This window comes from Vicugna pacos, chromosome 8 (assembly GCF_048564905.1).
Source record: "Vicugna pacos chromosome 8, VicPac4, whole genome shotgun sequence".
In the NCBI taxonomy this organism is placed as follows: Eukaryota; Metazoa; Chordata; class Mammalia; order Artiodactyla; family Camelidae; genus Vicugna; species Vicugna pacos.
Window position 1 is genome coordinate 1,580,052 of NC_132994.1, and position 576,716 is coordinate 2,156,767.

The 576,716-nt window shown below is 38.9% G+C and overlaps 1 protein-coding gene and 1 long non-coding RNA gene across 12 annotated transcripts; one reads left to right on the forward strand and one right to left on the reverse strand.

The window, feature by feature from the left end:
* Window positions 1–11,500: 11,500 nt before the first annotated feature.
* On the reverse strand, window positions 11,501–459,005 carry RIMS1 (regulating synaptic membrane exocytosis 1). Of its 9 annotated transcripts, XM_072965472.1 has the most exons (33): window positions 458,625–459,005; window positions 382,651–382,731; window positions 271,632–271,845; window positions 220,109–220,449; window positions 215,598–216,469; window positions 171,241–171,308; window positions 170,536–170,646; window positions 168,288–168,387; window positions 164,161–164,284; window positions 160,781–160,827; window positions 158,772–158,884; window positions 156,679–156,809; window positions 155,771–155,942; window positions 155,490–155,643; window positions 153,657–153,728; window positions 148,353–148,509; window positions 147,159–147,284; window positions 145,456–145,518; window positions 141,851–141,928; window positions 141,398–141,508; window positions 140,834–140,923; window positions 132,945–133,028; window positions 124,219–124,290; window positions 117,828–118,010; window positions 116,623–116,735; window positions 100,895–101,007; window positions 95,117–95,283; window positions 75,181–75,416; window positions 20,367–20,505; window positions 18,147–18,259; window positions 15,469–15,570; window positions 14,699–14,838; window positions 11,501–12,619 (listed from the first exon to the last, which is right to left on the reverse strand). In XM_072965472.1, the coding sequence occupies exons 1-33, from the start codon at window positions 458,786–458,788 to the stop codon at window positions 12,401–12,403; spliced, it is 5,070 nt and encodes a 1,689-aa protein (XP_072821573.1). In that variant the 5' UTR covers window positions 458,789–459,005; the 3' UTR covers window positions 11,501–12,400. The 9 variants fall into 9 exon arrangements, with proteins under 9 accessions (XP_072821573.1, XP_072821574.1, XP_072821576.1 ...); XM_072965473.1 differs by lacking the exons at window positions 117,828–118,010; window positions 132,945–133,028; window positions 141,398–141,508; window positions 153,657–153,728; window positions 382,651–382,731 and adding an exon at window positions 112,658–112,687; XM_072965475.1 differs by lacking the exons at window positions 132,945–133,028; window positions 141,398–141,508; window positions 141,851–141,928; ... (3 more) ...; window positions 382,651–382,731; window positions 458,625–459,005 and adding an exon at window positions 192,363–192,462 and having other exon boundaries at window positions 148,353–148,506.
* Window positions 459,006–485,778: 26,773 nt separating this feature from the next.
* On the forward strand, window positions 485,779–516,636 carry LOC140697808 (uncharacterized). Of its 3 annotated transcripts, none has more exons than XR_012075157.1 (5): window positions 485,779–485,911; window positions 501,258–501,429; window positions 512,309–512,564; window positions 515,238–515,352; window positions 516,369–516,636. It is a non-coding gene; the product is annotated as an uncharacterized lncRNA (long non-coding RNA). The 3 variants fall into 3 exon arrangements; XR_012075159.1 differs by having other exon boundaries at window positions 501,286–501,429; XR_012075158.1 differs by lacking the exon at window positions 512,309–512,564.
* Window positions 516,637–576,716: the final 60,080 nt, after the last annotated feature.

A 576,716-nucleotide genomic window follows, 5' to 3' on the forward strand; every position in this document is an offset into this window, starting at 1 on the left:
ATGCCCCACACCTATTTTTCCTGCATCACAGGAAGCAAGATGAATAAATGGCAGATCTGAAGCCTGATCCCCTCCAACAAAAGATGGCAAGACAGAGGTTCTCTATGGTCCTTCACCAGCCCTGTGCCATGACAAGGCAAAGACGTGACCTGAGGCTGTCCTGTCGGTGCCTCCCCAGTTTTGCCCGCAGAGGGACAGTGGGCCTTACGTGTCAGGCTCCGGGTCCCCGTGGGGCCCACAGGTCCAGGATTAAGGTCTCTTGTGTCCTCTCTGTTGCTCCTGAGAAGGCTGCTTCTGTCACTGTTTGGTCCCTGTCCAAATGAGCTCTGCTGGAGTGGAAGATTGGCACAGTCCCTTCCACTGGCCATCATCTGCTATCACCCTGGTCACTCAAAAGATGCGTCTTTCACGTGAGATCTGTTCTCAGCTCCATCAACCAATCAAGACCCTGGGCTGCCCCAACCTCTCCTGCAGCAGTTTCCTTGGCAACCAGGTCCCAGCCAGAGAGCTGGCCAAGCCACAGTGGGACCAAGTGAAACGCTGCTGTGGGAGTGTCAGTGCGCTCTCTCTCGGCTTTTAAAGAGTTAGAGACCACCCGGGAGACCCTGTTTCCTGCGGAAATGCCAGCACAGCTGCCACCGCTTGGTATTTGTAGAGCATCTTCCTTTGGGCACCTTAGAGCAGGGGTGCTCTCCGAGCCTGGGTCTCACCCTGTGGGGGTGAACTCTTCCTATAAGGGCTGCCCCAGTGGGCTCCTTGTCCTCATCTTTTCTCTACCTCCCTCCCTCCCTTCCTTCTTCCCTTCCTTCCTCCCTCCCTTCCTCCCTCCCTCCCTTCCTCCCTCCCTTTCTTTCCTTCTTTCTTTTTGTCTTCCCTTGACACTCCCTGGAAGTTATTTCAGCTGCTGGTGAAAATGGCACACTAAAACACAGGGTGAACATCACAGAATACCATACGCTTCTCCAACTGGTACCCTATCGATTGTGCACAGTGATCAAAGTTGAACCCCCTGGTGTCCAAACCAGGTGCTGTACTTGGGGGTCACGCTCTGGCCGGCAGGAATTCTCAGTGAGGAGGGTGCCCCTGCCAAACCCTCCTCAACGTGAAGTGATCCTAGAGAGCCCCTCACAATGAGAAAAATATCAATGACCCCGTCTTAGTATATGAAAGTTACCAAACAGGGGCCATCTCGGGCAGGACTCCTCAAACCCCAGCATCTGTAGGAATCGCCCAGGGAACTTGTTAAACAGCCGGTTCTGATTCAGTAAGTCTGGGGCGGGGCCCCAGCGTCTGTTTCTGACAAGTTCCCAGGTGATGCTACTGCTGCCCAGGGGACTGGACTTTCAGTAGCCAGAGTGCAGGCTCCGTGTCTGTAATCACGTGACCAGACATGTGCCTGGATGTGCTGGGAAAGTGGGAGAGGAAGAGAAGCACATGTCTCATTCCTGCAGTGTCCTCATGCACCCGCCTCTTAGGCAAACAGGGTAGGTAGGATGATCCTAATTTTTTGTGCCTAGTGACACACAGCTAAAGAGGTTTCAGATCCAATCTTTCCTACCTTTGCGCCACAAAAGACTAATCCAAATAGAATACTTTTGTCATTATTACAATATTTTTGTCATTCTTACAGTATTTATATATATATTAGAAAATCAGTATTATGAATGCTATTAAACACACACATACACAATACTGAGTTGCTCTAACCCTAAGTGGGCTGTGGTGATTATCATACATTCCAGAGGGGTTCACAGACATCTTCGGGGAAGGGCTTCTCTTCATCAATGCATCTCCAAGAACTCTCACATTTAGTCAGTAACTTTGCTGCTTTGCCCCAATACTTACTGGCTGCCATCCAGATGGACTGAAATTTCATAATTCTGATGAGGATAATTAGAGGGGTGTCAGGGAATAACCTGCCTCCAAGCTGTGGTGGGTTGAAGGGTGTCCCTGCCTCCGAGGTAAAAGTCCGCCTGGCGCCTCAGAATGTAACCTGATTTGGAAGAAGGGTCGTTAGAGATTGAATTTGGGTAAGAGTCTTGAGGTGGGATCAGTTCTGATTTAAGGTGAGCCCGGCATCTAACGATGAGCCCTTACTGGAGACAGCAAGGAAGAAGATTCAGAAGGACACAAGGAGGAGGGGCAGGTAAAGACGGGGCTGAGGATGGAGGGATGTACCACAAGCCCAGGAACGCAGGGAGGCACCAGAAGCTGCACGAGGCAGGACAGATTCTCCCCTGGAGCCTCTGCAGGGAGCGTGGCCCTGCCCACACTGTGATTCCCGGTTTCTGGCCACCGGAGCTGTGACACAATACATCTTTGTTACTTCCAACCATCGAGGTTGTGGCGATATGTTGTGGCAACCCCCAGAAGCCAATACACAACCCCTCCCAGACCGTCCCATGGTTGAAAGCGGTCCAGCCGTGGGAACGTCTCACAGCACCGCCTCTGCCCGCTCCTGGTGTCCCGACGCTCGACCTCACTCGTCAGGGCCACGTGGCGACCACGGGTGAGTCGGGTGGCCCCAGCCCTGGGGACAGGGCAACTTACTGTTCGATAAATGGAAACGATATCTCAGAGACTGACCAGACACGTTAGCAGACTGAAAACGAATCTGTTGTGCCCTCAAGGAAGATGAGTCAGAACTCAGAATCCATTTGACAAAATAAGAACTCCTGGTCACTTGTGGACGGAGATGAAGCTTGAAAAGCTTTGGGCATGTTTATAATCATCACCTATGTACCATCTTAGATATTTTTATACCTTAAAAAGGGTTCTTTCCCTACAAGCTTTGCCCTTAGCCCTGAAAGTTTAGCCAGTCTTGATCCGAACCTTCCTCCCGTAAGTCCTGCTCAGGGTGTCGCCCCCTCCCCCAGTCCTCTGACTTTAAGCGGCTCCCGAGTTGCGTGCAGCGCCACTGCCATCTGGTGGCGAAGACGCGCCATCACACCCACTTGTTTGGTGCGGTTCCAGCGCTGGCCAACCAGGGAGGGGGGCTGAGGTGCAGACTGGAATCCTTGTTCACAGTTCTGAGCTTTTGGCACTGAGCTAGCATGTCAGGGTGATACTTGAAACTGGGTACTCATGAGAACGATATAACTGCCTCCCTGGAGGTGAAGGTTTACCACTGGATATACTTTTTTGTTGTTGTTTTAAAAATGTCTTTATTTCTGCTTCATTCTTTTCTGTTTTTTGGGGGGGGCAGGGTTGTGGGGGCAGGTAATTAATTTCACTTATTTATTTTAGAGGAGGTCCTGGGGACAGAACCCATGACCCTGTGTATGCTAAGCGTGTGCTCTACTACTTGAGCCATTCCACCAACCCATATACTATTTTGAATTTCTCCACCCATTCTATGCCATGGTGGTAGCCAGCAGGCAGGCACCTGGCCGGGGAGAACGATAAGGGTTGGAACCTAGCCAATACCTAGTCTGCTCTGGGGTTCCTGTGACATTTGGCACAGAATGGCTACCTCATCCTAAATGGGTGGAATTTTTGTTTGAGTGCTTGTGTTTTTGTTTTTGTTTGTTCCGTTTTAACTCTCTAACAATAACAGGCCTGATGGTCTGATTTCTTAGGAAATAGGATTTACATGGCTCAGTAACATTTGGTGTGTGTCTGCTATTAGATTAAAAGCATCATTCTCTCTGTCTCCATCTAACTTTCCACAACGTTTCTAACTTTTCCTGACCGACCTGCCCCAGCAACCTCCTCTCCAGCCTCCAGTGAAATTACCACACAGGTGAAAGCTCAGAGCTCTGAATGGAGCAAGGGTGACAGCTCTGGGAACTCTTCTGCCAGAATCTACAGACGAGCCCAGAGACTGTTCCTTAGCTTTCCAGAACATCACGTGAGAAGCTCGTGTTGAGAGAATGTTCCAGAGAGGGGTCTATATCCTAGAATATTTTTCCAGGGGTATCACCTTATCCATTTTAATCAAATGATCAACGATCTAGAAAGCTGAAAAATTATGACTCGTTTTATCCCTGAAAAGGATGGCCCACCACAAGATTCTACTTTCTTGGCCTCTTTACTCAAAGTAAGAGCCACCAGCCCCTGCAGCACTCCGCCGGGGAGTGGGGCCAGCTTCATGGAACTACATAGGCTCATGTGGCCACTCGGGGCCCTGCACTCGGAAGGGCCCTGTGCTTGACTTAACCCCCTGTTGTCGCCATCTTGAAATTCTTAATTTTTAAAATGAGGGCACCCTTGCATTTTTATTTTGCACAGAGCCTTTCAAATGACTTAGCAGGTCTTGCCTGGGAGTCTGCTGGAAATCCATCATCTGAGGCCCCATCTCAGACTTCCAAAGTTGAACCTGAATTTTAACAAGCTCACGAGTGAATTGTTGCAACATGAAAATTAAAGAAGTAATTTTAATGGTCGCAGCCGCCTGTGGATTGGTAGGACTCAGGTAGGGTAGGAGGGCTCAGATCAGTGAACGGCAGGTAAGTCCTGGGCGGAAATCACAGGGGGAGACCTGCATTTTCTTCTTCAGAGCAGAAGAATCAGGACATTTACACGAGGGGCCCAGTGGGTGGGGCGCTTGGGAGACAATTAAATTGGAGAAGGGAGAAGGAGAATATGGAAAATTATTGTGTAAGACAGGGGCCAGCCTCTTCAAAAACATTTCCTTCAAGTCTTAGTAACCTGTCACACGTTTTTGAAAAGCTCTATTCTAACATCAGAGTAGAAAAAGGGAGTTGAACAAAGGACAGTGGATCTCCATCATCAGGGGCAGCTCACTCTTGTGTCCTCACTGTCCCAAGGAGTTTACTTTCTATTGCCGTTTTATCTATCAGCCCCTCCCCCCACCTCCCTTTCTCTGGACATGCACACTTTGATTTATCATCGGGGACTTTACACATTTATAAAAGAACAGATTGAAGAGACTTCGACCATAGGCTGCCGTTGTTTTCAGAAGAACAAGAAATTTCCCAGGAAAAGGCTCCAGTAAACCAACTGCTAGAAAGTGTGGTTGTGGAGTTCTAGAGTTTAAATCAACTTATAATTTAAAGTTATACTGTTGCAGAATAAAGAAAAATATTGAAATAAGAATTGGGGGGGATCTTGGCATGCTGGAGCACTTCGTATTGGTTACCCTTGCAGTTTTAACAAGCTGGATTGTCCTATTTCCAGTAGAAAGCTAGAAATCTCCATACAGGTAGGCATAATTTGATATGTTGATCCAATGAGATATAGGAAAAGCAAAGGCAAACCAAAGCAGAACAAAAGCATTGTTTCTGGTGTATAAGCTAGCGACTAGCAGGTCAGAAAAATCCTGGCTAGAGGCAACAAGAAAGCATCGGATTTACTTTCTCAGGTGAAGAAAGAGCTCTATGGGGGTCTCAATCCCTTGCGCGTTATCCTTGGAGCCAGCTTGGGAGTAGGGGATGAAATTTCTGTTCATCGGAAGGCAGGTGGAGTGTTAATAGATGGAAGAAACAACGAGCTGGGACAACACAAGAGTCCTGTCTTCCTGCCATCCGTTCCCTCCGCCATCTTGGTTTTGCACACACTCTGTGTCAGTCACTGAGGTGCTAGTTCATGTCGTTGCTTGTTTGCTGGAATAATTTTGAAAGGATTCATGAAGGGTTTCGTCAAGCCATTTCACTGTAGCATAATTGGAATAAGGCACACAAAGAGAGAAAGAATAAATATGCCCAGCATGAGCTTTCCGATGGCCAGTGGGAGAGTGTAACTGCTGAGCAGAGCTCTGGATTGCCGGCTAAGAACTGTGATGGCTTACACCGTCCCTACAGTGCGCTTAGGAAGGAATTCGGGGGCGGTCTGTGAGCCTGGATGAGAAAACACTGCATCTTCACTTTTTTTTTTCTTGCCTCTAATTGAAACTGAGCCTTTCTTCCAACTGTCATTTTAGGCAACAAACCGCAGTAGCAGAGCAGCACCTGTGACCTTGTTGTCCATAAAAATCTCAGATATTTTTTGTCACTTTACAGTTGTTATAGATATCTTGAACTATCATTTATGCTCATCACACTTCAAAAATATAGTAGCTGTTGGATGTTGCCACTTTATTTAATATAACAGTAAAGAAGTATATATACATCACAGGTTTGTTTTTAAAATATGTTTAATTCTTCCAATATAAAATGTAGTTTTCTTTTAACGCTGTGAATTTTTCAAATGAATTTAACATTATTTTTGAGGGATCCATAGACTTCAGCAGTCACACAGGGGTCCAAAGCATACGAAGGGTTAAGAACCCTGTGGTAGAGGAATGCACAGTCCATAGAAGAAAAATCTTTTCCAGACACGAAGTAATAAAGGGTAGAACACAGACACACCAACATTACGTGCCTCTGAAAGACGCAAAAGAAAGATACTGAGTAATATGTTGGAAAATATCTTCGATAAAAATGTTCAGTCAACATGAGAAGAATTTTTAATGAACACTCAAAAAAGAAAAACTAAAGAGAAAACATTAGAAGAAAACTTTGTGAATTTTTGGTGGAATGGATGCAATGGTAGGAACGAGTTAGTGTGACCCGAGTGTGTAGTTTCAGGGGTTTTTAATTGCTGTGTTGCTAGAATTTGAAGAATCTAGAGGAATGAAGATGTAGAGAAACACAAACTAATCAGGAAAGAAGTGGCTGCATCTTGTGGAACGTCCAACGGGGGAAAGGAGCATGGGAACAAAGCATCTGGAGAGGAAGAGGAGACAGAGTTTCTAGCATCCCAGAGAGGAGGTGCAGGCTGGGCTTCGTCCAGGTGGAAGAAAGAACAAGGTGGTAATTTTGGTGAATGGAAGTGAGTTCCTCTCCACCTGGAGAAACTTGAGGATTCAGACACGAGGGTGCAGACTTGCAGGTGGAGCGTTGGCTGGTGACCTCACACAGCAGGAGGTGTCAGAGAGCCTGGAGAGGCTGGGAACTCCTGGCCAGGAAAATGGCAGAAATGGTTAACTCAATCATCCAGGAAATGGCGCTGAAATGCAGGTGAGAGAGCAGTTTGGCTTTGCTGGGAGAGAGAGGAGGGTCTCTGCCCGCTTTCAAGAGGTGCTGACTGAAGGAAAGGGTTGGCCTGGAATGGGAGTGAGCAGTCAGCCTCTCATCCCTGACCTCCCAAGGGGCAGGGATGGCTGAGGACAGCCAATGTGGGCCAGTGCAGGAAGGAGTCTTCCAGCAGTGGAAGTGGGGTGCATGAATTAGCACATGCTCAAGGCCAGGTTTGCCCAAGAATTCTGTGTTCATCTGCAGCCTTCGCCCATGCAACTTTGATGGATATCAGTATTTGGTGCATAAGAGTTGTAACTGCTAAACTGTCCTGGGTATTTACTATGAATGCAGATTTTAAGAATTCAGATGATGCTGGAGAACTCTCATAGTCTTGGAAATCACATGAAATCACCTGAAATAATGGACTCAAGGAAGTCTGCTTGCTTTTTCTTTAACTATGGAAATAATTTTATCTGAAATAAAGATTTTTTTTATTTCAAGAAAAAGAAGGATTTGATATTTGCTACTTACCTTTATCTCCAAAATAAGGCTATAAAGAGGCAGTATTATTATTCCATTGAATAGATTTGTTCTATATTTTTTAAAGGTTTCATTTTTTAAATTTTATTTTTAAAGTATTTTTTTATTTTGGGGGGGGAGGAGGTAATTAGGTTTATTTATTATTTTTTAAATAAATGTTTATTTGAACCCAGTACCTCATGCATGCTAAGTGCACACTCTACCACTGAGCTCTTTCCTCCCCCCAATATAATATGTTTTATGAATTCCACTCTTAATATAACTTTGTGGGAAGAGCAGTTTCCCAGTTTCAGACATTCCCAGATGTGTGAACAAAGGCAAATTATTAACTTAGCCTTAGACGTTCTTGTGTAAATCAAAATAAATCTGTTGCTATTGATATTTTTACAATGGCATGGCCCTCCAAATGCTGGCCTGGCATCCTAGACTATTCAAGGTAACAGACAAGTGGAAGATGGGAAAGATGTGCTGTGGGAGAGAGGAGTGTGTGTGACAGCTTGGTCAGCCTCGAGAACTCTGGTCCCACCTGCCCCAGGTTTTGAGAGAAGACGAAGAATGGACCTAAGGTAGACAGCTCTCGTTAAAGAGATATCCTGGAAACCATCTGGAACTCAGACATGTTAACTGGAGAAACTGCAGTGCTGGGATTAAAATAGAGGCAGTAATTAATATCTGGTGTCCCTCTAGTCTGAGAGTAGGTAGGATCATGGAAGGAGAGCAGAAAAAGAAGGGAAAAGTCATAATATTGTGGAATTAACTGCGTTAAGGATTGTTACAGAAACTGTGTCTGATTCAACTTTATGCCTTATTCAGGGCCAGCACAATAATTATACTTAGTGGACAACCTGATAAAGGATGGTGTAATAGTTTTTGCTCTAATAATGCTGCATAGCAAGCAATCGCTAAACCTTTGTGGCTGATAAAAATATTTTTTTATTGTGCACAGATGTGGAGGTCACCAGGGCAGCTCTGCATCAGGCTGGGAGTGGGGTTCGGGTCTCCTCCATGTGTCTTTCATTCAGGGACCAGGTTGAATGATCAGAAAGCCCTTCTGGTGGAGGATGGCCTCCAATCTGCTACACCCACTAACATTCTGTGTTACGGAACTAACTAGCCAGCAACACAGAAGCAAGTCACCTGACCAAGCCATTTCCTTCTGCTTTGTTTATGTTTATTGTTTCTTTATGTAATGATCTCCCAGTAGACAGGGGGACCCTTTAAGATGGGGGCAGTTTTGGGTTTTGGTTCTCATTTTCATTTCCCAAGTACTTTATATCTAGTACCCAACCAAGCCCTTAATAATGTTGGCTACCTATAATCTGACCATATATCTGGGGTGGGGTTTCCAGAGATAAAGATGTTCAAGTCAGCAGGAAATCATGAAGATTGAGCAAAATGGCCACTTTTCTGGTTTCTGCCTCTCCTTTGTGGCGGGCCGTGAAATCGTCACACCGTACAGTCCTGTCTGATTTGAAGCGATTTCTGCTTCCGTGCCTTTCGAGACAAAGAATTCTCAAGCTCTATCCAGCACCTCCTATTTCAGCAGCAAACTCGCCCCTGCCGGCCCCCAGGGATGTGCCATCTTTTGGCACGTGAGGTAACAGCTCTGCCCTGACAGTTTGTTGTAAAGGGAACGCATCACTTGTTTTGGTCTCCTGTTGTCCTGGCCTAACAGGTACTTTCCTGTCTTGTAGACCAAACAGCTGGCTGACTCCACAGGGTAAAGTTCAGTCAACTGTTTTAAAAAACTGTAAACAACTGATTGTCTCAAATTTGATTTTGACTTAGCTGGGTTTACTTGGCTTTACAAAGTTAAAGCCAGTGTGTCCTGTTAAAATTTAAGGGCTCCTTGAAGGTGGAGACTAGATCACAACAGTTACTTTGCCACATTGCAACATGAAACGAGTACTTCCTAAGTATGGTGAGGGGGATGACTGTGAGATATACGAACACACTTCTGGAGAAGAAAAATAAATCATGGAATTATGAAAACCAAATTAGGGGTTGGGGATTAACAGAACACATTACTATCTGTAAAACAGAAACAACAAGGACCTACTATATAGCACAGGGAACTATAGTCAATGTCTTGTAATAATATATCATGGAAAAGAATCTGAAAATATAAAGTACCCATGTATGTGTATGTGTAACTGAATCACTTTGCTGTACACCTGAAACTAACATTGTAAATCAATTACACTTCAATAAAAAATTAAAAAAGAAAGCCAATCACTTTTAACATGTTTCTTTTAGAGACTCATCTATATACTTATCCTTTAAGAGTCTACTGAAGACTGTTTAGCGTGTTGCTTGGCTCGTTACGTCGACCTGCGCTAAGTCAAGGTCTGACAGGTAAGTCAGGGGCTCAGAAGCGACCAACGGAGATCGGAGCCAGAGGCTTTGGTGAGAGACACAGGAATTCATATTTTGATAGGTCACATACCTTGAAATGATTTGGCACTTGGACAACGGTGTTGTCTTGTTTATCAGCGCACTTAAACGACAGCAGAGGAAAAACCTTCCATGTGGTTCTTACTGAGATTTATTGATTTTAGTAATGCCACTTTTCAGAAGTAAGAGTCATGTGCTCACTCAGACAGGCGGACAAAGTGAAAACTCATATGTGATGCAAAGTACCCTTTGGGCCATAGGTTAGGACATAAATCATGCAGTGACATGTCCAGCCCAGAGTCCGCAGCAGAAAACAAACCCCGCCACCCTTCCTGTGACCCGGCTCCCGTCTGGCACCACGGGACCCACCATGGATATCTGGCAAAGCACAGAACACATATGGCTACCAACTGACATGAAAAGTAAATTTTATTAAACATGTTTACATACATGAGTTGGAAGTTCATTTAAAAGCACGGGGGGTGGGGTGTTAAGACAAGTGGTCAAAATAGAAAGATACTACCCAATTGGAATCTGTTGCTCGTTGGCCACTAAGACAGAACGGAATCTAGTAGAAGTGCACCAGTGCCTCGGTTCCTCCTGCTCAGCATGGTGAGTCGTGGTCGATCTGTGCCCCGCGGAGAGACGGGCAGGTGGTTCTGGCTTGTGTAAATAATAAAGAATTCACCTGGTGCAGGCAGTATGTCTATGGATTGAAACCTAGTGTGTGTATACAGTGTCTACATGTGTTACGGCCCCACAGTAGGAATCTACACCAAAATATTTATTAGAAGGAATTTGGTCCATACTACATCACGGTTTCCAGAGGGTAAAAAATAAAGTCCATCTATAGACATTTCACCCCAGACTCACAGACCGAGTCCGGTTGGCTAAAACCTGCAAAATGTCTATAACAAAAATGGATGGCTTAGATTTCTTGGTTATTTCAGGAGAGTAATTAACGAGCAAACTGTACATGTACATGCAACATACAAGCTGGCCTATGTGGAACTAACATACGTTATTAAATAACCTTTTGTTTCTTTTTTCTTTCTTTCTTTTTTTTTTTTTACAAAAAAAACGTGCATGCAGCTTTGAACAGTTCCCAGTCATGCTGCTCTATTTGTGTAACCACAAAAGTTGAGTCACTCATAAAAGGAGGGATTGCGGATGGATGCCCCTGCAGAGCCTGCAGCGGGTAGCACACGGACAGACGGTCACGAGGGAGCTCAAGGCTGAGAAAAACTCAGATGGAGCAAATGCAAATGGAAATGTGACTTTGTTTTATTCCCCCACCCACCCGCCCCAGAAAAGTAAGATCCTTTGCATTAAAAAATCAAGCTTTGTGCTTGCAACAATCTCAAAGAAATGTAAACTAAAATTTGATAAAAATGTGAGTTTAGTGCAGAATACGTCAACTGGAATTTCCAGTGGAATACGGAATGGCTCAGACCATGCTCTTTCCAGGACAGGTGGTGTGTCAACAATGAGACATGGCCCAGAAGCCTGGGACAGCGGACAGTGTCTTAAGCTCTAATTCATTTCTAGTCACCACTTTGGGAAGTCAAACATACGGTTTATACACGTGAGCATGTACTTTTTTTTTCTTGGGTATCAGGAAGGAGAAGGCATTATGAGGAGTGTTTCTGAAGTACAATTATGTGTTAATTTTAGTTCCCAGCACTAGCCACTGACCGACTTCTGTAAAAGTCTTCCATGCAAAACAGTGGAAAACATAAAATACCGTTGCAGAATGCAAAAAGATATGCTCTTCATTCAAAAAAAGTGACTCTGTGATTTATTTGTTTTTGGAAGATAACTTTCTGTTATCTGGGTTTCTCCACATAAGACTTTGAAGAACAATAAAAGGAAAACCAGCAAAACCCCTGCTCGGCCTCACCTTGTCCTTACACATGTTGGGGAGATGCTGCAGAGACCACTTCAGCCCTTTTTTTTTTTTTTTTTTTTGGTGCTTTTGGGAAAAAAAAAGGGTCTCTAGAAACATTATGAGGCCTTATCATGACAGACGAAAACCAGTGGCAATCACAAATACAATGAAAAACAAAACAGAACAAATCAAGAAAGCAAAATCAACAAACACCACACGAATAAACAAGAACTTCTTAAACATCAGGGAAGTAACACTGCTTGTGGTTTGTGCAGAAACACGTAAAATATAACTTTTCAGGGAGGGAGAGTTTCCAGTTTGTTCAATCTGGGGTGTCTGCGTGTGTGTGTGTGAATTTGAGGTTTCCTCTCTTTCTTTGTTAGAAGCATCAGTGATTCTCATGAGCACATTGACTCTTCCTGTCATGTGATAGACTGCCTTGTTCTGTCCTATGAAGCCAGGTTTGAAACAACGATTGGGACATAGTATTGAAAAACTACCACAGGCAAAACACAAGTTGATTGTCTGTCTCCAACAATGCTTTGATCATGAAATATCTGGTTCAGATTATTATCCTGAAAGATAAGAGTCTGACTGGACCGACTCTGGTGTGAGTTCACTAGGATCGGATGCAGGGAGGCCCAGTTGAACTTTCCAGAGATGATTGGGAAGCCCGGCGGGTCAGGGGAGTGAGGGTGGGGTCGACTAGTGATGACGGTGGAAACAATTTGTACCAGCCAATGACCATACTGGACAGATCGAGCTCTTCCAATAAGATCTGAGCCACACCCATAAAGCATTTATGGTCCATTCTGCCATAGTCTCCCCAGACAATCACCTGCAGAGACAGAGAAAGGCAATGACACCAGAGCTTCTCTCTCCTTCACATTTGAAGAGTGGACAGCAAACTGTTCCATAAAAGGTAGGGAGGGGTAGATTGGGAGCTTGGGATTAACAGATACACACTACTACTGCATATAAAATAGATTAACAACAAGGCCCTCCTGAATAGCACAGGGAGCTATATTCAATTTCTTGTAATAAACTATAATGAAAAAGAATATGAAAAAATATGTATGTATGCATGTATATGTACAAGTGAATCACTTTGCTGTGCACCTGAAACTAACATTGTAAATCAACTACACATCAATAAAAAATAAGAATTAGAGAAAAAAAAAAAGTGGGCAGTCGGGGAAGGAGAGGAAATTAATACAACTAAGAATAAGGAGGCATAACATAAAAAGATACTAGCATTCAGGTGCTCGAAGAGAAACACACAATCCTTTTTAAGATTTGATGGAATGCGAATAATATTTCCCCGGTCAATGAAAGGTATTACCTAAAGAAACTATGTTAAAAAATAAATACACAAATTTATTTATATATAAATTCAACACCTTTTTTAGCAACTACTACCTAGTAAGTAATGAGCAGGGCCACAGAGAATTTATAATTAAATTCAGTTAGTTAAAATTAAATCAAGTTAAAATGTATTAAGTTAATTAAACTAAAAATTAAATGAATTAATTTAAAAAATTAATTAAAATTGAATTAATTTAATAAATGTTTAATTAAAATTACAATTAAAAATTAAAGTTTTTGCAAGCTAGCAGGGCGAAACCACTCAAGTCAGAGTCGATGGAGTGTGTGTATGTCAGGGTATGTTTAAAGAATGAGACTACTCATTAAATTTCTTTTACACTATGGACTTATTAGTGAAGGTGCAGCTTGACGATAATGGTAAGCTGGTGCCTTCTGAGGATCTGCCTGACAATTCTGACTTGCTCAGAAGATGAATAAGTCAGTGAGCTCACCAAGTGACCACAGTCTGAGTCGACTCCCTTGATGTCAGACACACAGTCCACTCCACTTAATCCCAGGTTCTAGTTCCAATCCGTTCGTTCCCCATAGAGGGTCGCAAATGAACTCATTCACCTGCTTGACCCAGGCAGGGATGGTGAATCCTGACTTTTCAATTTACTGAGTAACTTTGCCAAATGATTTAATCCTTGTGATCCTCAGATGGCATCTTTGAGGTGGGGATAATGGTGGTCAAAACATTTAGAAAAGGTTATGTATGTTAGCAGCTAACAATGTATCTGATGTTCAGCCAGTCCTGAATATCTGCTGGTCTTTTCCTTCCTCTTTATAGCTCTCGCCTGACACGTAGTAACGCTCAATGAACTATTTTTAGCATCAGCTGCCTTGATATGTGTACATATGTATGGAGAAGAGGGAAGGGGTGGGAAATAGAGCAAAAGGAGGGGAAAGTGAAAATAAAAATCTTGTTTTTTGTTTGTCTACCAGACATTTTTTTGTGTGGGTTTTTTTTAACCTTTTTAGGGGGTCACTTTACAATGTTGCATCAATTTGTGGTGTACGACATACTGTTTCAGTAACACATATACATACGTGTATTCTTTTTCATGTTCTTTTTTATTATGGGTCACTACAAAATATTGAATATAGTTCCCTGTGCTATACAGAAGAAACTGTTGTTTATCTCTTTTATATACAGTTGTTTGTATCTGCAAATCTCCAACTCCCAATTTATCCCCTCCCACCCCCTTACCCCCGATAACCGTAAGTTTGTTATCTATGTCAGTGAGTCTCTTTCTTTTTTTGTAAATAAGTTAATTTGTGTCTTTTTTTAAGACTCCGCATATAAGTGATACCATGGTATTTTTCTTTCTCTCTCTGGCTTACTTCACTTAGAATGATGATCACCGCCACCAGGTATTTTTAACATTACACACTATTTGGATAGCAAATTAACATTTTTTTTTCTACTCAAGGATCTTATACTATGTTTCTCTGCACTGAACTTTACTCTCTTTGTGTTTGACCATCCTTCAATGTTTATGTAAATAACGTGCCTATTACAATGCAAACATTCAAACAAGCTATTACTGACCTGAAGGACTTTACCCTGGGGACTTTCGTCAAAAACCAGGGACTGTTGATACAAAGGATCAAGGGTTTTTCTTGCAATTCTTGTCTTCTTCTTGGCTATGCAGGCCCCATTTTCCAAAAGGTATACTTTGACATATGGAGCTGAACAAAGGTAACATTGACATATAAGAAGTTAATCCCTTAAGTTAAATTGATTTTATTACAAATGCTTTATGAGAGTAGAGATGCTTATGGAGAGTTTCCCACTGATTATTTAAATCACTTAAAAATGTCAGTGCTCCATAAATTCTGTCCCTTAAAACCCATATGTTAACCACAAATGCTACTTTCCTCATTTCAAGTAAATGCATGCAAAATTATCATAAGATTTTGACTGACTTAGTTTATGACTGGCAACATAATAAAGGTTTATGTCTTAAAGCTCTTTTTATATCTAAAAGCTCATCCTTTTTACGATTAGAACTCAGTTTTTTTTCCCTGAATGTGTAAATGTGCAGCAAAAATAACTGACACACGGTAAGAAGCAGTCATAACTAAAGTCGTCTTAGTATGACAATGCTTCTCCTAAGACTTTCTGACAATGATTGTGCAAGGAAAACCCAGGTCCACTTTTATACAATCAACATAGAAAACATAGAAAAGCTGCCTTTTTAATCAATCAGATAATGCAGAACAGAGCACATGAAAGTCAAAGGCAGTGAATGTTTTGAGTTTTTGCCTTTTTGCCCATGTAGGATTCTCTCATACAAATTCAGTAAGACCACTCCTTACCAGGTGTAGATTTGGAACCAGGTTTTTGCGTGAGGCTCCGTGCTCTAATAACTTCAACTTCTAATTGGCCCTTTTTATCTTCCATTCCGATCTGTATATCACCTGTGAGTGGAGGGGAAGCAGAACGTTTTCCGCTTCTTTGCCGTTACACGCGGTTAAAAAAAGAGAGGTCTGTAACAGACTCCAAAGTACGATTTTTTTTTTCTTTCGCTGCTTCCAAATCAGGTTTTGAAATGTTTCTCTTCCCTTTTTTGATACTCGTCCAACTTATATAAGTTGCTTAATTATAATAATGCTGAAATATTTAAGTGATTCCTGTACTCACCAGAAGGATCCTTTATGTCATCTAGTGTATAATACTTCTTAACAAAAAAGTGTCATTATCTGTATTTCCATTATTTAGAGAAACCCATCATTAATGTTTTGGTAAATATCTTAGTAATTTCATAAATTCTTCCCTCCTCATCGCCCTCTCTTCTTTCCTTCCTTCCACCTTTATCTGTCTGTCTGTCTATCTATCTATCCATCCATCATCTATCTACCTAGTCCCCACAGCCCACTAAGAATGTTATTACAATATGCCTACTTTTTGCCAATCTGACACTCAAAAAGTTATAATTAGCGTTTTTTGATGATGAGGGAGGCTGAACATATTTCTAAGTATTTTCAATTTTTATTCCTTCTTATGTATTGCCTGTTCATGTCCTTTGCCCATTTTTGCAAGTTGTTCAGCTTTTTCTGAAGGATATGATACTTTATTCCTGAAAATGTTGAGTAGGATGACTTCTAAGTTAGTTTTAGTTGGTTGAATCACCTCCATTTTCTTAGTTGGGAATTCCTTTTATTTGCCCAGTTCATTGATCAACATCATGCTTCTGGATTGTTTATTAGTTTTATAATAATTCTGTTTCAGATTTTAGCTCCTGGGTTCCTTGGGGCTTTTGTTTTTGTTTTAATCACATAAATACATGGTTTAAAGAATCAAACTGTTCTGTAAGACTTGTTATTAGTATAAAATATTCCAGCCTCACTCTCTCTCAACATCTTGCATTCCAAAGGTCCCTGCTTTCAAAATTTTCAGTATTTTAACCAATTCATTTTTTACTTTTTGGCATTTGCATCCCTATCTCTAAATACTATACTTGTAAGATAGCTTCCTTTTTTTTTTTTTTTCAGTTTTGGGTACTATTAGTGACTTCTAATTTCACTCTCTCTCACTGTCTTCCTACCCCCGCTGTATACTTGACATCTTCTGTCATCCCATCCTTCCACTATTAATATTTATATTATGACTATGTAACATTGCTTATAGCTGAGTGAACTGGAATACTGTGATCATTTCCCATTTCTAGGACACTCTTCCTTTTCCCCACACCTAAGAAGTGTCTTTTAAAAAGCATTTGCCTACATCTTTATGCCCGTGTCACGAGTTCCACCCCTTACTCTCTCCTGGTTGTCTACCTCTTCCATTAGGCATTCTATAGATTCTATCTTATGACTTGGACATGCGACAGTTTGGACAAGTTGCTTTTAAAGCTTGCTGAAGCTGTTCTCTCCACATTTTCCTTCACTACCATTTTGGGTAACTCAATCATGTCTCTATTGTACTGAAGCATTTATTTACTCGATCTCATATCCTCTTTTTCAGTTCACAGTTTTTTAAGTTCACTTAGTTCATTTTGTGGAAGTAGATCCTCTAATAGCTTTCTGAGCAATGATGGGAATGAGGAAAACACTTTGAGACTCTTCTTGTCTGAGTATGTATTTATTCCAGCCTCAAACTTACTTGATGATTTAGCTGCCTGTTGTACTCAAGGTTGGAAACCACCTGATCCTCAGAATTTAAGATGATGCTGAGTAGTTTTCTGGCTTCCAGTGTTATGATTGAAGAGTCCAATGAGAATCAGATTTTTAATAGTTTGTACAGGATTATTTTCCTCTTAGGAAACTTTCAGGAGTTCCTATTAATTTCTGGTGCTGCAAAATTCCACAATGATGTCCTTGTGTTGACCTATTCTTACGGATTTTGCTGAGTTCTCTCTGGGTTCTTTCAAGCTGGAATCTCATGTCCGTTCAGGGAAATATTTATTGCACATGTTACATAAAATTTTCTCAGTTCATCATCTTTTTAAACCATCATTTATGGTATATTTTGCCAGTAGAAATTTTTGATTTATCTGCCTCTGGGTTGGAAGTTCTGTCCCACTCCATAAGTACAGAAACATTAATGTTTTTCAGTATTTTCTAATGTCTTTCTTCACCCCATTTCTCTTTTACAATTGAGTCCAAAATATTATTTTTTTTAAGTTCTGAGGTAGGGAGGTAATTTTCTTTCTTCTTTTTTTTTTTTTTTTTGCATCAACACTATGCCAACATCCTTTACTGGATAAACCATCATTTTTTTCACACTATAAAATGCTACCCTTCTCCTCCATTTGGATCTACTGTAGACTTTCTATCTTAACAGAATTTTGAGAATTCAAAGATTGACGCCTAACTTCATTCATTTTGCGTAATGCCTCAAATTAGAAAAATGCATTAGAAATCAGATTAGTCCCTTGAACCCAACAACACCTAAGCTAACATGTTGCTTCTCGCTTGTATTCCTATTCTGCTACTTTTAAGTGATCTCGTCAACCATGAAACATCAGTTTCCCCACAGAGAAAATGATTCTTACCCATTGCAGGGGTGGCGAGGGTTTGGCGGCCAACGAGCTGGGCTGGTCCCAGTCCATCAAGAAAGTCGCTGAATTGACTATCCGCTGCTAGCCGTACTCCAGGGAATATCAAGCTATGAGCAAAAGGACATAAATTAAAACACTAGATCTCCTGGAATTCTTTTCACCAGTTTCCATTAGACTACTAATTCAGATTGTGTATCAAACAGTGCTTAGGCAATCGGTTCACTTACTGATTCTCGGCAATGCCTCTGAACCAAGCATCTGAGGCTCAGCGCTGATGGAGAAAAGGTCTAAACTGCCAGTGGAAGATCTACCATTCTATCCAGGAGGCCCCGTGTAGTTTCTAATGTAGTAAATTTTCTGGACACTTTACAGATACAAACCCCTACATAAATGTCTCACTGAGATAAGATATTCGGTATGAATTTTTACATCATGAACTACATAAATAATTACTCATGAGCATCAAGTAACATGAGTGCTAAGTTTTAAAAAGCGGCCAGTAATTTTTTAAAATAAATATGATAGCCTCGTTCAAATTCTTATTTCCAAACCAAAATGTTTAATTTCATTTGTGAGTGAACTAAAATTTCATGTCATCTGAGATTTTTAATTAGTTCAAATAGAAATGAACCGGTTAAAGTATGTCTGTTTCTCACCACACCTCAGCTGCCTGAAACCCCTAGGCTGCACCCTCCTCCCCCAGAGCAGGGACTGTGCCTGTTTGCTGATGTTCCCTGGTAACAGGAACCAGGCTGGCTACATTGCTGGGCTTCAGTAAGTAGTTTTCGGAATAAACAGATTTCTACAAAGATTGATGGCTTCCCATGGGCTTTCACACGTATTTCTTCACAACGAAAGGAATGAGCCATGGTATCTGTTTTGATCCCATTCAGAGACTATAAGATAAATCAATGAGAGGTTAAGTGGCTTATCCATGGTGGAGGTAAATATTACTGGATTTGTTAACTGTCTTTTTCTAGGAAGCACTATATAAATATTTATTACTATTATCAGGGTTATTTTGGTTTTTTTATTGAAGTATACAGTCAGTTTACAATGTGTCAATTTCTGGTGTACAGCACAGTGATTCAGTCATACTGAATTTGTTACTTGTCATATCAGAAAATAATGCCTCCAGTCTTATTTGCACATGGCTTTGACATCTCAGCAGATACTGGTTTTTCATCAGCAAGTTTAACTCCGTAACATGCCTGCTGATCTTTGTTCTTAGCTATACCTTGCTGGGAGTATGCACACCAGCCACTTCATCACATAAAGGGACTCGCAAGTTTCAGGAACAGGAAAGCAGATTGTGAACATTAACCTGGCATAATTTTATTTCATTTTTGGAACAAAATAGAAAAATGCCAGTAAAATAAAATCAGCGATTCATATTAGATTGGCATAAGATACCTGAATGGTAAGAAATAAATAATGATGGGAAACTTGTGCAAGGTCAATCCCGATTAATCTACTGCAGAATAATAATTACTTATTTGTAAGCTCTGTCACCTCTGTAAATGTTCAGTAGGAACAGAGAAATTCTCAAGCATAGGAAAATGCAGGTTTTCTGCAAGGCATATGTGAAATGGTAAAAAGCACACCAAGTAAACAAAAATCTAGTTACATATATTTTTTACAATAAATTCATTTCAGAATTAACTAAAATGCTTTAATCAGGAAAACAATGAAGGAGATAGATCCTGGGCTTTTCCCCTAAGGTAAAATTGAATTAGTGATGTTTTGAAAACAAGACAATTTAAGTGGTTATTATGAGATGGTTAGACTTACAACAACTTAGAGCCCAAACAGTTTGGAGACAAGTAAGAACATGGGAAATTAGCTCCTTATTTCTAGACTTTAATTCAGATTTTGACAACTGAGCCAGATAGTGAATTTTTCATATGAAAGAATCCATTAAATGTGGCGTTTCTACAATAAGCATCCAGGAATGGACTTTTCTGAGCTCTTTTGGATGACAGAATTTAGTTATGCATGTTGACCCACTATTTCTTCATCCTTCTTAAAGGTCTGCCTGACCCGGTGCAGAGGTGTGTCCTTGTGTGTGTGCCCTAAGAGGTTAGGGTGTTTGTGGTTGAGCTTCTGGTTAAATAAAGAAGCTGCGTGACCACCCCTGGTGGCTTTGGTGTTCCACCTGTGACCCCGTGATGGGTCCTTGGCCCTAAGCCATAGGGATGTGCTGACGTCACTTACTTTCCCTCGGAGCTGTAGCTGTTGATGCTGCCGTCAGTGGACTCCCGACTGGGCTGCCGCACCATCTTCCTCATCTCCGCTGCCATGCCTGTCTCTGTACTTCTCTGGATGGTACTTTTTAACTTCTTGTGGCCTGACTCTGACGGGAGAGAGTGAAAGAAACTCTAAGTTTGTCTTAGACAATTTCCCCCCTGGATAGCGACTGATTCTGCAAATACAAAAATAGCTCATGAAGCATGGAATTACAAATTTACTCAGAAAAACGGCATCTAGGAGAACAATCTGATGACTTAAATCTCTTTGCCAAAGTCGGCTTTGGCCAAGGAGGGTAGCAGCAGAAGGCAGAACCCTGCGCAGATCCAGAGACTGCCTGAAACTCAGTGAACCAAGACGAGCCCACTGAGTTACTCCTACGGAAGTCGTCAACGTCCGTGAAACGCTGGATTTTGCACTGAGCCATTATGTGGAACCTAATTCATTTCCCCTAATCTGAAACACTCCAAATGTGCGGGAACAGATCTAAATCAGTGGGTCACGTCCTTTAAAGAAGAGACACTTGGATCCCAACATGAAAAACACCACTGTTTTGGTACCACCGGGTATCTGCAGGTCTCACAGAAAGAGCAGTCTTGTATGTAATGATTTTTGCAACACCTTAAATACATGATCTTGTGGGGGGCGCCACAGAGGTTACATATGTAGATTATCTTAATTCCAAGACTACACAGCTATGCACAACATTTCGACTCAGCTGCAGGACTTCTGACCGGCAGTTGTGGGGGTGAGCATGTCTTTGCACTGTGATTGATCTTGGCTAACCATTTTCCTGATAAAACTCTAAGTTCAGAGCCACTCCCTTGGGCCCCTTTGAAAGGCACTAGCCAGCATCCTCATCATAGCACGGATATGGAAAATTCTAAAACATTTATCTGATTAGAACAAAATTAAAAGGTTAGCCAGACTGCTACACTTTTCCCACCTGACATGATTTTTCTGTCTACCCATTCTATCTGCATTTCTTGTTTTTTTTCTTTTTTTTACATAGTATCCTTTAATACTCATGAGTAATATACGAAAATGTTCTATATACATAACCACATACATAAACTACATATATATACACATAAACTTCTCAATCTTCATATAACCCCTGTGACAGGATGCCCTCCAAACATGCCCAAATAAACCCCATGAAAGCTGCACGTCTTCCTCTGTTTTGGTCACCTTTTGTTAACTGTCTGATAAGATATTAATCAGTTATACTATACGGACTTGGTGCTGAATAATCTCTACATAAGAGCCATGCTGATTTCATAAACATGTAAATTTGAAGATGTCACTCCTGTGCTCAAGATTTGTAATAGTTTATTATCAAAATTAAAAGAAAATCAATTTATGACAGCACTATTTACAACAGCCAAGAGATGGAAACAACCTAAATGTCCACTGACAGATGATTGGATAAGGAAGTTGTGGTACATTTCTACAATGGAATACCACTCAGCCATAGGAGAGAATGAAATAACGCCATTCGCAGCAACATGGATGGACCTAGAGATCGTCATTCTAAGTAAAGTAGGCCAGAAAGAGAAAAAAAAATTACCATATGATATCACTTATATATGGAATCTAAAAAAAAAAGACACAAATGAACTTATCTACAGGATAGAAACAGACTCACAGACATAGAGAACAAATTTGTGGCTTCTGGTAGGGAAGGGGGAAGGGAGTGGGGAAGGATGAATTGGGAGTTTGAGATTTGCAGATACTAACTACTATACATAAAATAGATAAACAACAAGTTTATACTGTATAGCACAAGGAACTCTATTCAATATCTTGTACTAATCTATAATGAAAAAGAATATGAAAAGAAATATATGTATGTGGATGTATGACTGAAACATTATGTTGTGCACCAGAAACTGACACAACATAGTAAACTGACTATATTTCAATTAAAAAAAAGAAAAGAAAATTCAAAACTGTTATCATGGTCTCAAAATGCCATAGATCTGGCCCCAGGCTACCTCTCAGAGCTCCCCTCCCTCCACCCCACAGGGACACTGCCCTCCAGGCACACAGCCTGCCTTGCGTTTGCTTGCACCCTCCGAGGATGTTGCTGCTGGCCCCTTTCCTCACCATCTGCCCTTCTGATTTTCTTGTTCCTCCAGGGCTGTGCTCCAACATTGCCTCTTCAGAGAGGCTCGCTCTGATGCTCATCGCTCTTTATCCCTTCCCCATGCTGTAGTGTCTTCATAGCGCCACTCTATCTGCCAGTAAAGCTTTCTTTGATTGTTTGTGTGTTGCTGTTTCCTCAATTGGAATTTCCTCTCTACCAGGAGGGTGATGCTGGGAGTATCCCTCCCCATCATCCCTCGTGTCTAGAACAGGACTGTGAACTCATTAACAGGACCACATCACTGGTACTAACACGCGTTCTCCTTATTCCATTTAACACAATTATAATACAATACAAACGTGTACATTTACTCTTTAGGAGATTGTACTGTTTCACTGAATGGTTATGTGGTATCATAACTAAACCTTTTCTTTACTGATGAGCATTTGTGATGTTTCCAATTGTTATGGGAGCATTTCTATAGAATACATTTTTAGAGGTTGAAATGCTAGTAAACTGATTTAATCTTATTTGCTGTTTCTAAACTGCCCTTTAGAAACATTGTAGCCATTTGCCCTGCTACCAACATTCGAGGGGATGTGACTGTTTTCCCACCTTTGGCTCTGGATTCTCTGCCTTTCCCCTTTCTGGTCTCTGTCTTGCCCACTTGACTTACTGTAGACTGTGTACACTTACTCAAGGTGGGGATTTCATCTACAGCCACTCCGAGTGCTGTTTAATTTAGTTTGGGTGTTTATGTATGTACATCCTGTGCCTCCTTCTAAGGTGCCATTCCTTTACGAGGTCACCATGTCTGCAGCACTGTACTCTTGCATGCACACTGGCTACACACGCCTGAGGGGCAGGGGCAAGCCCCGAGGGTGTATCATCCAAGTGGCCCAAGGGGAACTGTGACAAATGTTTACCCAAGGCAGCCTGAAGGCAGAACACCACATTCTACTGAAAATCATGAGGTTCACAGTGAGAAAAATCAGGGCAAAGTTTAAACAGTGAGAGCTATTTTAAACAGTGAGAGATGCTGTAAATTGAAGGGGAAACCATTTAGAGGATCTGTAGTAAGGGGGATCAGGTTAGAGTATTTGTTCATTCAGTTTTTCATTTATCCATCCATCCATCCATCTAACAGATATTTACTGAGCACCAACCAGGTGCCCCTCACTGTTCTGGTGCTGGGAATACACAGATGAAGATCAATTTCCTGCCGCCATGATGCTTACCCATGTGTGTGTATAAGAAAGGCAATGAACAAACATATATGTACATAATATGCGAGGTAATAAGTCTTGTGGAGAAAAACAGGCAGGATGAGGGGAGTGGAGAGTGACAGAGCAGAGCAGCAATGGTTTTATTAAAAAGAGATCAGGGTCGATACGGAGGAGGTGAGGGAACAGGCAGGTGGCACCCATGCTGGGTGGATCCCGGTGACTGTGCGGGGGCGGCTGTAAGTGGCGTGGTTGGAGGAGTAGCTGTCGGTCAGTAGCATATGGTCCTCCAGATTTTCTTCTGCAGTCTTTCCAGGGCTGATGTCGACTCTGGCCAGGATGCTGTGTGTGCACCTGGCAGTCAGATGCCGGATGGGGAGAGGGGCTGTCGGAACCTGACTTCTCTTGCATCTCCTAACCCCAGCTCCACATGGTTGTCACACATGACATATTGGTTCAATGAATGAAAACATTTAAAAGCCAAGAGTCTTTATTAATTTGTACTTTTTAACTGGGATATCAAATTTTCTTAAAGAAGGGTCTATCTACAGGGTGTTCCGAAATCGTTAGAGGAGTTGTTTAGCTCTTTTTATTTTTTATTTTTTAAATTTATTGAATTTTAGTTATTTATGATGTTGTGTTAATTTCTGGTATACAGCATAGTGACTCAGTTATATTTTATATATATGTATGTCCATTTTCATATTCTTTTTCATTATAAGTTACTACAAGATATTGAATAAGGTTCTCCGTTTGATACAGTAGAAATGTATTGTTTATCTATTTTATATATAGTAGTTAGTATCTGCGAATCTCGAACACCCAATTTATCCCTTCCCACCCCTTTTCCCACTGGTAACCACAACTTTGCTTCTGTTTTGTAAATAAGTACATTAGTCTCTTTTTTTTAGATTTCACATATAAATGGTATTATATGGTATTTTTCTTTCTCTTTCTGGCTTACTTCATTTAGTATGATAATCTCCAGGTCCATTCATGTTGCTGTAAATGACATTATTTCATTATTTTTTATGGCTGAGTAGTATTCCACTGTGTGTGTATCCACACACAGAGTGGATGTCTATATATCTATATCTATATATTGATATATATATATCTATAGGTTATTGAACTTTCTTTTATAGTTATTTAGTTTAGTTTTCTGAATTTGAATAATCCTTTTTTTTAATTTTAAAGTTTGTGTTTTAGTCCTTCTGAAGGTGGGAAGCATGGACAGATTCCTCGGTCTTATCTTATTCAATGTTAGTAAATATTCAATGCAAAGAACACTGATGCACTCAACAATTTGATAAAGGCCCAGGTAACAGCTGGATAAACAATTCCAGCTGTGGATTTGTCTTACTTATATTCATAGGGGCTTTAATATTACCTGGAATGCAAGGGTTGGAGGGAACACTGTTTGATAGATGTGGACACTGTACATCTGGAGAAGCATCGTTCATGCAACAAATACTTGTTCAACACTTGCACTAGTCCTTGCCTTTTCTAGATGCTGGTGATACATCAATAAACGCAACAGACAAGAATCTCTGCCTGAGTGGAGCTTACATTCTAGTGAATATACAGTGACTGCTCAGTGTTGCCCTCTTGAGTGGCAGAAGCTGGGCTGCTGGATTAGAAACCTGATTTTCTTTTTCTTTTTCTAGAGGGGAGTGATATTTCGGTTTATTTATTTATTATTTTTATTATTATTATTTTTAATGGAAGTACTGGGGATTGAACCCAGGACCTTGTGCATGCTAAGCATGAACTCTATCACTGAGTTATACCCTCCCCCCAGAAACCTGATTTTCTGAACCTCAGTTCTGTGATCATTCCATTATTCCACAGTTTAGGAAAACACAGAATCTGATCTCATTCATTTTACACATAGAACAAGAGTTTAGCTACATAGATACCATCATGTATACATTTATGGATGGCGTTACAACTGCACTTGAAAACTTCAAAAGCCACATTCATTCTAACACAAGAACAAGTGTGTATAATTATTTCTCCATGCTGTAATTACAGCATAAATTGGTTACATACATGTAATTTTTAATATCAGTATAATGTATTAAACCATTAAATTTCAGAAAACACTGTTACATTGGTAAAGGACACCACTGTTACTTAACAGTCATTTGCATCCACTGAAGAGTCATTAATCTGATCAAGACGAAGTCAACTGTCAAATTATATCATGAAACATTTGACCTGAAACTGCTGTTCCAAGTATTATACAAAGAACAAAAGGATTAGAAAACTAGTATATTTTAAGAGTCTACATTCACAAACACATGAAAATTAGTATGGTCCATAATATTTGAAGACAATATCCCCCTGCTTTGGAAGAACAAACTCTCTCTTAAAGAATTTTCCAACGTGTACCATATTTACACATGAACTCTTTCTCTCTTTCCATATTTAGAGATGTTGGGTTGAGAAACACCCGACTGACTTATTAATTCATTCTGTGAATACTTATTAAGCACCAAGTACCTATAATCTGATAGACATAGTTCTAGGTGTCGGGGCTACAACAGTCACAAGACAAGACGGCACATACAATAAACGACTAGAGCAAGGAAGTTAACATGATAATTTTAGACATTGATCATCATCTTAAAAAAAAGAAAGAAGAGACGGTCTCACTAGAGTGAGTTACTTTCCATCAGCTGGGCAGGGAAGGCCACTTCTGAGAAGGTAAAGAGGAGGCCACCACAAGAAGGTCTGAAGGAAGGATGCTCCAGGCAGAAGGAGCAAGTGTCAGACCCTGGGGAGTGACTGACATCACCTGGCTTGTCTGAGAAGCTAGGAAGACCGGGGGGAGCAGCCCCGCTGGGCAGCAACTGATTCTATCCTGAGTGTGATGGGAGAGCCAAGGGGAGAGTCATGAGCTGATTTCCATTCTCCGGGGGTCACCCTAGCTACTGGGTGGAGAAGGAATTTTAAGAACCAGAGTAGAAGAGGCAGAAGACCTGGAAAGCGACTTTCCTCCCTAAGGAGAGAGAGATGGTAGCCAAGGTTAGGGGAGCAGCAGTGGAAATAAGGGAGGGGGGCTTTGATTATATTTCAAAGTGGAGCTGGCAGTCCTTGCTCTGTCAGATGTGTAAGTGGTTCAGACAAAAAGAAGAAATCAGGGGGAGGGTAGAGCTCAGGGGAGAGCACGTGCTTAGCATGCATGAGGTCCTGGGTTCATTTTCTGTTAAAAAATTAAAATAAATAAACCTAATTCCTTCCCCCCAAAACAAACAAACAAAAAGAAGAAATCAGTAACTTTTAGGTTTTTAGTTAGCATAACTGGCTGAATGATCACATCACTTGCTGGAAAGGGAGAGGGACTCATTGTGGGTGGTAGAAATTACGAGCTCTCTTGTGGACGTCTGAGGGGCTCCCTAAATAGCCATGTGCACAGTCAAGTAGGAAGAATGTGTTTGAGTCAGGACATGAGGGACAGGTCAGGGCCCCAAACCAATGGGAAGGTAGACAGACAGACAGACTGACAGATAGAAAGACAGACAAGATATATCGGCAGGTAGATGGAATAAAAATCTATGGTACCAAGTGTAACAGGGAGGGAGTACAGAGATAAAAGGAGGAGGCAGAATGGAGCCAAAAACAACTCTATACTTAGAGGTCCAGGAAAAAATCAAGACTGTTGAGGCGTCTACGGCTTAGAAGGGAAGGCCATTTAAGGTACGGAAAAAAATAGGTAAGTGTCATCGCGCAGAAATCAGAAGAATAACGCGTTTCAAGAAGTAAGAGAATTAAGTGTTGATCACTACTCAGAATTTTAGTAAGAAACAGGCACACAGAGGTGACATCACTTGGCTCCACTGGGATCACTGATTTCGAGGGGAGTAGATCTGGTGAAGGAGTGGGCGGGAGCCTGAGGGGAAGGACCAATCAGAAGAGAGCACGAGAGACGAGGCAGTGGAGCAGCCTAGGACCATCAGGAGAAGGTCTGCAGCGATGGAGACTGAGAATTTGGAGAGTCACAGCGGAAGAAGGGATGTGGTCTGTTTTTTAAGATGGTTGATATTACAACCTGTTTCTATGCATGTGGGAATCAATGCAAAGGGTGAAACGCAACAGTTTTAGTCTAATATTATTGGCTGGAGAGGTGGATAAAGATACCTAATGTCTGACAAATCATCTTTCCATCAAAGCTGTCTCTAATGCCAAATGAAGAGTCAATTCCATCCACTAACTGGAAAAATCAGTAAAAGAATATCACCTAATTGATTAAACAGTTTGGGTCCGAAAGATAAACGTAATAATGTCATATTAACTCACAAGGAGAAACTACGGGGCAAGTGCAACCTCCTGGTTACCCTGAAAGTAACAACTGACATCAGTGACAAAAATTATTTTTTTTATATGCACAGCAACCAGATTCAGTTCTTTTTAAACAGAAAAGTTGCGGTGGTTTATTTGATTTGTTTTGTTGATTCATTCCTTTGTTTGCTTGTTCGCTGAACTACTTCCTGAGTGCTTTGGGCCAGTTCTGTACATAAAATGGAAAGGAAAGAAGCCCTGACTCCAACTGGCTTGTGGTCCAGGAGGAGAGATTGAAAAGCACAGAGTTTCATTGTGATTCAGTGCAAATGGAGCACTAAGGATTTCTTCTATACACACTGAGCTCAGGTATTTATCTTATGTAAATTCAACAGCACGTGTGAGGAGGAGAGAGAACAACAGTGAGGGGAGCCTGCTGTTTGCTCTACTACCAAAGCAGCAGGCAACCTGGTGGGATCAGGTGTGAGAGACACTCATCTCCTCTTCCTTTTCTTTGTTTCTGTTCCTGAAGATAATTCCAGCGTTTACGGTGATCTTTAAAATCAGCTGCCTATATATCCGGATGGAACTCTAAGGCAAATAGACACCTGCTATGAAATAGTGTTCATAGCAGCACTATATACAATAGCCAAGACATGGAAACAACCCAAATGCCCATCGACAGATGACTGGGTAAAGAAGCTGTGGTATATTTATACAATGGAATACTATTCAGCCATAAAAAATAATAAAATAATGTCATTTGCCCCAACATGGATGGATCTGGAGAAAATATCATATTATATCACTTATATGTGGAATCTAAAAAAAAGGACAAATGGACTTATTTACAAAACAGACTCACAGACATAGAAAACAAACTTATGGTTACCAGGGGGAAAAGGGTGGGAAGAGATAAATTATGAGTTCAAGATTTGTAGATACTAATAATTATGCATAAAATAGATAAACAACAAGTTTCTGCCGTATATTACAAGGAACAATATTCAATATCTTGTTCAATACCTATAATGAAAAAGAACATGAAAAGGAATATATGTGTGTACATGGATGACTGAAACATGATGCTGTACACCAAAAATCAACACAACATTGTCAATTGGCTATACTTCAACAAAAAAATAAACTGCCTAAAAACTACTTTCACTCGTGTGCAAACAAAGCAGCAGCAATACAGTCAAGCTGACAGCACTGGACTCATGGAAGAGACCACAGGTTGGTATCCAAGGGGTTTTCAAAGGTGACTAACTACGCAGATGAGGAGGCAGGGACTTGTATTTTAGGCCCAGAGAACAGTACATGTAAAGGTCCTAGCGTGATGAAAAGCATGGCCCCTTGAGAGAGATAGGTTTGTTTCCAGGGTGACCCGAGTTCTGTGAATGAACGGGGAGTGCAGATGCGGGAGGTGGAGCTGGGGAAGGGGCAAGGGAGGCTCACACCGGGCCTCTGACCTGATGTTCTGAGGGTGCACAATTGGGTACCACATGGGTGGCCTTCTTTATAGACCTCAAGGTCTTGGTCTTCCCAATGCCCCTGTTATCCATGCGCAGCTGTGTGTAGTGGGCGTGATGCACAAAAGGACACAGCCCCACTGTCACTTATCTCCAGCCATCATTCCGTACAAGGAAGTCCCCAGCAGCGCTCCTCCGCTGATGTCAGGTGCTGCCAGCGTTGCGGTTCCCACACAGTCGGAAACTTTTATTAGGCCGTCTGTTCTAACAGTGCCACAGTGGGGTTGTTTGGTAATTTTTAAACAAACAAACACAAATGTTCCTTTTGTGCTGGGCCAAGGTTTCTGAATATATTTTTATCCCGAGCCAGATAAGTCCAACTTGTAAAAGTTTCATAGGTCTGGAGAATATTTTTAGAAAATCACATGAGGGTTCTTTGACTTCTATGGTTTCCCTCATTTTTATTCTCCAGTTTAATCCCATCAGCCACAAAATCCATAATTTCCTCCTCCCGCCTACCAAAGAGGTTTCTAACGAAAGATCCACAGGGGTTGAGGAGCTAAAAATAGCATCATTCAGAATCCCTTTGTGAGACGGACGGAATAGATTCCCTGGATGGTGTTTTCAGAACCTTCCAGTCTTCCCCAGAGGTGTGGTTATCCTCTTATTCCACTCGCATAACACATAAGAGGTCACATGCTTTCCTTTGCTGCATCCACTTTGAGTTTTCCACAGAGAACTTAGAAAAGGGACTCGTCTATGGTGAACACTGACCTTTAGTTTTCAGCCCGTCTGTGGCTAAGAGTGGTTCTTTGGTGAGAAACCCGGTATTGTTCTGAGCGACCATGATGCCTCCCAGATCAGCTGGGTCCACTCAACCATATGCGAGCTTTCCAGCCAAACGTTTGCTACTGTGATATCAATCTTTCCTCGTGCCCAGTTGGTGAAAATGTAAGAGAGGGCAAGTTCAAGACGGGCTTTTAAATAATCTGCATATGAAACTTAGTAAGGTTGCCCCCAAAATATTTCAGTAAAGAAGTCACTGAAACACACCCCTGCACTCTATCCTATTTTGGCCAAGGCCAGTAGGAAGATGAACACTTAATTGCTGGACTTCTCATTGGTGCCAACTGCTGGATTTCATAGCCTCAATGTTTTCAAAGTTTGTCCACATGACGGCTGAATTCTGTCTCCCTTGCTCCCACCTCCCAGTTCCTAGGTTGAAGTCCTAACCCCAGCCCCTTAGAATATGATGTATTTGGAGACATGGATAAACAGAGTTCCAACAATTCAAGGTTCAGAAAATCAGATCGCAGATTGATTTAACCAGAAGCAGTAAACAGATCAAACTTACATCAAGTGTGTTTCTTAATTTTTTTTTTTTACTATTCTTTGTTCTAAATTAATACGCTAATTGAAGCTGGATTTCACTTACTGAGTATAAACCTAGGATCTCCTTCCACCTTGCCATCCTGACTCTGAAAAGAAAACAACACTTCAGGCTGAAACCTACAAAGAAGCAAATGGTTTATTGTATAGTTCATTTTTTCTCTTTTTTTAAAAAAATTGTTTAAACTCTAGGTATTACTATTTAGGGAATCTTTCCTGTTTCAATTCCTTCCTTCCTTCCTTCCTTCCTTCCTTCCTTCCTTCCTTCCTTTCTCTCTCTCTCTCTCCCTCTCTCTCTCTCTCCTCCCCCTTCCTTTCTTTTCTCTTTCCTTCCTTCCTTCCTGCCCTCCCTTTTTTTTCAAAAGGCAGCCTAATGCTCTGAGTCTTGGCTGGGTAGGAGGTGGTTTGAGGGGTGAGTCTGGGATCAGAACGTCTGGATGGAGGTACCAGCCCTATCATGTATTAGCTCTGTACCTGCGGGTGGCTTTCATAGCCTCTCTGTGCCTCACTCTCCTCATCTATGAAATGGGGGTGCTTCTCTTGAGGAATAAGTGAGACGAGCCATGGAAAGCTCTTAGGACAGTGTCTAGAAAGATTTAAGTTAACTATCATGACACTGTTAAGACCTTATTACATAGGACCTCATTACATAGCTTGTGTGTGGTTGAGTGGACCTCATACATTGTCTCCAAGCTGAATGACACGAATTCCCTTGCTCACCTCAAAGCACATCTTTCTATATCTTTCCCAGATTTAACTCAAAATGCTATTCGGAATGAAGCATGGTTAAACTGCAACCATGTCCCAGAGACTACTCATGCCCCAGTAACCATCTTTGCTCTTTTCTCCAGTGAAAGAACTTCCCTCGTCCCCCCAGCTAAGAGCCAGCCACATTTTCCTTCCCCTCTCCCCACTGATGGCTTGAAGACACGATGGTAGGAGCTGCAGCAGCTACTCTGGGGCTCACGACAGCAGCACACACAGAAACTGGCAGAGCCTAGCCTCCTGATATGGTGGAGCCACTCTGCCTGCCCAGACTGGACTGTCTGCCTGGCCTATTGTATGAGGGCCTTGATTCAGATATAGATTCACCATAGTTGTAATTATATGTTCCTAATTATTGTGTGCCATTGAGTGCACTACACTGGCTGTTAATGAGCTGAAAAGAGAGTTTGAAATCACAAAGGAAATGAGTAAAGTGGTTTTCTATATTTTATAAAACCAAGTAGGTTCTCTGTGCTTCTCACCAGATTCCTTCAAACAAATTGGATGAATTTTCATCAAGATAAGGATAGTCTCATTTGAAATATGAGCCATGTGGCATGAATGAAATTCTTTTCTGGAATTTAGGAGACCTAGCAGGGCCACTTAATGAGACAGGCAGGAATTCTTGAGAGAACCTGAGTCAGGGGTGCAACTGATGTAGGAGACACTTCTCATGTGTAACCTGTCACCACAGACAGTGAGGGCCCCACACTGAGACTCAAGGTCACAGCATCAGGTACTGTAAATAGTGGGTGATTGGGGAAATTGGATAGTTTCTTACTGTGGGGACTCAACGTAGCTTGAACCCACCATGGAGTGGGAATTAATTCAGGCTTATGATTTTTCTAATTCACTGTGGAGAGGGAGACAGTGTGTGTGACTGTGCAAGTCTCGAAGGAGGGAGGGAGGTATAAACTTAGAACAACTTACAAGAAACAATTGCAGAAAGGTCGAAATAAATACTGTCCATAGAAATGCTTCAGGGACAGAATAAAACGGGTCTGACTAGCTCTTAATGTCTAAGTTCATGCAAGAGGAATTTGTGGTTCCCTCCCACTTTTTTAGTTACATTCATCTGTCACATCCACATTAGCCATGAGTTCCTCACAGACTGGATGGAGATAAAGTCTTTGTATGTAAAACAAAAGTGGACAAATCTCAAACTAGAAAATGAGTTAATTAATTCAGTTAATAAGAACACATAAAATAGGCACATGAAAAGATGCTCCATATCACTAATTATTAGAGAAATACAAATCAAAACTATCATGAGGTATCACCTCACACCAGTCAGAATGGCCAACATTCAAAAGTCCACAAATGGTAAATGCTGGAGAGGGTGTGAAGAAAAGAGAACCCTCCTACACTGTTGGTGGGAATATAGTTTGGTGTAACCACTGTGGAAAACAGTATAAAGATTCCTTAAAAAAACTAAAAATAGTTACCATATAATCTATCAATCTGACTCCTGGGCATATATCCAGAGAAAACTCTAAAAAAAAATACATGCACTCCAATGTTCACAGCAGCACTATTTACAATAGTCAAGATGTGGAAACACCCTAAATGTCCATTGACAAATGACTGGATAAAGAAGTTGTGGTATACTTATAATTTATACAATGGAATACTACTCAGCCATAAAAAAAGAATAAAATAATACCATTTGCAGCAACATGGATGGACCTGGATATTGTTATTCTAAATTAAGTAAGCCAGAAAGAGAAAGAAAAATATCATATTGTATCACTCATCTCTGGATTATTAAAAAAAAAGACACAAAATGAGCTCATTTACAAAATAGAAACAGACTCACAGACATAGAAAATAAACTTACGTTTACAGGGGAGCGGGGAAGGGGGTAAGAAGGGGTAAATTGAGAGTCTGAGATTTGCAGATACTAACTCATATATATATAAAGTATATATACATATATATAAAGTAGATAAACAAGGACCTACTGTATTGCACAGGGGACTATATTTAATATCTTGTAGTAACCTATAAAGAATGTGAAAAGGAATATATGTATATGTATGACTGAAACATTATGCTGTACATCAAAAATTGATGCAAAATTGTAAATGCCTATACCTCAATTAAAAAAAATATTATATTCTGGGCACTAAGAAAAGATCATTTCAGTGTGACCCTCACATCCTCTGCTGGTGCTTTCAAGGACCCTGCTGGTCCCTCATATAGCATGACCCCTTCACAGAGTGTGGAGCCTTTTCCTTTCCATGGATCAAGGGAGGATCAAGAGGATGTGCTCCCCTACCCCCACTGCTCGTGCTCACCCAGAGCTCATGTGCTCCCTTCTGCACTCATTCTTGGGATCCTAGACTTTCCCACCCAAATGGCCCCAAGTCCACATACAGGGACAGCCCAAGTGTCTTTCTGGATTCTAGCCTCCTAACGATGAGCAGCACCGCTAAGGATGGACAGCACCACCGATCTGCATAGCCCACAGTCAAAGTGGGTTGCAGCCAGTGCTTGAACATGTGTGCAGGGCCTCTCAAGGTGCAGGGCAGAGCCAACATCTGGGGACAGGATAGGAGCAGGTGGATGGCAGATCTCGGCAGGAGATGGGGGTAGGCCAAGTTCAAGCACAGAACTCTGAGCAGTCAGACTTCTGAATTGAAACTTGAATTCCTCCTCAGTTTCCACAAGGATATTTTTGTCAAGGTTGAAAACTCAAAGGCCTTTCACTGGGGGAGGGTATAGCTCAGTGGTAGAGCGTGTGCTCAGCATGCACGAGGTCCTGGGTTCAATCCCCAGTGCCTCCATTAAATAAATAAATGAATAAACCTAATTACCCTCTTCTACCACCAAAAAAAAAAAAGATTTATATATATTAAGACAAAGATCTTTTATTTAGTATTTTGTTACTTTGGCTTCTAACTTTTAAATGACATACAGTACATGAGCTTTGGTTTCTTGATCTGGCCCAAGCCTTGAATCTCTCATGTATAAAGCTGTCTTATGCTTCATAATACAACGAATCTCATGTTTAATCCAAGTGAAAGATTATCCTTAGAAAAAAAAAATCTGGGTATTTTTGTATGGAGTTCTGATCAGACTCTGGAAAACATGCGATAACTTTTGATGATAGATAACCAGAGGAGGCCCATGAGAGTCACAAAATCCTGTTCTCTTTCAGAGTTTTACACCCCATCAGTTTGGGAAACCTGGGGGTCCAAGAAAGCAGGGGATGTGTACAGTAACAGTTACCACCGCCTGTAACAGTAACTGCAACCCCGGGTAACTATAGCAACAGGTACACAGGTAGTAATGGCTGCGTGTATGTCTCTCTGAAGACCCTCCTCTCTGTTCCTCTGGTTGATGATCTCCAAAGTGTTGGCACACAGGGGCCTGCAAAACCTAGAGACCCAGGGAGAAGACTCCTCAGGGAAACAGGTGGGGTGAGAGCAAGGCAGGAGGGAGAGAGGTTCAGCGTAGCAGAAATGATACTTCACAGCATCAAACAGGATGTACCAGCACATCTTGCAGTGTCTCGTGTATGATCACCACACAATCGGGTATTTCTCTATGGGTTTTTTAAAAAATAGAATATGAAAGCTTTATTTCCTAAGGTTTGACTAAGCAGAGAACCCAAAGGAAACTGGGGACTGGGATCAATCTTTTTGAAACTATGAGACTGGAAATCATCGTCTATTTCTTCTAATTCCAAAATTTTCAGGAGAAAGAGAAAGTTAATGCAGAGGCGCTAACAGTCATTTCTCCCCTCTCTCTCTCACATGTATAAAATTAAGAAGTCAGAGATACAGCTGGTGAGAGATTGTCATTACTACTGGTAGTTTTTCAATATAGTCCAGGTTCCATTTTATGAATAAGGACATTCAGAACTTCACCGGCAGTTGGGATACTTTCAAATTCAGGGGGCAAAGACCATTCACGAGCAAACTTCAGGGGATCAGCCATCGGAAAATACTGCAGAGAATCTCATACAGATGGGAACTTGGTTACCATCCCTGCTCAACGCCCTGTCCCCCCAACCCTTGCCCCGACCTCCAGAGATGGGCACGAGACCGTTGGAGATTTTGTGTGTCATTGTAGGGGAAGTAAAATCAACTGTGAAAAAGGACGGACTACTCAGCAGGGCTGCTCTCTCCCCAGATATTATCATCTGGGCACGCTTCACTTCAGTTTGTTATATTGTAACTGGAAGTTTATTTGGATTTCTGATTTCTCACTATGTGATTTACAGGTTAGTTCATCAGCTTAATTTCTAACTGCCCACTGACACACCTCTTCTAGAGGATGAGAATTAAAAAAAAAAAAAAGACAGGTTTAGCTCCTTACTGAGTGATGAGAAAGGTAATTTATGTTTTTGGAGGAAACAGAAGGTATCAGGTTACTAGCAGGCACTGAAGGTGTTAACTGAGTTAATTTAAGAGAAACGTTTCAGATTCCAAGAGGAAAGAGAAGACTGAATCAGTGAGTGGGGGTGTGGGAGAGGGAGACAGGGGAAGAGAAGCCAGTTTTCCTGAAGCGACAAAGGCCACAGGAGTGACGGTGGCCACCAGCACTAAGGGACTGCGACCAGCTGGTCCTTTTAACACAAAGAACTTTGACCACTGCATTTCAGGCTGGCCCCAAGGTCGAACCACACCTCACAGTATGAACATGACCAGCGGCAAGTTAAGTAAACAGTGGCCACTGGAGGCGTGGCCACACAGGCCCTGGTAGTGACCTGAGGGCTGGCTGAGTGGCACTGATGCGGAGTCCAGGAATGGTAGGAACATGTATGACTTGTGTATAGGAGGGTCACTTCAAGGCCGTGTGCTTGAGACAGTTGAGGAACTGCCAGCTGCCTGCTTCTCCTGTGGTTAGAATAAATGCTAAATAAAACAGAAAGTCACTTATCCAAAGACCAAAAGGAAACTCGGGAAAATTTTAAAATTTAAAAAAAATTTTTCTTTAAACTTTTTGGTGGTTAAAATTGATAAAACTGAATATTAAATATTTGGGTTTTTTGAAAACTCTAATTAAAAAAGATACATACATCTCAATGCTTACTGCAGCACTATTTACAACTGTCCATCAACAGATGACTAGATAAGAAGATATGGTATATACATATATAATGGAACAGTGCTCAGCCACAAAAAAGAGTAAAATAATGCCATTTGCAGCAATATGGATGGACCTAGAGATTATCATACTAAGTGAAGTAAGTCAGACAGAGAAAGACAAATACAGTATGATATCACTTACATGCAGAATCTAAAAAATAATACGCAGTATTTATTTACAAAACAGAAACAGACTCACAGAAAACAAACTATGGTTACCAAAGGAGAGGGAGGGATAAATTAGGAGTCTGGGATTAGCAGATACACACTACTGTATATACAATAAACAATAAGGACCTATGGTATAGTACAGGGAACTATATTCAATATCTTATAATAACCTATAATGGAAAAGAATATAAAAAGAATATGTATATATATACATATACATGTATAACTGAATCACTATGCTGTACACCAGAAACTAACACAACATTGTAAATCAACTATACTTCAATTAAAAAAAAAACTTTAGGTCTTAAATTTTCACCTGTCTGCCTTCCGTCTTTAGAAAATTAGGCAATAAGCACTTGAAATATACAATATAATAAAAGCCTAAAATGTGTTCTAGTGAAGGGAAACCCTAGTGACCAAGGTTTACCAATCCACAGCACAGTGTTTCCTATATCTTAAGGCATATAAAGAACTAACTGAATGATGTCAAGCACAGCATTTAAAGATTCTTGAGGCAAATAACAAATGTGCCTAAGCAGATATCTAAGCACTGGCAGAGTGAATATATTAACCAGATGAGGGACAGAATTATGCTTATACTATTGATACTAATTTGACATTCTTAGCAAAGTCAACTACTGTCTGTCATTTTTCCAGATAGTACTTACTATTCTCAAGGCATTGTCCTGACTAACTTGATTATAAAAAATGACAGTCCTGATAATTTGCGGAGTTAGAGAAGTAGCAGGTGTTAACGACACAAACATGTTTGATTTTGGTTTAGCTATGTGTATAGACTGAATGCTTGTGTCACCCCTCCTCCCAGGTCATATACTGAAACTTACAATGTGACGGTGCTCGGAGGTGGGGCTTTGGGGAGGTGCTTAGGTCGTGAGGGTGAAGCCCCCATGAATGGGATTAGTGCCCTTATAAAAGAGACCCCCAGAGCCTACCTCTCCTTCTACCATGTGAGGTTACAGCAAAACGATGGCCTTCTATGAATCAGGAAGCAAACCCTTACCAGAACCTGATCATGCTGGTGCCTGGGACTTCCCAGGCTCCAGAACTGTGAGAAATAAATTTCTGTCGTTTGTAAGCCAACAGTGTTTGATATCTTTGTTATAGCATCTCGAACAGACTGCCACATTACATCTTGTCAAGTGGGAATAAATGAACATGGCCAAGACTGCAGAGTTGGTAGCTCTTTTCTGGAAGGAAAGCACCACAATATAAGCTGAAAACAAATGACATTTTTTTTTCATTAGAGCAGAAATAAATTAATAAAAATATTAAATACATGACTTCCTATATTTTGAGGCTTATGCAATTTCAAAGCAGTAAACTGACCTCATGTTGGCAATACTTATTTCAGCCCACATCAAATGTGGATTAAAAGAATCCTAACAATAAACACTGAGCTGAAATCCTGAAATGTGCACAATAGGTGGATTAAACTGACGCATTTTAGAATAGAAAGATCTGACATTTAGCATCAGAACTATAAAAATAAGTGAGGAACTGTAGTTTCTTGTAATACAACCTGAGAAGAAAAAAATACATATACATGTATGTGTATGTGTAACTGAATCACTTTGTTGTACACCTGAAAGTAACACTGTAAATCAACTATACTTTAACAAAAACTTTTTTTAAAAAAATAAGTGATCTCTGGATACAGAAAACAAACTATGGTTACCAAAGGGAAAAGGGTGGGGGAGGGATAAATAGGAGTTTAGGATTAACAGATATACACTACTATATATAAAATAGATAAACAACAAGGACCTGCTGTATAGCACAGGGAACTATATTCAATTTCTTGCAATAACATATAATGGAAAAGAATCTGAAAGAAAATGTATACATATGTATGTGTATAATGGAATCTCTTTGCTGCACACCTGAAACTGACATTGTAAATCAACTACACTTCAATAAAAAATAAAAGAAAATAAACAAGTCATCTCATCCAGGCTCTTTGTTTACAGAACCCAAGCTGTAGTAAGGTGAGTCCTTGCTTTGTGGTCACACAGCTCTTTATGCCACAGTGAAGACTAGAGCCTGAATTCTCTGCATCAAAGTCTCTGACATTTACTGTACACGAAATGTTAGTCCCCATCTTGTGAAAAAAAAAAACACCATAAAACAAAACAAAATAAAACGAACAACCCCCCACCAAAAGCCCCCAAAACAGTCTGAGCATGAAGCAATGAGGCAGGACGTGGACTGCCTGCTTCAGAAGGAGCAGTCACATTCCGTTTGTTCACAGTTTCACAGGGCAATGGCCAGGGACTTCAGCATCTCTCTGCTACAGTCAACTGTTACGTAACAGGTGGTGAGACCTGGATGTAGCCATATACGGGTCTTGCCATGAACAGGAACCCAGTCACTGCAGACCAGACACGGTCCAGAGAAATCGCTCTCAGTTCCCTTCAGAGGCAGGATGATTTTGTCTACCAATCTAATTCTGAAGTACTAAAGTAAATGGCTGTCAATAACGCTGCTTGAAATTTCTCCTAAAAAAGTACAAAAGGAGAGAAGTACTGTATGTCCCTGGTACCCTAAATTCTTGGTAAGCTAATCTCAGCTGTATTTCTGTGCAAAATAAGTTCTTTTTTTTCTTGAATGATAAGGGTCAAGTTCTAAATCAATCTGAGGAAAAAAACCATTTTCATGGTTTGAAAACTTTACATTTTGCTAAGTAAAGGCAAAAACCAAAAAATTCAAAAAAGATGGAACTCTGGAAGGCAGGGGTGAAAATAATTATCTCAAGAATACATTCAACCATTCTGATGGCAAATGACATCTAAATTTGTAAAAGTTAAACACCATGGAAAGATAAATCTGCAATTTCAACTGTAGAATGAGATACTTCTTTTTAACCTTTGTATTTCCCTCTCAAGGACACTGTAATATAATCTTGCTAGGGAAAGACATTTTTCTGGTTTTCTTGCAACCCATAGCATAATGATTACTTTCACAAAGAATTCCACTATTTGCAAAATATTTTCAGTTTGTTGATGAGGGAACCATATTTTGACTTACTAGCATTTGCAACCAATATTAAGAGAGCATGTCAATTACAGTGCATAAGAACTACGCATAATATACCCTCAGATCACACACACACACACACACACACACACACACACACACACACACACAAAAGAAAAAAAAGAAAAGACAAAGGAAAAGAATAGCAGTTTTCATCCTTACAGGCCCTTTAAATGCTTCAGAGATTTGCAGATACCAACTACTATATATAAAATAGATAAACAAGGACCTACTGTACAGCACAGGGAACTATATTCAATATCTTATAGTAACCTATCATGAAAAAGAATATGAAAAGGAATATATGGATGTGGATGTATGACTGAAACACGATGCTGTACACCAGAAGTTGCCACAACATTATAAACTGACTATACTTCAAAAACAAAAGTTAAATTGACAAATATAGCTTAAAATTTTTAAGTTTGTCACATCAGGAAAAATGCCCTCTTCTTAGTCTGGAGAAGGGACATTTTCTCTTAAAACTACTGGTCTTTCATTTTCCTAGGAAGACACATTTCTTCCATCCTTCCTCTGTTCCAACTAAATTCTACCTACACAACCCCCTCTCTCCGTATTAGGGCAGCGATATGCCCACCCTTTGCAGCATTCCTACCATTCACTTTCCTTCTTCTTCTCCACTTTATTCTCTTAAATTTACTCTTTACACCCCAGAACTCTCAAAATCTCTCCTTCCACAAACTGTTTATAAATGTATAAAAGTCTGCCTTCTACACAGTTTTCTTATAGACATGCATGCCTGGCCGTCCTTTATTCCCCAAGTACATATTAACACTTAAATGGTACTGTTATTGAACTGCAGACTCAAAACGGAAAGGAGCTTACAGTCTGGTCTGGGAAGAAAACATAAGCCATTCTAATTCAGCAGGACAGGAAGTGAAAATGTGCCCAAGTGAGTGACAGGACAAAGGATGGAGTTAGCATCCCTGCTGGGGTGAGTTAAGGAACGTCTCACACAGGCGGAGATGCTTGAGCTATACTTTGAAGGTTAAACAAAACAAAACAAAACAAAACAAAACAAAACAAAACAAAACTGCTGGACAGAACAGAAGAGGAAAGGGCATTCAAGACTGTAGGGGCAAAGGTCCCCAGAAAGCCTCTCTATTCAGTAAATAGAACAGCCGCACCCCTTATTATTCAGTATCTGGAACACAGATCTTACTCTTTATGTCTCAAATACCTGCAACCCCGAGTGTTTCTCACCTATCTTACTTCAACTGTACTTTCAAAGTTCACAATTCAAAACACTGACCTAGTGGGGAGGGTATAGCTCAGTGGTAGAGCATGTGCTTAGCATGCACGAGGTCCTGGGTTCAATCCCCAGTGCCTCCATTAAGATGAATAAGTAAATATATATAAACAAATAAACATAATTACCTCTCCCCACCCCCCACCCCCCCCAAAAAGAAAAAAATTAAAAAAAAACCCACTGGCCTTTTCTCAGTGAAAATTCTGTTTGGGTCTCTGGCAGCAAGATCCCCCAATACAGGAGGACATCAAGGAACCCTTTCCCAATGGAAATGTTGGGAAACTGGTGAGATAGTATAGCAAAGAGATGGCCAAGGTTATGTGCTACTGTGGTTCTCTTCTTAGCTCTTTAATCTTTTTTCTGCATCTTTCAGTTCACTCTCCCTTCTGCCCCTTAAAAATGGTTTCTCCCAAGGATTCATCTTTGATGGAGAAGTTTACAGCCTTCTCTGAGGCGCTCCCTAACTCTGCTGACTGACACGGATGTCATCTCTACATGGAAACCTCCCATCGTGGTATTTCCAATCTCAGTAACTTTCCTGAATTTCTATTTGATTTCTGTTCATTTGCACCTAAAGAATCCTACCAGCACCTTGGAGTTCATAACACCTTGGAGGTCTGATGGACTTACGACGTTTCAACTTGTCTAGGCTACAGTTTCCAGTTATTCAATCAAACAAATCTAGGTGCTGCTGTGAAGGTACTTTGTAGGTGTGATTAGAGTCCACAGTCAGTTCAATTTCAATTGGGGGGACTTTCAATGAGGAGGGGCTATTTAAGATAATCTGGATGACTGAAAGGCTTTGAGAGCAGAAGTGAGGCCTGCCTGGTGGGGGTATTCCACCCAGGGCCCCGAGGCTCCGGGCTGCCCCATGGATTTCAGATGTGCCTGCCAGCCCCACAATCATATAAGACTATTCTTTGTAACAAATCTCTTCATATGTATCTCCTACAGAGACTGCTTCTCTGGTTGAATCCTGACTGGGAGAGGCTGACAGCCCCAAGTGGTCCTCTCTGTCAACTTCCCATTTCTGTTAGGGTTTCTGCCATTTTCCCACGATCAAACATGGTTGTCTCTGCTGTTGTCTCTGTATGCCTCATCTTCTCTACCTAATTCCTTCCTTCTTGTTTCAATTAATCTCCTATTACCGAGATTCTTGTCATTTCACTTGGGTTTATACAACCATAGCAGATTAATTAGCACAAAGATGTTGGTCCAGTTTTACTGGCCAGTTTTCCCATATCTCACCCCCATCAACTCTGCCTTGTTTACCTCTCTCCACTCCCTGAGAACAACAGCCAAACTGGAGCCTGTTCTTGACTTATGAGTTGACACTTTCTGCCTCCAAGCTTTTCCTTATACTATCCTGAGACATCCTTTAATAAAATCTTTCATGTAACTTTTCATCCACATAGATATGCTTTATTATTATTATTATTATTATTATTATTATTATTATTTTGTATAGATGTTCTTTTATATCTCTCCCCTCTCTCACAAAAAGTGTTTATTGAATGAGTTGCTGATCAGCTCTTAGTAACTAAAGTTTAGAGCATTAACTGTGTATACACCTTCATAGAAGTCTGAAGTGGTTCTTAATAATTGGCCAATCAGGTAAGAAAAAACCTTCCATGCCCCACTGATTCTATACTTGTTGGTCTTAGGCCAAGTTTAAAGTGTAAAGAAAAAATATACTTTTTTTATTTTACTTGAGTAGAAAAATGATTTCTTGCTGCTCATTAATAATAAGCCTAGATAACAAGCAAAAGAACATTTCACTCAGTTGGTTAAACTTGAGGATGGCATAAAACCAAACAGTGTTAAGATTCCTTTTGAGACAAGCAACTTAAACTAAACTGGGAATGAGGGAGGAAAAGATATAAATCACGAACGTATTACAGCCGTCCTGAGTATATTTATGCCTTCTTTCCGTGGACGAGCCCTGCTTCTGAAGTTAAATGTTAAGTGTTAAACAAAACTACAATTAGGAATTAGTTCCATACAAGTGTTACTCAGAATATAAAATAAACATATAAAGAAAACACAAGCATTATGTTGAAGACTTTTCTTTGCTAATGAATAAAGCCTTTCTTTCATGTTCAAGTGTCCTCCATCAGATTTTGATTTAGAGGTTTTTTGTTTTTGTTTTGTTTTGTTTTTGTAAGAAAGAAGCAAGAAAGGAAGTTACTGATAAGTGTTGATTATGTGATTAGCCTTTGGAGAACAGCACTATGTTTGAATATAGGTAATAAAGAAGACTGTCCTTTTCCAGAAGGTTCTCAGAATGGCTTCAACTCAAGCTCTAGAGATGACAATACCACACTTCCAATTTCAGCCAGACCTTTTGTGACATCAGCACACAAGCGAATAAGAAAAAGAATTAGGAAAAAAAAGTTACTAGATTATACTTCTCCCCATGAATTATCTGAAAGCACAAAAGAAGTTCTATTTTTGAAATTTCCTTAAATTCTTAACCTGTATGTTTTCTTCTAATCTAAAGATAGTTCAAACATACCTATTATTTGAGAATTTTCATTGCTTTCTCTGAAATACTGCTGGGAAAGATCTTCATAAAGAGGGAGAAAAAAGGTACGAACTATCTTAAAAAACACAGTTGATATGACTCCTCATAAGTTATTCACACACAAAAAGTTACATCTCTCTAGTCCTTGCCTGAATATGATAAAATGAAAGGCAAAATTTTTAGAGCTTTATATAATATAGAACTTCAAAATGCAATGAAAATACACTTCTAAGTTTCCAAAACAAGTGTCCATATAAAGTATTTGTATTTAACTGTGTGGAAAAAGGATATAGAACACAGCTGATGCAATTTTAAATATAAATGAAACGGCTTTAAAGAAAAATATACTTAGTCATAATATTAAGATGTATGTTTTAGTACTAATGAGTTGAAGCACTGCTCAATTTCAAATCCAGCTTTGAAATCCTGTTAAGTCTACATTTAAAGTTAATCATATTTAGACATTCTAATTTTATAAATATACCTAGAGTAGCAACATCCTTCTATAAGTACTTATCCACCACATCATTTTTACACTTTTTCTTTTTCATTCAATTATCAGCAGTTTCAAGTAGAAGGCTCCCTTTGTCTGAAAACTGTGAACACAATTTTGAAAGCTTCATACAAACACAGAGGTTTGGCTTTTGGCTTTAGTTTCATGAGACGTTCTACATTCACTAACAGACTGCTGTTAGGACTTAGTAAATTCATACATGGAGCATAGACTTACCTTGTTTCTCTTGAAAAGATTAGGAATCAGCATGAAGTTGTTCTCGGAGGAAAACTGGAAACCAAAGAAGCTTTGACCTGGTTTAAATAACTTGAGCTGCCTGGGGGAGGAATATCGGAGCTCTCAGCCAAATCTCCACTCTCTCCCTCTCTTCCCCCTCCCCCTCTCTCCCTCCTCCCTTTCCTTCTCACAGACCCACAGTCTGATTAAAGTGCTTCTGTCAAGAGTGTTTCTCCTCTAGCCCACTGTACTGTAAGACCATGAAGGGACAAATCAGCTCAGTAAGTTTGTTACGCATCATCTCGGAAATCTGAAAACTGCTCAGTAGCCACAATTTGAAAACTGCTACATAGTCACAAAATTTTAAACAAACTATATAATGAAGACCTGCTGAAGCCAAGTGAGATGAAAATATGTTGCCTCCTTTATGAAATACCATGTGGCTTCTCTAGTTATGTAAGAAACATTAGCGAAGGAAAGCTCGGGGAGAAGATGTGATTTCTAAGGCAAACCTTAGGGCTTTCACAGGGGCAACGGGAGGGTCCCACATTGGTTTCTTGCCCTGTTCCCGCCTGGCACTTGTAATAACCTGTGATACAGTTAAGTTGTCAGGACTATTCCCTTCAATTACTGTATATAAAATAGATAAACAGCAAGGTCCTACTGTGTAGCACAGGGAACTACAGTCAATCTCTTGTAATAAGCTATAATGGAAAAGAATCTGAAAAGAAAATAGATAGATGCATGTTTATGTACAGCTGAATCACTTTGCTGTACACCTGAAACTAACATGGTAAGTCAATTACATGGCAATGAAAAATTAAAAACAAAAGCCATCCCCTTGAAGACGCACTGGTCAGTCACTCACAGGTTCCTGTTCCCGGCTGAGCGCCCTTCCTCAGCCCCCCCACCTGCCAGGAGACCAGAGCAGGGCCAGGAGACAGACGGGAAAGCGCAGGAGAAGAAAAGGGCCCAACTTCTGCTAAGCGTCTCACACCTACTGAGCCTGGTGCTCAGTGCCTCACACACATTTCCATGAACGCTCCTCACGGTTTGCTGGTGTTGCTGGTGCTGCGGTCCATCACAAGAGCGAGGACCGGGGCTGCAGAGAGCAGCAGCTGCGGTCAGTAAGTGGGGAAGCCACCACCAGCAGCAGCAAAACCAAGCCCCCCAGACAAAAGCACATTCCGACCAGGGCCCACGTCCTTTATTTCTTTTTTTTTTTCTCCGTGTCCTTTAAACCTAGGTGGCTCGTTTCATGAGTAAGGGAAAGTCTCAGCAACAGAACCACCTTACCACAGCCATGGGTTTTGTTTTGTTTTGTTTGGGATAAGAAACAACTTTTATTGGAAAAATACAATTTTTTTTTAGCAAAACCAATTCAGAGTTGGGGGTAAACTGTCAAAAACAACCAAACAGAAATATTTTTAAAAAGCTGTTATTACAGTCACCCCATTATATTACTCCTATAAGATCTTAACACTATTTAGTAGGCACTGAATTTATTATATTGGGTTATCAAATTGACTATGTAGCTGCTTGTTTTTTTCTTTTTTTTTTTTCTCGACTGTGTTTTTTCTTATGGTTTCCCCTCATTTCCATAACAGCACTGAGGAATTTGAGTCAGAGTGACCTGATTTTTCCTCTTCTTCCCTCCAGCGCTGTGACAAGAGCATGAATAGGTTAAAAAACCATACTTGCTGGTTAACTCAGGACAATCCTGGCTTCTGCCTGTTGCTGGAGCATATTATTAATTTTTTTATTGATGAATAGTTGATTTACAATGTTACGTTACTTTCTGGTGTGCAGCATAGTGATTCAGTTATATACATATTCCTTTTCATATTCTTTTTCATTATAGGTTACTACAAGATATTGAATACAGTTCTCTGTGCTACCTAGCAGAAACTTGCTGTTTACCGATTTTATGTATAGTAGTTAGTATCTGCAAATCTCCACCTCCCAATTTATCCCTCCATCCCCTCCCTCCTGGTAACCATAAGTTTGTTTTCTATGCCTGCGAGCCTGTATCTGTTGGGTAAAGTAGTTCATTTGTGTCATTTTTTTCAGATTCCACATATAAGTGATACCATATGGTATTTTTCTTTTTCTTTCTGGCTTACTTCACTCAGTGTGATAATCTCTAGGTCCATCCATGTTGCTGCAAATGGCATTGTTTCATTCCTTTTTATGGCTAAGTATATTACATTGTGTGTGTGTGTGTGTGTATATATATATATATATATATATATATATATATATATACATACACACATACATATATGCTGTATATATATTACATGTGTGTATATATATATATATATATGTATACCATAACTTCTTTATCTAGTCATCTGTCGTTGGACATTTAGCTTGCTTCCATGTCCTGGCTATTGTAAACAGTGCTGCTATGAACACTGAGGTGCATGTATCTTTTTGAATTGGAATTTCCTCCAGATATATGTTGTAGCATGTTATTAACTTTGTTCCCCTTTTTACTTTCAAAGACATTCCAGTTTGGGTGATAAATCACATAGCCCCCATGCCTCTATAAGGAGTAGAGCAATACAAGTTAAATTAGACTAAACCTGCCTCAAAACAGTTCCAAGTGACACTTCGGAATTTCGTTCAGACTGTTGTTAAAATTACAAGGGCTGGAAATGACAAGGAATGAAAGTCCATATTACTCACAAGTTCTGCCTGGTGGTACCGTGGTAAACAACACATCTGCCTCTCAGAACCTGGAGTATTTCTCTGGGTATCTTGCACGAGGAAACACTTGTGTGTTATGGGGGCCAGAGTAGTTGAAAAGGGACACGATGATAAGATACATTCAAATATAAAATGGCAGGTGGTCAGCCTTTCATTACCAGCATGCAAGCTCCAAAGTGGCTATTTTCATTCCTTTGGCTGTCCTTCAGAGGGGTGGGGGTGGTAGCCCATTTATGACACCAGAAATCCTGCCATGAGAACTTTCTCCCTCGAGTAAAATGCAGTTGCTCTCAAAGGAATAAAATGAAGTCATTCAACTTTTACCAATGCAATATAGCAGTTAGAGATCTCTTTAATAGGACAGTTCCATGGGGTGGCTAAAATTAGGAGTGTATAGAAAATGAACTCAAGGGCCTTGGGCACTAATCTTATTGAAAACCCAGTAAGCATTATGCAGAGCATGTGAGGGGGCACTGACAGAGGAGGGAGGCTTCTCTGTGTGGAGCCGCGCCCCAGTGCAGCGGGGATAGAAGGCACAGAGAGAGGAGGCAAAGGGGGTGCCTCCACAAGTAAATAATGCACATTCAGGCAAATTTGGAAGAGTGGATGTCACCTCACAGAGCCTGTGGCTTGGTGCAGTCACCACCTTTACCTCTGCTGGTGCCTTGGGAATCCCCGCTGGCTGTGCACCTCTGTGGAGCCCAGTGCCTACAACCCCAGGGAGACCCTAGGGAGAAGCTACAGGAGTAGACACTGTTGGTACCCTGCCCATGTCCCCTTGTCACTCACTGTCCCGTGTGCAGGGATGGGTTCTTACTGCAGGCATCTGCGACTCTGGCTGCATTCAGCTGGGCCCACATGGAAAAGAGGCTTAAAATTCCAGGAAGCTAATGACCTGGAACCCATCCTCAGTTGAGGACACAGGGGAGTGGCTGTAAAAAGTCCAGTTTCCTCCCCCCTCAGGGGAGATCCCTCTAAATCTTCTTCCATATTACCGAAGGAGGTCGAGCACCCATTGCCTAAGGCACTAATCTACTACACAACCTTCTACTGACTTCCTTTTCCTGTCTCACTCCCCTGGGGTCACCTCTCAATAATCTACTTGCACTCAAACCTTGGTCTCGGGGTCTGCCTTGAGGGGAGCCCCCAACCCACACAGCTGCCAAAGAGAAGCTTACTTCATTTTCCAAGGCTGGAGGGCTATGTGGTTTAGCCCATATTTGGCAAATGTGGAAAATTTTTTTTCTTAGTTGATTGATTTGTATTTTATAAAAATTAGAACCAAGGAAGTTTTACCTGACATCAGCTCTGAAAGATGAGCTTTCCACTGATGGCCTGTGGCAAATGCACAGACAGCAGGGCGCCCTGCAGACAGTCATGTCTCTACAGCGTGGAATTTCTGACGTGGCTATCCATCTTGACTATTTTGAAAGGTATTGCTATACCTCCATCAACAGAGAAATACGTCCCAGCGGCATGTTCCCTTGTCATAATGTAGCAAACAGAAGTGGAAACTGTATTGGATAGGAAACTAGACTGTGACAAAGTCAAAGCTATGCAAAACCATACAGGGAACATAAACAAGGCCACTGGCCATCTTCAGGCAGAAAAACTGGGGCCCTGGAACTGAGTTATATTAATAGAAGTAGGGTGGGGGCTTGGTCTTTGTCCAGGCTTGGAGGGAAGAAGTCTGGAGGACTGGACTAAAGACAAGGTATGTCTTTGGAAGCCAGTGAAGGAGACACCTCCATGACCAGCGAGTCTCAGGAGTGTTAAGTCCACGAGAACAGGAGGCTGTAGAAGGAGACAAGTCCTAAATCAGATGCCCTTACAGTCAGCTAAAGAAGGCCAGGCACAGTTTGAGAAGGAACTTTCCACCTCCCCATTATCCCCTTACCAATTACCCCTGAAATGCCTGAATGTGTTCATTATACAATTAGAAAGAAAATGCAAACACCTGGTCAAAGAAACTGAGTGAAACTGCACCTCTCAGCATAAAAGCAACCCATCATATGCTTTCTACTTGTTTTGTATGTCTTAAATAGAGCTTAATGAATAACTTTTTTTTAAAAAAAGGCGTCATTGTCAGTGGAAAGGCATATCTACAGAATCTTTTCACAGAGGAGAAGACAGTTAATAACAGCCTTTATTTCAACTCCAAATACATCTTTTCATCCTAACCCAATTTCTTGCATCTACTCTTGCCTTTATTCCCCAATTCCAGCCCCATGCTCCAAACAAACAAACAGGAAAAGCTTTACACCTGCTAATCAGATCATTCCACATCTTTGCTCAAAACCTTTCAAAGACATCCTGTCGCGTTGAAGATGAAACCTCATCTTAAGTGGGGTCATGCGGTCCCCCCAGACTGGCCCTAACTTGCTCCCAAGAATGCGCTCACACCACTGTCTTTCTTTCTCCCTGTACCATAGGATCCTGACCATTTACCTCCTCAAAATCAGTATCAGCTTTCCCATCACATTTCATTATCCATAGTATTTCTTTTGCCTGAAATCTCTTTCCCCTGCGCTACTCCCCTCGGCCTGGGACACTCTGTCCAGTCCTGCAGGTCCTGGAGTAAACCTCACTGCCACCATTCCAGGTGGGCCCCCCAAAGGGCTCTCACAGAGCCTCCCACCTCTTCATCATATCTCATGTGCCTGAGATGACCTTCCTGGGCCTGTCTGTTACACTGGAAGATGCAGGAAACATCTATCCTGCTTACAATGTATCCTCTGAGCCCAGCACAGTGCCTGGGGTATCAGACGATGTTGAACGAAGGAGTAAACAAACCAATGATCCAAGGTCTTCTGGCCCCAAATTCCATATTCTTTGTGTCACATCTCTCAGAACACAAGGAACTAGACAACTGAACTGATGGGAAAAAGTGATACAAACAAAAATGAATAAAGAGTTGGTGAGAAACCAAACTTCGAAGACACACTTTTGGCAAGGATTCTGTGTATTTATTTTTAAGTTACCCTCCAAAAATGGAAGTTCTGGATGAGGCATTTTTATCATGGAGCTGTTCTGTTTGATATATGGCGATTATATATATATTTATATATATATAAAACAACCGAAGATCAAATTAACGTGGGTTAAGTTTGGCACATATTCATGCAGTTGTTTTTTCTTTTAAGTCAGTATTTTGTGTCATTTTTTTTCCTCATTATACGTAAGTAGGTGCCTTACTGTCTAATTTTTGTATTTGTAATTTTGTTTGCTCATTTTCTTAAAAACGGCTTTCATAAACTTCAGACCCTACAAAAACTAAATCTGCCTGTGGCAAGTAGAATAATGCACCTATCCTCAATGCCCCCCACCCCCCAAAACGATGTTCATGTCTTAATCTCTAGAGCACATGCTACGTTATGTGTGGAAGGGGAATTATGGTTGCAGATAGAACTCAGTTTGCTAATCAACTTAAATAAATAGATTATCCTGGATTGGATGGGTGGAGGGCAGTATAATTGTAAGGGTCCTTGTAAGGGGAAGAGAGAGGCAGAAGAGGCTTGGATGATGGAAGATGTCTGGGAGCTGAGGGGGTGGATTCTACTCCAGAGGCTCTGGAAGGAACACAGCCCTGCCAGCGCCTGGACCCATTTTGAACTTCTGACCCCCAGAACTGCGAGATAATACATTTCTATTGTTTCAAGCCACTAAATTTGTGGTAATTTGTTACAACAGCAATAAGAAACTAACACACTGCCCCTACCAGGAGATTGCTCAGGAAGTTACTACTCTGCACAGAGACCTCCCTAAAATTTTCTTTCATTTATAAGATGATCATATGATCCAAATCCTGAGAATAATTCTAGAAGGTTTCCAAATAATTTTGGAAAAAACTAGCATTTATAAGGAGGATTTCTTAGTCCAGGAAACATAATCCACTATAAATGTTATTTTTTTTGAAGCAGAGTAAGTTATAATGTGTCAATTTCTGGCGTACAGCACAATGTTCCAGCCATGCATATACATACATATATTCATTTTCTTATTTCTTTTTCATTAAAGGTTATTACAAGATATTGACTATAGCTCCCTGCACTGTACAGAAGAAATTTGGTTTTTTATCAATTTTTATATATGGTGGCTAACATTTGCAGATTTGCAAATATAAATGCTATTATGTTCACATGTATAGAAAATAGTCATTTGTAATTAGATCTTATTTAGTCAAATATCTGTTAAGTACGTAAGAACTACACACAAAAACAAAACACTGACTTTTCTCCTGCCTTCAGATACACACACACACACACGCACGTGCGCGCACACATGCAAACACATTTTCCCTTTAAGACTCTACACAAGCCTACATTTAAATCCTAAGACTGATAGAATTTTTGGTAAGTTGTTTGCTAAGTTTCCTTATATGTAAAATGGAAATAGTTTAGTTTTCTGAAAGAAATAAAAATGATAAATGTAAAGTATTTAGGGCAGGATCTGACACCTCAAAGGCTAGTAACTATTATGTTAACAATAACTTGGTACTTACAGATTTATACATTGAATAACACTGTACTGCAGACCCTCTGTGTTTTCTCATGAGTAAGGATTTCAACTAATACTTCCATGTATGCTTGAAAGCAGTTGTGAGAAAGAAGACTGCTTGCTTTATAAGTAAGGTAAGGGAACAGAGGCTCGGTCAGAAGCTAGGTGATAAAATATAACATAAACTAGCCTGACACAAAAGGGAACATCAAATTAGCTCTAATGTGGTTATTGAAATGCTGTTTATAACCCGTTATTTGACACAAATTAAAATATTGGTAAAGCTAGATGATACTTGTTGCTTTCAAGGTATGGCTTTTAAGGTATTTTTTTTCTTGACCACATAAATCTTTAATGAGGTACAATTATGTTAACGGTGGTGGTCACAACTTGCATAGGTATTTAATAAGTGAATGATTTTAAACCTTAGCCATTTAATACTCAAGCTGAATTTCTGGCATGACTGATCTGTCTGTTGGGTGATAAATTCTCATTGCACTTCATGATCAGCTGTCCCAGATGACTGGTTCTCTAAAATTTAAGGAAAATTTGCCTTTTCAAGCTTATACTTAGATGCTCACCAGCGGAGGACAGCATTCTACAGGAGATTATCTTTCATTAAGATTTCAACCTGCAAGCAAACTCACTCAAGAAGAAAGAAAGAAATGATCGTCCAGTGGTTAACACTGAGCTAAGATCTTACACAGCTCATCTATAGACATTAGTGGATTCTCGTCTTTCTGAATACAATTAAGTAGGAGCTTAAAGAGACCTAATCAGATTGGAAGAGTAAAGAGTATTTCAAATTGTATTTTTTAATAAAATGCAAGTTTAAGTTTTAATTTTAAAAAGTCAGGGCCCTGTGTTTGAATATCTAATCTTAGGATTCATGTAATCCTAGCAAGAGTAAGTAATCCAGGCTTTAGTTATTTATAAAAACGAGATGCTGAACATTCTGCCCAGTTGCCAGTTTTGAATAATTGGGGAAAGGAGGGCTGAAGTGCAGGAAAGCAGCTCAGGGGGTAAGCAGGGACTGCTGATCCTCTGTTGAGGCGTCCGGGAGGGCTATGACATCTGGATTTGAAGAGTCCACAAAACCCTGATGTGTAGACTGCTCTGTTTCAGCCTCGTCCCTCCAATTAAGGCAAATGTACCTACCACATAAATTTCATACAACTTCTGTTAAAAATCCATGAAAACTACCGCACATTAAAAGGATCTTACGTAAAGGATGACACAGAAGAATACATGATGTTTCCAGAGAGTTGGGTAAAAGAAATTATTTTATATGTTGCGTCATTTTCGTTCTTTTCTGGGGGAGGGAGGTAATTAGGTTTATTTATTTATTCACCTATTTTTTAACGGAGGTACTGGGGATTGAACCCAGAACCTCATGCATGCCAAGCAAACACTCTACCGCTGATCTATATCCTCCCCCCAGTTTTCATTATTTTGAACAGCAATTTTCAGATATGTAGGTGTGGGGAAAGGGTTACTTGAAAAACCCAGTGACACCTATTTGAAACCTAACTTGGGAAGCATTTTGCCTTTAGAATTTACGTCTTATGAGAGTTATTTATTCCCCATGACCCTTGAAGAAAAATCCTGGCCAACTAGTCAGGTTACCTGTGCTATTTTACCCGTTAATTAAAAGAAATGCATCTTCAAATGTAGAAACTAATGCATTTCCTTGTCCTTGAAGGGTCTGGGTGACTCTGTGGGTGTTAATGAAATTTACTTTTTATGTTAGTACCTGCAACCCTCAGTCTTAGGGAGGGCCAGTGATAACGGGCTTAAATGGCTCTGTGATATCTGAGAAGGTCCTTATTTAGGGAAAATAAATGTGAATTGCCTCCTAATGATGTAACTTAGAGTGGAGATGAAGCTCAGAGGACACAGCAAGTGGGTGGTGGGAATGACCCTTACTTGGGTGGTTTCTTACATGCCTTAAGTGACATACTGGTTTACAATGTCTCATTTGACTGTTTTTAATGACCGGGGCTCAGTTACATGGTGGGGGGGGCAGTTGGGGTGTTATGTGGCGACCTCTCTATGGATGTAGAAGGATACGGGTAGCTGGTGGCAGTCGGAGGTACCAGAAGGTCACAGAGTCCCTAAACCTCCATACCTGACTTCTCCCCACTTCTCTCTTGCCACAGGTCCAAGGCTGTTTCTCTTCTCCTCTGCCCAGATGCCCCTCCCTCCTGCCTTCTCAGGGACCAAGCTCTATTAATTACATTCTTTTTACCTTAAAATTTTCCTTTCATTAGGACATAAGTAGTTCAAAACCTATACTCTTTCCTGACAAACTTAACAGGCCTCTCCTCTGTGTTCTTATCTCAGGAAATCACATTGAAACAATATTTGTTTCATCCATCCTCCTATACTCCCTAGTGAAGTTTAAGATTTTGCAAACAAGAATTTCTCCCGCATTTATCAAAGCAGCACTTTGCTAATCAAAAATCCAGGAATCTCAGCAGCCACTTCTAAGTATTTCTTCCAGTTCTCATACAAATGTACTGTGTTACTTTGCATTAGAAGAACACTCACTCAGACATATTAAACAAACTGATGGTTACCAAAGTGGAAAAGGGGGGTGAGGGATAAATTAGGAGTTTGGGATTAGTATATATAAACTACTGTATATAAAAGAGATAAACAACAAGGTCCTTCTGTATAGCACAGGGAACTATATGCAATATCCTGTAATAATCTATAATGGAAAAGAATATGAAAAAGAATATATCTGTGTGTTTACAACTGAATCACTAAGGTGTACACCTGAAACTAACCCAACATTGTAAATCAACTATACTTTGATTTAAAAAAAAAGACTGAAAAACACTCACTGAAATGTTTCATGGATGGTGATCCTCACCCCAGAATTGTAAAGCTCTCTCCATCACTTTGGTCACCCCACCTTGCCTAGTAGGCATGGTCTTTAACTATATTTTACAGAATTATATTTTATGAAGCCTCTCCATCTTGCTATCAGTGTTTACGCTATTTGTTTCCCCCTGTACTTCACTCATTTCTATGAAGGGCAAAAGAGAAGCACATGTTCTTATAACTGTAAAAATCTAGCTCTTGTTCTGATCCCTGACTGTCCTGAGCATCCAAGGTGATGACACCACAGCAGATAAACTTTCTCACAAGCAGCAGCTGCATTTCAGGGAATCGATGTATGATGTGTGAAAAGTAGGGCCACCCAAAAGTGAACTATGAAAGAATAAAAACCACTCATGGTTTGTTTTCTTCTTCTCTCAATCTCTGTAAATAATCAGACTCAATATATTTTCGTGCTTGGAAAAAATCAGCAATGCCTTTTGTGTGATGATTGTTAATGATCTATTTCAGGGAAGTGGGATTATGACTGAGATGGTTGTTAGCATATGGAGTTAATGCTGAGTGTTGAATGTTACATACACGTCAAACCCAAGTAAAGGAGGTTTGGATTAAAGTCTTTGAGACTTCCTGAGAACAGGAAGGCTAAAGAAAAGTCTTTTCTCTGGAGGGTCCATGGAAAAGAATCTTTACTCTTTAGGCTCAACTAAACTCAGTGTGAATTACTGAATTGGCTCAGACAGTTGGAGTTTTGTGCTAGATGAGATGTCCAGTTGGTCACCTGTGCTGTCTAATTAGCTGTGCTGTACTCTGCAGTCATGGACTGCGCTAAAAATCTCTGCTGTTTAACCCCCAGGTATGGACGTCTGGCATTAAGATTCTGACTTAGGATCCTGGGGGGATTTAAGCAGTATTTTAGAGGATATTTGAAGATAAGGAATAAGCATGGAATTTAGAGAAGAATGGTCTTCTACATTTACTGAAAGATCTAGGGAAAAATTTTGGGGGTTGGGGGAGGTAATTAGGTTTATTTATTCTTTTATTTTAATGGAGGTACTGGGGATTGAACCCAAGACCTTGTGCACGCTAGACAAGTACTCTACCACTCAGCTATACCCTCCCCCTTAGATTTGGGGAAATTTTGTAGTAAAATAGACATAGGTGTGTGTAGTAAATGGAAGATTAAAAGTCTCATGAATTTTTAAGGTAAAACTCAAGACTTCAAATAATCTTTCTTCAGTGGCTGTTCCAGGCTCCACCCTCAAGTCCTTCTGAAAATGTGTACAACTTCCCTTTGCCATTAGAGGGGTTTCAGTGGAAGAGTTAGAGAAACACAGATCATTTACCTCCCTCAGCAGCACATTTCCAAATTCCAGAAAGCAGAGGGCACAATCTTCCTGGAGCTGAGTGATTTGGGGTTAAAGTAGTTCTTAGTTTGTGCATTCCACAGATAGGCAAGAATTATGTTCTGAAGACAGCATTAAGGTCTGGAATTGGCATAAAATGAACATATCTTAGATATCAATTTGTCATCTCAGTAGGTAGAAAACGTCAACCCATCTCTGGGGCATCACAGGATGACTTAATACATTGGGCTGGGATCACCTTCCAGATCATGTGGAAGGATTATGTTAATAGTGATATCCAGTCTCCTTTATGTGCATTGAGACTGTCTAAACCAAAGAACTATCTAGTACATATCAACCTAATCTTCTGGGAATCAAGCAGGAGTCATTATGTGCATGGTAAGAATGTCAAAAGTGTGTTTAGAAATGAACTTATTGACAAAACAGAAACAGACTCACAGATATAGAAAACAAACTTATAGTTACCACCAGGGAAAGGGGGTGGGAAGGGATAAATTGGGAGTTCAGGATTTGCAGATACTAACTACTAAATATAAAATGGATAAACAACAAGTTTCCACTGTGTAGCACAGGGAACTATATTCAATACTTTGTAATGAAACCTATAATGAAAAAGAATATGAAAAGGAATATATGTATATATATGTACGACAGAAACATGATGCTGTACACCAGAAATTGACAAAACATTGTAAACTGACTATATTTCAATAAAAAAATTTTGAAATATTAAAAAAAATGGTACGTGGTGTAAGTGCTAGAATTGGGCCTGTCTGGCTCATAGTAAGTATCCAATAAACTTAGTCTTTCTTAATATCTATAATCAGGCAACCAGGCTTATCCTTGTGAACATATGAACCAGTTAACCAGAACAAACGAATCCAGCTTTCTTTTGAGAATATAGAGGCGTTCCTCAAGATATGACTTGCTGATAGCACTGCCCCATCTTCTCCCCAACACAACTGTCTTGTTCTTGACTCAGCACCATCTGGGGACTCTGGGGATGGCTACCTGATCCCTGCTGGTCACACTGTTTCCTGACAGCAGCGTTTGTCTCATCTCCTGGTTCCTGACTACATACGACTCAGAAAACATGGACCACCTCTCACACAGATGTACACGACAGTCTGTTAACTCTCTTCTTCTTTCCTTGCCAAATCCTTCTCATCCATCCCAAGGAAATCTTTTCTTCTTCACATAACCCCCTTCAGTGCTCAAAACGGTACAGAGAAAAACCAGTGCCAATCTGAATATGACCTACTATCTTGAGAGACGATCATATACTTAGAGATACAATCCCTTCTTCAACTACTCCCTTCCCCACTGACAACTCTCGTAGAATTGACTAAGCCCACAGATGCCCGACCAACTCAGCTTCTTTCGATGAACAAGAAATATGACTCTACTGTGTTGCGCCTTCACACGTCTTAAGATCACATCAGCTGACTGAACCCATCAGGCTGTTGGGGGGATGATAAATATCGAGGTTCTGGAACCAGAAGGCTGGCTGGCAGTGTCACCTCCTGGGCCAGCTCTGATGACAAGCCCCACTTGGAGCACAGACCCCTGCCCCACTGCTGGGTTCAAAGCCCAGCTCTGCCCTCACTAGTGCAAACTTAGGCAACTTACTTAACCTAAGTTTCACTTTCCTGATGTGTAAAAAAGGACAAATAATCAAGTAAGAGATATCACTGAAGAAGGAAAAATGGCTGTGTGCTTTAGCTTAGTCTTAGTGTGTAAGACTATATGGAGAGAACTTTTATCATTTTCTCCCTACAAGGGAAAATGAAATCTGAATTAAATATTTTTCTAGTTATACAAACTTCTATAGAAGAGACAAAATGTTCACCACTGACATTGAGTATTCTCGATCTTTATAGATAATTAAACACTTAACTAACCACTCTAAAACACCTAGACCATGTAGTATAGCAGTTAAGGATGACCTTGGTCCATTCAGAATGCTGTAACAAAAATATTGTAAAGTAAGTGTCTTATAAACAACAAACATTTATTTCTCACAGTTCTGGAGGCTGGGAAGTCCAAGATCACGGTGTTGGCAGATTTGGTCTCTGAGGGGGGCCCGCTTCCTTGAAGATGGCTGTCTTCTCACGTGGGGAAAGGGGCAGTTAGCTTTCTGGGGTCTCTTTGATAAGGACACTGGTCTCACTCCTGAAGGCTCTACCCTTACAAGCTCATCTCCCCAAAGCTTCACCTCTTAACCACCACATTGGATAGCAGGCTTCAATCTACATATTTTGGGGAGACATGAAAATTCATAAATATCCATTTCAAGAATTGAGGCTCTGGGCCCAGAAAAAATATTCAAAGTCTCTGCCACACACTAGCTGTGTGACTTTAGGCAAATGCCTTTTCTATCAGCCTTTGTTTGTCCCTGAAGATCCAGAGATCATCCCTGCACTATGGCGCAGGCTCTCAGCAACCTCACAGGATTGCTGAGAGTCAAATGTCATGTTGCAACCAAGTGCTTTGCACATGACCAGTCACAGAATATGGTCTAAACAAGTGTTAGCCATTTGTACTGCCTATTTTTAAAAAAAAATTATTATTTTTTTAATTGAAGTATAGTCAGCTTACAATGTTGATTTCAGGTGTACAGCATAGTGATTCAGTTATACGTATATATTCTTTTTCATATTCTTTTTCATTAGAAGCTATCATAAGGTATTGGGGGAAAGGGTACAGCTCAGTGGTAGAGTGCCTGCTTAGCATGCATGAGGTCCTGGGTTCAATTCCCAGTAACTCCATTTGAAATAAACAAACCAAATTACTTCCCCTTCAAAAAAAAAACCAAACAAAAAGCAAGGTATTGAATAGCGTTCCCTATGCTATCCAGTAGGACCCTGCTGTCTATTTTATGCATAGTAGTTTGTATTAGCAATTGATGGCTCTTTGGTAAACATCTGTGGAGTGAACATAATTCTTGCCATCACATAGCATCACTGCCAGGGTTGAGGAGGAATCAAAATCGTAGCCACTTAAGTTCTCAGGAGCAATTCCTGGTTTCCAGCACTACTCACCTAAAGGTTTAATGATGGGGGTAAAAAGGTAAAGCTTAAAACAAAAAATCTGGCTTCTTTTTACCTTGGAGAAGTTAAGTGAGACATATAACCAAGAATGAACGAGCAGAGTATGCTACTAAAACCAGATTCTTTTAAAAATGAAAATTTTGGGTGATATGAATGTAAAATTCAAAAGATTTATGCTCCTTGCAATTGTACTTAATTCTCACAATTCTTTTCTGGATGGAAAGAAAGGAAGAATATTAAGATCATATTACATTTTATGGAAATCCTGAGGAATTAAGAGGGTACATTTATAGTACATTCAACTTCAAAACTCACTTCCTTCAGGAATCCTCCTTCAGTTAATGCCTTCCTAATTTATCCTAATGTGATCAGGCTCTGATTTGAGGGTCTTTCAGTAATTTTGCACTCACGACATAATAAACTGTGAACTGTTGAGTTTTATGAAAAGAGAAGACACTCCTTTGCTTGTTGATCCGCTGCTTAGTAAGGCAACTCAAGGGCAAGGAAAACGCTTTCCACTTCTTGAGTCCCATGAACAATAGTGAGCACAGTCCTAAAGGGCATGAGGTTTTTCTCAAATGCTTAGCTAGAGGGTATGCACTGAGCGACAACTATACAAATATAAAAGCAGGAGAAAAGAATAGACAACCGACATGAATTTGAATAGCGTTACGAAGCCACTTACGGAGTGAAAAGATGTGCACCACATTGTCAGATTGTGCTATCTGGGCCAGGAATCTAGGACGTGCAGAGTTATGAATTGAGAAGCCCAAGCAGAGGTCTTGGGGAGGTGCGGGTCTGCCCTCAGACCCAGGGGCCAACAGACCTCGGTCATGACCAGGTTATTGCCACTCTGATGCAAGCCCTCTTATCAAGGGACCCCGAATTCAGGCCACATACACTCTGAAATTAAAATCAACACCTGCAACTGCACTTACACTGAGCATCTCTGGGGGAAAAATGCTTTATCACTCTGATCAATGTGTTTAATGCAACCTTCAAATGTTTGAATTAGGTCTATTCCTTCATGTTTTGGTATATCAAATTTGGATTAATTAATTAAATTTTCAAAGTTAATTACATAATCTATGTCAGTGGATAGGTCTACCCCACAAAAATACAACGTTTTTGAGTCTTTGAAAGAGACAATAAGGAACGACCCAGGAGAAGACAGAATTGTTTTTAAGCCTCACAGCAAGTTGAAAAACAAAAGTTTCTACTTGGGAGAAAAAATTCTCCTGCTCTGTTCTTACTACTCACATCAACCTCTCAAGAAGTCTCTAATACACACGTTAATTGGTATTTTTTTGGTCAAAGATTTGTGGGAGATCATAGAATCCCCATGACATTTTATGTAATCTTTCTTAAAATGACACGTTCTTTCTTTCTCTCTCTCTCTTTCCTTTCCTCTTCTTTTCTTTTCCTTCCTTCCTTCCTTCCTTCCTTCCTTCCTTCCTTCCTTCCTTCCTTCCTTCCTCCCTCCCTCCCTCCCTCCCTTCCTTCCTTCCTCCCTCCCTCCCTTCCTCCCTCTCTTTCTCTCGTTCCCTCCCTTTTAAAAAACAATTGAATAGCGGTTTAGGTGAATTTCCTGGGGTAGAAGTTGCAAATAGGAATTACCATTTTTAGCAGCAAGCTGAATCACTAAAGTCAGTTAACTACTTCTTAGATTTATTTTCCTGTGAACTTCTAATCAACAGGCTTTCGTTCCTCTCAAGAACCCTCCCTTGTTACTGGCTTTGCATCTGTTTTCAGTTTCCAGAATGCAGGGACACAGATCAAGGATTCTTTCTTCCACTTTCAAATACAGAGTGATAAAAATATTAAATTAACATGTTAACTGATTTGCTTTTGTTTCCCAATTAATATTCCCCCACTTCATTAGCTAAGAGCAGTGTTTCAACACAGCTATATGTTTATTTAGAAATACACATTTATTTAGAAATTATATATAATTTATAACTTTTCTCATTTGAAACTTTCCTAAACATAATATGATTATTTATTCACTATTTGATAACCTGCCAGAGGTTTGAGAGTTTCCAGTTAAGAGCTAAAGAAATGCAGTATTTCCTTTTACAAAAACATCCCAGGGTATTGAGTTTGAACCTGGAATACTGACTCTTCTTTCTCATAGTCCTAGAATACAAAGTCAGTTAAGCCTCACTGCAATGCACTATGACTAATCATTGTGTCTACCACAGTCTTTAGTCATAAGAGAGCAATCCTTGCAATGTAAATGATTTTGTAATAAGGAATCCTTGCAATGGAAATGATTTTGTAAGGCCCAAGATCTGAAGTTTCATTTTCTACCTAAGAATACACTGGCAAAGCAGCTATCTAATCCAGCATGCACAATGTCCCTCTGTCTCTATCCTCAACAGAAGACAGATTTCCAAAAAATACGGACATTTTTGCATTTCTTATCTACGTATTTTTACAAGTTTAGCAGGCAGGCCTTTATTAAATGAAGGATATATGTAGGAGGGAGTTGAAACTATGGTGTCATATAAATCAGCAATGCAAATTTTTGTCTCTCAGAAGTTTTCTAATAAAATGTTATTTTATTTAACTTTTGCCATAAAGGTAAAGATGGTACCATCACAACAATTCATTGGCTGTCTCAAAACTTTAACATGATCATGATCTGTTGTTTAGAGAAGGGTTAAAACTTATAAGTAAAAAGGCGGAATTGCCTGGTAAGATGGGTCCAGATCAATCAGGTGATTCTGAAGTGATCTATAAGCTAAGAAGAGAAAGAAAGGGAAAAGGAGGTAGAAAAATAATTCCTTAAAAAAACTAAAAGTAGACTTACCATATGATCCAGCAGTCCCACTACTGAGCACATATATGCAGAAAACTCTAATTCAAAAAGACACATGCACCCCAATGTTCACAGCACCACTATTTACAATAGCCAAGACATGGGAACAACCTAAATGTCCATCAACAGATGACTGGATAAAGAAGATGTGATACATGTACAATGGAATACTACAAAGCCATAAAAAGAATGAAATAATGCCACCTGAAGCAACATGGATGGACCTAAAGATTATCAAACTTAAGTAAAGTAAGACAGAGAAAGGCAAATATCATATGATATTACTTATGTGTGAAATCTAAAAAAAATGATACAAATCCTGTTTACAAACCAAAAACAAACGTGCGGACATAGAAAACAAACTCTGGTTACCAAAGGGGAGAGTGGGGAGGGATGAATTAGGCATTGTGGTCTAACAGACACACATGAGTATATATAAAACAGATAACCAACAAGAACCTGCTGTACAGCACAGGGAACTCTACTCTATTTCTTGTAACAATATCTAATGGAAAAGAATCTGAAAAGAAAAATACATATGTATGTATATGTATAACTGAATCACTTTGCTGTACCCCTGAAACTAACATTGTAAATCCACTACACTTCAATAAAATGAAAAAAAATTACTTCTACTTGTTAAAAATTAAAAAAAGGATGTACCGATTTCCTAAAAATAACAAAACACAACACAGAAAAAAACGCCTTTAAAATATACCCACTGAGGCTAGCATATCATGTTACATAAAATGCCACACTAGGATCAGTCAGTCATCATCTGAGCATGATATTCTGATAGAGCAAACATCACACCCAGCCAGTAAACTTCTACCAAGTCTCTTCTGCATTAAACGCACTAGGTTGTATAAGAGCAAAAGACACCTTCTGCATGATCCCTGCCCTTGAGTAACTTTGATGTTCATCTTGTAACAAGATTTCCATATTTATGGAGCAGAGAAGTCTTTAAACAGCACCGCATGATAACCGAAAAAGTCTTACAGGTGTTCAGAGATCACTTTTAGCCCTGATAAGAAGTTGGGATTTGGGAAGGGCTTGAATGCAGAGAAGGATTTTGACAGGCAAGATGACAGATCAAGAAATTTCCAGGTGGAGGGTTTGGCACCCTAAAAGTGCAAAGAAGGAAGCTTTAAGGCGTATTTTATGAACCCAGGGGAGATAAATCTGGCTGCAGCACTGCCAGAAACGAAGTTACACATGTGAGAGAATCATCGACTCATGACAAATAAAAAATAAGCATCCTCACCAATATTTTTCTATTATACCCATCTCATTGGTTTATATCTGCAGAATACCTGTGACCTACACTGTAAGTTAAATTTTATCCAAATCAATTCCATGTCTGTGGACTTTCCATGACCTCAGCAAGAACAGTTTGGGCAGCATTCAGACTAGAGTGTGAAGGGTGCAGAAGACACAAGCAGCTTGTGAAGGAAGAGACTGAATATGGAAAACTCTTTCAAAAGCTGCATTCATTCAAGACAGTCCTTAGGTGCCTAACCCAGCCCTTGCGCTCAGTACTGGGGATGCAGCCCTCAGTGAAATAACAAAGTCCCTGAGCTCCCAAATGGGACAGTCGGGGTTGAGGGAAGTGCTTTTTACCACTTGATGCAAGCAGCCAGGTCAGGGGTCCATTTTTAGGGCAAGGCTGAAGATCTGAATATCTGGGCAGATAAGCCTTCATTTTGGAGAATCACTTTGCCTAACGAGAGATGACATCAATGGGGCCATGGTATCAACGTAAACACTACAGGAAAAGGGAAAAAAAATGGAAGTTCATGGTGACCATGGAAACGAACTACTGACTCTGACAAGCAGAGGTAGTGCTGTGGGAGCTGTAGAAATAATCACTGTTCTCTAACGGAACCACCCTCATCCTGCACCGCAGGCCCCGAAGTGTTAGGCCCGGACCCAAAGTCATGAGACTTCCTCTTTAAAGGATCACATCGCTGATACCTTTGGCTTTGCGGCCGTCAGTTCCCTGCCTCTGCAGTATGAAAGCAGCCCGGGGCCACAGGGAAATGAGTGAGCACGGCTGTATTTCAAGAAAACTGTTATTTATGGAACCGAAACTGAGTTTTGTATAATTTTCATGTGCTGTAAAATATTCTTATTATGAGTTTTCAACCATTTGAAAAAACATAAAGATCATGTTTAGCTGATTGGCCATCAGAAAAGTGAGGTTTTTGGGCCAAAGTCTGCTGCCCCTGCCTTGGTGTGGAAAAGGTGGGGTAGCAGGGCAGAGGCAGAGAGAATCAGGACCACTTTCTTCGAGGTCACACCTGATGGGGACTGCGCTCAGGGAGCCTGCATGCGCCCTGAAGTGTGTGCACAGCGTGGTGTGTGGGACCAAATAAATGCACGTCCCTGAGACTGGGGCTGATGGATTTCACCAGATCCTCACAGTGGAACCCAGTGGAAGGGACTTTGAGAACCACTGACGTAGAAGAACTCAAGCACTCCAGTCCCCTCACTGCTGAAAGAGGGACGCCCCGAGACCTATTCTTCACCTACTGCTCTTTTATTTGGTTTCTCAGAATTACTGAAATGGCTAATCACTATTACTATTGAGCCCCGTCTATATGCCAGGTACTTGGCTGAACGACTAACATAAATCTTCATTTAATCCTCTCAACAGCCTTCTGCGGTACTGGTTATCACCCCATTTTATAGTTGGGGACACGGAGGCTCAAAAAGGCCTTTCACTTTTTGTTTTCTTCAGTTTTCTAGATCCTCGTTCTTCACCTTCTGCACTTCCTTCCTCAGCAGATTCCCCGACCCCAGTCGCCGTGTATATGCTGGTGATTCTCAGTCGCTTAAAAAACCTTTCCAATCAACGGTCCCAATCTCGACTCAGCCGGAAGTGGCAAGCAACATCCTTTCCCGGTAATCGCTCTCTCAGTAGACGTCCCATGTCCCACATCACACAGCCGTATCTCTGATGCCCTCTCCCCACCGACTCCTGGGTATGAAGGACTGTACTTTCTTTTATACTCCTCCCAAATCCACCCTGTACAAGCCTTCTGCAATGATGTTCAATGTGGTCTTCCTAAGCACAGTTTTTTTTTTAATTAAAAAAAGGCAGTATTACAGAACAAAATGAGATACTATGAATCTGTGATTGTTTTAAAAAAGCTGTGTAAGAAAGGTACCCCTCTGTGTGGACGTGCAGTGGATGGGATTACAGCGAGGTAATGAAGAACATGAAGTTCTATTCAACTTCTCAGAGCTGTCTGGCCTCGGACAAATCGTGGAGCCTGGAAAGTGAGACTAATAGTAGCACCTCAGGGCTGTGTTTTGAGAACTGGAGAATGTCACCCAGGGAAAGCAGTGGACCACCGGCTGGCATATGGCAACTGATGACTAATAGCTCTGACTGCTGATGGTTTTATCAATATTAATAATGCAAATGCATAAAAAGATTAGCTGATACTGTCTATACTGGTATTTCCACAGTGCATTTGCAATGAGGGGTGGCACTGCGGGGGGTTTACGTATCTTCTTGTTGCTTCTCTCTGTTTAAAAGTCCAAAAGAAAAATTCGTAAAATAAATCAACCCCCAAATCGCTATTTAAAACCAGTCTGCATTCAATGAGGATGCACTGAAATTGGCCATCTGCTGGAAAAATAATCAGACACATTTCTGGTTACATTTGAGCTACCTGAAATAGCGTCTAACACCCATTCTGCAATTGAGCTCGGGCTGAAACATTACCTTGGTACAGTTAACAAGAATTATTGCCATATATAATTATTTGAATACCCAGTCTTGTGCTTTGAAGTCACTTCATAAATGTTAGCTTCCTTTCTTCTTACAAATCCTAAAATACAAATTAATTACAAAAATTAATTCCACTCAAATAAGTGTATTTTTTCCTGCCAAACCAGACTAAAAATATATCTACATATTAGCCAAACTCGAAATTTATAGTTCAGAGCAAGGAAGAGAACAAAAATAGAGCCGCTGGTGTAGGTTTGAAAATACTAACCCTTATTAGGGCATCTCTTCAACAGATGAGCTGCTATAGCTGAACTGAATCTCTATTAACAGTAGTGAATTCCTGAGCCAGACAGCAACAGTAAATACAAGAGACACTGCTTACATTCACTTGATGGTTTTGCAGACTTGAGAATCGTTTCTGGCACCACGATCATGCATTCAGGAAACAAAGAACATGAAACATTACGTTCCTCCGAATGTTTTCCTTGTGCCATTAAATGAATCAACTAAATGAGGCGCAGGCAAGGAATTTAGATTTCAGCAAGATTTTAGCTTTCAGTTTCTGAAACTGTTCAGGGGCACCCATCCCTCGGGAGAATGTTTTGCTTCCATTGTTCAAGTCAGAAGAGCCAAGAAAACTTTTCTTAGGTGGTTCAGAGACCACGTTAGCCTTCCTTCTTACTGCTGTAAAATTACTTGTGCAAAAGAAAAGACAGAGTCACCACAAAGCAGCACAAATACTTAAAATAGAGAGTATGTTCTGATAGATTAGGTTGGTTGGGATGATTACAAACTCCCAAGGCAGATGTAAGACATTCATTTTCTCAAGTTAAATAAAGCACGAGATACAAGCTAATGCTTGTTTAGTTTATTTTATGACTTGCTTTAATTGTGTGACTTGTGGGAAAAAAAACTGGAAAACGATTAGCAGAAGAGGAGTTAATAATCTAGATATTTTCTTGGCACAATTATTATCTAAGGACAATGTAAAATTTGAAATCATGCCTAGAACTCATGGGCGAATTAGCTCATTCAAGTACTATCCCTTTAAAGTACCAGTGGGTTACAGTCCTAGTTTCTCTATAATATTCTTTTCTTGACTGTGGGACAAGGGCACTCTGTTAGTTTCCATCTATGATTCATCTTAAGAAGTTACGGATATGCCTTGGAAATTCATGAACTCTTATTAAGTGCTTTTGAAATCAAATATCCATAAATCTGGCTAAAACTTCTTAGAATACACATTTTTGTCAGTATAATCTTGTAGGATAATGAACTCTACATGGCTTTTAATGCTCTATGGCCCTTCTGAAATGTTTCATTCCCATGATTATAATGAAATAATTCATTACATTGAGAAAAATTGCCAAAGGAAAAAAACTCTTTTAGACCCATACTCTGAGTAAGAATAAGAAAAAGATCTGCTGCAAAGCCCCGGGAAGGAGTAACCATCAACAGATGAGAAAGGGATGGCAGAGCTTTAATTTTCTCCAGTGAGACTAATATTCACAATAGAAGGAGTTCAGCTAAGTAGTGAATGGCATCCCAAGACAGGGGAACGTCCAACACGAGTCCAAGAACCTGGATCTAACCACATTTCATCTCAGAAGCAAGAGGATCTCTAAGACCTCTGTGATGATCTCAGAAATCCTGGTGAGGATATCAGACATGCGATAATTCGAATGACTTGTGACATAAGAAGAGCTAAGATGAACCTAATGGCTCCAAGGGTGACACTGATCCCCAGGAAGTATTTTTTAAAGCTCCTTTCGGAGAATTTGCATTATCCAAACTCAGGTGTATCGCTGGTGTTGCACAGCTGTACTTTTAATTCTTACCAGTGAAGCTCTCGGAACACCCTCATCCTGCACCAGCACTGTCTCGGTCTGCACTGCCCTGAAAGGACCAACGCCCTGGGACCCAGAATCCTTCAGCCCTCAGGACTCCTGCTGCCATCTTCCTTTGGATTTCAACCATTTCTTTTTTTCTACCAAACTCAGTGAAAGAGCCATCTTTCCTATCCTCCAAGAATAACCTTATGCCCTGGTGTCCTTGAATTAGCCCCCTTGGTGCTTTGGGATTTTACTCCATTCATTAAAATTCTTTGTGATTTTTTTCTAACTTTTGTATGCCCCAATTTTATTCTTTTTGTAAGTTTGTTGAGTAATATCTATTTATTACTTTAATTTCTTTTTTTTATTGAAGTATAATTGTGTTCACAATGTTGTGTTAGTTTCTGGTGTGCAGAATAGTGATTCATCATATATATATATATATATTCCTTTTCCTAATCTTTTACACTATAGGCTATTACAAGGTATTGAATATAGTTCCCTGTGTTCTACAGTAGGACTTTGTTATTTTTTTATTTTACATATATTAGTGCATATCTGCAAATCTCGAAGCTCCACTTTATTCCTTCCCCCCCTTTCCCCTTGGTAATCATAAGTCTCTTTTCTATGTCTATAGTCTGTCTCTGTTTTGTAAATAAGTTCGTTGGTGTCATAAAATTTTTTGTATTGAATCTTCCCTTCTATTCATCTAGAAGTCCTCCTGCCACACCTCATCCTGGAAAATGCTCAGTTCCCCTTTACTCGGAGACAGACAGACAGACAGACAGACACACCCACACCCACACTCCTCATTTACTCCTAGTAACCCCTCAACTACAGAGTCTAGGACATGAAAAATACTTAATAAATTTTGCTTGAATGAATGAAAGACTGCTCACACTTGAGCTCTTTCCTTCATAATACTTTCTGCAGAGAAGTTAGTAACAATTGCCTCTCTCTCTTTCCAGCCCTATCAATCTGTCTTTAAAAAAAATTTTTTTTGGTGTTGGGGGAGGTAATTAGGTTTGTTCGTTCGTTTATTTTACTTATTAATGGAGGAACTGGGGATTGAACCTAGACCTCATGCACGCTAAGCACGTGCTCTACCACTGAGCTAAACCTTCCCTCCTTAGCCCCATCCACATGAAAAGGCTTCAGGGTACTGGGGGAGCCCTCACTCTTCTCCACGGTAGACCCTCCAGTCCCATCCCCCTTGAACTCCTACCCATCGTCTCTGCTGTTCCAGCTCTTCCCACTCACAAGAGCCCTATCCCAAATCCACGTGGGTGGTAATGGAAATGGGGGTGGATAAAATGATGGTCATGGGGAGAGGGCTGACATGAAGGACAACATGGAGAGAGGAAGGGGCTCCAGCCCCTGATGAACTCGTCCTGTACCAAGGCTTCCCCCGTCCTCACCCCTTCCTCCCTCCCCTCCCTGGTCTGGTCACACCTAAGTCAGAAGTAGCCCTTCAGACCCCAGTCCAGCAGTCTCTCCTCATTTCCTGGCTTCTTCTGTCTTTCTGTAGGATGAACCAGCCTCTCTGCAAAATTCCCTCCTTGCTGGAGACACTTGTCTCTCCTCCTCTTTGTTAACTCACCCTTTTTCTGGACCCTGCCACCCTGCCTCTTCTGCATTCTCTCAGTTACTCCTGGATGTGAGCATTTCACCTCGTTTTCTCTTGCTTTCCCCTTCAGGTCCTCCTCCTTTCTGGCCAAGCTCATCCCTGTCTGTCTCCACAGCTCCTCCTCCACCTACGTCACATTCGTTCATTTCATCCATCAGCCTCGACCTGACCTCCCTGCCTCCTCACTGATTTGTACGTCTTGGTACTAGTGAACCTGGCAGGAAGAAACACAGCTTTGTTTCTTCTATCCTCTCGAGGCAAAGTTCTCGACCAAGGAGTAAGCAGAGTCCCTGCAAGGGCTCTTAAGACCTGGCCCCAACCTTTTTTCCCTGTCTAATCCTACTTCCCATACCAGCCCTTTCGTACACCTTTGCTTTTGCAATAGAAAAGAGCAAATCTCACTCCATATTAGATCTGTTCCTTTGGCTTTAACCGTGTGCCCTGTTTTCCAGGCTTAGTCTTGCTAGCTCAGCACCTTTTGTAAAACAGTGTTGCCTTTAGCCTGAAATAGACAGGAGAGCCTATTCTCAAGGCTCTGATCTTTAGGGATATTAACACTTTTGCACTCCTACAGAGATAACAAGCTGCAGAATAGAAAATAACATTTGTTTTGTGCAGGTTTTACAGAGACACCATGACCTGACCCACGCAGACAGCTGCAAGAACAAAGAATTCCAAGAACAAAGAATTCCTACACCAAGAAGTTTGCAACAACCAACCACACCCCCTCCCATTTTTAGCATAAAAGGAGCCTGAATTCTGACTTGGGGAAGATGGTTCTCCAGGACATCAGTCTACCATCTTTTCCATCTGCCGATTTTCCAAGTAAAGTCATTATTTTTTGCCCCAACACCTCGTCTCCCAATTTACTGGCCTGTCGTACAGCAAGCAGAACAAGTTTGGACTTGGTAATGCTTTTGCCAACCTACGTTCACGGGCTGGGGTAATTTATTGAAAGACTTTTTTTTTGTGTTTTCCCCCTATATTTTTCCTTTCTCTTTCCACAAAATTATTAGCCCTTTAATAATTTCCACAGAAGTATTTTATATGCTTCCTGATTTCAGGGATTTCTTCAGGAAGACAGGGCAGCCAGAAGGCAGTAGTCAATCTTTCATATTTGTAAATGCCTAAACTCCGAAACAGGTGGTGCTGAATGTGCTGGATCAGCAGGATGGAAGAAGAGGGCTTCGCCGGGCATCTAGACCCCATGGAGCCCATGGGGACCCAGGCCCTGCTCCACGCACCCTGCTGTAACACAAAACGAGAGGAAGGCTTCACCAAAAACTTATTTTTCCATACAGATTCAAATTCTTCTACTCGGAGGGAATGTGAATCACTTTCAAGTCACTGGAATTTTTGGCTTATCTGTGTCCACGTGAGATCTTTTTCTTTAACCAATATAAACCTAGTCCCTTGCTCATAGCAGCAGCCACAAAATGTCTGTGCTCGCAGCGAGCTGACAGTGAAATCAAGAGAGCTTGATGTATAAGAATTCAGAGGCAAGAGAGATACTAGTCAAAGCTGAAATAACAGGGGACAACAGAGTTCAGAGGATCTTTGAGCAGGGTCTTGAAGGAAAGGATCTGGACAGGGGAGAAAGAAATTTGGATGGTAGGATAATGCTGGAAAGGGGCAGAATATCAACTGTTAAAGAAACATAGAAGTGATTCTTGTGTTTTTTTTTTTTTTTGCTTTAATCTCTTTTTTTAATTGAAGTATAGTCAGTTGACAACATTGTGTCAATTTCTGGTGAACAGCATCATGTTTCAGTTACACAAATACATACATGTATTCTTTTTCATATTCTTTTTCATTATATGTTACTATGGGATATTGAATATAGTTCCCTGTGCTCTACAGTAGGACCTTGTGTTATCTATTTTTTATATAGTAGTATCTATTTTTAGGATGACCTTAGTACATGATAATTGATTCAATTATGTGATAGTATAACATAAACATAGTTCTGCAACATTTCCCATAATTTAATTAGTGTCTAACCACCCAAATCTTGCCAGTACCTAGGAAAAAAATGATGTTAGTCTGTTAAACAAAGGATCATCAGCTGTTCGTGAGAGAATAAACAGTAATTACTTTAAATGGCTAGACGACACTCATCTACTGATTCTGCAAGGGCTCTTATCCTGGGAAACTTAGATCCTTAACTGCCTTGTCTTTCCACTCCCCTTGGTAACACACACAAATGGCTCTGGGTTTTATTATGTTGGCACCTTGCTTCACAGTTTCTTATTTAGCTCTTTGACTCCTGTTTATTTCAAGTGTGAATGACTTCTTCCCACTGGGAATGCTACTTCTAATTTTGAAATACCCACTGTTCCTGGTCTAATACTGGAGATAGAGTTTGTCAACAATGTAAGATAAATTAAGTAATTTCCAGCCTGTAAAGCTGATGATACTTTACATTTATAGGTGTTTTCTTCAAAAAAGCTTTTCTTGAAGTTTAATTTTTTTTGTGACCAATCTTGGAGTGAAGTTATACACACACGTATGTATAAATGAACAGTGCATGGAAAGTGCTCTAGAAATGTAAAGCTATTGGTTTTATTCTCTTAGACACATGAATAATTATCATTCCTGTGATACTGATTATTGGAATCATGTTACACTTGTAGGTAATGACAAGGGCGTATCGGGGGATGATTCTTCAGAGATTTACAGACCCTTCTCAATCATGCCTTCAATTTCGTAGCGAGAAGGGCGAAGTATTACACTGGTAGTATTCATGACGGAAAGAGACCAAACCCTCACACCACACAGGCTCGGCATCCAGACCCTCCTAGGTAAAACCTCCCATACGTTCCAGAGCCTGGTCCTGTGTTTACCCAGGGCCTCATTCAATTCCAAAATAATCCTGGATCAGCTGCTTTTCCTTAAAATTTCCCTTTCTTTCACTACTTCACACCCTTTTCAATCTAATTCAGCTACTGTGTCCTGCATCAGTGTTTAGTGACATGCTTAATTGCTGGAAGCCACTTACCAGGAGTTGCATTTTGGGAAACTTCCCTGTTTATGTCACTCTCCTATTTAAAAAAACATGTATTAAAAACGTATCCCTACTTTTGTTACGAATACTTAGTGTGACTGAGGAGATACTGAAATATTACTGTCATTTATATTTGAAATATTCCATAAATAATTATATCTATAATTGAAGAGCACAGTAAATTACATATAAAAGCCAAGTCAATTTTATATATTATATATATAACTTACATAAATATACACGTATTTATAGTTTACTATGCTCTTCAATGTTTTAAAATAAATTTTACTTGATTTGAACAAGGAATCAAATATACTCCTTGGAGCAAACTTGTGGCTATAAAAAAAAAATTCAGAAAAAATGGTATGCTTGAAATCGCTCATTCTAAAAAGAGCTGGGCAAACGTTATTTCTAGGAGCTTCGTGTTTTCCTGATCATCTATTGTCTGGGGCAGAGGAGACGGAACCTGTAACCCAGGGTCCCAAAGAGACTCACTACAAGAAAAGCCCTTAATTAAAGTCTTAAAATACTGAACATGATTAAACATTTACATTAAATATATTCTATTCTTTAGAATACAGTAATATATAAGTAATGCTGTTTCCCTCTGCCAAATCTTTGATTAACTGACACCATTAGAAAATCTGTTTTAATTTTCCGTGCATTTAGAAAGCCCCCTGAGAAGCCCCACCTGTCTGAGATGAATGGTTTCATTTCATTATAAAGATACTTAAATCAATTACACTAATGTTTCTTGAAATTAGACAAACATCACATAGTCTTCTCTGAGATGACGGACCTGGGAGAGAAAGAGTTAGGGGAAAATTTAAAAAAACTAGAAAACTCTTCTAAAAACTCTTCTTACAACTCTTCTAAGACCTACACTCTAAGAATGGAGGTATTACTGAAAGGAAGGGCCGGGATTCAGACACGTGGAAATACTAAGTTTATTTAAAGCAGGACACCCAAGAGCGCTTTCTTAATAGGAAATGAAAATTAAGGAATATTTACTGGGTGTGGATGAATCTGGAAATACAGATGTGATGCTCATATGCAGAAGCTGAAGCAGTATAACAGAAGATTTCTTAAAACGAGAATGCTGAATTTTGGTGACTCTTCACAGGAGAGAGAAAAACCTAACCACGGATAAGGGGGAAAAAGTCACTTGTTAAAGAAGGAAGAGGGAAAAACATCAGGCCATGCACTGACACAAAGAGGAGTGATCCCTGAAATGTGCCCCCATTTGTCACTTGCTTCGGGAAGGCCAAGAAGAATGAGAATAGGTTGTCAAATAAAAGGTACAATTGTGACGCAGGAAGAGAAGCATAAAATCTGATACCTGGCAAGTTCTGCGGAGGATGTCCCTGCCAAACTACCCCCACCACCGGCAAACTGAGTCTTAGAGAGAGCGAGTCGGAGTTCATTCCCCAAGTCACTCTGTGATAGAACTATTTGGTTAAACCATCAACACCCAGTCTCTGAAAGCATGGTCTTCCATGCAAGTGATTGAGGACGCAACTCTTGGGAAGATAAGTATTATCTGAAATCCAGCAATGACTGTAACTAGAATACAATGTAAATGAAAAAAGCAAAGGGGCCAGTGTTCCAATGCCAATCACTTGGATCTAGCACCTACAAAGCTGTGCCTTGGGGGGAGTTCCTAACTTTAATTATTGCTGCATTTTATTCTAAGAGAACATAATTCTGTTCAACTCATGAATAACAGGGAGGGAGCTAGCTACAGGGGAAAAATGAGAAGAGCGAGATGGTGGAAAGTTGGAGAAGGACCTATGCCATCTCTGACCCTGCAGTCTCTCACATAGGAGACACTGGTTCTCTAGAACGAAAGCAAAGAGAATTTCCATTTCATCCAAGAGATAAAGGATCTTGAAATCTGGCGGTGAGAACCTATTCGCAGTCTGTACTATAAAGCATCCTTTATGACATCAACAGTGCATACCAGGAAGCTTCACCATCAAGAACAAAACAAGCAAAAACAAATGCAAAACACTTTCCACTCTGAAGGGAGAAATCTGAGCCCCAGGAAGAGCAACGGTTCTTCACAAAGGACAGCCCCTCTCACTGGGACGGTGGCTCTGCCACACGGACGCTGGCTGACCTGGGTCCATCCTACTCCCATGACTTTCAGGAAGACCAACCTCTGTTTCGATAAACAGCTGGATGCACGAGTTCAATTCCTGAATGGCTCAAAATCCTCTCCCTCTAATTTATTTATCAATTGGTCCAGTTGAAGGCATCATTTCAGATACGTCCTTTCCAAGATGCCAAGCCAACTCTAAAAAGGATTTCATGAACGTTTTTCAGTATAAGTCAATTTTGTGACAAGACTTTTGCTGTTAAAAAACAATAAATGAAACTACAGAGCATGGCAGGGGAAACAGACGCTGACAACTGAAACCAGCCCAACACCTCACTTACCTTTGGTTTTCCATAGTACCGAGACTAGTCACGAATTATCTAATATGTTATGATCAAATGTTACATAATTTTAGGCAGTTTTTTAAATATATTTTATAATACACAAATAACCATCTTCCCTTCTGTGTTGGCTTTTCCCCCTATATAGCTTGAGGACAGAAAGCTTTTAAGATTTATAAGCAGTAGAAAATATCTGAAACTCAAATTTGCATTAAAACATTATTCTTTGCACAAATCCACTGACCCATTTTTCTAAAGTAAAAATAACTGCTGGGTTCTTACTGGCATTGAAAACACAACCATTTCAGTTCCACGTTTATATTCAGACAGTACCTTGAAGACTGAACTTCAAGTTGCACAACCGACCTTGTTTTCTCTAACAATAGGGAGACAGCCTGCATTATAAGTAATTGTATTTATGGAACATTTTGAAAAGGAGAATCCTGTTGCTTTTCTTGCATTTAAATCAATTTGGTTCTTTAATACTTCTTTGCATTTCCTTGAATATTTGTAAATATGGCTTGAATTTTTTTTATCTTAAAGGTGAATATCTGACCACTTTATAGATTGACAAATGATACCTTGTTAGATGGCTGTAGAGAAACAAATAAAATACAATCAACCCACACATGTCACAGGTTTCCAGAAACAGAGAAATAACCGTCTGTTGCCAAGAAGAAGGCGTACACTGTACCATCCCATCAGGAGACGCAGCATGAAGACCAACTCGCTTCTCCAGCAAGAACCTGAGATGGTCGAGTGGAATGGACGGCACTCACCTGTTTGGCTCAGTTGGGATGTGCTTCTGCTCCTTCGAGACACTATGGCAACCACCTTGGCACTCAGGCTGGACCTTCTCTTCTTTCCACCTGCTCCGACTGTCCCCACAGCCGTGTCCGACTGGCTGCCATCATTATGCTCCAGTGTATACATCTCTCCACTCACACTCGTGCTCTTCGTGATGGCTCTTCCTGAAGTCCCCATCCGTCTGCCTTGCATTTTAGGGGTAAATGAACTATATTTACAAAGTAAAAACATATATGCATCCATAAATTACAGGTCAGCATAACAGACACTCTCAGTCTAATTTATTTTGAAATAATCCAGGCAAATTGTTGGGGCAGGAGAAGCCAGCTGAGGAGTACTCTTATGGCTATGAGCACTTTCAAATTGCATCACCACCCCCAAATATGTACTAAATGTGGCTTCAAACCATCGCATCTTAACACAGGGCAATCTATACACTAGTTTTGGATACAGGATATATTTTATTATGTGTTATTACAAGAAATTGAATATAGTTTCCTGTGCTCTATAGGAGGTCTTTGCTGTTTATCTATTTTATATATATAAACTTTTAAAAGATAATAAATGGTTAATTCTCTCCATGGGGATGTGAATGTGACTGACCGATTTTGTAAACAGTTACTATCAGAGAAAAATTAAAATACTTAAATCAGTAGAAAAGTTCATTATCTATCCCTGAGGGGGAAATATTGTTAAAAATTGATCCTCTGAATTTGCCACAAGGTTTCAAAGAGTGAAAACAGTGTCTGTTCTAGGTTCTCTTTGGGATTCCAACAGACAGACATTGCTTTTGCTAATCTGAGGCTTAATGCGTCTAGGAAAGACTCCTGATGAGGCAAAACCTCCTGCATCACCCCCTTCCTCTTAGATCCCTTGTGCTCCATCTCCTCCACACACACTTCCTCTCGTTTTCATCTCTCAGCTCTTCAAATTCACAGACTCTGGGTTCAGATATTTTTTTGGGTCCCATTCTTTTCTGCAAAACTCATCTCTGTTCTCAGAGTACACAAGTTTATCTGAACAGATTACTTTACTTCTCTCCCAAATGAATGCCTCACTGTTGAGAATTTCAGGCACCGGGGAAGGTCGACAGGAGTAAATCCTCTCTACTTGCTGAAGTCAACGTGTGTCCGTGAATTGGGGAGAGATGGGGTGGGTAAGTGAGGAGACAGGGACATGACTCTTTTTAATAATGCTGCATATGCAGCCCTATTACCCTCTAGTCCACCCCTTTTTGATCCAGTGAAGACCTGGTTTAATATCTCTGAAATGATCCTCTTAATTTAACGTTTCCTCAGAATATCTACAAAAATTGGCTTCCATGACCTTTCCCGCCATCTTGATTTTCTATTTCTTGTTTTGAACTACAAAATACAGTACCTAATGTAGCTTCTTGGGTCAGTGATGACACTTCATACACATCAGAATAAACCCCAGTATGATTAGGAATGATGAAACAGAAAGTCTTGGGATGACGTAACATGTTTGTGGCCGCACACTCAGCGAGAGCTTCAGTAGAAGGGGAAGCTGGCTTGGGGTGGTTCAGAGGGGTTAGCGGGCTTAGACGCATGGAAGAGGGTCCAGGACTGCTTAGATCTTAGGTCCCTTCATAAACAGTGAACTGAAACTGATGCCTCTATTTGACAGGAATAATTTGGAATTTTTCATCCCTAGCTGCATTCCTTGAATTGGTGCACACCAACACTCACCTGGTAACAATAAGGTATTCATTGTCTTTCATTTTGTTCTAATAATCTTTTCATTCACTCAAAAGTTTTTAAAGCCATTTGCAAATCAGGCAGTTTTGCTATGCGTTTTACATAGTCACTTTTTCAAAATATGAATGATGACAGTTTTACATATGACTGGTTCAACACTGATTCCTCTGTGGTTTATATTCTCAACTCTAATGGACTTTCTTTCCTGAGAAATATTATGGTTCATTTCTCTCATGTCCTCACCTGTTTATCTGAATGCATTTCATCAATCTGCCACCCCTCCTTAAGTCGGCTCTGACTATCTGCTTATTCTGCTATTTTACTTGCATAATTCTGCTGAAGGACACACAGAAGTGTCAGGATTCAGTCAATTTCATGGTCATAATATCCATCTCCCATCTAACACCTGCCATGGAAAAATCATTAGTTTTCCACCTCACTTCAGTCTTCTTAGCACACTCCCCACACTGGTTACTGAGAACCTCTCTTCTGAAACTATTTTTATCTCTATAGTAAAATATGGGTTAACTAACATGTACCTTTTTTCCTCCCCATTATTTCTACAAACATAGAATTCTATCACAGTTCTCAATTTGTATTTACAAAATAATTCCAAAAAAACCCACTATTATAAAATTCTGAAGGGTGTTCTTTGGGTTATAGAGAAGTTTAAATGAACAGGGAAATGTTTTCCATGATGTTTCTCTTATGAACATTTATTCAAGACAGGCAAGGAAGATTCAACAAATTTTCATGGACATTTAATCTAGCAATGAGGTATTTACAATACTGACAAATAAAAATTTTGAAAAAAATTGTAGGGAAATTTGTGATTACCCTTTTGAGGGGGGTGAGTTAAGAAGTTATGTTAAAATGATTTTATGAATAAATGACACACTTTTTCCCAGAAAATGAAACATGTTGTTTAGAAGCTCACAGCTTTCTTGTGGGATTGGAGGACCGTGCGTAGCTCCCTGAAGAATCAAGGATACCACATGCTCACCTAGAAGGCATTAGTGCATTTTCAATTCTCCTGGTACCTAACTGAGGGGAGAGGTTTGGCGGGCGCGCGGGGGGGGGGGTGCTAATTAGCTACATTAATTAAATCAATGTGAAGGTCACAGTCTTTGCAAAAACATGCTTTCTATTTTCCTAATCCGTAGCCTTTTATTTGTCCTGCTTCCATTGCCTAGGAAACCATTCCTGTCATTCAGATGAGCCTGAATCCTTCGATTCACTTTTAAGGCTCTTGATTTTATAAAGATTTTTGGAGTCCCAGCTCTCTGTTTTATATTTTGTACTGGTTATGTTAGGATTCTGATGGTTTATATCAGCACATAGCTCATGAATCACTAAATTTGCTCCAGAATCCCTCCTATTGCTGAGTAAATTGATGAAGTAAAAACACGTGTTCCATCCATCTACAAACAGACTACACTGTAACCCATATTTAAATATCAAACAAACAAAAAAACACACCACCTTTATTTTCTGATGCCCCCTCTCCTGGCCACTGACTTTCTGCTGAAAAATCTCAGAATTGTTTGCCATGTCCTCTCTTCCTAGTCTCTTCAGATGCTGTGTCCCGAGCTTGAGCCCTCAGAAATTTGCCAAATAAAGCATAACTCTCAACTTTTAGGCTGTGCATTTCATCTCAGTCAGCAAGTGACAAACCTGCCCAGGTGTGTCTAATAAGACTCTCAAAAATGTGTTCAACCCAACGAAAAACCTGCTCCCTCTCGAACCTCATTAAAGATAACCCCATCAACCAAGTGCTCAGAGTAATAATCACCTCCTCTCTATTAACAAAAATTATGTAAACTTGGAATTGAGACAAAAAAAAGTTGCTTTATCTGTTAATGCCATGCATGAGGATTATCTAATAATGTCCCTAAGGGTCATTTGACTCTCTAGCAGAATGTAACATTTTTTGACTTACTATTTACTCTCATAATAATCATGGTCCAAACATTTGACAACTCTTTGAAAGTTAGATGTTAACTTGAAGAGAACTGATGAGAAGCAACTGATTACTATTACTAGTAGAGAGGATAACCCCAAAGGTTAAGGTTTTGTTGGCCTAGAGAACATTATCTAGTTTTGAATTGAACTTAGTAACCTTATTTCAGCAGCGCCTTTTTTCTCAGTGATGATATATGTGTACATACAAGGACATCATCTTAGGAACTGGCTTGTCACCCTGTTGGTTTTCTCACCAATGAGTTAAACTCTGACATTTGCTATCTATTTTTCTTAAAAATCTTCTCCTTTATTCTTGTTCTTTATTGAAGTGTAGTCATTTTGCAATGTTAATTTCAGGTATACATACATGTATATTTTGTCAGTTTCTTTTCCATTATGGCTTATTACAAGGTATTGAATATAGTTCCCTGTGCTAAACAGTAAGTGCTTGTTGTTTATCTGTTTTATATATAGTAACATGCATCTGTTTTTCTTATAATTATGTTTCAATTAGGAGAATTATGTTTTGAGAGTATCAGATGTCCCATCAGAATGTCCCAGTGGACGTCTGCGGGAGCTGTGTTTTCTGAGCAAGGCACCTCACGAACTCTCTAAACCCAACGATGCTTTTTCCTGGCTCCTGGATTTAATGCCAAGTGGCAACAGAATAGTACCTTCAATTTCTGTTTCTCTGTTTTCTTTTTGACTCTGGTTTTGTTTTGTTTGTTGCTGGTCCTGGTTCTTGGCGAATCTGATTCTTACACTGCTTTGTTTGTAGCTGGTAATATATTCCTCACTGGTGGCAGCAATCATAGGGAATCTATCTAGGGATGGATGCAGTCTGTCGGATGGCAGACATCAGGGATGTATTGAAAGCTGGGTGGCAGACGACAGAAAATCTGGTTTGTTAGTCTTGCATGTCTGTTCGTTTGCATGTTACTCAAGTTCATATCATTCAAGAAAATGGCTTGTGTACCTAAAAGAACAGCCATTTAAATTCTAGGTTAGGTTTCTGTGCCAATTTTTGTCTGTGGCAAAGTGGTACATCTGAAACTGCTCGTTTCCTTTGCATGTGTAAAAAATAGTCTTTTCAATGGGTGATAAAAATCTCTTACCTTCCATATACCCTGGGGATATTGGTGTGGGCAGACAGATATTAATTTAATGGAACTCCTCTTCTGGTTGATCGATGGAGACAAATAAGTACTTAGATAATTCTCCTACAGTTAACTACAGAATTCCCAGAGAGAAAAAAAATGAACTTCTAATGCTTGGAATATGCTTGTCTTTCAAGAAAAATCCATTCTTAAGAAATTGGTAACTCAAAAGAATTTTAATGTAAGAATCTAAACCCACAATCAAAGTGAATCCTTGGAGACTAGTTTGATAAATTTGGCTTAAAAACAGCTCTATGAAGACTACAATGAGATGCTACTTTGCATGCACAAGATGGCTTTAACTTAAAAAAAAGGTGATACGTGCTGATAAGAATCTGAAGAAACTGAAACTTTCATACACTGCTGGTGGGAATGTAAAATGATGTAGCCACTTTGGAACAGTTTGGCAGTTTAGTTAAAGGCAAACATAGTTAAATTGATCTTAGAGTTGCCATACTACTCAGTAATCCCATTCTTTGATACATTCTCAAGAGAATTGAAAACATACATCCATACAAACACTTACTCATCAACATTCAGATCGACATTATTTGTAACAGTTAAAAAGAGGAAACAGCCCAAATGCCCATCAATTGATGAACTGATGAACTGATGATGAAACACAAAGTGTTTTATCCAGACAATGGAATGTCATCACCCATAAGACGGAATGATTCGTGTAATGAGCTTGGGAAGTTGAAAACATTATACTACATGAAAGAAGCCAGATTCAAAGGCTGCGTATTATATGATTCCATTTAAATAAAATGTCTGATAGTCAAAATCATAGAGACAGATGTAGGTAAGTGTTCAGCAGGGCTGAGAGGAGAGAGGATGACTGCTAATGGGTATGGATTTCTTTCCAGGGATGATAAAAATGTTCTCAAATTAGACAATGGTGATGGTTGCACAACTCACTGGAAACATACTAAAAACCAATGAATTTTACAATTTAACAGGGTGAAATTTTATGGTATGTGAATTGCATCTCAAATCTTAAAAAAAAAAACCAGCTTTATGTCTTCTTCCAGACTTTATCAGTGTTTTATTTAACACAAGCACAAAATTTTATCTTATTGTTTAAGATTTAGGATGGTTTTCTTATGAACAGACTAGTTCATATGGAATTCCTATACTTTATATATTGATTTGACTTACTGGATAAGCTAACGTTCCTTCCATCAACATTTCCAATTGTGAAAAATGTAAATTATGTAATAACTACACTGACCTATAATTCTGAAAGAACTCTGATATCAACAGTAATTAAGTTGGCTGGATGTCAGCTTAAACATAATCCAAGTGATTAATTAGGTACACAGGGGCTTTGCCTTTGGGTGATGTAAAGGTTTATATTTAGTTTCGCAACTCTACGGGATACTGTGGGTGTAGGGTGTTTTATTATGTGTGCTGTGTAACTTGCAAGGCTGGCTGCTAAATTTTTCCATATGACAGCTGATTATGCTCAATTATCTACCTCCCAATTTTCTCTATGAAATAGAAGCTTGGATTAAAAGTTATAATTAATATGTATGGCTCATTCTACACTGGAAACTAAGGTGACAAAAATATAGTACATATACAAAGTAATAGATGTGTTTTTATTTATCAAAGGAGAAGAAGGAAATCACTTTTTTACAATAAAATACATGGAATATGAATGAGGATAGTAAAAGAGAGAACTTGGGTGAAAAACTGTACAGGGTTTACAGAAAGTGAATTAGTTACCCTGGTTTATTGTAGTTGTAAACAGTAAGTCAAAAGAGCCAAAAAATAAAACTTTGACCAACTGTCTCTATATGATAGAAATATTCATCATATAATAAGAAAGATCTATGAACAATTTACTGATAAATAGTAAATTAATGCAAGATTAGAATTTGGTTTTCTGTCTCATGTATGGAATCTAAAGAAAAGAAAAGAAAAAGACAAACGAACATAAATACAAAAACAGAAACAGACTCATAGACAAACTTGTGGTTGCCGGGGTGGGGGGTGGGAAGGGACAGGCTGGGAGTTCAAAATTTGTAGATACTGACAGGTATATGTAGAATAGATAACAAGATTATACTGTATAGCACAGGGAAATATATACAAGATCTTGTGGTAGCTCATTTGTGAAAAAGAATGTGACAATGAATATATGTATATTCATGTATAACTGAATAATCGTGCTCTACCCTGGAAATTGACACAGCATTGTAAACTGACTATAACTCAATAAAATAAAACTTAAACAAAACAAAAAGAATTTGGTTTTCTGTTACAGTGACGAATTGATCTTAAATATTTAGCTGAGAACAAATTTCATTTCATCAGGAAGGGCAATTACCATTAAGGAACAAGAGCTGTACCTCATGGCAGACTCAATCCCTATTACGACCTGCACAGACACCTGGTCTAGTAAGTGCTCTATGGCTTACAGGATCCTAGAACCACAGGTAACAAAGGAGGTCATATGCTGAATCAGCAGAATTGGGGGGACCTCATATCCATAGGTACCGTAAATAAAGTCTGGTGGTGCTATTGCTTTGCCTTACCTTGAGACTTACACATACGACTTGGTGCGCTACGCCTTACCACAAAATGGCAAAGGGGGTAGGATAATCTATATGCCTTTAATCAAATCAAAGATGCTATCAATATTAAGCTACATCATTGTTTTATGTATCTTTAAGAAAGAATAATGCTAATTAAACTATGACGTGCCAGCAACTGTAAAATACACACAAATTCCATAGATGGTAAAGTACAGACTAGTGTGCATTGTCAAATCAGTTAAATTATGTTGAGAGACAATTCAGAAACTCATTTCAAGCACGATTTGTTTTAAGATTAATAAAATTAAAGCGACATGAGCTCACTTTCCCTAAAATAGACTAAAAAGACTTTGTACTACCTAAATACACACAAGGGATCAATCATATAAGAAATCATACTCCATCTTTTTTTAAATGGAGGTACTGGTGATTGAACCCAGGACCTCATGCATGCTAAGCATGTGCTCTACCACTGAGCTATTTCCCTCCCCCTTCATATAAGAAATCAAACCTGGGGCCAGATTTTGGCTCATTATTCTAATGTAATGTGGCTGGCATAAAACTTTGGAATAAAATGAAAAAATGTGGGCCTGAAATATCTTTTCATTTTCAGAAAGTAAGGATGCTTTCAGGAAAAGCATATGATGTACTATGTAAAAATGATCCCCACTCTTAAATTAATGACAAATTTAGCTTAAAAACAATTGTAACCAATTTCTGTATATTTAATACACTAAAACAATCTAGAGGTCTACCATGACTCCACAGTAAGCCTAAAAAGGGGCAAGCAATTTAAGGCCTATTCAAAGATGGCTGTGGTGCACATAAATTCTCAACGCTCTTTACAAAAATGCTGAAAGTCAATCCAAATTATTTGAGTCCTGCACGTAAGTTTGGATCAAAACAGAAGTTACTACTCACAAGTGGCAAATACAAAAGGAACCTGATGCTCAAGAGACCACTCCCAGGTGCCCATCTCGAAATTCCCAGGAGCTAAACCACAAGGTCTGATGACTCATAACCAAGAGGGCATCAGACACCCACTGAATGCATCTAGCGGACCTGCCCTGAGAGGAGGCACCTGTTAGAACTGAGGGGTGCTCTCAGGTTAGTTCACTATTTATATTCAATCCCTTCAAGGAGGCCAGACCTTCCGAAGTCACTGCCTCTGTGCAATCCTTGCTGACTTTCCCTCTTATACACATATGTGGATTTATAAATGAGGCTCTAAGTAGTCTTCCTACTGAGGACTTGCACTTTGTTAATTTACTCCAACTTATGTAGTTTATTCCTAGCTAGTTTACTTAGGTATTACACTTATTCCTAGGTGTTTCATATTTCTGATTATATTGTATTGACGGCATTTTATAAATTTCATTTCCTAATGTTGGTTGCTGGCACATCAAAATAGAATTGACTTTTATATATAGACCTTGCATCCAGTGACTTTGTTAAATTCATGTATTAATTCTAATGCTGTGTTGTAGATTCCTTTGAGTTTTTTATACTCACAATCATACAAGCTGTGCAATCTTCCTGCTTTTATTTATTTTTTCTTATTGTATCGCTACACTGCCAGGTCCAACACTGGACCATCTGAATAATGCCGATTAGAAGTTGGGAGAGTGGCCTCAGTGAACACAGAGGGACAGTGTTCTGTGTTTCACTATTAAATGTGATGCTTCTTGTAGGGTGACTGTAGATAACCTTTATTATTTTAAGAAAATTCTCTTTTAGTTTGCTAACTTATTTTATTATATGTGTCATGAATTTTATAAAATATTTTTCCTGTATCTACTGAGATGCTGAGATGATCATATGATTTCCTTCTTTCTTTCTCTAATGGATTACACAGAATTTCAAACCAGTCCAACATTTACAGAACAAAACTGTCCTCTTCATAATGTATTCTCATTCTCTCTCTCAGAATTTCTCTCTCTCTCTCTCTCATATAGAGATAGATGGATGGATAGAGACAGACAGATGGACAGACAGATCACCCTGTGCCAGAGACCAGAAATCTCCCTGTGACCAAACAATGCTGGAGCCACGCCCACTCATGGCAACACTGACATGGGGTGACAGTGACCATGTCCAGCCTGGCTCAGTCCCCCCCCCCCACAGGGAACAGGAGTCTCCAGGGAGATCCCACTGAGGTGGAACAAACACCCTGCTATTAAAAAATGTCTAAAAAACCCACAGATGGAATTTTAAAAAGTGGTCTCTATTTGAATTCAACTTGCTAAAATTTTCCTATTGTCTTTTGTCTATTTTAATGAGAGGTTTTGGCCTGTAATATTCCCATCACGTCCTTCCCAAATTTATCAAGTAGAGGCTTGCCTCCCAGAGAGAGTTTGGAAGTATTACTCCTTTTTACTCTCTGGAAAAACTGCATAAGACTGAGAACATTTATTCTTTAAATATTTGGCATAATTTACCAGTGAATCACCTGAGTCAGCAGTTTCCCTTGTGGGAAAATTTGAAACAACTATAAGCTCATCTTTAAAAAAGTCCAGGACCAGACGGCTTCACTGGGGAATTCTACCAAACATACAAAGAAAAACTCATACCAGTCCTTCTCAAACTCTTCCAGTAGATTGAAAAGGAGGGAGTATTCCCAAACTCATTCTATGAAGCCACCATCACCCTGATACCAAAACCAAGCAAAGACACTACCAAAAAAGAGAATTACAGACCAATATCAGATGAACATAGATGAAAAAATCCTTACCAAAATATTGGCAAATAGAATCCAACAGCACATAAAAAAGATTATACATTATGATCCAGTTGGGTTCATCCCAGGGACACAAGGGTGGTTCAACATGCACAAATCAATCAATGTAATACATCACATCAACAAGAGAAAGGACAAGAACCACATGATCATCTCAGTGATGAAGAAAAAGCATTTGATAAAATTCAACACCGATTTACAACAAAAACTCTCACCAAAGCGGGTATAGAGGGCACATATCTCAACATAATAAAAGCTATTTATGACAAACCTACAGCCAGCATAGTAATCAACAGTGAAAAACTGAAAACCTTTCCTCTAAAACCTGGGATGAGATAAGGCTGTCCACTCTCACCACTTCTATTCAACATAGTCTTGGAAGCCCTAATCACGGCAATTGGGCAAGAAAAAGAAATAAAGGGGATCCAAATTGAGAAAGAAGAAGTAAAATGGTCACTATATGCAGATGACATACTAAATATAGAAAAGCCTAAAAGGTCCACACAAAAACTACTAGAACTAAATAAAAGAATTCAGCAAGGTAGCAGGTTACAAGATTAATGTACAAAAATCAGTTGCATTTCTTTACACTAACAATGAATCAACAGGAAAAGAAAGTAAAGAAACAATCCCTTTTAAAATAGCACCCAAAATAGTAAAATACCTAGGAATAAATCTAACCAAGGAGGTAAAAGACTTATACATGGAGAATATAAAACACTCATTAAAGAAATTAAAGACTTAAAAAAATGGGAAGGTATCCCATGCTCCTGGATTGGAAGAATCAATATTGTTAAAATGGTCATATTGCCCAAGGCAATCTACAGATTTAATGCAATCCCTATCAAATTATCCAGAATATATTTCACAGAACTAGAACAACTCATAATAAAATTTATATGGAACCACAAAAGACCCAGAATTGCCAAAGCATTACTGAAGAAAAGGAAAGAGGCTGGAGAAATAACCCTCCCAGACTTCAGACAATGCTACAGAGCTACAGTCAACAAGACAGCATGGTATTGGTACAAAAACAGACATATGGACCAATGGAACAGAAGAGAGAGCCCCGAAATGAACCCACAAACTTTTGCTCAACTAATCTTCGACAAAGAAGGCAAGAACATACAATGGAATAAAGACAGTGTCTTCAGCAAATGGTGTTGGGAAAACTGGACAGCAGCATGTAAAACAATGAAGCTAGAACACTCTCTTACACCATACACAAAAATAAACTCAAAATGGATCAAAGACTTAAACATAAGACAAGATACAATAAACCTCCTAGAAGAAAATATAGGCAAAACATTATCTCACATACATCTCAGCAATGTTCTCCTAGGGCAGTCTATCCAAGCAATAGAAATAAAAGCAAGAGTAAACAAATGGGACCTAATGAAACTTACAAGCTTCTGCATAGCAAAGGAAACCATAAGTAAAACAAAAAGACAACCTATGGAATGGGAGAAAATTTTTGCAAAAGTTGAAACTGATAGAGGCTTGATCTCCAGAATATATAGGTAGCTCATACAACTTAATAAGAAAAAAACAAACAACCCCATCCAAAAGTGGGCAGAAGACTTAAACAAGCAATTCTCCAAGTAAGACACACAAATGATCAATAGGCACATGAAAAAATGCTCAGTGATGCTAATTATCAGAGAAACACAAATCAAAACTACAATGAAGTATCACCTCATACCAGTCAGAATGGCCATCATTCAAAAGTCCACAAATGACAAATGCTAGAGAGGCTGTGGAGAAAAGGGAACCCTCCTACACTGTTGGTGGGAAAGCAGTTTGGTGCAGCCACTATGGAAAACAGTATGGGGATTTCTCAAAAGACTTACCATATGACCCAGTAATCCCACTCCTGGGCATACATCCAGAAGGAACCCTACTTCAAAAAGACACCTGCACCCCAGTGTTCATAGCAGCACTATTTACAATAGCCAAGACATGGAGACAGCCTAAATGTCCTTTGACAGATGATTGGATAAAGAAGATGTGGTGTATTTATAGAATTGAATACTACTCAGCCATAAAAAATGACAACACAATGCCATTTGCAGCAACATGGATGTCCCTGGGGAATGTCATTCTAAGTGAAGTAAGCCAGAAAGAGAAAGAAAAATACCATATGAGATCACTTATATGAAGAGTCTAAAAAAAAAAAAAAGAAGAAGAAGACAAATGTACTTAAATATAAAATAGAAACAGACACATAGACGTAGAATACAAACTCATGGTTGCCGGGGGTTGGGGGGGTGGGAAGGGACCGACTGGGAGGTTGAAATTTGTATATACTGACAGGTATATATAGAATAGATAAACAAGATTATACCGCATAGCACAGGGAAATATATACAAGATCTTGTGGTAGCTCATGCTGAAGAAGAATGTGACAATGAATATACGTATGTTCATGTATGACTGAAAAATTGTGCTCTACACTGGAAATTGACACAACATTGTAAACTGACTATAACTCAATAAAATAAAACAAAATAAAAAACCGGTAACAGGACTCTTCAGAGTTTTTATTCCTTCTTATGTTGTTTTTAGTAAGTTGTGCTTTTCAGGGAATTTGTAGATTTCACCCACACCAGGATGAGGCAAATTGATTTTGTAAAGGCCAAAGAGTAAATATTTTAGGCTTTGTGGTCCACACTGTCTCTGTTGCAACTACTCAACTCTGATGTTGAGGTGGAGAAACAGTCACAGATAATATTTAATCAAAGGGACACAAATGTGTCCTAATAAACCTTTATTCACAAAAATAGACAATGGACCAGATTTGGATTCTTCTAAGAAATGTTTTCTTTCTTTAGTTTTCGGTACTCTGATCATGATATTGCTAATTTTTTTTTCTTTTCACATATCTTAGGAATTTGAAAGGTTTTTGGATTTATATTTTGATGTATTTCATCACTTTTGGAAAATTCTCAGCCAGTCCCCCAGGATTCAGGTATTGTTCCTGCCACTTCCTCTCCCTCTGGGACTCCAGTGACAGACACACTTTTCCTCCTCATCCCACATGTCTCCTGTCGTCCTGCAATTTCTCCCCCTCTTTTCCGTGTGTCAATTTATATACTTTCCCCAGACCAGCTCACTAATTCTCAATTCTGTTGTTTCTAAGGTGCCATTAAACCCACCTATTAAATATGCTATTAGGGTTTTTGGTTTTTTGTATATTTTTAGTTTTAGAATCATCACTCAGTTTGTAAAAATGGATTCCAGGTCTCTGCTGAAAACATCCATCAACCTCTATTTTCTAAACAGCCCCCAATGCACCCCTGTTCCACAGAACGGGACTAGCAAGACTTCTCCGTACAGAGGTCACTGGCACTGTGAGGCATAAGACGTGCTTTCAGGATGTTCTGCATCTAGAGCATCCCTGCATCTAGTTCTCACAGGCTCCGGGGTGGACATTTCTGATGGGGCTTTTCAAGGCTGAGGGATTTATTTTAGAGAACTTTAAATTCGATTCAAGAGCTGAACATGTCCGCATCTAGTCTAGGTATCTCTCCTCATTTTAGTCCAGACATCACTAAATTTGAAGGCTGTTTTCTATAGCTTATATCATTTAAAGATGTAGTTGGTCTCCTAGTTTCATGGTAGATGAAATTTTTAGTCCCTTTCCTACCAAATTTTGGGTAGTTTTCAGTTGGCAGTGAGAGAGGAATGAAAGCATCTGTTCTCTGTCATCTTCAGTCTCTGATCAGGAGCTCGATTTGGGACATAAAATCAATATGACTTGATGACTCATTTGAGCACAAATTCTCAGTGAGAGTGATGTGCTCCCAAAGGTGGTAATTGGTTCTTGGTGAAGATAAGAGGGGTGAGAAGATCCTAGATAACACAGCGGTCGTGGTCCCCTAAGGGGCCACAGTGGATAAACAGTACAGGACACCTGTGTTATTCAAATGTCAGGTAGGGAGGGCTATAGGAAAAGAACATCCAAAAGTCCCCTTAGGGGGTTGATAACGATGAAAAGATTGAGGAATAATGCGTTAGAAGGAGGCTTGAGGGAGAGTTAAAAACTAGTGTGCCTTCCAGCTTTTTGATTTGGGAACTAGGTGGGAAATGGGGTAGAAAAAATATACTTACTCTGTTCAAATATTAAATAAGCCAATGTTTTGTTTATGTTTGTTCTAAGAATCATTTTAGGGATCTTAATGATTACAAATGATCAGTTAAAAATAGATATACTTGTTTTTAAAATAAAATTTGTATTTTTAAAAAATTCCACATAAAAGTAATATCATAAACAAACTATAGTTACCAAAGGGGAAAGGGGGGAAAGGATAAATTAGGAGTTTGGGATTAACGGATACAAACTACTGAATATAAAACAGATAAACAACAAGGATCTACTATATAGCACAGGGAACTGTATTCAACTTCTAGTAATAAGCTCTAATGGGAAAGAATTTGAAAAATAATTTTATATATATGTATAACTGAAATACTTTACTGCACACCTGAAACTAACACTATAAATCAACTACACTCCAATTAAAAATAAAATTAAAAAATATGTATATCGTCATGTATTTCCAGTCTGTTATAAATTCAACTAAGTATTTATGTACACACACAGACACACTGGTGTACAATATTCAGTGAACACTGAAACATTAGAAAGTAATCTCTCATATCATGTCATCTGAACCATAAGAGAGTATAAATGAGTCACAGATGACAAAATCATATCATAAAACTGAAGACGGACACACACAAATGATTTCTTGATATACCTGCTGTTTTTGTTTATAAAGGAACAAAGAAGACCACCAATTATTCTGGATGATTCAGATAACTTAGAAAATGTTTCCACTAATTATAGGAAGCCAGCATATATGGTCTCTTGAGAATCTTTCAAGTTCTATGGGTCTACAGTTTCTTGATTCACTATATGGGACATGACGTATGTATTCAATAAGCAAGTGTTGATCAATACAGATTTGGCTATAGTGTCGATGCTTTAGGATGGCCTCTAAAATCAAGGTAACCATATTTTAAAATGAGTAAAGAAAGACAGCTCTACATGATGATTTTCTAGAAAAATAAAAAAGCCTTTTAAATTTTTTACCTTATTGTTGTAAATTTAACATATACCAAGCGTAGAATGAAGTCTGTTTACTATGTGCTGAAGCCATGAATTTGAAAATAAAATATATTCCTTTGGACAGACTGTTATTATACTATGTAAAGCTAACATGCTTAAAGCAATCACAAGTACCTCTTCTATTTCATACATCAAGCGCATGATTAAGACACAAAATGTGCTGTGGGAAAATGGACCAATAACCTGATAGAAACCAAACAGTCTGCAAGTTTTCTTTTTCTTTGAAATTAGAGCTTTTTCCTCACTGTATTATACCAAAGACTTGCCAACATAATATAAAAACTGTCGGCCAAATCAAGGTACTTATCTGAGTTCAGAATACTTAATAGCTAAAGAATTAGAACTGGATCTCATATTTTAATTTTTTTCCTGCACATCATTGCGCCAGAATTTGCTGTGCCACATAGCTTGGTTTACAATTTGCTTCTAAGGCAGTGATCTGTCCTCTTTACTTTTTTTTTTTAACATTTTTTATTGATTTATAATCATTTTACAATGTTGTGTCAAATTCCAGTGTTCAGCACAATTTTTCAGTCATTCATGGACATATACACACTCATTGTCACATTTTTTTTCTCTGTGAGTTATCATAACATTTTGTGTATATTTCCCTGTGCTATACAGTGTAATCTTGTTTATCTATTCTACAATTTTAACCCAATGTTCATAGCAGCACTATTTACAATAGCCAAAACATGGAAACAGCCTAAATGTCCATCAACAGGTGACTGGATAAAGAAGAGGTGGTATATTTATACAATGGAATACTACTCAGCCATAAAAACTGACAACATAACGCCATTTGCAGCAACATGGATGCTCCTGGAGAACGTCATTCTAAGTGAAGTAAGTCAGAAAGAGAAAGAAAAATACCATATGAGATCGCTCATATGTGGAATCTAAAAAACAAAAACAAAAACAAACAAACAAACAAACAAAAACAAAGCATAAATACAGGACAGAAATAGACTCACAGAGAATACAGACTTGTGGTTACCAGGGGGGTGGAGGGTGGGAAGGGATAGACTGGGACTCTTTACTTTTTTTAAAATAATATTTTTAATGAGTCTTCAGTGGATGAAACAACTACTTGTAAAACTGCTCTAGTGGAAGGATTAAGCGTGAGCCCTGCTCTCTAAGTCTTCTCTTCATCTTTTATTTCTTCTTCTGTTTCAAACATGTATATGTGTACGCGGGAACATGCAGAGGTAGTAATGTTCATTCGAACACCTGCAATTGAGAGTATGACCTGAAAACCTTCATGCTAATGAAACTGAACTTCTCCAAACCAACACTTACATTCATCCCGCTCATCATAAATCATAAAGCGAGGTGGAAAAATTAAGCATGAATAATAAAATCCAGATTTTGAAAGGTGTTGTGTCATACACCGTGGTGGCCACCTGCCTCTAAGACACGTTAGGGATAACTTTAAAAAGTTCAGAGTAACTCACTGAATATTCACATCTTGTAGGAAGAAACTGAGCTACAATCATACAGTGTAACTCTGCATCGAGGGCAATCTGACACACTCATCACTTTTTCTCACTCACTCCTGTGGGGTGCAAGTGGTGGATATGGTTCTCATTTTTCAGATGAATACACACATAATAAAGTTTCATATATATTAAGAGTCATTTAAAACCACAGAGCGAGGGATCACGTCCGTTTTGCTTTGCAGCATATAGTGGGTACCAAGTGTGGTCCCTCAATGTAATAGGTGCTCAATAAATGGCTGGTGAATGAATGGATGAGTGAGTGAACCGTTAAACAGGAAAATAAATTAAGTTCTGCAGAAGCTGTGTACTTACTGCAGTTCTTTTACTGGTTAGTGATCGTATCAAAACAGAAATCAACACACACACACACACTCCCCCCACAATGTCCTAACCCAGTCATCTGTCAATGGACATTTAGCTTGTTTCCATGTCTTGGCTATTGTAAATAGTGCTGCTGTGAACATTGGGGTGCATGTGTCTTTTTTAATTAGAGTTCCCTCTGGATATATGCCCAGGAGTGGGATTGCTGCATCATATGGTAAGTCTATTTCTAGTTTTTTAAGGAATCTCCAACTATTTTACATAATGGCTACACCAAACTACATTCCTACCAACAGCATAGGAGGGTTCTCTTTTCTCTACACCCTCCCCAGCATTTATCCTTTGTGGACTCTTAAATGATGTCTGGTATGAGGTGATACCTCATTGTAGTTTTGCGTTGCATTTCTCTGATAATCAGCAATACTGAGCAATTTTTCATTGGCTATTTGTATGTCTTCATTGGAGAATTGGCTGCTACCAGTTATGAAATATAAATACGTCTACTATCATACTGATCAGATTTTTCATCTTTTAACCATGAGTTTGAATAAACAGAATTTTAAAACTTAGGCAGGTGTTAGTTATTAAAAAAAAGAAATAAGAAGCAGTCATATATTGAGAATAATCATTACTCACAGTTTTATGGGAATAGGGAATATTTAAGGCAGAAAAGCCTGCAACCCTCTGATGTCATTTTGTTCTTTTTTTTTTCCATTACAAACCCTTCTCTTAGGTTTTTACCACATGGTTGATAGTAGACATGGCATACCTCTGTGTGTGTGTGTGTGTGTGTGTGTGTGTGTGTGTGTGTGTGTGTGCGCGCGCGCGCGCGCTCATGCATGCCTGCCTATGAGGATATTCAGGGAGAAGAATGTACATAAACATATAACTGGGCTCTGAATGTCAGAAGAAAGGCTGGTCCTTTCCCATATCTCACTGCACCTTCTTTATTCCTCCTAAATGTTCTAAAAAATCAAATATGCACCACGTATGAAGAATCCCGGACCTAAAGTACGGGACTACAGGAAATATGCTTCTTTATGTTAGTTTCGGGGGAAACTTATTTAGCCATTAGCTTTGCTGCCTAAACCAATGTCATCCACTTACATAAAGATAACTCTCAGCTCAGATGTGATCGAAACTACAAAGAAGAGAAAGGGGAGCTGAAAACAGGGAAACGCCCAGAGAAAACGGATTCGTCATTAAGAAATTTATTTGTATCCTTTCAGGTCTGCCCTCCTCCCCATCACCTTCAATTTCCCACAGAGTAACCTTGGCTCCAGTACACTCCCAGGTAGATTCTAGTTCCTTGTTGAGCTGCCTAAAAGTTTTCTATTCTTTACTTTCTTCCTCAAAAATCATGTAGCCAAATTTTTCCTGACGATTAATTTTTGAAGAATCCATTTTCCTGAAACTTCAAGAGAATGACAATGGACCCATATATTGTTTTCACAGTTGGTTAGTAATAAATGTTCAATTAAATCATCATACTTTATAGCATAGAACATAAACAAAATTGCTTTAAGCTTTACGGTTTTGTAACTATTAGTAAACTGCTTTCAGTAATTAAAAGCAAAAGGTCTTCGTTTAAACCCTACGTATCAATATTCTTGCTAAATTGAATAGGTTTTGAAATAATATCTTAAAAATATTTCAGTAAAAAGGAATCAATTAGAATAATTTTTACCTCTTTATCCCAACAGCTTAATGTGGCTACATACTTAGGTCTTTTAATTCTTCCTTTAATTTTAGAGAACTTAATATTGTTAGGACCGGATGCTGAGAACATTAGAAGTAGAGATAAAACCTTTTTTTTTCTATTAATGTATTTATTGATTGGACTTGCTCATGTAGAGTCTCAGAGAATGTCATTGTTAATTAACAGTAAGATAAGTGTTCTCAATCGGCTCCAACGTATGAGGTAGGTGCAGAAAAACCCAGGAAGATGGAAAGCTCTAAGATACATTTTATTCTAAAACATCAAAATGTGCAATAATATTAGATTTCCAGATTATTAGAAAGATAATTGTTCCTATTTTGAGCATTTTTATCTCTTGGATCTCTCATCAACCACAAAACTCCTTCAGTGAAACTTCTATTTCTGAAAACTCATTAAGAACAAATATAAAATACCCCCTGTCCATATTGAGTCTGCTTTGCTTAGGGCAGGATTGGATACCTGAGGTCTTTTCTCTTCAGCAGAATTATTTAAGCAAACTTCATGCAAATTTTTTATCACACACATAATGTAAAATAGGGATGCGTATTTTGTTATCATGTCCATCTGAAGGCAGACCAACTGCTTTGGGATTAAAGAAGAGACCAGCACAATGCGGCCCATGGGGAAACACAGCCTGCTTTCTGTTTTTTGTTTTTTTTTTACAAATAAAATTGTACTGGAATACAACTATGCTCACTTGTCTGCAGTTTCTGTACCACAATGACACTGAAAAGTAGTTGGAAAAGAGACTGTCCTGCATAGCCTGAAATGTTTACTACATGGCCCTTCATGGAGAGAGCTTTCTGACACTGGACTTTGTGGTCCACAGAACACTGTGTGGATTTAATCATCTTAGAAGAAACTCCTGTGACTGTGACTTGGAGCCATCTCCAGAATTATGACAACAGTTATAAATTATACCTGATAGTAGATGGTACCCAACAGTCTAGGCAATATTACACAATAGTTAGTAACTTCTCAACCCACGCTAGTCCCAGTTATTTTAATGCAATGTTTTGCAGCTTGAACTGAACGGTAGTTTAGCAAGAATATTCATGAAGCTAGGTGCATTTGCATCCCGCGGATGAAGGCCTGATTTGTACAAACAGCATTGCCCACTCACCTGATCCTACCCCGGGGGCGCTCAGACTGCTCAGACATGAAGCTTGTACTGCTGAGGCGGGAGGCACTGCTGGTTCGGGAAACGGCGGACACATCGCTGACATCACTATCTGATGACTTGGCAGAGACGTTATCACAGCTTCTGTACTGATCTTTATGAATGTTATACTAAAGATTAAAAACAAGAAAGCGTGAGCTCCATCATCAGATCATGGACCACAGAGACATACACGGCGAAGTTCACGACGGCTTTGCCCACGTCAAGTCAAAGTGCCCCTTCATAAAAACAGGGGTGGGACCTCCAATCATCCAAACACTAAATGCAGTCCATGATTTCCAATACAAAAATCCCACATCCTTTGAATGGTAAGAAGTGGCTTATAAGGACTGAAGTATAAAAGACTCAAAAATGTAAATGCTTAGGTGTAAAATCATTGCAGAACTTATTTACACAAGTGTCAAAACATCAAAATTGTATTATTTTTTTCTAGTATATCAATTTATTTTTTCTTGCTGTGGTTTTCATTATTGGCTACAAATTCTACTCATCTTCTACACTATCCATGGTACAGACTGTTTCTGTCTGCCTGTGCCTCCTGAGTCTTTCTAAAACGTACACTCAGTTTCCCTACACACTTTCCCTACTCTAGACATCACACTTGAAATTTCATCCAAAAATATAACTCTCTACAAAAAAGGCTGATATTAAAGGCTGTGCCAGAGATAAGGACAGCAGTGGAAGAAAAAACTGGACTTTGACTTTCTATCATGGTGTAATTAGTCATTTTCAGATTTAACTATTCAACAAAGACTTGAAGTTAAAAAATGACTCAAAAAAAAAAAAAAGATTCCACCAAGTTTTGAAAGCAAAAAAATGGGATTCCTATTAAAATTTCAATATACACTACCTCTTATATTTAAGTGTGTCTTTATAGTTTAATATTCATTGTCATCCATTACTAAATTAATACTAAAGATAAATGTCTTAGAAATCATTAGGTAAAAGATTACAACTTGCAAAGGTGTCAAAGCAGTTAATCCACTCTTCTTTTTGCTGCACTCTCTTATTGCAATGTATGACACAGTGAATAGTTTTATATTGTCTGTATTATTTTTATATATGTTTTAGTCATAATAAATAGTAAGGTTATACTAGTGTATGCAATTTATAAATAACGAATATATAATTGATTTTCTATTGTTAGATACTGGAAGGTAAGATAATATAACTTCTTACATAAAATAAAAGAACATATAACTAAAAGGAACATATGACCAAACACTGGGTATTTAAGTTTCATATCAAGCAATTTAATTTTGCACTTATGCGCTAAGGTGTGAAAATATCAAAAGTTTGTTAAATTTGTAGAAAAGCTCACCTATCCTCTGTCCTCCATGAGCTTTAATAAATCTAAAATGATGTAAATACTTTCTAAAATTTTGTATATGCAGTTGTCTTGATAAAGAATACTAAATGAAACGATGCTAAAATGTGGATCTGTATATACAAAAGGACTACAAGACAATAATGTTTTTTAAAAAAACTCCTAGAGGAAGGGTCATGTTTATTTCATAATCCTTCAAATGAGAATAGTTCAGGCTTAAGGTATTAAAATGTTAATTTTTCACCTCTCACTTGTAGCTGTTAGGCAAAGAATTTCACAACAAGTGTGAAAACAATTCCAAATTTATAGAATATCCATAGAATTATCTTTCCAAAGAATTTTTTCATAATTGTCTGATTTGTTTTTGAAAGGCATATATGCTAAATAATCCAAAAGGAAATCCATATTTGTTATTATGTTCAGAACTGAGCTATTTATGTAACTTCAAGTTTGACCTAAAATTAATATTATTTAAGACAATGTATTCAAAGTAACGTGTTAACGGTTTCCCAACAAATTCTGTCATATCTGATAGCAGGATGCTGACTGAGAGGATTCATTTCAATCAGAACTGTTTTTTATTTACAGAATAGATGTAAAAATTTAATATGCACACATAGTGGAATGTGATTTTAATACTATTACTGGGGTACAAACATAATTTCTATATTACTTATTTCTGAAACTAATTATGTAATTATCAGAATGTTTCCAAATACTGACATGATAGCTTGACCATGAGAGACTATGAATGAGTTGGTTTCTAATACAATAAAAATTTACCCAGCTGTGGGAGATTTTTCTGGCATTGTACTGACCACCAGAACAAATGTTCTAATATTTGGCAAATAATAAGCAATGTAGACTACAGCATAAGGACATGTGGGTGTACATGGAACTATTTCCCCAACTGAAGAAATCCCCCTTTTCTATCTCTTCCTCTCTCTCTCTTTTTCTGTAATGGAGGTGCTGGGGACTGAACCCAGGACCTCGTGTGTGCTAAGCACGTGCTCTGCCACTGAGCTATACCTACCCCTCTCTTCCTCACTTTATTTGTATATAAATTTTGCTATTCCAGCCAAGTGCTAAAACAAGAGATTTTAAAAGATTGTGTGTCATATTAAAATTTCTTATATTGGGGTAAAGAAAAATCCATCATTCAGACACAGGGTCACGGTTTTGTTCACACTGGCTACTTGAAGAAAAGTGAAAGGCTTTTACATTCACTTTTTACTACGATATCTACTTATTTTCAAAATCTGCTAAAAGTCTGAATTAATCACATTGACTTTTCCTCAAGCATAATTTGTCAAATTTCCTACTTAGCGATGAAATATTTTAAAGGAAACCCATTAATTATACTTTGAGAAATGTAACATCCTCAGGAGAAAGTTACACTGACCACAGAGCAGGGAAACAAGTCACTGGTGTGAGAGGAGGGCTGCTATTTTTGTAAGTAATGAACATTCAGTGGCTACCGATGGAACCCATCGCATCAACCTTGCTTGCTGTTCCTGGGTTATGGGAACATAAGAACTCTTTAGAATGTGAGAGCCTGCATGCAAATTCACCCTCCAACTCTGAATGTCTCTCCATCACCAAGGCATGTGACTGTGTCTAACATCAATGGGAAAATTGCACAGTGTCACATTTCCAGAATACGGAAGCAGATTTGTGTTTTATCAAAATCCAGATTAGTGCTAATTCCTTACTCAGGATGGAGTTAGGTTCATTTAAGACTTTAAAGGAGATGCCAGGTTTGAAACATCTTAGGAATTATACTACATGTGTCTGGTCATGCTTTGCCCTGAAGACAACCGAGTTCTGTTGGTGTTTGGTAATAAATATTCTGAAAACAGTCAACTATTTCTAACTTAGCAGAATTTCAACTAAGGTGCATTGCTTCATTGAAAATGGCAAACGGATTAGAACACTAGAAGCAAGTCAGTAAAGGAATAAAGTTCAAAATTTAATATATATTAAATTTATGAAAATACTGGTTCTCAACCATGCAAATAAAAATGAATCTTTGTAGAGTAAATCCAAAACAGGATGAGGTAAAAGGATAGAAATTGAGAAAAAAAATGAGAGAGGTTTAACTGAAACTGTTAGTGGAAATTATTTAAAATTTTTATTATAAGCATTAAGCTATAATGTGAATATTAGAATTGTGGAGAATATTTACCTTTTACTTAACATGTAAAGTTAAAAATAAGCTAATTGTCTGCTATTTTATCTTACGTATTTTTTTCCTGTCCTATATTCTTATAAGTTTTTAAAGATACCGTATCTTTGATCTCACACTTATTAATATAATTTATAATAATTTTACTTATGTCATATGGTGATGTCAGTTTATACCATAAGAGCAACAGTAATGTATCTGAAAGTAATGAGTTTTTAATATTCAAATGCAATGTGAGAGAAAAAGAAAAAGGATGCCTGTGTAGAGGAGGAGAAATGATATAATGTAGAATATGGTAATTTAACTGCGTGCAAATTAAAAGCCGTAGAAGAACCTCTGTGTCAAACTGGAGTCATGTGTACATTTCAGTGACGTCAGAAGCAGAACAAAGGGGAACCTCAGTTCCAGATCTGGTGTCCCTGGGCCACCCTGAACAGAAAGGCTTTGCTAAGTTCAGTAGATCACCTCCTTTCTTCTGAAGGAGCCTCAGTCTTCATAAGTTTGGTAAATCAGAGAGCTGGAATAGAAGATCACTTCAAGGTATTTTCAAGTTCTAAATTTCTATCCATCAGAGAATTTGGAATCTCCCAACCAAGCTAAATTCACTTCTGATTTGTTATGAAAATGTGTGAGTGGTGGTTTAGACTGCTAGGTAGGGCACTTCATTTTGTAGTTTTTTTGATCAATGGATTTAATGATTAGAGTCCTAGTTCAGAAAGGCTATCGGTATTTCACCCTGATTCTTCATTGACCTCTTTCTTGTTTCCTACGCTGGCACTAACTCTCCCTGCTGCTCCATGCCACCTCATCCTTTGACATGATGCTAAGAAATCGAAAAGGCATTTTCAGCTTTAATGAAGCATTCCCGTTTTATAGAACCTTTCCAAAATAACTACATGCAACAGCACAGGAAGAAAACCTAACTTACCCTGCTTCCTAATTCTTACTGCATTTGTGGGAAAAGGAAACAAAAAAATGATAATGATGTCCATCAAGAAGACAGACAAACAGCTGACTCAGTGATAATACAGTAAAGAACAAACCACAGAAAAACTACATGGGGCTGGAACCAGCAACTCTGTGGAACATCAAGATATTTTGCTTACTGACTTTTTTTTCTTTACTGACTTTACTTTTTAATATGTTTCAGACTTCTAGAGAGTTTGGCCTCACTGAGTCTCAGTGACCCCTGGCTTTGGCCAGTTTGAAACCCTTCTGCAGGGGTTGTATCTAACCTAAGACGTAAAATGACAGACTGTTCAACACACATGACTCTGTGGTGGTCTGGTGACAAATCAAATTTCATAATCACTCCTTTTTTTTGGTATGAATCTCTGAATATCTGACTATATAACGAACAACCTCCAACATTTAAAAATAAGGTTTTCCAGGTTCATATAACAAGCTATAGTACTGACGTAGTATAATTTTTATTTAATTTTGAATTTCTAAAAGATCATTACTCCCCAAAGGGCTCTTGACATCAAATTATAACACAGCTTGTCCCATAGTGGCTGTTGCCCCTTTTGTGGTATTTGAAAAAAAATATTTTTAAATAAACCAGATAATATATTTAAAATTGCTTTACAAAGTATAAAATTCTATGTGTATTTTAATTAACATTATCAGATGCTAGTTAGCATTTATTAACTCCTTATTGCATCCTTACAAAGCAATATTGAAATATAAATTAAATGTTTATTGCTCCTTGAAATGGTGTGGATTTCAGTTTCAAAGAGTTTGAAATCAGTTACTTTTCTTAACTAAAGACAGATCGATAAGAAATCTCACATCACATAATTTCTGTCCTTCACTAACAAATATCAATAGAAATATCAACCTCAAATAGTATTTAAGACTATACATCTGTATCTTAATATTTTAACTACAATATTCAACAATCTTCAAGCAATTAAATGGCTTGATGTACCTTGCTTATTTGTGTGACGGTGACTACTGACAATCCATCACTGACTTTAATACCAAGTATTCTTATCTTGTTTTCAGAAAAACATTTAATCTAAGTTAATGAATCCTATTTTAGCAAAGTCGTGTCGTGTGAAAACACCATGAGGAGAGAGGGTACGATGCAGGACCGCCACGTGAGCGACAGCTGCTCTCGGACTCCTCGGTGCTTGCCTGTCCTGCCTGCTACACACAGTGTAATTTTTCAGTAGGGAAACTACGAGTTGGATATGGCTGGGTTTACCTTGGAATACTGCTCGCGATCAAGTTCTTGACTAGAACCAGACCCTGTTGTCTGCTTAAATCGATGCACTTTCATTTTCATCTGTCTTGTTCGTTCCTCCACTACTAAGCTTGCTGCAAAAACACACAATGGAAGTCTATTAAAACACAGGAAGCAGCTTCGAGGAACCGAATGGCTTAAGATTTCAATGCTTTTGATATGACTTCAAGGAAATGAAATTTAGCAATAACGTGATTCATAAACAAAAGGCAGGATGTACCATGTGAGCCACTCTGGCTCTAAAGATGAACATGACTCAGATCACACAGAACGGGAGCACAGGTGTTAGTAACAAAAGCAAGGGAGCCTAGTCCTTCATCTGACAGGAAATGATTTCCACCCCGTTCATAAACGACTATGTGGAACAAAATCTAATTGTGAAAATAGGCCTTCTGTTTAATCAGCTGGTTGTTGCACGGACACATATAGAGAAAACAAGTCTGCAGACTGAGCACATCGCACATGTACGCACACATTTATTTACATGCACTGCACACCGCTTAACATCCTCTGTCACAGAAGTCACCCCAAAACTGTTTTAACTGGAGAGTGTCTGCTTTTCTGAGGCCTTCTTACGAAATCGTTCATTTCTACCAGCAGCTTTTCATGGGTATTTGCCAATCTTAAAAAAGGGACTCCCTGAGAGAAAAGATTAGTTTTCTATTTTTGACAGCTATGCCTGTGACCACATAGATGAAATTCATAGTTTTTGAAACTGTGGTATTGAATGTTAGCTCTTTAATTTAGAATATGTAAAGAAGTGTATTCCACGGAAGCCTTTATCAAGCTCCCAAGTAGCAGGTGAGAGTGTTGGGATGGGAAGAATCACAGCCTTCCATCAAGGATGAGTTCTTTTAAGCCAGAATCCATCCCAAACCGCTTAGTTTTTACAGATGAAGAGCTAAGAATCAGTCATGCACATATACCTGTGGTGTGTGAGGCCTCTGTTTATTTTTCACAATGTACCTTTTGCCAATTTCAGACTCTTCAATCTCTCCAACAAGAGCTATGATTTTTAAGGTGTGTACATACACATGAACATGACCAGAGCCACAGTGTTTGTGATAAATGCATTGGGACATCTACCGAAAGGCCCCATCATTTAAAGGATGATGGAAACCCTGATAGATCTGATTGGCTTGGCTGCTGATTTCATCTCTTACAAGGAGTTCATAAAGATACTTGCTGGCAATTTTTTTCCATTGCAATGAATAAACATGGCCTGTGATTTCTGATAAAAGGACACTGACATCCATTGTAAGAATTAAGTAAATCTGTAGCTTTTTTGGTGTGTTCAAATACAGACTAATAGCCCACGAGATAAATACATGGTTTGCAATATGTGGGTAAATGTTTTAATCATACTTTAAAGGCCAAATTACTAGATGTTTAGCTTTGTTTAAACTCAGTAAATTAGATAGACAATTTAAATTTCTAATGTCACAGTTACGGGAATTAAGCAATGATGCACACTTGCTTTGAAAATACTGACTTCAGGGATAGTAAACGAGGACTTATGATGAAGGAATTGTTCAATAGAAATCTTGAGAAAAGCAGCTCAGAAATGCATTAATTACTTGACAATATATAAGGAGTCATAATAAGTATTAAAAGCAAAATGCTACTAGAGAGCAGCTGGGAATTGTGGCAAAGCTATTGAAAAACGTGAGTTGTATTTACAGAAAGCAATATACCAAGTGGGAAAACGTACACAGATCTGTTCTCTGCCCTCTGCCTGTGATGTGGGGCCCCTGGGCACTTGCTTGGTGGTTCGCTCGGGGCTGTGAGAAAGCCCAAAGGACTCTAACCAGCAGCATTCTACGGCTAAAGATTTAAGCAATTCCAAGTCATCTCCACTAGCGATAAAAGTGAATTTAAATGATGTTAGCTTAATATTCTCAGCAAGACATTAATTTCACTTTAAGAAAATCTTGACACTGATTAGCCCATAGCTTTGTGACCTTCACCTTTGGTATCATGTCATTCTCAGGAAGGACTGTTACCGAACACTGAAAAGACGATTTCCCAAGAGCTACAGCCTGAAGTGGTCTGACACAGTCCTGGCGACTGAACCTCGCCAGGATTAGCACGTCACTTCCTCAAATAGGGTTTCTTAGCTTATGATGTGGCTGAACTTAAATCTGTATTTTGCAAAAGTCAAAACTAAATATTAAGAAGGCAGTGGTTGTCTAACTAAAATGTATCCTAAAATGGTTTTAAATGATTTCACTTTGACCTCCCTAAAATGACTAATATACTATCCTTATCCTTGAACATGTGCAAATTACTATCATGTAAGCTGTCAAAGAAAGAAAATCTCCAAAATTTGTTTCTTTGCAAAATCATGAGTAGACTTCCTTGACTCCCCAGCAAAAACGCAGTTTCTCTGTTACATCCTCATCTCTTGGTCTCAGATTCCAAGATGCAAAATGCAAACAGCTTATCATTGACTTACTCATATTAAAAGGTCAGATAATTACATATAATTCACATTAAAAAACACAATGTCTCATTATTTCCTGATGATGTGTACATTAGTGTGTATTCTAAGAAGAATTGTTTATACAAGTTGTCATGTTTCAGTACTTTTTTTTCATTAACATCAATGAAGAAGCTTTAGTGTGAATTTGAAAGTTCTTTAACTTTTCTACAGATTTTGTTTACTTTGCATTTTATTTTTCAACTGTAGATTGTGGAATAAAATGGCATTATTTCTGCATTATTGGTGTGTCAATCTAAATAGGAAGAAATATTTATGAGCTGAAATAGAAGATTTATCACAAATTTGAACTGGAAGACATTATTAATGTACATTTTTTATACGGAGAATAATAGATACTTAGTAATGATTAAAACTGAATTGAATCTTTGGAATATGATTATCTGTCGAGTATCTCACTTTAAGTAAAATTAACCACAGTCCAGAGAGCTCAAATTTCTTACTTTGAAAAGGACGGTTGCTGATCATCATTTAAAAATTTTATATTAATAATTTTAATGCCAACAGCAAAATTAAATTATGAAATAAAATATTTCCAAATTCTCCCACAAATCCTAGCATTAAATTCACATATTAGGAGCATTCTGAATGCTGGGAGCATTGTAAACTAACAAAATCATTCAAGTATCCGTTACTATTCCTTTATAAAAAGATTGTAAGAGTTGGAGGACTTTTTTAAAAAATTTCAAAACTGCCACATACTAGGAAGTGAAATAATCCCTCCCACTTTTTATAACAAATATAATTATCATGCAATTTCTCTTAGTCTCTTATTGAAAATATACTTTCCATATAAAATTTTCTAAAGATAAGGATGTTTACTGTAGAGGGTATTTCAGCTAACACTGCCGACAGCCTGATAGTAACAGAAACAATTCACTTCCCCTACACCCCAAGGTGAGATTAACATTGTATTTTTATACAAAACATTTGTTTTTAAGCTGGAATTTTTCACTATGCTTTCCACAAGCTGAACGGTGTGTCTAATGTTGAATAAATCGTGCTTTTTAAAAGGGAGATATTAATTTACCTAAAAGATATTTATTGAATTTAATCCATTTTTTTTTAGGTCAACTTTACATCCACTGTGATTTTTAAACTCTGGCGTTTTAATCAAATGAATGTACATATGTCAAATATCAACTCAGCAATTACAATTAAGCAAATTACAATTAAGAAAGTACAAAACCAGAACTTTTTTTTAGGGGTTAAGTTAATACTTATGAGAGCATTTCTTCTCTTCTAAACTGGTATACTCAAGGCGAGAAAAATAAATACAGCTTTAAAAGTAATTTATTACTTCTAATGGAAAGTATTCGGTATTATTAAAAACAAAGATAGACTGAAATAATTAGTTCTTTTTTCATGTCCCATGTCTTGCTGTGAACTTAACCTTGTACTATGAATGATCTCTGGTGAAATTGTGAAGAAGCTGAAATCATTTGCAAATACTGTATTTGTGCTTATATGCATTTTCCTAGATCTGTCCCTTTCATATAATTATTAGGGAGTCCTGTGACTTAAAAAAAGGCTTAAGATTCCTTAATAAATCTTCCCTAGCCCATCACTAAAAAATTTCTACAGTATCACCTCATCCAAAGAGAAATATGATTTCCTGGGAAACTTCTTGGACCTAGCAGACATTTGTGACTTGCTTTAAAATATTGTAAATATTATGTACGGTTCTGTGTCATTTAAGATAAATGTAATTTAAACATTAAATTTTCTTAAGTATATTTTAAATATTATTCATGAATTTACAATTACCTAAATACAAATTTGCTCTGATCTTCAAATTCCTTAAATCTTTCACATTTCTCCCTATGCCTCTAGAAATTAACATGAATTTGAAATTTCAAAGGTTTGTGTTAATAGACAAAAAAGATAATCTATGTAACATATTGGTAAACCTGTATTTTCAAGTATTCTAGGTGAAATATGAGTGTGGAAGAGAAAAGAAATAATGAAAATTTCTATATTATTAGATGTATTAAAGTAAAAAGGTTACGAATATTTTATTCTATAGCAAGATCAGCTGGTGCCTGTGTCAAAGGTGAAACCTGATAACATTTGGACAGGATAACTCAGCGTGTCGTGCTGCCTACAAGTGCTGTCACACTTTAATGCCTCTGCTTCCTGGCTGTTTAGTAACAGAAGGAGAGTGGGGTGAGAGTGGGGCCCCCATCCTCGCTCCAGGCTCCAGTGCACGTCTCAGAAAGAGTGATGGTGAATGACCACACATCTGCAAGTTGTCGGGTAGAATTAAATACATGAGCAAAACACCTACGATGACTTAGTTGTTGACAACACTGAAAAAAAAATCCCTTCTCCGAAGCTTTTTTTTTTTAAAAAAGATCACTAACAGTGGGAAGTCAAATACTAGAAATAATACAGTATGAAACATTAAAGAAGATATGAAGATTAAAATATGAAGATTAAAAAGTATGAAAGATGAAAAAAATTAGCAGACTGAATCTATAACCCTTAGTAGCCATACGCACACACAGCCTGAAGAGAAAGGAAGATGCTTTTATATTTGAAAATTCAAAAATGCAATAGTGGTCTCTAGTCACAGGGGTGGTTTTTCTTTCTTTTTTTTTTTTTTTTGACTTTGGAGGAATACAAATTGTTAGGATGTATGAACGTTCTCCATAACACCTGGAAGCAACGTGGTAAAGTGGTGAGAACCCAGGCCCGGGGAAGACCAGGCTTAGATTACAATCTCTGACCCGTCACCACTCCTCAGTTCCTCAGTGTGGCCTCGACCAGTCCCCATCCTTCTCTCCACTACGAAACCTTTATTTGTGAAATGAAGAGATTGCTAGAATGACTTCCAGCTGTTGTATTCTATGACTCTACGTTATTTCAAACAGGGCATTGGTATTTTTCTTCATATTTCAAAAAAAAAATGGAAAACTACAATGACTTTCTCTCTGCTCTTTTTCCTAAGTTCTAGTACTTTTTAAATTTGCCAATTTACCAAAACTATAGATGTTAAGGGTGTTGACTGAAATAAAGTCACACAACGTGAGAGCTGTGGGTTAAGTTATCTTGGCTGCAAAATGAAAGCTGAGAAACACTTCCAAAGAGGCAGAGGGAAAACTCAGGGTCATACAGGATTTCAGTGAGGGGGGCACGTGCAGTCAAGCACACACTCAGGCAGAGGCTGCTGCTGGTCACGAGGAGCAGATGTCACCGTCAATGATTTTCGTACTGTTCTAGATATGAGGAGATGCAAGACTTTGGACCATAAAATCTTCTCCTGAAAATACCTAACTGTCTGAAGGCCTGTTCAGCCAGTTTTCAGAGAGCACAGAGTGCCTCACTCCTGACCTCCGTCCTGAACTCCTCTCACGGAGTGTCGGAGGTCAGCGGTGGCAGCGACTCGTGATTGACTCCAAGCAGAGTTAGGTGGCGAGTGCCAACCTGATCCGATCCTTGGAGAGGCAGGTGGCAAGTGCCACTTTTAGTTGGCAAGGGGAAAAAATTTACTGGTTATATTTTACTTTGTTACTTTCTATCTTTTTTCTATCATTTTTTCCCAGTTAAAAGATAATGTATTTCTTGCATGTTAATCCTTAGTTTTGGGGACATGTAAGTGTAGTAAGTGACTTTGATATAATACTTATACACCCCCTTCTCTCCCCCTACATATACAGTATATATACATAAAGATTAAATGTTTAAAATATTTTGATGATACAGAAATGCCCACGTTCCGGGTCATTTTCCGAGAATAAAATGCATTTCGACTTGCAAGGGTAGAAATGTGCCAAACTGTTGCCCTTGGGCCCTTGTATGATTCTCTTGGATGTGAAGGATTATGTTCAATTACATAAACAACAAAATAAAAGGTAACACCTATCCAGTATGAGAAACATAAAACACAAGTAAATGACACATGTTAATTGAAAAATAAAAAAACCACATTGCCTTGAAGGACTTTTAAAGAAAATAACCTGCGCTTTGGTACTGAGGATTGAGACGGAAAACTGACACACGGGAAGTAGGTAACTTGCACGTCTAACCACTCAGATCTTGCTGCAGCCAAAACCAAGGTGGTCTCGTTTTAGCATGCGGATTTTCAATCGGCTGTCCGAAACAAAGCTCAGGATTCTCAACCCCAGATACGACTTTCAGCGTCAACTCTGCCAAGTCCCAGAGGAACACTGAAAATATCAATCAGCTACTTGACAGATAAGAAAGGCAGGCTCTTTATGGAAGCATCTGTCACTTTATCTTGCCCTTTTGTGTTGCATGGGGTTAAACAGCATTTGACCTTAAATGTATCTCTGTTGTGAGAGGGGGCACTGTCTTCCTTACGGAAGCCCTTCTTAGAGTACAGTCTTCAGAAGTGCAGCCTTCGAAATAAGGCTTCTCTGGGGGAATAACAGAACCACTCCCCGAGGGGTCATGTCGTTTACCCCAAGTGATCGCTCATCTGTTTACCCATAATTTTTGGTTGACACATCAGTTACACTGATGGCAACAGAATCTATCTTGTAAGCCTTGACGAGGCATAACTACTAAATTCAACGTCTCTTCCCTTTTTTCTGTAAAAAGTGTTTACAGATTTTAAAATCTGCAAAAAAAAAAAACTACAATATTTAGGGGAAATCTACAGCTTTAGAGGAAGAAAGAAATCAGAGCCTATCCATGGCTAGACGTCTGTCTGCCTTCTGTCTTCTGCATCTCCCCAGAGACGCCAGGGAGAGAGGGGTGATGACAGACTCCGTTAACGGGGCATTTCCGGCAAGGTGACCTTTGGTTGATTGAAGTGTTAAACACTGATGTTTTAGAAGTCTTAATACTATTATAAATAACCACATTTGAATCAGCAGAATGTAATAACAGGGTCAAAACCAAGGGCTTGGAACTGCTTTATATGGGCCATTTCACTCACTACATCCCTAAAGTTTAAAGAGAAGCCTAGAATGACAACTATATTTGCGGGTTTGTGGTAAAAAGAGAAATGGATAAGCTAGCCCCTTTTCACTAGTGGCGCTCTAAATATTTGTGACTAAACATTCATGAATATTCACAGTAAGTGTTCAGGAACAGCAAAGCCCTGGAAGATGAAGAAATTTGAACTTTCAAAATCAACCTACAGTAACAGCAAATGAATTACCTGGTTAAGATGCATCTACTCAATATGCATGTAAGAAAAATGTACATAAAACTGAAACCCTTTTCTACTTAATGACAGGTAAAACAATGCTGCTTCCAAAGAACACACAAATTAGTTTACTTCTTTTGGCATAGTCCAGTTTCATAATTTCTATGATGTGTTTCACAACTGTAATATACTATTAAAATAAGTGTGCAACTGTCCAAACAATAACTAATATAACAGAAAATTATTAAAATAACATTTTCACTTTTTATATGAATTACATCTAATAATTAAGGTGAGTGCTAATAGTTCCATAAAAATCAGATTTTGTGTGACTTTGCAATCAAACTGCTCTCGTCAACATTTAAAAAGGAAAGCACAGGTCATTTATTTGAGCATTTTTAAACAGAAACTTAAAAATACAGTTGACTAGAGATACTCCTTAAATAGCCCCTACCACTTGGTTACAATAATTATTTTACATTTTATTAGTGAGACAGGAAAACAAAATGCAACAAATGCTACTTATTCTCGGTTTCTGTTCAAATCATCTAGTCCCCTTGAACTCTAATTGCCTTTCATTCTCCACTTGTGTAAATTACATGGTTTTTATGATAAAGGAAATTATATTTACAGAAAAGACAGTACAATGTGTTTTGTTATGATTCAAACTTGCTTCCGAAAGTTAAAAGAGTTAATGCACTTAAGAAATATTATCTTAAAGGCATATAAACTAGAAATTTATTATGATAATAATGTTTTCTCACCTTGAAGTCATTTAATTTCTGGTTCTGTTTTGATCTTCTTATATCATTATTTCGATGCCCCCAAACTACATTCATGGGCTCTTTAAAACTGTCCAAGAAATGTAGCAGAGAGGGAAAAATTGGCTTACTTTTAGAATGAATAATTTAAAATATGCCTATAAAGCAGTTTGTGAATCCTAAAAAGATATGGGCTCTCAGTTTCCAACACAAAAGAGGGAAGTGAAAGGTAAATGGCCTGGTATGAACACTGCTATTTCCTCGGTTAACTTTTCAACCCCAAGATCGTGTTATCTGTACTCAAAGACACTGGCTTTGCTTTCTCCAACTGCATAATTTGAAGAGCAAGCCAGGTATCAGAGATTTAGCTGAGTGGCACAAAATCGGGTCATCAGAGGAGGTGGGAACCCTATGTGGACCTCCTGGTGTTGTGAGTGGTGGGTGTCACAGCAACAGGGGGCTGGGCTGTGGAGTCAGAATCCAGCTCCGTCTGGAGGCATCCTCTTGGCCCCTCTGCTCTCTCTCTGTCTAAGGTGCCATTAGACCTCACTTAGGGCAGTGCGCTGTTGTTACCATAATTACGTGCATCATGGGCACTCAGTAACACTGAATGAGGGAGAGCCTGCAGAGCAAAGGGGTGAAGAATATGGTCTCTGGAGTGAGGCTCACTTCCAGTTCCCATGACTGAAATGGGGCCAATTTTTAATCTTTCTAAGCTTCAGCATTCTCAGTTGGAAAATGATACTACTAGTCATGTCTCACGTTGTTGTAAAAATTTAATAAGATAAATATGTAACATGCTCAGTCAAGTCACTGACATGAGTAAGTGCCCAATGCATTCTACTGACCATTAAACGTGTTGATGGCATTTTACACCTCTCTGTATGTGCTTTGCAAAAATATGCTTTATAAGATATATGCTGGAAAATTATATACTGGTCTCCTTCGGTGAGGGTGAACAACCATTACCGTCTGCCCAGAGCTGTCCTGGTTTTAGCAATGAAAATCTTGCATCTTGTGCAACCTCTTTTGGTTTAGGGGGTGGTAATTAGGTTTATTTCTTTCTTTATTTAATGGAGGTACTGGGGATTGAACCCAGGACCTCGTGCACGCTAAGCATGCACTCTGCACTGGGCTATACCCTCCCTCCTTGTGCAATCTCTTAATCCTCGACAACCTGGGGCCACTGTTCATCTACAATTCATTAAAAAAGAACTCTCACTTGGGGCACCTTCATCTGTACCATTAGTGAGGCGTGGCGTGGCCCAGTCCCCATCTACCCAGGGAGTCCTCAAGATAACTTAATTCTCCGATAGGATCGACCTCAGAAAAGATCAGCTCACAGCAGCAGGGTTTCTATGCAAAACAAAACATCTGCTTTTTCACAGGGTAGGTGAGCCTAAAATGTGACTTTAAAGAAACTTCTGGAATTTGCTTCTATGCTGTCTGGGCTTTTCATGGCCAAGCTGTGCTCCCTGACCTCCCAGAGGAGACGGACAGCATCCCCTGCAGCTCTCTGCTCGCCTTGGGTGCATTTGGGACGTGCCTCTTTGGTTGTTTTCAGCCACGTGGTCTAGTCTATGATACTTATCCACATCCTGTGTCCAAGGAAGACTTGGCAGAGTGATGACACAGGACGCAGTGACCTTGTGTCTATGAAACAACCTGACACGCTCTGTAGGGAGGCTGTAAAGGCGCACACTTCATACACTTGAGGTTGTACTGCTTAGGGATTTCTTTTTAGAAGAGACACTGGGGATTGAACCCAGGACCTCATGCATGCTAAGCACGTGCTCTACCACTGAGCTCTACTCTCCCCCGGATTCTGTTTTATTTTGATTAGCAAATCATAGCTTTTGGTTAGTAATAATATGGATGAAAATTCTCTCAAATGAAGAATTACTACATTTTTTTTCTTCCTGTTGGCTAACTGAATTAGGTCATGATCCATTTCCAATATAAAATTTTAATGTTTTTATCATACTAAAATTTATCTTTCAAATCTAAATAAATTCTTCTGAATAGAAGTACAATCACAATATTGGCCATTTTTGGACCACTGAACCTAAATTTGTTTCTGATACCTGAATTAAAAATGCAGAATGGCCAGAAATCTATGCAAAATCTAGGGCCCCAAACATCTTGATCTCCTTGAATAACATTTTATTTTTTTAATAACTATATATTTATTGATTAGGATGTCAGACACTTTGCCAAAAAAATGTGTTTTGTGCCAGAATATAAATAAATTTTTCTAAGTTCAAACTAAGTAATTGAATATTATCTCCCATGTTCACTCTGTGACATTGAGATACATAGCACGTACCTCAATATACTAGGAGTTCAGGCTAAATCCTTGGGATTTAGGCCTATTAAAATAGGACACACTAACATATAGAGGGAGGGGGTCAAAAGTAAGAGCTTTGGGCTCGTGGTCTATGTCTCATCAGCAGTGTGAATGGGTGAATCTCTCAGTCTCTAAATCTGGGTTTCATCTTTCACAAAACAAGGGTGATGCTACTCGCAGGACTGACTTTTAGGGTTACTATAAATAACAAATTAATTCAGTCACTCATCCACAAATATTGAGCACCTGTACTTTGAGTAAATTATACAGCACTATATAATTTTTTAGTATTAGTAATACTATTATTTCATTAAGCAGAAAGCTCATACTCACATATTTAATTATCAAGCCACCAGTAACACTAAATATGGTGGCACATGAGAGTGGGATGAGGTCTGTGTCTGAGACTCACATCCAAAGACCAAAAGTCAAATGTGATCCAAAGGACCAGAGGGGAGGAGGCCAGCAAGGTGCCAACAGAGCAGGCTGAGTGGTTTTCCCCCTGTGTCCCTCAGGAGGACAGGGCTGATGGGTAATGCAGGACTTTCAAGGCCAAGAGGAGTAACATTCAGGTAGCTACTTAGATGCATGACTGCAGGGGCCAGACCTTCATGAGGCTACTGCTGTTTAGAAGGAAATTCCAGGAATCTTCTACTTCTTAGAGTTAAACCCTTTCTCTATGAGAGCAGGGGAGCGCCAACAGACAAAAACATAGACAAATATGCTATCATTTTCCTAAGAGAACTGTCTTCTAGCTGTCAGGGTAGCCAAACAATTTTTGAAGCAAAAATACTCTTAATTTGAATCTTTTCCTCTTTGATGTGAACTCCTCACAGTACAAAATAATCCATGCCAACTGCCTTACAAAATCATTGCCAGGAAAAACACTACCTGTAAAAGTAAGTTTGCTTGTCATTTCAATAAATACAGTTACACAGCTCACATATTACCAAAGAAAAGGAACAATATGAAATTGTTAAAAAGTTACATTAATATTTACCTTTTGTGGATGAGTTATATTTTTCTTGTTCTTCAATGAATTAAATGCACATAATGATGGAAACAAAAGAAAGAAATCAGCAGGTTTATAGTTAGACATGGAAACGTGAATCAACACAATGGCATGAATAATAAAAATGCATAATGTATAACGTGACATAATTGCATGACAAATATGGTACTAAAATTAATCAAAGAAAGAATGAATACAATAATTTAAAGATTTGAAATAAAAACAGAAACATTGGGAAATTAATATATTTGACATTTGAACACTGTATTTTTGTGGTATTTTTTCTTGCCTTTAAGAATTGCAAAATATTTCAGCACCCACTTTACTAAGATATTTTAATTTTAAACCATTGTGACTTTTTATTGCAAATGAATTTAAAAGCATATTTAACATTCATAAGTGGCATTTTCATTTCCAAAATGACAGCATTTTAGATAATTTGAAATTTCATATAATAAATGAGAAAGATAAATTCCTTTTTTTTTTTTTGCTAGATAGTAGGCATTTTCTTTTCACTGTGAAAAATATTCTGTAACATTTTCCGCATGGAAAAAAATATATTCTCACTTAAGTGGTCCTTTCTTCCGTCTCAAATTTGTATTAAAATATCTCAAAGTGAAATTGTTCTTTGGGGACAATACTTCTTAGACATTTCTTAAGCTTTTAGTGACCTCCTTGTTGGTACATTGTTTTACTGAGAAATAATGGCCTATCTAGGTATTTCTTAAGGGAATGCCATTAGAGTTTTAGGTCGTTAACAACAGAACGCATAATACATAACTGGCACATCAGGTGTTAGTTTATGAATGATCCTTAAATACATCTTTTAAAGAAGTCTAGGCTGCACACACACATAAAAATCACTTGACTGGCTTCAGAAAATCACACATTTTATGCAACAAATTGTGTTGTTTTCAGTCTCACTCTCCACAAGGACTACATTGGCATAAACCCAGAGAAATTTCTTTCAAGTCTTTGCTCTCCATTATCACATACCATCAGAGTTACCTAAATTTTAAGGCTACTTTTTCAGTTACTTTACCTCAAAATCTATATTGTAATCACTCCTCTTCTTTTTCCCTAACTCTACTTTAACATAATCAGATGCCATGGAGCAAACAGGCTACCATTCCTAATTTTTAAAAGAAACTTTAAAATACTTTTTTCAAAAATTAAGTAAACATGTCTTTTCAAATTATATGTTAGCTTTCAAAATAATATATATTGCCTTTATCATACAAAGAGAAGAGTAGTAAAACTAAATTACATTAAAAAAAACCCATGCATCCAAACAATTTAATCATCCCAGTATTCATCCTAAACAAAGTAATGCAGATAACTGTCTCCAGAAACTGTGTATGAATGGAATTATTTCATAAGTTCATCAAAAAGTTGTATCATTATCCAGGAATCTAAACCATTTGAAATAGTTGCTCTTACCAATCAACAGCTTATCAACCCAGTTATTTATTTAAAAAAAGAAAATTATCCTTTGTTAAAAACTAAAAAAAAACAAACATAAAACAAGACCAGAAAGAAGGAAGTCAAGTAGGATACAGCCTTATCTATTTGCAAACCAACTACATTCTGCATTAATCTTCATAGAAGACAGAAGTAAATTTTAACGTATCAAAAGAAAATATAATCTCAGATATCAAAGGAAAAAAACGACATGATGCTATAGTCCTAAGAACACCACTGAAATCAATCTTAAAGCTAAATTCTGTCTAGTCCATTAATCAAATTAGAAGCTTACTTTTAAACATATTTGAGGACACACAAAGATGTCAGATGAACTTTTCAGTTTGAAATAGATTCATAATAAGATGACGGCAGACAGCATCATCCTTTATCAAATGTCCCAAAGCACATATTAACATCATACAGTCAATCGGATGCATTTCAATTATAGACAAATATGTAGATACAACAATACATGTATGTTGTCAACTTTTTTTTTAATATGTAGGTACAATAATACATGTATGTTGTATCTGTATGACTCAAGATCAGAAAGTTCAGGAACCTCAAGTAACAAGCGTTTCCTAATGTATTTGTGATATTAAATATCAAAATAACTCCACCAATTCCATCCTCAGTCATTCCTTTCTTCCCACCTCAATTCAATCCTTACAAATTGATGATTTCTCTGAAAGACAACCGTGAGTACAAATATCACAGACAGTAATGCTGATTGATATTAACAATAGAACATGAGCTTTTGAAAAACCAAAATCCAAAATCCAACCCATCTGATCCTGTAGAAGCAATTCTTATTTCCACAGAATAATAAAAGTGTAATCTCACTGTATGAGAATTATAGGCAGTGCCTTTTATGCTTACGAGCCTGAAGTGCTTTAGCAGCTGGAGGAAATGCAAAGAATTTTAGGAACACATGACTTTTTGGTTGTCAATCTTTAGCGAAATACGACCAAGGATACTACGTTTGCAGCTAAACATGAGAATCTGTTGTTTTAGTTGTGCAACAGGAGTTCATGAATGGATAATTTCAATAAACACCAAATTTCATTTTTAAAGTATATTTTAAAATAATTTCATCTAAGCTTTTACTGATGACAGTTTTAAAAAAAAATTAATAATGAATTATCTTCTCAAAATGTTCCCAGAGAAAAAGTTCGTTAAACACATGAATAGAGAATTCCAATGAATTAATTGCTATTTTAGAAAAGAAAGTCAGAGTTTCACATAGCCTCATATTTTCCTGATTAACTAAATGAAGACCCTTATAATAACCTGGAATATTAAAGCAAGATATATCAATGAGATGCATGATTTTAAAAAGTAATACAAATCCAGAGTTATTGGAGCAGCATTTTTCTATCAGTAAGTTGATACTTCTTTAAACCTAATTTTTCTATAACCAAGTACTGTCTGACAAACTCTGCTGTATCAGTCTTTGAAACGAGGTATTTATCTTCTTAGACCCTTCACATTTCTGTGATACATTCAGTAAAGCACTTCCAGTGAGTAAAACACAAGTACCCAACGCCTTCAGTACAGAAGGAAATATACAAGGTTTACATCTGCAACAACCAACACTGTTGGAAAAAATATTCAAAATGTTAACCTTTCAGTTGTTTCGTAGGGATGGAGATTTTCAATCCAAATATAAGTCTGCCACATTTATATTATAACCCCAAATTAAACATCATTTCACCAGACTGCTTAACAAATCTCTGGTAAGATTTATGTGATAACATATACTGATAACAAGTCATTTCACCTACTGAGAAATGGGACAGCACCTTGGGTTACATGAAGAAAACAGTGATCCATTTAAGCCAGTATTTAAATCATCTACCTAGGTAGTTTAGTGCATTTAATTTCCACTAGCAAAACACTCTTTCCCTCCACACCCCCCAAATCCAGTGCCCTCTTTTTTTCTAGGAGAATAAAACATAATGTGTATATGCTTAAAATGAGGGAAATTTTAAGTGACTTTTACTGTTAAAAAAAAACAGTAAGATGTGTGCTCTAAGTAATTTTTCATCATCAAACCTACATAAAAAGTACAAGATATTGCAGATGAGTTAAAATAAAAATACTAGCAAAGCCTTTAATATAATCAAGCATTTCATTTGAAAATATTTTTAAAACAAGGTTAAATAAGTCTTCTTTTAACACATAAAATACCATATTGTACTGAAGGTTTTTAAATTTTATTTTCTTTCTTTGTACCTTTGGAAAAAGTATCCCCAGGGCTCAATCTGTTCTTTGAATCAACCTTCATTCATTCACTCCCTCAGCAGAAACAGGGTATATACCGTGAACTGTTAAAATTAGGTGCTGGGAATAAAATTCTAAGAATCTTGAATTCCTAGGATTCATTAAACTACATATAAAATGAAAACACTACTCTTTCAATAAAAAGGTATAAAAAGAGGTGGCTCTCAAATCCAAGACTTTGGCAAAGATCTCTCTTTATGGGATACCTTGTTCTATACTGCCACTTCTCACGGGCACTTGTGGGAGCTGCCTTCCCCTGCGACTGCTGAAGGCTGTGTCTGCGGGCGGAGACTGGGCTGGGCTTCCTTGACGGTGCATTCTGCAGGGGAAAAAACAAAGCAGGGCAAATGAAACAATGAAATCCCAAGAGGACCCGACAAAAATCTTTTCCTTCTATCTGTTACTATTAAGACAGACATAAAACTCCTAAACGGGCCTTTGGAAGCAAAATCAAATACTTCTTACGTGTAAAAGGAATATTACAAAAAAGGGCTAAAAGATGCGGGACTGTCTGCTACATGTATTTCTTCAGAATGAATTCCTGAACGGGGCAGAAACAAACTCAGTTCTTTACATTAACTTTCTACAAAGCTGTGGCTTTCTGTTAAGTTATCTCCTTTTGGTAGGCTCAACCTAAAATATCTACTTACAGCCTCTGAGTCTTCACAACATGGGTAAATTATTTAAGAAAGGCCGTTGCCTAAATTGCAACTATTAAATCTGTATTTATAGCTAGAATTATTTATCAGTGATAAGAATAGTTCTAGCTGCAGACTTTTATAAATTATTATTCACTTGTACTTTATTTTTAAATAGGAAAAACCTTGAAAGATACTTTAAAAAAATAACCATGGGCACATACTATGAAATATACTGGTGCAAAGATCAAAATTGTAAAAACAAATTTAAGAAGTGTGGAGATACATTACTACTATACAGGAATCAGCTGACCTCCATCTGCTGGCATTCAATTTTTTTTTTTTTACTTAAGAACTCTAAAACGCTAAGAGTTTATTGAACAAAGATGAAAAGCATTTTGTTTCTAATTCCTCTTACAACACTTTTTTAAAGCAAATACACATTTAATTCCAGGTAATTTCTTATAAAGAATTTCACATAATTAAAAAAATATATATGTATATATGAATATGCCACAAACAGATGGAAGGACATAACACAGCCAAATTTAATTTTCAATGGTAGCTAATTGGCAGGAACTAGAGAATACCACCAGCACAGTGAAGAGAGATGCAGGTAAGAGAGGAGGTGGGAGAGGTTTAAGTGTCACAAAGAAAGGGTTAAGAGTTATGGTGTCGTAATGAGTGAAAGCATCGCGTGCTCAGGAAGGTACAACACCACACCGACACCCGGAGGCAGGACACGGATGCTGGGCTGGACACTGAATAGCGACCTTGTCAGAAGCGGAGAAGGTGGCGCCGACCCTCCGGGGGCAAGGTGGTAGGTAGAACACAGTGTTCTGACACTAGGGTGCTCACTCGACCTGGAGCGAGCGGGATGCTTTCCCCTAAGGACTGGCTGATCAGTCGCTCTTGGGGCTGCGTATCCCCTTCTAGAAAGACATGGTGGGAGAACCCTAAAACATTAGGGTCAGAAAAGATCCTCAGTCAGCAGGTTCACATAATAACTTTGATACCCCAACACATTTTGTCCAAGGAAAATCTGGTTACTCTTAACAAGACAGTGATTTTAAAACCCAGAAGAAAACCCATCACACGGTTACTGAAATGGAATTCAAACCAAACTGACGAGTTCTCGCAGAGAGGCATGCCGTGTGGTTTTAAGAGGGCACGTGTAGAGCCCCCCCAGTGTAATGAACCTCTTTTAAGCTCCACGAGGGCAGAGACTTCTGTCTGTTGTCTCCGACTGAGCTGTATCTCTAGTGCCTAGAACACAGCTGCACAGAGAACAAGCCCTCAGGAAAGGTATCTCGATTGAATGCGTGAGCACAATCAGAATAATGAACCCCAGGATACTCCAAGTACTTGCCTGCAAGAAACAATGCCCTGGGGGAACTCTGCGTGTAATTTTACAGTGTTCATAAATTTACTCTGCAATAAGGAAGTCTCTTCCAAACAGGTAGCTAAAGGGAGATATCTTCTGAGGTTAATTTAAGTAGATACACAAATTAAAATGATATAACAAGATGGGGAATGCTTCATTTTTGAACCGACTAAATGCAGGTGGCTGATATATGAGTAAAAACATGTCCTCTAAGGTCTAAAAGTATCTGAAAGAATATTTGTCCATGCATGGACAGTTACCTTAATACAGAATTCAAAACTATTATGAAGCCAATTCGGAGTTAAGGATTGAGAATTAAAAACTGATGTTTATATGTGAAAAAAATATATATATATGTATTTAAAACAGATACATGTTTTTGCTTTTTTCATCATTTTCAGCATGTATTTTAAATAAAACGCATATTTAAAATACCTAATCTGTATTATTTTTCACAGTGACAGGAGCCATGAAATAACACTTCATCCTTTTGAAAACAATGCTGTAAAATTAATTAAGCAGTTTAAAGGGTGTGAGACTAGGGAAGACTCATCAGTCACAGGAAGTATGTTAATTAGCAGGTGCTCTGTTCAACTTGCGTTCAGATTGACAGTTTTTCCGCTAAGTGAATGACGTTCACAGCTCTTATTATTTTGACACAGGGTATCTCCTGTATTTCCAAGCAATAAAATGGTAAGATACCAGATTTTAAAGCCAAAAAGGTACAGCTTAGGTCCTCAATGTGCATTTAAATCCCTGAACTCGGGGTTAATGCTCTGTCAGACCCCAAGGCAGATCCTGCCACCTGGACTGTCCCTTCGATTTCCAGATTAAAAGAAGACAGCGCTGACAACACCTATCAAATCTGTTCATTCATCTTGGGTTGATCTTTCACGTTAACTCAGTTCTACAGAATGAATTTATGCAGGAAGGACTGTGGGATGGAGTCCCTTCCAGTGATAAAGAATGAATTTTCATCTGTTATTCTTTCAAAGGCATTATTATAAGAATAAATTTCAACACACTCTTTGCTCAAAAGACATTCTCTAAATGTGGCTTGAAAATCGAATAATACCATTTTCACCCGAGGACTGAGAAATTTCACAGATTTTGCAATTTCACTAAAACCTGGTTTCATTCCTTAATGCAGTTCATAAGCACTTAAAAGGACTTCTTAAACATGACTTGAAATGGAATATTTAGGTTGGCTTTACATGGTACCAAACTAAGTGGCAAAAATATATGATGCAATTTCGAGGCCAACACGTGGCTTTCTAGATGAATGTTGCACAGATGGAGGCTAAGTCACTCAGCGATCTCACAGCCCGAGCCCTGAGCTTGCAGGGCATGAGAACGACGGGTTCTATGAGAGGTTAATCATTTAGCACCAGGTCTGTTTTTCCTCTGACATAAACTAAGTCCCTGCATACCAGAATGGTTTCTGCCACCAAACTATTAAAAAAAAAAGCACAGGCCAAAATAAAAAAGAAAACTATAAAAAAAACTATTTAAAAACTATAAAAAAAACTATTACAGAAACTATTAAAAAAGAAAGAGCAGACCAAAGGAGCAGGGCACAGGAGCCACTCTGCCTGAGGACAAGCGAGATGGGTGGTGGCAAGGCTGAGTCACAGGGAGGGAACCGGAGGAGAGGGAAATGCAGAACCAGGAGGGAGAGAGACGTGCAAGGATCTGGAGAAAGAGTGATGGAGCAGAGTAAATAATTTGTTTTAGGCAAGAGGGAGGGAGGACTGATCAAGAAAGTCTGAGGGGCAGGAGTGTAATGTTGAGAGAACCCAGGCTTCCCGGTGAAATGGGGTGTCAGAGGGAAAGAGATGAAGGACCACCGCATTAGAGGATGGGATGGGGAGGGATGCAGGATAAAGGAGCGTGACAGCATCAGCTCCTTACGGAGCATCAGTATGGAGCCGGGACTAGTGCGCACGCGTGCCCCAGACGTACGCACTTCCGTCCTCTCTTTGCATGCTCACAACAGCTCTGAGAAGTGTTATGACTCCCCGTTTCACAGAGGGAAAAACTGGGGGTCACAGAATGACTTGCGAAGGACAAAAATGACAAAGGCTGGACCCAAGCAGGTTTATCACCTCCAACACTAGCTCCCCTTCCACCTTTGAGATAGGATTTGCTCCCATGTCATCTCACACCCCTGGATGTGCTGTTACTCTTGTAAACAAAATGCAAGTATATGTCCAAGTGTCAAATCGTTTGACAAGATTCAACAGAATTGTCTCTTGATAATTTAAAGGAACCAAAAATATGGAAATTGGTATTTAATGAACATCTACTTTGCTTTTGTGTCCATACATGTTATATTTTTAAACAAAAATAAGGACGTTTCTAGAACAAAATTGCAATTCAAACCTACATCTGACTTTAGTTCACCATCTCCAAACTCATATTTAAAGATTTCCCACTGAGTTCAATCCACACTTACTCTCTTCACCTGAGACTCGTGTTTTGACTTTAACTTAAGTAAAACACATTTCCCACCAAAACCGTAGACATTTCTGTTGATGCAAGTCGACCTGTAGTAAATTGCTTCTATTGAGGCTTAAAATTATAGGTCTGGGTTAAAAAAAATTACTTGTTAAAGGGTAGACATGGGTATTTAAGGCCAAGTGTCCAAGATAGTTCCCCCAGTCATGGCCACTTCAGGCCTATGTCGACTATTTCCGATAGCAGCTGTGCAATGTAGGATGCATACTGAAGCAATTCTAAATACTAGTCCTGACAAGGCATCCCCAGGTAGGACGCAGTGTGCAGGTTCCACAAGAAAGCTACCAGAGGAGGATGCAGCAAGGCGAGCTGAATTCACGCGAGGGTGAAAAGTCTCACTCGTATTTACTGGGGGCTTCCTCAGAGGGTCTGAAGTCTGCTTTCAATGGCTGGACACCAAATTCAGAAGTCAGTCCTGCCTTTCTTCTGTCCAGAATTGGTCACCATATCTTTCAAAATATTTTTGTACAAGGCTATGCCTCAAAAGGTCAAATTTTGTGAGGCCAACTAAAGGCCTTTACATTTATGATCATTACACGGCAAATTTTGCCAGAAGCCAAGGTATGACTGTGGGATGTGATTCCTCTGGGGAAGTTGTTAATTCTCACAGGCCAGGACTCAGTGTCCAAAACTTTAATACGGTGACCTCAATTGACCTGTAGTTACATGTCAACTCAGGGTCTCTTTTAAAGAAATGAGAGTAATGTAAACCTAGAAAATGCATGCCAATTCTTCCTTTATAATTAGCTATTCAACAACTCACTTAACAGCTAGGCATGCAGTTAATACTCTAATAAAAATCAATGTAGAGATTTAATTATAATCAAGCAAATCCACACACCTAAAAGGTTTCAGTTTTCTATGTTAAAATCTACAAGCAGAGGAAGTAATAAAAAGAGTAAGATGAATATGGTCCTGAAGCAGCAAACACTTGAGACTGGAAAGCAATCAAATCCTTGCTATTCCTAGTGGAGGGAGGATTCGTGTTTATCTACAAACATTTTCAGGCTGCAGAGGAAAATGCTCAAATATCTGGAGTTAAACACCTTCAGCTGACTCTAGAAACGTCGATAACATTTTGTACAACGGTATCCTATTGTCAAAAAAATTTGTTCATTGATACATCCTAAATACACAACTGCACATAGTTGTCACTCAACTAGTAACTGTGAAATGTAAGGAAGCCAGAATGCACTGTAGAGAATATGAAACTTTAAGGAAAAATTTCAATCTTGTCAAAACAATTGAAATTGTGAGTGCATATGATGGGGGCTGTAAATGATGGCTGAAGACTGAAGATGTGTCTAAAGGAGCTCAGATCATTTAAATGCTGGTAAAGAGACTGCAATTAGCTGTGTTGACAGTAAAGAAAAGAATAGGTAAGCATACTGTTTACGTATTAGTATTGTTTCATTAAATTCTTCCTGTTTGTCCATCTATCTATCTATCTAGTTATCTGTCTGCCTGTCTATCTACATATTTATCTACCTATCCATCTACCTGTCTATCTATCTATATGTCCATCTGTCTATGTTTATCTGTCCATCCATGTCTGTCTGTCCATCTGTCTTCTGTATATCTGTATGTCCATGTCTATCTGCCTATCTACCTATTTACATTTCTGTCTATATGTCTATCTGTTCATCTGTCTGTTCATCTGTCTACCTATCTACCTGTCTGTCGTCCATCCGTAAATCTATCAGTTATCCGTCTGTCTGTCTATCTGAACAGCTATGACTCTGTGCTCCACTTTCTTCCCCAGAGCCCAACATTTTTGTAAAACTGAATTTCTACTTAACAGGATTTTTAGTTCCCAGGACCCTTGTTTCATCATAAGTAAGGTTCCCTAAAGGATTAGTATCTCCGTAGACCATTAGCCAGGAACAAATTCCATCCCTCTTTACCCATAGCCCTTGAGGTGACCAATTCTTACTGATTTTTCTGACCTCAATTTGGAGGCAACATCCTCTGGGAAGCTTTCCAATTTTGCTGCTTACTATTTTATTTCTTCAACTTAACACACAGCTGGGCACATAGCTGTTAATTGAGCAAATCACTAAGTTGTGCAGATTCCATCTTGACCAAACCTATTGTGACAGCCTGGTATCTACCCCTGGCTTTTTCAATCCACCTTCCAAACTGCGGTTAAAGGGACATGTAATTTTGGGACTCAAAACCAACCATCACCCTCCCACAGTTAAAGCCTGTCAATGTCTCACAGATGAATAAAGTAAGGTGAAGTTCTATGGCCTGGCCTGCAAGGTCATACGTAACCCAACCTCCAAGAATTCCTCCAGGTCTGTTTTCAGCCCTCTCTCCCATCTCCTGAATCCTGTTCTCCCTCCCAAAGTAGGTATGGTTTCTCCAAACTCAAGGGGCTGTTTCAAGCCTCAGTATTTTTTCCTATTGTTCCTTTCTCATAGACTACTCTGTTCTTCATGTCCTTTCATACTCATTTCCTTTCATACGGCTGCATTAGCTTGTGTCACCTGTTTAGGAACTATTTCCTAATCTCCTCTGCAGCCCACTTGTCCCTTGCGTTCTCACTGTACCTTGTGCGCACCTCTGTAGCAGCTATGACATCTGGATGCACACATTCACTTCTATCCATGTCACCACCTACTCTCAATACTTGTTGGAAGAGTGAACGTATGTTAATTGGATTTTGGTGCTTTTTTTTTTTTTTAACAGTTTTTTAACAGCTATGTGAAAAAATCTATCAGTATCTTGCACCTAAATGTATTTCAAAAATTTGTAGAGCTGAATGAACTGCAGACAAAAGATCAATCATCCATTAATTTCTACATTAACTCAACAAATATCTTTGTTTATAATATACAAGTAGACTCTTAGATTATCCATTTGCAGAAAAGAGGTTTTTAAGAAGATGGTGTTATTCAGGTAAATAATAGACACTCAAAATATTTGCATATTTCAGGCCAGATATTCATTGGTAACATTTCAGTCATCTCAGAAACAAAGTATTAATGTCTTTATATATATATATATATGAGTGCACTGAATTTAATCCTCTTCGTAAACAAAATTGTGATTAGAAGAAATGGATGAGACTTTTCTTAAGCCCTAGGACTTCAGGGCTGCCTTCAAAGTACCTATTTTTTTTTTTTTTGAATGAGGCTACTCCCATGAACGTCTTTAAACATCACCCTTTGTGTTTAAGCACGGATCACATAAAATGAGAGTGCAGGCGCCCCAGAATGCGTCAGTGAAACGGAAGATGTGGCACGGCACGACAAGCCTACCTTTCTGCATCAGAGGCAGTGCCTTTCCTAGTCTGTTTTTGGGTGCTAGATCTTTCAGACTTTCTGGAGTGCCTGTGGGATGAGATGTTAAAGAAATACAAAATATATGATGAATAAAGCTACAGTCATCTCATACAATGATAAAAAGCAATAGATGTGAAAAACGGCAACTATTTTTACCGACTATTTTCAAATAAAATTAAAATAAAAATCAGGACTGATGCTGTGTGGAAGACCAGGAGGCACAAGAAGCTGACATCCCGTCAGTCTAGACAAGTGAGTCTACACTTGTGATTTCACGGGGACTCCTGCTGACCACCGCGCCTCCCCCGAGGAGCAGACAAACTTGATGATCAAACTGGTGAAACGCGGTGATGGTAAATGTGATGACTGCCATGGGTGAGGTGGTGAAGACCACAAATGGGTGACGTGTCCTCCGCTTTTACAGGCTGAAACTGGGTGCTCCGAAGAGTTTTCCCTTTGCTTTTTGTTCTTTTTTTCTCCCATAAAATTATGAAGAGAAGAAAAAGGCTACAGCAAAATGTGTTGGACATAAATAAAAGTATTTAAAAATCAACTGTTCAAATTATTTTTAAAAATTATCGTAAAGGTACTTTTGCAGCATTTTAAAAAGCTAATCATCGATCACAAATCAAAGAATTAAGTTCCCAACTTATTCCACATTCTAGAAGTACGCATGTGTATTGAATATTCAAAACTTGAAATGCATTTTCCCATAGAAATAATGTTTATGCATAGAGTTTACTTCCCCAAGGTTGCTTACATAAGCCTATTTAGCCTAAAATGTGTCTGGACTATTATCTATTTGAAATAAATTTAAAAATTTTGTGATCAAGAAAGTCACACTTACTCAAAAAAAATGAGAAACCATAAAAATTAATATATTTTTATCTCAATAATTGATTATTTACAGTTCATCCTTATTTTTCTTTTCTGATACTGCTTTCTTCCAACAATGTCAAGGAGAAAGCTGTGTGTTTTTTTTTTTTTTGAGATGTTATTGACACACAACAGTACATTAATTTCAGGTGTACAACATAATGATTCAATATTTACATATACTGCAAAGTTGTCACCCCAGTAAGCCCAGGCAACATCTATCGCCTCACAACTTAGGAACTGTTTTTCCCTGTGATGAGAACTTTTAAGATCTACTCTCTTATCTTCATTCTTCTTACTTATTAATGTTACATATTCTGAGCGTGCAGTCCCGTGCAGCACAGAGATGCGGATGAAAGTACAAAGTCCACCCTCACAGGGCAATTCTGGGGACGCTTCTCCCTCCCTGCCTCTCTCACAGTTGCCAAAAAGTAAGCTCACACTATTCTGCCCCTCAAACTCAGAATCTGGGTTTAGAATCTGGGTTCCGCTTTCTGTTTTTCAGTCTTCTGTTACTCTGACATCTCACTCTGGAGGAGGTGAAAAAATTGAAGGGACAGTGGAGGGGGCTGTCTCTCCTTCATCACTTCCCTTTCCTGGTCAGAAAATAGGATATTCAAGAAAACCCTGTGCCGGGGACTGAGGGAGGCGTTGCCTTATTTTCGCTTCCCAAGGATCCTTTCAGAAGGTGCCACCTTCATTTCACAGATGAGGACACGGGCTCAGGGCAGGGCCACACAGTCAGCAAGAGGCAGAGCTGGGACCAGAATGTCAGTGTGTCTGGCTCCTGAGCTGTTTCTGTCCAGCAAAGAGAATGAAGGAGGTTGATTCTGACGCACACCCTCTGGATGCACCCTTGTTCAGGAAGGGAAGAGACCAGGGCATCTGGCACAGGCGGGGGAGCACTAGGAGAGCCTCTCTAAGATGCTACGGGGGATAGTTCTCATTTACTTTGTTGACTGCATGGCTGGGACAGAGGACCACAGGGTGGGAAAGAGCAGAACAGGATTTAGCACAAACCTGCAGTCAGCGGGGGATGGTTGTTGGGAGGGGACAAAAATTCCTGAAGCAAAGGGAAGGAAGGCATCTAGGGAGTAGAAGGAGCCCCAGGGAGGGGAGGAGAGGGGCAGAGGAAGAAAGTCTGCAGGCCCAGGAGGGATGTGAGCTCCAAAAAAAAGTAGTCTATCGTTTGCAGAAATTTATGCTTGGCCCCAAGTGTGCTCAGAGACTGGGAGAACCCAGATCCTTTTTCTCATCTTCAGAAAAGCAAGAGCCAAAGGAGAACTCAGAGTCAGGCCAATTCATGAAACTCACTGTCACAGAGGGTTTTCACTCATTCATTCATTCATTCATTCATTCATTCATTCATTCATTCATTCATTTTGCATGTATCTGTTGAGCATGTATCTGTCTGTTCTGGTGCTTGGACTATGTCTGTGAACAAAACAGACCAAGATTTCTGCCTTCAAGCCATTTGTATTTTATTGGTAGAAGGCAAACAATAAGCACAAACAACCAAAAACCCTCAACGAAGTAAAGCATACAACATGTTAGAAGGTGATAAATGTTAACGACAATAGCAGTAAGTAAACTGGGACAAGGAGGCTCAGAAATGTAGGGGAGGGCCAGGGGGTGGGGGACAGGTGCAGACTGCAGGTTCAAGTAGGATGCTCTGGGAGGTTCAGGCGACAGGAAGCAGACCAGAAAGGAAAGTGTGGAGAGAGCAGAGGCAGGGGACGAGAGTCTGAGGGTGGAGGGCAAGGGGTGTGTGGAATCTGGTGGGTCTTGGTACCAGTGTGCCACCTCTGCACGACGAAAGGGTGACAGACATCTTTTAGAATGTGTCTGCTTCTCTCCTACCCCTTGTAATTTCTAGTCATTTGTCTAGACCCAACAGAGATGTTATTTCTTCTATAAAACCTTCAACTCTCCCTCTTCTCATCCCTAAAACTTAATGGATTCATACAGTAGACTGATTATCACAGGAACTGATGATGGTCACGATGACAACCATTATGACACAAATATCTAGCATGTACTAAGAACTTGCTGCATTATCTCATCGAAGTTCACCCATTCAATGAGGAAGGTCCTACTCTTTCATTCTTTTTAACAGCAAGGAGATTGAGGCTTAGAGAGGTTAAGTAATTTGCTCCAACTCACACAGTCCTTACATGTTAACCTATGAGACAAACTCAAGAGTCCATGATCTCAATACTGTTGAATGCATTATATCTTTGGCAAAAATGACACTGGAACACAGTGGCTAACAGCATGGATTTTAGAGTCAGTGTAGGCTTGAGCTCCATTCTGCTTCTGACTAGCCGGGTGATTTCAGTTAAGTTATGTAACCTCTCTGTGCCTCAGTTTTTCCCATCTGCAAAGTGGCAAGACAAACACTACCACCTCTCAGACTTGCTAATTCCATTTCAATATTAATTAGTATTTTCAGTGTTTGTTTTATTACATAAATAAGGACTTGGAGTGGTTTTAGCATTACTTAGACTAGCAAGAGAAAAATGCTATAAAAGTATTATTTAAAATGATAATCATATATATTTGTTTCTTGAAGGTAAAGACTCTTATTCATCAAACTCAAACATGAATAACTCAAAGAGGATCAAACTCAGTCAGTGCCCATGACTGGATGACAGATATTCATGTAGAAGTTAATACATCTAACTTCTGTTTTTTGTTTTTAATCTTCTTATTAAGGGTGTCCCCCGATTTTTCTCTTCAAATGCCATAGAAACTTATTTTACTGAAGATTCTTCTAGAGTTTTCTACAAACGACATGCCCTTATAATTCTTCTAACCACTTAAAAGAATCCTCAAATTGAATTAAAATGACATACAGTTAATTGTAATAATTCAGTGTAAAGCAAAAATAGAGGAGAAAATAGAAAATTCTGTCTCTTCTACTCCAAATCCTAAGTTATAGTTATGAATATAACGCATTTTAAAAATTAATTTGGAGGGGGGAGGTAATTAGGTTTATTTATCTATTTATTTAATGGAGGTACTGGGGCTTGAACCCAAGACCTTGTGCATGCTAAGCATGCAGTCTACCACTGAGCTATACCTTCCCCCTTGTACTGTATATTTTAAATACAGCTCTTTCTTGGAATAGAGTTTATAATATGTGTAAAATAGGAAAGGTTAGAACAGTCAATTTATGTTCATGTATGATACTACTAAAGCTACTGATCATGTAGTCATAAAATGAACAGAGTGGAATGAATTACCTTCTACCTTACAAGAGTCTCTCCTAAGTTCCTTATGGTCAGGAACTGTGTCTGTTTGGGTCATGACTGTTAACAGCAATACCCAGCACAGAGTAGCTTCTCAATAAATATTTGTTGAAAAGGTGGCTTCAAAAGTAGTATTTTGAGTATTATACTGGAACTCGAGAGTCTAAAAAGTTTTAACATGTAAAAACTTAACTAGGGTTATAAAATTCAGTTTACATCAAATCAAATGAATTCAGACATAAAACTCTGCAATGTTTTCTGGTCTTTGGTAAAACATAAAATACGAGAAATAAAAAATGTCCTCAGTTATCGCTTTATGCATAACGAAGTGTCAGTCAATATTACTGGTCTAATGGATGCTTATCATGATGCAACAAGGCAGCGTGGACTCAGTTTTAGATTCTAAAGGGATAGGATTCAGCTAGTCTATCGACAACTACCTAAGTCTACAGACAAGGAAGATGAGTCACAGAGAGGTTAAGTGATGGTGAGGACACCATCCTCCTGTCCCCATGTCCTGTGTTCTCTGTCCACTCTGCCATCTAGTGACCTTGAACAACTGCATGCTTACTGGAGGGGTCATTTGATAAACACAAACACAACAGAGCTACATATTTCCATCGTATCTTATTTACTTGGGGTTTTAACATGTTTTCTGTTCTCCTAAAATGTTATTATTTTATTATTCATAAAGAAGATTTCTTTGGTTTAGGCGTGCAAGAATCAGAAATCCTGAGTTTCTTCTTTACTTCACAACTTCTAGTTGTATGATTTTGGCCTTATGTTTCTTTTTTCACAGGGCACAAATAAAGTTCCTTAAAATCTATAAAGGTCCATTCCAATGTAAGGTATTACAATAATTACTGTATTATTAAACTGAAGCAAGAGTAATAATCACAAGTGGGGGTGTCCACATTAAATCAAATTTTCTTGGTATTTCATTTTCAATTATTATTCTCTATTTATGTATGAAGACTCATAAAATGTGCTAATGAAAAGAAAGGCAACTGTTAAAATCTGTTTCTGTGCTCTTTTTCTTTCCTCATCGATAACTAAATTTAGTTAGAGCAATTCCCTGAAGACATTGGTGAAGACAACTTTTCTGGAGATCTTAGACAATTCTAAAAGTGTGAAATTAATATGTTACTAAAATGAAAATATGCTATGTTTTGTTTTGGGGAAAATGTAATAAATACTACCACATAATGTTTTAATTATAATTAACATTGATGATCATAAGAATACTTCTGTATCTCTCCTGGCTGACTACTGAGACAGCTTAATGTGAAATGCAGACCTCTATCATCTTGCTTCCTCATAAGCTGAGGAAGAAACAAATTAAATTTAGATAGAATCTACCTAAATAAGAAATGTCCGTATGCAGTGAGATGGGTTCAGGCCATTAAGATACATTTACCCTTTTGTTTATTATTGACATTTATGTATATGACTATAGACATTAAATAGACTCACTAAGTATTTTAGTACATAGCTACATTTCATTCATTCAAATAAAGGACTTTTTCTGAAAAGCACAGATAAGAAAGGATGTTATGAAGCAAACAAAAATGATTAGTAATGCACTGAATTCATAAGTGATTCCACATTAACTCTACATCTATGTGACAACTGTCATGAAATCTGGAAATGAAAAAGTGGGTGATTTCTTCATCCCAGAAATATTCTCAATGTAGAAAGAATCTGTCTACTTTGAATAAAAAGAAACCACCGGATACTGCTGCTTCCAAGTGACAAGTGTGGAACACTATAGAAATCTGGTTATTTGCAAAAGAAATCAGAGCTACATTAGCAGAATAATTCAGGAATTAATTTAAAATGCAGTGGGACACTTTACTTGCACTAACCATTTAAAATTCTGGAATACTGGGTTATTTTATCAAATATTTTCCATGTTTAAGTTAAAACAACAAATTGCATCCTTAAAAATATCATGTACTCAGATGCAAAAATATTCTTAATCAAAACATTGGAGTCAATAAGTTTAAGCTAATAAAGTATTAAAACACATCTGAAAATGTACTTTAAGTAAGAAAATATTTTATCACCTCATATTTATTAGAAAACGGTCAATATCAAAACTTTTTTTAAAAATTAAAAAGGATATATGGAGTTCTCTTGAAAAAATACTTTGCAGAATATTGAATTAGATGATAATGAAAGTAATAATAATAGTAATTTATACTTGCCTTTCACAATTAGGGATGATTCATTTAATTGTAAACACTAAACTCAGAACCTTGATACTTCAGAGAGTCTATTAAAATACATTTTTTCTAACTCCCACTACTCACAAATTTTGCTTAGTTTGAAGCCACAAGTAGATCTCCATTTTATTAAGATTTATAACAGACTTATGTACACATAGGTTCATAAAAGTTACTATTTATATATTGAAATAATGTCATTTACAAATAAATACTTCGTTATTAGAATGATGATTCTTATAAGTTTCAACATTTTTAGTAATAAAACTGCAAGAAAACTTTCACTAGAATTTTCAACTTAAAAACATAGAATTTTCAAGTCAAAAACATTCCCTGGGGTTACAAGTTCATATACTGTTTCTTCATCACTGTTTTAAATAATCCTACAACTTCTAGGAAAATTCCTGGATCTAGATAAACATGCTTCCATGTTAATTCCAAATAAAGCTATGGTATCATGTGAGATGATATTAAGATTTCTTGTAGTTAAAATTAAATTATGAAGAAATGGTACATTAAAAATTGTGTGTGTGTGTTTGTACACATGCCTATTATGAGAAATAAGACAGCAATTCAATGTTTTCCAACTTACTAAAAAGCTCTCTTAAGTAAAAATTTACTTTTTATATTACTATGCTATTTTTAAAATAATCCAATATGCCTTGATACGAGATGTCCAAAGGCTGACTATATAAGTTGTCATTGATTTTACAATTTCTTTTAGCTACTACAGACCTAGGGCAAAAGCCACCTGATGCCCAGATTCTCAGGAACATTCACTGTCTCCAAATCTGATGCCATGTTCTCTTCATTTGCAAATTGGTAGAAACTTCTGAATAAGTAAATAAAGCTAATAAGGGGTGAAGTGCAAGGGTTAAGTGTTCCCAAATGGTTGGCATGGTTACCTATGAATTAAGCATCACTTGAGCAGTAATCTCTCTCTGAGTGGTGGAAATCTCTCTCCCATTTTTATGGGCACTTAGGATTTTAATAAAAGCTCATGTAAATAATATTCTGTTCCCTACAGTAATAAATCATAGTATCAAGCCATGTAAAAATGTACTTCCTTTGGTTGAACATAGAATTTACTTACAAATAAGTCACAGTAGAAAAGCAAAATGAATGTTCAGAATTACGTTAATAGGAAGAGTTTCTGTTAATAATCTCACCTAAAAGGACCATTTCTGCTTCTAAAATCTACCTTTAAAATTATACAGAATCTATGAAATCAAATATCATAATTGATTTATCTGTCATTAAAAGGCAACTAATTTTCAATCTATCTTCATTGCACATATGTAAGAACTGAAACTACTATTTGGATTTCCATGTTGCTTAGTCTATACCCAGATAAACTTACATTTATGTTCATTACAAAGAGCATCTTATTTAACTGTCTTAAACTCTAGCAGTCACTACTACATAAGGTGAAACCCAGAGCTGTCTTTCATAAAAGGAAATCCTACATTCCTTGATGGTCATGACAGTGCTTTACTTAAACACCGTTGTGACTCTCACCGTTAGAATACTGCACACAGTAGGGGAACAGGAAACATTGTGTTGATTGAATTTCTGCTTAGACCAGAAGGAAAGCTGGCAAAACACCCCAGAACTTTTTGTGACAGGTTAGGAAAAGATATTTAAAGATATGGACCATATATAACCACCATAAAACAGGAGAAGTGGGTTAACTGCACCTGAGACAAAAAACAAAGCAATGGAAAAAAGACATTGTGGCACTTCCGAATTACAGCGTGAAGTTGATTCGAAGCTCTGATAGTATTTTTAAAGACCTACCTTGTTGATTTACCCTAGCCCTTAACAACGTTTGGCACAAAGATACTATGCATAAAATATATATGAACCAGGTATTCCACCTTAAATCAGGTAACATACCCCAAGGCCTAAACGTCATTATTAGCGAAACGAGACAACCAAGATCAAACCATCAACCGACGTAAGAAAGAGCAGGTTCTGTGATAGACTTTTAATATGTTTTAAAGCACCTGAGAATTTTAACTTATTCAAGTGCAAAAAAAAAACAAGAGTCAAATATGTTTCCAGAATATCAAAACACTTAACGAATGCACGTTAAGACAGAACTCTCCCGCTGGGTCTGACTTTACTGTGTTTAAACCATGCCACGTGCATGGTACCCTCATTTCAGTAAAGATTCTGAGGTGCTTTATCAGATAGAGGTGGATGCATTTACTTTTGGAATCACAGCATCTTTGACTGTGGCCCCTGGAAGGAAGGTGTCATAACCACATTGCTGTTAGTTATTACCCTTTACTTGGTGGCCTACAAGCCCCTGGAGGCCACTTGTCTGTGAGGAAGGGGTGACTAGTACCTGTCATTCTCCGGAGAGGCATGCTGGATTTGAATCCTGGGGCTACGAGGCCGTCTCCTATCTAGGGAGGGGGACCATCTACCCCTGGTTGCCCAATGAACGAGACAGGAAAAAACAGGACATTTAGTAACTCCTAAAATAAAAGAATATATGGAACAACAGGACTGGAAAAGCACCCCAAGAAGGCAAAGTGTAGAGTCTTTGCTCCATCACGCACTCTTCATTTTTATAAGCCTTGGAAAGATCAATAAAATTGTAAGAAAATAAAACTTGTAACCTTACATGAGACTAGAGAAACACAACTTATTTGGGAAGATGCTTGAAATCTATTAAGTGTAGTTTTTGTTCTTTTAAATGGGCTTGGGTGTGTAGACATATTTACACACACTCACCAACATGTATAGAACTTTAAAAAGTGATTCCTTAAGAATCTGGATGATGTCTGCATAAAATAGGTTTAATAAGCTATCAATGCTGATTTGATGCAAGGCTTTGAAATTATCAGCTAAAGTGTCAAAAAATTAGGTGTGAGAATTTAATACGAAGCAGAAATATGGTCACAGTTTAAGTGAAGGGAAGAAGTATGCTCTTTAGTCTAGAAACAATAACATGAAGAAATAATTCATGGAAATATTATTGGCAAAGTCTTAAGTTTTCTTGGGGAAAATTGCAGGGTTAATAACTGAAGTTAAAAAACTGTGAGTCCAAAACACTGATGGGTAGAAGTGGGAAATACAGGTAAAATGCCACGGTCACAAGCACCACCTTTAAAAAATTCTGCCAATCTTTATTGGCAAAAGTATCTTTCAGTTGACAAACAGTTGTTTCCTTATTTCAGCATTTACAATGATACTGTTCTGGGGATTAACAGGTAAATGAAAGTTTGAAACTTGGTTCATGCCTTTGATAAACAATCTTGAGATTCTGTCTGTGCATAAATTACAAATATCCAGTCAAATACGGAAAAGAGGCATTAAGGGACTGAATAAGCTGGACTTGAAAATTTTAATATATTAGATACGAACATTCTCAGCAGGATAATTCCTCTGCATATGGGCTTCTGCACATGCAACAAGGGATAACCAAATGGTACCAAAGGGCTGATATAACTATAAGATTTTATGATACTCTAAAGAAGATTCGTCCTGACGTTTTTTAAGAAGCCATCCTTTTTTGCCATTAATAACTTTGGCTTCGTAGATTTATGGGACGATCTGGACAAAAACAGCCAAGGAGTATCAGCATGTGACCAGGATCTGTGACGTCAGCAGGTGCTCAACTCTGAAAAGTCCCCTGGGAGCTTGTGCCTCATCAGTTTCAGATGGATGGACTCAGCAGGGGTCATGTCAGGCTTTGAGAGAGCAGTGAACCAAATAAAGATATTCAATGGCCAAAGTTGGGCAGAAGAGAAAACTCTGTGGCATGTCCTCTTGAATGTGTTACATGTGTGTGAAATTAAAAACATGTGCATTGATTCTAAATTATTTCATTATTGCCTATTATTTAAACAGTTGGTCAATACATTTGGAATGCTTTAAAGTATGTTTTTTCACTTGACTGGCAGACAGGCTAAAGAAAAAAATATTTCTCAGAGAGATGAAAACAATGACACTTCCAGTGTTTTCTACATGAAATCATACTCAGTCATGATTAAACTTATGGTGTTATTTGAAGACACAAATATAGAATTAAAGTGTTTTTCTTGAAACATTGTTTTCAGGTAATGAGTAATGTTAATTTGCCACGATTATGAGAAACCTTGCTTCCTGAGGCAAAATTCCAGTCCTTGTGTTTACTGAAACACAAAAGTAAAGAAAAAAACTAAAGAAAAATGCTATAATTATGAAGCATGCAGTAAAAGCTATGGAGGAGAAAGGTGTACATTTAGAAACAAGCCATTATGAATGCAAGCTAGTCAAACGTAACTTTAAAAGAATTATTTAGCATGATACAGGCACACCTGCATGCTCAAAGTGCTTCCCAATATGCTGATATGTAGTACCAATGAAAGAAATCTGTTTGCTTTTCTTTCACATCTTGGAAACCATGAGAGAAAGGTCAATTTTCATCCAACTTTTGTCCAAAGAACAGATATTATGTAAGTTTTAATATCACGCATTTGTGATATTTAAATAAACTAGTGTTTCATATGTTTTTAAAACAGGTGCAACTTCTTTATCTTTTTCTCCTCTCACACAGAAGCAAGGGATCAAAGGAGAATCTTAATTCCCTTATTACTGAGCAAAACACACAGTGTTACCTTCCATTTTTGTGCCACCAGCTAACATGAGAGCCTGTGTTAGTGGGACTGACCATGAAGTTGAATTAAAACAACCCTTTCTTGATTTCTCTTTCCAAACCATCTTGCAAGTTACAGTAGCTAGTTGCATTATTAGTACTCTAATGTCAGGTATTCTAAATGCATTCATTCAGGAACATCTACTTGTTGGGAGCCCAGCCCTTCCCCTGTGCTCAAAACAGGAGGAAAAGGTCGCTGATGGCTGTGGGATTCACCGACGGGTTGTGGGCTCCCTGAATAAGGGAACGGTTTTGTTTTGTTTTTTGTTTTGTCAGTTACATCAGCTATGCCCACACAGAATAAGTGATCAATAAATATTCGTAAATATTTAAGTAGATAATAAGGAGGTAAGATTTGGGGTACTACTGGTAAGAAATAATGAGAAACTTAACTAATAAATCAACGGTGGGGACAAGACCACCGATGAGATACAAAGGAACCAGAATTAAGGGTCCTCAGTAAGCAATTCAATGGTTCCTACGTTGTGACTTTTACCCAGGCATTGATACACCTTAAAACAAATGTGTGTGTTTAAATGTGTAATTAGCATATGTGTTTGCAAATGTACACACCTTTCAATGGTGCATTTCTCCTGGCAGAACATGCCTAAGCAGCTAAATTATTCAAAAGAGAACTTACACGAAGTGTAAATCATTCATTCCATAAGCAGCACGAGTAAAGAAAAAGTAACATATTTGAGGAAGTACTGTAATATTGGAAACCAAGCCCGAACAGAGGAGAGAAGTGATCACATTGTATGTGTCTTCACTGTCTACTCCCACTATTCATTTACTCCTTTAAAACATTTTCCATAATACTATTTTAAATTGAAATTAATGTGGGTACTTATACTTTGAAATAAGGTTTATTTATTTCAATAAGATTCACACTGTTAAGTTTTAGGGAGGAACTGACATTCTCTTAGGCCTCGCATTTCCAAGTGGAGGGAAATCCCTTTAAGTCACGCTTCCTGCCCCTCTCTCCACCCCACAGAAGGAGGAGTGGGGACTCTGTTAAAAGAATCAAGCACAGGTGATTTAGTCCTTTCCGGAGTCCTTCCTCCAAATCAGTCTGCTGGCAAACAGCCAACACTGCGGCAAATCAACCGATAAAACAGCCTTTAGATGGAGGCCTGAGCCTGTGGGAGGAGCCTCTGGAGGTTCAGAAAACTTGGCTGATGGTGCAGGGAGTGATCAGCGAGCCTTCAGACCTGAGGTCGTAGCTCCTGACCCTGTTCATTATGTTTATGGTGGTAACTAGAGCTCCCACCTTCCAGTTCACAATCAGACACAAACTGGGGGGCAGAAAACAGGGGTGTTTTTAAGTCCCCCCCTAAGTCCCCAAACTGAGCATTTACTAAGTAAAAAATAATAATGCTATCAAAGGAGGCAGCAGGGATGAATCGGGTGTGATCGCTGCCCTCAAGGAGTACAATACAGTGGAAGAAACACATGACTAAGTAAGATACAGTGGGTTTTAATAGACACATACAGCGTTACCTGGGCCCAGAAAAGAAAGTGAATAATTCTAAGTGGGAGGAAAAAAAAAAAGGAAGCATGTGGGGGAGTCAGGGGGAGAGGTTAAGAAAAGCTTGCAAAAGATACAGTTATTTGACCTCCCTTTTTGAAGAATGAGTAGAATTTTTAGGCAGACAACAAAGGAAAGAGGGTACTTTAAGAGAAAGAAAACTTGAGACAAAAACTAATAAAGACGATGAACAGAGCTCATGAGAAATTAACCGGGTGAGAGGGACACCGGAAGTGGGGAGGGTGAGAGCATCGTCAAGGGGAGGGATCGTTTCTTAGGAGATTCTCAAAGGAAAAGCGAGAGGATTTACTGTCTCATTGAATGAGAAGGAGACATGCTTCCCGATTACGTGGGCAGTTACATGTCAAAGCCACCCAACCAGGGGGAAACTGAGGAAGAGAAAGCACTTTGCTGAAAAAGGATGCAAGGGGAGACAGTGAATGTGATTCAGACACATAGATGTACACGGGGTTTGGAAAGCACCTAGAAATTTAAAACGAGTTTGCAGCGAAGTTCTGACCTGGTCAGTGACAGTGGTGTGAGGTCCTCATTACATAAAGAGTGGGAACTTTTGATAGCAATATAATTTCAGAGGTGGAATAAGTTTCGTCAGAGGATGAAAACTGAGGATGAAGGTAAGAGAATGCATGTTTTATGAGACAGGGGCCTAGGGGAAGGAAGCCTGCTGAAGGAGGCTGTCGCAGCACAGAGGCACCAGGAGACTTGCAGAGGGCGCTTAAGAAAGGAGAGGTTCAGGAGGCAGGGTGGTGAATGTAAAAGGTTGTAAGATGCTTCTGGATGATTAGGGAGTTGTGTCCTTGGTGGTGGGGTTTTAGCACAGTGGTGGGGCAGTGGGAGGGAGTAGGCATCAGGTTGCAGGGTTCACCGGGAAGTAAAAAACGGAGGCAGTAAGTGTAGACTACTCTTTGGTGAGCCTTTAGTAGAGCTATGATTTCCCTAAAGGGTCAGGGGAGAAGACATCACATCCAAGGAAAGCAATCATTCTTCTGTGGCTTTAAAAATCAGAGTTTCTCGACATTTAAACAAGATTCTGTTTTAAAACCTGGGAGAGGATAGGTTAACAACAGGCTGTCACTCACTCCTTCCCCAACAGGGAACAGAAAGGGGACTGATGCCCTCACGCTGACCCTGATATGGAGGAAGGAAAGTACAATGACCTTGACTAGACCTCCTCAGAAACAGGCAGGGGTACTTGCTAGTGAAAGGATAAAAGAGAAAGAGTCCTCATCCGACAGATGTCTTCAGTAGGATGAACTGGTCTTTCTAGATCTCCCACTATCAATAAACCCAACATTTCTTGACTTAACGGGCCATGACTGGATTGGGTTACTACTAACGATTTTTGCTATCTGTGTCATCAAAAGAACATGATGGAGGGGCTCAAACATGGAACTGACTTCCTTTGCAAACAGGGCTTCCAACACGGGCCCCTCTCAATATTCATCTGTTAACCTGGACCAAGTCACCCTAATGGGGGAGAAAAGGGGGCTCTGGTGGTTTTAGAATCCTTCGGGAAAAGAATATACTACCCACGCCTGGCGCTCCTTTATCCTGGAGTCACTAGTGAGTGTGGTGTTGGGGACTGAGTCTGCTTTAATGATTTCATTCCTAGTGTATCAACACAGAACTTGGTCTGCTTTAAAAGTTAGTGAGGATACTTCAAAAAAGGCATTAAGTAGTTATATGTAAAGCATATAAATGTTCATCCAAATGGTTCAGAATCAGCAAATGGTTTAATTCTAATAGGTTAGAGGCTGTGGAAATATGTGACTACTTCAAGAAGAAGAAATAACGTTTTTAACACCTTTTCTCTAACATTTTATCTACTATGTAAATATCAGGCATTAAGCAGCTCTCCGGTCAACCAGAAAAATTAAGTAATCTGGGAAACTCCTGAAGCTTCCCTCTTCCTACTCACTTCATGTTCTGTCTGGGGACTTCTAGGTGCACCTTCCAAAGAGAACAAAGTCCCCATCCTGTTACGTCCTGTCTCAAAGCCGCCCAGAGGTGTGTGCACAAGAGGGCAACTACAGCTCATGCAATTGTCCTGATGAAAACTTCTCTCACTTTATTTCCTTCTTGACAAGAAAGTGACCCCAACAAATTAAAGATCATTCATAACACGAATCCCTGTCCTCTGTCATTTTTTAAGGGCAACATTTCTTGTTATTCAATACACAGAGTGAATATAGGTCTCGATCATATTTTTTCTTCTTCTATCGAAGAGTACTCAGCCTTCACTATGACCCGTAAAATAACTGTGGTCAGACTGTCTGCAGGCTGACCTGTTTGAAGAGTGCTATCTGAGAGATTAAATTCACCAATGCACAGATTTGTGAGCTCTATGGTCTCAGCGTAACAAGAAAACACATGCCAAGTGGGCTTCGGTATAAGGATAAAATTGTGCTGTCCAATATGGCAGTCACAGACCAGGCACTGTGACAAAAGGAATGCAAAAGGTCTCGCTAACAGGTGTTAACTGACTAGATGTTAAAATGGTAGTATTTCAGATATCTACTAAAGTTTTAACGTTGATCTCCCTTTTTTAACATGGCAAGCAGAAAATTTAAAATTATGCATGTGGCTCAAATTACATTTCTGCTAGACAGTATCAATCTAGATGCTATTCAGAATGTCAGGGTGGTGTTATAGTCACAAGATTCCACTGACTTGAGCAATTCTATCCTTACAATTCTGACCAGAGACATCTAAAGAAATAATAAAAACTAAAAAAAAAAATGGAAAAGTATGTTTCTTGCTACTCTTGTATTAATTTTTTTTGGGGGGGATATGTAATAAAAGAGAATAATGAAACAATTTCCATTGTGATTTTAGAAGAGACTGTAGTCATGTCAATCAAAATTTCTATTATAAATGTAAAGGAATACAAAATATAAGTTAGACTCCATTGTTTTCTTACAAATTTTGCAAATATAAGAGAAAATTAAATTGTACATTTTTGTACATTTGTAGATTTTTTTAGTAGATTTTAATGAAGACACTAAACATGAGTATGCCTACCTGTACCTATTACTCAAATCTAGAAATAAACATCTCATAAATAAATGAATTGACTCAGACTAGAGAGACTGCTAAAGAAAAGCTTTAAGCAGCCTTTGAAGAAGAGGAAAAGTAGGTTACATTAGCGCAACTGAATGTTTTTCTTCAGGATTTGTAAGGCGGTAGCATGCATATTTCCAGCGAATGACTTCTAATCGAAAAGAGATAACAATCATAACAGACTACTCATTATAACCAAGTTTGCTGGAATAGAAAGTTCCAGCACAATGGAAAAATTAGCTGCTCAAAATTAGGAGAGAATAATACATAATCATGGAATACTTTCACATTAAAATAAGAATTATTTATTAATCATTTAAAAGCCTTAAGCAAAATTATATATGGGTGTATAAAATGTGCATTTATTTTTGTAAGGCACCAGAAAATCTGTGATAAATATACCACTCTTGGGTTGTCAAAATATAATTTAACGCATAACGTGATCTAGACCAAAGAGGAAGTTGATTAAAAAATGAATACAGATGCACAAGGGAAGTACTCTGTTTAAATCAAATGAGCATTTTGAGCTTATGGAAGATTGTTGTTAAACTTACAAAGACTATTTATCGGTGGAACTAACAGGAAAGTGATCACCCCTTTCAGATTACTCACTGGACCTTCCGACAATATCAGCATACTGAGGGCTCCCTGAGCGGGTGTAAATAAAACCGCTGAACAGCAACCAAAGGGAGGAGCGGCAGCCAAAAGCAGTTACAAATCACAGCACACCGTGTGCAGCAACATCCATGGAAATATGTGTATGTGTCCCCTCGGGCGCATCCACGTACACATATCTCTACGCAGATGTGCACAGTAAGGGCGCGGGGCGGGGTGAGCAGAGATGTTGACAGTCAGCAAAGTGGACGCAGATGAACACACCTGGGAGACTCACATGAGACAACACAAAGTGATTGGGTAGAAAGAGAAAAAAAAAGGCACCAGTACAAAATGACAGGAAATTAAGAAAGTCTTTATTGTATACCTTTCTCGTTCTGGTGAATGCAAACTAGTGTCTGGTCTCAAGCAGTTGGTGCTAGCACTCCTAGCCCTGTCAAGGGAGGGTTGCAGGTCACTAGTGCATGCATCCAGGGGTAGAAGAGAAAGACAGAGAAAACAGAGAAAGGAAGACCGTGTTAGAGTCAAGCATACAGTCCTGCCCCCTTTCCACAACGTGCAGAATCCCTGCGGTTCGGTTCATCGGGGTGGGAGAGGGCTGACAGGCAGACAGTGCTGACGTTTGTTTAGAACATGAAACTAAACAAAGATTATGCTTGGATGGCTTTGCATAATTTCATTTTTAAAAGGGTCTCAGACTGAAAAAAAAATGAGACTAAATCACTAGGTATGAAATAAACAGAAGAAACATAAAATAAAACTGGATCACGGAAAGCACTAAAACAAAATGCCTAGAACTTCGTTACCGAGAACGGATGCCACACCAAAACAAAATGAAGGACAGCAGAGGAGAAGAGTCATATGGCTCGACTGCTTTGGTTCACAACACCAGACGAGGGAAGTGGAAGGAACGACTTCCAAACGTTCTTACCCAACCGATATTTCATTGGTAAATCTCAGTACTCTCGAGGGAAAGCACTGATGAAGGGGAGAGTCCTGTCTAGTCACTGCTTTGCTGTTAGTACGTGCAGGCAGAACTGAGCTTCACAAAGCAAAATCATCCAGAAATAAAATAATATAAAATTAATCATTGTAATGAAAATCAACAAGTGAAACAACAAATAGACGACAAAGAAGACAACAGCTAGAAGTCTGGTCTTTGAGTGAGGAGATTCCACTTAGATGTTCTACACTAGCTTTTATAATTAATATTCTAGATGAGGTTTTATAATTAAAACTATTTTTAGACATCATGAATGTTTCTCTGTGTATAATTAATTTTAAGAGGAGATGCTAATGCTCTATTGGAATGTAAATCGTTATTTTTAGTAGGGAAGGGATTAGGGGTTAGTTTATAACTGGGGCTCACTGTTAAGACTCTTACCTGTAAATATTCCAGTGAGAACAGTTCTCTAATAAAGGCATCTTGGGCGGTAATGTTTTATAGCGCCTAACAAGATGTCTGGACGTGGCAACACAGACACGCAGGAAACAGAAAAATATATAGGAAGCAAATCTGATTAGGATATGAAAAAAGCAGGAAGCTATAAAGCTACAAATACAGATGGAGCTTTTGCTTTTTTTTTTTCTCTCAGAAGAACCACAATAAAGAGGTCGGATTAGAACGATTAAATATGAAATCACAGACATGTTTTCAGTTAAGATAAAGATTCAAAAGTTTCCTAGCCTTCATCAGAAAAAAAAAGCTGCTAACTGCAGGTGATAAATTAACCAACATGAAATTCATTATTTGATCCCTGATTTAATATCATACCTGCTTCTATGGAAGGAACAACACATAGCTAAGAGTGTGATTCAAATGATTTATGTAATCAGGGAATTAAAATGTGACTAGAAGTTAACATTCTAGTAACAAGCAAAATGTGGGCCAGCGTTGCAGGGCTGAGGCTGATGCTGGTACCAACCATGGTGAAGGGGTGCCTGCCGGGGAGTGAGTTCTTTCCACTGATCAGCTTCTGAATACAGACCCAACATCAGGTAACGTTAATCATCAAAACTTGGGTGAGAAGGGCATTGGCTATGAACCAGAATATGAATTCTGATCTGGCAGAAGGTGGCAGACACGAGGCCCGGCATCCTCTGAATTCCTTTAGGGCCTATGTGGGCTCCTGGGCTGTCTGTGCCACCAAGGGCAAGGCAGGTCCTGTCAATTAATTTTTTGATAATTTAATAATGTCTCCACAAACTGAGCTGTTGATAATGAAAATCTACTGTCCATTTTGGCTTACATTATAGCATGATAAATTGGGAAAGGAATAAACATTTGCGGAGGACATACAAAGACTCAAATACCCCACGGGTTCACTCGTGTTTATAGTAATGGTTGAATCAGGGAATCTTTTAAAGCTTTGGTTTAAAAATGAGTGCCATATCTGAGCACAGATGGAGGACGTCTTCAGTGAAGCAAAGGATTCAGTCTGCTTTCCAGACAGTAAGTTCAACTCCTAAGCTTCGGCAGCCATCTTCAGCAAAAGGCTGCTCTGTAACTTTTCTAAACAATTGGTTCAAACGTGATTTTCTTTTGGAAACACTCTAATTGGGGTCAGCATAGAACAGGAAACAGGGGAAAGAGCACGCAGTTTATAGTATGAAGGTCCACGTTCCTGTCTTGGCTTTGCCATTTATTGGCTATAGCCTGGGTAATTCAAGTCACGTCTTTTTCTACATCCAGATCTGGAGGAAATAATGATCCTTAACAGGGATGCTGTGAGGGTTAAATGAGACACAGGTACAGAATATCTAGGATGTAGGAAGGCAGCCACAGCATCTTCTGTACAACACCACTTTCTCAGGACATGTACTAAAAACAGCATTTGATGATGATAATCATGAGGAGGAAAATGAATTAAATAATAGGAGACAGATTCCTTTAGCACAGGACTTTCATATGCTGTGCAAAGAAAATCTCCAGGGAGTGGCTAATTCATTTGCAAAGTCTCCAAAAATCTGTTTGACTCAGAAGCTCTTTTATGGGTCGAACTTTGCACAGGACCAGCTCCTTAGAAATACATTTTTGGAAGAATTAATTTAATGGGAAACATCAAAGAGACCTGACTTTGAATCCTTGCTCTGTTACCTATCAAATTAAACTTTCTGAGCATCTTTCCTCATCTGGAAAATGAGGATGATAATATTCATATCATACAGTTATTGTCAGAAAGTTGAGATAAAATACATGAAATGATTAACTCTGTGCTTGGTACTCAATGAATGTTACTTTCCTTGTTTTATTGGAAAGTAGTAAATCCACAGATTTTATTCTTAAAAGTCCTACGTGAATATAAGAATGACAGGATGGATTCTGAAGGTAAGACTGCACAAAATGATGAAACTACTAGCTTATTATATTGTGCATGTCCTGGTAATTTACCTTGAGAAGTAGAATAGAAGGGAAAGAAAAACAGTATTATTTAGTGATTCTATTTAGATGACTGGGGTGGTATGTTCAAAACATGCACACACTGAGGGCCAGGGACATACCAGGTGCCTGATGAATATCAAGTTTTGTTTTGTTTTTGTTTTATAGTTGTAGTCACAACAACTTTCTGAATCTAAACAAATCATTCCTCTTCCCCGTTTGTCAGGACAACGAATACTAAGGCTGGAGGCCTTAGATCGTAAAGGATTTGAGCTGATTTTTACAATGGTTATGATTTTATGTATTTTCCCCCAGTTTGCAAATGGAACTGACATTCCTCTTTTTCCCTGTGGCAACTGCAGTAATTGACACCAGGACTGCTTTCTACGTGTGAAAAGTTCGTTCTTATTAGCACGTTGGATTCCTGAGCAGGAGCACGTGTCCACATAGATGCAAGAAGCCCTGTATCTTTCCCTGTACCGCAGGGTTTCCAGGGGTGGCTCATTCTTTCTCTTTCTTATTGACGTTTTATTGGCCAAAATATCCAAAAGAGTTTATCTGTGTGTTGATTTGTTTTTCCTTCTATGAAGTCCGCATGGACAAGGAACCTGCACAGACTGAGTTCTCTGAGTAATTTGCAAGAGGATTTATTTGGGATACAAGATCTCAGATGGAATTAGATGGAAATAAAGCATTAGGTCCTAAGCTCCAATTTAGAGGAGAATATTATTTCCTCTTTCTGTCTCATCTTTCAAGAAGCATCGTATTGTTACATGGCTTTCTGAGAAAGTCTGTCCTGTGGCATTTCTGACCTGAGGGGTACGGGGCATGAAGGAAGGGAGGGTTTAGGTATTAACAGGGCAAACATCCTCATTCTTTATCAGGAAGGAAGCTGATTTTCAACTATTAAAAATGAACCAGTAAAGCTCTGAATAACAGCAAACAGAACAGGGAGGTTATAGCTCAGTGGTAGAATAAGTACTTAGCATGCACAAGGTCCTGGGTTCAATCCCCAGTATCTCCCTTAAAAAATATAAATAAATAACTAAATAAACCTATCTCCTCTTCACAAAAAAAAAAAAACCAAACCCAAAAGTGAATTAAAAAAAAAAAAGAATCTCAAGCAAACAGAATAAAAACAACAGTAGACTCCGAAAGGAAATTTAAAAAGGCTAAAACAAAGCAAAACTTAAAATCATGAAAACAATAACCTGCCATGCACAGCAGCTCAGACCTCTGGTGACTAGACAGGTGTGTGTGTGTGTGTGTGTGTGTATGGCGGGGTCGGGGTAAGGGGGTGGCCACTGACCGGGAGCATTTCGAATTTGAATTGCAGAAATCAGTTCCTCTGTGTTTAGGAACATGGAAACAGTTCCACGGAGGCTCACCTGTCTCTAGATTTTAAAGAGACAGGTAGAAAAGCAGTCTGCTTGGAACAGAATTCAAAGACATATGCAACCTTTTCCACAACCCCCACCTCAAACAGGACCGTTTTTGGATGCTGGGGAAATTGATCTCACGTGTGTGATGCGAGCACTGGGGGAGACAGGGCAGTCGAGTAGGAGGGAAGTTCAGCACAGACAGTCACCATCAGCAAGCCCCTTGTTTACCTGGTGGTGTGTAGGCATTCTGCACTCCGTCCTCGTTTTGCTCTGGGAAGCATGAGAAGCTCACTTCACAGACAGGATGGGTGGCGAGTGAAACAGGGGAGTGATGAGGTGGTACATGACAGGGGGGGCGCCGATGGGATGCCGATGGCAACATGAAAAGGGAAGAAACCAGATTGTCTGCACTAGCGTATTTGCTTTGAGAGGTTCAACAAAAATAAACATGACAGTCGTTTGAAAAATACCAACCATCAAGTACAAACATCATGGTCAAAGTGCTAGCTGGTGCTGATGTGCTACCGTAGTTCACGGTGATTTTTTAGAGTATTAAGACGAAACTGAACTGAACTGAACCTTCCCCAAATACGACATAGAGCCCAGTTTCCAATTCTAGACACTTGGGTCTCTTCATAAATTTTAAAAGGCATCTGGCCTTTCCGATACTGACGGGGGCCCTAAAATGTTATTTCTTTTTAGCCACTCAAAGCATGACTGTTTTCTTGGCTTTCACAGCCACTAAAACTGCAACAACCTATATTATGCTTTTCCTTTACCAACTAAGAACATACTTGATGAGGAATGTTTTATCTTCAAATTGATCTTTTTCCTACACTCAAATTCATTTGCTGTATTGAATGCCCTGGTTAAGAAGTCATATATACACATTTTTTAGCTCCTCACCTAAATTCATGGTGGCCCCACTGAATGTTGACCAAGAGGCCCTCACTCAACTCAACCCAAGCATGGTGGACTCCTATTCCCCAGAGCGAGACTCTGTCCCAGGAAGCACCACAACTCCACTGTCTTGAAGGTCATGGTGCCCACCCTCCCGCCACATCAGGGTGACAACTAGGGAAGGAAGAAACACTGTGTCCCTGGCTATACAGCAAAAAAATCAATCACTGAGTACCACGTCATCCCCTTACTCCTCCCTGAAAGTTTCTCCCCTTCAAAAAGCCAGAAGAAACTCTTCCATGAGGTGGCTATTTGAAAAACCCCTTATCAGATCCTAAGCTTGTGGTCAGGTATGTTATACAGGGACGTGGTTGGTCTGTGGGCACAGAGAACAGAGACCTAATGGAGATTCTGAGTCATTGTGTCCAGGAAGTCACTTGTTCACAAATCAGCGCAGCACTAAACCTAAGTACACATCCACCGAAGAATCCATTTCAACATTTTGTTACTTTTATCAATATTTTAGGTGAATACATTTTATGAAAAGTCGGTGTACGAAAAAATACTATTATTGAAGTTCTCACAGAAGCTCTGTAATATTAACTCTTTCAGATGACCTGTGTCCTGAAACTTTTTATTACCTAAAAAACATAATTTTATAATTATATAAATACTAGTCCCCAAGACTGCAACCCGTAAAATAGAAAATGTTTGACAATGGATTATGGAGCCCCTTTTCTGTAATTTAACTTAGTATCTAAGCCAACAACAAGGTATACATTGAAAACTGGTCAGGCATAAATTTTGATTTTGTAAAAAAAGATGCACATATTATGAGCACATAACATTAGTCAGACATTTCCCAGAGTCGCACTTCTGTTAGAATACCTTTACAGTCATTCCTCAGGAGAAGTTCAGTTTTGAACAATGAAACACTGTTACTCTCTAAGGTACTATGCCAAGCTATCATTCACGTGTGAAAACAGAGCCAAGACGAACGTATAACGCTGAGATCAGAACGGAACAAATACCTGTCTTGTTCTGACAAATACTGACTATCCGCATCTCGGGGTCTGTGATCCACCGGGCTGCGGGAGGCATCGTGGTGTCTGGTTGGAGAACGTGACCTTCTCGTGGGATGAATTTCATCTAAACTCCTGAAATGATTTACAAAAATTCACATGCATCAAAGTGTATCAGCTTCCCCAAACAGGCTGATGCGCTAACAGGAGAGAATGGACAGTGACTGGCAGACAGCGGACATGGCTGGGAGAGCGCTGGCCTTGTCACCAAACACCTGTTCTACTCGTATTTATTCCCTACCGTTGCTTTGCCTGCGCTGCATGTCGCCAACCTCCTTTGGCAGCTCATTCAAAAAAGGACCACGATTTTCATCTGCAGATTTAATTAAAATTTCCAAAGTGTATCTCCGGGTAAGATGAAATAGAGGATGACATCACACATGTGTTACGTGCTTTTCCAAACATTTATACTGCTTCAAAGAGGCAATCCCAAATTTCTTAAAAATACATCCTTGGGCAGAGGAAAGGTGTAACTCAGTGGTAAAATGCACGCCTAGCATGTAACGAGGTCCTGGGTTCAATCCCGGTATCTTCATTAAAAATAAATAAATAAATAAATACATCTAATTACCTCCCCCCTCCAAAAAAAAAAAGAACAAAACAAAAATTCTGGGGGCACGGTGGGTACAGCTCAGTGGCAGAGCCTGTGCCTGGCATGCATGAGATCCTGGGTTCAAACCTCAGTGCCTCTGCTAAGGGGGAAAAATAAATAATTAAGAAATAATAAAGAAAATTTAAAAATATTAAAAACTACCCAGAAAATTAAAAAAAAATACATTCTGCCTCTAACCTTATCTTTCTGGCCACTTCTCATCTCAGATCTGATTCCTTTACCATACAATTTCTCCCAGCAGGAGAAAAAAAAAAAAACAAGTAGCAAACGGAATATAAGACAGTTATTCAAAAACGATGCTTGTGACACAAATGTTTTCCACTCCCTGTGAAATTTCTTGAGATTAAGGAACAGAATGTTGCAAAGCTTGGGTAAGGGATAAAAAGGGATTCTGCCTACAAAGCGTTCTGAAAGCAGTAATCAACTGACCACACAGTGATTTCTTTTCAGTTAGAGTCTTGGGGCAGTTTGCATTGTGTTCTAGTGAAAAAAAGAACGGTCAGGGATGCTGAGCCCCCATCAAAGCCTACCTCTGTAATGGCACATTTGGTAAACGTGAACGCGGCCTTCCCTGATCGTCGCCGCGATGAGGAGACACGGAACGGGAGCGGTGATGGGTGGCTCTCTGCTGCTCTGGCACAGTTAACGTTGCAGGTTTACTTTCTCTAGCACTAGACCTATAACCTACTGGCAAGAGGATACACAAAAAATTAGCCAGTTTTCTTGTATAATGCCAACATTCATATGGAGATATGAAATTCTATTTAAAGCAGACACTGACCTATCAGGATAAATGTCATGCAATTTGTATTGCCAGCCGGGTCTTCAAGACTATAAAGTATCTGAACACAGAGTGTAACATACGCATGCGTGAGAATAGGTTACAGTCTGGCTCTAAGGTACCACGGAGATGCTGAAGGTGAACACAACAGCTGATGTCCCACACATCAGGGTGCTTGGTTCTATTTTAACTTAAAGAATGAATGAGTTGGTGATTTTTCAGCAACACAAGTCAAGCACTGGACAGTGAACTGTGATTAACATACAAGTCAATGCTTAGAAATTTGGTGTCTCTTTGAATGTTATTTGATTTTTCCTACCACAGGACACAGTATTTTAGTTGGCTTTCAGATGGCTTCGATAACAAGAAAATAAAAATGAGATCCTACCAACTGTAATGAACAGACAAGGAGCAGGTCTTCACTGTAACAAAAACTGATCGTGAATTTTGCAAACCACAGATGATAACTGCAATTTTCAAACGAAAATAGGGAATGGGTGGAGATGACTCTGGCAATAATGCAGAGGAAATAATGATCAGATCCACCCTGGACATCTGAAATTATCCCACAAATGTGTTAGTAACATAATTAATACCATTCCATAATTAAAATTAGAAATAAATTCTAAAAGTCATTCTCCCTTGAAGCAAAAGGTTTCTACGATGTCTAACTTAGTTAAAGCAGCAACCTCACATCCATGGTAACAATTTGCTTAAATTTTTTTTCACAAGGGTCCTTACTGCTATTATTGGAAGGGTAATAAAAAGTTCTGTGGCCAAAGAAAAAATAATTATATTTACAACTACATAAAATGCACATGAACTATGAAAACATTAAAGTTAACCAGGCAGTTTGAACTGTTGTTCATTTATTTACTTGATAGCTCCCATGTTATTTTCAAAATATGCCTTGTAACATCATTATTAAAGGCAGACTAACATTCCCTAGCAGTTTATTTGTTGGTGTTATATAATCTTTTCACTAAGCTTAGAGTATAAGGAAGGTTTTTAAACATTTCATAAAGTCCAATGTGGCCATATTCACACCAAAGAAGCTCAGCCCTTTTGTCACTCTTGAAAAACATCAGTAAATCATCACATGATACAACCAAAAGGGGGTGGGGCTGAGGATGTAGCTCAGTGGTAGAGCGAGGGCTTAGCAAGCGCCAGGTCCTGGGTTCAATCCCCAGTACCTCCATCAAAATACACAAATAAACAGACCTAATTACCTCCCCGTCAAAGCAAAATTAAATAATATAACTATAAGCAATATAATTAATAATTTCATACACTTTCATTTTATGGCAAAATTAATAGCAATTCAGCTGTTATTTTGAATTTCATGTAGAAAGTTTCCTTGTTGTTCAGATGTACAAATTGTAATATTAACTCTAGAGGGAGACCAACTAAATTTACATGTAGTAAACTTATTTCACAGCTCATTATAAAAAATAGTGGCTGTGTTTAAAGATAACGAATCCAAAGTCTGAATTACTTAACCATTTAAAATTATTATTTGGTATCATTTGGTAATATTTGGTATCAGTTATATAATAATTTTAGAAGGTCAGTATTGAATTGGGAGCACCATTTTGAGATTTCAATAGCTATTCAAGGTATATGAATAGAACCATTAGGTTTGGAGTAATTAATTACCGTGAAGTAACTTTTAGAGAATTTAGGCATCTTGCTGTTAAAAGGGTATAGGGAACTATTTTCTTGGGTTCTTTGTATTTACACAGAAAATAATGTCTTTTTTATCCTATGCTAATATTCACTCATAGTTCTTCATCCGCTTTTTTGTAATACTTTGTTTTTTCACATTATATTGAATTTATTGTTGAGAACAGGCACCCTACCTCCAGAAGAAGGTAAGAGGGAACTGTTAGTTTATGCTCATTTCAATGTTTCAGTGGTTCAAAGTTAGAAGGTTTTTGTTTTTTTCCATTTTCTGAATTTGCAGGAATGGTCTGAAAGTTGAGGTTGCCAGGTATCTCGCCCTAGATGAAGGCATTCTGTGTGTGTTTATTTTTATTCTTCTTAAGCAGCTAATATTATTAACTTATTTATTTATGAACTTGGCTCTTTTCCCTTGTTACTTACTTACTTACTTACTTACTTATTTATTTATTTATTTATTTATTTTAGTGGGGGTACTGGGGACTGAACCCAGGACCTTGTGCATGCTAAGCATGTGCTATACCACTGAGCTATACCCTCCCTTCTAGGTTGTTTGGTTGTTGTTGTTTTCTTTTCTTTTTTTCGTTTTTTTCGGTTTTGTCTCTGGGTTTTCTTTAATGGAGATACTAGGGACTGAACCCAGGAACTCGGGAGTGAACCTAGGACCTCGTGCATGCTAAGCATACACTCTACCACTGAGCTATACCCTCCCTCCTATTTTAAATCACAGTAAGTCCATGACAACCTTAAAGGTAACAAAATGTAGTCTCAGCTGCTTCTAGACCTCAGCCTCCCCAAGCGGAGAAAGATGGTAACACATCGAACAAGAGCCCAGCACCAGGAGTTCTGGAGAAGCCTAGGTATCAGAAAGTGGAAGGTTCACTTTGCTGTACACCTGAAACTAACATTGTAAATCAGCTACAATTCAATAAAAAATAAAATTTAATAAAAAAGTGGAAGGTTCAGCTGTGGTAGAACATCTAAGTGAAATGGGTGAGTGTCTTTAGGAAACACACAACCAGAAAATTCACTGATGCCGTAAACATAGGTAGAGTTGACATCCACCTGGGAACCGATTTCTCTCCATACTGGACTCCAGGAAACATAGAAGCAAACTTGTAATCAGCCTGTAAGAGTGCATGGTCATCTATAAAAGTGCTATTTATTAACTTACCCTGGTACTTGAGTTTCTTGCCCTTATTTTACAATCTTTCTTCTTTATTTAAAATATATCATAGGGGGGCAGGTATAGCTCAGTGGTGGAGTACATGCTTAGCATGCATGAGGTCCTGGGGTCAGTTCCCAGTACTCCATTAAAAAAGGAAGAATAAATTAACCTAATAACCTCCTCCCAAAATAAAATAAAATAAATTTTTAAAAAGTCTTTTAAATAAAAAAAACCTGTATCATGTATTACTGTGTGACTTGCTACATTACATTTGCCACACAGGGACATCTTTAGAAGCAATCCATTTTGGATCAATGAAGAAAACCCCTAGAAACACAAATAAATTCCATTATCTCCTTTATTAATTTATGAAGAAATCTCTGGAACATAAGATATTATTTATCAGCTTATGTAATTTATTAATAATAATCTACTAAAAGTTTGCCTCCTTGCATTTTAAACACTAAATAAAAATGAATATTGTTTGAAATGACATTTAGACACTACTTCCAGGTGATAAAAGGGATTATATATGGCATCCATCAGTATGGAATATAAATATATCCAGAATTCAGAATACTAATACCACTGTAGTCAGTCCTAAAACTCCCATTTTGGCTGTTATCCAGGTGATCCCTCAGGGAAAGAAGAAGAAATCCATTGTTTTTAGTAAATATTTATTGAATTCGCCCTTCATTCATTCACTGTCCTGTCTCATGATAAAAATACAAAATTTTAGGTGAATAAAATGTGAGAACCACCCACAGAAAGTAAATTCTATTTAGATGAGTTGGAAATGACATTAAGTTGGATTAACAAGCCAAGACTTTTGTTAGAAACGTTTGTTGACTTTCCTACCAGGAATCAACTGATGCCTACTTACATATGCCAAGGCACACCATGCACAATTACTTTTCCTCTGTCAATTTCATGAAAAAGCAATATTCTGTTACATTTCGTGTGGAGTTTTCTGGGTAGAATGTGTCTAATTATTATGATCCTTTTAGAAATGAACAAAATCAGAAAGTGAAATATGAGATGTTATCCACAGTTCTCCACTGTTGTTTAAAACTCTCATGGACGGTCTGATACCGAAGAGAAATGTCTCAGTGTATAGATAGCCACAGAACCAGATTTATGGCAGGATATCTGCTACGTTCATACAGCAATCAAGTACTTTATTTTCTCTGAATCACACAGAGCAAATCAAACCTAGTTTTAGGGAATTCTCCATAATTTTTTCCTAGTTTTAATAAAGTCATATGCATCTCACTAAATTGTGAACCTCATCACCAGTGTGGTATCTGTCTATTGACCAAAATCACTGCCCTCAAATTAAGTGCATCCCCATCCGGGACATTATGCAAATTAAGGGGACATACATCAACATCATCCTAAAGAAATGTCTTTAATAACTCATATTTATATATCCCAAGATTTTCCCTTTAATTTCTTCTGACTTGAATATTTCCTTACTTTGTATTAGTAAGTAAAAGGATCATGATTAGGGCCCCAAAAAGAAGCCTTTACTACTGGGTTTTACTCACTTTCTGACTAGAGTCTGATGAGAAATGTAGATTTGAACTGTACAATGTCACAGAAATTTTACTCATTTATACAACAGCTAAAGGATGTTGACTTAAAACGAATACTGAATCTTTCTAAAGCATTTTCTTTTTTTAAAACATACATACACGTTCTGGGTATAATCAGCGGTGAGCACATCACGAAAGCATTAAAAGGTAAGCCATGCCACATGCACTTTGAAACCCTGCCATGCACCTGTCTCAGTATATTCCATGGAAGGCTACGTTATTTTCAGAAACAGAGGAAGGAAAAATCAGAGACACACAATAGAAAACGTCGGAAAACGGAATTTTTATTTAAAAAAATTCACCATATCCTTTCAAAACAACCTTCAGATTTTCACTTATGCCCAGAGCATCGTGAAATGCTGATTTTAACGTCGCTAGCCATGCTGCTGAGGACGAACCTGACTAAATTAAGTGGGGGTGTTCGTGAGTAGTCACCAGTCCGTATTAAACTTGCTTAATAATTTGGAACACAAGTCACCATGGAATAATATAATACAGACTTCTCTGTGTTATAAATCTCCAGCTGAGTGCCCCCAAAGAAGTCTGGAAATCAGCAGTGAAAGCAAACAGAGCAGCTCAGGGAAGCCGGCCATGCGCTCCCCCCACGCACCTGGAGGGACCACTCCAATGCCATCATCAGCCTCATAATCTGAGATGTCACTGTCACTGATTCGCTGAGACCCTGCACAACAGGAAGGGAAACAGATGCCTCCGTCTGCTCGGTTCAGGAAACGTCAAGGACACCACCAAGTTTTCTTTTTGCTTAAAAAAATGCTAATGACATTATAACTAAGTACTTCTTTCTTTTTCTCACTGGATTACTGGTTGATTACATAGGGTAGTAAAGGACACGAATGAGCAGCCAGAGGAAGAGACACATGGGGGGCAGCTGAAGGGCCAAAAGCACAGAGACCCTTCTGACCTGCAGAGGTTGGGGCGCACCCCCCACCCCAGCCCCAGGACCTGGATGCATTCTTGTTCACCGACCTGGCAGCTCTCTGGACACCGTTCTTTTAAGCGTTTTTATGGAGGCATCATTATGTAAGCATGATTGACCTAATCACTGGCAACTAGTGGTTAATTCAACCTCCAGCCCTCTTGCCTCCCTGGATAGAGGCACTATGTGAGGCTGCAAGTTCCAACCCTCTAATCACAGGCAACCAGCTCCCATCCTTAGGGGCTTTTCAAAAGTCACTGCATTAACAAACTGAGGCAAGTCTGAAGGTGAACCACAAGAGCCACCTTCTCTCTCTTATCACTTAGGAAATGCCAAGGGTTTTAGGAATTCTGCTAGGAATGCGGATTAAGACCAGATACATATATTTCTACTTATAAATCAGAATATTCTACTATCTACTTATCTATATCAATGAGAGATCCACCGGTGAAACAGAACCATTAGGAAGTGATATATATCCAGCAAGGTAAGTATGACTGAGTACTTTGGAACAAGAATAATAAGTTTACACTGAGCTGACTTTAAAGGGATATTTGTTCTCCAAGGATAACATCTTCTCTGTATCCCTGTAGTCACTGAAGACATATAGAGGGAAGGGGATTTCGATGAATAGTATTTTGACTTTTCAAATTATTTTCTAAGCGAGGTATTACATGAAAGTCTAGAGCAAAGTGTATATTATTTTCTACCCAAGGAAGCACCCACCTCTGCAGTTCAGGAAGGATGGGGCTGAGTGGTAAGATTCAAAGAGACCTTTCTTGGCTGGAACTCTCTTGAGCTCATATTCCTAAAAGGACGTCAGGGCCCTTTATAAAATATTCATGTTTAGCCTTCCAAATTAGCCATTATACTGCATTAAACATCAATTTTGAGGAAGTGAGTGATCAGAGAAGCACTAACATGAAATATTTAATTATAGGAGGAAAACAGTTTGGTTCCAGATGACCAAAATGAGGCTTCTAAGTTTCATTTGTTCAATTAGAGATTTAGTCACCATGCAAAAATTAATGAATAAGTGCAGGAAAAAAATACTGTTTTTCCCCATCACCAGATGAATAACAGCAAACCTACTTTAGACTGCTTTTGAATAAAAAATGTTTCTTATGAATAACAACACTAAAAATATCCAGGAATTATACAGTGATTAAGACCTTATATGTGGCTATCTATCAATAATGACAGAAATTATCCTATCAGTCAACCACTGCACAACTCAATTACTCGTGGGCAAAGAATTGTAATTTTAGAGGTTTTAAACTTTCAGTTCTGGAATTATTCCCACTATATTATATACATATACATACATACATATTACTCCCGTTGGGTAAATGGGGGAAATGGTGTTGCCAAGTCTCTCTACATAGATGAATAATTTTTTGATATTTTGATCTCTGATAAACATATGAAAAAGCATCTTGAATGTTAATGTCTAAGTGGATCACTACAACACAGTTACTTCTGGGAACTGAAAGACCTTTAACCTACTTTGTAGTTTTTTGCTGGCGGTTTCCCCATGAATGTGTCTCCTCGGCAGGAAAGGTGATGGCTGAGGAAGAGGTAGTGAGGACTCATCGTGTGTCTGAAGCTTGTACCAGTGTGGTTCATCGTCTAGCAGTGCTGTCTCCAGTTCTATGAGGATCTGAAAGGGCAGTTCTCAGGTTAGACCAAGCACCTTTCCCACAACATAAGACAAAAGCAATCAGAATTAACACACATCACAGAAGCGACATGAAGCATCTGACTTGAACCTTCACCATATACATCACCTCGCCAAGAAATTCACTCTCTTCTTCTTGCACTCTTGGTTGATCCCACACAGTTATTTCTAACATTCGTTCTCTAAAATCTCTACGATGCACATGTGAATAGACAAAAGTTTGATTCCATTTGGGTTCTAGTACTTTCTTGACTGTTTTGGTTCTCCTTTTACTTTTATCGCTGAAAAATAAGTAGGTTTTGTAAATGAAAAAGCAAAAAACAAGTGAACACTGCCATCTACTGTAGTTAAATGGAATACTGCTACTGGGTTGTTGACCATGTTTAATTCATCACTTTTAACTTAAGAGTCTGAAAGGCCTTGAATTTAATACGATTCTAGCTTTAACTACCATGCAAGCAGTAGTTACGATTATAGATCTGCATACACAAAGGTACATTCTAAAGACGTAGCTATCGGGGGAGGGTAGAGCTCAGTGGTAGAGCACATGTTTAGCCTGCACGAGGTCCTGGGTTCAATCCCCAGGCTCTCCATTAAAAATAAGTAAGTCTAAATAAATAAATAAACCTAATTACCTCCCTTCTCAAACAATTTAAAAAGTAAAATTAAAAAAAATGATGTAGCTATCAAAGACTAATAGATGTATGAACAAGGTAATGAAAATTTTAAAATTTGATTAGTTTAATGAAATACAAGGCTTGAGGGAATATTTTTAGGGCTAATATAGTTTATTCCCTCTTAGAGAATTACCTACTATGTTTTAAAACTATATCGCAGGTGTATGCATATGTCCAAACTCATCAGAATGTGTATATTAAGTATGTGAAATGTTTGGTATATCAGCTTTGCCTCAATAAAGCTTTAAAACATAAATGAAACTATATCCCTGGAGAGGAAATTCTACTTTTTTCAATTAGTAAAGACTTTTGCATGTTTTTTTCTTAAATGATCCCCTACCTTCTATCTGGAAGAAAATACATTTTTACATAGGGATTCCTGGGACGCCCGTCTACCCGCGGCGGTAGATCTGTTGCCTGCAGCACGTTCACAATTAGCTGGTGGCCCACTTTATCGTACCACAGTTTCACCTGAGGGCGACGGAGACGGAAATGATTATCTGTAAACACCACGAGGTATTATCACTTTACCAAAAACATATTAAAATTATTTTTTGGAGAAGGGGATTTTTAATTGCAATATGGTTGAATTAGAGATATTATTTCTGCAAAGAATACCAACTTGAAAGCATAAGCACTTAAAACCTGACTGTTCCTGGCTTTCAAACGTGACTTACAGACTGGCAGGCATGCGGTGTTGGTTCATACTTTCTTCTGTCATGTTATGATATAAAACTAATGATAAAATTCTTTATCAAAAAACTAAGGGAAGAGGGGGAGATTGAAATAACTATCCTTGTTTTTAAATGCTCAGTGAAAGTGTTTGGTGATTCTGACTATTTTAACGATGACACCATGACTAAATGCATGTTGGGGGACCACCTCTAGCTGAGTAAGTCTGGCCTTAGGGACAATATATACAAAATAACTGGGAAGAGAGCAGGCAGCACACGGACCCTGAGCCTCCTTCCCACCAGGGACTGCAGGTTTCTGCTACTTTTTCTCACCTTTTACAGTTAAGCTGTTACAGGTTAATTTTTGTGAGAGGAGTCAAAGAACAAAGGAAGGTACAGTGCATAAATGATGCCTTTAAACAAAGTGAAGGCCAAATGACATTTCTACTAGGACTCATGACAGTCTGAACAAAGAAAAACAAGAAAACCAACACACTGAAATACTCCTGTCAAACTCCTAGGAATCAGAACTTTCGCAGTCAATACAGTTTACTTGTGCTGCTGGTGGACAAGGTTAACTTTTAATTTTTTTTAAAGTTATTAGTTAGTTTTGGGTTTATGGTTAAATAAGAACTCTGAGCATAAATTATTTAGTAGGTATATACTGGAAGACATGTGAGTCACTATAACAAAATAAGTTATTTTTTCTAAGGGACAGATTAAGAATTCAAACCCGTATCTGTGTCAGTCCGTATCTCTGATCCTAATTAATACCAGAAGTATGTTTTTCCATAAAAGTGAAGTGGATTTTTTTGTCCCTCTTAAAATAAAGGTGACATGTATGAAAGTTTTACATATATGCTGAAACAAAAAAGATGGCAGGGACCAGACCGAGATATTCACCCTACAAAAGAGAGAAGTTAAAACCAAGACAGGTTTTAAAAATAACACCAAGCTTACAGTTTTCGTCTTTGTTTAATTAAAACTAAGAGAAAAATGGCAGAAACAGACTAGAGAAATCCACACATTACCCAAGTAGCAAAATATCAACTATTTATAGAATAATTTGAACTTAAGTTATTAATACAAATGTCCTGTGTTCTACCATAATCTACACAGATGTGGCTTTTCCTAATAATTAGCCACAGTTTCTCTATCCAGATCTCCCCAGATCCCATATTAGGCCACAGCGAGGAAAACTGTAGGTTTTTCAGACTATTATCAGCAATGAAAAGTTTTGTCAAATGTCTTAAGAAGTTAAAAAAAATTTATGTATACACATTGCTGAACTATTATGCAGTACATCACAAATTGACACAACATTGTAAAGTGGCTATACTTCAATAAAAAAAATATACATATGTATTTTAAATTTAAGTTTCTCAAGATCTAGGCTCAGAAGGTTTTTAAGGAAATACACGATGACTTTTTGAGTTTATTATGTCTAATTGACTCCTTATCTTAGAAACTTTTAATATAGCACAGAAAAAATAATTGATATTTTATGTACTAATTTTATCATGTATCAATGTTCAGAACATCTGGCACATGGTAGGCACTCAATAAGTATTTTCAAATAAATATATGCATCAAGGAAAAATCTCATCAATGCATACAAATTGATGAAGTAGATTAGGCTATTAAATGACTATGAATCCATCACAGGCTTCAAAGAAAGGCAACATTTTAAAAAACAGACTCAGAACAGTAAGCAAATCCAAGTGGTCTCTAATAGCTACAAAAAAAAAAAATCACATACAGAAAGTTGTCCTGGTAAGACTTGCGGGGCATCTTTCAGAGCTCCAGGGCTTGTTGGAGAAATAACAGAAATGGAAGGTCTTTCCATCTTCTGAGATTCAAACGAACTTGAACCTAAAATGAGAAAGAAAAATGTAAGTACTTTTCAGTAACATGTTGGTAACATACATGTGGACAATAAATATTTTTAATGAAATGTTAAATGCATCTGTGGCCTGTATAAAACCATAATTCAATACCAACGTTAAGAGCAGAATGTACATTCAACCAGATAGGCATAGGAAGTTACTGTATCTTCTTTGATTAACTGCTTATTTTAAACATATTTAAAATGATACAAACAAAGACTGTATTTACTTGCTTCAATCTTTAAGTCCTGATTTTCTACATTTGTAGAGAATACTGCGAAGTGTAGGCTCCTGGATAACTGCACACAGAGTTAAAGGCTTCATGCTTTTAGGAATAATAAAGATGGTACCTGTTATGTTAACTACCTTAGGTCCTACATTATGACATCTATTATATTCTTACAGAAATGAAAGTGAATGCACATAAAATATAACATATGAGCTGCATCTAAGCTTAGATAGGATTCATCATTGTTTTAGAATGAGACTTACGTTTCCGTCGGTTTTGATCTTACAGACCAGTGCCCTGAATGCCTGAGAATGCTGTCTACTGATTCACGCGTGGAGGGGGCTGGCTCCCCACTCAGCCCCTCCGTGAGGCCCTTCTCCCCTCTTTCGAAATGAAATCCCCTCTCCCCAGATCACTGATAAAGCGTACACAATCAGCAGCATGGAATGTCTGCAGAATGCTATCATCACCTCGACAGATACAACCTTGAACCTTTATTAGCCTTACTGAGAAAACACTATTTATGAATCATTTCCCAAGGGTGTATCCTCCACCCTGTTTTTCCCCATACATGCAAATTAAGCTTAAATTAAACCACATAGAATCATTCTGTACTTTCCAAAGACTTTTAACTATAAGAAACAGTGCTATGAAAGTCTTTGCTACCATGTCCCTTTTATGAAGTTTTCTTAAGATAATTTGGCTTTTGAGTCTCAGTACAGACACCTCTGCTTCTGTCAGTATGTTTCTAATATCACAGCAAAATGTAGCATCAACACTAATAAATTATGCAATTGGCTCCATTTCCCTCTTTATATTGGAAAAACTCAAACCCAAATCTGGGCTCATCACTAGCGGGTATGCAGGACGTGTTGCTATGCGTTTGCTATACTAACCTAAACTCCACTTCCTTGTTTATCTCACTCATATATTTTCTTTCTTCTTGTAACCATTACTTGTTTTCCCCTTAAATCACCTTGTGTGTTGTATTTCTATACTCTGGGTTTCAAAATAACACTTGGTGATCAAGCCCAAGTATGAGGGATTTAACACCGATCTGCTGTTAATATCTGGGTCATTTCCACATTGTCCTTGAAAACATCCTTACACACACCATCACCTTCTGTCATCTGGGCTCATCTGGAATTGCTTTAATGACGAGGGAGCTAATTCAACCCTCTAGCCTCAGTCCCTTGACCCCTTTATTTATTTCTGCTGAAATTTACCTGTATCCACCTATTCACTTCCATGGTCATATCTGACACGGTTATGCTGTATTAAAATTAATTGTTAATGTGCCCATTTCCTCCACTAGACAGCTCATGAGCCTGAGCTAATTTCTGGTCAAACTGAATAATCCAGTATCACAACACATTTTATGCATGGCAAATAGAACTATTACTGATATATTAATTGGGCTCTGTTGACACCCGGTTATGATGCAGAAGGGTATTGCCAATTATGACTTTTCATAGCCATACACACACACACTCACACACACACACACACACACACACACACACAGATGCATACTCACACACAAGAGTAGAAAGGAAAATCTGAAAACAGAACTTCTTTTGGTTTCCAGTGATTGCGATGAGTGTCAACTCATTCATGTCAAATAACTAAAGAAAACAGGCAGCTTATACTCACTGGACTCCAGTGGGGGATGGGAGCTCTCAGGGATCCGTGGAATGTCACTAAAAGAAACAGGATATGGTGAAAATCCCGTTAGCTAAAGCACCCTGCCTGAGGCCATCCCAGCCACACTGTATTTCAGCAGTGTGAAAAGTCCTTTGGGGTCTTTACACGTGTGGAAATGGACAGGACTTACTATTCAGGCAATTACTAATGTGCATGGATGTCAAACACCACACAAAAAAAAAACTGCAATAAAAATAAGTTTTTATATATTTAATAGCAAAACACTTTAACATGACAACAATCAGAATAATATTGTGGCTGCAGTTACCACAATATTTTTACTACCAAAACAGCAGGTTTTGGAAATTAAAAAAATGTTAAAGGCAGTATCTTATTTCAATTTTGGAAAATCAAAATGACACATATTTTACAAATCATTAATATGCTTTACAAACACATCTGAAAGAGTTTACTGAATGAAAGGGATGGAGACGTCTCTTGATAATAAAAATAATATGATGAGTATCGTGGGCAAAGATAATAAAATGAAAAAGATGAATTGCTTCGGAAATTAAAAAAATGTTTCAAGCTTGCAACAAAAAAAGCCAAAAGATTTTATATATGTGAATATATAATTCATATACACATATATAGCCCTATATAGAGATTCACATCTCTATGCTGAAATTAGCTAAATATGTGATCATTTCCTGTGTGATTAGAAAGTGACTTCTTGTGAGAACACCGTTCCTGTCACACTCACAAATTACTCTGAATAAATACATAATATCACCTCGGCTTAATCTACTATCTACTGTGACCCTAAGAAATGACCAGCTTCGTTTGGGAACTATACTCTATAATTAAACTATTTAACCTCCATTTTCCAAGATATTTTAATGTCAGTTTAAGGAGATTAACAATGTCCAAGTATTAACATGACATATCAAAGCAGACTGGAATTAGCTAGTGTCAAGAGAATTATTAGAATATCATTTAAGAATTTGTAACCTCTTACGTTGTGAACTAACTTCGCTTCGATTTTCTTTGCACTTTAAGGAGAGAGGGACATTAGAAACAAAAACAGTTTTCTGTTTGACTATTTTCCTGACTCTTCATTTTCACTTTTTGGGGCAAAGTAATCCTCATAACCACCTACAATTTATACTTCTTATAAATGATAATTCATCCTGTGTTGTGTACTTTATAAATACATTTAATTATAGATTTATGTATAACTAGTAATTTGTATAAAATATATATTTTACGTGATAGTTTAAAGATGACTTTTAAACACCTAAAACACAAGAAATCAACCATTTATCTTCTGCTACTCTCTTCTAAATTCATCAAGGCAAATAAAAGTCTATTTTTAAAATCTAGAAACTATAATGCTTCAGATGGTAAAACTTCTTTGAAAATCAGCCTCAAGGACAATTATAAAAATCCAATTTGAAACTCTGAAACCAGGTACAAGCTTTGATTTTTATGCACCCCTGAAAGAAGGATCGTGGAGAAGTTGTAAAAAATTTTTTTAAAGTGATTTTGAATTAAAATGTATTTATCATTTATTGCTTCAATATTTTCAGGTATAAATTTCCACTTAACATTTACACAAACCTTCTTAATGAGTTCCAATCACAAGTAAGGTGATAAAATAGTTCTAATAACAATTATAAGCATAAAGGTCAAGAATATCACATTTGATAGGTGGGCAAAAATGGTCAGTACGTCAAGAGGGTGAATGTCTTTTAGCTCATGTGATCATTGTGTACGTATGTTACATTTGGAATGACTCTTGGAATCACTACCCCACTGAACTATGAACAAACATCTGGTTTCTGCTTAAACTGATTATAGAACCACATTAAACATAATTATTAAATAAAAAATTATTCTTTCAAGATTCTAATAATTTCTCTATTAACTGGAAAGTGTATGCCAGATTTGATTTTTATTTAAATATAATCTTTGCAGTCCCATATTCCTTAGAATTCCATACTCCATGACAGTTTAGGGTTTGGCTATGTAGATAATACTTTTTAAATTATTTTCATACAGAAGTAGAAATAATGAAAATGTTATTCCAGTCCACTTTAATTGTCTGTTAGTCTTTTTAAGTTGCCATGAATCAATGGTATTTTAGCTAATTGCTTTAAAAACCACTACATATTTAAAAGTTTTGGCAGTGTGCACAACGCTTGGTTTTAAACTTGATTTTTTATACTTTTGATTCATTTTCGAATTTACTTACCTCTTTTCCAGCCTCATATTTACTCAACACTAGAACATGTCATGTAAAACTAGCATAAATTACATAGTGTTGCTAGTTTTTAAAAAAATCTATATGGAAATGTGCAATACTTCTGCAAATGTCTCCAATGTTTACTCTTAATAATCACCACTTAAAATTGGTTATAAGCTTGCCTTTATTTTAGAGTTACATATATATATATTATTTTTTGGAATATATGATCACATAGTTTAAGTTCTTTGAGAATAAGGATAAATTATATTTTCTTGTATGTTTTGCATTGACAAATATTCATAAGGACAACAAAAAATTTAAGGTTACTACTTTTCAACATAAAAAGTCTTGAATTAATGGCTCCATAATATCTTAGAGAATACTAAAAAAAAAAGGAATAATTTTCAAAAATACATTTGAACTAAGCCAACTATAATGAGACAGTTCATAATGCCTTCCAAAAACCTATAGACGGGCAAAATGAATGTTCTGGACTTTGTGGGTTAGTTAGGAAAATCTACCAATATGGGAACTCTATATTCAGATATAGAAAATATCTCATTGGTATAGATAATTTAATTATGCTGTAAATTAGAATTTAAAATATCATACCAATTATTATGACCAATTAAGATGTTAAACTATTTCACACTTTCTTGATTTTAAATAAAATTTGGAACTACCTACCCATGGGTAAAGATATAGAAACAATATTCCATTCTTAGTAGGATAATAAAAAGTTCATGTAGACATATGAGATCATTACTATTTTAAGTATCACAAGAAGATGAGTTTGTTATGGACTATTCCCTTTAAGGAAATACTACAATGATTTAGAATTACTAAAAATAAGTAGTTCTACCATTAAAAGAAAATATTTTTACTTTATAGTTCACTTCTGAAAAATACATATCAATACTTTTTGATACTGCAATTGTTAAATTGTGGAGCTTCTAAGATGTAGTGAAGAAAATTCAGGATTCAAGTTTAAAAAAATTATAAGATTTAAAAATCTATGCCCATATTTGAAGAAAAATCTATCCATATTAACATGTACTGTATGAATGTATAAACTTCTTTTTAAAACTCTGCTAATACATGTAATTTACTAAACTTAAGAAGTAAGTTTTTTTAGCCTTACCCAATAGGCCTTGAAACAATAATTTCAACTTGAGGTTCTGATTTTGATTCTAAAATAATGTTGTAAACTTCTTCATTTGTAGCTCCCGGCAGGGGTTTACCATTCCATTCTAGAACTTCATCCCCTTGAATTTAAAAAAAAGGGTATTTTTTTACCTTATATATTCTGTTTATTTTTCTTATCGTTTCTTTTTTAACAAAGAAATGCAAAACATATACAAATAGTTTTAACTGTCTAAGCTCTGCTCTCAAAAGCAAATTGATTGCCAGATGTCAGCCAAATGGTTCTTCTAAACACTTTATTCTTTTATTCTTTTCTTTCTTTTCTTTTTCTTTTTCTTTCCCCCATAGAATATTACTGGTCACTGGAAATAGTACAATACAAAACTACTTTTATCTTTTGATAAATATCAGAAATAATATAAAAATCATCTCATGCTATGGGATGGAACTAGCACAGCCTATTTGGAAACATTAAAAAATAATAATTAGCAGCATGCCTTTCATATAATAAATGTAGGTGGCGCTACATGTGAAAGATTATTAAATGCTGCATAAATCCTGCTGCTTTACTTTTGGTAGAAATCACAATTACCATTTGTTAGCATGAGTTTTCCAATTATAAGTCATGCTTCATTGCCTTTACCGATGCACAACAGAATAAAAATGCATGAAAGGGTTTGAATCCGTACCCAGAGGGGAACGCAGGTAGCCGTGGCAAAGTCACAAAGCAAGCAGATGTAAAACTTGCATGACAGTTAGCCCACTTCCAGATGTTCGTAACACACTCATTCTACACGTAGTATATATTGTGAGCATTAAAGCAAAATTAGAAAATACTTGCAAAATAATTAAAAATACAGTACTTCTTAGTTTTTAAAATAATGTCAGATTAATCAAGGAGTGTAATACAATGTTAAAACATACAGGTTCACAATTTGTTATTTTAACAAGCGTTCTCACCAAAGATTGTTTGGAGAAAACAATTTATTTTCATAAATATTTAGAGCAATATTAAGTTTCAAGCATCTCTGCCCAGTACCTTCAATTGACAACAGCAGGTTCAGCTGAAATGTCCCAGCTTCAGTGATCTTTTGAGGTGTCTTAATTTTTTTTTGATATTTCAGCTTATTGCATTGTTCTCAGTGCCTCTAACAGTTTAGCAGCCGAGTAAACATATGTTGAATTAATGGATCATATCACCGTTATACATTTTAGAGATAACTGTAAATGTGAACTTTTTAGTTTTTAGCAACGCCTTTATAACAAAACAGGAGAAAATTTTTGTTTTTCTGGAATTATTTTTAAATCAGTCTTTGCCCCACCCCCAAATCTTTGCTTACTCAAAAGAAAAAAAAAAGAATAAATATCTGAAAAGCAAATAATGCTGCTTTGGTTTGGCAAGAGTATGGTTATTAGCAAGAGATAAATGACTTCTGATGGTTTGACCTAAGATGTTACCTAGCAGTTTTTCAAATAGACAATGAATACATTTCACTATTAAAAAAAAAGAAATAAAATAATATAAAGTTAAACTATATTAGAGGAGTCTTTTACATTTTTTGATAAGAGAAATAAAATTCATATCATGTGAATGTACACATAAGTGTGTGTGTACATGCTCTGCATATGAGACAATATTTTCTAAGACAATACTTACACATATTTTCTATTCTATTACATTCTATTTCACTTTTTTAAAATGATGAATGCAAACCATTAAATAGACTTTACTACCCAGTAATGAGTGGCAGAGTGGTAATCAACATTTTGCCAAAAACACTGCATTATAAAATTCTTCTTTTTATAGATGGCAACCTAAAGGCATCACTTTTAACATCAAATTACCTTAATATATGGATTTATTTATTTAGAAATCAGTAACTCCTAAACTAGGTGGTCTCTTTAACACTATTGCTTTATATTCGAATAGTCTTTTCAAGTGGATGTAGCTTATGTTGATATCAAAATGAAAAAGAGGCTTTCTCCTGTCCTTAGATTTGGTGGAAGAGAAATACAGAAAGAGACATCTTTCATAAAGTGTTGTACACAATGATGGGAGCTCCTCTGGGGAACAGAAGGAGAGCCAGGCAGTGCCAGGGAGGTGGTCGTTAGTGGCTGCCCAGGTGAGAGATCAGGAAACACTTTAGAACTGAAGTAACTCTAGACGGGTTTGGAGAGATGGGAAGGACTCCAACAGGCAAAGCACGGGAGCAGGAAGGAAAGCAACCAAGTAGACAAGAGGCACTGACCAGGTCTGGGAGGTGGACACAGCTTGCCGGGACCTACAGGCAGACCGCCAGGGCTGCAGGCCAAGTAAATGGGAAGGAAGTGGCCAGAACTGTCAGAAGGGGACAAGCTACAGGGCTCAGACTCGAGTAGTGGGTGACTGAGAGACACCAAAGGGTCTTAATAAGGAGAGTGTCCTTGTCAATACTGTGCTTTTGCTGATGAAACTAAGCGGTGAGTGGTGCAGAGCATGGCCTTAAGGGAACAGCAGTAGAAAAAGCTGTGGCCAGATTAAAGCGAGACTGCAAAGGCTGAACAAAGGTCATGCTGATAAAAACAAAATAAACTGTAGTATTACAGGCCAGCAATGTTTATATGCAACAGAAGGGGAAAAAAATAGTTCCTAAATAATCATGTAAATCAAACAGGATATATTACCTAATTTTAAAAAATATCTTTTTTCAAATACGTCAATTGCTTCAAGTGAAAAGTACACTTAGATGTTTTATATTTATTTAACACTTTAGGTTTGTTTCTTAGGCTCCAGGCACATAAGGGTGTTAAATAAATGAAATTAATCACTAAGGAATACATAATATAGAAAAAGCCCTTTGCTAACTTCCTTACATAATTTTCTATGAAAACACAAAGACAAAAGTCAAATGCCATTGTGTTTATAATCTGATCTGCAAATTCTTATTTCTGTGGTTAAAGCTCTCTTACATTAGAGTCACAAAGGATTCGTGTGCTTTTCAAGACCTATTTTCCAGTTATTAAACAAGCAGAGACTCAATGTCTGGGCAAAGTCACTCCTGACTGAGTTACTTCTTTATAGAACCCTAACAAGCCCCTGATAAGAAACAGCAGTGTGCTATACTTCCACACATCTTCAAAGCTGATGGATCCGTAGATGGAGAAAAAGCCCTGGCTTGGCTTTTCTCTCTCTACACCACCTGCAGAGAAAGTCCTCAATGATTTTGAACTGATATCCTGGTCACCAGTTACAACAAAAACGTCCTCAAGAGTCCTAGAATATCTTTCTAAAGGGCTCAGTCATGATTACCTTAAGGTATAAAAACTGAAAGCATTGTCTAAAAATGTTTTCTTTCCATGTGCTCTGGGTTATTAATCCTCAATTTTACACTTCAGCCTACTCTGTTTCCTTTATAATTGTCTGACACGCTAACCAAAAGATGTCTAGTAGACTCTGGGGTAAACTGGAAAAAATATGTTAATATGATTTTTACTAAAGTGAAAATTCAATAACTTAAGAAAAATAGATTTTGAAGTACGTTGCCACTAAGCAAGGTACATTTAAATATATTAAATGAGTTTATTGCTTCATGTTAAGGTCACAGAGCGACATACTGTAAATTTCCAAGTATCAAGAAGTTGCACACCCATATGAGTATAATGTATGTCACATCATTTAAATTAACAAATATTTTATTACACAATCTGTGTAAGAATGTCATTATATTTTATTAAAAACATTGGTACTGAATAAGTCTTTTGGGACCACTATGAAAAACTTTAATAGTTACGATAATTTCCAATTTAAAGAACAAAACAGTGATATTATTTTCTTAGGCTAAACTGTTTTGGAGTTTTGAAGCACCATGATGAAGCCATCTACAAAAATTAGGAATCCCTTAGCATTTTACATCTCTTTATTTTTATATAAATATAAAAAAGATTCCTACTCACTGTCTCCAAACTGTTACCAATGTAGTGTTACCTGTTATTACAGTCACTAAGTATTAGGAAAAACATAATCTTTATGCATGCATTAAAATTAGTTATTCACTTAACTGACTTATATAGAACTTACCCCTAATGGAAAACCACCAACTAATGCACAGAGTACACATTATTCAAATGTTAAAAAAGAAACTTTACCTGCTCTGAGGTGTCCAACTACATCTGCAAGGCTACCCTTCTTTACTTTGGTGATGAAGGCACCAAGGCGTCCTAAGTCAGTCATCTTTCCTCCAACCACCTGGATAATGATAGACTCGTAAGTGCCCAAGACTCACACTGAAACAGAAGGTCACTCGTTGGAGGTATTAATCCTACAGCCTTTAGGTGTGTTTAGAACTGAGTGTAGGAAAAAAATGAAGTGAAATGCATTGTTGATGGAGGGAGCCTGCAGTACAGGTGTGAAAAGAAACTACATCTCATTACAGGGGAGATGACCTTGAGTTCTAGGGATGTTCACGTACCAGCCCCTCACATGGACCTCACAACGGAGGGTCCATGGACAACATACACCCTTAGACACAAGGACTGGGTCTCCCCCATCACACAGCAAGTGTCTGACACTTGACTAACTCGGGTTCATTGTCTCCATCCTCTAAATTAACACCTACTATTTGAATTTCTATATTCAGATAATGCCCCATTGTGACATGAGACCTGGACCACTCTTGTATACTTTTAAGAGAATGTAGGTCTAAGACAAGAATGGGGATTTTTTAAAAAAATTATTAATTTATTTTAATTGAAGTATAGTCAGTTTACAATAATTGTGTTAACTTCTGGTGTACAGCGTAGTGATTCAGTTACATATATATATTCTTTTTCATATTCTTTTTCATTATAGGCTATTACAAGGTATTGAATATAGTTCCCTGTGCTCTACAGTAGGACCTTGTTGTTTACCTCTTTTATATATAGTAGATAATATCTGCAAATCCCAAACTCTCAGTTTATCCCTCCACCCCTCCCTTCCCCTTTGGCAACCATAAGTTTGTTTTCTATGTCTGTGAGTCTGTTTTTGTTCTGTAAGACTGGAGATCTGAACCAAGAACAGGCCGATTGGGGAAGCAATTTACCAGGGTACATAGTAATAGCCTAAGTTCATCTCAGCTACCGACCGTCTGAATGCCCTCCCTCATCTGAAATAACATGTGATCTAATCTAACCCTCCAAGCCTGAGTTCTACTGCTGCGTAATGAACACTCCCACCTGACTTGTCCTCCATGCGTAAAACTGAAATACACCTGAAAGTTTCTGAGTGTAATTTCTCCCAATGCGGGGGGGGGGTAAATGTGTATAATTAAAATGACACGGATATTATCAAAAGTTGAGGTTGATCCATGTTCTTAGGGTCACACACAAGAGCGGAGGTGATCAGAGCTGTTTCATTGGAAGAGAAATCAATGGTACTAATCAATAGGGTGATATTAACCGAGTATTTTTTTGAAGTTAGATTAATAGTCAATGGTTTTGAAGAGCTCAAACCATCACACGACTGTAATACAATCTCTTGGTAAATGATAATTTTAAAGCAACCTCTTTAAACATTTCTCTAAGTTTATGAAAGCAAATAAAATCATGGGTTTTAACACACATACACAGGCACACACATAATAAAACAAAATGTATGTATATTTTTTCTTACCCAAATCATTATCTTTGTAGTTTATTAGTTTTTTAAATTGTATCTGTTAGAACTCAGTTAGTATTTTAAAAGATACATTTTACTCTTTTGATATTACCATAAATTCCACTGCCCTTAGGAAACAATCTCTTTAATAATGTTTTATGTTGCTTGTCAAGATATAATAAAATTATGAGGTCCATATTATCTAACTTTACTGCCTTCCATTAAAACTATTTTAATGTAAAAATTGTCCTTGAACTTTATATTCAAATTCTTTAGTTTTTTTTAATATTTTATTGCAGTTGTCATATACATCTGTGTGCCATTTTAACAAAATGATTTAAAAATATTACCCAGATTAAAATACTAATTATACCATAAGACATTAACATAAGATATATTCACTAGAAGAGGAGAAAAGGAGGTTTAAAAATCATTGTCAGTTTTGTAAATAAGTTCATTTGTGTCTTTTTTTTTAAGATTCTACATCTAAGCAATATCATATAGTATTTTTCTTTCCCTTTCTGGTTTATTTCACTTAGGATGACAATCTCCAGAAGAAAGAATATAAAAACTAATAAATGTATGTATATGTATGACTGAAACATTATGCTGTACACCAGAAATTGACGCAACATTGTAAACTGACCATACTTCAATAAAAAAGAATGCAAAAAAAAAATCATTGCGAGAAACTTTGTTGAATGCAGTCCATGCTATATAATTCACCCTTCAAGAAGCATTAGAAGCCAGCATACTTACTTTCAGACCTAGCAATGCACCTGATTCCTTGGGCATGGTCGTTCTCTTGTTAAGAATAACACGTCCAATTAAACGGTCACCCTCTTTAGATGGCTGCCAGGTTACAGGATGCTTTAAAACATAAATGAAGATAGAAAGATAAGCTGTTTTTTCTTCCTACAGAGACAGAATTATTGGTTGCAGCATGATGTGGTTTCCTCAGGTAAAAGGCACTCTAGAGGGAATTCTTTATTCTGGGGGCTCTATCCTTGGCTTAGAACAATTTTCATTTACAGCTGTATTTCATTTGCAATAGGCACTTACTACACTAAATAGTTCTAAAAGTAGTCAGCAACTAAATGCATCTCTGAAATACGGTTCCAAAGTGAAATTAATTGAAAATTTAAAATATATCAGCTTACATATAAATAGGACCAATTCTGCATGTTGAGTTATTATTAATGTTGGTGTCACTAACCAAATACTATCTCATTTACACAGAGTCGTTATTTAATACTTGTTTTTACTTATTTTAAAATTTGTCATAAATATTCAGTGATAACTGTTTTTCTTCCCAACTATACTGTCTTAAATGAATCAGTATTTTCTCTCACAGAATACACAATGGAGCAGAATAAGATTACTATTGACCACTTATCAGACACAGGATGGCAAAGGGCACACACGTTCCCTGGGCTCCCAAATCCTCCTTCCCTGGATGCTTACCGAACTAATAGGTGATGTTTCCCGGCTATGCCACGTGGCAGGATCCAACCAGTAATAATCCAAGTCACCTGCACAAGAGGAAAAGAATGAAAAGGGTAACGGCTTTCCAGGGGCGGATGTGTCACTTTAAGAGCGACCTCTTCAGTCTACAAAGTAAAGGGTTACACATGTCATCATCTTGCGTGTGTACATCTCAGAACGACAGACACCTACCCTGCATCCCCGGAATGAATGTGTGTTACAAACGCACTTCATGCAACGGGTGGGTTATCTCTCACTCTCAGTTGAGGCATGTGGAAAAGTATGGGAAGAACTAGGTAGACCCACCCACCTCCCCTCGAAGCTCTGTCCGGGCCAACGTCCAGCCTGCCGTCCAGCGATACTGGCTAAGACTATCCTTGAGCCAAGTGTGAAAATTTAGTGTCTCCCCTACGACTCTTCCCAACCACATCATATCTTCAAAATTACCCCTTGCTCTCGACATTCTTCCCTCATTAGCTGAACAACCAGACACCCATTTTTAGGATACGGTGTTGAAAATTAAATTTCAAGAATAACTTTGAGCAAGAGACCACCTCCAAATGACGGAGTGTTCAATGCCACTAAAGTCCCAAAAAAGACTTTTTAAAAAATCCTAACTTTGTCAGCATGAATTTAGGAACTTTCCATTTTGATTTTTTTTTTTTGGCTTAAAAATACAATGCTAAAGAAAGTCTAAAATAAAAGAAAAAATAGAGCGTAAAAGCAGCATCGCGGATAGTATAGGAGGAGAGGTCAAAGTGGGTAACCACGTGAGAGCAAGTGACCTTTTACATTTTCAACATCAGATTAAGTCAGTGAATTTTTTTTTTTCTCCCCAGGGATCCTGAGAGAGGAAAAAAAATTAGGTGAGTGAATAAAGCATGTTAGATGTTTCACTGTTGGAAAAATATGTTTGGCTGATGTCTGTGAAGGTCGTAAGTGAAGAATTTTATGTGGATGATCAAAATGGCAATTGCAGGCACTGTGCAAGAAATACAATAGAAAATGACAAATGTGTAAAATATGCAGACACAAAAAAATCCATATGCTTCAACTTCTTTGTAGCTGATTCTGTTTTCCTTCTGCATAATATCTTACACAAGTTGAAGGAGAATGCTCTCTCTATATATATATGATAAGAAACACTAACATTTTCTTCAACTATGTCATGTAGATAACAACGGTATATACTGTGAAGGGGTGAATTTTAGAAAATTTATTAGCAGAAACTATATGCTGTAAACATTTACTCCATATTGCTCTCAAAATCACATACTTTAAAACACAGACATGGCTTGGTGCCAATGATGATAGATTTCTCATATTTTTCTGGACCACCTTAGCTAATGGAATATAAGGAAAGTTGTAAAAGGCGTGCTTTTTTTCCCTTTAGTTTCTCTCTTTGTGAAACTGCTTATTTTTAAAGCTGCCTTGTTTTTAGTATTCCGATACTGTTCCTCTTGAAAGAAAAACTATTTATCGTTATAATAAAATGAAAGTTACTACTAAGTAGTAACTACCAATGTCATTCAAAAGATTATTGCAATTTATGAGGCTTTCTTCCTAGAATTTCATATACCTAGACATAAGGTCTGAAGACTCCTTAAATGTGGATTCTTTCCAAAATCCTGTGACAAATGAATAGAACCAGAAATATTTTTGGGGCTTGAAGAAGAAAAAGGAGTCATGAAGTTGGAAGCTGCTTGGAGAAGTCTTTAAGGATAAAGAAACAACAACAAGCCTTCTTGTTTTAAAGGCTTTGAGAAAACAGCTCATCACCTCCTTTGGGAGCTGCCTTAGATCTTGGGACCTGGACTCCTGGGGACTCTCTCTCAGCTCACCCTCCCGCCCCTCATATCTAGACACACGTGTCTGCTGTGCAGAAAGTGCTCCTTGCAGGCAAAGAACCAAAGCTGGTATTTCTCGTGCAACTCCATAATGGTACTGAGCACACTTTATTATGAAAACACCACTTTCATGCAATGTTATTGTATCATTTACAAGCTTTGGAGGGTAACGATCTTGAATGGAGAGTCTAAATTAATTGGTTTAAGATGGGATGTATATGTAGTTTGCCTGGCCTTCCAGTGTGCAGTTGGAATAAATTCTGGCATTAGTTCTAACAATGGCTTTATGGATGCTACAGATTTTACAACTTTAAAAACTCTGATCTTCGTTTTTGGTCATACATAGCATGGCAGAAATCTACTAAGAATTACTAATAAATGCACATGTGAAAAAGACATTAAGTATTTCAGCACACAATAACATTTGCATATATGTTAGTATACAGTTACACTTCCATGACATTCTGAACAGTCTTTAACAGTTTTCCTATCACTGGCTTCATTATCACCCATTAAAATATGACATTTTTGCGGGGAGGGTATAGCTCACTGGTAGAGCGCGTGCTTAGCATGCATGAGGTCCTGGGTTCAATCCCCAATACTTCCATTAAAATAAATAAATACATAGATATACCTAATTACTGCCTTCAAAATTAATAAAATTTTAAAAATATATAACATGTTTGCTTAGAGATTGACAAAAATAAATTCAAAGATCTAAATATGTAGTTTTAGACTGTATTTGTTTCTTCTTTCCTTGTTTTTAACATTATTCACTTTTTAAGTACTCTAATTTGTCTTTATAAGACACATTTCTCTCCTATCGACAGAATAAGTGACACAACAAAACTTCCTCCTAAAATATTCAGAACCTAGTATTTCATTAATATAAAACATTTTTCTTGATTACTTTCTTAATGGGTGATTAAAGATATTGATTGCCTGGTGGCATAGCTACAAAATGATAAATTCATGGTATTTGCTTATGGAATTGGTACAAAAAGCATTTTAGTTCTAATGTCCAATATAATTATAAAGGAATCAAATTTACTATTATCATTCATTTCGATGCAGGAAGTACATCAATCAGATGCTTCAGTTTACCGAAATGGCTCAAGTTTATAAATATCCAACGAAATGTTATAATTTGAGCATTATTTTTTGTGATGACTTTAAAAACAGACTTTCATCCTATCCCTTGTGAAAAAGCAGGTTAATTAAACTTCGTCATTAAGCACACAGCTTTCACTGCACAAAGAAAAGTCAGCTAATGACACATGAGCTTTCTGTCAAGAGAATTATCTTATATGCTACATATAACATGCATAAATATGCATGTTTGTGATTTAAATTTTTGTATCTTATGATCTCTAATGTCAAAGCTCATTGGATGGGTTTCAATAAGACCAATCAGAGTCAATGAACAAAAATATCTCCTAAATAATACACATGCATGATTGTGTGTGAGTATATTAAAATTGTAAGGAGAAAACCATTGCTCTAATTTCACAATTCAATATCTATTTAACTATTTACATAACATTTACATTCGACCAAGTGGGATGTATATCCAATGGGTAAAGAGTAAAGGAAAGGTTATCAACACCAAACTCTTTAAGTGTTAGAAAATCTGGACTACTCTATTGCCAGGAGAAATATACAGCGTATTTTAACATCATTATAATGGACGATAAGAGATGGGACTCAAATCAAGTTCAAGACTGACTCACAGTAACTCTGCACAATTTCTAATTCATATCCATAATTCTGCTACTTGTCATCTCAAAAAACAAACTGTTCTTCCTTTATGGAACAGGCTGTTACCATTCAAAAAATGATAAAAACCATGGACCAAAAATCAGAAGAATTATCCTTCCAGAGCCTCCTATACCCCTTTACATTTTTCCTCTTTTATTTTTGTTTATCTTCTATAGCAGGATGTGTGTTGAGACTGAATGAAATTAGAGGAATCCTAAGGTACTTTGTTCCAGCACAGCACATAGAAAAATTAAAATACTAGGCAAAAACATGTTTATTGTACGTCTATCTGTAGTGTATACATAAAAGCCAACTCAGTTCTGAGACTGAGTTTTTAATTTGAGACCACGCAGGGTATTTTTAACACTGAGTACTGTGATCGGCACATGAGTTAATAAATAACAAATATTGCTTTGGTTAACATATGATAAAAACATTCATACATTTTAATTCATTTTAAAATTTTACAAGCGCATTCTTTTCATAGATGGGAAATAACATGTGAAGCCTAAGAATTGAGGCAAAAATCTTAACTTCTGATTAATACAGTGAAAATGCCACTTTGAAACAGTTTTCCCATATTGTATAAGTTTATTTTAGAGAGTTTTATGCCTCTAAAGGGCACATATGTTCAGTTCCACCCCTAAATTATATTTAATAACAGAGGTAACTCTGGAATCAGTCAGCAATAATTTGCTATACAGCAGAGCCTTAGAAGGCTTAATTTTACCTAATTTAACAGTCAGGGACAAGAAACATTATTTAATATGACTTATTATCTAGGCATTAAAATAAAATGGGAACATAAACTTGTTAAATTTAATCATTAACCATATAATCTGTGAAATAATAAATACTATGTGTACAGATGCAAAATCACTGAATTGTCATTCACAATTGAATTCTTGTCAGCCCAAGTTCCTAGCACATAAAACTTTGGGTCCTAAAATACTTTTTGGTGACTTCGTGCAAAATCCACACCAATGTTCACACCACAATTTGATGGCAAACAATGAATAATTAAGTAGCAGATTTGTGCCCCTTGGAAGCAAGGCCTGAGGCAGGGTTAGAGGCATCTCCAAGCTATTGGTCTTCAGCAAAAACCTCTTCAATAATCCTAAATGACTTAAATTCCAGTTTTTGATGTTGGCCCAGGGCACACACACAAAGGGTCATTCCTTGGAAGAATTACGTTATCTCCAACTTTAGAAGTGGCTGTTCTACAAATGCACCTTAGAAATTTCACTTTCAAAATTCCCGTTGGTCCACACGTTGCTCTGTTTTTATCCTGGAACAAACAATATCACTGTCGCTCTCTCTCTCTGGTATATTAATGCGATATAAATACATACTATTATTCAAGTATTCAAGTAAATACATACTATTATTGATTAAGTAAATCAGATATCAAGAATTTTGCTTTCAGAAATTACTTATACTTAATAGAGCCTCCAGAGTTGAATTACCTCTAGAGAAAGATTTGCTTGAGGACCTATGATTCTGTGTCTCTGATTTATAACCTCAGAGGACAGGAAAGAAGGCTTGAGAAAGGAGAATTTTGTAAACATATTTGGCAGAGGTGATACCTCTCTGGTTGTATGTATTGTTTGGTGAATTTGAGAGCTAACTTTTAGAATGTCAACCCTACCACCAGACAATTCCATGAAGCACTTATGTGAAACTCAGTATCAACATTTCTGGCTGAACTCTGAGCCCAGTCATTCTGATAATCCCTTAACTTGGGAGATAATAAATCCCACAGCATGCCACTGTTCCTTCAAGTGTAGGAGGAGATAATGTATGTGAAACTGCTGTATAAACTATAAAGCACCACAGAAATGCAAGTCGTCGTGAGAGTTTAAAAATATACACTGAAAGGGATATCCAATAAAAATATGGATAAGTATTTGTCAATTTATAAAAATATATGCTGAAAAATAATAATATTGATAAGTATTTGTTGATTCGTAAAAATATACACTGAAAAGGATTTCCAATAATAATAACTTTATTTGTTGATTCTAACATCGTAATAAAATAATACTAATTTTTTTCTGCCCCACAGTTTACTTTTCTGGAACCTTGAGTAATTAGAGAACCTCACTACATTTTAATTTCTCTATTAACAGTATTATGTTACCTAATATTTATAATTGTGTGTTTTTTTAATAAAACATAAAAACCAGCTATTGTATAAAAAGAGCACTGTACTCGAAGCTGGAGACTTGGACTCTAATCCTCACTGCCGTATTAGGTGAATTCTCTCAATAACATCCTTTCATTTCTATTCTCCTCATCCTTTTCTGTAAAACAGGGACAATGCCACTTTCTCACGAAAGTTTCATGAGGATTGAATGAGATATACCAGTCTTGTAAACTGTAAAGGACTTTAGAAATAGATCTTATTGTATGATACAAAATCAAGATCAGGAATATGAAATCATGGCATTAGAGATCAGATTGATAGTTAAACAGCCATCAACACTAAAACAGATGTCGTATCAGAAATCCTTCCAAAAGATGACTTGAAATGGGCTCAGAAAAATGGTAAAGTCATTCTGTTTATAAAAATCATTAACTGGCCTGGTGTAAAACAGATGCTCAAGTGATCAGAAGGAAGGAATATTTCTTTAATCTCGATGGTTAAATGAGAAAAAGAACCATCCCACACAGAAACAGTAGAAGAAATTTTCCCCGTTAATTCCCACAGAGCTGATGGGAGCCCGAGTGGTCAAGAGAACGGTGACTTTTACAGTGAGGTTATCTATACATCGAGATGTACACAGATTAACCTAACCAAAAACATATGAAAGGAGTCATTGGGACTGTGAAGTGATTAATTTGATCAGGCTGCACAACCTACCCTTCATCTGAAAATAAACATTTTCCCATTTTTTCATATGGTCATATTTTTATGTGTGAAAACAAAGCACTTTTCATGTATAAGTGAAATATTTGTGGCTGAATTTTTCCATATCAGGAAATAAGCAGGCTGTTTTATCTCTTCATATCTTCTTTTCTGATGACTCAAGATATCCCTGAAAATATTCCTTTGAAACCAGCTTGTATTATGGCTTAAAAAAGATCTGGTACAGACATTAGTTATGGAATATATTTTAATATTTATAGTCTAATATAATATTTATATTCTAATAGGATATAAGATTCCTAACTTTCTAATATTCCTTTTTATTCTTAACAAAGTAATCTAAATAATAACAAGATTGATGGTTTTAAGAAAACAACTATAAATTTAAACATGTAATAGGGTCACTCTGGATGATGGGGTCTTTGAGAAAGCACAGAAAATTTTGTGGGTTTACTTTAAATAGGCCAAAAGATATTGAGAAATAAAAAGCTATTTGAGATAGTAAACAGTAGTCATCAGTTTGATATTTCCTAGTGTTAAAAGTTTTATAAAGTTATATATTGGAGAGTCTGTGACATTTCAAGTTTCAGAAATACCCCCACAACAGTGATGTCCTTACTCTTCTATGTCCACATTCACCTGATGCTACAGGCCTCAGAAGAAGTCTGTAAATTAAAATTTCCAGAAGTTTAGAACAACCACCACCAAGACAAAACACACACACACACACACACACACATACACACACATACCCCTTTGTGCCTTAGAATAATAAAAATAAGTATGTTCAGGGTCTTCAGGAAATCTAGAGCAGGGTATATTTATCATCCATATAAATAACAATAAATATGTATCTGAAGAAAGATCTAAGGTCACTGATGAAAGGCAAAAAGATTTCCACATCTAACAGTCTAGAGAAGAGTGCATTTCACATGTAAACATGGGCTGAGGTCTCAGGACAGAGAAATTTCTTCCCCAGAATCTACATACAGAAAGAACAGTCGGTACCCAGGAGAGCAAGTCACAAAATTAACCATCTCGGGGACACTTTTTTTTTCTTTTTTCCAACATAAGGATCCTTCATCATAAGACTCTGGGAAGTGCTACAGGCAGGAGGGAAATATTTTACTGCAACTTTGCAACTGACCAGGCTTCCACATTGACACTGAGTACTCCATTCACGTGGGAGAACGGCTGTCACTGCAAAGTCTCGGAATAACCAGCCAGGAAACCCTGTGGAAAAAATTGGGGTTTACTTGTTTTCATTGTTTGGGGACTGGATATTAACTACAGGTTTAAGAAGCTGTAGTGCCGGGCAACTTCACAGCAGAGACATTACAAGAAAGCACTCTCGATGAATATCTTTGATCAAGAAGAACATGAGTCTTTATCCATACCTCACACCCAGGTGACACTAGCAACACAATATTAACTTGCAATAAGGCTGAATGTCCAATTTCTACCTGCCTTTGCATCCCAAAGACACAGAAATGAAAAACATGGAGGTGACTACATTATCCTGGTTTTAGTGATGTATAAATAATGAGAATAATAAAAAAGATGAATTTGAAGGGAATACAGAACAAAACGGAAGTACTTATGAGGACTGATGCCACTTGTCATTTAAAAATATATTATTAAGCTATAGAATATTAGAAAGTAAATTCACCCCTAGCAAACATGTTGGTAACAGACAGGTGTTTTAAAACCAGAGCTCCATCAGAGTACGTTACTGTAAGTATTGTTTGTTTTTCCTCTTTTCTTTTTTGTTTTATTTTGCCATTTGTTTGTCTTTATTTTTATTTTGGCTCTCCAAACAAATAATTTATAGATATGTTATAGGACTTTTTTTAAGTTGGAGATTCCTCGACTGACAGTGGGAAGTTGATAGGCATAGAAATTTGGAGAATATTTTATGCCTCACTGTTATTCTAGAGAAATCTGCTAAGTACCCATATTCACAACCTTCAAAATGATAGCCACAAGTAACCAGGGTGCATAACACTGCAAGGTCACTGGCCTAGATCCCCCGCTGCAGGGCCCCAGTGGTCAAGCTGTCCAAAGGGATGAACTTTCAACCATGCTCCTGCTCCAGATGGCAAGGGCAAGTGATGCAAGCAAGAAAGCACAAGGGAAATGGAGGAAAAGAAGCAAACCCACAAATGCAGATACACAATACATGCCCTGCTCATTACAAAGCAAATTAAGTTCGGGTTGGTAAGAAACTAACCTACTTACAATAGGGAGGAACAAATGTGACTCCACATTAGATCTGTTCTTTTGGCTCTAACCCTGTGCTCTGCTTCCAGAGCTTAGTCTAGCTGGTTCTGCACCTTTGTAAAAGAATGTTGCCTAGGGGGGTGGTATAGCTCAAGCGGTAGAGTCATGCTTGGCATGCACGAGGTTCAATTCCCAGAACCCCTTCTAAGTAAATAAATAAACAAATAAATCTAATTACCTCCCTCCTCAAAAAAAAAAAAAGGAGAGAAAAAAAATAGAATACTGCCTATAGCTTGAAATAGACAGGACAGCCCATTCTCCAGGCTCTGACCTTTAAGTGCATAACACTTTCCCATTATATAGACATTAAAAAGTTGCAGAACAGAGAATAACATTTGTCTTGTTGGAGGTTTACAGGGACATCACGACCTGACCCACATGGACAGCTGCAAGATCAAAGGATTCTGACACCAAGAAGTCTGCAACAACCAACCACACCCTCTCCTCTTTTTAATATAAAAGAAGCCTGAATTCTAAGTCAGGGAAGATGGTTCTCTGGCACTTTAGTCCCCCATCTTCTCGGTCTGCTGGCTTTCTTATTCCTTGCCTCAACACCTCTACTTCGGATTTATCGGCCTGCTTGCAGCCAGCAGAACGAGTTTGGACTCAGTAACCCACTGACACAGGAAAGGAATTTTCTTCCAGAGTCCCTAAATATTTAAGATTTGGGTAAATGAGTCTAAAATTATACTTCCAGTATAATAATTTCAAAATATATTCCTCTTAGGTTAAATTCTCATATCAAAACCTGTTACATTAAAAAAATCAGGATGTCTTCAAAAAACCAGGATGCCTTAAAAGTTCTCTACATGGTTTCCTGGCTGGTCACAGGTGCTGTCTTGAGATGAATGGGGTTCCGCTGGGGAATGCGGGGCAGCCTTATGCCCACGTGGGGGCTGCTTAAATTCAGGACTCACCCAGCTGCACTGATCTAGCCAAGCACACATCAGAGGGGACATATTCTGGAGTACAGTGTCCCTGGATATTTGTGAAATGTTTAACTTACAGCAATAATAGAGGGGGGGGGGCTTTGTAAGGGATGTGCAGTAAATCAAGTTAAATATTCTAACGTCTAACTCTGAATTAATGTGGACCGCCAGACAGCCGTATACCCGGACTGCGCTCTATTCCACATGGCCCCTTCACCTCCGAGCCCCCACTGTTCTGTTACTGTATTGCCCTTCAACGTATTAATTACACAGATCGTCACACAGATCATGCTGCTGCTACTGATTATCTTCTCTAGGAAACGACACGTAAGAAACATACCTCTGCTGTCAGTATCAGAAAAAAAAATCAGCGTGCACTTAACTGGTTTACCTTATATGATATGGATGTTGTAGATGTTTCACTAATGACATTTTTCTCAAAGCACATGTATTAGAATGTTTATGGTGAAACCTACAGGCTAAATGTTCTACGCTTACTTTCCTTCACTGATCTTTTCTTTTCCTTCTAACTTATTCTGTATGGCTATATTTTTACATTTTGGTGGAAATGTTAAGTCACTTTTGGTATGCAGGTGGATTTTAAAGTAGGAAATAAAATAAAACTGAACGAATATGCACAAAACTCTGTTTTCATTAAAATATAGATTTTTCCATCCATTGATCTCGACATACCTCTAATAATGGTGAGATGAGAAATAACTAAAATGCGATTGATGTAAGATGGTAGCTTATCTGTAGCCTAGACGGCAGTCAGTGTTCAGTAAACAGCAAATTATCGTGCCCAATTTGGGAATCTTGTCAAAGGCTGGAAAGCAAGTGAAAAAGGCTTCTCTTCTAGCAAAAACCAATATCCAAAACAAACATACACACACACACACAAAAAGACCAATATCAGAAATCTGAGCTCCTAGACTTTTATTCCATCAAAAACCCAGATGCCTTCACTCCTAATTTTACTGTCACAATCACAAGAAAGTTTCTCTGGCATTCAGCTCCACAGGACCACTGAAGATGCACATACTGAACAAGAAAAGAGGTTGGTAGAGACAAGCACACTGACAGCAATAAAAATTCACAGCGAAGGGGACAGGAAAACTTAAAGAAAATCACAAAAACAAGTCAAGCCAATTGATAAGGCTCTACATGCCCTCAACACTTTCATACTGTGAGGAGCTCTGAGATCATAATCGTATGAACGGGCAACGTAATAAACGGATGTGATAACAATCTCCATTAGGCAACAACTGAAAGAATTACTTTGTGGCACCGAAAATTTTATGAAAATAGGATGAAATCCTCTTTTCAGCCTCCTTGCTTTAAAACAACAAAAAAAGGGCCATGTACGATTCTGATGAGAGAGTTTAATTGAAATAACGTAAACGAACAGTGTCAGTAACAACAAGGTGATTGGCAAATATTCTGCATATTGGAAAATTCAGCTTATCCAGATTGATGGACTTAAAGCTCCATTTTCACATTTCCAGAATTAAATCATTACCATCAACACTATGGAAAACAGAAACACGTAGGGACAGTTTATCAAACACTGCTTTAGAATTATTACATATTAAAGATTCCATGCACCATAAATATTATTTATTTTCTCTCTTTGTTATATTTGGACATTTTGTGAATACAAAAAAATGGGAAATATAGGTTAACTGCTCTTTGTACAACGTCCTACACACAAAGGGGTTGCATTGTCTTCTAAAGATTCTTAACCAAAAGTAACCTCTCAAGTAAGAACAAAGCAAAGCAAACAAAACTATCTTTTCTAGGGGACTGATTATGCAACTGAAACAAATTGTGAAATTAACAGATATTTGGTGAAAAAATGGAAACTGAATACTGTTAGCACGGACACCTAAAATTTTCAGTGACGTTCAATCTGAAAATTGAAATTACTCTTTAATTTACGAAAAAGATGAAATTGAATGTTATTTCAATGTTAAAGTGAGTTTTCACATGTGTTTTCTAGTGCAACTTTTATAAATCCATAACTAATCTTTCTTAATTAAGACACAGAGTGATATCATTCACAAAGACAGTAAATATCTTTTAGTAATTTCTCCCAATAAGTATGAGCACATCTAAGGTTGATCAAATAACTCCAATGATCTTAACAACATAAGATCATTATACCACAGCTGATTTCCATATAAACATACCTAAATTTTAGCAAAAATGCCTTACTGATCACAGCAAGAATGAACTGGAGAAATGGACAGAACCTACAAGAAATACCAGATTATTACACTGATCATAATAGTTCCAATATTAAGAGAAAAATCACAGTTAACCTTAACCTTTCCTAAAATATAAAGACATTTATTTTATACATACTTCAAATCCAATTAAAGGCTCATCTCCACTTTAAAATGAGTCACTCAATAACATTTCCTGAACTCCACCTCATTTTCTTTCTACCCAACAAGACTGTAAGCAGCATTTACTTTTAGGTATAAATGGCTTATTATTCATATTTGAAATATATTGGAAAGAACTTGCATTAAGATAATTGTTGCAACTGAATTCTAACCGCCAAATTCTTCTTATTTTTCAAATGAAAAACTCTATTACTCTTGCTGGGCTATTTCTCATTTTTCACTGTGGAAAAAAGATAAAAACGTTGAAAGCCAACATCTTGCTAGCTCCTTTTATAATTTCATTTGTTACCAAGAATTTCGACAGTTCTTCCGTCCAAAGTGATGCACTAATAGTTTTGAGGACAAAAAAAAAAAAAAAAAAAGAAAACAAAAAAACCCACACACCCACAGATACACACACACACACACACACACATCTGGACCTACTACAGTCTTTGTTCAGTGAAATTATCATTGCCTCGCATTTTACACCAACGAAAAACGTACCCAGCGCAATTTAACTTTGTAAAGCCAGCCAGGGCTGGTGGGGACCAGGGACAGGCTGTTGAAAGATTCTGTAGCACAAACTCGGAAGGGGTAACTTTAAGCAAAAACGCCAAAGAGAGCGCCTTCCCCTCTCTACAAAACACGGCTTTCTCGCCAATCCGCAGAAGGGTCATTTAGGTTACACTGATATTCTGGACGCTTTTATTTTATGCTTAATCATTCTATCACTTTCCTGCCTTCGTGGAATATCTCTGATTGCAGTAAAATCTCATAGATGAAAACAGCCCTTACATAGGGATTTCTATAATTCTAAGTCCAGTCTAGAACCAGACTAGCCTCTGAAGTAAGGGAATCACAACATAATATCAAAGAAGCCTACTGTCAGAACAAGAAATCCTAGTCTCTTCTGTCTTTGGGGGTGGAGGGATAAATTGGGAGTTCGGGATTTGCAGATACTAACTACTATATATAAAATAGATAGACAACAAGTTCCTACTGTACAGCACAGGGAACTATACTCAATATCTTATAATGACCTATAGTGAAAAAGAATATGAAAAGGAATATGTATGTGTATAACTGAATCACTATGCTGGCCACCAGAAATTAACACAACATTGTATACCAACTATATTTCAATAAAAAAAGTTAAAAAAAAATCTCTGAATCGCTACTCTGAGCAGAAACCAGCCCTAGCCACCCCTTCAAGTGCAGGTGAAATAATTTCAGCCCAGGTAAAGTGCAGCCTCTACTCATCTAAATGAAACACTTACGTTAGATTTGAATTTTCAGTCACCCCTAATCCCTTCACTTACCTCAATGCATCTAATCATTTCTTTACCTTATAGAGTGTTGAGCTTGGGATGGATTTTTTTCACTATGACGTGAAATAACGCAGCTCAGGAAGATATCAAATGGCAGTTAAGTTTTGTTAAGCAAGATCATTTTGAAGCAGGTCTTTCCAGGTGGGGCCTGAGGCCTCACACCCACCCTGAGTGGGGCCAGGGTCTCCCGGGGCAGTGACCCCACTGGCCTCAGCTAGAACCTGGGGGTGGGGTCCTGCCCACCTCCCACCATGGTTGGAGGACCTTGGGTTTATTCACTGACCTTTATTCATTTTATTCACTGACCTAAAAGAAACAGGTTGCCTTCCAGCAGGCAGAACTTCTTCTGCCCCTGAGTGTCAAATACTTTGTTCTTGTGATCGCTAAGGCAAGTTTAGAACCTGGGTTTTGTGAGCCCTTTCTGACGGCCTTGACTGAGGCAAGGCCTGAGTAATGAAAAGCTCAGAAGAACCCAGTTAAAAATAAGACTTCTGACATTATAAAGAGGATCATTCCATATCGAAGGCCCTTTTCGACAATTGGTGTATGATGTCCTTGAAATGTACCTTCTCAAAGAACGTCTCATGTCATCACCAATTAGATTTAGGGGGTCAATATACTCTTTAAAATTGTATGTAAAATTTGGTGTGCATAAGGACTTTCCTGTGGAGAGCCTACTGCTTCCTTTATTTCCCTGAAGGGCCCATGATCTCTCTCCAAATTAAGAAGAAATGATTCAAGAGTCTGGATGGAGTGACTCGGGCTGGGACCCTGCTAGAGTGCCTTGCTGCGCCACCAGAATTGTCCTGTCCCTCAGGTCCTCAGCCTCAGTGGTGGGCTTTTACCAAGATCCCCCATATAAGCTAGACACTTAGGAAATGAAGAAACTATACTCAGAGAAAATGAGCTTTGTGATTTCATACTGAGGGCAAGGGGATTCATGTTAGAAAGCACTTTTGTGAACTTTCAAGACTCTAGTAAATCATATTCTAAAAAGCCTTCAATGTCAAGAGGGAAGACGAGCACTATACATACATGAGCCACTGTTCCCTGAAGCATGCCTTGATTTTAATGCCATTTGCTAAAAGGGAAAATGCAGGAAAAAATCATAAACTTCATATAACCTAAATAGGTTATTAGAAAATATCAATCTTAAATAAATGTAAAACAAACATAAATAAAAATGCTGAAATAGAAGAAAAACCTCAAAGTGGATAATAAAAAAAAAAATGTTCCAATTTGGACCTGCTTAGAAGTTAAGAAGAAGCTTCCAGGCCTAAGCGTTCTCTAGAAAAAAAAAAAAAAAGAATAAAGGCAAAAAAATTATCGCAAGGTTCACAGCTTCTTGCTACCAAAAAGACTTCAAAAGCTTTCAGTCAGTCTAAAATACATGACGAATGTTATTCTATTGAAAACGTGTTAGAACCCACCATCTATTACAATCAATATGCCTCCCTTTCCTGAAGTCAGCTTAAAAATTTGTTCAATGTTTAGAATTTGTCAGAATTTATCTCCCAGGTCTTGAAAACTTACACAACTCATATAGAACCTTCTTTGAAACAACCAATTTAAATTAACTAGACATTCAAAATGTGGGGTTACATTTCTACAACAAATTGACCAACTCCTTATACGAATAATGACCAAAGATGGCTTACTTCAAGCAAGCTGTCCAAAACCTAAACCCATGTCACTATCCTGCAATCTACAGGCAAGACACTATGCACTGTAAAAGTCTTCTTAATTATTAATATGATCATATTTATAAGATAATCACTAATTCTTTCATTGATTTCTCTGGGTTGATATATAACTTCCCAATCTCCCTGGACTTAGAAATTTGAGACCAGGAAGTATTTATTTATTAAAGTGTGTGGATTCCCTGGAGAAGTGTGGGGAAGAAGATATATGTGCTGTTCACTGAGATTTATCTTGTCTTTGTTTCCCAAATGACTTCCTTCACTCCTCTAACAGAACTCTCCTCAGGAACATTCCCAGGCCAAACCTGAAAATGAAAACATCTCCTTCTCCTAGAGAGCTTTCCAGTCATGTGCAATGACTAACAACATCACGTAAAGTCAGAAAGCCAGAAGAGGCTTGAGCGGACTATCTTCTGCATGATGGAGAACTACTTTACTGATAAACCTATCACCTTCCTATGTGCATGTGTAGAGACAATAAATCAGGCAGCCTGGTTCCTCAGAGCTCCACAGAGAAGTTGATCCCACTGGGCATCTCTCCTTACTCAGGCACAGGTGGGTGGGAGAGGGGACCACCACAGCTTCCACCTTCCCCTCCTAAACGTAGCTGTCTGTCACCAAGACCCAGTGACTATGACCTTGAACACCAGACTCACGGTCTTGATCTCCAGCAATGATTAGCCACTCTGCAAGCACACGGCTCAATTGGTAATAAGATCCTTCTATTCTCCCGAAAACACATGTTTAGTTCGTCTAGACCCATGGACAGGCAGCCATCCCATTCACACTTTCACCAGGGGGGAGGGGATGGAAGCGTCTTCTTGGATCTTACACCTGCCCTCAGCAGAAAGTGGACCTCTGGAAAGTCATCTGCTGAGAAGAGCAGGCAGGAGCCTCCCTCTGTGCCCTCCCAGCACCTGGACCTGAGCAGGAGGAGAGCTCGGATCTCTGCATCCAGCATCCTCCCTGCACCTCATCCGGTGCGGCAGGACCCGGGATGCTCTGGCTCCTCCCAAGGCGGGCAGTATGCCAGCAGGTGCCCTCAGGACACCTCAAACTCACTCAATGCCCATTTGGCAAAAGAGTTCCAACGGAGCCAAGATGATTTACCAGTTTAACGTAAAAGAGCCACCATCTCCCTTTCAAAACAGCCTTAGCTGCTAACACACTGTGAAGGAAAGGAAAAACTCAAAGAACTCTACTGCTTCCCTTTACCAAGAAAACTGTATACCCTTACACATTTAGCAGGAGGGTCTTTTTGGGCACAGAAATCTTCAGATGATCTTGAGCACCTGAAAAACGCTATGCCACTCCCACTGAGAATAACAGCAGAGTCCTTTATCAAATTGGCAGAGCAGACTCAAGGGCAGAGGGGTTAGCCACTCTGTCACCCAAGGTCGCACACTGGAATCTCTAACCCAGAGGACTGTGTTTCGCGTCCCTTCTTTCTGTCTGGGTTCTCTGTTCCCCCTTTCTGAGCAGTTTTCCTTTTAGTCTACAGCTTAATGTCACACAGAAACACAGGCATTTCGGTGCTGTGCTCTAAAATCAGGGCTGTCGGTCAGGGGAAACCAAGCCTCAGCAGTCTTTGTCTCAAGACTTCAAAACAACAATCTCTACATAAACTGATGTCTTTCTGTTTTTGAGAAGATTAAGCTATGAAGCCTTCTAATAACTTAGGTAAAATTCAGTAAGCAGGGAAAACAACTCTCTTCAGTCAATCAGAGAAGGAACCTACATCCTTTCTGGATTAACTGTATGTTTTCCATATATCAAGTTCAGAGTTAAATACTAAATCATAGACAACTAAACATACACTTCAGATATTCATTTAAAAGCTGAAACAGGAAAGAAACTTCATACAATGCAACTAGACAATCACTACTGCATTCTAAAATGATAATACATTTGTGTCATTTCCATATTCAAAGCAAAATATTCCTTCTTCTCCACCGATAGTTAGAATCTAAATGAAGCATTTGGCTATCTTCCTCTTTGGATAATTAAACAATATAGCCCATTAATTTTAGATATGTGCATATGCATAAGATGCATTGGAGAGGTTAGTTTACCTGTTCCTGAGGGCAACGTATGAAGTCGTAGAAACTGCAGAAACCCACAAACATAACAGCAGCCGTCAGAGGGGTTAAATAAAAGCTGTTGGCATCAAACCACTAAATTCTAGCTAGCAAAGGCAGCACATCCAGAACGCAATAAAAAAAATCCACCGAAATGCGCAAGAAATTTTAAATAAAATCCCCTGTGGTCCCTGCATTCTAAATCGAAACCCCCCAACCAAAAAAAAAAAAAAAGCCTGCAGTGTCCAACGTTATACAACGGTGACACTAAACAAGGCCATAAGTGCTGCTGTCATCAAAACAGAGCTCTGCAGTGTACAGATCTCACTGATCATCGCATCCATCTATGCTAGAGGAAAGAGGTTCCCACTGGAGCAAACACCATAGCTCCGGTAGGTCCCTTCATTAACCCTTTCCTGAAACAATGCATAGAAGATGCTACCTTCCTGCAGGCAGAGATGTGAAATGCAGTGGTCCCTGAGACCCAGGCGGAAGCTTCAAAAGCTCCTCCTTTCATCCCCGCCCCCAACCCCCCTCCACCCGGTGACTTTCAGGAGCTCTCCAGGGGCAAACATAACAAAGGCCAGCAAGACCCCTCCTGGCTCGTGGACCCCAGAAGGCTCACCTGGAATGGTCTGATCTCATCCTCACTCACTGGCAGTGGTCCTGCCAAGCCCTAGGTGACAGGTCACTTCCTCTGCGGTCCCCTATCCGAGAGCGCTTACTCAGCCAATGACTACACTGGGCACAGGGGACCGTGAACCAGAGAGCAGGAGGGACTGCTGGGAACAGGACAAAGTGCTTCTTCAGGCTGTGCTGGGACGGCGGCTGGCCTGGTGCCGATGTGGGGCTCCTCTCATGGGGGCAAAAGGACAACCCAGTCTGGGATTGCCGGGGAACTGGGGGAGGGGGGCGGTGCTCAGAGTTCCCATACTTTCAAAGACGCAGGTCTCTGATGATTGGAGTTCAGAGTCCACGAGATCCTTCTCACTGAGACACAGAATCACTGCCCTGTCATGAGGTCTCCTATAACTTAACCACCCTGTACCACGTGTTACAGAACAAAATAACAACAAGGTAACAACAAATGGGTTGATTTGAAATCGTTACTCCTCCAATTCCATTTTTATCATGGTACATTATTCAATTTCCAGAAACAACAATGAATGATGATACACTTCTCTGAGCTGCCAGCGAATACTACCGAAAAGTAGGGGCAGGCTCCTTCTAGTTTGTTTTAGAAAATACAACGACCAAATGATATTGAAGAAAATAATGAAGAACCATATTTTATTTATTTAAACTAAATGCACTGTGTTTACTTAAATTATAGAGACTTGTCAAAAATAATTACTGGATAAGAAAAAAAATCAATAGTGAACCATGAATCATCTCATCATCACCAAATCAAGTGCAAAATATATCAGTCTGAAACAAAGTAACCAATTTGAACATTTTTTCCTTTAAAAAAATATATTTCTTGTCTCAGAGTCTTTATTTTTTTTCCTTTTCCCCAAACTTCCAAGTATGCTTTAATAAACTGGTTTGCATAAAAAAATTGGCCAAACTGTTGCTGGTTGAGAAGAGAAAAGGAAATGAGCATTAGTTGAATGAGTCTGCGCCAAATATTGTGCTTAGCAGGCTAATTTTATTTAATTCACTTATTGTTCACAGGCATACGGCAAAATCAACAGTATTTAACCCATATTACAGGTGAGGCTCAGAGAAGCTAATTACTTCGCCCAAGGTCACATGGTTTATAACTGGCAAAGCTGGGATTTGACCTTGGCTTTGTTTGACTTGGAGAACCACCTGCAAACTTTTCACTACACCCCAGCCGGCAGGAGCCACTGTGATTATTTCGGTAGATTACCTCTAAATTGTGGCAGTTTTTGTTAAAATGCCGGTGATCCAGTGTGGAAAACCGGTGAGACAGGAGGGGCCTACCATCAGCCACTTCCGTTTTGGGCATCTGGAGCCAGTGAGGATTCTCCAGAACCGCGAACGGGGCTAACTTTACACTTGCTCAAATTTGTCTCTTTCTCATCACATGCTGTCAGAAGACTTAGGGATATCAGGGTTTGGATGAGAAGCTGCTGGACCAACACATATACGGTGAGAGCCAGCGACCAGAGAGCCAGCACTCTCCATGACCCACGTGATCATCTCCCTGAGCAGAAACTGACACCCTGTAATTGCATCTGATTGAAATGTAAGAATCTATGGAACTCACAGGCTGTGGAGGCGAAAAGCCAATTGAATTAAACCCCTTAATACCCTGCATGTGGCTATGACGGAGCTTGAGCTTTGAGATATTTCTTTTTTTCTCACTTATCATCTGAAATGGGTTTATTTCAAGTTATAAAATCATATGAATGCTAGTAATCAGTGGGGAGGGTACAGCTCAGTGGTAGAGTGCGTGCTTAGCATGCACGAGGTCCTGGGTTCAGTCCTCAGTACCTCCATTTAACAAATAAATAAGGAAGCCTAATTAACTCCCCCCAAAAAAAATAATAAAAAAAGAAAACACTGGTGAATGCTAGCAATCTAGTATCTGTCCCTCATTCTGTCTGATAAATTTATATTAATTTGGTGTAATTCTCTTCAGTGCCTGATATGGTCGCAAACTGTATTTCTAACAAAAGATGCTTGATAAACCAAGCGCAGTCTCTGAGACAGCACACACAGCTTCTGCAATTACAGAATCAAAACAGACAATCAGTCACTATCAGAGGGGGCTAATGTTGACCTTATTTTTTTTAATTTTTGTTTTTTATTGAAGTATAATAGATTTACAATGTCAGTTTCATGTGTACAGCAAAGTGAATCAGTTATACATACTATATCATTACTATCTATAAAATAGATAAGCAACAAGGACCTACTGGGTAGCCCAGGGAACTATATTCCATTTCCTGTAGTAACATACAATGGAAAAGAATCTGAAAAAGAAAAATATATGTACATAAATGTTGACCTTATTTAAAAAGACCCTTTCACTTACATCTGGGTACCACATCCTCTGAGACCCCAAATACAGTAACGAGTGTTCTTCACTGAGGCCACTGTCCACATGTAAGTAGGAAGAAATCCTGTTTTCATACGTCAACTCAGAAATTTGTATTAACAATAGTCCCTGATTTAAAAAATTTCTACCACTTTGTCCATTTTGAGCCACCTGTATCCCTCTCTGGGGTTATGTGTTTTTGTAGCCTCCCATTCAGCTGGGATTCCACAGCCACTCAAAGACCAGCAGACTAATTTCTCTTAGGAGACAACAGATACAACCAAACATTAACTGTGGTTTTGAGCGTGCTTCACATATACGACTGACCTTGTATTGGGGTCTAGGTCAAAACCTATGTGTGCACAAAGGTTTCAGCTCTCTCCCAAGAACTCAGGATCCATTATTTAGAAAAAGTGCCCCAAACTTCCAATTTGGGACTGATTTCCCACTAAGAATGACTCCAATTTGTCATATATTTATCATTCTTTGTATTAACATGAGATTGCACAGCACAGAATACACTGACTACACACAAAACTCATGCACAACTAGCAAGCAGGTATTGTTTGCCCTTATTGTCAGAGAACTTTGACATTCTAACTGTTACATCTTTCTCAACTTGGCGACTGTGCAAGAAAATAAATCACAAATATGATTAATCATCTTACAATCTCTTGGGCCATATTGCAAATGGAACCATCTCTTTCAGGGAAAAAGGCTGATGGTAAGAGTTGGTAGCTGGCCACTTTGCTCTGTTGAGAAAATGGAACGAAATCACATCCTACCTGACACACACCAGGGATATTTACACCAGAAAAATGGATAGAGAGGGGGTGTTAAAGGTAGGTTTGTGTCCAATTGGAAGGGCTAACAAAGTGGTGTCCCCGGGCCCCAGACACACCGTCTCATGCTTACCGGCACCTGCTCGTCCGGCCTCCATCGTTCCCTCTTCGGAATCAACAGACCTCACTGCTTCCCACCCTTCTGCAGAGACGGGTACCCCAGGTGCACCCATTGCAGCAGCCTCTCCAAAAAAAGCCAGCCTGGGGATTTGCAGGCTTGCTCTTAAAGAAATTCAAGATCGGATCTCGAGGAGCTCAATCAAGAGTGCTTCCTCTACCACTGGGCTTGGATCGCTGGACCACGGTGACCACCCGGAGGTCAGAAGCAGCCAAGAATGGAAACAAAGGAGAGACTGGCGTGCGAATCAGACAGTCCCTTTGCGTGGCTGGCTCAGGGCATCTCCAGCACCCACGGCTGTGAGAGGGCTGCTTGGATGGAAGATGGGACACCGCCTCGGTGGGCCTGGTGGTGGAGGGACTGGTAACATTTACAGAGCAAGAACATATTGGCATCTCTGTTGGGTTTTAACCAGATCCACAGGATTCAGGAAATGAGCTCCCTGCCAGATGACACTCCGCTCCCAGCCATCCCTTCTGTTGACTGAGCCCCCAGATTACTCTAACTAGTGTCCTTTCTCCTGCTGCGAGCGGAGTCGTGGAGAGGGCTAAATAAAGGGTTTTTATGACAACACAATGGCCATTCGCCCAGAAGATGATTTCTTAAAATCTAACTCTTCTGCTTTGGTTCAGGACTATTAAAATCAATTAAATGAGAACGTTTTCTTGTTATTGTATCTCTGATTTGTGGCGGGAAAAAAAGTTTCATTTCATCCTGAAGAAATAGCTGAAATTAGGCTATTTTTGTACATGCCATATATTCTTTACATGATAGGTTTCTCCTATTACATGAAGCTTTAAAGGCAGATTGCCTCTGCCTATTGCTGTATTTTCCTAGCAGAGGCAAATTCATGTGTGTGTGTGTGTGTGCGTGTGCGTGTGCGTGTGCGTGTGCATGTGTGTGTGTGTGTGTGTGTGTGTATACAGTGCTGGGATTTCTTCCTACTATACGTGACACGGTACCACATTTCCAGACTGAAGAGCTACAGTTTCTTTCAGATGAGACGCATACTTCTACTTTATGGGGAAAGAAAAGGACGTAAGGAATTATATTTTTCCTCTACCAGAACTAAAACCACAGGTTCACATAATTTTATTATTGTCGATTTACAATGTTGTATTTGTTTCTGGCGTATACTGTAGTAATTAAGTTATACATATACATGCATATTCCTTTTCATAGCCTTTTCCATTATAGGTTATTACAAGATATTGAATATAGTGCCCTGTGCTATATAGCAGGGCCATGTTGTTTATCTATTTTATATATAGTACTGTGTATCTGCTAATCCTGAACTCCCAATTTATCTCTCCCCTATATAATTTTAATTTAAGCATATTTTAAAATTTATCTTTATTTTTTAAAAAATTTTATTGAGTTATATAGTCAGTTTACACCATTGTGTTAGTTTCTGGTGTACAGCACAATTTTTCAGTCATACATGAACATACATATATTCATTTTCATATTCTTTTTCACCACGAGCTACCACAAGATCTTGAAAATACTCCCCTATACAGTATAAACTTGCTTATCTATTCTATATATACCTGTCAGTATCTTATTCTGCTGATAATCAATACTTTTTTGGATTTTAAATGAAAATGTTATAAATCATAAAAACAACGTATCTGCATGTATTTCATATTTCTAAAAGCACATTCATGTGCCTTAAAGTAACTCAAAGCTACTCATCACGGATTGCATTACAAGACAATCAGCCATTTGTAGAAACAGACAAGGCGTGTATACAAGGCGTGATCTGTCCTGGAAACTAAATTCCTAAATCATCAACCTAAGGTTTCTACTTCACCAAACTTTTATTTCTAAATTAAACTTCAGTACTAACAGGACAGACAGAAAGTAGAGATAAAACTTACTACAGTCAAATGCCAATGTTGTTAATGTTGCAACATTAATCACACACAGTACCCTGGAAATTAGCGGGGGTGGTTTCCTCCGCAGTCCTAGTAATTAATACCAAAAAAAAAAATCTGATTTCAAATCACAAATCTTTTATTAGTGCACTTTGAAGTAATAATCAATACTGTACTGAACTTCTAAGTTCTACACTATACCAGCATATTAAGGAAAGGAGGCCTGAAACACAGTATGGTAAATGTATACATTACTCCCCAACTCTCACAAGTCCTTTCTTTCAACAGTTTGAGAACCTTCTCTACTCATTACAGCTGACTTGTCTATGTATTGAATTCTACTGCTCACGGTCATATCTTACAGAAAATGCATGGTACACTGCCACATAGACAAATATATCGAGTAATTTTAAATAGTGAAGTTATAAACTAGATTGTAAACTCTTGATGGGTTGTAAATAAAGCATCTAACTCTCTGCGGGGCTACAGACTGAAGATCATCCAGTTGGAAATAACACACTGCTACTCTCTCCAATGGTTTTATCGTTTTGTGAGCCACACTGTATTGTATTGATGCATCAGCACTTAAGAATCTACAGCAGGACAAACAGTGGGCAGAAGAGGGTACATACATTGTCTTCCAGCCTGTATATGGGTGAACCCCATATCCTCTTAGTAAAATCGAGGTTCTTTATCTTTACCATTGGTAGAACACATCCTTTGTGAAAGGCCATGCCATAAACACAAGTTCAGGTTCAATGTACCTCTTCTGAGATATTTTCATTGACTAACCCAGTCCACATAGATCTCTTCATTCTTCTCCACTTCCCTTTAGGTCTTAAAGGGAGATTCTGCACTGGACTTTATCCTTTTCTTCTTTACAAGTTTCACTGATCCCTGCATGTATCCCTTCATCATTTCTTTCCTCTAGCAAAAATTCTGAACATTGAATACATTAAGTACTAAAGTAAAGAAAAGAAAGAGACAGGCCAGGTCTCTCCCTTGGAGGTTGGGTGCTATAATTCTTCCCACAGATGAGGAAACTGAGGCATAGATATGAAAAGTGACAAATCTAGTCAGTGGCAGAGTAAGCATTTCAGTAACAGCAATAATCAAAGCTCCCCTTGTGTTAGATCACAACACCCTTACATTTGGAAACTAATGTCCCCTAGTCTCTACTATAAGGCTGCACTCTTGGCAGTTTGTGATGGAGGCAAATGAATCCATGCCAAGTATAAAGCACGATACGCTACAGATTGAGTCCTGCATGAGACCCCAGCGCTGTTCTGTCCTGCTCTGACCTCAGAACACCAGTTTATGGAGATGTTAACGGAGGGTTCACAGTGAAAGGAACCCTGATCACATGGATTCAGTACACATGGCATCCATTGTATGTAGTGAGAAGTCCTGTGTTACAGACATTTCTGGCCAGTGTTAGTACTGGCCAAACTTATTGGAGCACAAACTTATTTTTGCCAGCACACCTGCTAAACCTCTTACTGTTTTGCAGAAATACTAGTTGGAGAAATGTTACATTATTAGTTTTGTTTATTTGGATTTGTAAAGACACTTCAAGTAACAAGAAAGGGAGGGAGGTACTGGATTCCACTGTATAGATTCAGAGTTGATGTTCAGGACCATGCCGTTCCTTGGGGAAGTTTCTGCAAGAACAGGCACTGTTCCAGGTTCTGCTCCATCACTGGGACACCTGTGATTCTGGTGTCACAAAGCACCAGCTCAGCCCTGTCCCCTTCCTGACCCACATGGGAGTGCTTCTGTGTTAGGTCTTTCGTTTATTTAATTTGACATAACCACACTGAAACAACCATCCTAAAAGATTCTGAGCTACGATAACATAAACAACACAGAACAAAAAAATTCCAAATGGCGTCTTCTGGGAAATCCTAATTGTATGAATCCAGACAGAATAAATCAATGCTCAGAATACAACTAGGGGGAGGGATAAATGAGGAGTTTGGGATTAGCAGATACACACTACTGCATATAAAGCAGATAAACTACAAGGGCCTACTGTACAGCACAGGGAACTATATTCAATTTCTTGCAATGAGATATAATGGAAAAGAAACTATCTATATCTATATCTATATATATATATCTGAATCCTTGTGCTGTACACCTGAAACTAACAATGTAAATCAACTACACTTCAATAAAAAAAAAGAAAAAATACAGCAAGGGCCCTTGTGGAGTAAGAGAAGCATTAGGGAAGTAAGGTTGGTTCTAAAGACATAAGAATGAATAAAATATTAGGATTTGGGGAATTAATATATTTAATTCAATTTCTACTCAGGACTGAGAGCTTCTTTCCTTTCCTATTCACAATCGCCTGAGTCATAAGGCTGCAACTTGTCTCGTATCCAGGTTTACATGGTTTCCCAGGAAGGTGTGTGTTGGATACTAGAAGGAACTCAGTCTACAAACTGTCCAGCCTGAGAAAGAAATTTAAAATGTAAAAAAATAGACAAAGAATGTGATGCTCTCAAGGGCCTCTGGATCCCAAATCACTCTGAAATTCTGGAACACAGGTATGGGAATTAAGTAGTATCAATGAAACTGTGTACCATGTAAATGACCCGGGCCCCTTGAATGTTGCTATTCTCTGCCTCACAGTGTGCTGTGTGGAAGGGATCTTTTGAGGAGAACTGGTCACACAACTTCCCTTGATCTGTGTTGTCTTCTAAGATGGGCAGCCCGAGTTCTCCCAGCCCATGAGCCAACCATATGTGGAGAGGGAGGCAACACTGGGTATAGAAAAAAGGGGCATCAGAAGAGCAAATACACCACAATGCCAGACTGTGGCACGATACAGGGGCTGGCGTGGGGTGGGATCATTTCAGAGAGGATCTTTTTAAGGAGATCAGGGAAAAAGATGACCAGGTGATCAAAGGGGGAGAGTCAAGAGAAGGTAGGCTGGTCTATGGTCAGTGGTTACTTGGTAAACCTAGCTCACCCACCACGGGATGTTTCTCCAACATATACGCTCTGACTAACACCACACATTCCCTACAGGAGACCCAGCAAAGCAGGACAATTTGAAATGGAGTGCTTTCCAAGGTGCTGAGATATTTTAAAGGATGATCAGAAGTGGACCATTTCAGCCTGAAACCTGGCACAAATGCCTGTCTCCTTAAAGAACAGAAAACAAGTCAAAATAAAAAAGAAACCCAACCGATAAAGCGAAAATGTTGGCTCTCTGAGTGCCATGTCTTAGCACCTGTCTGCTCTTCAGAACTTAAGTCATTGATTATAAAAGAACGGAAGGCTTTTGAGCTTGAAGCTCTCACTGACCAAGGACCAAATGTAATGTTAATTTCTTGACTTGGGGTTTGATCACAATTAGGCAATATAAATTCAGTCTACAAAATCCACCTTTGCAATGGAATGAGACTGCAGCTTCTTACAAGAGATTTATTGTTTTTTTTTTTCACCCAGGGTTCAAACAAAAACAAGGTTCCCTATTTGAGCTGTGTGACATTTTTAATATTCATCTTCTTTTCATTGTGGGGAAAGCACTCTGGGGCCTTATGCCTGAGCAAGGCCAGTTCCAACTACCTGCCTCTTGCAAGGACAAAACCGCCCCTCACGGCCAGCCCTTTGCTGTTTAAAGCCCGTAGACATCCCGCATCCTCATTCGACCAGAGCCACTGCTCATATAACACTCCTCGTTTCCTCATCTCATTTCTGGCACTTGGAGATTTCTCTTTCATGCAAACTCAGTTATGCCCTTTTATTTTCTAACTAATTTTTTGATATATGCCAATAAATCTGGAAATACACATACGATTTTACTTTTTTATGATATTTTATTTTAAGGCATTTTAAATAAATGTTATCTTTATCTACCACTGGTAAGTTTTCAGCAGTGGATCTTGGTTCTGTTTGTTTTTAATTTCTGCAGCTTAGACAGCCACGTAACCACAACCTGTAAATAGTTTCAAATGGTGCACTCATTAGCTTTTTCACTTTAATATGCCGGTGGCTTAAAATCTGATTGTTAAGTTCAAATTCCATTAAGGGGGTATATTTATCGTCTGCATAGGACTACAGTTCAAGCAATGCTATCTGGTGAGTAATGGTACCCTTTTTACCGTCCTGTGGCCCAAATGCTAGCTTCCTGTAACCATGAACATGAGCCATTTCTCCACTAAGAAAACAACTCATTAAAAGGGCTGAGTAGAAATGTTCGACGATATATGACAAGACTTCAAGCAGCAATGGACTAAGGAAAGCACACAGTCAAGGAGAGAAGGCGGTTTACTCACATGATGCACAAGCTATTTAATTCAACACTATATAGAAACTTACAGTTTTACTTCATTATTCCTCAACTCCACTCCACTTTCTATTTATTTTTTATCCATTTGTTGTTTTTCTTCTGTTTCAGTCAGAAGTACTTTTAAAATCCTTCTGGGACTTAAACAAAACAAAATGCATTTGAACCAGGGATGTCCCAGGATAGGAGATGCCCTAAGTTCTACCTCCAGTGAATTTCCTACCAAATCACAAAAAAGGCCACTATTTTCTTTGGTTTATGCTATGACTAATGGACCACAGTATTTTTGGTTTGTTTATTCCTCCCTCAATTAATTTAAAAAATGTCTTCTTAAAAAATGATGTATGTGTTTCAAGTCAAGATAAAATACATCTGCAATCCTTCCTCTGCTCTAAACATAGTAAAAAATTTATTCCAAAAAAGAAAACGTGTGCCCTAAGGCATGAAGGAGACATACACAGCATTGGAATCTACAGGAAGCACAGTGGGGACAGTGGTTGAAGCTGCCCTGTCCACCAAAAGCCAGTCCAGATATGGGTAGAGACACCTGGGACTGCAGGGCTTGACCTGGGGTGATAGGGGAGAACACGTCTGACTCCATATTAGATCTGCTCCTCTGTCTCCAACCCTGTGCTCTGTTTCTTGGGCTCAGTCATGCTGGTTCTGCACCTATTGTAAAAGAATGCTGCCTAGAGCCTGAAATAGACAGGACTGCCCGTTCTCCAAGCCCTGACCTTTAAGGGTATAATACTTTTCCATTTATCTAGAAATAGAAAGTTGCAGAAGAGAGAATAACACATTGTCTTGCTGGAGGTTTACAGGGAAACTGTGACCTGACCCACGTGGACAGCTGCAAGAACAAAGGGTTCCAACACCAAGAAGTTTACAACAACAAACCACACCCACTCCCCTTTTTAGTATAAAAGGAGCCTGAATTCTAACTCGGGGAAGATGGTTCTCTGAGATATTAGTCTGCCATCTTCTCAGTCTGCCAGCTTTCTGAATAAAGTCGTTATTCCTTGCCCCAACATCTTGTCTCCCAATTTACTGACCTGTCCTGTGGTGAGTAAAATGAGTTTGGACTCGGTAACACTGTCAGGAGGGCTAATTCTGCCCGTGCCTGAAGGTCTCCGAGCCCACGGGGTGAAAATAACTCTTGTCACCCTGCCAAGGTCCCCACTGAAAATGTGCTGCACCTCTGTGCCTTAGGGACAGAGCAGAAAACTGTGGAAGAGAAAGAGTGTGCTGTACAACCAGCCAGGGGCTCACACAGAAATGATAACAGACTAATGGCATTTTAGTTTGTCACTAAACTCCTAGATTTTCACTGGAAGAATTCACAAAAGACATGCTCCAACAAGAAGAAAAATACAGGCGGGAAAGAAAAAGGAGATCAAAAGGTAATGATGAACACAGAATCAGTAAAACATGTTAAAAACGTTGGTAAGTCTAAGTATTGACTATGAAAAACAATATTAACATCTATTAACATGAATGTCAAAAAACAATCTGGCCCGTAGACAATTAAAAAATGGTAAATTTTAGAGGAAGGTTAACGCAGGCTAAAGTCATCTGTCATAGAGATAATGATTTCATTTTAGATTGTACTAAACATTGTAAAACACTACAGTCTTTCAATGCAAGATTTATAAGATATAAGTCTTTCATTGAAAAGTGAAGGTCTGCATTAAAGAACACAAGAGGAATGTATAATGCCCTAAGCTCTAAAACAAATGAAAAAGCTCATAAAACCACCTGATCAATCTAACAAGAGGCAAGAAGAGAAAAAACAAAGCAAAGCAATGAACGGTAAACAGAAAATCCAAATTAAGCTAATACGAAAGAAAATGTTTGTTGCAGGAGTTTAAAAATACAAAGACACAAGAAGAAATAAAGAATGCATAGTATTTTACCATCCAGATATAAGTATACTCAACATCTGATGTACATCTTTTCAGTCCTTTCTCTACACATATTATTCCAACATACCATTTATTCCAAAACATACTATACATACAACTAGCAATGCCTTTCTCTCAACCATCGTAAACATATTTTATGTCATAAATATAATGTTACAAATATAAGAATATATAACATAATTTTTATTACCACATGGTATTCATTTAACCAGTGCCTCTTAACCTGAAAACTGAGCTAGCTTCCAATTTGTATATTATAAACACTGTTATAATAAGAAATATTTACCCGTATCCATCATAAAGTGTTTATTCTGCCGAGATACTCTTTAAGATGCAATCATGGTATTGCTGTTGTTTTTTTTTTAATTAAAGTATACAGCTGATTCTCAATGTTGTTAGTTTCTGGTGTACAGCATAGTGATTCAGTTATACATTTACATACACATACATATTTTCTTTTCATATTCTTTTTCATTATAGTTTATTACAAAGTAGTGAATATAGTTCCCTGTGCTACACAGTAGCACCTTGTTGTTTGTCTGTTTTGTATGTAGACGGTTGGGATTTGCAGACACCGACTGCAATCATGTTTTATATACTACACATCCCCAGATTCCACCAACTGCAGGTCAGGTAGCACTACAGGATGCATTCAGTGAACAAAATCCGCATATAAGCGGATCATGCATTTCAAACCTACGTAGTTAAAGGGTCAATTCTACCTGGGTCAGAGTTCCAAAGTACACCTGGACACATACAGCCCTTGATTCCGTCCCCTAAACATCACTTGAGTCCTTCTGGATGCTTTTTCCAGTCCAGTATGTCCCCATATAGATGAGCAACTTTTTAAATGGGAAGCTCACAGTAGGATACAGAATAAAACTTTCCAGGGGAGAACCAGCATGTCATAATTTATGAAGGGTCAGGCCTGAGATTTGGGAAAGTCTTTGAGGACAATGAAGCTCTGTGGTCATAACCTTGACTCTGTATTGGAATTACCAGAGAGATCCTAAAAACCATGAGAATGCCCCAACCTGGAACAATTAAATCATGACCTGTGGGCCTGAACATTGGTACCTCTAGTAGGAAGCGCCTCAAGTGGCTGCCAGGTGCACTGAGCTAATCCTGTGGTTTCCAATTCAGCTCTACGCATTAAAATCAATCAGGGCATGGCTCCACGTTAGAGAAATCAGAATCCCTTTGGCGCTGTCCTAACACTTATTTTTTGAAAGCTTCCCAGAGGATTCTAAAGTATATCCAAACTATATATAAAAATAGACTTAAAAAATTTCTTCTGTATAGCACAGGGAACTATATTCAATATCTTGTAATAACCTTTCATGAAAAAGAATATGGAAATGAATATATATACATAGATATACATGACTGGGACATTGTGCTGCACATCAGAAATTGACACACTGCAACTGACTACACTTCAGTTAGAAAAAATAAAGTACATTCAAGGATGAAGATCACTGACATCATCTATCCCTCTCATTTGGTTGCTCGAGGTAGCTCGGTTCTTAAAAGAACTGAGATGAGAAGAGTTCCCTTGATCAATGGCCTCTGGGCTCTTTTCCTTTCACAAGTCTGGAAGCTTGCTGTCCCCAGGATGGTGTGTCTCCCCCACATCTCATGCCAGTCTTTCTGACTAGAAGGCCATATTGTATCTTCCTGCCCAGATGCCACCCCAGCTCCAAAGCAAAACCATGACATTCCAGCTTTCCTCTAAGTTCTTGTAACATGTCATATTTCCTATTTGGTGTCATAGAAATAAAAATATCTATTGGGCACTTGCTGTGTTATCAGGTGCACAGAGCCAAGCCACACTATCTCATTTAATCTTTACAACTATTCCACAGGGTCCTTACAATGAATTACTCCAAGTTTCTAAAATAATGAACTTGAGGCTCACCAAGGTTAAGGAGCATGCCAAGGTGTTTAACCCCTGGCAGTGTCTAAAGCTGTCTATGTCTTCAGGACCTTGGAGAGCAGTCCTCTTCTCATAAAGTCACCACTCAGTAAGAGTCTTGATGATCTTATATTTTTCATGGTTGAAAAACAATGGAGACGAATGGCAAACATGAACATTTATCATGTAGGTACAGACACATGCAGAGGTCTTAGTCTCTTTCCTCCTGTGAATACTATTATCATGGACTGGATTGTATTCCTGCCACAACTTCTATGTCAAAGACCTCACCTGAAGTGGCTCAGAGTGCAACCATATTTGGAGATAGGACCTTCAGAGAGAGAATTAATTTTAAATGATTTCATTAGGATGGTCCCAAATCCAACATGACTGATATTTCTATAAGAAGAGGAAATGTGGACACACCTAAAGGTAAGACAATATAAAGACTCAGAGAGAAGACAGTGACACCCAAGCTAGGGAGAGAGGCCTGGAACAGACCCTTTCATGGCCCTCAGGAGGAACCAACTTGGAGGGTGGGGTTCCAGCCTCTAGAACTGTAAGGAAACACCTTTCTGTTGTTTAGAGCACCCAGTCTATGGTACCCTGTCATGGCAGCCCAGAAAACGGGTACAGATATTATCTTGTACACATCAGCCTCAGAAGAATTTACTGAAATTAAAATTAGATCTGCCCCTTCAGATGGAACAGTGCTTTTTAAAAAATGCAGAAGTTCAGCTCAGACCGTAGAACAAGACACTCAAAGAGGATGGCTCCAGGCAATAACTATGAAACACGCAGAAGAGTGGTAAGAGTCAGATGCCCTGGAACATGTGAAGAAGGATGATGCAGAAGGTAACATCTTGATTTCCAATGTGGCAGTGGGCAACAGGGAGTCAGTATCAAAGGAACCAGCTTCTAATTCCTGGATGGGAACTGGTAAAGACAAAGCAAAGTTTGAGTTCTAAAGGGACTCGGGCAACAGAATTAGACTCAGTCACAAGGATCCAGGGACGTGGGTCTGATAACCAGAGTAGGCACAGAATTGCGATCTGCAGTCAGGAAGACACGAGAAGCCAGGGGATTATTAAGCTGATCTCAACAACCAGGTCTCCTTCTCTGTTCAACAGTGTGTGAAAGGGCAGATTTTTTTAGTTTCCTTCTGAAGTCTCTCCCAGATCTAAGATTTTGCTACTCTGTGAAGTTGAACCAAAAGTAAGGACAACCTTCTCATTGACTGAAGAAAATGGGTCAAAAACACTGCAGTGTGATTCTGCATTTTAAAAGGATACTGAAGCATGACTTACTGAGATCAAATAGGTGGCCCTGAAATCATCAATATCACATCTTTCTCTAAACGCACTTTGTAGCACAAATGTTTCCCCTTAGAATGTCCTTTAATTACACATCTTTTAAAACAGTCTGCTTTTCAAAAGGTAAGCATACAGGTAAAATCTGTATGAGTCATTTTAACGTAGCCCAGATTTTAATGTAGTTTCTCTTCATTCCAGAATAAAAATCCTTTCCGATGTAACTCAGTGGCTAATATTTCTAGCTATGGATTAATTTGGGAGAAATATTATTGGATATCATCATGCTAGATTTACAGACTTAATTTCTTTTCTTTTTATGGAACTTCTTTTTAGTCACAACTCCTGTTTTAGAATCTAGGAGGTTTTTTTTCAGTCATTTATATATTCATTAGGCAGAAATTGCAACTCTGAAAAATCCAGCTTCTCACCATTGATGACTCCCAAAGTTTTAGTACCTCGCATTCTTAGAAATTAGAGATTTTGTTAGCTCAGACCCTCCTCCCCTCTCCCTGCCACAAACACACACACACACACACACACACAATTATTTATGTCTTCTTAATCTCTTCCTAAGATTTAACCTGCACAGATGATTAAAAGAGCTAATATCCATTTCACATTCATTGTAAGAAGAAATTAGTTCTCTGGCTCCCTTGAAGGTGTCGACTGAAATAACATGCATAACCTAAAGGTTGAGAGTTAGGTATTATTGGGCAGATTTTCTTAGGACCTGAGCCCGGGACACAGCATCTCAGATAGTTCTAACAGGCTGTTCCAAAGTGACAAAGTAGAAGCCAGGATATGAGTTTTTGCAAGGAAGATCAGGCAGTCAGAACATCAAAAGATTAATGTTAATTAAAGAAAACTAGACATCTCAAGTTAAGGAATTTAGCACTCTTTTATGTATGGGAAGGTGCAAAGGTCTTGGCTTATTGAAATCATTCCTTTGACATGCACCTAGCTAGTATCCTGTTGTTTCTCATTTTGAGTTCCCTCAGGGGGCACCTCTGGGGGTGGCTACAGAGGCCAGGCTGCCTGTTTATCTCCATCCTGAGCTCCCTCAGCGCAGTGACAGGGAGGTGGGGGTAGGGTAGGGGTGGGTGGCAGCAGCAGCTGATGACTAGATGGCCGCAGCATCCTTTGTTTACCTATATGGCTGGCAATAGTTTTCATTCACAAAGGCATTTAACACTCTAAAGCCTGGCTATTTCAGTGGCTTCAGAGTGAGGACCAGAGAAGGGTGTGGCTGGAGGTTGGTAAGTGGAGACAGACATCTCTTAGAGTTCATCAGCCTCCATGTGACCCAGGACAACGGAAGAACTCAAGGTGAGAGGTGGGCTCTTCTGAGAGTGGTAATCTGGGCAGGGACCATGTTCCAATCAATACATTCCCACAGCCTGGTAAGCACCAGGCAGACAGTAGGAACTCAGTGAAAGATCAATACATAAAAGGTAAGAGAACAGCCAGTGCTGTGATGGCTGCACCTAGATTCAAGGCCGCCTTGAGGTTCTGGTGGATAAAATGACAACTATGAAAGGTCTCAGAAGACACCAAAACTGGCTCCTTGCAACTGAACAAAGGAGACGTTAAATAGCAATCATCCTTTTCCTGTTTTAATGGGTATCAAACGGATGCATGCACATGATGAAAATTAAAATGAGAAAGGGCTGGCAACGTAGCTACAATAATTCATTTCCCCTCACGGCCCTTCTGCCCACACTATCCATGCCACTTCCCCACCTTATTTTATTTTATGTATTGTTTTAATTGAAGTATAGTTTATGTTGTTTCAATTTCTGGTGTACAGCATGTTTCAGTCACACATATATACACATATATTCCTTTTCATATTCTTTCTCATTAGAGGTTATGACAAGACACTGAATATATAGTTCCCTGTGCTGTACAGTAGAATCTTGTTGTTTATCTATTTTATATATAGTATTAGTATCTGCAAATCCCACCCCTCTGCCCTCTGGTAACCATGAGTTTGTTTTCTGTCTGTGAGTCTGTTTCTGTTTTGTAAATAAGTTGACTTGTGTCATTTTTTTAGATTCCACATACAAGTGATAACGTGGTATTTCTCTCTCTCTGTCTTACTTCACTTAGTATGACGATCTCCAACCTTATTTTTAAACGTTTATTTTCTTAGTTCTACTGGAAAGCACTCTCATTTTTAAATGATTTGCCTCCAAATGTTGACTGCTTTATACGGGAGACTAGCCATAGCTTTCTAATTTTATTGTATTATCTGCACTAAAAACCAACTAAAGAAGAGACTTTAGCCCACTTTCATATTTATATCCTTTTTGCTTTCAAAAGTCAGTAGTTTTATTTCTCCTTATAAATTTTGATATTTGAATATTCTTAATCCTCTCTTTCTTGTCCTGAAATTTGACCAGGATCTTTAAACTCTTGAACATTTTTTCCCTCTTTTGTTTGTTTGTTTGTTTTAATTGAAGTGTAGTTGATTTACAATGTTAGTTTCAGGTGTACAGCAAAGCGATTCAGTTATTATATGTACATATACACATAACTGTACAGTTTTTTCGGATTCTTTTCCATTGTACGTTGAACGTTGTAGATGAGAATGCGCACATGCTTATCTCTAACCCTCTGCTCTCCTGTCATCTCCCATATCTGTCAGTTTTACCTTTATTTTAACATGGACAGAATATTTATCTTCAATTGTGTAACATATATGTGTATTTTTTACACAATTGTAAAAAATATACACATATACACATATACATATATTTGTTCAATGTAAAAGGGGTTTATTATGAAAATTAGAAACCAGTAAATGGCATTTACCGCATTACTACAAGTAAGTCCTCCAGGATCAAGTAAAAATCAGTAATAGGCAGAGGTTAAATCCCCTTTTCTGCAGATGGACTGTCAGGCCTCCTGTTCACTCAGAGGAAAGGTTACCTAGGTTCAGAGTCAAGCATGGTGTATCAATTAGTAAAATAATGTCACATTCTTGTTTCCTTTGTATTTGGAGCATGATTCTCCCTAACAGTTTTTTTCCCTCCTCCATTTTTTATTGTTACTCTTTGTTGTTGAAAAAGAGACAGCCTTTCTTTACTGGGCTAACAGCGTCCTGTAACTCATTAGTCACTGGACATTTTCTGGAATCCATGACATTCTTCCCAATAAAGACATTCTTTTTGGAGCCTCCTGGAAACAATCTCCAGTTTTAATTTGGACAAACTGCTTTCTGCACACAGTGTCATTCAGGGCTTTCTTTGCACTGGATTCCTGGGTTACCTCTACTATTTCCAGTTTCTCAGTTGTCCCACTTTTTTTTTTTTTTTTTACTATTTCTTACTGAAGTATAGTCAATTTACAATGTTGTGTCAATTTCTGGTGTATAGCATCATGTTTCAGTCATACATACAAATACATATATTCCTTTTCATATTCTTTTTCATTACAAGTGACTACAAGATATTGAATATGGTTCCCTGTACAGTAGGACCTTGTTGCTTATCTATTTTATATATAGTAGTGTGTGTCTGCAAATCTTGCACTCTCAGTTTATCCCTTCCCAGTCCCTTTCCCCTGTGGTAATCATAAGTTTGTTTTCTATGTCTGTGAGTCTGTTTCTGTTTTGTAAATAAGTTTATTTGGCTTTTCTTTTTTTAGACTACACATATAAGTGATATCACATAGTATTTTTCTCTCTCTTTCTGGCTTACTTCACTTAGAATGATAATCTCCAGGTCCATCCATGTTGCTGCAAATGGCATTATTTCATTCTTTTTTATGGCTGAATAGTATTCTATTATATAAATACACCACCTTTTCTTTATCCAGTCATCTGTTGATAGACATTTAGGTTGTTTTCATGTCTTGGCTGTTTTAAATAGTGCTGCTGTAAACACGGGTACATGTGTCTTTCCAAATTAGAGCTCCCGCTGGATATATGCCCAGGAGCGGGATTGCTGGATCATATGGTAACTCTATGTTTAGTTTCCTAAGAAATCTCCATACTGTCCTCCATAGTGGCTGCACCAAACTGCATCCCCACCAACAGTGCAGGAGGGTTGTTTTTAAGCCCATCTCTGCTCTGTAACCATCTCTCACTTCCAAGGTCCATGTGTCTACCTGTTTATCTTCATATTGCACAGCTGTTGTTATTCATTCACATTTAAGACTGAGTAGGTTTTTGCAGTAGATGTCTGTCCAAGGAGGGCTATTTAGCTGGGCTGCTCCTGTGGACACTAACACTGTCTCTAACATTTCTGAACGCACGGAACTGTGAGCCAGCAGCCTTGAGTTTACAGAGAATAAGGTGTGCAGCTCAGCATTAACCTGGGGAGGGTGGGGGTCCCAGAACCGGGAGCACCTACCCCGGCATCTCTGATGTTTGCTCAGGCAGATCCATGAACTTCTTGATTTTTCACCTGGGAATTAAATGTTGGGCTGCTCTTGCTGTACGTAAGGGGGTAAAGAGGAGGAGGGGATGGGAAGGAGGGTGAAGATGAGCGGGTCGCAGTGTTGCATAGGGCTTCACAGGTTTGCTGATATGAAGTTCTGCTTTCATGTCCAGCCCCACAGAACCTGAGGTCTAAGCCTGAAGTCTCTGCAAAGGGGCTTCAAGGCAGCTGGCCTCCTCCTTGCCCTCCATACCGTCTCACCTACTTGGCAAGCTCCTATGTCCAAAAGTAGGCTCCTTGCCTCTGTCCATCTCCTTAAAAAACTCATCTATTCATAGTTTACTTCCTTTCTTCCTCACTTACGGAGTCTCAGGGGGTAAGAAAAATAAATGCTTACATTTGTACAGCCATTTAAAGAGGAAGCCCTTGTAAGCTGTAACTGTTTAAAAGTTACATTTTTGTTGGCGTCTATAGCCAAACTCCTATCACACAGAACCTGATCTCATCTTGGAGTGTCCTGTCTGTTTGGTCCCCAACAAGAGTCCTCCGGATAGCCAAGAAAAATGTCACAAGGGCAGGAACCATGGCTGTCTCTATATCTGTCTGTATCTATGTGTATGTGTATATTCATTTAACCACTGGATCTCTAGAACCCAGCACACTATGCCTGCAATGTAGCAGATTCTTACAGAGACCTGGTTTAATATCATGCAAATCACACAATATTTATGCAATGTCACATATCAATTAAAAATGACTCAATGAATGGCGGACACATTCTTTAATTCATCTCTAGAACCCTCTTAAAGTTACCAGAAAAAGCACCAGGACTACCAAAAGGACATAAAGTGCATTTTTGGCTCTCAAGAAACAGAAAAAAACAAGCAAACAAACAAAAAAAACTTTCAGTCAGAATTAGAAGCCGTACATGAGCAGTAGCTATTGTCCGTCGGGAGCCCAAAGGGGATGCTCCCAGTACTTTGCTTTAATGGCTAAAGAGTAACATAAATCAGTGCATGAATTAGTTCCAGGTAAACAATTTAGTACCTGATTGTTGCAAGGGTTCCCAACTCTTGTTCCTGATTCTCCAGTGTTTCTGTTGCCAGGTAATCAAACTTAATAGTCCACATCACCTGCAACCTACACCCTGGTTCCCTGAAACTGTCTCTGTCTTTGGGAGGAAATTAAACTGTGATTAAGGGTCCTTAGCCTCACTTTTCAACCACTCGCTGTTGCTACGCTTGTAGGTCTCATTTCTAAGGTGTGACCTCAGAAGCTATTCACAGAGTGCGTGATGTTTTAAAAAAGATCAGAGGCAAAATTAATTTGTGTTGTCTTTTCCTAGTTTACTCAAAGTCAGCAAGAGGGAGAGGATCAAAAGGGAAGGAACTCCTGTTATCCAACTTCAGACTCTTCTTCCAACTTGCTCTGTCTGAGGACACCCACTGCAAGTTCCTTGTGTTAAGTGACTGACTCCCCTGATGGAGGCAGCAATGCTCCCGTTTCTTCTCAGAACCAGAGACATTCCCTTTCTCTTCCAGATCAGCATCTTCTTGGTCTCTTTCTTTATTTTCAGGTGTCGTTACTCAATTCCTTAGGGGCACAAATATTCACTAGACTTTGCCCCAGTGGATCATATGGTACATTATATTTAAATGCACCTGCTATCTCACAAGTAAGATTTAGCTCACTGTTTTTATTCTGTGTAGACAGATTTATATGGTTCATATTTACAATGTAAGAAACCAGAGATGCCCAATTTTTCCCAGTTGGCAAAAAGCAACAGGGACAGCATTCCCTTTGAAACATGTGGTAGCTGACAGTTTTTAGAGAAGCCCACTAGTTAGAGCTCACTGTTAATCCCTGAGTGGGTGTGTGGGTCTGGGGGTGGAGTTACACTGCACACAAAAGATCACAGTGGCTATAACTGCTGTGTTGTCTTTCAGATGCCATCTGACCTGCCTTTTTTCTGTTGAATGGTGGGACACATAGCAAAATTGTATCAACATATCTGAAAGAAATTTTCCTTTGATGATTTATTAAATTATATTTCATTGTGTAATTACTCTTTTTTTCTTTTTTAATTGAAGTATAGTCAATTTACAATGTTGTGTTAATTTCTGATGCACAGCACAGTGATTCAGTTATACATATATACACGTATTCCTTCCCATATTCTTTTTCATTATAGGCTATTAAAGGTATTGCATACAGTTCCCTGTGCTATACAGTAGGACCCTGCTGTTTAACTATTTTATATACGGCAGTTAGTATCTGCAAATCCCAAACTCCCAGTTTATCCCTCCACTCCCTCATGTTCCCCCCTGGTAACCATAAGTTTGTTTTCTATGTATTCGAGTCTGTCTCTGTTTTGTAAATAAGTTCATTTGTGTCCTTTTCCCAGATTCCACATATAAGTGATATCATGACATTCTTCTTTCCCCATCTGACTTACTTCACTTAGCATGATGATCTTTAGGTCCATCCGTGTTGCTGCAAATGGCACTATTTTATTCTTTTTTATGGCTGAGTAGTATTCTGTTGTATATATACATCCCAACTTCTTTATCTAATCATTTGTAATTATTCTTTATTGTGTTTATTTCTCTCAACAGAAGGTAAACTCCATAAGGGCATGGAGCATATTTATTTACTGATCAATTTATTTAATTTTTTGTTGAAGTGTACTTGATTTACAATGTCAGTTTCAGGTGTACAGCAAAGTGATTCAGCTATACATGTACATACATAGACTTTTTTCCTTTCAGATTCCTTTCCATTACATGTTATTATGAGAAATTAAATATAGTTCCTGTATTATACAGTAGGCCCTTGTTGTTTATCTCCTTTATACATAGTAATGTATGTCTGTTCATCTCAATCCCCTAATTTATCCCTCCCCACCCTCTCCCCTTGAGTAACTATTGTTTGTTTTCTGTGTCCAGGAGTCTGTTTTTGGTTTGTACTTTGTATATCTTTTTCCATTGGGTGATTCTCTCACATTCATTGTAATATTAGAATTTGTATCTTTTTTTAGATTCCAAATATCGCATATCATATGATATCTGTCTTTCTCTGACTTACTTCACTCAATAAATCACCAATGTATCTAATGAAAGTGCTACATTCACATTTGCTAATAACTATACAAGCCAATTCAGCATAAAAATAAACCAAGGATAAAATTATGAGTAGCAAGAAGAGTACATATATATTAAGTAGGCACCTGGTGCCAGTGCTTTGGGCTGAATGTCTGTGTCCCCCCCAGATTCATATACTGAAATCTTACCCTCCTAAAATGACCGCAGTGGGAGGTGGGACCTTCGGGAGGTGCTGAGGTCATGAGGGTGAAGCCCTCATGAGTGGGATCTGTGCTCTGATCAAAGACACCCCAGAGAGCCCCCAGCCCCTTCTCCCACATGAGGACACAGCTGTGAATCAGGAAGGAGGCCTTCACGAGGACAAGATCATGCTGGCACCTTGACCTTGGACTCCCCAGCCTCCACAGCTGTGACAAATTAAACGTCTGTTGTTTGCAAGCTACCTATTCTGTAGTGTTTTGGGTTACAGCAGTCCAAACAGACAAACAGAGCCAGGCAAGTGTTAAGTATTTCCTTTACTTATGTAACTGACAACTGCACAAGGGACAGAGTTAAAATGCAACTTTCTTGGTCTCTCGCTGCTCTCTAAATTTAATTCCATGGGAAACCCTTCCTGACTCTGAAAGTCGCAACATGGCATCTGTCTTCTCCTGGGAAGAGATCTCTACTCCAAGCATTCTTCTCTCACCCTACTGGAGCCTATAAGATGGCAAATGAGTTCTTTTACCTCTTCATTGTGTATTATGCATAGGGGTGATTCTCTCATATTCAATGCAATATTAAATATCCATGGTACAGGCACCACAGGCAAAATCAAGACAGGAAGATGCTAATTCAGCATACTATTGTATATGCATGATCTCATTCATCGACTCAATAATCTGATGAAGCAGACACTCTTATCTCCATTGTGATAATAGGAAAGCTGAGACTAACAGCTTGTTTGGGGGTGAGGGTGGTCACAGGGTGCTGTAGAGTATCACGGCTGATTCCCAAGGAAGCCCTGAGTCAGCACTGGGGTTCGGCCATCAAGTCATTAATAAATACTACAGATGGTAGGATTTCTAGTTGAGGTTGAAATAGGAAAATGTCTATGCCACCTTCATAGATATTAAGAATGAGATCAATTATAAATTAAGAGAAAACAGGGCTGTCTGTATTAGATAATGTCCCCTATATTCCCAGAGGAAGATGTTTAACCCCAACTTCAGAAGTCTGTAAATCCCAAGTGGCCAACCAAGGCCGCAGAATGATGCCTCAGAGGAAAGAGAGGTGTACAGAGGGGTACAGAGGCAGGAAGACAGGAGGGAAGAGGGCAGGGCACAACCATGAAATGAATGACACAGCAATTCGCACCAAGATGGCAGAAGATTCAACTCCCAGTAGACCCTGAGCTTCAATATAGGGTCACTGACATACAATAGCTGCTAAATGGCCCTCCCACAGGCGCCAGGGCAGTTTCAAGGCTGACCATAAAAGGTCAAAAAGTGGGTGACGGCCCGACTCCCGGGAATCCCAGCTCTTTCCCCAGAGCAGGTGGAATAATCCTCCCACTTGTTAACATACGAAGTTACTCAAGGCCATAAAAACCAACAACCCTGCACCTCGTGGCCTCTCTGGCCTTCTTAGATGGCTTGCGCTCTGTCTACTGAGCATGTATCTCTCTGAATAAATCTACTTTTACTCAACTAAGGCTCACTCTTAAATTGTTTCCTGTGTGAAGCCAAGAACCCTGACTTGGAGGGGCAGGGCTCGGGCACTCGTCTGAGACCTAGGACATGGCCACCCTCTTGTGCCCCATTTTTCCTGCATCAGCAGTAAGGTCCTCATGTCACACCCGCTCCACCCCTCTCCCCGGCCCTACCACTAGTCACATTTTCTGTCATAATCTATTCTTACCATAAATAGTTTTGAGTTTCAAGTCTGTCTAATTCTGTGCCCATTGCGATTTATGACACATTCAATAGGAGCTGGTGGAGACTCTTTCTTTAAGAAGTGGGAAAATATACATATATAATGATATCTATATTCATCCCCATCAAGAGTTATCTGTGCACCAATTAAACATACCCATTTATATTCCTACTTAACACTTACCTGATGACTTCAGGGAAAAATACCTACATGTTCATAAAACAATACTAAGGCATGAGAGGCAGCAAGAGTCTACTCAGCATCCGACTTTTTAAAAACCTACAGACAATATGCCACTGATAAGTAAGTGATGAGATGGTGAGCTAATCCCCTGACACACACACATTCCAAAGATGGGTGTTTCCAGTACTCAAATTGTGATAGAAAAGAACAAATCTGACTCCATATTAGATCTGTTTCTTTGGCTTTAACCCTGTGCCCTGTTTTCTAGACTTAGTCTTGCTGGCTCTGCACCTTTTGTAAAACAATGTTGCCTTTAGCCTGAAATAGACAGGAGAGCCTATTATCAAGGCTCTGACCTTTAGGGATATTAACACTTTTATACTTACATAAAGACAACAAGTTGCAGAATGGAAAATGTTTGTTTTGTTGGAGGTTTACAGTGACACCATGACCTGACCCAGGTGGACAGCTGCAAGATCAAAGGATTCCAAGAACAAAGAATTCCTAAACCAAAAGGTCTGCAACAAGCAACCACACTCCCTCCCCTTTTCAGTATAAAAGGAGCCTGAATTCTGACTTGAGTAGGATGGTTCTTCAAGACATTAGTCTGCCATCCTCTTGGTCTGCTGGCTTTCAGAATAAAGTCATTATTCCTTGCTCCAACACCTTGTCTCCTGATTTATCAGCCTCTCATGAGGTGAGCAGAACGAGTTTGGATTCATTAACAAAAACTCCAGTTTTGAGCTGCAGTATTAATCATGACAATGAGCTTGCTTAATTGTTCCCAAGTGTCGTATATGATTGTTGGGGCATAAAAATATTAGAGACAGAGATAGAGAAAGATGGAGAGAGAAGGAGGGAGGAAAAGGAGGGATCCTCATGCAAGCAGTTGGCAGTAGAGAAGATGAGGAAGTGAAGCAATTTTTTAAAAAATAAAACAATATTAATTACATAATTTAGCAATTATAAAACAAGCCCCTAAACTGTAAAAATAGTCACTTCAACACTCAAATTCATTAAGAAACACACAAGGACGCCAACACTACCACAAAGATGATCACCACCACCACCACTGAATCTAGGGCCATGGCCAGTTTAAATCTTAGCAGCAAAATGTGGAGAAGCTTCAAAGCAAACACACGATTTTAATATGAAATCGAAGTATTTTCTAGACCAGTGTTAACCAAAGGCACTTTGTGCAGTGATCACTCTTGAGCACGGGAACTGTGGCTAGTGGGACTGGGGCGCTGAATGTTTAAGTTTATTTCATTTTAATTAATTTAAATGTCTACATAGAGCTATGGTATTGTATAGTGCAGGTTTGGACAGAAAGCAAGTCAGCCCATCACAAAATGCTCCAAAGTCTTTAGGGATCTAATAGGTAAAATGAAGTCTGTACCCCAAAGTTACTACCAAAACACGATACATAACATCTGAACGACATAAACTTTGTGACATAACTTCTTAACAAGTTGTAAGAAAGATTCACTTAAAACTTGAAAAATGCTACCTCTGTGACAGGAGTATTACACCACTGGAGTGTAAAAAAGGGCACATTTCCCTTTACCAGGCAGATAAATCCACCCCAAAGCATAACTTAAAAAACACAAGGCTGCATACTGAATTTCCTAGAGTGACAGGAATCAAAATCATTAAGAACGCCTGTAACCCAAATTAGGAGACTGCGGCTACGTTTTTAAATCCCACACCCAAAAACAGAACAAAACAAAACCAGCTAAAACTTTCTATTCTCTGCGAGGCTGAGTGTAGCAGTTCAGGTCCCATTCCGTCCCCCAACGTCTACTGAGATATAATTGACATACAGCTCTGTGGCAGTTTACGCCACCTAATGACCTGACATACAGATAACGCTAAATGACTACCACAGTAGGTTTAGTCAACACCCCTGCCCTCAACCAGTTGCAAATAACGATGGTTATGATAATCATTTCCTTGTGATGAGAACGGCTGGGATTTACTGTCAGCGAGTTTCTAGTACAACGTAGGGCAGCGTTAACTACAGTCGCGATCCTCACGTTGTAGGTTACAAGCCTGCGCTTCTAAACCCTTGAACTTGGACACCTGGGCTCCTGGCGCACGTGCTCCCCCGGAGCCCGTCATGAGCGCCCGGGAGCCCCGCACAGGCGCGTCTCGGGTCCCGACACACGCGCGCCCCCGAGCCCCGACCGCGTCTCTCGGATGCTGGCACAGGCGCGCCCCCGAGCCCTGCCCGCGCCCCCCGGACCCCGGCACACGCGCGCCCCCGAGCCCGCCGGCGCCCCTCACCTTTCTCGCTGACGCTCTCGCTCTCCAGCTCCACGTCCTCGCAGCTCGTGTACTCCGGCGTGGACACACCCTCCTCCTCCGAGCTGCTCACCGACATCTGGCGCTTCTTGCCGCCCCTCTTCGCGCGGTGCGGCTTGGGCGGCGACGGCCGCACGGACTCGGACTGGTCGGAGCTCAGCGAGTCGTTCCGCAGCAGGGTCTCCACCTTCTCGCGCTTGGCCTTGCGCACCAGGACGGCCGCGCCGGGGTCCAGGCGGCTCTGCTTCCGGAGCGGCTCCGGGGCCCTGGGCTCCGCGGCGTCGGCGGGGGCCCCGGGCCCGGGCGCCGGCGGGCCGTGGTTGGCGAGCGGCCTGGCGCCGGGCGCCCGCGCCTCCGCGGTCCTCTCGGCCGAGTAGGCCCGCGGCGAGCCGGGCGGCGAGGCCCCGGCGGCGGCGGCGGCGGCTGGCGCGCGCGGGCCGGCCTGGCCCTCGGGCCCCGCGGCGGCCGCCTCCGTGCGCGGCAGGGCCACGTCGCTGTGCCGCCGCTCGTGCCGCGCCCGGGACACCCGCGCGTGGATGCGCATCTGCTGCTCCTCGGGCGGCGGCTTCACCGGGTACCGCGCCAGGTTCGGGTCGCTGCGGTACCGGGTCTGGTACTCCTCCTCCTTCCTTTGCTTCTCGTCTTCCGCCGCCGGGCCGGCCTCTCGCTTCTCCGACACGTCGGGGTAGTCCTGGGACCGGCCTTTCTCGAGCCTTCGGCTTTCCCGCCTTTCTTTCCGCTCCCGCTCTTCCGCGGCCCCCTCCCCTGGCTGCGCCGAGGGCTTGGGCGCACGTTTCCGCTCGCTTTTGGGGGCCCCTTTGCCATTCTGCTCCGAAAGCCCCGGCGTCTTCTTCCTGGGATGTACAAAGGGGGCGTCAGGCAGGAGGGCAGACTCAAGAAGCACTGTTTCCCCCCATTCCAGATTTAAATCCATTGGAATAATTAGTGATCTTTCGAGGTCTAATTAAAAAGCGAGAAATAAACAACCACATTCAACCTACGTGAGTAGCTTTCCAAATAAGGGTCTTTTGCATGATCATCTTTTCAGGGGCTCCGCAACTGGTTTCACGTTTTAAACTCTCTATGAATTAACTATATCAATTTTTAAAAAACTATAAAGGGATTTAGTAAGTGAACAAGTTTTCTGCTGACCTCTGAATCAAAGACTTAAAAAATGCTTTAGATAAAAATAATAAAGGAGCAAAACATAATGTATACACAAGTTAAAAACTCAATATAGACTAGACTTTTATTTGGACAATATGTATTAAAAATACCTTACTATAACTGCAACTTTTAAAGAAACGTGAACACAAGTATGTCCATCACAGAAAACGCGAACAGCATTCCTTCAATAGAACAAAAGCGCTTTTAAAGAGGTCATGTGCAGCCAAACACTTTTTAGGGAGTCGGTTAGGGAAAAACATTGACTGAATCTTAGCCTTCGTGTTTACCTTCCCCAGGCAAAAATAACAGAAATAGTGAAATTTTTGGCAGGATGACTCATTTTTCCTCCCTCCCTGGTCCATTCCCTCATTTCAGAACACAGTCCGAAAGAAGAAAACAGGTTTGCATTCAACTTTTCTCTCCATCCTGTGGAAGGCGCTGGCAAAGATAAAAGTGAAGGAGGAGGAGTCGGCAGTCTTTGACTCTTGTGGATGTGTTGTTTAATTGCTCTTTTTCTGTACACTGCAGTACATCTGATTTGGGAACGGCCCAGCAGCTGTACCAAAAGTTACAAAAAGGGGATGGCTGAGTGGAGCTTTCTGACACTACGTGGTCTACTCTGCCATTAAAATGGAGGCCACCTGTGGCTCTTTTTGGAATCCTAGGATCCCTAAAGAGGGCTTTCCAGTGAATCGAGAATAATATAAAAATTGGGAAAAGTAGGGCAATTTCTACTGCGGGTTACAAAGTAGTAGTTGCTAAGATACATCGTGGGGTTGGTTTGAGGAGGGCTCAGTGATGATGGAAAGAAGGGAAAAGGGCTTCAAATGGCAGAGAAAAGCAAAATAAAAGCCTGGCCAGTTCTGCTGGAGGCATTTCGGTCCCTTGGAAGTGGAAGGGAATTTGTGGGAGGGCGGCATTGCCAGGGTAGCTTCGCAGTTTTACAAGGTAAGGGGACTAGTATGAATACAGTTAGTCGTCATCCAATACCGATTTCATAAGCATGTGCTGACGGACTGCAAACCTTTAGTAGCTCCTGAAGGAACAGCTGTGCTTGTTGGAAGTTTGTATTGAGACAAATTACTTTTTTTTGAAATGCTGATAAATAACACTTACCTTGCAGAGTTCACGTGAGGACTAAAGGAGACACTGAGAAAATGCTTTAGGGAAGGATAGAGCATTATGTAAATAGGTTTTCCCCAGTCTCTGATTCTTTGCTTCACTGAATAGGCCTTTTCTCACCTCTACCTTTTGGTCTTTGTTTTTGAAAATAATTAATTAATTTGTGGGGAGTTAATTAGGTTCATTTATTTATTTTTTAATGGAGGGACTGGGGATTGAACTCAGGATCTTGTGCATGCGAAGCACATGCTTTACCACTGAGGTAGCTACACACCCTCCCCCCTCATTTCTACCTTTAATTGTTCCATTTCCATTAGCTCCTGACGAGTGTACAAAATCTGATCAAGAATTCTTCAAGAATTTGAAACAGACAGCCATTCCTTTGGTCTTGCTTCTTTCTCTGAACCTGCCCAATGCTTCCTGCCACCTGCTCTTTCTTTTCCTTCTACACCCCCAGGGATCTCATTGTTTTCTGAAGTATTTACATAATCAGTAAGTAATTTACAGAATCAGAAAGGGTATTTGCCCTGATCAGTCTTTTCCAATGTCATCAAAAAACCTCTTCCCAGTCCTTATTCTTGAATTCTTTGCAGTTTTTCTTTTTAACTGTGTATCCTAAACAGGACTCATATTTTCTCTTTAGAAACATTAGGGTCCCAAATTCTTTATCTTATTTAAAGATACCATTTTCTGACCCATTGCAAACTTCACCTTCGACATAATTGTCTCTTCTTAACTCAGGACAGTTTGTCGGCAAGAGCTCTAAGTCCTGCCATCACTGAGGTAACTCTGGTGGGCTTCTGTCTTCCCTCCACACGGTGGAAGTACACTGCTTCCTTCATGTAACGTCCTCTCCTCCTCTATCCCCCCACTGCACAACTCCGGGGCGGGCAGGGGGGCTCCTAGAAAGCTTCATTCTGAAGGCACTCCTGTCTCCTGTGGCTTCCAAAGGACTAATTTTTGTACTTTTTTTTTTTTTTTACCTTTGATCATATCAGCCTTCTGGGACAGTTCACTGCCCACTCAGGGCTCTGTCCTCCCTCGGAGACGATGTGGTCTCTTTCCAAGGATCAGTGGGAACAGGGACCATGTCCAAGTTGTCTTTATACCCTGTGGCTCCTGGCAGCATTGGCTGACAGTAAACACGTGGTGACTACTGGCTGCCTTCACTCGTGGCCTCCCACATTCTCATTCAACCCCTGCAAGGTGGGTCATTACTGCCTATTACAGTGACAGCCAGGACTGGAATTGAGACCTGTTTAACTTTGAAGTCTTTGACCTTACTGTACGGGTTTTGTTTGAAAAAGGAGAGAAGCCTTCTTCGGATCCTACCCTCCCACCTAGGCGAATATATAAGGGCCGCACAGACAAAGGCAGCACGCCTTGTGCTGACAGTCGGGTCCCCCAGACTCCCAGCTGCAGGGGAAAATGGACCATGTCTTCCTTGTTAACACTGTCCCCGAGAGCACAGCATCCTGTCTGGTCATCAGTGCATTTTTGAATGAACGAATCAATCAATCAATCAACAAATTGAAGTAAATTATCTGATTGTTTTAGGTCCTGACTTTCCATCATTTCTAGGATAAAGTCTATAAAGTGTAACCTGGCTAAAAGGCCCAGTGTGACCAGGTGTTGATCCCTTACAGGTCCTTCCTCCCCTTCTGAGACTCACTCTCTAGCCAGTGGGCATACTTTAGGGTCTCCTACCAGCCTGGTTCCTTCAGGGCACATCGCTGTGCCCACCCCTGGGTCACCCATCCCACCTTTCACCTGGCTCATTCCTAGTCACTCAAAGCTCAGCGCAAAGAAATGTCCTCCAAGGAGGCTTTGCTGAGGTACCCATGCACCTTCCAGTGGGTCAGTATCCTCCATCCTCCTCGCACAGAGCACACACACGGCTCATTCGAACAGTGAACAGATGCAAGAGCTTTTCACGTCCAGGGTTGGACGCTAGTAGCTCTGTTGGGTGACTTAGTCAATGACCTGTTCACGTCTGTGCATGAGTTTAAAGAACAGCTCCTCATCAAAGGTCTCCTAAAGAATGACACATTCTGGACCGAGTCAAAGCACTCCGGGGGCCCCCTGCTGCCTCCTTGGGGGGCCTGAGAGGTACTACTCCTCTTACCAGCAGTTACATTCCTGAAAATAGCTTAGCTCTCCATCCATGACTTTGTCTTTTGCTTACCAGGTTAACAACCTCTTACCTCTCTCTGGGAGGCTCACTTCTAGACCTGGAAGACGCCTGCTTCTGTTCCGGCCCCACAGCTGGCTGGGAGGGCTCAGCCCCTTTGCTCCTGTCTGGCTGTGCACTGGGGGCAGCCGGCTCCTGGGAGGGGGTGGCGGCTGTGCTCAGGGGGGTCTGAGACCGCGATCGCTCCTGCAGCCGGGCTCTCTTTTCTCTGGGTACCTCTGAACCAGGACCCGTGGCTGTATCGCTGAGGGTTCCATCCTGACTCGGCTGCTGAGGGCCGCTTCCAAAGAACCACGCCCCAGATTTGGTTAAGATTTCTTGTTGCTTTCGACACAAATTGCATACCCACATAACCTATTTGAAGAAGAGAGAACGCTATCAGTTGTCTGTGCTGTTCGGAAAGGATTTCTTTTCATCACACTAAAATCATCATACACTTAAGGCAACAAGGAAGGGTTGTCATCTGTCTATGCATCCTTCAAATTTCTTGTGAAAATGATCTTTGCACAAGTCTTGGTCAACTATTAGGAATTCCTGGACCCAGCCCCAACTGAAACCAGAGCCTTCTGGCAACCTGAATAGAGCTTTTTCTTGCTATTTATAATTCTCTGATTTTGAATTTCCTTTTACCATGTACCCATCACATTTTGTAGGACTGACTCTGAAGTTTCATTTAAGATTTTTGCTAAAATGGGGGGAGGAAGGTATAGCTCGGTGGTAGAGTATGTGCTTAGCATGCACAAGGTCCTGAGTTCAATCCCCAGTATCTCCATTAAAATAAACAAATAAATAAACCAATTACCCCCCAAATAAAAAATATATATTATGTTAGTAAAAATGGCCTAAGTGGGGTAGTTGACTGATTAGAAGAATGTCCTAAGGAGCCACAGAATTAATAGTTATATCCATAAACCTCAGTGTGTCAGAGGACTCAGAAGAGATCTGTCTTCTCAAAAACTCATACATTATTAAAATTAATATTACAAGGTAATCACATGGAACAAACAATAAAAGGCACCCACAAAAAAGGTCAAGCTGTGTATTTTCTCCAGTTTACTAGTAATCAACTAACCTGAGGTTTACTTTATGCTATAAAATATAATTTCCACACGTTTATAAAGCCATCAGTCTAAGACTGGGTTATTCATGTGTGACTACTCTGATACTGTTTCCACTATTCCTGGGAACACATGTCACTTTTTCTCTGTACTTCAGAACCAGCATCTCCAGGAAAGGCTGATTCCTAAACATCAGGCTCTCATTTTCACTAATGCTGACTCAACTGTTACACAGAAATATCTCAGAAGGATGAATAAATCCTAGATACACTAGGTGAGAATGTAAGAGAGTAAAAGAAGTGCTGTTTAGCTGGCAAAAAAAAACGTACTACTGAAAACGCGCAGACGGGTGGGAGGAAAACTAACCTGTAGCTGTTCGTAAGAACACGTAAAAGTTAAAGTGAGAATAAGAAAAAGGGAGACGCGTACTGTATTTTTTTATAAAGGAAAATACTGCAGAAGAATTGTTAAGAACTACTTCTTCCTGAGCAAGAAAATTCCAATGAATTAATAATACAGGGAGAACTAAAGACTTAACAGAGATATGTACTATGAAATGTTCAAGGTCAGCGAAGCTTAACTCACTGCTCTATGTATCCTGAGGTCATCAACGGAAGAGAACTAGGTCCACAGAAGCAGCTGGTTATAGTATCTGCACAATGTGTTGTGTCTGCTGTCACAGAATGCCGCTGATACAATGTATTGTGTCCTACTAAGACGTTAAACAAGACGAACAATGCATTGCACATGCCTCTATCAAAATAGCAGATCCATGGAATGTTTAAATGGGAATTTAAAATGCTTGCCAATATGGCCATATTTTGCACAATGTTAACACAATAACAGTGTTGTATGGGTGATACCCTAGGGCCAGGACTTCCATGAACAGTGACACTGAGTCTCCTTTATCCAGACCCTGAATGGGGACAGGTGATGTCCTGCCTCTTTGGTTGACAAGACAGTGATAAGAGGGTCCAAATTCAAAGGAGTTCAAAGAGATTGGTATGAAACTTTGACCACTTTACATCAACTAAGTAGACATTAAACTTGTATTTATTACAGTAATAATCAGCAAAATCTTATCATCAAATTAGGACCTTTTCTACAAAAATATTAAACCATATTTAGTATAAGTACGCATTTCCTTTAAATTCATAGAGAAAAACATAATGAAACTTACAATTACTACAAAACTTCCAAAGTAGAGTTAAGGTGAATAAAGTGGCAGATAAAAGCAGAAAGGAGACTTCACTGCACATTTGAATATTTTTCTGGAAAATGGTTATCACAGTCTTACTTTGATGGCTTCAAATTTTTAAATGTTATAAAAATGGGCCAATGAAAAGTAATTGCCAGATTTGGACAAGTTCCAAATTTTGAATATGTGCAGACTTGCTGCAGGATTGATGAAAGCAAACAAAATCTAGTTATTATTAATTGCAATTAAATTTTACAATTCATTTCAATTTAAATTTATTCAAAAGGTCACAGTTAGTGGGTAAGTAGAAGCAGCTACTTTATTATTTTAAAACTATCATTTATGCATTTAAACCTGTGATGTTTCATTAATTTTGTCAATTTTTAACACTTAGGAAAATAATCATTTAATGCCAATTTTTCCTGCATCTTATTTCTTCATGTACCATAACATTTTTAGGTTTGTATTTCAAAATTAATTAAGAGTGTGGTCAGTCTAACCTATAATTTGAAAGCAAAATTAACTATAAACAAGTTAAAATAGTTTTCATTAAAATGCTGTCTCCCAGTATCTATTATTAGTTGTATAAATTACTCTTCCCACAAAGTTTAGAAATAAAAAAGAAATTGCTTATGTGAGTTGCAAAGGAAACTATGTGAGATTGTAATAGAATACTGCTCTATTCAGTTCACATCAAACATCGCAGACATGTATAAAAAGTTAGCCAATTAGTCGCTAAGAAGCAGCACAGTTATGTGTGCTTAAAGATTCTGTTTTTAAATTTAATATTAAGTATTATGCTTGCCTGGAACTATAGAAATCCACAAGTGGGTTGGGGAGTTTTTCTTAACTGATTTTTTTTTCAAGGAGGATAAGACATACCTATTTCTACCATAAAAAAAAAAGTACTGTTTATTTAAAGCGCACACACAAACACACACACACACACACACACCCCTTTTGGAGACTGCACCATGCGGGGATATACCCTGTTTAAGTACCCCCAAACTAATTTCCACTAAACCAGGTCCATGTAATATCTTATCTTAACAATTTATGATGCAACCAAAACCAAACTAGAACGAAAGATTATTGTGGGGTTACATGGCTCCTGAGACTCCATGTCATACATCAGATATATGAAGAACATTTGAAAATTTTATTCTGACTTTTTGCTCTAACAGCATTTTAAATTCCATCCTTTTGATTTAATGAATCCGTAAGAAATACAGTAGGCCATTTTATAAAACCCACAGGAATACGTTACCCAGAGAAACAAAACTTACAACACTCCCTGCTATCCATATAGTGTTGCAATTTATGTGAAATATATATGGAGAGAGAGAATTTCATGGAAAAAAACATGAATTTTGCAGAAAAATCGTATTCAGGTGAAAGAAATACTTTACATTTGCCTTCACATGAAATGTTTACAGACCCAGACACACAGAGCAGAAGAAATGTGCCCTAGATTTACTTTGGATGATATCATGGGGGTGATACTTTGGATGATATCATGGGGGAGATTCATGCCAGTGAGGTATAAGATACTTACATTAGCACAAATGTTTTGCTTATAAACATCCATCTGAGGTTTTTAGTATTTTATTGTTTACAGATAAGTTTTAAAACTGACCTTCTTTCAATACAGTACTTTAAAAAAAAAAGTTGTTACAACTACCACTTTGAAAAACATGAAAAAAAACCCCAGGAGATATTCGACTTCATTCTAGATGCTGCATTTTTTGAATACATTTACTTATTTTCCTTACTTCCTCTGTTCAGTAAAAGCTCTCACTCCAGTAGAAACTGGGGAGAAATTTTTCAAGGTGATATTTCAACTTTGTTGAGGATGGTAGATGAGATAGTAAGAAAATAGTTGATGACAGAGTGGATGAAAATTAGTGAGCTCTCTTTAGAACTTGTTGTCATGTGTGTGTGTGTGTGGGTGTGTGTGTGTGTGTGAGTGAGTGTGTTTCTTCTAGTCTTTTATTATTGTTGTTGCTATTTCATAGGTTTATTTTTTTTCCTTTTGGAAGTTTATTAAATACATCGTGTGGATTTATGAAAGATGAAATATGACATAGATGGTTTCTTTTTTAAAGAGTAAAGCACCGCGAGCCCCACTGCCCCACTATTAACATTTAGCTTAGTTTTTTAAGACAAATTTAAAGTAAGTTCCACTGTAACTTGCATTCTATTGATTCATTTACTACTACAGCATAAATATTTCCATGTGATTCTAAATATTTCTAAACCATTTTCATATGACTAAATATTTTGTAGAGACTGTATATCATTTCCCCAATGCTTAAACCACTTACATTCTTTCACATTAATACAGAACTTTGAGGTAAAAAACTGTGTTGATCAAACTGTTTTCATATTTAAGGTCATTTATTTTTTAGAATGTATTGGGAAAAAATCAAATTACTGATCCAATTTTAGAGCACATGTAAGGCTTTTCTACCATAACGACTAAGCAAGAATTAGAATTATTCGTGTATTTTACAAAATTGCCTCCCGAATGTGTTTTGCCAAATTGTCACCCAAACTTGGCAGTATCAGTTCTGGATTTTAAAATCTGACGATCTAATAATGCCCCCAAGCCCCGCTCTCCTGCTGTCACCAGTGTTTCAGATTTAAGATAACATAGTGAGATCCCATCTATATAGCAGCCACAAAACGTATAGCAAAGCCGCAAAGCCCGCAACCAAAAGAGAACCTCAAGGAAGGGAGATGCCAACAGATTTTTAGAAATCACTAAATGTGTGGCAAACGGTGGTAAGTGGAGCGGAATGGAGGGGGCTGTAGATCACAGTGCAGTGGCGAGGGCTTGAAGCCAGAAGGGAGCCAATCTCAGCAGAACCCATGAGATGCTCTGTATTAGAAATGGCAGAAAGTACGATGTCAGGACGGAAGTGAGAAGTAGACTGAAAAACAGGAGCCTATTTGAAGGTCTTCATATAGGAAAAGAGTTTATTCTCCACTCACAGAAGGACCACTTTCCCACAAACCAGACACAGAGGGATGTGTTGACCTGCCAAGTGCCCCCTCATTCTGGCAGGTAGATGGTCTACACCCTGATGAGTGGTGTGCTCCAGTTGTCCACTCAGAACATCCTCCACATACGCACACACACAGAGAAACATACTGACAAATCCCAAATCCCTTTTCTAATGCCTACCCTCTGTCCTTGTGCTTTGTGAATTCACAAGTAAGTTCGAATGTATCATTTCTAGAGACAGAAAGTTTCTAAAGTCACAAAGTGTTCTACTCTGGGTGAAATGATATCTATTATAGATGTTACCTGGGTAACAGAAAACTGGCATTATGGAAATTCACAGGTAATATTAAAGTATTTGTTATTTCATTGGTTTATGACATTCTATAAGTTTTATGTGTAAAACATTATATTTTTGCCTTCTGTGTACATGACTGCATGCTCACCACCAAAAGTTTAATTTCCATCTATCACAATAAAGTTGACTCCTTTTACTCATTTCAGCCTCCTTTTCCCTCTGGTAAGCAATACTCTGTTCTCTGTACCTTTGTCTTTGTTTTTTGTTTGGTTTGTTCATTTGTTTTGTTTGCTTTCTCTTTTTTTTTCATATTGCACATATGCGTGAAATACTATGGAATTTGTCTTTCTCCATCTGACTTATTTCTCTTAGCATAGTTCCCTCAAGGTCAATCCATATAGTCACAAATGGCAAAATTTCATATTTTTAATGGCTGAGTAAAAATCCACTGGTATGTATAAAACACATCTCCTTTACTTATTCATCCATTGACTGGCACTTAGATTGCTTCCATATCTTGACTATTGCAAATAATGCTGTGATGAACACAGTGGTGCATATATCTTTTCAAATTAGAGTTTTTGTAATCTTTTAATACCCAGAAGTGGAATAGCTGGATCATGTTAGTTCCTTTCTATTTTGGGGGGAGAATCTCCATACTGTTTCCCATAGTGATTGCACCAATTTACATTCCCACCAATAGTGTACATCAGGCTTTGAAGAGAAAGAATAATCTCTAATATGGGTAATTTATTTAGAAGGAATCCATACATATTTTAAAAACTGGGGTATAATTGCTGTATAACATTATAATAGTTTCATGTATACAATATATTGATTTCATATTTGTGTATATTGTGAAATGATCACCACAATAAAGCTAGCTAACATCCATCACCATTCAGAGTCACAATTTTTTTTCTTGTCATGAGAACGTTTAAGATCTACCCTCTTAACAACTTTCAAATATACAACATACTATTATTAACTATAGTCACCATGCTGTACATTATATCCCCAGGACTTATTGATTTTATAACTAGAAATTTGTACCTTTTGACCCTCTTCACCCTTTTAGCTCACCTCTCACCCACCTCCTCCAGCCTTTTCTGGCAACCACCAATCTGTTCTTTGTACCTATGAACTCATTTTTCATTTGTTTGTTTTTTAGATTCCACATATAAGTGATATTATACAGTATTCATATTTCCTTGTCTAAATTATTTCACTTAACATAATTTCCTCAAAGTCCATCCATGTTCTTGCAAATGGCCATATTTCCTTGTTTTTATGACTGGATAATATCTGTCATATATATATGTATATATACATCCCATTTCTTTATCCATTCATCCATCCAGGGACACTTAGGTTGCTTCCATGTCTTGGCTATTGTAAATAGTGCTGCTATGAATAGTGCATGTATCTTTTCAAATTAGTGTTTTTGGTTTTTTCAGATAAATACCCAGAAGTGGAATGCTGGATTATATGGTAGTTCTATTTTTAATTTTTTGAAGCATCTACATACTGCTTTTTATAGAAGCTGCACCAATTTACATTTCCACCAACAGGGAATTCCCTTTTCTTCACATCTCAGCAACATTTGTTTCTTGTCTTTCTGATGATAGACATTCTAGTGGGCATGAGGTGATATGCCATTGTGGTTTTGATTTGCATTTCCCTAAGTTAGAGATGCTGAACATCTGTATTAAACCATCTGTATGTCTTCTTTGGAAAAATGTCTATTCTGCCCATTTTTTCCAGAGTCTCCCTCTCTCTCTCTTTTGTTAAAGTATAATCAATTTACAATGTTGTGTTAATTTCTGGTGTACAGCGTAGTGATATCTATATCTATATCTATATCTATATACCCTTTCATAATGTCTATTTTTTATCATTTTTTTTGTTGTTGAGTTGTATGAGTGTTTTATACATTTTGAATAGTAACTCCTGATCACAGATACTATTTGCAAATATCTTCTCCCATTCAGTAGGCTGTCTTTTCATTTTGTTGCTGGTTTCCTTTGCTGTGCAGAAGATTTCAGTTTGATATAGTCCCCCCCTTTTTTTTTTTATTTTTGCTCTCGTCTCCCTTGCTTGAAGAGAAAGAGCCAGAAAAATATTGCTAAGACCAATGTTAAAGAGCATCCTGCCTGCTTTCTTCTTGGAGTTTTATGGTTTCAGGTCTTACATTCAAGTGTTTAATCCATTTTGAGTTGATTTTTGTGTATGGTGGGAGGTAGTGGTCTAGTTTAACTCTTTTACATGTGGCTATCCAGTTGTTCCAACGCCATTAATTGAAGACACTATTCTTTCTCCATTTTATGTTCTTTGCCCCTTGGTTGTAAATTAATTGCCCATATATGTATGGGTTTATTTCTGGACTCTCAATACTGTTCCATTGATCTATGTGTCTGTCTTTCAATACCATACTGTTTTGAATACTATAGCTTTATAGTATAATTTGAAATGAGGGGTTGTGATAGCGTTGTTCTTTTTTTCAGCTTTGTTTTGGTCCAGGTCTTTTGTGGTTCCATATAAATTTTAAGATTGTTTGTTCTAGTCCTGTGAAAAAATGTCATTGGGATTTTGATAGGAATTACACTAAATCTGTATATTGCTTTAGGTAATATGGACCATTTTCTCCTCTTCAGTTTTTGGGAAGACATTGAGAACAGGTATTAACTTTTGAATGCTCAGTAGAATTCACCAGTGAAGTTGTTCAGTCCTGGACTATTGGGAGGTTTTTTATTACTATTTCAGTCTCATTACCAGGTTTTGTTTTTGTTTTTGTTTTGTTTTGTTTTTACAGTTCAGATTTTTTTATTTCTTCATGATACAGTCTTGGAAGGTTGTATGATTCTAAGAATTTATCCATTTCTTTTAGATTGTCCAATTTTTTCACATGTACCTGTTTATAACGTTCTCTTATAATCTTTTGTATTCCTGTGGAATTTGTTATTTCTCCTCTATTATTTCTGATTTTATTTGTCAGAGCCTTCTTTATTTGCTCTTAGGGAGTCTGGCTAAAATTCTGTAGATTTTGTTTATCTTTTCAAGGAAATGGCGTTTAATTTTATCGATTTTTCATTGTCTTTTTATTCTCTATTTCATTTATTTTCACTCTGATCTTTATTATTTCCTTTCTTCTACTGACTCTGGGCTTTATTTGTTCTTGTTTTCCTAGTTGCTTTAGGTGTAATGTTAGATTGTTTATTTCGGGTTTTTCTAGTCTTTTGAGGTTGGCCTGTATCACTATAAATTTCCCTCTTAGAACTGCTTTTGCTGTGTGTTACAGATTTTGCTATGTTGTATTTTCATTTTCATTTGACTTCATGTATTTTTTAAAATTTCTCCTTTGATTTCTTTGTTGACCCAATAGTTGTTCAGGAGCATGTTGTTTAGTCTGCATATATCTGAGATTGTTCCAGCTTTCTTCTTGTAGTTGATCTCTAGTTGCATACCTTTGCAATTAGAAAAGATGCTTGATATAATTTCAATCTTCTTAAATTTATTGAGACTTGTTTTGTGTCCCAAAATATGGTCTGTCCCTAATAATGTTCCATTTCTGCTTGAGAGCAATGTGTATTCTGGTGCATTTGCATGGAATGTTCTGTATACATCTATCAAATCAATCCTGTCTAATGTTTCACTTTAGGTCTTTGTCTCCTTACTGACTTTCTGTCTGATCCATCCATTGATGTATTGGTGCTCCTTTGTTAGATGCATATATATTAATCACTGTTATGTCTTCTTGATGAATTGTCTCCTTTATCATTATATAATGTCCATCTGGGAAGTTTTCAGATACCATTTCCTTAAATAAACTTTCTGCTCCCTTCTTTCTTTCTTCTCCTTCTGGGATACCCATCATTCTAATGTTGCACATCCTAAAAGAGTAGGAGAGTTCTCATAGAATTTCTTCCTTTTGTCTTTGTTTTTTGTTTTTGTTTTTGTTTTGAGGGGGGCAAATTAGGTTTATCTATTTTATTATTTTTTTTTTTATTGGAGGTACTGGAGATTGAACCCAGGACCTCATCCATGCTAAGCATGTGCTCTACCACTAAGCTATACCCTCCCCTTCTTCTTTTATTTTATATCTTAGCTTTCCCTCCTCTTCTACTTGTATCATTTCTAAATTTCTATCTTTGAGCTCACAAATTCCCTCTTCCGCATGGTCTGCTCTACTTCCAATGCTGTTGATGTAGTCTTCATCTCAATTATTGAGGTCTTCAGCTCCAAAATTTCTGTTTGGTTCTGTTTTAGTTTCAATTTCTTCATAAAAGTATTCCTTCTGTTTATGAATTTTATTTCTGAGCTCACTGAACTGCTTGAGTTCTTGCTCTTCTCCATTTCTTACCCCAGTAGACTTCATTAGAAACATAAAATTATCTCCACACATTTTGATCAAAACTCCTTTAACAAAATATTTTTGAAACTTGCATAACAAATGATATTTAATAAATTATATTCATGCCTACTAGATTAATACCATATTTGTATTATAAAATTTGCAAACATAAATTCAAATGAATGAGATAAAATATAAATAGAATTTTAATTTTATTTTGTACCTGAGTAAAATTAGAAAACTGTAACAAAAATCTGGAAATAGCCTAATTTTGGAAATTAGGAAACACATATCTAAATATGCCAAGGTCAAAGAAGAAATCACAAGAGAAATTAAAATGTGTTTTGATCTGAATGATTATAAAATAAAACTAACCAACATTTCTGAGATGCAGCTAAAGTACTTTTTGGAAAATTATAGCTTGAAACACTCTATTGCAAAAGAAACGATTATAAAACCAATGATCTAAGTTTTTATCTTAAAAAGAACAAAATTAATAACATTAGTTAACAAAAATACTAAAATGCAGAATAAAGAAGAAAATAAAGATAAGAGTAGAAGTCATTTAAATATAAAATTAAAAACTCAATAACGCCTAGAGAAAAATCAATGAAATCAGAAACTAGTTCTTCAGAGGAATTAATAAAATTGATTACCATCCCACTTGACTGATTAAGAAAAATAACAGAAAACAAAATTACCAAAAGAAGGTACAGTGCCATAGATTCTACATTCGTTAAAAAGATAAATAAGAGAGTATTACAAACAACTTTATGCCAATCAGTTAACATAGATTAAATAGAAGATTCCATAAAAAATTCAAATTATCAAAACTAACACAAGAAGAAATATAAAACCTGAATAGCCCTATAACTAGTGAAGAAGTGAATTCATAATTAAAAGACAATGTACAATGAAATTGCCAGAACCACGTATCTTTACCAGAAAATTCTTTTAAACATATATAAAAACCAAATGATACAAATACAACTTTTTTTACTAAAAAACAGGAAGAGGGACCAGTTCCACTTCATTTTATCAGGTCAGCTTAGCCTTGAAACTAAATTACTGATAAAAGAAAACCCTGTTATAAGAAAATAAAGTTAAAACCCACCATCTCTCAAAAACACAGAAGCAAAAACCTTTAAGAAAAACTTTATCAAATCTACAGGAAACTACAATTAATAGTATATTTAATGTGAAAATTTAATTCTTTCTACCTAAGATCAGGAACAAAGCAAGGAATTCTGTTCTTAACTAGACATTTATCCACTGTAATTGAGATCATAGCAAATACAATAAGGCAATAAAAAGAAATAAGACATAAATTTTGGAAAGGAAAGAGTAAACCTATCCTTATTTATAGAGGTCATAATATTATATACAGGAATTCCTGAAGAATCTATAAAACATTACTGAAACTAATAAGTGAATTTATCTTGTAGCAGTACAAAAACCAATGTTGATACTTAAGGATGAATTTAACAATATGTGTAAAAGCATTAGAATGTATAAAACATTGCTGAGAAAAATTTATGAAGCCTACTATGGAATGGACTGGGTCTTCCTCCTGCAATTCAGGTGTTGAAGGCCTAACTCCATATGTGGCTGTATTTGAAGGTAGGGGTCTGTAAGAATGAGATTGTAAGGGTAGGACCCTGATCCAAAAAGACTAAGATTTGTGTCCTTATAAGAAGACAGAGCAGAGAGCTGTCATTCCACATCCTGCCCCCAGGAGCACAGAGGAAAGGCCATGTGGGGACATAGCAAGAAACTGGCCACTAGTAAGCTATGGAGAGAGCTCTCTGCTGACACTGTCCTGGGACTTCTCAGCCTCATAATAAATTTCTGTGTTTAAGCCACCCGGCCTATGGCATTTTGTTATGATTGTTCAAGTAGACTAATATATGGAAACTTACATCATATTTAATGATAGAAAAACTCAGTATTGTTAAGATGCTATTTCTCCCAAATAAGATGCATGAGTGGGAGACCAGATATCAGGAAAGAAGTTTGGGTGTTTTTCCCTTTGGTAGTTTGGACCATGAACTCATCTTTCTGTAGTTCCCCTCTGGCAGCTCCCTCAAGCCCTAGTAGCAACATTTTTTCCCCTCTCTGCTCTAAACCTAGATGTGTCCATGGTTTCCCAGCTTCAGACTAGCCTAATCTCTGATTGAATGAAAGCAATCTACCTCTACCCTTACTTCCTGGAAGAAGCAAAGGTACTTGTTTTTAATGTATTACAGCATCATAAAACTTCAAATTATATGTATAATTTAAAAAAATTTTTTATAGTTTTTTTGGAAGAGGGAGTAATTAGGTTTATTTATTTATTATTATTTTTAATGGAAGTGCTGGGGATTGAACCCAGGACCTGTATCTATATTTTTTATGAATGTCTAAAGCAACCACACAAAAATTACTACATATACCAGGAGGCAGTACCACATGAAGAGAGAGACAAAAAGAGATGGAGACAGAGGGACAGAGACAAGCAGAGGGAGATGAAGAAGGAGACAGAAACACATAATGGAAACAGACACACAGGAGATCCACACACTGGAGTTATAAGGTGAATATTCCAGTATGTTGTTTAACATTTTCAGTAAGGTAGATGACAAGATGAAGAATTTAAACAGAGAATCAGAAACTATACAAGCATCAAATGAGCATTTTAGAACTGAAAAATAAGTGAACTTAAATAATTAGTAGCTTGGTCTACTTTTAAATTAGACAAAATTGAAAATAAGATTAGTGAGTTCAGATTAAGATTAAAATACACAGCTGAAGTAGGGGAAGAAAAATTGAATTATAAAATAGGGATGATTGTAGGCGATACAATGTGGTAAGAAGGTTTAGCGTAAGCGTAATTGAAGTCCTGGAAGGAGAGAATATAAAGTATGGAGCATAAGCAACACTTGAAGCCATGGTTTTCCAGAACCATCTGCCACAGACTCAATGTTGGCATTCCCTCCATATTCGTGTGTTGGAGTCTGAAGCCCTAAACCCTGCCGTGATGGTAGCTGGAAGTGAGCACCTTGGTCTTGGGTTCCCCAGTCTCCAGAACTGTGAGAAATAAAGGTCTGCTGTGTAAGCCACCCAGTCGTGGTGTTTTGTTCTAACAGCCAGAACTGAGATACCAGTGAAAGACATCAGGCCACAGGTTCAAGAATTTCTGCAAAACCTAAGCAGAGTAAACACAGAGAAGACGATGCCTAGGCACATCATAAGACAAACAGAGGAAACCAAAGACAAATGTTTTAAAGCAGCCAGAGGATAAAAGAGTACTTTCAAGGGAGTAACCATAAGCCTGATAACTGCCCTCTGAACAGGAAGTCAGAAGACAGTACAATTACATTTTGGTGATGAAGGAAAAGAAATGCCAAATGGATTCTATAGTTGTGGAAAATGTCCTTTGAAAAAAAAAGCCGTTCTAATTCTACAAAAAACGAATGTGTTACCAGCTGAAGCATGATAAAGGAAACATAAGGGGAGTTTTTGGAAAGAGGATGATGCCAGATGGAAACTAGAACACAGGAAAAAATGGAGAGCAACAGCTGGAAAATCTAAATGAATATCGATGATAAGCAAAAGTCACTCAAAGTATCTTAGGTTAAATCACAGTAATAGCAAAAATGTCATAGGGGATAAATTACATTAATGTGGTAGAAGATTCTTGTAGTTTTGAGAAATAGTAAATATATTAATATCCATCAAGCATTAATAACATAATAATAATATAACATTTTGTGGATAACAGATAAAAGAAAAGCAAAATAATGTATTACTAAAAGGTAATGGAGAATAGAATGCTAAATTAATTCAAAAGTAGGTAATAATGGGGCAAATGGGAAATACAAAGTAAGATGGTAAATTTGAACACAAATACAGTGCCACAACACAGAATGCAAGCAAATTAAATGCTCTAATGAAAAGAAAAAAATCATCAGACTGGATTTTGTAAACAACCTAATCCAACTATTTGCTAATTGGAAGAGATACACCTTGACTAGAAGGCTGTAGAGGTTAAACAAAGAAAAAGGAAAAGTACTATCATGCAAAAACTGACCAGAAGAAAGCTCGTGTAGTTATGCTAACTTCAGATGAAGTAGACATGTTGCAAGAAATCTTACTAAAGATAAAAAGGTGCAATTCATTATGATAAAAGGTTAATCCATCCAAAAGACACCAAACTCTAAATTTATATGTATTAACAATATAGTGTCAACGTATAAAGCAGAACTTGACAAATAAAGAAAAATGGGCAAATCACAAGTATAAGGAGAAATACAGACACATCTCAAAGTAACTGACAGAACACGCAGACTAAACATCAGTAAGGGGGTACAGAGCTGAACAGAATTTGACCTAACCAACACACACAAGTGGAGCTGTGCTCATTAACCGCAGAGTAACAAATCTGTAAAGGCATGGCTCTAAAAGTACTCTCTGTATGTATCTGATGCAATCCTCTCCCCAACACACACAAAAAATTCCACGAAAAAAGCTTTTCTGGAAGTGCATAAGGCAATTCTAAAATTATTGTAGGATGCTAAAGGTCAAGAAGAACCAAGACAATCATGAAGAAGAAAAAGAGACTTAGACTGCTTTTACTCCATTACTCCCAATACTGTCACAGACCACTTTTTTTAAAGCATCAGTGTCAACAGGCCAATTGCAATTATTTCTCTACTATGAAAGCAGATAATTCTTAGCTAATCTAAGAAAAAATAGTATAAGATACCTGTAGTGGAAGCCCTGAGAGCTGGGGTTTTTTTTGTTTTTGTTTTTGTTTTTTTCTGTTTTTTTGTTTTCTTTTTCAATGCAAGTGCCTGACTTAAGCATTGATTATGGAGGCATTCACTTCAAGAATGACTATCTCAAATGAATACGTAGCCAGCCACAGGACAAGGTAAAAGAGCCAGGCCACCTCCCTCTTTGTTTTCCAGATCTTGGTTGATTTGGGCCCCCTTGTTTTTTCTCTTCCCAAGCTTCAAATTCCTGCTCTTCTGTTTCAAATTCACCCACCAAGAGGGGCTTGGGAAACCCTACCCCCCAACTCCCAACCCCAATAAAATCAGAGCCCCAGGCCCAGCTCTCTTGCTATCTCTATGCCGCTGTGAAACCGTGCTTTGTGGCCCCAGATCGGTCATGTAATTTCCAGGACCCGGATGTAGTAAGTCTTTTGTGTTGTTGTTTCCTGACGGTTATTGCTGAGGGCATCTTGCAATGAGATGGGCTCAGGACAACACCTGAAAAGATTCACAATGACTGTACGTCTTGGATTTTCAGGCAGTCTTATCTCCATGTATTTCAGTTATTTCAATATATGTAGATTAATCAAATATCAATTACAAGTAGATAAATGATCATGCATTTGTATGAATTTTCACATTAGCCAATTGACCAGTTTCTTTTCCTCTTAACTTCTCATAGCATGTTGTTCATGCATTTTTGATTTCATATTAATTGCTAGCTTTTCATTGTTATTATCTGTATTAAACTATAGCTCCCTGAAAGCTGGGTCTTTTTCCTTTTCTTTCTACCCCTCGTATTCTCTAGGCATAACTGATGCTCAATAAATTTCTGATGACTTGTTTGCTTCCTTTTAATTTTACATTCTGTATTGTACAGTCAATATATCCATCCATTGGTCAGTTGCCAGTAAGCACAGAAATAAACTGCTTCTTAGGGGTGAGACAGGAGGGAAAGGGGGCAGGGCACAACTATTGAAGGAATGACACAGCAACTGAGGACAGGACAAACTGCTTAGAACCAAGATGGCAGAAGACTGGATGTCCAGTAGACCTTGAGCCCCATGGCGCATCCACAGGTGCCATGACAGTTCCCAGGCTGCCCATAAAAGGTCAAAAAGTAGGTGGGGGCCTGTTTCCTGGAAAGCCCTGCTCCTTCTCCAAAGTAGTTGGAATAATCCTACTAATTAGCATGTGAAATTACTGAGCCCATAAAACCTAACAACTCCGCACCTCGTGGTCGCTCTCCTTTGCCTTCTGAGATGGTCCCACTCTGTCTATGGAGTGTGTCTCTGGCTTTTACTTTAAACTAAACATCCCACACCTGTCAGTCTCTCTTCTCACCTTTTGAACTGTGTATCTCCTAAGTCGCTTTCCCTTCTGAGTGGAATAGACCCCACTCTGTCTATGGAGTGTGTATCTCTCTAAATAAATTTGTTTTCACTTTACCATGCCTTGCTCTTGAATTCCTTCCTGTGAGAGGCAAGAACCTATTCTCTGGCAACAGGGGGACCAAAAAGCAAAAGACAAAGATTCTGTGTTCTGTAAAAATGTGTAACTCTTTCCACTTGTAACTATCTTCCAGCTTGCAAATTTATAGCTGTTTCTTTCCAGGAATCAGGCAGTCTGCCAAGCAGAGACAACTCATCTCATAGAACAGCAAAGATATTGTGAAGCAGTATAATCACTTGCAAAATCAAGATTCTAATTAATTCTCTGCCTCCATTAGGTGAGAGTTATTGTCTCAGCTGTCTCTTTCTCCATCTTTTGTACCTAGTGGGCATGCAACAAATTCTGTCCTTTTATGACCTGTATGTTTGGAAATTTGAATATTTTTAAAAATTAAAAAAAAAACTTCTGTAGCATTAAAACCACCTGTACAAGCAAACATGAAAAGGCAGTAATTTGTTGAACTCAGCATATTTTCCAAAATAATGCATTTAAGGGGATAACATGACAGATTGGCAGGTCCTATCTATAATCCTCAGTAACCTTATATCAAAATCATCACAACAGATTAAAAACAGGTCAAACATATTAGGTCTGCTTCCCCTAGCCACTCCTCAGGATTTTCTAAGGCTCCACTGGAACTTTCTCTGTCTGTGCAGCAAAAACATAAACCCAGTTTTGTTTGACTCGACTGCAGGTGTGTTGCTGCTGGTTTTATCTGATTGGTTTTATAGCATAACAGTGTAAGTCTGGTTTTGTTACATAATTTTTCGTAATACATTTGTAAGTGATTTATATCAGTATTTTTAGAACTAATAGAGATTAGAAAGTGGCCCTGTGAAAATGTCACTTACCTTTTCAGTATATTTTGTTCTGAGAACAATATGCTATTGTGGTTCTTGCAAACTCGGGGATTTATTAAAGTCTTGAGATGGAGTTTTTTCAAATGTCAAAGTCAGCTCCATCCTGAGGAGAAACATCCTTGGTGGCTACGTTAGAAACCAACATATATTCTGATCGGGGTCTAGAATATAAAGATAAAAAAAAAAAAACCGAGCCCAACTCCTTAATTTTGCTAGTGAGGAAACTGACAGAGAGGCCATGAACTGCTCAAGGGCTCACAGTGCAATCAGTTAGGAGTTTGTTGTTTTTAGGTGGGGTATGTATGCCTTATTTCCTAATTTAAGGTTCCACGAGTGCTGGTATCTCTACAAATGCTGTGATAATAACAACATACAACCAACAATAACACACATACTCACGCTGGTGCACAGCAGGCACACAAACACACACACACACACACACACATACACGAGATATACGCTGCACAGGAACCTTAGGTTAGCTGTAGTGTCGATGCAAAGTTGGTGACAGTCTTGGGAATGGAACCAAATCAACACATTCAAGATGTCAGACAAGAGCACGCAGAGATTTAACAGGGAGGAACACAGCGTGGTGACCAAGCACCACCTGGGTTACTGGTCATCTGCACATCTACACAGTTTGACACAGAAGGAAGGCGCGGTCCTGGGATCAGCCTCAAGGTTTCAGCTGAATGCCTTGCTCTCCCGTCCTGAGAGTCATAACCCAAATCAACAGAAGTGGTGAGACTGCACACATATTGTGCCACTCCGTTGTTGGCAGCTTCTTGACTTCCTCCCTCCCACAAGGACTCTCTAAAACTGGCTACTCATCTCAAATACCAGGGCCATATTTGACTTTGTCGACCCAGTATTTTCCTTTGGAATTCCTTTATGGTTCCAGTTTCCATGAAGCAATTAAAGCTGGCTTTTCCCCACAAAGCCATGCACTTCAACAATTCCCTGTTTTGATGTGGCTTATTCAATGAAAGAGAAATGGGACCAACTCTACATCCTAGGTCTTGGAATTGTCTTCCTTCCTCTAAAAGACCACTGCCAACCTTATACAAAGAAGGAACTAAGAAGTAACTATATCATTCTGCTCATCATTTTGAGATAAACATCATATTTAAGAACATTTTATGAGTGGCCTACATGGTAGAAACAAATTGAAACAGCTTTCAATTGAAAAAAATAAAAAAGGAAAATGCAGACACACCAAACCACCATTAACACTGTTTTCTGGGCATCAGTTTACCTACTGCACACCAACCTATCACAAGTAACGCAACCACGGTCATCAAAGACCTTGACAATTTTGATTCATAAAACCTATGGATTGGAAAAATGTTATCTGACACAGATTTCACACAGACAGAAGTCTGTAACCAGTCATTTAAAAAATCTTTTTCTTATTATTGTTTATGATCTGGGGGTAAATTCTGATGGGTTTTAGAAATGAATACCAATACATATCTACTGTTCTCAGAAAGGGAAAGATGTCATGTTACAGAGGAGGAACTGACTGTCTAACCTGTTAAAGTGCATATTGACTATGTTTAATGTTCTGCTACTTTCTGTTGGAATATCACTTCAAAATGCTAACAAAGTATCTCCTATTTTGTTCCAAGAAGTAAAGAAGGTGTTGTCACTAAAATGACACAGTGGGAAGAAAATAGTCTTTGGGGTTAGGTATACCTGATTTAGTGCTCTTCGAAAAACAGTAAGTCAACTTACATCTATAGACTTAAGTTTCCTCCTCTGTAAATTGAGGGTAATAATACTCAGTTTGCTAAATTTGGGGGTATGTGCTGGAAAAGAGAATTTATGTAAAGTGGCTAGCACAGTGTTTGAGATTTAGAAGGAGGCTGAGTTAAATTGACCCTCACAAACTCAGTTTACAAATTTTAAAATACCGATCTCTTATCAAACATCATAAAAAATTTAAAAGACCCACTAACAACTAAGGCAAATGCAGAATTTCAATTTTAATAATTGTTTAAAAAGCATGATATATTTTTTCAAAAGAATGCAAATGATAAATATTTTTACTGCAAGAATGTGAGAACTTGAAGGAAGTTTATAGACCACTTAATTCTAGACCCATCACTTCCCAGGAAAGGAAACTACATTTAGATCACTTGCCCACAGTGACACATTGGATTAACAGCTCAGCTGAGGTGAGAAACGGCCACTTTAATCAAAGTCTAGTGATTTATCATTTTATCACAACCTCCATTATGCCAACACCACTCTATCATTTTATCACAACCTGCATTATGCCAACACCACTCCAAACACAGATTCTGAAAAATAGATTTAAAAAGTAAAACAGCAACAATTGTTACCCTTAAATACCTATTAAAAACTTATAATGTCAGTATTCATTCTGCCATGGGTTATTTAAATTGCGGTAACGTATAAATAACTGTATAAAATGTCAAAGGGGGGGGGGAGAAATTAATTGGGACCCTCTCTAGTCTCCTTCATTTGAAGGAAATTGTTATCTTTCAAATACTGAGCATACTGGTCATCATTCAACACCATCATTCTTTGGGAAAATGTAACTTTCCAATGATAATGGAAAGATGTAGCCTCTAATTTACAAATTAGAAGCCCCACAGGCGTTAGTCTACGCTGACAGCCGCCATGTGCAGGCCACTTGCTCTACATCCCTGGTCAGGGGAGGGGTTAGCATTTCACCTCCATCGTTTCTCTCATCTCATCACTGCCATGTATCTCAGAACACATCGCCTCTCAGAGAATCATTACCCAAACTCCAACACGGTGTTATTGAACGACTCACTTTGCCACTGTTTCAAGTAGTTTATTAAACTCTCTAACTCTGAAAACATTCCTGAGAAATTATCTACTCCCAGAAGTTGTGCAGAATGGTCTATCAATCTGCCGTCAACAAGACTGGAATTTGCACCAATTGCAAAATGCGAGATATTTGTAACCTACTGCTCATTAAAAGTGGGAAAATGAGTAATTTCTGTTTTTTCCTGCTGTCTTCAGTGAACATCACCACACTAAGGCATGATTCCCCTCCTCCTTCTGGACTTGCTCCCAACTTCTTACCCCCAACCCTTGGGAAGAGTATTTACTTTTTACTGAAAGATGTATTTTTTTCATCTGCATGATAATAGGAAAATAAGTTCTCACAAGTTTTACTTTATATATTACATAAATATTGATGTCTCTTAAGGACAGAGAGACAAATATGAACTAAAATGATTACTTAATCTTTTTTTTTTTAAATTGAAGTACAGTCAGTTACAATGTGTCCGTTTCTGGTGTACGGCACAGTGTCCCAGTCATGCATACACGTACATATATTCCTTTTCATATTCTCTTCCATCAATAAGATGGTTACTTAATCTTTGACAACAAGAAGGTGGGACGTATAACTCCAGATACCTAATTCCTGGTCTGAACATCTCTGTGCAGCGAGAAGTCTGATAGCACTGACACACGTAACAGGGGTCTGCTCTCCTGTCTGGAGAAATGAGGGCGCTTTCTCTCATAAACTGAAACAAAATAAAAGTAACCGTCATAAGGTGCTTAAGGCATTAAGTTTGAAATATAATAATCATGCCAGGTGGAAATATTAAACCCAAATGTATGATACTGTGTAATAGGGAATTTCCTCTTCCTGATGCCTTGACTTCTGCCAGGCAAAATAATAACGTATTCTTTAAAAATTCTAACCTTGTTGAAATACTTTAAACTGATCAGATATCTACATATCCTCACTCTAGACTTTTCGGCTTCTGTTTAACCATGTTGTCTACGTCGTTTCTGAGTCTCACTGTGTTACCACCAGGCAGGTAGGGTTACACACAACCTAGATCAACCGTGTTTCTTGTTGGTAACCATAAATTTAAAGACAACGATGTAAAGAGAAGAGAAAAGCCTTTTCTTAAAGGAGAAAAGTTGATAATTTAAGTGATTTGTTAATCAAAATTTCACATTATTATTGTTTACTGTAAATCACTGATTAGAACAGTTTACTAAACCGACACACGTTGGCTCCACGTTAGTCAGAAATCCTATGTCCATAAGAATGGAGAACATTTTCGCTGTAGCCCAGCATACAGAAGGGAAGTTGTCCCCAAACTGTGTGGACCAATGCTAGAGCATCCCACAAAGTATAAAGGAATTAACTTGCTGGCTTCTTCAGGACTATTCAGGTAAAACCTTAAATCAGCCTTCACATTTCTTACCTTATTTAAAATAATGACCTTTAATTTCTTTTACGTTTGGACTTGTTTAGGTAACTTGAAGAATGTAACTAAAAACATGTTTCCTGGATTAATCTGGAAGGGTGAGACATTTGTATCTGTATTTAATCTGTGACTTTTTCCCATTTAAAAAAATTGAAGTATAAAATGTGTGATCTTTTAAATAACACATGAGAGAAGGAAATTATTTTAAAAAACACTAAGAATAAAGAATTAAAAATAAAGATTGTAACTGAAACCTGAAATTTCCCTTTCATACAACATCTGATAACTATTACAACCTAGTTCACATGCAACAAATGTCATTCAGTGTCTGTTGTGTTCCAGGTACTAATCAGGCCTTAGGGGAACGAGAGGTCCTCATTATCATGATGCTTATATGCCAGGGGAAAGAAGCAGACGATAAAAGATACACTGACAATACGCCATGAATGTAGGTAGTGCTGTAAGGAAACGTAATTTGGAAAACAGGGCTAGGGAGTCCCCAGAGTGGTAACCAGGGATGCTCCTTCAGAAGTTTTCAGGACGTGCATCTCTGAGGAGGGACCATCTAGAATGACGTATGCCAGAAGAGTATTCTAGGAACAGGGGCCTGCAGGGCAGAGGACTTGTGGGCTGTGTCTGAACAGGAAACCTGTTTTTAATTACATGCTTCAAGTTACACAAACAAGTCCAAATGCAAAAGAAATTAAAGGTCTTTATTTTAAATAAGGTAAGAAATGTGAAGGCTGATTTAAGGTTTTTTGGATAGTCATGAAGAAGACAGCAAGGTATTTTCTTTATTCTTAACTTTGTGGGATGCTCCAGCATTGGTCCACACAGTCTGGGGACAAGTTCCCTTCTGTATGCTGGGCTAGAGGGAAGATATTCCTCATTCTTACGGACATAGGATTTCTGGCTAACGTGGAGCTGCATTGGTTTAGTAAACTGTTCTAATCACTGATTTACAGTAAACAGCAATGCATTCTTTTAATGAGAACTTTTGATTATAAAAATCGTTTTAGCTATCAACCTTTCTCTTTAAAAAAGGATTTTTTTCTTTTCTTTACATCATTTTTTTTTTCTTTAGGAAAGCTAAACTTTAATTACTCAGGCAGTTTTTACAACAAAAACAAGTACCCAAGGACTGGTCTTAAATTTTAGTGCGTGACTGTACAAAAGAGGCCCATGCGTGGAGGGGACAATGTGAAGGGGACGATGTGAAGAGGGTGGTGTGAGGGGGCAAGATCAAGCTGGGGTAGGGGTGGTGGGGAGGAGATCCATTCCTGTAGGGTTTTGTAGGTCTTGGTAAAGCCCTGTCTCTCAGTAAGTGTCCTTCCAACGCTATCTCTACAGACCCAAAGATAGGTGGACGGATGGATAAATGGGTAGGTAGATAGGTGAGTGTGTATGTTTATATACACACACATACATACATACATGCCCACATATGTTCGTGCATCTAGGGTTTTTATTCGGCTATTGCAAAATACGATACTGCTCATATGCAATATCCCTAGGGTTCTGAAATGTAAAAGTCAGACTGCTCATGGTAAATTCATTTTATTTTATTTTTTTATTTTTAAAAAATTGTTGGGGGGGAGGTAATTAGGTTTATTTATTTTATTTTAATGGAGATATTGGGGATCGAACCCAAGATCTCTGAATGCTAAGCATGCATTCTACCACTCAGCTATGTCCTCCCCACTATGGTAAACTCATTTTAAATGTCGACAGATGTTCATGAACTACCCTTCAAAACAGACTGTACTAATTTACTTTCTCACCAGCAAAGTACAAGAACAGCCACTTCTCAAAATCCCCAATGATACTGGGTGCCACTCGTCTAAGGAATTTTTGTCAGTCTGATAGTGAAAACAATATTTCATTGCACATCACCGCTGATTTTGCTTAATGTACTTCTAGGTTACTTGTCATATGCCTTCTGTGAATTTCACATATCTTTCTCATTGGGTTCTGTTTCTTTTGTTTTAAAGACGCTTATTTGGTGGTTTTTGTTCTGCTTCCCTGGCTCTCATCCCAAATCTCTGATGTTTAACCAATGACAATAGCCAGATGTGTATCCCTTCTTAGCTCTCTCCTCGTTCATACAAATATATACAAGCTTGCTTTCAGACCTATATACCTGTTTGATTTTCAATTATTTGAGAAGACCAGGAAAGGCATTTATGGAGACAAAAAGTAAGATTAGTGGTTGCCTGGGACTGGGACCAGGCATGGGGATGAATTACAAACAGGCGGAGGGATCTGGTGGGGGATGAAAATGTTCTAAAATGGCTACTGATGATGGTTGTACCACTCGATTGAGTTACGAGTTGTACGTTTGAACGAGATGAGTTTTATGTGTATATTTCAAGTTGTTTTAAAGAAAGAAATACACACACTACTCGGCAACTAGCTTTTCTCAAATATCAATATGTCATGGGTATTCCTACGAGTCAGTACATACAGTCTACCTTTTCTGTACTTTTTACGCACATGTGCACATATGCACAGACTCACGTATGATTTTGCACGACTTAGATCATATACACTTTAATATTTATGTATATATTTGCACCTTACTTTTAGCACATAAGAGTGAAACAAAAAAGCTTTGAAAGCAAAACAAAATCAGTAAACAAGACATAGCTTCAGAAAAATATATATGGACATATATTTATGCTACATTTAATAGATAAAATGCCAATATATTTAATATACAAAGAGTGCTTCAAATTGATATGGAAAAGAGAAATCAATAGAAAAATGAGCAAAGATTAAAAATAAGCAATTCTCAGAAAATCAAACCCAAATGGCCCCAAATATATGAAATAATACATAAGTTTAACAAAAGTCTAAGTAATACAAAAGACTGAATTAATAATTAAATGTTAACTTGTATGCATTCTGTTGACAGGAATAAAAAAAAAGTCAACATTTATTACTGGTGGATATGTGGAGAAGATGTACTATCAAATGGTTCTTAATTATTAAAACATTTCTGGAAAGCAGTTTAGAAAACCTATTTTTTAAAATTTATCTTTAAGATATAAAACACTAACAAGTAAGAATATATTTGCAAGCAAATGATAAATGCTGGAGAGGGTGTGGAGAAAAGGGAACCCTCCTATACTGTTAGTGGGAATGTAGTTTGCTGCAGCCATTATGGAAAGTAGCATGAAGATTCCTTAAAAAGCTAGAGTTGCCATATGATCCAACAATCCCACTTCTGGGCATATATTCAGAGGAAACTCTAATTTGAAAAGATATATGATCCCCAATGTTCATAGCAGCACTATATGCAATAGCCAAGACATAGAAGGAAACTAAATGTCCATCAACAGATGACTGGATAAAGAAGACATGGTATATTTATACAATGGAATACTACTCAGCCATAAAAAGGATAAAACAATGCTATTTGCAGCAACATGGATGGACCTGGAGATTGTCATTCTAAGTGAAATAATTCAGAAAGAGAAAGAAAAATACCATATGATATCAAAAGACAAAAATGAACTTATTTACAAAACAGAAACAGACTTAGACATAGAAAACAGACTTATAGTTACCAGTGAGGAAAGGATGTGGGAAGGGATAAATTGGGAGTTTGATATTTGCAGATACTAACTACTATATATAAAGTAGATAAACAACAAGTTTCTACCGTATAGCACAGGGAACTATATTCAATATCTTGTAGTAACCTATAATGAAAAAGAATATGAAAAGGAATATACATATGTATATGTATGACTGAAACATGATGCTGTACACCAGAAATTGACACAACACTGTAAACTGACTAGACTTCAACTAAAAAAAAAATCAAAAGTTAAAAAAAAGAATATATGTGCAAGGATATTCACTGTAATATAAGTCTTAGTGTGAAAAAAACCTTGGAACAGTAAGAATGCTGAATACATTTTGCTATATAATATAGAGTCCACTAGGCTCTTGTATGAACTCAGAGTATGGGTTGAACTGTTTGGACATGGTAACACCCTCTGTGAAACTCCCCACTATCTTCTTGCTTACTTCCCAGTCCTCTTCAGCTTTGTGGAAAGGTAAAGTTGGTAGCAGGCTGAGGGGTGGAGGAAGGTGTGGCGGTGCACAACAATGTTTAATAGTGCTACTTGGATTAGTGCTACTGAAAGTCTATGACTAGGTACCTCCAGAGAGGCTGTCAGAAATGCAGCCCATCTCAAACCTACTGAATTAAAATTAGGGGGCAGAGGGCCCAGAAATCTTTATTTAAACCAGCTCCTCAAATGATGTGTTTGCAGTGGCCTAGATTTTAAAGTACACAGATTTGAGTACAGCCTTCTCCAGCCCAGCAAGGGCAAGGAAGCACGACCTTGAATTACTGCCCTGAGCTTAGCTTCCTCATCCGTCACATGATGACAGTACTAAGGTGGTCTGGATGATCCAATCTAAAACAAATACATAGCATATACACTTCCCCTGAGAACACAAGCACCTGACGGCAAGGATACTATATGCTCAGTAAACACTGGCCCCAAAATGTTCACCTCCCCAGTTGGTGATATTTTCAAACAGAGTGTCTTGCAGATCAACTCTCATTATTATATTATCACTGTCACAATGCCAACTTGGTCACATTTAGGCCATCCTATTCCCATTTTATCTTCAGGGAGAAACGGGCACTTTCCGCCCTGCTCGCTATCCAAGGATTCTAACCCCTGTGATGTTTGAGAATGAAGACTGATGGAGCTCCCCTTGCTAACCACCATTGGTGTTATCAGCACATGTAGGCGCGAGGTCTCCCTCCACTAATGGAATGCAACAGAGTCAAAAGATGCACTGAGAACACGGCAGGTAATTAATCAATGCCTGAGAAACCAAACTGATCAATTCCCATTTCCTCCTTGGAACGCCTTCCCTTTTTTAATTCTGTGTTGCTTTGAAATAACGAGTGGGAATTTTCATAACTTGAAGGAGTCCCTCAAGGTTATTTAAAAAAATATTTTGCCAATATCCTTGTTTTAAAAAGAAATATCTGGTCATTCTTTTATCCATTAGCATGGGCTTTTAAATTCTTTTCCAGTGCCTTAGTGTATTTTCCTCAAAGGGAATACCAAAATTTCAATCCTTTGTCCTTTTTCTTTTTCTAAAATGGAGGTACTGGGGATTGAACCCAGGATCTTGTACATGCTCAGCATGCACTTAACCACTGAGCTATACCCTCCCCCACCTTCCTTGTCCTTTTTTTAACTTTTCAAATAGTCTGTAGGGTAGAATTTGCCCCAACAAATAAAAGGTATCAGATACGTGCTCCAAAATATGTTTTAAAATAATGTGCTATTTTTGGAAGAATAAATAATAAATAAAATAATAAAAACACTAAGATAAAAAGTATACAGTAACAGAATTATGTTGATGCTTCTGTAAGAGAATTTAGTGGATCAAACTACACAATATCCCCAAAACACATGTCTCTAAGAAGATTATCCATCATTATGACCTACTTCCATAATCAGGCTCTACCTTGATATTTTACTTAAAAATGGATGTGGAATATACACAATTTATGCTTAACTGCTGCAGTGGCATGGATAAAATATTGACCTAAAAATAATCAAATCTCCCAGCAAAGGAATGAATATATGAATAAAGTAAAACATGCTTTTCCCTGGAAAATAAAGCTGGTGTACAAAATAATAAATTCTGAAAAAAACAAGTAGTTGGGAATAACTTACACCACATAAAAATAAATGTCATTCAAGCACATTAAATAATCAAGTTACTGAAATAATCACCTAGTCAGAAAGTTTGGGCTGACACAAATAATTGGCACATAAAGAGAAAAACAATTTTAAATTCAAACTAGCCAGCAAGATAAAAAAGAAATATGAAATTGAAATTCTTCTCTAGAATAACTGAAATAAAATCTGAGAAATTCCTAATAACTAAAATCAGCTGGTGGAAATTGTTTTTAGTTCTATCTAATTATTTTGCAAGACTCAAAATAATCTCATCCTGAAATAATGTGATTAGAAGGGAGAACTTGTAAAGTAGGATCATAGAAGAGTCGTATCTTCTAGTATCTGTATGGGAATTGTAAGTAACAAATAATCAGGTTTTATAGTGTGAGAATCCAGGCCACATTTGGTTTATTACAACTTATGGATGCTTCTTGACACTATATGAGTAGGCAGTCATAAAGGAATGATTAGAAGCCGTTACTGTTTTACTGCAACTATCACAAGCTAACAGAGAAGAACTGTCCATTTTCAACAGTTTGCAGTGAGTGAAAGAAATATAGTTTACTCAGTTTTTGGAGGAAAAAAATCAAATAAAAGCCCAACTGCAAAAAATGAGCAGTAATCACAGATGCTCACCTAAGCTCTTTCTGCTCTATTTGGAACCCAAGTCTTATGTGAAAGACATGAACAAAGAAATACTTAAACACATACAGTTTTCTAACACTAGAAGTTTCTTACTATTTTTTATATTGAATAGCTCTGAGCAGTAGGGAATGTGTAATGATATTATTTCCACTTTACAAGTAGAAAAGTCAGTTCAGGGAAGCTGTGATTTTTCCCCCCCAAGTCATAAGGCTGCAACTCAGACCACAACGCCCCAACTCCCAGTGCGCCGCTGTTATGATCATCCCAAACATGGCCATTTCTTACACTCAGTGGAAGTCATCCGCTCTACGGTGATGCCTCACAGATAATGTCTTATAAGAGCACATCAACATGAATGGTTCTTTGACCAAGTGTGAATTTACACCAGTAAGTTCAACTTATCAAAGATCACTTGAGAGCTTCCTGAAGTCAAGAGGGGATAAACAGAGAATAATTAAAAACAATTCTGGAAAAATTTCAAATGTGGAGGAAACATGGGTGAATTTTTTCAACGGTGGTAATGAAAAGAGAGCAATAATTATGCTACGAGTGATATCATGTGCTATTTGTCTTTCTCTTTTTGGCTTACTTCACTTTGAATGATGATCTCCAGGTGCATCCATGTTGCTGCAAATGGCATTATTTTATTCTTTCTAATGGCTGATTAGTATCCCATTGTATAAATATACCACAGCTTCTTTATCCAGTCATCCGTTGATGGACATTTAGGTTGCTTCCATGTCTTGGCTATTGCATATAGTGCTGCTATGAACATTGGGATGCATGTGTCTTTTTGAATCATGGTTCTCTCTGGATATATACCCAGAAGCGGGATTGCTGGATCATATGGTAAGTCTAATTATAGTTTTTTGAGGAACCTCCATACTGTTTTCCATAGTGGCTGCACCTAAATACATTCCTAGAATTGACTGTACTTCAATTAAAATGTTTTAAAAAATAAATTTAAAGGAATAATAATTATGCTCTGGTACTGACCTTAATGAGTTAATTTAATGTCATAAAATGATCTCGAATTATCGCACCCAAGATATGAATATTAAAGAGAGAACATTATACTCACAGAGGAAATTAAGATCTCAATAATGCATATGATGCTAAAACTAAAGAAGGAAGGAATACTTAACACACACACACACATCTTGCAATTAATATAATCTGGTCAGTTTGGTTCATTTCAAAAATAAGGAGTAAAAATAATGATAATGGTGTGGTGGAGAAGTAATTTATGAAGATATTAATCTGTGAGGTTTTTTGTCTCTGGATTATGTAGCCATTTTCAAATCAGGCTAACTACTCTCTATTTCTTTCTCTTGGGGATTTTTTGTAAGATAAAGGACTATAGATTTTAACAGGGAAATCCTGCAAGATTCCTGAAAGACTGGAAGTTGGCTTCTAGAAGCCTTGAAGACAGCAGAGACACACACATAGCTGGCTGCTGACGCCCTGGGTATTTGGCAAAGCCTTTAAGGGGATGGGTGTGTGTGGACCCAGGGAGGATGTGTAAGGGTGAATATAACTTTAGAAAAATGAAGTAAAAAGAGGTATAGTTCTCCCTGTTGAAAGCAAGGGAAGATTTCTCTCTCCTACGTTTTTTAGAGCATTTACTTTGGAAAGCTTAAAAGTTCTTTCTCTGTCTCTTTGAAATGTATGTAAATTTTTCCCAAAGCTACAAATCCTCTGGCCAGCCTGGACTCAGTGATGTGTTTCCCGATGACAGTGCTTTGAAGTGCAGCCGTGGAGGACAACAGCGCCCTCTCTCGGTTTCTGGCTGAAGGTAGGAGGCTGACTTCCTCCAAGTTGAGAGGTGATGGGAACTTTATTTTGTCTTTGGACAAAGCCAGAGAGCTAACACAGACGGTCACCCCAAATACCAGATGAAGTTAGGTTGGACTACATGTGACAAATGGCGCTATCAAGTCCTCTTACTTGCGGACTAATCACTGTTTATCTTGAGGACACATTTGCAATGAGCTACCTGAGCTCTGCTGTATGCAGGGGGAGATTTCTGTCTTTCTCATGCCTTGCTGGTGAAGCACATCACATTCTGGTTTAAAGCTTATTCAACAATAAAACTGTTTTCTTTCTCCACTACTTTTGTGAAGAGGTTTCCTGGGTTGAGAACACGATTCTGTTTTTAATTGTATCTCCCACAAACTGGACCAGAAGCAGAGAACTCCTGCCACAATCCGAGCATGGCACCTGGCCTTGTAATAGACTCTGTGGTTACTGAGTGGGCTTGGGGTCTATACGATGCTTTGGTAGTGAATACATGAGGTGCGTATCTGGGACTTGGGGATATCACAAGGATTAAACCTCAGTGATTCCTGAGACTGGATTTCCTTTTGGCCTCATAGGATGAAACCTTACAGTCAGAATTAAGTAAGTGGAAGTTGAGATGATTCAAGTGATTTCAAGTACTCTGTGCACAGTTAATGCCACTAAAAGTTGGGAAATAGAACACAGTTCGGCAGAATATTTGCATACAAGACAGTACACCCAAATGAAAGGGAAAGAAAACCTGCACTGCATGTACTGGTATTAGCCCAGAGCAGGACAGAGTGCAGACCACAGTTGGAGAAGCAGAATTGAAGCTCATAAATCAGAGGTGACCTGGTGTCTCTTCTTTTTGGTGACAAGAAACAAACACAAGGTATTAATGTCAATAACACCATTCTTAAACATCAAAAGAGCTGGAAAAAATATTTCTGGAGAAGGGGTGTTATGCTTTGGGGCAGGCAGCTCCTACCCACCAGGAGGGAAGTTAGAAGATACTTGGTACAGGCAGAGGAACTTTGAGAAGGAATCTTGGATATTTAATCTCAAAATGACACCCAGAGAAGGGAGCCAGAATCATGTTCCTGATAAATATCAGAACATTGATTTTAGTCAGAATGCTACATATGAATGAAACTTGATGGAAGAAAGAAAATAAGGAAATCTAAGCATTTATATACATTTCATATCTTTTCCCACTATTGCGAAGCAACTACCTCACACTCAAAAGAGGAAAGAAGGGGTGTTAGCATTTAGAGCTTTCTAATACTCTGTAACTAGACAAAGATGATTCCTTCTGAACGCACCTGAAAACTCCTTCCCATCCTTTTTAACTTGTGATATGTCACAATTGATCAATTTTAATGCAATTTTAATAATTTAAGATTGAAACCAGGGATATGCATGATAATGAGTATATTGTCAAGGAAATAGGTTTCTGTTTTGCTTTGTGATAAAATATAGATACCTTCTTGTCACAATAACAAGTGTGAATTGCTAATCATACATTTAGTTTTAAAATTTACACACCAAACTTCTTATGATAATTTCAATTATTAAGCAAAAGGAACTCCAGTTGGACTACGTATCCAGGAACACAAATAAAATAATCATGGATATATATACACATATATATATATACACACATACATGCATATACATATACACATACATATATACATTCATATAAATTCTTTTAGTAGTTTATATATTATATTATATTAAAATTACTTAATTATTATTTTACATTAATGTTACATGTTGTTATGTATGTGTAATATATAGTTTGTTGATGTTTATTATATGCCAAATATTTTGCTGAATCTTTGATATGTAACCATCTTATTTAATGTACACAAGCCAATGAAAAATATATTCTCTCACTCTCACACATGTACTAACAATCACACACACACTTTTAGTAAGGTAAATAGTGTATAAAAATAAACAAATGGGACTTCATTACATTTACAAGCTTTTGCACAGCAAAGGAGCCCATAAACAAAATGAAAAGACACCCTACAGACTGGGAGAAAATATTTGCAAACAATGCAAGAGATAAGGGCTTAATTTCCAGAATATTCAAAGAACTCATAAAATTCAATAACAAAAAAACTAAACCACCCAATAAAAAAATGGGCAGAAGACCTAAACAAACATTTCTCCAATGAAGACATATAGATAGCCAATGGGCATATGAAAAGATGCCTCTAATTCTCAAATTATCAGAGAAATGCAAATCAAAACTACAATGAGGTATCACCTCACACCAGTCAGGATGACCATCATTAAAACATTCAGCAATAATAAATGCTGGAGAGGGTGTGGAGAAAAGGGAACCCTCTTACACTGTTGGTGGGAATGTAAATTGGTGAAGCCATTATGGAAAATAGTATGGAGATTCCTTACAAAACTGAAAATACCCTTACCATATGATCCAGCAATCACACTCTTGGGCAAACATCAGGAGAAAACTAATTTGAAAAGACAACTGCACCTCAATGTTCATAGCAGCACTATTTACAATAGCCAGGGCATGGAAACACTACCAAAATGTTCATCAACAGATGACTGGATAAAGAAGATATGGTGTATATATACAATGGAATATTACTCAGCCATAAAGAAGAATGAAATAATGCCATTTGCAGTAACATGGATGGACATGGGGATTATCATACTAAGTGAAGTGAGCCAGACAAACACAAATATATGATATCACTTTTCATAGGAAAGTTAACAAGAAAATGGCAAAATGAACTTATTTGCAAAACAGAAACAGACTCACAGACATACAAAACAAACTTATGGTTACCAAAGGGGAAAGCATAGGAGGAGGGACAAATAAATTGGGAGTTTGGGATTAGCAGAAACAAACTACTAAACATAAAAGACAAACAATAAAGTCCTACTGTATAGCACAAGGAAATATATTCAATATCTTTTAATAGCCTATAATGAAAAAGAATAAATATATATACATGTATATATAACTGAATCACTGTGCTGTACACCAGAAACTAACACAATGTAAATCAAATATACTTCAATAAAAAAAGATACAGTGTATAAAATTAATAATGCAATGAGACCAATTGCTCATTTTCTTCCACTGAGGGCTGATTTGTAGTACTGTTCAAAAGATTGTCCTAAACCAGGGTCATCAACCTGCAGCCTGTGGTCCAAATCCTGTCTGCCATGCCTTTTTGAATTAATTAAGATTAATAAATTAAGATTAATAATTACATTTTTAATGGCAAGAAAAAAAAATCAAAAGAAGAATATTTTGTGACAAGTGAAAATTACGTAACATTCCAGTAAAGTTAGACTTCATCAGGCGTATCTATCCATTTACACAGATTTAAATAGTTTTTAAAGAACTTAAGGCCCACAAAGCCTAAAATATTTACCATCTGGCCTTTTTATAGACAACTGACCCCTACAGAGTAGGGAAATTTTGAAACTTAAATAATTATTTATAATGTAATGATACAGGGGTTTTGAAAGAGTAAGTCATGTGGTTATGAATCCTTAGCAATGCATTCTGGGTTGTATCATCTAAATAGAACATAGAAAAGCTGTCTTCAGTCTGCTTCCAGTTATCTTGTTTCTTACAGTGTCTTTTTTTTAAATTGAAGTATTGTCAGTTTACAATGTTGTGTCAATTTCTGGTGCACAGCATCATGTTTCAGTCATACATGTACATACATATATTCCTTGTCATATTCTTTTTTATTATAGGTTACTACAAGATATTGAATATAGTTCCCTGTGCTATACAGTAGGACCTTGTTGCTTTCCTATTTTATATATAGTAGTATCTGAAAATCTCAAACTCCCAATTTATCCCTTCCTACTCCATCTCCCTGCTGGTAACCAAAAGTTTATCTTCTATGTCTGTGAGCCTATTTCTGTTTTATAAATAAGTTCATTTGTATCATTTTTTTTAGATTCCACACATAAGTGGTATCATATGGTATTTGTCTTTTTCTGGCTTACTTCACTTAGAAGGACAATCTCCAGGCCCATCCATGCTGCTGCAAAAGGCATTATTTTATTCTTTTTTGTGGCTGAGTAGTATTCCATGACAGTATCTCTTGATCAAATTCTCTCATTTGCTTTTTATGAAATCTCAACTTATGCTTGGAATTACAGATTCTGATGTGACACTATCCCCCTCAACATTTGCCTGGACACATCTTGATGACTTTTGTTAGTAACCAAACAAGAATTCCCACAGTCCACATTAAGAAGTCAAGGGGCCTGGAGGCTGCCCACTGCATCTGTACAAACCTGAAGGTAGAGAGAGTTCAAATGGCTGCCAATTGTTTGAAGATGGGTTGGGCTTGTGCCTAAACTCAGACACTCTTGCCTTCACTCTTGTCTTCCTTGCTCTAGTCCAGACTGCCTTAGTGGTCATTTTAGCAATGTCACCAGAAATGACATTAAGTGGGAATAGAAAAAGATTTATATGCTCCCTAAACAAAAATATAGAGCAATTATATAGTTACAGTCTGTCATTAAAAATCACTTCTGCTAGCCATATTTTCTCCTTCTAAAATATGTTTAAACATAGTGTTTATATCTGTATCACAGTTTAGAATTAAATATTTCAAAGATACTATCATTTTTAAGGCTTTCTGTGAATACAAACAAAAAATCAGGTTCGGAAGAGAGCATCTTAATACAGACAAGACTATGTGTGATCTAGCTGCAGGTGTAGGAAGTTATTTGTATTGCACAATATAAATTAAATGAAATTAATTTCACAGTTGAATCAAAAGTAGGAGATTAGATATTTCTACAGCCAATTGCTTAAGTTGTAGAATTAGTTACACAGTTTTAACTTTCTGAAATAAAATTAAAATGAAATAACTCCTACAGAATGCCTTAAAAATCATAAAAGCATGTGGCAACTTATGGGAAAACACTATATTAACATGCATTATATATTTTTTTGCTTAAATATTTTCTAATTTATTAACCAGTGATCTAAGTGGGGAAACACTTTTCTATAGCACACTGACAAAGCTAAATAAAGACAATCTCAAATGTTTGGAACAAATATAATCACTTTGTAAATCTCACTTGATATTGTATTTAAATTGGCTTATAAGGGATGACAAAAATACTGTTTGCATTATGTATCTGGGTCACATACTTCTAAAAATAAGCTCCTTATAATAAAAGAGTGAATTTAAAAAACAGATGAAATCACTTTCTAATAATACCACGCTTTGCCAGTAACAAGTTATTTATTTTATGCCTCTCGAAGAAAATCAATGACTATAATAATATAAAGTATTTGACTCTCAACCAAATTCATATGTCTCCCAAAGATACAAATTGAAGTGAAGGAATTCATTTCAATTAATAATAAAGGACACACCAGGAAGTGTATGATTAAGGAGCATTCATGAGATGGAAACTGGATTACTTGCAAATCTGGAATGAATTGTCCCAAACATTACAATCTATCTTCTCCCTTCCTTCCTGGAGGTACCATGCGCTGCTGAGGTTGGTTCTGATTTGGACTTGGATAAGCTGAAAAGCTTGTGGGGAGCCTTCGCTGGTTCTTTTCAATTCAAGTGTCTCCCAGAGACTTGTGTGAGGATGAAGGGGACCAGATATCTCTCCCACACCATGTCATCTGCAGATTGGAGGAGGCCACGCCTGAGGCCAGGAGTTTGCTAAGACAGCCTCATGTAATAACTAAGTGATTTGTTTTAGGAGAGAGAGATCCTAAACTACAAAATTACATATGAGCATTGCAAACACTGGGATTTTAAAAAAACTTAACCGAGGAAGAAAAAGCACAGTGAAGCCCTGTTCATTCATTCACTCACGTTCACAGAGTGCTGTTGTATGGGCAGCATCGTGGTAAATGGTGACCAAGGCACCAAGGAAAATGAAAGACAGCCCATGCCATCCAAGAGGTTAGAACAAGAGAAGGAATTAACACATGCCTGCAAATAAAATATGAGATTGCACATTCCCTTTAAAATCTGTCAGCATCAGCAGAGATTGTTTCTAACCAGAGAACTTGTCTTGCAAGAAGTTAATCAAGTGATCTTACTTTGAAATTCACAAGCTCTGTGGCAGGTCCCTTGGATTTTCAAACACATCATAGCAACATTAAAAAAAAAAATCTTTTTAGAGACTTTTGTTTATTTGTTTGTATTTTTAACGGAGGTACTGGAGATTGAACCCAGGACCTCGTGCATGCTAAGCATGCGCTCTACCCCTGAGCTATACCAACCCATCGTCAATATTTTAATGTTTAAAAAAAAATCACTAAACTTTTTTGGCCAGACTTTCCATCCCTATTTGTAAAAAATTTTTTCCTGTAACAACTAAATGACTATCAGTGTGGGTATGAGACATAATACAAAGTTGGAAATTACCTCCTAGAACATTCCAAAAACGCTAAGCTAATAAAAAGACAAATTATAAAAGTGTATTTTTGGTTCGTTTGCACTTACTAAATTGTGCCAAGTCAAATTCTAATTCTCTCACTTTCTCTACCCATCACAATACTTTCCTTCACTAGCGAGAAACTCTTGTTTACATAATCCAAATATTTTTCTTTTCAAAAGAATTCAAGACATGTTAGAGAATAATTACTTCAGTTATTCATCTGATGTTTGATGTAGTAATAGTTCATAAAATATTCCCATTATTAAAAAACATACTACAGATTACATTATCTTTGTCTGTGTATGTGATTTAAGGCAAAGAGTGAAAAGACCAAAAAGTATCTTGTAGTGAGCATTTATTTATACAGCATTAATCACTCACTTAAGTTGTTTTAAAAATGGTCTCTGGTATTATAATATCATTGCACATTGGATGTATGTTTTCTCACTACAGTGATTACGATCCAACCTCATTACTGGAGTTCACTTGTGAACCAATCAACCCAGTAAGAGTTAGGGGTGACAAGAACTCAAGATGAGATTTTTCAAGGTTATATAAGGAAAAAAAAGTACTAAATTTTTGAAGATATTCACCAGAAAGAGTATTTTAAAATCTTTCATGTTGACTATTCTAGAATAAAATAAACTTTAAAAGTTATCCATGTAGAATCTTGTCAGCATAAAGACTCAGTTTTTAAATTGGGGGAAGATTTATCAATCTATTTAAGGCCTTTTTGTCTAAAAGTTCAACATTATCAAACTTACTCAACAAAATTTCAGTTCAAGAAGGCACTCACCTAATCCTCCAAATACTACAAAAATACAAAAGTTAAGAATGAAACCTGGATATGTTCTGTGAAACAGGGTTAGATTTCACTAATAGGTTAAAAACTCAGGAATTTTTGGAAGACACGATCCAGATAAGAATCAAGTAAGACAAAGATCAGTCCAGGATCCAACAGAGACACAGGGCAGGCTGGGAGCGACTGGGGCCCCAGGAGCGCCCACGCTGAGGAACACATGGTGGTGCAGCAAGGGTGGGCTGGGGGCCCGCAGGTGAGGGCGGAAGGGGCCTCTGAAACCGTGCCATGGCTCTGTGCAAGGTCCTGGGGCTCCACATTTTATTCCTCGCTTTAACATGCAAATATGGCAGGGCTTTGCCCAGTGAAATTCTCAAGGTAGGAGGATTGTTTTGAGCAGAGAAGTTCCTTGCCCTGCCAACATGCAGCTGACACCACAAACACTGGTTAATGCCATGTGTCAACCTGACAACCAGATACTTGGTCAACTATTATTTCTGGGTGTGACTGTGAGGTGGCATTTGAATTGGTAGATGGGGTAAAGTGGGAGACCCTCCCCAATGTCCCTGCTGAGGGCCTGAATAGAACAAAAAAGCGAAAGGAGTTCTCTGTCTGTTTGAACTGGGCCCCGGTCTTTTCCTGCCCGGAGATCAGGGCTTACACCATTGGCCCCTCTGGTTCTCAGGCTCTCTGGCTTGGACCAGGAGTACACCCCTGGCTTTTCTGTGTCTTATGACTGCAGACAGCATTTCCTGGGACTTCTCAGCCTCCACAGCTGCATAAGCCGTTTCCTTATCCTCCATCATATATATTGGTTCTGCTTCTCTAGAAAACCCTAGTACAGTCCCATGTCTTGAAAGTGCCTGTCTAAGCCAGGCACTGCTGTTGGCACTGAGAATACTGCAGAAAGTAAAACAAAGCCCCCTCTTCACAGAGCTCATGTTGAACAAATAAACAGATAGACATTTTTTGGAGGGGAAAGTATCATGGAGAAAAATTGGGGAGGGAGCTCAGTGGTAGCGTACCTAGCATGCACAAGGTCCCGGGTTCAATCCCCAGTACGTCCATTAAAAAGATAATGAATAAATAAATAAATAAACAAACAAACAAACCTAATTATTTACCCCTACCAAAAATATTAATTAATTTTTAAAAAGTGTGCAATAGCATTATGTCTAAGATATCTTTTAAAAAGAAAAATTAAACATAAAAAAATGGGAAAGGATATTGAGGTAAGGGAAGAGGCTGTAATTTTATATGGGGTGACTAGGGACGGCCCCTTTGATACAGAAATATTTGAGCAAAGACCAGAAGAGAGTTGAGGATTGAAGAATGGAAAGAGGGCTCCAGGAGAGGAAAAAGTTGTGCTAGGATGTAGGCAGACTTTTGTTTAGTATCTGGTGGGGCAGGAAGGTGGCAGCAAGCAAAAGGCAGTGGGCAAGTGGGAAATGATGGGGGATGATGAGCGTGTATGTGGGACAGGGATCATGCAGAGTCTGGGTACCACTGTAAGGGTTTTCGTTTTCACTTTGAATGAGATGGGAAGCCATCATGGGGTTTTGAGCAGAGATGCGACATGGTCTGTGTTACACTGTAAAATAATTATGCCAGCTAAGATTGGGCTTGGGGAGTGGCATTTTGAGGGCAGAAGGGAGAGGATCGTTAGCAAACCGATGCAATAATTCAGACTAGCTGCTGTCTCGGAGCAGCCTGGAAAAAGAGGGGTTGTGAGAAGAGGTTGCCTTCTGGTTATATTGTGAAGACAGAGCCAACAGGATTTCCTGATGGGTTGGTTATGAGATGTGAAGGGAAAAGGAGAAAGAGAGAGAGAGAGAGAGAGAGAGAGAAAAGTCAGGAGGATACTTAGATCTTTGGTTTGTGCTACATAAAGAATGGAGTTGCCATCCCCTGCAGTGAAGGAGACTGTGGGATAAGCTAGGCTGGAAGGTAAAAGTAGGATGTAGGGCGAAATGAGGGGTCTTTACTTGTACTCCACCCACAAGAAAAGCTGAGGGATAGTCTTCTGTCCTTTAGCCTCCAAGAGAAAAGAGAAGTCATAGAAAACAAGACAAGAACATACTATCCTGGTAAATAGAAAGGAAAGGCCGAGTTGGGCGACAGCGTTGAGACATTTCCGAAGGTAGTGGGGACAGTGTGGTCCAAGACGGACGGTTAACAAACAGGTGACCTGGGCTGCAATCAACACATGCTAAGACTGCTGTGGAATCTCCGATACAATCTGCATAGGAGTTAGGCCTGCAATTCAGTGCTTGAGAAAGACATGTCCAATAAAGAGGAGTCAGTTTCCAGGAAGGATTTGCTACAGGTACTGATATTAACACTTCATTGACACATAAAATGTCAGAGTCGAAGAGAAACTATTTGTTATCTTGTTGAATTCATGTTTTTCCAACAAACATGAATTGGGTACCCAATGTGTGTCAAGCAGTGTCCCCATCACTGAGTATTCAAAGGAGTATTTATTATTTCCAAATCAGCAAAAAAGAGAAATTAAAGTGGAGTGTCTTATAATGAAGATGTGCGAAAAGTACAGAAAGGGCTAGCTCTGCCTGAGATACTCAGGGAGGGCTTCACGTGGGGATGGCATTTGAGCTGCTGCTTGCTTTCATCAGTTAGATGCAGAAGCTGCTCTTCGTCAATTAGAAAAGTTGACTGAGGATATTTTGGTACTGAAAGAAACTAAGACAAGGTATCTTTTATAAAAGATATGTATCAAGAGAAATTAATAGTATTGTTAACTGGTCACTTAATCCAAGCTGCATTTGATGCATGAATCGGCTCTACAAAACCCCCAATAAGTGGTCTAAGCAATTTGGGCATCTCTAGCAACTGTAAACTTTAAGGAGAACTAAAATACACAGACATGAGAAGACCTGTTCTTATGATACATAAATAATCATAATGAGTAAGGAAAATTTTAACCTTGTGTAAGAGTAAATGGTAATAACCCCAGCAAACAAAACAAGGAAAACCACGGAGAATGTGCATAAACAAGAAATCTTTGTGGTGCTCTATTCCAGCCACCAAGCTGGGGCTTGATCTACTGCCCTCCATAGAGACCTCCCGTAAGCGCATCATCTCCCTGAGACGATCGCATCTGGTAGAGCTTGTACCGAAAAACATGACTGTGCACTCTGCTCAGAGGTCTGGTGTTTCTATGTAGTTTAAAGACACAGAACATTTCAAATTCCCTAGAAGTAACTGAAGAGTTCAAAGATGTAGTATTTTCCCCGAAGAAGATTACTCTTCTATTTCACCCATGTACTTTGCTGCAATAGTATTCTATTGGCCAATAAAAACACTTGACTGGTTTTTATGAAAATTAAATCTTTAACAACACAGATGTTTAGAAGTTAAATGCATAAAGTTATTTTTCCTCCATTATCAAGTAATTCCAATGGAATTTTGAAAACAAAGTATTTCCTCTAGAAGTTTATGTATGAAAATAATCTATTGTATGAGCCTATTACATAGTAACAAAATAAACTGCTCAATAAATACATTTATTAAATGCCATAATAAACAAATATAAGAAACAAGGACTCCTTAAAATCCAGGTGCTTAGCTTCAATTATGACTACAAGATTTAGAACATATTAAAAAATGTTAAGCATCTGCAAATGTACTCTAATAAATTTAGAATATATTTGATAAAGTTTTAAAGATACCTCCAAAACAGTTGTAGAATCTAGCCGTTTAATCAAATTCCATTTTCTTTCATCTGGTATTCCATAAATATTATTATTCATCATACACATAACACACATGCACACTTTGAATCTGAACCTATTAAATGATAAGCTCACAGAAACAACTTTTACCTGAAACTAAACAGGAAGAGTGCATCTTGGCACGTATCATCATCAAAACTGCATGTGTTGAAGCAATTAGGAGTTAATTTTGAAAGAACAAAAATTACATATAAGGATCCTCATGGGAGAAAACTTATAAATTAATAAATAAAAAAAGAAAAAATATATTAATAAATGAGTAGATCAGTGTTAACATAGAACCATCAGGAGTCTATTTGAAAGGCACCTCTATAGTAGTTACGTGAAGAGCTCTACAGACTTCCTTTCCAGAAAAACAGCCATAACTGATGAATATTACTTTCTAAAAATAGGTATTTAAAGTCCCTGAAAATTGTCCAAAGGGCATATTGCAAATGGAGACACATTTATTAAAGAAACTCTACCAAAGGTCTGTAAGCACAGTGAGGGTGTGAGGCATCTGAACTACAACTCCCTCCTTCTCTTCTCCCTTCCAAGCTCAGCAAGATGGAAGTTCTAATCTGAGTGGGTGCAGTCAAGCACATGGGCTCTGTCTATCCCCAGCCCCCATCAAGGGCTACAGTATCTGTCCCAGAGGGGAAGGCCACCAGTACTTCTCCCGCCACTGCCAGCTCCATGTTGCAGAAGCTCTGCTCTATGCAAGTGCAGTTGAGTGGTCAGGGGCTCCCTTCCTCCACCTATCTCTTAATTGTAGGGCTGAAGCTCTACCTCTGGTGTGGCAGGCCAAGATTCTTGGACCCCAATCACCCTTGCCCCAGCTTGCTCATGGGAAAGGTTCCACACCAAAAAAATTAAGTGAAGAATACTAGGGATTATTGACCCCATCTGGTGCTACAGTCATAAAGCAGGAGTGTCCATCTGAGAGAAGCAGGCTACTGTCCTGAGCCCCAGCTCCAGAGTTCAGATTAGGGAAAGAAACAGGTCCTGAGATGAAAGAGCTCTTTAGCTTTCTCTAAGGGAACTAACTTTATCTGAACAGAGGTCAGGAGCATTCAAGCATAGTAGCACTGTCGAAAATGATGCAGATTTTGGTGCTGAACCATTAGGAGAAGGCTGATAGCTCCATGCTAGCAACAAAGGAAACAAAAGACCAACAAGGAGCTCAATAGAAAGAACCAGGGAAGCAGTTAAGAAGACCCTGGAATTTAAAGAGTAGGCTTCAAAGATTGGTTCCAATAGGAGCAGAATAACTAAAAGAATAACTAGAATAACCTAGAATAACTAGGAGATCAGGAAAAGGAGAGATGGTTAAAGACAGCCTGGTTAAAAATGCTAGCATCTCTGGTGGGAAGGAGGCCCAAGTGATACGTGCATCCCAAAAGCTGTGCCCATGAGTAGTAACATCAGAGGCTGCACGCTGCAGGGGAAATAGGTTTCACTGAAATAGCACAACCAACTCACGAAACAAATGAAGCAAACAAGCACAACAGGCCCCAGGGGTGGGGACAGGGATCAGAATCCAGATTTGCTACAATATATTATCAAAAATGTCAGTATTCAGCTATAAATTATGAGACATGCAAAGAGAGCAATGCATTAGTCATTCACAGAAATAAAAGGCAACAAGACCCTCCTCAGAGTGGGTCTAGATTTTTAGACACACCAGGCAAAGACATTAAAGGAGCTGTTATAAATATGTTCAAAGAGCATGAAGAACCATGCTCAAAGAATACAGGAAGTTATGACAATAATATCTCATCAAATATAGGAGATAGATAAAGAGATATAACTTATTAAGGAAATAAAATTTATGTCTATATACGTATAACTGAATCACTTTGCTGTACACCTGAAACTAACATTGTATATCAACTACACTTCAACAAAAAATAAGAATAGAAAAAGAAATAAAATGATTCTGGAGTTGGAAAGACCAATAACCAAAATGAAAAATTCACTAGAGGGGCTCAACATTGGGTTTGAGCTGGCAGAAGGAAGAACCCCATGAGCTTAAGGATAGATTGATAGTGATTATGTAATCTAATGAAAAGAGAGACAAAAGAAGGAAGAAAAATGAACAGAGCCTCAGAAAAGTGTAGGCCACCATTAGCTGCACCAACATATATGTAATAGGAGCTGAAATACTGAGGAGAGAAACAAACAGAAAAAAAAAAATTCAAATCATTAAGAGCTGAAAACTTCCCAAATTTGATGTAAAGCATTAATCTGCATATCCACCTCCAAGAAACTCAATGAACCCAACTAGGAAGAACACAAAGAGATCTACACCTAGACACACACACATCACAGTAAATGCTGAAAACCAAAGGCAAAGAAAAACTCGTGCAAGCAGCAAGAGAAAATACTCATCACACACAAGAGTCTCTTAATAAGATTAACAGCTGACTTTTCATCAAAATCAGTGGAAGTTGGAGGCAGTGAGGTGATATATTTGAAGTGATGAAAGAGGGAAAAAGAAACTGTTAACCAAGAATCCTCACATCCAGCAAAATTGTCTTTCAAAAATGAAGGTGAAATACATTCTTAGGTAAACAAAATCTGATAGAATTCATTGCTAGAAGATTCACCTTTAAGAAATACTAAAGGAAGATCTTAAGGCTGAAAGTGACACTAGACAGTAACATGAATTCCCATGGGAAAAAAAAGAACTCTGGTAAAGATAATTATAAGGGTAATTATTAAAGTATACTTTAACATTTTTTCTTCTTTGTTACCTTAAGTTATTTTTAAAAGTAGTATAAAATAGTATTAATACAGTAGTATTATTAAGCCTGTAACATAAAGAAATCAAATACAGTTGGCAATAACAGCACAAAGGAGGTAGATGGAAGCAACTTTGTATTGGAGTAAGGAAATGACTCCAGATGGGATCTTGAATCCACAGGAAGAAATGAAGAGAACCAAAAATAGTAAAAAAGTACATTATATAACAGATCCTATAAATATATACTTGCTCTCATTTCTTCTCTCAGCTTCATTAAAAGACAAAACCACATAAAGTGACAGTTACAACAATGTATTATTTGACTTGTAACATATATAGACATAAAATGTATAAAAATAGTAGCACAAATAGAGTAAATGTGGAGTATAGTCTACCAAGATGTATGCAACATACGCATGTATCAAACCATCACATTTTATAGCTTAAGTTTACAGTGTTCTATGTTAATTGTATCTCAATAAAGCTGGGAAAAAAATGTATAGTGGAAACTCTAGAGTTGCTAAGAAAATAAATCAGAAAATATAGTGCGAAACTCACTGAAATAATTAAAACATGCCTAAAAATACTCATTTAACACAAAAGAAAGCAGTAAAGGAGGAATAGAGGAACAAAAAAGAGATATAAAAAGCAAAATGTAAACTAGGAAACAAAAATACAAAGATATCAATAACAAATACTAAATATGAATGGATTAAAAATCCAATCAAAAAGTAAGGATTGTCAGGCTGGATTTAAAGATAAATCCACACTTAAATATACATTGTTTATATGAGACACATTTTAGATTCAAAGACAAACGTATAGGTCAATTAAAAGAATAGAAAAGGGTATTCCATGTAAATAGCAACCATAATAGAGCTGGAGAAGCTATACTAATATCAGATAAAATAGGCTTTGTTTGTGACTAATAATTTATTCCCTACTAGTGGCAGCAATGATAGAAAAATCTATCTACTAATCAGATCTGTTGGCCAGCAGACAGCAGGGATATATAGAAAGCTGGATGGCAGATGACAGGAAATCTGGCTGTTACTTAGTCTTTACACATGTCTGTTTGTGTACTGCTAAAAGTTCACATCACTCAAGAAAACATCTTGTGCATGCTGAAAAAAGAATGTTTTTTTAAAGTCTGGGCTTAAGTTTCTGTGTTAATTTTGGACCTATGGCTGAGTGGTAAAAGCTGACTATTAAAAAACAGTCTTTTCAATTGGCAATGAAAGTCTCTTAAATTGTGTGCACCCTAGGGATAGCTAGTCTAGTAGACAGAGACTAGATTCCAAGTTATCTAAAACACAGCAGAGCTCCTGTTCTGACTGATTTATATAGATTACTAAGTATTTACATAAATCTAATGTAAAGGACATAATGAATCACCAGAGAGGGAAAAAACCAAATTCCTAACAATTCAAATATGCTAGCCATTTGAGAAGTATTCATTCTCAAGAAATTGCTAACTTAGAAACATTTTTATATAAGAGTCTAAATCCACAGAAAATGAATCCTTGTAGATATAAAACCAGTTTGATAATTTTGACCTAAAAGCAGCTTTGTGAAAAGCACAACGAGATACCACATCACTTCACATGCAACACGATGGCTATAGTAAAAACACAAACAGACAAAAACAAGTGTTGAGGAGAACGTGGAGAAATTAGAACCCTAAAAATTGCTACGTAACTACTTGTGGAAATTGGTTTGTCAAGTGTCTGAAATGTTACACATAGGGCTGTCATGTGACCCAGAAATTCCACTCCTGGGTAAGTGAACAAGAGATTTGACAATTTACGTTCACAGAACAAAGACAAAAAACAAACCAGGTAGTTTGCCATAAGTTAGTCTTTAGCTTGGAAAAAGCAAGGTCACAGCTCCTGTCCTTAAACTGGAAGGGTTTTTCTCTATACCCTGGTGCAACTCCCATAGTCCCAATACGTATCTGTACTGAACATTGGTTTGTAAAATGGTAATTTCCAGAAACAGATTTTATAAAGGTTTTAAACAATGATCTGGGGAGTCGGGGCAAAACCAGGACTATAAATTTCCTAATAATTATTGAATACTAGCAAACATTTCCAGAATCATAAAGCTAAATTCAAGAGATTAAAATTCCATGGCCCTGAAAAGCAGTGTAGCAAATTTCTAAAATAGATTTGCAATAAAAAATGTATGGCTTTCTGACTTATCTAACAAAAATTTTTACCACTTGGTGTTTTATTCCTCTCTGGGACAAACACAAAAAAATAAGAGACACCTTGAGAACTCTAATCAATTACATTGCTTAGTGAAAGTTCTCTTCTCTGCACCCTAACATTTCCTTTTTGATATGTTTATATTTATAGACTTTTCTATTTAGAGCTATATTGACTTTCTAGATAGAATCTCTAAGAGAACATTCTTACAAAGAAATCCATCATAAAGAAAAAAGAGAAGAAAAGACAGAAGTGGGCCCAGGGAAACTCTGATTGTCATTTTTTCAAAAGATTGAAGGTTGAAAAGTATGATCAGATGACATCATGTCATGGACTAAGTAGGGATAATTCTGAGAGATTTTCTCATAATGAGAATAAATATTTAATGCAATCATGCAAATCATTGTTACAAATGGATATGATTCCACTGAATTGCTTGTCTTCATCTAACCCTAGTGAGAGAATAAACAAAATGAATTCATTTTGCTATTTAAGGACAGTCTGTGAGAGCAAAGTTCATTATGTTGCTAAGAACCAGTCATCCCATAGATGATGTTTTATGGTGAGGCCAGTTCCAAACTCAGTTTGTACTGTCCCATTTCAGCCAACATTTCCATTTAATGAGTTTTTTCTATAAAAACATACTTTATCAGCATATCATTTATCAAAATGTCATTTAGCATGATTTTTACAAACAAACATCAGTGAAAAGGTATGAGGAGCCAGTTTAAAAATGACTTTGTAAACACTGTAACTTACTAATTATTATCTTGATATAAAATGTTTGAAAGGTAGATATGTGCAGGGAGAGGGTGTAGTTCAGCGGCAGAACACAAGCTTTGCATAAATGAGGACCTGGGTTCAATCCCCAGTACCTCCATTTGAAAAAAATACATAAGCCTAATTACCTACCCCACAAAATAAAAAAAAAAAACTTGATAGATATGTGCAGTTTTCACATTAAAAAAAAAAAGAAAATAGTAGCCTTCTGTTTTTCAGAATCTTGCTGACATTTACTATAAGATACTCTTCATTTATAACACCTGGCAATTTTTGTGTGAAAATCAAGACTAACTAGAAATGTAGCAAGTTCAGTTTTTAGTTGCTCTATTCATGAACCAATCACCCCACCAAAAAAGAAATAGTGATGAGAATTTATGGGAAATCCCAAAGGGATTGAGTTTGGAGGATTCAATTCAGTTGATTGCATAAGAGCAAAGTGCTAATGTTATCAAAGAAAGTATCTAAGTTCAATACTCTGTCACCCAATGGATGATAAAAACAAAGACACAAACAATTTAAACAGACTATGGGGAAATCTGCAGTATTCCTATATACTTAGGCAGTGTAGAGGAATTTCAATGAAGTAAACAATCATAATTTTATCTCTGAAACCATGCAGTTGTATAAAATAACCTCTTATATAAGCTATTACATGTGTCAATTGCAAAGTGATTCTTTATGACAAACCATTTTCTTTATAAGGAAGTACACAATCTTCCAAATTATTAGAGGTGATTTAGGCTAAGAGTAAAGTTTTAAAATAAAATACAGCTAGGCTGCAAAAAATACAATCATTAACATTTTTTGATAGACTCCATAAAGAAATATTTATATATTAGCTATTCTTAGGTCTTCATAACATATACACTAGTATGTTAGTCACATTATTCACCAATTTAACAAACTAAGTAGAATTCACTACTATGATATTGCTCAAGCTGGAGATTGCTTTTAGACAAATTTTATTCATGCTTTTTACACTTTGCTTTCCTCTCACACCAACACACACACATCTGTAAATTATAATTTCTCCATGAAAGATAAAAGATCTCAGAGGAAAAGGGAAAGAAACAGCAATCAAGCACTTTGCTCAATACTCAGTTATTCTCATTAACACAACTAAGACAAACGCTGACTTCAGTTTCCTTGGACTAGGAAGGCAATTCATTAACAACTTCAATAGGCTAAAAAGATCTTTAATGAAATTATGACAAAGTACTTAAAAATAAATGGTAGATATATGCATCTTAATCAAAGTGAAGACAATAACTGAAAGTGATTGTATTTCACAGGTCTCTTCATTCTATGTTCAGCCTGAGAAACACAAAAATCCACCTGAATTCTTACTCCAAAGTCAGTCCATCATAATAAGCACAAAGAACCTACCACCACAGAAGTGCTGTCCGAGAACAATCAACCTGGCCAGTCTCAGAGGAGTAGCTGAAGTCTTACCAGCAAGTCTGTGTAACATCAGCATTACTTATGTACTCAAACTTTAATTCTTTAGAAGAATGTAAAATTATATACATTTCAAATGCAGACTCATCTAAATAATATTCATGTACCAAAGTGTGACATTCCAATTATATTTTTCCTAATACGATACATTACCGGCATCCCCTGCTTTTTGAAAGTTCACGTTACTCCACTTTGCTTTTACGAAAATCATACTGTCATACCTGTTTTCACTAAACAAAAGAAGTACAAAGAGGATTTTCACTTTTACAGAGAAAGGTGAGATGTGAAAACAGTAGTTAGTATTTGTCCTGCCCTGAGCGGTACTACAGGCAGCAGTACCCAGAGCAGAGAGAGCAGCCCCACCACGCTCCTTCCCCAGGAACCACACTCAGCATCTCAGCATCCAGCCACCAGAGCTCTGAACAGTGTCTTTGAGCATCTGTGCTTTATCATGATTGATTTTGTGCATCTATGAGCAAGATGTGTCCTGAAGTAACTGTTTCCTCCCTTTACGCCATTTAGGTTTATGAAAGATTGCATAGGAATGCTCTACTGTCAGATAGCCAGGGAAACCTGTATTGTATTAAAATAATAGCCCCTAACATGATCTCACAAACCACCAGTGCACAAGCAAACACATTTAGTGAGAATAAACTACCTTATATCATTTTCAACCTGATTTCTTTTTCATAGAAAAAACTGATGAACATATGCTAGCATCAAGTTTAAGGGCACAAATTAATGTTCAATTTAACTTCATGCTTGCTACCTATGCACCATAGTACGTAATCTAAACTTTAAACCAGTGGAACAAAGGCAGCTGAGCTGACATATTGAACCCAAAATACTCTTTGCCTCAGTCTCATATTGGGAAATCAGTGAACTTTGGGGAAATTGTAACTTACACCAAATGAAAGTGTATAGTATGTACACAAAGGACAGGCTGGCTGAAGCTTCCACACATACCCTATCTTACTGAGTACAGCCTCTGTGGTTTGCATAGCTGATCAGAGTTAAAGGTGAACTTTCACTCCCTGAGGGAGTGATTTCAATGCCTGAAGGAGAAGAAAAGAGCAAAACTGTGGTTCAATATGACAACTCTGCTACTTGTGTTCTACTGAAAGGTCATTTTATTTTGAGGTCTTGATTTTAATTTGATCCATTCTCTCCACTAAATCCATCCATTCCATTCCTTCTGTCACAAAGTTTCAAATTACCTGCCTATGCATCTACTGAGTGCTGAGAAAGGTAAAGCTCTCTAGACTTGGTTGTTCTGGAAGGCAGGTGGAGCAGTCTCAAAACTCAGAAAACCCAGAGGACAAATGAGTTTCATGATTTAAATTATATTAAAATATCACTATTCCCATGAGCTCAAACGGTAGTGCTCCTGGATGTTTATTTTTTTCCCATGAGAACTGGGAAGGTGCTCTTCCTAGCATTGTAATTTCTTTGTGAAATACAGTACTTAGCAACACAAGGTCACAACATTGTAACAACAAATGATAGAAAAGAAATCATGGATTCTAACCACTTTGTCCTCCTTTGGGGAAGCATCCAAGGAAGCAGGGTAAAGAGAGAGGGGAAAGAAGAAGAGAAAAACAAAAAGAAGGCATATATTAATAAACAGATCTTACAAAAAACAATTATGTGTTACTTTAAAGTGTTAAAACACAGATATTTTGAAAAGTAAATGTTTATTCTTACCAAAAAAATAGTCATTGTTCAATCTTTCATTGAAAATGCACAGATCTGGCTCCTGTTATATGTTGGATACAAAAGTTGGGCACTATAATTTCAGAGTTATCTAGAACTTGGATTATTAAATCTACATTCTTCATAAAACATTCTTCAGAAAGAAAACTTAATTTACTACCATATTTAGCCTACCTATTATTGAAAAGACATTTTAAAATGCATAAAATTTGAATGAATAATTATCAAATTACTGTTCACATATTTATAGTTACAAATTGGAAAAATCTAAGAATGGAAAATATTTGGAATAAATAAAAATGAGAAAAGAAATATGTTAACTATTTTAGCCATAAATTATCCCATCAGAAATATTGATTTGTAATATACATTTCAACATTTACAACATCACAGGAAAAACCAAATTAATATACTTTTCCCTTTTAGGCCCAAGATTAAATATTTTAAGTTGTGCTTTCTTTACTTTGCTTTATGAATTTTTTCCCCAAGGTTGGATAGGGTTAGTAAAGATGGATGAACTCCATTAGGCTTGAGTGTCTGCTCAAAGGCATTGGTACCTCCTAGTTCAAGTTCCTCTAAGTACTTTTCCTGTTTAAAATGTGAGTTTGACTCTATGTTATTGGCTTGCCTCAAACCTATAACGTGAAATTAAAGCATTCAACAGCTGCGGGACTCAGCCAGCATTAACACTCAGCCCATGAGCCCCTACCTTTCAGGGTCAGCACCTTTTCAGATTAGACAGAACCCTTATCATATGAGTTGTTAACTATTTTGAATATCATCCCAGGTCTCATTTGTGAGGATTCATTCCAAAACAGTGCATTCAAGAACTAAAGAAGAGAAAAAGAACAAATCGGTCTTGTGCACCTTTATGTGCCAGATGCTCTTAATCTAAGGTGCTTCTAGAAGGCCTTTAAGGTAGCATTATGAGGATTAACTAAAACAAATAACTTTTAGGAGAAAAACTGAAAACTTTTGCAGCCATAAGAATGGGACCTAAAGAAAAACTAAATATGCATAATTTGAATCATTTAAATTTAATTCTTATACCAACCATATGCAATAGTTATTACTATTCAGTTTCATCGATAAAGAAGCTGTTATTCAGAAAAGTTAAGGCTTCAAAGATAATCGAATAATAATGTATCCTTAAGTATAATAATGTGTCTAACTTACTAAATGTCAGTTTCCTTGGGAGAGGTTTTAGAATAATACCCAACTTACAATTCAAATACACAGCCAAAGAATATAATGTTGATTGGAAGGTTCATTTTAATTTCAACTATGATTTTTCCCAATTAGAAAGATATCAAGGGCACTTAAAGCACTCTTCCTTTGAAATACAACTTTAAGTTAAATTCTATACATGAGTAGATAATATGAGAAATTCTTTAAAGAAACACTGGGAGTTCTTTAGGTATGTGATCATCTTAACTGTTCTGTATTACACTATAGACCTACATAAAAGAAAACTCACCCAGACATCCCTATAAATAATTCCACTGTACTAACATAGGGGATATAATAAAGTACAGCACTAAGATGTATTCTAAACTAAATATTTATTAAAATTACTCTAGTACTTATAAATAATAATACTGAGTCCTTTATATTAGCATTTTAGTGCCTCAAAAACTGCATATATTCAAATCACTGTCATAATAGAAGAGAAGCTAATATTTAAGCCAACTAAAGAAACTGCAATGGGCGAGTCTACATCTCATAGAGAAGTTCAATTCTCTCCCCTACCAATTAAAAAAAAGTGTATTTTGACATACTATAAATATCCAACTAATTTCTGTGAGATCAGCTCAGTATTATATTCTATTAACATGATAATAAATATGAAATCACTCTCAAGAGAGGCTAATTACTGCTCTGCACATTATTATATTGGGTTAAATTTAATGCCATGCAGTACACCTTGATTTTACCTTCCTTCAAACCAAACATACGTTGCAGAAACTAAAGGATTTTCTTTGTTTTGTTTTGTTTTGTTTTTTTGTACAAGGAGAACTGGTCTTAGCAACTTTCAAGAGTTTCATAATTCATGATACTAAATCTACATTGACTACATTTGTTCAGAAAATAAATTTACTCCTCAGGTAGTCTGTTGGTTTGGGATAGTAATCATTCATTAAGATACACACATACAGAAAGTGTCTTTTGTTTACCATTTCCCTAATCCACTACTCTGAGCCTTACGAAAAACAAAGGGTCAACACGAGGGAGGGCACGGCCACGTGTGCGCGGATGCCCGGCTGCTTCCCACCGCGCACGCGCCGTCTGCGGGGATGCGCATGCGCCGGGGACACTCACGTTGTTGGAGCGCAGCGACACGCGGCCCCCGCAGCGCGCGCAGAACTTGGTGCGGCAGTAGGAGCACAGGTGCCCACACCCGTCCGCAAACTTGGTCTTGTGACAGATTCCACACGTCGGAGCATCGTCTTTGTGCTCGCCCTGGTAACGCCTCGCCTCTTCCCCGATTTTCCTCACTTGCTCCTTGTAGCTTTCAAATTGTTGATGCAGTCTCCTGGACAAAAGAGAAGGTGGTAGCAAACTGAGTAAGTGATGGATGACCAAAGGGAAAACAGTTTTTCCTAGCAAAGTATAGCTCTTTGAACTAAGGCAACACGTGCGAAGCCATTTCCCCACTAATCTCACCTCCAGAGGTGAGACAGGTATTAGCATGTCTTCAGTTAATTTCAGTACTGCTGACTAGCACCGAACCACACGTAGCTGGATGCTGTAGCACCCTGGTTTTTCCCACACAGTGGAATTCATGTACCCACTCCATGCCTCTGCTTCTTTTGACACCTGGCTTTCAGAGTATCTTGACAGACTTAACACTTTACAATTATAATCACGTGGATATGTAACTGAAGCAGAAGTTATACGTGACACAACTATATAACGTGTTCTGATATTTTCTATCTTCTATTGGAGGTTTAATACTGAATCCTATTTTTCAAAAGTTTGTCACAGTAACTCGATTCCATGGCCCACTGTTTCAGCATGATACATACTTCGGAAAAGATTGTTTTAAATTACATCGCTGGGAAATCTGTCCTCCACCAAGTATCTTCCTTCACCCCCATTCCTGGAGACTGGCACCAAGCATTTCATACAGTACTCAGAGTGTACTGCTTATATGGTTATATACCTTACACTGGGGCTCACTTAGTTTGTTCCAGTCACATTAAGAGTTCAAAGCGTACCTTGCAAATATTGGGACTTTTACATACCCCAGTCTTCCTTGACCTCTCCCAGGTTACATGCATGAGGGTTGCTACTACTCTTTATTGATCCACTGGAGGTGAGACAACTAAATTCGTTGAGGGAAAGTATTTCCTCTAAGATCGTTTATGCTTAGTATCTTTGAAGTTTCCTCCTTTCCCATCGGTCCCAGTCCCAGTAAATCCTTAAGCTTCTACAGATGGAAACTGTTCACCGTTCTGTACAAAACAGTGTGACATCCAGTGAATCCCCAGTGAAAGGATGCTTCAATTTTGTAAATGAGAGCTGAGAGCATTGTCCTCAGTGTAGCTAATAGTCATCGACTTTTACACCGAAAGAGAGACTCCTGGGAAGTGGGGGATCAAATGCATCTGTGTATCTGGCCGATTTCCCTGATGTGAGTATCCCCAGGATCAGAGAACACGTGCTACTGTTAATTCAGGTGGTTAGCCTGATGCCCTACATCTAAGACAACCGTGGGGAACTGGTTCTCCCTGGAAACAGAATCACATGAATTAAGTCCAAGCACTGTAGTGTTTGAAGGCTGGGATTTCATTATATTTTCCTTTTAACATCAACAGGTTTTGAGCACAATTTAGTGATGACTTTAAAAAATTCTGAAATCCCTTTCCCGCTTTGCCAATGGACACTTTTCCTCTTTAATTCCCATAATTAAAGCAAAGCGTTGCAATAGCATATAAAGTAGCTTAGAATTGGCAACCCTTCCAATTTAAAGGCCGGCTAGTTTCAGCTCATAGAAAGATACTGTGATATTTTATTTAATGAATGCAAGAGTGTCTGATCAATTTATTGAAGAGTCATTCAATACACTGAACTTTTTATAGTTTAAACACCATTAATCTAGCCTCAAGTTGGTAGACAACAGCAGTGGATTTCTATTATTTCAAAAGTAACCATACAAAATAGCACTGGATCTCTTAAAGCTTCTATTAAGGAAAATAATTATTAAGAAATAGGAGCGAGGAAATATCTCTGATCAAAGAGACAGAAATAAGCACTAAGCAGAGAGGGGGTGGTGTATGAATAAATATTTATTGTTAGAGCAACCAAATCAAATATATTTAGGAAAAGGAGAAAATGAGGCTAAGGAAACAGTTTCCCTATACACTTACCTTGCGATATAGCACATGGTTTAGTTTGGGTACTGAAAGTAAATATTTGTAAGTATTTTAGACTCTGTGGGCCATACAGTTTCTGTCACAACTACTCAACTCTACTGCTGTAGCGTGAGCATAGTAACACAGAAAATGTGTGAATAGTAAGCATGGCTGTGTTCCAATAAAACTTTATTTACAAAAATCATGGTAAGTCAGATTTAGCCCGTGGACCAGTTTGTCAACTCCTGACTTAGTATATAAGTAATACTAAGGCATAATGGTTTGAAAATCAAAGGTTTTCTGTTTTTTTTTTTTGTAAATTCAAACATAAAGAACTTTTATCCATCCAATAGGACCCAATCAAAAAGGTATCTATTTCAGGAAACCTTTGAACAATATACATGTGCAGGGCACTGGCCACTGAGATGAAACATTACTCTACTGCAGTCTCATAGCATTTCCTTTGGTCATTCACAGACGACTTAATCTTATTTCTACCATATATTATTACTATTTCTGTACATGACACCTCTCTTCTACCAAACTGTAAATAACATTAGAAATGTACCGTTCAGCCACATGGTAAAGACATATATTTCCTTAGTAGTAGCCAATAATACTTTTTCTTAGTCCACTTGGGAAAAAACAAAAACTAAATTTACTAACAAGTTTATACTGAAAACAAAATATCCTGAAAAATCTGATTGTCACAAAATGCTAGAAATGCTGGATCAAGTATTTAAAAGACGAATTTTTAATTTGTGTTTGACCTGAGAAGAAAGTACGCAGAGCCTCAAAGGAAAAAAATGAGATCAGAGCAGTAATTCAGAGAAAACATAGCTCTGAAGCCGACAGCTGCCCCAGGGACATGGGCTGAGGCTCTGTGACCAAGAACTTCAGTTTTACGTTTCATACACGTGACTGAAAATAAAATTTTAGTTAGGTGGCCACCAAAAATAATGGAAATAGAGAGTATAATATCCAAACCAGTAGAGGGAAAACCAGAGAATGAGAAAAAAGTCAATCCAAAGAAGATAAGAAATGAAACAAATGAACATGGACCAAACGAACATGGACGAATAGAGCCTGTGATGGTGAAAACAGTACAATGGGTCAGGAATCACAGCAAGAGTAACGACCACAGCATGATTAAAAGACGAAGAGCATCATGTCAGCTTTCAAAAGTTCAGCTAAACTAAATGAGGAGCAGAAGAGCTATACCCAAGCTATTAAAGCAGAGAATGCTGGGAACAAAAGGATGGGAAAAATACATCCCAGGGAAAGAGTAACAACAACACAACAACACAAAACAGGACCAGCAACAACAGCAGAAACAAAACAAAACGTGCCAGGCAGAAAGCGCTACTTCAGATAAGGAGGGCAGCCTGCGGTGAAAGACGTATTCATCTCACGTGGCAGGTGACAAGTCTACACTGATAACATACAGCGACACATCAAGCCAAAAATGGGTAAAACCACCCGGACGGAGAAATCCACCGTCCCAGCAGGCTGTTTCAACACGCCTCTCTCTGTGTAGGTGATGGACCAGACAGGTCAAAAACAAACGATGACAGAGACTGGAACAGCACAATTAACAGGTTCCTGCATCTCTATGTCTGTGCAGGAAACCAGACTTGTTGAGGACATTAAATATTCTCAACTATAAAACGTACTCAACAGTGGGAGAATAAGTATTTTTTCATGAAGATATGAAATGTTTCCAACTCTGGGTCTCAAAAGTACTGGCAATGTTTGATTTCTTAAGATGCATGGTGGATGCATGTTGTACGTTTCATTCTTTTTCTTTATGCTTTACATATATGTTCCATAATACTCTTGTAGGTATAAAATATTTTATATTAAAAAGAAAGAAAAATTCAGTTCTATCCCATTAGAAATGAGTGCTATAAAGAATTGAAAAAATGACTATTTGACAGCATCAAAATCTGCACAAGAATTGACCATTTATGGAATCTAATTAATTTTAAGCAGAAACGCATATGTTGAACCGCATAATGATTCTATGAGGCAGACAGTATTATTGTTATGATGATGAGGAAACTCATTTTTGTTTGGGACTTTGCTTTTGTTTTCTACTTGAATAGGTCATTCTCAGTTTCACACACTTTAGATCTTGTATTGAGCTCACATAAAGCATGAGAATAAAGACAGATTCAACTTGCAAATGGAAGTGTTTCTGGACTCAGGAGAATGTTCACTATGAGGAGATGTCCATTTTTGATCGTGGTGAATTGACAGTATGAGAACAAAGCTGACTGTGGGAAAGTAAAAGCCATGCTGATACACTTCTGCCTCGGTACCTCTTGCAGACCCTACCCTCCTGCTCCGTCCCCCCACTCATGTTTCAAACCTTGTATGGTAATTCCCAAACTTTCTTTTTGTAAATCGACTTCAAGCTACTGTGAAGAAGCTGAAAGACTCAAAGGTCTGTTTTGGTGGTCTGCGGACCCAGTGTTGGTCTTCTACGTTTATGCAGCTTAGACCATGGGGTCTCCCAGGCCGTGCTTGGTGGGCGGAATGTGATGGTTCCTTCCCCAGAGGCCACGGCAAGGGGGTCGATAAGATGAAGCTTCTTGGTTGAGGTATGAGGATAAGGTCTCTAGGATCCCAAGTTCTCCACGGGACGCATCTCAGAGGGGTATTCTCTTCCAGTCTCACCGGAAATGGGAGAAAAGTCCAGCCCACAGAGTAGTTCCTAAGGATGACAGATACCCAGGGACAGAGCTCTTCTCCCAGAAGAATGGACCTAAGTAGCCTGGCTCTTCACCAAGGGCCTCAGCATTCACACAGGCATCCCTCCAAACTCTGCCAGGACCACATCCTCCTGGAGGCCAGTACTCCTCTGTACCGTCCTCTCATGTGTATTTAAGATTCCTCCTTGGCTTCAGCGAAGGGCCATGTTTATACTGCTGGTTTGGACATCACCACGGGAAGCAGAATGAGAGAAGAAAGTGCTGTTTCTCAGCCCAGAGTCTCCTACATCTTCACACCTCTTTCTTCCTGGGCTTCTTCCTCTACTTACAGACAGGACTGCCTTATTCTGCACCTAAGGAACAGTCCAACCCAAGTCCCCATCAACCTCTCTGACTTACTTCCCAGATACTCCTTCTTTATACCAGCAGACATTTAATAAAAGGAAAGCAGGAAGGAAGGCAGGAAGGGTGGGAAGGAGGGAAGGAGGGCGGGAGGAGCAGTCTTCATTACTCCCACTTCTACAGAATCTACTTATTCCATAACCTTCTGCAGTGCTCTATTAAACTGTCTCTTAAAAACCAACCTTAATGCCCTTTTCTTAATTCGTATTCCCCTTACGTTACTCCGACATCGAACACTGTCAAAGATGCTGTCCTCATAATAAAATATGCTTTTGGAATCAGGATACTGGTAGTGAAACCATAAACAGCATATTTATTTTTTTAATCTAATGTTTTACTGTATTAATCCAGTGTTCTATTATGAATAATAAATGGAAATACATATTTTATGATATGGTATTACAGTAAATGTGGGGCTGCAGAATGTAAAATCTTTATGTGAAATTTACTTGTATATTTTAATTTTTATTAAAAATCTTTTTTAATTGAAATATAGTTGATTTACAATGTTGTGTTTCTGATATACAGCATAGTGATTCAGTTATACATATATATTACATATAATTAATGCTATATTCTTATTGATCTGCAAGGTTAACAAAATATATGATGACAAATCTCTGATTTAAATTATCTGCATAGAAAATGGAGAGTTCTAAACTATGCAGTGCTGTCAAAAGAAAGCAAGGATACAGAAACCGTGGTTTCCTCCCTGGGTGTGACTTTCTCCATTGTTTCACTGTGGTAACCATCACTGCCTTATTTTAGTATCTGTGCACTCAATTCAAGAAACTCCAAGATTCCAGTTGTAAAGAAGTTATTTGGGTGATTAGTGGTACATATTTGAAGGAAATAAAGAGGAAACCTGAAAAACTAAATATCACTCTTATAAGTCTATAAAATATACATCATCCTATAATGCAAAATAACTAATTTAAACAGGAAGGTATTAACAACATCCTTGCCAGTTAGTAAGTGTTCGTTGGTCAGTCCCTATAAATAAGGCATGCGGAGGATGCTAAGTGACCAGGGATGGTGGAGTGAAGAGGGGGCTCTGGAACGGGTGTGGCACCTCATTTCTTTCTCTTTTTTTTTGTACATATATATTTTTATTGAAGTCTAGTCAGTTTACAATGTTGTGTCGATTTTTGGTGCACAGCATAATGCTTCAGTCATATAGAAACATACATATATTCTTTCATATTCTTTTCCACCATATTTTACTACCAGATATTGAGTATATTTCCCTGTGCTAGCCTCATTTCTTTCTGTTTTGTGTTTGTCTTCCCCCCATCCCCAGGTGGTCAGAAGCTCAAGGAGGGCAGCTCCCCCTTTCTTCCGGGCTGTCCTCTGCAGTGTCTGGACTACATTTCCCTGGAGTGGGAGGGAATGGGAATCTGGGCTTTGATGTCTCAAAAGACAAAGGTAATAGGTCTCAAAGGAGGGTGAGGGCTTTCCCCAAGATGAAGGGAGGGGCGGAGACCAGAGTGGTTTGCACGCAGCACCCACGATGGAGACTCTTTCAGGGATGCACATACCTAAGCGGGGAGGCATGGGTCCTGAAAACAAGAAGTGTGGTCTCTACTTCCCTCCCCAGCCTCGGCACAGGACACACGGAACAGGGCACCATCAAGGGTCCACGACGTTAGTGGCAGGAGATCAAAGCCAGGAGACTTTTCCGAGAATGCTGAATTGGTGAAGCACCTCCACAAGACCTGGGGGTGTCCAGACAGGAGCCCTGATAATGACTGAAATTAAATGTCTGCCCGCCTGATATGATGAAGGCTGGCTTTCAAAAAGTTGACATCAAACACTGTTGTCAAAAAACTCACACTAACCTCTACTCTAAAGCACATTTCTTGACTCCAAAGAAGGAACAGTCTACCTAGGAGGTAAGTTTCTTGTAAACATAAATTAGCAGTTTACGGCAACATATACCAAGTGACAAAGAATGGAAATACGTTGTTCAGCAGAGACTAATAATTCTAGATGAAACGATCAGGGAGATTTCTTTGGCTTAGTTGGACAAAACATTTTTCTTGATGATTTGGAACTTGGACTGTTCTCTGAAGAAATAAAAATCCGGCACGGAGTAGTGTTAATAGAAGTACTAATGCAAAGAAATAGGAAAACATGCTAAGATAATAATAAAGTAATTATGAATGCCCCCAAGCTTCTCAGAACTGTAGTTGAAACCAAGTTACATTTTAGAGTCTTTGCATATCAGCCAAGCGTACAGCGCATACATTCTAATGAATGACAGCCCAAAAACCATACATAACTATGAAGTCAAAACATAGGTGCAGATTAAAAAAATGACCCCTTGGACCCCACACACCACTGTCCTCTTTTTAGTGACACTGTCTCTGATTCTACTCTGTAAAATTCTGCTGCATTTCAGTGGTGATTAATGTTTTTAAAAATGATGCTTGGAAATAACAGTCCCTTGTATCAGAGTGGAGTTGAAAGTAACAAACATCACAGTCTTTTAAGCAAAACCAGAATTTGGTGCCACTCAGTTGTTGGAAGGGGGACAGAAGTGGGTGCTTGGCCCGATTTCCAGGACAGATTCCCAAAACAAAAGCATAAATCCAGCAACTCTAAATTCCTCAACCAGAAGGCTGTAGAATCAGAAAGGTACTGTCCACATTGCCCTGAATCACACCGGGATTCCAGCTGCAGGAGGGCCCGTGAAATTGAGTTGTTAGATTCCCAGCTTCTTCCTAGTAATCCCTGGAAGGATTCTGGAACAGATGTTGTGAGGGTCAGTCTTCCAGTTCATCTACAATCCTCTGATTTAGGTCAAATTTCTTAATCCCTTCCGCTGCACCTGAGCTGAGCAATAGCTGAGTCTGGAATTTCTCACTCATATGTATTCTTCACTCATATTCTCTCCCTCCCCGAGCCCCTCATGCTAAGCACCCCTAGTGCCTACTATGAGAAGCATTTTGCCTCCACCAGGAAATTTCTTTTGATGGACGTCTTCCCTTAAGAAACTTACATATACATATACGTACTTGTCTCTGTCCTGTTCATTTCTTCTAGTGAGAAGGCTGTAAGGACAGCAAGTCCAGGTAAAACTCAGGCTCAGATACAAGACACTTGTATACAGTCAAACCCCAACACACAAAACCTTCCTTCTGAGATCAGATGCACAGCGCAAATCTACCACCTGTGATGAAGATCATTATTCTCAGCTCAGATTATTTCATCAACTTAAAAAAATTATTTTAATTAAAGTGTAGTTGACTTACTGTGTTTGTTTTAGGTGTACAGCAAAGTGGTTCAGTTATATGTACACATACATCTATATTGTTTCTTTTCAGATCATTTCATCAACTTTTTAATTAGGCTCTGGCCAATGGGTTCCATCCCTAGTTCATCTTTCACACTGTCTGAATGATCTTCCTAACAAACTGAACCAATTACATCAATCAACAGCTAAACCATCATTTCTAAGAGAGTCTAGTTCTCCATCCTGGCATCCCAGGTGACTTTCCCTTTGTTCCCATCTATCTACTGGCTTCTCTCACAGACCCTTCTCCTGTATCTTATACCTACCATGATGTCAGGCTTCCTCCCTAGTTACCAGACACAGTGGAATCTTACAAACACCAATTCAACAAACATTTATTGGGCTCCAGTAGTCACTGCCAGAGTCCCCGGGGGTACAAAGAGAGTTTTACTTACTGTTTACTTTATTTAAGGCTTTTCGATCAATATCAGAAAATGGTCTTTTTGTTTTTCTTTTGTACATGGGCTCATCCTTCCATATTAGAGATTATTTTTTCTCTTCAAAGCCTAATGTGCACTGTTGGTGGAAATGTAAAAGCCACTATGGAAAACAGTATGGAGGCGCCTCAAAAATTTAAAAATAGAATTACCATATGATCCAGCAATCCCACTCCTGGGCATAGATCCGTAGGAAACTCTAATGAGAAAAGATGCACGCACCCCAATGTTCACAGCAGCATTTTTTACAATAGCAGAGATATGGAAGCAACCTAAGTGTCCATCAACAGATAAATAGATAAGTAAGAAATTATATATATAATTATATACATATATACATAATGTATATATATACATTTATATATACATAATGGAATATTACTCAGACATATAAAAGAATGAAACTGCTGTTTGCAACAATATGGATGGACCTAGAGAGTATTATGCTTAGTGAAATACGTCAGCGAAAGACAAGTACTGTATGTTATCACTTGTGTAGTCTAAAAAATGAAACGAATGGATATAGCAAAACAGAAATAGATTCACAGATACAGAGAACAAAGTAGTGGTTACCAGTGAGGAGAAAAAAGTGGGGAGGGGCAAGACAGGGGTAGGGGATGAAAAGGTACAAACTACTGTGTGTAAAGTAAATAACCTATAAGGATATATTGTACAGCACAGGGAAGTATAGCCACTATTCTGTAATAACTTTAAATGGAGTATAAACTATAAAAATATTGAATCACTATGCTGTATACCTGAAACTAATATAATATTGTAAATCAGCTATACTTCAATAACAAAAGACATCATGATGAAACCTGTTAAAAAAAAGCCTAATGTAATTTGATTGTGAAAATAAAACTAAATTTATTTTAACAAAATGTAACCTTCTAGGCTGTATTCACAAAATTAACGAAGGTTTATGATTTGCTATTATTGATGACTAATTGAAGTATTTTTTGTTACTTAGAGCAATTAGCCTTGCTTAAAATGTGCAAGTGTATTTTTGCAAAGTTTTCAGATTGTATTATATAATGTAACAAGTTGTTTACAAATAAATATTCTTCAAAAGGAAATGACTGCAATTGCAAATTTGTGTATTTCAAGTGAGATCACTTTTACAACCATGCGTTTTCCTTTCTACCTTGGACTTCCTTTTGCAATTTGAACCCTTACCAAGTATTATAAAAATTTAACTTGTGAATAATCTGCTAATCTAAATTTACTTAGGTTAAGTTTTCACTTAGCACTGATCTGCAGGAATACAATGTGCTGTTTCTCTATGTGTCCACGTTGGTTTGCTTTTGAGAGAAGTCTGAGTTGTTCTGTATTTCATCTTTGTTTTCTTCTTTAACCCTCACAAATCATTCCCGACATTTAAGAGCTGTTGTAAAACTTAGTTGTACAGACTTGAAACCAAGGCCCCCATCTACTTCTTTGCTAGGAGTTGGAGTTCACAACTTTGGAATCATTTAAACTCCATTTTCAGAGTGAGAAAAGATAAAGGAAAGATTCCAAAACCTGGTTTTAAATGGAAAATAGAGACACAGGAGGGAATTTAAAGATCTCTGGGGACAAGTTTCTCATTTATAAATGGGAAAACTTAGACCCATACTTAAAGTTGCTTGCATAAGGTCCTAAAATTGGCTTGCGATAATTTTCAACTGTCCACCTCACCTTCCTGTCTTCAGATACTCATCTGAGTATGGCTAAAGGAATGGAAAGTTACTGATGTATGAAGCATGTTTCCTTGGTGTTCTCAAATATAGTATGCATCAAAATTATCTAAGGGGCTTATTAAAATGCACCTTAACCTAAGGTGCTTCTGACTCAGTAGGCATGGGATAAATTCCAGGAAACTACTTTTGTAATGGTCAGTAGTGACCCTACTGCAGACTATCTGATGGCTATAATATAGCAGAGATCCTCACATTAGAGTTAAATTGGAAAATGAAGGCGTTTTTTCCCCATACATCTTTCATCTCACTTGTTAAAAGTAATTTTCAACATATAATTACATTTTAATTATAAATGCAAAATTTGGGGGGCTGCCTGTGTGAAAATAGGCAGAAAAATGTAAATATTATGTTATATAATTTAATTTGATATCCACTCTTGTTTAAAGCTTACAATTTTACAAATCACAGGCATGTACATATCAGTATTTGGTGGTTTAGACAATAATCGTAGGAGGGGTTGTGGGGAGGAAGGGATGAGTAAGTGGAGCAAGAGGATTCTGGGGGCAGGCAGACTACTCTATATGATACTGTAATGCTGGATGTATGTCATTAGACATTTGTCCAAAGCCACAGAATGTCCAACACCGTGGATGAATCCTAATGTAAACCATGGATTCTGGGTGATGATGACGACATGGGACGGTCATCAGTTGTAACAAATGCACCTGGTGGGGGATGTGGATAATGGGGGAGGCTGTGCATGAGTGGGGACAGGGGATATATGGGAAATCTCTGTGCCTTCCCCTCGATTTTGCTGTGGTCCTAAAACTGCTCTAAAAATAGTCTATAAAAAAACCTTTGCTTTCAAAAAGGTTATAATATCTCTTTGGAACAGATTCTCAGAGCTATCTGAGATGCTGTTGCCCAGGCTATAGCCCTCATTTTGCCCCAAATAAAACTTAACCCCCGGCCCCGCCAAAATTATAATAATATATAATATATAAAATGTTATATTTCTAATATATTTACATATATTTATATATGTGTATTCTAAACATTTAAGTAATTCAGAAATGTACCCTGGATATTACTGAGTAATTTGTATAAGTGACTGCAGACAAAAAATTATTTTTCAGTTTATCTTCAAGATCCTATTTAGTCTTTAAAACGAATGCACGTTTTAGTTATTGCAAATGCCCAGCAGATGGCGCCAAAGATCTGATTTTTTTTTTTTTTTTTTTTTTTTTTACATTGAATTCTTAGCTATTGAAAGGGCTTTTCTTGAAAACAGCTAATGCGTGAAATAAAACCGGACTGATCAGCGGGAGGAATAACTTATTAGAAAACACCCTGTGTTTCCTGAGGTAGGTGAAAAAGAACAAAAGAGAAGTTGATAAAGGATGGCAACCTTTGCTCTTTTGCGGAGGACCCTCATTCTTCATGCCCTTAGACAAATTTTTGTGTTAAGGGTATTGTCCTGTATTTTTCTTTGTTTTGGGTGGGTTTTTTGGTTTTGTTTGTTTGTCCTGAATTGAGCACCGTTATAAGTGCAGTTCACCCAATCAGCATCCCGCAGTGCTCTGAAAGCACGGAAGGATGACACTTAGGAGGAAGAAGAGAGTGGCTGATTATCAGCTGTTAGTGTTTTACAGCTGGTTACTTCGGTCAAGCCTTTATTCTGAATTCCGTTTTCCATCTACCGCAGGCGGCCACTGCCGAGTAAGCATCAGGTGAGCATCTCAGGACACAGAGGCTCCCCCGCCCCCCACCGCCCTCAGCACACATTTAAATTTCCTTCCACTTCATCTCCCAGGAAACACCCTTCCTGTGCTGCTGAGTGTTAAGGCCTGTGTAGGAGCTTTGTGTCTTAGGTCCTAGAACTCTAGTTGCCAAATCACGGAATAGTGTCACTGCTTTCTAACACTTGAGATACCCCAGAAGCCTCAAGCTGAAAATCTGGCACGAGGAGGAATCATTCTAATACTCTGATAAACAGGTTACCCACTCCCAGCCCAGTTCGAGAGAAGAAAATCAAGGTTAAGGAAGAGAAACCAGAAAGTAGTAGATTAACTGGAAATGAAATTGTAGGAGGGAATGAAGTTAACTTTCAAGAAAATCTAATAGGTAAGGTTGGTGCCGTCTAGAGGATAAAAAAAAATGTAATTGATCAATAAGAAAGACATCAAATTACATTCCTTGTGAACTTTTCTGAGCTAAATCCATCTGATCCATCAAGGGCAAACTCCACATGTGGACAATTTAGAAGAAGGCGGTGTCCACACAGATGATAAAGCCAAAGAGTTGTATGATCAATTCACACGAGTATCTTCTGGAACGCACAACACCCTTGTCAACCTTGCATTTGCTGCACTCCTGACTACACCACAAGGCTGGCTCTGTTTTATTCATACAGAGAGGGCAAAAATAAACCAACTCCACTCCACAGCTGGAAGCTTTTTGGAAGGGAATCAACATGCTGGTTTAAGCACAAGTCTAGGGGGAGCCTACTCGGGATCAAATCCAGTTCTGTTTCTTAGCTTCACGAGCATGGAGAAATTATATAAACTCTTGATTCCTTTGTTTTCTCATCTATGAACTGGCGATATAATAATAGTGACCTCATAGGACTGCTGGGAGGGTCAGTTGAGATCATCAGTGTAAAGTGCTTATTAGCACAGAGTCTCACACGTGCTGCAGGCTCAGTAAATGTTACCTATTATTATTACACGGACACCCAGATAATCATGAAGGAAGAGAGCACCTTGCTTTGAAGTCTCTGAGTTCCCACACCTGAGAGCTCTGGGACGCAGCTACGACTGATGGGATTTCCTGGCACACTGGGATCAGTATGAGTGACTTTAGATCATCTGTCGATAGACAGCTAATAAGGGACAAAAAGCTCATCTTATAAAAGACAGAGACAAAGGCGGGCCCACCAGTCTAGCCTGTTTTGTGAAAAGTCCAGGACGCACAGCCACTGGGAGAAATACATGTCATTTTATCTGAAAAATTTTCAGCATTTTCTTGTGGTCATTGCTAGTTCCCACAAACAGGAAAAGAGAAGGATTCTCAAAGCTGATATTGACAAAAGGAGTATTATCACTGAGTCTACTTGGAGCTGAGCCCGCAGATTGCCCGAATCACAAGTATCCCCAGTGCGCTGAGTGGTGAATGGATGGACGATGGATAGAAAACTCCCATCTAACATGTCGAAGGTCGTTCTCGCTTTTGCTTCTAGTGTCTGGTACATTTACACACGCTGCATTTATCCTTCTTACTAGTGAGTTAACCAAGTTTTGCTGCTTGTTCTTTTGAATGATAAAATATGATCTGGGACGGGGCCAAGGTGAAACTGTCAATGTAATTTGGACAAATAGGACCTTACATTTGGAACATTTGATCAGAATAATTGCTTTAAAATCTCAGTGGTCCCACAAAGCTCTGTAATTTTCTTTGTTTCCCAGAAACCAAACAGCCACAGGAGTATAAGTGAGACTTGTGACATGCTCTCATTTGCAGACATCGAATGAGCGCCTCTGTGGACAAGATCTTCTGTCAGTCATGCTTAGAGCTTACCCACCCCAGTTCCTAGGTCTCTGCTGGCCACCAGTAACATTCCTGTCTTGTCTGGTCAGATGTCTGTCTCATTTATTGCTAGAAGGGAGTTAATGAAGAAAATGAAGACATGTCAACCCTCCTCTGGGTCTTGAAGGGAAATGCATTACCTGCTTCTTGCTCCAGGAAGTGAGGGCCCCAAAACGCTTCTCTGGTTTGGGATTTGGCCCACGTGGGTGTGTGAGACCTGAGAGCCCAAGGCTTCGGGGGCCAAATTCCTGGGCGCAAGTCTTTCCCGGGCTCTTCCGTTAACCAGCTTTGTGGCCCCACAAGTTATTTAACACTCTAAGACCTCGCTTTTTTATCTATAAAAGGGGGATGACAATGCCTGCCTACTTCTGGGGTTGCTGTGAGGATTAAAATAGCTAATACATGTAGAGTACTTAGGGAGGCAGGGACATTAGTAAGTCCATAAAATATTAGCTCTTTTTATAATGTACAGAGAAAGCAGTGAGCACAAATCAGATAAAGCCTCTGTTTTTGTTCTGTGACATTGCACATTATTTAATGGATTGCAACATATAAGTAGGATTTAGAATAATGAAGTATCTAGGTTGAGTTCAGATTTTTAAAAGCAGCACCAGCAAACATCCTACTTTTAAAGCCTCAATTGAATATCTGAGGACGAACAAATTTATTCCAAAAAGGCTTCCTTTTTTCCCCCATTTTTCAAAAGCAGGGAAATATAAGCTTCCTGGATTTTACTTGCACAGCATACCGAATTAGTCACCCATCATTAGGTACAGTACTTTCTAAGCCATTTTGGAGTGCATTTCGAGACAAGTGACAAGATGTAATTTCCTTCCCATTATATTTGCTAATGGTGACATCTGTTTTCATCCTTTAATTAAAATACATTGTTAATATGCATTTAAGATTTAACAATCAGCTAAATAATATAACAGGTGTTGTAAATAACTTACGTTCTTTTAGAGCCATGAAAGGGAGATCATAAAGTGGGTAGTTCACATGATTTTGCAAAGGTAGAAGGTAAAATTCCAGAGAATAGCAGAAGAGTTTTTAATTTATCCAAATGTATATTTACTCTATATCTCTCCCACATGACCCAGAACCCCTACCCCTATTTAATCAACTCCAGACAGCATCTCCTACCTTCACCAGCCACTGCCTAGGAATAATCAAGTCTATTTATAAAACTTACCATCTTATATTTAGAGGCTAAAAACGTGTCATCATCAGCTTTCTCTAATCACAGTGTGCACACAGCTAGAAGTAGTCCATTTCATCCTTTGTCATATTGCATTACCTATGGAAAACTTTGAATACTGTCGAGGTCCTTTAAATCTGAACTGAATTTAATTCAACAGAATATGGACAGAACATCTTGCAGTTTTTGTCACCGGAGTCATCAGATTAGGCAGGATCTAACTCCAGCTCAACAATCGGATCAATTTTGCAGCAATTGGTCAAAAAGAGAATGTTTTGCTATACTTCATTTACGAGTAACACCCTATTTTACACTTTTCGGGGTTATTTTCCTTGAGTGGTTAATATCCTCTGATGATCACCTTAACCTTAAAATCTGGGTCCCAAGCTCTCTTGCCCACTGAGTGAGCCCTGCCTGCATCAAGTCCTATAGAACCGGAAATCAGTAAATATTTAGAGTTTAACTGACCAGGAAGCTATGGAGTGGCATGACCCCGAAAGACACCTTGTCATCTTACAGATATTTTACCATCATCCAAGGACTTTGAATGCTAGGTATTGTAGGCTACTGTTGAGTTCCTGCTTTTTAAAGTAGAAATGGGGATGTCAGGGAAGGCTTGACTGAGATGGTGGACATTAAGGGAAGATCTGATGGGCTGGGGGCGCCAGAGAGGCTGGAGCCCGGGAGGGCTGGGCTGGGGCAGGGCTTCCTCTGGGTGAAGGGGAGCCTGCGGAGGAGTGTGGCTGGAGGAATCAGATGCCTGGGCTTGGTTTCACAGCATCCCGGTGGCTTCTCTGTTTGCAGTGGGAGAAGGGAGTTGGATGAGGTCTTGCAGTGATCTGGATTAGAGATGGTGGATGTCTGGACCCAGTCTCAGGGGAGGAGGTGGTGAGATGTGCCTCTCCCTTTCCTCTTGCTTCAAGTCTTTCAGAGCTGCAGGGAGGCAGATTTTTATGTTCATGACTGTAACATGGTTTCTTTTTCTTTTAAGGCTGGTTCTCACCGCATTCTCCACTTCGTGTGGTGCAGCTTTCCTCACCTCGAAGACAATCACTGCCCGAACCACAAATGAGGAAGGTTTGGATTTCTGAGGCTGAGGGACACCCAAGAAAACCACCTCCGAAGGGATTACTGCATAATTGGAAGGAGATGCGGAAGCACCACGCTACATCGTCTGATCGTTAAAAACACCCAAACGTCGTATGTGATGCCCTTTTGGCATCACTGAGGAAGCACCACCTGGAACTGGCCTGACTTGTAAAACCCGGCAACTTCTGAAACATCAGGATCAACCTGAATTCATACACTGACTCACTTTAAAATTACCAGAAACTTAAAAAAAATAAAAAGACACACAAAGGAACTTATTTACAAAACAGAAACAAAATCACAGACATAGAAAACAAACTTATGGTTACTGGGGGAAAGGAGGTAAGGAGGGATAAATTGGGAGTTTGAGATTTGCAAATACTAACTACTATATATAAAACAATTAAACAAGTTTCTACTGTATGGCACAGGGAACTATATTCAGTATCTTATAGAACCTACAATGAAAAAGACAATGAAAAGGAATGTGTGTGTGTGTATGTATGACTGAAACATCATGCTGTGCACCAGAAACTGACACAATGTTGTGAACTGACAATACTTCAATTTAAATAAATAAATTTTTAAAAATTACCAGAAACTTCATTTATTTTACATGTTTTATTAATAATGTGTAGGCAACGTGACTACACAATCATCTCGAGTCTGGAAATCTTATGTTAACAGCGTCCCCTCAGCTCCCTTTCACTCCTTGCTCTGGGGCCAAAGCCCACTGTGGTCACAACTCGTGTGTCCACGGCACGCAGGGAAGTCCAGCTCACACTAAATGGTTCTTAGGAGGTAAGTTCTGTGAGCAAACAGAAACTGAACAGCTCTAATTTTACATATTTAAAAAAATACGTTTCTTCTGTTTGTGTTTGTAATAGATTCCACCTTCCCTTGGATTATTTATAGAAAGTTGAACTGTGGTACACTGATAAAGTCAACTTCCTCAAATGCATTAAATGCCTCAGTATGTAGAGTGTGTGTGTGTGAGAGAGTGTGTGTGAGTGTGTGAGAGTGTGTGAGTGTGAGAGTGTGTGAGTGAGTGTGTGTGTGTGTGTGTGTGTGTGTGGTAAACCTTGTTCGATGATCCGGGCTTTCACAGAGTCTCGGGGTCTTCATTTTGATATAAGTTCTCCTGGCGCAATGCTGCGAATACAGATACAGAAGGAAGAAATGGGGAATTGGCCCAGATGTGAAGGAAGTGCTTCTTGGAATAATCCCTTATATCATCTTCGGTTTGGTTTTGTTGTTTATTTGTTTATTTTGTTGGTTTGGGTTTTACTTTGTTTTTGCTCCTGCTTCTCCTAAGCCTAGGAGTATGCTTCGAACTAATGGAGGGTCTCAGGGACAGGTAGTGGCCACCATTCCAACCCTCCATCAGACACTAGTGAACCTAAACGGAGCTCTTTGGTCCACCACGGGAGGGGAGCTGGGGTCTCAGGTGGTGGCATTAGGGAAGCGACAGGGCCTCTGAACGGGGGCTCTGGGCATAGCTGCTCCCTCCACGTCTGGTTTTGTAAGGACAGGCACCCTGGCCAACATGACAAGGAAACTGTTCTTAGTGGCAAGGCAGTGTGCAAGACAGAGGATTCATGGAACATGAGGATCTGGTACTGGTGAGAGAGAGAGAGAAATGCAGCACAGTGTGACTACGGGCAAAGAGGGAGGGAGCGTTTCATATTAATTACTCACATCTAAAACCTGGTGTGGACAGTATGTCTCCTGCCTAAAAATAATCTGAACAGCCTGGCTGGGAGCACTGCTAATTTGTCTTTGTGTGCATCCCGCAGCTCACCTTTCCACAGGATCTGTGTCAAAAAACATTTCAAAGGCTACTTCAACCCCACCATCCCAGCTCCACCAAGTGATAAGACTGCTGACTTCATGCGTAAATACTCTTGGCTTCGACAATGCATGAGTTATGTACAGTTTTTTTAATAGGTTGCTTTCAAAACACAGGTTTCTGCCTTTTATTTTGGCTTTGAATACTAATTAGAAGTAAATAAAAAAGCAGTAAATAAAAGCACAAGAGCACAAGGCAAGGTGTTTTATAAATTCTTGAAAACTCTGCTATTATCTAAGGTGAAGCCAGCCTCTTCCTTTAAAATCCTGAGTTAATGAAGGTTGGGAAGTTTGTTTCACCCATGGACTCTGGTCAGCATCTTCTGGGTACGGGCTTGACCACCAGATACAAGCCGGTGTTGAAGCACAATCTCTGCCTGAGACTTGCCGAGTGACACAAAGCGATAAGAGTCTGTGTCTTCTTCTCCTTGTCTGTGGAGTGAGGACACTAACTGCTACCACTCAGGACTGTAAAGATGACCTAGTGAGTATCTGATGCAGACTCAACACTCAGTGAATCACAGTTCTTTCCCTACTTCCCTCTTTTATGGCAGGACGTTTGCTCTTTACTCTGTGCTCCTACAGGAGAGGCTGAGAGAGAGTGAAGGAACAACCACTGAAGGAAGGAGATATGGTTTCAGTCCTGGTTTTGCCTCTCCTGTCCCAGGGAGCTTCAGACACAGCCCCAGCACCTCTGTGCCAGGCTGCTTTATCTCCGTAGGAGTGATCACCTTGGTCCATTCCCAGTCATCCTTCAGTAATTTGTAAATTCAGCAAATAATGAGTATCTACCACATTCTGGGTGCTCTGAGAGCTGGTGATTTCCACTAAACACAACTACCTCTCTGTTCACAGGAAACTTACATTTAACTAAAGGGAGATAGGTGTTAAAAAAAACACCAACAAGAGAACCTGTGATAGCCTAGTATCAGTAGCACTATGATGACGTGAGGCCATGATGACAAATGAAAGAGGCTGCAGAGGAGAGAGTCTCAGGTGGGGGCATGGGTACAGAGGTGGGATGGTTTGGGGGTGCAGGAGAGAGCCTGGGTGACGGCAGACAGTGCAGGGGAGGGGAAGGACTGGAGACGAAGGTTACAGTCAAGAGATGGCAGGAAGACCTTCAGGACCATGGAGAGCACCTTCAATTTTCTACTGAATGGGCTGGAAGACCACTGCAGGGTTCGAGTGACTAACGGACATGACCAGGGAGGCTGAGTTTATTGTGTGGAGAACAGACCATAAGTGAGGCGGTCAGGAGAGCCAGCTACATGGTTCTTTGATTGGTTGCTTGTGGTGAGGACAGTAAGTCAAAATGAGGATTTTTTTAAAAGCCATCACTCCAGTGTAAGCTTGTATTTTAGCACATCTCTATTGAGCTTGCTCCATCTTTAAACACTCGCCAGCTCTGCAGTGTTAAGCAAATTACTTGACCTCCTCCTTAACCTTCAGGGGCAGGGACACAATGTGTGTGACTTCCCCAGACTCACGTGGTGAAGCCCTAACTCTCATGTGATGGCATTGGGAGGGGGGCCTTTGTGGGTGATTGGGAGTAGATGAGGTCATGAGGGTCAGGCTCTTGTGATGGGATTAGTGCCTTTACAAGAGTTGGAAGAGGCCAGAGCTTGTCATCTCTCCATCACGTGAAGACACAGTGAGAAGCCTGACATCTGTAAGCCAGAAAGAGAGCCTTTAGAGGGAAACCAAATCAGCCAGCTCCTTGATCTTGGACTTCCAGCCTCCAGAGCGATGAGAAATGAACTCCATTCATGTAAGGCACCCAGTCTACGGCATTTCGCTAGGGTAGCCTGAGCTGACTGGACACTGTCTTTTCATCTGTCAGTGGGAGTGATGGTGTTGCCCATTCCACAGCATCATCATGGGACCTGAATGAGATGTGCTGAGGAAAGTGGAATGTCCCACACATGTGAAAGTCTTAGTATATTTCAGCAATGACTCATGTAATTTAAAACGTCCTCAAATCATAATGATTAATAAAAAGGGTCAATTCTTAGGAATAGTCATTTTAAAAATTCTTAAAGTTTGCCAGTTAAAATTTAATATTATAAGAAATGCAATTCCTAGGATTAATAATTTTAAAAATTGTTAAAGTTTGCCAGTGAATATTTCATATGACAAGAAATGTAGGTCACATGTCACTACACATGAACAAACAGGTCACATGTTCACAAGAAACTTAGGTGAGTGATTGCAAAAATTTATCTGCAGTTACCTTACAACATTTGAGATTGAGCAAAATTAATTCTAGTTTTTCAAATCATTGGTTGTTTAGTCTTTCACAAAGAAATGTTTTACTTTCTTTTTCTATTTGAATGGATATTTTAAGAGGCTAGTCTAAAAAAAAGACTTCAATGTAGAATTCTGTAAAAACAACCCTTACTAATTAGAAAAAAAACTTATTCAGACTTCTTGGACAGGTATAGATTCCTAATTTGTTTGGACTTTTGTGCCATTCAGATACCTGCAGAAAGGATTGAGAACGGATGAAAATTTTAGCTCTGTGGCTCCTTAACATCCCACTTTTATTCTTCTATTCTTAGTTAAGCAGAATAATAATTTATTAACCTCATTAAGCATGAGGCTGCAGAATGAAATTCCTTCACATCAGAGTCCATATAGAAATGAAAAATAAAATTCACCATCACCTGATTGTGACATAAATTGGCATCTCTTTTTCCAAAGGTTGGTCTGAGTTTCCTCTCAAGATTATTGCTGAACACGTGGACTTCCCCTTTTGGAAGGGTCCCTCCCCCTACGCATGCAGGCTATTCCTCGCTGAGGAAGGGGTTAACTGCGTAGCTTCCATTAAGCATCAAACCAGGTTCTGAAATCAGCGATGGGCAACTGCACATGGTATTTACACCCAGAACTCAGTTTATACCCTTGGAAAGTGCTTACTGTCTACACCCAACAGCTACTCAAACTGCAGAAACAAACAACATACATATTTTCATCTTCGAGGTGTTGACCTGCCAATGACACAATGTTTCACTCTAATGATGGTTTTTAACAAGTTGTTGTGTCCGTGTTTGCCTAGATTTCAAACAAGAGACATATCAATGAAGTAAAAACAACTATGAATACCAGTGAGGTGATGCAATCCATTATGTGAATCAATGTTGCTCTGTAGGTGTGTCTTCCCATGAGTCTTTTCAGCAAATCTAGGAGGGCCTTGCCTCTCCCTTAAGGGGACAACATAAGGAGCCCTGGGAGAGGGGGTCAGAGGAAGCACCCCATTCCTTCATCAGCCAAGTGCAGGACTTAGGATTTGCAACCATTTTGGGTTTATGGATGACTGTCAATCTATGGATCCCTTCTCAGACTGATTTTTTTTTTAAATTGAAGTATAGTCAATTTACAATATTGTGTTAATTTCTGGTGTGCAACACAGTGATTCAGTTATACATACATATATCCCTTTTCATATTCTTTTTTATTATAAGCCATTACAAGGCATTGAATATAGTTCCCATTTCTTCTCAGATTGATGTTTTTAGGCAGATATCATAAAATGTGCCAAATTATAAAGGAAAACCAATTCTGCTGAAAACGTTATCAGAATATTAAAAGAACACATTGATGACGCAGTAATATGTGTGGTCACTTCACGTTCTTGGACACATACAGGAGAACACCTTTTAAAGGTACACAGCAGGCTATAATATATTGATGTTTATTTCATATGTCAAAGCAACTGCATGGAGAGTGACATTGACAGGCTCAGAGTTAACATATATGGAAACTGTGGGCCAGGGGAGTTAGTTACAGACGAAAAGGCACAACCTCCACGTTCACCAGTGGGTGGAGCTCTGGGTTCTGCATGGTGACCAGGGAGCTGCTCCATTTGGACAGTCACTTGACCTGGACACCGGAGTTAACTGGCTTTCCTTTGTGAAATTTAATGCAGCATTTTTTCCGCTATGAGAAGCAGTCGGATGCTCAATATTAAATTTTATGTGAAAGAAAAAATAGCTGGGAAATAAACGTGATACTTGGCTGTAGGTACCAAAATCTATCATTTGGTATAAGAAGTATTTTTATCTCTATTAAGTTTTTGGCTTGTATTTTGAATTCATCTCTGTAGAAAATTCATGTTGCATTCAGTGTTTTTCTCTTTCTTCTGCTAAGCAATGGAGCTCAGTTTTAACCTTCAAATATTTGTTCTGATTTCACTGAGATCAGTGTTTAGCTCTGGCAAGGATATGATTTGCATTTTATTTGTATGAAGAGCCAACACTGATTTGCACAAGAGACATTTAGAGTGACAAGAGCTGAGACACAAAGGATGAAATTTCCAGTGTAAATTCTGCAGGTGCTAAAAAAACAAAACCAAAACCAAAATGGAGTGGATGACAAAAATACAAATGCTGCTCAAGAAAGGGGCATAGGTTTTAAGAGATACTGCCGAGTATCTCACATTCTTTTCTTCACAGACAGGGCTCTAAAGATCCTTCTGAAAGCCCCAGAAGATATTTCTCTATTGACTTGGCCCTCTCAAAGTTAGCCAAGCAACAAGCAATGTTTTACGTTTCTTGAAAGACCAGGAAATAACAGAGCATGTGTTTAGCTTACATGCTGGTCAGCACGAGGGCTCTGTGTTTTGGTCACTGATCTGTCTCAAGCAGCCAGAACAAGGCAGAAGTTCAATGCACATTTGTTGAATGAGTGTTGATGAGTTTTTTTAAGCTAGAGGAAGATAATCCAGGACGTTTCCGGTAACTCATCTTGTGGCCGAATCTCCTACAAATTAAGAGACTGCAGAGAAGTGCCGACATTGACTTTCATGTTGCTGGCCTGGGATTTCCTAGAGGGCAGGAGTCTTTGTGAGCTCTTGTCCTGGTTTCCCACAGTGGGTGCTCCTTAAGTGAATAAATAATGGATGGATGTTGTTCTCCCCACCATGCAAACTTCCTTCCCAACTCAGCTGATAGTTGCTCGTGCTGGAATCCTCACCTAGAGCCTCTGCGTTCTTAGCACTGTCTATTCAAATTACACCCAATCTTCAAGGCTCTGTTCAGAGCCCACTTCCTTCCTGAAATCATCACCAATGCCATGCTCTTTGAATGACTATGGAATGTCAGTCCACACGTCACTCCTTCTGTGTTTCATGTGTTTATGTTCATTATTTGCAAAAGTTCCTTTGTCTCCCTTTGAATCCACAACATGGATTCCCTTTGTATTTTCCACAATTATAGATAGAATGTTTGGCAAATCCATCAATGCACAAGAAATTTCAAAATGTGTGCATGACATCAGGGAGTTACTCCCTAGGAAGCTGTTAACAGGGATCGTACACGTCATTGAACCTCAATTCCCTTCTGATCCGCGAATCCCATCGACAACGTGCTGACTCAGTGTTCCCCAGGTTCTGTCCACACCTTCCAGGGAGATCAAGGGATTACCATCTGAGACATATAATCTCATATTTGAAGAACAACTGGTGTATATTTATATTGAGCCTAATATGCCTGCACCCGGCACTTGGACACCTGCCTTTAGCCCTGTGGCTCACACAGAATAAACCTAATCCTTTTCGCACGTGATATCATCCTAATATTTGAAGAGTGCTATCTGTTATGTCCCCGCGGAGACTTCTGTTCCTCAGGCCACATCGTTTATCGTTCGGCATGACTCTGCATCCTTCCGCAACCTAGCAGTCCCCCTGAAGACACTTCTGTCTTCTACTCCAACCTGAAAGTAGGGTGCCCAGAGTGGAACCAACGGTTCAGGTGTGATGTTAGTGTTCCTTGCTTTATATGCTAAACTTCTATTCACAGGCCTGTGTCACGTTCGCTTTTTAGTGGTCATCCTCACACAATTGATGTCTATTTGAACTTACTGTCCCCTCCAGCTCCGCTGTCATTTTTACACGTCCAAAAGTTAAATTGCTCATAATGGTGTGGTTACTGAGGCCAACCCGGAGAACCTCACATCCTACCTGCTCTATTTCATCTTGCTGCATTCGCCCCACACCTCCATGGCATCAAGAACCTTTTGTATTATAAATACCTCATGTAACTTACTGTTTCTCCCAGATTCATATCTTGTGAAATATGTAATGAATATTCTCTCCCCACAACAAGTGTAGGCAAGTCTTTTCTGGGAAGGGCAAGATAGCAAATAGCTTCCGGCTTGCAGACCAAGCCGCCTCTGTCTTGATTATTCAGTGATGCTGTTGCAGTGAGAAAGTAGACACTGACAATCCAGAACAAATGAAGGCGACTGTGAGCCCACAAAACTAGATGTTTACACATTGGAATCTCAATTTCATGTAAGTTTCACATGTTACATGTGCTAGAAAGTATTCATGTGTTACAGAATGCTATTTGCATTTTGATTTTCTTCCATCTTTTAAAAACAGAAAGGCTATTTTTGCTTCACAAGCTGTACTAAAACGGGGCGGACGGGATTTGGCCCCCCCCCCCCGCCTAGTTTGCTGACTCTTGATCTAAATCATTACTGTAAATGATGTGAGCAGCAGAGCCTCTCTCAAGGCCCCACAGCAAGCACCGAGAAACCTCTCGCCACGCTGGTCCTTCACAACGAGGGCTCAGCTACGAAACGGATTCAAGAATCGCTAGAAATACAAAAGCCGAGGTGCACACCCCAGAAGCTGGCTCAGCGGTTCAGGAGAGAGGCTGAGGAACGCCTGTGTCCTGAAAATGCCCCCTGGATGTTTCTTACTTACAGCAACAATTCTCTACCTGGATTCTGTTGCTGTTAACAAGAGTTTTTACATTTCTCTGGAAGAGTAACTCTATTGTTTTTTGTTTTTTTTTTTTTTTTTACCAAAGTACTGAGAGTAAAATGCTCAGCAAGACAGGCAGAGGCCCTACCATTATAGACTTCATTACAGAGGTCCGTTTCATGGAAGCCATACAGTGACGCTCCCCTAGCTGACTGAAAGTTCCTTAGGGCTGATACCACTGTCTCATTTATAATCCCAGACCACTGAGTGCTAACGAACAAAACGGTATTAAAAATAATTCCTAAGCTTTTGCATTTTACCTTTTTCAAAATGGCAGGCTTCAACCTATTTGATTTAAAAAAAAATCCAGGAATTGTGCGTATAAATTTTTATACACTACGTTGTTCATCATTATATTCTCAGTGCTTAGCACCGTGCCTGACATATAGGGGGTGTTGACGTATGTGGATTGAATAATGAATCAATGTAGAAGAATTATATGAAAGTTGCTAAGGAGAAAATGGGAAGGTATGATAAACAAAAGGAATATGTTGAAATCAACTTATACTGAAACTTTAGAAATAACTGTAGAAAACAGAATTAAGGTGTAATACGTATTGTCCCAGGAGCAACAATTAGTAGAGATACTCTCAGTACTACGTCTACCCCCCCCCCGCCATCATGTTCCCGATACACACAAAGGAACCAAATTAAACCAACCACAGATCGAAAAAAAAAAAAAAAAGCAAGAATGCTTGGATGGTGAAGAATGCTTGGACGCTCTCCTGGTCTAAGATAAACTTTTCAACCCCCTGCTTTGGTCTGCTAGTGAGAAACGGAAATCACGTGACCAGCCCCAGGCTCAAAGAGACTGAGAGGATGAGCAAGAGCGCATCCTCCCTCTGGAGCCTCAGGGAGAGTGAAGGTTCTGAGCAGCAATCATGGGGTGCAGACTGCGGGTGGGCATGTGCTCAGGAAATAAAGATTGCTTTGCATATTCAAAAGAAACAGAAACAACTGTGACCTTTTGAAAAATCCTGAGAAACATATATTTTTTTGTTTTACCTTCGCCCCAGCACTAACCCGCAAAATTACAGCTTCCTCAAATCATTTCAATCTGATTTTTTTTTTCACAAACACTTCTGAGTCCGTCCTTAGAGGCTTAACAGATCGGTAGAGACCTCAGTCAGAGGACCGGGCCAGCGAGCTCTGTGTTGGGAGCCGCCTGAGTGTTCAGACAGCCAGCCATCCCCCTCTGCACTGCTTTCACTCAGCGGGAGCTGCTGCCAGTCCAGATTTCCCCACCACAGCATCCCTAACAGCAGCAAGGCACCCAGGTGCAGCTGGCATCTCTTACAGCCTTCAAATCAGCAGCAGGGAAAATTAGGTGCAGCCTCCCGCTTCTCCCTCGGCACAGGGCGAAGTCCCTGATCCCCAGCATGGCAACAGGCTAATCACAGCCTGAGCATCACAGCCACTGCGGCCTTGCACAGTGCTTCATTAGCTGCTCTGTTCCCGGACACCCGCCGTCCCTGCAGCCTGGACCACTCTCTCCACCTATCATCAGTTCTGGCCTTCCCTCCTCCACTCACTTCTGCTCATTTCCTCTCAGCACTCCCATCGGCACCTGGGACTTCATAAGCTGCCCGTCGGTTTCTCTTTTCTTGTTCATCATTGATGACATTGCTGCACACCCAGCCACCTCCCTTCAATATTTCCCTTCCTTCAGACGGTTTCTCTCTCCTTTACTGCCCACCCCTCACCCCTTACTTCTGCTAGCTTCATTGCTATCTGCTTTCTCTCCCACGCTTGTCTTCTGCCTTTGAGGACAATTCAGCAGACCCACAAACAGTGCGTAAGAATGCAGGAAAGACATTATCTAGTGCTTAATTGGGGCGGATTGCTATGACTGAGCAAAGCTGTTCCCAGTCGGCTATCATCACCACCGCCCATACTGTATAGGACGAAAATTAGTTTGAAAAAATTTAAAACCTACCAACAAAGGTTGAAAGACAAGGAAAAGAATTGAAGCTGGTTTCTGGGCAGCGATCTGGGAGGCAGATGGAGTGCACGACAGTAACGCTTGGTGGTAAAACACATCTGGATCTGGACTGTTAGATGCCGTGGGTCAAAAAATGGTGCAGGTCCTCTGGGATGGTTTGCCTTCTCCCAGGCATGAACACCATGCAGTAAACCAAGACCAGGCACTTACTCAAAAGTGACACTAACCGAGTCAACTCTGCTGTCAGCAGAGTGGGGACTTCCTACTGCATGGCCACTGGACACAGAAACAAGAGTTTGGGTCAACTCTGAACGTCTACTTATTGCATCATTCCGGCAAGTTATCAACATAGCCCTGACAGCCCATCTGAGAAATGAGAACACTGACCTAACAGATTTTATGAGGAATATGTAAATAAGTGTAAGTAAAAGGGCAGAGCCCACATTTATGGGGCATATAACAGGAGCTGACTTCTCTCATGTGTCTCATTAGGAAAGGATATAGGGAGACAACTAATATTTGTGCTTTCTCCTCATTAATTCATTTTTCAGCAAAGCTATATTGAAAATCTACCATGTGCCCAATCTGTTGTGGGCAGAGGAAATACAGTGCTGAGTAATACAAGTGCCTGGACTCCACGGGTTTACATTCTGGCCAGGGGAGAACGCATACCTGGCTAAACAGATCACGTGATAAACAACATGGGCTGTGGTTGCAGAGCAGGAGGTTAGAGAGTGACCAGGAAGGTAGCAGGGATATTTTAGATAAATTACCCTAAAAACGCTTGACCCAGCCCCGCTCCTGAGAAAATGCATTTGAACAAAGACGCAAATAAGGGGAGGAAGCAAAGCATGCAAATATCTAAGGAGACGCCTCTGGACAGAAGGAACAGAGGCTCCGAGGCAGGGATGAGCTTGATGGGACTGAGAAGCAGCAAGAAGGCCAGTGGGGAAGATGCGCTCGAGCCAGGGGGATGAAGATGAAGGCACGTCCAAGACCAGTGGCTGTGGGGGCCTATGGTCCATGATAAGTTGCATGGGTTTTTATTCTGAGTGGGATGGAAAGTGACCGGGATGCTTTAAGCAGAGGAGAGGCATGTTCTATTTTAAAGATTTACAGACTCACCCTGGCTGCTTTTGGGAGGAAAGTGATCTGTGTAGGGTCAAGAGTAGGGGCAGGAAGCCCTGTTAGGAAGTTACTGCAATCGCTCTAGTGAAGAGGAGGATGGCTCGGACAGGGATACGAGCGAGGAAGGTGTTGAAAATGGTCAGATTCAGGGCATAATTTGAAGGTAGAGCTCACAGAATTTACCAGTGGATGGGCTGCAAGGTGTGAATGAAAGAACATTCAAGAGTGAGTCCTAAATGTATGACCCAAGGAACTGGATAAATTACAGAGCCTGGAAAGTCAGGAAGGAGCTAATCTGAGGCAGAAACCTCAGCGTTAACGTCTAGATCGTGGTTACTTAGAGACATCTGAGTGAAAATACTGAATAAGCAATTATACATGAGTTTCTCCACCTCAGGAAAGTGGTTTAGGCTAGAGATACAAATACACAGCCTCGTTTCGTGCTCATACAATTCTGAGATGTAGGAACTACTATTACCTCATTTTATAGAACAGAAAACAGCCTTGCAGAAACCACGTAATTTGCTTCTGAGCGTAAAGATTACAACTGAAAACAGAAGAAAGGATCTAAATCGTTTATAAATAGCTGGGCTCATAGCTGGGCTGGTGGAGGGGATAAATCTAAGCACAGTTAATAGAAAAAAAAATCTGAAAATGCGTGATTTTGAAATAAATGTGGTTACTGGCAGAGATTTGAGTAGAGCATTAATCATAATATCGAATGACTTCAAAAAGATGGCTCTAGGTTTACAGTCAGTGAAATGCAAGGAGATAGTTCATTAAGCCACAGATACGGAGGAGGCCCAATTTGCCAAGTATGTACCTGGAAAGCAATGAATAAAATTAAAGAAGCCAAATATTTTTATCTTGGCTCACTACCGACTGAAGAGCGAACATGGAAATCTATAAATATTTAAGAAGATAATGATGAATCTTTTATCACACTTGTGAGTCTCTAAACGGCACCTAAACATCCAAGGAAGGAGGCTGTCTAAACCCTTAGTGTAATTTGAATTCCTCATGGTCTTGACTTGCATATCTATAACCGCCCTTGAGAATGTGTTGAATCACACAGAAAATTCACTTCTTCCCGGATAATCTTGGAGTGTTCCCAGGACAACATAAACTCAGCTGCATTATCAGGATCCAGCAAGCCCTTTCCTCAGCTCCTAATTCTATTGTTTCTCTCTCGACACTGATTTTGATTCATTTTGGGTAAGTGATTATTTGGCAACTGCTATACCCACAGCAAGTCCGGCTAAAAGCATCGTTTCTAGACAACCTGGACTTGAACCTCAGCCCCACCACTGGCCAGGTATGTGGTCAAAGGCAAGACGTACAAGCTCTCTGTGCTTTACAAAAACTGTCACCTGTAAAATGGAGGTAATAATCGTCTCTTCCTTGTAGAGCGACTATGAAGATTAAATGAGATGCTACAGGCAAAATCTTTGATGAAGTACTTGGCTTAGGGGAAGGAATCAGTTAGTTTGCCTTTACTGTTATTATTACTATTGCTTTTACATGCACTTTGAATTCCTTAGCTTTTTTCCCTCCAGGAGAGGAAGACACAACTGACAAAAAATAAGCATGCCAAGAAAGTAACACTGCCGACCACAGCCACATCTTTAAAAAGTTAATATTTAAATGGATTTGTTGTTTTAGAAATCTCTTGGAATTCCGGTTAGAAGGACCAGGCAGAGTTATTCTTTCATAGACAGAAAGGAAAGAAGGAGGGGGAAAAGTGGCAGCTTCAGCCAGAAGGGCCCGGGGACAGCGGACTGCGGAGGCGACTCTGAAAGGCATCACGAGGCCCCAGAGCCAGAACCGGAGATGGAGACGAGATGAGCAAGATGAGCCAAAGCGGCAGCCCTAGGAGCTGTCTCAGCGAAGGTCAGCGTTAGGAGAGGAGATGATGGAGGGCAAGTCCTTTGAAAAATGTCCTTTAAAATTATGTTCAGTTCTCTGCATTAATAAAGTTACCCTTGTGTGAAAATGTAAAAAAATAAAAAAGTGGGATATTATGATCCAATATTGCATAAAATGATTCCTTTGGCCACTTTACCGGTAATCGTAGGTACAGATGAGAGGCCAGGCTTGGTGAGAGTGTGGTACCCACCGCAGCACCCCTATCAGCATCGTCTGGAGGAAGGTCTGCTCAGCTCTCTGTCTCTCTCTCCTCCGTGTGAATTCACAGAAGACTTCCCTGAACCTTTTCACTGGGGTGCGCTGTCTAATCACAGACGGTGGATAACTGATTAGAGCAGCATAATTCACATGAACAACATTTTAAACAGACTTTCAAATAAACACTCCATGCCCTCTCGCTCTTATATACCAAACATGAATAACACTGTTTATGTTCTTAGAGAAGTGACTGTGGTCTCAGATGACATTCACCATGCCTGCGCTCCAGCAAACACATGTCTCCAGAAGGCATCCACTGGGACGAACAGCAAGACAAGGCAGGCACTGAACGTCCAAACCAGATCCCAGACTCAAATCCATCATTTTAACCTTCTTTCAAACAGAACCTCACACCTGCATTTATATCAGAGGCTCGTGGGTGGTCGGTCCTTCAGGGCCCAGTCTACCACGGTCACGTCTTAAACCCAGTCACAGATGCTGAAAATAATTTTTTTTAAACTTCATCATAATAGAGATAAATACAATTAAAGTCTGGCTTTTTTATTTGCCAGATAAAGCCCAGTGAGGTTAAATGGCTTGAACAACGTGACCGAGCTGTGATGGGAACCACATTATCACAGGCTGCATTCAGAGTAAACTCACCTCCTTCCCTTCATGTCAAACTTTGCCTCTCGCTCTCTTTCTTTCGCTCTCTCTGTCTCTCTCCCCCTGCCTCCCCTCCCTCTCCCTCTTTCTTTTAGCTAATTTCCCAACCTCTTCCCAGGCCCCTTGCACCATTCCATGGCTGTAGTGGTAACAAGTCAAGTGTCTTGGGAGCCCTTCCTATCTTACAGGTTCCTGAATGCGGCAGGGTTGGGTGGGGGCAGGCGGAGAACACTTAACCCTGAAACAAAGTGTGACATGGACCATCACAAGGAAACACAGGACCCCAGTGGAGTTAACAAGCAAGAGGGACCCTGAAGGAAAGGAAGTGGCGTCTCCTGGGAGGAAATGCCACAGAGGCATCTGCCAAATGGATGAAGAGCAAAAAAGAAAAGCTAGGAGAAGAGAATGAGAAAGAGCATCCTGGGAACAGGGAATAGCCTTGTGGTGGCCAAGACGTGTGAAAGGCCTGAGAGCAGAAAGAAACTCTGGGTGGCTGACCTGGAGCCCAAGAGGGGCAGAGGCAGCTGGAGGTGAGTTTTGCCTGAGGATGAAATCATTCTTGGAGTTTCACCCATATCTGATTTAGGTGAGATTCAAGTGAGATTTTGGATGTAGAGTTGACACTGGGAAGGATTAAGATTTTGCACGCTACTGGGATGGAGTAAATGTGTTTTGCACGGGAGAAGGACATGAATTCGGGGTGGGGGAGGACAGAAGGACAGAGTGCAATGGGCTGAATTATGTCCCCTCAAATATTCATGTGTGGGAGTTCTAACTCCTGGTACCTCTGAATGTGGTCATATGTGGAGATGGAGTCTTTACAGAGGTGATTGAGTTAAAATGCGGCCATGGGGGGAGCCCTAATACAACACGACTTATAAGAAGAGGACATGTGGACACAGACAAGTAACGGAGGGAAGACCATGTGAAGGTTCAGGGAGAAGGCGGCCGTTTCCTACAAGCCGTGGAAGAAGCCTGGCACAGACCGTGCTCTCACCGCCCTTGGAGGGACCCAAGCCCGCCAAGTCTTTGAGCCGTTACTGTGATCCCAGCCTCCAGGGCTGAGAAAACACATTTTTGCTGTTCAAGGCACCCGGCTTGTAGTACTTTGTTATGGGAGCTCCAGGAAGCGGAAATGGATTTTAGTTTTTACAGAGAAAGCCAGTACAAATTAAGAGCTAGATGAGCTTTGAGAAGCAGGCAATGGTGAATCGTTACAAAGCACATGATGAAATGTGGGTCTTGACCCAGAGTCACTCACATTGGAGCAGACACCACAGTGGATGCAAGGTCCCTGCACAGAGTCCCTGCACCTGGTGCGTAATGAGCACTTCCTGCCTCGTGGGGCCTTTGGGTTTGCTGCTTCCCTGGTCCGCTTCTCACCAGCAGACAACTTCCATCAGTTCCTGAAGGTATGCCCAAAGTCCACTCCGGTTAACACCTGCTATTTGTTCTTAACTTCCTTTGTGTGTTCTTAGCACAGATTAGGTGATGTGATCTTTCTCATATTGTCTTGGGTTTTGTCACACATACTGATGGTGTCTGTCCGAGTTTCCTCCTTCCTGCTTCAGCGGGGGCTGTGTTCTCCAAGCCCCAGCACTTGCATTCTTTGCCTGAGGGCTTCCTCAGATACTGAAGCCTGCTTTGTCATAAGTGCAGAGCAGTCCTGGAGTCAGAGGGCATGAACGCCTCTTTCCTCATGCCTGAGGGCTAGGGGTTTGTAAACACAGACCCCCGCCTCCTCGTTCCATTTCGTGAGACAACTCTGAGGCTGTGTATTCACACTTATGGACAGTGTTTCTTTCCTACCATTAGGTTCAATTCACCATTGTCTTTCTTCTCTGACTTGCTGTTAAGAGTTGAGTTGTGTCTCCCAAGAGGATGCACTGGAGTCCTAATCCCAGGACCTCAGAATGTGACCTGATTTGGAAACAGCACCTTTACAGAGGAATCAAGTTAAAATGAGGTCATTAGAGGGGGCCTTCACCCAATACGACTTATACAAAGGGGGAGATCTGGCCATAGAGACAGACCCTGTATGTAGGGAAGATGATGTGAAGACACAGGGGGAAGGTCATGTGAAGACAGAGGGTTGGAGAAACGTGTCTACAAGCCAAGGAACACGTGAAGCCACGTGAAGCGGAGAGAAAGACAAGGGAGAGTCCGCTCCTCGCACCTTCACACGGAGCACAGCCCTGCCAACACCTCAGTCCCTAACTCCTGCCCTCCAGAACTTACGATAATGTGTTTCTTCTGCGTTAAGGCACCCAGGCTTTGGTGTTCTGTTCCAACCCAGGAGAGATGCACCTGTCTTCTCCCTCCAACACACCTCTACCACTGGTTCCTTTCCCCCAAAATCAACTACTTAAACTTGATCTTTTATCTCAGGCTCTGTGTAACAAGGATGCATTTCCCTGAGATACTTTAGAAAAAAATATTGAACATTCTGCTAACTTTCTAGCCCTTCTGATATCTAGAAAATATTCTCCATGGAGTCAGTGCTTTAGAAAGGTTTAAAGAGGAGAAACAACCTGTGTCCACAGAAGAATGGATAAAGGAAATGTTAAATATATATATGTATGGCTCAGACATAAGAAAGAATGAAATTCCTCCATTTGTGACAGTGTGGATGGACCTCGAGGGCATCATGCTAAGTGTGATAAGTCAGATAGAGAAAGACAAATACTGTATGATCTCCTTGTTTGTAGAATCATAAAGGATCAAACTCACAGATACAGAAAACAGACTGGTAGTTGCAGAGGTGAGGGGTGGGGGGGCAAAATGGGAAGGTGGAAATAAAGAACACACAAAAAAAAAAAAAAGAAAGAAAAGGAAGAAGAGAAGTAAGTAGGAAAGAAATAAAGAGGAAAACAGGGAGGAAGTAATACAATAAAAGAGCTCTTAGTACCCAAGTCGTCTGTTCATGCGAACATGGAGAAATGAAAAAGATTATCTAACAACTCAAACTATTTGGAAAAGGTTGGATCATGCCACAGGGACAGAATCATTGTACTCAGTTATCTCATTACTTCTTATTTCTCTTTAATAAAATAGGAATTATTAATACATTAATAGGAAAAAACTAAGCCCTTGATTGAAAAATGTCTGGGCATTTTCAAAGAGCCTTATTAGATGTTGCATAAGTTTAAATGCTATTGACCGCAGGCAATTCTCACTGCAGAGGTCCACAGAGAGACTGAAAGGGCCACCGTAAAACGTTGAATGTCCACCCTGATTCAAGGTCAAACAGAAGTCATCCCTACAGCTTTGCCGACAGCCGGGCTGAACGACCCTACTCAGGCCACTGCAATGACCGTACTTACGACAAGGCAACCGTTTCTGCCTTTAAAAACAGTTAAAGGTTCCCTCTAGGGGGAAGATAAAAATGTTACTGTGTTGCAAATTTTTTCCAGAATGATTTGTAGCCGATTTTAAATATTAAAAGGAAAACACTTGTACTTGAAATTTATGAAGGTCCACGTGGCCTGGCATCGACAGCGCTTCATTCTGCCATCAACTGTTCTCTCTGAGATGCCAGGCTGGGAGGAGACCTCGAGGAAGCCCTGGGACTGAAGGTGGCCTCCACACACTCCTTCCTCCACCCCTACTGCACGCTCCCCAAACAAGGAAGGGGAGTCGGGAGTGCTCAGGACCCAGGCTTTGGAAAGGAAGAGAAGTGAGTGAGAAGAGGACCAGAAGTCAGGAAGCTGAGAAGTGAGAAAAGGCGAATGGCTGGCAGCTAAGTGGGTTTTTTTTTCCTTTCATTCTTTTAAAATTGAACTATGGTTGATTTACAATGTTGTGTTAGTTTCTGGTGTGCAGCATAGTGATTCAATTATGCATACAGATATATTCTTTTTCACATTCTTTTTCTTTATAGGTTATTACAAGCTATTGAATGCAGTTCCCTGTGCTCTACAGTAGGGCGTTGTTGTTTATCTCTTTTATATATAGTGGTTTGTATCTGTTAATCCCAAACACCTAATTTATCCCTCCCCCACCCCCTCTGGTTATCATAAGTTTGTTTTCTACATCTGTGAGTCTGTTTCTGTTTTTTAAATAAGTTCACCTGTGTCATTACTTTAGATTCCACACATAAGTGACAGCACATGGTATGTATCTTTCTCTGTCTGACTTACTCACTTAGTACGATGATCTCTAGGTCCATCCATGTTGCTGCACTGAGTTCTTACTACATGAAACAAAACGGGTGAGTCTATCAATGAACAAAGAGAAGCGGTCAACACATAATTTGTATGTCACATAATCTAAGTATAAGCATGTTCTGTTGAGTTAGTTAACAATGAGCAATGACTAGTCACATAAACTGGACAACTTAAAGGAATGTCATATTTTATCTTAAAGGACTTCCATAAGCCACAAATTCCCAGTCAAGTTTCAAGCATCACGTTTAACCCTAGTAACCCAAAATTTAACACCATGTTGTAGTTTAGGACTAACAGTTTGTCTTCTAGTTTGGACGTGATACTATTACAATGTCAGAAAAGATATAGCATTGGTATTTTGTAATTGCTTTTAAATTATTTTCATAGGAGGAAGCTATAAAGAACCAAGCTACATCATATAAATAACTGAAAACAAGATTAAAAAGAAAGGTCAAATATTTGTTTATGCAAAAAGCTCTGGAACTCCAACTAATCACATATCTCACAAAATTGATATTTTAAATACACGCATCTATTTAATGAAAATGTAAACATATTAACATCTGACTCAGAGGATGTTAGTTACATAAACAATATTGGAACAAAGAAGGCAATTCTTTCATTGAATAAATAATTACTGAGTGTCAAATAAGTGTAAAGAGTTGTGCCAAGAATCTGTGGGACTCAGACTGAACAAGACTGAGACCCTACCCAGTAGTCAAGATAGTTGGACCACACGTAATTTCAACATATATTCAGAAATTTGAAAGTCAGGCAAATGGGTGTCATGAGTGCAGAGGAGGGAGGAACTAACAACTGACCCATCTTAGCTGTTGAGGGGAGATAAGACTTGAGACGCAAATTTTAACTGGATCTGAAATGATGGGCTTGGTCCTCATAGACGAGTATGGATGAGAAGGGGTCTGACGGAGGAGAAAAGCCTCAGGAGAGTGAAGATGTGTGAAAGCTCAGCTGTGATCTGGTGACAACCAGCCCCACTTGACCGGAACAAAGGGACCTTGCGGTGAATCTCAGAACAGAACACAGAGTCAGAATGAGAAGGCCTGGGGGCCGGGTTACAGCCAGTGGAAGGAGGCATCACATCCAGTCTGATGCTCCCAAAAGTTTAACCTGGAGGCAGACTGCAGGATGCACTGGAACACTGAGTGTCTAGATCAGGGCTGGCAAAGTCAAGTGCACATCCAGGCCATGAAGACACTGTGAAAAGATACTCAGTTCCGGCCCACAGGAAACTTGGTGGGTCCAATTCTGCCAAATACCCCAGTTCTTTCAGAAAAACTGGAAATCCGGGTTTTCATGTGAAATATTCTAATTCACAGGTGTCCAATAATTCAAAAGGAACGTTTTATTAATCAATTGATTGACTGATTGACTGACTGATGCTCGAAAGCTGAATTTAGTCCAGCTAAATGGGACCACCAGTAAAAAGGATGTTAGAGTGATCATGGCATGAATTTGTGAATTCATAAGGCCTCACGTTGGAGAGAGACGAGCATTACTATATTTTAACCATACTTTCTTAGAGTTTGATCAACTGACAAATTAGCCTTGAATACACAGCAGTTAACAAACTTAAGTCTACGTAATTCAGAAGGAATTTAAAAATTCCTGGTGGAAGCACATCACAGTTATATAAAATTCTGAAATTTACAGATTGAATGAAAAAAAAACTAATGGAATCATGCCATAATCATATCAAATCACTGAAAACACCATATTTGTGACCCAATGATAATTATGAAGTTAAAATTAGAAACAGTAAGTTGAGAACTCAGTACGAGCAGCAGCTACATGGTCCTGAATGAAGATTCATTTACTATTGCCAGGAACATCCGAAAATGACTGATTAAATGAAGAGCTCTTTTTAGTCCTTCCCACATCCCGTCAGAAGGTTGTTTTCCCCCCACAGGTAGTTTTAATCATGGAAATATTTTCAATACTTATGATACAGAAAAAGAGGTTGACTGGTACTATGTTAATTTTTTTTTAATTGAAGTAGAGTTGATTTACAATGTTGTGTTAATTTCTGGTGTACAGCATGGTGATTCAGCTATTCACACAGATATATATATATACTCTTTTTTGTATTTTTTTTCATTATAGGTTATTTCAAGCTATTGAATATACTTCCCTGTGCTCTACAGTAGGACCTTGTTGTCGATGTAATCCGTATATAGTAGTGTATATTTACCTAATAATTTGTTCAGACCAACAGCGCTACTCGCATGGATTAAATGAAGCCAAATCATCTTCTTGCAACTCTCTCTGCGTCTCCTATGCTCACGTTAAGTTTTTAATAAGTTGTGTTTACAGAGTCGGGGAAAACCTCTGCAAGGAGTGAGATAAAGGAGCTTCTAAGCATCCACAGTCCTGCTGTCAATAACCCAGGAAGGAAGTCTTTAGGGAGAAACCAGAAGCCCACAGAGGAGACTGAGGCAGAAGCAGAGTTATTTTTTTCCCAACATATAAAATTGATGTTATTTTTTTTCTATACCTTGATGAAAACAGAAAACGTTTGGTAATATACTATGATGCTCCGCATTTCAAATAAAACTGGTGCCGAGAGGAGCGTCACCTCCTTCTGCAGGAGGAATGCAGATTTTAATGGGCAAAATACCATAATCTACAAATAAGAGCACCCACAACATGCAAACCAGGTGAGCTCTGGCGTTTTCCATGGCCTCTGCATCTAGATTTGAACAGACCACAGGGAATTTCAAAGGCCAAGAGCGGAGTCTCCCTCTCTTCCAAAGCTCCTCCTTCCAGGAGCCAGGACAGTGGCCCCACTGTGAACTGCAGGTTTTGCAGGTGAGCCTGGGGGTGAGGCCTCCCTCTCCTCTGCCTGGGGATTTGCCTGGGGGCTAACGCTTCTGAGAGTGGCCCCGCCAGGCCTGGCTGGAATGAGACGGGCTTGGCCGGTCAGGTGTGCCCTGGTTCCCACCCAGAAAGGGCTTCCCGAACGAAGGTGAGTGAGTTCACCCTGTAAACCAGGTTAGCTGAGCAACCATGTGGTCAGCAATAAAGAGACTAACGCCTGTTTAAAAAAATAGAGCTGCTTTACGTAGGCATTCTGGTCTCACTGCCACTAGGTAAATTGCAGATCACTTTCATACACGAGGAAACTGAGATTCAGTGAGTCCCCCAAAGCGGTAGGACCATCCAGGGGCAAAACTGAAACACAAAATCTAGGTCAGAGCTCAGAGTCGATGCTCTTTACAGTATACCCTGTGTGCCCTTCAGAGAAACCGAAGTGATGGATGGTTTCTCATCTGAACAGATGGAAAGGCAGCGAAAGCAGGCGATCGCTGAGTGGCCAGCAAAGGAAGCAGGTCTGTAGAGACAAAAGGCTGGAAGGGGAGCGTCCAGGGCTACTGTGGGGCCTCCAGTCCCTGTTCCTCACTGTTCCCCTCATTCTTTATCCTTCTCACTGGGATTCTGCAAGGTACTCCGGTATCCCTTCAGCAACCCAGATGGGGTTGTCTGACTCACAAAGGAAGACATGCTCCTACACACGCGTGTCGCCGCAGCAGGGCAGCCGGCTGGAGACACTCAAAGGTTCTCACGTTGTAAGGACCACACTTCACCTGGAGTGACATGCACCAGCATTTCATCTTTGCAAACGCAGCTGTGCAGAAGAGCAATTCAAGTTTGAACCACTTGAAACTTAACAATGTGCACCACTGTCTTACCAATAAACAGCTGTAGAATTCTGGGAGATTTACTATGGATTGTGAACTTTTAGCAGAGCAGAATTGATCCTGAAGCATGCATAGGAGGGGTTCATTTGTGTCCCCCTTGCCTGTATTGCCACTAATCTGTCAGCACCACGTTTTCAAATTCCCTTGGTCATCTAAGAACTCTGCTGTTGATCACCTTTGGGATGTTGCAGGTCTAGACCACAAGTGCTCGACACCCAGGAGAGAGGGAAGAGCAAGGCCTGGAAGGCAGCTCCTGCACGTCACAGGTGAGACTGAAATATTAAAGAGGATGAATCATCTGATTAAGTGCAAGAGACTGGACATGACCAAACTGGACCAAGAAGGCTTTGAGAGGGGCTGAGTCATGGTGGGAAAGAGAGCCTCGTGGAGCCGCGAGGAGGTGTTTTTTCCTGAAAAACGAGGAGTAATTTGATGCCGACTTCACATCAGTTGGGACTTCTCAATCAAAATATTTTTTTTATAAAACCAGATATTGCAATTTCTGACCCAGTCAAATCACAGCGCATACACCTGTGCTCAGGGTCTGTCCCTTAGCTGAGCCACAGCAGTGTGCAGACTTCTGCTCTCCACTGAAACTTTGAGCCTCTTAACAAATCGTTTGTTCTTTATCCTAATTCTCTTAAGTTTGGGGAAGTAGAAAGTCATTGGCTTGTAATTTCTCTGACTAGGCCTGAAGCATGGATTCTTCAATTTTATACTGAAAATGCACTTTGACTCCAATAAGCAAGGTTATTGTCACATAAGTAACACACTTATTTATTTTATATACTTATTATCTATACGTAACTAGGTCTAAGTTTATCCTACATATTTACAAATATATTTTATATATTTATTATTATATGTAACCACATCTAAGTTTATATCTATAGTATTAAATAAGTGCTTTCTCTGGAAAAAAAAAGTAAAAGTATTAGGATGACCTGCTAAAAGCAGACAGCAAAGATCAATAATGAAAGCGCTAAGAAATGTCACCTCACTGTTCCCTATGTCACCCTTAGTATTTCTCCCCAAACATACATCCCCAAAGAAAAATTATCCCTGAGGTCTTTTTAGGGGTTGTGGGCGAGGCCACAACATGTTTTATGTTGTCTGGAGACCTGACCCTGTCCCGCAGTTTGCAGAGACCAAAACCGTCCAGGGACTGCTGTTTCCTCGCTGTTTAAGTTCTGCAGTGACACTGACTCCTCCCACTCCCTGACTTCCTTATATTAGCGGTATTAGCATGTCCAGCGTCCTGCTGCTGCTGAATTTGGCTTTATAACTACCACTGGCTGAACTAGACTGGATAAACGACGATCAGATGTTGCAACTTGTGGGTTCTTCTGCAATAAAAGATACTCAATCATCTCCCTTCGCTGCCAGATTGTCAAGAGTGACGAGTTCCCAGATGACAAGTCCTGAACTGGTGAGGCTGGTTCCTACCCGATCAACAAACATATAAGGAAAACCAAAAAAAAAAAAAAAAACTTCCCCCAGGGCAGGACAGCAATTTCCTGGTCCTTATACCATCTGTTGGGGCCTTGGCTACCAGGATTCAGATACTCTTGCTTCCTCAAAGGCTTGTCCCCGTTCCGGATCCCCTGTACTTGGCCTTAGGCATTCCCACATCTTACGCTCAGGCATGGTATCCTTCTGGTCTACCCTGAACTCGCCCTCAGGATAGCTCTGCTTCTGGCCATGCCCTTGGTCCTCTGTAGCAGCATCTCTCCATCTGCTCCCCTAGGTCCCATATCCATCTCTGCCCCATCTTTGCTTGCACCCCGGTCTTCCTTCCTGTCTCCCCTGCCAACACCTGAATCACACCTACCACCAGGGCATGACAGTGATGGGTGGTCAAGGACTAGATGCTCATCTATGCTGGGGTTTCCACAGGCTGCCATCAGCCCTCCCTCAGTGCTTTAACTGCACTGAGACCCAAGAAGCTTAATCTCAGACATGATCACTGAGCATCCCCTATTCTGAATCTATTTCTCATAATTAAACTTTAAAGGTAAGAAAAGAACTTTTGATGTGATAATAACCTTTTTTATTAACATTTTTCTGTTTAATCCTATTTTCAGCAGTGTTGATGAAGTACTTCCCCCGCCACGCCTGGTTCCTTCATTATGATACTATTAACCCACCACTACAGATGTAGTTTGTTTCTTCTCAGACTTGTACTTTCCAATTTTATTTTCTTTTTCTATAGCTGGTAGGCAGAGCCACACAAAATCTATCAAGTAACTCTTGAGAAAGCAAGATTTATGCCATGAGCCACAACAGCTCTTGCTATAATATGGCAAGTGAAGATATTCTTAAGATTTATCTTGTGTCCCATTGTCCATCATTCCTACTTAAAAACATTACCATACCCAGGACCATGCATGTACTGTCACCACTGTGGATGGGTCATCACAGATTTTAGGTGACTCAACAAATGAGCTATTTTAACCAAAGGGTGGTAGCTGGAACTTTCATATTCAATCTTTCCTCACCTCACAAAGATCGTAATAAGATAAGTCCTGAGGGAACAATGCAAGTTACATTCAAGGCCAACACAGAGAGGGATAATTCTTTCCTTTCTTTGGAATCCCTTTGATCCATGCACAACCCAAATAAGGACTGTAGTCTCACTTAAGTAATGTAACAGTGGTATTTTGGAAATATAGACTTTATGTAACACTCTTCCCTTCAAGCTAAGAATGTCTTGTAAGTCATATCTGAATGGTACTGTATTGTAAAGGAATATTAAAAGATTTTGGGAGGGAGTCAACCTTAATTTTTTAAAATGTTTTAAGTTAGAGTAATACCACCTATGCTTGAAAGACCTCACGTCTCCTTCCTACTTTCCTAGTTTCCAAAACTAGGATTTATACCACGAGTACAATAATGCAAACCTATTTTCTCCCCTCAGCCTATCTGTTTACATTTTCCTCCTGATTTCCTAGGGCCTCAAATTTCACTCTTAAAACTAATATTTGGAAAGAAAATATTCTGCAACAGAAAATTTAATGAAATTTCTATTTTAAGATTTGAGGTTATGTCATCATGATCTCTCCAGACCTTTCAGACAAACAGAAGGCTGAAATAGTCGCCAGCCTAAGCTAGGAGAGGTCATTGACAGGGAGGGTGCTGAAGAAGGACTCTAAAGTCCTCCTCACGCCCGTGAACCATGGCAGTCCTGGGAGGCCCACTGTAAAGCGGTAAAAGTGTCACCAACGAGTGAGAACATCATTCTTTTGTAAAAGGAGAGCTGAGCAGTTCTGGTTGCCCTCTTTCAGGCAGAAATATCACTATGGATCTTCTGGGTGCTGCTTGAAAACTACAACTGAGAATCAGAGGTGCCCATCAGACCTGCCCTCCTTTTAGAGACAAATGACACCGTCTGTGACTTACTGGTTAAATTTCACTAGACCTTGTAGCTCTACTCTGGTTTCAGGAACTGAATTTGACTCTGAGGCATTGGAAAAGGATTAGAACTCTAGCTGACTAGGATGAGCCTACAGTAAGAAAGCCCCTGTGTTAAATATAAATGGCAAAAATTCAGATCAAGTGTTCTAAGTAATTTCACATTTTAAATGGTAACTTCTCTCTTCTTATTTTCTAAAATATATGCTTTTACTTCCAACATCCTAATTTCACTACTGAAAAGCAGGTCATCCTCCCCAACAAGGAAAGCAAGACTTTAATTTTACAAATTACGTCCAGTGTGTTTATGCACAAGTCAGTAACCATCTGTTAAGTCTGTGTTGTTAGGTATCGCCTTTCACACCCACTGTTAGAGGTATACTACAAAACCAATTGCTGTCCTGGTCCCATCTCCTATTCCATTCCTCCTCATGTCTTCCCCTCCACCAGGTTTCCCCCTTACTACTCTGAAGAACTCTCTGGGAAAACCCTGGCCTCAGAGATTTGCACGTGCTCTTCCACTGCCCCAAACCTTCCCCTACTAGTCTTTTGTGGTTACTCTCACATCCTTTTCAAGTCCTTGCTCAAATGTCATTTTCTAATGGATGCTTGCCCCAATTATCCCATCTGAAGATACATATTCATTCTCCCCTGTGAGACTTCTGACCCCACTTCTCTCTCCTTTCTTTGTCATTCATTATCTTCTGATATAATATAAAACTTGCTTATTTATTTTTCTCATTTCCTCTCTCTACCCAATATAATGTAAGCTCCATGAGGGAGGGACTTCAGTTTGCTTTATTCGGTCTGTATCCCAAACACTTTGAAGAGTGCCAACTGCTCAGAAGCTGAATGAAGAAGTTGTTTTGCTAGTAGCAGTATTGGGTTTGAATTGACTACAATTTTCTTACTACCTGGGATAATGGAAATGAGAGGTAAATCAAAACTAACTGCCCAAAAAACTGAAAGGTTTTGACTAACAGTTCCACTCAGTATGCAACTGATTTTGCAGTCATAGCCCACATAAAAGAACATAGATTTAACAAAGACTTCCTGATGAGAAAGATGATGTTAAAAGCCAACGGATGGAACAATGTAATTAATACTAACTTGTCTCTTTTGGAAGCCATGGGTACATTTTATGGAAGGAGAATTTAGATTAAGTTTGTACCTCCTCTAATTAATTTCCTCCCATATTGCCAGCTAGGTTTGAATAGCAGTAAAGTAACTTCCTTAGCTTATAAACTTGGTAGATCAACTTTTTGAAAGCTGTTTTTTTGGCCCACTAGCCTCCTGTCTCTCATATATTATGTTCATCTCTTTAAATTTGGGGCTACAAGGCATTTAATTCAGGTAGATTAACCAACTTCTTAAGGCTGGTCGTTGGGAATTAAAACACGGCAGTCCAGCAACGTCTTCCGTGAGCATCGTTTCTAGAATCACTCCATCGCAGAATCCCTCTTCTGGAGTATTTACCAGGCCTTCAAAGAAATTGTGAAACTGAAAATTCCATGGCTTGCATGCAGATTTAATTTGGAATTGTTGAATGTCACAGTGCTGCCTCTGAGAAATAAAGCTCTAGTAAGTAGTTAAGTCTGATGAATTTATTCAAAGACTCTCAAAACTGCAATGGGGAACACAAAGAGAAAATCAATCTCTGCAGTGCACAGAGTCCCCCTCTCACCACCAAAAAAGCCACAAGCAGCTAAAATGAGAAACCTGAAGTAGCTTTAAAAAAAAATCTACAGGACACTTCCAATTACAAAGCATATCATTTTGGATGATATAAAAACAGATTTTTTTGGTAACTGCATATCATAATCTTCCTATAATGAACAGAGATATTTGAGAATTCATATAAATAGTATTTACTTTCCTGACTCATATGACTTCAACATGTATTTCCTAAATCTAAAGCCATGTTTAAAAATATCTATTTTATGCAAAGACAAATCACAGGAGGGCAGAAGAATACTATGGTGTATAGTTAAAAAGAGGTAAGTCTAACTATCACGGCAGAAGTTGATAAAACATCTATATTATATGGTCTGTTGGCCTGGAGAAAATATCCAAGGCAAATATTCTACAAAAGTAAAATTCCCCCAGAACTCCATGTTTGCAAAAATGAAACCTAAAATTTCAGTTCTCAGTATGAATTTTCTTCCCCCACCCTCTTTTTAATTAAAATATAGTTGATTTATAATGTTGTATTAGTTTCTGGTGTACAGCATAGTGATTCAGTTATATGTATGTGTGTGTGTATATATATGCGTGTGTGTGTGTGTGTGTATATATATATATATATATATACTTTTTTCATATTCTTTCTCATTTCAGGTTACTATAAGCCATTGAAAATAGTTTCCTGTACTACAGTATGAATTTTCCAAAGCATTCATTTGCCACCTGTATCCAAATCCCAATTTAGAGCACATAACTTTGCTAAAAATAAAAAACACAGAAGTGCCCACTGGGTAGGATTCCCCTGAAAGTCCTTCTGTCTTGTTCATAAATATATCTACCCCTGTTCCCACCCTTCCCTCCAGCTCCAGTAGGGAATAACTTCTTTCTAATCAAGGCTAACCTCTCTGAATGTGCTTGGACATGGGCCCCTGCGGTATTCTCAGAAATCCTAGCTCAGCAGCTATTCTCCTTCTCTGTACCTTAAAACTTTTTCAGAACCACAGAGTCTAGCATCTGCACACAGTCGAGTTTCTTCCATGCTGACATCCTCCCCCAACAATAAAACCTCCACTCCATCTCATTCCCAGCCCACTCCCTGACTCACACACTCACACAGAGGGATGAGGACAGCATTGGGCAGCATTCTGCAAGACCTGATGGTTATGCAAACACAGAATCTAAAATTAAGGATAGTATCCACCTAGGCTGGTCCCTAGAGTTCAACCATGTCTTGAGAGTTCAAAAGAGACACATGATCACTAATCAGTCAGTTTTGGTCCAATTATTAAACCACTGTTCAGTGAACCAAAAACATTTTATTTTGTTTTCATACTAGCAGCAATAATTATTTTAAAAAGAAAATAATCTTCTATGTTTTCTTCTAATAGTTTCCTAGTTTTAGCTCTTACACTTATGTTTGTGATCCACTTTGAGTTAATTTTTGTATATGGATGGGGTAAAGGTCTAAATTTTTTAATTTGCCTATGTATATCCAGCTGTTTCAGTACTGTTTGTCATTTACCACTGAATTACTCTGACATGTTTGAGAAGTTTCCCAGACTTACTTAATTAGAACATAATTATTTTTGAGCATTAATTATTATGTCACAGAAATATGGACTACCTTTTTGGTAAATGTTTTTATAAAAATTATTTAATAACATATTAAAATGTTAATTTTAAAAGCTAGAAAAGCAAAAGTATATGTATGTATCTGGAGTGTTGCAAACCAAAATATATACACAGAGGTTATTGGATTTTGATTATATTATGGATAATTTTACTTTCCTCTTTGGGCTCAATTGCATCTTCCCTTTTAAATCTATATATAAATTATAAAAACAATTTTGAAACTTTAGCAAAATTCTTGATTCAGAGGTTCCTCAGAATTACATTTTATTTAAAGCTATAATTAGAAGAAATAATCATATCAATAAATAAAGTTGAAGTAGAGTAGTAAGTCAGACAGAAAAGCGGAAAATTTCTAGTTAAAAGTGTCTTACAGTTTTCTAAAAGCAACGTCGGATTCTATTTGACAACTCCATTGTTAAATTGAATGTTCTCAAAGGAACAGACTCAGAATTTTACAGTTAAACCAAATGTTCTCAAAAGAATATATTCTTAAAGAGAAAAAAAAAATCAATGATTTCGGCGTAGAATTCCATTGTGGAATCATACTCAGTTTTAATGTTGCTCGATTTTAATGCTGACACTCCCTTCGCACTCAGCAGTTATCAAGGACTTTCTGCGAGAATTACACAGTATATGCAAAACATCAAAGAATAACGGTTTAACTTTTTTTGGAAAGATTTTTTTCCCCTAGATTTTAAGGTAGGAAGATAAAAATGACAATTATTAACACTTCTATTTCTTTATCATTTCCCTTTCTGTCTCTTCTTTTATAAAAGATAGTTTTGGCAGAGCAGGACTTGCCTTTTCAGGAACTTCTTATTTTACGTTCACAATATCAGTGATGCAAATATTCCTGCAAGTGCGTATATGTGTGCGCACACGCGTGGTGAGCATGTCCTGTGACTGTGGCGTTATACACCACGATTCGAAGATAAACTGAAACATGGTGAAAATTATAAGGAGTACCAAGTGGGCGTAGTGTAAGGGCTAAAAAAGCAAAGTAGGAAAGTTGCAATTCATCTTCATATTCAATTCAGGTGCTGTCTGAACCTTGCTTTCTGGTGATTTCTGATTGTTAGAACACTCAAGTTGTCTCCACATTTTCCAAATGATGAACAGTGCTGTATAAAACCCTCCTTAACCTCCTCTGTAGGCTGCATTTTTTCTTCCTTCTTCCTTAATTGGGATTAGTATGCTGTGCTTAGGGATTATGGATAAATAACTGTTTAATCTAGTGTACCTCAAGGAATATTTACAATGGAGATGTCTTTCTTTTCCACATTATAAAGGCTCTTAACATGCAGAATATAGTAAAGTACTTAAAAATTAGTTCACAGGATTTCTCTGAGTAGTATTAGAGTAAGATATAAAATAATGTCCCTAAATACTTGGTCCAAAGGGTATTATATGAGGTAAGTGAGTGAAAAGCAGTATTCTTTTACTATTCAAAATACTCAACATAAATACAGTTTTAACAATTAGAAACCACCTAAGAACAAGCTTCTCAATTGGATACAAAACCCAATTTCAACTTTTCTACTCCACTGCACACTTGTCGTCAAGTACCACTTGGAGAAGTCTTGTGAACCCATTTTAAAGTATTTTCCTATGTTCTACATATTAAGAATCTTTACAATGTGAAAGAGAAAGGCAACTCCATCAGGAATATTTGAGATACACTAGATTAGCCTGTTATTTATCTGTAATCCTTAAGCAGAGCGTGTTAACCTTAATTAGGGAAGAAAGAAGAAAAAATGCAGCATACAAAGGAGGCACAGGAGGGTTTTATAAAGCATTGGTCATCATTTGGGGAAACTGGGGACAACTTAAGTGTCTGTTGATAAAAAATTATGGAAGTAAATTACAGTACACCTGTATTAACTAGAATGTGGTAGGAAGATACTTATTGACATAAATATTGTCACATGCTCATTTTAAGACGACTTATATGTAGCTGGTGAGATTAGGAGTAATTTTTAAGTTTTGTCTTTAATTTATCTAGAATAAAAAAAAATCTTTGTACATAACATCAGTAGAAACTCATCCAAATCTCAAAATCCAACTATTGGAATGATACTTCCAAAAAATATATATTGCCATTACCTTTCTCCATTAGAGGGCAGCTCCTGTTAGCAAGATTTCTTGTCTGAGCTATCTAAAATGCGCAGCAGAGACCACTCAAGGTTGACCTCTTTCTATTATGTTAAGATTATTTTGCTTTATATAATATCTGATCTTGACTGATAAGAGTGAGAGGTTAGTAAATTTCTGATTAAACTAGTAACAATATTGCCTATGTTACTGTGTTAAAAAATGCTTATTTAGAAAGGATGTCTTTATGATATCCAGAAATACTGTAACTATAAGAAAACACAAGTAACATGTGGATCCTAGCTACCAGGGCCATACATGAAATTTTCCTGTCTTGGGGGAAGTAGACCAACAGAGCAGTTTAGAGTTGGACTTTGGGTTTAGGTGAGCCTTGGGGTGAATCCTGGCTCTGCCATTTATCCGTTTTGTTGATCTGGACAAATTACTTAACCATCTTAAGCTTCAGTTTCCTTACTGTCAAGTTGAAATGATGAAAGGACCTACCTATAGTTTTGTCACGAAGATTAAATGGCAAAAAAACAGAAAGATGTGTGTTTGGTGTTTGCTTAGGACAATTTGTGCTCAGTAAATAATAAAAATACATAAATGCTGCAGACCCCATTCCCTGATCATTCACACACAGCTGCTAATTAATTTTTGGCCAGTGCATGGAAAGGGAACCAGCTTGCAAGGGAGTAGGGTCGTGTCCTATGAGACAAGAAAACGTAGTAACAAGAACAACATCATTTAAAATGTGTTAGTAAAACAGACATCACAAACACCCCAAGGAAAACTTCACCAAACCCTAATGTTGAGATGTCACATAGCAAAGAAGAGTTGGCCCTCACCCCCTCAGATTTTTAATAGATAAGCTCTCTTCCTGCAGTTCAAGTCATTAAGACAAAAATGTTACTTTGGATACTCTCTGAAATATATTTAAATAGTTTTTTTTTTAAGATTGCATGTTATACTACTTTCTTAGGAAGCCAGATACATTTTCAAAGCCTCTCTGAATTATCCAAAACTGAATAAAAATCTCACAGGACTGGCTGACATCAGTACATAAAAAGAGGGATTAATGTAAAGGAAAAGAGTGTGTCTACATGTGCACATACACATGCCTACACGTGAAGTTAGTCGACGTGCTCTAGAAAAGTACGCTAGAGGCTATTTGTACCATCTGTAAGGTGAGCAGGGCAGTAAGCAACACCTGGCATGATCATGTGGCCACAGTGACAAACAGGCTTTCAAGGAGGAAGGGGTGTTAAGAGTTAAAGATACACATCATTATTAATAAAATGAATTCTATCTTTTCAATGTCTAAAAGAAACTTCTAAAATTAAAGGTGACATTTAAATTATTAATTTGGTTGGCAAAATCATGAGTGAACAAATTAAGGTGAGACAATAAAATGGTCTTTTACCTAACTACCTACCCAGCCAGAGTTACATAAAAGGTAAAATTCTTAGGTTCCAAAGCTACATCCAAGTAGTCCTGGATTTACAGTAAACTGCTGTGGGGCAGCATTGTTAAAGTTGTAAATAAGAACCACACACACACACACAAAAAACTGAGTCAGCTCAGCTAACTTTTAAAAATATGATTGAAACAAAATTATTATTTGATGGGATGAGTGCATTAAAGTAATAACAAAAATAAAGAATGGGTCAGGGGAAATTGGGAACTTTTTTTTTTGGAAGGAGGAGGTAATTAGGTTAACTACTTAATTGATTATTTTAACGGAGGCACTGGGAATTGAACCCAGGACCTGGTGCATGCTAAGCATCTGCTCTGCCACTGAGCTATATATATCCTCCCGCACCACAAGAACATTTATTAAATTTACTCTAGCTTCCCAGGATATGTTTGAAGATTAGGTGCAGTGTACGTCATTGATGTTCTTTGCATGGTAGATCTTGCCGCTTACTGAAACAGCCCATCTCAAAAGTACCTGTGTACTTCATATAGTAATAGTAATAATAATAATAACATATTAAAAAGTACAACTCTTATTTTGAAAATATTACCAATCACTTCTGAATATGCTAGCCAAGAGCTCTACATTTGTTTGAGAAATTCTCTAACTTGACTCCAGGTGTATCTCTCAGGCTTAATACTTCTGATCTGCAAAACACTGGTACTGGTGTACATGCAAGGGTTCCAAATCTAGACAAGGATCTCCTAACACCACATTATCGTCACATTGCCCTGAAAAGTCAGATTATGATTCATTAAATCCTCTTATTCCTCTTACTTTACTCCAATTAACAGACTGTCAGAAACAGGAACTGGACACTAGGACCATCTTCACTAGTTCTTCCAACATAATAACCATGTGAAAGGGAAGACGAGGCAGGGGAAGAGAATATAGTTTGGAGAGCTGCAGAAATAATCTAGTTCCACTCTTAAATCTGCAGATGAAAAGTTAAAATTCATGGGTATTAAGCACCTTCTATCTCATATCACAGAGCCCGTCAGTAGGAAGTCCAAAACGCCATGTAGAAAGACCCCTGGCATTTGCATTCAATGCCATGTGCTATGAGCCAAGCTAATCTGCAGTCTCTGTGAGTATGAAGTTACACACTTCGGCTTATAATCTTTGGTTATAGAAAAAAAAACTGAAAAAATATGAGGGGAAGAATGGTGGTGATTTGTACGAGTCAGTATTTCCTTTCTTATCAGCGGGTTCAGTAAGTTTGCCTACCAAAGAATGTCTTGTTAGTTATACCAGTTCCTTAAGGTATTGTGAATGCTTTGAGCCATTGCACGTACACTAAATCTACTTGACAAATACACATTGGGTTAAAACTTCATTTGGACTATTAAAGTTAATCATAATCCACTGATATTTTTGAATGTAACTTAGAAGTGCAAACTCACAACTCTGTTCAAGTCACAGACCCAGTTAGAGTGCCTGATACAAAGACGGATCTTTTAAACTCCGTCAGAGCCTGCATTACAAGGGGTCCCAGTGCCCGGCGGGCAGAAGCACTTTGGGGGCAGTTAGTAAAGGGGATATTTTTCTGAACAGTAAGGCAGCATTTTAGTATTTTACCGATGTGGCTGACTTGCAAATGAAGCCATAAGCCCTGGTGAATACTGTGCTGGGTATATCGTTTTTATCCCACTGAAACATCAATATACTGTGACCAAACCATTTGCACTTTCTTCAAGAGGTCAAAATGGACACCAGGTAAACAGGAAGATCCACTTTAGAAAAAAGTTAATTTTCTCTCTGAATTTGAAAGATTAAGAGAACTGTGCCTTAATTTTTTTTTGCCTTTCTTTGCTAAAAAGTATGCGAATCATTGCATTGCCTTCTACGTGACCTACACTGACAATAGCATCATGTTTAACAATAGACATTAGTCTACAATGTATCGACATTTCATCCTGTTGGAAAGCACTTCACGGACGGTGATTTCTGGGGGAAAAAAACAATTATAAACAAAACAGCTTTCCTAAGCCATGTTGAAACTGTTTGGAAAAGTCAAATCAAGATGATTTGCCTGTTCACAGAAAACAAACTTAGAGTTACCAAAGGGGAAAGTGGGGGATAAAGTAGGAGTCTAGGATTAGCAGATAAAAGCTACTGTATATAAGATCGATAGACTTAGTCCTTCTGTAGAGCACAGGGAACTATATTCAATACCTTGTAGTAACCTATAATGAAAAAGAACATGAAAAAGAATATATGTATGTCTGTATATATATAACTGAACCACTGTGCTGTACACCAGAGACTAACACAACATTATAAATCAACCATACTTCAATTTTAAAAAAAGGGAATAAAAAAAGATTATTTATTGAACTCTTGGTGAAATGCTATTTCAATATTTGTTTTAGAATATCACTGCTAATTAAAAGAAACCATTATTTCAATTTATAAAATACAAATATATTAGGAGACACCTAGGAGACAGACAGGACTTAAAACAATCATTGCGTAAGAATTCTCTTACAGCCCAGCCAGCTCCAGGCAATGGGGAGGCACCTCACTATAGCAGCTTGAAGAAATCCCGACACAAAGGACGTCAGACCTCACTCTGCCTCATTCCCAGGAGGTCCCCACAAAACCCAGAACCGTAAGGGATGCTCTTTATTTCCAGTGAGGAAATAGCTGTGCCCTGAATGCGGTTCCTTTGAGGAACAAAACGTAAAGTCTGGCCTCTTCCAACGCCACCTCCCCCACACAGCTGCTGACCAGCCCACACCGGACCTCCATGCTCTCCCCTTGGAGAGCCCTGATTAATAAACACTCCAGGAAACACTTCTCTTAAATCCCTGTTTTTCCTGTTTCAACATCAGCTTCTAAATGTACAAAATTTCAACTGGAATTTATCAATTCCAGGTATGGAAGCCCCATCATGTCCTTAAAGTGATGTGAGCATTTGAAAGATAGTCTTATCTTTAAAGATGATACTGAATCCTGAAAAACCAGCTTCCCAAAGGTTGTAGGTACTGTCCCTTTCATGGTTCTGATGTCACAGTGGTTACGAGTCACCACAGCTCATCAAAGCCCATCGGAAAAGAGACTTCCTATTCGTTTGTAGAACCATCTTTGTAACACCACTGTGGTTCCTGTACTCAGGTTGCTGGTATCTCTCACTTAACCTTCCTTCCTGGAGATTCCCGTTGTGTCTCTTTGGAAATAGGGAGGGGAGAAGTTAATATTTGGTTTGCTTGTTTGTACAACAGAGAACTGAGTCGAAACTCATTCTCTCCATGTCCCAGAAGAGGCTGGGATCATGCTGTGACATCAGTAACAGAAGAAGCTCCTCTATTATGGGCATTTCTTAAGAGATGAGCATCTCTGGGTACCATTCGGAACACGGACAGATGTTGGATGATGCCAAGAGCTGAAGATAACCAGTTGGAGACGTGGCTCCTATCAACACCGTGGAACAGTGTCATCTTATGGGAGGCAACTGAGGTCTCTCAAACTGACCAACAACAGAAAAGCTGGGGTGAAAATGTTTCCTCCCTAAGAAAATAAGAATGGAAAAAAGGCCTGCTGCTAACCTGCCAGAGCATTGCCTTAAAATGCAATGGTCACACAGGTTTTGTTAATATGCTGTGTAAATAGGTAACTGCGCTGGTTTATTTTAACTCTTGGGGTTCTTTTCCTCGAACGCTGGAACAAACTAAACGCTGTGCTTTCGAACGTCAAAAGGCCTGGATTACATTTCTGGTGATGAGAATACCAAGGCGTTTTTAGAATCCCCAGCTCTTTTTTTATGCCTGCTTATCCACGCCCCCAAATGCCACCAAATCCTGACAGTGACTTCCTTCTCCCAATGCCACCTGCTCCCCGAATACCCGCCCACGGGCTGCTAAAATCCTCTTGTCACCTCATTCACATGCCAACACGGAATCCTGCCTGCTGTCCCCACCACCTAACCTCCAAAACCGCCTTGGGAATAAGGAAACAAATCTACATCACTCAGATCCCAGAGGGGCTTCTGATGGCCCAGGGTGACGTCCGGGCCCGGAAGCTGGGAAGTACTTCATCACCTGAACACGCCACTTCGTGCACGAGTCACAGCTGTGGTTTCAGGCCCCAACATGATGCTTATTCCGAGGCATCGTTGCTAGGAGAAAGTTCAGGCTAAGATGGATTTATTGATCTAAAAGCAGACGTGGAGGCTATGCCATCCCCCATTAGAAATCCCCATGCCGCCCACTTCCATCTTTAGGCGGAGAAAAGCTTTTAATGTGAGTGACACCTTCAGATGGTTTCAGTCTGTTTCAAACTACAAGATGCAATGCTTTATTTAAATTAATTTTGAAAGCTTTTTTTTGGAGGGGGGAGGTAATTAAGTATTTATTATTTAAATAGAGGTGCTGGGGATTGAACCTAGGACCTTGTGCATGCTAAGCACACGCTCTACCACTGAGTTGTCCACACCCCGCCCCCCACAATGCTTTGTGAAGAATGCACCTAGATATTCTCCTACTCTTTAAACAATGATCTAACTACTATATGTCAGGCACTGTGTTAAAGATGGGATCACTTCTAAGGTGGAGATTATAATGTACTCGGATGCCCAGCTATCAGGTGATAGCATTTCCCAAGGTTCTACGGGATTTCTTTCGGTGGCAGACTCACACGGCCGAGGCTGGAAGGAGACTGGATTGTTCTGTGGGCTCTCCTGTAAGTCGCCCACAGAGCTCGATGTCAGGAATTATGCTTGTTTGTCTTTGCATCTCTGCATCTAGCCTAGTCCATCGTCCTCTATCCACGCATGCTCAGTGAACGCATGGATACACTCAGGAACGCACAAATGAACACACAAAAAGATCTGTGAGCAAGAGACTGGGTAGGATTTCCCTTAACAGACAGGCTTGGCATCCCTGCACACCAAGGACCTGTTCTTTTTCTCTGCTGTTCGCTTTGACTGCTCTCTGTCACCAACCTTGCAGAAAGGAAGGGAACTGTTATCTAGATCAAACTCTTCCATCGACAAGTCATCAGTCTGCCTTCCTCAATGTGAACTTGGGACTTCACTGTCTGAAACTCCTTCTGACGTTCTGGCGCGGACCATGGGTCTCACGGAGGACCAGGAACACGAATCCCCTCAGTCTTCGCCATAGCTATGCGACGAGACCAACACGAAGGAAATTCACCTGGAACTTGTTGCCATAGGTTGTTAGCAGGATTTTGTGAATTTGAGGATTTCTGGAGCACAAATGCAAGCTCTTCTTTGCCTTTTAGTATATTACATTGGGCTTGAACCTACAGAATACCAGCTCTCTCCTTGTTTAGCTAACTTTAAAGGAGATGAAGTCTTGCTTTGTTAAAAAACAAACAAACAAACAAACAAACAAAAAACCTTTTCTACCCGGAAGTATTACTTGGTTTTTTCCTACCCCAAAGTATTATTGAGCTAAATTTAATCAGTTTCCCCCATGGCTGTTCTGGAATTGAACACACCGCATCTACTAAATTTGAAAGTGCATCTCAAACTTTTCTGGTTATCAGCCTCCAATTGGAATTACCAGAACTAAAGTGGGACGCTACTCTTTCTCAGCTTCCCATGAGTGAATAACTGAGCCTCTTGGGAAGTCAGTGGAGGAGCCTGAATGCTTAAAACGGGTGTATTTGAATCTCTAAAAGGATTGTATGACCTCACGAATTCAAATACTAATTCCCTACGAGGGGCACATTTTTCTAATTAATCTTAAAATGGTAAAAGAAAACTTGAGCCAAATCTCAGATGTGGTATCACTGAAGGCAGTGGGGGAGGAACTGGACATTCCTCTTTGGTTGGCGAAAGTGGAGGAAGGGGGACCATCACCTTTTTTTTAATTGAAATATAGTCGGTTTACAATGTTGTGTTAATTTCAGATGTATAGCATATCGATTCAGTTATACATAAATATGTATTTAATTTCATATTCTTTTTCATTGTAGGATATTACAAGGTATTGAATATAGTTCCGTGGGCTACACAGTAGAACATTGTTGTTTATCTATTTTATATATACTAGTGTCTGCAACCCCCAACTCCCAATTTATCCTTATTCAAGCAACAACTTATGAAATGCTGAATGTTATACCCTTGAATCTTTAATAAAATCACTAAAAATCTGTATCTAAAAATTAAAGCTTTCTTTTTTTAATCACATTCTTAATCACATCTACTCTGAAAGAGGTTGGGACATTAACCTCACCATTTGTAAGTATCTGACCTGTTGACAGTGCCCAGGACAATAACAAGACTATAATAAGTAACCCTATTAGACCCTGACCCGTGTCAGGGGCTGTCAGGCATTCTTTGCAGATGCTCTCATGTAAGTTGTGCCACAGTCTTAGTTGTGGCTATCATTACCCCACCTGCTTTGTACAGACAAAGACACTGAGGCACACAGAGGTTACCTGGCTAAAGTTAAACCGCAGGTTGATGGTGGGGCTCTTGGCTCTTAACAACTGGCCATGGATGAGTGGTTGGATATAGTAACTAGTTAGTGTTATTGGAAGTTGTTAGTTACAATTGATAATACCTAAGCCAATGCATTTAAAAAATATATTATATTCAATTAATTTCTTCCTAATATTAATGACTTAATAATGCATCTTAATTGCCTTGTGGAAGAAAAAGCATATGCCCTCATATTTATACACCACTTAGCATAGCACCAAAAGCTACAGGACTTGAGATCAGTTTCAGCCTATTAACTTATTAACTTGTTAACTTATTAATAAGTCTCTTAGCATTAAAAGCTGTAGCCCTATTCCTTAACAATACAAAGATTTCTAACAAAGTGATCTTTAATATTCCTTGAGCTCCAAATTCCTAGAATTCAGTAATCTCCTGATGTTTGCTTTATCTAATAATGAAGAACAATTTCACAGAGGGAGTTTGCTAATTATAAAGGCATATCTTTAAAACCTGAGCGAGGGTCAAACACTTGTTTAAGGAAAAAGTAATCTCTGAGAGCTGACAAAAATATTCCCACAGTCACCCATCCTGAGAAACAATGATTCAAAAAACTCAAGTCTTGTCCTATGAAAATGTCTTTTAATTGTAAATCATCTCTGAAAAAGAGGAAACAATTTTTATTACTAACAGAGTTGCCAGATTTAGCAAATCTAGAGATTACCCATTTACATTGGAATTTTAGAGAAACAGTGAATAACATTTATGTCCTATTGAGGGACATGAATTATAATATAAGTATGTACTGTACTAAAATTTTTAGGGATGTACTAAAATCTAGGGACATACCAACAGACTATTTATTGTTTATCTGAAATTTAAATTGAACTGGGCACCTGTATGTTATCTAGGAACTCTGCTGGTAAATGACTCGCTCAACTGATGGGAAAACATGAAAGACAATAATTGCAGATTACGCACTGCTGAGTGCACATCTGAGAAATGCTAGCCAAAGGTATCCATTTCTTTTCCCCATTCCTCAAATTTTGTGCCTACCCAATACCAAATTATCACTTATTTAGAGAAAGACCAAATTGGGTGACAAATAAGCTGTGAATCTGGTAGGTGAGGTAAAAAGCACCAACCTGGAAAAAGTAAGAGCCAGTTTGCAAGAAATAGAGAGTTAGATCAGCCTGGAATGTTCTCCTCCTTTTTAATTTTTTTTAAAATTGAGGTATAGTTGATGAACAACATTATATGTTACAGGTTTACAACACAGTGGTTCACAATTTGTAAAGAATAACTCCATTTAGAGTTATTCTAAAATATTCGCTATATTCCCCATGTTGTGCAGTATACCCATGAAGCTCATTTTATACATAATCGTTAGTGCCTCTTAATCCCCTAGCCCTATCTTGCCTCTCCCCCTTCCCTCTCCCCACTGGTAACCACTACTTTGCTCTCTATATCTGTAGTCTGCTGCTTTTTAGTTATATTCACCAGTTCGTTGTATTTTTTAGATTCCACATATACATTATATCATACAGTATTTGTCTTTCTTTGTCTGACTTACTTCACTTAGAATAATGCCCTCCAAGTCCAGATATGTTGCTGCAAATGGCAACATTTCATTATTTTTATGGCTGGGTAGTATTCCATTCCACATCTTCTTTATCCATTCATCTGTTGATGGACACTTAAATTGTTTCCACGTCTTGGCTATTGTAAATAATGCTCCTATGAACATTAGGGTGCATGTATCTTTTTGAATTAGTGTTTGCTTTATTTGGATACACACCCAGGAGTGGGTTTGCTGAGTCATATGGTAGTTCTACTTTTAGTTTATTGAGGAACCTCCATACTGTTTTCCACATTGGTAGCTGTACCAATTTACATTCCCACCAACAGTGTAGCAGGATGTGCTTTTCCTTCGTTACTTCCTGGAAGATGCCCATTTACCCCTTAGGACCCGAACACTGTGTCTCTCTGGAAATCTTTCATAGCCTTTTTTCACCCCTTCTGCATATATCCCCACAGCCTGGTCAGTGGCTGTTCTTGAGGTCTCCATAGTACTTTTTATTTACCCCATGATACACCTACATAGCTAGTGTCATATTATCAGATTGAGCTGGGAATCAGCAAATCTGTTTTCTCCTAAAAGGCAAATAGGATTGGAGAAGAGGAACTGTGCCCCTCATGAGCACCCCCGAGACCCTTCTAAATGAATGCATGAGAATGTTAAGTGGTCATGTGAGAGAGAGGAGGGAAATAATCAAAAATACAGATCATAGGAACTCAATTACAAGATGTTTTATTCAGATTCTCCTCTCCTCTGCTCCTTCACATGATAATTTATTTCACACATTTTATTTTTAAAAATTCTAAATTTCTTCTTAAGGAGTCAGGGTGAAATCTGACTAAAACGCAATAAAGCATTTCTACTTACAGAGGATTTATACAAACAGAACTCCTCTTAAACAAACCCTTATGAATATATATACATCCATGATGCTCTAGGGAGATCCTGTCTTCTCTTCCCAGATACCATTTCCAGTTCAAATGAAAGAGCCTAGAACTTGAAGACAAGTCAGACTCCAAACCCACATCTATGGGTGTAATGTGAGTCCTCCAGAGAGAGCTCTGGGAGCTGGAGTTTCTTGGAGAATGTGGATATACACACATGAAACATTGAGGAAGATCATGAGTAAGTTAGAAAGTGCTCTGACTGACAAAAAGGCAGTTCTATACTTTACTTTTAGTCTCTCATATAGCCTTCTTTCTGTTAACTCATGAGGATTTATTATTTTTAAGACCGTAATACCCTAACACACACATACATTTCCCTGCACACATGCTTCCAAACAAACGCACATCCCTGCACTCCTCCCCCACCTCCTTCTATCCCCCTCCCTCTTCCCCCTCTTCTCTCCCTTCCTCTCTCTACCTCCCCTCCCCTCTCCCTCTGACATAATTGTACACCTTTGCTTATGTTGTTCTGTAGACCTTGGATTTCTTCCTGCCTCCTCTCTTCCAATACACACGCATCACTGGTCTCCAACAGGACCCTTTACAGAAGACTTCCTTGAACACACTCCTCACTGTTTTCTCTTAAAGCCAACATTTTAGACTATATTATCAAACATTTGCTTATGGATTCTAATTACTGTACACATGCTAACTTCTTTCCATCTCATTGTTATAACTTCAGAGGAGAAGCCTTTCTCTTCTATTCTGCTTTTTTCTCTCCTTTAATAACAAAGTATATTGCTGAGTACCTAATAAATGCTCAAGTAATAAGCACTTGAGTAATAAATGACTGCGGAGGAATAAGCAGATGTTAAGGTTTAAGGATTTTGGGATTTCATCACAAATGCATTGTCTTGACCTTCAAGGCAGATTTCACCTGTGCTTAGTGATAACCAGGACATATGCTGAAGTTGGACCATCAGGCTGTAGATTTGTTTTTATTGCTTCCTGGATATTTACCATATGAAGCTTCTGCCTGTCTAATTATTTCCCCCAGATTTTAGTTTACATCAATTCAAGAGAATCTGAATTCTATAATTACTCTTCTATATTGAAGAACATTTTCTGTATTTTTAATCCCAGTTGCAAGAATAACACTTCCTTATTTAGAATCACTGGCAAATTATACTAGCTTATAGATAAATCTGCTATTCTTGGCCATCAATGAAAATACTTTGTTGGGAGGATGAGTTGGGGAACAAAGAATAGGCTGTGGGCTCTGACGGAAATATCGTTTAATCGTTTATATATTGCTAAATATATTGAGGAAGCGGTGGGACTAAAATTCCCACACTTCCACCAGCAGAAAGTGGGAGGTGATATCTCCCTCGTTTAGCACTTCTTTTAATGCAGCCTCAAGCTGGAATCTTGTAGGCTGTTCTTAATGCTGTTTATGGCCATCTGTGTAATTTTTGGTCACATGGAGTGATCACAGGTAACCTAAAGGTTTGCAAGGGAAAGTTCCATCATCACAAGACATAAAGTTGCTAAAATTATCATGCCATGTCTTGTATTTATTTACTTTACTTACTCATGTTTACTCCAACAAGCTCTTAAAGCCTTTATATGAGATTTGTTAGAAAGGAATTAATAGGTAAATAATAGAACCAAAGTTAAAAACCCACAGCAAGTATATTTAAACTGTTTCTGTGCTGTTTTACTTTCTCAACAGTAGAACAGTTAGACAAGGAGAGTTTAAACTGAATCTCCTTTCTTTGATCTATGATCCACTTAGGTGAAAATAAGAATGGAAACAGAGGTAAATAATTTAAAGCAACATCCCTTTAATTTGGTTTTTCTACCTATAGGGTCTAGTTGTGTTTAAATAGATCATATGTATTTTGGATTCCAAGGCTTCTTTACATCATTTAAGATGTTAAGAAAAATAATTAAACCATATTAAAAATTCCATTTAAAAACTGAATCACACATTGATTGAAATAACTCAAATATAAATGAGTACTGTGTTTTTTAAAGTTCATAGTATTTTATGATTATAGAAATTATGGCCAAATATCTGCAAATGATAACCAAAAAACCCATGGAAAAATGTCATTGCAATTGTAAATATTTACAGAACATGCATAACTTATACCTTTTCCATTACATTTTCATATGTTAGTTTCAAACATCCATTATGCTAATACTCACAGCAAAACAGTTAAAGTAAAAATAAAAAATCATAAGTATATTCTGTGAAAATTGCAGTCAAATTCTCTCTAGTAACTAGTAGAAGGAAGCCTTTTGGGGTCAAGTAAAATAATGTTAGTAATCCCACAACTCCATTGTCAGTTTCCTTCATTGACCACCATGGCTGCTTTCTGACTGTAAGTAAAGCCAGTCTTCAGTTGGTTCTGCTGATTCAAACAGAGGGATGGACAAACAGAGGGTGAACAATACATGGATATTCACTGAATCTCTACTTCTGCATAGATTCTCCTTACAGAACCCAGATAACTCTAAAGAGTCTGTATGTTTGGTGAAAGAAATATGCATTCTGAGTACTTTTAATTCCTAGAATATTTTGAGGAATACCCTATTTTAATACATGCAAACTCAACTAAAAATAACTGAAAATATTCATGCTTTTATTGGCCTTGTTAGGAGAGGATTTGGCAAAAAGTTGTGTTGACTCACCACCCAGATGATAATGCAGACACTGGAAAAGGAAGCTCTTCTTTTTCCATCATGTTGAAAACAGTATTGATTTAGGACAAGCCTGTCAAGTGTTATCCACTTCCATTGTTGGCTTATCTAGAAGTTTGTATAGCTTCCCCAATTATATATGAAACTCCAAATCACAAATTATATATTCAACATTCTACATAGGCACTATATGAAAATAAGATATTTCAAAGAAGTCTTTGCATGGTTAAGGTATAAGCAATCAAATAATTATATAGTTTTTAGATCAATACATTTAGTAGTTTGACAAATATATCAAAATGTTTGCTTCTTATTAAATGTCCTTTTAGAAACATTACAGTAGAAATGTTGTGGCCAAGAGATTAGGGAATTGCACTAAGTTTCTGTTTACTAAATTGATGTTGCATGACTAGTTATTGGTGACTACTCAGCTACATTAAATAATCATTGTCCTTAACACACCCAGGTGGGATGCAGAATACGTTTTCCTTCATTTTTCAATAGTTTGATAGCCTATACAACCTGGTGTGCATTGGTTCGATTATTTAACCTTTTATTTAATCTGAATCCTAATGACAAGTAATTTTGCATGTGTTCTTACTGAGCAAAGACAAAAACATATGGAAGTGAAAACCAGTGTCTCTGGTCCACTCATTGCCTCAACAGCAGAGCAAGAGATAAAAGTCAAGAACACTATTACTGATACTACCTTGAGCATCTATAAAATAAGTACCTCTAAATATAAATCGTGCAAAGTAAATCTGATTATCTTTGAGATTATAATATCTTCTCTACTCTGATGAAAAAAAAAATCCACAAAAATTAAAGCAGTTGTCATTGGATTATTCAGGGCACAGGATATAGTCCCATGTGATAGTTCAATGACAATAAGAAGCTATCAATGAAAGAGGCCAAGACCAAGGAAATTTCTTATGGCTTTTATTAATGAAAAGATTGGCAAGTGTAAATTTCTAAGTGCAGACTGAACTATTTAGTTCATTTCTAAGAATTTGATAGGGAGGTGGGGCGGTGGATCATGAGAAAGATATTTACATTAGTTGATTGTCAGGAAATAATCACACTGCTTTGGTTTATATTCTTTTACATACTCTGAGGGCATATTCAAGTACTTCCTGTTATATGTACTGTGTTAGTCTTTACGAGTTTTGGTGGTAGGGATGTGGTCAAATTGATCATTTGCTGTAGCTTACCCTCATGGCTGCCCCATCAGAGAGGCAGACCAGACACTCTTTGCCCTAGCCACAGGGCCACATGACCTATTTGGCAACGTAAGTCTTCCAAGGCTAATGAACCACAAGGCCTCCCAGGTACGGCTATGGGTTCTTCCACTTCTGCTGTAAAACAGATTTTGTGTGGTAGCCAATAATCCAGAAGAAGGTCAATTTGGTCTTGGAACTCATAGGAAATTAAGAAGCTACTTTTTTACAAGAAAGTATTCTGCCTGTCAAATTAGTTAGCCAAAATGAAAACATGAATACATTTTAAATAATTCATCCTTGTATATATGAATGATTTTTAAAAATGTACATTCTTATATGGTTCTTCATTTATTCATTGAATTTAGAGTTTAAACTGCAATGGTTGAATGAGAATCATTTTCCTATCTCATTTTCCATATATTCCAAATTTTCTAAAATGAACATATTTTACTTGAATTGGAAGAATATGTTTGGGGAGAATCAAAAATAATTTGAAAGTGACTTCTGCCCTCAAAAGCCTTAGAGAGTTTTTGAATAGATGAGACATGAACTCATAAAATGATGACATGCAGTAGTATGCTAAATGCAAAATTACATGATAAAAACAAAATACTGCATTTTTTTTGAGGACTAGGGTGGAGTGAGGGTGAGAATAATCTTTCTGTAGATTAGTTGAGACTTTATGTAGAATTTGTCATTTAAACTGTTCCTGGAAGGAAGGAACAGTAGAAATGTGGGCAAATTTCTCTCCAAACAAATGCACATATATTACTCTAGACACTATTTTACATAATTCCTGAGGTTTAAGTACTTCCTAAAAACTATATTGGGCTCCCAATGCATAGATTATTCCTTAGCTTAAGAGAATAGTGAAAAATAAAGGGTGCAAAGAATGTTGAGAACAGAATTTTGGAAAGCTTATCATGCCAAGCTCAAGTGTTTGTCCTTTGTTCAGTTGGCAATGGAGAATTGTAACTGTTTGATAAAAGAGGTCCTACCTGAGCATATCTGTCCTCTTTCAGACACAATACACTGCCTCTCTGTTCTGGATAATGAGAAAATACTGCTGTTTCTCTTGAAAAATGTAGACAGCCTCCAAGGAGATCTCCCCAAATCCGCACCTCTGATATTCAGACCCTACGTAGTTCCTCTCCACGTTGGACCTGGGCTGGCCAGTGTGACCAGCAGAACATGAAGAAATTGGATGTGTGTGATCTCCACGTTCAGGCTGTGCAGGCACTGCAGTTTTGGCCTTCATTTCTCAGATCACCTGCTCTGGTGGAGGCTGCCTGCCATGTTGGGACGAACCTCCAGCAGCACCATGTTCAGATCCATCTGTAGTGAAGCCAACGTTCAGCACCAACTTGCCAGCCAGGTAAGTGAGTCACACCACAAGTGGGTCTTACAGCCCTGGTCAAACCTTAATTAAATGTCACAGCAGCTAACATCCAACTGCAAACTCATGAGAGAATCCAAGCCTGAACTCCTCTCGCACTTCTGCTTCCCCATTACACACACCACTGTCACCCACATTGTTCTCAAACCCCTGAGCCATCACAGCCATAAGAGATAAGAAATAATGATAGTTGTATGAAGCTACTATATTTTGGGATGATTTATGCAAGTCAAGGAATAGGCAATTAACACAAAGAGGTCTTAGCCATCTACTTGGTCAGAGTTCTACCAGAAAAAAATATTATTTTAGAAAATGAGAGCAGCTATGTTTCTGTGTGCACTATTGATAGATATTCTAGCACAGGTAACATAATACTGTATTATTACTTATTACGTATATTATATTATTACTTATACTATATTATTGTTAGACCATCATCCAAAGATGTAGAAAATTTGATCAGAAAATATTAGTTTCACTTTAGAGAAGCAGCAGAAACAACATAAAGGTTAACTAAGCAGTTTCTGAATTTCAACTCTGCAATCTGTTTGGGCAACCCCTGAGCCAGGGAGGGATCAAAAGGCCAATCTGTTCTCAAGAGAAAAGCTAGCAACAACACGCTAAAGCACTGAATATGAAGTTTTCTTCCATACTGCAACAAATCTGTGCCATAATGGACATACATGTGCACATAATATATGGGACTATGTAGGAAAGATAAGAGCACGTGCTTTCCTCACTAGCTTTTCCACTTTCATATAAACATTTTCATGTAACAATTTGGAGATAATACTGGTAACGCCCACCAAGTCTGACAAAATTCAATGCAGGACTCCATCCTACTAGGGGAAAGTGAAGATACACTGACTGAATGCTTCACACCCTTCCAACTTAACTTGCAAACAATGTAAATGTTTTGCTGTCAGTGGATGCAGATTTGTTACAGGAGATTTTCAATTAGACTGAATTTTCTGTAAATGCTTTTTAAAAGTCAATGTAGCTTGTAAGTTAAAATGTCACACACTAATAACATCATTATTTCTACCAATAACACTTGACAGTTTCCCTCTATTCCCACTCTTAGCTGGGTTGGGTTTTATAGCAGAATTGCTACTTGCCCCCTAATAGCCACCCTTTCCATCTTACGTTGTAAGATAACTCTTCATTTTATGCGGGTACGTGATGGCTTGGAATAAAGATTGTATTTACAAATCCCCTTGGCTCATAACCCCTCTGTGGCCACATGGCTACTTTGTAGTCCAGGGACTTCCTGCAGACGTACTACACACAGTTCTGGGAGTTACTCTTCAAAGGTTTGGGTGAGTCCTGCATGTCTCCCCACCCCTGTCCTCCTCCCTCCTTGCTCGATGCAGATCTAACAACTGTACATCAGCAGCCAACTTGGACCATGAGCAATGTCGAGAAAGAAAGCTGGACACAGGGGAGTATCAGCAAAGGAGGAGCCTGAACTCCTGACACCTCGAGGCATCACACCCTTACTAGAACTTCTGCACCCTGTTTGGACTTGAGAAGGAAAGAAACTTTGACCTTGTTATTTGGGGTATTTTGTTTTTATTATTACTCTCAGGCAATTCCAATCCCAAATGACACTGTGCCCTCTCTATGTGCACCAGACATCTTGGGCTTAAGCTTGGCGCAGAGCTGACTGCCAGCTATTGTGATTATTTGTCTGGATAAGTGCTCAAAGGCAGAGGCTATGACTCCTTTCTATCCCCCAAGGACCTGGAAAATTGTACAGACTGAATCGGTGTTTAAAAAGCCCCTTATACTCTGTATTGACTACATCGCTGGCAAGTCCTGTTCATCAAAACCTGTCAGTTTCAGCACTAAAAGCCTCTATGATACATTTTTATTAAACAAAAATTCCTTTAGTTATACATATTTGAGTGCTTTCATTTTAATGGAAGGAAACACATTTATTAAGAGTATTTTAAAGGTAGTCTCACATTTAGAGCCTTGTTAGATGAAGAATGAAGAGACAATCTCAACTTACCATAAGCCAGCTCTTTACGATGCAAGATGGAGCAAGATTATTAACCTTGATATATCGATGGACATGTTTTTACAAAGGAAGCCAAATTACAGGGGACTAAATCATCTCCTCTGTCCTATTCACCACAACTTTAATTAGAAAATGAATCTGGAATAGCTGGGAATGAAAAAGCCACTTCTACACCTGGAACAGTGTCATACACACACAGTGGGGTACCCAGCAACAGAACATTGAGCGAATGGTTATTAAATTCATAGATGTGACTTTTAAAAGAGAATGATTGTGTAAAATAAGAAGCTACGATGAGGATGCTGCTGCCATTGCTTCTGCGATGATAATGATGATGATAAATGCCACCTACATCACTTATCCAGTGCTCTTCCCATGCCTGGTACCACTCCAGGACTTTACATGAAACCATCTCATCTCGTTTCCCAAGAGTAACAGGGCATATGGACTGTCATCACAAGATGAGGAAAATGGGTGTGGGACTAAGTCCCTTTGCACAAGGTCACCCGATTACTATTGTGCTTTTGAGCACCTATTGTGTGCCAGGTATTCTTCTAAGAGTTAACCTGTACTGAGTCATTTAACTGTCCCAACACCACCGCTGGAGAGAGGGGGTTAGTATTCTCCCTTCACAGATGAGGACAGGAAGGCAAGTCATTAGCCCAATGTCACAGTAAGCAAGTGACAGAGCTGGGGCTGAAACCAACACAAGGGAGGAATCGAGGACTCCACTCCTGACCTCTGTGCCATGCTGCCTTGTGTGGTACCAGATGCAGTAGGAGGTGTAACTGACAAGTGCCCATCTTCAGCGCTCTCAACACCCATCACTGCTGGGTGGAAGACCACATCCCCAGGGGCTGCTCCTAGACAACCTCTGAACCAGACACCTTTTCTTCTGGGAACAGAAAGAAGAGGTACTCACTCACCTTACCACCAAGATGTTGGCTTGAAAGCTCTCTGACAGCCTTGTGGAAGCTTCCTTAGACCACACAGCAATCAAGGATGTTTCCACCCCTCCAGTCCTCCCTCCCTCCTTCATGAGGGTCAGATTTGCATTCACTGACTCTCCTAGCCTTTCTGACTCCATCTTTCCCACACTGGGAACTTCCCCTCATAGATTCCTTGCAGCCCATCTTGGCATCTGCTTCCTTTGGAAGAGAACTGACACAGTCCTGAAGGGTAAGTTCTCCTGGGGTTTCTTGTGCAGAAGAATCAGACTGGAACCATGGTGAGAAAAGAGAGCATTGCTGTCTCCTCTGGGACCCCCATGGAGAAGAGGAAGCCTGAGAGAAAAGCTGGCATACTTCAGGACCTGCTGTGTCATGGTTGGCAGACTGCTCAGAATTTGGAGGTTGTTCACCACAACTCATGGAAGGAAGACCTCAAGGAAGATCTCAAAGACCTCAAGGAGCAGTGATGACAGCTGCTCCTTGGAGAGCCAGTAAGGTCTATACAGTGAGGCCTGGTGAACAAGGGGACAGGGTCCAGTGCTTGGGGAAGTTAAGGGGGCAGGAGATTTCCATCAGGATGGTGGAAGGGAGCCGAAAACATGTGCCTGTCTACCCATCCTCTTTATCATTAGATTATGAGAAAAGAAATTTGAAACCTATGATCTTATTGTATGGCATTGATTGGATCTTAGACACAAAGAATCTTTCATTCCTTATTGCTTTTAGATTTTCAAGTTTGATTTCACTTCAGCCCAGTGAATGAACCATAGTGGAGATTTTTCATATATGATGCAATGTTAAGGATATTAAGAGGTCAATATCCTTTAGACTTCTGTGTCTTATGGAGGGAAGGGTAAATTGAACTCCTTGAGTCAGGGCATCTTACTTCCACTGTCTTGTTCCATCTCACTCATGTTCTCCAGCTTGCTTCCCCAAGTCCTCTTTGGGGGTTCCCAGAGCTAGACCACTAGAGGAGACAGCAGGCCTTGGTCATTTGTTACTAGTCCTTGGGAACTTCATGGGAAGAGGATTCCAGCAGTCCTGACTTCTCCAGCACATGCCATCAAGCACCCTTGAAGTGTCAACTGCATACCTGGGCTGAGAAGTCAAAGCAGAAGAGGAGCTGACCAGAAGGTGGAGGCTGGGAAAGAGGGTGACAGAGTCCCATCAGTGGTACAGTCAGGAAGGAATCTGGATATTAAGGCAGCAAAAGGAAGGCCAGAGCTGTGCCAGTTAGTGCTGAGGAGGCTGAGCGAGTAAAGACTAGGGTTTACAGCACGTCTTATAGATGATCTGAACCCCTGAGAGGTTTTAAGCAAGAACAGCTTAGTTTTGTGATTTTAAAGGTTTACTCTGGCTATCATGCAGAGTATTTGTAAAGGACTTTGTCACACAGACGTTTTATTATTTTCAGTGGCTTCAAAGAAAGTAGGAGGAGGGGTCTGCTGAGGGTGCAACCTGTATCCCAGAACATCACTATGTTAACAGTAGCAGCATTAATTGATTGGCAGGTTATCTTAATAAGAGTAGGAATTATATGCAGAACTTATGTAGAAACATCATTTCAAATAAACAGGCTCTGAGAGGTGGAGAGACTTATCATGGATGTGATGGAGCCAAGATTCGAACCCTAGTTTTCTGCCTCTAAAGCCTCAGGTCTTGTGGATGATGTGGTAGGACTCAGAACAGAGACAAAGGGCACAAGAAAGAACAAACCTAGATAAGTCAGGTCCCCTCCTTCAAGGACCTTACAAGACAGTGGGGAACTCACATCAGGACCAAGGTCATGGGTGATATATACAAATTTATGCAAATATGGGAAAAACAGCAACAAACTAGAATTCAAAGACTAAACTGACACAATTCCACCACTCATCCCCCTACAAAGACGTAGAACCCTGGCTCTTCCAGAGAGCCAAGAACACAGAACCCAAGGACAGCAAGAAAGGGAAGGCAGATTTAAGAAACTTTCCAGCTTCTTTAGTCAGATTATCAAGGGGAAATAACGTTCCAGAATATTAGGTCTATAGACACTCAAATTACATTACAAAACCCCAAATTAACATTTTGATTATTTGCATTACCTATATCACAGATTCCCTCAAGGAAAAAATGTAAAAAGGTTTTCTGTAGTAATCAACTTAACATGTGCACAGGTCTTTATAGATGACAAAATAGCTTCACCTGTTTTTCGTCTTTCAAATTTTTATCTGACCTGCACTTTTTGAAAATGTCAAGTAAACACAGCAGATACCAGTGACTTCATTTGCTGACCAAGGTTTGTGTTGACTGCAAGCCATAAAGAACTCCTCGATTTAATAATAGTTTAATATGTAAATCAAATTCTAAATTATAGGCCAAGAATACTTTCCTGAGAGCACACGTGTACTACACAAACACTCAGAAATCTGATTCCATTACAATTTACACAAATATTTTCATCCTATGAGTTCAAAGAATTCTCATATTTCAAACGTGAATTAATCCAACAGATAGATCATTCAGCATGAAATTATAAAAAGAGCCACAAAGTTTCGGCATCTCACACCAGAACTCCATGATACATCCACACAGGGCATGAATCACTCTGTCCCCTCTCAGTTACTGTCTTACCTAATCAGGTAGGTCACCCAATGAGCCAGGAGAGGACTTCATGCCCAAAGCCTATGACCATTAATTTCAGCATACTTTCTATCATACATTAAATCATTTAGCAGCATTCTGGAATACAGAGCAGAATTCTTGCTGAAATGATCTATTCTTCACTGGGGGATTATCTGCCTAATTGAGCAATGTTCTCTAAATTACTAAACCAAATAGTCAATTTCCAGTCCTTATCTGCTCACCCTCTTCCTTGAGCTACCTTTCACTTGGTTTCCAGGATGCTATATTCTCTGTGTTTTCTCCTCCTATTTCCAGCTTCTAACTGATGGAGTGCCCTAAGGCTCACACCTGGGATCCTGCTCTTCTACCACGGTTCTCATCCTCTAAATGCCATCTGTACACTGGTAGCTCTCAAAATACCAGTCCAACGTCTCCTTAAACTCTAGATCTATGTAAGTGACTGCCTAGTCTACTTCTCCACCTATGAGGTCTAACAGGCATATCTCAGATTTTACATGTCTAACATCAAGTTTTTGATATTCCAGCTTCCCCCTACAAAACACAAAATCTGTCCCTTTAAAAGTCTTCCCTATCTCAGTAAATGAAAACTCAAAAACCTAATTTTTATCTTTGTTCAGGCAAAAACAAAACAAAAACAAAAACAAGAACAAAAAAACCGTAGCCATTTTTGACTCTTTTTTCCCCTCATGTTCTATATTTAATCTGTAAGGAAATCCATTCAGCTGTACTTGCAAAATATATTCAGAATCCAACAGATTTTTAAAACTTCGGCTTCTACCACCCTTATTAAAATCACTGCTTCTCACAGATGTTACTGTGATAGCCCCCAGTGATGTCTCTGCTCCCATCAGTGCACCCCGACAGCCATGCTCAGAACAGCAGCCACAGCGTTCTGGTTAAAATCTACCTCAGGCCATGCCTCTTCTGGCTTTTTCACACATGATTGGAAAGATGGAAGGACTCGCACCTAGAGAGCCACTGCGGGTCATCTCAAGAAGCCAGGTGCACTTTAGTCGGCCACTATATGGCCACAGTGCCTCACCTAATTACAAAAAGCAAATATTACTACCCCTACTGCTCTGACTGGGAGCACATCCTAGCCTTAATGTGATCCCATTAGCATGAAATTAGGTGTTAATAATTTAATCAAAATATTTGAATATTAACATAAGAATGAGTGATTAACACTAACAAAAGGAGACAGCACCCACCCCATCCCAGCAACAGTCATGGTGAATGCATTGTATCACTGCCCATGTCTAGAATACAGGTTACTGTGACTACACCCTAAATCATGTGTTGGCATGTGCACTTTCCCCAAAAAGTAATTTTTAAAGATTTAATATACTCAGCTCTGTTATTAAAGTTAAATATTTTACTTAAGTCCGTGAGCACATTAGCATTTACTCATTAAAGCAAAAATAATCAGGACTCCCATTGCATGACAAATGTCAGGGTTCCATGTCACTGGCACATACTCACCAAGTGACAGTCAAGCATGTTTTATTGTTCCCACAATAGGCATTTGAAGAGGATTTTAATTATCATCCACATCTTGTCATCATCTATTTGGTGTTCACATAAATAGACAACTAATGCCGCTCCAAAGTTTTGTGGATTATTCTCTGCCTTTCAAATATGGTTAAAACAACACTGCAGAGAGAATCATTTCCAGAATGGGTGAGTTAGGACCTCCCCAAATCCTACCCTTCATACAATGAGGACACTGGCAAAACTTGCCAAAATCAAGTTTTTTCAGAGCTCTGAAAATGAACACATCTTTCAACAATCCAAGGAACATTTATTCAAGAAAAAGGGCTGAATCTCAGTAAGAACAGTAAGCTTCACATCATTTTCACTTGCCCTGTTCCCATTCCTCCCCTCCCAGCTTCACAGCAGCTTTCAAAACCAGCTGCTCCAGAGCCAAAGTATCCATGAAAATCTGGAGCTTAGGAGCTCACTTCTTAACTAGAAAAAGAAGAGCAAACTAATCTGAAAGCAAACAGAATGAAGGAAATAATAAAAACAAGAGTAGAAATAAATGAAATAGGAGAAAAACAATACTTCCCTGACACCAAGAGCAGATAGGACCCAAAGAGGAAATTACAGACCAATATCCCTTATGAATATATATACAAAACTCATCAACAAATTACAAATGAAGTGAGTCCAAGCAATATATAAAAAAGATTATATACAGCCACCAAGTGTATGTAACATCACAGGAAGGTAAGGTTGGTTTAACCTCTGGAAGTCAATTAATATAATATACAATATGAATAGAATAAAAGGGCAAAGATCATCCAAAAAGATGCAGATACAGTAGCTGACAAAATTGAAAACCTTTCACCATAAAAAAAACACTCAGTAAATTAGAAATAGAAGATAACGTTCTCAATCTGATAAATGCCATCTATGAAAAACTCACAGCTAATATCACACTTTAAAGGAGGAAGACTGAGCTCTTTTCTCAAGATACGAATAAGACCAGGATGTCTGCTCTTATCATATCTGTTTAAAACTGTACTAGAGAATCTGGTCTGGGCAAGTAGGCCAGAAAAATAAATAAAAGATATCCAGAAAGGATGGAAATATGTGAAACTGTTTCTATCTGCAGATGACATGATCTCCTACACAGAAAATTCTAAGGAAGCCATAAAAAACTTAGAACTAATAAGCGAGCTGAGCAAGGGGGCAGGATACTAAATCAAATACACAAAATCAATTGTATTTCTGTACTTTAGCCATAAAAAATATGGCTCAACGACAACAAAAAGAGAAATAACCCAATTTAAAAATGGGCAGATAATTTGATTAGACATTTTTCCAAAGAAGATACACAAAGGCTATTAAGTGAATGAAACTTAATTTAATTATTCACTAGAGGTCTGCCCATCAAAACCACAAAGATATGACACTTCATGCCCACTAGGATACATAAAATAAAAAAGATGAACAATAATAAGGCAAGAATATGGAGAAATCAGAAACTGCATTCATTGCCTGTGGGATTATAAAATGGTGCAAACATTTTAGAAATCAGTTTGCTCATCTGCACAACACTAAACATAAGGTTATAATATAACCTCGTTATTATGCTACTATTTTCATGGCTATGAGAACTGAAAATATATGCTCACACAAAAACTTCTATGTGAATGTTCATAAGAGTGTTATTCGTAATAGCCGAAAAGTGGAAACAACCCAAATTTCCATCAACTGATGAATGGCTAAACAAAAGGAGTATACCCATACAATGGAATATTATCCAGCCATAAAAATGGACGAAGTACTGATGCCTGTTCCATGTGACAATGTGGATGAACTTTGAAAAATTACACTAAGTGAAAGAAGGCAGTCACAAAAGATCACACATTCTGTGACTCCATTTATATGACATGTCCACATTCAGCAAACCTATAGAGACAGGAATATATGAGTGGTTGCCAGGGGTTGGGTGTATGGATATACAGGAAGTGACCGTTCATGTGGGTTTCTCTTTTTGGGTGATGAAATATTGTGCAATTATAAAGTGGTGATGGTTGCATGATTCTGTGAATACACTAAAACCCACTGAACTGTATGCTTGAGCTTGCTGAATTTATACCGTGTAAATTATACTTTAATAATGCTGTGCTGGGGCTGGGCCTTACTGCATCTAACATTGGAAAGGAAGGAGAATTTGAGGCAAGAGCAAAAATGGCGTCACTGCTTTCTCCTTAGGCAAACTGCTTCCCTGTCTTCTGGAGCCTCCGGGTTCCCAGCCCACAATTTTACATAACAATCCCATTATATTGTCATAATCTGTTCCCAGGTCTGCCTTCCTGTTACTCCAGGCACTTGTCAGGCTCACTGTTTTGTCCCAGGCTACCCATAAAGCTGAGGGGTTTAGCACAGTTCACACACACACTGGACATTCAATAAATAGTTGGTGAATAAAAAAAATTAAGTTAGAATAATCAAAATTAATATAAAAGTATTCTAAATACTGTACTTATAAATGCTATGCTTAGCATGGGATAGTTTTTATTCAGGCAAAGGCCAGTCTTTGAGGATGTATTAGCTGTCTCCACATTGGCTTATAACACTGGGATTATCTGCTGGACACTCTCTACAGAGACCTGCTTGGTCCAGTATATGAATATTATGGGCACACCAAAATGTGAACAGATTTATACATTTCAGTGATTTGAAGAGTGATCAGGATAAATTAGGGATTGAGGGTTAACAGACACACATGACTATATACACAATAGATAGACAACAAAGACCTACTGTACAGCACAGAGAACTACATTCAATTTCTGGTAGTAACATAATGGAAAATAATCTGAAAAGAAAAAAATATATATGTATGTACTGTATAACTGAATCACTTTGCTGTACATCTGAAACTAACATTATAAATCAACTACACTTCAATAAAATTTTTTTTAAAAAAGAGAGATTGGGATAAAATCCACCTTAGTGATGTTTTAGGAACAGAGAACTACAGTGGCTCGTGCAACGTCACCTATGTAGGCACGGAGAGAGGTCTGACTGAAACACAGGTGTCCTGATTGCCAACCCAGGGCTGCCTTTGCAAACATGAGCTAAGACCAAATAATGGGTGGAGGGTGGGTGTGCTTTCAAAAACAGTATGCTCACAACATACAGTTCAACCTAGTGCTTCTAACTTACTGTTTTGGCCCATAATACCAAACTTTAACAGAGCAATCTTTTCTTAGACAAAATTTGGAGCACGTGACTCCCTTGTATCAAAGTTCTCAGAGGGCCTCGCATCCCATTCCAAACACAATCCAGACTCCTTGTCAGCACCACAGAGACTTACCGTAACCTCGCTGCGTGTTTCTCTCCAGTCTCACCCTGAAGCACTGCTCCTCTAGACCAGTAAACAGGCAGGCCTCCTTTCACTGCACTTCACTTTACTGTGCTTTGCAGAAATTGCATTTTTTACAAATTGAAGTTTCGTGGCCACCCCGTGTTGAGCAAGCCTGTTGGCACCATTTTTTCCCAACAGTATTTGCTCATTTCATGTAGCCAAGTTGTGAATGCAATGGGAAAGTTCTTGACAGAAATTAAAAGTGCTACTTCAGTGGACATAAGAAAGATAAGAAAGTGAAACAGCCTTAGTGATGATGTGGAGAAAGTCTGAGGGGTCTGGGGAGAAGATCAAACCAGCCACTCCATTCCCTTAAGCCAAAGTCTAATCCAGAGCGAGGCGTAACCTCCCTTCAACTCCACGAAGGCTGGGAGAGGTGAGGAAGCAGCAGAAGAAAAGTCTGGAGCTGGCAGAGGCGGGTTCATGAGGTTTTAGGAGAGAAACCGTCTCTGTAACATAAACGTGCAGAGTGAAGCAGGAGGTGCTGATGGAGAAGCAACAGGAAGTTATCCAGAAGATGTAGCTAAGACAATTCATGAAGGTGGCTGCACTGCACACCAAGTTTTCACGCAGATTCAAGCCCACTGGCTTTTCTGCACCTGATGATTCTCCCTGTCTACTTACTTCCTTGAATTTGAGGAAAAGAAAACTACATTTTCTCAAAAGATAAATGACTTTTTGAAAAGCTGGAAGCATAAACTGTCTCCTAGCTATTGATTAATCAGCAAAACTCACTGATGAGCTCAGAACCCGTCCCTGAGGGATACAGAAAAGGAGGAGGAGGGGGGCCCTATTATTCACATCACTTAAAATCAAACTGGAGAAAGAACCACTACTGCGGACAGTTCACTCAAAGTACAAGGCTGTCCACAGGAAGCTGAGGTGTCGAACTGGAGTTCGACCACTTGTATGAGAGGCACACACTTGGGATCCAGTTGGAGAGCCGGGATAATTTACACAGAGAGCCTCGATGAATTCTCACGACACACACAGATACATTTATAGCCACAAGCAAAAAGGCATACCTCATCATTTTAGTAAGTTTAAACCCAGTAGTCAGAGGACATAGAAGGGATCGGTCAGCAAGGCGACTGAACTCCTCCGTTCATTATCCATCTGTGTGTCCACTCCAGCAAGCAGGCAGGCATTCTGGAAAGTGCTCTGAGCATGAGAGCTATGAACACTGCCTTCATGTAACTTACGATTTGATGCCGGAGGAGACAGGATGGGAGACAGTTTCAAGGAGGGAAGGTCTAGGTAAGGGGGCTGAGCGTTGCAGAAACAGGAGAACTGAGACAAGCAGAGCTGCACCGCGGGTCTGACAGTGAGATCACTGAGCACATCCGGGTGGTGATGCATGTTTCCCCACACACCCGACCCACCACATCATCACCCCCTTCATCACCTTCCTAGCTATTTTTGAGTCCTCCCTCATTTCTGCCCCAACCTCAGTCCCTGAGTCGTGATAAGTCGCTTATGATCTGCCCACCCGGTGGGCTGACTGCCGTGGAAACCACATAAAAGCAGACGCCTCATTAGAGGCTAGAAAGCGCACCTGTGACCCCGAGGATAGGGGTGAGGACTCCAGCAGCCTGGGCTCGCAGGCTCTGCTCCGAGCAGGGACAATGACTCCCGGGGTTGTCCCTCCTTGATGGGATTTCTGATGTGGATTTCGCTGATCTTCTTTCATTGGATGAAAGGGTAAACAGCCTGCAGGTGACGTCCATGTGAGCCTGTGTTCTTGACTTTCAACTTCCTCATTGGCTGACCACTCTCATCCTGCCCAATCCTATTTTCATCGCATCCTGCCTGATTCTGCCCCGGGTTACCTGTTCACGCAGCCCTGGGGAGGGCTGAGGAGGGGGGGTCCTCGGGCATCACTAGTGATCTCGTTTCCGAACGCATAAGCTTTTCACCTCTGCTCAGTGAAATCTGACTCCATCACTGCCCACTCCCCTGGCACCTTCTGTGCATCTTTGGTCTTTTGTTCTCACCAGTCCCACGGAGGTATTTTTAAACGTCTTATCTTTAGGATGCTATTTTCAATCTATTTTTTAAAAATTCTCTTCCCAGACGTTGACGGTATTACTGCCAAGTCTGGCTGCAATGGATTCCAGAGGGGCTACATCCTCTTTCATATTCTATATGTTTTAGAACTGCTTTTTGCTAATAACGTAATTTTTTCTTCCAGCTGGAGTCTGAGCACCAGCTTCTCTCAGTACAGAGTCCAAGCAGCTTTTTAAAAAGTCCTGATAATTTACATTTCTTGAACATTTTCTGTGTTCTTAACCTACTGCCTTTGTAGGGAAGTTTACAAGTTATAAGTGAAACTATATGAAGCAGCAAGATGGACGCTGAAGGGCAGAAAATGGCATCATTTTGAGTCCTGGCGTCTCCTGCTGTGAATCTGAACAAATTTCTCTCCTACTGTGTCTTTAGTTTTAACTTTTAATGATTAAAAAAAATCATTTGAGTAGCTTACAACATAGGGGTATGACAGTGATAAAATGAGCAAGTCTTTTGAGAACTTCCATGTCCTCATCATCCATTCACTTACTCTGTAGAATTTTCTGCACCAGATTTTGGGCAGAATAAGATCTTTTTACTCCCCAATACCAGAGAGATGTTCCTGGTAACTGACAGTCTGGAATTCTCAAGAAATACAAATTTATTACAATGTAGCCCTCAAAAACTATTTATACTGGTGTAGACAACCATGTCTAGAGTTGGTATCCAAATATATGATAGGAATGAATGTTAGATTAGTCAAAGCTTTAGACTATTTCCACTCATGAGAATGAACACTTGCCTGTTTTTCTGTCCTGAATGGAACTCATTATTTAGCAAAATGTTTTGCTTATGTAATACAATAACATATTACTCCTACTCCCAAGAATACATTCTAGTGCCTGGGGGAGGAGGAGGTAGAAACAGGCATAAACAACAATAGATACTAATAGAATTGGTTCACATGAACCAAGGACTATGGAACATAGAGAAATGAATGGTTATTATGAGGTTGAGACTGTATCTGAACTGTGTTCCAATGTCAGATTGGTGCTTTTTCAGATACAGAAGAATGGAAAATGTACCTCAGGACAGGAGAAACACAAAGTGAAATGTAGAAAGACACAAGAAAGCATGATATTTAAGATGGGAGCACAGCAAGGGTGTGCAGAGAGGCTGGGTTGACAAAAGGCCTGGGGATGAAGCACAGAGGCAGACCATCAGGGGTCTTCTGCGGTCAGTGAAGGACACTGAGGTTCTGCCTTTAGGCTGAGTCTGAGATTTCTGGCTTCAGAGAGAGCAAGGAATTGATGACTTTGACCCACATTGGGAAATTCGCTGACTATAAGCAGAGTATTTGAGTTCTGCTGGGGTGGGTGTTTGACATTTCCTATGACTGAAGAATATACGGATAGCAATACTGAGTCAACAGAATGCACAACATGATATATCTCTACGCATGTCTGCACGGATGTGCATCATGGTGGTGGTTGAAAACCATTGAAGAAATGGGTGGAGGAGAGTTGATGGGAGAAGTCCTTGAAGGAAGGGTTAATGAAGAGGATCTGGGTGGATTAGCATCTATCATTAAACGTAAAGAGAGGAGAGAATTTCATAAAGGAGAGAAGTATCAACAGTGTCAAATGCTCAAAGAGGAGCAAGCAGTTTGAAAACGGAAAAGCAAAACAACTGAATTTGCCACCTGGATATTATCTGTGGCCAAAGAGGGCAGGTTTCGGTGTATTGGCAATGGCAGCAGTGAAACCCCTGCAGCTTTAGAAGGAGCCCCTTCCTTTGGTGAGGCTGGCAGTGAGGAGGAAGGAGAAGATGGAGTGGCATTGTAAGGGCAGAGGATGCACTGGGGGGTGCTTGTTTGTTTGTTTGCTTGCAGAAGGGGTTATTTGGTTGGGTGGACTTTAAGTGTGACTCTAGGCTGAAGACAAGAAGACTTGTAAAGACGAGAGGCTGAAAGAAAAAGTAGTAGAAACCATTCTACCAAATCTTAGGAGCAATGAACTTATGAAGCATCTGTTTTCCAAACTATATTTACCTCATGTTATTAATGTCTTCCAGGTACACTTGATTAATTCAATTTTGCAACTTGAAAATTTTCTGTAGCTTGAGCTCAAACAATGCAAAATAAATGACTTAAAGCAGAAAGTTTGGATTATTACTTTAAATTACATCCTAAGAATTTTTTTTTTATTTTGCTTGATTTAGGAAGCAGGACTTTTTTAGTCTCTTGACTTATAAGAAGGCATATCCGTATCCAAGATGAAGATAGGGTAAAAGTGTAAGCTCACATTGCTCCCTGTTTACCTCTTGCCCCAGTTCTCAGAAACTGATTGAAAAAAATAAAAAGAACAAATTAGTTTCAGAAATGTTTATAAATGCTAAAAAATAGTGAACAGTGACTTAATATCTGAAATTTGAGAAGTGTCTGCCAGATAGAGTTTTTCAATTCAAATTGTAATGAGATGCTGAAAGCTGGTTTTCATCTGTCCTCCTTTGCAGCAGGAAAGCAATACAGGTAGTGAAAGAAGTATTTTTTTTTAATCACAACACCAATTATGAAAGAGGAAGACTGGAAGAAACAACTATGAAAGACAGAAATAGTCCACCAAGGGGGGAGGGCATAGCTCAGAGGCAGAGCACATGCTTAGCATGCACGAGATCCTGAGTTCAATCCCCAGGACCCCCATTTAAAAATAAACATAAAAGTAAATATATAAATAATTTTTAAAAAGAAATACTCCACCAATATCATCTTATCCCACTAAGGACAAACAACCATGGTGAGGCCAGTGGGAAATTTTGGCAGCTCTGCCCACTTCATGCTACATTAGTAAATATCAATGTTTTACTAACATGAAGTTGAAAAAGGCACAATAAAGTATATTAATGAAAGTGGAAAAATTCTAGGTTGCCAAAGAACGACACTTCTTTTTCTCAAAATGCTGGATTCAGATTGTTTCAAGCTGTCAAAATGTTTCTACATGACTAAAGCCTTCCAAGAGGGTTGGGATTCTTGCCAATTTATTTTATAGAAGAACAGAATATTACTAGGAAAACTTAACAAAGGTAGTGCAGAACATACAATTTATATAACAAAAGATATACATGTTGTAACCATATTTCTGCCTGAATCTCTAAATCTATGTGATTATCTCACCTCTAACAGGCAGGGCCACGCACATTGGTAACACCAGCAGCAGCCCAGCTCAAGTCAAGAATAAAACAATGGCCATCATCATCGCCACTGTTATCTAGTGTGGTTCTGGGAGTCCTTCCCAGCGGATTTCAATAAGGAAATAAGAAACCTAAAACTTCAAAAGGGGGAAATAAAGTTCCTGGCATTTGACTTGATTATTTACCTTGAAACACTCCAAAATAAAATGAAATTACATCTTGAAATTAGATTTTGAGCAGGCGATCAGTTATAATATATTAAAAACAATTAAAATCATTCTTACAGTCAGAGAAAAATACTGTAAAAATGATTCATTAAGGGAAAAAAGACCACAAAAATACCTTAACTTGACTTGTGAAGTATGTGTATTAAAAACAAACAAAAAACTAGACGTCTAATTCAATACACATGAAATACGAAGGAAGTAGAATGCTGGATCTGGAATTCTGGAATTAGAAGACTCAATATTTAAAAAGGTAGATTCATTTATGAATAAGCCTAATGGGAGGCTTACTGGAATCTGGCAGAATTATTCTAAAGCTCATCCTGGAAAACTAAATAAACTAAACTAGTCAGAATATATTTGAAACAGTAAAGGAATGAGGAACTTCATTCCTTTTTTTTTTTCAGTATGAAAGTTTATTTTAAAGTTATAGTGATTAAAACAAAATAGTACAAGCAGAAAATAGGCCCAAAAGGAAAAAAAGACTAAAATCTGTCACCATACAGACAGATACGTGATAAACGCGCGCTTTCAAACCGAGGGGGACATACGGATTTCTTTATTTCGCTTTCCCTTCAGTAAAAACATACTGAGCAATGCCTATTTCCCAGGCGGGATGGTGGGTACATGGGCGGGGGCGGCAAAGATGCCGAGTCCCCTGCACTCTCGGAGTTCACATTCTAACGGCGGAGACAGGCATCAACACATCACAAATAGATCCCCAACTCAGAGAGCATAGGGGTGGGCGTGTGCCGTAAGAACAATAGAAGAGCACAGGGAGGAAGAGTGGAGAGGACCACTGCTCTGGAAAAGGCACGAGAAAGGACCCGCTAAGCAAGTGGCCCAGTCAGAAAGCTGGAGTCCCTTGGTTGCCCCACCTGCATCCGAGGGTAGCAGACAAACGGTGGGACCACTGGAGCCCCAATCACAGTAAATATGCTAAATTTAAGAAACAAATATTAAAACTCCCAGCAGTGCAGGTGACTGTCTCTAAATAACATAGCAGAAGAACATTCAGAGTATAAATACCAAGTTGAAAAGGGAGACCAAGACACCGAGGGACTCCACGCAGACAGCAGCCCCTCTAAATCTTCTCAGCGACCACTCCACACTGGATTTGTCCTCTTTCCACCCATAATTCTGAACATGAACGAGAGGCATCTTTTTCCAATCCGTACACATTTTAATATTATTTCACCATTAGAAATTTCCAAGAAGAGCAAGCTATTTTACTTATTTCTTGGAGTCGAGCGGCACAGTACTTACTGCAAAAGAAAGATTCTTTTAAAAAAGCAATGTAGAGTTGTTTTACTCATTTTGATTTCCTATCAACTTTGGTTTACCATGAGAAAAAACTCTGAAGTTTCTAGAATAGTAGCCTACATAGCTAGTTTCCCTCATGCATATTGTTAAAGGTGCTGCTGCCCGTAATTACAATAAAATTTCCTTCTTCTCTTGTCACTCATCCCACCTAGAAAACACACCTTGATTTCCGCAATGAGATAAAATTATTTTCATGTTTGCAGTCCTTATGCAATAACACCTCCTTCAAAACACCTCATTCCCAGAAGTGCTATTTAAGTTTTGGAACGATTTTAACACTCCAGCCTAATTGTTCAGGTTTTAGAGAAGAAATTAATGAAAGGGACAACCATTTAAAGCACAAGAGCTTTGTTCACACTTCATTAAATATTTTAAATGGCTATTTTATTTTATGGCTTTGGCATTCCTTTTGAATTTTATCTGGCTTGCTTTTTATAACCAGGAATTTTGAATCTCTCTCCAAAAAAACCTTGCTGCACCTAAGTATCACCTAGCTTATAAATATCTTATTCTTTTTTTCTATTTTCTATTACTTTAAAACAAAGCTAAATTTGAACACTTGTGTCAAGGTTTAATCATTTTAGGGGCAAGTAATGCAACCCTTCATTAATATGAAAAAGTTTATTTCACCTATTTTGTAAAACTATATGTAAGTGAACTTTGCCTCCCTCCAAAAGTAATTAATTTACTTCTGTATTATACTTTCTGTGCAGAGTAGACACTGAAAAATATTTTGGACAAAATGCTGTCATCACTCCAAGGAAAAAGTGACTTATCAGAACAAATTTAAAAGTCCAATAAAACTATAGTGACAAATTGATCTGTCCTTCCACATGCATTTTTCAATATGCATATTTGTGGTGATAGACCAGTTGCTACCTCTGATTAGCTACTGCCTTCCAATTATTAGACCAACACATTAATTTCATTATTACTTTGAACTTTGTATAATCATCAAACCCTGTGCCATTTTATTAGGCAGACTATGAAGGAGCTTTGCAGTGTCATTCCCCATGCCCACCTTTTCTTTTTCCCTGAGGACCGCCCTTCAGTAGCCTGGTGGGTTTCCGAGGTCAGTTTGCACTATTTGATTTCATCTCTGAAATGGCAGAGAAAACACTTCCATTGAAAGAGAAGAGAATAAAACTCAGATTACAAAGGAGAGCCTCGGATCCTGACGGTACTTCTTGAGCTATCCTTGAACCAACCCCTCCCTATCCAGTATGTCCTTGTAATAGGGAAGAACAAATCTGACTCCATATTGGATCGATTTCTTTTACTTTAAACATTGTATTCTATTGCTTTTACCACAGGTTAATCACTAAATGGATGTTGCCCATAAGCTTAAATTATACACAATGGCCCATCTCTGGGAACCCTGTCTCCTAGGTAATGAGCATTAAGCTAAAATTCCTTTGTTTAGCTTATGGGAAATGCCCTGGCTGGGCGCACCGGTGAGTGATTGCAGGAAGGAAGAAATTAACACCTCCCCTCCGGAGGCTGACTGGAACCAGGAACTGTTTGCCTTTGCTCCCTCCCCTTTTAGTATAAAAGAAGCCTGAATTCCAATTCAGGCAAGATGATTCTTTGGGACACTAGTCCACCATCTTCTTGGTCTGCTGGCTTTCTAAATAAAGTCACTATTCCTTGCCCCAACAACTCGTCTGTCATGCAGTGAGCAGAAGGAGTTTAGACTCAGTGACAGTCTCCTTTCTTAAGCCATTCTAAGTTAGATTCTGCTAATTATAAATTTGAAAAATATAATAATGAAACCTAAAGTAGAATCTGAAGTGTAAAACATAAGCACTTAGCATTAGCTGGGAGGCAAGGTTTTAACATTTTTAATGTGGCTTTGAGTTTACACATGATGTTATTTATAGCCAACCTTAGGTAATAAATATGGGATTGATTTAACATAATGGTATGTATTGAAAACAACATTTTAGGTTTGAGGGTGTTCTGAACTGAATATATCCCCCAAAATTCAGATTATTAAAGCCCTAACTCCCAATGTGGCTGTATTTGGAGACAAGGCCTCAAAGGAGGTAAGACCATGAAGGTCATAAGACTGGGGCCCTGATCCAGTAAGATTAGTGCCCTTATAAGAAGATACAGCAGAGAACTTGCTCTCTTCCTCCATCCTCATGCACCCAGGGAAGGTGACATGAGGACACAGCAAGAATCCAGCCATTGACAAGTCAGGAAAAGAGCTGTGGCCTGAAACTGATCATGCTGGGACCTTAATTTATGACTTCCAGCTTCCAAAATGGCAAAAAACTAAATCCTGTTAAACTCACCCAGTCTATGGTGTTCCGGCAGTGCAAGCTAATTAATGCAGGCATACCTTGTTTTATTGCATTTCACATTATTATGTTTCACAGACATTGTATTTTTCACAAATTGAAGCTTCCTGGCAACCCTGGGTCAAGAAGTCTATCAGTGCCATTTTTCCAACAGCATCTGCTCACTTCATGTCTTTGTGTAACATTTTGGTAATTCTTGCAATATTTCAAACATTTTCATTATTATTATATTTGTTATGATGATCTGTGATCAGTAATATTTAATGTTAGTATTATAATTGTTTTGGCACATTTTTAGCAATGAAGCATTTTTTAATTAAGGTATATGCATTGTTTTTTAAGACATAATGCCACTGCACACTTAATAGACTACAGTATAGTGCAAACAACTTTGACATGCACTGGAAAACTAAAAAGTTCACTTGACTTGCTTTGTTACAATATTTGCTTTATTGTGGTGGTCTGGACCTACAATATCGCCAAGGTGTGTCTGTACACAGAGATCACCCAGTCCATACCCAGTCCACACCCACACCCACACCCCTTCACACAGACCATATTACAAAGGAAAAAACTGAAAACTGAAGATAGAGCAGCTTGTCTGAATCCACATTGCATTACTGTAAAATGAGGTAGGAGTTTATAATTTAATACTTCCATCCTTAGAGGCACAGAGGAAATGTAGTCTGAGGCAGAACTGGTTAAGGAACTCAGTGTAGACTTGGAAATTAAATTCAGAAACAGTCATTTCTAAGCTAAACAAATTTCTGTTAACTTTCGGCAGCGCCTTTGGGTAGCTCAGTGTTCCAGAGTTCTGCATCTTCTTCTCTCTCTTTATCAGAAATGATACCTGGGGGGTGGCTCAGTGGACTTCCCCTGCATCACGGATCCTTTCATACCGGAGGAGCTCAGCCTTCATGACAGAAGGGGTATCAGTTCTTTACTAGGAAGAAAATTCTATGACCTTAGCTTAGTTCTTGATGTGTTAATGGATCTAACACAATTCAGAAAATCAATTTCTTTCTAACAAAGCCCATATTTCAAAATCATTTCTTTTCTGAAAACAATAATAAGAGTCAGCTTTAAAACACAAAAGCAGAATGATGGAATGTACGAACTAGGCAGCAGACACACCTCTCCTTCCCTGGGCGCTAAGTATCCCCATTCAGCTTTGGAGACAGAAGCACGTGAAGCAACATAATTTAAGGGAGAAATGATGATACATCATTTAAATGTTTAAAATGTAGTCTCCATTCATTCCACTGACAAAACTGGGACTGCTTCTTCTGTTCATTGTCTTTTCCTTTGTTCAAAGAATAGCTGGTGACATTCACGAGGCCTTTGTATCAAGCCACAGAGCAGCATTATGAGACAGTAAGTCCAAAAAGTACCACTGGGATAAAGTTCAGAATTGCAGTGAGACTAAGTGAGTGCATGAGGGTATCTGTTAAGCCCATTCAGTCTGTGGGCAATCAAAAATCTCTATTTACACCATGACCAAAATGTCCCCATAACACTGTCAAATGACTTGTATAGAGTCCATCAACATGGTTTATCTATGGTGTATCTTACACTTTATGCTTCTTGGGGGTAAACACTTACTCTCAATGCAATTTTCCTGCCAGTGTCTATCATCCCATAGTTCCACAGCCATGATTTGAACTGTTGATTTACTTGGCAAGTCCACAAGCTGCAGTGTAAAGAAAGATGCAAAGAGGGTTTCTACCACATGGATCTGATAGAAACATTTTCTCTTTTTCTATAAGAAAATATGTTACTAAGCCCCCAGTGGTTTGGGTTTTCCTTTTAAAGATCAATTTTAAAGTAATAACCTGAATTCCCTACATAAATCCTCTACACTGAAAATGACAAGGGAGGTGAAAATAAACAAAAGTCACTGGGGAATTCCAGTGCCCATCTCTCACAAGCTGTCTTGATGAAACAAAGTAACTAATCCTTCTCCATTCTCACTGAGTTAGGGTTTAATGACCTTGAGTTGTAGCCACTTGGAAGATCATGTTTTAGAAAATAAAGCAGTTCCAAAAAAAAAAAAATCACATAAAAGCGTTTCAAGGGGGAGGGTATAGCTCAAGTGGTAGAGTGCATGCTTAGCATGCATGAGGTCATGGGTTCAATCCCCAGTACCTCCTCTAAAAATAAATAAATAATTAAAACTAATTAACCCCTCCCCCCAAAAAAGCATTTAAAAATATCTTGAACAGTGTTTATTCCATCCAAGGCAATGTAACAAAAAAAGGCCAATTTGTGACTATTTAACTAAAATAATTTATCATGTGCATATCTGAACCAGAATTTTCAAAAGAAATCCAATTTTAAAAATTCAAAGAAAATATCCCCCAAGCCACCATTATGTTAAAGTTTAGATAGAATCCCTTATGTACTAAACAGTGTAGTGAAGACAGTTATAAACCTGGAAAAGATTAACTGTTTATATAGGTTCAACCTGCAACTTATACAAAGCTTTCACTCTTGAGGATCTCCAGGTGGCCATGGTCTGCTGGACTGATCTGTGATTGTTTTGTCCTGATACACCAGAGACAGAAAGAAGAAAGAGAGACCATTTACACCATGATTGACTTCCATGCAGGACGTCTTCCCATTTGAAAAATACTCAACAAGAAGTCAAGATGCCCATCACACCAAAATAGTAATGCTCTTGTTTATGTTTTCGTTCTGCTGTCATGAACTCTGGGCTTGAAAACGGACAGATTCCACCTGGAGTTTTCCTTTTCCTCATAGCCTTGGAAACAACAACAAAAATTTACATAAAGTCACAAAACAAAGTGGCCTCAACAGATCTTGTGGCAAGTTAATATCTGAGAACTGTAGGCAAGAGAGTCTTCTTTCTTTTTCAAAACGTTGGCAACTTAGAATCAAAACCAGCTCTCCAGGGTCCTGAAACCCTGTAGCGATGCACTCTACAGCATCCTGGTGTTGTAACCACCTGAACGACAAGAGGCAGCTTTTCCCATGACTAATCAACATCTCAGCTGATTTTATTAAATCCAATTTCTCCTCTATCATCTTCTGTGTATTTAGGTAAAAAGAATCTGATTAAAATGCATTTGTTCATTTAAATTCCAATTAGCAGTCCACTGAAAATAAAATGTGATTATTTGAAAGAAGAAAACCCCCCAAAACCTCTAAAGCACATTTTCTGGATAAGCCTTGATTGTGACGCATCACATCCCTTTGAAAAACTGGCACTGATGGCCCCAAGTTGGTGGAAAGCAGGCAGCCCTGCCTCGGAGGAATCCATCAGGTTTTACCACCGTCTCCCTGGGTAACACTGGGCAGATGCAATAGCTTGACCTCCCTGAACCTCGGGGTCTCGTCTTAAGCCAGGAGGTGACTGGATGATCCTTTAAACTTCTTTCAGCTCTAAAATCTGATTTTTCTCTTTGTACATGTTTTGTATGCAACACGTGCTCATGTTTGGTGAGTAAATGACTGCTGAGCAAACTACACGCAACTTTGGGGATATTTATTAAAGACACAGTCCTTTGTACAACCTACAAAAAATACAAAGGGTCTGCATTTTAGGATGTACTACTGAAAAAAGGATGTGGTCATGTAAATGGTCCAACATTAGACATTTTAAAACACATTCAGATGGTCTGAGTAAATTGACACAGAATGCTATTAAAAATTTGAAGTTTTAAAAAATATATAAAAAGACAAGTGACTCACATGGTCTTGAAGCAACTTCAAAAATAAAGTCTGCAATGTCATTTATAAAAATAAAGCAGTTACTCGATTCCTTTCAGTATAGCTCAGAGAAGAGAGCTGGAGACTAAAGGACCAGGATTTAGTTGAGGCTGATAATTTTGATCTTGTAAGAAACCCACTGGTTTCTCTGTATTCATATTAGCTCTTTAAATATTATTTATAATCAACAGGTAATATTTTACAATGAAATAGATTTTATGGTGTACTTAGATATGCTTCCTTGGATATGACACTCTGGTATTCACTGTTTAAAATATACTTCATGAAGCTTTCTAAGACTATGGCCTGGTGTTATTAACATATGCCATTATTTTAGAACATCTCCATCAGACTAGGAATCAGTCCAGTCATTCACCAAGCCCTGACCTTGGTACTGCTAACCCCACTCAGGATACTCCATTTTCCTGGGCCACAGGGCACAGTCCATCCTCCCTGGGAGCTTGTGCCCCCTACTCCTCACAGACAGCTTCTCCTTACTTGCTGGCTTCCTGGTCTCTCCCAGAGCCCACCCTGGATCTTATATAAATGTACCCACTCTGGCATTCTTGATCATAATTCCACACTCATTAAATTCCTACTCCCATCACAATCTCTAATTATTTGATCTATTTATTTATACATATGTGCAAATATATGTCTGTATAAGATTATTTGAGTGTCTCCCCCAATAGAACACAAATTCCACAACAGGACACTCCTTACCTGCCCTGTTCACTGTTGTCTTCCTGGCACCTGACAGAGTTGACTGATAGACAGCAGACTCTCAACAGATACCTGTCAAATGAATGAACCACTCAATGATCACCACCAAATATAAATCAAGAACCCTGGCTCATAAAGGCTTATTCACTTCGAAAAACTGATTGTAATTATTTGTCAATATTTTGCTTGCAATTAAATTTTCTGATAATTCTGATGAACTAAGTTGAGCACATTTTATATGTGACTCTGCCTTAAAACATCTTATATTCTTAGAACTAAACAAAACTTCCTTGCAAGTAAGACCATTGTGAATGAAGCCTTGCCCATGCTATTAAGTGTATTATAAATAAAGTGACATGGAAACAACTTAAAAGTCCATCAACAGATGGCTGGATAAAGAAGTTGTGATATATGTATAAATATATACACAATGGAATACTACTCAGCCATAAAAAAGAATGAAATAATGCCATTTGCAGCAACATGCATAGACCTGGAGATTGTCATTCTAAGTGAAGTAAACCAGAAAGAGAAAGAAAAATGCCATATGATCTCACTTATATGTGGGATCTAAAAGAAAAAAAGACACAAACGAACTTATTTACAAAACAGAAATAGACTCACAGACATAGAAAACAGACTTATGGTTACTGGGTGGGGAGGGGATAGGAAGGGATAAATTGGGAATTTGAGATTTGCAGATAGTACTATATATAAAATAGATAAAACAGCAAATTTCTACTGTATAGCACAGGGAGCTATATTCAGTATCTTGTAGTAATAAAAAAGAATATGAAAAGAAATATATGGATGGGTATATGACTGAAACATGATGCTGTGCACCAGAAACTGACACAGCATTGTAAACTGACTAGACTTCAACAACAACAATAACAACTGTATACACCAGTGTTTCCATGGTTCAAAGGAGGGGAGAGATGTTGTGTCTAGGCTTGAAACAGTCGTAGTGAGTACCATAGTTAGAAACTTTGAGCTCTGTGTTATGCGCTAGTCACTGGACTAAAGACTCAGTGTTTTAAATTTCAGTCATTTTAACTACAAAAGTAATACTTGCCTATTAGAACAATTCAAACAAGAGCAGTGTTCAAGTAGAGCAGCCCCTGCCTGGCCCCATCCACTTCCCCTGCTATTGACCGTAGTGTGTGCAACGTCCATACTCTTCCACTGCTTGTGCACACCCTCGGGCTTATGTTGAGCTGGTTACAAACGGGTGAGCAATTCAGCTGCTCAGAGCTAAGATCTCTTTCACTAGGCTTTGCAAGTCATTTAGTAATTGTGCACTAATCAGGGTCAGTACTGCTTAGGCCCATACAGAGGACACTGTTGTTGTATTAACAACTGGACTCTACCTTGGATACCGAGCAGGATCACATGGGGTCTCTCCCTCTGTGTCCTCCGTTTCTTGTTTGTAGGAAATAAGCTTCCTTCAGCCTCCTTGACCTTCCCTGAGTTCCAAAGGGCAGATTCAAACAGTTGCTAATTAGGGAAGGGAGGGGATGCAGAAAGAAAGGAGGAACAATAGTGTAGCCCTGGGGCAGGGTTCTGGTTCCTCCTCAAGGTAAATACATAACAATATCTTTGAGTTCTTCAGGAACTAAGCCTGCCCCGCCTCTCCCCCCCACCCCTGCTTCCTCTTTATGGCTGAGCAGAATCTACTAGGAGACGATTTCTTGCATGAACACTGGGTCCACCAGATTGCAGCCATTCTGATTAAAAGCAACTTTCATTTCTGTTGCCAAGGCTGTTGCCTCCAGGATCATATCCCTGCCCCTCCCTCGAATGGAAACCGGTTACTCTTATCTAAGCCTCAGAAGGCAACCGCAATGAGAAGAAGCAAGAACTGGTTAGAACCTGTGAAGCCCAAGATGGCAGAAGAGTTGACTTAAAATGGACCTCGAGCCTCAGTATATGCTCAGTAATGCGTTAGCTGCTAAATGACACACCCCCCGGCACCATGACAGTTGATGATCACCATGACAACAACTGGAAAAGCCCGTACAAGGATGGAAAAGAAAGGCGACGGGCTCCAGCACACCCAGAATGAGGACATGATGACAGGAACCTCCCATAAAAGTCCTGGTGGCCCAAGACATGATTTATTTAGCCATTTTCCTACTGGTGGGGATTCAGGTTTCTCCAATTTGTTGCAGGAAGTATCCTTGTAGATCTATTGGTCTATATTGGCACTGTATTTCTGTTAGAAATATTCCTGTAAGTGGGATTACCAGGTCAATACCAGGGTATGCAGAGCAGCTTTAAATTTTTTTCTAAGAAAAGAATCTGGAATATATGAGCTTAGGTTGCATGGACTCCAAACAGCTTGGATAGGCAAAGGAGAAATTAGACAGAATTTTGAGGAAAAGAAAGAAGGTAGAGCTATGGCAGCAGGAAACAGCACGGTGTGTCCATGTGGCAATCAGGGACCCAGACCCGGTGAAGCTTGTATAATTTGGGACCCATAGAGGTGGGAAGGGGTTACAGAAGGCAGGTAGCCTGGATTTTGATATCGACTGCAAAAATTTAGATTTGCTGCTCTAGGAAGCAAAGGACCATTGATAATTTGCAATAACAAGACAAGTGATGAAGCAACCTTTCAGAATTGTAAGGAAAAAACCCCCAGCGGTCTGCTGACCCACACGTATCTGAGCCTGAGCGTGGTGTTCTCTCCAAGACCACATGGACTCTGGCAGTCTTCATTTCCTCAGGAACTTCTTGGGTAACAGAAGCAGCACAAGGCACAATTCAAATGCAAATGCTTTCTCATCAGCTCCAAATTGCTCCTATTATCAAGTTTGAGAGCTATAACAACAGTGAAAGTGCACTAAGGACAGGATCAGTGACACACCACTGGCAACGTCCTCCTCCCGACACTTTCTTCTCCATCACAGGCTGGGGCCGGGCCGCTGTGGCCATCACCTCTGAGCCCCTGCCTGGTAGGCCTGCTCTCCTCCCTATCTGAACATCACTGTTTCCAGTCCTAGCAGATCCTCCTGGAGGGCTAATGATATTCTGTACCCCTAGTCAACCAACTGGTCCAAGGTCCAACCAAGGGTGATCTTACTGTAGCACAAAAGGTCAAGCCTCCAATCTCTGTGATGCGTCGTATTTTACAGAAGCTCCTTGGTTTCCACAACTTCACTTCCCACATAACAACTGGTCTATCAGGAAAAAATGTGCAGTGTGAAGAGGAAGCAAGATAATCCATCATCCCCACCAGACACAAAGTCTAACCACTCCATCTTTTTCTTTTTGACTATTTTTACTTCTGCTCATCTTGCAAGTATCAATATTCTCTATGGATCTATCATTTACCCTTTTCTTCAAAGACTCTACAGGTGATTTAATTTGCTCCCAGAGCATCAACAACACCTCTCGGTCAAAGATGCTGAAATCTTTGGATCCAAATTCTCTCTTGAGTTCCAGGTCCATAGTTATGAACTGGACATTACTGAGTTGAAAGCACTCTCACCCAGCGGGACCAGTGCCAGATGGTTGAAGGCTGTTGTCCATGCCAATTGGTTGGTATCTCATTTAAATTGTCCGTGCCCATCCTGCAGCAGTGGCTAAATGTTTTTCATGTCCTGCCTGGCCACAGAACATCAAACTGAACCTGTCCCAAGCTGACCTCCTCAGTTATCCTCACTCCTCTTGATCTGATCTATATCTTACATTTCTCTCCCAGTTAATAGCACCACCGTCAACTCTACTGCTCAAGCGAGAAACTTCGGAGTCATCTACTTTTTCCTTGTTTAGCATCTGTATCCAGTGATCATGTCTAGTTGTTCTCTTCAGGTTTTTCCCCATCTCAAGGCTCTGTCAAGTCCTCGGTTCACGCACTGCCATCACTCACCTGGCCTGTTGCCTTAGACTCCTATCCAGTTGCCCTAATTCTACCATCTCCACTTTCTAAACTATTTCTAACCTACAATTTAAAGGTACCTTCACAAAACACAAATGTTACCATGTAATTTCAAATTCCACAAAAATATATCCTCATTTCATCCAACAGAAACATGGAGGAATACATGTTACATAAGGAAGGAATAAGTTGGAATAACAATATAGATACTATTAAAAAAATACTTCCTATTATGAACCATTCTCTGTGTTAGACATTATGGATGCCATGGAAAAACGACTTGGTACGGCTCTACTAGGAAGATGAAACACTGACAAAACCTCACTGCAGTAGTTAGGGTTACCAGGCAAAATACAAGATGTCCCATTTTTGATGAATGATAAATAACTTTTTTAGGATAAGCATGCTCTGAATAGTGCACGGGGCGTACTTATACTAAAAAATATCATTTTCCTGAAATTCAATTAAAAAAAAATACACATTTAAATTTTTTATTTTTAAAAATTTTGGGGAGTAATTAGATTTATTTGTTTGTTTGGGGATTGAACCCAGGACCTCATGCATGCTAGGCATGCCTCCTACCACTGAGAGAGGCCCCACTTTGAAATTCAGATTTTTATTTGCTAAACCTAGCAACTTAAGTGTAGTGATGACATATGCTAAAATTAAGGTATGCAAATTACAGATCTACTACAAAGGAGAAAGAGTAACTCTATCTGGAAGACCTGTGCAGTCTTTAGAAAGGAGTGCACCAATTAAAGTGATGGAGAGTAGTTTGTTGGGTAGGTAACGTGTGTGTATGTATGAGTGCATGTCCATGCATGTACGCGTGTGTGTCAGATGGCACGAGGGACATTTCAGGAAGAGGAAAGAGCGTTTATAAAGGCAAAAAAGGGAGATCCTATAGGGTATGTTTGTAGTGCTGTGCTGATAAAAGCAAACACACAACAAGAAAAGGGACTAATTTATACAGGTGATCAATACAATAAGAATAATGATGATAATAATGATGATAATGATAAAAATGACAGACAGACAGAGAGAGAAGAGTGAAGATCTACCACCTCAACTTATAGGACTCAGCTTGCAGGGTATCCCACTCACCCCTGTGCAATGAAATAAAAGGAACTTTGGAGTCAGAGGTCTGAGTAAGAACTCCATCATTTTCTGGCAGCCAGTTGTGGCATTCATTTTCTCAAAGCGAAAAAATAGAAAATAATGCCTTTCTCCTGGGGGAGAAAAATAGCTGAACTTCAGTGTGGCCAAGGCTTTGTCAACCAAAAACTGTGAGAAGAAAGTCCTAGTTAGCATCCCAGTGGCCCCTGCATCTCTTTCCAAGAGCACGTATATTTGCTGCTTCTGAACAAGGTAGAGACACACCCTTACTTTCTATGGTGTGGCTACAGCGGAATAGTTTTTCTTTCTCTTTCTCTTCTCCCAAAGATCACCCTCCTTTTTAAAAAATTTCATCTTTTATTGAAGTGTCGTTGATTTACAATGTTAATTTCAGGTGTACAGCAAAGCATTCAGTTATACATATACATACACATATGTATTCTTTTTCAGAATGTTTTCCACAGTATAGGTTATTACAAGAAATTGGACATAGTTCCCTGTGCTATACAGTAGGTCCTTGTTGTTTATCAAAGATCACCCTCTTAGCATTAGTTTTGAGTCCTTCTGGGCATGTTTGAAATCTTTACCTCTCATTTTCCCTTCTGGGTCTCCCTCTATTTCATCCAAGACTTACTGAGCATTTTAGAGTAGAGAGATGCTTCTCAAGCCCTTTTGGCTTCTTCTCAGTCTGAGATATAAACACACTGCAGACATTATATGAGAAATACTGTCTCCTTGTTTCTAATACATTCTGGTCACAGCTTGTTAAAATGATCAACAATAGCAATGTATAAGAAGTCAATAAGTAAAAATTAACATATTTTACAAGTTTTGGCATGTTGCTCAGAAGCCTGCAAGCAAGAGAAACATAACAGACATGAATAAAGATGAGGACATGCCAAGAAACCCAGACATTTGATTTTAGGCTTAACTTGAGAAGCAACAGCAAACTGAAATACATTTTTGAAATCAGAAAGTAACATGATGAAAATGGGATTTAAGAAAGAATGACCTAAAAGCATACACAGGATGTTTTGCTATATAAGTAATGACTTCTTATCTATACTTAAAATTGATATATATTTTACTGCCCCCAAATTTGTCTTGGTTGATAAATATAAAATTTGTGCAGAAAAATAAATCAGTCCCTTCAGCTGAAATCTGAACATTCAAAACAGAGTCTGGGAAGAAAACACAAAGTACGTGGCAAGTGGTTATTTTTCTTGTAGATTTTGTAGCATCACTCTTCTGGTAACCACATCCAAAACCTTGTTTACTTTTAACTGAGAATTTACCTACCTAGCCTCACCATTTGCAACTTGATCAAGTTTTTTTAAAAAATCAGAATTCCTACGCCCATGTTGGAAGGAGAAAAATCAAGTTCATGTCAATCACAACAAAATTTCTCTTGCTCTGATCATACAACACTGAGCCTTTCCCTGCATAACTTAACCTTCAAATTTCCTACTTTAATGACAGGTAAAGATAAAGGGAGAACATGAGGGCTGTAGGTGTCCAATCCCGTTGAGAACTACCAACTCTCTTCTACAAGAATGAGGAAAAGAAAAATGAACCACAACAGAGCTCATACCCTCACACAGCAGGTCTGAGACACACACACAAATAAGAGGTGGAAGGTGATAGATGCGTTAGGTAAGAGAGCTACAATCCCAGCTCAGCCGAAGAATCAATTCTGATGGGGCGGTTGTTCAGGTGAGTCTTGGAGAGACTCACATGGGAGCAGAGATTTGAGAGTGGGGTGGGTGAGACAATTAGATACTGAAGTCAGTAGGGGCAGAGGCTCAAAGTGGACAAAAGGAGTGGAGAGCACACTTAGTGAATAGGGAAATCACGTAATTTTGTCAAATGTCTGCTGAGAGGTGAGGCAGCCAGGCGCTGGACGGCGCAGGGTCTGGGATTATTCAGGGCGGTTGTGCCTGTAGGTCTCCAGGAAGGCAGCTGCTCTGTCCAAAGCTGGGTGGGATGCTTTAGAGCAGAGGAAATGTAAGAGACAGGAAGGCCAAGAAGGTTTCCATCTCCCAGTGAGAGAGAAGGAGGGCCTGAAACAAGAGGGTGGCAGTGAGAATGGAAAGGAGGAGTAAATGTGATGTGGACAAAGATGCAGAGTTTGGAGTTCAGTTCTTTTTCTCTCGTACTAGAAACAGCACACCACTGGAGAGCCTAATGGAGCAGGTGTTGCCTTGCCCACTATGGGAATACAGTGGTCCATGAGATTCCACTAATCGTAACTGTAAAAAAAAAATCTAAATGTAACCTCCTTACAGACAGACAGCTAGAAACACACACACACTGGAATATAACTCAAAGTCACAGTGTTTTCAAGCCTGGACGTTTTTTTGTCTCTCATAAATATGGCCCCAGGCTACCCCTTGAGCTCTCATGGTAAATGACACTGCAAAGGACCAGCCCAAGTATTTGAACACTCGTAGTGCTTCAAAGGATCACAAATTGTGGAAACAGCTCTCTGGCATCACATGGAAAGGCAGAGTTAGAAAAATCAAAGGGACAAAGGAAAGAGGCTTTCATGTCCCTCCCTGATTCTCCATATTCTCTATTTTTAAATGTTTATCAGCTCAGTTTACCATTCTCAATTCGGGGAGTAATAGAATCTATTTTGGAATCATCTGTCAATTGGAACTCATTATTCAAATCAAGCCAATTCATAGTTCCAATCAAAAGAAAGCAATTTATATCAAGTTCCAATGGTATAGCACAGTATTATCCATTACAGTAGACCAAGGACTTTTCACAAAATAGAACCTCTACCTTCAAGAAGTGAACACTGCAGGTGGAGAGACAAAATACAAAAATATCTTAGAAGTTAATGAAATATATTTTTTAAAACCAACTAAGGCAACCAAAGAACATGTGTCCCAAGGCAGCACTAAATTTATTAACAAGTGACTGGTATACTCTTAAAATACTGTAGAAGTTCGTCTTTTATTTACACATCAACCTTCCCTTTCTACAAGCAAAACAAGAGATCACTTACTCCATATATGAGGAAATTTAGATGCAAAAAGTCATGATAGAAATTCTGTACATTCTTTGAGGCCTCTCAAATTTTATACCCTCCATGAATTTGTTCCAACTTGGGGTAAAAACCATAGAGAGCATGACTTATTCACTGATTATATATATAACATGTCCACCAAACTCCCAACTAGCATGCATGAATTCTTTGACTCAGGAACACTATAAAATCACAGCAAAAGAAGCCATCAACAAAACAAAAAGTCAACCTACAGAATGAGAGAAAATATTTGCAAATGATGTGACCGACAAGGGGTTATTATCCAAAATATAGAGACAGTTTATACAACTCAATATCAAAAAGACCCAATCACAAAATGGGCAGAAGACCTGAATAGACATTTTCTAAGAGAGACATACAGATGGCCAACAGGCACATGAAGAGATGCTCAACATTGCTAATTATTAGAGAAACGCAAATCAAAACTACAGTGAGGTATCATCTCACACTAGTCAGAATGGCCATCATCAAAAAGTCTACAAATAGCAAATGTTAGAGAGAGTGTGGAGAAAAGGGAACCCTTGTACACTGTTGGCGGGACTGTAAATTGGTGCAGCCACTGTGGAAAACAGTATGAAGATTCCTTGAAAAATTAAAAATAGGGTTGCCATATGGTCCAGCAATCCCACTCCTGGGCATATATCTGCAAAAAACCAAAAACACTAATTTGAAAATTACATGCACCCTAATGCTCACAGCAGAATTATTTACAATAGCCAAGACATGAAAGCAATCTAAGTGTCCATGGACAGATGATTGGATAATGACGTGTGTGTGTGTGTGTGTTCGCACACAAAATGGAATACTACTTGGCTATAAGAAAGAATGAAATATTGCCATTTGCAGCAATGTGGATGGACCTAGATGGTATTATGCTTAGTGAAGTAAGACAGAAAGAGAAAGACAATTATATAATATCACTTACATGTGGACTCTAAAAATAATACTGAATAAATGTATCACAAAACAGAAACAGATTCACAGACATAGAAAACAAACTTATGGTTAGCAAATGAGGTGGAAGGGACAAATCAGGAGTTTGGGATTAACAGATACACACTACTGTATATAAAACAGATAGACAACAAGGTCCTACTGTAGAGCACAGGGACCTAGATTCAACATCTTATAATAACCTATAGTGGAAAATAGTCTGCCCCAAGCTGAACTGCTATGCTTGTACGCCTGAAACTAACACAATATTAAATCAGTTATACTTAAATGAAAAAAAGAACACTATGACATTCTTATCTTCTCACTCTCTAGAGAACAGCCCAGGATTGAGCAAGAAGAGCACTGTCAATGGGTCTCACTGGGACCGTGAAATGCCACTTGTGGTGCCTGCCTCTGAGCAGGTCTGGAGCTTGGGCGCTGGCCTCTGACTGCCTGGCTTCAAATCCTGGCTTCACGATCAGAGGGTGTCTGTGCATGAGCAAGTAATTTACAACTCTGTGCCTCAGTTCCCTCATTTATAAAATGAAGATGATCATGGCACTTTATAGAACTTTGTGTTAAGTGCACATAAGTGCCTAAAACAGAGTAGCATACAATTGCAGTTATGGTCGACACAGGTTGTGGAGAACCAGCGAAGAGCTAAAACTAGACTTCCTCCTGCCCTAACCTTAGGCATAACTTAGGGTGGTGAGAGATGCTGAAAATTAAGATGTGCTTTCCTTTCTTTTTTGGTGCTACCAAACAAAATAGTTCTCTCCACTGTGCTAGAGAGACTTCTTTCCTGTGGGTCTCCCTAAGGCATCAGAAAAGAAGCGCATATTTGAGGGACTGTAATTCCGTAGAGCTAAGAGCCGTTTCCATTTCCTTATCTTTTCATTAAATTTCCTTGGAAACTCCCCACTCAAATTCTTAGACCTTTCTGGGGTCTTTCCTCTTCCTGTTCATTCACTTGTCACCAAAGCCTCTGCTCTCTCCTTCCAGATGCCTCTTTCTCGTATCCATTTCTTCTTAACTCCCACCATCACCCTTACTATTATTAACCATGTCTGGTCTATTTTAACCGTCTACTAATTGGTCTCCTTCTCCCCAGGAATGCCCTATTATCACCCATCATGCATACTTCTGAAAAATTCATCATCCTGACACATCCCTTTCAGGTTGGTGGCTCCAAGTTCAGATGCTTTCATGTCTTCAGAGTAAAAGCAGTTTCCTGACCCTGGAACTTAAGGATATTTATAACCTGGCCCCTGCGTTCCTTTAGAGGTTTATATTCCTCAATTTCTTTGCCAAATATGCCTCTGCAACCAGATTATATAGTCAGTGCCCAAGTCATTTTCTTAGTCTGGGATGCCCTCAACTCTCCTTTCTATCCGACTAAAACCCACTCTTGAAGGAAAGCTAATATCCTCCTTTCTCCTCTAGCTTTTCCTGACTCCACATTACATCAGCCACAATTGTTGATAGATCCCCCTTGAAAGAATTCCATGTACATTTTTAAGTAATGCACTTGACTTTTGTAAGGTACCTTTTATACCTACATAGCCACCAACCTTCCCATCCACCCATTCCATCCGTCCATCCATCCATCCATCCCTCATCTCCTTAAATTAGGAATGACTTGAGGGCAGATCCTATTACTTAGTATTCTGGGATCCTTCCCTTCCTTCATCCTCAAACTTACTACTGTATCTGGAACATAGCTTAGGCTTTATAAACATTTTTTAAAAGAATTGCAGAAAAGTATCAGATAGCATGCAATTGAATAATAATATAAATATGATAAAATTTATATTACCAGCACTAAGTATTACTGGCTCTAACAATTTTTCTTCACTTCCAATTTCAAGTTAGATTTCTCTGTGCCTTCATGGCAATCTGTAAGCTCTTTCATAGCTTTGTCTTCATACTTCATTGCAATTACTTATTTACCTGTCTGTCAGCTTAACTAGGTTATATCTTCTTCATAGCTTTGTAAGTCTCTTACATTTGTTGGGTGAATGAGTAAAAATGAATGAATGAACAGCAAAATAGATGCTACATATATAGGTCATTTGAACTGATGAAAATCTTATTTAACACTACCCAGAGTTAAGTAAGTCTTGAAAGGCCTGCTTCAGCCTGTCATGTTCTGAATTTGTCTACCCAATGACCTCAATTATATATTACCAGCGACGCTATCGAAAGTCATTAAAGATGCCCTAGACACACTCACAGTGTTTAATATTTGTTACATGCATAATAGATGAGTACCTTCATTTATCTACTAAAATCATTTTTCACTAAACAAACATTAATTTGTGGCATGGATTGCCCAAGGTCCTGGGCATAATCTTTCCCTTTTATTTAATTTCTTCTTTCTAATAGCAGTGCAGAAGTAACCATGGGTACAAATTCTCCTTTGGCTATAAGCTCCCTGCTTCTGCATAAGGACCATCTATTTCCTTGGCACAGGTAGACCATTCTCATCTTGGACAAAAGACTCTGCAGAAAAGCAGAGGAAACAGCAGTGATTCAGAGTAACCAGACTGGGCCCTGAGGCACAGCAAGTTTCTAATAATAATATTGCCAGTTTTTATTTCGTCTCCACATGAGTGTTCGAAGAGAGGGACCATTCCGTGATAGTCACATTAATTTCATTTTATCAAATTATCACCCATCCCAGCTAACGTTCATCTTTCCTGAGCATCTCAGTGGCACATACCAGTGGTTCTAATCAGGAGAGTACATCAGGATAACTTGGGTAGATTTTCCAAATACACGTTTCCTGGACTCCCTACTCCCACACAGTCGGGAGCATTTGATACATGATGGGGTGGCCTGAGGTGGGATGTATGCTTTTTAAAAATACCCCAATGCCTTTTTACACCACTCCTTTCAAAAAGAAACAGTAATAGTAAGAAAAGATACAGTCTATGTTTTGACTGGATTAGCCAAATATATATATATATTGTATATATATATATATATATATATATATATATATATATATATATATATATATATATTTCCAAATCATGCCAATGTCAGCACACTGTAAGAACTTAAATATTTGGTAAATATTTGTTCAACAGATGAAATAATGAATACTGCAGAGATTACTGACTTCTTCAGGAGAACAATATTCATGTAGTACTTCATACACAATTCTCTCATGTACTTTACTTCATTTTGTCCTCAAGAAGTAATAACAAGATAACAAGAAGTAATTTTCGTCCTACATTTCAGATGAGAAAACTAATATTTAGGAAGTTAAAACCCCTGGGCCAATGTCATCCAGCAGATAAGCAACAGGACAAGGGCTAAAAATACATCGTTGGAGCCCTTCAAGCTAGAATTTACCCACTATTCCCTGAAGCATTGCAAAATCCTTCTCCATGCTAACAATGTAGATTATCTGCGTACCTTGAGTCCATCATATACTATGAATCTGAATCCAGATAATCTGAACTCTAGACCTACATCTGCACCTTCCCTGCTGAGTAACCCTGGGGTAAGTCACCCCCAAGTTCATGTTTCATTTGCCACATGCAGGTCACACCCACACATCTTCAGAACTCAGTTGTTGCTCGCATCACGTGGCTTGATGCAAAGCTGACATTAAATGAACTCAACTGAAGGTTTGCTGGGCCTTCAACAACCTTAGTTTTCTCAGGACATCTTTTTAAAAAGTAATTGTCCCTGTTTGGGACAAATATCATTTACCCCAAGAAAGCTGAAGGGATGAAGACCACCCAGCTGGACATCTGGAGCTGGCCCTAAAATAAAGGTAAACATGACCTTTAGGCTTCCTGATAGAATCAGTAGGGTAATAAAGAATAGGATTCAAGTCAGATGCTCTGCACAAGAGAGGAATAAAGTTGCATTTAGCTAAAACATTCTCTACTCGCAGGAACAAAAGGCACGGACAGTACACAAGGGACAAGGTCTTCCAAGATCAGGCTCACCAACTTAGGAACCACTCATAGCATCATTAAAAGGGGACCTAGTTCAGTCATCAAGGGATAATTGGTGAACATGATTAATGACTAGTAAAGTTCCACAAAACATAACTGCTATACACAAAACTACCACCGCTCTACTCTAACAGGACTAAACTCTTTCAGTACCTGAGAAGTTGAAGAAGGCATCTTCTCCTCTAGAGTACTCAGAGGTAAACACAATATTGTCTTAAAATAGTTACAGCAGAAAGAAGAGCTTTGTAAGACTTTTGTAAACTGGCACAGAATGACTTGCATAAACCAGCAAATCATACAAAAAAAAATGTAGAAAAGCTACAGAAAAAAATTCTCTCACTTTCTAATTATAACCATGAATGGAAACACCAGTGTTCCTAGTACTCCCTATTTGCAAGTTACTGGCTGTACTGACTTTATACTAAAAGACAAAAACATTTTTTTTTTTGGAGTTGACATTTTTTTCTATCATCACCTGCTTAATATGATCTGTACTACAAGTGGGGCTAGAACTACAGACTATGACACTGAACACCTCTTGTAGTATAAGGAAAAAAATCTGAACTTAGCAAGAAAATAAAACGCATCACATTTTGATGTAAATATCTGGCTAGAAATAGTACAGAGAAGGCAGCTTGTCTCTGATTAATCCTTTCATTCATAATAAGATATATACTTAAAAGATCCTTTGCTTTTGAAAATATGTTCCCTTTCTTCTTGGCTAAATTTTACTCTAAAAAATGAGATACCTTTCAAAAAAGGAGCATATTTTACAAGCAGTATATATTTTAAAATAGTCATTTCCTCAAGTGTATCTAAACACCTACAACATGAGTAATTCTTCTAGACCAACAAAACATCAGAGTGAAAACAATCACAAAAAAACAAATTTATTTAAAATGGTCAAGTCTGATCATGCTTCAAATTTTACTCAATTTTACTTTTCATCATTTTTTACCTTCAAAATTTGAAGTTCTTATAGAAATTCACCTAAAGGAATACAAATGAAATTTCTAAATTTTTCACTTATGTATGCCATTGAAGATATGTTTGTGTTCATAACAGGATGCTTAAGACTATGAGAAAATACGTTCCTAGACATTATGTGTTCAGTGAACAGAGGACCTATCAGGCATATCAGAGATTACACACATGGCTTGGAGCCCCCTCCCTCCAGTACACACAAGAAATTCCTTTTATCTTTCATTGCTTCCAAAATTCATTAAATTCCACTAAACCTCACTAAATTCCACTTGCTGCATATCTGTTGCCACCAGCAGAGTCCAAACCACCGTTACGTTTTGCCAGAACCACCACAACTGCCTCCTAAAAGTTCCTGTATCATCTTCCCACCCACTGGCCACACTACATTGGATCGTGACTCTCCCTTCTTTGAACAGCATCAAGCGCTTCTCTATAGTCTTACGTTAAAATGAAAAGATCTGGGAGGTCTTTGTTCCTCTAAGATGAAACCCCTGCTTACTCATCAGCCTCCTCCATTGTCCTTCTCCACTTCCTCCTCACCTTTCTCTGCCTTTCTTTCGGTTCCCCGAGCATGCCACAATGGTTTCCATGTCCGGTCCACTGCACATAGCATCCTCTTTGCCTGGAATTCCCTTCCGCTGGCTCTTCACAAGACTGACTTCTCATCTTTCAATCTCTCCTTAAATATCGGCTCCTCTCAGAGCCTTCCTGGAGCACGCTCTATAAACAGCTTCCCCTGTGTGGTCTCTGTCTCTGCACTCAGTTCAGGTTCTGGTGAAAAGGGAGAGTTTTGTCATCTATGTGAGTTTGTCATTTAGATCTTCTCCCACACGCTGAAATTCTACAAGGACAAGGACTCTGCTTGGTTCATCACCACGTCCATTGCCTGGGATCGGACTCTGCACACAGTAGGTACAGACTAAATAAATATCTACTGAAGGGAGAATGAATAGCTCAGCTCACTGCAGAGGAAGCAGTGCTCTGCTCCCCACCATGCACCAGTTGAAGAAGTTCACATCCCCTTTCCTTAACGCTACCTTCTCATCCAAAGCTGATCTAACAGGTTTCCCCCGAAGAAGTAGAACACAGCTGTGCTGAGATCAGAACTCAAGAGAATTTGGAAAAGACTGAGTAAGAAATCTGCAGAACTTCAGGAGCGAAGAACACCACTAGGCTTAGGAGGAGCAGAGGGACGAGAACAGAAAAATACAGGGAAAAGCAGCCCAGTATCCAGAGGGTCTCTCCCAGGTTACTGAGAGGAATGATTGTATTCATGATGGAGATGTGTCTGAGGTGGTGACAGTCTGCCAATGAACTGCCCAAATTTCTGTGTTATCCATGGAACTTCTGCCACCCACTATTACAGCAAGACATATTAGCACATAGGGTTCTGGGTATTAGTACATAGAGTTCTGGGCTTAGTACATACTGCTCCGGGTATTGGCACATAGAGATCTGAGTATTAGTACATGGAGCTCTTGGCATCAATACACAGAGCTCTAAGCATTAGTACATAGTATATACATAGTATAATGTATTAGTACATTAGCATATACAACCTAACGGTCACATGTGGTTTGCAGAGCTTAAAGGCACAGTGACACAAGACAAGGGCTTCTATTCAACTGTTTACAGCTTCAAAGACACACTTTTGTTTAATTTGTTACCTAGTGCAACATGTAATTTTGCTGTTAGATATATGACTTTAAATGAAAATCCATATTTTCAAGTGTAAAGATATATGTATATTTCCCATAATGCTATGAGAAACGTAAATATATTGATATATAATTTTCTCAGTAATATTTTTGGTTCTCAAGGTTGACTATTTTAAAATTAGGTTAAATATAAGCTATCACATTTCCATGATTAAATTCATTCTAGTCCCATACATGCTGGTCCTCAGAAATCCCTGTGTTATAATTAAATCTGAACAAAGATTGTTGTTGCTGAAAAACCCGTGCCCTTGAGATCTGAAAAAGTACGTCTATTAAAAGAAAAATTTGGATGCAGCCTCCCTGTCAATTTAAGGCTGACTCATCTGAAGCTGTGAAGAAGGGGAGAAGAAGAGTGTGTGTGACACATGTGCCCATGTCAAAGCCTCAATGCAGATGGTACCCAGCGATCCAGTCCAGGATGTGAATGACCACTGCACAGAAAGACCACTTCTGGAAAAGAGGAAGTAGACAAGACAGAGACAGAATGGCCTAGTAAAATCCTGACACTAAATACTTTGAATTTTTATCTAGAACCTCAATTCATTTTTTGTTCAATGAATGAAACTGATAATTCATTACAGGACTTAAAAACACCTACCTAACAAGAGAAAAATAAGTAAAAATAATCAGTATATTAAAACCCATTTCTCAGTTTTTGCAAAGGTAATCAGAGAAACTCAAACCAAATAATCTCAATGGTATTAAAGAACTTGTATTCACAAGGTCTTTTAGATACTTTCTTTCTGATTGGTTTTTACATTGAACCCAGACTCTGATGTTACACTGGTCATTTTTATATGATGAAGTTAGTCCTACACATATATGTGTGCAGGTACACACACACACACACACACACACACACACAAACACACAGACATGGTCAAGTTTATTTTCTGGGAATTAGAAATCAACAGTAGCAATAACCCCAATCATGAATGGTTCAAGAGTTATAGAGAACTGACTTCTGAATATCAGTTTTTCTGAAGGTGTGAGGATTTCACATGATACTTTCATCTGATACATTTGCCTAAACACACATATACGTTCATACAGAACCATTTAAATGGTCAAAAAAGACAGAAATTAATAAATAATAAAAAAAAAAACTTACTACAAAGGAAAGCTAATGGTTCCACTGGTGAATTATACCAAACACCTGAAGAAAAATTTACAGTAATCTTTCATAAACTCTTCCTAAATAAAATAGCAGGGAATATCTCCAAATTCATTACATAAGGCCAGTATTACCCTGATACCAAAATCAGACAAAGACATCACAGGAAAACCACAGGCCAATATCCCTTCTAAGTACATACACAAAAATCATCAAAAATATTAGCAAATCAAAGAAGCAACAAATCAAACAGATAACCAAGTAGGATTTATCCCAGGAACACAAGACTGTTTCAACATATGAAGATCAATCAAAGCAATACACTAAATTATTAGAATAAAGGACAATAAACACATTATCATCGCAATAGATGTAGAAAAAGCATTTGATAAAATCCAACATCCTTTCATTATATGAACACTCAGTATCCTAGAAGTAGAAGGAAATTTCCTAAACCGGATGAAGAACATCTATTAAAACCACACAACTATAAATTGAGAGTACGAGATTTGCAGATACTAACTACTACATATAAAATAAACAGCAGGTTTCTACTGTATAGCACAGAGAACTCTATTCGATATCTTGTAGTAAAAATAATGAAAAAGATTACAAAAATGAATATATGTATGTATATGTATAACTGAAACATTATGCTGTACACCAGAAATGGACAAAGTATATTGTACACTGACTATACTTTAATAAAAAATAAATAAAATAGCAGTTAAAAATAAAACTAAACCCTCACAACTTTTATCATATTTAATGGGGAGAGATTGAAGGTTTTCCCTCTAGTATCAGAAGCAAGACAAGTATGTGTAGAATCATCACTTTTTGACAACTGGAGATCCACATGCAAAAGGATGAAAGTGGATCCCTCCCGAATTTGACACAACATTGTAAAATGATTATAAATCAATAAAAAATGTTAAAAAAATAAGAAAGTGGATCCCTCCCTCACACCGTATAAAAAAAGTAACTGAAAATGGATCAAAGACCTACACATAAGAACTAAAATTATAAAACTCTTAGAAGAAAACCTAGGGTAAATCTTTATGACCCTAAATTTGATAATAATTTCTTAGATATGACACCAAAACTTACAAGTAACCAAAGGAAAATAGATCTATTTGACTTCATCAAAATTAAAAACTTGTGCTTCAAGGTACTATAAAGAAAATAAAAAGACAACTCACTAAATGGGAGAAAATATTTGCGAATCATGTATTTGACAAGTATGTAGTATATTATATACCATTATATATTAAAAAAAACTTTTACACCTCAACAATAAAGACAAATAACTCAATTAAAAATAGACAAAAGATTTGATTGATATTTCTCCAAAGAAGAGATATTAAGAGCCATTGAACACATGAAAAAATGCTAAACATCATTATTCATTATGGAAATACAAGTCAAAACCACAAAAAGATAATCATCCATACACTTCACACCTACAAAGATGGCTATTAACAAGAGACTGACAATCACAAGTGTTGGCAAGGATGTAAAGAAATTAGAATCCTTGTATGTTGCTGGTAGAAATGCAAAATGGTCCAGCTGTTTTGAAACACAGCTTGACAGTTCCTAGACAATGTAAACATACAGTTACCAAATGACCCAGCAATTTAATTCCTAGCTTTATTTTCAGTTTACTCAAGAGAACTGAGAACATATGTCCACTCAAAAATTTGTAGATCAATGTTAAAAGCCATTTTATACAGCATAAAAATTGGAAACAATCCAAATGTGCATTAGCTGATGGATAAACCAAGAAGTGGTATATGCATACAATGGAATTGTATTTGGCAACAAAAGGAATGAAGTCCTGATATGTACTGTAACATGGATGAATCTTGAAAATATTATGCTAAGTGATAAAAACCAGCCATAAACAATCACATATTATATGATTCCATTTACAAGAAATGTCCAGAATAAGTAAATCCATAGAGACAGAGAATAGGTTAGTGGTTTCTAGAAGCTGGGTTTTGAAGGGAATAAAGAATGACTGCTAATGAATCTTAGGTTTCTTTTGGGGGTGATCAAAGCATTCCAGAATTATATAGTGGTAGTAGTTGCACAATTCTGTAAAAACTAATTTTTACACTTTGTAAAGGTGAATTGCAAACATGGTGTGTTTTTTTCCCTTAAATTTGAAATGCAAGCAATCACACACACACACTGAATTGAGCTATGATCTCTGTACCTCTCTGGATTCAGTGTATTCCTGATAATGTCACCTTCCACAGTAATATAAACATATTTTGTCTAAATATAATTTTTCATTGGCTACATATTCTTTTTCTGAAGTTTTACTTTCATACTCCAATTCCAATGTGACCAACCATCCCAAGTTTTCCCAGCCCCGGGGGTGGTTTCCCAAGATATGGGATTTTCAGTATGAAAACATAGGAAGTTCCAAGAAAACTTGGTTCTTGCCTAATTTTGTACAGTTTACTTAACTCCTCTTCTCTTTGTTGAAGTCCTGACGATATTCTCTGTGCTGCCTTTTACACTCTTTCCTGCCAATGTGACACCTTCTCCCTGTGCTATTCCATTTGCGCTAATGGTTTTATTATGAAGCAGTTGCTCAAAATTAGTAAATCTCATCTAAGTCTCTCCTGAGGTTGAGACATGCATAGCCAACTGTCTTCTGGCTGTTTCAGTCAGAGATATCTTTGGCCATTAATACCTAAGTCGCATGCTAAATCAAAACTGGGTTTAGTGCCCAAATTAACTCTCTTGATATTAGCACATCCATTCAATCTCTTGAGCTAAAAGTGAGTTATCTCCTCTCGTCTTTGCTTTATCATCACATCTAATGACTCACCATACTCTAATTACAGCACCTGGGAAACTTCTCAGACCTGCCCTACCGCCTGCCTCTCATGCTTGGTCTCACTAACATCTGTGACTGACACTGATGAGTAGACCAATGTTTCTCCTACTTTTTAAATCCACGATCACTTTGAGAAACTCAAAAACCACATAATGTTAGGTCAACTTTCAAAACACAGTATTAAAATTGAAACCAAAGACAAGGCGTGATGTACAGCTTATGTTCTCCACATTAGACAGTGTCTTATTCCATAGACAGTCCAAAGCAGCACCTCCTGAATCCCTCCTTTCTCTCTGTCTCTCTCTCACACACACACCATACCCACATCCACGAACTATCACCCACGCACACCACCGCACAGCACACAGGCACGCACATGCACACTCGCGGGCTCCAGCAGTGAGGACGTGTTCTAAGTTACCCCAGCCCAGCCTGATTGTTTGGGGGTTGGGGCAACTGTTCTTTCCTCCTGGAAGACTGTATTCCAAACTTGCTACCTCCTGAACTAGTCATCCTTCAGAATTCATATTCACCGTTGGGGGCTCTGAAAATCCTTCTCTGAACACATCAGCCCCAAGGAGGATAGATCATTTTCTCTGTTTTAACCTACTTCTAATGTTGCACTTATCACAGAGTAGCATCATTTACCTGGCTGTGTAACGGATGCCCCCAGCATGAGAGGGAACTCTAGCTCACTTATCTATGCATCTTTATTTCCTTCTTTTTTTTTTTTCTGAGAACAAAAGTTCTCTTTTATTTATTTATTTTTATTGAAGTATAGTCAGTTTATAATGTTGCATCTTATATCTCCTTATAACTGAAAAATAGGGGTCATCAGACTCAACTTACTAAACTCCACTCATATTTCTGATACATGTATTACTTGGATTAAGTGATGACAACTTATGCAGGAAGCTTAAAATAGGACTCAGGGGCATTTTAATAATAACTGAAAAAAGAATCTTTGGGTAGTTTCTATGCACAGTTATCGAAAGTATAAAGTATATTGACATGTGCATCCATCAGTCTAGGCTTGTGAAATAGAATGTACCAAGTAACACAAATACAGGTACCATACTTAGTATCTCCTTGCTAGTAATCAATCTTTCTTTTCCTACTCAGCCAAGCACTTTGAAAAAGTGATGTACAAGCAGTATCTCCTTTTCCTAACTTCTCATTTTCTCCTCATACCTACAGAAATGGAGTATTTCCATCCACTTATACATTAAAACTGTGATGGTAGATGCCAGCAATGCCCTCTCTATGGCCAGATCCAAAGGACATATTTTATCTCTTAAGTTATTGACTTTTGGCTGCTGTTGGGCATTCCCCGTGGGTCTCCCTACCACCTTGGCTTCCGGTTCTCCTGCTTCTTTATCCATCATTTCTTACCTGTGTCGGGGATCCTCTTCCTTTACCCACTCCTTAAGCCTCGGTCTTACCTGGGACTCTCTGTTGTTTCCTAACTCTATTCCCTTCAGTGATGTTGTCCACTTCCCCAGGTAACTGAGTGCCTCAGCTTCATATACCCAACCATTTCTCGGACATATACCCTCAGATAAAGCACAGGTACCACAAAATCATTATATTGAAATTTGAATGCTTTACTGCCCCCCCAACACTTAGGGCTGATTCGCTTGTTCAATTCTGCATCTCACTTGGTGGTCTGCCATCACCCAGACCACTGATATAACAGTCCACCTAAACTCTTCCCTTAAAAAAAAAACCAAGTTCAGTTGACAACGAAGCACCACCTATCAGGCTTGCTTCATTCTAAGTTTGAACTGTTTCCTTTCTAGACCCTCTGCTACTCCAGTAGGTCAAGACCTTGTCATCTTTCTCTGGACTATTATCACAGTCTATTAACTGATTTGCTTGTCTCTAGTTTTGCCCATATCACATTCATATTCCATTATCCTGACTTCTGCCAAAGTAATACGTATCTTATATAGGCATACATGCACATATCATGCAAATACGACTAAGCCACTCTCCAAATCAAAATCCATTAGTGCATCCTTGTATCCGTGTAGTGTTTATTAAATTTTATATTTTGGTCCAGTTATCACATACGGAAATCTAAACCCATCCTACAGTATTAACCAGGGATGCATATTTACTTTTCTCTTCTATTTAAAATAGAAAAACAACACCGCCTCCCCCCACAAAAAACTAACTTTTTATTGATTTTCAGACCTACCGGTAGGTTGTAACTCACAACTTTGAAAACACTGACCTACAGGCTACAGCCCACCTTAATACCCTCCCACCAACTTACTGTTGCTCTTTTCAAATCAACCTAGAAAGGCATTTTTATGGATATGGAGAGCTCAGTTTATGGACATCACTTTCTAGAGAGAATCAGCAGAAATGAGGAATGAACTGCAAACTTTAAATTCTTCACACCACCTGAAGAGAAGTTCACTATTTAATTAGAAAAGCACAGAGTCAGCAAAGTGACTGTCAGACAGGAGGATCCAAAGAGATGACAGTTGCTTCTTCTCAGCCGCTAAACTCAGAGGGGCCACCAGAAAGGTTCCTCAAGGTGCAAGGTAAGTTACAGCACATTTCCAAAACCATGAGTCCATGGAAAGCAAAGACAAAAGCAGAAAAAAATGATCTGGAGTCTTACTGGCAAGGATGCCAATTGCTGCTTCATATCTAATAACTCTAATCTTCAGTGGACATTGGAATGAGTGGGAACAATTAAAACGGAACGTCAACATGCAGAGTATAATGCATCTTAAAAATCAATGTTAATTAATCAAAGAACCTTCTCCAAAGTTGCTCGAATCCTAATATAAGTAAAATGTTTTCTAATGCCTAGAACATAAGATGGAAAGAGGGGGACTCACAAGTTTTCCATGAGTTGTTAAGAAAAGTTCCACCATTAGGAAAATGACTTTACACTTAAAACATTTATAAAAAAAAAGGCAGCGTCATTAAGAGTACTTCTTCCAACTTAGTACTTTACTCAGTGTAAGTGTGAATCATTTTCACTATGGTTAAATCAAAATTATTTATATTCCTTGAAAAGTACTGATTAAATGGAGATGACATTCAAGCATATGTACTGAGATAAAATCTATAACCTATCAATTTTATATCCTGAAACATAAATAACTTTAAATTATTTGTGACTGCAATATACAAAATATAAGAATTTAAATGTTTTATGTAATTTCAGCCTTTGTCAATGTGAATAAAAACTTGACATAGCAAAAGAATTACAAAAAATGTACTTTTCTTGGCACAGCGTTTTGAAAATTTCATTACTTTATTTTGGTGTTACTTCAAAGAATTCTCAGTTAGCTAACGAAATCTACAGGATATCACTTTTAAGACCTGTTCCTTCAATGGTTTTTGCTAAAAATCTTGGAAGGAGGCATTTCCCCAGTAGTAACTACTTGGCTGTCACGGTTATGCTAAGAGTATTGCCACTGCTGAGGTATTTTAAGGAAATGTTTAATCTTTCTCACCAGGAGCATAATTCTATTCAGAAGACTGAATATATCTTGCTACTCTGAATAACCTTAAAACTCTACATTTTATCTATCAAAATCCACTTTTGCAACTCAGAGTTTACTTATTTGGTTTCTTCTCCATGTCCTGCTTGGATTGGCCATGTAACTCCACACTAGGATCTACAGTCAAGGTTACAAAAATAAAAATAGCACTGATAGGAAACCCCTCCTTTAGACTGTCCGTTACCTTTAAATAACATAGTGGGAGGGCAGATGATAAACTACTCATCACTTCCATTATTTGCAAGCTCCTCCCCTCTCTGTATCTTGCATCCTCACTTTTCCAGAATCTGAGGTTCCAGCCCACATACATTCTAAATCCGAAAGGTACGGAATTTCTGGCACCCTAGTTCCCTGAAAAATGTGCCCATTTCCTCTAACTAGTTTCATCTTTCCAACATGGCACCAGAAACATCACTGAATAAAGATACTGACTACCCAAAGCTCAGGACAATTTAATCTAATTCAATAGTAACCTTTTAATCACCCCATACACCAGAGAAGCCCAAGTTTCTAGTCTCACATGCAGTGTGAATGAATAAATCTGTAACCAGCGATCTGGGTAAGAGACGACATTTTCAGTCAATAAAACCAATGCCATACTCACGGTGGAGGTTGATGGGGCTGGTGTTCAGCATTTCTTGGGGTTTTGCAGGCAGCAGGCTTCACCATGTCCCTGACCACACACCTGGGACGCATGATAGACAGCACAATGCACTATTAATTATAAAATGGGTAGAAACAGCTGGAAATTAAACACGGTACTGAAAACAAGTCTAAGGGGAAATCTCTGCAAGTCCCATTAATCTTAACCTGGGGACCCTGGAAAAGCCCTTCCAGTTGGAAATCTTCGACTCAGGTGTCCAAGGGCTCAATGATACCCACACGAAATCCGTGCTAGCCTCGGGACTGGATTTCCCTTTGAGTGCCAACAAAATGATTGTCAGCAGCTTTCCCCATAGAAGCAACACCGCAGAAAGCTTTGGCTTCATTCTATGAAGACATCTGCAAGCTTAAAAATAAGAACTGCTGTTGGGCTGGGATGGTAAAAGACGGGCAGGATTTTCCATGATTGTGGCTATTTTACTAAAGGATGTGGACTCTTGTTTCATCACCACACAGGTCTTTCTCTTTGTGCAAAAAGAGATCTGAGAGACCTCAAGACATCCCCCATGTTCAAAATCCCCTTCAAGCTAAGAAAAGAGGAAGAGTTAGAAGAAAATATTCACATACAGAGTATGTGTGTGTATGTGTATGTACACATAAAACAGAGAAGAGCCCTGCACAGTGTGAAAATAATCAGTGAAAGGTCTTTGTGTCTTAAGTCCTCCAGCACAGGACAAATAAATGCAGAGGGCGGACCATAGCTCCAGAGGGCAGCAGGAGGAGATTCTCTTAGCCTCATGTCAACAGGGCTTACAGAGTGTCGGAGAGATTAACTGGCACAAACCATAAAACACCACCACCTGAGGCTGTCCTTAGATGGCTCAGATTTTCTTTCACCTCAAGAGCTTTGAAACATACATAGCTTTGAACAGGGAAGCCTTGGTTACAAGGCTGAGACCCCACATCTTAGACTTTGCTAAATGGAAAAGCCTGTCAAGACTCAAGATTCTCCAACGTGAATCTGGTTCTTCACTTTCAGGAAGGTTTTGACTACACTTGGAATTTCAAAGACATGGCTCATATTGAAGGCTAGTCATGGGATTCCAGAAGTGGATGGCTGGTGAGGCAGTGACAGATAAACTATTTTCCCAGAGATAAAAGCTGCATGGCAAAATTCTCCACTTCTGAAAGTGATGATACAGGAAACATGGACACAATGCACAGAAACATTCACACACACACACACAGAGCTCATTCCAAACAAGATCAAGTAAGACATAGAAGTCCATGTGCAACATGACAGAAAAAGAAAACAGTGCCTTTCAAAGCCTTCCCTCTTGGGATAAAAGTAAGAAATGCAATGTTTGTCTAGAGCTAATGTTACACTCTTCATGGGCCAGTCAGGAGCAAGGGTCAAAAACATCCACAGGAACCAAGAACCTTCTGGTCTCCTTCCACAGAGGAAAAGGCTGCTTTCCTTCCATTCTGGAACATTCCAGGACATTCCAGAAGGCAGATGTGAGGGACAAGTAATATCCTAGGGTTTCTGAGCTCAGAGATGTTAATACAACTTATACAAAGTGCAGGGCCCAGGAAGTTCCATTTCAAAGCACTGGAAAATCTTTAGCAAGTCTCACTCAGCCAAAAATAGCACGTGCAGCATGCTGAATTTCCATGCACTGGTTTGTGAAAATATCAGAAATATCACCAACTTTGGGAAAAAATTTGAAAAATTATATCTATGAGAAACCATATGCAACCTTCTGTCTTAGTTCATTTCTTTTTTTTCCTCTCTCTAAATATTCAGGAATTTACACAAAGCTTTGGGAAAAAAAAAAAAAAAAGAAACCTGTCACTTAATTTACACAAAGCTTTGGGGGAAAAATGAATCTGTCCCTTAATTAGAGTTTTCCTTAAATGTGCTTTTAAGTCACTCTTTTCTAATAAATGTGGAATACTTATTCCAGCAGAAGGCTAGGTTTCTAAGCAAAGCATGTGTGTGTGGGTCTGTGTGTGGAGGGGTCTGTGTGTGGAGGGGACTATGTGTGTGTGTGTTTGTGTATGTGAAAGACCACATCTATGCAAGGAAATTCTCATCTAATCTCGAGTACCCAGAGACTTTTGGGTTTAAAACAATAATAGCTGGCATACTTCTCTCTGCACATGCGGTACAATCTTTTAAATAAAAAACTTCATTTGAATTTCTGAACTTTAAAATTTTATTGGATATGAAAATAAACACATCAAGACTCAAAACCATCTATTTAGAATTTAAATGTACTTATTTTAAAATATATTTACTTAATATACTTTACTTTTTAAAATTAAAATCTTACTGGCTAATGAAAACAAATACATCCACACTCAAAAGCCATATATTAAGAATTTAAATGTACTTAATTTAAAATATAGTTAATGAATATACTTCATTTTTTAAAAAACAAGAAAACAACATATTTTTCACACTGACATATGTCCTGGCTACAGGTCTAGAGTAAAGCAGCTGGATGTTGAACCTTTGTTTTCAAGGGGAAAGCTGTTTGTTCCAGATTGCTAATTATTCAACCAGTTTGAGGGGGCTCTGAACAATGGCAAGATGTATCCCTGCATTTTCTAATTTGACTTCTTTTTAGCTGAAATTCTTCTAGAGAAAAAGAGGAAAAAGAATCTATACTCAGAACAAGATATATAAAATAATACATTGCATGCCTAAGAGTTTTGTCAGCCTGAGCGAATTAACATTCCTTTAAAATTACAATTGAATTGTCATGTCTGGCACGATGCACTTTAGAGGGATAACCCATCACGGTGTTGTCAGTTTTCAAGTGTGGAAATTCTTTGGCCCCATGGTCTTCCATACACTAAACCTATTGTAGTAACACCGACCCCTCATACTTGAAGAAACACAAGTGATATTTCAGTATGGCCCTATTCAGAGTCTTCCTTAACGTATGATTTATTCCTTCAGCCAGACATAAGGAGGCTACAAGTGCTGACTTGCCAGAATTATCATGGATTGAGAGACTGGGAGTTTCAGAGGTGTGACCTCTTACTCTTGCAATGTCTCTAATTACTCAGGGGTTTATCAGACGGTCTTGGAACTGCGTGTGAGCAAGCATCCCTCATCCCTCAAGCATCACTGAAAATCTATGCAAATGAGGCGTTCGGCAGCCCCCTGGCAGGGGGAGCTGCTCCTCCTGACTCCGCCCCTCGAGCTGCCGGGTTTTATGAATGACTGCAATCAATGCGCTGAACAGCTGCCAACTGCCCACTCAGCCGAGGCTACGCCGCCCTGCAGCACATGCGGGAGAAGATGCATCGCCTCACGCCTGCAGATGAGGCTACAAGGGGAAGGCTCTCATCTCTCCGCACAGGAACTCAATGTGCTTCCAGATTCTCAGAGTACGTGAATTAAAAATTCTCAGTGCCTTCACAACACACAATTTACATAATGACTTTCTCCCTTTTGAGTTTCCATTTTGGTGCCTGCAATCAGGAGTGCCCCCTTTCTCCTTCCCTACTTGCAGGAAAAGAAAAAAGCCAAAACCTCACTGTTTAATGCAATTTGATCTCTGTTGAACTTTATCTAGATTGTTTTATCATTCTTGATTAGTGTCAGGAGAGGAGTTACTGTGTACGAAGCCGTCAAATAGATTAGGACATGTTTACATTTTTGTCCTCAATCTTTTGGGTTTTGGATTTCACTGAGGTTTCTCTTCCCATCAATGGAGACAATAATGACATTCACACAGTGCTGGGGGAAAGTGTATTTGTGCTTCTCTCCCCAGTGTTACTCTACTAGCCTGCACTGGTCATGGGAGACCTTAGAATCAGTTAAAATGACACCACGCTGAGAATTTTTCCAATATATAATCTTCTAATTTGCTGATCGCCAATCAAAATACATAGAAACAAGGGGAAATAGACAAGGAGGGACTCTGGGGGCTCTGGTTTCTGTTTCCAGCCGTTTTCTTCTAAATCTCCCATTCAAATACTTCAGACCCCTCTTCTGCAAGCCTTTACCCCAAAGCTCCTAAAATATTTGCAAAATTCCCATCTCCAGCCGGATCCTCTCTTGACTCCAGACCTCCAACTGCCTCCCCAGTGTTTTCGCCTGGATTTCTAATAGGCCTCTCAGAATCAACCTTTCCAACTGGAATTCTTCATGTGTTCCCACACACCTAATGCTCCAGCAGTCAACGCCATCTTGACTGATTGTAGATACATTTTTCCAGCTGTTCAGGCCAAAAAATTTAGACTTGATTTCTCATTTCCCTGGGACCTGTGAGAGAATCCTTCAGACTGGTTTTAATTTCAAAATAATTGCCAAATCAAACCTTTGCTCCTCCCTCTCCACTGTCCCCACACCTGTCCTGGGCCAATACCATCTCTCCCTCAGATTCCTGCAGTAAACTTCTCATGAGAGCATCTGCCCTCTTCCTCGAGCCTATCTTCACAGAATAGCCAGAGAGACCGTATGGAAAGAGAAGTCAGACATGACTCCTCCGCTCACAATCTCGCAATGTTCCCCAGTTAACTCACAAAAAGTGTCAGAGACCTTAGAATACAATCCGGCCTCCTGTAACATTCGGAATTCATCTTAGACTTTTCCTTCCCTGCCTCCCTTCCTCCCTGTTCGCCCTCCTGCAGAGGCAATGGCCTTCCTGCCGGTCTTCCTCATGTGCAGCAGGCCTGGTCTCACTGGGGCGAGGCTTTGGCCCCAACCACTCCTTTTGTCTCGAATGCTCCTCCCTGATATTTAGTGTGACGAATCCCCTCACCTCTTTCAATTTTTGGCTCAAATGTCAGTTTTTGATGGTTCTTATTCTTGTTATGACAATCGGCCCCTAGCCAGACTTCCAGTGCTCTTTGTTTGATCTACTTCTTATCAAAAAGTACTGCCCCGTACAGCCGAAATATATACAATCTGGTTCACTGACATGGTCTGAGCCTAGAATAGTGCAAGACGTAATAGTCACTCCTCACGTTTGTTAAATGAATGAACAAGATAAAAAGCTATCAATTTCAAGCTTGAGTAACTAACATGTTAAAAGACAGTGATTTACGATAAATTTAGGTAACGCTTTTTTTTGCAAGATAACAGCATCTTTCTATAAAATATTTGCAAATTATAAAATAATTCATGACCAACAAGTCTTACGATTTGATTAACTTCACTAAATGTATTTTTATATGGTTTGACTAAGTTTCATTCTCTTTCTGAACAAGAAAAAAAGGTGTATTTCAGTCAATGACTTACTTAGGGGAAAAGACTCTCATGTCAAGTCACTGCTTTGAACCAATGGACACTATCTAATGTCTAGTATACTGCTATTTTATCAAGTAAAACTTTAAAGTAATTGTATACGAGGTAATTCCTCAATAGTGAAGAGAGAAAACTCATCTCTTTTTCTCCTGATTTTCCTAAACACAGTAGGGAAACAAGAACTTCTGTTTATTATCATCTATTCTGCACTCAAATGTCTAGAGATTTAGATAATATCTTATTTAATCTTCACAAACCCCCCTGCAAGGAGAAATGATGGTCCCACTTGACAGATGAAGAAACTGCAGATCTAAGAGATTAAATTATTTTTTCAATGATATGTGGCAAACATTGATATTTTTAAGAGGCCAAGATTTGTATTGAGGTTTGTTTGGGATCAAAGCTAATGTCCTTTCTATCACTCCAACGAGCCTTCAGGCATAACACTTGAAAGATGAATGGAAACTAATACAATTCAATCATGAAGTTACTGATATGTTTCAGAAGTAACAGATATCCAGAATCCTGAGATGGGTTTCAATAGCATTGATCTCCTAATATAGGTACATTACTGAAATGATACCAATAATCTCACATAACTGAGTATTTATGAAATGGTATTCGAGTATCACAAGACCATATTCTCCAAATACAGCAGCAGAACAATGGTGCTAGCAGAGCGTCAATTTGGCCAAACTAGAAATGGAGAGTGACTTTAAGACCAGTGGGAATGTGAAATGCAAGACAGGTCATCTGGAAGAGAGAAAAACAGTTTGTAAAGGAAAAAGAATCAAAAAAGCTGAAAAGATCTTTAAAATCATTTGCAAGATGAATATAATACAACTGATAGAAATCTCTTCAAAAACATTTTCAAAGGAGGTCTTCGAGAACGATCTCTCCATTTACAAATCCTAAAAGAAGGAAATCTGAGATGTATTATTTGAAAAAAAAGAATTAAAAATTGCACATTCATGTCCAACTCAACAGTGAACAAATCGGTAGGATGTCTGTTATCCCTAAGATGAAGATGGGATGGTGAAAACTCTACACCAGATGGGGAAAGTAAGTGAACGCTGGTGTTTTGAAAAGCCAGATGCACTAAACACAGCCCACCAGGGCCTGTTCTACCTCTGATGTGCATTCAGGGACCCTCAGAAACTATGTAAGAGTAAGTTTTAATTTTTAAAAAGACATGGAGGACAAGCGAGAGGGAGTTTCTAATTATAAAAAAAGGGAAACCAGCTGACCGTTTTTCACCATGAGTAATGGGGGCTGCTGAACCTCCCCTAAGCAGGCCAGGAAGTTTTCATAAAACCAGGCCAAATAGTATAGGACCCTAACACAAAGAGGGTAATAAGATAAAGATTCACTAGAGATGAATAAGTGATTTTATATTCCAGAAAAACAAATTTTTCAAAGACTGATGAGAAGGAAAATAATAGGTAAGGGGTCAGGTCCTTGGTCTCCTGGATTATTCAGACTTGGCCTGTTTATCACCCTTTGTGTCTCTGGAACATTAATAGGCTTGGTTCTACAAGGTCCTCATATTATTTTCAACTTGTCAGCAATATGGCCAGTTAACTTCTTTTTACCCAAGCTACTACTTCCTGTGAACACAAATCCTTTCTCTATTCACCAATTCTTGAACTATTATACAGACTGTGGATTTACAGCTTTTAGTACTTTCATTCCATTAATCAACAGGTCCTAACCCCTCACAGCTAGGTTCTGTGCCTCACAGCCCAGCTGAGGACCACTGCTCTGAACGCCTGGCTCCATCCCAAGTGTGGCTGAGTGGGGTCCCTCCACCCTAAGGCTGAGTGTGGTCCCTCCACCCTAACAGACGATCACTGACTTGAACAACTGACATGAGAGAGACTGTTGAGTCAGGAGTAACACTGAGTTAAACAGGAATATGAACCTTCTCAAAGGGAGTCTGTGAGTGACACTTGTCTTGATTAATTCAAAAAAGCAATTCAGCAAAATGAGATGAATCTCAAGACATGTAAACGCATGTGTATATGAAAACTCTCTGCTGACAGAGCAGGAAAATGGCAGTGAGTAATACCAGCTACAACGCCCGAGTGTCTGCATGGGGCCGGGAGCTATGCTAAGGTTCCCAGACGCCTTTAGACCAGTCATCTGGTCACATGTTGTCCATTGTGCTTGGTGTCACCCAAGTTACAAATTTATTTGCAAAATATTACAATTTCTTCTTAGAAGCACAACTCATCATTGGAAAAACCACATGCTATCTGGGAAGTACTCCATTTTCAGCAAATAAATTATTTCACTACCATTCAAGTTTTAGCAAAAGGCACACAATTGCAATTGAATTTTTTCCAGTTTTAAGCACCTTACATCCCCTAGCCACATCTCAGTATTGTAGAAGAATAAATGGTTGTCTGATAATGGTTATCTACAGTTAAATGTCCAGGGCAAAGAATCCAATTTGGTAGTAAAAAGGAATGGATGGTATTTGTAAAGATTATTGCCAGAGCTTTTTTTTTACAACTAATGACGTTTCTGCTTTTTATTTGTAACATAAAACCATAGCTCTTTAAATAATGATTTTAGAGTCATTCTATGTATCTAAGGATGCCGATTCTCCACAAGCATTCATTTTCCCTGCTCATGGGGAGCCAAATAGCTAAATAAATATCTACTAAGAGGTCCATAATAGGTCCTTGGTGGGATTTAAGTGGATTTTAAACAGATAAAATAAAATGGGAAAATGAAACTTGGAAAAGCATTAATGAAATATTTCAGGCATTGCTTTCAATTAATTGTAACTACTTTCTCAACTGATTCACCTGCCTAAAAAGTCAGAGAGAAACTGGAGTCAGTCAGATATGAAAATGTGTTGTACGTGGACCACTGTTGCTTGTGCATAAACGTGAAACTGCTATGTCAGAAGCAGACTCTGTTCATTTTCTATTAAAAGTGAAGCTTTCTATATTTTGTCAAGAGACCATGATGCATCTTTTCCTTTAAATATGATGAAAGGATGAAACCAAGTCATTTTGACACTTCAGTGAAAACTTCACTACCTGAATCTGATTGCTTCTTGGCCTAAATATGTTTTGCACTTAGAGTGAGAAAAACAAAACATCTGCTAAGTAACTTTTTCCTCCTCTTCACTCAAACTGATGAAAATATGAACAGATATTTAGAAAAATACGCAATGCAGGTATTTGGAAAGATAATCCAATGAATAGGACTTCTTACTCCTCACTGACAATTGTAGGCATTCCCCATACCCTCTGCTCTCCCTTTTGACTTGATAGGACTGTCATCCTCGTGGCTTCAAGTGGGCTGATGGTTCCTGAATTGTCATTTCCAGACTTCACCTCTCATTACCTAGCAGGTCTTAAATCAGTATCTACCTAAAAACCTTCCTAACAACTGAACTAGAACAAACTAAAATACTCAACTCAGTATTCCTGGTTTTCTCAAACTTGAACATCTCCCAGATTTGACACGGTGATCAATTACATCTTCCAATTACTGTTGTTCACAGTCTTGGTGCCCTATGACCTCACCTTCCCTAGTGGCCAGTAAGTCATTGAATCTTCTGGCTATTCCTTCAAAGGATCTCTAGAAATCTCCAGTTCTTATTTACATCCATGACTTCCAAGTTCATTTTCTCTCTTGAATAAACTGCTTGAGTAGCCTTCTTCAAGTCCCATCTTCTGCAGCTCACAAAGTCCACAAAGTGCTTCCCATCCCCCGCCGTATCAAATACATACACTGCCATTTAGCTCCAGGGTCCGTCCTCTGCGCACCCTCACTCACTAATCTCTTCCTCTTAATTCCTGACACAGCCTGTTTCTCAAGTCGGATACATCTATCTCAATTTTTTTAGAACATCCTTTAGTCACTTTCATTACATCCCATATGCCATTTTTCTTACTTTACAAATCATCTGCCTCTTTCCCCACCCACCGCCGCCATTCATTTTAAGTCCTTTCAAAATTCAACAAATGTGCTGAACTCCAGGAAGCCTTCCAGGCTAAGGGCCCTCATTAATCCTTCACCAATATCTTCTGAAAAATCAGTCCTCATGTAGGGATGAGAAACTGTGTTTAACAGCTGCAGTTTGAGCTGCAGGACATTCAAGAAATGCCTTTGGAAATAGGACATGAAATGGAAGCATGTCCTGTAGACCTGGCTGGGAAGCTCTGGGGATTATGATGCCTTTGTCATCAATGAACAAACACTTGCAGGACACCTGCTCTGTGCTACGCATCATGCCCAGTGCTATGATCACAACCTGAAAGTAAGTCAGTCTGTTCAGCAATAAGTGTAGTCATGAGAATAATAACGTACATTTATTAAGCATTTCTTAATGTATCTATATAGTATCATGTCACTTAGTGTTGCCAAAGGTCATAATATACGTTTAATTACACTATCATCTATAAGTAAGTTCACCTTGCTCTTCTGTGTCACTTCCAGAGTTCCAAATAGTCACTCCTGGGATTTCCTTGGTATGTACCACTTCTTTACAGACCCATGGATATAGAAAAACATTAGAGGTTCTCAAACTCAAAGACTGAAATTTGTCGCCCCTTCCATTCAAGTCACGAACTTCTTTCAGGGCATTCATGCCCCTGCTGGAGGCAAATCTAAAGCCACAGAGCATTCACTGGCCTCCTTCTATTGTTAAAGATTTCTGACTATTGGAATATTCTTTTTCCAATGTTTACTGAAATCCTCCCCTACCAGCTTCTACACATCAGTCCTAACTCAGCCCTTGAGAAGCTGTGTGGAACAAGTCCATTCCCTGTTAAAGACCATCCCTTTATGTATTTGAATTCAGTGGTCTTGTGTCCCCTTCACGCTCTCTTTCCTTTCTCATCAGCCCCTCAGTGACCCCTGGTGAGAGGCATGTGCTACAGGGACCCACCCACTCTAGCTGCATGCTTTGTCAGTTAACAACTCCCTGAAAAGTTGACTCCCTTTGTTGTGCAATATTCTCACTCCAGGTCCATAGGAAGGAATACAAACTCAAATTGTATAGCCCTCTCTAATAGCTGGATCTCATAAAAAGAACAATTGACAGAAGTGATATTCAGAGGAAATTATCTATGTGTGGTTTCCAAAAGCTGGTCATACATCAGAAGCATCTAAAGAGGTTTTTAAAGAGATAGAGTCTTTGGATTCCAGTCCAGAGCTACAGAGCTGAAGTCCGGGGCCACAGATTTGCAAATGATGAGCTCCCCTGGGTGATGCTAATATATCCAGGCAGGTAGCTGGGGCCTGCTGATGACGAATGACCCATCCATTCACGGCACTGGACTGAGTCCTTCCTTTACATGGAGCTAAACCACGAAACTCTCGATAACTTGAACCACATTATCATAGTCCCTCATTAGACAGGTTTTTCTGAACTATATTTTAATGTTGTGCCTTCAATTTTTATGCAGGTCGGTACAAGAAATAGCTGTATGAAGTCGGTTTCTGCCTTTACTGTAAAATACTGGGAAGCTCAATGTCCGTTACATCAGCTGGAGCCCTTTCTATAAAACCCAAATACACTCATTCTACATTGTTGGGTTTTGCCCCCAAAATTTAACACCAAGGAAAATGTTATATCTTGCTTATTATAAGTACCTACCATGATTTCTTCTGGTCAGGGTTCCAAAGACATTCAGAGAGCAACATTAAAGCTCATCGTAACAACTCTGTTAACATGGTAAGCATGTTTATAATCTCATTCCTTTCTTGTTTGTAAGTCTCATTTTCTATATTTCTAGTGTTTTATGTTAAAATCCTTTTGAAAAAAGCCAAAAAGAATCATAGAAAGAAAAAGGTTAAAACTGTATCTCTCACAGGAAAAATTAAAATTTTGATTTTTCTTGAATTTGAAAAATCTAATATGCCTTAAAGGTCATACCTGGCATCTAATATGCTATATATATATAATATATTATATAAAATGATAATTATGATGCTGGTGACATCTCACTAAAGTTGATAAGTTATACCAAATTAGCATTTCAGAAAGGATTGTTTTTTTGTTTCAGAGAAGCATTCCCTAGGAATTAAGTGTTATCGCACAGAAAGGAAATGGTTTCATGGTCAAATAAATTAGGGAAACATTAAGTTAAACAGGTCGAGGAAGATTTTTTACTGCATAAATTTTCAGAATCTTCAAAATGCTACTGCTCACTGTTCTCCAAGACAGTAGCATAATGTGTAGCACTTTCCAAGGATTAGTATTCAGTTGGGGAAGTGATAAAGTGACACTTAGCAACTGCAGCATTAGAAATATACATTCTCCAAGGGAGATAATCAATGTTTGGTAAAATTTTCCAGATGATAACATAGAATAGCACATAGAATAGCACATATAGCATTTAACCTCAGCAGGGAGTATTTTTACAGTTGGCCACCTCTTAGTCTAGAAGCAGCACTATGTCTACCTGAAGGTAGGCAACTGTCTCACATTTTGGTCCATTGAATAATGAATGTATCACCCACCTTTTAGAAAGTTCATCCTCCAAGAAAGACAATACAGTTTTACAGTACGTAGTTGTCTCCATTTTTATATGTTAATTACATAGGGAGATTGCACCAGAAGTTAGGCACTAAATTCTTTCCTCACTAAGCACCCAGTATAAACTCATCAAAGGGACAGATTTTGACCTAAACTAGCAATTCTTTTGTGCAAAGCCTAGAGTTTTTGTATGTTGGTTGGTTGATTTTTTACACAGGTAGCAATCAATAGAGTTATGTAACCTTTATGAGGGATAACTAAAAAGGCATAGAAATGCTAACATATTTCTTTGCAATTCCTAAGTTAAATGTGTGGGAGAATAAAAACATAATCACTGCAATAGGTAAACTATATCTTGTCAGTCTAATAGTAGAGAGGAAACATAACAGACTCTTTACATTTTTACTGTTCATACATACATTTCATACACTTATTTTTTAAGCAAGTATGTGTATATTTTATCTTACCTATTGAGAAATTTCAAGGGACAATGAGACATTTTCTCTAAAATGACAATTACTTTATCAAAAAACTCTATTTTTCCTCTAATGTATTAAACTAAGTAGTAAATTAACCAAAAAGATGTGACATTGGCAAGACTGTATTCGTGTATTCAAATCACCCATAGTTGAATTATTTTGTAGCTCAGAAAGACACTCTTACCTTGGAAGTAGTATTAAGTTTTGACACTAAGTAATTAAAAATTACTGGTCCTTCACCAATGATAAAACTTGTAATGTTTAATGTTTATTCACTTCATGAATATTAAGAAATTTCTCCCCCAAAAAGATACCATTAAAATAACAAATATGCAAGTCACACCAAAGAGAAAATATTTACATTATATATCTTACATATATGTACAAATGCAGGGCTCATATCCAGAATATACATCCTTACATATCAAGGGAAAAACCAACCTATTCTATGACCCACAGATCAGTTCCTAGGTATTTACTCAAGGGAAATGAAAGCCTGTATCCACAGAGTGACTTGTACAAGAATATTCATAGCCTGAAACTGCAAACAACCCATCATTTGAAGACTTTATGGACGGAAATCCTGGTATCTTCATACAAGGGAAAGTACTCTCAATGTGTGCAACAGTCGGTGATTCAATTTCTTTAAAGTTCAAGAAGTGGCAAAAAGTACTCAGTGGTGACAAGAATCAGAAAGAAGCCGCCTCTGGGTGGGGTGTGTGCGGGGGGTGGGGAGTAATGGGAAGGCTGGGTATCTTGCTTAGAGATGCCGTGACACAGGTGTACACAAATGTCAGCTTCCATCAAAGAGAATACTTAGTAGATGTACGTTTCATTGCATGTAAATTACACCTTAATAAAAAAGTAAAAGATAAATAACAATAACAGCTGACAGCTCAAAGAAAGAAGGCCAAAGTCCCCTAATTTAAAGATCTGTCACCTTTCATGTAAGTAGAATATACTTTAACATGCTTTGGAAAACAATCATTCCAATGAATGACTATGGAAGTCAGACAATTAACACACTTTTTCAAAGCAAATGATTTATCCCTTTATACCTTGTCAGAATCAGAATAATAAATCTAGAGCTAAAGCTGAGAAATCTGTTTTTTGTAGGAGTATTTTTCATCAAGGTGAATTATCACAAACACATGAAGGACTTAGAGCTTTCAAAACAGAGTTCAGGAAAAGGACAAACCATGGCACAGTATGTTTAAAATATGACCTGTTGTATATTGCAAGCATATGATTTAAAAGGTAAATTTGCTTCTAGTATTTCACACAAAATATTACTTAAGACTTGTACTAGCATTTATGGCTGGAAAAAAGTAATAAAATTGGTATTTTGAAAGACTGGATCTACATTTTATGCAGAACTGAAAATGTCTTATGCCGTATGCCTTATGACAAGGCAGATGACATTTCTCTTCTAAGAAATTCTGAGCATTAGTTGCAATTTCTAAGAGCAATCTCTTACACCAAAAGTTTAAAAAATTATTTTTATTAGAAAATGCAATTGCTTATGAAAATTACATCAACCTCCCTTACTTTAAAAAGTATGTAAATAAGCGAAAGTTAGCCATCACTGTATTCGAAACCTTTATGCCACGTCTTCTACAGACATACTTAGCTGAAGACTAAAGGCAATACTGTAAACAGCGCGGTCCTATAACTGCAGTCTGTCTGGCTGAGGAGGAGCGTGAAGATGGTCTCAGAGTTGGAATTCTTGTGCCTGTATGAGAGCTGCTGCAGCTCAACCATCTCAACCAAAGAGCAGGAGCATCTGCATCACTACCTTCGTGCTAAAAACTCAGTTCTCAGCGGTTTGCGAATCCAGGAGAGTCAGCCGAAGTCACTCAATTAAGCCATTTCAATGCACCTCTATTCTAAGAGGTAAGTGTGTTTTTATATGAGGAAAATCAACGAATTTTGAGAGAGAAAAGAAGAGTGGTGAGGGGAAGGTATGAAATAGTGGAAAAATAATGAGAAATAAGGCAGAGTGTTATCATGCTTTCATAAACAATTTTACATCAGTAGATCCACTTCTTTGCTCTACAAGTTCTTTTCTCCTCTAGTGTTGATTAAATTATTGTTCAAAAATTTCTTGTTCTCACACCCATAGCACTTCCGTACTTCTTTTTATAGGGTTTGGCTATGCCACTTCCTTTGGCATCATGGTAGTCAATGTATACGTCCTGTCTCTTGATTTTGGGCATGGCCATGTGACTTGCTTTGGAAAACAGAATGTTGGGAGATTGGCCTCTGTGAAAAAGGGCTAGAAATGTGCCCGTGTATCCATACATCAAGGCTTGCCCTCTTGAACACCATCTTGATGAGACAAGCCTGACAGGTGGAGAAAATCTGGACCCAATCTGTAACTGGGAACCAGCCTCTAGTGAAGCCCAGACTAGGTCACTTCCACTCAGCAGAGGTGTTGCTGGCCATGACACACCAGTCACCCCAGACATTGAGAGATAAGTGCTCATGCAGTGAGAGCGTTATGGTTGATTTCTCCTCCTTCCTCCAGAATGATGCCAGGCCCCAAGGGAGATCTCCATGTAGACAGTCTCAAGAACAATTTCTCTTCCCACTCAAGCAGGTCAGCCTCTTCCTGGCACATTCTCATGATACTCAGGTGTCTGGGTGTTTCCTAGGAGTTACCTATCATAGCCTTAATCTCTGAGGATAGGGCCACCCCCTTCCTCTACCAACTACTAAAACTCATTCCATATGGTTTCCCAAGGTCCTCAAAAATGTCCTGATTTTAGCTGAAGCTAATTCATAATCATATCAATGAGAATAATCAAACTCTCTGTGAAGGTCAGGACTTGGTTCATTCATTCACTGCTGTATCTCTAGTTCCTATACAACGGTCTGGTGCATGAGAGGTGCTCAAAATATATTTGTTGACTATATTAATAAATTCATTGGTACTTCAAGACAGATGATGGCTAAATTGAACAGAGACCTTCAATACATTCACCCAAACGAATTAGAGAATTCTGGGAGACAGTGGGTGAAAACTGGTAGGGTCACAATGATTTTCCTGGAGTTTTAGAAGTCATCCCACAAAGGTTTCCTATCAACTCAGTATAACAGCACATAACACTATACATTGTCATGATTCTGTGCAGATCAGGGTCAAGAATGGACATGACAGAACTGACATGTGGGCACCCATCTGGCCGTCTATCAGCTGTCACCCCACAAGACCCAGGTAGAAAGACACAACTGCACCCTGAAATTCAACAGCCCAATGTTTATTTTACTAGGGAGCAGGGATGTTATCTTAGAAAGGCAGGATGGTAGAGCAGCAGGGAAAGGAGTCAGAAGTCCAGGCATGGCTTACCACTTACCAACTAGAAAACAGGTAGACAACTTTCTGTGACTCCTAATTGTTGGACACCGTGAGCATAACAACATTCCTGGACCCTATGGAGAGTTCTTAGCAGTTGCAAATGAAGTACTCTGTCTAAAATGCATTGGAGACACTCAAGCATCATCAAATTGGATAGTATTGTCTTAAAAATGTATTCTTTCACTGCACTTGAACTATTGCATTGGAAGAAGTGAGACAGGAAGAAGAGGGCAGGGCACAACCACTGAAGGAATGAGGTCAGGACAAACTGGTTAGAACCAAGATGGCAGAAGACTGGACTTCCAGTAGACTTTGAGCCTCATGGCAAACCCACAGGCTCCATGACAGTTCCTAGGCTGACCATAAAAGGCCAAAAAGTGGGCAGGACCCAGTTCCTAGAAACCTCCACCCCTTCTCCAACATAGTTGGAATAATCTTCCCACTCATTAGCATATGACATTACCAAACCCATTAAAACTAACAACCGTGTACCTTGTGGTCACTCTCTCTTACCTTCTGAGATGGCTGCACTCTGCCTATGGAGTGTGTATCTCTCTAAATAACTTGCTTTCACTCTACTATGCCTTGCTCTTGAATTCTTCTCTGCACAAGGCAAGAACCTATTCTCTGGTAACAGTAGAGGCACTCCAAATTGTATGTCAGAAAGTTGTTGGATAAACGTCATCACATTTACTAACGATATTACTATTCCGGCTATGTGGCCAGTGCCAGGTGGTTCTGAGAACAAGGAAAACAAACAAACAACCAAACAAAAAACCACCTGCAACAAGGAGCTAACCAAGCTGAAGCTAAAACAAGACGTAGATAGGTAAAAAACTGAGGAAAAAAGTCTCCATTTGCCATGTTATCAATCTGCTAAAGGTAACATGATCTAAACCATCCATCAAAGATCAGGGTAGGGAACAAAGCACAAAAACGCCATCCTAATCTTCAAGGATGCTTATTTTGATTTCTCACATCTTCCAATCTCACCGCAGTCAACGAATAGTGTATTTGAGTTTCACATGCTGATTTTAAGAATGAATTTAAATGCCAAGTATTACAGTTACTTACAGTATGATTCCTCACTTTAAGTGCTCTCTTAGACTTCTGGATTTCTTGGTAAGGGCTGTCCAGTAAAATGTGTAAACATGAAAAATAAGCATGTGCAAAAGTCATGCTTCAGGTATTTTCTTTTTTGAGTTTTCTTTCTTCTTTTATTTTTTTTTAGGAGGAAGTCTGTTATTTCATCACTTTGGATTAAAATGCATCAGAGTGTAGCACTTAAAAACTGGCTTTAAAGGTAGAAGCTGGTTTAGTAGGGGAAAAATGTGTTTTGAAGAAAACTTAGATAGCAAACTATTTTCCAGAATGTCTTGAAATGCTTGGAGAACTCATAGTTCTCAAACACTCATAAGCAAACTGTGGAAGGGGCTTTGAAAATTATTCTAATAAACTTGCAATGGCAGGTCTAAGAAGTTGGATTTTCATTCACATTTTGACTTAATACAGCGTCATCAGGTCCTAATTAAAGATTTAAATGTACAATTCTCCACTATCAGGGATGCTAAATATCCCATATCCAAATTCTCACTTTCTCCTTTCTAGAATAACTTTGGGTTGCAAATTCATGACTAGTATCTGATGTTCCCCCTCCCCAGAGATTTCCATCATCACTGCTTCCTTAAGTTTTTAAAAATCAAGGTACAACCAACATACAATAAAATTCACTCACTGAAAGTGTACAGTTACCTGTGCTTAGACAAATGTATACAGGCTTGTACCCACCACCATAGTCAAAACATGGAACGTTTCTCTCACCCAGAAAAGTTCTCTCCTGTCTCCTGTGGTGAGCTCTTCCCTCTCTTTCCCTCTCCCCCAACCCTACCCCATGACAACCACTGATGTCTTTATCTCTTTAATTTTGCCCTTTCTAGAATCATTCAATTTGCAGTTTGGGGGTCTGACTTTTTTAACTTTGGGTGGTATTTCTGAGATTCACTGAGCTGTTCCATGATTCATCAGCTGGGTTCTTTGCATCACTGAGTAGCACTCCATCTTAGGGCTGTGTCACAGATCATCCATCCACTCACCAGTTGATGGTGATTTGATTGTGTCCAGTTTTTGCTTATATGAATAAAACTGCTATGAATATTGAGGGCAGACTTTGTGAAGGTGTATTTCCTCATTTCTCCTAGGGGTATACCTGAGTAGAACCAGTGGGTTACATGGCAAGTGTATGTTAATTTCAGAGGAAACTGCCCAGCTGTTCTCTAAAGTGGCTACACCATGTAACATTCCTGTCAGCAGGGTAGGAGCGTTTCGGTTACTCACCCCTTAACTGTCCAATAAAAACATTATAATCAATCTTTTCCTATAAGACCGCATGATGACTCAACAATTGATAGCCATTTGAGTGAAGTTAATTTAGCATCTGTGGGGGTTATGACTTTGCCGTCTCATGTCACTCTTCCTGTACCTCTAGGAGGAGAGTATATTTAGTATCCTCGTTTTCCAGATGAGAACACTGAAGCTCAGTGTGGCTAATCTACCCATAGAACAAGTGACAACTTCAGAATGCTATCTGAGGGAGTGATTCCAAAGCCCACCGCAGTGTGTGGGAAACAGCTGGTGGTTGCCTACAACAAGCGATTTGATATTCCATGCAAAACAGAGCATACAGTTGTTCTCTCTCACTCTTTTTCCCTCCTGATCTTTGCAGAAGGAAAAAGAACATTCCATGACTTAAAGGGCCTTTCTTGTTCACTTTCTATGCCCAGACCCAGGGACCTAGGAGGTGACGTTCCCAAGGAAGTTTCCATCCTAATAAAGGATACTGAGATCAAGTTAGCAAGTCCTGCCCATTCTCCCATTCCTACTCCATATTTACCATGAATCTTCATTAAGATATTGCATTGAAAGGTATAAAAGTACACACACAAGCACTTAGATGGACAAATCTCCATGCTACAGAAATGTCCTCAGCACAGTTTGCAGTGCACTTGTCTAATCACCAGGGACAAGGCAGGTCACCGGGGACCAGAGGATGGGTGTACCCAGGGCCCTGCTGATCGTCTCTTGCTTCTGCTTGGCAGGCCTGAATTAGCTTATGCCCTCCACTCTATTTATAGATTGAGAGTAAACTTAGAGTCTTTTCATGTATAAAGACTGAAAGCATAAGGAGATATGATTTGGCAAGGTCAGTGTTCTAGCATCTTTATGCGTCCCCAGGGCATCCCTGCTCTGGCCTCCCCGAGGAAGGAGTTCCAGAGGCACTTGAGCCTGTAGTGTTCTCACTGCCTCTCATCACTCTGGTGCCCACAGGAAGTGGTCCCCCTTTCCCCTCTTCCCTCTGAAGTCAACCTCAAATCAGCTCTGCACTTCTAATACCAGTCCGTCTTCCGCAGCATCTTCTTCCAATCCCAGCCTCCTGTACACCAAAAGCAAGCCAGATTTCCTGGGACAGCTGAGCAGGTGTGCATGCTCTGACCAAAATGCTGGCCATGGGAAGGCTTGGGGGTGAAAGCTGGCTTCCCCGCCCACCCCCGCCCCCACCTCCAGACACCCGGGGAGGCTGAGCAAACAGGAGGAGGAGGGGCCTAGCTCCAAACTTATACATCTAATTCTCAGCAATCTTTTCTTTGTGTGTGTGTGTGTATGTATTCTATTGAAGTAGAGTCAGTTTATAATGTGTTAATTTCTGGTGTAAAGCATAATGATTCAGTTATACATATATATATATATGTGTGTGTGTGTGTATATATATATATTCCTTTTCATGTTCTTTCTCATTATAGGCTATTACAGGATATTGGATACAGCTCCCTGTGGTCTACAGTGGAATCTTGTTTATCTAGCAATCTTTTCTTTTTAAAAATACGTACACAATATTCTCTTAACATTCCTAATGCAGGCTCATACATCTAATCTATTTTAAATATTAAATGTCTCATTAGGTAAATTGTTGTAATAAGATGCATTGTAAATATGAAAGTAAACCCAAATGCACCTCCAAATTTGCATGAATCATAATATGATTTTACCAAGTCATATAAATAATGCCTAAAGGATTGCCAGGCATTGTTTATTTATTTGTTTGTTTGGGAGGGAGGTAATTTGGTTTACTTATTTATTTTTAGAGGCGGTACTGGGGATTGAACCCAGGGGCTTGTGTGTGCTAAGCATATATGCTCTACCACTTGAACTATAACCTCCCCCATCATTTATTTTATACGTTGTATTTTACACATGCATGAGTTCCAAGAAAACGAAGAAAAAATTTAATTTAAAATGTTTTTAAAAAATTTGCTTTCCTTTAGTATGCATTAACACTAGTAACAATAGTTTATTTCCATGTGTTGGGTAATATAAAATATTTTAAGTCTATCAATTTGCAACTTCCAACCACTTAATAGGTTTGAGCCATTTAAAAACACGGATTGGCAGTTTTACACTTGAGGGTTGCAACTCAAAGAACAGATCACAACTTTGGTGTTCAAATGCTCCATCAGAAAGTTGACATGCTCAAACGATTTGGGAAGCAAATAACAATGGCAGCTACGATTTTGACATTTATAATCATTAACTGCTGCTTTTGAAAAGGAAAAATTGCTTTTTGCCTATATTCTATGGTACATGTTGAACGAAGCTGAACGGCCCTTAAGTAACCAGCTCGTGTTTTGCCGCATCCACACTGACAGCCAGCCTTTGACTATGTACAGGATCAGTGCACGATTAGAATTACTGATTATCAGAGCAGTGTCAATTTTGAGCACAGGTAAAATTTAACAAATTATTAAAGAGAAAAGTTTGTCCTTTTCAAAGAGTGCTTGGCTCGTATTCCTCGTGAAATGTTTCTTTTTTTTTTTTTTTCCCACAGAAATTGCAAACTCTTAATCCTCCAAGAGTGCCTAGTCTATAGGCAAAAAAACAGTCTAGGGAGACCCAGGGGGAAATGGACAAAGTGATCCTTGTAACGTGAACTCAGATCAACAACATCATTCCTACAGGAAACTCATTCTGCTTGGCCACAAATATCACAAGTTTCAAATAGCTAAGCATAGCCAAAAAATAATAGCCAAATTCAGAATTTACAGTTAAACTCTGAGGGTGAAATTTCACTTCTAAATAGCTCGAGCTATAAATGAATATTAATTATTTATAACTCACTGGGAGGTAAATTTTTTGTTTTACTTTGTTTAATAAAGATATTAAGCAGGGGAGGGTACAGCTCAGTGGTAGAGCACATGCTTAGCATGCACAAGATCCTGGGTTCAGTCCCCAGTACATCCTCCAAAAATGAATAAATAAATAAACCTAATTACCACCCCCTTAAAAAAAAATTAAAAAAAGAAGACGTCAATACTATTGCAGGAGTGACTACTGTATATAAGAACATGAACTAGTAACCTAGACTTTAGCCTGGCTCTTTCAAATACTAGTTATATTTATTTTTTGAATCAAGATTTGAACTCTTACCTCTGATCTTAATACAAGTCTTTTCATTTTAGTACATATTTTCCATTTTTAATACACAAGTCTTGAAATACCTATGGCTAGTTTTCATATTTACATAAATTTATATTTAATATTTGCACATCTTTCTCATTTGAAAGTAGTGCTCTAAATTAGTGCAACTATTTTTGGATAAATTGTGCATGAATAACTTTAATATTCAGACACAGATTCAGAAAAAATACATAAAAGTCTAATTTTAATATTTAGTATTATTTGTTTCTTTGATTTTACGTTATATTTTTTAGTCACTTTTGATGTGTTTTTACAAAATATCAGGTAATTTCAGGAATAGATAATATATTAAAAAAATTCCTCTAGGGTTCTAAAAAAGTGACCTGTAACTGCTGCTTGATAAATGTTAAAGTTAAATTTAGCACAAATTACATTTAAAACTGTAAAATACATAATACATAATAAAAAGTTTCAGAAAGACAAGTGTTGTACTAAATAAGTTTGAATCTTTTGACATTCAAATAAAGAATTCCAGAATATATGTACAATGTATACAAACTAAGGAAAGTGACATCTATTAAAAATGATACAAAAAAAAGGAAGGTAGAGCTCAGTGGTAGAGTTCCTGCTTAGCATGCACGAGGCCCTGTGTTCAATCCTCAGTGTCTCTATTAAAACAATCAATCAATAAATAATCATAATTACCTCCCCCCCAAAAAATAAACATAAAAAAATAAAAATGATATGTAATCACATGCAGAGTGATCAATTTTAGCTGTCATTTATAATCTGCCTGCACAGTCTAGCCAAGGGAGGATTTACAAGTTTACTTTGAATCCTCATAGTCATAAGAGAGCAATAAACACAGAATCAATTGCCTAGCTGCCTCAGCTCCGAGCAGATGTGGAGCCACCTGGGCTGCCCTTATGCACAGGCAGAGGAGGGTACTGCCCTGGGCTGTGAACACAGTTCTGACAGGAGATGCCACGAATCCTGTATAAGAAATAACCCAGCCCACCCTGAACTATAGCGGTGAGGGCTGTCCCTCCTCAGCCTCTAAAGCGTGGTCCCAGAAAGCCCCTGAGGGAAGGGAGGAAAGGTAACGGGGCAAACAAGTGTCCACACATAAATCTACCGACGATGCGTTCTTCAGAGGTAAGGTGTCCCTGGCAGAAAGGATGGTCCGTGACAACTGCCTTCCCACCTAGGAGAGCGGTGCTGGGAGATGACTGCAAATTTCCTCCTTGCACCTGGAGCCCTGTTCCCCATCAGAGGGCTCAGCCATGCCTCTGATCGGGGCAGCACCAGGTCAAAGTTATAAAGCACAGAATACAGTAGACAGCATAACGTTCCCCAAAAGCCAAGCCGACAGTTCAACCCAAGGTTCCATCAGCTCAGAATGTGGAAAATGGAATTTGAGGAGACATGCAATGTGGAGCAGAAAGACTCCATCCTCGGGCAGGAGACCCTGTGGAGGGATCAGAGGGCTGACTGCCATGTTGCAAGTAACAGAGAGAAGAATGAGGGAGCTCAAAGGAGGACCTAAAAATCCCCCACAACTCAGAACCTCTCCCAAATTCAAATCAGTCTTTGTTCCCAACGTGAGGATGTCACCTTAAACCTGGAAGTCTGAGGTCCAGAACCTACGGACAGACTACACAAAGGCGCGGGAATAAAACCACTAGAGTATTTTGGAAGATGTCCAGGTAAACTCTGGTTTATATGTCCTTCTCCCACCACAGATGACATCCATACCAATAGTAGCTACTGACAAAGATTTTCTCCTTGACAAAACTCTACTCAGTCTCCTTTGAACCCTCTTCCCAACTCGGCCCAGACTTTTGGACTTCCATGTTCATCTCTGCATTACCCAATTTTAGCCAGAGTCCTCTAGGTCAGTTTAGCCCCAATCCCCCTCAATATCTAATCGAGTTCCCCATCTTCCACTATCCCTGACTGATGTCTGATCGTCCTGGCCTGCCTTCGGCAAGAATTCTGTTAGGTCGGTCTAGCCAGAACGCTCCTCACCCCTGATGTTTTCTCTTAGCAATTTTCCATTCACTGACCCTGCTCTTTGGCTATAAATTTCTACTTGTCTGTGCTGTATTAGGAGTTGACCCCAACCTCTCTCCCCCACCGTGACCCCACCTAGTGGTCCCTATCCTATCACAACAGTCCCCCATTGAAGAAAGTCTTCCTCATCTTGCCTGAACAAGTAACCTGATTATTTTTTCTGTAACACGACTATTCACTGGGAATCTACATTGCACCAGACTCACGATCTTATTGACTATATAAAGTGCTACCATTAAAAAAAAAGGCCAGAAAATGATTGTGGGGAAAATGCATACTTCTCAAGCACACATTTCTGTGAAGTGATTTCCTAAAAATGTTTGTAAGGTTTAACCTGGTAAGCAGCAATCATGTTACTAAGTGCTGATCATATGCTCCTATTTGCAAGACACCGTTCTACAATGATCAGCAGAACTAAGGCACAAGAAGTGGAAATAAAAGGCAGAATTACAGTAGTAATAAAACAATATTTGTAATCTACAGTTATTTGAGAAAACAGGTGATAATGAATATTACATTATGATTGCAATTTTTGTTAAAAAACATCTGTATAACTAGAAAAAGATGGGGAACAGCCATCTTTTATAACCAAAAAAATGCAAACGCAAAGTGCAAAATTCTGAGTAATGACAAAATTTTATTTTCTTTCTCTTGGTTTAGGGGCAATATTTTTCTACCATAAACATCATTTTTGTAATTAGAAAAATCCAAACACATTTATTCATTTAAAAAAGGGCAATTACATAAGTTTATTCAGTCAGTAAAATACTAGACTAAATCTGCCCTAGTCAAAAAAAAAAAAAAGTATATTGATATGTCATGATGTAAGGAAGGAGGAATTAGATTTGTCATAATCATAGACTGACCAAGCCAGCCTTAGAGTTCCCCTTGACTTGACTCAACTGAGATTTCTCCATAACTAGGTTTATCACTTCTTAGCCTATTTGCTTTAGCAAACTTGGCAATTGTAAATTCTTTCTCTGCCCTTTTAAAATGTAAGTCTTTTCCCAGGCTCTTGCCAATTTTACAACCCAGGGGTATCTTTCTCAAGGACCCACGGCCCAACCCTTTGCAACATGATCATCAAGAAGGATAGAGTCACTGACTGATCTCCCAGTGTCTGTGGGAAGGTGGGACCTGACCTCCCGGAAGAGTCCATTAGCAAATGTAGATGGCCCAATCACACTGACCAACCCCCCTCCTCCAAAGCTTTTCCATTAGCTCACTCCAATGTGTTAAAATCCCCCTTCCTCCATTTCATTGGACTTCAGCTCAATCTCTCTCCCTTATTACAATAGTCTTGACCTCGTAGTCTTGAAAAAACTTTTCCTGGCCTGTTTAAAACCATCTGATAGCTATAGCTTGAGAGCTTATTGAGGGCACAGAAACCATACTGCCTGCAAATTGCCTCAGTTAATGTTCAGAGCAACACAAGGAGGTGAATGCAGTGATTACCAACATTTAGAGGAGGAAACTAAAAATCAGAGAAGTTTAGTAACTTGTGCAAGGTCACCCAGCTCTTTAGTGGTAGAGCTGGTATTTAAACCCAGGCCAAGTAGCTCCACTGCCATTCTGTGGTTATCTAAACCTGAGTTATTTATCTCTGGAGGCCACATTATCATTAGTATTGTTAACCAGTCTGCTTAACTTGGCTTTGGTAAGCATGTGTCTCCATTAAGCCTGGGCAGGTAAGCTGAGACAGAAGAGTAAGCTGGCAGGAAAACACTTACCATTAGTTGATGAGGACAAAGGGAGTGAGGTCTGGTCTGGAGAGCCAGACCTAGTCTCAGGCTCCCTAAATTCCAAGAATTCAATGGCAGGACTGGACAGTGCAGGGAAGCCAAGATTTCAGCCTTCCTTGGCTGTAAGCCACTGAACCTATGATGTCATGTCTTATAATAAGAAATCTACATTTGGTCTTTGACCCCATTTCTAGCACAGATTTCCTGAAATTCTAGGACTATCCTATGAGGGGAGCAATCAAGGCGTCTCTGGTTAGGTTAATCAGGTGACTTTTGGAATGAACCTAAGGCTGAGGGCTGTTGACAAGGAAACCAACTCCAGGACTGGAGGATTCCAATTTGCAGACCCATCCCTCTGACCTCTGGGGAGGAGAGAAGGGCTAGAGATTAAATCAATCCAGTGGCCAAGGATTTAATCACTCATGTCTGTGTAATGAAGCCTCCAAAAACACCCAAACAGACAGTGACAGAGAGCTTTGGGGTTGGTGACCACGTGGAGATTCAGGGACAGGGATACACTCTGAGAGAGCATGGAAGCTCTGCACCCTTTCCCTATACTTTGCCCCGTGCATCTCTCCTACCCGGCTGCTCCTGAGTTATATCCTCTTAGAATAAACCGGTGATACAGTCAGTACAGACACAGCTCATTTTATAGCCCTTTGCAGACACTGCATTTTTTACAAATTGAAGGTTTGTGGAGACCCGGCGTTATGCCATTTCTCCAACAGCCTTTGCTCACTTCATGTCTCTGTGTCACATTTTGGTAAGTCTCACAATATGCCAAGCCTTTTCATTATTATTATAGTTGTTATGGTGATCTGTGATCCGTGATCATCGATGTACGCACTGTTAATTGATTCAGGGCACCACGCATGATGCCCATATAAGGAGGCGAACTTAACTGATTGCTGAAATGACAGCAAAGGATTTAGACTAGGACATAAACTTAGTTGGAAAGCAACCGCAGGGTTTGAGAGGACTGACTCCAGTTTTGAAAGAAGTTCTACTGGGAGTCAAATGCTATTGGACAACACTGCAGGCTGCAGAGGAATCGTTCATGAAAGAAGGAGTCAGTTATTGTGGCAAACTTCACTGCTGTCTTGTTTTAAGAAATTGCCATGACCACCCAGATCTTCAGCAACCACCAGCTTGATCAGTCAGCAGACATCAACATGGAGGCAAGACTCACCTTCCACCAGCAAAAAGATCACAACGTGCTGAAGGCTCAGATGATGGTTAGCACTTTATAGCAATAAAGTATTTTTAAATTAAAATTATGTACCTTTTTTTAGACATAATCCTATTATATCTTTAATAGACCACAGTCTAGTGTAAAATTTGCTTTTTAAAGGTGCTTTTTAGTGTCTTTTATTGAACTATAATCAGTTTACAAAGTTGTGTTAATTTCTGGTGTACAGTATGCACTGGGAAACCAAAAAAAAAAAAAAAAGCCATGGGGCTTGCTTTATTGTGATATTTGCTTTGTTGTGGAGGCCTGGAATTGAGCCTGCAATCTTGCTGAGGTGGGCCTGTGAAATCTCTCCTTGAGTTCTGTGAGCTGCTCTAGGAAATGATCAAACCCAAGCAAGGGGCGATCGGAACTTCAGATCCATGGCAGGTCGAACAGAAACCGAAGCGACCACCTAGACTTGTGGTGGTCCTCTGAGGCTGGAGTCGGGACAGTCTGTGCGCCCAGCCCTTAACTTTGGGATGCGACCTGCCTTCAGGTACGGAACGTCAGGCTTGAGCTGGCAGAGCAGCCCGCTGGGGTGGGAGCTCCGCTTGCATGGGTGTGGGAACACAGCCCCCACCACCGAGACTTGGGAGAAGAGCACTTGAGGCCACACCTCTGCTCAGCTGAGACTCGTGGGAACTGGGAAAGGGCTCAGGGAATGGCTTCTAGTCCAAGGGCTCCTGCCCAGCAAGGGCGGGCTCTCTGAGTCTTCCCATCGAGTCAGTCCTGTGAAGTGGACAGGCCACTGGACAGAGGAGTAGCCACAGAGGCATTCTGTTCTCTAAAGTCAAAGACACCATTCCAGACCTTCTCTTGGTTACCAGAAAATTCTCTAAATTCAGCTGTCCATGTGCTTAATTCCAACGGTAGCATCCAGGGCAGGTCTCACAAAGGAAGCCCTACTCTCCTTCTCAACATAATTCTGCTCATGGTTCTAGCTTACTAATTCCGAAGGGGAGAAATGAACGGAACTTCCTGCTTTGTGTGGGCATTTTGTTGGCTTCCTCGTGAGTTATTTGTGCTTTCAGGGGTGCAGGTAGGCATACCTTTCAGGGTGCATACATGTACACAGTTCTCCTCTGCACATACCTTGTAGCTTTGGCCTCTTCCACCACCCCTCACTGTCTCCTTCCTTCAAGTGTAGGACTGTGTTGCACTGGAGCCCAGAAGATTCTGTTGCTGGGATTTCTCAGTGTTTTTCTTCTGAGATGTGGTCTGGAGATGTTACCAGGTGGGTCTCCAACATCAACCACAAGGATTCCTTTTTCAGTCCTCCCCACTTTGCGTTGGGATTCCTTGGTGCTCAAATCTTTCCCGCTCTGCACTGCGATTCCTTTCATCGCTTGATTCCTTCGTGAAAAGCTCATGTCTGTCATATTTCAGTGGGGAGGGCAGAAATTGCGACAGGGAGATTTCAACAGCTTGTTTATAGAATCTACTTTAAACTTTTGGAATCGAGACTTTGGCAGGGCAGAAGAAAGTCCAGCCAGCTTCTGTGGCCCCAGGTATGACATGTCTTTGTATTTTCAAGGGCACATCAGGCTGGGCTCAGTCAGGAAGGATGCTTATAGCGATGAACTGGGAGACAGCCAAAAGCAAACGGACCACAGAGGCAACCTGCGTGCTGCCGACCAGTTCTTCTTTTGCCCCAGCAAGGGCAGGCTGTTTTGCTCCTGGCGTTCGCCCAGGAGCTTGCCTTGCATGGCTAGGCCTAAGTGTGTTCCACTGAGAGAAACCTATACTTTTTAAAAAGAAATTCTTTCCAGAGGCTAATTAGTTAATTGTACATTTTCCTTGATTTTTTTCTTATTATGATACTGACAGCCCCCATATGAAAATATATGGTGTTAGAAAAATAATCCACAACACCTAAGTCGGGCAAGATCGTGTCCTGGCACATGTTTTTCATTGATACATAAATTGTCTTTTTGAGTTTACAGAATAAGATGTGGAGCTGGTAGAGAGGAAATCTATTTGACTTAACAAAATATTCATCCCTCCTCTCTGAGTTCACAAGCTTTCAGTATAAAACTGATAATAATAATTTGGAGTACTTTTCTAGAAGTGAGGGAAGGGGTTAATTCTTCTCTTGTCTCACCCAGAACTGCACAAAAACCTCCCAGGAAACCAATCCATCTAGGTATTTTCTGCTTCTTTCTCACTGTATATGACTTTTCTTTTCTTCTCATTTCTTTTTTTCTCTTTTCTTTCTCTTTCATTTTTTTCCCCACTCTAGCTCCATTTACTCTACTTTGTCTTTTTATTCAATATGCTTACTTTACCACTGTTCTCAATGTTAAAAACGGCTGAATTTTATAGAGTTTTAATTCTGAGTTCAATCCCATCCCTTTTGTTAAGGGCACACACGCATACACACGCGCGCGTGTGCACACACACACACACATTAATTCTAGAGGGAAAGCGGGTCTTTCTACAAATCCAGGGCCATTGTGGAAAGGATAATAATAAAGGTGGATGTTTTCTGAGCTCCAATAATCAGACAAGTGTGCCAGGAAAACAGCGCTGTGTTGGGGATCTTTAATATTAAACAGTAAGACTCTGGTATCATTTGGCACCTACCTCTAGGACTCAGAGTCCAGGATCAAAGCGTGCATTCGCTTTTTTTTTCTTTTTTCTCTTCAATGAGCAGCACTGATAAAATCCAGCTCTCACCGACTCCCCCTCCTTCCAACAGTGACTAATCTATAAATCCCAGTAATGCTACCCATGCCCACCCACAATTCATGTGATCAGTGAGCTTCTATGTTTATCTCAAATGACAAATAGATGGCAATTAAAAGATCGCTGGTAAGTAAAAATTACTGCAGAGTGCTAGCTACAAACATGTAATGGCTCTTGAAGTTTGGAAAGAGGCGATCAAGGGTAAACGGCTAGGGTAAGTGAGTCCAGTAGGGTGTTTTTAGGTAGATCGCTGGAATACTTGAAGGGTGACAAACAGTGATTCATCACCACCTGTATTCAGTGCTAATACGTGCCACTGTCATCTCTGGCTTTGATGTTCAGTGCCCGGAGTTTTCAAACCACTCTGACGACAGACTTGAAACCAAAGACAACAGTTATGGGATTTACCAAAGCAAATCCCAGAGGTCATGCTGGATCAGGATGAGACAAGCTTGTTCTAAGGAGCTCTTGAAATTTAATTTTAACTGTCGGAACCAAGCGCCCACTGACGGTCACCCCTGTACTCCCACACCCCAGCTCTTCTGCACAGAGTTGAGCGAGAACGTAAAACAGCTCTCGTCGTGCAAACTTGAGGAGGTGGGAGGGTTCTTGAGGCACTAACTCAAGCACATTGTTACTTGCAATTTTTACTCCAGGGCCTGGGTTTCCCTATGGCACCTAGGAAGGAGGAGAAGTTTGGGTTGGGGTTTCATTTTGCAGATTATGTTTTTATCACATTAAAACACAGAGGACTGTCCTACCCAGGCACAGATGTCTGACAACCACCCCCCGTTCCACACACCACGGCAGGCAGAATAAGGAACGCCCCTACTGTGGAATCTGTGAGATGTCTAGGCACTGGGCAACCAACTACAATGACAAGGAGACCTTCTGGTGCAGCCTCCTGCCAAGGACCAGGCTTTCTCAGAAGCACCAGCACATAGGCAACTGACCACCAGCACTGTGTGCAGACTTCAGGAGAACTCACGTTATTTTTGACCCCCATCAACAAATCAAAGAAAACATTTTGATCTTCAATAAATTGCCCTTTTGGCTCTCCATTGATACTTATAAGTTGGACTAATAAATACTTAGGTGAATTTTCACCTCTGAAGAAAATAATAATTAAAAGGTATATTAAGAGTTCCTAAGATATGAAATTATTTCCTGTAGCTAGTGACTTGGCAGCAGCTCTGGAATGACTCCATTGGGGTGGAAACCTGATTAGAACAGAGGCCTATGGGACTGCTTTGAAGGTAAATTAACATTTTTTTTTTCATCAGTTGTGTCTATTTGTTATTGAGGAAGAGCTGATAGACATTATTTGGGAAAAGCCGGGGGGCTAAAATTCTCTCCTTTGCAGAACTTCTCTCACCTGCCTGCCACTGGTATTTGGTCTTAAAAAACTTAAAGGGAAAGATACTTCGAATCATTATTTTCCAGTCAAAAAAGCCCATTTGTTTCCAATGTAATGCCGATGGTCAGGTGCAGAGATGCCTGTTTCTCCATGACGACTGGGTATTTTGTCCGGTAACTGCTATTTGTGCTCATCAAGCAAACGTCACAGGGCACGCACTGTGCACCAGGCACCACGGCTGGGTCTGGGATACAAAGATTTATGGCTCAGAGCAGCTCAGAGTCAAGTGGCGAGAAAAAGCAAGAAAACACAGCGGGAGGAGAGTGACAGGATGGCTGCAGAGGTGGAAACAGAGACCCAGTGGGGTCCACGCAAGGACACCACACAGAGGTTGAATCAGAGGAGGTTCACAATGAGACAGCCCCAGACCTTGGTCCACTTCTCTTCCCCCATCTTTTCTTCCTTTCACCTCCCCCTGCTCTATCCGCTTTCTCTCCATCCTCCATCCGACACCCTATCACCCTAACTTTGTAACTAATCAAGGTGATGATGATATACCTTTAACAGTAAAAAATAGTCTGTATCCCTAGAATGGAAGTTCCTTGCGGCCAAGGATCATCGTCCACTTGGCTCATTGCTGTTTCCTCCGAATGTGTAGAACAGGGCCTACCATCGACATATATGCTCAGTAAATATTTATTTTAAAGAAAGGAATATGAAGACCCCAATAAAGAGTCTTTGATTTACGTTCCCTTCCTCTGCCCTTTTCACAATTTCATTCAAATATCTAACTTCTATCAAGTGTGTCCCCACGAGTTAATATACTTCCCCAGTCACACTCCACCACAGTTTATTCAAGGATCTTCCTATCTATAAGTGATGGGGGAAAAAATCCAAGGCATGTTGCAGAACATTTGCATGTCAAGATATGTATCCTAGAATGATCTCCACTAACCAGCATGCATAGGAAATCCACCATTATTCAAAGATGACAGATTTTCTCATTTCTTTACGGATGGCTATCCTTGAATTCCCTTCTGCGTGGTAGAGCCTGTTCACTGCCTGTAAAATGAGATGATGTTTCTTTGGGTCGATTCTTAGGCTATTCCTGTCAGGCTTTCTTTCTGCTCTTTTTTCATATTTCATAAGCATATGTAAATTAGAGTTTTGATATAAATGCCCTGTGCTTAAATAGACAACATTAAGCGAGAATTTCTCCTGAGGTCTTGCTGGCCCTTTTAAATGCAAGCAGAGTGACCTTCTGATGAAATTATTCAGGAAGTCCTGTTTTTGAACTGAGAAAATTAAGTTCCTGAGGGTCAGTGTATTTGACTTTGGTCTTTTCAACAAGTTTTATGCATGAATACAGGAAATTATAATTACAAAAATCTATTCCGAAAGTCAAAAAAATTAATGTCAACCATATGTAATTTACTTATATATTTTTAGTGACTTCACAGTAAAACAGGGTCAACATGTAGCTAATCTTTGCTTTATCTTTTTAGGGGATACTGGTCTTAGTGCTTATGCTGGTTTTGCTTTTAATCCATTCTGACTTTTCCAAGTCTGACCTTTAACTTAATACAGTCTAAACACTTGTACCAAACATCTTCCGGTTTGGGCTGTGCTAACATCATTTTCATCTGTACATCTCCAGGCAAGCTTTAAAGGGAGGAAACAGGGTAATTTTTATTTCCATGATGAAAAAGAATGCTATTGAAAAGGGGGATGGTAGAGGACAAATACTTGGGCCTGATTCACTTAGACATAAATAAAATATGACACAGAAGTGTGGTTCACTGGGAATCAAGGGAGTCTGAATTCTACTCATGGCTCATAGTTACCTAAGTAACTATCTGTTGGGCCTTGGTTTTTATCTGTAGAACAGGGTAATGGACCGACTATTCTCTAGGGCCTGTCTACCAGCAATGTAATTCTAATTCTACAAAATGTTCAGAGCTCCTCAAATCTGGGAGTCTATCTCAGCGAACATGACACCAAGTTTCATCTGATTTCAGATTTTCTCATAATAATCTTCCCATGTGTTAAACATATGTTTATTATCCTAATTTGCAAAATACTCTAGGATAAATTAAGATAGAAGGTACCAGATTTAAGCAGTCTCGAAATAGATCTCTAAGTAGTAATTAGAACTTTTCTTATGTCATCACTTAACATTACCGAAATGCTATTCCTTTGTTCTCAGTAGGCACAGAATGAGAAATAGGGTTACTAGAGATGAAAACACTACATAATAATGAACTACATACACTACAATAGGCCATCTAATTTATTTTCTTTCATTAAGATGATTACTTTGAACAAACCAGTGTTGCCCTTAAATTCTGTTTTAAAATGGCCACTTGAAACCAAAAATACCAGATTCCTTTGTATGTGAGAAAAGACATTCTTAGTAAGGCCTACATATAACGTTAGAAATGATAAAAAATACAATAACACAAGGAAATGAAGATGTTCACAATAAAAAATAATAAATGGAAGAATAAAAACTTAACTGCATAAAAAATGGCCCGATTTTTTGGGACAAAAGATCATGGTAAATGTATAAAGATAAACTCATTTCACCATTACATTTCTTACGATGACAAATTTGAAACTGTTTCGGAAGCATGGACATAAAAGTATAAGAAGTAAGCACAGGGAAAATGATTTATTGAATATAATTATGATGGTAAATATGACAAAAACACTTTATTTTTTTTAATACATCCATAATTTCTTCACCTACTCACACATTTATTCTCATACACTTGGGACTCTCCTATTTCTGCATTTACCCAGTAAAGAAATGAAATCTATCTTAATTTGACAATATTTGTCATCATCTACACACTGTCTCTGACCATTAAAATACTTGTCATAACTTCCTCAAATATACAAATAAAAATTTGCATGGCAGGCTGAAATATTTAGTACTTTCTTCAACAGTTGAATTAGATATTCAGACCAAGGTTTTGCAGGGTCCTGGAGCACATGAGGATCATTTTTATTTTCTGGGTCATACCTACCCCATTAATTTTAATATTGGACATTAAACATGGTAACTTACATGTCTTCAGCTGCCTCAGCTGAACTTTTAGAATATTTTCTTACAATTTAGTTTCCAAATCTCCCTCCAGTGCTGAAGCGACCCTTTCAGATCCCTTCAAATGTCAATTTCATTTTATGCCAAATCTTCTCCATTCTGATGATAATGGGAAACGTGTTTCCTTCAAATTATTTCTTGCTTAAATACAGGACAAGATTTTAAGAAAAATACGTAATACCCTTCTGCCTTCCTGATGCATGGACTCACTACTATGTTAAACAAAATGTCTTTTCTCTTCCTAATAATCTTCATTATTATCTTTTTCTCACACTTTCCCTATTTGTGTATGATGCAAGACCATCATTCTCCCAAACATTTTTCTTACTGAAAATCCATTCATTAAGTGACATACATCCTGACCGCTCTCCCAGTAAAATGGACTTAGTTCACAATCTAGGGTACAATTGTTTTCAAAGAGTGAAAACCAAAAGGGCCTGTTCCCACGGTGGTCACCGCGACACTCTGACCACTGTCTACCCCTCCTCGGAAGTACCAAAGAGCTAGCCTTCCATTCACGGAGCCAATGCCCATCAAGCGTCAGCACCACCCTTGGCCCTGGGGAGGGAGCCCTGCTCTGGAGCAGCCTGAAGCCCCCAACTCGAGAGGGTACCCTCTACCGGCACAGAGAAGCACGAGTCAAAGAGTGATGACAATAACCAGAGAGATACAATGCAACCCAGGCCAGCGCCACGAAGGACAGGAGCCACGAGCAGCGACAGCTGGCAACGGGCCTGCCCCGCGCCCAGCGAGATGCTGCCATTTCTCTCTGCTCTCCCACTAACCAATTAAGCTAGAAAAGGAGACTTTCAATCTCTTGCAAAAAATTAGCATGAGGTGGACATTTTTGCCCCCACATATATTAAATTCTTGATAACAGACTAATTTACTGGGGTTTTTTTCGTGCTTTCTCTCCAGGAAGCAGCTCATTTTAAACGAGTTATTTTTTTTCTAAGTCAGTGGTTTCCAACATCACCTCATGCTGGAATCATCTGGAGGGCTTTATGAAGGCTGAGTTTCACCCCCTAGAGATTCTAATTTAATTGGCGCAGCCTGGGAATCAAGATTTAAAAAATCTAAAGTGTACCCAAGATTGGGAAGCACTACTCTCTTCTAGAAGTGCAACGACTTGATAGAGGAAAAAAAGTCCATTAGCTAGTTTATTGTATATATGATTGGCTAATAAAAAAAATAGATGTAAATGTTATTTATCGGCAATGTGTTAGTTTATATATACGTGTTCTTTCTCCTAATTTTCGGTAATTCAGCGATTTCATACTGATTTCAATATAACTTCCATAGGACAATCAGATATGAGTTGGAGAAAACCAATTCAAATTTAATCATTTTAGGAAATATGTCTTGCAAGATAGTCTTTGAGCATTACTTCAAATCATGAAAAGGAGACACTTTTAATAAAGAATTGGTTAAATAAATATTGTTACATACACACGGTGGGATAACATTAAAAATAATAAGGTCATTCTATATATTCTGAATGAAAAGATGTCCAGAATACACTGTTGAATGAAAAATAAAAGTCAGATTTCAGAAGAGTTTGAGTGAAACAAGTTCTCTGTTGTAACTGTATGTGTGTATAAGGATGTATATATAAATACCAATATATTTGTTTATATAGTCAAAGAACACTATATGGAGTCAAAACACTGAGAATGTGGCTAGAGTTGAGGGAAGTTTCCTTTTTCATTCATGCACCTACACCTTGCTCAGCTTTTTAAAAGAATAAGCGTGCATTCTTTTATTTGTAAATACCAGATTTTGATTTCTGCAATTTCTATAGAGCACACTAACTTGCCAGCTTATAAAGAAAATGAAGAATCTTCATATTCAATTGGGAAACAACTGTCGAATGTTATAATAAGAGTGTGTAGTTTCAGAAGAAAACTGGCTAAGCAGAAACTTACAAATGCCTTCCACTTGCCAGGAAATGTAATATATTATTCTTCAAATGTTGTAAATCAGCATCTAATTTGTCTTTTACTATATGAGGTTTTGTGACAGTGATGCCAAAACATATCTCCGTTAGCCCCAAAATAAAAGTTAACCATTACTTCAGTATGTAGCCAAAATATTACAGTGTAGATTTCTCTAGCAATCAAATCATATCCTTCAACACCATTCAATCATAGATTTCCTTATTACATAATTTAAAAAACCCAAACCTACCAGATATCCACACACCCAAGTTCACAGTCATACTCCAACTGCAGGTCCTGAATTTTGCTGACTTTTGTCTAATCTGTCAATTTATAGCATCTGCCTTTATTCAGCCAAAACTAGCCTTTCGGTTCTAATTCACTGTGACTCTTTATTCATATCACTAATACATATCCCACATTGTTTGAGTTTATTATGTTATGCACTTAGCTATAATAATTTTACAAACCACAGCCCAGAACTGCACAATTACAAGTAAGAAAATCTGTGAGTCAGTCAGGTCTAAATACTCCAAATGTTTTTATCTGACAGAGTAACTCTTCTTGGCTCATGAAGAGCTATGATCTGCTAGTTCAAAGGGCGTGGTTGCTGCAGGTGGGGGGTTGAGGGATGTCCTGGCCTTCCCCCACTGCTCCATCTGAGAGTAAAAATGTATGAGGAAAAAAATTATTCATTGCCACTCATTCATTTTCCAATTTCTTCTGCCTTCTTTCTCCACCTTTAATCAGTTCAGATACGGTTCATCTTGAAATGGTAGCATCTTGGAGTGGCAATATGGAAAACAAACAAACAAACAAACAAACAAACAAAACCATTGGCTTTCAATCTGAACAGCTTTAGTATACACCTTATTGGGTGCAGGAGCTCCCCGTGGTTTTCTACTATGTGAAATGAATGTGATGATACCTTACTCATCCATCATTGTACCAAATACCCAGCACAGTACTCAAGGTCTGCGGTGCACCAGGCGGTAAGTGATTAATATTAATAGGCTGCTTTTGTACAGTCATGCCATGAAATGTATCTGTGTCTTTAAAGTTCATGTCATTACTAATATTAAACTGATCAGCCTGATGTTAACAAGTAAACATGCTTGGGCTGCTGTTGGACCTTGAATTCTTTAAAAGTTTACTTATTGATTAGTTCAGGGATATCAAGTATTCCTGTAAAGGGCAGGAGCTATTTGGTCTTGGGTTCTGCTGACGACTTGAGGAAATGTTTCTGGTGCGGTCTGTTCAATGCTCAGCAGAGACTGATGGGGATATCTGCATTAGCTTCACAGAAATGATTCTACAGTTGTGTTTTCAATGTGTGTTACATCCTTTCATACTTGATCATACTGGATCTTTAAACTTGTGTCTATGTTATTAACATCAAACTGAGCTAGAAGACATCTGTATCAATAAATATGGAGAAGTTTCTTAGGGGAGAAATACATTTTGATTTGAACAACCCAAAGTTCATGTCTAAACTGGCTGACTCAATCAAACTTCACCAATTCTCTCTCTAACTGATTAAGCATCCAAGGGAGTCTATGGCTGCTCTAAGTAAGCACCAGAAACATCAGCTTTAAAATCACAGAAATAACACGTGTGAAATAATGTAGCCGGGAAGGCACCCGCAGGACAGATTGAAGTCATAACCACTTGGACGGATGCTCAGTCATTTTGAGTCTTTGTACATAGTCCTACCCTTATTTTGGTGTCTAAATTTCTCTCCCTTGCTTCAAATTAGACTATATAGAAACACAGTTATTTTCTTAAGCAGTTGGACTATTTTGTGCCTTTGCATCACTCACAAATTCTGTTGTAGGATGTTATAATTTACAGTGTCAACCAACGCTGTTGTTAAGTATCTCACTTAAGAAGTCATTTTTCACAAACCATGTCAAACAAATATTCTAACTTAGCAGCACACAAGTTGTCTATCAAATGATTTTTCTTGATTGCATTTAGACTTTCTGTTTTGCAGTCTTTTGACAACTACTCGCCCCATCTGTCTTCCCCCTACAACTCCTGACTCAAACAAGAGAGGAGAAAAAAATAATTTATCAGACGCCTGGCCCCATCCTGATTTCTTTTCTCATAAGAACTCTATGAAGTCTTATTATCCCTATTTCACAAATAATGAGTGGAGTGCTTATCACCATCACTCTGTCTGATGTTACTCTACTGCAGCTAGAGAGGCCAGGCAAGGGATGGACATGTTCAAGTAGAGGGCCACTGAGCTGTCCAGTTGACAAGTCCAGCTGTTGAAAGGTGTTATAATACCAAAATGAATGATGACAGAGAAACCTCAGAAGTGAAATTAACAATCATCCAAGATTATTCCCAATTACCCATTAGCATCATAGAACACATATTGCATGTTCCAATCTTCTGTAAGCAGTTACTCATCAGGCACTGATGCATGCATTCCAAAATGTTCAGGAAGCACCCACCAGGGCTCACGTGCCAAGATAGCACTGCACAGCCCCAGCCACTGGGAAGCTCAGATTCTGCTACAGAACATTCTTCAAAAGGAGGAAATTTAACATCTAAAAATAAGAGATAGTGTGTCACTGTTGAAGGCAACACCTTCAAAGAGATTCTAGCAATATTTTCTAGTGTATAAAGCAAATGAAGGAAGAGGGAAATGCAGATCCAGGAACAAAACCTTACATTCTGTTGACTTTTTAAAGAATATTTCATTTATTGATTATTGTATTATTTAATTTTGGCAGGGGGGAGGTAATTAAGTTTACTTATTTTTGGAGGAGGTACTAGGGACTGAACCCAGGACCCTGTGCATGCTAAGCATGTGCTCTACCACTTGAGCTATACCTTCCTCCCTATTGACTTATAATAAATGATGGTGGGGACTAACCTGAGAAGACATCCTTGAAGGCGATGTCACCAAACTGCTTACTGGGTCAGCAGGACCTGTTTCCCTTAGGCACAAAGACAGACCCTTGGATTGCTTTATGATGAATGTCCTTGGAGCCCTAACAGAGCTAAGGATAGGATAAGTGTTTTGTACTTCTCATCACATTATAAGCGCTAACCTCATTCCCAACTACCAAGGACTTAGATTTTATCCAACAGTAAAATGAAACTACTTCAAGTATGAAATATACAAGTGCTTAACAGGACAAACCAACAATTTTCCAGAAAGCAAGAGAAAAAAGAATACAACAGAAAGGAAGTTTAGGAAGAATATACATAGATGATTGCTTGGCTGAATGATTACTGAAACTGAATCAGCCTCCTTTTTCTGTTGCAGAAAAAGCATCAAAATCTGTCTAGGTAGTGTAATTCCCCGCACCTCATTTTAAGCAGTCACAGAAAGAAGTACAGCCTGCAGCAGCAATGTCCTTGGTGTCTTCCTGGAACTTGCTTGTGATCATGACCCAGTGTGGTGATGTGGCTTCAAGACATTGAGAAAGACTATGCCCATCTCACCATCTTATACCATGAGAAAAATCATCACCACACTGGACGGTTGTTCAGGGATCTGAAATTCCAACATTAGAAACTGAATTCCTTTCAATCAAACAAAAATAAAAGTATCACACTAAATATTTTTATTAGTTTTGGGTTTATTAGTAGTAGGAGCAGTAGTAATGCCATTGCATACATTTCCCACATGATAGCCTGTTAAGGATGAGGAGGTGTTCAATCCCAAAGATGGTGAGCAGCTGAGAAACAAACATGAGCCCTGATTGCAGAGACAGTATGGGACAGTCCAAGTGGGCAGGGTGCTGTGAGAGCTGGAGAGCTGGGGTTGGAGATGACGAGGGCAGGACACAGTGGGGGCAGAAAAATTTTATCTATATTCATTTAATTTATTTCACCATTTACCCCATGGGCAACTCCTAGCTGCCTGCAAAGCAACGTCAGTACTTTTTCAAACTATTATTTTTGCAGAACACTTTCTCTATTTTAGGCATATTCCACATTTTATTTTATTTAATTCTCTTCCTTCCACCTCTTCCTTCTTTAAATCCTGCCTTCTCTCCAAACAGATCTGAGGGAATATTATTCAGCCATGAAGAGAAACAGAATGTTGACATATGCCACAATGTGCACGGTCCTGGAACCATTCTGCTTGGTGAAGTAAGCCAGACACAGAAGGACAGCTATTGGAGGATTCTACTTACATGAGGCGCTTAAAAGAGGCAAGTTCACAGGGACAAAAAGTAGAGTAGAGGTTACCAGGGGAAAGAGGGAGGGAGCAAACAGGAGGGTCATAGTTTAATGGGTACAGAATCTTTGTCAGAGAAGGAGAAAAAGATCTGGATATAGACAGTGGTGATGACTACTTCAACTATGTACTGAATGCTGTCAAATTGTACACTGACAATACCGTTAAAACACATGTGAGTGTGTGTGTGTGTGTGTGTGTGTGTGTGTGTGTTTGTGTGTGTGAAAGAGAAAACTGGAACTAAGTGAAAACAAGATGAGGAAAATAGGCTGAAAACGGGTAAGTACACGTTACATACTGCCTGCCATCAGGTCCAACTCAGTGGGGAGGGTAAGGTGCAAATTTTGCTCTGATTTTTTCCACAGACAAAACAAAAATTTACAAGACCTATCACATAACAAACAGAGCAACTGCTTGGGGTAAGTACTGTTAAGAAACCAGAGAAAAGTATCACCAGGGATTTTCATAAAGGAAATACCACGGGTGGCTAGTTTCCCCAAATGTATTTGCATGAGAAAACCCAAAATAGGCTTCTCTTTTTGTTGGTATTTGCATAAAATGACTATTTTCTATATTTGTGGTTCCCACCAGAGAAGGTGTAATAGGCAGGCAAATTTCAGATTTTGAATGAGTCACCACCTGTATAGGAAAAAGCCTTCCACGCTGGCCATTTCCTTTTCATAAGGAGTTTTTGTCCTTATGCTTGCTAACAGAGAGGGTAGTCTTCTTCTATGGCCAAAATGCAATTCAATGAATGAGATTCTACAAAAGCCCTGCATCATAGGGTCCATATTTGTGAATCACTGTTTAACACAAGTCATGCCACGAAAAAGGGTGCATCTGGAAATATTAAAACACTGTATTGGAAAATAAAAGTTTGAAACATTAACTCCCCTTTGCAAGCAAGTGGCTGAAAGATGGAATGTTTTCAAGACCAGAGTTTTGGTTAAAACCCCACTGGCTTCAATGAGACCAGAGAGAGAGGGGCTCTGGCCCCAGGTGCAGGGATGAACTTTTAACCAGGACAAGAAGGAGGGTGACTTTGCTTTGGGATAATGTGAATTATACATGCAAATCATTACCCACAAAGCTGAAGTATGTCCCAGGAAAAGCAAATAAGTAGGGTTTTTTTTTTTTTTACATTCTTCCATTTTTACTTATTTATTTTATTGAAATATAGTTGATTCACAAAGTTGTGTTAGTTTCAAGTGCTTTTTTTCTTAATTTAGAACACTTTACAGTTGACTCCTGAACAACCTGGGGGTTAATCTGTGTGTAATTTACAGTTGGCCCCTCCTATCCAAGGTTCTGCATCTCGGATTCAACCAACCACAGATCGTGTGGTACAGTGTTTACTACTGAAAAAGATTCAAGTGGAAGTGGACCCATGCAGTTTAAACCCGTGTTGTTCAAGCGTCAACTGTATGTATTTGTCTGTTTGTAGACAGTGGGCACATGCCTCTCTCCAGGCTTAGGTTATACTAAGAAATTAACACTAAGGCATGACTGTTAACTAAACTACAGTCTGTATTTGCATTTCCCCAGCTTTTTCACTAGTATTTGACTGTTCCCAGATCCAGTTCAACATACCCCATTGCAGTCAGCATCACTGATTTTTCAACCAATGTTTTTAATGTGAGTTGATCTTTTCTTAAAGGAAACAACATCAATGATGACAACAACTGCCTTCAGCTCTGACTATGAACCATAAATACACCAGCAGTGCTTCACCACCAGTGGAGAAAGCAGACAGCACAGACACCATGACGTGAGATGTACTCACATTCACAGCTGACTAGGGCCAGTTAGTGTACGATTCAAAGAGCGCAACTCCAGTCAGCAAACCCTGAAGGAATCAGTCGGTCATGGCGTGATATGGTTGGTGTCTGCAGTACTGATGTTGTTTTGCCATTGTCCAGCAATTGTGACTTCTTAGTTACAGAATCCAAGAGCATATTTTCAATTTCTGTTCTTAACCATTTTGGATCTTTGATAGAATTAAATAGCTCTTTCATTCCAAAATATATATATATATATTTTTTTTTTCTTGGATTCAGTGACATGAGAGTCACCTGGGCTTGCTCTGTGGTGACCTCACTCCGGTTATTTGCCTTCATCTCTGCTATGTCCTCTCATTCTTCCCCCATAATAAGACGGTGCCACAAAGACTTTCATTGATAGTATTTACTTCTCTCTTACACTCACACTTTCCTTGGCATTCTTACCTGGTCTCAAAACCAAAAGCAAACTGATAATCTTCCCCCATACTTGGTCCTTTTCTGCCTTTGTCCTCCATTTCTAATACCACAAGTATCACAAACTCTGTCATTTTCTTGACTGTCCTCTCTCTGCTTCTCAACACTATGTATGTCCAATCAGTTGCCAACATTTATTGACTGAATCTCTGCCAGACTCTATTAAATTGTCCCCACCAATCCTTTTCCAATGCTACTATTCCTATGATCCCAACCATACTGGGTTTTCGTAAGTTGAATCATGAATATAAATCGCTCCCTGCCTGTGCGATTCGCTCATCTCTCTCCCAGAGCCTTCCTCCTCTCTCTGGATGTGGGCGGCATGATTTCTCTCTCTGAGGCCCACATCTGACCACGTCATTCTTGTGCCTTCACATCTCACTCCCTTCCTTGCTGCCTGTGGAGTGAAAGGCCTTTGTTTGGCACAGATCCCCATCTGGGCCCATTCACACATTCTGACTCCCTTTTCTCCATCCTCCTCAAGCATCCCGGAAGCCACCATGGACCACGCGCTGCTCCCCCGTGATCCCTTATTTCCATGCCTTTGCTTCTGTTCCTTGTTCCTCCCTGTGTGTGAAGTTTCCTCTTTCCTGTCTCTGGGTTCAAATCTTTTCCAGCCTTCAAGTTCCACCTGAAAGACACATCTTACCAAAAAATTCCCCCAGATCCCTCCCCAACTGAAAGGTGACTCTTCTGCTAACCCTTCTTTATGTTTCAGGAATACTTTTAAATTACTAATGCAAGTGTCTCATCTCACTTACAAAATGACTTCAAACTCCTTAAAATGATTGATGCACCTTTAAAAAAAAGTGCATTCTTTTTTATTGAAGTGTGGTGAGTTTACAATGTTGTGTCAATTTCTAGTGAACAGCCTAACGTTTTGATCTTCCAAAGTGGCTGAGTATTACAGGTAACTAACTTTCTCTCCTCCTTAGAGAAGTCCCTAAAAAGTCAAAGCACATGCCATGAACCTATATAACTGCCAATCTCCTCTGGAACTTTCTGGAAACAAAGCCGTGATCACTGAAGATTTTTGCAGTAACATACTGTCCTTCTCCTCACCACTACTCCTGTCACCAGCTGCAATTCACTGAACGTTTGTGTCCCCTTGGATACTTACATTGAAACCCTAACCCACAATGGGGTTATCTTACAAGGTGGCACCTTGGGAGGTACCTGGGTAGAGCCCTCATGAATAGGATTAGTGGGACCCCCGGGGGCTCTCTCACCCTTCCTACCCTGTGAGAATACAAAGAAGAGGTGGTGATCTGAAACCTGGAAGGGGCCCTTACCAGAACCTGAACACCCTGGCTCCCTGATCTCAGGCTTCTGGCCCCCAGCACTGGGAGAAATTCGCTTTGTTGTTTATAAGCCACCCAACCTCTGGTAGTTTGTTCTAGCAACTCAAACTGACTAAGACACCAGTCTTCGTAATTTCAGTGCACAATGGAGATGATTCATCCAACCGCTGGACTCTCAGGGGCTCAACTTCTCCAGTGGTCTGGGTCCCACAGCTCAGGTACCCACTGCCACCATCACATGCTGGATCTGGCCAGTACCAGTTCTCAACTTCAAACATTCTACTCTCTCAATATCACTTTATCTCCTTCTGCTCATTCACTCTAGAAATCCCTCTTCATAATTCTTGAGCCCGGAAGCATGAACAACTCATTGCAGAATTCATGACTCCACCCTCTTATCCACTTAGATCTCATGAACTATGATTCACTGCAACCACAGGGTGACATACACCCTCAGTGCAATTGCCCTTTTATTAGGCGTTCAGACTCATTTGGCAAGACTCTAACCATGGTTAAGTCCAACTCTCCACTCTTAGCCACTTCCATCCAAACTGTAAAATGTGGAGGAAAACCACGCATCACATGAATTGGATTCAAATTGAATTTACGATCTCAAACCTCAAACAGGTATTGTCTGAGACTCTCTCCATTTTTCTGGTGAGTCTATGTGCCCACTCTCTGAAGATACTGTTTTGCATCTTCTCCCCTTCTCCTCTGGCATCCCCTACCTTCTCACGGCCCCTCGCTGCTCATTGTATTTCTGAGAAGAGACGTGCTGAAAAGAGACTTTCCACATTTTCCCGTAACTCACATCTGCGGCCTCTGGGATCTGTGCCCATTCAATGTACCTCTTCTCAGTTACAGGACAGGAACAGTCCCTCCTGTTTCTACAGCTGGCCCTCCTCCTTTCTGCTCACGTGCATCCTTCCCTGTCTATTCAAGGACTTTGATGCGATAATGATCCCTCTCTCCTCTACACCATCAAGGATTTTTTTCTTTTGAACTCTTGATGAATGGCCCATTCTCAACAGCACGTAGACTTGTGATGCTGTCTCCCTTTAAAAAGATAAATGCAACCCCACATTTTCTCCAAACAACACCCCTTTTCTCCGCCCCTTTTTTATCAAAACTCTTCAAAGGAGTTATCCATCTCTGCAGTTTCTCATTCTCTCTTGAATCTACTCAAATTGTGGTTTTGTCTTAACTATTCCAAGGTGCCTGCTCTTGACAAGGTACCAGTGATCTTCATGTTGTCTAATTCAGTGAGACTCTCTCAGTTCTCAGCATGTTCTGTTTCTCAAAAGCACATGGCAGGATTTTTTCACTCTTCCCCTTCTTAAAACCGTGTCTTCACTTGACTTTCACAATTCCACACTTTCTTAGTCTTCTCCCCATCCCACTGGTCACCTCTCCTCTGTTTCCTTTCTTGTGTCTGCTTCCTCTTCTCTACATCAAAAATTAGCCCTCTCACAGCTCAGTCCTCAGCCCTTTGGTCTTGGTGATCAAATCCAAGTTCCATGACTTTCCAAAATATCTGGCCACTCCACCTTTATATCTTGGCCCCAACATTACCCTGTACTCCAAAATTGAATATTCAACTACCTACTCAGTATCTCCAACTGTATATCTAGTCAGCATCTCAAAGGTATCATTAACACACTGGATTCTTGGTCCAATGAAACCTCTTCCCCAAATACGTGCCATCTCAGTAAATGGGACCTCCATCATTTGGATGCTCAGGTACAAAACTGGAACCATTTTTGACTCTTTATTTTACTCTCACCCAATAAAATCTAACAGAATCTCTTTTCAGCTCCACTTTTGGTATGTATCTTGCACTCAGTCTCTACTCACCAATCCATCCTTACCACTACTCTAGTTCAAGCTATAATCATATCTTATCCAAATCTCTGCAGTATCACTGCTGAATGGCCTCTTTCACCCTGTTCACCCCGCCCTCATGGATGTCTTTATATGACTACTTAACAATAGTAGCAAATGTTAACACAGCACTTATTGTGTGTGCAACATTGTGTTAAGCTCTTACATACATCAACTGACTTCACCTTCAGAACGACCCTATGAAGTAAGTCATTTTATTATTTTGATTTCACATATGGAGACACTGAAGTACAGAGAGGGTAAAATATTTGGCATGGTCACACAGTAAGTAGCACTTCGATCAACTCCTGGAATATAAATGGTGCCAACTCCACTACACTGTATTTGTGCCACTAGAGGGTCAGCTTCATGAGGGCAGAAACTTCGGTTGTCACTGAGTCAGAATATTCCCTGTACTGTGGGCGCTCCATAAATAAGTACTGAAAGCGTGAAAAAACAAATGTGTCTGCCTCCTGTTGTCCCCCTCCCCCTCTTGATTGGAAATAAGTAACTAATTAAATTAATTAATTTAATTACTATCTAAACAGGTTAGAATTAACAAGCTCAGTGTGAGGCATGGAGGGTTTGCCTCTGAATACAGTCCTTGAGACACAATATGCTAACTTGAGTAACATCCTTTTTGGATTCTCAAGACATTTACAAAATGTATTCCTGGTTCCTCACTGTGCTAGAAATGAATGACTTCCAGATTAGTGAATTAACATTATACTCAGAAACCTAGAGCCATAATAATCTCCTAAAGTTAATTTAAAAATCAGCTTAGAATCCTCAAAGATAGGGTGAATTCTCACCAACACAAATGCCAACTGGTTCAGGCGCGTCATTATCCTCTGGAAGAAGAGTGGACAGCGAATTTTTAGAGGGAATCATGGAAAAGTAAAATTTCATGACTGCTGAGTGGGACAATGGATTTAGCTAGGGAGTCTGTTAGAGAAGTGTTGTGTAACTTTGGAAACCGTTTAGAAGTGCTCCCTCAACCACTAATCCAGTGGTTTCTTTCTGAGTGGTAGTGACTTCAATTGGCTTTTGCTGGAAACAACTCTGGCCAATCAAATTGAAAAGCTCTTCCTACTAACTACGATACATAAAATAGATAAGCAACAAATTTCTGCTGTATAACACAGGGGACTATATTCAATATCTTGTAGTAACCTGTAATGAAAAAGAATATGAAAAGGAATATATGTATGTGTATGTATGACTGAAATTCTATGCTGTACACCAGAAATTGATGCAAGATTGTAAAATGACTATACCTCAACTGAAAAAAAAAAAAGCTCTTCTTGGTGCTTATTCCAGCTTCTTTGAGAATCAACCCCAGAACTTCGAGACCCTCTACATCAGAAATGGGAATTCCTTATTCCCCAAACACCCCGTGTCCATTTTTATTTATTTTATTTATCACATGATTTGATGTTTACTGTGTGCTTGGCACTGTTTAAAGTGCTTCATAGATATCTCATTTAATCCCCTGAACAGTCCTGAGAAGAGGACACAGAGGCCCAGAGAGGTTAAGTGACTTGCCGAAGCCCCACTGTCCTCAGCAAGGTCACCTGTCCTGGGATGTGAGGGACTAGAAGAAAGGACAGCGGGTGTTCTCGAGTGAGAAAGACACACATGTTTGAAAAGATGGCATGTGGACCACTGGAAATAGCTTGGCCCACCTACACACAGCAACCCTATCCCGTGATGCTGGCCTTTTACTTTCAGAACTGTCGTTTAAAGAAAGACAGATGACCTCAGATGTCACCAGACTGGTTTCTTCTGGAGCAGCTTGCCCATTAGTTGGACAAAAAGTGGAGGCCAAGGTGAAAACCATATGTGACAGGATTGCGGAAACACGAAGAATGAGACCTGAAGGCTCCTGGCCAAGACAGCGGAGTCGTAGGATGCCTAGCTCACCGTCTCCCACAAATACAACAATATCTACACCTACACACAGAACGAATCACACAGAACACCTGCTGAACTTTGGCAGAATATCTCTCACGTTGGAAATACAAAGAGATCCTCAAAACTGGTAAGGAATAAAAAGTCAAAATAAAAATAAAAAGAATGAGACCTGGAAAGGAGAACAAAAAGTCTACATATTTAACACTAGCCGGGATATCTTGTTAAGAAGAAAGTTGTCAATATACAGGTGGACGGGGTCCAGAGTGGTAGGAAAACATCAAGTAATCCACTCATGTGAGAACAGAAAGCCTTGGATCTATATGCATCATTTAGCAAGATTTCTGCAACTGGCATTTTCCTTCTAAAAATCAAGCTTCTCAAACATGATTAAATCAAAGTCGTGTAAATGCTTGTCTACTTAAAGTCACAAGGACAGCAATTATTTGCTGAGTGGTATGCTGGCTGGGCTGCAGGAGACACAAAGATTGCCAACTTAAGATGACCCTGGCCTGCATACAACCTAAATCCAGGAAAAGAGGCCATACATTTGGAGCAAGTTTTATGTCTCCTAGTGTTTGACTTGTTCACATTTGAGAGGCTGGCAATCAGAGGCCATTTCTCCCTAAAGAGTTATGCTCTCCAGAGAGCGGACAGTGAATTACCGTGCTTTGGCTAGACCTCACATCTGTTTGACAGAATGAGACAGAGACTTTAACACTTTCCCACTCGATTTTGGTAGTTTTAGAGAGCGAGAAATCTACATTTTATCATCTATAAATGTCAGCGCTGGTATATGAACATGTCTATTTCACTCTTACCTTAAATAGAAACATCTAAAAATAAATTGATACCTTTATTGTGCAAAGGTTCCTATTTAATCTCACCTTAGATCCACCTTGAATGTTGAAAACTAATTCACCCTAATCTTTTCACTTAGACATTTTTCACTGTTTTTTGCTCTAAACTCTGGCCAGGTTTTGATTTGTGTGTGTGTCTTTAGCTTTTTTGGGGGGTGGGGGTGGGGGGGTTAGGTTTGTTTGTTTGCTTGTTTGTTTATTTTAAACAGAAGTACTGAGGATTGAACTCAGGACCTTGTGCACTCTAAGCATGCGCTCTAAGCACGCCCCAGAGTGCTGGCAAGGCGGGGCTGCAGGCCCACTACAGCCCGGACCACAAGACCCCGGAGACCCTTGCGCCTGGGACCACCTGGAAGCACTGGTCTGTGACCCCACAGCGCAGCCCTAGAGACACAAGTCTGAACTCGACTCCAAGTCCCTTCTGAAGTTTGAGAGGCATCGAAGGAGCCCCAGCTGCTGCCTTCTCCCTGACCCGCCCTGGCCTGAGCTATAACTTCCCTCCCAGGTTTTGATTTTTAAAAAGCCCTTATATCCACTCTTAAATATTGTGTGGGCTAAGAGATCTTTTTAACTTTCTGTTCGTAAAAGCAGAAATGTCTGGCATTCAAAGTTCCCTCTTATAAGCTCCTGAATATTTGAAACCTGTGATAAATAAATAAATGAATACAATGTTTATAGCAGAAGCATATTCAATCTGGTCTGTGGCCCTGGAGTTCTTATACACTCAGCCATGAAGTAATAGAAAAATCATTCTCACAGATGAAGAGAAATACACACATGTGGGTGTGTGATTATACATACATATGTACAGATATGTATGTGTTTATATACATATAAATGGTGCATTCATCCTAAAACAGGTAAGACAGAGGCCTCCAAGTCTCCTAAACTGGATCTTAAAGAACACAGGTGGTCAGCTACCCTACTCCCCGCCCTCCCCCAGCAATAGAGACAGGGATCATACTGAGTTATTGCCTACCATGCCTGAGTTGCAGAGAAGGGAGCACCCCTCTTTCCCAACACCCCACTGTGTCACCCTGTGTTCCCTCAGGGAGCCCTCAGGCATCCAGGTAACCAGCAAGACAGAAGGTTCAGGACAGAAGTTCAGAGACCGGGAAATGATCACTGCATCCGAATACCAGGAACCACACGACACACACCCACATGTCAGAATTCTTTCTATAAATTTCCATTTCCTTATTTTTTCTTCTTTCCTCCTTAAAGGGGGATCTTGACTCATTTCTAAGCTCCTCTGAATAGTCCCTTAGCAACCATTTTAAATAGGATTATATGCAACTGTTCTCTATTTAAGGGTGTTATGTTATAAAAATCCCAGTAGAGAGAAACAGACTGGGATGGGGGGTTTATATGGAAAAATATTTTTCAAATATATTTAAAGAAGATGATGAAATTTATAAAAAAGGTAAACTGATTTCCCCAAAACAACACTGTAGTCTAAAAAAACCAGTGTTTGTCAAAATATTCTTGGTGGTCCATCAACTAGCCTCTCCCTCCAGCCTTCCCACCTCTCTCCTGAGCATCCTTGTCAGTTCTTCCATTTGTCCTACTGAAGGATGAGCCCAGACGAACTACCTCCTGGGAGCATTTTATTATAAGACCCTGTTTACAAATATTCTGCAATATAAAATTATATTCCTAATAGTTTAAATGACATAAAATATTTTACATATTTCAAATGTGTATGATAAGTCTTTTAGTGCAAAACAGACAACAACATAGAGTTCCAAAACTTTGTGGCTACATTAGGGCATCAGCACATAGATTTAATAATCAGGTCAAGGCAGCTTTTGGTTAAATAAAGAAAAGGTAAGTCTGAATTCCTTTCCTTTAAAAAGTTCAAACCATATCTGATTGCAGTCAATTGTTTTCAGGACAAAGGACAGTGCATGAAATTCAAGAAGCTTGTATGAAGCCTATTTTTCTCATTTGTCCTTACCTAGGATCTTGGAATAAAGATATTTTTCTTTTGCTTGCAAAATAATACTGAAACAACAAAGCTTTCTTTCCCATGCCACTAGGTTCACAGAAGGTAGTAAACCCTTCCCTCCCTTACAATTCTTTATTTTGACAATAGATTTTTTTCCACTGGGCAGTGTGATTCAGTACCTGACACACAATACTTACTCAATAAATATTTGTTCAATTAAATTGAATGTTTAAGCTTGTGTTCATTTCTAAGGGCTAATATTTGTTGAGACCTCTGGGGACCTTCTTTACCACTGAAGAAGTTCCCTGTCATCTCAACAAGTCATTGTTTGGGGAAGATTATGAAACCAGCCTTGGGAACAAAGCTATGAAATTTTAAATAAATATGTTAGCCCAGGAAAGAAGGTCATTAAAGCTAAGAGTCATTACAAACAAACACATATACTTGTTATAATTCAACAGAAATTATGATAGACAACAGCAATGAAAAGGTAAGCTATTTCAATTCTATTCCATTATTTTAGGTATCAGTGTTTTTTTGTTTGCTTTATTGGAGACACGATGTTACAAGACATAAAGAACCCAGGGAAGAAATGAATGATGAGAGGTAAAAATTTCATTTGAATAGCAGAGATCTTGTTTCCAAATGTTTCATAACAAAACATCCTTGACTGGGAGGGTATAGGTCAGCAGTAGAGCACGTGCCTAGCATGCATAAGGTCTTGGGTTCAATCTCCAGTACCTCATTTAAAAAAATAATAAACAAATAAACCTAATTACCTATCTCCCAAAAAATCACTTAAAAAAAAAAGAAAAGTAATAAACAAACAACAACAACAACAACAAAAACCAAAACCATACTTTCAATAAATGAAAAACATATTACCTAAAACAACAAAAAACTGGCCCTGGCTCTTTGAAATACATTCTTATATTCCCTTCAGACACAATGTCATAGACTACAGAAAAGACAAGGTTGAGTACCAGTTTTTAAGCCTCTTTCTTCATCTTCAGATTGGAATACGAAAGAACAAATCTGACTCCATATTACATCTGTTCCTTTAGCTCTAACCCTGTGCTCTGTTTCCTGTGCTTAGTCATGCTGGCTCTGCACCTTTTGTAAAACAATGTTGCCTAGAGCCTAAAATATCCAGGATAGTCCATTCTCTGGGCTCTGACCTTTAAGGGTATAACATTTTCCTATTCATATGAAGGTAAAATGTTGCAGAATAGAAAATAATGTGTGTCTTGGAGATTTACTAGAACGCGGTAACCTTACCTACATGGACAGTTGCAAGAACAAAGGATTCTGCAAGAAGTTTACAACAACCAACCACACCCCCTCCCCTTTTTAGTATTAAAGGAGCCTGAATTCTGACTTGGGGAAGATAGTTCTCCAGGACATTAGTCCTCCATCTTCTCAGTCTGCTAGCTTTCCAAATAAAGTTGTTATTCTTTGCCTCAACACTTCATGTCCCAACTTAATTGGCCTGTGGTGCAGCAAACAGAAAGAGTTTGGACTTGGTAACAGGATTTTTTTCTATACCTAATTCCTAATTCTCCTGTGGACTCAAATGACTAGTTTCAGGATATGAACTTGAAGATTTGATAAAAATCTTATACCTAGGGGAGAGTAGCAAGAATTTGAGAACATAGGCCTCTCTGTCTAAAACTGAATGCAAGTGCTGGACCTGGTCAGGAGGTAGGGTTTCCTCACTTTGGTAGAGGCTCCATGGAGAGGAGCCCACTCTCCAGAGTCATAAGTGGAGATGTGATGAGGTCAAATGGAAGAGAAAGAGCAAGACCAAATTCAAATGGAAGCCCTATAAGGGCTTGCAATGTGTGTTCCTTGCTATCCACCAACTCCCCAGGGCCAGATGGTATCTTAGACTTTGCAAGAGCCAGCAGATTTCTGACAAATAAATGCCTCTCAGTCCTCCAGCATTAGACTGATGTGTGGTAAGGAAGCAAAGATTTCAAAATTCTTGCATGTGTCAAGGCTATAGTGAATGTGATTTTCTGAGAGCACATCTAGCCTGTTTCTGAAGAGGTAATCCAACTAGAAGAGAGAAATCTCCACCAATGGACATTTCTATTTCCAGTACTAAATCCACCAAGAAACAGAGTATACAGATCTAGGGGAAGCTTCTGTCCTTTGCTTGGCCAGTTAATCACCAAAAAGGTATATGTGCATCATACAAGCATTTAACTGATGAGAATTTAACCATATGCATGTGAGAGACAGAGAGATAAGAAATCTGTTTAAATAGTGGACAGGAATCCCTTCAGTGTTCCAATCCTCTCCATTAGCATTTACCCTGAGTGAGCAGAATTTTCCACCCAGGGGACTTTTCCAGCCTCAGTTCCTGTGGGACTCTCATCCACAGAAGACCTCTCCAACCAAGTGAGACTGGTAGTCAATGAATTCAGTGACACATGGGCACACACATTTTTATCCAACATGGACCTTAGAGCACAAGCCAACTGCATAATCTGGTGCTTCCTCAACAGAGCTGCCTCACTCAGAGCTGGAGGGTGAATGCCTGTGTGGATGTAACAGAGATGATGTGTCTGCCTTCAGTGTGGCTCCTTCCAGAGGAGTTTTCAAAAGTAACTTCAACAATACTCAAATTTCGCCTTGCCCACTACACTGCCTTTAGAACCTGATGCCCAAATTAGATTGGATTCCACTATCATCTTCACTCAATCTCTTCCAATCCATTCTCCCTCCCAGAGGCAGACTCATAGACTCCTCTTGTTCTTTGGAGCTGCAAGCTGTCTCTTTGGTTTGGGCAAATTTCTGAGCTCTTGGAGGGTTTTTTTTTTTTTTAATAAATGAGACCTATTTTTATTAAACAGACATTTAAAAAAATTTTAATTGAAGTGTAGCTGATTTACAATGTTAGTTTCAGGTGTACAGCAAAGTGATTATTTTTACATATACATAAATACATATACATATATATATATATTTATTTTCTTTTCAGGTCCTTTTCCAACTATATGTTATTATAAGAAATTGAATAGAGTTCCATGTGCTATACAGTAGGTCCTTGTTGTTTATCTATCTTATACATAGTAATATGTGTCTGTTAATTCCCAACCCCTAATTTATCCCTCTGCATTCTTTCCCCTTTGGTAACTATAGTTTGTTTTCTATGTCTGTGAGTCTGTTTTTGATTTATAAATAAAATTTGTATCTTTTTTTAGATTCCACATATAAGTGACATCATATGATATTTGTCTTTCTCTGTCTAGCTTACTTCACATAGTATGATAATCTCTAGGTCTATCCATTTTGCTCCAGGTGGCATTATTTTTTTTTCATGGCTGAGTAGTATTCCATTGTATATATATACACCACAACTTCTTTTTCCAGTCATCTGTTGATGGACATTTGGGCTGCTTCCATGTCTTGGCTACTGTAAATGGTGCTGCTGTGAACACTGGGGTGCTTGTGTCTTTTTGAATTATAGTTTTCTCCAGCTATATGTTCAGGAGTGGGATTGCTAGCATCTTTTACACCTTCCCTGGAATACCTAAATTCTCTTAGAAATAACCCCGACTAACTTACTTTGTCCCCTGTGTCTGCACTCGACCCAAGGCCCAAAGTAGGAATGCAAAAACAACACTGTGTGTACCAGACATCAGCAAAAACATACACGAAGTATCTCTGAAAGCAATCCTGGATCACAAAGGACATAGAACAGAGTAGAGGGTATAGGTACCTTGATGAGGCCAAGAAAGCAAGCAGGAAAGAGTAAGTCCAAGTCCTAAAATCTGGGTCATCATTCAGAGCAGTATTAGGAGGAAGCTAGCTGAATTTTGCCAACAGGGCCATAATAAATATAAATCCCTCCATTCACAGTCTTAAAAATCCGTTTATGAAAACCCCAAATGCCTAAGGAAATTACATAGCATTGACAATTACTAACTACTAATACAGAACACAAGTCTTCACGCCTGGTTAAAATATGATAATACTCTGAGAGTTTGGTGAGCCCAACATGGCCCAGTGCATATTCATGGACTAGATATTGCCCACCCACTGGCCAACGCTGGCTGAGCCAAGGATCTCACAGCCAGCATATTGGTTAAAATATGTCCAGTCCAAGAGGAAGGGTGTAGCTCAGTGGTGGAGTGTGTGCTTAGCATGCACGAGGTCCTGGGCTCAATCCCCAGTAACTCCATTTGAAAAAAAAAATATGTCCAGTCCAAAAACACACAATATTTCACCATGTTCCAAAGTTTCCAAAGTCAGACAAAGACATGGAAACCTTTGTTTTACTTTTTCTCCCTCCTTCTAAAGTTATGTATTTTTATAATATGTAATGTTTGTATTTCCCCTGAAGCCTTGGACTGTCAGCCTCTCTGATGGTCTATCAAATGCACTGTTATTTTTAATTTTCTCCTGATCCAGGACAAGTGATTGCACAGAAGTGCCGCCCCCCCACCCTGATTTTCACAGCCTTCCAGATCGTCTTAGGACTAAAACATTCTTTCCTCTGTGCAAATTAACTTTCCTCTCTGCAGTGTAGCTATCTAAATGGAAACCTAGACTCATCTCTGACCATCCCGCCCGGAACAGATACTCAGTGTTGAGACAGAGGTGGGCTGATCCCTCAACCAGGACTCTCCTGTGATGTGGGAGAGGAGGGCTGGCAGCATCCATCTACAAGCCGAGGGGTGCCAGGAAGTACACTGGAGAGCCTTTAAATTGCATTTAATCAAAGTCTGAGTCCACACCGATTTCCTTCTGATCTAAATGGCATCTATTTTATCATCAGCATTACCAATAATTGCAAACCACTTTAGAGAAATTAAAAACGAGCTCTGACATATACATTAAAACAGCAAAATAAACAGAGCTCCCTGAAAGTTTAGTAAGCTTGGTGGTAACTTACAGAATCACATAATTGTTCATTTTAGTGCACCTCCACAAGCCCGAGCCCAAACAGTATTTTAATTAAGCACCTCATTAATTAGAATGAATGAAACATTCTGGAAAGCGAGAAACCCTGGAGGGTTTGATGAGAAGAAGTCCAGTGGATACTGGAATCCAGGATTTCCAGAGCTGACTTGGGATGAGGATGTGGGCTTCCCCACAGATCTCCCAAACTCATGGTCAGCTTCTCGTGTAGGTCGAGATGCAGGTCACAAAAGGGAAGCTACAAAATTCCCTCAGTGGTTGCATCTGTCACTTTCTGTTAGGAAAAGATGAATTCAGAAACATTTTCAATGAATGTAAGGGAGAAATAAACTGAAAGACGGTAGGATCAAAGTATTGATATACTGAAATGTAGTTGATTTACAATGTTAGTTTCATGTATACAGCAAAGTGGAAAAAAACTGATATAAGGGGAAATCAAGGAAGATAAGATTAAATGAGTTTTAACTTTCTCATTTTACCCTCTAATCATCTCGTCTGGGTTTAAATACATACTTGGTGAAACAAACACTGACTCTGGCTCTGGGTTTTAATTTTCTAAACAAAAATATATGGTGGTAGGAGAAACACTGTAAAAATGTTAATTACCAGATAAAGGGTTCATCTTGGCTTGAACAAAACATATTGTAACATCACGCTGAAGGGAAAATAATAGGGGTGCCCAAATTTACCAATGACTGTGCAGCCAACACGGCATCCTCTGCCTTTCGAAATGCGCTGCTCTGCCTCTTCCAGTTTCTGTTTGGTCTGCCAGTAAATTGAGGGCCCTGTAGGCAGCCGCCCATGTAGTTAAGGATGCTGGTTTCACCCTAAGAGGCTGGCTCTCCTAGAAGGGGCCCACTCCTCCCCCTCCATCCAGCTCCCCTCCTTCCAGTAGGCCTTCCTTCCAGCAGCCCCAAAAGGATGGCACAAAGGGTTGGATTTACTAGGCAGGGGAGAGCCCAAGGGCCAAACAAGAAACATCAGTCCTCCCCGGAAGTGACTGGCATTTTAGACAAAAGATGCTTTGCCTCTCTCTTCTGGGAAGATTCCCCACTGAGGCTCTCAGATTTCTGCCTCCAGTAATGAAGAGGAGTAGAGAGCAAAGCAGGGAAGAAGGGAGATAAAGTGCCTACATTTCTGCCCCAATTAACCATTATGTCTTCCCTAAAGAAATAGAAACAGAAATTGAAAGCCAAAGAGTGCCCTCTTTGGGGCTGGAGGGGAAGGAACACCCATCTACTAGAGCCAAGAGTCCAAAGGGTAAATGAAAAGTCAATTACCCACCATTCATATCACCCAGCACTCTGACCAAGCATGACTGTGAAAGATTTGGCAATGCCTGATGGGCTAAAGGCAAATACATCAGCCTCTTAACTTCAAATTTGAAGGCAAAAAAAATTAAGGATTAATTCTCAGGGTTACACCAATTCTTGTAAATCACTGCCAGATTGAGTGTAAAGAACATTCTAGAAGGAGCCTTATCTTTTCAAAAATTTACATTAAATGCAATGGAATATATATGGAAATTACCAGAGTTTCACCAACAAACCACAGGTTGTGATTATGTACACTTGATTTTCTCATGAGTTAAAAGCAGACATTTTGATATATATGGTGTTATCGAAGTATCCATGCTCTGAGCTCGAACTTTCATTATACCTTTATTGTCTGAGTATTTGCATTACACCTCAAGCTCAGCAGAGGTGCAGAGCTGTGATGTGTATTTCTATTTATAATACTGCAAAATTATTCTCATGACTCCTAATTTTACTGAAAATATCAGCATTATTCCAACTGTCCACAAGTATAAGTGCCTACTGTCGTTTCATTTAAACAATGTTTTTGAAGATCATTTTTTATATTTGATTTGGCATTTATTATGAGTATTTACTCAAGAATGCTATTGATTCAATGTGGGAATCTGTTCATTTTTGAAATAAGGCAGTCCCATACAAAGAGTACAAAGATTATTTCCAGTTGGAAATTGAATATTTGAGTTTCAATCTGTTTCACTGAATAGACCGTATGAATTATGTATGTAAATCCCTATGCATTCAACTAAACAGGTGAGTCAAGATGTTTCCTTTAGTAAAACAACAAAAGTGAAGAATTAAATCTGTGGCATAATGCACAGTAAATCTATTTCAAAGTGCTGCTGAAATAAGGATATTACCTTAGTTCGAAAGAAAAAAGCACCCACCTTCTTCTGTGTGTTAATGAAGCTCAGGTAACTGCATTGTGCTAAAACCATACCAACAGAGTAGTATTCTGGCTTAGCATAAAGTGAGAACCGAAGCTCCAATTGTGATTCAAAATTCCTTTGTATGGGTTCAATACAGCAAGTACAGTACTTCTGAGCTGGAACGGGGTTCACACTGCATAGCTTCACCTGCCTTTACTCAAAGAGATATAAGTACAGGGTGCATAGTACTATTTAAACTCACACTGTTATAAAATAACAGTTATTATAGCTGGAAGTCGTTGAGGCTGCCCGTGTGTGAAGAGCTGTGCCAGGTGCTTTATGTAACCATTGTTGCCTTGTTTACTCCTCCCAGTGACCCCTGTTCCATACATGAGACACTGGGAGGATAAATGATCAATCAAGATGTAAAGCAAGATCTAGTTGATTCTGAAATTCACATGCTTCCTTCCCTGCATCCCATAATAATGACTACTACTGGTAATGATAGGAGTATACATCAGAGAAACTCTTCCTTATCACCTGCATTTCAGTGTCTGGGTGTAATAATGGGTTTATTTCTCAGGGCCATGGAACATTCACTCCTCGTGCTGTGTAATCCTGACCTAATCATTTTTCCCTATATTTTCTTTTCTGGGAATAGGCATAGTAGTTACAGTTGTCTTACCTACTGACTTCTGAGAGCCACAGTGAGAGCAAAGAAGACATGTGCATCTGAGCACTTTCTGCTGTCAGTGCAAATGCTAGTTGTTGATGCTCTCACTTGGTCATAGTGGAAACATCCTGTCTTCGGAGAGCAGTATCTGTCAGTCAATTAGATGTCAGAAATGAGAAAGAAGAGAAGTCCCCAAAATGGCCATATTTTGGACTTAAAAAAAACTTCAAGGAAGTTTGTCTTCTTTACTCCAGATAGAAACCATTTCCTGTGGAAAGTGTAAACACTCCTCTAGCTAGTCATTTCCAGGCCAGGATTTTCTAGATGTCTTCAGAATATTCCCAGTTAATAATCTTATTATCATTTCAGGCAGGATAGGGAGTTAGGGAAATGGGTTCTAGATCTTACTTTGATGCTGGGAAGTCACTGGAGCTCTCTGGGATACACTCAGAGTGTAATCTTGGGAAGGATGGGACCTTGTCCCACAGCCTCCATCAAGGCCTGCTCCAGAGTAAATATTACAGTTTACATGGAAGCAACCTAAATGTCCACTGACAGATGACTGGATGAAGAAGATGTGGCATATTTATATGATGGAATGCTGCTCAGCCATAAAAAAGAATGAAATAATGCCATTTGCAGCAACATGGATGGACTTAGAGATTATTGTACCAAATGAAGTCAGTCAGCCAGAGAAAGAAAAATATCATATGATATCATTTATATGGTGAATATAAAAAGTGACGCAAATGCACTTATTTACAAAACAGAGACAGACTCACAAACATAGAAAACAAACTTACAGTTACTGGGGCAAAAAGTAAGAGAGATAAAGTAGGAGTTCTGGATTTGCAGACCCAAACTACTATAGATAAATAGTTAGCAACAAGGGCCCACTGCATAGCACAGAAAACTAAATTCAATACCTTGTAATAGCCTATAATGAAAAAGAATATGAAAGGGACTGTGTGTGTGTGTATGTGTGTATATATATATGTATATATACATACATATACATGTATAACTGAATCACTGTGGTGTACACCAGAAGTTAACACAACATTGTAAACCAACTATACTTCAATTAAAAAAACTGTTTAGGTGGGTGAATAAAGCTTCACAGCTACAAAAAGAGTGCACTGAGATGGATGAGTAGTTTCAGATATCTCCTTTTGCTGCAGAACTCTTCTTATTTTCAGTTAGATCCCCAAATTGCAAGCTCTAAAACAGCTAAGGCAGGATGCTGGGACTGGGGCAGAAGGACGGCATGTGTGTACCTAGACCCCACCCACCATGCCCTCTCCTTCTCTAGTCATTGTTACTCCCCAAAGCTCTGGACCAAATCCAGTGGACTCTGTACAAACCAGAGGTTTGGAGGCTAAAACCCCTTTCAACTCAAATTCCATGAGTCTAAATACTGATTTCTATCTTCAATGGGTTAGTTATTTCTATATCAATGAAAGTAGACTGTCTTCTTTTTAGAAACAAGTAGCTTAATTAACAAAATATTTACTTTTGAATTATTCTAAAATGCTCACCAAATATCCTGTGTGCTCTCCTATATTTCCTATCCTGTCTCGTAGTTGCCTGGCCCTGGCCCGTGGCCCATGAGCAACAGGGACATATGTTAATTCTACCTCCTCCCTCCCCTGGCAGTGGACACATGTTCCCTGGCAGTGGACACATGTTCCAGAGATCACTACTTCCTCATGGAAGGGCACCACCTGGAACTGTGCAAGTGACAAATAAAGTTTTATTATGTTAAGCCATGAAAATTTGAAAAGTTGCTTGTATTAATTTTTCTGACACTTTTAATTCAATAGGGATCTTTGGACTGAATAGTGAATATGCTTTCTAAAATTCCCTCCTTTATTTTCCTGTTGTACAAGAAGTCCAAAGAGCTGAGTCCTTACAGAAGTCACACTCCAAGCGGCAAGGAAAGGATTATTTGGAGAACAATGATCCAAGCAGAAGGAGGGAATTTCCAAACACCATACACCATAGTTGCCCCAAATTTATCTCACTGAATTAAAAACCCGTCATTGAGTATCTTCCAAACTGTTTGTTGTTTCAGGTAGATTGCCTTACTTACAAAAAAAATAATTGGTGAGAAGAAACATAGAGCTGAAGGTTTCATGAAAGCACACCTTTTCAATTAAATGCAGAAAAAAACAAAACCAAATCCAGACAAATCAGTTCCCAAGTGAAGTCATCACCGTTCACAAATCTTATTCATTGCCTCAGTGGCATTTGCAAGTGTTCTATAGAAAGTCTTATAATTTAAGATTTGGGTGATATTGTCAATTCCCCCCAAGAGATGTACAATCTGGACACTATTAACAATTGATTAAAATTTTGTTTATAAATCATAAGTTTATACTTATCCTATTAATTGACTTCCTGCTTAACCTAACATTTCCTTTAATTGTTAAGCAGTCAAGAAATATTTAACTGTACCAAATTTCTTCCTTTTCAGCTAAAATTATTCAGTGGATGTTGTGTAAATCTGCCCAGATGCTGCTTTCAAGATGGGAGGACTTATTCCTCCACTTGTTGGGGGATGCTCATAACTGTCAACCTCCCTTTGAACTGTCCTCTGCTAAAGAGAGCCACCTCTCCCAGGGCCAGGTCCCCATGTTGGGCAGCATGGATCCAGTGACTGGTCAATCCAAAGGTATTATAACTATCTTCACAGCTCCCAAGAAGCTGTCTGAGGTCTGATGGCATCTGCACTGCTTCCCCCTTTCCAACCTGTCTGCTCCCCTGCTCACACTGACACAAACCCTGAAAAACTCTCCCTAAGAAACTTCCTACACAAGAATCTCCATCTCTGAGTCTGTTTCTAGGGAACTTGACCTACAACAAATCTACTCTCTAACCACGAGGATGGGAGACAAGGCAAGTGAGAGTGCGCAGAGCTTTTCCCATCACATCATGTGTCCCAGACTGTCCCTCACAGCAAAGGATGTGAAGCAAGTCATGTCACTCTGTATTCTGTGTCCCCAAATGCTTTCAAGTCAAAATGAACAGGGGCGTCCCGAGAGAGAAGACAGAAACATGACCTGAAAAGATGTGTGTGAGAAAGGGGAAAGGACAATTTTTCTCAATAACAGAGTGCTCATTCATTGACACCTCGTATGCCTTGCGTATGTACACATATGTATATAGAGAGAAATATGAAGATATGCACTCATGATTGAATTGAAAATATTCTTTCTGAACCTGAAACCTCCAGGGCAGACTTAAGAATATCTAGTATGCCTAGTGTGGAAAAAGAAGAACTACAAAGTCCTAATCAGGTCTCCCTTTCAGTGGGAAGAATCAAAAACCTACTCAAACTAGCTCTGCTCAACAATACACAGCAGGGAGGAGGGTCTAACTCAGTGGTAGAGTGTGTGCTTAACATGCATGGGGTCCTGGGTTCAATTCCCAGTTACCTGCATTAAAATAAATAAAGAAACCTAATTACCTTCCCCAAATAAAAACAATAGATAGATAGATAGATAGATAGATAGATAGATAGATAGATAGATAGATAGATAAATAAATAAATAAATAAATAAATAAATAAATAAATAAATAAATAAATAAATAAAAAGAATACACAGCAAAGCGTTCAGCCAGCCTCACAGTGACTCTTCTGGGAGGTCAGGGTCACGGGCTCTTCTCTTGGTGACTCAGGGGCCAGAAGTCCTCTCGCATCTGCAGATCTCTTCTCTGAAAGCCTCCCTCTCCATGGGTTCCTCTCACATGTGGCTCCCTCTGTAGTCTTCTGGCAAATCCACACTCCTGCTTTGCACCTCAACTATCTCAAACCTTCTTCCTGGCCCTCAAGCCTCCAATTCCCATCACTCTCAGAAGATGAGTCACATTCTACTTGAATACAAACAGAAACTATTGGATATAAGGTGCCTCCTCTTTCTGGTTACAAACTTAGAACTTCTTTTATTCAAACATTTTTATTCACTGTGATCTCTCCATCAACTTTTAAACATTCTTAAATTTATTCTACTTAAATACCATTTCAAAGAGGCCCACAGTGGACCTACTTTCCATACCCCTCATGATGTCCCCTCTTGTCTCTCTTCCCAAACTTCTTGAAAGATTTGCCCATATTAACAATATGAACTTATTAATGGTACGTATGTATTTTTGTGAAATCACCAGTGACAGCTCCTTGGCACTGAATCCAATAACTACTTATCAGTTCTCACTGCATTTGGTGTCTCAGAATTCCTTTTTTATTCATTCAGATATAATTTACATACAGTGAAATGCATAGATCTTAAGCATACAGTTTGACCAGTTTTGACAAATGCATACACCTGTGTAATATACAGCCCTACCAAGATATAGATCACGTCCATCCCTCCAGAAAATTGCCTGTCAACCCGTCACCCTTGCTACCATAAACCAGAACACATTCTGGCTTCTAATACCGTGGATTAGCTTTGCCTGTTATAGAGCCTTGTGTAACGGAATCATATGGTCTGCACTATCTGTGTCTGGATTTCTCATTCAGCATGATGCTTCTGAGATTCTTCTGTGTGTACACGTGTCAGTGGCTTGTTCCCGTTTATTGCTGGATAGCATTTCACTGGATGAACATACCACAGTTTTTAAGTTCATTCTCCTGCTGACGGACATCTCAACTATTCCCACTTTCAGGCTACTATGAAGAAGGCTGCTATGAACATTCTTGCATATGAATTTTAAAAATAAATATTTTCATTTTTCCTCAACAAATCTCTATAAACGGAATTCCTAGGTCATGATGTAGAAGCATGTTTAACTTTTAAAGAAATGACCAAAGGGTTTTCTAAGGTGGTTGCACCATACTGTGCTCCCACCAACAACATGTAAGGATTCTAGTGGCTTATTACCTTCCCCAGCATTTGATGTTGCTGGTCTTTTTTATTTCAGTCACCCTAGTGGGAGTGCCTTATCCTCCTGGAAATACTCTCCTCCCTTATATTTGGTGTAACAAGGGTCTCCTGGGTTTTATCCAGCTTTTCTTTCTCCTTAACGTCCTTGCAAGGTCATTGTCCTCTTGAAACTTTTAAGGGCTCGTTCCCAGGCTTTCTCCGTCTGGGTCTAATCACTTATCTTCACCTATAGCTTCCCTGACACTTGTAGGAGATGGTTCATAAATTCATACTTCCAAGTCATCCTCTCCTCTGAGTTCCCACCCTACAACCTTCAAAAGCCAGTGGCCAGTACTGCACTGACCACTTCCCATCCACCCCTCCAGACACTCCCCAAAGCTGGGGGCACAAGTCAAAAGTCAACTCACGTTCAATCCATTAGGAGGAAAACTCTGTGGCTTTTGCATCCCAGATCTCTTTCAAATCTTAACAGTTTTCCCTCCCCACCAAAGCCCTTGCCTCCAGCATCTCTCACATGGACTTCTGCCTCCTAGCAGGTCTATACACACACCTGAGCCTTCGTCCAACGAGTTCTTGATATTGTAGCCAGAATGATCCTCTCAAAATACTAATATAACTGTATCACATCTGTCTTCAAAATCTTTTGGTTCTCCGGATGAAGATGAAGTTCTACAACATGACCTGGAAGGTCCCACATTGCCAGGCTTCTGCCTATTTCTCCAAGTTCCTCTCCAGCCATCTCCCCTTGGCTTTCTCTTGACTTTCTGCTTGTCCACAACACTGGCTTCCATCCACTTTTTCAGACTCACCATTCCTCCTCCCACCAGAGATGCTCTGTTCCTCTTGCCTGCCAGAGACGTCATTCCCTATTTGCCTAGTTAACTCCTACTCATCCCGGATCTTAGCTCAGCCCCATGTTATTTCCATGGGGAGCCATTCCTGGCCAGCTTGATCTTAATCAGGATTCCTGGTTTATATATATTATCTTATCAATATACCATTGTCCTGTGTTGCATTTATCAGAGATACTAACTTTATATTTAATTTCAATTTTATTTAAGTAAAATATATCTCGTCCTGTCAAGGGTAGGGGCCATAGATCTATTAATGTTAGCACAATACATGGCATATCATAAATGCTCAATCCATTTCTGTTCTGAGAAGAAATGAATGGGTATCATTTACTCTCCTGACCCTCTAATTGTTTCTTGAGAATCCTACTAGCCCTTGGCTGGTCAATGAGTCATCTAGACTTGGATCAAAGGTTCATCTTTGGTCCACTCGTCATGGGCAGGATAGGCTCATGTGAATCCAGGGCTGCTCCATCCAGAATGGCCACTGGGACAAAATTCATAGCAAGGGCTGTGGTTACAAAAAGGAATGTGAGATGTCTAGATCATGCCAATTCTGTAAATGAGATAAAATGAATTTCCTTAAAAAAGACTTTACAGAAAGAACATTTTATGTTTTCAGGTGTGTGGGTATGAGATTTAGATGTACAGGCATGTAGGTGAGATGGGAGACTTCATAGATGTATACGTGGGGTGTTATTCCCTTCCCATCCCACTGATTCTCTGGGTCATTGACCAACAGTTTAGCTGAAGTCAAACCTCCAAATGAAGGGGAACCAAGGAAAGCTCTTCTCAACAATGAACAAAACTCAACTGGCTTTTCTAAGTGAAAAAAACTGAAATACGATTTTAACCTGCCCATAATTCAAATTCCTGGTAGGAAAAGCTATTTGGAATCATAAATAAATTACTGTAAGTTGAAAACATTGTGTCTTTCAGAGACGTATTAAAAATTTAATAATAAAATCATCACAGTGAAAAAGCATTAATACAACTTAAATATAATTGCAACAAATACCACTGCAAATGGGAACTTTAAATAAAACAGTTCTTGGTCCCTGTAATGACCTACTTCTTTTGACTAATATTAAATACAACCAAATCCAAAATCAACAAAATACTTAAAGATTCCCTTGGAGTTTTCTATAACAGGATGGAATCTTACAGAGCAGGCAAAGCAAACCTAAATTGGAAAAAAAGGTTAATTGTTTGAATGTAGTGGCCATTAAAATGAAACCATGTGGAGAGGGTATAACAGTGGGAAGAAACACTGGATCAAGAGGATGACGATCCAAAAGTCTTAGACCCAGCTCCCTTACTGATTAATTAGGAAAAGCTGAACAGACGCCTGGGCTCCAGCTTTCTCTTCTTAAAAGTGGAGATGGAATAAATCTTCAGTGGCTAACATGCGTTCTTTTGATCACTGACCCTTATCAGTTGATGGCCTGGAGAATGACATTCAGAAAGGTTCCAAGGCAGCCAACGTTTATCAGCAATGCTTGTTCTAGCTCCAGGAAGTTGCCTGTGCACTGAACGTCTGCCAGCCCTGGACTTGGCAGTCTCCAAGCGCCCATCCGTATCTCCACTCCGTCTAGCTGTGTTGTGTCAGAGACCGGTGCTTCTGTGTCCTGGACAAGCGGACTGTGTGGGTCAGTTCAACCAGCACAAACGGAGGTCCCTCTACTTATCAGCTACAAGGTCAGGTGATGGAAATACAAAGATGATTCAGAAAAGGTACCTGCTTTCAAGGAGTTTAAGTTCAGAAGGTGACTTAACCTAGGGGCATTTTTAAATTAAAAATAGAATCAGTATACGAAAATGAATATATGTAGGTATATGTATAACTGGAACATGATGCTGTACATCAGAAATCAACACAACATTGTAAACTGATTAGACATCAGTATAAATAAATAAATAAATAGAATTGGTACAGTACTTTATGGTCATATGCATCTGATCTAATTCTAAACATCAAATCAGAGAACATATATTATGCTCGAAACTGTTACTGAAGTTAGTGATATTTTAATTCAAAGAAAATGTTTCCATTAAGTAGGTCTGTCTAGAGGGTTACTTTTTAAAATGTATTATTTACATCCACCCACACTGACATGCAAACACTTTAGGAATACTGTCCTTTAAAAAGCCATGAATGATAAATTAAGCATACACCAGATCGCCTGAAAATTCTATTTCAATTTCATCTTGTAATATCCAACATCCCGTATAGTCTCTTCACAAATTCTGGCCAACTTGGTCCTCCCAATAGCCAAAAACACTCCCCTCCTTTTTTCACTTTCAGAAATTTGCTGATAGAATTCTCATGGTTAGAGTCAACTTCCCACTCTTTCCGCCTACTCATCCCCTACTCATCCATCTAGCATCCTCAGATGACTTCTCCACTCCACGTCCTCTGCGTGCATTCACTCATTCATACACACAGTTTAAAAAAGGCAGGCACCTATTACGTGCCAAGCAAGATGCTTATATGACACAGATAAGAAGGATTCTGCTCTTAGAAGCTGATGCCATACTAAGTTGAGGCTGCTAAGGGGAAAAAGATTCTCTAAAAGACATGCACAGAGGACACACATAAAACTGAACCTGGGAAGTCTGGGAAGATGTACCAGATGAGGTGTCACCTGAGCCAACTTGAAAGGCTGCATAAAAATCAGGTAGATGAGAAGGAGATTCCTCACAGAGAGAAAAGTATGGCAACTGTTGTCACTAAGTTGTGAAGCAGCAATGACATCTTGAGAACCGGTTCAGGAAGGCTCTGGCAGGAGCTTGTGCCTGGACCGGCGAATGGAGATGGTGAGCAAAGTGTGGGTGCTCACACTTTACTCTGAAAGCAGAGGGGTTTTACTGATGGGACATGATGAGACGAATTTCAGAAACGTCCCCCTGGCAGCAGTGTGGAGCTGGGAGGAGGTCTGGATGGTGTCAGGGAAGTGAACGAGGAGGTTATTGCAGGCAGCCAGGTGAGAAGGGAAGAGAGTCTATGGTCAAGTAAAGGCAATGGAATTGGGAAATAAAGGGAAAATCAAAAGGGCTCAAAGAGGATCAAATCTGAAGGATCTGACAATAAAATGAGTAATAGGGTGAAATGGTGCTCTACCCAGAAGGATGGGGATTATGGAAGGACATAATGTTTAGGCAGAAAGTCAACAAGTTGAGGATGGTTACATGCAGTTTGAAGTGCGTAGGGGACATCCAGGTAGAAACATTGAGCAGGTGGTCAGGTACACGAATCCAGAATTTCAGGGAGAATTCCAAGATAGTGATACGGATCTGGGATCATTAACACCTAACTGGGACTGAAGCCATGAGTGTCCTTGAGACTGACCAGAAACTGTGTCTAAAATGGAAAGAGCAGAAGGTTAAGAGAAGGCCAACATGGAGTCAAGAAAAGACCAAATAGGGACATATTTAAAAAAGAAGAAGACAAATCAGAAGAAAATGAGTTTATAGAAGAAAGGGAAAGAAAGAGCTTCAAAAAGCCCTCCCGTCCTTATTATAATCACCATTCATTTTGCACTATTCATCTTGCTAGCTAATTGGTCTCTTCCAAAGTACATGTCATATTTTCTAAAATTTATGCTACCTTATCAGGATCTGCCTCCCATGGCCCAGACTGTGTTTGGTTTCCAGACTGTGTTTGGCCTCCCTCCAAGAATCTTACACTCTGCTGCCTTTATGGAGGGCGAAGCCTAGAAAGTCACCTGACTGGTAATCAGTCACAGTTCTGCTCAACAGTGACTATTCCAGCTCCAGCCTTTGGAGCTCCAGGTACCGTGGAATCCCTCTCCAATACCTGTGTCTGGAACAAGACTCAGACCACAGTATCTTTTCCAGACTAGTACCAAGTTTTTACTCCAGGCTGCTGTGTATTAAGTGGCTCAATCTGGCCTAGGGAACAGAGACACCTGTGCATTGAAGTATCTAAGCCTAATTATAAGAAGATATCACTGTCTTTCATTTTTCCAAAAGACATTTTTATAACAATTGTCATGATGATCATGAAGAATATCAAAGTAGAATCTTTTCATAATTTTTACTCCTACCAAAATTTTAATATCCAAAATAAATCAGCTAGCTCCTTTCAATATCCCTTTATTTCAGCTATCAGGATGTAAACTGTATCCATTTTCTTTTCCTCCAGAAAAAAAAAAAGGGGTTAGGAAAGAAGACTTAAGCTCCAATATATTACAAGACAGGGATAGCTAAAGAGGATGAATCTGCTGAACTGTGTGAAATACAAAAGGAAGGCTGTTGGGTTACTTGACTTTTGCTTTCATTTCTTTCTACTAAGACACTAAGCTATCTTTTGGACCTGGACAGAACTTCTGAATGTGGATAGATATACTACCCTATATTTAAAGAAACCTGATACATTGATTTGTACATTCCTTAGATATTTCATACACCTTCTGCTTAATTTTTCTAAAATGTAAACCCGCAAAACTGAAAACAGAAGAGCTAGCCACTCAAGTAAAGACTTTCTCCTTGCATGTGTTAAGAGCTACACTGCAACCACGAGAACAATAATGTGTCATGTGATGCTTACGCACTGATTGCTTACAACCTGATGATAACTTGATATTCTTGAGATTAAGCACACTGCTCAGATATTGATCGGGAATGCTTTGAGTGCAGAAATGTAAGTTGGGAGCTAATCAAATAGACTATGCGAAGTCTAGCGAACACAGCCGGAAAACTCCATCAAGAGCTACTACGACACTAGCGCCCATTTGTGAATATGCACATCACAGATGGCAGTCCATTAAAAGAAGCTAAGCTGTGGAAGACGTTTCCATGACGGTACAGATGCTTTAATTGGTTTTCAATTCACGTCTCTTCTCTATGTACATATAATGGCATCTTCCAGATAATAGTTACCCGAGATAATGATGGAGAATTCCAAATATATATATATACTAAATAATATGTAAATCATTCGCAAGGTATTATCTCTTATATTACATAAAGATATCTGTTTGGCTCATATGGTTCTTTAGCATCTGATTAAGCACTTTAATTACTTTCAAACTGCATGCAATTACTTTCTATACCCCTACTTTATTTTACTATCTAAACTTTGGAAGAACTATCAAACATTGCATCCTGGAATCTATTTAAATGTCTTCTCTAAGCCTTGCGCTGCTGCTTTGCAAGGACCAAAAGACAATCTTCATAGACAGAGCCCTGCATGTGGTTGCAATTTCTAGTTACTCTTATTTGAAAATGTTATGAGCTTTTAAATCCAACTTCGTCATAAAAGGTAGCATTCCACTGAGACTCCGTAATAAAAGAGAACACCTCCTTCTCAGCAAAAGCCTTTCCATTTACCAAACGACGACTTTCAAGAGTCTGTGTCTACCACTTGCTTCCATTACTTATTGATAATTACTAATTGCTATATTTTATGACAGTGACTTGCTTGATTCTCTGAGGTTTTAAATGTAGCATTTAGTTCAGGGAAAGCAAAATTTTTGTAAAGAGAGAAACGATAAAGTTTATCCTCCAGTTTGAAATTCAAAATTGAGAGAAAGGAGTATTACCTGTAATTAAAGCGGGAAACAGGCATAAACAGATACTGTCCTGGGCAAACCAACGTGTCTAGTTACTTTCCTTTTAAATAGTTCTGTTTTATATTTAAATAACTGTTCACGTGAATGGGAAGGTTTTCACAAGTTAGCCACAGACAAAGGAATATCCATAGTCAATTCTGCAGTAGAATTCCATGCTCGATATGCACAGAAAACTGACCTCGATCAAAATAAGTGTACATAAATGATGTAAACATGTTAAAGTATACATACAGAAAACCTAAGACATTCAGCACAGAATCTTAAAAAGTTCTTAAACACATATAATCTGTTCCATCATGCAATGGGAAACCGACACGAAGGGGCAACTATTCTTGGACAAGGATATGGCCCCTGATTCAGCTCATTAAAAATGAATAATATTAAATCTAGTGACACTAAAATCATGTCTGTTTACCCAGTTTTTCTTCCTAGCAGATGAGGAAATCACCCTAAGCTAATTTCTCGTCTCATTTTTGAATTAAGCCTGCACTTAGGGCTTTCAAACTTTATCATTTTGCCCACACTGCATTTGGTGCTAACGACATTTCTGGGCTAGCTACTGAGAAAGAAAGTAGAAGGTAAGGAAGGTCAATATAACCTCAGATCAAACTCTGGGCTCGTTTCATCTTTTATCTCTTTGTCAAATTCTCCCACTGGTAGCTGCAGCCCTGGCCACACTGCCCTGCTAGCACGTTACGACGGACGGATTCGTCTACGAGAACTCATCTCTGCAGGACCTCCAGTAGCTGCAATAATCACAGGAGAAGATGATCTTGGGATTCTTCCATCATTTTACAGAGCAGAGATAATAATGGCACCTCCCTTTGGTGCAGCGGTTGGAAGTTTGGAGGTGCCTCTACTCTCATGTTAAAGCCACGTTAAACTAGAAGGGCAGGTGTTACCAATTCCACTTTACATGGGAAGAAACTGGGGCTCCGATGAGTCAACTTGTTGATGCTGACACCTGCAGAAAGGGACAACGTTAAGACCAGAATCTAGTACACCGTTCTATCTATCTGATGCTCACCTCCCTTTCTGGCCCTGGCAGTTTTAAGGCAGGAACTAAGCCAAACCTGGACCATGAGCAGAGGACTCTCTGTTTATTCTACCCAACAGCCCAGTGCCTGACCCAATTCTAATATCGGAAAAAATGGTCTTCATGTTGAATTGAACATCACATGATACTTTGTTAGAAACAGCCTACCTGGTACACAAAATTCAGAACAATATGTTAGGGAGAAGAGAGAGCTTCATGGTGGAGGAACATGGTAGGAAAATGCTAAGCCATTCAAGAACGTGGGGAGCCAAACAGTCAGATCAGAGAGCCCAGGGAGACATGGGTGAGTCAGCCACCTGCACCCAGATCTAGAACCTGGAGTCCAGAGTCCTTGGAAAAGGCTGGAAAATGCCACTAGCTATGTGACATCTTCTCCTGCTCATTGTAAGTTTTATTCTCTGGACTCCAGGATCAAGTGTCAGGAAGGCATCTAGCTAGTTCTGGGAATTTCACTGATAGAAAACTAAGGATATTCCCAGCGTAGACCTCTCAACGGGTGAGCAGGGGGCAGATTAAATTATGTCAAGTATCCAGCCAAAGGGCCTAAATGCTAGCCTCCTTCCCCAACAGCAGAGGGAAACAAGCCATGACACCCACAGCGTGAGTGCTTCTGAGAAGACTTACAAGAACACTAATGATCTGGAGCTGATGCACGTGGGTTCTGGGTTCTATGTCTTGAGAAGTCATGTGCCTCAAGATAACTTACGTCAACTCCCAGAACCAGGTCTAAAATATCCAACTCATATCTCAGGACACAATGTCCAAAGGTGTTTAAAAAAAAACAGTTCATAAAGGGAAACAAAGTGCCACATCATGGACTTTATAATCCATGGTACAGTGACCTCACCCATCTGTGTATGACAGATGTAGACAAGAATATTGCTTTGGGAATTCCTAGTTGGTATCTTTGCAGGGAGCTCACTGCTTACTGCGCAGGTGAACTGAAATCACTCTCTTCCCTTAACCAGCTGAGCAAGTAACACTCCCAAGATGCTGTGTTTCTATTCAAGTCAGCGGTAGCACCTATAGCCCACACTGGTTTCCATATTCTACTTCCAATTTGGTGATCTGCTTACTGCAACAAGGGGTGTCCCCTCCCTTCTGGTCAAGAAGGAATACACGGAGTTAAAACAGCATCAAGACAGCCCGGCAGAGCTGTGAACTGAATGCTATATTTCTTGCCTTCCATCCTCTTGGGTAACACCTCACATCTTTCCTTTTTTTCTTTTTTAAGGCTTCCCAGTTTCTGAATTTCCTCCTTGAGCATCTGGGAATCGAGATCTGGGTATGCACATTTGCTAAGATAGGTTTTGGTTGAAAGCAGAAAACTGAAGTAGTTCGGGGATAACCTTCCCTAAACGTAACCCCGCCCATCAGTGCTGTGAAGGAGGCTAGGCTCTGGGGAAAGGGTCCATTTTCTCTCCTAGGCTTTTCTTTCTACTTGACACAGCCTGTTCATGTTATAGTGGCTTTCTCGAATTACTATTCGCCTTTTCTCTTTCCCTTCTTATCCATTCTGGCCTCAGCTGCATGAGGGAATATTTGGGGGTGGAAGATAATAAAACTCCTTGTGAACCTCAATGACCTCATGATGCCTGCACTCCTGGGGACTCTATCCTCACTCCATCCCAGTGGTCCCTGGCTACCTCTCCATTCTCCCAGTTGCTAGTTGTGGTCTCTCAAATTGAGCCTTATGGGTACATTTTTGGGTTGCAATGTTATAATTGGTTGGTGGGAGGAAAAGGAGAGAGAAAAGCTGAAGGGAGAGGGAGATGGGACAGAGCCCTTCCACTTTCTTTCTCCTCCCACAAAGGAAGCAGAAATTACACATGTTTGAAAAGTTAGTGGATGCTGGGTTCCCTGTTAAGAGAAGGGAAGTCCAGAGTCAATACTCTTTTTTTTATATAAATATGTTTTTATTTTTATTTTATTTTTTAAATTAAATTTTATTTTTTTAATGGAGGTGCTGGGGGTTGAGCCCAGGACCTCGTGCATGCTAAGCATGCGCTCTACCACTGAGCTCTACCATCCCACTGCCAGAGTCAATATTCTTTATAAATCAATCCACACCATGAATTGTAGGATTTGTATGAAAAATAAAACCTCACAGATTTCTGATTTAATTTTCTTGCCCACATCTCTGCAATTTAAAGGGTGGCACTTAAACCAGAAACCCCAAACGCCTTGACACAAAGTTAATGGTCTTTCCATTATGGTCTTTATGATCTTCGAACTGGAGATGATTCCCCTGCCCTCAGCCCACTGTAAAAGTCTGTGAAGAGTGTGGGTGGAACTCCAGACCCTCCCATCACCAGCATCTGCTCTTCTGAGTCAGCCTAACCACTTTTCTGAAACTAAGGAAGGAACAGACATTAATTTAAGGAGAAGGTAGAGGAAATACATGACTTTCGTGGGTGGAAGGACAGCGTAGCTTGTGTGAAAGCACTTGGACTTAGAGGAAAAGATCTGAGCTTAAATCCCCACTGGGCCACGTTATATGATTCAGCTTAAGGAATTACGAGGACTCTCTGAGTGCAGGGTGAGGATTTGCAGATTATATGACCTGACTTACCTTCTGCACAAGCTATTGTGAGCACCCAAGGACACATATATTGAATGTGAACAGAGTTCAGCTGTTTGGCATTTGATTCAATAACCACTTAGAATAACAGCCAGCATGAGGTAAATGCTCAATAAATGTTAGTACTTTTATTAAATATTCCAATATGGTGCTCAATTCCCATCTTCAAGCCATCTCTTTCACTCTCTACTTCTATTTTTTTTCTCTTCTCTTACTATTCTGTAACTCCCTTCTCTATGAAGCTTTTATAAGAAAAAGAAATAAGATTGTCGATCTAATGAAATCTTCTCTGATTTAGGTCCCGGATAATGCAGTTTGCAACCCATGTAATATATCGGCTTATGGTGTCTGGTGACAGTTACTTGAAGGAGTATTCATTGAGGAAGTTAGGTTTCAAAAAACTTTCAGAATGCACACGCACACCCACACACACCTGCATGCAGCCCTCCAAACCCTACTGAGATTTAAGAAAAACTTTTTATTTGTAACATAATTAAACCGACCATTAGAAATTATTTGCAGGACTCAACTATTTCTACTTAGACAGCAATGGCATTTAAAATTAATGCACTTTGCCAACAAAATGAATTGCTTTTATAAGAAAGTACTTACAATTTCAAGTATTTTTTTCCTGAAATCTTGAGGTGAAAGTAACTTCATTATTCTTTTCCATTGATACATATTTAAAGACACGATCAAGACCAAATTCAAGGAGAAATATATGTTCAAGGCTGATGAAACTGTACAAATACGTTTTCACTGATATTTTATAATGTTTCTTTGGCGTATTCACCCATCAGTTTTCTCTCTGCTCTCTGTTTTCTACATTGTAAACAGAGAGAGGGCATACACAATGGGTAGCGCAAGGTGATAATTCTGCAATAATGACAACAGTGAATTTGAAGTCTAAGTGCCCTGTTACCAGAACTTCAGCTTTGCAGGGCCTGTTGGGAAAGTCATTTCTCAGATATGCGATAGGATGGACCACACTTTACCACAAAAACTTATCTCTGCTTAAACAGATAGTCCACAGCCTGTGAAAAGCCTCCTTTTTTCCAATCTATTTTTATGCAAAGTGTAGAAGAGGCCACAACCTATGCCCTATGACTAGGTGTCATTAAGATCCCAGGTATAAATGTCTCCTGAGAAAGCTCAATGATCTTTTAGTTTATAAGACATAAAACGGAAAAAAAAAAAAAGTCCAGCTCTGTTCCACTCACTGCGGACAACATGACAAGCCAACATGGCAGCAAACTGGGATACCAAAACATCACTAATCTGCCACTGCACACAGGCCAAGATATTAGCAGAGGAGGCAGGTTGAGAAAGTTAGGGGCAGAGGCCTGGGATGATGGAGGCCTGTTGTGTGAGGGCATCGCCCACTGTGATATTCTGTGAATGCTTGCAATAAAGGAACCCCATTCACAGGCTGGGGAGGGCGGTCACAGGAACAGCAGTGGGAAAGAGGTCTTAGATGGTAGATGGGAACAGTTGGACAGTGTTTTCTTTCCTTTCCTTTTTTTTTTTTTTTTTTTGATCCATCTAAGCTCATACCATCCAATCGCTGCTGTCCTGAGGCAGCTAACAGGTCTGGGATTCTGTCCTAGAACTCACCCTCCTCGCTGAAGAGCCCTCCCTCCCCACAAGCCCTGAGACAGACAACGGAGAGGTGTGATGGCCCCGGTGTGCACTGTGCCTTCCCTTCTAGGTTGGACCCTGTCAGGCAGCAGCCCGTGTTTTCCACCGGCTGCTAGAGGCCCCGTCCACCTGCTGTCTGCAGCCGACACCACAAGGAACGGGAGCCAACCTGTGAATCCCTGGCCAGCTGAAGAGGTGTCCTGGACAGGCAGCAGGGGCTGGAACCCGTGCGGACAGACGGACTGACAACCAGACAGACAGACAGCAGCACCAGCAGACACCAGCCATAACTTCCAGGCTCAGAAGAGGGGAAGCCTGTCACGCCAGGGACACTGCTCTGCCAGGGCTGGGCAGCAGGTTCGCCAGGGCTCTGCGCCCTCCAGTCGGCGGGCTGAGAGTCTTGGTTTTTTTGGACAAGAAGGAGCGGAGAATTCAGAAACCTGCTGCTTTCTATAGAACCAGATCAGCTCTGGCCTTCTAAGTTCCCAGCCCCTGTCGGAGTCTACGATAAAAGGGCAGGGATGACTAGATCTCTATGCTTGTGCTGTGACCTGGCCCCCACATCTCTCCCTCAATACGCCCGGCTCCCATCTGGGTGGCAGCTGCACTGGGGGAAACCCAGCAGTCTGGGGATGCAGCCTCCCTCCACCCCTCTCCTGAGCAGCTCTGCTGCGTGGAGGGGAAGCGGAAGAAACCTTCCCTTCCTTGGCAGCATCCTCTCTCCAGGAGGCGCTCCTAGGGGGCGGGGTGTGCTCTGGGCGGGGGGGCCACACCTTGGCTGCCCCTTCTTTGCGCTCAGCTGACTCCAGATGCAACAGGTCCCCTCTGGCCCTTCACACTGATCTTCTGCCCCCAGATACACCTTCTGGCTTGAATGGAGGTGGGGGGCATCCCCAGGAATCAGTCCCAAATTGGGGTCTCTCAATTCCCTTACCCCCAGGATAAAAACTTTCCAGACTACAGGGAGAGCTCTCAAGGGAAGGCGGGGCTGAAGTCCCCTCCCGGTCCACCCTAGGGTGATGGGAAGGAGGTGCTGGATGCCAGCACTTTGTAAGCGGGTTTTGCCTCACACTCAGATAAGCAGCAGCACGAGGAGGGTCACACATACCTGTACCATCGGCAGTTGGCCCCATCCCCTCCCAGACCCAGGAAGACGGGGTCCTGCACAGAGCTTCCCTGAAGGGCTGATGGGCTTTAAAGAAGGGGGGATGTGTGCAAATATTCAGCTCCCTATGGGACCGCTTCCCCCAGGAAATGAACAAGCCCCAGAAGCCAGTAAAGAGGAACCTCTATTTTATTCAGGCCAGAGTCCCCATCAGCTTCTCCCATTATTAAAAACTTTACGCGGCCCACGGCATCTTATGTGGGGAAGAAACTGTGTCTTCACACAGGTATTCTGTGTGGAAGACTGTGAATCAGAGGTTAAAGAGAAGCCAGGGAGGCAGGTTACCAAAGAGGGCAGATGCCCCCCAAAAGAACCAATCTTGATCTAGGAGATGAATGAGTAGCAAAACCAACAGTCCAAATAAGCTTTTTTCTTAGGTGGGTACTGGCACCCTTCGCGGGGGTAACCCCAACCTGCTCAACAACTCCAAGGGAAGAAGAGGAGCGTTCTCAGGGCTCTCCATCCCACCTCCCCTTCCTTCCGCCCAGCCCCTGCCCCTCACCTGCTCCCACTCCAGGGCCCTGCCTTCCACTTGGGTGGAACCGGCTCTCCTCAGCCTCTGCATATCCCACCCCCGGGGGCCCCGTGCACCCAGTCTCCCCTGAGCCTCAGTCTCCAGCCATCCTCTCCACGCTCCTCGGCTCAGGGCTCGGCTCGGCGGCATCCCCTCCTTCCACCTGGCCCCTGACCCTCCTCCGGTCCCAGCCCCGCGCCCCGGCCCCCGGGCGGGCGTCTCCGCCCGCACCCCTGCACCCTGGCCCGCCCCTCCCCCACGCTCAGCCCGGAGGATGGGGCGAGCCAGCTGGGAATGCACCGATGGAGGATGGAGGCACGGCCGGCCGGGGCGGGCTTACTTGAGCATGGCTTCTTCTTTTTCCTCCTCCTCCTTCTGCCGGTCCATCACTGCCATGATGATGCTCCTCTCCTCCTCGGTCAGGTGGCTCAGGTCGGGCAGCTCGGGCATGGGGGGAGGCACCGTGGGTGGGCGAGGACCGCGAGGCCCCACGGCCGAAGACATCTTCGTGGCCTGCCAGCCCCTCGCTGGCCCTCGGGCTCGGGCTCACCTCTCGGGTCCACGCCCGGCAGCTGCGCCCCCGCTTCCCGTCACAGCGCAGCCCTCCCGGAGGCGGCGGCGGCGGCGGCGGCGGGGGAGCCGGGGAGAGCGCCAGCCCGGGCTCGCATGGTGCTTCGCCTCCACCCAGCCCCGGATGCGATGCTGCCTTTGTTTTGGCGGCCCCGGCGAGGCTCGGGCGGCCCAGCAGCCTCCCGCAGCCTAGCCTCGGCCGGCGGGGGCGGGCGGGCGGGGGGAGCGGGCTCGCGGGCCGGGGGCGGGGCCGGGGCCGCTTGGCCACCGAGGCTGCTCCGGGGCTGGCGAGGGCGAGGTGGGGTGGCGGTGAGGCGGAGTCTCCGCGGCTCCCTCCCGGGTGATGCCGCGGCTCTCGCAGACACAGCCGCCAGCACCCAGCCCCGGAGCCGCTCCGCCCACGGGCACCCACCCGCCCCCTCCCCGGGTCCCAGCCCCGCGCGCCCGGCCGCTCCCCCCGCGCTCGCCGACGTGCGCGCCACATCGCTCCGGCCCAGGGTACCCCTCACCCGTGAGTCATCCTCCCTCTCCCGCTGCCTCGTCTCCGGCAGGCATTCTCCCCAGCCCTGCTTTTCCCTGGGATGCATTAATCATCATCATCATCCTCGCGACCATCTTCATCCTGGAGCAGTCATATTATGTGAGCGCCCACAGTGTTCTGAATAGGAAGAAACACCCGCTGCAAGCATTTTTTTCCCTCCCTTCTACCACATCTTTCTCATTTACTAGTCGAGTGTTCATAGGCACCACGGTGTGATTTTTAAGATAAATTTGATACACACACCCCTCCAACAGCCCAGATTTTCTAGGTTCATTGCATGCAGTGCTTTTCTTGACCCATTCTCAGTAGAGCTGTTCTGCAATTTATCCGAATCGCACCCCCTCCCCGATGCCCCACGCCAAGGCAACTCTTTAATTTGTCCTTTTAGGCTCTAGGTAGCCCGTTCCATCGCATAACCGCACTTCGCTGGTGCTTGCAAATGGATTATCTACTCTAATTCCTCTAATGATGCTCACTGTCGTCACGTACTCACTTCTTTGCTTCTGTAGGTACTTCTCAAGAAACACCGATCCCAGATAAGAAAAACATCCCAGCTCAGCCTATTGTAAGAAGCTTCTGCTCAATGCCCGGCCCAATGATAAGCATTAAGGATGAGCTTCTCTTGTTGATAAAGGCAAAATTAAACAGTGATTTCAAAATAGTTAATGTTACTATTTGAACCTGGAGACTGAATTTTGTTAAGATATTTATAAAAGAATCAATAGAAGAGTTCAAGCTGAACAATTTTTCTTAGCAATGGTGATGGGAGAATTGATAGGTTACTCTCCTGCAGAATCCTTTCTATAATTCCAGAAGGGACCTAGCACTAATATTTTTTTTTCCTCCAAGTGTAACTTTGTTAATAGAGAAGAAGATGAGGATATTTACAAATCCTAAAAAATCCTAAAATCTTCAACTTTAAAAAAACGTTAGAGTTTAATGACTTGATCTCCCACTGAATGCAAGTGTTGCTTTACATGGACACACCCATTTGGATAATCTCAGTAATAATCTCACTACCTCTTAATTTTATCCCTATGTCTAAATCCCTCTTATACCCGAAGATCTTTCAACTATTTGAGACGGCCTTCAATCCGTCTACAGTTTTATCCAGAGTAAACCTTCCCAGTTTATCCAACCAGCACCAATGTTGCATGATTTCAAAGTCTGGCCGTTCTGGTTACCTGCCTTTGGACACACTCGGTATTTTTTCATTAAGAACAATGTCTGGCACTTAGTAAGTGCTTTGTAATTATTATTTTTATTTGCACAACTTAACCTCGGTCTAGCTTTTCGGTAGCCATGTCACTTATGAAGATATCGCTGAAATAAATACATAGTCCACTTAAGTTTCCAGTCCTTTTTTTATAAGTGCTGCTGCCTTGCCAGAATTCCTCTTTCCTCTAATTAAGCATTTGATTAAAAACACTCTAATCAGCATCTTCTCTTCATTAAAAATAAATGGTACTTATTTCTCTTAGACAAGCATATATTCAGGAGGGGTAAAACGAGTTTGAATCCTGGCTCTACCAGTGATCTGATGCTCTTGGCCAAATCCACCTCTCCTTGCTGAACCTCTGTTTCTTCATCTGCAAAAGGGGGTAAAGATGTTTTCCTCAAAATAGAAGAGGGCTATTAAATGAGGAGACATATTTGAAGCATCTAGCTATGTGCCTAACACTTTCCAGTTCTCTGTTTCTTATTCCTTGCTCTCTCTAAGAGACGTATTAGGCCATCACTCCATGATTCATTCACAGAGGGGAGTAGAGATGTAGCTGATACATTGATTCTATCAAATGCCTTTATCTCTGCAGGTCAGTGTAGGGATGCAAGGCCTTTATCCTCAAAAATTTACAATCAAGTTGGTCCTTATGAAATTCTTCTGAGATACAAATAAAAGAATAAGTCTTCAGTAGATATTAGAACTACATGAATAAAGTTCTTGAAGGCAGGGGCCTAGTGAGCAATTAATAGGGTTGTTTTCATCTGCTAGGGCTGCTGCCCCAAAGTCCCTCAGTCTGGGTGGCTTAACAACAGAAATTTATTTTCTCATGGTTCTGGAGGCTAGAAACCCACAGTCAAGGTGCTGGCAGGATTAATTTTTCCCGAGGCTTCTCTCCTTGGCCACCCTCTTGCTGTGTCCTCACATGGCCTTCTCTCTGAGCATACCCATCCCTGGTATTGCTCCCTCTACTCACAAGGACATCATGCCTGTTGGGTTAAGACCCTACCCTAATGACCTCATTTAATCTTAATCACTTCTTTGAAGGTCCTACTTCCAAATATAGTCACATTCTAAGGTACTAAGGATTAGGCCTTTAATATACGAATTTTGGTGAGGGGGAGGGGAATTCAGTCCATTACAAGTGGATTCCATTTATTAGAATTACTTTGGAAAGAGGTGACTGAAGTGTATTATCTAGATGATTGAATGAAAAGAAGTCTGGTCTCAATCATCTTTATGTTCATAACTCCTTCCTTGCTGCTCGGTAAGTATTTGTAAAATCAGTGAGTGAATCAGTGGATGAAGGCGTGAACAAGTTGGCCAGTCAATTAGTAGGTGCCAGGATGTATCCATTGGTGTCTCCCATTCTGCCAGAAATCTCATCCTTCACGGAGGGGTTCAAATCCAAGGAAAGTGTACTTCTACAAATTTTCCTCCAGAGAAACAATTTATCTACACTTAGATAAGCAAGCCAACACCCAAAGTTGGCCTACCAACATGCTTGGCACAGGTGATCAGTTCCTGAAGATGCTGTACCAAAAATGTCCAATAAACTTAGATTTAGAGCACACGTCCCTCTTAGAAATTCACAAGGCATCTTTACAAATAAAAAATACTGAGAAACAATTACTTACTGCAGTAATGAAGTCGGTTTTACTTGGTCTGGCAGGCATTTCCCAAATGTATTTGGACTATAATAGAACTACACACTTGCCCCCATCACCTCCCCATGGAGAAAATATGCTGTAGACAAGCCTTGGGGAAAATCCTGACTTACAAGTGTGGTACCCAGAGATGTTATCAAGAGAGACCATGAAACTTTTCATGGGATACTCCTCGCCCAACCAACGATGCCTGTAGAAAATGTCTTAAATCTCTCTTTGAAAGATGTGTATCAGATGCCCTTCATGTCAACACTGATGTTATGTTCAGTACTAGTCAGAAATGATGACTTAGACAAAGATCCTATAAGGTAAGTTTCTTAACTCTTCTTTCCACAGATACTTTCCAATCATTCCTCAAAATTAAGACGAAAATTGGACATCACTGTTAACTACTAATTAACTTAATAGCTACGATTATCACTTCAAACTGGAAAATCATTGAAATGGGGTCAAGTTCAAATCCTTACTCTATGATGTGACAGATGTAGTGGGTTTAATACTGTCTCTTCCCCCAAGCTTCATGTCTACTCAGAACCTCAGAATGTTTCGGTATTTGGAAATGGCTTTTTACCATGAAATTAGTTAATGTGAGATCAGATTCTATTAGGATGGGTGCTAAATCCAGTGACTAGCATCCTTATGAGAGAGGAGAAGGCACAGACACATAGAAGAAGGCCATAGGGAGACACGGAGAGACACAAACAGAAGGCATTGTGGGAACAGAGGCAGAGGAGGGAGTGACGCTGGACCCAGACCAAGGGACCCTGGGAGCCACCAGACTCAGAAGAGGCAGGACGAATTCTCCTCTGGAGATGTCAGAGGAGCATGGTCCTGTCAACACCTGAATTTTGGACTTTTAGCCTCTGCAGCTGTGAGAGACTAAATTTCTGTTGTTTCCAGCAGCAGTGCAGTGTGGGTACCTTGTCACACAAGCCTTAGAAAGCTAATGCAATATTTACATGAGTTTAGGTGAAGGCAGCCTCCCTGAGCCTTATCTGTTCATCTGCAAAATGGAAATAACAAGATCTGCCTTCCAGGGTTTTGATAAGGTTGAAAGCTTAGTGCTGGGGTGATGGGAGGGAACGATGCATATAATAAGGTAATGATCCTGGAGAGGGGTGGAAAGTATGACCTGTGAGTCAAACACAGCCCAAAGCCTGTTTTTGTGAATAAAGTTTTATTGGAACACAGTCAGTCATAAACACTGATTTGTGTACAACTTAGAGCTGCCTTCATGCTGCCATGGTTGAGGAGAACAAACAGAGACCATTCTGCCAACCCTAAAACATTTACTCTCTGCCTCGTCACAGGAAAAGGGGTGTCACCCTTGGCTCCAGGGTCTCACAGTGATGTTGGAGGAAAGAGGTATAAACAGAGAAACACACAAGATTCTTCTGCAGTGGGAAGGCACCCTCTGGTTGGAGGACATTAAAGCGGCTAGGACTGTGTGGTGTAGCTGTAGTATGAGTGGAGAACAGTGGACACAGAGATGTGCTTGGCAAGTAGAACCTAAAACCTGCTGACAGGTGAGATGTGAGGGAATGATGACGAGAGGAAATCAGTGCCGATTCCTGTTTGGGCTCAGCAGTAATTCATCTCAGAGATTAAGGACAAAGTACGAGTTAATTTCTACTCCAAGGAATAAGCAAGTAGCACTTTAGTGTTTTCAAGATTCTGCACAACTCAAGTTGTAATTATTTAAGGGTTTTTAATTTCTGGAAAATTTGGAAATAAATCAGGAAGATCTTCAACAACTATTGAGGTGCTATCTTGCCTAGCCAGTGAATTACAATCATAGAGCTTTGATTTCAGTTACCACCACATCCACCTATATATTATTCACTGCCGTTTTCATGGGCACTGCCATGACCTGTTGCACAAGAATGGTTTACATACAAGGTGACCATATTTCCTGGTTAATCCAGAGCCATCTGAGTTTGTGCCTGTTGTACTGACATTATTATCAATAGCAACTCCTTTCACTTATAAGTGTCCTAGTTTGGATGACAAATTTTATGGTCACCCTATTTAGGCATAGTTATAGTAACTTGCAAAAATAGCATCTTTCTGGCTTCAAAGAACATTTGGCTCTCAAGTGATTTCATTCAAAGTATTTGGCTGAAACTGGATATCAGATTTTGGCTCACATTCAACCAAATACCTACTTTAATTTGATTTTTGGGAAGGTTCCACTAGTATCATGTATTTTGGGAGGAATTTAACCTGCGGGGATGTCTTTGTCTTTGGACCTAGAAGAAGAGACATCATTCTGTTCTCTTCCTATGGGTCACGCCAATCTTGGATACACTTCTCCCAAGCAATCACTATTCTTAACTGTTCTTTCTTTGAGATATTTATTTTCAGTGCTTGTCTCCCTTTCAAAAATCAGAGTTCATGGCCTCTTCTGCTGAATTCTTCTGAAACCAATCATCTTCCATATTAGCCAAACATAGAATGCTTAATTGGTAATGTTTGAGAATGATTTCTCCACATTCTGTTCTCTTCCAATTTCTTCCTTTGCATTGAGTAACTTCTTGAGAATTCTTCAGTTCTGATTGTGTGTGGGGTGAAGAGTTTCCTTCTTAGGTGTCTGAACTATTTATTAGCTTTATTCTTCTAAGAGTGCCTTCTGAGAGTTTTTAGTGATTGGGTTGGAGTGCTAAGTCTCAACACCATCATCCCCTCTGGGCAAGTGAGATCCTCCTCCATTTATGATGATCAATCTCTTTACTAAAATGGATGATGAATTGAATTGACTAAAAATAAATGTTAACTTTTACCTACCTACAAAACTAAAAACATCTTAAGTGGAAAATAGATTTGGAAAATAATTTCTAAGACTGGAACATTTTATAGGCACTAAAAATTTAACAATTTGAAAAACACTTTTGCTAGATTCGGCATTTTTCAATTGTATTTTTGTTAAAATGATATTTTATTAAGTCAGAGAGTCCTCAACGATCAGGTTTCAACAAGCACGGCTTCCTAGAATGCTTTGACTTGATCCCAACTCCTGAGACTGTTTCCTGGTGAGCTCTTGCCTATTTTCCTATTTTCCACTCCCAGATCTGAGATGAACAATTCAACCCTGCTCAAGCCAGCCCTGGATAAGACACTTGCTTTGGTCCATGATGCTGCAGCCCCTGCAGGCAAGTGAGACACCTGAGAGAAGAATACTGGCACCTGACTCCTTATTCTGGCGCTAATGACCCCTACAGAATGAAAGAGGTCGAGTCATCTTCCTGAGCTTAAATTTCCTTATGTGTAAAATGGAGACAGTTATATCTCCTTTGAATATCCCCAGCCACTTTATAATAGCAATAACACTCACTGAGCATGTGATGTGTTCCTGTCTGGGGCCGAATGTTCTTACATGCTTTATCACATTTACTCCTGTCACCAGTAGGCAGGTACTATGACCACCTTTGGGGCACGATTTAGCATGACTCATGTAGATCATGGTCCTTTCTCATTTTCTATGTGCCTCAAGATCAGACGTCGAGCTAGCATTTCCCCTGATCTCTCGAGTGCGTGTTCCAGAATACTATTCTCCCTCCAACTTGTAACATTTCTTCTTTGGCTTATGCCACACCCTCCTTTCTCTTATGGGTATTCTACCAGCCTCTTGATCACTCACTCTCGTTTACTTAAGACTTTAGAGCCCACCCTCTTCCTTTCCACCTGCGATTTGTGTTCACGGAGAATGTCTTCAGCTTCCCCGGAATGACTCACCCAATATAACTCAACTTCTCCACATCCCAGTCTTCTCCAATCCACTCCATTCAGCATCCATTTCCATGGCCACTCTGTAAATTCCAGATACCCACAAAATATATCAGCATTTCCAATCTCTCCTCATTGATGACAACTGTCACCATCCCTGCATCTCCTTGGCAATTTGGAGACCTATCATCAACTGGCACCTTCTTCTCTCTCTTTTTGTTTCCATTTTAGCCTGACTTTAGTTTTACTTATCTTCATTTTAAGCTGTTATTCTATAATTTCTTCCTAAATAATCTAAGACTCAGATTTCCCCCAGCCACATTGTTGTCTCCCTCTCGCATATTGGGCAGAACATGATGACTTCTGTACACTTTCAGTCTCAATCCCTGGTGCCTGCCTCTCCCCTGGATGTCTCTTCACCTTCTCTCTACCATGGCCAACTGCCCACTTCACTCAAGGTCAGTGGAACTCAGAGATTACAGAGCCTCAGCATCACGGTTACAATGCTCAAGAACCATTATAGTGAAGGGGCAGCAAAGTCAGGGCTGTTGTCCCCTGGTTCTAACTCTTCCTTCCCTTCTCCACATGCACAGATTGTTCAGTGGGCTTATCAGTCTTCATCAAAATAATGGGAGGAGCCAAAGCAAATTGCCAAATATAAAGGAAGGAATTTAAATGTAATGGTATATATGATTTTATTTTACCTCAAGAAAAAAACTGTCAAGCACTTAAATTCTTCCCAGTTCATTTCCCCATGGGAGTATCCATGCCACTTCTAAGTGTATTGCCCTGCCCTTGGGTCTGCTTCACTCTGGTTCTTCTCTCCTTCAAAATGTAGCAGCTCAAACTTCCACTCACCTTTCTACAAGCTGAATTTTATCTCTACTTTTAGTCATCCCTGGTCATCCCAACCCCTACTCCTTCAACTTTACATGTCCCAAGGAATCCAGGTAGATAGACCTTGTAATGCTTTGTGAAGTTAAAGAGTAACACATAATGTCTAATTATCCTTTGGTTAAGGGTACTGGAAGGTCAGGATGCTAAAGAAAGTAGCAAACCTAAAAACATTCATCCACCACACACACAGCTAAAATAAAAATCATGATAATACCAAATGCTGACAAAGATGCAGAGAAAATAGATCTCTCACACATTGCTGGTGGGAATGTAAAATGTTACAGTCACTTTGGAAAGTAGTTTGGCAGTTTCTTATTATAAAGCAAAACATGAACTCATCATAAGACCCAACAATCACAGTCTTGAGCATTATTCCCAGAGAAATAAAAGCATATGTTCATACCAAAACCTGTATACAAATGTTTATGGCAGCTTTGTTAATAATAGAAAAAACTGGGACAAACCCAGAAGTCCTTCTCTGTGTGAATGGTTGAAGAAACTAGTACATCCACACCTGTGGAATATTAAGCAACAAAAAGGAGTTAAATATTTCCTTTTTTAAAACTAAAGTATAGTTGATTTACAATGTTGTGTCAGTTTCTGGTGTACAGCATAGTGATTCAGTTGTATATATATATATATATATATATATATATATATATATATATATATATATATATATATTTATTTATTTGCTTTCATATTCTTTTCCATTATAGGTTATTATAAGATATTGAATAGTTCCCTGTGCTATACAGTAGGACACTGTTGTTTATCTCTTTTGTATATAGTAGTGTGTATCTGCTAATCCCAAACTCTTAATTTATCCCTCCCCTACAGTCCCCAAAAGAATCCACTATTGTGTACATGCAACAACTTGCGAGGATCTGAAGGGAATTATGGTGAGTGAAAAGAGATAATTCCGAAAGGTCACATGTGGTATGGTTCCATTTTATAACATTCTAAAAATGATAAAATTATAGAGATGGAGAATAGTTTAGTGGTTGCCACAGGATAAGGGATAAGGATGAGGGAGTAGGATGGTTACAAACTACATGCACACACATCCACACAAGGATATGAATACATGTTAACAACATTGTACCAATGTCAGTTTCCTGGTTTTGATACTTTACCACAGTTATATAGTACGTCGCCACTGAGGGAGCTGGGTGATGGTGTGTGAGACACTACTGTTTTTGCAATCTTCTGTGATACTGTAAATATTTTGAAATAGAAGCTAGGAAAGCTGATGACAACCTTTTCTCATTCCTTATTTATCTCAAATGGTGCTCTCTTCTGCATCTATTATCTCACTCTTACAAACTGGTGGCTTTAGCAATTGATCCTAGCTACAGAGTTGGGGATAAGTTGCTGAAGCCAAGGGGTAAACTTCCTTTTACTTTGCCACCATGCATAGCATTACTTTGGCCACGGGGACCAGTTCAGGAGTTGGCATGTGATCCTTCAATGAGTAGATTCATTTTATGGAGTTACGTTGAAAAGAGTCCATCATCCTGTTCCATGTTGGAACATACTTCATGCATACAATGTCTAAGTTATACATTTTATCTACTCTCTGCTTTAGTACTACATCATATGTAATGACTATAGTCTAGAGACAGTGATCCTGGTGGGGAAGGTATAGCTTAGGGATAAAGTGTGTGCTTAGCATGCATGAGGTCCTGGGTTCAATCTCTAGTACATCCATCAAAAAAGTAAGTAAGTAAATAAATAAACCTAATTGCCTCCCCACCAAACAAACAAACAAACAAAAGAAGACAAGGATCCCATTTCAAGATAAAGCTGAGTCATTATAGAATTATAGAATCATTGTATCATGAAATCCCTGGTCTCATTAAGTCATGAGGAATTCTAACATCCAGGACAACATCATCTTCTCCATTTTCTTCAAGACTTAAGTTCTTACCTATTTTTCTCAATTCACCAGATTATCTTTCTATAGACTCTCTACTTGAGATACCTTGAATGTAGAACTCCCTTTTTGGGAAACTGAAGCTATACTATAGTGGATATTGTCAAGTTTCACCGAGATCCCCCTTCAGAAGTGAAGTACCTGTTACCCCTCATGCCGGGAGTTTGGCTACTCACAGACCACAGTTGTGTCCTTTGACTAAGAAAACCACCTCACCTTATGGCCCCTTCCTAGAGGAAGCCCTCATCCAATGCCTGCAAGAGCACACAGATCCAATCTGCTTCTTTGGCTTAAAAAGGGGGGACACCTTAACTTTAGAGATCCCTGTGCAGCTGGGGGCATTCTTTCTCAACTGTCTGGCAGTTCAGATTTCCCCCTGCCCAAGCCATTCTTCTGTGCTCCCTCACAGGTGTTCTCAAAAGTACACCACAATAAACCTCTTGCACGCTAATCATAGAGTTTTTGAAGCTGTTTCCCTGGGAACCTGAACCACAACAGTTGCTATCAGGAGTGGTCCAAGAAAGCAGACTTAAAAATGGGATATGGTGCTGAGTCACTGCAGGCCAGCTGGCAATAAAGAGCCCGTCAGTGGTGAGTAGAATGCATATAGTCCCTGTCACTCAGCAACAATGCAATTGTTAACAATTTTTTTTTTACTGGGAGTGAGCTAGACTAAGACTCCAATGGACAGGATCACTCTGATGACTGTAATGTCCCTGGCATTAGAGAGATGTGACAGAAGTATAATCATAAAGATGATGGAATTGGACAGCTGCTGCTGGGTGAGACTGATTCACTGGATAAAGACATTGAATGACTGAGGGTGATTAATCAGCAATTAACGTTTAGATGTAAAAGTCAAACAGCTTCCTTGGCAGCATATATGAAGCCTCATCCACTGTAGCTAGAGAATGGACAAAAAGATGATGTTCAGACCCAGGGCTCAATTATGAGAAATCCATGAGTGATTGAGAGTTCTCAACTCTGACAAGCCTACTGCATTGAAATCAGAGCCTGAATAGAAAAAAAAACTTGGATCTCTGAGCCAGATAGGCATCTGGGTCTATGCACTTAGAAAGACTGAGCCAGAGGACCCTGAACTCTCTGGGTCAGCCCAAGTGGCCCACCCCTTTGTGTCAAATGCTTGGGCTAGCCCTTACTTGAAGATGGACGTAATATCTCCTGTAAGATGTTACTTCGCCTCACTTCTTGGCCACCAGGCCAATAACAACTAGGTTTAAGTCACACTGTGACCCAGCTGGGGCCATACTGAGCCTGCTAAGAGAGAACAGGAAACTGGACTCTGAAGGTGCTACAGGACCTGGCCGACATGCACGGGAGGAGCTGAGGAAGTACACAGGGGACTGGATCCTGACTGTGCTTGATCAAGCAGGGCTGGAAATAAAAAGTTGGATAACAGAGAGTGTTCTGACATGGCTATGGAAACGCTTTCTCATGGTACAGGACAAAACACCCTGGCAAGAATTTTGGGAGGCAGTGATGACATATTCCTGGGATGGCTCCTTGAATCATGGAGAAACACTAAGATTCCTGGAAGAGTTGTTCCCAAATGGATAAACACACTATATGAAGCAAGTGGATTCAAGCAACCAAAGAAGTGGACTACTGTGGATTCTGGGGTGGACGGCCTACATCTCACTTTTGGACGGAGGTGCACATTTTCCATTAGTTTCTAAAATAAGAATGAACACTTGGATATCAGAACCTATCACTGATATTTTTTAGGATAAATATATCACATGAGTTGAAGTTTAGGTAAATTAGAAAAGTACATTTTGGAGAATATTTACTTGTATCAAGCAAAATTCTCAACAACTGTTTGCCTAGACTACAGAAGCCTACATGTTATTTTCTTGATAATGTTTTCAGACTCAGCACCTGAAAAATATAGTCGAATTTACTTAAATATCAGTATTTCCAAGACAGGAGCTGACATGGCTGTTTTTCTTTCAAATATTTATAATAATAGAATACTTTTTTCTCATACTAGGAAATAAATCTCCCCCATCATGATCCAAATATTTTCTAGGAACTATAAAGAAACTCATATTTTAATGCCAAAAAGAGTAGAGGAGATTTTTACCCTTTCTGCTTTGATCATTCTCACATAGGGCTTAATCAAAGTAGAATCATGTGTTGAACACCAAATGCTGATAAATGTGATCATTTGGCCAAAGTCAAGTTGACATGATGCACTGAAACTGAAAACAGTACCTCGTCCTGGTGCCATGTTCTTGAGGAGAAGCTGGAGTACTTTGCCAAGGTGCTGCTAACTGCCACCCTTTTACTGGTCATGGTAATCAACAACACTTTCCTTGGTGTAGTAACCTGTAGTCCCTGGCTTGATTGGATCAGCATGTACAGCAAGCCCATGGTGATCACTGGGCAGATAATTCATGGCGGTAGTGAATGAAAGATTAAAAACTATACTGGGACATCCAGTTTCAGCTTTGCCACATGAGGAACTTGGAAATTGTCACTTTTAACCTCACAACAAGAAAGAAAAAAAAAACAGAGCAAACTGAAAGGTAACAACTTTCTTAGATCCATCAGAGAATTGAGGTCACAGAGCAAACTGTCACACTGAAATTAGGAGACAGGAGAATATAGAGACTCACAGCTGAGAATGCAGCTTACTGGGATCACAACTAGTAACTGGAAGGAACACTGAAATGACAATTCTGACAAATTACTGGAGACTGACTGTAGAGTAGTTGAGAATGAGAAACTCCTGGAGCTGCAGTCTTAAGGGAATCCCCCAGGGTTCACCAATTTTACCTGAAAGAACCCCACCAGGTTCTCACGAAAACCAAGAAAAAGTCCTCTCATGCTCTAGAAGAGGGAGGGAGAAATAACCATTTGGAAATATACACTGGGTGTTCTCCAGTACAAAGGGCTACCCTCCAGGGTAAAGAAGCACCTAGGGAGAAGCCTATTTATCCAGTCTTAGAAAATGTTACCCTTGCTGTCTCTCCGGGGAGGAGAGAAGTTAAGAAACACTTGTGAGGGCCACTGCCTAGGGAAACAGGCTCAGTAAAAGCCTGAGATTTAATGGTGATACTATAGAAAACACCCCCCGCCTCCACAGTTTATCAACAAATTAACAGAGTTTCTGTATAATAAGAGTGGATAGCTGATGCAAGAGCTTCAAGAAAATACCTTATTTAAGGAGAAGTTTCTAGGGAGGCCCAGAGACAAAAGAGGAGACTAAAACAAGGACCCTAGAAGATTTGAAACCTCCGACAGCTCCAGCCGCAGAAGACATTAAACACAGCCTAACACTTAGTCTGATTAACACAAAATCTCAAACGAGAGGTCTTTTACTTTGGTCCCTATTACCAATACGTGCTGTCTGCCTTTAACAAAAAGTTGCAAATCACACTAAAAGGCAAGAAAGGAAGAGAATCAAAGCAACAAAGAACAAATGCAACTGGTAGAAAACAGATACAAATACGGTAGGTATTACTCTAGCTGTGCCAATGAGCTTTTCAAATGTGAATGATCTCAATATGCCAGATAAGGACAGAAGAGCCTCAGAGTGAATAAAAACAACTCTCGACTATGTTGTCTATAAGAAATTCACTTGAAGTCGGGAGTCACGTAGGTTACAGTAAAATAAATGAAAAAGACATGCAATGCTGACACTAATCAAAGAAATCTGTAGAAGTCATAGTAACTTCAGACAAAGGGAACTTCAGAGCAGGGAAATTTATCAGGGATAAAGAGGAACATTACAAAATAATAAAGGGGTAAGTTCTCCAAGACTGCATGAATCTAACATCAGAACGTCAAATTACAACACAGGAAACAGAACTTCAAGGAGAAATAGACCATCTGCTGATATAGCTGGAGAATTAAATACCCGTCTTTCCATAATTGATAGATCTAAGAGGCAGAAAATTAGTAAGGATACAGTTGAATTGAACAGCTCTATCAATCACCTTGATCAAACTGGCATTAAAGACCACACCCCCTTCAATTGTTTGAATAGGTGTAGAAGGATAGGTATTAGCACTTTGCATATGTTGGTAGAATTCCCCTGAGAAGCTGTCCAGTTTGGGACTTAAACTTCAGAGCTCTTGCATAAAGAAGTAAACCATCAACAAAACAAAAAGACAGTCTATGGACTAAGAGAAAATATTTGCAAATGATATGACTGAAAAGGGGTTCATATCTAAAATACATAAACAGCACATCCAACTCAATATCAAAAAAGCTAACAACACAATCAAGAAATGAGCAGAAGACCCAAACAGACATTTTTCCAAAGAAGACATACAAATGGCCAACAGGCACATGAAAGGGTGCTCAACATCACTATTAGAGAAATACAAATCAGAACTACAGTGAGGTATCAGCTCAGACCTAGCAGAATGGCTATCATCAGAAAGTCTACAAATAAATGTTGGTGGAGTGTAGATAAAATGGAACCCTCTCGCACTGTCGGTAGGAATGTAAACTGGTGCAGCCACTACGGAAAATGGTATAGAAGTTCCTCAAAAAACTAAAAATTGAACTGCCATGTGATCCAGCAATTTCACTCCTGGGTATATATATGGAAAATTGAAAACACTAATTTGAAAAGCTACATGCACCCCAATGTTCATAACAGCACTATTTATAATAGCCAAGATGTGGAAGCACCCAAATGTCCATCAACAGATGAATGAAAAAGAAAATGGGATATACATATACACAAAGAGAGAGAGAGAGATAGGTACACATCATGGAATATTACCCAGTCATTAAAAGGAATGAAATTCTGTCATTTGCAACAATGTAGAAAATACAGTGCTCTGGTTAGAGCACTTATACATGATGTGTGCAAGTGTTACATGAATTTTGGAATATAACTTGGCTTATCTGCTGTAGTTGAAGATGAACATACCCTATAATCCTAGGTATCTATAACACAGAAACTACTGAGTCTGCACCTGGAGGTGCAGAAATATTCTTAGAAGTACTCTCTGTAATAAAAAGGTATTAAATTTTTAAAAGGTATAAACAACATGAATGGCTTTGAAATTAAAATGGGCCAATTGTAGTATATTCATACAATCAAGAACTATAGAGTAACTAAGACTAATGAATTACAGCTATATGCAATAATGCTGAGAAAGTAATACTGAAGTAAAAGAACAACTCAGAGAATAATAAATATTGTGCAAAATTAAGCAAACCTGCAAAACTAAACAGTGTATTATTGTGGATAAATAATTAGCAAATGAAACATGAATGACTAGCAGAAATCTTATGCTGTCAGGGGGCAGGACGTTAAGAAATATGACACAGAGAAAGGAAATGTCAAGAGTTAAGAGAAGAAATCAAAAATAAAGCCAAAATCACCTTCAGTGGTGGTGGACTTGGAAAACCAAGGAAAAGATGGACAGCAAAGGAAATGACATGAGTTCAAGACCATATTCTGTGTCTATTTTCACATTTATGTTTCATATCATTATTTTCTAAAATAAACCCTCCCCTACATGGAACCTAATCTAGTTAGTGTCCCCCAGTTGGAACACGTGGTGCCTTCTCCAGTTTTGCCTGTGTTCATGTAGCAACTTTCTTCCCGAATGCCTTCTGTCCCTCCCCTTCATCCACACCATGCGTCTTCTTCAAGGCAGAGCTGAAGTTTCACCTCCCACAGGAAGGTTTCCTGGGTCGTTCTCTGTTCTAAAGTGCTATAGACTTCTAGTCCATAAGACTATTTAGCACTTAATTATTTGCAGAGATGTAACCAGTTACCTAGGAGACAGACTTCCATTTTAAATATTCAGAATGAAACAAGGAATTTGGAAGCAAATAAGAAAAGACAGATGACTTGGAGAGAAAATAGCTGTCTTAAGAGCCATGTATACATGAGTTGTGTCACTTGAGCAGGTGTAACAGGGACTCTAAGTGTACTGAGAAGCCTTCTGGTCTCCCCAGAAGACACATATGGTTCACGAACTCTGTTCTCTAAAGTCCTGAAATAATGTCAACCAAAATTCTGCTTTGTTTCACTGTCTGACAACCAAACTACGTAGACTACTGAAAACCAACATCAAATTAACATACTCCTCTGAAAAGCTTCCAATATCAAGAAGTCACTCAGGAGATCAACAACGCCACCATTATTGCAAAGGGAAAGACTTAGAGGAGAGGCTGTGTTAACTATATTTAATTTGAGGTTAAGTAACTTTGAATGGAAGGAATTTGGCTGAACTGCCTCTTGGACGAGAGGGGTTGGAAAAACAGTGATTCCTAAAGGAAAGGGGATATCTATGCAATATCATGGAATTAGAGGCACAGAACTTCAGGACTCTAATATGTCCAGCTCTGGGAGTTTGAGGTGAAACTCTAAATTATTCAGATTCAAAGTTTAGAGATTGTATATTGCTCTGAGACAGAGTCATTCCTAACTGAAGTATCCAAACCTCCATAATTCAGAGATCCCATGGGCTTATTTAATGATTTTTTTAGTTTTGGAAAAACTGTCCCAGGCCCTGATGGAATAGAAAACATCTGATGAGTCAATGGCTGTAAGTGAGTCAGCAAGGCGAGTTGCAGACCCCTGGACTGAGATTCCACTGTTCAGAAGTTGCCAGCAATGGTAGAGCTGGCCAGCTTCTGGGGGAGCAGGTGTTGAGAATGAAATAGGATGGGGCAGAGCGGAACTTCTTGGCTTGGTCTCTGCAGCTCACACACCTTGTCTGTGGTGCCGTGGGTCTTACAAGAACACGTAAAGGGGCCAGATTTAGCCTGCAAGTCATACTTTGCTGACCACTAACCTAAATCATTAACTTCTAAGAGAATTAATTAAATGCAGTAATCTGAAATCTTACTTGTATGACCTGCCCATTGCCCATCATATTGCATCAGTGTGGTGTTACTATGCTTTCTTGCATTTCTACTTGCTTCCATCTTGCTGGGACCTTTATTGTATTTGCTGATGGAAGTATTTCTTAGAAACAAAACCCTCTAAACCAAGAGAGACCAAAAATGCAAAAACAGGAGTCAAAACTTCTGTAAGTAGTTTGTTAGGAGTAATAATACTTCAATTTTTGATTTCTGGATGTATTTAATCTGGCTACTGAGGAGCAACACCTTATGCTTGTTATTGGATCAAGGAAAATACCATATTCTATTTTTAATAATTCAAAATAATTTTATTTTTTTCTTTTACAAAGAGCAAGTACAGGAGCTGTTTGAAATCATGTATTCAATCAAAATGAAGTGTGACTTGTACTGACTGCTGAACAACTCTGCAGTGTGTGATTTCCTAGCTGGAAGTATGACTAATCTTCCTTGGGTCATTCCATCATCCCACTGGACCACAGTATCTGAGAAGTACAATGAGGAGAAAGACTGCTGAAATTAAGGGTATTAGTCAGTCATTACACTCCTCTTACAGTGAAACGAGTCCCTTGAGTGGATTATTAATGTGGTGTATGAAAAAAGTGCATGGGACATTTTGAAAGTTCATGAATGGTGGTGCTAACAGAGGAATAGGATAGTCAGGAAAGACAAGTCTGTATCTGGACCATAAGTCAATGGCTGTGAGAGCAAATCTCTGCCTCATCTATACAGAGCCAACATAATCTACAAATCACAGTAGGGAGATCAGGAGACAGTTGGCCCCCCAGGGTGTGGTGACTGTAGACTCAGCACTGGCTTCTGATGTAGGCAGGTTGGATGCTTAGCAGTGGTGGTGGCTACATCACATTTGGTGGGCGGAAAGGAGTCCCTGTTGTTAAGTCCATGCACAGCCTCTGTCACTGTCTCAAGGGCCACTTTGTTCAGGGTCCATTTAGCAAGCAGCAGTCGGTTGAGTAAAGAGAAAGACTGGCATTCACAAAATAGCTCATTAATCTTGTTATAAAGAGCCTCACCCAACTGAATAATAGTTAATATTTTATGTCCCAGACAGTATGGTGGTTTCATACATAAAGCAAATTCTTCTAGAAACACATAAAAAACTAAAAATCTACAAACAAAATTATGGTGTTAGATCTTGACACATCTTTTTCAAAACTTAAAAATTAGACAAAAAAGATATAAGGATTTGGAGATTCAGTAAATATGTTTTTATTAACATGAATACACATACATGTGTTTATGTGTATATATCTGTATATGTGTATGTATATGTACACGTGTATATATGTATGTGTGTCTACCTATGCTCAAAGTATTTTTATTATATCCATGAAGCAGCTTCCCAATTTGATCAAGTATGAGTCAATCATATGAAATAGTCACTTTTATAGATCAAAAATAATCAAATCTTAGAATTTCATATGGTTCAATTTAATAATTAATAATTTTTTAAAAGCACAGACTTTATAGATAGCAATCTATAAGAGAAAAAAACAATAAAAAAGGATCTCCCCCTGCAAAAAAAGTTAGCATCTAAGAAACTAATAATCAAGACTAATATTACAGGATACACAGGATAGTTACAATTTTTAAAGGACGACATAACATAAAACCTATGGCATCCATACAAACCAAGCTCAAAGGAAAATTTAAATCCTTAAAGGTCTGTAACAGAAAGCTCTACAACAAATGTACTGTGATCAAATTAAGAGACTAGAAAAAGAAGAAAGATGATTTAAAGGAAAGTAGAAGAAAAATATTATTCAAGATGAAATCTTAAATAAATGAAGTTAAGAAAAGAACCAAAAGGGTAGTAAGGAAAAATAAAAGCAAAAGCCATCACATGTATGTAGAAATACAATTCATTTTGGTATAATGACCTTGAGTTCCATAACCTGGTAGAGTGACTTTTTAGCTATAATAACTTTTTGTGAGTTCTTAGAATTTTATATGTACTTCTATCTGCCTCATCTATGTGGCCTTTCTTCATTTTTCAGTCTTGTACTATCTAAGACCTCTTGCCCAATGCTGAATTCAAAACATGAAACTATTCAATCTATTACCATTTCATATTATGTGGGCTGTAGGTTTTTTACTGGATTTCTATAAACAACTTTTTGAGTAAGTTCTCTTCATTAGCAATTTGCTAAGAAATTTGATCATGAGTTGAAATTAAACTTTTGCCAAATGCCTTCTCTGGATCTGTTGACATATGTTTTTTTTTTCTTTTTAGTCTATTGATTGGGTGAATTATCTTGGTTGATTTTAGACTATTGAGCTCATTTCATATTTGAAGGATAAATACCACTTGGTCTTGATATATTATTGCTTTAGTATATTATTAGATTCAATATGCTGACATGTTGAGGATGTTTTCATCTGTGTTGATGAGAGAAATACTCTGTTGCTTTCTTTTGTGTGAGATATCTGTCTTGTTTTTGTACCAGGGTAATATTGGCCTCAAAATATGTGTTGGACGTGTTTTATTTCTTTACTTTCTGGAAGAGTTTCTGTAGAATTAGTATGATCTCTTCCTTATATTTTTGGTAGAATTTGACTTTTTTCAAAAAACCAGCAGACCAAGAAGATGGGGGCTACCGTCCTGGAGAACTGTCAGAATTCAGGCTCCTTTTATACTAAAAAGGGGAAAGGGTATAGTTGGTTGCTGAGAACTTCTTGGTGCAGAAACCCTTTGTTTTTGCAGCTGTCCATGTACGTCATGTCACCGTGTTCCTGTAAACCTCCAACAAGACAAATGGTATTCTCTGTTCTGCAACTTCTTATCTCTATATGATTTGAAAAGTGTTGTATCCTTTTAGGTCAGAACCCTGAGAATGAGCTATCTGGTATATTTCAGGCTCTAGGCAACATTCTTCTACAAAAGGTGCAGAACCAGCAGGACTAAACACCAGAAATAGGTCATAGGGTTAGAGCTAAAGGAGCACATCTAATATGGAGTCAGATTTGTTGGTCCTTGTTACAAGAGCCGTGTTTTCTTCAGCTTTTCTCTGTCCTAAGTGGAAGCAAAATTCTGGATGCTTCTTCAAGTAGAAAACCTTGGAGACAGGATATCTTTAGCTGAATCATGAATAACTTATTAGGGACAGGCTGCTTCATCCTTAAGCCCATCCTTACACATCTGAGGATGTCTAAGGCCTGCCTTGTTCTAGGATGTCATGGGAAGGCTATTGTTTCAGTGTGTACTTCCATGGCAAGAATCAGATTTAGGTGAGACTCCAAAGGTACATGATGGTGAGGAAATGAGATAGTCAGGCATTTAGAAGTCCATTACTATATTTTATCTCCCCTGGAGCGTCTGAACTAAAACACCTAAAACAGAGACTATCTACTGGGAATCTTTTACCCAGAACAGAAGGCCCAGTTCAGCTTCTTGGTATATGTCCTCAATTCAGCCGTATGTTTGTTGGACAAACATTTGTTTAGTGCCTGCTCTGTGCTAGGTTCTATTCTATGCCCTGAAGACAGTGTAATGAATAAGAGAAAGACCTTTCCCTCCCTATGCTCACATTCTTAGGGACAAAACAGATGTTATACAAAAAAATTAATTTGCTATATAATATAATTGCAAGTTTCAATAAGAAAAAAGATGCAGTACAAGGAGATGAAGAATAAGAGTGGCTTCTGTATAAGTAAGGTGATCAGAACTAAGTTCACATGTTGATACATGGCTGGGCCTTTACCACCCGAGGAGCTGAGTTTTGGGTGTTCAGACCATAGTAAATAAGGGGCTGTTAGACTGATGGTCATCAGTGAGTTTAGAATCAAGTGGAGGATTCATGTGGTAGCTTAATCTAGCAAAGTGATGTGCTTTTGAGGAAAAGAGGGTGGATAAAGGGTTGGAAGTGTAGGTATTTGTGAAGGTGAGTTGTAAGAGTGTAATATTTTGTGTATGTGTGTTTGTTGCCTACTTTTAATAGCATGTTTCTTTTTCTCTAATTGAAGAATGTTTTGGTTTACAATATTGTGTTAGTTTCTTTTATACAACACAGTGATTCAGTTATACATATATATATATCCTTTTTTATTATAGGTTATTAAAAGGTATTGAATATAGTTTCCTGTTTATTCAGTAGGACTTTGTTGTTTATCTCTTTTATATATAGTAGCTTGTATCTGCTAATCCAAAACTCCTAATTTATCTCTCCCCTTCTCCTTTTCCCTTTGGTAACCATAAGTTTGTTTTCTACATCTGTGAGTCTCTGTTTTGTAAATAAGTTCATTGGTCTCATTTTTTTAGATTGCACATGTAAGTAATATCATGTGAGATTTGTCTTTCTCTGTCTGGCTTATTTCACTTAATATGATAATCTCTAGGTGCATTTATGTTGCTGCAAATTACATCACTCCTTTTTATGGCTGAGTAGTATTCCATTGTGTGTGTATGTCTGTGTGTATGTCTTTATCCAATCATCTGTGTAATATCGATATTGTTTAGGTCTGTTTGACAATTGTTTGAAAAGCTGCTCCTAAGTGATATATATTAATACCTAGAGAAAATTAGGGGAAAAAAAGAGTTAAAATTTTGCAGAAACCTAAATCCTGAAAATCTTTTTAAAGTATAATTCATTACTTTCAAATGCATACATCAGATTGGACTAAGCTGACCTACTTTATTCAACAAGAATTGTTTATAATTAGAACATCAACATTTTTATAATTGAGTGCCTATAGATGTTCTTAAAATTCACCCTGTCATTGACATAGATTCCCCTGAATGTTGCTTATACATAATATTAATAATTTCTTTAGCAGAGCCTATCTCAAAAACTGTGGATTTAAAACCCTACATCTTGGTCTTAAAGGTCAGAAATCTTTATGAGACTATATGGATCAGGTTTAGTCCAAATCTGTGAAGTTATCTTGTTTCTATTTGATTCTATTTTCCTTCAGCCAGTCTGTCAGGAGCCAGATCAGGAACTTCAAATGCTCACAGTAGTCCAGAAACAGAAAGTCTGATGTTTCAGGAGTAAAGCATGCCAACAGTTTGAGCTAAAGACTCACCAGGAGTGATGTTTTCATACTGTGGGCTTCAGAGAGAGTCTCACAGTCCCCATAAATGAAGCAGAGACTTATCTTCTAGATGTTCACCTTATCAAAGTCCAATTTTTAATAAAATTACACAAGAACTTTCTTTATGGCAACTGTTTTATATTTGACACAGCATATAAAGGAATAAAAGCACTTTTATTTTTAATTTTTTAGGGTGTACCATGTTATTTTTAACATATGTATACATTGTGAAAGTATTATCACAATCAAGTTAATTATCATATCCATTAGGTCTCATAGTTACCATTTGTGTGTGTGCTGGGAACATTTCAGATCTAATCTTTCAGCAAATCCAAAGTATACAATTCAGTATTATTAACTATGGTCAACATACTGTACATCAGGTCTCCAGAATTATTCACCCTGCACAACTGAGACTCTGTACCCTTTGACCAACTTTGCCCATTTCCCCCACCTGCCAACCCTGGAAACTACAATTCTACTCTCTACTTCCATGATTTCAACTGTATTAGATTCCACATGTAAGTGAGGCCATATAGTATTTGTCTTTCTGTGTCTGGCTTATTTCACTGAGCATAATTCCTCCAGGGTTATCCATGTTGTCAAAAGTGGCAAGTGCCTTTCTTTTGGGGGCTGAATAATATTCCTCTGTGTATGTGTAATCATTTTCTTATGCATTCATTTGTTGATGGACATTTAGGTTGTTTCTGTATCTTGGCTGCTATGAATGTGGTTATCTCTTTGAGAGAATGATTTTCATTCCTTCAGATATGTACCTGGAAGTGTAATTACTGGATCATATGTTAGTTCTATTTTTTATTTTTTGAGAACCATCTCTCTTGTTTCCTGTAATGGCTGCTCTAATTTACATTCCCACTAAGAGTGCACAAGGATTTCCTTATCTGCACACCTTCACTCACACTTGTTATCTTGTGAAAACGTCAAGACTTCTACCACTTAAGTTTTGAGATCACTCTGGGAAACGGAGAAGGTAGTTTTCTAAGGATCAGAGAGGGAAGAGGCAGATGACTAGAGGCCAAGAAGGAACACTGAGAGTTACAGGCAGATTGGGAATAATTTTAGATTATATCAGCTGATTTTATTAAAAACAAAAAACGAAAAGAAACAATGTGCCTAGCTACTCTGAATGAGTTCAAGTTTCCAGGCTTTGATGAATTTCATTCCAAGGTACTAAAAATACTTGCAGGTATGACTACATAATCAATGTTGGTAATTATATGGAATTGTGGATCAAAGAAGAGGTGGTAGAAGGTAAGAGATGATCAAACTTTCAATTTCCAAAATTTAGGAAGACAGTGGATTCTGAGATAATGTGAAACATAAACTCTCCATAAGATTCTAGAATGGTTTATTAGGCAGATAACTTGTGAATAACTGATAAAAAGGGTTTACTAGAACCGTCAGGAATCTTCTGAGCAAATTATATGAGCAAACCACATAACCAAATTAACTTTATTTCCTTTTAAAAATACTGAAAATATAGTGTAGTTTGAGGCATTTATAACTTTCTCTCATGAATATGTTGTGGACATAAGGAAATAAATTGTGAAGTTGGTTCATAGTCTTGATGAGAGTGTTCAAATAACTTTGTCTTGGGCTCTGTGCATTTCATATTTCATCAACTTAATTGACGATAAACGTGCCATGTTTAGCACATCTGGACACAGCAGAATTAGGAGGGTGATTAACAGGTAAGTGGAGAAATCAGAAATTTAGAAAAACACAATAGATGGAAATAATGAGTTAAAATGATATCAAACCAAAATTACATAAAGTTCTGTAATAAACTAATAGAAAACATCAATCACAGAGCAAAGACCTAAATTAATTTGGGGCTTAAAAACTAGTCTCTGCTTTTACTGAGTTCATACTGACAGGCAGGCTGAAGGCATTGCTTTTTGTTTTCTTCTCATTTTGCTTATTCATCTAATAAGTCTGTCCACATTAAGGGATTGCTTTTTAGAAGGGAACAGTGCTTGTGACAGTGCTGGTTTGACAGGAATCGGCCAGCCTAGTTTAGGCTGATTCAGGGCCCCAGACTGTGGCTGGAAAAAGAATGGGTGAAAGATTTACAAAATAGGACATTTGTCCAAGTCCTGAGGTTCAATGTTTGAAGCAAGGGTCAGCAAAATTGAGCCTGAAGGTCAAATCCAGTCCACTAGCTTTTTTTTTTTTTTTTTTTAAATACAGCTGGTGAGGTCAGCGTGGTTTTTACATGTTTAAATGGTTGGAAAAAAATCAAAAGAAGTATAGCATTTCATGACATTTGAAAATTACGTAAAATTCCAATACAAGTATCAATAAATAAAGTTTTATTGGAACACAATCATCACATCTTGCCATTAAATACTCCTCTACTTCATTCTTGGTGACCCCAGAGCATTCTTTTTTGAACAGTATATTTGATGAATTTTTTAAAATGCTTTAGTAACCAGTACTAATTTTTCCACAACAAACTTCTCATGTCCATCGAACTAACTGGGTAGAGAAAGAAAGTTCCCCTAAGTCCTACTTCTTTAAAACATTAAAGCTTTGTTGGGTATAATCATAACAATTTGTGATTCCAGAATTTATGTTATAATTGTAAACTATTGCTTTATTTTGGAGAATATTGTAAGTGAAAATCCTCATTCTTTACATATGGAATTTAAAATTCTGTCTCAAACCGTGAGAGTTATGATAACTGTAAATGTAACTGAAGAGAAAGAGGAGAACTCAAATTGTGTTTTTAGTAATTTAATCAACCTCCAAAGTCTCTAAGCTGTACAAAGGATGCAATAAGAAAATATCAGGAAAACAAATGCTTTCCATCTATCTTTGCTATTTCAGCAACTGAAAGAATAATCTACCATCAGGGGTTAAAAAAAAACAAGTTTGAACTTAATTGTAATTCCCCATTAAATACTAAAATTTCATGATGAAGATACTGTTCTGAAATTATTTGCTGAAATCTGAAAAGTCTGTCCATCCCTAACAGTTTTCCTCCAGGCAAATTTTTCCTTCATGCACCTTAGTGAAATGCACTGACGTCAGCTTTCAGCGTCAGGTGAATTCTACGCGCTTATCAGTACCGGGTGGAGAAACAACTGAGTGCAGAAAACGGCAGAGCCAAGGGTGAAGGGCCTAAAACTTGGCCTTCACTTCTTCATTACTTTGGAAGGCAGTGTTCTTTGAAGCCTCTTTCTGAAATACCAGTACTTGCTGACACAGTGTATGTGAGTTTCCTCATGTCGTTTTACCTCTGCTACCCGGCAAGCTGATTAATCGACACAAACGTGAGTGAGCAGATTCCTGCGCAGAGTGAATAAAATAAGACATTATTCATCACGATAATTTCTTGTGTGGGATGCTAGAAGTTCATAAACCTAAGAATAGATCCAACAGCAAAAGGCTTAATTTTTGGTCCTCTTTTCTGCTCTACCTACACCAGTCCCTTGGTGACATCACATGGTCCCATGAATCTAAATACTTCTAAAGCCTGTAACTCCCACATTTGTATCTCCAGCATAAACCTGTCTCCCGAACTCTAAATGCACGTGTATCCAACCACAGGTTCAACATGGCCACCTGAGTACCTAATAGATATCTCAAATTCAACATGTCCTAAATTGGAATCCCAATCATCCTCCTAGAACTTCTTCACTTGAAGCATTCCCCATCTGAGTAAGGGGTATCTCTTTTAATTGCACAAACCAAAAATTTGGGAGTCACCATTGACGTCTCTCTTTCCCTCACCTCCAATCCAATCGTGAAGTCCTGTTGGCTCCACCTTCTAAATAAAACCATGTGCTTCCCACCCCCTCCAGAATCACCTTCTGGTGTGAGGCACTTTCATCTCTTCTCTGGATCATCACAGTAGCTTTGGCCTTCCTATGTCTAGTCTCAACACAGTGGCTATCAGGGTCCTTTCGAAATCTGTCAGATCACATCATTCTCTGTTCAAAACCTGCAGTGACTTTCCACTTCCCTTAGTGTGAACTCCTGGTCCTTATGATGCCATTCAAGTTCTTCAAGATGTAGCCCTCTCATTGATTATCTATTTGCTTCAGTAACAAACTAACACAAGCTTAGTGGCTTAAAACAAAAATTTATTACAGAAGGTCCTATAAGTGGTAAGAATTCTTTAGGTCAGAAGTCAGATGCTGGTCTTGCTGGGCTAAAGTCTAGGTATCAAGTGAGCTGTGTTCCATCTGAAGGCTTAAGAGAGGAGACTGCATGCATCTTCCCTTGTTTTTTTCCCACTTCTGGTGGTAGCCCACATTCCTTGGCTCTTGCTCCCTTCCTTCATCTTCAGATCAAGAAGCTGGGATGCCACCTTCTCACATACCAGCACTCTGACTCTTCTGTGACACTCTTTCCCTTTAAAGAGCCTTTGTGGTGACACTGGGCCCACTTGGGTAATCCAGTGTCCCCTCTCCATCTCAAGTCCAGCTGATTGGATAAGTCCATCTACAACCTTAATTTCCCTTTGCCAAGTGATATATATTCATGGGTCCTGGGGATCAGGGCATGGAAGTCTTTGGGGGGGGCCATGATTCTGATCACACTGTTTCATGAATATTCCAGGCACAAACCGTGTTGGGCTGTCGTGCCAGCTCTTCCTTCCTCCAAGGATGTTCTACCCACATTCATACTTCTTGAACCCCTTTACCTTCTTTTTGGGTTGTTCTCTCTTGCCATCCTATTTAACATTACAACCTACCCAACCTGGGTAGCACTTACTTAGCATCTTAGTGTACTATGTTTCCTTGTTATTTATTAAATGTATCATTTATTGCCTGTTTCCCCTTCTACTTGGGTGGGATATCTGTCTGTTCTACTGACTAGATATTTCCAAACCTAGAACGATACTTGTTACATAGCAGTACTCAATACATATCTGTAGAATGAATGGAGAGAGCAACCCTCTCTCCCTTTATGGCTAGAAACCCTAGTTAGTATCAAAGTTACTAGTGTCATAAGTGTGATTATGACATCATGATCATGACATCTATAATCACCCTGAAACCAGGTAGGATTTTTCTGATTATTCCTGCCACAGGCTGCATATTTCTATGGAAAATATTATTATAAACAATGCAGACATTTACTATATTGGACTCACCACCAAGGCAATTACTCAGCTTTGTAATTAAGTAAGGTATGTACGTGCTTGCTTTCCTGGTGGACATAAATCACTGTCCAAAAAATTAGCTGTGCAAATCACTTTTTATTTTTCATAGCTCAAATTTGTGTCTGATCCCAAGCTACTATTTTACTGAACTAATAGAAAACTAAGCATCTGTCCTTTTGGGGCTAGTTCTGGATCTCATAGAGAATGCCAAGACATTGATGGGGAGTGGGCTGAGGGACAGTATCTAGTCTTCCATCTTGGGTCCAGTGGATGGCCACAGAGCCCTCCACCTCCTGTACCCATCTCTCCTCTTCTGGTCCAGAGGTTGTCTTCTGGGACACCAGGAGCTCCTGCAAAGATACCTGTGGCCACGAGTCTTCCTTCAGAAAGGAGGTAGAAGTTCTTTCTTATCCTCAGACCCACAGACCTCTCCAACTGGGGAAATCTCTCTTTAAGCTTTGCTTTCCATATCTCTTTAGATAGTCTACCTATGTCTGCAAGTCCCTTTTCCCTCCTTTTATAATGGTCTCAGTTCTTCTAAGAGTGTAGACTTCGGGAAAGCAAAAGCCATAGGCTTGCATGTCATTTCTGCTTTTCACCCTGTCACACAGCTTTTTGAGGACGTTAACAGCTGGCTACTTCTGGGAGTGTAAAGAAGAGAAATGGAGGAGAAAAATATATATATAAAGAATATATCAAATAATACAAAACTGATTTTTAGAACTACCTTTTCTCAGGTGAAGAACACTGCCTCAGGGTGGTTATTATGTTCTCTTGCTACTTGCTTTGCTAAGTGATTTTGTGTCAAACATGTGACCTCCCTCTCAGATAATTTAAGCAGGGATTAAGAAATGATTTTTAAAATTTCACAATCATTTTTTCAATCAGATAATTTAAAAAAAATAGTTAGCATCTTGACTCTACTGATTATAAAGCCTTATTGATAGACACAATCAGAGCCATATTTTAAAAAGATAACTTCATATAATTCAGGGTTAGTTTCACTCCTAAGTGTTCTACAAATAGAGGAAGGCAATTTAGAGTCAAAACTACTCCAGAATTTGGGAGATTTTTTTTTTTTTTGTGCTGGGAATTTCCTCATTTGCCCAATTTATTGAAACATATTTTAAGTCTTTTTTTGGAATTCTCAGAAAACTTGCCTTTGAACCATTTCTTTCTAAGGACTCATTTTCCTTCAGATAAGATTGAGTATTAGGGAAAGGAAGAAAAGCAGATTCCCTCTTTTCCAATGCACATAACCAACAACTCCTTGTTTTAAAAAAAGTCTATTGTAGTTAATATATACAATAAAATTTGTGATTTTAACCCTTTTAAGTGTACAATTAAGTGATCTTAAGTACATTCAAAATGTTGTCAAACTGTCACCACTATCCTGTTCGAAAATTTTTTAATCACCCCTAATAGATCTCTGTAACCATTAATTAATAACTCCAGGCCCTGTAACCTCTAATCTACTTTCTATCTTTATGAATTTGCCTATTAGATATTTCACATAAATGGAATCATGCAATGCATGTCCTATTGTTACTGGCTCATTTCACTTAGCAATAATGTTTTAAAGGTTCATCCATATTGTAGCATATATTAGAACTTCATTCCTTTTTATAGCTGAATAACATTCCACTGTGTGTATGAGCCACATTTTGTGTATCTGTTTTTCTCTTGGTGCACATTTGGGTTGTTTCCACCTTTTTGACTATTGTGAATAATCTGTAATGAATGTTAATTTGAAAGTATCTGTTTGAATCCAAGCTCTCCATTCTTTGGTTTATACACCGAAGAGTAGAATTGCTTGATCATATGCTAATTATAGGCTGAACTCTTTGATGAACTGCCAAATTATTTTCTACAGTATCTGCACCATTTTACATTTCCATCAGCAATGTACAAGTGTTCCAATTTCTTCACATCCTCGCCAAAACTTATTTTCCATTTTTTGTTTTGTTTTGTTTTTATCAAGGGCATCCTAGTAGGTGTGAAGTGGAATCTTGTCATTTTGACTTGCATTTACCCAGTGACTCATGACGTTGAGCATCTTTTCATGTGCTTATTAGCTCTTCGTGTATCTTCTTTGAAGAAATGTCTTCAAGTCATTTGTCAATTTTTAAAAAATTTTGGAAGCAACAAAAATAGACTTTATTATTTAGAGCAATTTTAGGTTCACAGAAATATTGAGGGGAAGGTACAGAGATTTCCCATACACCCCTCATGCCCACATATGCACAGCCCTATGATGAAAATTTCATGCCAGAGCTGTACATTTGTTACATTCAATGAACCTACATTGACATGTCATTATCACTCAAAGTCCATAGTTTACACTAGGGTTCATACTTGGTATTCTACATTCTATGGGTTTTGATAAATGTATAATGACATTTATCCACCATCGTAGTGTCATACAGAATAGTTTCACAGCCCTGAAAATCCTCTGTGCTCCACCTATGCTTTTACAGTCTCCATAGTTTTGCCTTTTCCTGAAAGTCATTTAGTTGGAGTTATATACTATGTAGACTTTTCAGATCAATTTCTTTCACTTATTAATTTCACTAAATTAATAATAATTAATGCGTTTAAGTTGATTCCATATCTTTTCATAGGTTGAGAACTCATTTCTTTTCAGCACTGAATGTTTGATTGCCTGGATGTAGGCAAGTTATTTACCCATTTATCTACTGAAGGACATCTTGGTTGTTTCCAAATTTTAAGAATTATGAATAAAGTTCCATTCATGTACTTGGTTTCATGAGAAAATAAATTTTCAACTCTTTTGGGTAAATACCAAGAAGCACAATTGCTGGATATATAATGAGAGTACATTTAGTCTTCCAAAGCGGCCGCACCATTTTGCATTCCCACAAGTAGTGAATGATTTTTCCTCATATAGATCTTACACATATTTGTTGTTCATTTTGAAGGATGCTAATGTAAATGATATTGTGTTTTTAATTTCAAATTCTACTCGTTCACTAATGGCATTTGGGAAGGATTGATTTTTTTTATATTAACTCTATATCCTGCAATGTTTATTGCTGATTAGTTCTGGAATCTTATGTGTGTGTATGAGGTATTTTTTTGTCAGTTCTTTCAAATTTTCTACATAGGCAATCATGTCATCCTCAAAGAAAGAGAGTTATATCTTTCTTCCCAATCTGTATGCATTTTATTTCCTTTTCTTACCTTATCACATTAGCTAGGGTCAACAGTATGATGCTGAAAGGGAGTGGTGGGATGGGACTTCCTTGCCTTGCTCCTGGTCTTAGTGGAAAGCTTCTAGTTTGTCATCATTAAGTATAATGTTAGCTGTAGGTTTTTTGTAGATATTCTCATCAGATACCTGAATTTATTTATTTCAATCTTTAAAAATAAATCCAGTAAGTTTCTTACACAGTCGTCTTTATTCTAAGACTGTTTTTGCTTAATCAGTACTATTACAAAGGACTTTGAAGTGTAGTTTGTGATTAAAGGACAAGATGCCTACCAGCCCTGCCACCATCTGCCTCTTCTCTCCTCACTGTCCCATGGAAACATACCAAGGTTTCTCTTGCAACAAGTCTATCCTAATTTTCTGGTTCCTTATAATGGACCCTCCCAAATCCCTGAGAATGAATTGTCACACTGATGTTTTCTTTAGAATATCCTACTTCTTAAAACTTACAAGATTCCAGTATATTAAAACAATGATTTCTCCCAAATATCGTCATTCCACAGCAATAATTTACCTATATGTGCAGTGGTATAGTGATAGGAAAAACAGCAGACTGTAGATGTCAGATCTATTGGCCTGGTTTAGAATTTCCAGCAGTGCTGCAAAAACCTCCTCATGTTCATGCATGGCAATCTCATGGTAGTAGGATTTTTTCTGAGACAACCTAACTATACTGTGTATATCTCTGTAGAAGAAAAATAAATGGTTAAGATGCAAAAGAGAGGAAACAGCTGTCATGTAAGACACCATCTTCATGTCTCTTTATGTCTTTCCCCTTTTTAAAGAATTAATATATGCCTGCTCTATTTATAAGTATAGCATGCAAGAAAAAAAGAGAAGATTCTAATTGAGATTAAAAATTCAGTACATGAAAGAAATGTGAGAATTATATTAATACATTAAATTCCATGTTGACAAGTTTCATGGTCAATAGTCTAGCCTCAAGGCTATTCTGAGCTGGTGTCTTTAAACAATGAACCTCTCAAAAGGTGCTTTCAGGGCACGTTTAGACAATTGACGCTTGGTACTAATTCTTCTGAGAATACTGCTTCTCATAGCCTTCCCCAAGGAGCCCCCTCTTCCACACCTACCTTCTCCTAAGCTTATGATGGTTTTAGCCTCAGGGGGACCCTGTTTTGCTTGCAGGTCTCTGCAACTCTCACTCCTTAAGGAGCCCACACCACCCTTTAGCACCAGGCTTGCCAGGATCTAGGCAGCGCCATCTCTTTAAGGAATAACCCCTCTCCTGCCCTGATGTTTGGTTATTCTTGCTGTGACTATAAAGTATCATGAAATAAATCAAGATAAATCATGCTCATAAACATAAACTTGAAAAAATGGTAATAATATAACTATCATGGAACTGTTGTTTAAATTATTCCCACATCAAATACAAAAACTAAGGCCATTAACTCTAAAGCAGAATAATTTCCAGTGTCTTCTGAAAAAGAGCATATTCAAGCTGTCATTATATGCTAAGGACCATTTCCCTAAAAACTGGGGGGCATTGTGCCGTCTATCTGTAATTATGCTGCTTCTAAGAAACGTGTCTCCACAGATGCAAGGAGTAAGGACTCCATCTGGAAATCTAGTCATTTCAAAGTCAGTATATCTGCTAGTTATCATGGTATAGGCATTCCCAAAAGCCTTCTGCTAATGATTAACTATGAACATTTCTATCCCTTATGTGTTACTGAATCAAGCCATCTCTGTCTTTTTATTTTATAATTACTTGGAAAAATACAGTACTTAAAATACAGCTGGGTTTTAATTTAAGCAAGCAACGTAAAAATAAAGATATCTATGAGAATAAATTAGAGTGTGCCTGCTTGCTTTACAGAGAAAAAATAAATAAATAAACAAAACCTTAACTTGCTTAAATCAGGGGTTGGTGAACTATCACCTGTAGACTAAATCCAGCTTACCACCTCTTTTTGTAAATAAAATTTTATTAGAACATAGTCATGTCCACTCATTTACACGTTGCCCATGGCTGCTTCCTGATCTAAGGGCAGAATTAAGTAGTTGCAACAGAGACCACATGGCCTACAAAGCCTACATTTTTTACCATCCGGATCTTTACAGAAAAAGTATGTCAACTTCTGGCTTAGATTTTCTAGAGTGTTTTCAACAGTGGGCATTTCTGATGAATTAGTGGGTTTTACTGATAAAACCTATCCTAGCTTATGATTTTGAGGGGAATGTGTCTATTTATGGGGTGATCCACCCCATATTTACAATGACTTGAAAAGTCTCCATCGTTGCCGTTCAGTGCAGAAGGTCCTTGGCTAGGATTCTATTACATGATGAGAGAAGTATGGATAATTCTTGTTCCCATCCTCTAGTCTCCTCTCTATATGTTAAAGATAGAATTGCTTGTCCTTCAGCAGCACTTTTTTTGATATTTTATATCAATGGAATGGGGAGTGGCTTGCAGGGCAAAAAATAAACTGACCTTTGGTTTTTAGTGTTTTTCAATATCCACCAGTCTCTCACCCCTTATTTTTACAAAATACAGATGCACTACACTGAGGTAGAACATCTCCAGGCTTGAATCAATGCAGTCCCCCATTTTTTTCTGCTCCTTTACCCAGCCTGCTTAGTACTGTTGGAGAAAACTCAATGCAAATTGGGAGCACCAATTCAAAAAAATCTACAAATCATAAATGATGGAGAAGGTGTGGAGAAAAGGGAATCTTCCTACACTGTCAGTGGGGATGTAAATTGGTGCAGCCACTGTGGCAAACAGTTTGAAAGTTCCTCAAAAAACTAAAAATAGAGTTACCAAATGATCCAGCAATCCCACTCTTGGGCATATATTTCCAGAAAATGAAAACTTTAATTGATACATGCATCCCCAGTGTTCATAGCAGCACTGTTTACAATAGCTAACACATGGAAGCAACCTAAATGTCCATCAACAATGACTAGATAAAGAAGATGTGGTATATTTATACAATGGAATACTACTCAGTCATAAAAAAGAATAAAATGATGCAGCAACATGGATGGATCTAGAGTTTATCACACTAAGTAAAGTAAGTCAGACAGACAAAGATAAATATCATATGATATCACTTACATGTCTTGTAGGATCTAAAAAAATGATACAGATGAATTTACTTACAAAACTGAAATAGACTCACTGATGTAGAAAACAAATTTATGGTTACTGAAGGGGAAAGGGAGGGGGATAAATTAGGAATTTGAGATTAACAGACATTACTATATAAAACGGATAAATAGTAAGGACCTACTGTATAGAACAAAGAACTATATTTAATATCTTGTAATAACCTATAATGGGAAAGAATCTGAAAAAGAATATTTATATATATGTATAACTGAATCACTTTGCTGTACTCCTGAAACTTAACACAACATTTTAAATCAACTACAACAAATGTTAAACAAAACAAAACAAAAAAAAAAGAGCAGACCAATAAAAAAACGGGGGCTGAGGTACCAGACAATCATGGTCTGTAACTTCAGCCAGGCTTTCTGGAAACCTTGTCCACATCTCCAGCCATATCCATTTCTCATTCCTACAAAAGATGTGTAACTTCACGACATTTCTCCTCTCATGAATTGTTGTCAAGAGAGTATCTTCATATCCTCTGTTATCAAACAGGAATTTCCTCAGTGTGCTCTTCTAGGATGAACTAAATCTCTGAAGTGATTATCACCTACTTTGCTTCAGGTTTGAGATAACACAGATCACACTGTCAAATCAAAATGGAGCTCTTAGCAAGGGATAAGATGAAACTTGATAATAATTTGAAATATACACATAATCAAGAGGCATAGATAAAGCAGAGGGAGGTCCAAGACCACCAGCATAGCTCCTGATATCCAGTCCTTTCTGCCTATACTCCCTGACCAACCCTTCTCCCTGATTCCACCCCAACCTTTCTTAGTAGTCATTCTTCCCCAGTTCAGATAATGCCTCCTCATTTGTCAAAATTCAATTCAGACAGCTTCTTTCAGAAAACCTCCCCTGAGTCCCTGGGAAAGATTTTTTCTATCTACATCCTCCACTTCCTCATGGCCCTCTTCTGGTTGTATTGTAACCGTTTTACTGTCTCTTTACTGGAGTAAGTAAGAAACACGTAAGTGGAAACTTTTGGTTCCTTTTTCTGTATCTCTGGCTACCAGTGTGGTGCCTGCATCAGATTAGGTGTTTAATAAATGCTTATTAAAGGATGAAGATATTAAGGATGTCTGCCCTCTGATACAATATAGGTTTAAAGGGAGGAAAACAATATAGGAAGAAGTGATGAAAATACAATATATTAAGAGTGATCACAGATGCAAAAAGCTACAGGAACATCACAGGGAACCACTAACTCTGCTCCAGGGAGTCCTGGAGAATTACACAAAGAAGCAAGGAGAAATAAAGCTGCATGTGAAGAGAGAAGAGACTTCGCTAGGCAGAGGGGGAAGGATGTGATGGGCAGAGGGAATAGTAGTTCTGAAGTCATCATTATCATTCTGCAATACTCAACTATAACGAGGAAAATTAGGTGCCTCATGTGATAAATTATTCAAGTTTTATGCTTTGTTTAGTTACAGAAAGCATCTGGTATTTCAGTATTTACAAAGGAAGTGAATTTAGCCTCACATTTGTATTATTGGATGATGGAAGTATTTTTAAAATCAGTGCATCTTTTGAAGACAGATTTTTTCCTATGGATCGTTATGCAATAATTATTACAGATGTACTGTGAATTATTGATTTAGCAAGCAATTGAGTTTTAAAACTGTTAAAACCAAACTTACATGTATTTTATTTTTTATGATTCATGCATCTGAGTATACAAGCCAGTTCTTTATGTTTGGAAGAAATACAAACATTATACTAAACAAGTATTCAAATAACTAAGGGAAGTGTTCCATCAATTGTCCTGAAGTTCATGATTATTTCAGAACCTGAAGCTAAATTTTTTATTATAAAAAATGACTGGGAAGACAGTTGTGTAAATAAGCTAATGCCATATAAACTGGGTTTAAGGGTAAATACCACTGTTTGAATATTTTTGTCCTTCACCCTGAATTCATAGGTTGAATCCTAACCTCCCAGATGGATTAGGAGTGAGGACTTTGGGAGGTGATTTGGTTATGGACATCCTGCCTTCAGGAGGGGGGATTAATGTCCTTACAAAAGAGGCCTGACAGGGCTCCCTTGCCCCATACACCATGTGAGGACACAGCAAGAAGTTACCATATATTTGATTGCATCTTGGACTTCCTAGCCTCCAGAACTGTGAGAAATAAATTTTTGTTGTTTATAAGCCACCTAGTTCATGGCATTTTGTTATAGCTGCCTGAACAGACTGACACAAGTACTGTGTACAACAGCTGTGGCATTGGAGAGGGTAATGTATCAAGGTTAACTCATAGAAATAATATGAGAGAAGGTAATACATTTAAAGCAGAAATGTATAGGTTAATGAGAACTTACGAAGAGACACACAAGAAGACAGGGACCCAGGATCATACTTTGAATTTTTTTTTAAATCAAATGTTCTTTTCTGAATCTGTGGAGATGATCATATGGTTTTTGTCCTTTCTTTTGTTGATGTGGTGTATCACATTGTTTGATTTGTGTATGTTGAACAATCCTTGTGTCCGTGGGATGAATCTGACTTGATCATAGTATAAGATCATTTCATGTGTTGTTGGATTCAGTTTGGTATTATTTTGTTGAGAATTTTTGCATCTACATTCATAAAAGATATTAGCTTGTAATTTTCTGTTTTGGTTAGTGTCTTTGTCTGGTTTTGTTATAAGGGTGATGATGGCTTCATAGAATAACTGTGGGAACGTTCCCTCCTCTTCAGCCTTTTGGAAGAGTATGAGAAAGATCAGTATATGTTCTTCTTTGTATATTTGGTAGAATTCCCCAGTGAAGCCTTCCAGGCCAGGATCATGCTTTAAATGAATTAACTGTTTCTATTTATTTTTCTGTAAATTTACTTTATGCATTTAGGAGCTATGTTTTTGGGTGCATAGAAATTTAATTTTCCTATAGTTTCCATAAGAATTTAACTTTTTATTAATATAAGTTATTCTCTTATTTTTAAAGTCCATTTTTTCTAATCTTAATGTGAATAGACTGTCTTTCTTTTGGTTAGTATTTTCATTTTTTATTTTTTACCTTTCTGTATACATATGTGTAGATGTGGATATCATATATAATATATAGCTGTATTTTTTAATACAATCTTTTAAAATAAAGCATTTCTACCTTGTCTTTCTGTGTTTTGTACTTGACCCACCATATCTGCATTCAGTCTTTCATTTCTTGCCTCTTTTTAAAATTCATTGCTTTTTAACTTATTACATTTCTTTGCTTACAATTTATTTCACTTTTCTTTTTTTTCCAAAGATTTTTAAAATTTGTACTTCTTAAAGACTAATATTCATCATATCTTTACTCCTTTACAAGCAAGATACCTAACTTCAATACACTGAAATACAATTGATTTTAATGAGTCTCTTGCCAGAAAATTTTGCAGTTTCACTTTGTATGAAATGTCTACAAGAAAATCTTATTCCTGAAAGATATTCTAACTGGGTATATAAATCTGGTTGGCACTTGTAATGTTTTTCTTAGCACATTATGCCATTATCTTCTAACTCTGAATGTTGAGAATCCAGATGACACTCTAAGTATTGCTTTTTTGTTTAGTTTTTTTGTTTTGTTTGTTTTAAATGAGATAATTAGACTTTTCTGTCTGATTTTGAGATAGTTTGTCTTAGGTGTTTTTCAGTTTCACCATGATGTGACTTGGTATAGGTGTTTTTTGTTTGGGGTCTACTTCCAAGCTTCAGGAACCTAGCTTTTTTTTTTGGTCTTTTTTCACAATTCTGTGTATGTTGCTTCTGCTCTACTTTCTGTTTATTTCTGGTTTTGATTAGATATATATTAGATGTTCATATTTCCCTTTGTATCTTTAACTCTTTTCTATGTTGTTTATTTCTTTTCCTTTTTATTTTATATACAGATGTGGTTTTTGATTTCTATTTCAGTTTATTAATTCCCTCTTTAGCTCATTAAACATATCCATTGAATTTTTCAACTCAATATTCATACTTTCCATAGCTGAAAGTGTTTATTTAAATATTTATTCAAATATTTTTGGACATTTTAATAAGTATGTTTTTCCTTGAAAATATTTTAATTATTTGAAAAGTTTACTTAAACATATTATATACATACTTCTTATATTCTGGTCTTATAATTTCAAAATGTTAAGATTTTGCAGGTTTTATTGTGCTGTCAGTTCTTTTGCTTATTTTTGCTTGTGTTTCCTTCTTTGCTTTTCTCTTCTATATTTTAATGGTGACCTCATCCTTTTTTGGATTTTTATGTTAGAAAACACTTTAACACCTTATTTGAACTGATTTAGTATAAAAGGACTTAGCACTCACTTCTACCAGTTGCTTAGAATTATTACCACCAAGAATGGGTTTAAGTTGAATACTTGACTTCTTTTTTCAAACCTATGCAAAACATATGATTTAAATCTTTAACCTTAAGTGAGAAACAATTCATGGTTAAAAATCAAAAAAGAATGTGTTTCACTCTTTTTATTCCGAGACTTATTACAGATAATTTTTCTTATAGTTTATAATAGATGTCTTTTTTCCTTCACATTTACACAGGGAAGCTTTTTGTGGGCATATCTTTAATGATACATGCCCATTGTTCAAACCCTGGGTTTTGTCTCTAGACCCTGTGCTCATAGGCCATGAGAACTGCATCTTAAATTTAGCTCCTTACATGGTCCATTTATCAATGAATCTCAACAAATGAGTTTCCTTTCTTTCCCTCTAGTAAAATGTTTTTAGTTTTACTGTATTTTCTGTAATTTTCTTCCTTTTAACTCAAGGTTCAGAGACTATTTTTTTATAACTATATATTCAACCTGTCAGTATACAGTACTGGTTTTACTTAAAATGAGTAAGCTTAATAAATAAGGTTTTATTGACAGTATATCTCAAAAATCTTAGCACAGAAGGTTTAGCAATGTCAATTCATACTGTAACAGAGAAGAACAAATTGACTCCATATTGGGTCTATTCCTTTAGCTCTAATTTTTTGTTCTGTTGTCTGTGCTTAGTCTGCTAGCTCTGCACCTTTGTAAAAGAATGTTGCCTGTAGCGTGAGATATATGCCCGGGCTTGACCTTTAAAGTATAACACTTTTCATTCATATAGAGATAAAAAGTTGCAGAACAGAGAGTGACAATTGTCTTAATGGAGGTTTATAGGAACTTTTTGCCCAGATCTATGTGAACAGCTACAAGAACAAAGAATTCTGGCACCAAGAAGATTGCAACAACCAGCCACACCCCGCTCCCCTTTTTAGTATTAAAGGAGCCTGAATTCTAACTGGGGTAAGATGGTTCTTTGGGACACTATTCCACCATCTTCTTGGTCTGTTAGCTTTCCAAATAAAGTTGCTATTCCTTGTTCCAACACCTCATCTCTCAATTTGTTAGCTTGTTGTATGGCAAGTAGTATGAGCTTGGACTCAGTAACAATGCTTTTCAGGAATATTTTAGTAATGCATATATAGGATTGGAAATTCATCAAACCACTGTCATTTTACTTTCCTTCACTAGTATTCAGAAAAAGTTTTTTTTGTTAAATATGTCACATCAATTCTATCTAGTTTCTTTGTGTGAAATTATGGTAATTATGCTATTACAAAAAATATATACATGTATTTTCAAAAGATCTCCTGTTGAAAATTGCAAGCAAAAGAAAAATAAACCAAATGAAACCCAACATTATTAGCAAAATTCTCTGAGGTCAAGAAGTTAAAAGGAATATAGCAATAGACGATTGAAATAAGAAAATACATCACCACAGAGTATGACCCAAAGGGTAACATCTTGCAGCTTTAGGATCCTTTCAGGATTACATTCACATAAGATGACAAGTCTTTGGACCAGACTGTCCAGCATTCTACTCACTTTTTCTGACCTAAATATATGTTGAAGGCATAGGTATTGAAGGCAATTTTTAAAAAGCTGACTCCCCAGTCACCACAATCACCTACACACAGGAAATGACAAATGAGTCAGGCTTACATAAAATACTATCGAGTACAAAAAATTGGATTTACAGTCATATGGCATTTTTCTCTCATAGCATTCCCCAGTGCAAATCATGCATTAGTTCAGCCTTGTTGTGCCTGAGACAGTAGGTGACACTAAAACTGAATACCCAAGGTGATAAGTCATAGATTCTAGTCCCAATAAAATGCATTTGTGAGATCGAGAAGTGCTACATACCCATCTGTGAATCACGAGCATCATGATAACGTACAATAACTTGTACACTGCTGTATAATTAAAAAGCACTTTATACATGTCATTAATTTTTGTTTCATCCATACAAAACCCTGTTGAGTAAGCATCATCATCCTCTTTTGTACATATTAGGAAACTGAGGCACAGGGACAATATGGAAATGCCTCATGGTCTCACAGCTAGTAAGTGACAGCAAAAGTAGAACACTAATTTTGCTTGAATATATTCAGACTTGAATATGTGGATCCCAGCAGCAAGGAGGAATATAGAATAGAGACATAAACCAGACTGGGGAAGAGTAAGGAGCTGGGGAGCTGATCTCTAAGAGGACACAAATGTCTCCTAACAAATTCTGAAAGTGGTAGTGATTTAAATATTGAATATCTAATTAGGTAGATGGCAATGAATCCATTTAATAGATAACACTAAAAGACTCAACTAGGGTTTCATGGGTTTTGGCACCAGGAAGTTACTATTCGGAGAGATAGACTTCCTGATTCTGACGGGTGATTTTTTTTTTTAATCCATAAAGTCTATCTTGTACCTGGATGGTTTTACTCATTAAAGAGGTCATAGGTTGGATGAAAAGCAGGAATACTTGATTTTGAAGGTCAAAAACTGAAGACCTAGAGAGTAAATTGATATCCAACTACTGATGGGATTTAACAAAACACAGGGTGAGACATAGTTATTTCCTAAATGGTACATAGGTACCATTAATGGATATGAACATTGTCACAGAGCTATTGTTGAAGTGCCATCATTTTTGTGGACCTTTCAAACACATGAGCAGGGCATTCTCCATGAAGTTCTGGGAGAGGGATCCACTCCCTAATCCTTGAAACCCTTATGGAAAAAGGTAGGGTAGACACGGCATCACCCTTCCAATTACAGAAACTAAAGAAGAATTTCTGAAACAAGGGTATGCAGTATCGTTTGAGGTACTGCTAGGAAGATACACAGAAAAGACCCACTGGATTTTTTAATTATAAAGACATTACTACGATGACCATGTAAATTATTTCCAAACTGGAACACTTTTGAGATTGAAACAGAATGCTGTTCATCATGATGTTGGGACAACAAGTGTATACTGGGATTGTCCCTGGCATACCTGGAAATACAGCCACTTGAGGCATTCATGATCTTTGTCAATGCAAGATTCAGATGATGGGTTAGAAAAATTATGGGCCAATAATAATGACAATACCTGGCACACAACAAGCACTGGACATCGTTTTCTCTAAGTACTTTTCACAAAGTCTCTTATTTAATCTTCACATCAATCATATGAGTTAAGTACAATCACTATAGCAGTTTTACAAATGAAGATATTGTAGCACATAAAAATTAAATAACTTAACCAAGGTCATAGAACCAATAGGTAGAAGACCCAGGATTAGAACCCAGGTTGTCTGGCTTTAGAGCCCACTTTTCCACCACCATGCTACCTACTGCCTAAGTATCATTTCCTGAAGAAAGATGAGATAAGGTGGAGGGCAGTGGAGAAAGTGGATGCCATCTTACTGGTTTTTCACTTACAAAAAAAAATCTTTTTTTTGTAGTGGTTTTTCAGAGAATGAAAAGAAAGGAATAGGATCCTTAAGTTTAAGAGAAGAATGTGGGAGAGATAAGCATCCTTATATACTGAGGTTGAGGATCCACAAAAGAGGGAGAGTAATGAACTAGTAGAGAGAAAGGGAGTGAGGTAGCATTCCCAGTTATCTCCTCCATGACCTGGGCTAAGTGCTCAGATGGGAGCATTCTTCATGAAACAGAGGGTGTTTTACAAACTACAGCTATGTATCCCCAACAGAGAAACACTACCAGGTAAGTCCATCACTTAGGATCGTGGATACATTTATAGGACACCTTGCCTATAAAATGTGTTTGTTAAATGTTTGTTTAATGAATAAGCTAAAATTAAATTTATAAATTTTTCAATTAGGGCTTAGATTTTTAGCCATTTCATTCTTTTACACCTGACTATTCTTAATGAAAAGATAATTCTTATTTACAATAGAAACACATAAAGTAATCTCCTTAAGTATTCTTCTAATAGATTCAGTTTACAAAATACAGGTAAATATACTGAAAATATATGTCAAAACAGAAGCTAAAATTTTACAAATATGTTGAATGTATTTCATCTTTGAAGATTATCAGGACACAATGATATTTCCTTATTGCACTTAAAATATTATTTTACTACCAAACATTTATTTACGTGTAAATTTTAGACTATTTGCTTACTACTTAATTAACAGTAATGGACAAAACACATGTAATAGAGAAATTCATTCATACAGTAATTCAACAAACATTTATGTAATGAATTTTGAGCTCCACATTGTAGGGATCCAGCAGTTAATGAAAGAGGCCAAGTCTCTGCTTTTCTGGAACTTTTATTTTAGCAGTCATTAGCAACAATAAAATGGATGGATTTGCAGATATATGTCTGCATTATCCAATATTTACTCAGTCATGTCTAGTCCAGGGGGAGAAGACGACTCAGTCAGATCACCCATAATATTATAACACAGGGCCAGATGCCATCTGTGATACTTTATGAAGATGCTGTCTTGACGCAGTTGAGAGACCCTGGCTAGAGGTTGGAGATTGGTCAGTTCTCCCTCTTGAGCATCCAGAGAAATCCACAACCCCACCCAGCTCCTTATGAGAGTCACACATTCTAGGATACCACACTCACTCAAAAAGCCCGGGCAGGACCAAGTAGCAGACATCCAGAGACAGACCCTAGACTCCAGTGCCTGCTAGAATTTGTCAAACTAGCCAATGCTTCACCCTTTCCTTCCCACAGAAACTGCAATAAAATCGTGTCCCCATAGGTCCCTCTCCCTACCTCAGTGGCCTGCAACCCCAGAGGCTGGCTCTATCTGCATGCTGTGCTCTCTGAGTGAGAGGTGACAGAGCCGTGGCTCTGTCTGGCTTCCCTCCTGGTCTGCATTTGGCCTCATCACACCTCACTCAAGGTAAAGTGGTCAAAATTCTATCCCACGTTGCAGTTTTCTGTGTGTGGAAAGCCCTTCACCTTTCTCCTCTTCTGTCCAGATATGGTCCATATTCTCACAAAAGATTAGCATCTCATGGAATTGGACTTAAAAATCAGTGCACAAAGAATTATAACTTAAAAGAACTGTTACTGATGTTTAAAAATATATATAACCTAATTTTGGTTCACACCAGAAAAGGTGGTTTAGTCAGAATCAATAAGAGCTTAGGGTCATAAAATAGAAAAGTATTTTGAAAAGAAAACAAACAGTAATAAAACCAACACACACTGTGTAACTCCCCAAAAAGCAATGAGTAAAGATGGAGTAAGGTCCCATGTATCTTCCCTGCTGACCAGTGACCCTGCTCTACTTCAAGTGTCCAGCATCCCAAGGTTACTTTTGAAAGTTGGAGATTCTGCCCCTTTTGATAGTTTCTCTGTATTTACCACTTAACCTTCTTCGCTTTCTATAAATTCTCACTTATAATTGTACACCAAGACAATGGCTGTATAATTGGTGCTGTTTCAAAATGTATATTTTTCAAATGCTGAAAACTAACTTTCCACATATCTGAATTTAAGTGTTCCTTTGACCATTTATCTCAATATTCAGTTGTCTGTTTGAAGGATATATTCCAAGTTAGATTTAGGGACCCTAAAAAAATCAGGAAATCATTGTCATCCAAGTCTATGCTGTTCTGATTTAGGAGTTCTAAATCAGTCCTTGTCTCTGGGGAGGCAGTAAATTAGTGTCAGGACTTGACTTTCAAGGTGAGTGATTCAGATAGAGATAAGATAAACTTTGAAGTACACTGAGTTGAGTCATATTTAAATTTGTGGGATTCCTGGCTCAGAGTTACATCCTTGGGGGTGGCCACCCACAGAGAGCTAATCTACAAAACAGATTGAGGAGGAAGTCAGTGGTGGCCCCCCAAACCCCTGTTTCTTTCAATATCTACACATCTTCTTTTGTTTTTGGAAAACTTTCAATCATGTATTGTAGACATTGATGGTCCATAAAACTGAAGGTGATAGATAATGTTGGTGGTCACCTCCAGGGTGGCTTGCAATGTGGTGATTCATGTTTGGAGAATATACAGTGCCAGGTATGAGCTACCTGGATTTCCTAACTGGACACTATTATTTTTTGATCTGTCGGAGCTGCCTGAATGAAGAGCATCCCAAATAAGGATGCTCTGTGGCGTGAACTCTTCATAAAGGATTTAAAGAACTTTTGTCTACCCTAGTTCTGCTCCATATTATATTAGGAGCCATTAGGTGAATGGGTTATCGCTTTTCCAAAAGAGATTTAAAAATTGTGTCACATACATTTTCTCAATAATTCACTTGAGTTGCAGAGATAATTCTTATTTTCTGCTGTAACTTTTTTTTGGGTGAGGACCACACCTAATACTTTTCTGTAATTGTCTCTTTTCCCATCCTATTCCTAGCACTATGTTTTATACATATTAGGTGTTTTTTTTAAATGGACTTTACTCTTTTAGAGCAGTTTCAGAATCACAGCAGAAATGAGCAGATAATACAGAGAGTTCGCACATAGCCCTCCCCACCCACACATATATACTCCCTTACTCTCACCATCCCTCATCAGTGTGGCATATTTGGTACAATCGATGAACCAACATGGGCACATTATTATTACCAACCAGAAGCCATAGTTTACATTAGGGTTCACTCTTGATGTTGTACATTCCATGGGTTTTGACAAATGCATAATGACATGTAGCCACCACTAGTGTCATACAGAATAATTTCATTGTCCTAAAAATCCCTTGTGCTCCATCTGTTCATTCCTCCCTCCCTCCCTCTTCCTGAACCCCTGGGAACCACGATATTTTTATTGTTTCTGTAGCTATGCCTTTTTCAGAATGTCATTTGGTTGGAATTGTACAGTTTGTAGCCTTTTCAGACTGGCTTCTTTCATTTAATAATATGTCTTTTAAGATTCTTCCATGTCTTTCATGGCTTAATAGATCATCTTTTTTACTGCACATATATTTTTATATTTACATATATGTACTGTTTATTGTTCCTAAGAACATTTAGAGTTTTAGCTTTTTAAACTTGCATAGTTATCAAAGGAATAAACCCAACCACAAAATAAGAATTAATTAAAAAGATACATACACCCTGCTATTAGCAGCAACATTATTTATAATTGCCAAGACATGGAAGCATCCTAAGTGCACATCAATAGTTGAATAGATAATGAAGATGCAGCGGAATACAACTCACCCATGAAAAAGGATATTTTGCCATTTGCAGCCCTTCATTCACTTTTTTTTTTCAGTTCAAAAACCAGAATTTTTAACTGGCAGAGACATTGCCATTACATCAAATACAACAAAATACCTAGAAATAAACTCAACCAAGGAGGTTATGTATACTCTGAAAACCAAAATGACACAGAAATGGCAAGATTTCTTGTGCTCTTGGATTGGAAGAATCAACAGTATCAAAATGGCCACACTACCTAAAGCAATCCACAGATCCAACACAACTCCCATCAAAATACTTGCGACATTCCTCACAGAACTAGGACAAACAATTCCAAAATTCACAGGGAACTACAAAAGACCCCAAACAGCCAAAGCAATCTTTTGTAGGTCTCTCTTTTTTTTCTCTTTCTTCTTTTTGTTCTCTTTTCTTATGGTTTGATGACTAGAGAAATTCCTTTAACATTTGTTATCAAGCTGGTTTGGTGGTGCTGAATTCTTTTAGCTTTTGTTTATCTATGAAGCTTTTGATTTCTCCATCAAGTTTGAATGAGAGTCTTGCTGGATAAAGTATTCTTTGTTGTAAGTTTTCCCCTTTCATCACTTTAAATATTTCTTGCCCCTTCCTTCTGGCCGGTAGAGTTTCTGCTGAAAAATCAGCTGATAACCTTATGGGAGTTCCCTTGTATGTTATTTGTTGCTTTTCTCTTGCTAATTTTAATATTTTCTCCTTATCCTTAGTTGTCAGTTTGATGACTATGTGCCTTGGTGTGTTCCTCTTTGGGTTGATTCTGTGTGGTACTCTCTGTGCTTCCAGGACTTGGGTGATTGTTTCCTTTCCCAAGTTGGGGAAGTTTTCAGTGATTATCTCTCCAAAAATTTCTCAGGTCCTTTCTCTCTCTCTCTTCTCTTTCTGGGACCCCTATAATGTGAACATTAGTGTGCTTCATGTTGTCCCAGAGTTCTCTTAAACTCTTCTCATTTCTTTTCACTCTTTTTTCTGTTCTACAGTAGTGATTTCCACTAATCTGTCTTCTAGCTTATTGATCCATTCTTCTGCCTCATTTAGTCTATTCTTGGTTTCTTCAACTCTGTTTGGGTATTCTTTGTATTTTCCAACTCTTTGCTAAAAACTTCACTCTGTGCATCTGTACTCCTCTTGAGTTCTCTGAACATCTTGCCATCATTACATTAAGCTCTTTCTCAGATAAATTGCCTATCTCCTCATCACTTATTTCTTCTTCTGGGATTTTATCTTGTGCCTTGGCCTGGGAGATATTCCTTTGCCTCCTCATATCGTCTATCTTTCTGTGTTTGTGGATTCCTTCCACAGGCTTTGGGGTTATTGTGTTCTTATTTCTGGTATCTTCCCCTGGTGGATGAGGCTGGACTAGAGGCTTGTGGAGGTTTCCTGGCAGGAGGAGCCAGTGCCTGCCCACTGCTGGGTGAAGCTTGGTCCTGGACCTCCGGTGGATAGGGCTATGTCTAGAGGCCTTTCTGGCTCAAGAAGTCTGCTGACTGGTGAGGCTGTGTTCCCACCCTGTATGTTGTTTGGCCTGAGGCTTCCCTACAGGCTGTTGGGTGGGGCTGTGTCTTGGTGCTAATGATCCAATCAAGATGTCAAGCCTCCAGGAAAGCTCATGTAGATTAACATCCCTGGAATGTCTGCCATGAGCTTTTATGTCTCCTGAGTGAGCTGCAGCCACATGTTCCCTACATCTCCAAGAGACCCTCCAAATCCAGCAGGCAGGTCTGGCCCAGGTTTCTATGAAATCACTGCCTCTGCCCTTGGACCTGATGCATGTGAGTTTCCATGTATGCTTCTCAAGTGAATGGAGTCTCTGTTTCCCCCAGCTCCATGGGACTCCCAGAGCCAAGCCCCCCTGGCCTTCAAAACCAGGTGTCCTGGGGTCTCGCTTTTGTCCCAATGCCAGGACCTGAGCTGGGGAGCCTGTCGTGGGGCTTAGAGCTCTCACACCTGTAGGAGGACCTCTGCAATTTACCAAATCTTCAGCTTGTGGGTTGCCCACCTGGGGGTTATGGGGCCCAATTATATTGTGAGCACACTCCTCCTACCATCCTTCTGTGGTTCCCTCTTTGTGGTTCCCTCTTTATGTTTCCAGTGCAGAAGATTTTTTTTTTGCTAGGTTTCAGTCTTCTTCCAATGGTTTAGCTTTCAGTTGTGGTTTCACTGTAGTCACAAGGAGAGGCAAGCTCATGGTCTTACCACTCTGTCATCTTGACTGGAAAATCCCCCATATTAGGTTTTTAATACACATTTGTTGAATAAATCCTGGCTTCAGAAAATACACTGAAGCCTTTCAGTAGCAATATTTTAGAATATTGATCTTGTGCTTTGACTTAAAAATTGTTCATTGTCTCAATTAGTTCTTCACCTTTCTGAAGTTGAGAGGGAAAGACTACCTCACCATCAGTTCTAATTTTCAAACTTTTACCGCAATTTAACATGTGAATTTCAGTTGACAGTTGGTTCGTGTTTTATATCCTGCTCATCACAAGCTCTCTAAAAGGTGATATCCAAAAATATAGAATTCAATAAAAGATGTGCGAAAAATAAATGTCACTTGATTTCAGTATTTACACTGTGATGGAATTCTCACTTCATATTTCTTGAAGCAGATTCCACTTTTCTAAATGTTGCCTTCCCAAAATAAACATGTAAACAATGAAATTAAGATAAGTGTGTAGGCTGAGAGCTGGAGGAACCTGAAAAAAAAAGAATGCTACAGTTTAGACCCAAAGGTTTCAGTCATGAGCTCACAGAGGCATGTGGAACTTCAAAGCACTTATTTCTAAGGTAAGTGTCTCTTCATGTTATAGAATTGTACAGAAGGAGGCCCCTCAAAATGCAGAATTATTGCAAATATTCTAAAAATAAGTTGGAAATTTGAATGTCTCCAGGAAAAAAGCAAAAGCAACACCCTTTGGTCATTTAAGACATGTAATGCAGAAAATAATTGTGCGTATGAACACACACACACACACACACACACACACACACACACACACACACGCGGCTGTATCTTTACCAAAAAAAAAAAAAAAAGAAGAAGAAAAAATGTTATTTCTGAGATACAAGACAAGACTAGGCAGAAGATATATATTTTTGAGCGCCCCCATCTCACACACCGGCTAAATTTCTCTTCCGTCCTCTGGCTAAACAGTGTACCTACCTGAATATTTTAACCAAAACTGCCTCCTTAGAGTCCTGCCCTTTACAGCATACGCTGTGTTGGTCTCCCTAGACTCTCAGATCCATTTCTTCAACTCTGCTTGGCTTAACCCTCCCTTCAAGAGAGTGAGTAAGAGAATTATAAGACCCACTTCATTTGCCTCCTGTCTCTCAGGGATCAAAGCTGTTTGTTGTTTGATGTCTGGTATCAACTTGAAAACTGTTTTTCAGTTTTTCAGATGTTTTGGCAGGTCATGTGGTTTTTTCAGATAGAGAGTAAGTCCAGTCCTTTTTACTCCATCTTGACTGAAAGTAAAAGACCTGACTCATTTATCTTTGAAGTTTGCTTTTAAATACTTGATCTTCACGTCTACACACTTGCTCTCTGGTATATCATTTTAGCTTTCAGTGTACTTTTATAGCAGGTAATACTAGCTTCAATTTATGCTTTGTAAATCATTGATGTGATGTTTTTCCCTTGTTACTTCCCTCTATTCTTGTATTTAGACTTCCCAGCCAGATAGCTTTCTGATTCATAGGCAAGTATTTTTGTCGATGATCATTTTGGCATGAAATTTCCTAAAAAGTCTCTATATTGTCCAGTTTTAAAAATAGCTTTACACCCTCCTTTTCCCAATTTTATAGCATCTTTTATTGCTTTTCACCTTTCTTAAAACCAGTATAACTTTGTAATAAAAAAAATGCTGAGTACTAGTTAAAAATGACAGTGACCATTGATTTCTATATATGTCAGACTTAGAGTTTATCTTTATAAGTTGCAGCAAAGTGAACTTTCATATGAATAAATCATAATTTTAATGCAGGTGAAGAGATTTTTAAAACGTAACATATGAGGATTTATGTGCTCCAGACAAAATCACACCGTGCTTTATGTTATCTATTTATGAAAACAGTTGTTTAAATTAAGAGTTTCGCTTTGTTGGAGCAAGCATGACTCAGCAGGGGCCTTCCCTGGAGCAATCGGACTGTCAATATTCTTTAGGGAAATAGTTAAGATCGTATGTAAGGGGAGCATGCGGTGGGTGAGTCCGACTTCTATCACGTTTATAGCTTTTCTCTTCATCGATGTCTAACGGGGAGAAGTCCTAGTAACATTTCTTACCTTCATTTTTACTTTTTTGGTGCAGACTTGTTACTTCAGTTAACTCTCACTTGGAAACTCAGTATAAAAAAACAGATGAAAGCATTTGGGCTACTGCTTTCATCTGTTTTTCCGACTTCATACTGCTTTTCATACACTGTTGGGCTACTGACACCTTGAAAACATACCAATAGTAGATGTGCAACAGTCCAGAAACATTTAGCCCTTTTGTATTCTTTCTTTAGTGTCTTTTCGGTGCTGCCAAATTTTAGGTAGGGCATTGTGTGTTTTCTCAGAAAGCCAGCATTTAAAGTCACATCCCAGTCTAGAGCTGGTGTAGACTGAGGTTTTAGAATCATGGTTGGAGAGCTGACTCTCGTCCCTTCCACACTGTCTGATAGAACAGGAATGTTCTGGCTGCTGGGGGCAACTTTCAACAATCATCCTTGTGGCTTCTACCTTGCTATCTGTGTTCATTCACCCCAGTATTTTTGAGTATTTATTAGAAGACTGATGTTATAAAAAGATGTTTAAAGGACTGAGAACACCTACGTCCCTTGGCTGAAACTTTGAATTTATCTTAACCTCTGGTGTCTCCATTCTTTATAAAAGGAGAGGATGGAGTGGCATGTCAGTGTCCAATACAAAGGGAGCTTTTGAACAGGTCTGAAAAGATGAGTTTTAATGTTTACAACTGCTCAATGCATAACCACCTAACCTTATGAATAGATCACCCAGGGGACACCATGTGGTATAATTTGTGAGTCAAAGATACCATCATTTCTTTGGGTTAATATCTTTTCTTCCCTCCTGGTTATTCATAGGTATAAAATCACTATTGCTTTAATTTATTCTTGTCTTTTTGCTAACTTGGATAGACTGCCCATCAAAAATTGGACTTGTGTTTTCAGTACAAAACTTGAGTAAAACTTAGTAGATGATAAAATGTACTTGGTGGGCTCCAGAATCCCATTTTTGTATTTTTTTTCCTTTAAATATATCCCCCAGTTGTGGTCTCTGCGTTTCCCACCTCCCCTCACTTGCATTTTAAAAAGATGAGTCCAGGCTTGAGAAGAGATTGTTTGCGCAAGTGAAGCTATGTCTATAAGAATGTTTTACAGATTGCCCACAGTCTCCTCTGTGGTGGGAAAGAGCCAGGTGGCATCTCTTACAACAAGAGGGAAAGGACAGTTAGATCAAGGTGCAGATTCTGACAGGTAGAGAAGAGCAAGTCCTCTTACTCAGTGGGCCAGACTTCTCCTGTGGCAGCAAGTTGTTACTGTTAAATTTTAATGAAAATTTTAGAGGTTTGAAATTATTCTGAGAAATTATTTGAAGGTAAATGGTTATTTAAGACTTTCAGCTTGCCACGGGGCTGGTGACCATGAATTTTTACTAGAAACAAACCACACAGCTGTACACATTTAATTACATTATTTAACAGCTTAGATATGAAAGCAGAAAAGGCAGAGGAGGGGTTGACTTGGCCTTAGGAACTGGCTGCATAAGTATAGTGGAAATGCCAGAATTGTATGAATCTGAAGGTGACAGGAGAAATTTATAGATGAGTTTGGAGGAGCAGTCGTGGCGGAAGGGAGTGGGGAGAGGAATGGGTAGGACTGACGAACTCAGTTTTGAAGGGAAGCTCCGCTCAGCTGGTGATGAACCCATCTCACCCCTGCTAGTCTCCGCCGAGCCACTCCAGCCTGGCTTCTCTCGTACATCAAACAACTGCAACAGTTTCACCAAGGTAACTAATGCCCTCTTTATCACAAAAGCCCTTTTCTTCTCAGTCCTGATTGTCCCTGACCTCAGGAAACCCAGCTCTCTCTCCAAAGCCTGAGGCCCAAATACAAAATTTCTTTAAGAATACTTCCCATCGGATGTTTGAATGGTACCTCAAATTCTTCCAAACTTTGCCTACCAAACTTGCCCGTGATTCTGAGATTTTAATCTCAGGAAATAGAACCACCATTAATCCAGGCAGGAGTATGGAAGCTGAGAAGTCCCACTATCTTTCGTTGCAAACTGGAGACCCAGGGAAGCCAATGGTGTAATGCTAGCCTCAGTCTGAAGGTCTGAGAACAAGGGGAGTCACTGATGTAGATCCCAATCTGAGGGCAGGAAAAGATGAGAAGAGGCAGGAGAAGGGAAGGGGGGAAAATTTCTCCTTCTTCCACATTTTGTTCTTCTCAGGCCCTCAACAGTTTGGATAATACCTACACATTTTAAGGAAGGCAATCTACTGAGTCCACCTATTCAGATGCTAATTTCGTCAGACACACCTAAAAACAATGTCAACCTAGACAGCCTGCCTCCAGTCTCATTGACACGTAAAATTATCTGTCGTGGTGCCCAACTAAAAAGACAACCCACAGAACAGAAACAGAATCATTATCAAGAAATACTAACACAAAACATTTCCTGACGCTGAAAGCCATGAGTCAGTGAATTAGAATGGTCTACCAAAGCCAAGCACAATGAGAACAAATAATAATAATAAAGAAAGAAGAAAGGAAGGAAGGAAGGAAAACACACCAAGGCAATGCATTATGAATTTCACAACACGAAGGGTAAGGAAATCTATCCTCAAAAATTTCTAGTGTGGCATAAACACAGATTACATAAAAAGGGATAAAAATGAGAATGATTTCAGTTTTTTGAATCCGCATTGAGAAGCAAAAGCCTTTCAAAATTCTGAGTGAAGTAATTTTCACCCTAGATTACTATACACAATCGGAACATTAATTAGGGACTGTGGAAGTAGAATGACAACACTTTTAGATCTGCAGGATCTCAAGATCCTGTCTCCCATGCATCCTTTCTCAGGAATCAACTGGAGGGTGTGAGCTATCAAAACAAGGATGTTAACCAAGAAAGAGGAAGACAATGGGGTCCAGGTGTCTGGAGGCACCACACAGAGTAGAGGCAAAGGGTGCTCTGGGTGCTGGTGCTGGGAACCCCAGGGTGACAGCTGAGAGCAGCCCTTTGGAGCCACCCACCCACACTGAAGCAGAGAAATCAGATCTCCAGAAATTCAAGTTGATGGCAAATTGCACAGAGACGTTGTTAGAAAGTGTGGAAAGAATTAGCAATTGTCACAAAGAAAACTAACCAAATAACAAGTAAGGTAAGTAGGGACTTCAGGATTAACAAGAATTTGTACAAGAGAAGAAATCCTAGTGTAGTAGTTGGCTGAGTACAAACAACATTTGCACAGTCATGGTGATTTACACAGAGAATGTTGGTTTCCCCTTACTGGGACAGTGTGATGCAGGGAAGAGGCTGTCAGAGACATGCATCCTCATCTCTCTTCAGATAAACAGGTAGGAGCTAAATTTCACTTATAAACCACAAAAATAAGAAGGTCAATGCTGGAGAAAGGGCTGAAGAAGTTGAATGTGGTGTGTCTGATAATCAAAACCAGGAGACAAGGCCAAGCCTGCCCTTTGGGACATGGTGACTTTGTAAGTTCTATGTAGAAATCAGTGTGGCAAATACATAAAAATTTTTTATTTGGAAGTTTTTTTTTTTTTTAATGAAGGGAACTCTAATTTGAAAAGATACATGCACCCCAATGATCATAGCAGCACTATTTACAATAGCCAAGACATGGAAACAATCTAAATGTCCATCAACAAATGACTGGATAAAGAAGTTGTGGTATATTTATACAATGGAATACTACTCAGCCATAAAAATAATAAAATAATGCCATCTGCAGCAACATGGATAGACCTGGAGAATGTCATTCTAAGTGAAGTAAGCCAGAAAGAGAAAAAAATTTATTATACGATATCACTCATATGTGGAATCCAAAAAAAGCAAAAAAGTGGATACTAATGAACTTATTTACAAAACAGGAACAGACTTGCAGATGTAGTAAACAATCTTACAGTTACCAGGGGAAAGGGGGGGGAAGGGATAAATTGGGAGTTTGAGTTTTGCAAATGTTAGCCATTATATACAAAAATAGGTTAAAAAAACAAATTTCTTCTGTATAGCACAGGGAACTATATTCAATATCTTGTAATAACACTTAATGAAAAAGAATATGAAGATGAATAGATGTATGTATATCATGACTGGGACATTGTGCTATACACCAGAAACTGACACATTGTAACTGACTATACTTCAATTAAAAATTAATTAATTAATTAATTAATTAATTAATTAATTAATTAAAGGTTGAAAGGAAAGCCTGATACTTGGAAGTATCAGAAATAATAATATTGAGTCCTTTGTGACAGCAGTACTTATATCCACAACTGCACTCCCTCTACATGGGGGACTCTCCAGGGGGGTTTTCTCTTTGTTTCAACAGCCTCTACCATCTGGTTCTGAATGGAGCCTCCACTGAACACTGTGAGAGGGCTGAGCTGTTCACCAGAGTCAGAGACACATGGCAAGCGCCTCCGTGGTTCTGAGAGGAAAAAGGAAATCAGGAACCTTCCAGAATAAACTGAAGACCCTGGAAAACCCCAAAGAAATGAGAAATTGGATTAAAAATTCCTCATTGGAAGGGTTACAGCTCTCAGCATCACACTTCAGTGTTGCCTGCTGTAATAAGATCACCCTGGGTGAGATCAGCTCTGACGGTGGGAGGGCTGTGTGACAGGAGGAGGGGAGGGGAGGGGAAGGAAGATCTCTGTTCTCAGAGAAGCCACTTCTGTTTGGCTATACTCAACCACGTCTCTTTCTCCTTTCAAATACTGATGTCAGGGCCCTCAAGGATCCTGAGAGGTTTTTTTTTCCCCACCATGGGGACCCCTGGATATTTGGTGCTGAATTTTACTTTGTTACAATGGCCAAGTCAAAGAGTCCACTAGCTACACCCTCCCTGAAGTCCACTCTGGGCAAAATCTGAAAAACTCCGCTTTTCTACATAAACACAAAGTGTAAATAGCAGGACCCTATTGTCATCATCTGTAACCGTCTGATACCTATGATGGTGTCTGTAACTGCCTAACTGTATGATGGTTTAAAGGGTTTTTCTCATGTCCTTGCTGACCGGGGTTGGGCTGGAGAGGAGGGAGGCTTGGGTGGTCCCCCAGCCCCCTCGTGGTGCTGTGTGCAGGGATCGTGCTTAGTGCCCTGCTCCTGATCCCAGTGCCTGGCTCTTGACCCTAGTGCCCTCTTCTTGACCCCTTGTGTTTTCCTTGAATCCTGTTGTTTCAACTGCAGCCGGAGATCTCAGGCTTCAGCCTGCTTGAAAGACTAAAAGCATTTATCAACCTGACTTTAAACTGCACAGGTTTTTCTCTAGAGCTCTTTTCCATGGAGCCTCTTCCTATGTATCCTTTGTTCTAGGAACAAGAATATTAAGAAAGTCCCAAAGCGAAAGGTAAATTTCTTACTCAGCAGAGGGAAGGGGACCACTGCATCTGCAAAAACAAGAACAACCTTGCAACAATTTGTTACCCTGTATGCAATCACTATGGAAAAAGCTGCCTCTCCTACTTCATCCAAAACACTGTCCTAGAGTCTCAATTCAGTAAGTGTGGTGCAGAGGCAGTGTTAGGATGTTCTGTTGCTCACAATGGAGTCCACAAAGATAGTCTGAGCCACAGGTACAGGGTTCTGTTTCCAGGAGCTGGGGTTCACTGGCATCTCACTAAAAAGCCTGCCCTGCTTCCATATGTGTGTAAATGGAGAAGCAGGGTTTGGTATAAATGGTTTTGCTCTGTTAGTAACCTTGCTGGAGACATAAAGAGGCCATAAAGTCCTTCTCATCATCACAGGAAGTAATGGCCAGGTGGGTGGTGAGAGCAGGGTCACAGCCAGGAGGAGCTATTCTGTCCCAGGTCACTGATATTACAACAATATCCCCTTAGAGATGGGAATTAACTATTTCTAGCTCTTTGCTTTTCTTTCCATAATGAGAACATGGGGGAGGGTAGAGCTCAGTGGTAGAGTGTGTGCTTAGCGTGCACATGGTCCTGGGTTCAACCCTCAGTATCTCCATTTAAAAAAAATAAGTAAAATTTAAAATAAATAAATAAACCTACTTATTTTCTCTTTCCAAAGAAGAGAATATTCTCGTGTGTGTGACACACTTCTCTCCTCTCTTTGGGAGCTGCCTGTCTGAAGAGGTGCCTTGCGGAGAAGGTCATGGGCCAGCTCCTCACTTGGCTCTAGTGCCTGTGGACTCTGTGGGCTGTACTCAGATGCCCTACAATTCCAGCACCTTCTCCTTACAAGCATCCTTCTCTTTCTCTAGACCCTTCCTTTTGAAGTGCTGAGTAAAGCTATCACCTTCAAGTGTTAATGACAAATTTTGTTGTCACCTCAGTTCAGGGTAGAGGGTTTAATTTAGAACAGAGAGAGGGCCCAGGATGACTGGATTTCCAGCCCTGATTTATGGAACAGTTGTTTAGGGTCAGAAGGTCCTCCTCAGCCTCCGTCAAATCTGAGATTTTTATATTCTAACAATGCCTGCTGATGTGGTTACAAAATTTAGTACTGTGGTTCTTGTCTCATAATGGCATTTAAAATATTTTTTAATTTAAATTTAATAGAAATAATTATCTTTGAAAAATTAAGAATAGTACTTATAGTGGTAGAGTGGGATGACTTTTTACATCAACTCAGACAGGGTTTCTTGAAGAGCTAAGGTTAGAGTTTAGAATCAAGTTTAGACACAAGTAAAACTTACTGAAGAAGCAGGGAGAGACAAATCTAGGCATAGGGAATATTTTGAGCAAAAATTCAGAAGCAGGATAGGTGACCCATGTAATATTACTACCATATAATAGCCAGGGCCAACATTTTACAACTTCAAAGAAGATGTCATAAATACTGATGGTTTGGCAGCCAGAACAGCCCCAAGTGGCCTCTTCAAGGTCTATGTAAGTTCAAATCTCCCTCTCTCGTTGCTCGCTGCCTCACTCTCTCAATTTATAGGCAGCAATAAGTGATTCCTCACCCCTCCCCATCCCTAAGGAAGCAGCCTTGTGACCTTCTTAGGGGTGGAAATCTAAATCAGAGATGAATAGAAAAGGAAAAAACAGAACAAAGTGCATTTTTGGTTAGATATCAGGTTGTTAGCTTTATACTGTTTAAATAGATTTCTATTTCTTGCAAATAAATCATGGCAACCACTCAAAATCAAAGAGCACATGGAAGACACATTCCTTAACATAAGATAAAAACAAAATAGCTCCTGTGGTTGTCCATGAAAGAAAATGCAATAAAAATATGTGATTTGATCATCTTATGAGGGACATTGAGACAAGGTCTTCTTTAATACACAGGGATGGGATTTGATGGAGAGGCTCATAAAGGGCAGACCATCAATCAGTGTGGACCGCAACGCACAGTGTGTGTCTCTGTCACTGGGAACTCCTCTAATCATCTTTAGAACTAAAGGTAAGAATTGGGTAAAATAAAGTTGAAAGAATATACAATTTCTATGATCCTTTCTAAAGTTAACACAACAAGCCCCAGCGCCCACTTCACAGTTACAATCTGCTCTGCCTCAGAGACAAGACCCCTGAGATGACCCACTCCCTGCTTTCTGCTGGAGGCTGTGCCGTGGAGAAAAGATTTGATCCACATAAACCAGCCCAGGCATTTAAAGCGTCACCTCTCTCAGAAAGGACACATACAAAGACCGTTTTATGGTTTCATGTATTTTTATAAACAGCAGGATATTTAAACCTGACCCATTTTTTCTGATATTAACAAATTGTCAGGAATAGCTATATTAGTAGAGACAAAGTAACCTTTGCACCTTGTTGGATAAGAAAATAATCAAATGATTTGGTCTTGACTTTGGCATTTGAACACTATTAAGAGTTCACAAGTTGGCACATAATTGTTACACAAAAGTTGAACCTATAAAATACAAGTGTATTGACCTGTGTTTTGAAGCTGGATTTATATTAGCTCTTAAGTTCAGAAGTTTTCTGTAACCTTAAAGGAAAGAAGGAATTGTGATAATAGGGGGGAAAAGAAAGCATCCAACTCAGCTTCAGAAGACCTGGATTCAGAGTCCTGAAAGAAAGGGAGATCTTAGAGACCATCTGGTGCTATAACCAAACCCCACATTCCACTAATAAGGAAACAGAAAATCCAGAGAGGTGAAAGTGGGAGAGATGGAGCTAGAGCCCTGCTGCTCATTTCAGTACTTCCGTCCACAAAGGACTGTTTCCCTGGCCCAGTCTGTACCCTCCTTAGATACCAGCTGTAAACAGAGGCGGGGAGGTGGGAGTGAGTCATGAAGAAGGGGTGAAGACGCAGAAACTTGCATATTGTGTAAAATACCAGGTTAAATAAGAAAATGAGGAGAAATGCCCAATCTCAAGGGAATTGAATTCAAATCAAAGCCACACCAGTGTCCACAATCAGCTCACACGTTGTCGTTCTTCCATGCTTGTCCTCAGCATGCAGAGAGCAGTCGCCGGCCATACTTCCTTTCCAGAGCTACAATGCTTCCTCCAGATTTTCCAAGGCACCATCAAGATCTACACATATGGTTGTTATGAAAAATTTCCAGTTATGAAAAATTCTGTGATGCCCTACTGTAGAAACTCCTCTCTCTGGCTGACATTGTCCTATAGCATTCTTTTGTGCTTCCTGTCTTTTTCTTTAAAAAGTAGCAGATACCCAAAAGAGGAGACAACTCATCATTATGCTGTTAAAAGTGAAAAACAAATAAACAAGGCTTTACAGACTTTAAGTCTGATACTGTGTAAAATGTCTTTTGTATATATGCTATCAGTAAATTCTCACAACAGCTGTGTGAAGTAGGCATTTTATGTTGTTTAACAGACAAGTAAACTAAATCTCACCATGATGGAGTGACATCCTCAAATTCACTTACCTCAATGAAAACGTTCCATTTGAAACCCAGATCTGTTTTTTCAGCTCAATGATTTCTTAGTAAATCATAAGTAATTTTTTTATACTAAAAGAAGATGAATACCACATCTATGGAAACCCATTTCATACAGTGAAGTGAGTTCTCTACCCTTGTTTGCTCCCACAATGCTGGATGTAACTGTAAGATTTTTTTTCTTGATTACTTTTATTTTTATTTCTATTTTTTTATTGAAGGGTCGTTAGTTACAATGTGTCAATTTCTGGTGTACAGCATAATGTCTCAGTCATGCATACATATACATATATTCATTTCCATATTCTTTTTCATTAAAGGTTATTATAAGATATTGAATATAGTCCCCTGTGCTATGCTGAAGAAATTTGGTTTTTATCTATTTTTATATATAGTGGTTAGCATTTGCAAATCTCAAACTCCCAAATTTATCCCTGTCCACCCTGTTTACCTCAGTAACCTTAAAACTCTTTACTAAATGTCTGAGCCTAAATGTATGGGTGATCAAAGGTACTAGGGCTTCGGGGGAAAGGTACAGCTCAGTGGTAGAACACGTGCTTAGCACGCACGAGGTCCTGGGATCAATCCCCAATGCCTCCATTAAGGAATAAATAAATCTAATTACTTCCAGTCCCCCCCAAAAATAAATGGAACCAAAGTACTGGGGTTTCCATTATGTGAGGCTGAATGATACGGATTTAGTACTTCATTACTTGGCAGAGTGTACACCAGCATAAACCCTCCTGTGCTGTATTAGTTTCTGAAGTTGTACATAATTGCCTTTGTTATCTATTAAGAAATAGTCTTCTCTCAATGATTTTAATGATTCTGTCTTCCTTCTAATTGTTGACATGAGAGATTCTGACTAGAAAACTTGAGACGACTTCACTCAGGAAGTGAGACTTGAGTTGGGATTTAAAGAATGTTCAGTTGCTTGTAGTTTCCAATCTGTTACCCTTAATTTTCTGGCCCCTTCCCCAGGAAAACCTGTGTAAACCAGACTTTATACCAAAAAACAAACAAACAAAAAAAAAACAACACAACAAATCCTTTTAGTGGACTCAAATAATACATGATTTGCAGTGTCAATAGTTTAAATTTCTTTCATAATTGAAATGATTATTCTTGTTTTTCATCTTGAAAATATGAACCTTTGCATGTTTGATCTTCTTAAGAAAGTGGGGCACATCTGTATTATTGGAGATGGAATATAAATAGAACATTCAGCTAAAGAATGAGACTGAAGAGAATTTTTTTCTGTATCAAAACTATACACCTACTTTGAAGATGGTCTCATTGTAATTAGTTGGGTGTGTATTCATCTATTTATATGTTTATTTATTTTGTCCTCAAAACATAACTTAATCAGCATCCTTAATAAAAGCTGGTCTGGGCACATGGACTATAGCCGGCAAAAAAGAAACAAAAGGGAGCTAAAAATAAAAGAAAATGTTAGATTCCACCAAGTTTAAAATCCCTTAGAGGTTCTTTCTTGGTGCTGATCTGATTCTTCTGCTCATCCTGTTTCCTTGAGGGATGAACCACATTACCTCTGCTCTGCCAACTTGCCCCATTTCAGGCTTATGGTATTTATTTATTTTCCCTTTTCCTTAGCTCCCAAATCTCCCTGTCTTGATGTCTACGAATCAAGGCTGGTAATCAAATTCTGACTCCTGGTTGCATTCTTTGTATGGTGATTTGATTTAAGGAATCATAATCTTGGCCTGTGCCTAGACTCATTAACTCAATTTCAGTGATTCATAAGGAAAGATATCTTTCTTTTGTTGACTACCAATTCTAGTCACTCTCATCTTTCTAATTTAACAAGTAGTGAGGCCCAACTTTATATATTTTCTTCCTTGATTGAAATGCATATTGGGTTGTAAATAGGATATATATTATAACAGGTATTCAGTAAAAACTGATTAGACTTTTTTCCACAGAAACTTAGTGTTTCATTGCCAGGTAATTACCATAATGGTCAACATGGTCACTATTTTGGTGTTTGATTAAATGATTCTCCAAACATGTTTAGTGAATAACTACTAGGGAACATTTAAAAAAATACTTTTATTGAAATATGGTCAGTTTACAATGTTGTGTCAATTTCTGATGTATAGCACAATACTTCAGTCATATAGGAACATACATGTATTAATTTTCATACCTTTTCACCATAAGTTACTACAAGATATTGAATATGGTTTCCTGTGCTATACAGTATAAACTTGTTCATCTACTTTATATATATTAGTTAGTATTTGCAAATCCTGAACTCCCAATTTATCCCTTCCCACCCCATTCCCCCCTGGTAACCATAAGTTTGTTTTCTATGTCTGTGAGTCTGTTTCTGTTTTATAAATAAGTTCATGTTTTTTTTTCCAGGTTCCACATATAAATGATGTCATATGGCATTTTTCTTTCTCTTTCTGGCTTACTTCACTTAGAATGACATTCTCCAGGGACATCTATGTTGTTGCAAATGGCATTATTTAATCATTTTTTATGGCTAAATAGTATTCCATTGTATAAATATACCACAGCTTCTTTATCCAGTCATCGGTCAATGGATATTTAGGTTGTTTCCATGTCTTGGCTATTGTAAATAATGCTGCTATGAACATTGGGGTGCAGATGTCTTTTCTTTTTTTAACATTTTTTAATTGAGTTATAGTCATTTTACAATGTTGTGTCATATTCCAGTGCAGAGCACAATTTTTCAGTTATACATGAACATACATATGTTCATTGTCGCCTTTTTTTCTCCATGAGCTACCATAAGATCTTGTCTATATTTTCCTGTGCTATACAGTATAATCTTGTTTATCTATTCTACAACTTTGAAATCCCAAGTCTATCCCTTCCCACCCTCTGCCCCCTTGGCAACCACAAGTTTGTATTCTATGTCTATGAGTCTATTGAATTAAGGTTCCCTTTGAATACATGCCCAGGACTAGGATTGCTGGATCATATGGTAAGTCTATTTTAATTTTTTTGAGGAGTCTCCATTCTGATTTCTGTAATGGCTGCACCAAACTACATTCCCACCAACAGTTTAGGAAGGTTCCTTTTTCCCTACGCCCTCTCCAGCATTTATTGTTTGTGGACTTTTGAATGATGGTCATTCTGACTCGTGTGAGGTGATAACTCAATGTAGTTTTGATTTGCATTTCTCTGATAATGAGTGATGTTGAGCACTTTTTCATGTGCCTATTGGCCATTTGTATGTCTTCATTGGCGAATTGCTTGTTTAGGTCTTCTGCCTAAACAAGCAGATTGGGTTGTTTGTTTTCTCTTATTTTTTTTTGGATTGGGTTGTTTGTTTTTTCTTATTAAGTTGTATGAGCTGTTTATATATTCTGGAGATTAAGCCTTTGTCAGTCTCATCTTTTACAAATATTTTCTCCCATTCTGTAGGTTGTTTTTAGTTTTGCTATGGTTTCCTTTGCTGTGCAGAAGTTCATAAGTTTAATTAGGTCCCATTTGTTTATTTTTGCTTTTATTTCTATTGCTTGGGTAGATTGCCCTAAGAGAACATTACTGAGATTTATGTTGGATAATGTTTTGCCTATGTTTTCTTCTAATATTGTCTTGTCTAATTTTAAGTCTTTAAGTCATTTTGAATTTATTCTTGTGTATAGAGTGAGGGAGTATTCTAACTTCATTGATTTACATGCAGCTGTCCAGTTTTTCCAATACCATTTGCTGAAGAGACTGTCTTTATTCCATTGTATGTTCTTGCCTCCTTTGTCAAAGATTAATTGATCAAAAGTTTATGGGCTTATTTCTGGGCTCTCTATTCTGTTTCATTGATCCATATGTCTGTATTTGTATCAATACCATGCTGTTTTGATGACTGTAGCTCTGTAGTATTGTCTGAAGTCTGGGAGGGTAATTCCTCCAGCCTCATTCTTTTTCTTCAGTAATGCTTTGGCAATTCTGTGTCTTTTGTGATTTCATATAAATTTTAGGATTATTTGTTCTAATTCTGTGAAAAATTTCATGGATAATTTGATAAGGATCACATTAAATTTGTAGATTGCTTTGGGTAGTATGGCCATTTTAACAATATTAATTCTTCCAATCCAAGAACATGGGATATCTTTCCATTTCTTGAAGTCATCTTTAATTTCCTTAGTGTTTTGTAGTTCTCTGTATACAAGTCTTTCACTTCCTTGGTCAGATGTATTTCTACTTTTATTGTTTTGGATATAGTTTTAACAGGAATTGTTTTTTTACTTTCCTTTTCTGATATTTCATTGTTAGTGTAAAGAAATGCCACTGACTTCTGCATGTTAATCTTGTATCCTGCTACCTTGCAAACTACTAGAGCTGATAAATCAAATTTTAAAAGTTCTTTTTAGACTAACACTGGAGAGAAGGGTAGATACAAAGTACACAGGACAGGAACTCAAAGCATTTAAAGTTTGACGAGGGTATAACAGTTGTGAAAACAAATCAATTACAAGTCAAAATTAAATTAAAAAAATAACAAAAGAAGTGGAATCAGAGTGTCAGGAAGTGGCAGATGAAAGTGGAGTTAGGTTCAGGGGTTTACGGAAGGTTTACTCAAGGAAGTGGCATTTGAGTTCAAACTGAGAGAATGCAGATCATTAACAGAAAGTCATGAGAGTGTTCAAATACAAAGTGTATCAAGCTTGGTGGGGAGTCATTGGAACCAGAGCAGAGGGCTCTGGAGGCTGTGGTAGGAAATATGTCAGAAGTGAATGTCACCTCTGTGCTGATCCTTGCGGACACAGTGGAATGAATAGCTGGCTTTTTAAGGTAGACAGCACCCCAGGGAACATCTATGACATTGAACCGAGCTCTGTCCTTTTCCCTGCATACCATAAATTGCAAATACTTGTAGAATATGGATGATTCCCAGGAGCTGCTTTGGGACTTCTTGCTCCCTTCTCAAAAGTGAAGGATTTCCTAACTGACAAGGAAGTCAGAAATTTGGTCTCAGTCTCTGGCTTGGGAGCTGTGTCGAACGTCTTGGGCAGAGTGGAGGGTCTTCCTGTGTGTGCTGGCTCCACTCTGGGTTCTCTCCAGCATGGTATATACACCCCTCTCTAGAGCATCCTTAGCACATCTGCTAATCAGCTCCCCAGCCCAAACCATGACCAGAAGCCCAGGGTAAAAGGAATGGGGCAATTGTGTCTTTTTTTTTTTTTAGATTCTGTATATAAGTGATGTCATATGATATTTGTCTTTCTTTGACTGACTTTCTTCAGTTAGTATGATCATCTCTATGTCCACCCACATTGCATTATTTGGTTCCTTTTCATGACTGAGTAGTTGAGCTTATTTGCAAAACAGACTCACAGACATGGAAAACCAACCTATTGGTACCAAAGGAAAGAGGGGAGGGAGGGATAAACTGGGAGTTTGGGATTGGCAGATACAAACTGTTATATATAAAATAGATAAACAACAAAGTTCCACTGTATAGCACAGGGAACTATATTCAATGGCATGTAGTAAACTGTAATGAAAAGAATATATATATACATACATACACACACACACACACACATACATGTAAACTGAATCACTATGCTGTACACCAGGAACTAACACAACATTGAAAATCAAATATACTTCAATATAAAAAAGGGGAAAAAAGAAATGGGTCAGAAAGTACCCCCTTCCTGCCACCATATCCTTTTGATCTCCATTAGATTAATCTTCCAACTGCACATTCACATACAAATATCCTTACTAATGGGATACAGGAATTTTAATATTTAAAACAATGAGGTAAAACTTTTAATTACTATAGACTTGCCCGTAAGTCTCAAATTCTAAACCATTTGGAATAATGGGAAGCCATGTAAGAGGGCCTTAAAAAAACCATTTGGAGAGATGGAGAAGGGGGTGTACATATGAGATGGAGAGAACGGTATCTTAGTCCTTAGCTTAATGGCAGTCTCTACGTTTGACACCCAGAATGGGTCCTTTTTCAAAACCCCATCTCTCCAGTAATGTCATAACATAAAACAATAATATTAGCTAGAGAATAAACATATGCTGTGAAATGTTTTATTGAGCTTTGTATGCATAATCATGCCAGTAAAGAATACACTTAAAATAATATTAACAGATACTAACTACTGTATATAAAATAGATAAACAAGGTCCCACTGTACAGCACAGGAAACTATATTCAATACCCTGTAATAACTTATGATGATAAAGCCTATGAAAAAAAATATGTATGTATAACTGAATCACTATGCTGTGCACCAGAGACTAGCCCGACATTGTAAATCAACTATACTTCAATTAAAAAAATGCAGAGACTTTTGGTCAGTTATAGTGTTGTTTTAAATTTCCTACACAGAGTGTTCTTCCTTATTATCTGCATCCAGGGCTCACAGCCCCCACCTCCACTGTTCTAGCTCAGCGGCTACTGAGCTGCTGAATGTGAATATTCTGCTGAGCTGTTTAAAGGGAAATGTGAGGGATATTGGCGTCCCTTGAGACGTGCACCCCAGGATAATACAGCTACATATATAGAGACTGGACTCTGCTTTTCATTTAAGGAGCCTGAGTTTTCTGGGATTCAAGTGGATGCCATCACAATTAATTTGACTCAAGCCACTTGGAATGGCTCACCCAGGAAACCATTCTGTGTGGGAGAAAAGACTGGTAGAAAAGGCAAAGCTGTGCTGCTGGGGGCAGGGGATTAGGCAACAGGCTGGAGAGAAGGCATCCGTCCCAGAGAGGGATGCAGCGTGGAGGTTCCCAGAAGGGATCTCTAGAGAGATGCCCTGTGGAAGAACCCACGTTGTTTACCTGCCATGATGGGCAGGTCCCCAAGAAAGAATTCTAAGCTGCATTTTTTAATTTAAAAAGTCATTCCTCCTTTCCTTCTTCTTTCTCTTTTTCTGTCTTCCTGGCCCTCTTCTTTCAAACACTAAGCAGTCAGGGAAACAGTGTAGTGCACGGGAGAGAAGGTAGTGAAAGGTGGAATTGCAACCCAAGCCCCTTCCCTGTCCCTAGACACTACTCCCCAGCCCAAAGGGCAGCTTGGGTGCTGAGGAGGGGGTCATCTCAGAATGGATGTAAAGTAGGCTGGAATTGTGCTGAAAATGGATCTGTTCTTTAAACCTAAAAGTGACCTAGAATCAACCAAGTGCCCAGAGGTCAGATGGAGCCTGTTTTGAGGCAACGATTTGAGAAGAATGAAGTGTGAGCTCAGCTCACCCACAAACTGGTTACAGTAAAATCCTGTTCCTACACAGCAGGTTTAAGAGACACAGGGAGAAGGTGGCCACCTACAAGCCAAGGCAAAAGGCCTTATGAGAAACCAGTTCTGCTAACACCTTGATCTTTTGTTGGACAAGTGATTTTTGAGGCATGCACCTTGTTGAGTCTTCAGGTGCACAGGTGCATATGATAACAAGTCCTTCAACATCACTATCTTTGTACTTTTCATGGAGGAAATGTGATGCCATGCTGATGTCGGTGAAAACCCAGGGCTCTGCTTCCAAATGACAGACACTGCCTCCCCTCTCCTGCTTGTTCAGGAACTTCTTCCCCTCATCCCTTATTTGACTGTCCACAACCACAAGCAGAAACCCTGAAAGCTTTCTGATTATTAATTTTTAATTTTTTTTTTTAGTGGAGGTACTGGGGTTTGAACCCAGAACCTTGTGCATGCTAAGCAAGTGCTCTACCCCGAGCTATCGCCCTCCTCCATTTAAAATTTGTTTTTAGTGAAGTCTGATTTTTAAATAAGCATTTTCACAGATGTTCACCCCACTAATAAAGAAGGAAATGCAAATGGAAAAAAAACAGTGAGATGCAATTTTTTAACCCTTCAGATTTGTGTAGTTGGAAGGTGCAGGTTATGTCTAAATAATCCACAGAAGTATTTTCAAAGTATATCAGCATTCAAGTAGGGTTCCTTGACATGCTATACATGATTCAGAACCATGAGAAATTTAATTTGGCAAACTATGGATTAAACAAAGAAAACAGGTATTTTTACCACACTGCTTCTCAGGGTCTTTGATCTAGTAATGTGCTTCAGGAATCCCGAAAGCGGTGGTAATCACTGTTAACTACACATTAAAATCACTCAAGATTAAAATCACAGCATTTTTTAGGAATGCTGATGCCGGGGTCTGACCGCTGGAGATTCTGAATTGGTGTGATGTGTGGCACAGGCATTGGGATTTTGGCTGACTTTAATATGCAGCCGAAGTTGAGAATCTGTGTCTTAACTTGGGGGTGGGGTGGTGGTGGTGGTGGTGGTCGGAAGTTTCTATTTGGTTCCTATATCTCTTACGCCACACGTCAAGGCGTCAATGTGGGTTTATGGCAAATACAAAATACATCCATCCTGATTGTACATTGGAGACCCAAGGAAATGGTCACCGGGTGGGTGAGTAAACACAACATAGGCCACTATAAGCTGAACCTGAGTCAACATTCCCTGTGTTACCTGTTGTCCACGCACCTCCCACATTAACAGGAGAAACAGGATGACAAAATTTGGGTAAGCCTCTGAAAATGTGTCAGCTCAAATTCAGTATCCAACAGAGCTCAAAATGTCTAAGAGTATCTTTTAATTAACGTGTGGTAACTTGCATCTGGAGCTGTAGGTCTTTTGGGGAGAAGGAAAGCTGGAATAATTATTGAATACAATTGCCGTGGTGTCACGGGGTTTTCTCGAAACCCAGCCTCTCCTCTGGTTGTGGCTTCTGCATCTGAAAGCTGGCTCAAGTCCAGAAACTGGCCATGGGGTTGTGACATTTTCTTGGGTGGCTGGCTTGGCTCCTTAAACATCTCTCCTGGCTTCCTTTTGTTTGTGCAGATTAAACAAAAGCCTTGTTGGGTTCCCAGTTATCTTACTTCTGGGGTTATTGTGCTTTATTAAACGTCCCCGTAGCTTTATGTAAGCCAGGATCTCTTGGGTGGAACTGTGTCCTTGCTGTTTATTACAGTAATTGTGCTAACCTTGCCTTTGAAAGGTAAGACCCACTACCTGGGTTCTAGTATTTAGGACCCTGTCCTCGCCTTTGCTGTCCAGGACCTCAGTCCTGTTGATCCTACTGTCAGACCTTACTTACAGAAGACAGGCGCCCCTGAGTTCTCAGTGACGCTTCTCTCCCCACCAATACTTTCCTTACTACTTAGGTGAGCAGAGTCATCTGAGGCCTCCTGCCTCACACAGTCAGCTTGTAGGTGTTTCACCCTCTAGCATACCCACTTCAATGAGCCTTCTGACCCTCACTTTTGCCATTGCAACTCTGGTATTTCTCATTCTGCTAGCATAGACCTTTGCTTTCTCCAGGCTTTGAGGATTTCCAGCCTAGCAATATGTCAGGACCAACTCCTACGGTCCTTCCTAGAGTGTTAAATCCTGTATAACGAGAGATTGCCTCAGGATATATATGTATTTCCCCTCTGTTAGCAGACTCAGCACTTTCCCAGCTAGGCATTCGTTGTACTTAGTTATTGTTCTGTGGTTAGTAGGGGAAATGGGGGTAACTCCTGAGAGGATGTGGATGCCCTGCAAGGCAGAGACCTTTGGGTTGTCTTCAAGAAATGGGGGAAGAGCGTGGACCACCTCAGCAGTCCCAGAGGGGTTAGGGAAATCCCAGTGGGTTTGGGGATTTAATATTTTCAAGTGCTTCTAACCAAATGTCCCCTTCCATGGCTCAGATTCCCACCTCGTTTCAATCAAGGTCTTGACTTTGGTGTAAGAGATTTGTTGACTTTGACGAGTCAACATCTTTTTGATTGTTACTGTTCTTATAATTAAGTTTTGGACCCGATACAGGTCATCCTCTTTCTGCTTTCAGACTGCAGCTGATGACAATCTCTGTTTAGGCTGCCCAAGGGGCCTTTCAGCTTTTACACTTTGCATGAGATTGATGATTAATCATACCTATCCTTTTGTTGTCTTTCTCCAGTACATTTATTGATCACGAGCAGTAGATATTGAATTCCCTAGTCCTTATAATGGCTATTTTTCCTTTATCTCTCAAACATTTGAGATATTGCGCCTCCCAGCACAGTCCCTTACACTGATGTCTCATCCCAGTTCACCACTGGACGAATTTTGAACTGCATCTGCGGGGCTATCCGTGTGTCATCAACAGTGATGAGATCATCATTGCCAGTCAGACTGTTGATTATCCAACTCCCAAATCCGCTTCCTGAGATACCCACTAATGTTATCAGGTCCCCAGAGAACTGACTCTGAGACTTTGAGATACTTACTCAGGAGGAGCTTATCAGAAGCATTTAGTGGAGCAATACTTGGAGGGAGCAAGGGAAGCAGACCTGGGCAGGAAAAGAATCTGTGCTGCCCTGCAGGTACAGCACAGTCACAGCTGACCCTGCATGGAGCTCCAAGATGGGACTGTTGCGGGAGAACTGGTTCTTGCCTTGTGCAGGAAACAATTCAAGAGCGAGGCATGGTAAAGTGAAAGCAAGTTTATTTAGAGAGATACACACTCCATAGACAGCGTGCAGGCCATCTCAGAAGGCAAGAGAGAGCGACCATGAGGTACAGAGCTGTTAGGATTTACAGACTCAGTAATTTCATATGCTAATCAGTAGGAGCATTATTCCAACTATTTTGGGGGAAGGGGCAGGGATTTCCAGGAATTGGGCCCCTGCCCACTTTTGGACCCTTTATTGTCAGTCTGGGAACTGTCATGGCACCTGTGGGTGCGCCATGAGGCTCAGGGTCTACTGGAAGTCCAGTCTTTTGCCATCTTGGTTCTAACCAGTCTGTCCTGTCCTCAAATGTTGTGTCATTCCTTCAGTGGTTGTGCCCTACCCCCTTCCCTCCTGTTTCAGGATCACTATTCACAGATGTCCCAAATTAAGACATGGAGGTCAGGCCTTTGCACCCCTTTGTACCCCATGTTTATTAGTCATTGACTCTGGGATGATTGGGGGAGTAGATGCAACTTTAGGTAAAGCTGCTTCCACTGACGGAAATTTCTGGAAAAGGACACAGCTGTGAGTGAGCTGTGAGCTGTGTGCAAAAGCGAGTTCCTCGGTCCTGAAAAGCACCTGGACAGTCAACACAGTATTCACTAGAGTGAATTTCTCATATTCACTATTTTATCTTTTATAAGAATAAAGGCCAGTATAGTAGAAAAGCCAAAGTGGAACTTCCTAGAAATGTCCCTCTTTACCAGTGTATTAAAGCAAAAATATTCATATCCCTGGAAAAACTGCAGGTTAGTGCCACCGTAAAACACTTGAAACATGCAAGAGTAATGGTGCTACTCATCCCATTCTCATGTAATTGCCCAGTTTTGCCCCTGCAGAAGGTGGGTGGGTTTTGGAGAGTGACTGTGGATTATCATAAAATAATCAATTGGTGATGCCAATTGCATCTGGGATCTCAGATGTAGTATATTTTCCAGAGCAAATCAACATAGACTCTGGCATCTATTATGCAGATATGACCTAGAAAGCTGTTTTTTTTCCTCCATGCAGACATTCAAGGAAGACCAGAAGCAGTTTGCTTTCACCTTCATGGTCTTATACCAGGAGTGAGCCCATCCACACAAGTGTAACATAATATACAAGAGATCTTGTGTACTCCACCCAACACTTCACCAGCTCCCTCCATCACAAAACTACGCCAGTTTTTAATACCACCATGACAGTTCCCTAAAGGGCAGTGGACACAGTGCCCTGGGCCTAGTGACCCAGCAGATCCAATGAGATTCAAAACGGATGACAAATAAGGGTGCCGTCTGGACACTCTGGCAAACAGCTACTAAAGAATCAGACCTCTTGGGGGTTTGATCAAATCATTGTTCTCTTCTGCATACACCCATCCTTCTTGAGAAACAGCTTCTACCTCACTATTTGGGTCTGGTAGAGACTGAGCATCTCATTGTGTGACATCTATCGACTATCATTCACTGGGGATTGTCTGACCCACCGAGCCTAATGTTGACCATGAACAGCTGCAGTATATCAACAAATGGAGCTGGTATATGAGAGATCAGGCTTGAGCAGGTCCAGGAGACACAAGTCCAAGTCCCTGGCTCTTTGGCTGCATTAAGTCCTCTCCTTTAACATTTGACACTTATGTCCCTTCAGGGAAGCTTCTTATGACCATTTAATGGAGGAAGAGAAATAATGGACCTGCTTTCCAGATGATTCTGCTTGAAATCCTAGCACCAAATAAGGATGGATACCTGGATGATTAAAACCCACTAACAGATGGCCTGAGGGAGGGCGGTGAAGGGGAACCTTTCAGTGGGAAGAACTTTGAGCGGTGTATTTGGTTTTCCATTCCATCTGGGAGTAAGTCATACATACACATCTGCATGGATATATAGGTGGGAACTAATGAGTTGGCTGGATGGTCAGGCATTTGGAAAGGACAGCATTGAAAGCATGATGATGAGGAATTCTGGGGAGGAGGCAAGTAGATGGACATCTGAGAATAGGCACAGAAGGTGAGGGATTTTCTGTTCTATGTGAATATTCACCGAAGGGCGTCTACTATAGAGAACACTTTCAGTGATAAGTGAGCAAATAACAGGCTTTGTATCGACTGTTCTCTTGCCCCACGTGTAAAGTGACCCTCACTAAGTCTGACCCGGCTCCCACTGCTGCAGAGCATCCTTTCCACCGACATCAGAAATGAACACTGAGACCCAAACGTGGCCCATCGTGCAGGTTCCAGGCAGCCCCTCAATGGCAGGTGGATTACACTGTGTCTCCTCCATCATGGGGGGGATGTGGTCTTCACTGGGTTAGATACCCGCCCTGGATATGGTTCTGCTCTGCTTGCCCATCATGCCCATGCTGGCACTAAAATCTGTAGAGTTACAGGATGCCTTTCTCACCTTTTCAAGGCTCCATCAGTAACGTTTCTGATCAAGGAACCAGCACAGCTGCCTGGTGACCCTTCTCCAAAGATCTGAGTCTCAGCCTCACAGGGTCACCCCCTAAGCTCAAAGATGCCACCATCAGGCCAGCAGCAACTCCTCCTCAGAGGCAGGAGCTTCGGCTTTGTGGGACTTCTCTAAATTTCTAAGGTTTACTTATTCTGACCCTTTCCCTTATTCCTTCAGCCATAGGGATGGTAGTTACTTTCTGCAGTTGTTATTACCATGGTACTTAAAATTCTGCTTTTACCCTTTCGGGTAAAATGTTAATCAGTTAATGACTGGATATCTAGTTAATTATTCTTTGCATTCAATTCTCTCTGTTCACATAACTGCTGTAATTTCTGTCTCCTGAGTGGGCTTTAGATGATATACATGGTAAATATTTATTGAATGGGTAAGTACGTTTACTCCTACTGGGACACTGCCACAAACCTTTTTGGGGAAAATGCCCATAGGACTCTTAGTTTGCAAATTCTTATCATCTGGAGTCTTACATCAGTTTTAGATCTAGCTTGGTGGCCATAATGTCACGGTTCCACTTCCCCATTGTTCTTTGTTTAATCATCCCTATGTTAAGTCAAGGTAGTATGTTGTCCTCTTAACTACAATTGCTCACCTAAACTAAATGGGAGTTTCTGTTCTGTGTGAAATCAGCATACAGAGATTATTTCCCATCCTTACGGCACCAATTCTACAGAGGTAAGCCACTTGCATTCCCATATCCCTCTAAGTGTGCCCACAAATACAGAATAAATTTTGTTACTTAGTAATCATCAAATAACCTGCTGATAAATAAATTAACTGAGAGCATTTAGTGCTTAAGATGTTCAGAACCTTCCACACACCTAAGTGTTAGTTTTCCCTTTTTATAATCTTCCATTCAATGTGATATTGAGAATCATCCAAGAACAATTTTGAAGATAAAAGTTAATATTACCCAAATGATTTCATTTGGGTTAAAAAAAAAAGCTTCCTAACAATCTGACAACACATTGCTGAATGAAATGTGGCATCTCCCAGGCATATTTATCAGTTTTTAAATCAGAAACCAGAACAAACTGGAATTTAAAGCAACACCCTACAGATTAAGAGAGAGCCCCCACACTTCCGATCTTTAATCTGTAAGAATAAATTAAACAGAAGCAGGTATTTATGTAAAGCTCAATTGGACTTTTAATTTGCTTCTAAACATCAGATGTAGCCTTTGATATGCGAAACCTAAGAAGGGGCATTAATCAGAGTTAATGCTTCTTAATCCAGTGCAAATTGTTGGCAGTGATGCTGAGGTGGGAAAGGAGACCATGGATGAAAACACTGCATCTCCTTCTGTGTAAGTGCAGAATTTCTTCAAAACAAATGTATCCGTCCTCTCAAACACATTTGCTCTGCTTATCTTTTATGTCAAAGAGTTGTCCTTTATTTCATAATGTATTTTGCACTAATCTTGATTTGAGAACGAGCGTCTCAATATTATTGACATTTCCTGACCAGGTCTAGTGATCAGTGTGGAAATGAATCAAATAATTCATTGATGATTTAAAATAGGAAACCCAGTTCAGAATAATGTCACTTCCTCTGACTGCTCCTTATTTTGTTCTATCTTCCATGCCCTATTCTCTGGTGATGAATTTTGCTGTATTTGTAAAGGGTACTGAAGTGATGAAAGAAGGGGAACTCTTTCAATGAGGCTGCTCATGTGGGAGCAGACAGCAAGGTGAAGATTGCAGGAGAACTTCATCATCCCATGATTTTGATGATTGTCTTACCAGATCTTTATTTCCATCTATTTTGAGTCTTTTCTTGCTCCTACCTGGGTTTAATCACCCTTTGTGGGTTAGCGACACTGCCTCCGCGGGTGCACATTCATGGTTCTTACCTCATCTCTGAGATCATAGGACCATCTCAGCTCAGAGAAGTAAACCAGTCATGCACTCAGAGCTGCAGTCTCAGTGCCAACCCACTGGTGGGCTCCAGTCTCAGCATCTCTCAGCACAAGGAGAATTGCTACATTTTTTTTCTCCCAGCTCTTTAAAATTTTCCCTGGAAGGAGAGGCATGATATTGGTTAAACGGGTCACTCAAAACATATCTCCAGTGCAAAAGGGTGTATTTTTGCAACCCGATTTCAAAGTTAATAAAATACAAAGCATGAAATGTGCAAAAATATTACAGTAGGTTTGGCTTCTGCTCTTTAAAAACAAGTTAAATCCAAATTTAGGTTCTTGCCACGTCATTAGCCAAGCCCTAGTTGTCCTTAGGTGTCACTGCACATATGGTCTGTGAGATCACCCATGGTCTCCAGGCCCCCTGTTAGGTGACCAGATGGACTGGCTGAAATCCCAGGGAGCAAGAGGGCTATGCAGGCATTCCACTGCCCAGCACTGCAAAGTGTCTTTGCTTCATGCACTCACCAAGGTGCGCTTTCCCAAATTACATTTTACTTAAAACCTATAATTTGGTATATTAATTTAAAACATTTTCATTTTCAAAAGACATTTAAGCTCTTTCTTCTTGACTATACCCAATGCCATTTCTTTGAACAGCAAGAATAATAACAACGTATGACCTAAAATAAAGTTCTATTATGAAGATAAGGTTTTATCATTTTAATGACATTAATTTAAAGAATTTTTAGGCTTGTTCAAATTGCGATGTGTCTCCTCTTTTAAGTTCAGTCAAGTATTCTTTTTTTTTAACATTTTTTATTGATTTATAATCATTTTACAACGTTGTGTCAAATTCCAGTGTTCAGCACAATTTTTCAGTCATTCATGGACATATACACACTAATTGTCACATTTTTTTCTCTGTGAGTTATCATAACATTTTGTGTAGATTTCCCTGTGCTATACAGTGTAATCTTGTTTATCTATTCTACAATTTTGAAATCCCAGTCTATCCCTTCCCACCCTCCACCCACCTGGTAACCACAAGTCCGTTTTCTCTGTCTGTGAGTCTATTTCTGTCCTGTATTTATGCTTTGTTTTTGTTTGTTTGTATGTTTTTGTTTTTGTTTTTTAGATTCCACATATGAGCGATCTCATATGGTATTTTTCTTTCTCTTTCTGGCTTACTTCACTTAGAATGACATTCTCCAGGAGCATCCATGTTGCTGCAAATGGCATTATGTTGTCGGTTTTTATGGCTGAGTAGTATTCCATTGTATAAATATACCACTTCTTCTTTATCCAGTCACCTGTTGATGGACATTTAGGCTGTTTCCATGTTTTGGCTATTGTAAATAGTGCTGCTATGAACATTGGGGTGCAGGTGTCATCCTGAAGTAGATTTCCTTCTGGATACAAGCCCAGGAGTGGGATTCCTGGGTCATATGGTAAGTCTATTCCTAGTCTTTTGAGGAATCTCCACACTGTTTTCCATAGTGGCTGCAGCAAACTGCATTCCCACCAGCAGTGTAGGAGGGGTCCCCTTTCTCCACAGCCTCTCCAGCATTTGTCATTTTTGGATTTTTGAATGATGGCCATTCTGACTGGTGTGAGGTGATACCTCATTGTAGTTTTGATTTGCATTTCTCTGATAATTAGTGGTATTGAACATTTTTTCATGTGCTTTTTGATCATTTGTATGTCTTCCTTGGAGAATTGCTTGTTTAGGTCTTCTGCCCATTTTTGGATTGGGTTGTTTATTTTTTTCTTATTGAGTCATATGAGCTGCTTATATATTCTGGAGATCAAGCCTTTGTCGGTTTCACTTGCAAAAATTTTCTCCCATTCCGTAGGTTTTCTTCTTGTTTTACTTCTTGTTTCCTTTGCTGTGAAGAAGCTGGTAAGTTTCATTAGGTCCCATTTGTTTATTCTTGCTTTTATTTCTTCTAGGAGAAAATTTTTGAAATGTATGTCAGATAATGTTTTGCCTATATTTTCCTCTAGGAGGTTTATTGTATCTTGTCTTATGTTTAAGTCTTTAATCCATTTTGAGTTGATTTTTGTATATGGTGTAAGGGAGTGTTCTTTTAAGAATTTGTTTTTAAATTATTTTGCATCTATTAAAAACCCAGTGCAAAACTGCTCAAATATTTTATCTTTAGAGTTTATAGTTTTATAGTACCAATTCGATTATATATATTATATAAATGTGTATATATTATACAAAGGGGACATACATATATGTATATATATGTGTATGTATATATACACATATGTGAATGTGTATATATTTTTTTGAGCTTATAGTGAAAGAAATTAGTAAAATGGTTTGAGTCTACTATGTGCCAGTGTCTTGCACTTTTAATATATTATCTTATTTAATCCCTGCAAGATAGGAGGCAGATTAAACACAGGACAACAAGACTCAGAAAGTTTAGATTGTATTCAACCTGTTCTGTTTTGATTTGTCCTTTTATCCTTCAAATAATATACGAAGTTAGAAATAATACATGAGGCTTTGCAATATATTATGAATTTTAGAGTGGTCAAATTGATCTTCAAACAGATACAATTATGAGGAAGGATTGAAGATGGGAAGAGCGGCAACACTGAAGTCGGATCAGAGCTGAGTTCTAATCTTGCTGTGCAATCTCGAGCAAATGACTTTATCTTTCTCATCAATAACGGACATTAACATCCACTTGATACGGTTGTCTTGAAGATTATGTCAAATAACTTATGAGAAGCTCTTGACCCATGATAATCAGTCATCCAATAAATGCAGTCCCCTTCCTCTTATTAGCTGTAATACTTGTTAAATTACATGTACTCTTGGAGAGCCAGTTTCCTTCAAGTATGGGGAAACAATTTCTACCCTCAGAGTGACTGTGAGAAATAAAAAGCATTTTATGTATGAATTAAATTTCATCTTCAATAAGTTGTTATTTTTGTTACTGCAGAGGGAATAATAGAACAGGCATTTCTAACTAGGAACCTACGTTATTGAGTAAAAGTCATTATTATTGTAAATATTCCAGAGTGATTTGAAAGCAGTCATTACCTCCCTATACTGACCCTCAAAATAAATGTCCTCAAGTGAGTTTATAGTGTGATCTGGAATGACAGATCCAGAGGGTTTAAGCAGGGCAAGGCTCTCCTATCAGTGACATTTTTTTGGATTAAAGCTTTCCGAGTGCATGTCTCCAAACAACTGCAAAGAGATACCTGGCCTGAAACTAACACTGCCAGATTGTAGACGAGTTGAAACGAGACCATTCTGCACTCAGATTCTAATGAATCACTGCTGTCCTCATATTTGGTTGCATAATTTAATTACAGTTTAGATGTGTGGACAAAAGGGAACAGTCCATCCATCTACGATGGGATGTTCTTCAGAAGTGCTCACCTACTGGCTGTCGAGTCTAGCCATGTCCTCTCAGGGGAGCACGTGTCCTACCCAGATGTTTGTTGCTTATGCACATTCCTGGTTGATGAAGTCCATGCCTGGTGGAGTGGGCAGTCCAGCCTTGGCTTGGTAAGAGCTGGGTGGAGCTTCCTGGCTGACTGGGTCCCTTCTCAACTCGACTGCCTGAAGACCTTTGAATCTGCACATATCCTCCATTCAGTGTTCTTGCCTGTTCGTTTACTTCTGTTGTCATAAAGGACCCGATGGCTGACCCTCTGCAGCTCAGCTCAGTGTCTGTGCCCCATGGTCATTCTGGGCAACTTGGAAAAGTTAAAATAACCCTTGCCTTTAATTACTACTGACATTACCAAACCCCATGTTGTTTAAGGGAAGCTAAAGAATATGTTTCTTTGGCAAAGTCCAAAACTAAGTGCAGGCAAGAGCCTCTCCCCACCCCACCACCTATCTTGAGACCCTTATTGATCAACTTTCAGTGAGATAAACCCATATAGAGAAAAAACCTTGGGCTCAACCCTTTCCTCCTTCTGCCATAATTCCCTAGAGATTCCTTTTACTTTCTGTATGTCAAATGCTTCTTCTGTCTGACTCCAAAGCCAACACAAATCCATAATATGCTAAATGAGACTGAAAGGAATTTGGAAAAATCTTTTTCCAGGAAAACAGCATGGCCTGAAAGCATATTGTTCTACTTAAGCATCCAGAACTGCATAATACCTATATCTTCTCTTTATATTCATCTTGTTTTAGTGGCTATATCTCCATTTTTTCCCCCAAAAGATGATTCTGGGCCAATTGGGGTGACATTCATAGTCATGAAAACAGAATAAAAGAGATATATTAACTATTGTTTTCAGGAAACATGATAAATTTTGACTTAATGGAAGTCATTTTCTTTGTTATTTTAATCTAGCAGGCCCAGCAAGATTGGGTTAATAGAAGGAACTACAAGAAATGTATCAACATTAGATATATTATTTCTTTTCCTATTATGAAATGAAATTAATCATTTTCTCCATAAACACTCTTGAGGGTCTGCTATGTTTCTGGCACTGTGCTACCTGTTGGTAATAGAGATATGCAAGATCTTGCCCTCATATTCCAGGAACTTACAGTCTGGGGGAGAGGAGATAGCAACACGATTTTGATAAATGTCAGTGCTCCTGGATACGTCTTATGTCAGTAAGACGTGCTCAGCGAGCATATAGAGCACTGTCTTCCTTAGCTTTTGTGTCCTCTGCTATACTGACTAAAGTGCTTTCAATTCAATTCTGTTGAATTCATTTGAATGCTCCCAAGTGTGACCGAGAAGGAAATTTCTCAGAATTGAAAAACAGATTACTAGGAATTTCTCTTAACATTTCCAAGATTTTGAGGGGTGTCCAAGGGCATAAGAACAATATCTCCTTAGGTTTTTCTCTTCATTGGACACGTTACCAAAGTATTCCCTATGGTATCTCAAACATCCAAATAAGTAATTTTCCAAAGGTATATGTTCCTGAATATGTTGACATCCATCTATTTAATATTTTTAGACTATGACAGTATGGTTTTGTTTGTCTGCTACTGACCACACTTGAAAGAAAGGAGGAGTTCAAGAAATATTTACCTAGAGTGAAACTTTAACATGAAAAGCTCCCAAAATTGTAGCAAGAAGAACCTACTCTCCAAATAGCAAGTGGGGAACCTACCCTGTGATATTAGAAACACACACCTATTATGGAAACAAATAAAAATCTATTGCTCCCCAATTCTTTCCTATCAGAAAAAGTTTTACAAAACTGAGGCATGTTCCTGCAAGTTTTCAGCCTCAGAGTCACAAGAATATTCCCAAATAAGAAATTTGCTTAGGATTCCATTTGTTTTCACACTTTCCTAATTAAAAACCTGTCTATGTACTGCAGCTAAATTTAGATGACAAACACTAATCAGGGGTATTTTAAAGTTTTAATTTTCAGTGTGAGGCTTTTGAGTTTCGGCCTTGATATAGGGAGAAGTTCTTCGGGGGCTTTATAGCACACTATTTTAGAACACTTCTCTTCCTTCCATCAAGGAGATAAAAAAAAAAAAAGGCAGCAGCAGGTTCATGTGCTGTAAGGAGTTATTGTTGCAAATCTTTTTACTCCCAAATCTTCTGGTACAGAGATGTCATAAGAAATAAAACTGAATCAAAATTGTCAGAACATAAAGTACATCATCATGAAAGCTGGGCAGCTCCAGAGGCACATGGCCCTTCATGAAAATATGGAATGAGAGTTTTGTGACTTCACACGCTTGTTCCTCTGAGAGGGAAACATGACTAAGCTGAGAGGAGTCAATTTGACGTGAAACCAGATGACAGACCTTTGCATCTGCAGCTACAAAGTATAAACAAATAGGCTCTCCCTTATGATAGCAAGTAAATTTGAAACTTTGGAAGCCGAAAACTATCATAAATGATAGTTTATGTATTTACTTTTATTGAAATATAACTGACTTACAATATTAGATTAGTTTCAAGTGTGCAACATAGTGTTTAATATTTTCATAAGTTACAAAATGATCACCACAGTAAGTCTACTTACCATCTGTCATCATACAACTTTTGACTGCATTCCCTATGCTGTACATCACATCCCCATGACTCATTTATTTTATAGCTGGAAGCTTGTACCTCTTAATCTCTCTCACCTATCTCACTCATCACCCTCTTCAGTCCTCCCTGGCAACCACCTGTTTGTTCTCTGTATCTATAAGTCTGTTTCTGTTTTATGTTTGTTACTTTGTTTTGATTTTTAGATTCCACATATAAATGAAATCGTATAGTATTTGTCTTTCTCTGTTTGAGTTATTTCACTTAGCTTAATATCCTCTAGGGTCCATCCATGTTGTAGCAAAAGGCAAGATTTCACTTTTTAAGGCTGACTAATATTCCATTGTGTATATATGCCACATCTTCTTTATCTATATAGACACTTATGTTGCTATTATCTTGGCTATTATAAATAATGTTGCAATGAACATTGGAGTGCATATATATATTTCCAAGTTAGTGTTTTGGTTTTCTTTAGATAAATACTCAGAAGTGAAATTGCTGGATCATGTTTTAGTTCTATTCTTAATTTTTTGAGGACCTTCCATAATGTTTTCCACAGTGACTACATCAGTTTACATTGCCACCAGTGGTGCATGAGAGATCCCTTTTCTCCTTGTCATCCTTGTCAACATTTGTTATTTGTTGTCTTCTTGATAATACACATTCTGACAGGTGTGAGATGATATCTCATTTTGGTTTTGATTTGCATGTCCATGTTGATTAGTGATATTGAGCATCTTTTCATGTGTCTGTTGGCCATCTATATGTCTTCTTTGGAAAAATGTCTATTCGGATCCTCTGCCCATTTTTTAATCAGGTTTATTTTTTTGATGTTGAGTTGTACAAGATCTTTATATATTTTGGATATTAACCCTTTATCAGGTACATTATTTTCAAATATCTTCAAATATCTTTTCTCATTAAGTAGGCTGCCTTTTCATTTTGTTGATACTTTCTTTCACTGTGCAAAAGCTTTTTAGTTTAATGTAGTCCCATTTGTTTATTTTTGCTTTTGTTTCCCTAGCCTGGGAGACATAACCAAAAAAAATTGCTGAAGCTGATGTCAAAGAGTGTACTGTTTGTATTTTCTTCTAGGATTTTTATGGTTTCAGGTGTTACATTTAAGTCTTTAATCCATTTTGAGTTTATTGTTGTATATGGTGTGAAAAAGTGAACTGGTTTGATTTTTCTGTCATGCAACCATCAGTTTTCCCAACGCCACTTATTGAACAAGCTTATCTTTTCCCTGTTGCATATTCTTGCCTCCTTTGTTGTGGATTAATCTACCATATAAGCGTGATTTTATTTCTGGGCTCTCTATTCCATTCCATTGATCTATGTGCCTGTTTTGTGCCAGCACCATACTTTTTTTGATTACTGTAACTTTGTAGAAAAGTTTGAAATTAGGGAGAATGATACCTCCAGCTTTATTTTTCTTTCTCAAGATCTTTTTGGCTGTTTGGTATCTTTTGTGTTTCTATACAAATTTTAGAATTAATTGTTTTAGTTCTATGATAACTGCCATTGGTATTTTAATAGAGATTGCACTGAAGCTATAGATTGCCTTCAATAGAATGGCCAGTTTAACAGTATTAAACCTCCCAATCCATGAACATGGAATGTCTTTCCATTTGTTGGTATGGCCTTCAATCTTTTATCAATGTCTTATAGTTTTCTAAGTACAAGTTTTTTACATCCTTGGTTAGATTTATTTCTAAGTATTTTATTCTTTCTTGATGCAATTGTAAATGGTATTGTTTTCTTAATTTTTCTCTCTGATAATTTTATTATTACTGTATAGAAACACAAGAGATTTCTGTATATTAATTTGTATCCCACAGCTTTACTGAATTCATTTATTAGCACTAATAATTTTTTTGTAGTGTCCTCAGGATTTTCTGTATATAGCATCATATCATCTACAAATGACAATTTTAATTCTTTCTTTCCAATTTGGATTCCTATTGTTTCTTTCCCTCACCTAATTGCTGTGGCTAGGACATCTAATTCTGTGTAAGTGGTGAGGGTAGGTATCATTGTCTTGTTCCAAATCTTAGAGGAATGGATTTCAGCTTTTCATCATTTTGTATGATATTGGCTGCATGTTTACCATATATGACCTTTATTATGTTGAGGTATGTTCCTTCTATACTCATTTCGTTGAGGGTTTTTATCACATATGGATGTTGAATTTTGTCAAAAGATTTTTCTACATCTTATTGAGATAAGCACATGATTTTTATTCTTCAGTTTGTTAATGTGGTGTGTCACACTGATCGATTTGCAGATATTGGACTATTATTTTAATGTACTGTTGAATTCAATTTGCTAATGTTTTGTTGAGGATTTGTTTATCTATGTTCATCAGTGATATTGGCCTGTAATTTTCTTTTTTGAAGTATTGTTGCCTAGCTTTGGTAACAGGGTAAAGCTGACTTCATACAATGAGTTTGGTAGTGTTCCTTCCTCTGCAATGCTCAGGAATCATTTTAGAAGGACAGGCATTAACCATTCTTTAAATGTTTGGTTGAGTTAATCTATAAAGCTGCCTGGTCCTGGGCTTTTCTTTATTGGGAGGTTTTCTCTTTATTACTGATTCAATTTCATTACTGATAATTGTCCTCTTCATATTTTCTATTTCTTCCTGATTCAGTCTTGGCAGATTGTACATTTCTAGGGCTTTATCTGTTTATCCTAGGTTGTTCATTTTATTTACCTATCTTGTTCATAGTTATCACTTATATTCCTTTGTATTTCTGTTGTGTCAGTTGTGACTTCTCTTTCATTTCTGATTTTATTACTTTGTGCCATCTCTCTTTTTTCTGATGAATCTGGTTAAACAATTTTGTTTATATTTTCAAAGAACTAGCTCTTATTTTCATTAATTTTTTTAGTCTCTTTTTCACTTATTTCTGCTCTGATCTTTATGATTTCTTTCCTTCTACTACCTTTGGGCTCTATTTGCTCTACTTTTTCTAGTTCCTTTAGATATAAGGTTAGATTGCTTATTTGAATTTTTGGTTTGTTTATTTCCCAAAGGAGCTCTATTAGAACTCCTTTCGCTATATCCCATACATTTTGGCTTGCTGTGTTTCCATTCTCATTTGTCTCTTGATATTTTTTAACTTCTTTGATTTCTTTAGAAACTCATTTGCTGTTTAGTAGCGTATTGTTTATCCTCTGTGTATTTCTGCTTTTTGCAGTTTTTTTCCCTTATAGTTAACTTCTAGTCTCCTAGTGTTGTCATCAAAAAAGACACTTGATATGATTTCAGAAGTTACATTTATTCAGACTCATTTTGTGGCCTAGCATGTATTCTATCCTAGAGAATGTTCCATGTGCACTTGAAAAAAAATGTGTATTCTGCAGCTTTTAGATAGAAGTTCATCTGATTGAATGTGTCATTTAAGACCAGTGTTTCCTTATAACTGGGCAGTTTAAAGCAAGAAAGAATAATTACCTTGTTACTGGATAGGATTCCCTTTCCTGAGGTTTTAATGTTTGCACCACAGACTCTGCAACATTTTAATAATTCAGCTTCTCAAACCTCTAACTTATCTTTTAACCATAAATATAAATGTTAATGTTAAATTCTCTTTTAATATTTTATTTGATTGTTTTGATCATTAGGTATGGTCAAGTATGATTGAATTTGTTTATAATTCTCACATCAAAATGTTTTTAAAGATTTTCTTTTTTAGAATTTTTTTTTACATTTTTTATTGATTCATAATCATTTTACAGTGTTGTGTCAAATTCCAGTGTTCAGCACAATTTTTCAGTCATTCATGGACATACACACACTCATTGTCACATTTTTTTCTCTGTGATTTATCATAACATTTTGTGTATATTTCCCTGTGCTATACAGTGTAATCTTGTTTATCTATTCTACAATTTTGAAATCCCAGTCTATCCCTTCCCACCCTCTACCCCCACCCCGGTAACCACAAGTCTGTATTCTCTGTCCATGAGTCTATTTCTGTCCTGTATTTATGCTTTGTTTTTGTTTTTTAGATTCCACATATGAGCGATCTCATATGGTATTTTTCTTTCTCTTTCTGGCTTACTTCTCTTAGAATGACATTCTCTAGGATCATCCATGTTGCTGCAAATGGCATTATGTTGTTGGTTTTTATGGCTGAGTAGTATTCCATTGTATAAATATACCACTTCTTCTTTTTCCAGTCACCTGTTGATGGACATTTAGGTTGTTTCCATGTTTTGGCTATTGTAAATAGTGCTGCTATGAACATTGGGGTGCAGGTGTCATCCTGAAGTAGATTTCCTTCTGGGTACAAGCCCAGCAGTGGGATTCCTGGGTCATATGGTAAGTCTATTCCTAGTCTTTTGAGGAATCTCCACACTGTTTTCCATAGTGGCTGCACCAAACTGCATTCCCACCAGCAGTGTAGGAGGGTTCCCCTTTCTCCACAGCCTCTCCAGCATTTGTCATTTTTGGATTTTTGAATGGCGGCCATTCTAACTGGTGTGAGGTGATACCTCATTGTAGTTTTGATTTGCATTTCTCTGATAATTAGTGATATTGAACATTTTTTCATGTGCTTTTTGATCATTTGTATGTCTTCCTTGGAGAGTTGCTTGTTTAGGTCTTCTGCCCATTTTTGGATTGGGTTGTTTATTTTTTTCTTATTGAGTCGTATGAGCTGCTTATATATTTTGGAGATCAAGCCTTTGTCGGTTTCACTTGCAAAAATTTTCTCCCATTCCGTAGGTTTTCTTCTTGTTTTATTTCTGGTTTCCTTTGCTCTGCAGAAGCTTGTAAGTTTCATTAGGTCCCATTTGTTTATTCTTGCTTTTATTTCTTCTAGGAGAAAATTTTTGAAATGTATGTCAGATAATGTTTTGCCTATGTTTTCCTCTAGGAGGTTTATTGTATTTTGTCTTATGTTTAAGTCTTTAATCCATTTTGAGTTGATTTTTGTATATGGTGTAAGGGTGTGTTCTAGCTTCATTGTTTTACATGCTGCTGTCCAGTTTTCCCAACACCATTTGCTGAAGAGACTGTCTTTATTCCATTGTATATTCTTGCCTCCTTTGTCGAAGATTAGTTGACCAAAAGTTTGTGGGTTCATTTCTGGGCTCTCTATTCTGTTCCATTGGTCTATATGTCTGTTTTGGTACCAATACCATGCTGTCTTGATGACTGTAGCTCTATAGTATTGTCTGAAGTCTGGGAGAGTTATTCCTCCAGCCTCTTTCTTTCTCTTCAGTAATGGTTCTTTTAGCAATAAGTAAATATAGGATATTAAAAATAGGAAAGAAAGATGTGTCTCAAGAAGAGTTTCATGTCTGTCCCCCTCTCAAAGAAATTGGATTGGCAAACTACTAAGAAACAAACAAAAAGGCAGAACATATTGGTACACCTGGTTGATTAAATGTAGTGAGACTATGAAATTATTGATAAACATCTCATAACGATTTGAGAAATCTAATTCACTATAATACACTTACTCATGAGCTCGTATCATTAAAGGACCTGCTATTTTTTTTAGCAAGTCATTATTGCATTCTCATTCTAGAACTTCAAACAACAATATTGAGGCAGACAGATGCAGCAATTTGTCCAATCACCTAAAAATCCAGAAGGACATGGTAAGTTTAGAATTAAAAATATCTGCGTCCCCAGGCCACTCCAGCATTCACCTTGTAACTGTCATGTTCTTTCATGGCTTTGCACATGAAGGGATCTCTCCTGTTGTACACTTGTCTCTGGAGTTGCCACAGTTTCTCTCCCCCCATCTCTGGTGTCACCCTCAATGCCTCCAACGTGTGAGAGGAGAATGAGTCATCCAGCAGGCTTCTGGATGGAAGCCAAAGTCACAAAGCCACAGAGAGTGGGAGGCAGCAGAACTGGGAGGACTCCAGGTGGAGAGAAGTGTTGAGGAGAAGCATTCATATTATTTTAGTCCATAGACCTTATTCTCTCACCTCCTGTTCTTAGTGTTATTAATTCCCCTAAGATGCTAGTATCATGGGAAGAGTTGGCTGGCTTGCCTTTGAGTCTCAGCCCTGGTGCATAACGACTGACTAAAGTTTGACAAACCAACTGACCGTCCTAATTTTTTTTCCTTTTTCCATATAATGCATTGATAAAAATCTGCTATTTTATTGACCTCACCAAGATTGTGTCCAAATACAAGGAGCTTATGTGGAAGTTCAAATACTTTACAAGTGGAAAGTTTTGGTGGAGGTCCTTACCTTGAGAACTGAAGCCCGTTACCATGCAGGGCATCTCTCTGTAATAGGCAAGGCTGCTGAAGGAACAAATTCAAGATCAGGGGATCACTAACTAAAACTGCATCAAAACAAAGTGGGAAAGGATAGTCACGAAGTGCCTGAGAAATAAGCCATCTTACTTAGGATGTGGGTTTCTGTTTAACTCAAGAATGGGTAAATGGGTTTCTGGTATCAAAGCATTCTATTCCTGAATGCTGGTGAATAAGAGTTACCAAATTCTTGCTCTTTGGCTTTCTTTTTCATAGACTTCATACAGATCACTAACTTACTGGTAGCAAATTACCAACCAGATCCTCTGATTATTATCTATAACCTGATTACTACCAGTAACTATGATCAGTCATTATTAGTCCTGCTTATCAGATACTTGATACTAGTCACATAGTCCACTACAGATGTAGATAACAATTTCATCATCTTTGTTAAAGTAAAACCCCTGTACCTGAAAATATATTCTATTCTATCACTTGGAAACCTAGAAACGGTCACAACTGTCACCATCTAGTACAGTGAGTTACTTTCACAAAAGGGTAACCTAATTCATCACTATCTTCAATTTCAGAGTCACCTTTCCTGACCTTGTCCCTGCCTTACTGTGTCCATGTACTGATTACCAAATGGAGAAAATCTTCTATCTTCAGGCCAGTTGAAATTCTAGAATGGTGGAGAGTCACATGACTTTTATGCAGGATGAAGAAATATATTACAGATGCTTTTAATAAAGCCCATTGACTGGAGGGAATGTAAAAAGCATGAGAAGTTTGAGATGAACATTAATCTGTAAGCATTGCAATGCTTTTTAAGTCCTCGTGTAGAAGAAAAGCCACACAGCCAAGGCACTCCCACTTTAACAATTCTTTAGGCAAGACCATACAATTGGCAAATGATCTCATAATCCTGACCTGGTACCCATCTCTCCTCTGAGTCTCATCTTGAGGGGCACTTTCTGGGATGTGCAAGGGGGAAGAAAAGGAGAAGGAAACACTCAATCCAACTGAAATTCCTCAAGGCTGCCCCGACCTGTATAGATCCACATGGAGCTGAAGGCATAGATCTTATGCTGCACTTTTGAGCACATCCCTCCAGTTTTGATATGCTGCTCCTCCTTCCAACAATGGCTCCTCTCTGTTAATGTAATCGTTATGTCCACCAGAAGCCATGGTTTCTCCCTGAACCCTTCCCCACGTGCTCCATGTCACCCTGATTGGGCTCTTCCCTCAAATCCTGCAGGATGTATGACTAACTATATCTTAATCTGGACCATAATTTCACTATCTTACAACTTTCTCAAATTTTTCTATATATATATCCTCAACTAGACAGAAATATTTTAAATGAAACATGATCTAACCCAGGGTCTCTCAACTGTGGCACATTTGGGGCTGGAGAATTCTTAGTTGGGGTGGGATGTCCTGTGCATTGTAGGATGTTTAGCAGCATTCTTGGGTCTACCTAATACAAGAAAAATGGGGCATGAGAGGATGACCGTGTCCCAGGTCTTGAGTCCCTGGGACATGCCCCACCAGGTAAGGGTCCTTGGCTTCATGTAGGAAAGATTTCAAGAGTGAGCCATAGTTGAGTAAAAGTACATTTATTCAGAGAGATGCACACTTCATAGACTTAGCATAGGCCATCTCAGAAGGCCAGAGAGGCCACGAGGTGTGGGGGTGGGTGTTTATTTTAAAGTAAAAGTTGATACACACTCCACAGACAGAATGCAGGCCATCTCCAAAGGCAAGAGAAAGGCCATGAGGTGTGGGGTTGTTAGTTTTTATGGGCTTGGTAACTTCATATGTTAACAAGTGGGAGGGTTATTCCAATTACTTTGGAGAAGGGGCTGAGATTCCCAGCAATTGGACCATCACCCACTTTTTGGCCTTTTATGTTATTTCAATGAGTACATATTGAAGTTCAAGGTCTACTAGGAGTTGAATCTTCCACCATCTTGGTGCTAATTGCTGCATCATTCTTTTAATTGTTGTTCCCTGCCCCCTTCCCTCCTGTCTCATACCTACTAGATATCAGTAGCACCCCTCACTTGTGACAATCAAATATGTCCCCAGACATTGCCAGATATCCCCTGGGATGGGGTGGAGGCAAAATTGCCCTTGGTCAACGACCTGGTCTACCCTGAAGTTGGACTTGCAATTAACAGATAAATTTGGATGTGACACTGGATTTCACTGACCACACTCTCCATGGTGAAATAGTGCAGGCTGGTCGTTTGCACTTGTTTGAAGATAAGTAAAGCCTTTGAAGGCCTAGAGCTCCTGAGAAGGACATCAAGGGATGAGCCCAAACTTCTGGGAAGGGTTAAGGGTTTTCTATCACGTCATCTCCTGGTCAGAAGACTCGAACAGCAAGGAAAGCCAGTCAGAGATGAGAAACAGCCCCTTAAAATCCAGAGTGGATGACAGAGCAGCACGGCTAAGGCCAAGTTGGCTAGAAAAGTCAGATGAAGACTTTGGAAATGTTGGTGCCACAAGCTTCTCCTGGAGGCTGCTACTGACTTTACTACTGGCCCCAGGAATTCTTCTGACCCAGGAAAGTTACTGCTCCCTCAGTGCTTCAGCTGCTGTCTTGTGGAACTCACCTCCCCTGGCCCCAGCTTCAGAGAACAGCCTCGGACTTAGGCGCTGGTGGTGCAGGAGACTACTGGGCCCTGGAGTGGACCTACTAGGGCAGGTAGCCCTCAGTCAGGGATACTGGCTGCAAGGTCAAGGGGCTGGGCCTGTGGTTATACATTCCAGAACTGAAGCCCAGCACTGAGTCAAACAGTGTACTGCTCACTGATGAGCTGGTTAATGGCTGAGGCCCAGGAAATTTGTTACATCTTTTGTGACGACCATATGTCCCTGGTTGATCATTAAGGTCAAAGTCAGCGGGCTATTTGCTTTATCCCCCTCATGAACTCCAGGCATTTGAAGCCCCAGAATTTCTTTTTAGAGTCTATTCATAGTACTCTTCTGTCTGGACACTTAAAACTAAAGAAATATCTGTTCATTCCTATTCCTGAACACCCTTAAAAAAAGTAGGTCGGCTTGCTGTGTTTTAATTATAAGGCATCTTGTGAATCTTTGGAAAAGAAGCCAAGTAAATGCTTGTTGTTGTTGGGGTAATTATTTCCTAAAGAATGCTCACACTTTGGCTTTGCCAACCAAATCACTCTACAAGACATGTAATTTAAGCCTCCATTTTATCTTGTTTGTTGAAATTAAGTAGCAGGAGGAGACCTTATTTTAAATGCTTTTTTAAAACAGGTGGGAAAAGAAAGTCCAGAACTTTTCCATATAATTCCCACAAATGAAAGTTTGCTTTACAATTATATTCATTTCAAATTCTTGTTGTCATATTAAAATAGATGCATGCATGAATGTAGAACACTGAGAAATACTATAGAGCACATTCATAATATATCTTTTTTAATACGTTTTGCTCATTCACTTTTAATGATGCCACTGTCTTCACATGAGAGAAAAAAGATAGCAAGGAGATAGCAAAACACTCAAGGAAAAAGTACCAAAGTACTTCCCCAACATGAGCTTAATCATATAGCTTCACTGGTCATTTCCATGTGGTCATACATGTCCAAGTCAAAATCACAACAGAGTGTTTCTCCAGAGGGACAGGTTTTTATTTCTTCTTCATGTGGCCTATTTTAAATATTGTAAGTTACATCAGAAAGTGAAGCAAGGGGAATATGTCATGACCTTAAGGGTCTCTTTCAAGAACAACACAGTAATGAGAAGAAAAATGTAAAGGAAGAATGTACTGATTAATTTGACAAGTCATTTAGAGAAAGCAATCCACCAACTAATTGAAAACAGCAGTTAACAGCTTTTAATTTTATGGAAAATTTTGGTCTTGCAGACAAATGTTTTAAGAAAAGGAATTTTCAAATTACTCATCAAGATTTTCTTTTTTTTTTCTTTTCTTTTAAAGTCTCCTTGGGTTTTGCATAGCCCCAACCATAGCTGTTTCTTTGTGCCAAGCTTCCATTCTTTTTTGGACATTCAGCCACCCTGAAAGTCACCTGCTTCTTGCTTACAGAGTTTTAGAGCAGTTCCTGTCAATTTCCCCCTGGATTCTGCTCCCAGGGTGGTGCTAGAAAGGGATCAGATGTTGTGTGGCTGGATTGAAAGGAAGCACTTTAACCACTGGGATTCTAGAATTAATGTCCACCAGAGGTCCATCCCAGCCAGTGGGACGGAATCTCAATACAGGAGTTTAGGCTATTTTGTAACCGTTCAGGTTTAGGGTGGAAGCAACAATTTGGGACCATTTCATAAATATCCTGTCTTATGTGAAGTCTTCATAAACAAAATAGAAGCGATATGATCTGGCTTGACCAGAAGACTAATAATAAACTTTTGTAGTTTTCATTTTTAAGAGTAAAAGGACAAGGATTTGTAAATTTTTGATTTAGTTAACCGTATCAACAAATGTGATTACTTTTCAATCAATGTAACATCTTCTACAGAAAACTAGAATGTGCTACCATTTATAATGTTTATGTGCCAGAATCTGTAACAAGGCTTTAACTAGGTACATTAAAACTGGGAGCTGTGTTAAAAGAGGTCTTTCTAGAGTTGCCAGCTAAAATGCAGAATGACCAGTTGAATGTGGATTTTGGATAAACAATGAATACTTTTTGTATTGCGTGGGACATTCTTATACTTAAAAATGATTATTTATCTGAAATCCAAATTTAACTGGGCTTTCTATATATTTATTTACTAAATCTAACAACTCTAAATATTGGTTAAATTTTCAACGTGATAGAATTGGGTCCACAGACTTTTGGAGAAAGAAATCAGACTTATATTGGACATAGAATCCATAGCTCAATTACATCAATCAAGTTCATCAAAGTCTGTCCACTTCTATTTTTAAAAAATCCACAAATAACAGGTCACTGAACACACAAGTCAGAATGATAGACCCGTAGACCCCTACAAGCACAGCGAAGCCATGTTGGGGTCAGGTTAAACTGGTTTTCAGGCACGAGATGCTCATAGGAATGGGTGACTGTTGTGGTTTAAGACAAAGATAGGATGAAGAGTTAACCCCCCAGTCAGGAGTTTGGCTTAATATTTTTAAAAAAACCCGCTGGCTTTAATTCCCTGCTTCCTGAGAGTGCCCAGATGGTCTCTACTGATGTTTGTCTTTAGGACTCCTTGTCTAACCCCCTACTGCGGAGTGACACATCCTTCTGCTAGGAGCATTAATTGCTCCAGTCATATTACATCAACTCCTGTTGCTCCAAGAAGAGACTGTTTTTAATCCATTATGTGATGATTGTGAAGTTTAACTTACAAAAGGCAGTCATACTTCTCTTGCTTCCAAATTCTCGAAGGACTCCACCCCTCATGTAGTTACTGAGGTTACTAGACAGGTAGACCTGCTGTAATACTGTTCTCTCTGAATTAGGACAGTGTTGATAATATTTTGTTTCAAGCCAAGTGTTAACTGGTATCATCTTATTTACTGCTCCCTGCACTCTTGGGAGGAAGACAGCACAGTTATACAGTAGAAGAACAAACATCTAAATGTAAGTGTGTCTGACTGGAATCCATTGCACCAAAATAGCACCAACACCCACTTCTAAGTAAAATACTCACCATGTATTAATATGTCAACAGTTGGTGTAAATATGTTTCTTCACAGCTTAGATCCTGGATTTTTATTTTTTTAAAAAAAGCAAATTTCCCATGAGCTTGATGTGATCATTAAATAATTAAGTGCCTAGTCTGATACTTTGAAAACTGAAGTAGCTCAATAAACATAAGAACCAGCTCTTTCACATAGGCTCACAACATGGAATCACTCTTTATCCTTAGCAAATTCATTAAGGATCTGTTAGGTGCAAATACACAAATCAATATTGCATTCCCATACATTCTCTTCCGACTGAAGATGGGAGAGTAATACTTGTTACTCCTCATTGGTGCTTTTCACATTGTATTTTGTTGATTTCACAATCACATTGCTAAATGAACTTTTTATTTTGTAACAGTTTTAAATCAAGAGAAAAACTTCAAAGACAGTACAGAGAGCTCCTATATATCCCACACCGAATTTTGCCTGTTATTAACATCTCACATTAGTATGGTAACTTTGTTACCATTAATGAGCCAATATTGATTCATTGTTATTAACTGAAGTCCACACTTTATTCAAATTTTCATTTTCCCAAATGTCCTTTTCCTCCTCCCAGGATTCCACCTAACACACATGACATTTAGTTGTCATGTCTCCTCAGACTCCTCTTGACTGTGGTAATTTTTCACACATTCCTTATTTTTGAGAACTTGAGAGTTCTGGGGAGTACTGGTCAGGTTTATTGCAAAATGCCCTCTACTGGAGTTTGTCTAATATTTTTCTCATGATTAGACTGGAGTTATGGGTTTGGAGGAGGAAGACCTCAAAGGTGAAGTACCATTTTCATCCCTTCATGTTAATGGTATGTACTATCGACATGATTGATAACTCTTCAGTCATATCATATGGTATTTTTCTTTCTCTTTCTGGCTTATTTCACTTAGAATGACGATCTCCAGGTCCATCCATGTTGCTGCAAATGGCATTATTTTATTCTTTTTCATGGCCGAGTAGTATTCCATTGTATAAATATACCACAGCTTATGACTGATCACTCTTGATATTGATCTCCTGGGTGTGGTAGAGTCTGCCAGATTTCTCCACTACAAAGATATTCATTTTTACTCCATTCTACACAGTTTTTTTTTTAGAAGGAAGTGACTGTGCACAAGCCCACCATAACAAATGGGATGTTTTGTTCCATTGCCTCCAGGGTGGAGTGTCTCCTTGAAATATTGGAATTTTCCTACCTGGGAGATTTGTCCATTCCCTCATTTATCTTTTCAGTCATTTATGTCCACATAAAATCATGGATTTTTTATTTTACACTTTGAGCTACATAATACTACTTTACTTACTTGTTGCTCCAGTTGGCCTGACTTTGACCTTTGAGAGCTTTTCAGTTGGCTCTTGTGTTCCTTAGACATATCCTGACATTTGGGTTTTTTTGTTTGTTTGTTTGTTTGTTTTTTTCTGAGCAGTATTTGTTATCCCCAGATGACACTACAGACTGGATTTTGTTCATTCCATAACACACATTCTTTTTATCTCTGAAACTGGTACAGCTAGTAACATCATACCATTATAATTCATAATGTGTTCTTTCCTTAGTCATGCATAAGATATAACAGTGTGCCTTGTAATCAATGACATCTTAGGTTAAATCAAAGTCAGGAGTCGCTAAGTGATCAAAAACAAGTTTCAGGGTATTGTTTTTAATTTTGAGTGCCTTTGTCCAGTCAGACTTTGAAGTTTTATGGGGTCATTTCTTCATAGGTTTTCATTGTTTTACTGTTTTCTGGAGACACATTGATTTTTCTCTCTTTTGGTCATTGGAACATATAGGCATTGATCAGTTAAGACAAAGAATTTGTATTCAGACATGAGATTATCAGCAATAATCATTTCCTTATTTTTTTTAGCTATTTTTATGATTGAAATACTCTTAACTTCCTAATGTCACTTCTAAGGACATCCTTTAAGAGATAAAACTGTATGATTTGAACAGTAGTAAGCATGATATATTTTATTATTCTGGTCACTTCTACTTTAGTCATAATTTCAGTGTGGATGTGGGCTTTTCATTTACTTATGGTAGAATTTTATTATTTCATATCACTTGCAAACATGAAGATGCATTGTTTTGCCTGGCTTGATAGCTGAATCTCAGTTATTTTAAGTCTCTTTGTTCATTTACTAATATACTTATTAACACCATTTATATGCCTTGCTCTAGACTCATAGGCTTCTATGCGTGGCTCTTAAGCTAACATAAACTTAACTAGCATTTACAGATTGTTTAGGGAACATTTATTTAATTATATTGTATGGCAGATATAAAATATTTTTTAATATAGTGCCTCTGAAAAATTATAACAAGTGACAGATTGGTGAGAATTCTAATAGTCTATTTCAGTCTTTCTTAAATAGCTCCCCAGAGGAAAGTCAGCTGAATTTTGAAACACCAAATAACCTTTGTGGTACTTCTAACCAGAAAAATATAAATCTTAACATTATATATGAAATTGAAGCTTAGAAAAATTAAGTGCAGTTTCGTGGCAGGCCAGCAATCATCATGTCCAGCTCTGACACACTAATATAGTCCACATAAACTGGACAATATGCTGACACTCTATGTTCACCGACAATGCAAAGGTAACTGAGCAAGTAAACCACCCCCCCATACCTAATGCTTGTAAAATGACAAAGATCATGTGTACTTTTTCATGGTATTAATGTTCGCCATCAAGAGTGTTTAAAAACCCTTCTAATGGGTGGGAGGGTATAGCTCAGTGGTAGAGTGTGTGCTTAGCATGCATAAGGCCCTGGGTTCAATCCCCAGTACCTCCATTAAATAAGTAAATAAATAAAATTCCCTAAATAAATAAATAAATAAATAAATAAATCCCACTTCTGATGGAATCTAGCAGTTACTGAAAGGTTATCCTTCAAACATTCATGACAAATGTATATGAAATTGATATCTTTATGGTAGAAGTCTCCGTCAATATTCAATCACATAATGCCTTTTCAAAAACATAATCCAATAAAGGAAAACAGAATTTGAGTCTAGTGCAATGATTAGACCTTTTTGTTGAGTAACAAAGGACTTTTTTTAGTACTTAAATAGCATATTTCCAAAGCACTTCATATTCATTAATTATTCCTCTAAAAACCCAACAATAGAGATGGTTTGAGCAATTTTCAATAATGTTAGTTGGTTCCAAATTTAGGGATAAGAAGCAAGGATGAAAGTAATTTGGCTGCTCCAAGGAACGATGAGATCTGCAAAGTACACACCTGAAAAGAGACTGATCTATTCTTATCTTTATTAATGTTTTTCTTTTTCTTTCTTTTCTTTCCTTTCCTTTTCTTTTCTTTTCCTTTCTTTCCTTCTCTTCTCTTCTCTTCTCTTCCCTTCCTTTCCTTTCCTTTCCTTTCCTTTCCTTTCCTTTCCTTTCCTTTCCTTTCCTTTCCTTTCCTTTCCTTTCCTTTCCTTTCCTTTCCTTTCTTTTCCTTCTACATTAGAGCCTCCCACAGGGCACTCTCCAGAAAAGTTTGTCAGAAATCCATTCTGCGTATTATACTTCTTAGTAGCTACACAATATATGAAAATTTCAGGCAAGTGCATAGCTCCTAACAATTAATGAATTAGACTGCAGAAGATACACAGTACCAAATTGATTCCAATAATGGAAGTAGAAATCAATGTTACCCTAATAGCATATACAGGATTTCAAATTATTTTCTTTTAATGATTTTGGTTGGCCCAATTGCATTTTTGTATGTAATATTGATTCAGATCAATGATGCTCTAATACTATATATGGGGTTTGAGATATTTGTTATGATTTCACCTGGCCAGTTGTATCATTTTGATGCAGTATTGACTGACAGCATCTCACAGAACAAAGAGACAAGTTTCAGTCTATAAGAAATTTTGAACACCAGAGATTAGTGTGTGTTTATATTTTTTATTGGTGTAGGCCTCAAATCAGTTTTTATTTTTTAGCTTAAAGAAGTCCTAAAAATTAAAAACATACCTGAGACAGTTTTCATAAATAATATATACTTCTAGAGAGAAAGCTGGATTAATTATTCAACACAAATATTTAAGTATAATCTCCTCTCCCTTGTATGTATTTTAGATAGTACATTTCAAAATTGCTCTACTAAGCATTTTGGTAGTAAAGAACAAGTTATTATTAGATGTGAAGACATATAGTCTATAAATATTTGTATTCTTGACTTTGGAGGAACATGCTTTAAGTTAGTGAAAAGTACAGATAATAGAATTTTGTACATGGATTATAACTTACTTGATATATACAGTGAATATTCCTTTAGAGAAAAAAAAAGTCACATTTCACTGTATATCTTATCATTATTAGATTTGCTCTCTGGATGAACCACTGGAGGTATTAGGCTGTTTTCAAACTATTCTGTGTCTGAGGATCACCTAGGAGGCTCTAAAAAAATCAGATTTAGGAGCAAAATTGTACAGCTACTTGGGAAAACAATTTGGCTGTTTCTTATAAGGTGAGACATACACTTTCCATATAACCCAGTAATACAACTCTTAGGTATTTTCCTGGGAAATATAAATTTATGTTCTCATAAAAAAACTGTACACAAATATATATAGTAACTTTATTCATAAATGTCAAAACCTGGAAACAACCCAGTGTCTGGTAAGGAATGAATGAATAAATTAACCCTGGTATAGCCATATGGTGGAATAGTATGCAACAAGGAAAAGGAAAGACCGTGGATTTCTGTGATAATTGTATGAATCTCAAAAGCACTGTGAGAAAATAAAGGAGACAGTCTCAAAAGTAGCACACTAAATGCCTTCCTTAATTGACAATCTTGAAAAAAACAAAACCATAGAAATGAAGGACAGACCAGTGGTTGCTACAGGTGGGACTGTGCCCTCAAAAGGGTAACATAAGGGAAAGAACTATTCTGTACTATGATTACATTTGTGGTAGTATAAATCTATTCCTGTGTTAAAATTCATAGCCCCCCAAATATCTATGTTATGCATATTAAAAAAATTCCAGGGAGGAAGGGTATAACTCAGTGATAGAGTGCAAACTTGGCATGAATGAGGTCCTGGGTTCAATCTCCATTAAAATAAATAAATAAACCTAAGTGCCCCCCCTCCTTTTTTTTTTTTTAATTCCAGAATATCACTGTCAAAGCATTTAATTCAGAAGATCTGAGATGGAATCCAGAAACCTGTATTTTAGCGGAGGCACAAATGTGTATATTTTAGTGGTTCTAACCAAGGTGATCCACACTTTACAAAACCCCACTTTAGCAGAAAATGCATTGGACTGAAAGTTAGAAAGTCAGAGTACAGAATCCTGCCATTGATAACTGTGTGTCTTTGCATTCTTGCATGCTGTTATAGGTTGAGTACTGTCTCCAAAAAACCCCTTTCACAAATATGGTGCAGTCCTAATCCCCAGTGACTTAGAATGTGGCCTTATTTGGAGACCGATTCTTCAAGTTAAAATTAGGTCATTAGGTTGGGTTCCCATCCAATGTGACTAATGTTCATTTTTTAAGATGATTTTTTGGGAAGCAGTTTTAGGCTTTCAACAAAGTTGAGAGGGAGGCACAGAGATTTCCCATATACCCATATCCCCACACATGCACAGCCTCCCCCGTTATCAACATTACTCACCAGAGTGGTACGTTTGTCACTAAGGGGGAGCCTACATTGACAAATGATCACCCAAAGTCCATAGTTTACACTGGGGTTCACTCTTGGTGTTGTATATTCTATGGGTTTAGACAAATACATAATGACACATCTCCATCATTATAATATCAATAAAGACCATGAAAGGGTTTCAGGGATCTCTACCCCAAGATAAGAATGATTGCTTTAAAAAAGTCATTAATATTCACTTTGAAGTTTGGATTGCTAACATTTCCCACCTATTAGAATTTTGGACATGGTAAAAAGGGTGACAGCTCCTCATTTTATACATGAGGATGCAGGCATGGAGGACTTTTATCTGATTACATTGGAAATCAATTCACTCATTCATTCATTTGAGTATTTATGGACACTGGTGTGTTCAGAATTGGGAAAATAAACCAGTGTCTTACCCATTGTGCTCCGTCCACATACTGTGTGTGCTCCACTGTCTACTAACAAAACCTCATGTCTACTTTTGCATTTATTAGTACTTTCTTGCTTTACTTTGTAATTGAGCTTTTAAAAAAATGGCTGACATCCAGTTGTTTACAAAGCCTACCAAATTGGTGCTGTATGACAAAGAAGTAGAACTTAGAGCATTTGTTGTCTTTAAACGACCAGTAGAAACTTTTCCTTCCATATGAGCTTCTTTGGAAAATTGGATATTAGGACTTAGGGTACTGTGGCAGACAGTGGCACATTGTGACGTCTCATTGGATAGCCATATAATCCTCCTAATGTCCCAAGTTCTCATGAAGTTAGTTGGCCATGTGATGGCCGTATAAGTAGACATGACAAGTGTCACTTTTAAACCAAGACATTAAAAGTTGGTGCACTCAAATAACCAGTTCTCTCTTCTCCTCCTGGGCACACATGGAGTTTCCCAAATAAAGGACCAAGACACACCTTGGAACAAATCTACACACAGGAACCTGATTAAGGAAGGTTGCAGACACTGAATGAGACATTAACTCTGTTGTGTGTAGCCTCTGAGTATTTATTTATTACTACAATATAGCCTTGCTTTTCCTTACTAATTTAAGGGCAAAACTAAGAAGATTAATTCAATGTGATTAGAAGAAACCAAATGTGTTGCTTAATTAAATGTTTTGAATCTGATAACAGTTTTAATTCCCAGTATAGCTGCTTTCTCTTTTCTTCTAGAGGAAGAAGGGAAATAAGATGAATGCTAAAATTCATTTGCCCCACGTGGTCTCAAAAATAAACAAGAAATTAATTAAAAACAAGCAGGCTCATAAAAACACAGATCATGTTTAAAACTCTTGCTTCACCGTTTAACAGTATAATAATTCTAAATTTTCATAGACTGTCCCAAATTCATGATAAAGATCTTAGCTAATCGTATCAGGAACAACAACAACAAAAACAACAAATAAATAGGCAAATCCTGCTGAACAGCATCAGAGCTCTTCCCTCAGGAAATTGTGTCTGTCATCATTTGATGGGAGAAAATAAATCTTAGGTTCTATTTGTGAAAGAAGAATTAATATTATTTAACCAAATTACAAATCAGTCCCTGACAGAGCAGAGAGCCAACGAATGTTTATTGAATGAATATGTTTTTATTTACAAAGAATTCCTGAAGATGGAGATGTCATCCAAACCTTTTACCCTGAATTACTGTAATGTGCTCAATTTTGAGCATTTCCAAGTAAAACTGAAATAATTGTTTAAAATTCTAATTTTTACATATTAGTTTTATATTGCTGCTATAACAAATTACGGTGCTAGAAGTAGTTTGAAAACAACACACATTTATCATCTTATAATTCTGTGGGCCTGAAGTCTCCATAGATCTCCCTGGGCTGAAATCAAAGCATCTGTGGAACTCATCTCTTTTCAGAGGCTCCAGGAGAGAATTCGTTTCCTTGCCTGTTCCAACTTCTAGAGGCCACCTGTGTTCTCTGGCTTCGTGGCCCCCTCCCCTCCATCTTCCAAAGTCCACAGCGCTGCATTTCTCTGACCCTCCTTCACAGCTCCTTCTGGATGTACCTGGGAAAGGTTCTCTGGTTTTCAAAATTCATGGGATTATTTTGGACCCACCTGGATAATCTGGAACAATCTTCCCATTTCAAGGTGCTTAACTTTAATTACATCTGAAAAATTCCTTTTGTCATGTAAGGTAACATACTTACAGGTTCCAGAAGTTAGCACAGGGATATCCTGGGTGAAGGAGCATTCTGCCCACCATGTCTTACACAGAACCTGATGCCTTGGGAGAAGCCATTCACTTGGAACTCAGAGTCTCCCGCTCTAGGCACGTTCCTCACTTCAGGCCAATTGTGGACAAACAGTTCATTTCACTGGGCTCTGACTCATCAAAATATAGGTAACACTTCCCCTGGCTAAAGGTAGAAAGTTGAACAGCATAGTTTAATGTGAGTTTCTTCTTGCTACAAAGTCTGCTATCATATTATTCCAATATGGGGACTCAAGTCTGTATTTGGAGATATATATATATATATATATATACATATATATATAATTTCTACATTTAATTATTTATGCCTCCTTCTACCTATTTAAGTGTCTATGTTGCTTTCCCCCAGCAGTCTCTCTTATCAGACTCCATCTTTCCAAGTTCCTTTCTCTTGGAGCAATAGTCTGCATCAACTGAAAGGAGGCAAATGAAATAATTTAGCTAATAGTTTAACAAGTATGTGTATTGTGCCTTAGTTATACAAACAGAAGACCTTGAGAAGTGACCTGGACAGTACGAATTCCAACAGAATGATGGTGGCCTTGGTTAGCCATCACTGATGGGTTCTTTCGATCTCAGAAGTTGCTCTGTAGAAGACTGACTACAAGGGGTGTTAGACAACCAAAGCTAAAGCCAGATCGAGGTTTAAATCCCTCCTTATCCAATTGCCAGTTATGTTTGGGACATACTTCTTAAACTTAACCTCAACCTCCCTGTGCCTCATTTGCACTATCTATAGTAATACCTAATTCATGGGGCTGTTGTAATGATTAAATAAGATAATGTTTATAAAGTGGCTGGAATCATACCTGGCATAAGACTACATTCAATAAATAATGATGACTGTAGACATTTTTATTGCTCCTGTTTTATTGTATTGACCCAGTTTCCCAATGGACTGATGCCTTCATGTCTCTCGATTCTTCCATATGAACTTCTTCTCCAAGAGTTCATCAAGCATATATTTATTCTGTGTAAGGTACTGGGGATTTAGGAGGGAGCAAAACAGACCTAATGCCTCCTTATATTCTAGAAGGGGGAAGTAGACCAATAAAAAAAAGCAACAACAACACAAAAGGACACAAATAAGCACTGTTACTTTAGATTGTGATAAGTGCTATGAAGGAAATAAACAGGACACTGTGACAATAAGTAGTCGGGTTGGGTAGCCAGGAACTACAGGGAGTTGGGAGGAACCAGCTAAGAGATAACACTTCAGCTGCCACCCAAAAGATCAATCTGAGCCAGACAAGTGAACAGCAAAGCTAAACAAACCAAAGCAGGACACAGCATGGCAGAGCTGAGAAACAGAAAGGCATCTCATTGAGCACCATCTGGGATGTGGTGGGAGAAGTGTCTGAGATGATGCTGAAGAAGGGGCCAGGGACCCAATTACCCAGGACTTTGAACCCTGACTGCAGGCATTATTCTAAAGGAAACAAGGAAATGTTAAATCATTGTGTTCAAAGGCACCATGCTTTTATATACATTTTTTTATAAGATGATAGCTGCAAGGGAATAGATTTGAATTTAGAAGGTTAAGAAAGGATGGGTTGGCAAGAGTTAGAGAGACTATGAGATTATTTCAGCACTCCTGAGGATGGATCGTGGAGGATAAATAAATACAGGTTGAGAGGAAAGGATCAAAGGTACATATTTATCATAGAATGATAAGACTTGCCTTAGATTGAGGAGATGATGGTGAAATTTCTCCTCCAAAGAGAGCTTTCAAGGGCATCTCCTAGGAATTCTGCTCAATATTATAGGTGAAGGGCGATGCTACTTACTCCATTAGATGAGAAAGAATAAGAGAGGCATGCGGTTTGGAGGGTGTTCAGAAAATAGAAACCCGAAGTTCCATTTTAGATGTATTTCTGAGCTGCCTGATAGACCTAATACCAACATGTTCCAAGTTCATGGAAGTTTTCTAAATGGGGATGCCAGTCAATCTCTCCCAAGTTTGTGTGTCTTCCTTTTTATGCCAGTGGAATCTGGGGTTTCCCCTGTCACCTATCTCCCTGTCCTGTAATGATCACTTCAGTTACACAGGTCCCACTATTCTGAGTGAGTTCCTTGAAAACATCTTGGTATCTCCAGGCAAGACTCAATGCCTAACATAAAGTAGCAGCCTCCCCCCGCAAATGCTCTTTGAATAAATGAATGTGTTGGTGCTCTATACTTTAGCTTATCATTCCTGTATCTGAGGATTCCATTTTCTATTAGAAATGTGTTGTCTTTGAAGATAACTAGGGTCTTCTCCAACATCTCCAATAATGTTTTGTTGATTATTTCCTTCCTTTCACGCATGTCCAATCAACGTTACCAGTAGCTATATCCACAAATCCAAGACTCTAATCTGATGCTAGAAGGAACAACTATTTTCTGTGGTCCAAGAAGAAGATGATTAAGTGGAGTGGAAGGCAGGGAAGACCCAGAAATATAAATCTTCTTGATTCATGCAATTGGATGGGATGCGGTGACCCTTAGTATGGAGGGGTAGGAACGACCCTTATAGTGAATGGTCTTACAGAGAATTCCCATGATACATTCCTCTGGATATTAATCAAGGAGGAGTTAGGCTGCTGGAAATAAGGGACTCACAGGAAAATCAGGGCGGAAAACCTTGCCTGCACACAGCCCCTTTTGTGGATAATCACAATGCTAATTAAAGACTGGGAAGTCTCAAAGACTTTTGTTTAACTCTGATACAGAAGTCCCCTGATTTATTTGATCTCACAATACTTTTTATTTTTCATGACACTTTTAAAAAAGAGCTTAGAATTAGTTTTTTTGGAACATGCATAGCTGTCACAATAGTGTCAGTGATTGCTGAAAAGGCATACCCAGGCCAAGAATACATGTGCTTTAATGTAAGTAAATGATACAAGAGACATCTCCACAGAACAGGGACACAGTGACGCTGACTTCACAGCCGTACAAAAGGGCCAAGTGTCAGCAATTTCACCTGTTTGGAATGAGGATTCCAGGAAGCCCTGAGATGCTCCCTTGTCGACTCTTCTGCACGTTGGCTCTATGTCTGCCTGCTTCTCAGGTGAGGGGCACATACCTGGAGACATTTGCAGTTCAGTCCCAAAGGCTCAGTACCTGGGTGCACATCTCTTCTGCCATGCCTGGGGACAACTTTGCAATCCAGCCACTGTCCTCAGATCGATATCCTACAGGAGTAATTCAGGAGGCTCATCTTTCCTTGTCACTGAAGGACGTTTATTCCATCTCAGCCAGAGTAGAACCAACATTCCTCCCTAATGTTTTGATAACTACTTGACCTTCTCAAGGAAAGGACAGTGTTGTTCTAATTAAACCAATCAAAGTAGTCCATATCCTTTAAATTAGGTGACTCAATCCCTTCTTCCATCTGGGGAAACTGGGCTTCTATTAAATTAACTCTTATGAATGTACACGATCTTCTCTAGCAACTTATGTCATTTACTTATCTAGAGTGTTGCTATGGGCTCATGTCCTTCCTCAAACTCAGCAGGTCCAAATTAACCATATTCATTGTTTTCCTTAAGATACTTAGCTTAGGAAACAAGCAGCACCACTTCATCCTGTCTAACACAGCATCACTCCACCCTAACACAGCATCACTTCATCCCATCTAACATAGAATCACTTCATCCTAACACAGCATCATTTCACCCTAACACAGCATCACTTAATCTGTCTAACACAGCATCACTTCATCCTGTCTATCCTTCCATCCCTCTGAAAGCTTCCTGCTTTCTGCTAATGATGTCACTGCTCATCTGAACTTCTCTTGTCCCAAGACATGGGATCAGATACTCTGATTTGTTTGTTCCTGGTTTTGGTTTTTGAGTGGAGACAATATTCTCCACCAAAATCTTCAGCTAGAGGTGAACAAGGGAACACGTACATATTAGGTGGGGCAGGGGACAGAAATGTTTTAAGAACTCTCGTAACAAAGCACAAAAGTGACCATTTTCCCAAAAAGTCATGAGTCATGTTGATGTTTTAAATTAGTCTCTCTCTTTCTGCAGTTTTTTATATATTCACATAAGTATTTATGCCATATGAGGAAGGGGTGAAGAATATGTCTATTTAAAGCAATAAAACATCCCAGTACCTTTAAATCTTCTGTGACCTTTCCTGATCTCCCCTGACATCCGAGTCAGCCACAATCCTAAAGCACTCTTTAAAACAGCTTTGCTGTGCTTCCCTAAATCATACATTGTTTAGCTTCATCTATTTATTAGCTTTAAAAACATATATATTTTTATTCTTCCGCAGCCTGATTTTTGCTCAGCATTGTTCTTGAGATTTATCCTCATTGACATATGCAGCTGAGGGTCATTCATTTACACTGCTGTATAGATTTGTTATTGTCTGACACACTATGGTTTATTTGTTCTCCGGTGGATGGAAATTTGGGTTCTTACCAATGCTTTATTCTTACAAATGTTGCTGTTATGAACATTGTTGTATTTATCTCTGGGTGTATATATCAAACTGTGTCTTTACATATATGTCTCAAAAATGGAATTTCTACAGTAAAAATAAATGCCTATTTTAAACTTTTAAGGATACAATCAAATGTTGTAGGATGCATTTTTAAATTTTACATTCCCACCAGTAATGTATAAAGTATCCACTCACTTTCTTATTTGTAGAAACATTTTTCCATCTTTACCATCTTTGCTACCCCTTTATTAGACATTCTTTAATATCTTTCATGAAAATATAACATGTATGATTTTCTCTGTAAACACCTTGAATGTTTCAATTAAAATATCTAAAATTACATTGTTTTCTTGGTGTTTAGAAATGCAGTTATCTTTAATTTTGTAAGCAGGAACATTGTTAAATGATCTCAGTATTTCTAATATGTTAACTATGGGTTCTTCCTGATTTTCCTGTGTAGACAATCATGTTTAGTGTGAGTAAAATTATTTTGTTTCTTTCTTTCCAATCCTTTTACTTTTTGCTTCTCTTCATACCTTACTTCACTAGCCAGGACATTTCATTCAATGCTGAATAAAAGTAGCGATAGCAGTTATTCTTTTATTGTTTCTAATCTAAAATGGAATACTTTAAACCATTCTTTGTTAATTTGATGTGTCTGCAGATTTATTTAGAGGTATGCTTTATCTGGATATGGAAGTTCCTTATGCATAAAAAGACTATTTAAAATAAAAAGATTTTCCAGTGGCCCTTGAACATATGAAAAGATGATGAACCTGAAAATGTTTCTTATCTATCAGACTCATGTATACTAAAAAATATGACAACATAATTTGTGGTGAAATTTATTGGCAGACAGAACTTGCTATACATTGCTGCTGAGAATGGAAACTGTTTTCAGAGGTGAAGTGGACTGAATGTCTCCCTCAAATTCATATGTTCAAGAGCTAACCCCTCCTGTGATGGTGTTAGGAGATGAGGCTTTGTCAAGAAGATTAGTTCATGAAGGTGAAGCCCTTATAAAAGGATTTGTGCCCTTATAAAAGGGACCTCAGAGAACTTTCTCACTCTCTTTTCTGCCATTGGAGGATACAATAAGGTGGCCATCTAGAACTTGGAAGAGGGCTCTCACCAGAACCTGATAGAGCTGCCCCCTGACTTCAGACTTCCAGCTTCCAGAACTGGGAGAAATAAATGTTTGTTGTTTAAGTCACCCATCTATGATAATTTATTACAGCAACTCAACCAGACTAAGGCAGAGGGGAATTTGGAAATACCAACAATACTATTTATACACTTATCTTTTCACCCAGCTATTTGAATTTGAGGAATTTACCCTGAAAATAAACTCCCAATAACACAAAAATACCTATGCATCACTATTTGCAATTGTGAATTATTAGTAACCATCTAAATAGCTATATATCTGAGAATGGATGAATAAACTGTAGCAAAACACAAATGCCTCTCCTCCCAAACCCTATACTTTCTGGAAGCAGTGTACTTTCTGATCCCAGTGATGTTAGATTTGGTCATGTGACTTGGTCTGGCCAACGGAATGTAAGTGGATGTGATTCACACCACATCCAGAGAAAAGTCATAGTGCAACTGGTTATTCAGGGTCTTTCTTGCTCCTGTGCCTCCTCTGATGAGAAAGACATAGCCAGGATAGGAGTAGCTACTTCTGTCTGAGTCCTAGAATTAGAAGGCATATATAGAAAATGTGATCCTAGTGCATATCTGGAAAAGACCCACAGAAAAGTTCAGCAAGAAAAAACAATGACATAATGTGAACAAGAATTATGCATATGCTATAGTAACTCTGCTATCTTAGGAATACTTATACATAGCATAACCTTTCAAAAATTGACTTGTATTCTAAACCTTAAATATTTTGTAAAACTTACTGATATTACTAGTTCAGGTATTTACTTTGTGGCAAGATTTTTTTTACCTACTGATTAAATTTCCTTAATGTTTATAAGACTATTCAGATCTTCTATTTTTTCTTGAGTCAACTTGATAAATGATATTCTTAGAATCTCATCTACATTTTCAGATTTATTGGCACAACTATTTTCATACTGTCCTTTTTTTAATCTCTTATACCACAGAACTTTTGTCCCATTTTCTATTCTCTCATATTACATATTTGGAGCTTTCTTCTTTTTCTTAATTTTTTCCTCTTTTATAGGAGAGAGACAGATATTTTTCCTAGACATTTGCACATATTACTAATTTTTCAAAGAACTGTGTTTCGGTTTTATTGATTTTATTAGGTAGGGATAGTTTTATATGACAGTAACAGGGAAATTCCAAAAAAACAGTGGCTTAATAAATACAGAATTTTTTCTCTATCTCAGATTTCAGAGAAAGTTCTCCAGATCAACAGAGTGGCTCTACCCAGGATGATCTGAAGGAATAAAGATCCTTCCAGTACATGATTTCATCATGTCCTACGGTCAAAAAATAGGAGAAGGAATTTTTTTAAAAAGAGCAGAGAACATCTAGTAGCTCTCTTTTAAGGAAGCTTCTCAAAAGCTGCCCCAAAGCATATTCACTAACTTATCATTGAACAAAACCTATTCTCATAACTGCACGTAGTCAGGTGTAGTTATGACTCTGGGCCCCCATGTGACCACATGAATATTGGGTGCTCTATTAATAAGGATAAAAAGAGAATAGATAATGGGGGAAACAAATATTCCCTGAAACACTGGTCTTCACTATTACATGGATTTTTTCTGATTCTGCTCTTATATTCACTGTCTTTCTGTCTACCCAAACTGAAAGTATTCTTATTTCCCACTTGTTTAGTTGCAAAGGTGGATAATTAATATTCAAAATTTGGGGAGTAATACATGTTTTTATTTGTATCCGATAGTTGAAAATAGATGATTCTTCTAATTTGTTTCCTCAGTTGATTGTGGAAATGGAATAACTGCTCTACAACACTCAAACTCGTTCTTTATTTTGCTCAAGTGTTATACTATGATAATTGATTATGCACAGGATAAAAGGCTGGTAAGAGTGAAGTCTTGGGAATTTCAGGAATTTTTATTTTATTTTCATGCTTTTTTGCATTTTCCAACTTTCTACAATGAAAATATGTTGGAATTTAATGAAGAAAAAAAAAAACTTTAACCAAAGATAATGAGAATCAAAGATAATAAAAAGGGCCAAACCAGAACCACAAACAAGATGAGGAAACCAACCCAATAAATTTGAAAAGTATATTTAAAAAAAATAAAAATTAATTGATAAACACTAAAACATTGTCATGATTAGTGTCAAATAAAAATATATTCAATTCAAAATTGAAAATACCTCAATACATTAGTTAGTAAAAGAATCAATATAAAAAGATAAACAACAAGTTCATACTGTACAGCACAGGAAACTATATTAATATCTTGTAGAAACTTATGGTGAAAAAGAAAGTGAAAACAAATATATGTTCATGTATGACTGAGCATTATGCTGTACACCAGGATTGACACAACATTGTGAACTGACTATACTTCAATAAAAATACATATATGCAAAAAAAAGAATCAAAAATAATGACATTACTGATTATAAAAGACATCAAACTGTACTGAGCTGTCAAATAATCTCCTATTACTTCCTAGTGATCTTGAATAATGCCAAATACATCCTGTGTCAAGAGACCAATCATGGGGCCATGCCACATATATTGGAAGTCTACAGTCACCACCAAATCAGTATGTCTCAGGCACATCGCTAATGGAAATGCTGATTAACAGTCACTGAGTTGAGTCTCCTTATCAGTGTATTTACTCAGATAGAAAATTGGCAAATTCCATTTACTCAAGTCATTACCAAACACTCATCCAACACCTAATCAATGGCTATCTGCTCTTCCTCTATGAGGCAGTGCATCTCTTAAGTTAAAATCCCATTTCCTTAGGTATTCCCCATTCTTGGTCATTATTGACCCCAATTTTTGGTATTTTTACTTGCAGAATAACCTGGGAACCCCACACAGAGATTTCTGATAATTTTTCAACGGATGACGTGTTTTCTAGGGAATACAAATCAAATAGCAACTCACGTTAGAAAAGTAAAGATAGCCAAATCTGGAAATCATTAGATGTATATTTAATTGTACATCTTCAAAAATACTGGGGAAATTATTAAAAGTAATTTGTAAAAGAAAGTATTGTACAAATTAGCCTGATTTTATACAGACTGTGTCTTAGCACATTAAAAGGCAGCATTCTTTCTCAGGACCTTCACCAGTTAAACCTGGATGACTTGATGTTCCTATTTTTCATACAAACACACCAACTATAAAAATATACTCTTTCCAACTCCCTTTGCCTCAGGACTTCTATCTACTGCTCTGCCTGTCTTTTCAGCACCTGCTTCTATGCTAACATCCTCTGTTTTCTCTGTTGTCTTTCATTTAAACTTCCCGAAATGACTCAAGGGTCAATTGGCCTCAAAACTCCTTGTTCAGCCTAACACTATACTTTCGTTATGTCCATACCCGTGTCCACGTCCATCACGTGTGATCGGAGCTGAGCACGCGAAGTACTAGCCAGGCACCTCAGGATTAAGGACCTGTTTAGGAAAAGTGCCCTTGTCAGGAAATGGCCAGGTGTCCTGGGAGCCACAGGCATCACAGCCACTGGGAGGCTGGCCCTACCTAACGTGTGCGTGACCACATTGTTGGGTAACATTCCTTAAAGGATGAATCATTATGTGAGGTAGAGGCCAGTCACGTGGGCAGCTCTCCTGCCCGGAGAGTCTCATAAATAGGCATGACTCATTTGAGGTAAAGGGACACATCACTCTGGGTTGTAGCATTTTGGGCCTGAGCACTAAGACCAGGGGTCTGTCAGCAATTCTGTTGAGAGGGTGATATGCTCTTCCCTTCTCTGTCCCTAGATGATAAGTAGATAGACAGAGAGAGAGAGAGAGGTTTTCACTCTCAGAATTTAGGGGTTTTTTTTTGGAGGGGGGTGGTAATTAGGTTTTTATTAATTTTTAATGGAGGTACTGGGGATTGAACCCAGACCTCATGCATGCCAAGCACAAACCTTACCACTGAGCTATACCCTCCCCTCCAGAATTTGTTAATAAGTAAGATGATATAACTATGACTAGTATTCACCTTTTTCCCCCCTCCATTGTGTTGGAATAGCTTGTGGAGAAGAGAGAGCTAATACAGATTACATAGGGTAAGAATTTTTTTCGGTTCTCCTCTAGATCTGGAATGGCAAATGTATTTCACACCTTAGACAAGAAGGTTGGTGGTGACTGTCTAAGACCTGGGTGGAGAAGAATTCTGAGGCCTTGACAAGGCATACTGGGGGAAAGCATGATGACCGTTTAGTGAGGTATGCCATGGGAGCATGAGGAGAGAAGGGCATCGCCCTTGCTGGACTTGACAACCCGATCTAGATGCTTCTTAGTACTTTCAGAGGGAGCCACAAGCCAGCCAAAGAACACTAGGTTCAGAACGAGTTTCTGTCTGAATATTGGCTTGATTGATAACTGCTATTTATTTTTCATATTTTTTATATTAAAATATTTTATGGTGAAATATATTTTTAAATTTAAATTTTTTCCAACATTTAATGAGCAGCTACTATGTATCAGTCACTTTTTTTAAGTCATGACAAAAAGAATGCTGAGCAAAAGAAGATATGGGTCCTGTCTTATAAATGAGTAAAATGTTAATCAAACAACTGTAAAAATAAGTATAAATTACAGCTAAGGACAGTCATTACAAAGGAGAGGTACTCAGTATCATAAAATTTTATTTTGGGGAGACAGACCACTTCCTAGCTATGTGAACTTGGACAAGTTACTTAACCTCTCCCTAATCCTATATAAAATGAGTGCTAACAATATGTCATGGATTTTGTAAAAATTAGCTGACAATATATCTGATGTGTATAATATGTGTAGATATATAATTTATTCATATGTATATATAATTTGTATATGTGTGCACAGATATATGGATATAAATAAACATATAAACATATTATTTATAGAATTTACACATGTCCACTGAAATATCCTATTTGGTAATTATACATGAAATATCAGTTGCTGTGAATTTATATAGACGTTCTAATATTTCTGTTTTATGTGCACAGCTTATGTATTCCTCACAATCTATGTTAGCAGTGCAGGTGGACAAAGAGAATTGGTATAGTTGTACAAAACACAGGACTTTTACCAAGAAGAGAGAAGAATAAAATAGCCCTGATAATCACACAAAATAACTGGGCGGGAAGAGAGTCCAATAGCATGTTCTGGACCTGCCGGAAATATCGAGGGCCTCCTTCCTCCTGAAAGATAAAGGCTTTGTTTGGCCCTACAATTAGAATGAAACCATTAAGACACATGAATAAGGAAAGGAGTGAACCAAGGAGGCACATTTGGCAACAGAACTTGTTGACCAGAGGGGCACAATGAAGCACAGTGGGAAAGAAGTGAAAGACAGGAGCAAAGAGAGACCCTCCTCCTAATGTAGCCCTGGGAAATCTTGACCGTGAGAGCACAGGCTTCTGGAGGAGATATAACAGGATCTAACCCCAACTCTACTAGTAGCCGTTGGTGTAAGCTTGGGGACGTTATGAATCTCTGTGCCTCATACTTTCTCTGTGAAAATGCAAAGCATAGTAGTACAGGTCTCATTGGGTTAAATGAAATCATATAATTAAAGTACGTGAAACAGTTCTTGGATCATAGTAAGTGCTATATGTATTATCTATTATTATTATTAATAGATTTACAGAGTCCTTTAGATGAAAGCACCAAAATGGGAATAAAAGGTAATATTAGGTGAGAAATCTAAGGTGCTTCCACCTGTGATTTCTATCAGTTAAAATAAAATTATGTCAGCTAGGGATGTTTTCATTTGCCAGTAGCATCACACCTAGATTAGTCAATAAAGACATTTAATTACCTTATATATAATAAGAAGGCTAGTGGTAGAAGGTTACTGATTTGTTACAGGAGCACAAAATATTATTAAAGACCATGGCTCTTCTTATCCTTCTTATCTGCCATCTTGAGCTTATTGGTTTTTTGCCTCATGATCACAAGATGGTTGCCACAGCTTCATACATAAAATCCCCTGGCTAAGGGGAGTCAGGTTTTCATTGTAGGAGCTAAACAGGTCTCCAGTCTATACAAAATTAGAATTCTATTAAAAAGGAAAAAGGGGATATGGGTCCTGGGCAGGAGGCTAACAATACCTAATACAATTTTCCTGATTTAGAATTTTCTAAGCTGTAATTTGGAAGGCAATTGAAATTGCTACTTGCAGCAGGTTGAAAGTCTATAAGTATATATAATATTTATATACAAATATCATGAGATATCCGGATGCAAAAAAGACTAGAAGCACTGCAGTGCTTTGGGGCATTTTTCACAGTGAATTTTTAGTGCAATTGTGCACATTAAGACACTGATTTATTTTCAGAAATGCAAATAAAAGTCTGAAAAATATAACTGAGTAAAACCCCAAATTAACATAGCTGTAGTTCTTGTATTACACTCCCCATCGCACATATCATCTGAGTTATCAAAAATGTTTTGAATTGATATTTAAACTTAGATCCTCCTCTAAAAAATCTGCTTTCTTCTTTCTGCCCATTTTTACGGCAAAACTCTGGGAAGAGTTGAGTTGACTTGCCTTCTCTGTCCTCTCTTGAACACTCATCAGTAGATCTCTTGTCATCATTGCTCCCTCTACTCTCCTCTTGTCAATATTATCAATGACCTCCATGCTGCCAAATGTGATGGTCACTTAACATCTAACTCAGGTAGTCCCTTCCACCTTAGAACACTTTCCTCACCTCTTAACCTTCTGGCTGTTCCCACTAGTCCTGTCCTAGATCCTCTTTGCCTTCCTGCCTTTCCAATATTGAAGAGCTTCTTTGGGATCATGGGAAGATCTTTTAGACTTCTTCCTTCTTCAACTACATACATTGTCTAGATGGTGCATCAGTCCTGTGGCTTTAAATACTATCTCTAAATGCCAATCACTCCAAAAATTAAATCTCTAGTCAGAACCTTTTAGCTGGAATCTAGAGTCATATACGCCCAACAAGCATCTCAAACTTAGCATATCCCAAACTATACTTGAAGCCCCTCACCGCCACCACTGCCACCAAAACTTGCTTCTTACATGGGTTTTTCCTAGATCAGTATTTGCTCCTACACTTTATTCAGTTACTCAGGCTCTAAATGTTGAAATCATCCTCATCTCCTCTCTTTCTTGACTGCTCATTAGCCAATCTATTTGGAAATCCTGTTCAAAACAACTCTTGAGTACGACCACTTGATTATGATCACTCCTCTGTTCAAAACCCTCCAATACTTTCTGATCTCCTTCTAAGTCCTCAGCCTCTACATTTGCCTCCATGGCCCTACACAATGCAGCCCACCATGAACTCTCCACCCCCTTCTCCTCCACCCCACACTATGCTCACTATGTCCCACGTTCTCTGTCCCCTACCCATCCCCAGTTCTCCACACCTGGCCCTGCTCCCTCTGGCTGCCATGTTCTTCCCCAGATGACCACAGGACCTGTCTGTCTTTTCCTCCATGCTCCTCTTCAAATCCTACCTTTTTAAAGGTCTTCCCTAACCACCTCTCTAAAATGCCATTTCTCATTCCTATTCCTCTTTATCTTGCTTATTTTCTGCCCACAGTCACTACAACCACTGGCATAAGTATGTGTTTGTTTGTTTGTCGTCTGTTTCCTTCACCAGCTCTTCTGCATAACAAGACCAGCGACTGAGTCTGTTTAGTTTACCACTACGGCCAGGGTGTGGAACAGAGCCTGGCTCCAGTGTGTGGAAGATATGAGTGAGTTCATAAATGGCTGTTTGCTAGTAACCACTTTTTTATCTTTTATAGCTACATAAACTTCATGTAGTTGTTGACTGTTTATACTGAAAATTAATGCTTTCAATAGGCTTCTTTCTTTCAAGCAGGTGACGAGAGGAATATTTTGTCTTATTATTTGCATAACTTAAAGTCTAGGACTTACCTTGTAAATTCTACCACCTTTTTTTGTTTTATTTTTACCAACATTATATTTCATATATGAATGTCTTCTATAAACTTAGCCATTGATGTTAATGTTTTATTTGTTTAAAAATATTATATTGAAATCACAGTGCTTTGAATTAGATCATTTTTGTTACTTAGGGGCCACTTTCCCATAGCCCAGAATTTTAATAATCGAATTGGAAATCATCCCCAAACACCAATTAACACGTTGAAAACACAAGGCACTTCTGATCGCTGTTATAGTCTTGACACTATCATGTAGTTTGTTCCTGTTTTATGTAAAACATTTTGATGGACTTGTTTTAGTACATTCTCATTAACGCTATAGCCCTTACACAAATGCTAATAGTTTTGGGAACACACAGAAAATGCACATGGCAGTATTGAAATATATTTATTAAATGATGTCTTTAGGAAATAATGGAAAAACAATTGCAGACAAAACTTTTGTTTTCTGGCTACTTGTAATTTCTCACACATACTAATAAAAATGACTGAAGCTGATCAAATGGAAGAGAATTTTAAAACTTGGCTTGGATTGCCTTTTGTGTCCTCCCTCACCCCCGGCCATTGTTTGTATCTGCTTTCCAAGAGAACCTTCTTTTTGATAATAACTAGATAGACCGAAATGGCTCTAAGAAGTGTCTACTTTTCTACTGATGGAATGTACTCTCCACTGGCCTCCCCCTGCTCATTTTCCTCTTCTCTTCTTCCTTTAACCCATCAGCTTCCACACTCTGGCTATTACCCTGGATTTAGTGGTCATGTTTTCTGCTGATTGTCTTCTCACATATCTCAATACTGTTTGGAAATAATGTAATAATGATGTTTCTTTTCCTCAGTCTCTGCCCTTTGTTACTCCCTTTACTTTCTCTTAAGATGGTTTCATCCTAATCACATTTTAACTATCACCTGTGCAGTAAATAATCACAACAATTTGGATCGCAATATGAAACTGACTTCATCCTGGTGACTAATGACAAACTCAAGTTCAACGTCACTGAAAAGGATTAAGGACATTACTTGTCATCATTTATCTTCTCTCTTCTCATTTTTCTGATCTGCATTTCTCATTCCCTTTGATAGAACCTCTCCATCTTACAAGTGTGGTGTAATTTTCTTCCTTCTTTTTGTTCAAAACTATAAGCTTATAGATCAATTTTGAATAACTTATTATATATAACAGCATTTCTTTAAAATAAAGTTGATTTTAATTATAAATTGTGCTGTTGTGTTTAAATCAAAACATAAGATTATTTAGAAGATCATAACTGCAAATTAAACAACATATGTTATAAGAAAAATGAGTCTCAAATTATTACACTAGCAAGGTAGTTTAGACTAAAATAAAATTTCCAAATCTTATTGATATATTTTCCCCTTAGCTCTAAAATCTATACTTTCCTTTCATCTTATTAACTAAAACATGTTTTCATATAAACTCTCATAGTTACCTGCTACCCACTGAGGTTTTTTTTAAATTTTATTGAGTTATAGTCAGTTTACAATGTGTGTCAATTTCTGGTATACAGCAAAATGCTTCAGTCATACATGAATATACATATATTCATTTTCATATTCTTTTTCATCATGAGCTACTACAAGATACTGAATATATTTCCCTGTGCTATACAGTATAAACTTGTTTATCTATTTTATATATACTGGTCAGTATCTGCAGATCTCAAACTCCCAGTTTATCCCTTCCTGCCTCATTCCCCGCTGGCAACCACAAGTCTGTATTCTATGTCTGTGTTTATGTTTCTGTTTTATATATAAGTTCATTTTTCCTTTTTTTTTTTCAGATTCCACATATGAGTGATATCATATGGTATTTTTCTTTCTCTTTCTGGCTTACTTCACCTAGAATGACATTCTCCAGGGACATTCATGTTGCTGCAAACAGCATTATGCTGTCATTTTTATGGCCAAGTAGTATTCCATTGTATAAATATAGTTTCTTTATCCAATGATCTGTCAGTGGCCATTTAGGTTGTTTCCATGTCTTGGCTATTGTAAGTGGTGCTGCTATGAACATTGGGGTGCATGTATCTTCTTGTTTTTTTCACACACACACACACACACACACATACACAGGCTACAGCACTCCTCCCCCCAGGACACACCATTAGTGTTGCTTTGCTTTTTTTTCTTTTGCATTTTATGGGGGACCCAAGTTGTTCTGCTCTGTATGGTACACAGCACACTGCAGTCCCCCAAGGTTGCCTCTGTACAGCTGGCCTATGTCCTCCGCCCAGCTTGGGCAGCCTGTCCTGTCTCACACCTGCCAGTTTGCATCTAGGGATGGAGGTCACCGGGGCCCTTTGTGCCCTTTTGACTTAGTTCTGTTGGTCAAGGGCTATTCTGTACAGATTCGAGCCTCAGAGGTTTCCCCTCTGTCCCGCTGACCTCTCTGTTGGAGAGGGGAGACCCAGTGAATGAGAGCTATTCCTCCTTTGCCACTCTCTTCTAGTGTGACTGGTCCTGAACTATTTTTGTTTCTCTTCATTCTTTTTCCCTTTTCTCCTACCAGATTCATGGTGCATTTTGTCTTTTGAAGAAGGTGATGTTCTGTCAAAGTTCAGCAGGTGCTCTGATTGGCTGGATGGGTCCATGGATGTCAGTCTTGGTGTATTTGTGGGGGAGGGTGAGCTACTAGCATCCTTTTACTCCACCATCTTGGCCCTTCTCCTACACACTGGGTTTAAGCTTGTTCACTAGTCCCTCTCACGTGTATAGTGTTCAGAGTTTTAAACCCACATTTATAGCCCCAAAAGTGTTGAACTTCATAACAGTAGCAAGAGATAAACATCATCATTCTCTGTACACAGATGAGTGCTGAGTTAAACACATGTTTTCTAAACCCTGGTCGATCGCTAGCTTTGACTATCCCACACACATCTGCAGAGCAGAACATTTGAAAAACAGAAGATTCACAGACATAGAAAACAAAGGTACATTACCAAAGGGGAAGGAGTGGGGAGGGATAAACTAGGGGTTTGGGATTGATAGATATACACTATTGTATATAAAAGAGATAAACAACAACAACCTACTGTCCAGCATAGGGAACTATATTCAATATCTTGTAGTAACCTATAGTGAAAAAGTAACACATATTTATATGTGTGTATATACCTGAATCACTATGCTGTAAACCAGAGACTAAACTAATTACACTTCAATATAAACAAACAAACAAACAAACATGGAAACATTCCCTCAGCCATTCAGGGATTGGTGTTGCACAGGGACGTGACAAATAATCTCAAGGCATTGATTCTCTCTAAGCATGTAAGCAGGTATTTGTGGAGCTCCATTTTGCTTCCTGGGAGGTGTGATTTGGGTTTGCCCTCACCCAGAGTTTAGTGGTCTTATCCTTCGGTTTCTAGAGAGAGATGGATTTTAGGGAATATTTAGAAACCTCCATGTTCAGATTGGATTTCTTATTTCAATTTGATAATAAGGTTAGATTCTATAAATTTAGCATCAGGAGAAAAAGACAAGCTCAGTTACCTTGGGCTTGTCCTTTTAATTGCTGGACCTCAACTTTCTTTTGAATAAAATGAAAGAGACACTCAATAATAATATAATGATAAAAATGAAACCAGCCATAATAAATTCAGTGCCAACCTCAGGGCAATGCTATATCTCCACATTCATTATCTCGTTTAACATTCATAAAAGCCTCTTGAGGAAAAGAATATTATAATCTCTATTTTACAAATGGTGAAATGGAATCTCAGAGTTAGCTTCCTTAGGTGACATGGCTGATGAGTGACAGAGAGGGACAGTGTCTATACTTGTAGGCAGCAAAACTTCTCACTGCTACACCACCTCCATGATTCCTAAGGTCCCCAACAGCAAGAGTATTTCATTATTCTTTTCTAGTAAACAGACATGGAATTATTTCCTGTTTTCTCATTACCCATGGAAGCATTTGGGACTCGTTTCTTAATTATGAATCAATATTTGTTGTTTACCTTAAAGAACTAGACAAGGGACTGATAAATGGAAAGTCGTTGGACGTTCTTAAATTGATGTTGGATGTTGCTAAATTAAGAAATCTCATCATTCAGGGAAAACTTTGTTAATAAAATTTCAATTAAAACAAGATCACATAGTCTATTAACTGCAACAATGAAAAATATACTCCCAACAGCTTCTTTCTCATTAGAGCATTACATTTGAGTAACATTCAACTATAGATGTTTGTAACGCATGCAACTGCAAATTCTAGATTTCTCTCCACAAATGTTTAAAATAGACACACATTATTACGTTCAGTTAGAGACTATTAATACTATACTAAAGAGTTTAATCTTATAGATATCATAATGAGGCAAAGCAAACATTTTTCAAAATGATGTTTAAATTGAAAGATAACCTTATTTTCAAAACTACTTAGGATTGCTATTTTTCTTGCTGGGACTGACACAGGGAGAATACTAAACAGAAATAATACCTATCTCTTTAGTCTTTTGTTTCTAAATCACTAAAAATTCAATTCAGAGGGCCACTAATTCTAGCCGTAACTCTGAAGTCATTTCTTATCCTGAAGGTAATCTTTATTTTGATATGTGTTCATGTTTTTATTATTAAAATTCTGCTATTGAGGAAAGAGAAAAATATTCAAGGAGATAATTTAATCTGTCTAGCTAGTCCATTTACATATTTTCTTTAAAATCAGATTTGGCCATGAATATTTATATACAGAAACATGGGAAACAGTGAAGACATTTTTTTAAAAAGTAAATGCATTTTTGGGAATATTTCAATTATTTTAAAGTAAAAAAGGGTCAAGCAATTCACGCTAAGAACTGAAAAGTTTCAGCTTACAAATCAAGATAATATAAAATAGGGAAAATATGACCGAATCTACCAGGTAATCATTTAGGAGTCAAACATTTTTATTCACAATGTCTTTTGAAGAACTTCTGTTGTATTGGGACTTAAGGACAATCTTGAATTCTGAATAGAAAATACTTTGTCCCATAAAATATGTATTGGTCATAATAGACATACTATGTGTGCCACATACCCTTCTTAAGCCCCCTGCAAAGTGCTCCCAGCATCCCCAGGCCCAGAAAGTGACATAACTGCTTCTGGCAAAAGTTAGTTATGTTCAAGAGAAAGTGATCATTATCTTTCCAAAAATCCAGATCTTCAGCAACTTCCTGTTAGGGCCAAAGCCCTAACATTCGATTGTCAAGTCAGTGTTTATCAGTGTTTCAGACCTGGCTCCAATTCTCCGTCTGGTTTCCTGGTTCCTGCTTTTCTAAAAAAGCCTCCATAGAATCTCAGTGATCTTTGGCTACTGTCGTACCAGGTTCAAACCAGGCCTGGAGGACCTTGCCCTGCCCCCCTGGGGGCCACTCTAATTAATTTTCTCCCTCGTAGGATCCCAGGTCCTGCCTTCCCAAATCACATCTGCAGAGAACTTCCGCCCTCACCGCCCCTAAGCCTTCATGCCAGCACTGAGAGGATGGCTTTCAGGGAAAGATCTATGGCCAAAAAGATGATGGAAAGGAAATGTGTGCTGACATTAGAAAAAGGAAAGTTACCCAGAAAGATGACACTTTATTCACAAAGACAATTATAAACATCATTCTAACAGTAGAAAGTTTGAATCTTCCTATTTGGAAAAACCCAAACAAGAAAACTGACCTTATGGTGTGCATAATGAAGCAGAGACTCAGTGCTTGGAAATTTTAATCAAAGAGAGTATTTGTCAGGGCCTCAAGTGAGCAGGCTGGGAAGGCACCCATAGCAGCTGCCCCAGGTCAGGACTCGGTGGAGCAGGAATCTTCGGGGGAGGAA

Coding starts and splice junctions, on each gene's coding strand:
- RIMS1 (XM_072965472.1), bottom strand. CDS start 458,788: ATGTCTTCGGCCGTGGGGCCTCGCGGTCCTCGCCCACCCACGGTGCCT. Junction 156,810..158,771: donor TCTTACCAGGACAACTTTCT/GTATGTGATTTT, acceptor CGTCGCCCTCAG/GTGAAACTGTGGTACGATAA. Junction 140,924..141,397: donor ACCAATGAAATATCGGTTGG/GTAAGAACGTTT, acceptor TGCATGCACTAG/TGACCTGCAACCCTCCCTTG.